Source organism: Balearica regulorum, chromosome 1 (assembly GCF_011004875.1).
Source record: "Balearica regulorum gibbericeps isolate bBalReg1 chromosome 1, bBalReg1.pri, whole genome shotgun sequence".
NCBI lineage: Eukaryota > Metazoa > Chordata > Aves > Gruiformes > Gruidae > Balearica > Balearica regulorum.
In genome coordinates this window covers 60,234,850-60,762,197 of record NC_046184.1, presented here as the reverse complement: position 1 = coordinate 60,762,197, position 527,348 = coordinate 60,234,850, and the positions used below count along the sequence as shown (strand labels likewise).

Here is a 527,348-nt window from a genome sequence, read left to right as displayed (position 1 = left end):
CAGACTATTGTGGCATGAAATAAATGAGCTCAGGCAAGACCATCTACAAATCCCTTCTTTGCAGTGTCTTTTATGAGGCTGGGCAATTATATAGGAATTACTTCTCAGCCTGATTTTTCTTGTATAAGACAAAGACGACAGGCAAGAAACAGTACAATAAAGCTAACTTTGAATGAACAGTTATTAAGAGTTTCGGCACTCTTGTTAGTGTGCAATGTCCTTACAGGCTGGGTCCTTAGGGAAAAAGTTACACGGAGACATCAGAGGACAGTGGAGCTGTGGTGGCTTGCTCTGAATCTCAGCATATATCATGTTCTCGCAGTGCTGGCCGGTGGCTATACAGACTGACTCAGGGCTTTGTTCTCAGTGCCAACCCTATCCCAGTGCTTTCTTCTGGAAAAAAAGAAGTCATAAAATTTCAATTGGCCTGAGTAAAACAGATAATAAAAGAAATGGAAACAGAGAAAGGCTGTTATTGCCAAGTTTTGAAGGAATTAATACAATGGCACCTGAAAAATACAAGGAAGAAGTTTGACTCTGTCAGAAAACAAGTTTTGTACTGCAGAACTGTTGTGTTACGTCTGTGAGAAGAGCCCAGGCTGCACAGCCCATGTGTGAAAGTATCTCCTACTAGTCCTCCCCTTTAGCGGAGGAGTCCATCCTAATTTCTCCCTGACAAAAAGACAGCTTGATACTTAAAGCTGCAGGATGATGTGTTAGCTGCTGGGAAATCTGGCGGCTACGATGAAGCGGGAGGGATTTTGGCATTGGATCATGCCCCACAGGAGAGCAATTCCACCCCACAGCTTGGCCAGCAAGAGTTTTAAAGACGGATCCTTTCTCAGGATATGCTTAGGAGAAAGGCCATCCTGGAGGAGCTAAAGCCAAGTGGTAAAACTGTACCAGCTTCAATAAACTATGTTGACAGAGACATTGATCTCAGCACTAAAATGAAAAGAAGATTAATCTAGCTTTGCTGATGCTAATGCACTGGGGAATCAATTAGTACAAAGGGACTGCAGAAAGCCCTAAAAACTCTCACTATACAGAATTCTTGTCAGAAGGTTCTTTCAGGAAAGACCAAAACACCTAGGAAACCAGCAGCTTTTAAACAGATAGAGGTACACAGACAGGTCAGCCAGAGGAAGAGAAATACTACTTTTTCCTCTTAGCTTTAGATGGGTTTACCCTTGAACAGAGCTGGTCAGCAATACCAAACACCATCTGTAAGAGGAAGGGTAGCTAAGCACAGGACAGGCATCAAAAACACCCCAACTGTACACCCATCATCTTAGCTAGATTATCTTAAAACTGATTTAATCTCAGGCATCTTGAGCAATTTATCTGAAAAAAATCCATATAAAATGTTTTGTTGCCCTACGCTTCTTCCATAGTCAAAGGAGAGAGGATCATTCAACTCATCTCTTTCTCATGTGCAGCCTTGGGTGATGGCTGAGGGAGCCTGGTTGGGGAAGGGACTTAAGCCCTGCAAATTGGGTCAGGGCTGTTTCCCTGTCTTACATTCTTCTCGAAGAACGATAATACCTCTTGGTCCCACTCTTCCTTTGATTTTTCTACCTGATTATAGAATCTTGAAACAGCTAGAGATCTCTGGCTGTTACACTAATATATACCGTAAGTTAGCCACGTTATTATGTTCACTAGCAAATGTCCCTGCGATATTGTGGCCACAGTTCCAGGGGCCTTAACTAAGTCATATTTGTTCAGAGGCATCTTGACAATATAGAACTGAAATATGTTTAGCTTCACACCCTTGTTCATATTCCTTATTAGGTATGTGTATGGGGTTCTTTGTATTTTTATTTACACTAGAGTCTGACTTCACTTGTGTGAATATCCTCTGTGTATTTGTTACATAGTGGTAAAAAGAGGGCCTAAATCTTTAAATGATGAAAGGAAACAAATACAGTTTTCTGCTTGCAGAAGTTATGGACCGCACCAGCTCCTATTTTCATGAAAATGGTGGGAGGAGGTGAGGAGAATTTCTAGAAAACCATATTTTACATGGATTTTGTTTATATTTCCATTTTTTCCCCCTCAGAAAATGTTACTTCTCTAGCAGTCAATTTTATTTTTTTTTTAAACCCAAGCAAACTCAAAAAGCTCTCCTTAGGCTCAAAGCAGAGCATCCACGCCCAGCGTCCAGACTCACAGAATGCAAATTTTCCCCTTGGCCGCTTCCATGGGCAGCCTCACCTGCCGCAGGTGGGTTTCGTTCCTCCTGGTAACCTGAGCAGCAGCTCCAGCCCCGTGCACTTCGGCCTAGAAAGCCAGAGCAAAAACGCAGCCAAAAATCAATTGCTCAAGTATGAGAGCAACCTGGGCTGTGATTGCTGTATTTCTGGGCAGCAAATTCAGATCTGTTAGATGTTTCTTTTCCTATCTGAGACTACAGAATCAGCATTTTTTAATACTCATGTTTCTGATAGCGATGGGGCAGGAGGTGGGAGTCCTTGGGCAGGGTTTCCATAGCAGAGACAAGCTGTCCTTTCCCTGCACCCTTCAGGGACAGCGGGAGAGCTGCGGGGCTGAAGCCCAGCTTCCCCTCCATTGTGCCTGTCCCAGCTCTGCCAGTGACCCCCTGGGGCCATGAGTCACTTAAAGAACCTAATTTCCAGAAATGCCGGACACCCGCAAGTCTCTGGTGGGAGCTACTGGTACTCCTCACGCTGGCAGATCAAATGTGTGAGGTCTGCAGCAGTAGTCTTCTCTAGCCATATGCAGCCAAGGCCTTGTTGTGGGGTCCAGCTGGTCAGCATCCATGGCGTGCTAGGAAAAGCCCGGAGTACTCTTTCTGCTGTCGATAAAGGGAGGGGTTTTGTGAGACAGGGGTCCCAAAGCAACCCCAAAAATGCCTGTGGAGCAGCGACTCAGCCCTGCATGGTGGCAGGACATTCTGATGATGGCTGACGCCAACCTGAGCCAGCGCTTGCTGAGAGTCCCTCAGTGCACACCCATCAGAGGCACCGCCGAATGCCCCGGCGTCGCCTTGTCCTTCCCCCATCCCACTGCCGGGAGAGGCCTGTGGGGCTGTGCTTGTGCACCCTAGACACTGCCACCATGGGAAGTCGTGGGCTTCCAGGGCGAGACGAGATGCCCAGGGCTGTCCACGACCCTCCCTGTGGCTGTGGGTGCCCCTTGGCCGTGGTGTTTTGCACAGCATGCGGTGCAGCTGTGAGCAGCCGGCAGCCATCAGCGCTGCAGCAGAGTACCTTATTTAACCTTGGTGAGGGAAACACCAGCGCTTTCCCCTCTCAGCATTTGTTTTCAGTTGCTAATCCAGGAAACACACATCCTTTCTATTTACTTAGAATAGAATGAATAATAACCACGTTTCTCCTCAGCTCCTTCCCCCTCCCCGGTCCTCTTCTCGCTCCCCCCCCACCTCGCTATTAAAATGGAAACCCCTGTGTTACAGACATCACCGGGCTGCTAGAGCACTTAAGCAGCACCCTGTGAGCTGCAGCCATTTACTATGTGCGATTGTTTCTGCGAGACCTAATAATTCTACCATTGTTATTATAACACTGTGCACTAATACAAATGAGCTTGTAAATAGGGGTCCAACTAAAATAAAACCGTTATAATCACAGCCCAGGCTGTAAATCACAGAGTAGTGTGTTCTGCTGTGGTTTGACCGAGAGCCAGGCAATAGTCAAATAATCAAACTGCAGATGTTGGGATAGCAAATCTGCTTAAATTTAAACAGTGGCAAAGGTCCAAACAACGGGGGGGGGGGGGAGCAGAAAAGAGTCCTTTGCACAATGTAGGAATTCCCCCCCCCCTTTCTTGTTAACTGGGTCTATAAAGTAACCAGACATGTTACCCGATAATAGCACTGTTCCTCGGCAGCTTGCACACACCAGCGCCGGCTTGCAGGCGCAGGAGCCGTGCAACGCGTCTGTGGAGTGACTGATAATTAGCACTAACTGCCAGGCGTCCCCCCCCCCGCCAGCCCCACGGCCACTGCTAATGGCGAGCTCAAGCCCTCCAAGCCTTCCTAGGGGAGAAGCCCAGGGGTACCGAATAACATCCTATACCATGAACTCCATCAGTTACCCCAAAAGTCAATGATACAGGGTCACTTGACCCACTCTAATTTCTTGAGCTTCTTGCTATGACTAACCTCACTCCCTGCTCCATCTCACTCTCAGACAACCCTATTTCCCCATGGTGCAACCCAGGACGCAGCTGCAATTTGGGTTCTTGCTCGGGGGGGGTTGTGGCAGGCACTTACCATCCCATGCCGGACCAAGGACTCATGTCACTGCCCCAAAGCATCCTCGGTTGGGGCACACAGAGAGACCTGCCTACGAGTGGTGTGCCAAGGGCCATTCCACTGAGCAAAGCAGCATGCGAGGGGCAGTGGGGACACCGTGCTGCAAACGTGGGGCGGCTGAGAAGAGGAGCCACACGAGGCTGTCATGGTCTGCCAGCTGTTTCCACAGCTGTGGGAGATGTGGTGTGGTTGCTTCTCCTCCTAGCCAGAAACCAGGATCTGTATCGGTAGTGCTCCCACACAGGCGGTGTGTTTTCATTTGGAGAATACATGAGCCTTGGCTGTTGCCCCATGACATTTGAAATGATGTTATAAGCTTCTTTAGGAAAAGTATATGGCCATTTGTTTCTCTGACAGCCCAAGGCAAACAAGTTGGATGGGTCCTGTTGCTCACCACGTTGTCACATGTGGTCGCAGGAGGACTGTTAAATGTGAGAACCTCCTTGATGTAACTTTAACTTACCATGAAGGAATTTTTATACTATTTTTTTAATGTAATATTTAAGCGGCTGCCGGGCAACAAGTCATAAGAACAATCAATCACACAAACAGATGCCATGTAAATACTTCTTTTAAGCAAGTAGCTCAAGAAATCATTGAGGGGATAAAGCAGTGATCTCTCCAGGGGAAAATCAGCAAAATGAGCTTGCCAGCCTTGGATGAAGGCTGGACAGGATACAAACCAGTCATCCTCCTGAAGCTGCTGCTTCTCTGTGGCACTGACACAGCAGCTGTGAATACTAATGTTATTTCCCTAAAACCTTGTGACTAAATTCCACTAGCAGGACAATTTGCCCTTCCTGCTCAGGAAATATTTGCTGTTAAAATGACTCGAAGGCAACATGAACCAAGCATGTTCCAGCTCCAAACTGCAGGGACCCCAGGAGGGGATTTTAGTTATGAAAAGCTCATTCACTGATTTGAAACCTTTTCCTTAGAATTTGAGTAACCAACTTGGAAGAACATCCTCTTTCCTCCTTTTTTCCATTCTCGGTTCTTTTTAAAGGACGGTGTATGTCCTGGAGGCAGAGAACTTTTTTGGCCTGAGTCTCTTTTCTGGAGGGAATACAATGTTAGAAGCAGAAAAAGGTGCCACTCGAAGTGCGTTGTGCAAAATTAACACCTTGGCATGCACTTCTTGCATATCCATTCTGCTGGAACCAAATTTCCACAGGTTTTCCTGCTCTTTTTGTCAAGGGCACCATTTTTTAAAAGTGCTATTCTTTTAGTCTCAGACTTACAGTAAGCCTGTTGCTCAGAGGAAGCCTGCAGAAAAAACCTGGTTTCCTTTGATGCATTCCTAAGTGTCTTGGTGAGAGGAATCGTTCTGGTGTGTGAATCAACTCTGCTTCCTCTGCTTGTCAGAAAAACAGAGCAACCTTGTATTGCTGATATATGCCACGCTGCACGGGATGTGGTTGATCTCTTCTGCTGCTGCTGCTCCACAGAGATCTGTTTCACAATGTGTGTAGTAACCAGATTAAAATCAATGCTGGAGGTTGTTGTGAACATTAAGCATTAAATAAACTCCAACATTGTACCGTAATTCCTCATGAATGATTAGATCATCCTGCTGGGAGTGCTACCATTATACATAAGGCAAATGTCAGTGGGTGCCTCATAAATTTAGCATACAAGTATTAAACATATTAGGTCTGATTCACTGCTGCCTAGCTTCAGTTTATCCTAGCATGAGGCAGAGGAGTTACATCGGCATAAATGTGCAGTGAAACACAGGTTCCCGTCTCATTTCAAGGAATCAGTTGTTTCCACTGACTTTCGTAAGACTGACACTAAGTAGATTCACAGTCACTCTACTCCAGCTATGTTAAGTGTCAGTTGTGGTAGATCATGCAGGGGAGCCAGTCCCAGGAAAAAATATAGGCTGGTATTTCTGGCATAGAAATTGCACCCCCTAATAGTGAAGGTAGGTCTAGACTGCAAAAAAATAATGTGGTCTGGACCTGGGTTGACAAAATCAAATTAGCTGATATAGGTTAAAAAACCCACAGACGCAAGGCAGGTTGGCTTTTGAGACAGGATAGCTGCTCAAATGCAAGTCTACCACAGAGCTTGTGTTGAACAGGAGCTACATATGTGATCCAAAACCCAGATTGTCTTCAATTTCCTGGCACTTCAGCCAGAGCAAGCCTGTCACCTGCACTGAAACTTTCCTGGGGAAAGGCAAGGTCGGCGTGACACCATTTTGGTGTGTTGCACAGCTCTAGTTCCAAATACAGTGACTTTCCCTTGATGTTTCAGATTTTCCCATAAAAGAGTAATTTCTCTCAAAAAGAGCTTCCCTCCACCTACTGTTTGTCAAGGTGAAAATAAATACCTCCTGCCTCAAAAGACATTGTTGGGAAAACCTTTAACATCATATCCTATTGACAACAGCACTGATACTAGAGCAGAATGTGGCCTCTGAAGCTCCCTGGTCCTTGACTTTCTCACTGAAGGATTATTCCCCACCACCCCTTCCCCCCAGTGCATGTTGTCCAAGGTATTTTTAATGAGGTGTTGACTAATTCCCTTGGGAAACTTTTCTGCAGTCTGACAGGTCTCATTGTTAGCATTCTACCCAGCCTAAATTTTGCTTTACCAGACTTCGTCTCAAACTGTTTCCCTTTTTCCTTGGTGTATTTTGCATCTTTCAAATATTTGTAGGCAGTTATCATATCCCCTTTTTAGCAGTCTGTCAGCCAAGTTAAACATAATTAGCTTTTTTAATCTTCCTCCATAAATCCAGCTTGCTTTCTTGAAAACCAGTCCCCTTCTCCTACTTACGTGTCTTTTTGGTATGATGAAACTACATATTTTGTGGTTGTTTTTCACACGCCATCACTGATACCAGTAGGAAGAGGTATCAGAAAATCAGACAGTAGATTAGGGATGGTTTCAATTCTAGGTTAATTTTTTGCTCTTTGTAATATAAACTTAGCTTCACTGTCAAATAATTTAGGGTTTCCTTTGAATATTTCTATCAATCAATATCTGCAGAATTCAAACCCTGTGCAGTATTTTCAAAGTCAATTGCTGTAAGCGATTAATTAGGAATTTTGTGCACATTTTATGGGTAGACTGTGCAACAGCAGAACACTACAGGAAGATTAAGTTACCTGTCATGAAAATTTGTTAACTGATGGGGGGAAATGACATTTATTTCAAAAGCAATTCAGAAAATGTTATCCAGGACTGGTTGGGTTTTTTGGGGTTTTTTTGTTTGGCATGAGTGAAGCAAGCACTCCTATGTCCCAGCACTCGCTCTCTGAGCATTGGCTACATGATGCCAAAACTCCATTTTTCAGGTCTATGTAAATGAGAGGGAAGCATTTCCCAGCATATGTCTCCCACAGGAGTAGGTGGAAGCTTAACCGGAGCAATGTTTTGCACACCTATTGATTCTGGCCACAGGCAATATCTATTTACACATTCAGTCATTATTTAGTATATAGCCAGATCTTTTGGGAGAAAGGGGCAGGGGGTTAAGTGCACACGGTGGACATGCATTGAGTATTCATGTTCTCCAACCATTTTTAAATTTCTCCTTGAGATCAAAAGACTTCGGGGACTTAATAACACTTTCCATTTCAGACACGTTCCAGAGGGACACTATTGAAATGCTAAAGAAATTTATCCATATGGAGATTTTAAAGATGAACTGCCTTCAGGACTTGGGCTGCTCAGTTCTCAAGGTGACTCTGAAAATCTCAGTTTCGTGTATTAGTAATAAATGACTGAAACAATTTCCTAAGGAATGCAATTGATTCTTCATCCACTGGAATGCTTGTACCAAGGTTGGTTATTTTCTGAACGATAAGCTATAATTTAAACAGATGCAAGTCATGTCTGGTAAATCTCTATAACTTCTGTTTAGCAAAAGGGGCAGATTAGAAGCTAATCCTTTGTTTGCCCTTAAGCATATACTAAAACAGCTCCGTCCTTCGTTGTGTGCGTACAGATTCGTAGATTTTCACTTTGTCTCCCTCAAATACCATAGCTATGGCAAAAAGTGTAAAGAGGAATCCGACTAGTCAAAATGCCTTCAGGGAAAGTAGCAAATGAAGCAGGAAAATCCCTGCTGCAAGAAAATCCCCTGAAGCAGGGGTAGAAGCATGCTCAAGTATAGGCCTCCTTCAATTTTAATATCCTTCCTGAGGGCAGAAGTCTTTGTTCTTCAGGCCTCTTATTTACAAATTCCCAAGTCTCCTCTAAATACAGCTACAGAATGACTGATCAGTATGGCTGCTTGAAGTTTTTGAAATTTGGGGATTTAGACAAAATGCTTTAATTACAATTTTAAGGAAGGCTGAAAAAAATGAGACTTTTTTTCCAGCATTTTATATTGTTTTCACAGCTCTTCCTATGAGAATGTGTCTGTACCCAAAATCACTTAGACAGCAATTGTGCTATGCAGATCTCCAGTTTCTTTGGTTTAGCTCACAGTAAGTTCATAAGGAATACAAGTGTGGAAAAGCTGAGAGAAAGATCAAAGTCCAAGCAGATGAAAGTGAAGAGAGAGGGAGCTACATTTGTTATTACAACAGCTCAAAATGCCCTGAACAGCAGATTTCACTCACTGATGGAAGCAAAATCCTAGCTGATTTTCATTTCTTTCCCTGACAATGGTACTTCTTCTGCGAAATCTGCTCAACACCACTCCCCGTTGTCATTATGAAAGTGGAACTAAAGCCTGAACACCACCATAAGACATCTGGCATCAGTAATCATGACATCAGTTGGAGTTGTGCTCAGCTAATGACAGTGGTATAGATGTACATAAACACTGCATAGCTGTATACATGTTATTGCACCCCCACAAGAAGTTCACAACCTGCAATGTGCTCCACACAGACAATAATGATCAAAAAATATAGGAGGGGGTACAGAAGATGCAGCCTACAATTTTATTTCTTAGTTCATCTTTTTTTAATAAAAATAATATTATAACATTACTCAATTTTATGAATAGGAAGAAAGCTGCATGAGCAGCCAGGATCAGACGCTCAACTGGAAGAAATGCATCTGGATGCAGGCAAGCTGGCCTCGCCACCTGCTTTAGCCAGCGGAGCAGAGGCTGCTAGCCCGCCAGGTTACTGCAGGTCTGAGGCATCCCGGCGTGACTCTCCGTTCTTGCTCTGCAGCTCAGCAAACAAGATAGTCTTCATTCAGCCTAACGGGGATTCCCAGCACAGAAACCAACAACTGCTCTGTCATCCCCAGCACCTCCTTCCTTCCTGTACTTGCTGATCTACTTTTAAAGTAAATTGCCTGCCCCAGCAGAAGGTGTAAATTAGTCCTTAGGGGAGCCAGTGAGAACGAACCATGGGACGTGATGTCCAGCTAAGATTCAGACTCTATTGTTCCCTGTGCAAACCCACAAATCAAATTAGCTTGGAAAAACGGGAAGAAAACATGTGATCATGGTGACCTGGCCCTCGATTAGCAATGAGCAGCAGTGGGCCAAGCTCCAAGAAAAAAATCCAAAACAGTGGTGGAAGTGGGGTACCAAAAAAACCCAAGGGGATCCCCAAAGTCATTCAGCTCAAGGTGCACGTGGAGCAGAGGATATTCAAGAGGGATGGCAACACAGTGGGGCTCCAGGAGGTTTCCTGGGCATGATGGCACTTCTGGAGCAAGAAGGCCTGGGCTTGTGGTGGAGGCTGCTGCTGACATGCCCGGTGTGTGCCTGTGCTGGGACGTGCTATGTGGCCCATGGGGTGACAAGGAAAGTTAAGGTGGAAAGAGCTGAGGAGAGGCTCCCTGCAATATCCATTTGCTTTGAGCTCTGGCTTTGCCTCTTTTCTTTCATTCAAAGACTGTTCACTTTACTTTGGCACTTAAAAAGAAATCAAGCAGGTTAAAGGTCAGCCTTACTATTTTGGGGGTTTTTTTTAAGATGCTTAAACCATAGCCTAAGGAGATTACCTATGCCATTTGCCAAAGAAAAATCTGCATATAAAACCAGTCATTTTAGCTGTAGGTGAGGATGACCTGTCCACTACAGCAGGGAAGATTTTATGGGCTACAAAATTAAAAAATGACAGGGACCCTGGATGGACTGAAACATCTCTTCAGCTTTTCTCTCCATCACTAAACTTGCTGATTGAATTCCTTCTGAATTCATAATTATATAAAAGAAGATCAGGGCTGCCTTTATAATCTTGCCAGTGTTCATTTCTTATGCAGTAACTCCTATAATGATCCTACCAGAAATGGGAAAATTTTCTTCTGGGGCAAAGGCATAGGTTAGGCTTTTGAGGGGCTATCTCAAGAAAAAGAAAGAAAAAAAAAATCACTGGGGTTTTGCCAGTAACTTGAACAAGAACAGACCTAGGCTTATGCTGAATGTTTTTGAAAATCTCAGCTTTGATTTGTTAATGACCATTTGTATGATGGACTACTGCAAGCCATTTATCCGCAGAAATAAATACTCAAAATAGAAGAAAACAGGACGTAGCCAGGCAAGCTGTGGTTTGTACCAAAGCTTCAGATTTGCTGAAAGACAGATATATAATATTCCTTAGTTTTTTTCTTGAAAACCACTACTGAAGAGTTTTTGCCAGCCTCTTTGAGTTCATGTCAAAAAATAATACTGAAAACTGACCTTTGGGGATTTTCCTGGATAGTGTTTCACTGTCAGATAGAAAGTCATACCCCTGAATCAGCAAGGAATGGGCAGGCCTACCTTTAAACATGTGAAAGTTATTTATAGGAGTCATTTACTGAATCAGGCCTCGTATGTGAGAGATAAGGGGGAAGGTTTCATAGAAAGACTAAACTACAGGAAATCCTGGCAGGGTTATATTTGAAATGTCACATGTGCCCCCCTCCCCACCTTCTCTTTAAAATGAATTTATTAGTTGTAGCAAAAATCTTCTTTATAAAAGTGGTGGTGGTTTGCTGGAAGATGGACTTAATGTGTTTGCTGCTAATCTGGTGGTAGACTTATGTTAAGGTGGAGTATGAAATCCAAGCAAAGCCTGCAAATATCAATACAGAACAGATTACTGGAAGTCTTTCCTATTCTAAATAGCAAGTTGGAGTCATAATTTCCTGAATGCTGACAAATACCAGTCAAAGAAGCAACCACCAAGATCTGCAAGGGAGATCGAGTGCCTACGTTTGTTGTTTCCTCATAGGAACCACTCATTCTCTAGAAAGCAAACCTTGCTAGGGTGTCTCAAGTGGGACACTCAGGAACCGCAGTACCTAAAACCACTAGACATTTTATAAAACCCTAGCCTGAACCTACAATGAATTAGTCCAACAGAAGAATAGGTATCTCTAACAAAACCTTGCCTGTTCCGCTGAAAGACAATATCTGTAATCACTGGTAAGAAGACCACATTTGGTTATTTTTTGTAATTCTTCCCCACCCCTTGAAGCAAGCTGAAATGACCTCCCAACAATAGTTTATTTCTTCTTGGCTTGATCTGAACAAAGGCTTTCTATTCACATGTATGTGAAAGAGAGTGTGGATATTTTTGTGGTGAAAGATCAAATCTCTCTTTTGAACTTTGCAGTGGATAGGCTAATTGTAGCATCTCTGAGGCTTTCACAGTCCTTTCAGAAAGCAGCCAACTAAATGTTTGGAGTGTTTACCAGGAGCGAAGAGTATATATACCACAGCAGAGGACTAAATTAATCTAGAGTCTTCTGATGCTTCCAACACATTTCCTACCAGTGAGCAGTTAGTTGGTAAGGCCTCACAGTATTTCTGGGAAATTGCCACTAGATATGCAATGTTCAATGCAGGCTGTGTGGACAAGATGTGACTGGTCAAAAGTCATGCAATTTTTGTTTCATTTCTCAAACTAACCTGAGCATCGTTTCTATAACTGGAGGACCTTGCTTCAGCTTTTGACCAGGGCTTCTACAGAAGAAATGGTTTAGGGGGGCAAGACATATGAACTAGATGTGGGAATTCCTGTCTCAGCAGTACCAGCTTTGCAAAAGAAAAGACAGATAACTTTATGGTGGAATGGGTACAGTTTTAATTAAGATTTAGTGAGTGTGCTGACAAAAATGGCTTTTCTGCTGTTTGAAGCAATCAGGTTCTCTCACAACACATACATTTTTTGAAGCATTTTTAGAGGTGGCCTCTGTGGCAAGGATGATCTTGCAGGTGTTGGGGGGACATGCATATGTCAGAGTGGAAAATATGCAAATCTTCCTTTCTTTGCATGGCAGAACTTTAACAAAAGCTGTCCCTGACAGCCCCATTCAAGCACATTATGGGATCTGATCCCTCTCTCATGCAACAGTTGTCTTTGTACCAGGGCTCCCTGGAGGGGCTCTAAGAGCTCTCCCTCTGCCTGTTACCAAGCAGGATCCTATCCTCCATGCAATATTGCAGTTCTGCTGCAAATGGTGACAAGGCACAAACTTGCAGCTCTTGTGAGCAAACCTAAGCTTGTACTTGCTGTGGGAAAGTAATGAGGGAGGCTCCAGCACATCCACCCCAATTTTAGAATGGAACACAGAGGGGGGGACATTGATTCACTTATCTCCAGTGCAAGAAAAGACTGTCTCTCTGCTCTTTCACCAAGCTGAAATGTAGCCCCTCCTCTGCCTCATTTTCTGTCATTGTCAATAGCTGTTTCTTCCAGAGGTACCTACCTAGGTCATCGCCAGATCAAGGCCTTAATTTGGAACTTTTCAGAAAATAGCATTTAGCTCTGGTAAAAAAGAACTATGATGGCAGATCTGGACACTGCAGTTATTTCTTCATAGACCAAGTGATTTCATTCATGTACTATCTATCTGAACTGTTTATGCCTTCTCCACTAATGTCAAAAGAGGGCAATTTCCATGCCCATCCAGACATGGATTGATCTGCATGCTACTGCCACAGATCTGGTGGGATACCCTGGGTTAAGACCACCTTAGAAACTTGACCAATGGCACCACTTCACTTCCATTAGGAAATGGCAGATTTATTGAACTATAACACAAGCTCTGGGCTGTTGGGAGCTTTGCAAGTGTTTTGTTTGCAAGGGGCTGAGACTCCCTGTCCTCTATGCAGTAGTCCAAGTCATCCAATCCCAAGAAATGAAAAACATTTTGATTTCCTAAAAAAGGCCAGAAACGATAAATCCCTTTTCAGCTGAAGAATTGTGCAATTTCCCCAAAATCTTGGAAGCAGGGATTTACTTGTACAATGTCTCAGTGTGTCAATGATTTGAAAGACCCCTGCCAGCTAAGGCAAGGCTAAAAATTTCAAAGTTACTCGCTTTGAGTATTTCCATTTTGAAATGAAGGTCCAGTAAGCCTTATCCTTGTAAGCACCAAGAAACCATGGCTCAGGCTGAGGCCACAGGGAGCAGAAGGTGGCCATCGGTTTCAAAAATTCAAGTGTAGGCAGCTCAAACTGGCTTCTCAGAAACAGATACTTCTAAAACCACTTTTGAAAATTCAGAACTCTTCGTACAGGGGAACTGAATGGTGAGTCTGTGCGTGACCTGAAGCCATCCCCACTGAATCCAACCAGAATTTCACAATGACATAAATTTCTTTTTTAAGGCTGGGTGCTCATCCGAGTTGGGTCAATATCAGTTTGCACTATCTGGGGATCTAGTACTTGACCATTACCCATTGCCTTTTTCCACTCTGACACAAATTTTTCCTGGGAGCACAAGGGGATTAATTACCTTGGGGTTTCTAAGGGCCAGAGCTGACTGAACATTCCTCATGGCACTGAGTTGTATGGGAATTTAGCAAACCTCTCTTCTCAGGCAGCAGATCCCTCGTCTCAAGAAATCTTCCGATTAAACTGTCAAGCTCTGGGACGTGCAGCTAAAGAGAACAACAGAGTTTGAAGGAACATTTAAAGAAATATTTTTGATAATTCCCAGTGCAACCAGGATGATGACACACACTCTGGTCCTAGCAAACTCGCCTGGCAGGCAGCTAGGGTTTTATATGTAAATATAAACATATATTTACATATTTCCTAACATCTGCTTTGAATTTGTTTTCCCTTTGGTTCTATTTAAAGTATGTCTTGTCCTATTATCTCTGAGGCTGAAATTTGGAGGGGTCTGTTAATAAACTCGATCACTGCAGAGCCATAAGACAAACTCTCCCTCCTCCCTGGCTTCTCAGCCAGTTCCTCTACAGCTGTTCCTTGCTTGTATTTCTAAGTGCAATAGTATCTCCCCAGCCTATGAAAGGAGCACAGTTTTCTAAGTGGATTCCTGCGGGGTAGGGTATAGTCTCACCACCAACTTCAGGGATTTATATTTGGTTGGTCTAACCCATTTGTCCGGGCAGCCCAGTTTTTTAATTGTTCTTCAGCATGGTGTCTCTTCCAGAGCACGCCCTGCTATTAGCTCAAGGTCCTGTCCACAGTGTCTGCATCCAGGAAGAAAAGTTACCTGCTGCAAGGCACCAGAGCTGGAGATGCCGCTGCAGAACAAGACCAGCGATCCAAACACCTTCCAAAGCAGAGGCGATGCCACGGCCAGGGTTAGCACTGCAAAAACACCTCGTGAGCAAAGTTCAACCCACTGTCCTGCCAAGGTATTACACAGTCTACGGAGCAAAACTAAACAGGGCAGCAAACAAGATTTGGACTACGTGAGAGAGTGAGGGACATTATTTGTGTTAAATAAATAGGATAAAGTGAAAGGGGAAAGGGCAAAAAGAAAACGTCAAGGCTGGTTGACGCCAATATTTCCAGACAGTTCCTGACAGGAAAGGCTTCAGTGCTGGGTGAGCATTGTGAGAAAGCTACGTGTCAAAACCCCCTGCATTTGTGATGGCCATAGAGATGCTTTGCTGAATGAAGAAATAGGATGTTGTCCTGACCTGCAAGTGCACCTATGGCCAACACCCACAGCTGATTTATTTTGATGGCAGTCACCTATCTAATCCATTCGTGGCCCTAGGTCTGGTGCACTTCTCGGCGTGAGCTCTAAGCCCAGTACATGAGTTGGGACGAGGAGCCTTCTGGTGACGCATAAAATATTGTCTTGTAAAATGCTTTTCCAAGGAACAATTAAGCATCAGTGCAAATACATAGAATGTCCTTAAAAGTACAGGGTTCTGTATGACCAGATGATATGCAAATCAAAGGTTTTTCTGCACTGATGAAATTCCAGGAAATACGGGGCGGGGGGGGTGGGGTGGTAAGGGCTAGAGAGAGGTAGCCAGAAACAAAATGCTCAGATCATCTATCCAAAAAAGTTGCTTCTCCAGCCAAATTACTCAGTCTTTTATGAGAAAGATGTCTTGGTTTGGCAAGGAGGAAAAGACAGTTCCACCAGACAATAATAATAAAATGAAAAAAAAGCCCCAGTTGAATACTAAATACCATTAATCCAGGGAAAACACAACATGTTGTCTTCCATGGTAAAACTTTCAGTTAAAACCCTGAAACCAGTAACCCTGGGACAGGTACTGGAGAGCCTGGCCTGATGCTAGCAAACACTGGAGTTTCTATTGGCCCAACAAAAGCATTCCTGCAGATTTGTCTCCAGAAGCATCTCATTAAATGAGATGTGAATCACTGAGATAAATGTTTAACTAAACTGATACGCTTCTCATATACACCAAATTTACATGAGTATTGTACTTCTCCCTTCATTGGACTGGTTATGACTTACCCTGTAGCTATAACTGAGGCTCTGGTGTTGCAAAGTTTATTATTACACATGCTTCTGGAGTCATTAGCAAATTTATCTGTAAATACATTTGTCTGCAATAACTAAAAATGCCATTTCTTCACCTCAATTTAGCACCTTACTTTCACAGTAAGTGAAGTCTCTAAATGGAGACCAGGCAGAGCTGCGGGAGAGACAAAACTACAAATCAAATGCAAACTCCTATGGCCAGAAATTGTGCTGTGTCACTTCGCTCTGAAGTTTTCTTGTCTTGCCAGCAGTGCAGGCTGGCTGTGGGCACCACCTTGGAGGTTGTGACAGCACTGAAGAGAGCTGCCTCCCGCTGTGTCAGCACGAGTCCTCTCCCTCTGCATCAATGACTCAGGGCTGGTGAACTTTGAGGAGCAGAGTCAGGGTCTCCTACAAGTTTTTGTGCTGGCCTCCAAGTGCTTTACTGAGACATGGAAGTGTCGCTCAGCATCAGGCAGCACTGCTCACGTGAGCTGGCCCTCTGGACTTCGGCAAGCCTACCACAGGAGTGGGATCCCCAACACAATCACGTTATACACATGCACAGGCTTTGCAGGATCAAGAATTGAGATTATCAACTTTTAGAGGCAAAGGTATCAACGAGGAAAGGCTGAGAGAGCTGGGTCTGTTTAGCCTGGAGAAGAGAAGACTGAGAGGGGATCTCATCAACGCTTATAAATGTCTAAAGGGCGGGTGTCAAGAGGATGGGGCCAGAGTTTTTTCAGTGGTGCCCAGTGACAGGACAAGGGGCAATGGGCACAAAGTGGAACACAGGAAGTTCCATCTGAACATGAGGAAAAACTTCTTCACTGTGAGGGTGACCGAGCACTGGAAGAGGCTGCCCAGAGAGGTTGTGGAGTCTCCTTCTCTGGAGATATTCAAAACCCGCCTGGACACGATCCTGTGCAACCTGCTCTGGGTGATTGTGCTTTAGCAGGGGGGTTGGACTAGATGATCTCCAGAGGTCCTTTCCAACCCCTACCAATCTGTGAATCTGTGAAAAAAGGGTTATAATGGACAAGACTATTTGTCACTCAACTGTGTAGCTCCCAAGGCTCCTGTCTTGCTTCCTTGCTCCTGTCTTTCCCAATCCATTAAAATTCAACAGTTCCTGAGAAACACTGGTATCCCTGTGGAGCAAGCATAAAGGAAGACCAGGTCTGGCTACAGACTTACTATGTAACTTCAGCTAAGGCATATCACTGTACATGTATCTTCTTTAATAAATAGGAAAATTAGACACCCACCTCCCCACCCCGGGAGTGTGTGCTTTCAGAGCTGTACAAACATGTACGTAATTACTTCTCAGTGCTTGCCGCATACATGCACCATACCCAGCCATCCAGAACTTTCTTTCTAGAAGCCATTATTTTTAAAATAAAAGAGTTTGCCCTCAATTTCATTTTTTTCCTGGTGTGTTAAAAAAAAAAAAAAGTAGTTTCATAATTGCTATTGCAGAAGAGACTTGCATTACATTTTCCACCACTCAGCACCCACACAGTTAGACCTTATTCACCTCAGGTACAAGAACATGTGTACTGACTTTGAATATATACCTTACAATTTCTGACTCTATTAGCATACAGCAGCTAATCATTCCCTTTATAATGTATTAACGGCTGTTTGCCTTTCTGCATCATTGGCTTTTTCCCTTTATTCCCACCAACTGTTAAGTGGTAATGATGAATAAATCTAGCACCAACAGCCATGGCTTCTTGCTTTAAAAAGCTCAAGAGAGAGAAAATGAATTAGAAAAATGAAAGCCCTTTTTGCATGATATCCAAACCTTGGATCCTGATCCAAACCACCTGTAATTTAAAAAGCAGAATATACACCACAGGTATCTTGGCTGGCTGCACCAACGGGGAAGTTTAATGGTGTCTTGCTCAGTGCCAACGTTAGGACATTGCCAACCATTTCCTTTATTTTAACAAGTGCCCAGCACACACAGCACACCTAACACCCAGTTTCCCTTATGATGTGCACCCGCTTTCCAAGAAAAACAATCTAAAATCTTCTGGTTATCAAAGGGATTCCAATAAATGCAAAGTGGCTCCCTTTTTCCCTCTCACCAGCTGATTACGCTGACTGCTCAGAGCCATCTGACTGAAACCATCCCACCTTCAACAGCAGCGGATGGCCACCAGTCTTTTTTGGCCAAACAACCCCTAAATTGTACCAACAGGAACATTAGAATTGTTAATAAACTGTCCTTCTCCCCATCAGAGAGGGGCAAGGACTGTGATCTGGGCTACAGATGAGTTGTGCTGTGTCTGGTCAGCCAGCCTGTTCCATCTCACCTGCAGCACAGCTGGCCCACAAACCTCATTCACCTCCAGCAGAGAAACCCCAGTCAGCTGTTCTTCTCCACCAAACATTTCTATAGCTGAAAGCTCCGGGTGTTCTGCAGTGCCAAATGCTTCGTAGCACGGGAGTCTCTGTGGCCACCCACATTATATTCAAATGCACAAACGAGCCAAGAAGCTTTGCATAAACAACTTGGTACGATGTGCTGAGATGCTGCTGTATTTCTGCATGACAAGTTCATTACCATTTGGCTTCGGCTAATGCTGATATACAGTGAAAAAGAAATGGGAGAGAGACTCTTCACAGTTACATTAATTCCATTTTATTTAATAAAAAACAGTATCAGATTAAAAATACAAACACTTTGGGTGATTATCCAGCGTTTTCCCCTGTATGCCTTGTAGAGCTCAAACCAACCAAGGATTGGGAGAAAAAACAAAAAATAACACCAAACAATTTTGGCCGGAGCTGTAAAATAATGTTGCACCAATTAAATTACACCAAATATATTATTATACCTTTGAAATGGCTTTCAGACCAATAAATAAAAAAAAAAGACAAATTCAAATAAAAAAGTCAACTTTGTATTACAAAAAATTAAATAAAAATCACAACACTAGTAATAACAATGTGCAGTCAAGTTTTTTTTTTTTTTTCTTCTCTTCTAGGAATGATAACATGCCGGTAAACATGTAACATGCCAGTAACATGCCAGTAAATCCCTACATAGTATTTCCAGTTTGGCAGCAAGCAGTCACTCACTCATTCACATTTGTACACAAAGAAGCAGGCCTGGGCAAAAGCCTCGGGAGATACGAGCCTTCAGGGTGCTCCTCACTTCCCTGCCACAGCCAGCTGAGTTCCCCTCCCTTTGTCCTGAAACCTCTATAAATCCACTCAAGGTTCAGCGCCAGATCTGCAGGGAAGGTGTCAATCAGCGTAACCCCACCAAAGTGATGCTCCATCATGCCAACGGGGCAGCGCTGGTTTACACCAGCTGAGGATCTGGTTCTTAGGCCACGGGGCACGAGTTAAAAGCCGTGGCTGCAAAGCTCATCCTTGTTTCAGAAGGGCCATGGAGCCTATGTCAAGTTGTTCTAAAATGCACCACAGCAAACTTGTTAACACATTGCAAAATGGGGTGTTGATTTGGCAGGGCCCGTGAGAAGATGGAACGTCTGAATATCATACAGAGAGGTACACATCTGTAAAGGAACGACGTGCAGTTGCCCTTCCTGAGCAAATGGACAGTGAGCCAAATTTCACTTGACTGCCTGAGAGCACGTCTCTCATCGATTTCATGGTACTGATGCCGTTTACTCCAGGGCCAAATTTGGTCCAGTGTTTCACAATAAGTAAAGGTTCTCCATAGAGGCAGATTAACTGATTTAGGAAATTCAAGCTCATCCATCTTTATGCTAGGCAGCCCAGTTGATTTTTAGGAGGAACCAGCAGACTTAAGTACCATGATAGACCAAATAAGGAATCTGCAAGTGAAATAGCTCCCTGCCCCAGACGCCAACGATTTATGAGGTTATCCCCAATTCCCAGGGATCCGGTTCCACACGATCTCTAGGATTTGGGACACAGTGGGCCAAATTCTGCTTTCAGTTCCAGTTTCAGGGTAGGAGTGAGAACAGAGCTTGCCCCATGCTCTTCTGCTCTGGGTATGCATGTAGATGTCAAGTTTTGCAGCTGTGGATCATTTGACATCATAGGCTGAAACCTGCCGCTTATTCACACCAGTGCACCTCAAGAAAGCCAGGGCTATGTGCTCATGGAAATGAGACTGAAATGGGCCTTAAGATTCCAGTTTGCCCAGGCCTGTCAAACACACAGTGCCTTTCTGACATAGGCTTACATTCAGGTAATCCAGTAGACCCATGTGGTACCTTTATGGGAGTTGAAGCCTTCAGTCTGGATAGTTAGGTATGTCTGAGAACACAAACACACATCCTTCTCGTTTGTTTTTTTTTCAAACTGGTATCAGTTGCACACGCAATACCAGCTACACTATATAGAGAGAGGACTGCAATTTTATGCTAACTCTGTTATCAAATCTACTGTTATCATTTCATCGCTCAATTCTTTCTGCTCCATTACTACCTACCTAGAAACATTTTCATTTGGAGAAAGGCATCTTCCCACTAACTTTCTGACCTCTACCCATTTCCTACGTGCTACAACCTTTTCCTTACCTAACATTCTGGTCACAAACTACCTGTCACCCTCAAATACTACAAGCTAACAGCAAGGTGGCACCATTTGCTGACAGCGACAGAACCCTAGATGGGAGGGTCAGTTAACCCTTGAGACCCTTTTTTAGATCCATCTTTGCCTGGGCTTTCATCTGGCTGGCCATTTTGAAAGAGTCACAAATTGAACACATGGGTTGAAATGCCTTAAAAGGTCATTAAGCTGCTGCTAACATCCATTGCTTCCAGTTCCCTTTATTGTTTCTGTGACTCTGTTTTTGCTGGTATGAGCAGTAGCTGGAAACAATTTTAGGGCCTCCTGCTCACTGAAGAGCAGTGGCTATGAGAGGGGCCAGATCTGAATGCCTGCTCCACCACTTGTCCATATATACCATGTGAGGTTATTCTGGGGTGAGTCCCTCAAATTATCTGTCCCAGAATGCCTTCAGAACCTCTCGGGTGACCTCAGTGGAAGAGACCATGGTGACCACCTAGCCTGGCCTCCTGTACAATACAGCCCAAAGATTCCCAATGTGCAATGCCTGTATCCAGATGAATAATTCAGGGGAAAATAAAGGTTCTCTTTCTAAAGGAAAGACATCCAAAATTGACTTGAAGAATTCAGCTCATCTCTTGATAATCTAATATGAATTACAAACCTCTCAAAATGTGTGTCACTCACTTCCAGTTTTAATTCTGTCTAGCTTTGACTCTCAGCCATTAAATCTTGATGCTTTTGTCTGCTAGATCTTGATATGCTTTCATCACAAATACAAAGGCCAAAGGTTTTTCTCTGGTCAGGTAGGTAATATTTTGAGGAGGCAAAATTAGAGAAGTGTGAGATGGCTTTGGGGCTACTTTACTAGGAGTTCAGCTACATAGGTATAATCTGGTCTTTTGAAGCAAAACCTACCATTGTCAGCAAATCAGTGACCTGGCTTACTCCATCATAAAGGTACACAGAACAACTCCCTTCCCTCCCTTTCCATCTTCCCTCTGCTAGTTGAGCTTGTTGCAGATCTCTAGGGCTTTCTTGTAGACCTGAGTCACATCATCCATGTCTGTGAGAAGGGAAAAACTGCTGTCCCCCAGACGGTTGCGATAACGTTTTAGATATTGTGGCCGTGGGCGGTTCTGAAGTCCTTCGAAGTCTTGGATCTGGAGGAAATTTTCAGCAGAGACACAGCTCCGAATCGTCTGTCTGTTTGGCCTGTTTTCTTGCAAATCCAGTAAATCAAAGGAGTCACTGGACAAAATACTGTCATCACTAATCACGCTGGAAGGGCGACTGTAACTTCGAGGTAATGCATCCCCTGGCAGGACCACTTCTTCCATGGCCTCCAGCGTTGGTGTGTCAGGGCTAATCAAAGCAGATTCAGTGCTGCTGGTAGAATACTTGCTGTTATATTTCAAGATGCCCTTACGCCTGCAGGAATGGCTGTAAGACCCATTTCTGGATGGCTCTGTGACCCCTGGAGAAGTGTCACTGTTTACTGTCTCATCATTATTGTCCAAGAGTTCAGAAGATTCGCTTCGTTCTGGAGATGAGTAATAGCCAGACTCCCTCTGCTGAGTCTTCTTTAGGATTCCTTTTTTTGGCATTAGTGAAGACTGCTTAGTGCCATATTTGCCTGCTACCTCTCCCTCCACAACACTTTTAATGGCTACGCCAGTCCTACACAACTCTTGCTCTAGCTTAAAAGCAGAGGGTAACACTGGGCTGACCACTCCTTCAATGAAACCTGCACTGTGAGATCGATGTTCACTGTTGCTCCTTTTCTTCAGGATGCCTTTGGGTCTCTTGGAGGTGGGTTTGGATGCATTTTCAGCTCCTCCTTCCTGGATGGACTGTGCAATGTCATTTTCCTTTTTTGATTTTTTCAGAGACCTTTGTCTCTCTAGTGTGACTTCAGGACCTTTGGGCTTAGAAAGGCACTTCATTTTGGTATCAGTCTCTGGTTGGAGGCCAGTAGATCGGTGATGCCAATCAATGAACCTTGCCAGCAATGGGGACTCGGAGTCCTTCATGGCATCACAGTCACAAACACTACTCTTGTAGCCCCAGTTAACCCACCAGTGGTTGGCGATGTCTTCAATGGTTGCTCGGCGTTCAGGGTTCACCATCAGCATCCATCTGATAAGACCACGAGCATCTATAGACAAAGAATGGAATATAAAGTATTTAGAATACGGGTACTCTTGGTTTTCCTAGTTTAAAATGGAAGTGTGAAGTTAATCAGATGAGCAAAAATGCTGCTTCTTAGTACAGAAGAAGTGAAAGGGGGCAATGCTTTGGCCATCAGTCAATGTTGGAAAATGCATTTCAGAACTACTTCTTATCAGAAGAGTACGATTCACCCTGGGAAATGTACACTGGGTTATCAAATAAATTAATATTTGTACCATATTAGTCAGTAAATAGTTCCATGTTACTAAAGGAAGTTACCAACCTATCAACTCCAATAATTACAAAACTTAGAGGAAAACAAAGGGGAATTGGGATGTTTTAAATGATCTACACATTATTACTTTTTATTTACTTTTTCCATTAACAGTAGCCTTCTGTATATTTTAAAGGTATATTTTCATAAAGAGACCAAGAAGGCAGAAAATTGAAAGAGATGGCAAACAAATGATACAAGATAAATACTCATTTAAATATAATATATACATTGATGTTTAAGGCTGGAAGGAGTAGTTATAATCAATAAGTTGGACTTAGTTGATGCTTTTCTGTCAGGTGACTGCTTAACATGTTTTCCTCTAAGTAGAAGTAAATGAGAACATAGTGGCATTAATTCAGATTTTGGCCTGCCTTCTTGGATAAGAAACTGCGTTGCTCTAACCATTCATCTTCTCTCTGCTTGTGATACACCACAGTGTAGTTAGAGGACTTATCTGTACCACTATGTTGTATTGGTTTACAGCTTGTCTGAACAATTCCACTTGCAATAGCTAACAGACCTTCCACTGTCATAGATGTAGTTAAAAAAGCCCGTTACAGCTTCCCCAAGGCAATAAAATCTATCTGCTATAAAACTTTCATTTCAAAAGAGCTTTTGGTAAATGCTGTACCCAGCTGGGAACTGAGAGCAGATGAAGTCAGTAGGGGAATGAGATTTTTTTTTTCTTCATCATTCTAATATGACACCAAAACATGTTGTAAGGAGCCGTGCAAACCCTCCATTCTGAACTCCTGTCAGCTCAATACATTGCCCTCACTCCTTTTTTATACCTGAGGTCTGTGTTGGCTCACGATATTCTCCACTGCTGATCTGCCTGATGAGATTTTTGTGATCGAAGCCATCAAAGGGCATCGTTCCATAAACCAGAGTGTAAAGCAATACACCAAGGGCCCAGCTGTCAACCTGAAATACAGAGACAATGCATGAAAAGCCCAGTAAAGCTGATCCCCACCCTTCTCCCTGCCATTAGCACCGCAAGAGCTGCATCACATCCAGCTGTGCCTACTGATGGGAAAACCAGTATCTAACATCTGAGTAACCACAGGCAAAGCAAACAAAAGCAAATGAAGGCAGCTCGAGAACTTTCAGTATGGGAGAGACCCAAGCAAACCCACATGTTCAATAACACTAGCATTAAGAGCAACCCTCAAGAACATTATCATCAAAGACATCCCCATACCACCACTGAAAAGCTGACCCTTCTTACCTCTGGGCCTCTGTAAGGTCGTCCATTAACTATTTCAGGGGAAGCATACAGTGGGCTTCCACAAAAGGTCTGCAGAAACTTGTCTTTGTGATAAAGGTTGGAGAGTCCAAAATCAGCAATCTGCAAATAGAATTGCACAAGGCATCTGTAGTATTAACAATATCTTAATGCAACAGAAAATCCTTAATCAGGGAAGATTTAGCTATATCTGATCTTGCTGTAGGGCAGGGATCTCGACGTGGATAATCTCTGAAGTTCCCTTGTGTTGCAGCTTAACCCGGCAGGCAGCTAAAACAACCACACAGCCGTTTGCTCACTGACCCCCACAGTGGGATGAGGGAAAGGATCAAAAAAATAAAAGGTTGAGATAAAGACAGTTTAATAGGACAGAAAAGGGAGATGATGATGATGATGATGATGATGATGATGATGATAGAAGAAGAAGAAGAAGAGGAGGAGGAAGAAGAAGACAATGAAGAAAAAGAAGAATATACAAAACAAGTGATGCACAGCACAATTGCTCACCACCCAGAACCAACACTCAGCTAGTTCCTGAGCTGCACTGCCTCCTGGCCAACCCTCAAGGCATATAAGCATGACATCATATGGTATGGAATATCCCTTTGGCCAGTTTGGGTCAGCTGTCCTGGCTGTGTCCCCTCCCAGCTTCTTGGGCACCCCCCGCCTTCTCATTGGCAGGGCAGTATGAGAAGCTGAAATGTCCTTGACTGCTTGGCAACAGCTAAAAACATCAGTGTGTTACCAACATTATTCTCATCCTAAATCCCAAACACAGCACTATACCAGCTGCTAGTAAGAAAATTAACTCGATCCCAGCCAAAACAATTACACACCTTGCCAACCCATTATTCTATGATTTTTTTACTTTTCTCTGTAAAGACCCTCCAGAAAAGGAGAATGCTCCCCAGGTTAAATCCTCCAGACTAGGATGCTTTCCATTAGATTCCATTCACAGAGAGGTCATTGACTGACTGCACAACTATCAGTCAGTAATTTTATCCTGGATGAATTACATATGCTTGCAAAGACAATCTCATACTGGGAGGCACTGTGCCTGCTGTCCACTGATTGCTCTTCATCTTGTATAATCTTTAATACCAAAGGAAAGCAAGCAGAAAGTACTACCATTCTTATCGTGCACATGCAAGACGAAAGCCAAGACCTTTAAATCCAACAGGAGGAGTGAGGCAGGAGTGTCACAGGAAACTAAGCATTATAGAAGAAAGTGATTTTTTTAAATCATGTGGAACTTAAATATGCTTGAAGGAGGGGGAAAGTGAGGCACTTGCTAACTCTTCCAGATTCAGGGACTCCGGCTGAGGAATCCGAGCTGTTAAGTACATAAGATGTCTATCACGAGATAATAAACACAAGTCTGGTTCCTAACTGGAAACAATGGGCCCAAATCCGGCTTTCCCAACACAAACAAAACTTCCCTTGAGACTGTTGGGAATTTTGCCCATGTAGGAATTGCAGGATCAGGTCCAAATATTTTGTTTACTTCAATTCTCTGTTCTTGTTCTTACAAAACAAAGGCTGAGGATAGCAACACTAAATGCTCCCACAACCTTTGCATTTCCTTTGTTTCTCTAGCACAAGGCAACACATCTCATTTTTTATCTTGTTTAAAACCCAAGTGTTTCTGTTTCCCAGAGATACTTTTATTACTGCCCACTATCAACATAAGGCGTACATGAAAGACATTAAGCACAGGCATAAAAAAGGTATTATCAATTCATAGCTATAAGAGACAGGCGTTTTCTCTGGGTTTTCCTCACCTTATTCAGGTCTTTTCTACCAGAAAGAAATTAAATCCCAGGAATTTTTACAAGAGAAAATTCAAGAAAGCACACAATGAATGGAAAAGAAAAGGATTTACCAGCAGCATCATTCACTCCTTGCTTTCTAAAACGTGTATCAGCAGTGCTGCTAATAGCTGTTTAATTGCAATGTCTAGTGAACACTTGGGAGGCATAAAGTCTTTGTCTCTACTATCCAAACTCCTAAACATGTCACAGTTGAGACCAAAATGAACAAAGTTGGTGAAGTATGGACAGAAGTTCCCGATTTTCTTTCTTTACCCCAAAACAGAAATCTATATACACACACTTAATCTATAAATAGACATAGACATAGATATAGATACTTTTATGTTAAAAATATAAACTTGTTTTTTAAAATATCATTTTCACAAAAATTTTAAAATCACAGCACAAATATGAGATTTCATGCTTCACTCTCTCCTATTTTGATGTTCTGCTTGTGCAGGTGTTCCACTGACAATTTGGACTCATAATATCCTGCTCAAAGAGCAGCGGATTCCTGTTCATTAATGTTAATTCATCTCACCATGTCCATTCATCATTTGAATTCACTCAGTCCCCCAAACAGCATAGTATCAACCCACAGCAGAAAATTCAACCCTTAAATAAATGTGGTTTGTAAAATCTTCATTGTATGGCTGGAATGTCATTGAAAACAGCTGGTGTACAACTGCAGTCTGCAAACATATTCTCATGGCTCAGATTGCACTTAATTGCCCTAAATTCCACTTTCTTATCAAGTCACCCTGCCTGGCTCGCAGGAAGTTGGTTTTAAGCCTTATGAAGTGTGCCCTGTCAATCAGGGGAAGAATGGGATCATTTCAGTGTTAAAACTTTGTGCTGGTCATTGAGTTTTATTCTAGTTCAGGATGCAGCTAAGACAAGGGCAAACACTGCACAGTATGATTCCTTAAGAAAATACATTCCCTTAACACCATGGAATGTATAAAATGCATGTGGATGTGCATGAATATATATATAGGGATACACATACCATTGTTCACACTAAGAAACTCTCAGACTTGGGCATTCATGTTTTAATTTTGACCATTCAGGAAAAGAGTATTTATGTTACAGTCCACTCCCATACTCGCAGACTGATGTTTATCAGCTTTTACCATTAAAACTGTCATGCCCCCCAAAACAAGATTAATAGAAGCCAACATTACTTCATGTTTTTGGCACTTAAATGGAAATAAGGCATCAAGTCAAAAAAACTTCCTAAATTGGGAGGAGCAGGGAAGTGGACTTTTATTCGCCTTGCTTCAGGAGGTGTATGTTTCATATTTACTGTTAGCTATGATAAACCAGATGTAATTTATTGTTTAAGTGTGGACTATAAATTCCACGAAGTTCACACTCATCGAAATTGTCAGTTTTATCCTACTTAAAAATCTGTCTCTTTGTACTGTAGATAGAGAAATAATTAGGTCTCTTAAAGCAAATTAAACATACGTGCACTGGGTCTGACTTCCAGCAAGGTAAATCCCAATTACATATACTTTACTCCGTCTATATGAAACCCTCATGGGTTTTTAGTGGTTAGTCTCATTGGTGTCCCCTTACCAGCCCAAGAGAAAGAGCAGTTAGTAGGATTATGTTACTATTATACTTGCATTTTTCTCTCCTTTTATCACTTTGGGGTTGATCATACAGTTTACGTCAACTTCTGCTAGACATCTCTTTTAGGTGCGATTCCCAGCCCAGGAGCCACCACAGCCCCACTCTGAGCAAGGAGGCCCCCTCCATCGTGCCAGGCTGCGTGACAGAATTGTCCCTGGGGGTAGGCAGTGGCACAGGACAGGGACACAATATCTGGACAGACCAGCAAGAGGCACTAATTCCCTGGCTGCCACACTGGGCAGCAGTTTCTTTCCAACTCCCTGCATGCAGTTTTGGGGATTTAGGCACTGAGGAGAGCTGCAGTGCTTGAAGACATGTGGTCCTCATCAGGCCAAACTGCAGGAGCTATGGGCAAACGTAGGCAGCTACACCCTCGCCTGCTGCTATTTCTTACAATGAACAAAAAATTAGCATCCTCAGTCCTTTTAAAACTAATGAAGAAAAGATGACACCACCAGAAGGCTTTTTTTGAAGACCATCAAAGGTCACACTAAAGCCGGTGCCAATCTCTTCCCTTTCCAACTCACCAACTCTTCCGGTGCTTTGGGGCTGCCTTAGCCCTGCTGCCTGCCTGACCCTGCCCACCTCCAGCTCTGTTAGGATTATGAACGATGATATCCTCTCGGTGGCATGAAAATGCCAGCGAGAGGCTGCTCTGCCACTGCGCGGAGGGGGAGCAGCTGTACCCACCCCTGGGAACCTGGGGCAAGCAGAGGGGGCAGCTCTGAGTTACCCAGAGCTGGAAGGTGGGAGGCAGCAATTGTGGGCAGCTGAAAGGAGAACGCAGTAAATTTTAAGGTGAACCGTGCTGTTAGCAGTTCACACATGAATGTGAGCAAGGAGAGGCGTGTACATGCTGCAGAAACCCTAATTCCATCACTGCGTTGTTTCTTGAAAGAATATGGCACCGTCAACAAGGTAAGAAAGCAAATAACATTCTCCTACCCTGGGAGGCTGCAGTGCCTTGGTGAGGTTTAGCTCTAGGATTGTGCCCCATGGCTGACCTCCACAGGCAGGCGAGGTCCCAGGAGAAACATTCCCACTGGGGTTTCTGCTAGATAGGTGGGTGTGTATCTGGAGAGCAAAGCAAGGTACTGTTTGATTAACTGACTGGATGAACTCCTTGTACCCCATAGATCTGTGTGCATGTTCAGTCTCAGAAGTGTTTAAAACTCATTTTATTCACTTGCGTTTGCTGCATGTAGAGGTTTTAAGTAATAGTTTGCAGGAAATGCTACCACATACACCAAGTTCCTGAAAAACATAATTATGTACTACAGATCAGATCAGATCACTTTCTTCCCCTCATCACCCTCCACCTCTGGCCTGTGGACCTGAAAAACTCTTCAAAACGTGTAACTTTTTGTCAGCCTTCAGACACTGGTGTTTCCTAGTTGCTGTACTCCAACACATGACTCCATTTCCAGAGACTTTTACTCACTATCATATCTCTTAAAAAAAAGCTGATTATGTCTCCATACACTGCTTCATGACCTTCATTTAATTAGCTACAATTTAAGAATGATTTCAAGTTAGTGTAGTATGCCGTAAAATAGCTTGGGGCACTTTTAGGTTGGATAATAATTTCTAATGGATTACTTGTCCTCTTTATTTCCTGTTCTAAAAGTATTGCTTAAGTTTCTATATATGGATCTATTTTTACAACATCTTATTTTTTCTTCACATTACTATGACACGTAAAGAGATTCCTTTCATTTTCTCATCCTTAAAATCAAACTGCCAATTTTGTAAGAAGTGCTTTGTAATCCACTGAATGAAATATAAATACTGGGAAAGTACAGATAAGACTATCACTCCATTTCTAGAAAATGCCTTCCACTGAGTATTTGAAGCCATCAGTCAATACCAAACCCCAAACTGCAAATTTCTTTTTTTCTGCCTAAATAAACCATATATAAATTTTCTCAGAATGAGGACCTGATACATGTACTCCTAATAAATAATTTACAGCTCCATATGTGTTTCCTTGCCAACGGTTACTGTTTAGCAAAACAAAGAAAAAGTAGGAAGTAGAATTCTGTGCAAGTAGCATAGAAACCACAGTAACATATTCAAAGCCTCAGTATCAGAGAAATAGTGGCAGCGTGCTTAACATCGAATATTCAAAGCTGATCTTAGTCATGAGGTGTAAAAAAAGAGAGCAGGGGAAAAAAGGAAAACAATACAAAAAGTCATCTCTTGAAGTGACCAAAATTCAAACACTATGAATAATAATAAGATGTATGAAATACCAACTGCTTCCCAAGCTCGGTCTTGGGAATAAATAGACTCTTGCTCATAAATAAAAACCCTTTGCGGAAATAGTTACCGGGGAGAAGAAGGGAGCTCGCGGCCATCTCCCCACGCCGAGGCAGCCTTGCCCGGTCAGAGGCATGCCCTACGGTTTGCAGGGAAGTAACTGAGGAAAGGCTGGAAATACACAAAAAACCTACGTGGCAGCTTAAACACAACGCAGTTCAGGAAAAGGAAGCCTCCAAGAAAAAGATGTCCAAATGATTGGAAGGGATATGGGGAGTTGCAGCTACCCGAATTTCTTCCATAGCAGTGCCGCACGCTATGGCAGCTCAAATGAATCTGTGGTTCTGAAGCCCCTGGGTCACCTCCATGGTCTGGATGCAAATACAAATCCACCCGTCCCTGCCCCATCCTCCTGCTCTCCCCACAGGACCATTAGACTCCTGTAAGGGAGAGAGGGGAGGGAGCGGAGCCTTCTGACAAAGCAAAGCTCCCTGGAGGCTTGGGGAAGCGATTGGTTTTGCATATGAGGACCACAGTGCGGAGATCCAGGCCACCGCAGCTAGCAAATTCCCCAAATTCCTCTTTTCTCTCAAGAATTCTCTGATTAGCTGGGAAGATAGTTTGGCGCGTAATGCGGAAAGAAAGGTCATCCTGCCTGCGGAAGCCTGTTTCGTATACAACATCCTAGAAAGGCTACTTTGTGTTTTCAGCGCTGCTGAGAACAGCTCGGGCTGCTGCAGCCAGCGTCCCTGTAGCAACAGGAGTGGGGAGGTTCGCTGTAACGCTGGATGTTAACTGCAAACGTCCAAGTATTGCATTGGATGCGCCTTCTGTAAAAGCCTATTTTTAGAAACTGCGTATTTATGTGCCTTTAATCCACTAGTTGATCCAAGTTAACTTCTGTCATCAGCGTTACACAGATGGCAGCTACCATATGTTACTTTCCATTTCCATTGCACATCAGCTTAAAATGAAGACAATCTCTCCAGCGTGAAGTGCAGAAGGCAGTGCACGCAGCCCTGCGGCTTTCAGTGGAGACAAAATTGAGATCCAGTCTAGTTAGATATTTAGCTATGCAGGGAGCTCCTCAATTACTTTGTTAATTAAGCAAGGATGCCCAGGAGTCAGCAGAAACTCTTTGGTGTCCCTCCTTCCATTTGTTTGCCCACAGATGAGCGCACCCAGCCACCCTCACATCCAGCTACCCAAGGGAGGAACAAAGGTGCACGTGAAACAGGTTCAGCCACCTGGAAACTGCACTCATCTCTGCATTATTTATCTTTGTGCTACAACTATTGGGGGGGGGGCGGGGGGAAAGAAGAAGGGAAAAGAGGTCATTCCCATGCTTTCACTGGGGAAAATGACATGGAAATGACATTACTGACATCACTATCCAAAGTATACGTTTGCGTCTGGAGTTCCAAGGCCATTTCCTAATGAAGCACATGTGCTTTACTAGGTTTATTTTGAAACTCTATTTGCTTATTTTCCAGCCATGATCAAAAGGACATTCAGAGTGTTCTGTAGGAGGCACTTGAACCCTGTAGACCAGGAGAGTTTTTTCCTAGCCCCAGCAGCAGCCAGCAATAATATCATTTGTACGATAAACCCGACTGCACGAAATGCTCTTCTGTTTCCTACTAGAATTGTGGCCCTTGGGTGGCAGGACAGGGCCTTCTCCCCCAAATTATGCAAAGCTTCATTTAGCATGTATGACTCATCACCAGTGGTGCTTTTTCCCCAACTCCAAAAGCCCTAAACCTCTTGCCAGATGCTGTTGCTTAGTAGCTGTTGCCATAACACTGGCTCTTCTAATACCTTGGATAAAAAAATTTACAAAACATGCAAATCCATTCTGAGAAGCTGAGAAAAATAATCCTACCTTAATATTAAAATTGTCATCAAGAAGGATGTTTTCCAATTTCAGGTCCCTGTGAACAACACCGTTCTGAAACAAGGAGGAAAAAAACATGAGGGGGGATAACATGAGAAAATATTGGGAAAATGAAAGGTGAGCTGGCAGGGTGGTCTTTGCATCTACATTTCAGGGCTGATTTCACTGTCATAACACTCATGGCCCAGTGACTAGTGACAGGCGATGTATTAGTCACTTGGTGTGTGGTTAGGGGAAGAATGACTGGAATCTGTCCTCCCACAAAGCCTCTAAAACAGCAGGGGGGGTGGGGGGTGTCTTTTCGGAACTTAATTCCAGCCCGGATCCTGCACCCACTGCGTGAAAGCAATATATTCTTCCCAGGCACCAGAAAAGAGTATCTGTCAATGACGTTAGTCCTTACAAAAGCCCTCATTCCTCCAATGTGCAGCCACGTGGATCAGGGGAGTTTAATCCTAAAGGACTATAAATGTTAGAGATGGAAGCGAACACGCTGGGTTTAGGTCAGAGCCTTCTTTTAAGAAATTTGGGAAAAATAACTGCACAGGGTAGGGCACTGCAGCTTTTCAGCGCAGCGCAGTGAGGACTTTGAAAACCACCCTTGTTTATCAGAATTCAAGTGGAGATTAAAGTGTTTAAGAATTCAAATAAAAAATTGTGTTAGCTGCTCGTTGCCTTTAGCCTCATACAAGTTTAGGCTTTATGCAGTTGGTTCATACGCAGGGATAAAAGGTCCACGATGACAGCCAGCTACCTTGGATTTAATTGCTTAAATTGTCATTCTAGTGGGTACCGTGATGGATAAAGTGATTAGCAAAGGGCATCTTTCCAGTGCTCCTCCTACATACAAAAGAAAAGTTACTTTTGCCTATCCAGAATGAGTACGTGCTAAAGCTCATACATGAACACTCGTACCTTTCTCTTGGCTTTTTTCTTTCATATATTGTGTCTCCTATTCTAAAGTTGTTCACTTGCATATTCAAATTGAAAATTATACTTCGTTTGAATGGATTAATATTAATGTTGTAGCAGTTCTATGGGATGCCTCTTCTAGTTTATGTTGTTAATTATATTGTTTTTAATGTCAAGAGAACTATTTCCAAGGCAAAAATGCAATGTAGGGCTAATGTAAGGGAGTGGCTGGTATCTGCCATAACACAGGAAAACATCCTTAGTCTTTAAAAACAGGCAGTGAGCTACTGTAGCACTTTTAATGAAGATCTGTTGTACTGATAAAATCACATGCTGTCATACTTAATAATGAATGCTGTTGCTTCAGACATCCTTTGAAATACATAAGTCACTACTCAGCGTTCAAATAGCATTTTTTAATATCAAATCCTTTGCTCACCTTGTGGCAGTAATGTACAGCAGAGACTATTTGTCGAAAGAAGTGTCTTGTCTCTCTTTCACTCAATCGCCGCCTCTCACTGATGTAATCATACAACTCTCCTTTACTTGCATACTCCATGATGATCACAATCTTATCTTTATTTTCAAACACTGCACAGGATAAAAGGAAAAAAACCACCGCAGTTGATTCAATACATTTGAAAACTGACACTTTAAAGGGTGAAGAAGATTTAAGATGACTGAACACATCCTATGTCATGACTGCAGCCTGGAGAGATGTACTACCAACCCCCACTGCAAAAAGCAAGCTCCAAAGCTAAATTTTTCCAGAGGAAGATTACAACATTTCAAACCAAGAGAAGGAAGTTGAGGCAATCTTCACTGTCATATGGCTACATGAAAGGTCTTTGCCTCTATAATATGGGGTCACAGGATTGCAAAGTCAACTTGATCCTAATGAGGTGAAGTGGACACTTCTGCCACCGACATCTGAATACTGACCCTGGCTCCAACAGGGACTGCCTCTTACCAGTAGTCCTCTTGAGGCCAGAGGACTGAAGGAAACAGGAGCTATCACATCATTTGGAAAGGGTGAATAGAAGGCACAATAAACCCTGTCTTCAATGACTAGCCGATACAGAATTGTAATTTAGCTTATAATGACTGTTGGTTGGCTTTCACCTACCATCAAAATCCAACAAGTCAATTGATGTATGCATCCTCTTCCAGCCCAACTCTACGCACAGACACCTGAGCTAGCAGTGGCTGCAATGTCTCCGGAGCTGTACAGCTCGTCAGTACGGCTCTGCACCCCGTCTCATGCACCCAACCCATCCTCAAGCTTACTTATCTCCTCCCTCAGCCACATGCCCCATGGCATGCTGTAGATACGTTCTTTTCACTTGCGTAGAGCTGGCAGCAATGCGCAACTCTCACGTAAGCAGTGCAAGGAATATTCATCTAATACACATCATAACTTGACTGTTCTTTGGGGCTCAGGGTACTCTGTGCCACATGCTGTCAAGGACTTCACTGGGAGTTGCAGATAACTCAACACTTAATCTAGTAAAGCAGGCTGTGAGTAGTCTCGAATTGCCATCACATCCTGGCCACTACATAGTTTTTCGCCTTCTGACACTGAAAATCGTCTGCAACCCACTGGAAATTTCCCGCACCTGCCATAAATGACCACTGCTAGTATTAAAACATGGTGATTTTCCTTCTCTTTTTATCTGTGGCAGCAGCCTGCTCAGGCCAGGTCACACTGGCAGCAAAGTGTCTGCAAATTAATAAGGTTATAGGGGTTATTACAAACGGATGCTAGTTTTGACCAGCCCTACTGGAATGATGCCTTCCTATATCTCTTTAGCAAAGTTCAGCCAGTAGTCCTTAGTGGTTTTAAAAAAAAACAAACAAAAAAACAACACAAAAAACCACTTCAGCTTTTGCAGTGAAATGCGAAGCTGCCTCTCTCAACACACATATTGCTGCTCTTAGGCTTTGTCTCATGTCCTCTCACACCTTGTCACTCAACTCTACAAGCCAAAGCCTCTGCAGTTCCCTCTTGCACCCCTGAACTCCAGCCAAACAGCTCTGATAAAAGGGAGAGTGAACAGCCAGATAAAATTGGCCGCTTGTCTGCTGGCCTCACTGTACCCCGAAGCAGAGGCTCCTGCCAGTGATTACATCCTATGTGCATCCTCATTAGCAATAAACTTCGGAAACTGGAACAGCCGTCCCTGGATGGATTATACTTACAGTATCCTCTCCAAGAATGACAGACTGATACTGTCTGGGAAAAACTGAACATGCCCTGTGTCATATAGGGAAGTGCTGTGATGTGTTACCAATAAAGCAGTAACGCACACATTCATTTCTCTAAGCTTGGAAAGGCTTGTTAGATACAGAGATGTTTAGGAAGGCAAAAAGAAATAGTTTCAGTTAAGACAAATCACTAAGAATGCTCTTATTTAAGAGATTAGATTGAAACAAAACAAAACAAACCAACCCCAATCCCTCTCCCCCCGCCAAAAAAAACCCCAAACAGCTGATTCAATGAGTTAGGGGTTATTATGTCATGCACACATAGGTGAAGTCGCCACATGGCACCACTGACCTCAGTTGACTCTCATGGGAGTGCCCTCTCCAAGCAGCCCCAGCCAAGGACCATCCTGAGCTCAGGGGGACGTTTACCTCACCAGAGGGGCACTGATGGGGGCAAAGGGGCCCTCGGCTCTTCCCGCTCCCCCGACCGCTGATGCCCTACCAGGTGTTCAGTGCCGAGGATGACAGTAACAGCGACAACAGCCCTGCCACAACGGAGCATTCTTCCAGCCTGCGTTTTTATTAAAGTTTTGCCTTCATCACTCAGTTATGAGAACTTTCTCAAATCATCCTTGATGTTCTGAAGTTTTAAATTCCAAAATCTAATTTTTCTGGACTAAAATTTGCCATATTAATACAAGTTCTGATCCAGACATATTTTCCTGCATTTCTACAGAAATGAAGTGGAAAGCACTTGGTTTGGAGGAATGTGCATGTAAAGGTACTTTCCATTTCAAATTTTCTCTTGTGCCCTCCAGAAAACTGAGATAATACCTTAAAATTGAATTTGGGAAAGCATAAATCACTGTTCCAAATTTTGAATTTTTGTCACAAAATTGCACTAGAATCAATGAGAACAGAAGCATCCCAGTAACTTCTATTCAGCTTTCAGTTTACCAGCACACTCAGGACAAATTGGTACTTTCTTTTTTTCCATGAGGGAGCGTTATGAGAAGGACGCTACCCTTGGACAAGGATGACATTACAGAGGCCTCCTCAGCATCATCATAACCGAACGATTACAGAATTGAACAGCAATTTATCTCTTCACCAAGGAATAGAGGTGAATGGAGAATCTTCTTTTTTTCAGGGAGGTGGGAGGTATTTTTTTTACAACTGCATCATTTCAGTTCAGAGCACCTCCATCGTATCAGCTGAATCTCATGGGAGGGCATGCAGCTACTTTCCTGCAGAGGGGGAACTGAACAGCTGACAAAAATGTCTTAAATGGGAGCTGCCACTGAAGGAGTAGGGAGTAGAAAGGCAGTAGGATTTATGTCTATACATACACACACAATCTTAAAGAGGAATTTAGTGGTCAAAACAATCAGGCACATGACAAGGCGGTATTCTGGCAAGTCTGACTATCAGCCGCGTACACCACGAATTTTCACAGCAGCCGTTAGGATGCCAGGCAGGCTTCATACAGATATTTCTGAATTTCCCTTCTGAGCAGAGTATGTAGTTATATAAACATACACTCCAAGAAAGCATTGTGGCCAACAGCTGAGGGAAGAAAAAGGGCATTAATTAAAGGCTGGATTGACTTACTGCAAATAATAATGAGGCAATAAATATACTGCCCTGTTAACACCTTGGCCATAACCCGCGGGCTGATGACCGACTGATTGCCTCCATATAGCTTCTGGGACTCCTTGGTTCGCCCTTTGTTTTCCTTGCAGATGATTTATTACCTGCCATCCTACTGCATATTCATTCTAAATCTCACCCCTGCCTAGAAGTGTGCCTGAACCCCGGCTGCAGCTACTGCCGACAGAGAAGCACGGCTTCAGCAGGATACTGCGTCCCAGGAACGCCCTACAGCTTGCTACTGATGGGATGGCCATGTCGTACAAGCCTGCTCCTCAACCCTGACCAAGGTCAAGGGAAGGAAGGAGGTTATGTATAAGAAAGGTGGGGCTGCTCTTTCTTCTTTCAAACCATCAATACTCTGCAAACAGAGCTGGTCAAATAAGATAAGTGGAGAACTGTCAGTATCAACACCCAGATTGGTGGTAGCAGAAGAGATGGTCTGTCAATGACAAATCAAGAGATGGGGGTTGCTTAGATATGAGGCACGAGCTCCATGTATTAGAGGAGACAGCAGCAGGAGAAATGCTTGCTACAAGCTGTGTCATTTATTTCTGAGCCACTGTATTTATTTCCACCACTCTGCAAGCTGAGTTACCCTGAGGGCTGCAGCAAGACATCAGCGTGTTGGGAGGGATGCTGCACTATCTCAGCCATAGCGATCGAGCAGTGCACGGTAGTGGCTGCAAAATGATAGCACTCCTTTGCAGACAGAACCTGCAGGACGAAGGACTATCTTCTGAGATGGCTACACTTCCATGGGGAAGGAGGGAGGGACGGCACTGTAAGAGCACATCAGCAACCAGGGAGTAGGAATGGGAGGTATCACAAGGTGCGAGGAACAACATGATTGCATCCCCAGGAGATGAGCATCAGCACTGTGTTAATGTACTAAGACATGGGTTGCAGCAATGTGGGGAAACAGCATTTTCCAGTGGGCTACGAGCTTGCTTGGGCTTGGTCTGTTCACCCCAAGGGCCTTAGCAGAGGCTAAGAGCAGCACTCTACGATGCAGTGGTCAAATAAAGATTTTTTACAGCTCTTCTTTAAACTCCCCCCTTAACTCTAACATGTTTGTTTGTTTGTTTTTTAAATGACAGAAAGAAAGTTCTATACTTCTAGACTGATAATTGAAACCAAATCTGCTGGCTTCAGAGCTCACTGAAGAATATAAATGTGAAACTGGGAAAGAACTTCTCTTCTTGCTACCAAAGATATATCTGAGACAAAGTACATTTTGTAACATCAACAATCTGTCTCTTTCACAGGCTGTTCTACTATACATAATTCTTGGATATAATCTCTCCACTTATTTATATTTAGAGGCCATAAAATGATGCACTCAGCTTCTATCTACAGCCTTCCATTTTCCAAACAGCACTGGTTGCATAGGGACCTCTTACTGATTAGCACTCTTCAACCCTACTGTTAAATTCTTCCCCTTAGTTACACTGAAGTCACCTCCATTGAAACTCCATGCAACAAGTTCAACACTGGATGAACACGCTCGCTATCCCTCTTAAATGCTAAGAAGGACTTCACCCTAAAAGTGTCGAAAGCCCACACGGGCATGGTTTTGCAAGCATCAGTCAGAAAGATTTAATAGTACATTGTACACCTCTCTACTAGGACAGTTCGCTTTGGACTTATTTACTACTATAAAACTTAAAAAGCAAAACAAAGCCAAATCCTTTTGTCCTTCCTCCAAGCTTACAGGATGCTAGAGTCAGAACGAGTGCCAAGGGGGTTGGATTTTTTTCCCCCCTTAATGGACTACCTCCTTGTGGGCTGATTCCATTTGGTTTACATGTAACCCTGGGGTAAGGATTTTAGTTTGTTAGTTTAAGAGGGGCGGCCAATCTCTTCGCACTGGAACCATTTGAATTCTCCTCATGCCTTTGCTCTCTATCAGAGCAATCTCCTAAATTAGTTCCAGTATGTTGACATTCCTTCCATCTGGTGTCTTTCCATTCAGCGGTATTTTTATTACTCTCCTAACAGCCGCAGACAGAAGTACCTTTCCACTGCTACAAAATGCTCTTTTATTAAAGGTCAGCCAAATCAAAAGAACAAACGAGTTTGTTTTTAATTTTGGAGATGCAGACTAGAATAACCTTTTCATTCAGAAAAGTCATGTATGACCCAATTACCTCACTTGTGTAATAAGGCACGAATTATTCTTCAAAAAGACATGTGAGTACTGAAAAGTGGTTTTTACCTTAGAAATTCAGCCCAAAGAGTCTTCCATGTTCTTGACTGCTTTGAAAGCTTTACAGCCCCTTGGCGTATTTTTTATTTAGTTTTTTATTATTATTATTATTTTATGACTGTTTTTTTAATAGACCATACAGCAGACATGAAAATATCCAAAGTCCAACATAGAAAACCACTTGCATACATATGCATAAATTTATGCATATGCTTAATTATAATTGAAAATAGCGAGCTATAAAGTATGTGTTTTAAAGCTAAGCTTGTGTTAAATTGTTTTCCTGAATTATGGCCTTATTAAGCCAAATTGCATCTCTTCTTAAATTAAAGGAATGTAGTTAAGATCCTGCAATCATAATTTTAAATCAGACAGCATGCTAGAATTTACTCCCCAGTGAACAGATTAAATCAGAATGAGAATCATTATCCTTGCCGAGGTTGTTTCTCAGAGAATGAGACTGAGGATATGCAGATTTTAGTGGTCTACTCTTTAAAAAGGAAGGAAAAAGAAGAGTTGCTAATTCGGCCACAATAACATGTTACACTAATTGTCTTTTGTTTCAGCAAAGAATACAAGAGCTAATTCCCCCTTTTTTTTAATTATGATTATGAACTGCTGAGGAACTTCACACAAGCAAACATTTACATTGCAGTGGGAGTACTGTGTAAATGGAAAGATAGAAATAAATTTCATCATTGCTTGCAATCATTTTGACATCTGAATTGAACCTGTCAGTGGTTTCACACATTTGAGTTCATGTCATGTCCGACAAAATGTTGTTTAGGCGATACCCTGAATGACAGGAAATTCATAAAGGTGGGGTATGGTAACTCAAGAGTTAAGTTTGTTTATACTTGTTTCATTACTATCGCCAGTCTCTTGAAATATTACTTTATGTTCTTGGATGTTATCAACTGAAAACAATGGGAATAAAGCACTCAAAGGTCTAAAGCCTACATAATTAGAGGAAATCAATTAGAAATGTGGTTAAATAGTGTCACTGATGAAGTACTTTCTCTTGGCTAAATAAAAAAAAAAAGAATCATTCCTGCTTTCCAACTTTGATCATTCTTGTTAAAAGCCCAGTCATCCATGTGGTGTTTTAAGGGACTTTTGACTTTTTCAGGTGTTTTGCACACAGAAGGGATGAAGTCATTACACACCAAAGTTTGTTTTGATGACGTCTGAAACCCAGGAGACAGCAGAGGCTGGGACTGCCTCCCCAGCGCTGTCAGCCTGAGATACATAACTCTGCTCTGCCCATGCACAAACCCGTCGATGGTGTGAGCTGCCGCCATGGTCCCCGGCTGCCTGCCCCATCCAGGGATGCACACCGCAGCCAATGGCGGGGGACGCTTGCCTGAGCTGGCGCTGCTGGGGGGACATGGTTTGTCAGCAATGGCTCGTGTCCACGCACCTTGCCGGCTGCCACCCAGCCAGGTTTTTGGCAAGGCGGCTGCTTTCGGTGACGACGTGGTGACTTGACTGACACAACTCAAGGAGCCCTGCATTGGAGACAGGCCTACGTGTGTCTGAAACACCAAGCGTGCATTTGCCTTTTGTGGCATGAAGCCTGGCACAAAGTGTGAGATTGAACATGTATTTGACAAGTAAGATGAGTATCGTGAAATACCATGCTACCACTGTTACACACTGTCAGATCTTCTTCCGTTGCCCTTGGGATTTGAAAGTACAGAAGAGCTGAACCAGCTTCCCGATTAACCAAAGCACACAACCTAGCTCAAGTCATTGTGGACTGGTAGATACATGGCAAGAGAGTCTTTGTGCTTCTTCTTAATAGTACCAAAAATGCAACTTAAAATAAAAGTAAGAAGTCCCTTTCACATGGGAAATCCATTTTTTTGTGCCTTGTTGCTGTGAAGCAACTGCTTTAACCATCCTGGCCCCAATCCAGCAAGGCACTTAGGCACGTGCTTTCCTTTGGTTACTTGTTCACGTTAATGCCATCATGTTCCACAGTCACTGAATTGTGATCCTAGTATTTATTCATTCTTCAGGGAATATCTTCGTTAAACTATTTCTACAAAGATGTTAGCAAATAATCTGTTCATTTTTAAGTACGTTTTGCAAATGGGCCCACTTTTCTGTATGATTATGCTGACTAAGAACAACTCCTCCAGCACAGAAACACTCACGTAGGTGCTGTATTTCACACTACAAAGACTCAAAAGCTCACTCCTGAATGTACCAAGTGCAACTTCACTTTCATGATTGGTCCAACACATGTTTAAATATTTGCAGAATCAGGCCCGATGCTCTTCCCCTGGTTTAACTAAAGTATTGCCAGATGGGATAGATTTTGCACTCAGGCTACCCCTGGAAAAATATATTAGCTCTCAAAGGCTTTATTATCAAATCCTGGAGTTTTCAAGGCAAAAAAGAAATAGGGCAGAAGAAGGGCGGGGAGCAGGGAGAGGGAGAGGGGACAGACAGATGAATGGACAGAGGCATTATTCTATAAATTAGAATTTACGTCCTGAAATCAGAACACTGCTAGCAAAGCCAGCTTCATTTATCCAGTCCCTTTCAAGGAGTTTAAAGTCACTTGAAAGAGCACTTTCCTCTCAGCCGTGCTCGACAGATTGCCAATTACAGCCCTGCTGAGAGGATGGAATTTCTTTGGAGTCACAAATGTATGTCTGCCCTTGTATGTAACGGGCAAGGTACGTGCCTTTTGAATAGGTTACAAAAAATATCTCTCAACTGGAAAGCTTTGTTTCCACACATCTGAATTTACTCAGTATCAAAAAAAAAAAAAAAAAAAGATAAGCTTGTGTTTACATCAAGATGACAAATTCAGAGGTTAATTGCTTTTAAGGAGCCAGGTCAAAAGGATCCTACTTAAGGAAAACACATTTGTAAATGCAACACAAAGAGCTTTCAAAGATATTACGGGGAGATACAGCATTGTCCATGCTAGGTAGATCTGTGCAACCTGGCACCCACAGAAGGCGCTGTCAGACGTGCAGTGGCAATCTGAAAATCTACAGTAAAAATTAGTGAGAGAGAAGAAAAATATCTGTGGTGTGGCTTCAGTTTAAAAGTTATTCATCTGATCGAAGTTAGTCAGCTAGACTCCATCTATCACCAAGAGGAGCCTCCAGTATTTATCCCACGTATCTGAAAAAATACCTCCCAGGAGGGAGCAAACTACCCCATGTAGGTGTTGATGTCTCTTGACTAGAGAGGGAAACTAGACTTCTAGTGTACACCAACTGTCTAAATGTTGGATGGCTTAAATTTGGTGAGATTAAGACCATTCCTGAGGACTGAATAACTTCAGCATTTCGTGTCAGAGGATAGCAATATTATCACTCTTTATGTATCGCTCAAGAGGAATAGCCATGTGTTTAAAATCCAACTTCAAAAGGATACAAATACTTCAGTCCTAGATGTGGTCCCTTAACTTCACTACAAGTACACTTCAGCTTAAAATGAAGCACACGTTTAAGGATCCTTGAGCTCAAATCCTGATCTCAGGGCAGTACGTAACCGCTCCCCTGGATTCAGCTGCGCAACTACACCTCTTCCCAGTGCTACAATATCTAAGTTACAGCGCTGGCTGCTAAAGGCCAAATACTGACTCTGCTTGGAAAGGCTGGACGAGCTCTATAGTTGCTACGGCTCCGCTCTATGTAACTCCCTTCCAATGGAGTATAGTCCAACCAAGAACCTGACTTCCACTGCCCATCCCTTCAGGCTAGGAATTAAACTTAAGAAGCCATGAAAGGCTGCTCTACTTTCTAGAAAAAGAAAAGGAAACAAACCAGTAACAGAATGGAAAACTTCCTAGAAATGAGAGAAAAAATTGCTTTCAGGTTTGTTGCCGCAAAGCATTGCTGCTGGCTGAGAGACCACCAGAGGACCGCAACATCACCTGCTGTAGGCACTCACCCTCCCGCAGACAGGATGAACCCTCCATTGCGGAGCTTGACTGGCCCTGCTGCAGAAGAACTGCTCCTCCCTCCGTGGGGCCAGAGGGGAAAGCTTTGCTCCCATGGGACTTTATTGTCTGCTGCTTAAAAATGCTGTAATCTTTTTAACTTTTACAAATATTTTAACTCAGTAAAAACTATTTAAAGTAAGGATGAGAAGGGCAGTTGGTCAAAGGACCACAGCATGCTTAATCTTTTTAATTTCTGAGTTCCTGTGCACATTTGAAATAACTTTTGTTCCATTTGCAACCCACATGCTGACACAGCATCCCTCCCCTTTTCTGTTCCCAGATCCTGTTATGAGTTTATTCAATAAAAAGACAGATATTCATCTCTTTTCAAGTACAAGAACACGCTTTTGAATAACTCAATATGTGATACTGTAACAGTACTCCAAGCCAGCCCTTGTTTTAATCAGTCGTATCAACTCTCAGAGCAGAGCTGCCATATACATATCATCACCTGGTGCATTTACTTCACGGGTATGCAAATACATAGAACTACACTCAGGCTGCTTGTTCTGCACGTAGGGAAAGAGGTGATCCGTGGGGACAAGGCTGCCCGATCTGGGTCCTTCCGAACCTCTGGAATCCCCATGTCCACCATGGCACCACCCTCCTCACAGACAGCAGACCTCTCAGGCAGTGTCTTTTAGCACATACCCAGCCTGAACATCCCTGCTAGAGCTGGGATGTTACTGGGGGAAGGATGGAGGAAGGAAGGAAGGAAGGAGGAGGAGATTTTATTACAGAGTGACACTCTATAAATATATAAACAAACAAACAGGCAAATCAGGGAGGAATGCCCCTGGCTTCCTGCTCCAGGCTGTGGGACCAGGGAGCAGCTCCCAGAGGCAGGAATTAGCAGATTTCCTGGCTGTGTCCCAGGAAGAAAGAAGTTAGAGGGGGAAGACAGGATGAGGAAACAGGAACGATAAGCCAGCAACCAGACTGACAGGAAAGCATGCAGAGGTGGATAGGAAGCGGATGCTAGGATTCAGGGAAAAAAAGGAGCAATGACAGAACCAGCAAGACTAACTGGCAGGTAAGGGAGGACCAAAGGCCTAGAGCAGATGAGACTGCTCTTGTGTGGTCCAGGGAAAATATAGCATACCAGGACTGGTTTAAGGGCCGAAGGCATAAGTGGACATTGGGCTGGTGCGTGAGTGAGGGTGAAATTAAACCGAACTGTCCAACGGGAGCAAGGAGATGAGGTGATACATGCAACGATTTCCCACCTGCAATGGGCACAGCGCTTAAGTCACGCATGAAGTTCCTCCAGGCAAAGTGTTATGCATCAGTGAAACACTAATGGTTCAGAAGGAAGGTAGTGGTCAAAACAGTCTCTTTAGTAAGGAATAGGTTACACTAGGAGTAGGGGTTTGTTTGGTGCATGATCTCAAGAAACATGACTATCAGGTCTGCAAGAACGTAACAGAGCAGTCAGGCAGGAGAATTGCAGTCACTAACCTTCATATATGGTGATGATATGAGGGTGGCTGAGGGATGACATGATCTCAATCTCCCGTCTGATGTGAACCATATCTTGTTCATCCTTAATTTTGTCCTTACGAATGGATTTTATTGCAACCTATAAATTCAGGAAATCAAGCATTATTCTTGGAACTGAACAGATGCATATAATCCATTAAGGAGAGTTCAAAAAACAAATACAGATGTTAGATGTTGGCAGAACATGGAATGACCAAAACAAAGCTTTAAAATACAAACTTCCATGCTCCAGCTGCTTCATTTTATAGCAATAAATACACTCTCATTACAGTAATGGGTGACACAAAGTTTTAGGGTCTTCAGGTCTTAGGACTTCACTGAGGGAGAACACAGCATCTTTTGGAAGGATCTCTGTGTTAGCCTTAGTACTCTCCATCCAAGACAAATGGCAAAACTCCCAAAAGATTTTGATAGGAAGTACATTTGCTTAGACATGATTGCATCTGACAATTTCAAACAGAAGCTTTGGAGACAATTTCTCTGAAATAAGATTGAGATCTCTGATGGAACGGAGGCAGGGAATCCAGCGTGCCGATTTGTCCATGTTAATACATGGAGGATCAGATTAACACAGCTTGCTCCATGGTTCTCTAAAGCAGGCAAACTGCTCAGGAGTTATGACTTATTTAAAAATCGGAAGAAATAAATCTTTGAAATTCACATCTAAAGTCGTCCTCATATACACCCAAGGCTTTCGGGTCCTACACGGCACTTATGCAATCACTGCAAAACCATATCCTTCCTGCATCCTTCCTCAATCAGCAACCTTTTTTCAAGCACATCGTGTGACTGGGTATCTTTCCAAAAGGCAGGGTGGGAACAGAGGAAGTGATAGCTGAACTTGCAAATTATAACAGCCCTTGTGAGTGTGTGTATGTGTGCTGCCTGTGAAAAAAGGGCTTATCTGAGCAATGCCGTAAGTAATCGTGGAGGGCAGCTCATGCCTATGAGAAATGCAGAAGCCAACAATGGAGAGAAGCTGGTGGGAGAGGGCAGGTGAAGGCATTGTGCATACTGAATGGCAGCATGGCCTTTATTATACTCAATATTTACCTTGCTTTATTTTTCTAAGCCAGAGTTCAAGGAATAAATTACCAGCTACTTTAAAATCTACAATAAGTCTTTGAAAAACATCACTGACCTGCTGAGATGACCACCCTTTTATGAGTAAACAACACTTTTGTCATTCTATGCAGCCAACTACTGCGGACCTCTCCTGGGAAAACATTTGCAAACCTGTGATTTATGTGATTTCCCTAGTTCCTTCACAAAAAAATAATTTCACTGCCTACTCCAGTAATTGCAAGTGGCATGACCAGTATTGTTTTCATTACATGATGTAGCATCGAGGATATTGAAGAAAGAAGGAAAAAACTTACAATATTATAAAATTGAAATGTACATAAACAGGAGCTAGTTTAAAGGATCAGGTTTCCTACAAAGCCTTCAACTCTGAAAAGCAACATTGTTCAAAAAAGCATTAAGCACATGCCCCATCCCCTCCAATTCCCAAAGATTTCAGCACATGCTTAAAAGTAAGCTCATGCTCAAGGGCTATCCTACTTTGGGACAGCAGAACAAAAAGTAGAACTCAAGGGACAACCTGATTTGCATGTCAAAACCAAAACAATTCTTTTCTTCCTCTTGACCCAAACAATTAGTATAGAGATTTCAAAAATAACAACCTAATCATAGTCTTACCTACGTGGCACTTATTTCTAGAAAAGGTAATACCACAGATTTTAATTGAATGAGTGATCAAGATAATTTCCAAGTAATTCTATGGATGGAGAAGGCAACTAACAGTAAAAATGAGGTTGGATTTTTCCCCCTTCCCATGTTTGCACTGAGACAGGCTGCAAATGCAAATACACCCTGTATACAAGAAGGATGTGGGTGGCTCTTGGAGCAGCATGTGCATTCCTGCAAGAAATAAATATAGACATGGGTAAAAACACATTTTTTATTAAAAGACAGCCTTGTACTTGGCTCTGAGGAAGAATTTAAGAAGGGTTTCATTGTCAAATATACAACGGGAAGCAAATTCTTCACCATTCATGGCTGGTAAAGTAATAACGGCACCCCAGAGGGCATGCCAATCTCCTACTAACTTGACTCTGTGCTTCACAGACAGGACTTTTGTAAGTCTAAACGTAATTACTGCAAATGGCCTCCATGGAATAATTGCGCATGTGAAAACATATATTTTTAGATACAAAAACGCAAATGTGATTGAAAAGCGTGGCAGCACCCTGTAGATATATATTTGGATTAATCTTCAAATGTAAACAGATGTGTTGCCTGGGAACATATTTTTCAACAGGACCAGAGAGTTTACAGTCTCACAACTCATGCTGAAAAATGGTTAAGGCACCTAGGAGCCTTAACTCATAAAGACCATTCCTAAAAGTTTAACCAAATTTTGAAGACAGTACTTAAGCTCTCCTGAAAACATCACCTACCAGTTGCATGGGTAGAATTCAGCAGCCCAGCCAAAGTACCTGGGATTTTGTCAGTGACATCCAGGTTGCAAGATCTCATCCCAAGATAAGGAATGCATGCCAAACACAACTCTCTGCTTTTAGTATTCGAGCCTTTCTCTTCCTTCCCTCAGCTCCGTCAGATCACAGCGACCAGCAGTTAGAAACAGGGAAAGACACTCGGCCAGTGTGAACGATCTTCACTCCAGTGGCATCAATGGATTCTGCAAAGCATCCACCTGCCCACGCTCAGACCGTACCCTGCAATCCTGACAAAGAGCAAGAGCGTGGTGGGGCAGGCGATGCCCCTTAGCCAGGGCACAGCACCTTACCAGTACAAGCACTCCGTACTGGAGCAAGGCTTCAGACACTTGTGCCTACTAACGAAATAATATCACTGTCTAGTTGCATAGCAAATGAGCATGCTCAAAGCACAGTGCAGCCATTTAGTAATTAAACCTTGGGAGGCAAGTAGTGAAACAGCACTGTTCATCCACTTTTAGGAGATGAGGAATTCGAAACGGAAAGCCAACGTGTCTCCTGAAGGAAACGAGGACAGTATCATCTGAGAAGTTGTTGCCTGCTTAACTGTGCAACACACCACAGGAGTGCCGTGCTCAACAAACCATCCCATTACTAAAGGCTGACTTCTGATACCTTTCGCCATGTCCAATTGCTATTTTTCCACCTCAGAAAGAGCCTCAGGGAAGCGAAAGGTTCAAACGCATCTCAATAAATACTTTTTACCCTGCACCATCTGCCTGGTGGCCTGCACAATTCCCAAGTGGACAGGCTCCACACCTCAGAGGCTATCAAGAGCGCACAGCCTTGCCAGTGACCTGGCCCAAAAGACCCAGAAGGGGAGCAATCACTGTCAGCGGAGTCACTGTCAGGGGTGGCATCCCAAAGGAGGATTAGCAAAGCAGCAGGACAGCGTTTGCTCCAGCTCTTCTCCTCTAAGTAAGGGATTTCTACCAGCCAAGTGTCTTTCACCTGCATCAGTCTGCTCAGACCATGTCGACAAGGGTACGTGGGCTTAAGTCTACTGATGTGAAAAAAACAACACAAACAAGAAAGCAGTCCAGTATTTTTTTTAGTATTTCATGGAAACATTATGAGTCATGATTGCATTTTAGGTTGTGGGGTTTTTTTTCATCTCTCTGAGCAAATTTCTGAGCTCTATGTTATGGTATCAGGCTGTAAAACAAGTCTTTCTTCCAGGTATTCTAAAATATCAATAATAGAATTTCTTTTACAAAATATATTTTACTCAGAAATATATTCCAGAAAATACATTTTCAAACTGCTCTTATGCTTTTAACACCAGACAGAGTTGGCTCCATTTTTCAAAACCCCACTTGCAGGACTACTGCCAGATACGATACATGATGAACCTGAACAACTTAAGCCTAATAAGAAATAATCTCAATTGAGAAATATCTTATGAAAGAACTTGTTTGTTCATTCTTTAGGTCCTTTTCTTTCTTGCTTGCCTGCTTACTTTCCTTGCTTTCTCTGAAAGCAACAGCTCCACTGTGTGCAACATCAAAATTTATTAAGGGTCACAGCCTATGAATCAAGAGTAGGGCAAACGCAACATGCTTTTTTACATCAGCTACATTAACTACTCCAAATATTCCAGCTCAAGATCTGCAGAGAAAGTGCTCTTAGTCCCTTCGGTACTCTCAGAACACTGTACTTGTACCTCCACCACACTTTCTCAATATATTTTACTGGGTTTAAGACTTAGATAATTTAATTATAGTATTTTTAGTAACTTTACTGGTGGAGGAATTTGTATTTTCCCTAGCTTCTTGTCTTAATGAGAATTTCAGATAACTCCAAGACCTTGCACTCAGACAGAGTAACATATCAGATTCTTAATAATGAAATCTAAAGCCTCTCACCCCAACAAAACAGGTTCAAGTTCACCCAAAACCCCTATAGACACAGTATCCAATCTGGCAAAACACTTTAGCACATGCCTAACTTCACACACGTGAGCAGTCCATTGGCTTTCGTGGGATAGCTCACACATGTAACGTTAAATATATGCATAGGCACCAAGGTCACAGCTCAAAACTAGGCCACGTGACGGTCCCTCCGGGGATCAATACCGGCTGTACGCACCAGTAACATCCTCGGTATCTCTTCTGCAGCTCTAATGGCCACACAGTCCCACACACGGGGTTAGAGGGGGAGAAAGGAGCACCAGAGATGGACTGAAACCATCTCCACTGCCAGTTGTGGTACCAGCCTCTGCTCGGAAGCAGGTAGAGAGAATACCCTCTCCAAAACATATGGCACAGGGGAGAGAAAGCGGGACATTGGGAAGCTTTAATACGGCATCTACACGAGCGCAGCCCCCACTCCACTGCTGCTCTGCCTTCCAGAAGCGGATAAGAAAGATGGAGCACAGTTTCTGGCTTCCCATCCCTCCATAAGTCAGCTTGCAGAGTTTGCTGGGCAGGAAGCGTGGAGAAATAAGCTGCTCTCTTCAAGGCTGCAATAAATTACCTGTCTCCATTTGCTGGAAAGAGGATTTATACTCATTCTCTGAACTGGTGTAGAGAGATTGTTAAGTATTTTCCAACACACTTCATGCTTCTTTGCTTTTGTTTGTTTGGTACAAATAACTTGAATTGAACTATAAATACTTCAAAAAGATGATGGTTGCAAAGGTTTCTGTACATTCAGTCCTATCTGTAGGAGAAATGTCTCTCCTCCTTTACGAGCTTCTCGGCTGCTGGGCAGAGCAAAACGGATGGAATTTTCTTTTTACAGAGGCAGATCAAGACCATTGCATACAGAAAAATATCTGAAAGTTTAAACATCTGGCAAAGGGCAGAGCAGGCAGTAGGTGCCCATTTCCATATCAAATCTCTGTGTCTGCTGAGTCACCGCTGGCATCATCATTTATAGGATGAGCAAAGCTGTGTTTTCATCAAAGCGTAAAGCTGTTTCTCTTCATTTCAGGAAGCTGGTTCATGTGCTTGTTTTAACCTAACAAACCTACCTTCGCCTCATTTTCAGCCAAGATTTGTGAACATAAACAAAGGTAGAATTAGCCACAGTGCCAAAAGTCACAGATTTTTAAGTCAGCTAGTGCTGTAACTGAGGCTGACCACCTGAATGACACAAACCACTCCCCAGCAATTTCTGCACGCAGTACATTCAGTCCCATTGAAAACAATCTTCCACTCTTTATTATCTATGAAGGCTATTTTTAGGACCGTGGTGAGATATGAACAAACTGCTTTTTTCCACCATGGGGGCTGTGACTTTTAAGCTGGTTCCAGCACTTGTGCATACCACCCGTGCTCGAGCAAATTCCAATGGGCTCTTGCAATACTACTGTGGAGAGTCAGAAAAATGACATCAGGACAGAGAGTACAGGCACCCGAGGAAGATAAACCAGCCTGCTGCCACCAGGAGATATGTCAGAAATGTAGCTTAAAGCAAATTTATTTAAAAAATTATTTTTCTTGGGTGAAGAAGGAGGGGAGGGTTAAACACACATAAACCTCTCCTTTCCAAAAGCCGTGAGCTGAAGCCATCCCCACCCAGCAATGGGAAGTGGGTGAGCCCAGACGGTTTCACAGCTCTGCTTCCTTTCTTTGAGACTCCGAGGTGGGAAGTGCAACGCGCCAAGTGCCAACAGGGGTGGGGAGGTAAAGAATAGGTGGATCAACCAGGGGGGGAAGAGAAAGGGAAAGCAGAGGATGCTTGGGGGTGGGGAGAGAAAAGGCATATTGTTCTTTCGCCAATGCCATGGAGCTGAGCAAGAAAGAATAAAGTCTGGCACCGCATTATGTTTTTTCCAGGGGAGTCCCTGGCTACAGCTCTTGGCCCAGATTTCACCAACACAAGAGGAAGAGAAACAAAGCTATGAAATTGGGTGGTCCCTATGGTTGCTGCAATCAAATGATAAGGAGGGGGATGCTGATAACGCAGTTGCGTTGAAATGGCACTTCCAGAGGTTGCGCAAAGGAGAGAAAGGAAAGGCAGGGGATGGGCTGAATAACTGTCTCTCCAGCCTCTGGACCTTCCAGGTGGGAAGAAGGAGCCATGGACGGATATCTCTACAGGGAACCCAAGCCTCCAGAGGGTTCTGCAAAGGTCTCATGCAGACTACTTCTTGTAAGCTTCTTCTCACATGATTATTTGTTTGCTGTGTCCATTTGCTGGATAAAAAACTATCTTGAGACTCCAATTCCAGGCCAAACGCAGTAATACACAGCATCATGCAGGACGTGCAATTCTAAGAACAAGCTTCTGCACAGTCATAGAAAACACTTCATGCACTCACTGAAAAGTTGAAGCAAAATTAGTGCCTGGTGTTGTGCATTTTGCTAACACATCTCCGAGATCTCTCTCTTTCAGACAAAGAGTAAGGTCGACACAATGCCATTGTTTAGGAGATTGTTACTTTTCAGATCCTAAAAGCCAGATCATCTCCATGGTGATACAGCCTGGGAGACAAGCATGCAACAAAATCCCTATTAATTATTTATCAACGGCCCAACTCTATTGTTTGATACGTTGGCAAACTATGCAGTAATCAGGGGAGTTGCTTGAAGCGGTAACCAGTGCCATCTGCACCCAGTGAGACTCTGCTCATTTAAATCTCAGGGCTTCTGCTCATTACTTTGTTCTATTCCATGTTTGTTTGTGTCATGGATGTTACCAAAGACAAACCATTTGTTTTGGTGTTGTGAGCCGGCAGCTGCACACATAAAGGGTGAGGATACACATGCTGCGATGCACCCTTCATTTGCTTTTAAGAGGCAAGTGCATTTTTTACAGCTGCCTTGCTCTGTATGGTAAAAGCATATAGCAAACATCTGCACCTCTCTGCTTTGTTCCCATCTTCCCAATGTATCACATAAAGAAGATTATATTTCTGAAAACCAAAGCTGATTTACTGCCACGCTACCACTCACTACCTGCAGAGAAACTCACTCTTGCACCAAGGCACTAGAAGTCCCAAGTCAGTGTGATAAATGTTAAATCGAAATTCTATTTGCATAAGCTGAGGCACAATGCACCAGTGCCTCTTGGAAAACCAAGGTACGGTTACCTCGGATTTAATTTTCCTTTTCTGGTTCTGCTGGACATAGTTGCTGTTATCATATTGTAAATTATCACTCATCAAGTGAAGAGGAATTAACGAATCACAAACATTGGTCAAGGCAGTTATATCTTCTTTCTAGTTCCCCCTTTATTCGCAGAGAAAAATGCCTGTGGAACCAAGTTTTAATGAGCAGTAGAAGGCACCAGATGAACACGTTTCTGCTGTACATATACAAAGTGGGTGCCAGGAGGAACACGTACAACACCCTTCCTCCACTTCTTTCCTCACCCCCGCATACGGTGCCTGTTAACAGGATTTGTGAGCGCATTTCCTGAGTAACTATTGCCTTACTGGAAAATTTACATCCCTTCATTGTTTGGTACCCACGATCCTCAGCTATGCATATGAAGCCTGGCATATTTACACCATGCATCGTCTGACAAATTTACCTGGCAGACCTTTCTTCATTTAATGCTGAGAATCCTGGCCTCAAGACATCCTTACTGCCAGGCAGATCTTACAGCTCTGTTATTAATCATTTCAGGACTGATTTACCACTAGAAATTAAAAAAAACCATTCATCTGGTTTAGCAGAGATCTGACTTTCGATAGTATTTAAAAACACAAGCTAGCAACCTGGTTATTGATTACAGTGAGGCCGTGAATCCTGAAAACAGGGAGAAGAAGGGAGGGCTGCAGAATTCAGAAATGGACAATCCACTGGTATATGTCAGAAATCTACCAAAAACCTTCTCCATTCCCAAAATAAAAGTTTTTCATACAGGATTACTGAAGTCCCAAGTCATAGGACTGTTCAGTTTTAGAAGAAAGATCCTACAAGTAATCACCATTCCTAGCAATAACTAAGCATTTCCCATAGTGCTGCCTCAAGCTGCCCCTTCTCACCCCTCCCCACCGTCCCAGTAGCACTCTACCGCAAATCTGCATCCACTTCATCCATGGTGAAACAAATTTGCCCCAGTAGGGACGGAGGTTGCAAAGGATTTGCTGAAAAGCAGAGATCTCCTTTCTTCCTAATTCACTTCTAAATTAGGTGGAAAGGAACCCGTAACTGTTGGCCATATCCTTGTGCATATCCAAAGATGCAATATCTAATGCTTTAAAACATTCATAACTCCGGCTGAAAAAAAAACAGGCTTATGATCTAATTCTGAAGGACTGAAGAAAAGAGAATAAAACAGCCAAGTTGAAGTTTTGGGGCTGTCATGCACAGATCAATGGAAGACCATCTCTTTTCCAAAGTCTAATGATTCACAAGTATCCATCCAACTACCTTCAAGCTTCCAAGGGAAGTTCATGTTTTGGCACAAAAGAAATTCTATCTGGAAAGAAACTGGGGTAGGGGATTTCCCCGAGGCAATGGAGGTTCATAACTGTAATTAAAAGAAAAAAATGCTTTACAATCTCAACTATGGATCGTTCCTCCTTAATAGATGTTAACCAGCACTGAATGCCACATTCACTAGAAAAGATGAAAACTGTATTTACAGTTAACTTCTGGTGAAGTTGCCAAAGCAGATGTTTATTTTTGGCTTCCACATTTACTAAAGCCAAACGCTACACTGAATTGGGATTTCACAAAGTCTAACTGCTTTTCTTCCAGGTTACAATTTTGTTGGAACCAAAAAGACAAAAAAGGAGTGGTGAAAAAAAGCAGTGAAAAAAAAAAGCTGACTTCACTGTTAAGTAGGAAAAAACCTGGTAGCATCCGTTTCTACTGTGTCTGTTTATATCATAGTTTAAATAAGGTTAGAATTGTGCAATCATTATTGATCAGCTTCCAAATACAGCACAGTTCCATCCAGCACATGTGCAAAAGAGGAAAAGTCACTGGAAGCGAATCCTGTGTCAGTCAGTCTTTTAACTTCTGCAAGTCTGTGCACAGACTGTTTAGCACTAATTAAATTACTGGCAAGTCAGGTTAAAGAGGAGTGAAAGAATTCACAAGCCCCAAGTTTACTGTTCTTGGTGTTACATGGGTATTACAGATTCCCCCTCCAAAAACTGGAAGATAGATTTCACATTAATTTTGAGGCTTGATCTCACAGCTACCACAGCTGCTGATGTAATGCAAAATGCTAACCTGGGGCAGCAGAGAGGGACTTTAATTCAATGTTGGTTTTTCATTGTGAATAAGCAGTGAACCACACTGAAGTAATCCTCTGAAGCAGGAGTGCACACTGTTCAAGGCACTGATTTGAGGATGAAATGCAAAACCAAGATCCTGGCTACTTTGTTAGAAAAAGCCCTTTATGACTTTCTTAAGAAGAGGGATATAAAGCCCTGGTGCCTGGATCTAGTTCCAGTTTGAAAATGACACAGTCTCTTGTCATTCCTCCTGATAATTTAAATTGCAAATGGGGTTATTCACACCCTCTAAGAAACTGCTGCAAATTATTGCAATGTGCTGCTAAATAATTGCTAAATAATGGTAACCTCAGAAGTTACCAAAGTCTCTAAAGTGATTTTGCACATGTTTAGGTGAAAGGCGCTATATCAGTGCAAGGCTGTAATTCACATTAAACAAGGAAGGGGGTTGGACATTGTTTAAACTCTTTCTTAGAACTAGTTTTTTCCAAGAAGCCACCTGACAGCACATTTTCATTCATTGGTACATTCTGCTTGAGGAAGTTGTGGGCAAATATTTGTAACGCGGCTTATTCTCTCTCTTCCATTAAAGTTTCTGTGAGTTCAGCAAAACCTCAGAACCACTGAGAGCTTTGCACATCTTCACAATGCCTCTTCTGCCACAAACTGGCACCTGGTACTGTCTGGATTCTTTAGTTTTGCTCTCCTGGTTCTGCAGTCCTTCGAAGAAAAAAAAAGGAAGTGCTACCATGAGAATTACAATAGTACAAGGAAAACTTGGGAACAGTCTTTCTTCTTTTGAAGAAATGTCCATACCTTCAGGCACCCCAACTCTCATTAAAACCCAACATCATACTGCTGGACCACCTCAAATTCCTAATTAACCCAGTGGAATTTTGAAGTGTCGAGAGATTTTAAAGTTGAGTTTATAGAGTTTAGGCTTTTGGATTAACATCGATGGGCAGGGATTCATTGTGCAAGAACGGTGGGCCACAGAGATTGTATCACGGAAGGCACACAGATGTGTGTAGACAGCACAGTTGGAAGGGTTAATGCCACAGAACTATCAGAAGCACCTATATCTAGCATATTTTTCTAAATTGATCTAAGGCGGATCAAAATATAAACGCCACTTCCTGGTCGGAATTTAGTGAACCATAAACTCACATCCTATCTGGAAAAATACTCTTGGAAAACAAAAAGATTGGCAACCATGTGTATCAAAGCCTCACCCAGGTTATTTTGCTCCAGGGCTTGCAGATCTCTTTGCAATATTAAATTTGTTTTTGTAAAAGCACTGCTTCGGTATTACATTTTTCCGCCTGGATGTTACTTATTTAATGTATAAGTCCCCTTCCAAAAAGGGACCATCCTAGAATTTATGGCAGAACATGGTGGAATTGCTACAGAGGGAGGAAAAGAGTTTGCTAACATATCTTCCCCATCCGTCTCTGATTTCTGAGAAATATTTATACCCCTGAAGGTAGAAGAACCTCCTGTTGTTTCCTTCTATTTATCAAAAGTAAATTACCAGGGCCACCATAATGGCTCAGTGGAGAGAGTAACAGAGGAACAGGAACATTCTTGCTCCCCGCAGCCAGTTGGGCTTGGAATAGACGTGAGAGGGTGAGGAATGAATTATGCTTTCCTACAATTAAGTGGCTGGCGATCAAGCAATTTTGCAGCCTTAAATGCATAATTCTAGCCTTCCCTGCTAGAAGAGGAGTTTACAACTGCAGGCAGTAGTTGTAAGTAGTTATGGGGAGGGTTAACTTCGGAGGGGAGAAACAGCAAAGGAATTTTTTTTCTAGGTGGAAAGTTTTTGGCAAAGAACTCCCCCAGACCCTATGATCTCCAGGACTGTTGCCCCCTTCTTCAACACGCACAAACACCTTTTTTGGCACATGTTTTGGCCAGTGTCAGTTGAACAAGGGAGAATTAGCACTCCGATTTCTGGGATCCCCTTGCCAAAAGCTAAGCTGTTAGGTAGTGCAACAGCAGCAGCGCAGGCTTCCCGCTTCACCCTGCCAGTGACCTTCGCGCAGACTTGGACATACCACCTTCCTCAGAGTGAGGAGCAATTCCCTCTCACGCTGCTCGGTCCAGAAATTCATCTCAGCAAATACCACAAATCATGTCAGACCGAGCAGGACTATTAAAGCAGTGCTGTGCAATGTGAATTGCTGTCCACAAGGGACTGGAGCAAGAGACTGCCTAACCCACTTTGTTTAACTTTTTACTTAAACAATCCTGAAAGGGGAAGCTGCATTGCTACTCTGGAAATTACAACTTTAATCTCATTTGAACCATGCATTCCTCAGTTAAACTGCAGAAATAATTTAAGAACTAACTCCCAAATAAGACATTTTTCAACATTTCCTACATTTCCTGGAAATATATTACCTCTGATGCTGCGAAGTAAAAGCAGGCTTATTAATTTAACCAGGTTAAAGTTCTTCCAGTAGCCCAAATAAACTCTAATGTCATGCATTTCACCGGTTTTGCATTTTCACATTCCTCAAAGCAACAGTACGCAACACCACTGTAACATCGATCATTGCCAACTCAACCCCACAAACCATTTGCACATATTGCATTCATCGCTCACTCGCACTGCTTTGCCCGTGGCAGAAATCAATAGTGCTTTGTTGAAAATACAGCAAACTTCGTTTACCCTTAACGGTAACGTCTTCCTCAACTTTGCTTTAATGCGCATGCCACAGCTCACAGGTGCCAACGTTTACTGGGTTGTTTAAACATCGTTTAGAGTTTTGCTGGGCAGATAAGAAGAATAACTTGGGTGTACAGTAAAACAAAGACATAGGTGTTTGTGCCAAACATTCAGTTTATGGCAATACTTCATAGGAATTATTCCCCATAACAACTGAACTGTCATATCCTACAACTACATCCCAGGCAACCTCCCAGCTGAGCTCACTACGGTTGCTGTCTGATGTGCTCTACATACAAACACCCAGAACTACCCAGATGTTCTCTATGTAAAACATTTGGTTTGAAACACGCAGCGCTTCTTTCCAAAAAGCCATTACATTTGTTTAATGGACTCACACAGTTCAACTAAAATATCCTGGAGCAGACATTTGACTGCAACTCTACTCTACAAGCCCCATCTGCAAAAAGAAAAAAAGAAAGAAAAAGTAAATGAGAATGCTTTACATGATTTATGCTGTCTTTATGATCAGCCAGTTCATAAAATACAAGCTCTGCTCTACAGACAATAACACAAATCGCTTTCAAGTGTATTGTTTAGTCCTTGCCTGTGTTAAACAAATATTTCAATTGAAACAAAGGGCCGAACTCTACTCGTCGGTTTACAGCAGCGTTAACGTAACTGAGAGCAGCATTTTACCCACAGACATCACAGGGGATGCGAGTTTTTTGTTTTACGCTCGGAGTGAGTGAGTAATGACATCCAATAATGATAACCAGTTACATTCACGGCTGCAGAGTTTTCCTTTCATCCAAGAAAGGCTGGAAGGAGGTTAAAGTACAGCATGAAATCCTTCTCCCTGATGAATTCCTCGTGAGCAATGCGCAACCCACAACGAGGCATTTCACAGGTCCCATTAGACCACGTTTTCATCATGAAATGCCAGACAGGATGGGAGAATACATTTGTTTTACTGAAACAGAGAAGCGGGTAGAAAACTCTCAAACTGTACACAGAAAAAAACCCTCTGGTGTTGAAAAAGATGGCTAGTCTCTGGCCTGGATGTAAATGCACTGCACAGTCTAGCTGAAGGCCCTTGTTCCTTCCAGGTTGTGAGGACACAGCGGTGACTAACTGGTACCAGTTGGTGATCGCCAGCAGCATGCCATAGTGACCAGGCTCCAAGCTGGCAGGCTTCTGAAAAATTGGCACCATCCCCTCACAGTGTGACTACAGCCACAAAAGAGGACCTTCGCTTTATGAGCGACCTTCTTGAGATGGTTACACCTGACAGGGAACGGCTCGGCTCAGTGCAGCACTGGAGCTGTGGTCGACCTCGGCTCTCCCCACGGCTCCGCCACAGACTTTTCAAATCAACCTCAGGGAAACAATTTACCCCCTGGGTGCCCAAAGCGCAGCTGTGACAACAGGGTCCTACAGGAGACAGAGCTTACACCCACAGATGACTCTCTTGTTATTTCACCTTGTTTCAGCACCCCAAAGAGAACAAATATGACAAGGAAAGGAGCATGAAGGACACTATGCCTTATGTATAGGTCTGGTGAAAAACGTCTTTTTAAGAGGGCAATGTGGATGCCTCTCAGTTGTATCCCTGCACAGCTCAGCTAAGCCTCCAGCAGGTATTTCACCCGCATTTTCATCTTGCGCTGGAGCCCAGATATCTCATGCTCTAGGCCGTATGGCGTTAGAGCACGCACCAGCTGTGAAGGTTGCGCTCTCCCTCCCCTCTTCCCTTCCCAAAGGACTTTTCCCTCCGCCCCATGCTAAAATGACGACCTGCAGCATGGCCCTGCCAGAACCGCAGCCAAGTACAGGGCTGCGCCGGGTGTCTCCAGACATCCCTGGCCACCTGAAGGACTGGCTGGCCTTCGCGTCTCCTTCCCCAGCCAAACTCTGCTGGGGAAGCTACGAGGCTTGGTTTGTGCAGGGCGCGAGGGCAAAAATATGCAAATAAATGACAGCTCCAAACACGTGCCTCAGGAGCTGTTTTTTTAATAAATACTTCGCTCTCTTCCCCTGTCAAACTTCTGTGCAAAAGACTTAATGTTTTTGCATCAACGACAAAAAACCACAACAAAATACCCTTTAACAAAAAGGAACATTTGTTTAGTTGCCACACAGCTCAAACAGGTATTTTTATCCAACCCTCATCACTACCTTTTGTGATCAAAAAAAATATTCTCGTTCACTTTTAAAATAACACTTGTAGGTCAAATAAAGGGAGATATCATTCACCATCAGGCATTTCACAGAGCTTAGAAACTGTAGCAGAGATTAAATGCCTTTTTGCATACGGGAAACATGATACAGAGGCTTTGAGATCTCCATCGACAGCAGGACCTGAATCTTTCTGATCTACCCATGAATGGCTAAATTTAGTCTCCAAACTTGGCATTGCATCTTTCCACAGGAACAATGAATTTCTTATTTCTTCCTCTTTTTTAAGCCTAATATCCTTTAACTAGTGTCTTTATTCCAAGGTGCTAGGGCTCAAGCCCGAATGTGCTGACTCAGCTCCCCGGCACAGTGAGACATTAGGATAATTGCAAGTCCCTCAAGCCACCAGACCTCAGAACAAAGACACTCGGCTCCTCCAGCCTCTCTGCTTAAGATGTCCCACATGTGGGCCGGGGTAGCCAAAGGGCTCTGGGATTACCACAGGCCAACATCCCCCGGGAAGACAAGACAACAGGGACAGAGCAGCCTGCCAAGCACCAGCGCTTCATTGTGGAGGCAGCCAGCACTGTGCAAGGCGCAGGAGACCCTCCTCTTCACCAGGCCAGCATCCTGGGGGACCCAATAGCAAAGGGCCTCGGGCACCATGCCAGAGGTGTGGCTGAGGTGAGGTGGGACATGCCAGCTGGGAGAGAGGAAGGCTGAAGAGGCACCCAAAAATTAACAGTTACATTGGTCACACGTTAACCTGAGCAACCACAGCTGTCATCTTAATACTTAAAAACCACAACACCTCCATTTATTTTGTGATTTTGCATTCACCTACAACTACGTGGGACAGTTTTGAACACACCAGCTATGCCAACACCTTTACCCATAGCTGCTGTGTGGCTCAGGGTTTTTTAAAATGAAAGGAATCACCCATTAAAGTATTTTATTATTTTCCTCCATCGGTAAGAACGGAACTCACACTAGAGCAAGACCCAGGACTTGCAACCCGTCATGGGCCAGTGGCAGCTTTAATGGCTGATATCTTGTAAACCACTAGAGCTAGAAACAAATTCCACCTGTCTTGGGAGAGTTAGGGGACACTAAGCATTTACACCATGTGTTAGTTTAACAAATTGAACTGAGGGTTCGTCCATGGTCTTTAGTTCAAAATATAAAAAATACTGAGCTCAAACGAGAGTACTAAAACGGCCCAAGAGCAAGGGATGGCTACAACCTCACTCCCTCCACCCTCCCCCTTTTGCAACATGCAGTAAAGGTTACGGGAGGGCCTCCACATCTATTGAACATCTGGCATTTTTGGTGTGGGTCCAGGATGTTTGATGGGTATGGCCAGACACCATACGCTCACAGAGCATCTGACCCAGCCCGCTAGCGTTCAAAGGTCTAGGATCTCCTAATTTATACAATGTACCATGTTGCCTGTGAAGACACGGTGATAAATACATGCTGTTTAAAAGCAGATACTTCTCAAATCATAACTTGCAGATGCTCAAAGTCTTTCATGTGGGTAAGACAAATGAGAGCCATAGAGACTGATTTTGTAGCCAGGGAATACAGGAAGCAACAGCAGGAGAACACTATTGAAAGCCTGGATACACTTATGGCTTTAATGAATTGGTCATCAAATATAACAACACACATATGCAGTTTTTACCTTGCTTTGTAGTTTGCTCCCTGCCCCCCTCCCCCCCAGTTATTCCCCATATATCTAGCAAAGTGGAAATTATTTTGAGTTTAGTTTATTAAATGGACACACATGGTACCCACATCTGCTGGAAGATGTTTGAGGGAAACACTGACAAATATCATTTGCATATTTAGTCAGAGACCTTTTCATCTGCAGCATTTCCTCTGACATACCAACTACCCCAAGTACATCAACCCATCAGGGCTAATGACAAGAGTTTTTTCTATAAAACGTCAGGTGCACACCTGGGCGATTCATGGACAAATCCTGATTTACATAGGAGGCAAGAGACAAGATCAGTATTCTCTGTAGATCAGATTCCCACACCAACATGCCCATCACTGGTGGCGTGCAAACCATCAAAACTGTACACCAGAGCTGGGCACTGGCAGCAGCCTTCACCCCTGCCCAGGTTAGGAGCTGCTGAGGCTCTGGCCACTCTGTGCAGAAAAGGAGTTGGCAGCCGCCAGTGCCACTTCTCACCATCCATGCTGCGAGCTCCTATCCCACCCCAAGCCCAGAGGCAAACCTGTGCTTCCAGCTTTGGAGCATCACCCAGGGCTGTGGCAGAAAAACATATGGTTTGGTCCCACTTTACACAGGAAGAGCATACAAGACTACAATGAAGAACAACAGTGTCCTACTGAGAGGAGGACAGTTGTACAGTAAGAGAAGATGCTTTGGCATCAGCATCCTGGTTCACACAGATAGAGGGTAGTACATAAGCGTGGTACGGGAGGCAGAGACCCAAGCCAGGGAGATGCCCACATCAAAGCAGAGGTCAGCAGCCAATTTCAGAACCCCTGGTATGTGGGCTTTGGAAACATGTCCCATATGCTCTGCATTTGGATTACCATGGCTGTGCACACATTGATCTGCCAGTGTTCAAGGCTGATATACCTGGAACTGGTTTGCAGCCCACATTCAGCATTCTTCCTCGGCACTGTCGTGGCCACCACATGCCCCCTCCCAATTCCTCACTCCAACAAAGACTCTCTAGTTATTTATTTACCAGACAAAACACAGACTAACTACAATTACAGTTCTGTAAAGAATAAACAATTGCTCACAAGAACTGCACATTCCACACGGTTTTATTCAACATGTATGACCCCAAACTACAATATATACGATAATTGTCTCCACATGGCAAATCCACATTGTGGTTCTTAAAAAATAATAATAATTTTTAGAACACATGCCACCAAAAAAATGCAGTGTATTTTAGCCATATCTAATGAAAGACTTTGTACAAGTAATTTCCATTCTGTTGTGTTCTCTAGCATATGGTGCTGTGAAACCATTTGTAATAACGCTTAGGCATTTTATAGTGTTTTTAGCTGAAGGCTGCAATATAGACATTGGCTCAAATTCTGTTGTGGATTTCAAATTTAAAGGGATCACACTAGGTATGTATCAGGCCAAAATATGCACCACTAATTAGTCTAATTTCCATATATTAGGTATTATCCCTTCAGAAAGGGATACCCTGAGACACTGGGAAGCTAATCAACCTGCCCAAAATTGTTCGGTCCAATGGGGGGAAAGAAAAAAAAGAAAAGGAAAAAAAAAGAAGCAAAAATCTCTCAGAAACTTTTGATTTCTTCACCTGTAAGAGAGGCCAACATCACTGAAGGACTATCACTTGATGTCCATTCAAAGTTCAGAAAGAACATGCTGTTCTTTAATTTGGTAAAAGATTTGACAAGCTAACCTATTCAGATGACCCCTTACTGGCTAGTCACTAATTCAGACTTTCATACCACTGAACCGTACTCCCCTGAACAAATCTGCTTCTCCAACAAGAATTCTCAGTGCAGAAAACAAGTATTTTGTACTAGTGCCTTTCCCCTAATGACCTGCATGGTGTAATCACAGTTATTTCTGTCTGCAGCCCTTGATGCTGAAGTCTTCTTTGGCATTTCAGTTATACAAGTGTTTATGTGAAGACTATAGTAATTTTACACAACCAGGTGTAACTCCTATTGTAATAAGCCTACAATTTTCACTGGATTAAATCCTGTGGGTTTTTTTCATTTTCAAAACAGAGTCTTGGAATACATCTAATAATTAAGGGCGGAGCAAATAACAAATTAACAGCAAAACTATTTTCAAGCCCATATACTCTTTCCAACTTCTATTCATTCCAGATCTAGAATTTCCATACTTTGGTACAACTTTTACCGAGGATGACTTGAGTTTCACTAATGTGCCTTCAGCATCGTGAAAACATTGTCCAGATTTAGTCACATTTTGAGTCCCTAAAAGAACTCAATTTGCACATTAAAAAAAAATAAGTTAGCTTTTGGCAATACATTTTGCAAGAATCCCTTTTCAGATAAGGAACCTCTGGCCCCACACAAGCATTGCACAGCAGGAGAGCTGTACGACACCCACCGCAGGCTGCACAGATTCTGCTGGCTGCTACCAGCTGGGAAGCAGGGAGCGAGGCAGCACTCTCCAAGCGGGTCACAGCGCTGGCACACAGAACAAAGCGAGAGGCAGCAGCGCAAGTGGAGTACAAAAGGGCTGGGAATGGAGACCAAAGCAGAACACTGGGACAAAAGCCCAGGGTAAAGAGAGAGCCCAGGAGGCAGGAGAGACCGAGCGCTGCAGGACAAGGCTGGCATCTGTAGGACCCTGATGTTATGTACCCTACATGTCTGAAAAATCAGGTATTAGGTTGTCCACTCAAAACTAGTTGATACTTCTGATGACTTTGGCTTTAATCGGCAAGTTTTTCTTTCTCATGTATAAAACGGGGTAGTGATACAAGCCATTGGTACTATTATTCAAGTGTATTATCATAGCTGTGGAAACCACATTCACGAATCAGGATCCTGCTGTGCAAAGTACTGTACAAGCACTTTCACATCACAGCACTGTTGTGTAGCTACTTCCACCGGTGTCTGCAATAAAGGAAGATTATCTTAATAAGAACAAAGAATCTCAAAAAAACCTGAAAACAAAACAGTTGTGCATCACATTTGGACATTATTCCGCAGAAGATGCACACTGAGTGATCAAGATAAAAATCAGTATTAGTGACCCAGGTGCCAACTGAAGCAGAAGTTCTCAGGAAAAAAATGGAAATGCAACATGTCATTTAAGATAAAGAGAATTCACATGCATAAGAGGGAAGAGAGGGATACCAACATTTTCTATAACAGCAGCAGACAAGATTAGGACAGGCATCCCACCTGGCTTTCACTGTCCTCAGTGACCCACAAGCATGCTTTTATCTTGTTATTTGGAACCCTTAAAAACCACACCGCAAACAAACAAACGGTTGTGTGGCCAACAAGGCCTTAATTACTGACATGACAGAGCTTTTGTTGTTGGTATTCATGTTTTGGTTTTGTTATGATATGGAGAAATACAATCAGCAAAGCAAAGGTCCTCCTTTCATGTAATCTATTGCTGTTTCAGGGTTTCAAAAACCCTGTGTGCCTGTCCAAAAGCATCATGAAGCAGAGCTGTTTCAAAGTGAAGATTTTCACTGGAGTTGCAACTAAAATTCCTGTTGCTCTAAAATTTGGGTTTGGTTTTGTTGGGTGGTTTGATTGGTTGTTTTTTTTTGGTTGGTTGGGTTTTGTTTGGTTTTTTTTGGTTTTTGGTTTTTTTTACAAGATTTTAATTCAGAAACCAATTTCATTTGGGAACATCCTTCTACCTGCACTTCTGTGCCAAAGAGATAAATAACACGCACCACCACACATAACATGCCTGCACAAATAGGAACTGCACGCCTGTTTTTCACGTTGGGCTGCAGCTTGTCATCAATTCCCAAAATAATTAACGTTCTGGAGGGATGGCTGGAGGAGAATAGTGCTTCCTCCACCTGCTGGTGAGGACGAAGAAAAGATGTCCTGGCTCTCAGGCAGGGAGAGGGAGGTGAAGGTGGAGGGGAGGCCCCTGCAGCTACTCCCCACCACCTCCCAAGTGCAGCCTAAGGAGAGAAAGGCAGAAAAGCTCCTGGCTTTCACAAACGGCAAAATCTCTCCCAAGGACAGATGGTAACCAAAAGGAAGCACAGATAATACAGGGTGCTTCATGAGAGGTTATTAACAACCAACCAGCAACATTAGCAAGCTCCAGGTCCAGTGTGGCAGGGAGAGAAAATGACTCCCAGCAGAGCACCCTGCAGGAGGGCACCCACGGGGAACTGTAAACCAGCTGGGGTATTGAATCCCTGGGTTAAATGCTGCTGGGAGCGCTCCTGGCAGCCTAACAGGATTTACCTGGTGTCTTCCATGTTTTAGAGAGCTACGTGCTCCTTTACTAACATTAATTTAATTATTATCAATGCGTTTTTGTATCCAGGCATTGCTTTCTGTATGATGTCAGGAAAAGGCAGATAACAAGACTGAAAACACCTATCTGTAATTTAAAGTTGCACTATAAGGAGCATATACTCCAGTGGAATCATTTACTAAGGGAAGAACCCAGCAGCATCTATCATCTTCACGCACAGGATCAGCCAGAGGTGGTCAATACACAGCTCATCTAAGGCTGACATAAGTGTAACTGTGGATTTCTTGGCTAACAAACATTGAATACTTAACACAAACAAAAGCTCAGTTCTTTGGTTTAACATGTGCAAGATGACAAGTGGAGAAAACACCCACAGAAATGTCAACATGAGTGTTACTTCACAGGCTTGCGATATCATCTCTTCATCCTTACACTTACTAACAGGTGCCTTAATTTAAAATATCGTAAGTTACACAGTGTATACTGAGCCAGTACTCATGAAGGAAATCTTGCTGGCAAAATTAGGCACCTCATACGTCATGTAGCGGGCAATATTTTAACTGGTTCATGCAGCATGCAATAGTGTCTGTAGTCACTGTGGTAACTAATACACAAATTCACATTTAGTTTGTTATTGGAAACAACTTATGTATCATACAATCTACCCTGGAGCTTTACAGCAGGAAGCTTTACGATCACGTTCCACTGAGTTAAGAGGAAAGACAAAGAAACTATAACAATTCGAATAAACCTGCAACATGTTAATAAGTGCCAAATACTACTTTCGTTCAAGTCAACAGAAATCCTGCTATTGATTTCCAGTTGCACATGACTAAAGCACATCCGTACCTTGGATTGAACTGTCCTCTCACCTTGGTTTTACTTCGTTAACTCAAATCTGCCAATTTCGATTTCACTCCTGAGCTCTCTATTTATACAGATGACAACAAATCCAAAGTTCATGCTTCACATTAAAAGCCTGGCTGATCGTGCGAGTATCTTTATGAAGTGCCATACTACTAAAGAGATGGTTAACAGACAAGAGAAGCAGAAATGCCAAATAGGAGAATTGCTTGGACAAAGCTGATGACTGGGAACACAATGCCGCTGCCAAGGTCCAGCTTCACAACCTGTTACCAGACAACTTCAAATACCTGCTTACTGCTGAGTAAAGAAAAAAAAAAATTAGCTAAACCAGTAGCAGAATAGGAAGCAAACAGACTGGATTAGAGCGACCTTGGGACTCTGGCTACCGAGCTGCTGGTTGTGAGGTGATTTGCATTGGACGCGGTGTGAGAGACATCGCTGGCCGCATCGCTCGCTCTGTGCATCCCCTGCTGGACACGCAGCAGCATCCAGCCCACCCTGCTCATGGGCGCTGCAAACGCTGCCCACTAATCGCAACGGAGGACAGGGAAGAGAAAGAGGTGTGCGGGAGGAAACGAAGGAAAGCTGTGCTCCTCTCTGATCAGTTGTCCTGTCGGTGCTCTCATCTCACCCACGGAAAGCAATCGGTGTTCGCTGCAACAGCCAGACAAGGGAACCGTCAGAAAACAAGAAGCGTTTTCCATTCACTTAGGTCTGGCTGGATTCCTGACAACTAGCTTTTATTCTGTAAGCAGACAAAATGTGGATATTTTACATACACTCACAGATGTTAAAGTTCAAACAGACACATTACACCAGGACTTGCCCGAAGACTCATTAATAATCACGAAGTGCCACACGCCAAGGCTTGTATTACTACAGTATAAAACTCACACCCTGGTAAGGATTTGTTTAGCTTCTGCATACCAGCTGATAGAGTGAGTGTAACATTTTTATTGCATTTAAGATTGCACAGATATTCTGATTTTCACCCTCTCCATTTCAAGATGGCATTAGCCGTATAAATTCAGTTCAGACTGTATTATCTACGTATCCTCAGCTGTGTAGCTGAAGTGCTTGACAGTTAGCAAAATACAGAAAGACCTGGTCTATTTTTAACTTAGGAGGTACACATCTATGCTACATCCTTTCCTCTGTGAGGGCCCTTCCCAAACTCAAATCTCATTTACAATACAATCACCTTTTTTTAATTTATCACATCTTTTAAAAAAGGTGGTTTTGACGTATTTGCTTATTTCTTACATTTTGTAATGCAACTCAAAAATAATCTACTTACAAAATAATAGTTAGTATATAACATAGCCTGGAGCTTTTGTTAGCCTGAAATTGTAAAACAGCCAAGACAGCGAACTTTAAAAATCATGGACTGGGAGTGAGCATGTGCAGAGATGTCCATCTCTGGTTTCTCTTTAGCCTGCCTCCAAATGAGCTAATAAACTGAAAGCATACATGATATGACTCTACAACTTGGCTGAAACTCTCATTTTCACTGTCGACACAAAGATATTTATATTAAAGCCATGGCATCTGCAATTTCATTTTCTGTTTTACAGTTGCTTCTGCCTCTGGGTGCACGTTGAGCTTCCAGGCAACCGAAAGGGAAAGATAAATGAGATGAAACCTGTAACATCATCAGGGAAATGTCTTGCTTTTAGATGAAGTCTAGTGAAAACTCAATTAGTCTACTTCACATGAAAAGCAGCGTTAAGACCTCTTCAGAAAAGCATCTATTTCTCCAGGCAGTCTTTAATGCAATGCCTGCCTCCTATTCGCTTGCCCTCTGTGAATAGTTACATATTTTGGGGAAAGAAAAATGACAATAACTCTGTGTACATTTCTTCAATTGCATTTCTGCGCCCTGCTGGAGTGCTGTACCAATGAGGAAATGCTGAAGCTGAGTTATTGCTGGACAACCTCCGGGCTGGTTGAAGTCTCGAGCCAGCCGGCACCACTGAGCGGTGAAACGGATCGTAAAAACCAATGGGGCTGGGTTGCAGTCCCTGCAATTTTTTTAGGTGTCAGCAAAGTTCAGGTCTCAAAAGTATGACTGAATCACGGCATTTTTAACCGGAGAACCAACGTTTGCCCTCCTGACAGTACTTTGTGAGCAGCTTTGGTCAGCTGGGGGATGTGACAGGTTTCACTAAAGCGTGAGTTTCCAGTGGGGAAAGAATAACCATTCGCCGTGTACCCATGTGTAAAAACAAAACAATAAGTCACCCTATTTTTCCAGTAATAACACATCCTTTTAAAACGTACCGATGTGTTACTACACCACCACCGCCGCCCCTCCCCAGGAACAAAAAAGTTTCTCTATAGGCTTTGCACCCCACACAAAGCCCTGGACCCAGGCGCGGCGGGCTGGGTGGGATGCTGACCCGCTCCCGGGTGCGGGCGCAGACCCCAGCTCCTGCCTCCCCGACAGCTCACCACCACCGCCGGCCCCGCACACGGACGGGTCTCCTAACGGGTCTCTGAGGGGACGCACCCAGCCGGCTCCGTTCCGAAGTAGGCGTTGGAAAGAAAAAACCGATACATACATGTATACAAAAATAAAATGAAAAGGCAAAGAGAAGCCACCCCGCCTGCCTTACCACTCTGCCAGAAAACCTCTCGATGGCCCGCTTGACTTTGCCATAGGTGCCTTTGCCCAAGGTCTCCTGCAGCTCGTAGCGATGCTTCAGGTTGTGCTTATGGTGATGCCGCTTCACTCCCTGCTGCTTCCTCGCCGCCGTTACCTCCGGGGACGGAGCCTCCCCGAGCGGCTCCTCCATGGCCGCCGCCGCCGCCGCCGCCGCTGCTGCCGCCGCCGCCGCCGCCGCCGCTGCCTCGCCGCCGCCGGCCGGCCCGGAACCGCAGGAAGAGCAGCAGGGCTGAGTGGGGCTGCTGCTGCCGCGGGCGGCCGCCTCGGCGCCCTCCATGCCCGGCGGCGGCGGGCTCGGGGTGTGAGCGCCCCGCCGGCCTCGCAGCCTCTGCCTCGGCCCCGTGCCCGCGCCGGCACCATGGGGCGCGGCGGGGCGGGGCGCGGCGCGGCGCGGCGGGGCGGGGGGCGGTGGCGCCCCGCGCTCTCCTCCCCTTTCCCGCCGCCCGCCCCGGCGGCCGCACAGGCCTGGGGGACAGCCCCTCCCGCCCGCTCCGCCCCGACTCGGCCGGGCCAGGCCGCCCCCACCGCCGCGGGCCGAGCGGGGGCGGTCTCGCCGGGAACGACGCTGGCGGTGGTGAGCGCTGCTCCGCGGGCGGCCGGGCCGGATCGGGCCCTCTTTTGTGCGCGGAGGAGACGGCGCTCCACGGTGCCTCAGCGGGGCTGATCCCCGGCGCGGCGTGGAGGGCGGCCTGTCCCCTGCCCCCGCCGCACGGCCCGCAGGCCGGCTTCGGCCCGGGGCTCAGCCCCCGCCCCGGCCTTTGGGGTCCGGGCTTCGGCCCGGAGCCGAGGTGAGGCGGGGCCGAGGGCAGGCCCCAGCCCCACGCGTGAGGCGTGTGCACCTGCAGAGCCCCAGTGTGAGCGTGGGTGCGTGGATGGTGGGCAGGGGCCCGAGTGATCCCGCACCAAATTTAGGTCTGGAAAGTTTTTCCAGAAAACGCTTAATTTTCCCCATCCCAAGCGGGTGAAGGTTTCCTGTAGGGTTTCCATGGCACTGGAACTGGCAGAAAAATGGGCACACCCAGCCCCTGCCTGTCCTTGGCATGGGCAGGCGCTGTTCACCAGCTCCAGGAGGTTTTTGCCTGTAGGAAACCTTCCCGGGCCCCAGTCCAGCTGTGGTTGGCATTCATGCAAATCAGGACCAAGGTCTAGAGCTGACAGATGCTTTCGGGAACTTCAAAATACAAATGAATGCATCGATTTTGCTCTTCATTTTAAAGTAAGGTGATTATTTCTTTCACAACGACATCTTGAAAACTTAAACCAATGCAGACATACAAATAAATGTTGCCAGGGTTAAGATGAATCAGATGTTTCTGTTAGAAAAGAAGCCATCCTCAAGCCCATGGCCAGAGAAGGCAGATGGTCTCTGTTGCAGCAGAAATGGGAAATTTGTGTGGGGTGAAATTACTTTGGCGTGGTCCGACATGGCCAATTTGCTGAAACGACGCAAAGGCCTTCATGTGAGAGTCCTGGCTCGGTGTATCCTCCCCAACTGACTGTCCTTAAGGTGTGGGTTACAGCTGGGATCAGCTGCTCTGCAAGGCTAGCACACAGACTTTGAAACTCAGGGTTCAGCTTCATGGTCACAGTGATGTCAAAGCACAGAATTTAGGGAGTCAGTAACCCCATCCCTCCGTCTCACTGGAGGAGTGTTAATGCAAGGGCTGGTCCATGTGCTCAGCCGATTTGAATATCTGCCTCCTGTGAAAGCTCAGGTTTGTCAGAGGCAACTAACTCAGGAGTGCCAAGGTGGTGTGCTGATATCCAGGCACCAGCTTCAGTGAGGACTCTCAGTCGGTTCTTCTAGCTCTCCAGGACAGTATGTAAGGACTTCCTCAAGGTTTCTTCCTGAGATAGTGAACACGCTGCTCTGAGGTTGCAGCTTTAGCCCCTTTGACTTGATAAACTTGGGGGGGAAAAAAACAGAAAGTTTCTCTGTAATTACCATCTCTGCACCTTCACTTTAGGATCAGCAGAAGTGCCTGACTGGCTCAAGGCAAGTCTGTCTATCGCAGTACCCTGCTCCTGGCAGGAGCCAGCACCACAATGCACATGTTGAAGAAGACAGAATACTGCAGTGAGAGCTAACACCTCCCACATTAGGTGCTTGCTCTTTGGGAGCCTAATAACAACTTAAGCCCTGGAGCATAAAATTTAACATCTCTTTCACAGAGTGCACCACAAACTGGCTATTCCAAAGCAGAAAGGGTAAAGGAAGCCTCACTCTGTTACTGTATGAAAAGAAAAAGCGCCGTGTCCTCCTTCCTTTATTTTAGTTGTTGAAAGGGTGAAAATACTGTGGCCTTCTCTTCGTAAGAAATAAGACTACATCAGTAGCTTTCATGGGGTTTTTGTTTTATTTTAATACTCTGAGGTGCTAATGCCCCAGGCCTTTGGAACAAAAATCCAGGTTGATGCAAACACAGGCCCACCATCAGTGAAGGAAGAGTTGGTATGTGAACTGTTACAGGAGCTTGACCCTTAGAAATTGATGGGCCCTGACGATATCCACCCAAGGGTCCTAAGAGAGCTGGCTGACGTCATTGCGAGGCCGCTCTCCATAATCTTTGAGAAGTCATGGAGATTGGGGGACATCCCAGAAGACTGGAAGAAGGCTAATGTTACCCCCATCTACAAGAAGGGCTTAAAGGAGGATCCAGGAAATTATAGGCCCTGGGAAGGTTATGGAACGAATCCTCCTGGGGGCTGTCACAAGTCAAGTGAAGCACATGATTGGGAAAAGCCAGTATGGATTCACCAAGGGCAAATTGTGCTTGAGAAACCTGATCGTCTTGTACAACAAAGTAACCTGCTCAGTTGATGTGGGGTGAGCAGTGGACGTTGTCTACCTGGATTTCTCCAACACTTTCGATACGGCTCCCCACAGCCTCCTCCTAGAGAAAATGATGCATGCGGTGGGTGGGAACTGGCTGACAGGACATTACCAGGTGATGGTAAATAGGTCTTTTTCAAACTGGGAACCTGTCACAAGTGGGGTCCCCCAGGGGTCAATACTGTGCCCAATGCTGTTTAATATCTTCATAAGCAATCTGGATGACGGGATCAAGTGCAGCCTGACGAAGTTTGCGGATGATACCAAACTGAATGGGGAAGTGGACACTTCGGAAGGGAGAGTCACCCTGCAGGAAGACCTAGATGGGCTGGAAGAGTGGGCTAATAAGAACCTTATGAAGTTCAACAAGGACAAGTGTAAGGTCTTGCACCTGGGAAAACATAATCCAGGAGTGCAGCACAGACTGGGATCCACCTGGCTGGAAAGCAGCTCTGAGGAGAGGGACCTGGGGGTCCTGGTGGACAGCAAGCTCGATATGAAGTGAGTTCACACAAGTGAACAGTGTGCTGCAGTGGCCAAGAAAGCCAGGCCCAGGATGCTGGGTGGCATCAACAAGGACATCACCAGCAGAGATGAAGTCATTATCCCACTCTACTCAGCGCCTGTCAGGCCACACCTGGAAAACTGAGTTCAGTTTTGGTCCCTGCTATGCAAAAAAGATGTGAACAGGCTGGAGAGGGTCCAGAGGAGGGCCACCAGGATGATCAAAGGACTGGGAAGGCTGCCGTATGAGGAAGGCTGAGAGAATCAAGTTTGTTCAGCCTTGAGAAAAGAAGGCTTAGGGGAGACCTCATCACCATGTTCCAGTACTTAAAGGGTGGCTACAAAGAACATGGAGACTCTCTTTTTACAAGGAGTCACATGGAAAAGACGAGGGGTAATGGGTTCAAGTTACTACTGGGGAGATTCTGGCTGGACACAAGAGAAAAATTTTTCACAATGAGACCAATCAGCCATCAGAATAATCTCCCCAGGGAAGTGGTGGATTCCCTGACGTTGGACACTTTTAAGATTCGGCTGGATGGGGTGCTGGGCCATCTTGTCTAGATGGTGCTTTTGTCTAGATGGAGCTTTTGCCAAGAAGGGTTGGACCAGATGATCCTTGAGGTCTCTTCCAACCTGATGTTCTATGATTCTATGATTTTATGATTGCATTCCTGCCAGCTGGCACAGAATAGAGCGGTGCCTGGGCTACCTGAACCTACAGGAGAGGGAGATCTGCTACCGCACTGATTGCCTTCTGTGCCCCCAGTTTGAAACCCACTCATGTAGATCTTCTCAAACTTAGGGGATACCCTAAGAAACATCCACATGGAATGGAGACCCGCTGCAAGTAGGGACTGGCGTGGGAATGGGATGAGGATGCAGCAGCACCAAGAGGGAGCTAGGAGAGGGGCTGGCAACACAAAGAACAGCAGAGGTGCCCTTGACTGCAAGGAGAAGTGAAGAATTGTCCTGACATGTGTTCACCTCAGTGCAGCTTCACTTAAATGGATTAAATCAGCCTTGATCTTGCTGGGCGCCATGGGTGCGGCAGTCTGTCAAGATGACAGTGACAACTGCCCAGTGGTTTTGCATGTCCAGTGCAAGCCCTAGTCCCACCAAAGTTGGGAGCAGCCTGGGTCCTGTTCTGACCTGTGCCAGCGCGCTGCACTACATGAGCAGCTCAGAAATGGCTTGGTCCCCCCGAACGCAGCAAGGAAGAGTGTCCAGCTACGATTGTCTGTCTGGAAGCTGCCTTCAGTATAGGCTATATCCAGGTCCTTTATACCTTTTATACCTCTTGAACAGCTGAAAAGCGTGAATGCCAGCGATGAAAATAAGTTTCATTATGTTATACTCACGAGCATTGTTAATATTCCCAAGCGTATTCTCTTCTAGCTGCTCGGAAGCATACATCACCCGTTCCATAAGGAAATATGTCATGATTTATCACTATATATTGTGATTGGAGAGATATAAGGCATAATAAAACAGCAGAAGCTCCACAACGAAAAATGCCAATTTTGTAAGGGAATAAGCACAGGTACTATGTAGCATTAGAAATACCACTTTTCCTTTTAAATTTCCACACTCTTAAATGTGAAGCCAGAGGGCATTAAGCAAATTAAATATGTAAATTAAAACTGGACACAGGAAACTTTCTGTGCTCATATGTAATAGCAATGGGAATTGAAAATAATTATAAATATAGAAGTCCATATATGATTGAGTGTATCACTGACATATAGAGATATTTCCTTTTAATTTTTAGCATATTGTCAGCTTTGCAATCAGTATTATGCTTGTCACTACAAGAATAAAAATCACTAAAGCAAATAGTAAACCAACGTCCTTTACAACAGGTATAAGAATACTGAGAAGCAAAAATCACAGAGAAAAGGCGAGACAATGTTAGAATGAGCATAGAAAATCTTAAATAATGACTTTTGTAGGCAATTTGCATCATTCTAGCTGTTCATGTCAGTGTAAAACATGCCGTGTTTCATTCTTCCTGAAATAAACACTTGGTGAGAATTTCAGCTCTCTGAGTTTATAGACACCACTGGGGAATTCTTCATTTCTGACAGTATTATTTTATGTAAATGCTTTTCCTTATTCACAAAAAGGATTTATCCTCCCATTGAAACCAACAGACTTCTGCTAGCCATCTTCAAAGGAAATAGGATTAGGCTCTAATTTGCAAAACAGTATTGGAGGATATGTTGTACCAAATCTAAACTGTACAGATAATCACAATAAAAACAATAAAGCCACTGGTTTCAGTAGGCTTGCCTTCCTGAAGTCAGTGTGAGTTGGAAAACAATCTTAAAAGATTGCAGCATGTTAGCAATATAAATATATCATAAAACTCAGTACATTTTTAGGATTAATTTTTGCCATAAACTTTCAAAATGGCACAACTTATTTCTTACCTGGCGTAGAGAAACTCAGGATAAAAAAAACCACTGGCTTAATAGCTCTCAGTCAAATGTTTAGGTCTCCTCAGAAAGTCTGCAACACCTGTAATGAAACATAAGATGCATAGAGCTGATGTTAATTCATTCCATGTATTTAGCTAAATAAAAGAAATAAACACTGGATTTTGAAGATACTTGCTACAAATACTTATTTTACAAACTGAGGCCAGGTACTTTCTGTGCAACAGCTATGCATATTGCAGCTTGACTTGGTGAGACGGTATCATTGGTACACAGACTCCTGGCTCATAAGCACTCTCCAGTGTTTGTAAAGTGTTCAACAGTGTTGTTAGCACCCTTAAAAAGGTCAGCTTCCAGGGCAGTGTTGGAGAAATGAAATACCTTCTTTGACTGTTCCCTACAGTGTAGGATAGAGACAAGAGGAGAAATGTGTATTAAAGGGATTCCTGGATACAATGGACCTGTAGTCTCTAAAACTAATGTTCTGCTCGCTTAGGTTTCCATCCTCTCTGTTGAGCTCTGGTCTGTATGTGGAGAAACATGTAGCCGCAGTCTTAAAGTCAATTGAGTTGCTTTGGCTGCTCATCCTTGATGATCAGGCTAAGCATAGGCGTACACATTTGCTGGACCAAGCTGAAGTGCTCTGTGCCATCCAGTCTGCAAATCTAAAGATGATGTAACTGCAAATACTTGGAAGATGCTGGTAGGTGAAACTGGGGGACATTCTCTCAACTGAACTTTCTCCTCTGTGCAAGCACATGTTGAGAGAGAGCTTTTTGGCTGGATGGAGTGAAAGCATGTTAATGCGTTCCACTCAATGACAGGGATTATCCCGTAGAAAGAGGCGGCTGGCAGAGATGGCTGGCATCCATCTGTTTCCTGCAGCAGGTATCTGCATATTATCTGCCCTGGCAGATCACATCCAATCCTCGAAATTGCATGCTTTATGGAAATTACAGGAGTCACGCAAGTTCAGGATTAGAGACTGTAACACTGATTTTCTCTGTAGTGAGCCATATAAAAAACTTTACCTTGTCAAGTAGTGGTCTGTTGAGGTGTGTCTCGTTTGCATCACACAGATGTCAGTTCACTATTAAAATGATACTTCAATCAAGTAATCAACAACCTGGCCCAAACCCACACCCTGGATCAGGATCCAAGGCCCAGATTCAGAGGGTGTAACTTCTATCTGAATTCATGTATCTCCTCTTGTTATTTGATTGCCCCTAGGCCTCTTGGGATGTCCAGGCAATAGGAAATACAGAGACTTGGAGGTTAAGCCCTCTGAACCTGGATCCTGGACCCATTTCAGAGTTCTGTGGGCAATGAAGAAACTGAAGAATACTTGTAATGTCTGTTCAGAGAGGACTCTGAAACTTAAGGTGGACTTCCTTAGAAGAGTATAAAACTTTCAATAGGAGAGGAGCCGTATGTCTATAAAACATCTTTTAAAATTCCATTTCCAAGCCTCAAGCCTTTGCTTCAGTGGCTTTCACTGAGAATTTAGACAATGAACATGTTATCATTGTTCTCCTGTAATACTGGTTATTTCTTCTACTGCTTGGTATGTTTTATTGGAATATCCATAGCACAGAGGATACTAATCGCCTGCTGTATTTACATCTCCAGAACTGAAAATTCATTTACATATTTACATATGCATGTGTCTGCCTGTGTGTTTATGTCACATGATTTTATCCATGTAAAATCTGCTTTTCTGCATTCAACAATTCTGCATTGCTGCCTGAACTCCTCACCGCTATTGCTAAACAGGGGCTCTCCACACCACTGAGAAGTGTGGAGAAACAACCCAAACTGCACAGGAAAGAAAACTGACATGCAGGGGCTGATGCTCAGGGTCTCTTCTGCTGTTTCCAGTAGGACTGAGCACACACAATTCCTTCGTCTGTTGCTTTCCTATTTCTCATTCAGCTTAGATACTCTTTCAGTAAAACTCTGTGATGGTGTGTCTAGTGTGTTATTTACATATTTTTATTAAATAAATGAGCCATACAATCCAAACTACCAGCCCCCTCCCTCCCCCTGCACCTTAATCCTTTTGGGATTAAAGTCCACACACATCAGCAGGCCATAATATGGAAAACCAACATTACAAGCTTTCATCGTTGTGAGCAGGGAGTTGTGGCGGGCCATAGTTGCTGGATTGCGCATCTCACCAATGCAAACTGCAAAAGAAGAAGTGAAAAAACTAATTAAGTCACTCAGCAATGTGCTCCCCTCCTCTCATCACTTCCCTTCTTTGCCTTCGGTTGCCTCCCTTCCGCTGCCTGTTTTTTTGCCCATATTTAGAGAGGGTGACTTAGATGCATCACTTTCAACCATCAGCACGTTAGGCCACGTGTAGGCAGCTGGATCTCCGCCCGGCCCATTTTGCCCACCGCCGTCTCCCACGCACGGAACAACCCTTCTCGGAGCAGCTCATACACACACGGCTTCTCCAAAGCATCACTGAGAGCAGTCATCCCCTAGCCACCATTTCGCAATGCCTCTGGCCCCACTCCCCCAGCACAGCGGTGCATGCAAGCAAGCTGTCCTAACCTCAGTTATCGGTGCTGCAACCCCCAGCCCTTAGCCAGAAAACAGGGGCAGATTTCCGCAGTGCCTGTGGGTTGTGGCGGAAAAGGGTGGAGCTGTGCGGCCGCCAGTTGGGTTGGGGCCGGGAGCAGAGAAGGGGGAAGCAAAATGCAGCCGAGGTGCTGACGGGCTGGGGGGCATCCTGCCGGGGCCTGGCAGCCCGCGCCGGGGAGCTGCGCGCTGTGGGAGCCTTCACTCAGAGATGTTTGTACGTGAACACAATGTTGGAAGCATGAACTTTTGCCATTTTGACCTCTTCATCCTGGATGACTCATGGATGAGATGGGGCAGATACCTCCCTCCAGGACTCTGGGATTTCCTGCCCAGTCTGATCGCATGGAGATACCACAGCCACTGGGTAGATCCTACAAGGAGCGGCACTTTAGCCTCAGTTGTGGCTTTTGTGTGGTGTTTGTTGCGCTGATGCCTGTGATGAAGAAAGCCAAAAGTATGTTTTGCACAAGATGTTTGTTTTATGTTGAGGTCTGTGGATCCATATCTAGATTGTATAGCTCTTTTCATGCAGCGATTGGATGCATAACCAGTTTTCTTGGAAATACAAGGGTAAGGCTACTCCAATAATATAGGGAGTAAAAAACACATTACTTTTTTTTAATATGTATTTATTAGAGTGAAGAAGGTTAAGCATAAGATGTTATGCTAAAACTCATGCTGCACACGGCATCAATGAATTACTGGATGTTCATTCCTTTGGATGCACTCATCTATACAAGCATTTCCCTAAGACTGTTACTGACAAGCGGATATCTGGGATAATGACAGCAAATCAACGCCATGACACTCAGAACATAACATCTACCATGTTATGGTAGATACACAATGTACCTCATCAGAAAGAACAGCATTTGTTATATTCAACTGATAACACGCATCACTTCCCAGGGTACGACCCTAGCTTGGCAGTGTGGCTGTGCAGTTCAAGCGTAGAGGAGAAAAGGGAAAAGTGTGCCGCCTTACTCCTGCTAGGAGACAAATCTGTGGGGAATAGGTGGCAAAGTGGCTCTCCGTTCCCTCTTCCCCACAAGTGGTGCAGGCTGGTCGGCAACCTCCTTCCCTCTGTAGACAAAGGGGAGCAAGGGCTCAATCGTGCCTTCCCGAAGTGCAGCCCTTTCCCCTCCTGGGGCTGTTTTAGGGAATGGTGGAGGAGAACACGCCTTGCCATGGGCTCCAAGCTAGGGATGCAATCTCACCCTGAGAAATCGTCTCTCGCTCCCCATCTCCTCCTAAATTCCCACTGAAATACTGTAATTCATTATAATGTACATCACGGCTTCATAGCTGTAAGACTGGCTGCATTTTTCCTTCACTGATCATTAGTTAAAACAATACTAAATTAGAAAATAGATTTAGCATGGAGACTGCCAGCTTCCTTTAGCTTTATTTAGTTTACTTTTCATTTGTCTGCAGCCACTTCCGGGCTTTAGAGAATAGTGTTATCTATGACTTGTAAATAACATTAGGTCAAATAATAAAAACTGTTAATGGCAATGTAATCGTTTTATGGCAAGTGATTAGAAAGATGTAAACAGAATATTATGACTTTAGGATGTGTACCAATGATACAGCACAACTTCCCCAGGAAAAGGACATACCCAGAAATCTGGGGCAGCAAACTACAAAGAGCAATTAAATGGAAAATGAATATGTTTGCGTATAGATGCCCGAGAACCAAATATAATTTTCCATTACATCTTTTTAAAATGCCATCCTTTATGCCTGTGTGCTAGCAGAGAAAACTCTTTAAATCAATAGCAAATCAGTTCAGTGACAGACTTGATCAAAGCCTCATTATGCATGAAAATTTCATTTCTCTGGCTAGGGAATTGGGAGGGGGGAGGTTTTGTGGCTCTCTGTGTTTCCTTTGTGCTTCTCATGCAGTGTAAAGGGAATTGCAAATTTCTGACACCGTCGTAGCAGGTGTAGGGGAGTAGAGGATGCCAGCCCCTCATGCATTTGCGTCCAGGAGGGGAGCGACAGCCCCTCTGACCCCAATGCCGTCCTCATTGCCGGGCCCACAGCAGGGTGAGTGTCAGGGGTTTAGGACTGGGGAAGAGATATGTTCTTGCTATGCTGACAGGTCATTTTCTTTAGAGCTGATGCTAGCTGGTCCGCGTGACAGCCACCCCAGGCTTCTCCAGCCTGCACTGAGACCACAGTCACAGTTCAACAACCCCCAAGAGACAACACAGATCTTAAGAGAAGATGCAGACACAGTCCTACAGGGAGAAGCAAGGCAACACGTTGATGCTACCAGCTTCTCCATATCAATGCAAAGCGCACAACGCTTTAGGTAATGCTAACTGTAGGAAAGAGCTACCTTCCCCACCAAGTCTACAGAGGCTTGAAGAGATGGCTCCTTCTCCTCTGTGAGCTATGGTGAAACAGAAAATCTGGCACAGGGCCTAAAAACACTTTTAAACTTGTGTCTCCTTATCTCTCCTCCAGAACTAGAATACTCTTTCCTGCCTCCCAAGAATTATACAAAAATAAATCTTCTAAGATCTGCAGAATGCTTTGCTGACACTAATTGTGTTATAAGAAAGAAACAGATTTATTTTTAATGGAACAGGACACTCATTTCTAAAGAACATGTTTGAAGGCCTGCTACCAAGATGAAAAAAATACTCAAATTTAATAAGAGGAGTAACGTGACCTCTGCATACTTCCCATTGCTTTAGCAAGGCCAATCCTTCTCACTTTACCTCAGCTTGTGCTAATCTCCGCGAGGGCTCCATGCACAGGAGCCTTTGCTGGCACTGAAGCCTACAAAGATGACACCAGTTAGGCTGCCTAGAATCAACCAGATGCTGCTGCAAAACAGCTGGAAATTACTAATCTTCTCCCTCTGCATTCATCCCCACTTGCCATGATACTGTCTGAAGTCTTCTGTCTCATCGCTCCCCACTTCTGTTCCCTTCCCTCTGTCCCCAACCCACCCTCACTTGCTGGGGCAGATGCAGCAGGCTCGTTGTGGGCATTTCCCCCTTAGGACCTAGGCACACAGCTCAAGAACTTCGCTCCATCAGGGCTTTCATCGCTTTTCTGCCCTGGCTTCATAAAAAGGAGGGTTTTCACCTTTCATCCCTCTGTACCAGATGGGGTTTTCCAAGGAGGCGAAGGGGTGTCAGTGCCCAGATCTCACTGGCTTTGCACTGAGTGACACACATCCTCTGCTCTGTGTCACTGCGGTGTGAACTCTTGAGCGTGCAATCTGAAGGTTTGCTGCCTGCAAGGGATAATGCCAGAAAAAAACCCAAAAATTAGCGCTGGATTGTCAGGGAAAGCAAGCAAAAGGTGGCACGGGGCACATTCATTTTTAAATGGGTGAATTCTCCTGGGACACCCGCTGTCCTGCAATTTTCAACTCCATTGGAAATGTGTATATCAAATATCCGATAGAGGGAAATGAATTAGCCAAGGTTGTAACTTTACACACACATTCGGTGGGGAAATACGATAGCTAGATTTCTTAGATTTCAACCTGACCATTGCAAAGGCAATACTCATGAGAAAAAAGAAAAGAAGAAAGGTGCTTCTTGCCACAGCTTTATCTAATGTGATCTCTGGATACCCTTCATGAAAGAGAAGAAACCTGCTTTGCTTTAGGAAGCGAAGCAGACCCTTTCTGTAGCACCACCAAGTGGTTGAGCATCTGAAGGAAAAAAATCTATCTGCAAAACAAGCATGTGGCAGTGCTTCACAGCAACATTTTTCAACTACTTTACAGTATTTTAAGTGGTAAATACAATTTTCAGCATGCAAACCTGGATGTAAATTTGGATTAACATCACTGAAGCCAGCCAGAGTGTGGGTGAAGACAGTATTAGGTATGTTGTCTTTAAAGCTGTCAGAAGACTGACAAAACCTTAATGCTTATCTGTTGTGGGTGAGCGGACGTCTTGAGCTGTGAACCAGGAGCTGGCTGCATCAGGAATGCTACAGACACAGAGTGACAGACAGGTCTTTGTTTGACAATTTTTTCAGTGGGAAGTGGTATCAGGAATCAGTGATAGGCATGATCTTTTAATGCTTTTTGAGCAGAAATTTTCTTCTCCAAAAAAAAAAAAAAGTGTGAATTTTTGTTCAGATTTGAACAGCTGTGAAAGGGGATGTGATCAGAAACAAAGGCAGGATCTGATTCCTGCTACTGTGATGGCCTCCTGGTGTAAAATTGATAAATGAGTGATAAATGATCAGTGAAACTTTTTCATATGACATTATATAAGCTGTCGCTGCCCTACCTTCAAGGTTGCTACTCAAGGACAATTCCTTTGTCTTGAGTCTTCTTACAATGGAGAGGGGTCTGTAACAGCTTGGCTGCCCAAGCTCACCCCCGCCACAGAGACCCACGAGCAAAGGGGTTGCCTGGGGTGTCCCTGCTGAAACCCGGCTCCAACATGGTCCTCAGGAGCACACAAGCATCTAGTGTACGAGGGCATCCACATTGCCCAGGCCACTGGTCATAGCTCATTTGGACTCACAAATCTGACTCGTGGGAAGACTAAAAGTATTCCTCCTGAGACCAGACCATCAGGCTACACCTGTGTAAAACTGATTTAAGCAGGTTTCAATGCAAAAACAAAGTCCTTGCATCTGTGGTAATTAGCCTGTAGAAAATCACACTGTGTAATATGCCTCTCAGCTATCACGTCCCCCTTTAGTCACTGCATTCATCAATTGTAGGTATCGTTAAATCTCAGCCAATGACCCCTACTTGCTTCCTGGCAAAAAAAGGGACACCGAGGCTTGTGTTCATCGCTGACCTTTTGCAGTGCTGCAGCAACATTAGCTCCATTCTGCCTCCAGGAACAGGGGGGACCAAAGGCATCTCTGCCCCTCACGGGGGATGCTCAGGTGAAAAGGGCCCCGGGAGGAATAAAAGGCCACCTCCTTCTGTACCAGGTAACACTCCTGTAATTAATAAAGCAGGTGCTCGGTGGCTGTTCTGTTTGCCTGCCTGCAAACTTGCAGCACAGCCAGAGATGCCTGAGGTGCCGCTGTTTGGAAAAGCAGCAGAAGACCCAGGATTCTTGATGACAGAGATATGCTTTCTGAAATAAACTTTTTAGCATGACAGGCAAAGCTCAAAGGGACCTGCAATGAAGTCACACTTGAAGCTTTGCAGAATCCCATTTCAGCCACCAGTGGTATGGTTGTTAGAGTCATCCTCCCACGTTGCAAGACACTGCAGGCATATAATAGGAACATTTTTATCTGAAAATAAGAGAAGCACCAGCAGACCAGGACCCATCATGAGCAAGCTTGTGAGAGCTAAATGTGATTTTCAGAGGAGGTGCATGCATGGCTGCCACAGCATTTGATGGGAACAGTGGCTATTCAGCACTCTTGAAAAGAAGGCTAGATTGACCCTGGGGGGAAGTAGATAAATTGAGTCAAAACACATGGCAGTGTCTAATTTCCAAGGGATTATTATAATCAATAATAACTCTGTGCATTTGTGTGTGCATCCATGGTATAAAAAACAGCAACATATATATATTAATATATATAAACAATAATGTGTGTATATATGTACACATGCAAGCTCATATTGCTTAAATAGGTATACTAGGAATCTTGTCAATTTTAGCCATCAGTATTAAACATCCTTTTATGTTTAGGTTGATGCTTGAGGATCTGAAAGCCCAAGTTGACAAGGACTTGAAATACTGTTCATTGATAGCTCTAAAAATATAATCGCGGTGGAGCATATCATTACGTTCAAGCCAAAGTCAAGCTGCCCGTTTTAATACAAAGCTGGGCACCCCATTGTAGCTTGGGCCATCTGCGTGCACACTATATTTAAAATGGAAAAAGGCCTCTGGGGAAAATGAACCAAATTTGCCATAGGTGCAAACAGGCATGGAGGTCTTTGAGGTCTGTGGAATGTATTTGCTTATACCAGTAATGGATTTAATCCAGAGACCGTTGTTCTTTATGAGTCCTCATTTTCCTTTGTGTGTATGCCAGTGTAACTCCACTTACTTTGGTAGGAATAATACTAATTCATACCAGTGTAGGTCATGGAAAATTTTTTTATTTTATTTTCAGCACAGATGCTAGACAACAACTTTCATAGCCTGTTTCCTTTGCTACTTTAAGGTTTTCTGCAGGTGCTGTTCCTCTGATTTTTCTACATTTACTTTAGATTTCCATAGTCTCAGTGAGAAGGCAGCCAGGCCTTCAGTGCCCACATCCAGTACCTGCTCCTTGAAGTGGATGTTTTTCCCTGGTGCATATCCCATTCCTGGTGCTGAGGATTGCCCTCTTGCCTTCACTGGCATTTCACTCCTGCCACCATCACAACCACCACCATTCCAGCTGGGAAGGGCTGCATAGTAGCCTGGTAGTTCATTAATGCTCCTTGTTAATTGTCCAAAGACTGGAGACAGAGGGGTCATGCTTTATGTGCAAGAGGCATCCCTTCTCTTCCTTGTGGGTTGGCTGGATAACCTAGTTTTCCCTGGAGAAATAGCTTGCGGTTAATAACACAGGCCATGTCAATAAAACTAGGTAGGAAATAATAGTGTGCAAGTAGCAGGCAGCATTGTAGAGCATCAGAGCTGACCAAAAACGCTTAATAATTGGTAGTTGGGAGAGTAGACCAGAATGAAGATAAACTTAACTCTCCCTATGATGCAGTTAGCAAAAAGCACACATCTGTCTCTGCCTCTTTTAATATCAGACCTTGTCTCACTGGACTTAACCTTGCACTGAATGCTACAAAAACCAATTCCCTATTTCCTTAAGAAGTTTTGTGTTCCTGAAAATGGCAGAATAGGTAAACAGATTTGAGCTACTGACTTTATAAAGGCTACTAAAAAGAGACCAAGGCAGAAAAGGCTACCTAAGCATCACATCATGGGTGTGGTAGGAGAGGTTAAAGTACAAGCTGCCTTTCTTAAACGCCTGTCCTCTCACCGACTGATGTCATTTCCCCCGAAAGCTCGAGCATTAGCCCTCTCGTTGAAAAATGAGTCCCCGAGGAGCCTGAATTAAAGACGCCCGTACAAAAGTGCGGGGCCTGACCTCTTGCAGCTGCGCCGGGGCTAATAGTGAGTCATTGTGCTGCTTCGTGTTACAGTCCAAGGGCAGAACAAGGGGCAGGGGAGGGGTACGGAGGCATTTCAGGCTGCTCGTTAGCTCATTCATAGACACCTGGTGTCCCGCCTCCTCCTCACGCTTCAGTGCGTCCCACCCCTATTGTATAGAAAATCCACTTCTTTAGAGATCTGAGCTGCTTGGGCTGGACAAAGACCAAAATTAAATCCGCAGCTGCCCAGGAAGAGGCTCTCTCCATTGGGGGTTATTATCAAGGATCTCTGATGAGAGAGCGGAGAGGGGAACTCCCCTCGCCTCTGTCACTTCCAGTTACAGGTTTGGATGGGTGCATCCGCACATATTTTTCTTCCTTCACATAAATAACGCAGGCCACTCCGTAGCTGATGTGGACTGCCATGCCCCCGCTGACCCAGTTTAGCTTTGAGAGGTATGTGACCCGCTGCACTCACCACATTTGGCTGGACAACACTTGGGCTGTTTGCAGCCTGCAGGAATCACTTAGTGTCACGGGACAGTGAGGCCAAAATACCCTCGTGGCAGCTCCTTCACCCTCAGTGAAGTTGCATCGAGGGTAAATTTGAACCGACAAGGGCCAGCTCCTATTCTCAGTTACCACAGAGAGAGCCTGGAATTGCATCATTAGCGTCCAAGGAGTTTTGGATCTACATGGGCACAAGCGTGAGCAGAATCTGGCACTGAGTTTAAAGGAGCAAAACAAAGAGAGGCTTACGTCAAAAAGGAACAGCAGCAGGCAGCACTTATAGGCTATATAGTCCCAAGTTTTGAAAGGAGAAGAAACATAAAGTTAATAGAAAACCTTCGTGGCTATTAAATATGTTTTATTCTTGAATCTCCTGTGGAACCGATCAGGCTCTTGGCTTATAAAAATAGATGCAACAGGTGTTGGCTTGAAGACTTTTGTGCCTCATGTTAAGGGCACTAATGAAAAGTTTATGGTCAGTGAAACCCGGAGGAGAAAGCTGGATTACAGTGGAAAAAATTCTGCCCGCTACACTAGAGAACATCTGGAGCCATGCCATTGACCAGGGGAATTTAAATCTGCATCTCAAAAGCTTTGCATATCTGATCACCATTCCTGCTATCGCTGTCTAAATAGCCTCATGCTGGTAACCTGACCTATTTAGTTGGTGGCTGCTCCTTCTGTTCTCTGCATCTAACTCATTTCTTTCAAGGCGATGCTGAGGATGGGTGTTGTTATCTGATTTTCTCTTGATTGATTTCCTTCTTTACTCTGATGTGTTTCCTGTGTTTTCTTGGGGCACATCATCTAAATTACAGCTCTTTAAGACAGCCAAAGACAAGTTGCCTCCTAGGGACTGATGCTAGCCAAGCTACAGCATGGGGGCGTGAACATTATGCAAATAGCAAGATATGGAGCTGAGAGTGGGATTTCACAGCAGCCTGGGGGAACTGGATGACTGAATCCCATTAGGGTTGCAGTGAGGTTTGGCAACCTTGCTCTTCCTGGCTGCCTTTGAAGAAGACTCAGCACAAAGCTGAAGTCTAAATCTTGCATGAAGCAAGACACGCCGTTACTCCCACAGGACTGAGTACTGCTCATTGCTATTGCAGAAGCTGGGCTGGAGGCTGTGGAAGAATCCCCAGGCACAACTCCCATTATCCTACATAAGGAAATATAAGGAGAATTTCAGGCACTGTCAGAAGATACAATCAGAGTGTTGGAGATCTGTCCAAATCTCTACAGGCAAATCAGCTAGAAAGATAACCTCAATATATCCTTGTATTAGGGAAGACTTGTACATGTTTATAATTATACAATACTTATAAAAAATAATCAATGTTCTTCTTCAGAGATCCACATGCACTTTAGCAAACGGGGTATGAATGACTCACGTGACCTCTTCAATCACCACAGAAAGCCTGGTCAACAGCAGCCAGCCTCCCTATGCATCGTTAGGGCAGCAAATGGGAAATTCTGCCTCAGTTGGAGAATAGTATTGGATTTGCGACAGCAAAAGGCACTTAATTAAAATGTTTAGCCCAAAGATGGGCACTACCAGACCTGTTCTACACAACATCTTAAGTAATGCAAGTTCTTGTCTGATTATGGAATTGCTTTAACTTTAAAGTACATTTTCACTGCCAGAATGATGAGAAGGGACTGTCATGTCTCAACAAACCAAGCTGCAGAATTAGGAGTTCAGTATTACCCCTCATCCTAAGGGCTCTGCAGTCTTCCTTTCCCCTCTGCTGCTGGCCACGAGGGTGACCAGGCACCGATGAAGCTCTGCACCCTGCTGAACTCGGGTGCTCTGGGAAGGTCTCCCACACAGCTGCCTGCTCACATTTAGACATTTAACATCATTAGAGCATCGTAACAATGTGTTATTTACCTCTTGTTTGTAAGTACGCAAGAGTTTCTTTGATGAGTAAAAAAGGCCTACTTTAAAGTAGTTTAATTTTGACCTTGAGAAGAGTAAATTGAGTTAAACTGCCTTGAAACAGAGAGTTTGTCTGTAACAAATACTCCTAATGAAAGGCGCAGGAGAAAGCAGGGAAAGAACAGGCAGACCCCATAGTTCCCTATGAAAGGTTAATACAAGGTAGAGCATTATTGTGGTGGAAGCACAGGAAGCTGTAAGATTCTCCACAAGATCAGGACTCATATTAAAGAAAACAGTTGTTTTGAATAAACTTACTGGTAGAACCTGCATTAGACATCTGCCAAAACACGCAGCCTGTTTCCTTGATAACTGCAAAGGAGACTCAGAAAACCAGCCAGCCAGAGGTTTCATTGTCAGAAATGTGCATCTAATGTCTAAGATTAAAACCTACAGGAAGAATTTCAGCCATACTTTATATGTTGCTGTTATTTTTGAAAGCAGGTTCATTGGTGGTCTAGAGTCTTTCACTGCACTTGGGATCTTTCCCCAGAGGGAATTTTCCTTGACTGCAAGGACTCGCTCTACCTTACTGCACTGGAAGTGATGTGCAAAAAGGATTTCTCCCGTGGTAAAAGTATTTCAGTGAGCGCATTGATGAGGAATGCCTGGGACTTAAATACAGGGAAACCCATAGCTGACAGCCTGGAACAGAGGGAGATGTAACAAGGCAACTTTTTAAAAAAAAAAAAAAAAAAAAGGTAATTACAAACATGTGTAAAGCATAAGGCAAGAAAAAGAAAACAGGGAAAGAATGGCAAGGATCCTGTGGCAAAGTGACCGGTCGTGAGCTGTCATGCCCAAAGCCACAGGATGAGGCCCACAGCATTTATTGCTCACTGGAAGTCATTTTTCAAGTCAAGGAGCAATACTTCTCCAACATAAATGAAAAATTCCAGTCAGCAGAGAGTAACTGAAGCCCTCTTAAAACAAAAGTATCATTGAAGAGGGACTAATAAATCACCTAGTGACTAGATTTTTTCATTTGGAGTGGAGAACTCCTCTCTCAAACCAGGTCCCTGTATCAAGCCCATCCCTGTGGTATTAACAAAGCACTTCAGGATGTGTTTATCTTTACTCAGTACAAACTTCAGAGGGATGTAAGCACTTTGAATTGGGGCTGGGAGTTTTGACTGTGCTGGTGGGAGAGATAGCTGCTAGCCTGAGCCCCCAAGCCCCCTTTGCCTGTATAAACCCGTAGTAAATCTCTGCTGCTGCTTCCTGGTTGCAGACTGGAAGGGAGGGAAGGAAAGAAGCTCCTCTGGGCTCCTGTGCTCAAGTACACACTGAACTCTGCTCCCGAGCACAGGCTTTTTTCCTAAGGGTTTAGGCATAAATGATGTTTGGGATCACACTCAAGAGACAGTATAGCTGCACCCTCAGAAACTCCCTGCCCTTTTGCAGGCAACAGCATCAAGGTCAGCTGGATTCACTGAAGAATGTGGCGATGTACATTTGCGTGTTACGTTCTTGATTCCTTTTTGCAGGGATCAAGTGCAGATCGCTAGCCTCAGCCATCATCCTGAGGCAAATTTATATCCAAATTTTGTCCAGGAAACATTGAAATCAGGGTCGTATTAACCACCTGGCTGCTTCTAAATAGTTCAGACAAAAATGCAGACACTGAACTTCACTTGCTACAGTGCATCTTTTCTCAGTTTGCTTCTCTTTGGCCAACGCAAGAAAGCACACCTACTCCTGAACTTGCATTGTGCAGCAAAGATTGTAAGCACTTAGATTTATTTTATTGCTTTTCAGGAGGAAGATAACTTTTTGTTACAGTGAGATGAGAGAAATTGAAAGGAACAATAAACAGCACTCCAAAACCTCTTTTTAATAGATGTGCTGCTTTTCATAGTTCAAATACTTCCACAAACAGCAATTTAGCTCTGTGCAACCACTTGAAACAGCAGCCCTGTTACTGAATTAATTTTATAGGTAAAGTAGTAAATTACACCAGTTCTGTTGAATGCGAAATAGTAAATCTAAGGAAACTGAAGAGCTTTGTGAAGGCAAATGAAGGCAAATCAGGATCCGAACAAAGGACAACGTAGTAGGACTCTTGGATAGATTAAGCCTTTACTCCAACTGTTTGGTTTGGGGACAGACCTTCATGTGCACAAGAGCTGCGCCACTGAGCTGTGTCAACCAGGGAGTCAGCAGGCGTGCTGCAAGGGGCATGACTCTAAGACATTCATATGAGACACGTACTTCTCTGCCAACAGTATCTGCAGATCTTCCACTACAACAGCAAGAGTGAGTGGTGATCCCCCAAACCAGATGAACAAATGAATGAAATGTGAATTCAACTCCTCACCCAACCCTTGGTTATTCCTGTGGACTTTGGAGAAAATACGCTAATTCTAGAGAGTTCAAACATGTGATTTCTGTCTTGCATTATGGAGCTGCCAGCACTTCTGGAGCACTTAGTTGCGATGCTTCAAGTCCTTGATCTTCTTCTATGACCTGAACAAAAAACTATTTTTGAGGGTTGTATTTAACACATAACACCACTATCTATTGTCAACTGCATTATAAATCTTCCCTGTCAATGCTGAAAGAGTAGACAGAAGAAATAGAAGATTCTTTGCCCTAGGAAAAGTTACAAACTAATAAAGCTCCCCAAATACTAGAAAATATGTAATGGGACTGGAGACTGAAAAGCAGTATGTATCTATTCTATTTGGTCCTTGCAAATTTTGCTTCGTAACTGAATTCTTCACTTTCTCCTATCCCCTTCCCACATGCAACTCATCCAATAGCTTTGGTAATCAACAGGGAAAGATGCATCGGTGTCTGTGGGCCTCAGATCATATCCCATGAAAGATGCGATCCCACAGAAGACAGGGAGGGGAAGGTGCAGAAACACCCAAAAGTTAACACTGTGAAAACGTAACAGGTGCAGTGGTTGGCACCAGCCACCTGGGCTGGTTGATCTCTCTCTGCTGTGTGCCACATTGCTTCAGCACGCCTCGTCTTTGTCCCTCTGCGTCTCTGGTTGATCAGCTCCTTTGGGCAGGTAGTGGTGGGAGGGAACAGTGCCACAAAGGACAAACGTATCCTACAGCTCCACAGCTGCATTTTTTTCCCATGTTGTTACAAGACAACCCAAAAGCGCATGTGTGACAATACACTCTGAAGGCTTTAAGACGTCCTGGCCTGACTTAATCGAAGGAGGTTCTCCTGAATGCCAGGGAGGCCATGGCGAGTCATCCTGCTCTCTCTACAGCTGCTGCAGCTTTAAAACCCCAATGACTTAGGGAGAAGGTACAGGGTTTTTTCCAGTCGTGCCACCAACCTGCAGTCACTGGAAGGCTGTGACATTCTTCTGGGATGCTGTAATGCAGTTTGATCACTGAACGCATTCAAGTACAGAGGTATTTTCCGTGGGTCTGAGATGTTATTATCACCTCAGTTAATTATCTGTAAGGATTCAGACTCCAGCAAATGTTAATTATCCTTCTGTCAATCTCATGTTCATGAAAGCTTAGTAGGGCTATTTTTAGCAATACAAATATCTCCTCCCTGAATGGAAAAGCTGCTCTTTTGCTTGTGTATCTTATTTTTAAATGTTAAACACGTTAGACAGAACTGAGGGCTTTTTCCCTCTCTTTTAGAAACCATCCTAAGAATGGATGATACTTAATGAAACTGCTAAGAACAATACCATCTTCAGACCTGAATGTGTGATGTTAGAGATCTGGTATGGGGATGAGGCAAAAATGATCAGAATGGGGTGCTTGAAGTCCACGTTTAATCCTACAAAATATGCCATTGTGAGAGTGGTTTGGTGCCCAGAGCATTCCAGCAGACAGGTGCCTAAAGAAGCCTTCTGCTCCAGTGCCTGTTAGGATAGGGTTTGAGCGTCTAGGCGATGGCGTTATACACACGATGTAGGAATAACAACAGCTTCATTCACTCAGGACGCTACATTCAGATCAGTCAATGTCCCTTTTGTTTCTAGCTGACAGGGTTGTGATGGGGTCTCTGAAGGCATCAGCTGAACGTGTAGCAGCATAGCTGCTCTGCCTGAAACTCCAGGCAGCTGGAAACAATAGCATTGAGAAGGCTGTCCCTCAGTTAGGTGTTTACTCTGGAGCTTAATGATGAGCATTGGGCTGTCTATATTGTTAATGTTTGCAATCTTTTGAACAGAAATAGCTAGTAAATATGCCCGGAGGCCCAGCCTGCTTCCCCAACACCATAAAGCATATTTGTTTAAACCGTACAAGCCTGTACTACCTCCTTGGATGATGTTCTTACACTGCTGTGTCCAGATCCTGAGAAGGGAACTTCAAAAAGGAAAGACTCGCTCAATGTGGGGAGATCTGTTAGCTATTAGGTAGTCTGGTAAACAGCTCTGATGCACTCGAAGGAAAGGAGAGGATTTTTTGAGCTTTAGATACTGGAAATCATTGCTGGGTATATTACATGTTTTCTGTGTGGCTTTGGGCAAAGTTCTTTGGCCTTAATTTTGTACCAGGAGGGGAAATGGGAGCGTAGATACTGACTTCAGTGGGATCTGGATCAGGACCCTTGTTTCTCCATAATTTCTAAGTTTCCTATCTGGTTAGAAATTTTCTTTTAAGACCTCACTATTTTCAATTTACAGACTTCATCCGAGTGAGGCTTCCCAGGCTGCGCAGCTCGGAGGTAGCCTGCTGCCCTTCCCAGGTCTCTGGCTCCCAGGCAGACCACCTTGCAGGTTGGATCCTGCTCCCTTGTGCAGAGCATTTTGAGTTTCCAGAGCAGGGAAATACTTGGCAGAAAGGTTTTTTTTGGCCTCAGTGACACCAAAAGTGTTAACTATCCAAATATACACTGTGGGAACTGCAATGTTTTGTTTTTACCTGCCACTAAAAACTGTGTCAACTCATTTGTTTAGCCCATGTCTCTTGCGGTGGCTCTGCAGTGGCTGTCATCTCAAGCCCTGATTTTGCTTGTGGCTTCAAATTATTACTGTAAAGCAGATAATATTTAAACATCATATTTTGCATCCTCCGACATGTATATATTGTTGGGAAGTTTGGTAAAAAGGGAGAAAGGGGGGGAAAAGAAAACATTATCAGAACTTTGTTTGAAACTCAGAGCACTAAAAAAATTCGAAGTTGCAAGGTAACCCTGATTCTTTCCCTGCTTGTTATGTTTTCCATCCTTACTCATAACTCCAGGACTCCATCCCAGCCCCAACCTAAGCAGTATTGACAGGAAAGGATTATCCGCAGGAATTTGACATATTTATATCTAGAGAGTGCCAAAGGAAAATCTTTCTGAGTGGAACAAAGCCGGCCTTATTTGAACTAGCTTCTTCCTCTAGAATTGCGGATGGACACTGGGGTTGGGCACAGGAGTTAAGTGGGTAATAAGTATTTCATCGAAACTATTTTTTTCTAAACAGGATATGTAGTAAAATGAGAAATTGCTTCTTTGGCTTTTATTCCTCTCACAGTGAAACTGGAATCACTTGAGAAAAGATTTGTCCCCCAGTGCTAAGCTGAGTATCTAGATACCATCATCTTGGAAAAGATTTTGAGATGTATTATTTCAATATTCATATCAGCCAAAGAAACACCTGCTACATAAGCTCCAATTAAAAAAAAAAAAAAAGCAGAGGTCAGGGATCTCTTTGTCTGAGGTCCAGCAGGCTACAACTGTGATGCTGCATTAACTCTGAACAGCTCCAGGGTTTAGTACTGGCATTATAAATGCAGGAATAGTCAAACTCTGCTCTTGTCGACAGATTTCTGAATTCCCTTTCTCAGTGTGTAAGTAAGCATTGGCTCCTAAAAAGATATATTATATTGGGACCTTGCAAGATATTTTATACTAGAGATTCTGGAGAGGCTTTGCTACATGAGCAAGCAGAAAATAATACACTTTTTGTTTTGGTGTCCAAGGCAGAATTGCTCTTTGAGTATCCTTGGTCAGTGTTAGGCCAAAGGGCTTCTTGGGAAAAGGAATGGCTGCGTACGCTGCTTGACCACCTCATGCCAGGATTTACAAAGAAGTGTTGGTAAAGTCCTGCATGTAAGTATTCTGACTCTGCATCTCTGACATCGGTGAGTATCTGCTCGTGGTTGGCAGAGGCTGACGACAACTAAAACGCACACGGGAAAGGCAGGGTAGCAGCAGCGTACGAGCACTCGGAGGACCAACAGGCATTAGCATCTCACAGTGCTATGTATCATACACAGCTGGTATTAACACCAAAACTAAAACAGCCGCAGCTTCCCCCTCCCTAAACATCTCCAAACTAAGCAGATGATGATGCAACAAATGGGCCAGGGACTAGTTATTAGCAAAATGGCTAAGCTGGGCAGGATGAGTAGCAGTTGCTTCTAGAATCAGCGCCGGATGAAGGTTTTTTTTCAGGGGGATGATATCGCCTAAGGAGAGCATCAAATAGGGCCCATGAGCCGATGCCGGAGGCGCCAGGCCCCTGCCCGGGGAAGGACTTCCAGAGGGGCAGGCAGACAGGCGCACAGCCCGAGCCGAGCCGCTGCCGCCACCGGAGGGCGCCCGCCGCCGCCCGCCCCGCTGCCGGTCCCGCTGCCGGCCCCGCTCCCGGCCCCGCTGCCGGTCCCGCTGCCGGCCCCGCTCCCGGCCCCGCTGTCGGTCCCGCTCCCGGCCCCGCTCCCGGCCCCGCTGCCGGTCCCGCTGCCGGCCCCGCTCCCGGCCCCGCTGTCGGTCCCGCTCCCGGCCCCGCTCCCGGCCCCGCTCCCGGCCCCGCTCCCGGCCCGGCGCGGCCGCTGCAGCGTGCCTCGCATCCCCGGCCGTGTCCTCAGCCGGATTCCCGGCCCCCTGCCTCAGCGGCAAAAGCTTTTTTAAGTCTGAACAGGCCCAATTGTTCGATCTTTTTTTCCACAGCACGTTTTACCTCTCTTCATCATTTTTCTCTTTGCGAGTCTCTCCTGCTCAGCCACACCTTTCTTGAAGTGCTCCGACCTGGGCAGAGACTGTCCTTGGCGGTGCTGAGTAGAGTGGAGGGCCCACGCTGGGTGGTTTTTTGGCTATTGTGGTGTTCGTACATCTCAGAAAGCCTTTTTTCCTGTAGTCGTTTAACTTCGCTGCAGCTTTGTTTAAGCTACCAGCTGAGTTATGTCAGATAAGATGGTAAAAAGACTAAATCACTAATCCATGTTTTAATAAAACCTCTAACATACGTGTTTAGGCCACCAGAAACTCTTCTTGCTGTTACAGGTTATTTCACTTGAGGCAGCGGTCGAAGCCCTACCCAGACACGTCCCTGCAGCAGCGCAGGATTTATCTCCATCACGGTTGCCAGCGTAGCTATTTGGGCAAGCCCTTTCAACTGTGATCGAGTCCACAGTGCCTCGGCTTAATGGCTTCTCCATTTAGAAGATGAGAGCTGAAAATGAAGACAAACGTTAATGAACTGGCTCGATCAATACCTCATCAATCAGGTGGACAGTTTCTGTTGGTATTTGTTACTGTAACAGCATGTTATTGATGAACTACAAAAAATATAAAAGAACACCGGCAACATAGACTGTCTTGCTTGACACCTTCTCCACTGCTTTTATTGGAAAGTGTAAAAACAAGGGTAAAGAGCAGCACTAGGACTGGATGTGGTCTGTGAGCATTTATGAGGGAATTAGGAAAGGTTTGTGTTCCATGAGGCTGTCAAGCTAAACATAAAAGCTGAACCTCCAGCCCACCAAGGGATCCTTGCAGCTGTGCCTGCCTCCAGCCATATTATTTACTAGGAATTATTATTCTTATTTAGTGAAATAAGTAATTTCAATAGTTTGCCATAGAATTTAAGTTGCTAGAAGTGTAACTAGTAATTTTTCATTTAATCTTTGCAATCCACTTTGGCCCAGCTACACTGCTGGCCTTACAGCAGCTTTAAGTTCCCTCATCACGCTGCTACTCCTCTTTAAAGCCACTGCATGCTATCACCAGCTTCAGGTCAACCTGGTCAACAGGTTATGTCAAACCAGATTTGGAGTTTTGTTGAACATCTAGGTAGTCTAATAACAGATATTACCCATCTCTATGAATTTGGCCTCAGGAACTACCAGGACGTGATGATGCCCACACTCTTTACGAACATTATAAGCAGTACAGGAGAAACACGATTCGGCTCTCGTCATTCCGTTGCTGCTTGTATGGCAAACCTGGGGTCATCTCTGCGGGCAATCAAAATGAAACCACCCATTCCCAAAGTTTTGAAAGCCAGGCATCCTTCATGAAGATGCTATCAGTATATGGGCTTTGTAATCCAGTGTTCAAAGCTATCCAAAGGGAGCAGCCACTTTGGAAAGACTATGTAAGGTCTTTTCTCTACATTATTTCCATTCTTCATGCTTTGTGCATTCAGACAGTCTTACCAAGGCATTGCTTGCAGTGTCTGACATGGTGTTCATTCATTGCATAAATCACCTATTTCATACCTCACATCTCAGACTTCTGCGCACTCCAGTCAATACCACAGCATCGAAGCGGCTCAAATCCTATTTTCAAGAGTTCCTCTGTAACCACAACAGACAGGACTGCCTCCATGTGCCCCTATGAAAGCTGAGAACAAGTATATAGGGCTGCGTCACATCCAGTTCTTCCCCCAAGCCCTTTCCTGTACCCCACTGGAAGCATCCTAGGGCACACAACGTTAAGTAAGCAGCAATCAAAAGAAGGTGCAAAGAATATTCCAAATGTTTATTATGTATTAAAAATATCGCAAATAAGCCATACAGTTCATTTCACAGTAACCTAAACAACATTGTTCAAGAACTTTAGAAGTCAACAAAGAACAGTGCAGTTCCAACAGTGACAACAGTTACCTTAATGCCATGGGTCCCTCTTTCTTTGCCAGCAATTATTTCCTATTTACAGTGGGAACAACACTAGATATGGTCCAGTATCTTACTTGCCGAGGAGAACTCGTTTTCACCTTTGCTGTTCCCACAAACACACCACTTGCTGTTTGTAGGAATTATTTTTCTAATGTAGCCACGGATCTGTCTAGTGCAGGCTGAGGTGGGTATGATACGCACAACGTATTTCCAAGGTATCCGTGTACACACCCCTTTACCAAATCTTTGGATAAAGTTCAAAAGTAAACTTAGAAATCCTTTCCAAAAAGACAGAAAACCAAGCAAATTCCATGAGGAAGTTGTTTTTAAATGAACATCTAGAGAATTACAATACTTTTTGCTCACTCTCAACCAGTTCCTAGAAGGATCCTTTGCTACCAATGCCCCAGGCGGGCACCTGGTGACAACAACGGTGACAAGAATCAGGCACCAAGTCCTGAATATGTAACAAGAGTCCAGGTCACTGTCAGCTATGTGAAAACTTGGAAATGTATACGCCTTAGAAGCAATTCTGCTGATTCCACGGTGATTTTTCCCCTTGTGTGTTTTGGAGTGTACTATTATCGTTAGCATGCTTGCTATACATGGAACACGAGAGGTGCAATTTTAGTCCTTCTTTTTTCCTCATTCAAATTCATTATCATTTTTACAGAAAATCCTGTATCACAGACAAATTAGGCCTTTCAAGGAAAGATACAGCCTCATCATGTAAACAGCCCAAAAATACGACAAAAATATTACTGTAACCTCTTGAAACAAATCCCATCCTTCAGATGTCCCTTCTAAGCACTGATCTTCTGCAACCAGCAGCTGAAGATGCTGGAAAAGAAGCCTGTGATCACAAAGAAGGAACTTCTCCAGCCATGGGGTGGAACACTTCTCTTAGGTCCTAGCCCCTCAAACCTTCCCTTCGGGGGGCTCAGCTAACCCCTTGTTAGCTCCTTGGTACAGATTAAGGACTCACAGAAATATACTACAGCTCAACTAACACCTGGTAAACTGACCACATGGTTGAGTCTCAAACCACAGAAACAGATGAGTTGCTTCAAACCTGGTCCACACTTAAGTCTACCGGTCTAAATAGTTTAAGACAGGGATGTAGTTTTGTTCATTTGTTTCTTAAACCACAACATACCAGTAAAATTCTCAGTGTGTACAGCAGTATGCTTTTCATACCTGAACAGCTGTAGCCCTTCTGTGGGGGATATCTAGTGTTATATTGTGAAACACCTTCATGCCACTAAATATGTGCCCATGCTAACGAGGCGGTAGTGCCTTAGTTACACCGCTACAGTTACAGCGGTACAACTTGATAGAGAAGATGAGCCCTGCCCTTAGAAACTCAACCCCCAACTAAATTCATATTTTCTTAAAACAAAATATAAAAACAAAAACACTACACAAAAGAGAAATAAAGGAAATAAGCAGAACTGTCTCTATTATTAAAGTATTCTTATTCTCTTTGGAGGTATCAAATTGCTTTTAAAAAGAGTAAAAAACTGGGCATACAAAAGCTATTCTCCTTAATCCATTATTTGCACAAGGAGCACTGCTGCCTAAACTTTTTCATGTATTTTTTCTACTTTCACAAACAACCTTTCCAGATCATTCCTCAGGTCATCTATTGAGCTCTTCACAGACTCCAAGTTGTTCTCATTATTTTCAATTTTCACCGAGTAGGAGACTAAACTATCCACTGCCGTTCTTATCATTTTCAAATCGGTATCAACCTGGCTGACAGAAGATCTCAGTTCATCTACAGAGCCTTCCACAGAAGAAAATTTTTCAAGATAGCCTTGAGAATGTGCTTGATCTGTCTGAAGAGTTCCTTGATCCAACAAAGTACTAATTTGCTTCTGGACATCCTGAAGAGCACCAGACGATGGCAGGTCACTGATGCTTCTCCTCAAGTTTTCCACGTCATTGTACAGCGAGGTCTGTGATTCACCAAGATTTTTCAGAATGTCTGTGACTGAAGTTACATCCATGTCTGAGATCCCCTGAAGAGCAGTAATGCTTTGTTCTAGGGTACTGAGCTTATTCTCGTATTCTGCCTCCTTGGAAAGGAAAGATTGCAACTTTTCACTGTTTTGAGCAGCAACATAATTTAGAAACTCCAGGCTGTCTTCTATGTGCCTCAATCGAGACTCCAGTCCTTCGCTGTTCTTCCCAAAAGTTTCTAATGCTTTTCTGAAGAGCTCATTTTCTTCCCATTTGTTGAGGTCGGCTTTAACTTGCAGTAAATCTTCATCAAGTCTTTTAATGTCACTAGGGAGCTGCATAATAGAATCCTCAGCTCTCAGAACTTTCTCTTGTAAAGCTTTTAATGAAAGGTGTTCAGTGTCCGCAGCCTCTTTGAATTTCTCATGTTCTTGTTTGAGGTTGACTAGCTCTTTCACTTCAGTATACACATCAGACTCCATAGAATCTATTGTAGTCTTCAAGGTCTCTATGTCCTTCTCTTTGGTTTTCATGGATGCTTGCATCTCATCAAAAGCATCTTTTAGCACCTTAATTTCATGTTTATACACATCTGCCTCTTCTAGTGAATGAACCTTTGCTTTCATGTTGTTGATTTCATCTTGGCTCCTTTGCTGGACTTCAGTGAATACAGCAATGTTATCATTTATAGACTTGGTTAGCTCTGTTAGTCTCTCTTCCACTGTTTTTTCCAGAGATGTGAAGTCTCGTTCCCTTGCATCCTTTACCATGTGGATGCCATCAGATAAGTCTTTCAAAATTTCATTTTGCAGCTTCTGAAGCACTTCACTGATCCGGTTTATTTCACTCTCCCCTTGTTTAACAGCCTTCTCAGTCACCTCCTGCTTCTGCTGAGTGATTTTCATCATGGATTCAAATTCTCCAAATGTAGTTTGAAGGGAACGCACCTAAAACAGAAATCCACATGGTTAACACTTACAATTTTATCCTTACCTACATCCTTACCCATTGTGTCTAAGATCCATATGGCCCTTGTTACCATATGAAATGATCACCTTGCAATCCTTCGTGTTCCCTACCTGAGGTGACCCTATGGCATCCAGATACGGGAGGCACAAAAACCCCAGCATCTAGAGCCTTACAGCTCTATAGGTACATATACCTTCTGCTGAGGATCCTTGGCCTCACTCACCTGCCACAGGTGATCCAGGAAATCCGTGGCACTGAAAATCAAACTCAGTCTCCAGAGTTTGCATTCAGACCTCTGAGCCATCCCTCCCCTATATGATTCCTGGTTCTACAAACCACAAGTCCATAAGGGAGGGGGAAAAAAAACCCTAAAGAACATTTGGCATCAGCTTCTGAGTACAGAAAAACTGGGATTAAACTTTAGCAGGCAATCATACCCAAGGCCAATTCCTGAACATGAAAGAAGTTTCAAAGTAGACAAGAAAGAGCAACAGGAAGCATTAGGGCGAAAGAGGAGCTAGGAATGGCTGGGGAATGGGAGCAGTAATCATGACGTTTTGCTGCCCCTAGACACCAACAGAGACACAGATTTTTCATGTTAACTATTTTTTAAGATAAAAAAACCACAGAAAGGCTTTAATGTTCTAAATACGTAGTAGCTGATTATTCACACACATGCATATACCCACATGCTCTTAGTGAACAGGGGCACACGTATGGGCGCAGGCAGTGAACAAAGCCATAGCAGCTGCCAAGCAGGCTGACTTGCGTCTATCTCAGTTTAATACAGAAAGCTGTTACCACTGGATCAGGCACACTATTAAGCTTCCCAATTACAAAAACTACAGTTGGTTTTAGTAGCAGCAGGAGGGAAAAGGTGAAGGGGTGAGTGGCCACCACATTCATTTACTCTCACATTTAAAGGTAAGATCCAGACACACCAACAGGGAAGCACGCGTTACTTAATTTTGAGGCCAAGCAGAATATTAGTATCAAGACTGTGGAGAAATCTTTTTCTCTGTGTGTGGGTTGTATTTTTTTAAACTTTGTAAAGCAAGGCAAGAACTCCCACTGGCTGCAACAGGAATCCATCACGTAGAAAATACCTCAAGGTTTGGCAGGATGGCAAGTGCTGAGTAATGCATGTTGCCTTGCCTCATGCTACTACTCCCTGTGTCTGAGGGGTATATTAATCAGTCATGCCACATGGGCTGCCATGTTTACTGATTAGATACACAGCTGGAGGGGTGGTTTTATTTTATAAATAGAAGGAAGTATATTTTATATGCTCTTAGAAAGAAATATATAGAGCTGGGTTTTTTTTCTTTCCTTTTTTCACTGAAAGAGGCTCCAGCAGTTCCCACTGAGCCTCTGAACCTAGAAATTAATCTCAAAAGACCTAATAGACTTACTAATTAGAAATTAAGTTATTCACATGTATTTTTGCAAGACTAAATCCCAGGCTGAATCCTCCTTGGTTTTCATGGAAGTCTACACTGTGGAAGGGTTGTAGAATTTGGCCGCAAGACTTGCCCTTGCTCCAACAGGTCACCGCAGTTTGAAGAATACCCGTATAGATTACTTTCTTTTATCCCCTCTTATGTGGAAAGGTTTGTAATGACTTTCCATCCCCTATACCTGTATTCTCCAGTGCTCACATACGAAACGAGAAATGAGCTGGGGCAGGGAGTGCGCAGGTAGTACTACCATAGGTATTGCAGCAGGACAGCAGCCATTACCCTGACTTACCAACCTCATTTTCATTACAGCTTAACTGTCATTCATTCTGACTTTTTTCCACACAGCTTTTTCTGTATCACTATAAATGGACCTCAGAAATCTAGAAGGATGGCACAGGAAAGTTCTCCTCCCCCTCTTATGACAGAATTTATTTTTGTTTCACACATTCCAACCGAATCACCAAATTCATATTTGCAATTAACCATCTTCAAATGTTAATCTAAGAAAAAGCATCAGAAATGACCAGGAGAAATCACCAGAGGGCCATGAGGTCTCCACTGCTGTAGGTTTGACAGAGAGGGATCCCACCCCTCCACAGCGTGAGTACTTTATACCTGCTCCTCCACTGCATTTGGGCAATGCACGTGGTGTAACTTGAAGCTATTCTCCTACACTTCCAGCTGGGCCAGCCACTTGACGATCAGAGAGCTCTGATGTAATAAAATGGACTGAGGTCTTCAGATTAGACCAGCTTCTAATCTGATCTGTCCTAACCAAGAGCCACCAGGACCCAAATCAAACAAATCCCTTGCACGAGAGGGGTAAAACTCACAACTTCAAAGTAATAGTTCATATTCACTACACAGTTGGTTTGTGTGTGCACCTACGTGTAAGCTTGCCTGTTCGGTTTTCATGGCTGGTAAGGTTTGAAACCATAGCCCTTAAAGGTTTAACGTCATAAATAGCACATAAAAATATGTTTGTAGTTAACGACTAAGTCTTCTCTAACTGGTGATAATATCTTGTGTTCAAACACCAAACGACCTTGGCCTCTCTGAGAACTGTGCTATATTAAAGATTTAACTTCCACATCATTTCCTTTCTCCTCCTACTGCTGATGTGTAAAGCAGATGAGTTTATATAACGCTTACTCCTGACAGGAGCTCTCTGCAGTAAAAGACTGAAGGGGAAAGCCAGTTCCACACAGCTGCCTGTGCTGGTGGCGCTCCAAAAGTACAATGCAGGATCCTACTTTTGTAAAGCAATGAAATACAGCCTGGTCTCCACTCCCCCAAGTACATTCTTTTGTGAAGACAACTAAACCACAGCAAGCAAAGCTTTCAAGGGTTACACTGAAACTCTGCATGATCTCTTCCCCCACCTTTCATTCTTGCACTACTGTGTATATGTCTAACATCAGCCATCTGCTATATACAGGCAAATAGTTTCAGTTCTCTTTGAAACAAACCATTTATAAACTCCTGGTATATATATACATCTCTCCTAGAATATGTAACATATACCTAGGATTTTCTGCAACAACATGGAGATGAAGGCAGCAAATCGTACCCATTCCTCTGCTTCGAAGGGCTTATATATTGCACATACATCTGGGTTCTATAATCATGTATTGTAATCTTGTGTCCTGTATGCCCTGCCATTGCAATGTCCTCCCTCATACAAGAGTCTGCAAAAATGCCTTAAAAACTAGGAAAAAACAACCCTTGCTAGTTCAAATAGCAGTCCAGTCATCAGTTAGGAAAAAACCCCAGGATTTAAAATTAGCTTCAGAAACGACACTATAGCTTGGCATTTTACAACCCTTTTCCCCCCCTCATATGAGTTTTCCTTTTCCTCCTTCTTGTTCAGGGAGAGGAAACACCGAGATTGACCCTACAAACTCCACGTGTGCAGGCTGCCACGCTTCTGGGAGCACCACAGAACAGCCAGAAGATCTCTGCCAGCGCCCGTCCCACCGCTCCGTCCCCCCACCGCTGGCCCGGGCCCAAGCTTGCCGGGAGCATGGGGAATCTGTACGGCTCGCTGTGCAGAAAGCATTCAAGCTGAGACAAGAACTTCCTTTTCTTTGATCTGTCTCAGTCATAACTTTACATACTGCTTTCCAACCAATTTACGTACTTCCTAGACAGCAGCTTGATTATATGTTGATGATATTCCTTCACATATGCCATTTTTTAAAGGTTTTAGGCACCCTAAGACATATCCAGATGGACAGTGCCATTTCTGAAATTCTAGCTCAGGGGCTAGCAAGACTTGAGTGAAAAAAAATGAGAAGGGAAATGAGCACTTCTTTTGCTTCGCTTGAGCCACACCCGCCGCCAACAACTTCACAGCTCTTCCACGGTCCTGGACTGCCATGGACACCACGAGTCTCGCTCCCTCGGCCAGAGGCAGCGGCAGGAACATGGAAGGCAGAGTATGGCAGGAGCAGCATTTCTGGCATGGCCTCTGCCGTTCGGTAAAGCTGGCAAAGGTTTTGTTTTCTAGAGCGCCTGGATAAGTCGAGGCAGGATCCTGCCACGTCCAACCGCGCTGCCGCACCATCTCCCTTGGCGCCCACACCTGCCCGCTCAACGCAGCCACAAAGAGCAGCCCATCTGCCGCACTCGCTTTTAACTGATTCGTGACAGTCGAAAATATGAAATTACGGCCAGCAGGCTCTCGAAACTACAGGTCTGCGCTACTGCCAACACGTAAGCATGCTGACTGCACTACAGAAAATGGCTTCACACCCAAGCCCTGGAAGAGCAAGCTGGCCAAAAAGCCGACTGCGGCCGCCGCTGCGGGCTGTCCCGGGGGCCGCCCGCCCACCGCGGGGTCCCGGCCCGGCCCCGCTCCGCGCTGCCTGACAGGGATTTCTCGCTTCACCAAGGCCACGTTTGCAGGCGCTCAGAAAAACCGCGGCCCAAACTCGATTTGTCCCTCTAATGACATGAAAGCGAAAGGAGCACGAAGGCGAGGGAATGGGACACGTTTGCTTTCCCGCAAGCCGGGCTATCGGAGCGCTGCGCGGCTGCTTATTTAAGGGGTGAACCCCCTCCTGCAGGGGCGGCTGCTGCCCCCCGCCCCGCCGAGCAATTCTGAGCGCCCCGATGCTCCCCGCGCCCCAGCCCGCCCTCTCCCGGCGCCCCCACCGCGGAGCGGCCCCGCGGGCCATCCCACCCGCCCCCCGACGGTGCCCGGCGCCGCGCTACCTTCTGCACCACGGCGTCCAGGGTGGCGGCCAGCTCCTGCCGCTGCCGGCCGGAGGCCTCCCTTTCCCGGGCGCTCCGCCCGACCTCCTCCCGCAGCTGCCGCACGTACCAGCCGGCGAGCAGCGCGGCGCCCAGCACCACCGCGGCGCCCAGCAGCAGCGCCCAGCCGCGGCGGGGGCCAGCGCCGGAGCGGCCCCCTCCGCCCCCCGCGGCGGCTCTGCCGCCCCGACCGTGCGCCGCCACCGCCGGCTTCTTCGCCGCCGCCTCCTCGGCGCCGCCGGGCTGCGCGCCCCGCTCGTTGGCGGCGGCGGGCGGGCTGCCCCCCTTAGGGCCCCGGTGCTTGGCGGCCGACATGGCGGGATGCCGCCGCCGTCGTGCGCGGAGCGGGAGCAGCGGGAACGGCCGAGGGAGGGAGGGAGGGAAGGAGGGACCGCGGGGGCGCCGGCCCGGGCAGAGCCGCGCTCCCCGCCACGCCCCGGCCCCCGCCCCGGGGAGCCGCCACGCACGCGGGGTCGGGCCCGGTCCCTCCCGCGGGGAGCCGCCACGCACACGGACGGGGGAGCGGCGGGCAGGGGGGGCGGATAGACCCGCCCAGTCTCGGGGTGACAGACCCTCTCCCGACCGGGGCCGCCTCGGCTACTCCTGCCCGCGGGACTCGGCCCGGGGGTCTCAGAGCGGGGTGTGCCGGGCCTTCCCCCCTCCCAGCCCCCGACCCCCAGCTGTCCCTAGGCCCAGCTCCGTCCTCCTGCCGGTTTTTAGACTGGCATGTAGTTTTGGTGGCAGACCGCGGTGGGTTCCGGCCTCATGCAACTTCTGTTTTGCTTGATTGTGATTTCGGCTGAAATGACTGCAGCAAGCTCCGAGAGCAAGGCGCGGAGAAAAAAGTTTTCTCCATGCTCAACCCACCCCCCTGTTTCTGCTGCCTCTAGAGGGGAGGTTCGGCATCGGGCCGGTCCCTCGGGCACAAAACAGCTGCCTTGACTGGCAGGAGCGCTTCTGGCCCCACGCAAACTCCCACGGGCTTCACAGACCGGCTTTGAGCACGCATTCGGTAGAGGCCGAGAGCTCAGCACCAAAATTCCCGGCGGAGCCTTTGCGCTCCGAGCATGCTCTTTTGCCTCGCCGCGTCGGCATGAGCCCGCTGCATTCATCTTCCCAACAGGAATGGCTGAGCTGGCCTTTGCATGACTGGGTCCAGCTAGGGCCTGCCAGGGTGTGGAGCACAGGACCGCTATTTAATCTTCTTCACGCTCACAGTTTTTCCCCTGCGAGTAACGAGGCAGATTAGAGGGAGGTGGGAGCTGACTGATTTGGATATGCCAGCAAGAAAAGGAGAGTGGGGAAAAGGAGAGCAAGGCAGAGCAAAGGGATAAGGCATTGGTAGAGGAATCAGTCTGCTGTGTATTGAATTATTAGCAGTCATACCGGGGCAAGGCAAAATGCATCTGATCATGTAATAGAGGCTCCTTATGCAAGGGAACTGAGTGGGCTTGAAGCTGCAATTTTAGGGCTCTCAGGATGGATGCACATGGTGGAAAGAGGAGGAGAACATGCGCTACACCTGTGTTTGGGTGGAAAGGAGATACCATATGGGAATAACTTTAAAACTACTTTTGAAAATCCTTCAGATTTTCCAGCATCACAAAGAGCTGCTTAAACCATTTTCAGAAACCATGTAGTTGTATCTTAAATTGTTATCATGTACTTGCTTGGTTGTGGAAGCTTGAAAAAATGCAACGTAAGTCTCCTTCTGTCTGCCTGTTGCTTTGCGCTAGACTATAGGACAGGTGATAACGCAGAAAAACTTAGCTGTTTCAAAAATAGACCTTCAACTCATCAGTATTGTACCTCTTTTTATGTCCTTTAGCCCTAACCGAACAGGTTAACGTAGTGACTATTGTCTGATAGACATCTAACTGCTCTGCCAGGTCACTAAAGAATTTTATGTTTTGGGTCTAGACCATTAATCACTTACAAGGATGTCTTTTTTCATAATCTTTTATGTAAAGTTGTCCACACAAGCGCAGCACAAGGCAAAGGTGTGTTACTGCATCTGGTTTTTGTAACTATGGGTTACAACTCTGGAAGTGAGTCCTAATTTTTACAAGAAAGGACTGGGGCATATTTTTGTTTAACCTCAATAGGAGCATTGCAGGACATACAGACTTTTTCATACACTGGCTGATGGAGTACATTGCACTTGTATTTGCTTGGCATTCTTCAGTTCTTGAGTCCCCTGTCCTGATGTCCTGTTCACTGCTCCCTTTGAAACTGGAAGCAAGATTTATTCTCCTGTCCAGAAACTCTGTTTCATGAGTTGCCTGAAGATTGAAAGCAAGATGCATATTGGAAGTTGCTATTTCAGAATTAGTAGAAGAGGGCATGCAATCAGGTGGTATCTGCATATTGCCAGCAGCTTCCATGAGGCACTTGGACCAGGATGGCATTGTAACAAAGCGGCCAAGGTGACAGAGTTTGTACTGGAGAATCCTAAAAATAAAAACATGCTAAAAAATATCCTCTACTGCTGCATTCCCACACTTACCCATGCTTCAGACAGACATGGAATGGAATGGAACGGAATGGAACGGAACAGAACAGAATAGAATAGTTTAGTTCCAGTTGGAAGGGATCATCTAGTCCAACTGCCTGACCCATGAGGCTACTCATTTTCTAACACCTCCTCCCTCCTATCTGACAGACATGCTGAGTAGCTAGGGTATCAGGATGGACTTTAAAGTATTTTTGAAAACTGCCTTTCATTTCATCACGAGACAATCGATGAGCAAAATAAGCCGATCCCCTATTGTCCCTTTCTTTCACAGTCATTAAGACCAGAGAGGCTTACATGGTAGACTTCTGTTCCTGCCTCTGTTTCACGTTCTCTCAGGGGGTTCATGACTAGGATCATGCAAAGCAATAATGGATTTAGACCTGGGCTAAAAGCAAACAACTGCTAGACAACCAGTAGTAATGGTGGTGGTTTCAAAAGGATTTGTTGTTTGGTTCTTTTTAAGAACAATGCAATAAAAAGTTCTTGGTGGTTGGTTTCTCCCTCAGACATGTTACTCTTCTTCTGTATTATAATGTGTATCTTTCTATCTAAAGCTAACTTTTTGAAAGTCTGTATTCATGTCTGTATCTGTCAATATTTGCTCATATTAAAGATCTGTGTGGGATGAAAGATAATTCTGTTCAAGACATAGAGTCAATGAGTGAAAATAATGCTTTATAGCTCTACTGGGGCTTCTGGGCAAAGATCTTACATACATAGCTTCAGTGTCTCTAAGACATAAAAAAATGTCAGTAGCAACACACTCTTTCCGGTTCTATACCTGTGCTGCTGAACTGCTACTGCAAATGTGATTTACACTGAAATGCATTTGCTTGCCAGAGTCATTCCATAAGTGGAGTTCATTACATTAATGTGCAAACCGTAACTCCTTGCAAGATAAAAGTTTGAGGTGCCAATTTATCTGTTTCTCTGTTTGATTACAGCAAGAAATCCAATCAAGTTTTGTCTTGGGAGACATTTTCTTTTCTTGGTCTTTCCTTTGATTCCCAGTACATTTATTTTAATTTTTTAAAATAAATTTTAGGTTGAGTATTCTTCAGAGACAGTGAATCTTAAACCTAGGCAGGATCACAGCCCCTGATTTCAGCCTGGCAAATCCCGTTCCATTCAATATTTCTGTGAAGGTTTAGGATGAACTGAACTTTTTGGTCTGCACATGGTGGTGTAGTCAGTAACTACTAGCATGGCTGAGAGAAGGAGAATTTATAGCTGATCGTCTCGGGCATTTTGTCAGCATAATTCTGTCAAATGCACAGACCTGAGGCCAAAAGTCACTAGCTGGAGAGGATGCTGGAGTGACTGCAGGTTATGGACACCACAACAGAACTTGGTTAACTGATTGCCCTGACCCTAACAAGTAGCGGAGAGCTTGCACAAGGTCAGAACGTTGTCTTAAATGCATCCCAGAGGTGGCTGGAGCTGATACAGGGGGTCTTGCACTGGAAAAGATCGGGAACCCTCAGCACACTCTGTCCTCCTGAAATCTTCAGCAGTGAACAAAGCACCCTGGGAAGGGTAAAATAGCAGAGTTTCCACAGTGAACATCTAGCCACAGCCTCAGCTATCTCACACTTTATGGTAAGGGGGATCTCAGATTTGTATTTAGGAAGGGCCTAGAAAGGCCAGGGTTTGTAGTAGTACCCTAAGACCCAGGATTTTAGCTCTGAAGCTGTTTATTTCAGAGAGTTTACTGTAAGAACTGAGCCATGTGGGAATTACCAGAGACAATAATCAAGAGGATCATCAATGTTAAGCATCAAGGGATGTAAATCTGTTTCAGGTAGTAAGGTAGCATAGGTAACTGTCATACCATTTCTCCTGCAGCTTGGCAGTGACAAGGAAAATGTTAGCGATGTACTAGCTAAGGTTTTTTCTCACCAAGGAACCAATAAAAACTATTTCTGACCAAGACTGCCACTCTACAAACAGCTTCTTATTGTGTTTGATACAGTGGGTCAAACTGTTTTTTTCCTCTGTACAGAAAGACAGACCACCAGCGCCAAGGGGAGTGTGCATTAGGAATTTGCCAAGGTGGTAGAGCAGCTAAAAACTGCAGACTGGTAGGGAGTGTACTGATCTACCATTTTCTCTCAGAAGTTTCAATATTCTGTTTTGCCTCTCTGTGAATTTGAAGCTGAATGCTTTGGTGGGGAGAAGCAGCAATCCTGTTTGCCTCTCACAAGACTTATTTCTCCCTGGAATACATGAAACTCCACAGAAGATCAAGCTGAGAAAGCATCCTTACACCTGCCTTATAGACTTTTTGTCTTAGCCTTGAGCCTATTATAAAATCTGGGCCTGATGGTCTCGGTCAACCCAGAGTCTTAACATCCATCTGTTAGTGCTAAAGCCAGTCTGCCTGGCTCAGTTATTAGGATTAGGGCAAAATATCTTGTGACTTCCAGTTATGTTCTCAACTTAGTTGTCACGGGCCCTGGTGTCAACAATAATAACATGCGTTGCCCTTTCCCTCTCCTCCCCCTCTAACCACCAGTTAGCTACACACTGGGACGTTTCTGACCTGCAGGGCCAAATGCAGCTGCACGTCTTACCCACTCAGTAGCTGCGTTGCCGCTTGCTGGATAAAGCAGTGCATTAACTGTAGGCTTTATTGTCTTTGCCAGTTTTACTGGTAACAGTAAGGAAAGGTTACGAACTAACTTGCTGCAAAGGCTGAGCACAAGCTAGTCCTTTGTTTCAATTAACAGCGCTTCTGTAGTGAAAGGCCAAGAATTAAGGCCAACTTGACACGCTAGTCAAAATTCCAAATTTGTACCTTGTTGTAGTTTAACCCCAGCCAGCAACTAAACATCACACAGCTGCTTGCTCACTCCACCCAGCGGGATGCGGGGATAGAATTGGAAGGGAAAAAGTGAGAAAACTCATAGGTTGAGATAAAAACAATTTAATATTTGAATTAAATAATAATAATAATAATGATGATGATGATGAAAAGGAAATAACAAAGAGAGAGAAATAAAACCCAAGAAAGACAAGTGATGCAAATGAAAACAACTACTCACCACCAACCGATGCCCAGCCAGTGCCCAAGCTGCACCTCCCCGCCAACTTCCACCCTAGTTTTATTGCTGAGCATGACATGATATGGAATATCCCTTTGATCAGTTGGGGTCAGCTGTCCCGGCTCTGTCCCCTCCCAACTCCTTGTGCACCCCCAGCCTACTTGCTGGTGGGGTTGTGTGAGAAGCAGAAAAGGCCTTGGCTCTGTGTAAGCACTGCTCAGTAGTAACGAAAACATCCCTGTGTTACCAACACTGTTTCCAGCACAAATCCAAAACAGCCCCATACCAGCTACTATGAAGAAAATTAACTCCATCCCAGCCAAAACCACCACATACCTGCATGTCCTACATAAGGCACAAGGACATTGAGCAGAACAAATTTAAAGGCTGTAAAATTATTTACCTGGCTGGCATTGCAGAAGACAGAGACAACGAGAAATGAATGACTTTTCTCTGTGGAGAAAATCTACTTCAAGACCCATATAATGACCTATAGCTTCAGTGCCTCTGGATCAGGAAGGAATTGAAACCAAAAAGGAGGTTAACTGCTGAGTACTGCAGTGTCTAACGTATTCTTGGCCTTTGGACTGGAATCTTGAAGCATGTCTTTGGTGCCTCACCTATATATACAAATATACATATATACATATATATATACACATCTTAGGTAGGTAGATAGATAGACAGACAGATCGAGTGAGCGAGCGAGCGAATTAGGTACTTAAGAATGGGCTCCAAAATAGCTGGTGTGCTGTGGGAGAAGGGCACTGCCAGAGCTGAAAAAAAAATAAACTTGTTTTAAAGCCATCCCTTTCCGGAATTCCATCTCTTACTCCATGATGTTGGGTGATACCCCTGAGATACTTTTTCCTTTAATGTTGATCTTTTATATAAATATTTTGAAGCTAGTTTACTTGGTGAGGCTGGGGCATCCCTTTCCCTCCCTGTGCAAGCCGGGCCACTGAGCACCGCAGGTTCCCTCCACTGATGGCCCACACAGACAGCACACAAAGTGGACCCTGAGTCACTGGCCCTGGTGTTTGCTGCAAGTACTCTTTGCGCAGTTTTAGATGATATAGCTAGTTAATTAATAAAAGGCGTCAGCAGCTATCACGGCAAAGAACAGAACTCGGGTTTCCCGCACCCTTCTGATGCCATTTAAGCCACAGTGGATGTACAAAATAATAATAAAAAAACATACTTGGAAGTGAAAACAGTCCTGTACAAGGCAGTCCGTCTGTACACCATCACAGACAGTCTTCTCCAAAGCTCCTTTGAGCTTCTCTCAGACTGTGGTGGCCATGTGACATGCACAAACTGGGGCAAAGCACTGCAAACACAGTTATTTAAAACATCGTCTTCTTTATGGAAGCTAATGGATTAGACTGTTGGACTTAATCCCATTTAATGTCTCTGAAGGCTGGGCTCAGAGTAGCAGGGCTGACAGGTGCTCTGCATCGCTGGGAATAAGCGCTTTCGCTCGAGCAGGACACTTGGCACTTGCGTAGCCCGTTCCCAGCTTCGAGCCCTTGCATTTATAGCAGAGGCTATATTAATAGGACCTATAGTGGGCTTTGGTCTGTGTGAATACAACATCTATCCCATATAGTTCGTCACACATGCTAAAAATGACAGTTATTTGCAGCAAGGGCAGCTCTGTGTCTTCGTGACAAGCAAGGCTTGATTTAGTTAGCGCCTGCCTCAGAGATGACTGCCAGTCTTTTGCCCTCTGTGCTTCCTGGTAGGTGAGGCAATGGCAGCACGTAGCTCCTGTGACAGGAAGAGATAATGACTCTGACAGGTACTGCTGGCCCAGTGGGTGCACAAAGCTGTCTGGTGGATGACGTCAATACAGCAATAAACAAAGCATTTATAATAGCAGTGCTGTAATGCTTCATGCTGCGTTCCTCAGTGGGTGCTCAGCAGGCCTCGAAACACCACAGCCATGAGCGAGGCGGGTGACTAAACTCCACACGGTCCTGCATGGCTCCCCTGAGGCTAAGATGGCGGGGGTGGGAGTGGGGGGCCAAGATGGTGGGGGAGCGCCTCATCCTTCCTGTCGAGAGACTAAGGAAACCAGGACAGGAAAGTTCGTGAGGGCATATTTCAAGCTTCCTTGGCAGCGCAGTGCATAAAGACAGGCAAATACGCCCTGAGGTGCTGGCTGCTCCCTGGCGAGAAGGGGCCCTTCGCCCCCTCCCCTTCCCCCCCTCTGTGGGGCCGGCATGTCGCCCCGTCTCCTGCGGCGGCCCCGGGGCGGGGCTAACGTGTTGGCCCCGCCCCACGGTGGGAAGGGGCGGGGTCAGTCCGGATCGACGCGGCTCTTCCGTAAACACCACCCAGCCCTTCCCCCGGCCTTCCCCCCCTCGGGTAGGGCCCATTCAGTGCGGGGGAGTCCGCGGAAGCGTCTTCCCCTGTCAGCTTATATTTCTCCGCGCTTAGTGCTTGAGTCCGGGCAGAATAAGGAGACATGGGCTGTTTCTGCGGGGATAGGCGCGGGTTGGCTCAAGTCCCCCGGGGGCTAAGTCGCCGTTGGCAGGCAGGAAAAGGTTACGCACCCCCCCGTCACTGGCAGAGATGGAGGCGCCCAGGGAAGACACTCACAGCCCAGGCTGGGCATATAAATTGGGGGGGGGGGGCCAGTTTAAAGCCCCGGCGAGCGCTGTGCGGGAGGGCGAGCTGCTCCCGTTACCGGGCCGCGGTGAGTGACCGGGGCGAGCAGAGGCAGGGCTGTGGGCGAACCAGAGCCGCCCGACGGCAATACCGTACGGTACGGTACGCGCCTGGGTGTCCGGGCATGTACAGGCAAGGAACGGTGGGGTGAGTCCGGGTCAGAGCTGGCCCGGGGGTCCTGCCCTCCCGTGCGGTGGGGGTGGCTGGGAGGTGGCGGGCTGGCGCTCCGCTGTGCTGCCCCGGTGAGGCTTGAGCAGCAGGTGGGCTTCGCAGCTCCTGCTCAGGGTCTGTAGTGCACCCCTTGCCCCGGGGCTGTCTCCGTCTTTTAATGCCCGCTGTCTGACGGGATGATCCGTCCCAGCGGGCGTTCCCCCCTGCAGCCCCGCTCCAGCAGCGCAGAGCAAGGGCACCCTGGCTCCCTTCCCGGGGCATGCGGGGCCAGGACGCTTGGAGGCGGGCAGTCAGGCTCGCCTTTCTCGGGGCTGGCAGAGAGGGGGTTCCCCCTTCTCTTCTCCTCCTCCCTTCCTCCCCCCCCCCGGGCCTGTCCTTGGAAACGCTGTTTGTTTTGGTCGGCGGCTGCCAAGCTCCTGCCTCTGGTAACTGTTAAAAACATGGGGCCGGGGGAGGAGACAGCCAAACAGATGGAGGAAGAGGAGGAGCCGGCGGTGCCGTGCCCCGCTGAGGGGAGCCGCCGCCGGGGGGTGGGACGGGGCGGGGGGACGACACGGGCGGGAAGGGCGTCCCCGGCCTCCCCTCAGGGGGGTTGCGGCCCTGGGCGGGGGGCGCGTTGCCCTCATGCCTGCGGTGAGGGTGACTGCCGTGGCTGTCCCTTGGGGGACACCTACTCGTCTCGCTCTTGTGCATTTTTAAGCTTTCGTCAGGAGAAGCCTGTGTATAAAGGGAAGAGCTGCGTAAGTAGGAAGCTAAAGGAGAGAAATGTCAGCTATGAGCTGTCAAAAACGAGGCATGAGGAAATCGTAACAAAGGCTCTTTTCTGCTCCTGTGCCAGGAGTGCTGATAAAGGTGGAGTCAGTGAAAGGGAAACTCGAGCCCAAATGAGATTCGGTCGATGCCAGCTTGAAGATAGTAAGGATGTAAGCCCAGTAGAATAAACAAAGTTAAGACATTTAGAGTGGTAAAACTGGACAGAGCACTTACAAAGTGTGCGTGGATGGAGGGTCCTCTTTGAACAAAGCAGGGTTGTGGTAAAACTTTTCTTGAAGATGGTATCCGAAGAAAAAAGTTTTTTCCCCAGATGCTTCATAAAATAACTTATAAAGGAAGCCTTCAGGAAAAAAAAGTGTTTGTGTTCTCTAAAACTAATGTGATCTTGCAATCTTGATCAGATCTAAGTGAATGATCGGGTTGGGTGATGTGGTGACCGTATAAGAGGAAGATGCCTTTAGGCATTGACAGTGTCGGATTCATTGTGTCTTTACTAGATAAGATAATCCAAAACTGTCTAAGTAACAGTGGAAACAATGATAATTTAGTTCTTGTTAAATTAACTGGAAACTTGAGGTTTGTAAATTTAGAAGATTTTTTTTCTTTAGCTTGATCTCCCATTTAGAGTTTATTCTTAAAAAAACCCTGCAAAATAGTACTGACTGAAAGAAAGCAAACAGCGTAATGAAGCCTACAGTGAAGGTATCCAACCTAATAAAAAGTAAACATCAGTTGCTTTTAAAGCAGGTTGTAACCACAGGATGACCCTTCAATAGAATAGGTAGGATATTAAGCTGTGTATTAAAACAACAGCCTAATATGTAATACCTAATGAACAACTCAAAAATAATAGAAGGTATTGTCTATTCAAGGTGATGAGTTAGAGATCTTGGAAGGCTAAAGGGCTTTCTGAAATACTTTTATTTGGGAATTCTATTAATCTAAGCTCTAATTACATGTGAACTTGGCCCTTAGTAATTTATGAGAAGGTCTGTGCTGTCTACAAAAGCATAAGGAAAAGCAGTTCTTCCAGTGCATGCTATAAAGAAAAGACTAAGTAACTTGGTTGTCTATTGTTGTAACTAATTACAAAAGCCTTTTTTGGTTTGTACTTCCCTTTGATATGCTCAGTGAATGTACTTTTCTGTAAGCTTTTTAGCTGTTGGGCAGCATAGTTAAAAACAGTAGATGGCATATCAGGATTCTGCTTGTGTATTCGTGTATGTTTACTTTAATGTGCCTGCTGCCTTGTTTCTCTTTTAAACTTGGAATTTAGCAATAATGTTCCAAATCAGCAGAATATACCCATTCTTCCTCACTGTTCCATTGGAGGCATGCTACTAGGAAATATATTTACTGTGGCAAAGATTACAGTGTTTTCTCTGTGTTATCTCATATTGTTAAAACTTCTTATTCAAATTAAGTCTTCTGAAGCGCTCTACTGGCAACTCTGCTATCCATGTGTGTGCATGAGTTGTAGGAACAGGTATGGTCTCGGTACGTCAAAATATGTCTTGGGTCTCTTTGAAATGCAAGTATTTATTGCTGAAATATCCTTTGCTGGGACTAGTATGTAAAGGCTTGATGTATATAGAATTTTAATTTCTATCTTAAAGATTTGGTGGCCTTGGGAATCAAGGTTGGGGTAGAAAATGGCAATGCTGACTTGGCTCTGTGGCTGATTTAGTACTTGCTGTTAGGAGCATCTTGCAAATCTGAATATTTACAAATTTGCATATTTATTAGAATTATCATACTGACAGGTAAGAGGAAGTTCTTGAAACGATGATGTATAAATTGTGTGAGAATTTTTTTTCTTAATCAACATTTAACTTTTTCCATGTTCTTAACACCTAGACTGAAGCAGTGGATGCATCTTGAAGTGATCATACCAGGCAAGTGATTTACAAGACCTTTTGGGCCAGTACGCTGCTAACAACGTTAATCAAGTCTTTCAATGGACCACATGCAACATTAACCTTTTGGAGGTTAGTTTTTTATTTATAAATAAAGGGGTTTTATACATGATTAAAGCCTGGAAATAGTGTTCTGGTGCTGGCTGAGAAACAATAGTGGGAGAGTAATACAAGCTTTGCAGGCTCTTTACGGTTACTGTATTTAAGTGAGCAGCTCCACATCAGTGGAGTGCATTCTACAGATAGGTTACTTGTCGCAACTAGTTTCTAGTCAGCACTAGCTTTGAAACCTGTAACATAGGTCTTAATCGAAGAAATAGTTTTAGTTTCTTGTGTAACATTAATGACTCATTTCTAATTGTTACTTAGACAAATACAATTTCCAAGTGAAAAAAATTTCAGCCTTTTGGTTTTCTAGGTTCTCTTGCAACTCTAAGTCTTGTTTAGTCAATACTATTTTAAATATCTGCTTCTTTTCAATTACTTGTTAGAAATTATAAAATTGCTGTTCTAATAAGAGTTAAGGATCTCACAACTAATGCTGTAAGTCTTGAACCCATGACCTCTATATCCTGATCTAAAATCTCTCTACTGGCTTCTCCAGTAAGGTAATAAACTGTTGTCTCTGTTCTTGCTGATGTGATTAATTCTTTTCATGAAAATGAGTGTAAAACATTACATAAATAAGGTACTCAATTGCATCTTCTTTCCTCTTGGGAGAGGAGGAGGAGTAAACAGACACTTAACAAATGTTAGTCATCTCAGTTAACAGGGGAGTACTCATCAGTTAATACTTCGTCAAGTTATAAAGGCCTACTCAGGATGAGTTGGTACCCGAAAAATCAAACACTTCAAGCTGTAACTAGGTGCCAGCATAAAGAAATCTCACTCCGTTTTGTCTACCTCTTGACCCAACAATAATGTTGATTCACCTAAGTACACATAAAGATCATCTTTTTGCTGCCAAAAGTGGCTTTTCACAAGTTCAACAGTTGCAAAGTACAGTATTCTTTGCCTGCTGAAGTTGATGTAATTTAATCATAAATGAAGTCGTCTTACTTAAGTTTGATGGAAAGCATTGTTGGCTATGTCTTTTTATAAAGTCTAATACAGAATGCTTTGTGGCCATAACCAAAGATGGACAGCTATTTCTGGTATCTGGGCTAAATTCCTTTGGTAGTAATTATTACTGACTTCTAGTTTCTCATTTTAATACGATTATGAACATATTTTTCACTTCATGTCATACAGCTATTAATCATCTCTATTGTACTATGCAGCTGTCCCCATTCTCTGCAGTTGCAGGTTATCTGCCTGGGAGGCAGTTTCTTTATGTAGACAGAAGCACTATGAAGCATGACACTTCTCAGCGTTATTTGTCATGTATGCTGAATGTAGTATTAGAGGTTCAGAGTTACCGTTTGACTTTGAACAGAAGACCCATCCAATGTCACCCCTAGGAGGCGTATTTTTTTTTGGGTCTATGCCATTGTTGATCTAAGCAAAGACCCACCTAAAGCAGCAGGCCAGACTTCTAGCTGCACCCTGTCAGAAATGTGATATTCTGAATTATTTGCCTATTCTCCCCCCGCAACTTCTAAGTTTGCTTCAGAGTTGTTACACTTGGTGCAGTCTGTGGAAGGAAGTTAATTGCTAAATATCTCTTGTTGGTGAAGTCAAGTGGGGGATGGTAACATTGTGAGATGGCTTTATGGATGTGGACAACTTCCAAAATTCTGATAACAAGCAAGTTCAGGGGTTACTGTGGGTAGTCCTTTTTTTTAATATAACCAATTTACAGACTGTCTCTAACATAACCATTAAGACATGAAACAAAGCAAAGTGTACAAAACTTTCTTGCGGAACAAGTGTAGTTTGTTATAACAGTATGATTCTGCATGTCAGCCAGATCCTTTCTGGAGCAACTTTTTAAGAAAGGCAACTACTTGTTCTTCATTCGGAATGTAATGATCAGTATCTGACTCTTGAGAAACAAACAAACAAAAAAATAGTAAGTGCTGGTTCTATGGAAAGTGTATTTGTCTCTCCAGGTCTTGTTTACTGTAGTAGCTAAAGTGAATCAGAATGCCTCTCAATGATGACCAGAACAGTGATTCAGATTCTTCACGCCTCTCTGAAAGCACAGCTTCTTCTAGTGATTCTGAATATTCCAGACAGAGTTTTAACAGTGATTCTTCAAGCAAACCCAGCTCCCCAGCTTGTAAGCCTATTTCAACCTTACCTGTGTTGTGCGTAGGCAGATAAGACTAACTTATCTTGTTTCTCTTTGCTGTCATGGGTAGAACCTGGGCTTCTGAATCTCTGTTTAAGAGTATTAAGGGAAAGGCATGGCTTTCTCTCCGCTGTGAAGCGGCGTGTCTCCTTGTGTGTGGAACACCACCAGCAGCTGTATCTGTGGGGGTCTTCCTGCGCACTCCTTCACTTCAGAAAGTGTAAGAAAAGTGTGCCACCATGGACATCCTAATTTTTAGCTAATCTTGATGTTGGTAGCAGTCTCCCACTCAACCAGATATGGCTTTGTGCAAAGGGTGGGTTTCTTCTGTTTGATCCATACACTTAAAATTAAATCTGTAACTTAACAGATTTCATGTAGCTTGATGTAGTATTATAAATTAATCTTGAATTTGCATTTTTCTTTCATAAATATTAGGATCAAACAGAAAACACATATTTGCACAAGGAAGGTATTTTGAGTAATGATAAATAAAACTTTGGTTAAGATGTACTTCATGTTCACGTCAAGCATTCTCAGACCATGCATACTTTTTTAGTGTCTATGTAAGTGAAGTCTTACATTAAAACAAGCTTGTTAATGGAGCTGCAATTGACAGCTGGCTCTTTGTCTTTATTACCAGTCTTCAAATTCTGAATACTAAATTAAATGACAGAATTTGGGGGTTTAGAAGCTTCAGGAATTTATTCTTGCTTTCCAATGTAGAGTTTTTTATGTTGTTAATACTTGTAAAAAGGAGTATAACTTATGATGCATCTGCTATGGAACATAAGTGGGGTGTTCTCAAGTCAGTAACTTCAGAACCTTTTCTACAGGCAATAAAACCCCAATAAAGCCATTATGTGCTCACAATTGTAATGGACATCTGGTAACTGTTATTGCCTATGATTTTGGTTTGGTGGATTTTACAGAATAGTCAATAGGAAATTTGTGGAATGCAAGATCCTGTTTTAAAGGAAAAAGATATCTTAGTGAAGATGCAGAAATATGAAATTGCTTTTCAAAATGTTGTGAGACTTGTGTGGTATTACCCAGACACACACCCTTGATAAGCTGGGAGTTTCCTGGGTTAGTGTTTTAAGAAGATATAAAGACCTGGTAATCCTAGGTTTCGTCTAGAATACTAGAGTCCAATTAGCAAGCAGTAAAATATCTAAATTTTAATATTTTCAATTGCACTTATCAATTATAGATATTTGGCTTGAATTGATCTTGTTTGTTCCAGCAGCAAGCCCTCCCAAGACTATTACATTTGATGAACTGATGGCAGCTGCAAAAAATTTGACAGACTTGACTCTAGCTCATGAAATTGCTGTAAATGCAAATTTTTGCATAAAACATGAAGATTTCCCACGGAACAGGTAAGAACCTGAACTTTGCAAAAAGCAACACTGGAGTTAGGAAGAGAAGAGAAATTAATGGAGCAGCAAATTAAAACAAACAAAAAACCAAACCAAGACATCTTGGAAGGCTACAGATTTTTCTCCTGCACCTTCAGGAGTCACTGTCAAAGCTATCTTGCTTGGAACAAGTGTTGCAGTCCAGCTGAGTTGATGCTGTCTTGGAGCATATTGCTCTGGTTTGTCATGTGGAAGATAAAAGGCTAATGCAATATGAATGCCTGCAGTGAAGATGAGTATCAGTCTGTTCTCTGCAGTTCCAAGCCCTGTGGAAAAGATGAAGTGGTGGCCTTCCTATGCAGTTGTATGTAGTAGCTCATTGATACCATAGTGATAAGAAAAGCTTATCATGAACATAGCTCTAATAATAGCCCTAGAAGAGATGCAGAAATACCTGGAGATCCAGAGGAAGTGAGAAGTAACTTCCCTAATGTAGGTAGCCAAAATGTTCTTGCTTGCAGACACATCTAACTTGACAACACTGGTCTTACTTTGAGCAAACTTAGATAAAAAAACCAAACAGGTCTTTAGTTGCTCTAGTACCTTACCTGACGATTGGTTATATGACAGAATAGGTTTTGAGAAAGCTCAGTACATAACAAGTTAGGACAATGAATATGTATTTGCTAAGGAAAGGTAGTATCTCTTTATCTACATCTGAACTGCCAGCACCACTTTATAAAACACAGGTGTTCTTGGAAAGATGCGTCAGTTCTGGGAACTCATGATTCACAGCCCAAGAAAGATACGGTTGCAGGGCACAATAACTGGTGAGGTCTTGTGTGTTTCTCAAAGTGATTAGACTAATCTAAAACACTTTTACCAAGGATGAAAGCTAGTTGGGAGTCTTTTCTGTGTCTAACTGACTTATTCCACAGCTTTGCAGGCACAGTGAAACAAATTGTACACAAGGCATTTTGGGATCATTTGGAATCAGAACTGAATGAAGATCCTCCAGAATATGAACATGCTATCAAGCTCTTTGAGGAAATTAAGGAGGTACTGTTCCTCCCTGCCCCCCAGTATTGTTTTGTCAGCTTCGGTCTGAGAGTCTCTTACTTCACTGAAGGGTCTGCTACCTCGGTCAAGCCAACACCTTCAAGTTCATTCTTTTAAGATGAAACCATGATTATTCAGAACTGCAAAGGTGTCTATTTATAGTATGTTTATATTAACCATGAATATGGCCACACATGCCTAGTGGCATGTCCACTCAGCTTTCATTGCAGGATGGTTAGTTGCAAATAACAGAATCGTTTGGGTTGGAAGGGACCTCAAAGATCACCTAGTTCCAACCCCCCTGCCATGGGCAGGGACATCTTTCTCTAGATCAGGTCATTTAAAGCCCCATCCAACCTGGCCCTGAACACTTCCAGGGAGGAGGCATCCACAAGTCCTCTGGGCAACCTCTTCCAGTGCCTTGTCACCCTCACAGTAAAGAATCTCTAACATCTAATCTAAACTGACCCTCCTTCAGCTTAAACCCATTACCCCTTGTCCTGTCACTACACTCCCTGATAAACAGTCCCTCACCATCTTTCCTGTAGGCCCTCTTCAGGTACTGGAGGGCTGCAACAAGGTCTCCCTGGAGCCTTCTTGCCACAGAAGTCAGCTCTCTTCTCAAAGCTTCACAGCTCTACTAGCTTCTTTCCAGCAACATGCTGTGAGCTTAGGGCATGAACAGGAGTGTAAACATGAAAGCACCTGCCCAAATAGACTTTATGGTTTATGATCATTGCACAAGGAAGCATACAAACCTTCAATCCTGCCACAATACTAAGTCTTTCAAAATTTTAAGTTAGTAAATGTTTGTTTTACACAGCAGCCTCCCAGTTTTTAAGAGTCTCATTGTTGATATGCTTTCTGGTTTACCAGCTTTGAGCATTTCTGCAGAACTGTACTGTGATCCTTTTAACAGGCCTTTTTTCCTGCTACCTTAGATAATGTTCAGCCTTAACATGTTTTGTTATTGCTGGTCAGCTAAATACACTTGACACTTAATATTAAAATCCTGCTTCAGCATGTTTACTAAGTGGTTTTGGGTTTATTGATAAGCTTTTCCTTTTCTTTCCCCTACTTCAGATTCTTCTTTCCTTCCTGACTCCTGGAGCAAACAGAATTCAAAATCAAATTTGTGAAGTTCTAGATACAGATCTTATAAGACAGCAGGCAGAACATAATGCTGTTGATATTCATGGGCTGGCTAACTATATCATCAACACTATGGGAAAGTTATGTGCTCCAATAAGAGACAACGATATAAAACAGTTAAAAGCAACTGACAACATCGTAGAATTACTGAGGTTGGTATTTGGGTGGGGTTTTTTTTAGAGGAAAAACCTCTTCTCTGAAAGAGTATTGGGCAATGGGGGGGGGGGTAGTCTTAAAAAGAAGTCTTAAGTTGTGTCAGTTTATATAACACCTGGTTTCAAACTATAGGAAAACTTATTTTTATACAGAAGCATTAAAGGGGAGGAGCTATGACACACTATGACCAGAATATTATGTGTATCTTACTTTTTAATGAAATTATTAGAATGCCTAGATGAAATGCTACCAACTAAGTAACAGAACAACAAAAAAAGCAATCTTATAATAATCTGTGTTTTGGAGACTGCTTTTTCAGTCTTGTTCATCCTTACAAAATTGAAGTAGCACGCTTGTACTGTTCCTTCTTGAACTGTTTATTGCATGCTTCCTCTAGGAGGCTAAACCTTGCATTTAAAATCTTTTTAGTAGAGATCTTATTACTTGAACTTGAGTAAAACACTTGCATAAAAAGGCAGAAATGAGTTCACTTTTCCTTAGGTACACTGAAATATTAAGAATAAGCAGTAGGTGGTGTTCTGCTGTTTTATTGGATCATATACTGGCGTTGTATACTTGGATTATACACAGGAACCAAAGCAACTGGGTCAGAAGAATTGTTACTCTTAGTGCAATTAGAATGCCTAAAAAGTTAAAATCTGTTCATTTGGGCTGAAATGTACCAATTGATACAGTTCTTAAACTCTTTCTGTTACAGAGTTGTAGCATTTAGTGATGCTACATATTTGTCCTGTTCTCTGTAACTTACACTAAGCCTTATACACAATACTCCTTTAAGTATCCTGGAAGATAGGTAACATACCTGTTACACTGAAATACCAGTGAAGGTCTTTACTTCTCCCAGAATTGAAATCAAAGTGCTGATGTAGTATACCTCACATGTGTTGATTAAAATCAATAGACTATTGTAATTATCAAATTTTAAACTCCTTTCAGACAAATATTCCATGTTTTGGACCTGATGAAAGTGGATATGGCTAACTACACAATTCAAAACCTTAGGCCATACCTTCAGCGTAATTTGGTGGACTACGAAAGAACAAAATTCCAGGAAATTCTTGAAGAAACACCAAGTAGGTATCATGCTATATTTAATTAAAGCATTTCTTTAAAAAGAAGACTATTTAAAGACATGCTATAAAATCTTATCAATTGTGGTTAATTTGGAGGAAAATTTCTATTTCTTGTCTAGATCTAACTAATGCAAAAACTCTTTGACAAGCAAGCTACCAATGGACAACTGCTGAACTTGCTTAAAGTATGTTTATCTGTAACCTGGGATGCTTTTCCGACAAACTTGTATTTGGTAAATTGGTTGGTATCTCAGAAACAAACAAACAATGGCTCTTAGCCCTACATACTGGAAGATGAGACTTTGTCTTTTGTATGCACAAGTCTGTTGTTAGTCTGAAGTAAACATGTAAAACCAGTTAGGGTGCCTGAAAGAACAGGATCAATTTTCTAATAAACGAAAGTCAGGCTCTGAGGAAAACTTCTTAGGTGAATTTCTCAAGTCAACTTGATCCACTATTAGAGGTTTTGTGTAATATGGCTAAACAGTGTTCAGGAAACCATATTTTCCAAGAAGAATAAGTAAACTTACTAACAGCTGGAGCAGGGGCTTCTAAAATGGGAACCCTGAGCTACCGATATGGTCTGCAGTGTTTATATATGCAGTCTGAGAAAGAACTCTTTCAAAGCATTTCACTTGCCATTAATACAGTTTATCTCCCTTCACCTCTGCCTTCTAGTCCCGTGCCCCAACTATTAAGTGGCCTCCCTGGAAAAAGGCAAAAAAAAATGGTTTGGGAACTTGGACTTTGAGGCTTTTTTTACCCCCAAATCTTGGCTGAAGTCTAACAATTTGTTGTTGGGTTTGTGCAAGCTAGTTAGAATATTAAGGTGACCAGTGGAAGATGATCACTGGAAAAAAGTGAGGCAGAGAATTTATGTGTGTGAAGACTCAGCTGTCCACTATTTTTAGTTTTCAGAAGTTCAATACTCTTGTTCATGAGTACAGCTCTTTTTTTTTTTCCTCAAGCTACTGCTTATTTTGATGGAAATTATGCAGTAAATCTGTGCTAATTTGCAATGCTTAGGTGCCCTGGATCTCACAACAGAATGGATAAAGGAATCAATAGAAGATGAATTGTCATCTGTTTCTGATGAATCTTCATCATCTCCTGGTGCTGATAGTAGTTCTAAACCAATTATTAGTCCTACACTGGTGCTAAACAATGGCTACCTGAAACTGTTGCAATGGGATTATCGCAAAACAATTCCAGAGGTAAGAAGTGTATTTCAGTGTCTTCAGATTTCTAGTTATATGAAAACATTGGTGTGGTATAATAATCTTGGTATTCATGACAACAGGTGAAGTATTCTCTTGTACTTCTTAAATTTCTGAATAGTAAATTTGGAATTTGGAGAATATGATGGGCAAATCAACATCTAGAAAAGAATGTGAAGGTTGTTTTCCCTCCACCCAATCATAGCTAACCAGCTCCACCCTAAGAGCAGTCTTGGCCATGGTCAAAGGCTGAGCCTTGTGCTGACAGCACTTGGCTTTCTGTGTCTTTGAGAGAACTGACTGTAGTATCCTGTTTTCCTAACAGCAGCAGGAGTTGGTGGGATCACTCTTGCTTTAGAATAGAATCGGTTAAAAACTTGAAGCTCTCTGAGGTAGACATCCACACTTTCTCAGTGCATATAAACTATGGCTTCAAGAATCAGTGTTCAGTTTTTCTCTCTAACTCCTGATTACTGACCTCTGCAACTCTCCGTAAAGCCAATTTGAAATTGGCCATCAGTCAGGGCTAAAACTAGCATCTGCAGTGAGCGCCTTAGCTATACTTAGGGTGGCCTGGCAGAGAATTTGCTGAACACATGGGGATGCTCTTACTGCTCTTAGTCAGTGGACAGAAGGAGGACCACCTTATTCTTCCTTCAAACAGTTTTGAGTAAGAGCTACACACAGGTATCCTCTGTGGATCTAGTTTGTCATCCTATGAAACTACTACCAGATGGTTGAATGTTAATGCTCCTGTGCTTCTCAGTGTGGAGGGATTTAGTTAGGATGAACTCTTTCTAACCTAAAATAAGTCACTTCAGCTACATCTTGCTGTAGGAATTACTTTCTTGGTATGATCAACTAGCTTTTTGCCTGTAGCAGGTTATGTATCACTTGAAGAACCTGCTGTGGTGGTTGAACTGGTGGTTGTCATGTGCAGTTGTTCATCACTGTCCATCAGTTAGAGATTATGGCCTTTTTCAAAGGACAGCTGAATCTAGAAGACTATTCTGTCTGTAACTTACTGATCACTACAATGTTCCCTGGATCCCCTTAGCATTCCACATCACGGACTGAGTTGTTAGTCACAGATTTCTCAGCAGTGATGAGGAATAGGATGCAATGTCCTAGATTGCTCCGCACTGAAGGCGTTACCTTTCTTATCACCGCAGGCTTGTTTCTGGTATTCATACATAATGGCACTTTGTGCAATACTACATATTCAGCATATTTCAGCTACTGTCTCTTCTGACTTTGCATATTTGTAATTAAAAATATTAATGCTTCATGACTACATCCTATACCTGTCCTTTTCCCTGTCTCCCTCCCTCTGTATTCCTAAACAAGTATTCTTTCAATTCTAGACTCTAATAACAGATGAAGTTCGTCTTCAGGAGTTGAGAGAAAAGCTCAATCAATTAAAAATCATAGCTTGTGTTTGTCTCATAACAAACAATATGGTGGGTGCAGCAATTGTAGATGTGCCTGATTTTGCTGACCAACTGAAAAGGATCTCTGTTCCTCTTCTTGAAGACATGAACAAGAAGTAAGGCCTTGTTTTTATCACTCTTCATATCTTTTTTTTTTTAACAGGAAATACCAGGTGGATCTGAAAAGCCTTGGAAACAATTTGAATGTTATAGTCAGTGCTTCTTAATAATAGAAAGATACCAAATTTTAATAAGTATATTTCCTTTACAGTGTAAGTTCACTGTATGTTAGGCACATGTTTTCAAAGTTATATTTTAATGAAATATTAATCTTGATGTTAGTCTACATAATTTTGAGTCTATTACTAAACTTCATATGCTTCTAATACGGGAGAGACTGTGGCAATACAGTCACCAATTTGTCTTGCTAGTTGCTACAAACTTGTAGATAGTTTAATCTATTTGGCTGCCTATTTCTGCTGCCACTTGCATTACAAGCAAGTTGGATGTGATCTGAAAGTGTCTCAATAGTTTTCCACTTTGCTTTTTTTCATGAAATGCTACGCATGTGGCCCAGGAAAACAACTAAGCATAAGGGCAAAATGAACTGGTGTCACTGCTGCACCACTGAAATTTTTCTCATTTGAATTACAATTAGGTCCTTACTTTATCTTCCACATGGAGATTTGTCCTGTATCTGTGCATAAATCTGCAAAAGATAACTTTTCTAAACTAATTGCAAAGAGCAGGTTGAAAATAAAAGAGAAAGGAGACAAGTGAGGTCACCTTACAACCTATGCTACAGATACTGTGAAAGTGAATGCTTTTTTTTCTTTCTTCCAGAACTTTTGATTTGAAGGAGGCTCTGAATGCTATTGGTGCCCAGATTTGCAGCAAAGTGAACATGTCTCTAACTGAAAGAGGTCTTCCCACTCTGAATGCAGAAATGGAGAGTAATTTAATGGGTCAAATTGCTCATATCACAGAGGAGAATAATCCTGTCAGTTCCTTGATTGGTCAGTAAGACAATACCTACTTGTCTTATTGTATGTGTCTGTATACAAACTTACTCCCAGCAAGCTTAATCAGCTAATTATCGTTTAAAAGCACTTTCTTACCGCAGTAAAATACTGGGTCAACTGAGAGTAAGGAAGTGTTTACCTATAGATGGTGTTCTTGGTATGCTGCAGAGCATGGCTAGTCACAGCTAGAAATAATTTAAAAAGTGTCTGCACAAACAAGCCTAGAGATCCTAGGATTTTAGAGAAGAATTTAGAAAAATCAGTGCTATTCAGTCTCCTTTCTGTCAGTTCTGAGTTTAAACCTAGTGTTTTTTTTCTTTGAGTCTACTTCATATTAGGTCATGTAACTTGTTACAGCATGTTTATGCTGTGTCTGCCTTGCAGCAGCCAACTTTAAGAAGCTTTCAGTATTGTTTCCCGCTGCAGCACGGGCTTGGGAAAGTAGTTACCTACACTGTTGCCTTTTTTTTTTTTTTTTTTTTTTCCTGTGCTGACGTGCCCCTGTTTACATTGCTCGCTTACAAAGCAAGTATGGCTGCTTCTTGGGTTTACACTTGTTCTGAGCGTGCTTTATATTCCATTTCAGACAAACGAATCCAGTTCTTCATGAGAAGCTTGCTTGCTCTTCCGAGTTTTCAGAAGTGTATGCCTACTATGCCAGGAGGCCTTTCTGTGATTCAGACAGAGATGGAGTTTGTTGGATCACAGTATGCAAGCATTGTAAACTTCAATAAACAAGTGTATGGACCATTCTATGCAAGCATACTTAGAAAATTACTTTTTCCTGAGACACCAATGGGGAAAGCAGAAATGGAAACGCCTCCCAATTAAAAAATATGACCTGTTTCTGTACCCCTTTTTTTTACTGTCCAAGAGAGAGTGATCTGACTTCCCCACTAAGAACAGCCCACTCTAGTGATTGTTAATGAGAGAGATCTTGTAAGACATATGCAGATAGTTTCTGAAATTCACTGGAAAGAAATTAATTTCAAGGACATATATTTTAATAGATTAAATTTGTTTAATGGACTGTGTCACTTGTAATAGCCAGTGAATTATTAGTTTTCAATGCAAGCATTTATTATGATTTGTAGTGGGAAAGAGCTGGCAAAGTACTTACTGTTTTGCCACCTTAAAACATAATATTTTTCAACTTAATATATATTTACATATAGCAATGCAATTATGAAATGATAAAACAAAATGTACTATGCTTACATTGTATTTTTGTAGAGCCACATGTAATAAAACCATTAGTTTCTGAAAAGACTTTGAAGCAGGAAAAAAAAGTACAGCATAACTGCTTTTGTAACCAAAACCAGGTTTGTGCTAGGCCAAGGTCCTGCAGTTACTGGAACCAGAGCTTAGCCTCTGTTACGTTAAGGAAAGCCAGTATTATAAGCTGTTTGGAGCATAGCAGTTACAGAACCCACTTAAAGTAGGAATCATTCAGAACTTCAACTGTAATTGAGATTAATGCTGAACACCTAAGAAACATGATGTTGGCAGGGCGGTGGAGTAAATTTATGTATATAATGTTTATAAGCATTTTGTTTATCCAGTGGAGGTCATACAGATCTTAAATCTAATCTCTAATATGTGTATGTACTGATCTTTGATCTTAATGGGTATTAAGTATTTTTAAGTTAGGTCTTTCTGACCTTTATTCCTAAAAGCACTTGAGAGTGACTTTACAGAGTACTACAAAGCAACTTCCCCTTTTATATTCTGTTGGATGAAGGGTATAAGCTTTTCAAAATGTATTCTTGGGTCTGGAAGCCAGAACCCAGATCATAGTCATTCTTGAAAAAGTGATTTGATTCACTTTCACTAAGTCCATGAGAAATACCGCAGTTTTCTTCAACTTCCTTTGGACTAGGCCCGAATACTTAGTGCCCATTTAAGGCAACAGGAATCTTGCATACAGAAAATGAATAGGTCTGAAATTGAGAGATGTGGAAGTAAACTTTTGTAAGTTTACACAGGCTTTATTTTGCATATTTCAAATTACTGGGAATAGATACTGCTGGAATATGTATTATAGACATGTTCTTGTCTATGAAATTGAATCATAATTTACTTGAAAATGATCTTTTAATATATTACCATATAATAGTCCTTTTAAAATGTCATATATGTATAAAAACTCCATGTGGTACAAATTATATAGCTTGTTTTTAATATTTTATATTACAATATATTTTTTATGAAGAGACAAAAAATTGCCCGTAAAAGCTTAATGTGTCACACAAACTGTGTATGTACATTACTGTGTCTATCATAAAGGTCTAAAAAACTGGGCATTATTAGAACTGTGGTTTTGTAGTCCATTTTTACAGAACTGTATACTCTTTTTAGTAAGGGAAGTGACTTTTAGTCAGTTGTTCCTGTGTCCAAAGACTTTGGCCACATTTACATGATAAGAAAAACTTTTCTTCAAAATGCCTTTTTAGAAAAGAAATTTCTCTAGTGTACTTCTGCTCTATCCCTTGTAAAAACATTGCACACAGTAAAGATGAATACATATTTTAAAGCATATTTTAAAGGAAACTATTTCCTGAAGCCTGAAAAATCTGAGAGAAAGGAACTCTTAGTGTGTAGTAATTGCACCACTAGTAAAACAGGCTTGCTTGGATGAATATGAAATTTTGATATGCAATTCAAAATCATCAGGAGAAGAATGCATTTCAAAAGCAATTACAGGGAATTAAATCTTAGTGTTTTGCTACATCTTTAGAAATATCTAAACTATTTTGAGCTTCAGCCAAAAGAGGATTTTATGAACATTTGAAGATGATTTATAACATGATTATGAACTTTTTGTCATAATACTTTATATGCATTCTATTGTAAAAATAAGTATCAAACTATAGATCTTTACTGGGGAAACTGTCATACTAGTTTTTAACCAGTAAATACTGAAAAAAATGAAGATTCATTGGAGTTTTTTTGTGATTAAGGTGACTTGCAAAGGGCATTTTATAGCATGGCCTATGTTTCAAGTGATTGTTTAATGTGTCTTAGTTTTTATTTAATGTTTCAAGTATGGATGTTGCATCTGTTTAATGTCATGTTTTGCATGCTGTTTACGCTAGTGTGGCTGAAATGCACTTGCCTCTACTCTGGAGTTGTCCTTGTGAAACAAGATGCCATTCTGTAGCAGCTTTCTTTGTTGTAATACAAATATTTGAGGTTTTGTACGCATTAAATTTTGTTTGTGATACCACTGATGGTGAAAAGCCATTTATGCAAACTTTCTTAAATGTAATGGATTGTTAAATGCCTAAGATAAATGACTGCACTAATAATATGTTGTGACTCTTTTTCTGTAATTTCTCAGTTGCAGCTGGAGTGTAGTGACTCTAATCCAGCTGCACACATAACATTCAAAACAGTTGCTTGCTTAAAGCTGACTCCTTGGAAGAAGATTGTATTGGGTTTGTGTGGCAGGGTTGTGGTAGCAGGGGGTTACAGGGGTGGCTTCTGTGAGAAGCTGCCAGAAGCTTCCTCCATGTTCAACAGCCAATGCCCGCTAACTCTAAGACGGGCCCACTGCTGGGCAAGGCTGAGCCTGTCAGCAACGGTGGTAGTGCCTCTGGGATTACATAGTTAAGGGGAAAAAACAAAACTAGAAACAGGTTTTTTGCAGCTGGAGAAGGGAATGTGAATAGGTGAGAGGAACAGCTCTGCAGGCACCAAGGTCTATGAAGGAGGGGGAGGAAGTGCTCCAGGCACTGGAGCAGAGATGCCCCTGGAGAAGACCATGGCGAGGCAGGCTGTCCCCCTGCAGCCCATGGAGGTTGATGGTGGAGCAGGTATCAACCTGCAGCCTGTGGAGGACCCCATGCCAGAGCAGGTGGAGGCACCTGAAGGAGGCTATGACCCCGTGGGAAGCCTGTGCTAGAGCAGGCTCCTGGCAGGATTTGTGACCCTGTGGGGGACCCACATTGGAGCAGTCCGGTCCTGAAGGTCTGCACCCTGTGGGAGGGACCCACGTTTGAGCGGTTTGCGAGGAACTGCAGCCCGTGGGAAGGACTCACGCTGGAGAAGTTTGTGAAGGACAGTCTCCCATGGGAGGGACCCTATGCTGGAGCAGGGGAAGAGTGTGAGGAGTCTTCCTCCTGAAGAGGAGGAGTGGCAGAGACAAGGTCTGATGAACTGACCACGAGTCCTATTTGCTGTGCTGCTGGAGGGGGAGGAGGTACAGAAATGGGGAGTGAAGTTGACCCCAGGAAGACGGAAGGGGCGAAGGGAAGGTGTTTTTAAGATTTGGTTTTATTTCTCATTATCCTACCCTGATTTGATTGGCAATAAATTTATTTCCCCAAGTTGAGTCTGTTTTCCCCATGACAGTAACTGGTGAATGATCTCCCTGGCCTTATCGCAACCCACAAGCCTTTCATTGTAGTTTTTCTCCCCTGTCCACCTTAGGAGGAAGAAGAGGGATAGAGCAGCTTTGGTGGGCACCTGCTGTCCAGCCAGGGTCAACCCACCAGGGAGGTACCTTGTGTATTTGATCATAGCTCTGCTCTTGGGAATGATAAGATAGGAGTCTCCAGGCTGGAAAATGTTGGGGGGGAGGGCTACACCAGATCTCCAGAGTGGTGAGTGACAATAAAGACTGAAGAGTAAGTAGTTGTTTGCTGTCTCTTTGGCTGCAAGAACAAGGAGCATCAAAGAAAGGTGGGCAGTGTGAAACAACTGAACTGTTTTATTTACAACGCGTAGATAAGCTGTGGAACACCTTGCTCAGAATCTAGCACTATTAAAAGTTTTTCTGGTTGCAAGAGAATTGGATGTGTAGCTGATGGCCATTCTTTTTTTCCTTCTATGATTTTTAATTAAAAGTGACTGGTGGCTCCATATTGCCCCACTTTTAGTAGCATTATGCAGAATAACTGCACAATTCAGCCAGTGTTGAAGTGCTAGCTGTACCACATGTGCCTGGGTCAAATGTGCTGAGAATATGCTGAAAACGTGATGTTTCTTGAACCTCTGGCATTTCTAAAATGAGTGCCACTCAGTCACGTCTGGATTTTGATCTTTTGTAATACCTCAATTTTTTTTAATACCTCTGTGAACAATTTACAATATCCCTAAGGCAAAGAATACTTGAAAAGCACAATTTTCAAGTGCTGTAAAATCAGCACTTCAAATCTGTAAAATCAGAAAAATTTGCTTCGAATAAACTTTGCCTCCCCAGTTATCAAGTACGAACAAACATTTTGGAGTAAACTTACGGCTGAAAACTTGTGCTGTCTGGTAAAAGCTTACGTTTCCTGTAAGTGATAATAAAAAAAAAAGGGCAAAGAACTCAACCAACTCTAATAGGTGCTTGTTTTAGGTAAGAAGGAACTCCTAATCTTCCAACTCCCGCTTTTAATTTATTATAGTTTTCTATTGTGGAGGTGAGATTGATTTCCAATTACATACTAACCACGGCCAACAGACCAAGTTACAGGGTAACGGGTCATCAGACTAAAACAGTTGCTGGGTGAGCATGTACTTAGATGGAAAGCTGTGTAGGATGTTGTAGGATTGCCGCGTATTAAACTTTCCAGGCTGACTGTCCACTTTAGGCAGGACACTGAATGGAAGCGGTCTGAAAAACTGCTACTCTCACGTTTAACCTGGGCCTCCATGTCCAGGATGTGTGGAGCCCAGACCAAACTCAGTTAACTTTATTCATGCAGAACCTGAGCCAGAGCAGACGTGTGCATACAAATCTTGTTTTCACACTCTGCTTTTAAAATGTACCTGTCCTCCTCCGTCGCCTCCGCCTGCCTGCTCCTGGGCCTTCAGCTGCCCGGGCCGGAGGGGCGGTGAGGAGGCCGGCAGGGGTGGCTACCATACCCCACCCCCACCCCCCCAAAGGCTGAACGTCTCCTACGCGGAGGCAGGGTATTGGGAGGGGGCAGGGAGAGGCCTGACCGCCCTTAGCAAAGCCCTGAGCCTTCCTCTGTGCGTGTCTGCAGTCACCCCCCCCACCAGGGCTCCGTGTACCCGGAACCTTCGGTCGCCGCGCCGGTGCGGCGGGAGGACGCCTTTGGTTGCTACACCGTGGGTCCCTCGTCGTCAGCCTCCGCTGTGGCTTCTCTGCCGGGCTGGTGATGGAGGCGCTGGCCACGGAGCTGGGGGCCCTCACTCCGGAGCAAGCGGCGGCTCCTGTGAATACAGTGGAGGTTAGCGGCGGCCTGGGGCGGGCGGCCGCTGGGGAAGGGCCGACAGGCGTCAGGCCCTGCCGGAGGGGAGCTGGGCTGGGCTGGGGTGAGGTGAGGTGGAAGGAGCCCACCTCTCTACGCGCGTGCCCCGGTGGGGGTCTACAGCGCATGCGCGGCGCCCCTGGGCGAGGAGGTCTCTGCCCCGCGGGCTGCGCCTGGCGGAGCGGAGCTCGGCCTGCTGAGGGGCGGTCTCCGGCCCCTGCGTTTGCCCGGCTTGTATGCCGCAACACGAGCGAAGAGGTTTCTGCCCTCAGTGGCAGCTCCTTTAAAGTTTGCTAATTGCCTCGCGTGGGGAGAGGGAGGAGGTGCAGGCTGTGTTTCAGGTCCTTCTGGCTGGACTGGGCTTTTTGTGTAGAAAGAGCGCATTTGAAATGGAGCCCGAGAGGCTCGTGCTGTTTTTTTCTGTGAACTCCTCTACGTGCGTCTGCCCGTGAGGGACAACGCTACACCGCATCTACAGCATTGCCATGTATTTCTAAATGCTGAATGTGAAACTGAAATTACGAAGCACTGGTGGTCTGTAAATATGGTGTATGCTGTCTTCTGGAGCTAAGTGATGCAGCCTCGTTCTGTGCTCTCTGGTGCTCCTCACCTTTGTCCTCCACCTGCATCTCTCATCCCAAATGTGGGGTGGGCCCCCCCACCATGCCATGAGGTAGAAGGTGGGGTTGATGTAAGGTGATATTCCCTGTGATCAGTGAAAGATAGAAAAGGGGAAAGGTTTGTAGAAGCCTTGATATACTTAAACTTGTCAGTAATTTGTTTAGATAGTTTTGCTAAACCTTTGTAGGAGTTACGGTACTGGTGGGTTTTACAGCAACTCATATCTGCAAGTGCTGCTCCCAGGACTGGGATTCTTGCGTGTATTCGGTAAAGTAAAAGTTGTAGCAAGTCTTCCCTTGGTGGGAATATAATTTACAGTGTCAACATGACAAAAAATAAGTTAGTTGTTCTTAAATGTTCTTATTACATGGTAGTAAGGAATTTTCTAAGAAATACATATTCTCACAGAAGTTGCTTTTAGAAAAGACAGTGTCTTTTTGCATCCTGAGTAAATACTGCATAGCACATATGGCTTACTAAGATGATCTGAGTCATCTCCCTTTTTTTTTTTTTACTCATCTAGATTGGCATTGGGCAGTCTTTTTTTCAAAATGGATCTGATTTTAAATAATGTTACTGTTTAAAAAAAATAATAATAAAACCAAAAAAAGCTCAAACATCATAGATGCTTGGTCACTCTTTGGAAATTTATTTCAAACTATTTTTTGTTTTCAGGAAAAATGGAGACTTCTTCCAGCATTTCTAAAGGTTAGTGTTAATGCATTCATTTCATGGTATGAAACTCTGTCTCCTTTCTGACTTTACATCCCCCTCCTCTAGAGTTTGCTATTTCCCAGAATACCTGTCCTCACCCTCTGTGTGGATTTTGCAGTTATTTTTTTTTAGTTCATGCAATTACGGATAAACTTTTTATATAGATTGGTTTCTTGATTAATCTGTAAATTAATTTGGGGAGGCATCCTTTTAGAGGTTGGCATTTTTCTGTGGCCATTCTGAATGAACAATGTGTATGGTGTAATATTTCCAGATTATTTTACAGTTTCACTGGCACCCAGAGACCCCATTCATCATCTTTATATGAGACTGTCGTGTTAGGTTTGTAGCTGTGTTTGTCATAAGCATATAACCAAAGATCAAGCAAAGGCTTGAATATATGTGTATCTTTTCTCATCAATGTCAGAGCTTGACTGAACTCAGAGATTACTAGTGTCTTAATGTCAGTGCTACTCATATAATCTGTTATTAGTTGAAGGTGCAGTTCTATATGAAATGCCATTGGATGTAATAACAGGACTAACAAACAGTTGGAAGTGAGGAAGGAGTGAGGCAGTAATGAAAATTGTATCATAAAGACAGCAAGTAAAGTGTGTGATGTGCATAGGTACCTTCAGGGAATTGCGACCACCTCTGCACCCATCATCAGTCTTCAGAAATGCTGCCCACTTCAACAAGGCTCTTTTCAGCTTCATTTTGTTAATTTCTGTCCTTCCCAGTTTCAGTACCTGCACTCTCTTTTTTGTTGCACCCTTGAGTGTTTGATCCTGGCAGGAAAACAAAGTTAAGAAGTCAGTTATGGATTGTGTATGTTTTCACTTTGGTTCAGGGCTGTGAAGATGCTTCAGGGCCTTAATGAATCCCATATCTGTGTCTCTCCAGCCAACCACATGAAATTCCATCACGAGCTTGAGCTAGTGATACTGTCTGAATTCTTGGGACTGTGAAAAAGGGAGGGCTGCTGATTGTGAGGTGTATTATGTATAGCTTTATGCCAGCTGTATCCATCCCACATTATTTCCAGCCAGTGAGCCCTTTACTGTAGGGCTGCTGATGGTGGTCTGGCCTTTCTGTTGCATGTTGGTTTATTTATGCCAGCAGTGATACAGTTACACAAAGCTGATGTGCATTACAGTTTCTATAGTGAAGTTTTCTTTCAATAAAGCTGTTGATATCACCTCATTAAAAAAAATGGAAAGAAACACCAGCCTGATTTCTAGATGCTAATAAATTCATAATATTTTCTTACATATATCACATGATGTGCACTGTTTTTGTAAATTAGGGAAACTCTTATCTAAAGAATTTTGCTGTGGAGTCATTCCTCCTTTGTCTTATCCCATGGAGGCTTCACTGAGCAGCTGGATTTGTCATTTTAAGCTTCCCATTTCTTTCTAATAATTTCAGAATGAACTGTTGCCTGTCACGCGAACTATGTAAATGCATCTGGTTTCTGTATGAAGTTTTAAGTCTTGTGACATGTTAGTTGTCATGGGATGTTTCAAAGCTCAAAGCCCTCTGTGAGCGTGTAAGCATGTGTTTCAGTTATCAGCTAGCACTCTTTCCTTTCCGAGGCTGGATTTTGCACTGTAGTTAGGATAGTTACACCTTTTATTTCTGCAAATGCCAATCTATTAATGAAGTGAATGCTTCTCTTAGTATTCCTTCAAGCCAAAATCTTTTTTTAATTCTAGATCATTTTACTTAGTATAATCCCCCTTCTTTTGATTGCTCTAAATGTCTTAAACTTAAATCCTTGAAATCTACTGTATCAACTCATTACCTGGGGGAATGGGACATTGTTTATTCTGTGTGATATTACCCCTGAGCATGTTCTCTCTCTTCCTGCCTACAAGTCAAACTCAGATTTTTTTATGAATGTCCTGCCCTCCTGTGACTGTTTCCTTGCTTATTGACTTTTCTCATTCACACTCCACTTCGGTTCTGTCTCCTCTGTCTCATTGGCTCTCCCCCTCATTCTTCTCTATGCTAGCTGTTCTTGGTAGGGTGCAGACAACTTCTTTCTCAAGCAGCACACATGGTTAATTGTACTATAAATGGTTAAAATTGTTTCAAAATAAAGGCAAACTGATAAAATATTTTGACTTGCAATGGGTCTTGTTTGTTTCTGTGCATTTTAAAGTCTATTGGGTGTTTACTTTGTACAGTTACCAAACTACTTTTCTGACTCAAAGGACAATGACAGCTCTGATGTAAACCTGGAAATGTACAGTGTAGAATGAGACTGATCATCCAGGCGGTTCTCAGAAGTTTGTCAACTGAAAGAATTTAGCACAGATCCAAAAGCACTTATAAATGCTTATATCTTAATTTCTGCCTTATATGGTTAATGTTACTGAAGCTAATTTTATTTGCTGCATACATGTATTTTCCAGGTGAAAGGACTCGTGAAGCAGCACATAGACTCATTCAACTATTTCATCAATGTAGAGGTATGCCTTCTTGGTGGGAAGAGAGTGGCTCTAAGTCCTCAGAAAAGGCACATGATTCTATTTTATTATTTTTTTCCCCCTCCAGATAAAGAAAATCATGAAGGCCAATGAAAAAGTTACAAGTGATGCTGACCCAATGTGGTACTTGAAGTAAGCATGAAGTGATTTCCATATCCATCGTAGTGTGTGCACTATCTCATGGGTTTGTTATTGGCTATAAAATGTTTATAGGCACCTGTGTAGGTATAAATCAAGAGAGTATTTTCTGTGACTTACCTCTTATTTGGAGCATTGAAAGATGGGAAGATTTAAAGAATAATCATGTGAAGCAGACTTAATAGCCAGCTGTTAACAGTACCTTATGTCACCATTTTTCTGTAATTTAGTAATCTCGAATGCCAGAGGGGAGTTTCTTTTTGTCTATTTGCAAAGGTAACTTGACTTGAGGTTTATTGTTTGTAGAACACAGCTCAAATACAATGAGTTACTTTGGGAAGCATCATTGCCTATTACAAATTAAGCTACATTCATCAAAGTAACTTCACTTTTTAGTATATGCAGAATTCTGCTTCGTTCAGATTGCCTGAAAAATATTTGGCTCAATGCTTATTTTGGAACTGTTTGTATTACAGGTACCTCAATATCTATGTGGGTACTCCAGATGTGGAAGAAAGCTTCAATGTGACACGACCTGTATCACCTCATGAGGTATTAAGATTTTGTTTGTTTGATCTTGGGAATATCTTGGGTAGTAGCTGCATGTAACTTTGAGTACATGCATGCTACATTAGAGGATACAATGCATGCCACCATCACTGTAGAAAGAAGCCTCAGAGATTTAAACATCATGTAATTTTTTTTCATTTTATTTTCTAATTTTATTTTCTTTTCTGACGTGAATAGCTGTATTCAGTGTTTCCTGGTAGCTGTATTTGAGTGGGTTTCCATTAAAGTGGTGAAAAGTACTTCTCTTGCTTAATCTTGTGGCTCTCCTTATGACAGAGCTGAAGTTCTCACACTGCAATGTAGTGTTCTTTGATGTTTTTATTAACTTCTTTTTAGTATTAGCCTTGCTACTGTCTGCACCATAGATCACTTCAGTCTCCCTTTCCCTCGCAGTCTTCTTTGGGAACGTATCTCTGATTTTTTGCTCATAATTTTTAAGTCTGAGTCAGAGAACAAACATGGAAACTTTAGGCAGAAACAGATGGAGTTGATAAAATTACAAAAAACTGCAGAAGAACATTAGCTTTATGGGGAGTATATTTAACTTTTTTGCACTCCTATAAGCATGTAGGTTAAAAAATGGCTTGTGTACTTCTGGAAAAAACAGATGCATGTTGGAGAACAAACGATTCTGTAACTGAAATCAGAGTCTGTTGCTTTTGGCAGGATATAAGGCAGCTTCTATACATATAAGAAAGCCATAAGCTTGGATGAGGTTTGGATCTTTTAGGATTGCTTCTACATATCTAAAGCCATTCAATTCCCTTCAGAGATTGCTCAGCATCAAAGTATTCCTCTTCTGCTGCTGTGCTTTGAGATTGAGGTACTGACAACCTCTTTTTGGCCTCAGAACAGGAACTGAGCTTGGAAGTTGCACTCATTTACCTACATACAGGCTGTTGTCAACCTAGTAAATCAGTTCACATATCAGATGCTTTTTTCCTTGCTATGTACACTTGATACTTGAAGTTGGATTTGATTTTTTTTTTTTTTAATCTATTTAGTGTATGTGGCACACTTTGCCTTCTATCATAAATATATTTTGTGCTTGGGAGTAAATCTGTAAAAAAAGCCATCTAGTGGCTGCCTCTTGTGCATAGCCGTGTTTCTGTCTTCAGTGACCTGACTCAAATCTCATTTAGTTTGATGGAAAGATTTTAAGTAAGGCCAATAACTCAGCCATCAACAGTGCAATTAGATGTAATACAGGACCTCACAAACGTGTAGATGATGTTAAATCAGTAGATGTGAATGTGCACAAAATGCACCGACAAAAAATTTTTATATATGAATGAAATTGCATGCAAAAAATTGTTTGTGGCCAGCAACTCATATCTAACAATGCAAGTATTAAATTGCTTACTTTATAACTAAAGTGCATATGCAGAAGAGGGGAAAAATAAATGCTTCATAGAGCATATTGACCTTGAATTTAGAACAACCTGCTCTTGCATCTCAGATATATCCTCATTGATGCTTAATGCTAGTGCATCATTTCTCTCTTTTTTTCAGTGTGTTACACACACATGAAGGCCATAGTTATTTTCTTAAATAGGATGCTGATCAGGTCAAATCAGGGCTGCAATTTAAAAAAAAAAACAAACACAAACCCAAAACAAAAAGATTAGCTACTTATGAGTATGTCATCATGTTTCTCTGTTAGAGGCTTATAAAATTCCTTCGCAAAGACACCTAAGATGATCAGATTTTCATAAAGGTCTGAGTATTTTACCTATTTTCAACCAAATTTGGAAGTTTTTATGTCCTTGGTTTCCTTGAAGATCAATTCATGCCTGTCTTTTACCTCTAGGTGTCTAATCTAAGGACAAGTTACCCCATGGAAGGTGATACAAAAAATACAAGTGCTAGAATATTACACTGTGTAATTCTTGTTTTATATCGTAGAATCATGGAATCATTTAGGTTGGAAAAGACCTTTAAGATCCTCAGTATGTGTCTTGTGTGGACAAAACACACACAAAGAATTCCAAAGCCTTTTTTCCCCCCAACTAATACTAATGAAGCTGTCTAATTCTCCTTCTCACGCAGTTCTTATGGGAGTTTCATGAACTGTTCATACAGATGAACTTAAAGTAAGTGAAAATGGAAGTATTCTCACTTACTTTTAAATTCAATGAAGTTGCTGAGAGCAAAACAGAACTTAATTTCCTACAACTCACAGCTTGAAAACTGCTGGTGCACATCAGTATTTTATTACAAGAGAAGTGGTTTACTTTTTAATGTGGAGAGAAGGAACATCCAGTTTCCAGTGATTCCTGAGGCATATTTTTCCATACAGTTGCATCTTCAATGCACAGCACAATCTTAATTGCCTTTTATTAATGCATAATCAATACACTGAAAGACTACAGAACCATAAAAGTACAAGTCTGAATACTGATAAACCTATAATCCTGGAGCTCAAAGGTATAGAATGTTGAGTGAGGTCACGAATTACATGTTGTGAATTGTTCTGTTGTGTTCCACAAATGCAATAAACCTTGTCTTGCGTGAAGATATGCAATGCCTTAAGGGCTAGCAACAGAGTCATAGGAGGAGGCTGGAGAGAGCGGACCAGACAGATCGGATTTGAAATAATTGAGCCTTGAGCTGTATAATGTCCTAGACATATATATCCTGCTTCTCTTGCTATCTGAGGAATTTGCAGGCAAATTCTGGGAATCTTTACAGGAAGTGATACTGTAGTGAGCCTTCTGTAAGTCATCTTCAGAAATGGTGCCATACAGTGAGATTTGCTCATTCTATTAATAAGGTAGCACAGTATCCCTCTTACTCTCCTGTGTTTCCCTTCTATCAAACTTCATATGACAGCAGAACTCGGCAGCTGTTGAGAGTCTTCGTATAGAAATGTCCCTGAGCTGAGCACTGCTCTCAGTGCCTCTGGCATAATATAGTCTTCGTGCCAGCTCTGCTGATTAGGCCTGTTTAATTAAATAAACAGTTTAGAAGTTATGCTCTGCAGTGCTGTCCTCTGAAGACACAGATCCACTGGCTGCTTTTGAAACATCACAATAATTGTATTTGGGGTTTTTTGATTTTCTTTTAAACAGGAGACTCTGTCAAACAAAGTCTAGGTACTGTGAAGAGCTTGGTCAAGCTTCGCTTTGCCTGCTTTCTTTGTGAGCACTTACAGAAGACAGGGCAAACACGGGATGTTTTGAGAGAGACTCTTCAGCTTGTAAGCCAACATCTAACCATATGACTGTTCTCCTTTTAGTGCCGCCTGAGGGACATGACATATTCTGCCCCAATTACGGTGGACATTGAATATACACGAGGTAGCCAGAGGATCATACGCAATGCATTACCCATTGGCAGGTAAGATACCGTATGTTGAACTTCTGGTATTAGTTTTAATTTGCTGCTGTGTTGGGAAGAGTTTTAGCTGCAAAATAAATGTAGGCTAACCTTGCTTCTTGGTTAAAAGAAACAATGAGTAGGCAAATATTGATGAACAGCTATACAGGATGTGATTGGTAGGTTCTGTTCTAAGATTTTTATTTTGCAAAAGCTTCTGGACATCTATTTCCTTACAAAGAAGGATGGATATAAGGATGGACGTTGTCTATGTTTGTATTGATATAAAACCAAAGAGGGAAATAAATATGTGAAAGAATACTGGATCTGCAAGTCGCATTATTGCAAAATGAAATCATGTCTGCTTTGTAGCCAAATTACTCAGTCTTTCATACATAATATGTAGACGTACTTCTGTGGAAGGTGGATGGTAAAACCAGTAAAGCAAGCATTAGTTCTTCTGTACGAGGTTAAGCTCTCCTTTCAAATTGGTTTGGTTTATAGCCAAGGCTGAGCTTTGTGGAGAAATGTTGAGGATTTTTTTGCTGGTTTTGTTTTTCTAAAGATTGTCAAATAACTTGAGGTTATTAGTATTGTGAAGGACATCTAATTTCTTAAATTAAAAATAATGTGCCTTAGGGAGAAAAATAAGCACTTAACCATACCAAAAAGGCAAAATACCTGGCAGTTCTAGCATCTATTGAAAGCAAAATTCCATTTTAAAGGCAATAAAGATGTCTGTCTTTTGTAGACAAGGTTTCTTAAAGACCAACCCCGCTGGCTTTAAAGGTCAGTGCCTTACAGAGATTGTTTACTGTGCAACTGTGCATCTTACCAAAGGTAGTATACTAACAAGAAAGAGCCGATAGATATTTAAGCCGCTACATTTCTTGCAGTGAAATTTTAAACTTTCATATAAGAAAAATAAAAAAGAATGATACAGAGCAGTGCATTTACAAAACCAAGCTTCTGTAGCTGTAGTGACAGTTTATTGTTACAAGTCATTTCTTAAAAAAATAAAAGTTTTTAAAAGACCATCTAAATTTGAGTCCTTTGAATTATTTCATGGTGTGTGCTATAGGCAAAGAAAAACATTCAAGTACATGTGCATTTTCACCAAAATACATTATTAGTTTGTATACAAAAGACAGTACTTTAAAGGATAAGTTATAGCTAAAAGAAGCACAACAAAAACTAGTCTAGACATTTGTCTACAGCTCTCTTAAAAAAAAAAAAAAAAAGGCGTGAAGACGACTTGTAAAGTATCCATAATATACTGGAAAAGACTAAATTACTGCACAGCGCTAGTATGTTGCATCTTGCATTAAAGCCTATTCCTCTAAATTTCTCTTTCTCCTATAAAGCGAGGTCATGGCAAAAAAAGTAAATAGTGTCCATTAAAAAATAAAGTTACATCATCTAACTGGTTTTAAGGGCATACATGCAAAAAGTCTTTTTGCTGTTAAAAACTGTTAATACCCAGTTATTATTTCCATGGGAAATAATTTTCCTCATCTATCCCTAGTATTATAGTGGGTTTCTTTTGCCTGGTGACTATATACAATGCTCTTGTTTGACATGCAGTTCAGACTGGGACAGGAAAACTGTATGTTCTTTCCTCTCTTATTTCTGTTGTTTGGCAGAGCCTCTAATAACCTATGTGTGTCAGAAACAAAACAAACAAGAAAACCGCAAAAAAACCCAGGGCAATATCTTTGTGTCTTTAAAAAGGAAAACTTCCTTTGAATGCTTAATAGCATTCCGAATCAGTGTACCCATTTTATGTGTCTTTATGCACAGAAATTCAATAACTTTATTTCCCCTTTTTCATTTTTCATTTTCTTCCCATTCTTTTTGATAGCTTCAGATATTTTAAAAATAGATCCTGTCCTCAAAAGGAGAATGACTTACTATGGTGTCCTATGTTAGCTGCAAAATACTTTATTGTTTGCAAGTGAAATAAATACTAGATACTTGGTGACATCTGTTTCACTGGAGTTTTCAGTCATGGCATTTACATACTCCCTTTTGAGTTTCCTTATGCCAACTGCTTACTGTTTCTGATATAAATAGCCAATGCATTAGGCTTGTTGTGTGTGTGATACAAGATTCTGATTGTCATACGAAGCTTCTTATCTCTAGGAAACACTTTCTCAGTGAAATGACTGAAGCAAGCAGGTTATCTGTATACAGTACTGGGGTGACAAAGTAGCCTTTTATTCTCTTCAAAAATACAGACATTTGAGTTCATCAGTTTTCTTCTGAGATACAATAATATGAAAATGGCCAAGAAATTAAATTTATAAGATTTGAATGAAAGAAATATAGCTTCGTTAGCAAGAGCTGCCACATCTTAATTTTTGTTGGAATAATTTTGAATGAAATATCTCTGAGGTTGCAAATAGTTGCGTAGAACTCACTTTTAATTTTGTCAAAATATGTCTCAGCAAATACGATTAAGCGAGTCAATAGTTAAGCTTTATGTTAAGAACTTACCTGGAACATAGGTCTTACAAGCTGTCTACCAAGCAATGAAATTCTGTAAGTTGGATCAAAAGTCCACATTTTTGTAGAAGAGACTAAAGGGCATGGAGGGCTTTTGGTAGGTGTAGTGATAAGCTGTTTTTATCTTGTGGACTAGGTTGCTCAGTGCTTTATCCTGTCAGGTCTTGAAGTCCTCCATGGGATGGAGGCTGCCCAACCTGCCTGTGCAGCTTTTTCCACTGCTTGACTGTCCTCATAGTGGAGAAATTTTGCCCTGTATCCAGTCTGTGCATGTTCAGTTTCTCTTTTTTTCCCCTTCCTAAGCATAGAAGATTTTTTTAGTTTCTTGGAATATTTTTCCACCACTTCATGTTGCTTCACAAAATGCTTGCTGCGGGCTTCTGTGCGAAAACACCAGAGAAACAGAGCTAATACTGGGGAAGCTTCATGCCTAGGTTGTGTATTAAAGGTACTGTCTGTCTGCAGCCAGAAGGTGTGATTGCAGTGTGGGAAATCAGATCTGAACTAGCTTTTTCCATAATAAAACTGGTAACAGTGGATCTGCAATGGTATGTTCTTTAGTGCAGACTATACTGGTTTTGGGGATCAGGAGTCTTTGCATGAATAATAGTGACTATGCTTGTCATGGATGCCTGTAGTAGCTGCGTAAAAATTAAATAGGAAGTCTACAGTTTCTGCCAGTAGACGTCCAATTTCAGGTCTCTTCAAACTACATGTCCAATGAAATAAGGCAGGATTAAAGGAAAAACCTGTTGTTCATAGCTTACATGTGTTCTAATTACCTTAAACGTGTTTTGTCCAGTTTGTTCAACATATTTTTTTTGTTCTGAATTTGACTATTCATATTTTTCTATCTGAATCTAAAGTAAAAGTGTAACTGATTTTTTGCAGAATGCCTATAATGCTGCGTAGCTCCAATTGTGTTCTTACTGGGAAAACTCCCGCAGAATTTGCCAAACTTAATGAATGTCCTTTAGATCCAGGTACGTTTGCACTCACATTCATTTTTCCCATCTGTACTTTCAGTTTTAAATCTTTTTTTGGTAAAGAAATACCCCATTGGTATGTTTCCTGCCACTGTGAAGTTGTCGTGGGAACTTCTCAAGTGTATGCTTGTAACTGAAAGAAACCAGCAGGCTCTTGAAAATAGCAAGAAATGGTTGACAACATTAAATGTTGGTATTTGCAGACAGAGTTTTCAACCACAAAAATACACCATATATATAATATTGTACGGTGATGTGTTATATGGGAATAGAGATGGAGTTTGTTCATGAAAATGAAGTGGAAGGAGAGAGTGAGGTACAATGGTGTCCTCCAGAGTGGGATCTCTCATTTCCTGCCTTTTGTAAAACAAGAATAAAGTGTTACGTGATAATACTTGACATGTAGAGAAGAGATGAACGGTTATAACAAGAAACATCTTTGTTTTTTATCTGCTACCTTTGAATCATGCACTGGACATGCGCTGTGCTTGTTTGCGGTGGCAAGATACAGTGATGTGACATGCTGTGCTGGAGGAGCATTAATAGATAGCTATGATTTAAGAGAGGAAACCAACGTGGCTCATGTGCAGATTCCTTATGTTGTCTTAGACAAAACAAGGGCATTAAAATACATTTTTAAAAGTAATAAATTTCTCACTGGAGTGCTGGAGAGAGCAAGTCGGTAATTACGGAGGACTTTTTATTTGATACCAGGCATCTGAAATGGCCAGTTCTTTTTTGACATCCTTATGATATACTCTTCTGGCAGGCAACATTTTTACCTAATTTGTAGAACTAACAATTCTATAATATCTTTTAATAAGTATGTTTACATTACAGATCTGGGTGGGGTTTTTTACAGCTTTACAGTTTTTGGTCTGCCTGTGAGTTCTTTCCATCCAAGTACTTCCCAAAGTCTTAGATCTTAAATAGTATGTGTGATTCTAGCAAAAGTTCTGTTTAGTCTAGTGGAACATTTTTGTAGCTGTCATACGTTTCACACAGAGTTTTGTACTCTTGTATGGGAGAATTTACTCTCCTGTTTTGTTCTTTGTGTACTTACTGTTTACTTTCTAATAATTTATATTCAAAGAATATTGAAGGAGGTGAGTAAGGTGCAAAGGTACTGACATGCAAAATCTTTCTTTTCTATTGAATAGGTGGCTATTTCATTGTTAAAGGTGTAGAGAAAGTCATTCTTATTCAAGAGCAGTTATCCAAAAACAGAATCATTGTGGAAGCTGATAGAAAAGGCACAGTTGGTGCTTCTGTTACCAGGTATGGTAAATGCCTGCAATTACGTAAAGGAGATAAACCCAAAGCTTTAAAAGTTCATCACTGTAGTTGAAGTAGCTGTGTAGTTTTCTTCCTAGTGTAGTTTAATGGGAAAAAACTATAGTCATTCAATGTCCCTCTCTTGCTACTGTCATTTTATACGCTAAAACATCAATCCCAAAAGCAGTTAGTACAGTATTCCCACAAAAATCAGTGGGAGTTGCTAATGTGCTTCAGGATTCATCCCAGACTAGGAAAAGCAAGTTCAAATTTTTAACATAACAAAGTACACCTCCTAACTGATGGTATTTGGTCTCAATTTTGTAGCAAGTAACGTGAAGTTACCATAGTGGAAGTGGGATGTAACTGTTTGTCTGACTCTCTGAATGAAATTGGTGTAAAAGCTTTTAAAGGCAATTGAGAAGGAAACAAAAATCAAATATTTTTGTCCTACACAAATTATTGAAAATGGCAAGGTAGTCTAAATTTATCCTTTCCTCCTCAACTGAGTTTTATTTATATTTTGTTTGCCTTTTGGTTTTGTTTTTAAGCTGAGTACTGGTATAATACGGTGCTTGTGAATATTCATTGTGAGGACTGTTTTTTCTTCTCCAGAGGCCTCTCGCGCATCTCTCCTAGCTACTTTACTGTTCCACAGTAAGCTTAGATGAGGATAAATGTACAACAGAAAGTACTGTTACCTCATTACTGTCACAATACCTGTGCACAGTTTGACCTTGCTGGTTACATCCAAGTTGATTATAAAAGCATGCAAATATAATTTTTTAAAATACAGGTTTCTCCTTAAGTCAAATATGGACCTTTGCCCTCACAGGTGATAATCCCCTATTAACTTGAAGTTACGGGGTGATGTCTGGCTGTTTTCATGTAACTTTTAAAAGAGGAGAAAGTGGGATTAATTCAGCTGAAAGATTGCTCAAGCCTGATAAGTTTTATACAGAAAATTCTAGGAGAGTCAGTGCAAATTTTCTTTTGGACATAATATGTTTTTTCAACTTCAGTTCCACTCATGAGAAGAAGAGCAGAACAAATATGATTGTGAAACAAGGAAGATTTTACCTGAGGCATAACACTCTGTCAGAAGATATTCCAATTGCTATCATATTTAAGGTAATATAACTGTTGATTTGGGGGAAAAAATAAGGCAAAAAAACCAAGCTGTACAGTAGCTCAAGATTGAAGATCAGCAGCAGCTCTGAGAAGTTAATATGTACAGAAGGACTTGGCAGGGCTTAGCGAATGCAAACATTTTTCCTCCTGGGAAGTCATCTTGTACAGTAAAAAAGAGAAAAAGTGCTGCATTTTTCTTCAAGGAGAGCATTGCTGTGCCAAGGCAAGTGCTGCTACCCCTACTGCTTTGTAAGGTTCCTTTGCACTGCTGCCTGTGCTCCTGTTGCTACAGAAAGTCTGAAGGGTTTTGGTTTCTTTTGTTGTGAGCTGTGTTCAAACTTGTGTTAGGGGTCTTCATTTCTGGTTTTGTTCCTCCCTTCAACTTCTACACTGCTGAGAAGCTCAACACTCTTCATTGCAGATCCGGGGATATGACAGCCGTGAGCTCTTTATACATGACTTCCAGTTATAACCATGAACAAAACTGATAGCTTTTGGGGGAGTCTTGCAATTCTTAGACCTAGTCATTAATCCTTTAAGATTACTAGAGTGGCTTTTTTTTCTTGACAGTTTACTTCCTTTTTCTGTGAATGAGCTCTGCCTCAGTCTTTCACTTCAGAATCCCTGTCTGATTCAGGAATGCTCACTAGTATCTTCAGTGCAGTGAATGCATGTACAGGCAACGTAGCTTTGAAGCGATCGCTGGTGGGACTGACAAAAGGCTGTGAGAGGCATCCACCCCTGATTCTGGGCAAGAATTGGGGGAGTATTTGCCCTGGCCAGCTAAGATGGTGACAGTGTCATGACTTGGCCCTCGTTGCCTGTGGAAACTGCCAGAACTGCTTTCTTTTGCTCTCTTCCTCTCTCTCATTTTAATTAACTCAAGGGTGCAAACAACTGAAGGCATAACGATGACTGCTCCATAGCTGCCCAACAGGACTGGAAGCAGGCTGGTAGCCCATCTGTCTATGCTGTCGAATGCATGGGCTACAGCTAGTAAAGCTGGTGGGTGGACATGCACTGTCCACTGCTGGAGGAGACAGCAGGGCATGGCCAGCCCTTAGGCTAGGACCTCTACTCCCAACAGCTGGTAGCTCCGTCCTGACCTGTAGTCTTCGCTGCTGCCTGTGGGTTTGCAGCCTGGTGCCCTGTACGTGTGCAGAAGGAAATTGGGCAGCAGTCTTGGAGGCATTGATTGCAGAAAAGATGGCTTAGGGCACAAAAATGCCTCTGACTAGATCTAGCAACCAATGGAAGTAAATCCTATAGCTCACTTTTCGTCTTCACTGTAATGGTTTACAGCACAGAAAGTTTGGGGAGGTGGTAATCACTCGAGGAAATAAATTGCCAGGAGAGGGCAGCACTTGCTCACAGCATCCAAACAGTTTCTGCCAGCACCGCTGATTTGTTGGCGTTGACAACTACAGACTTACCACAGCTGTATTACCACAGCTCTTTGGCTGATTGAGAGTTGTAAGAATTGGTTTTCTTGTAGGAAGTGCTTTGGGTTTGATACAAGAAAATACTTTTATAATTGGATTTAGACGTGAGAAACAAATGTCTGTTATCTCTGATTAAGCTAATCTCTTCAAGTAGTTGGAGGAGATCATCTGCCTTTAGTGACCAGTGTTAAAGGAGGCTGAGAAATTATTTGTGGGCAGAAAAGTGTCAGGATTAAGTTCACAACTTTCCTGTTGCAGGAAAGTGTTAATGTCACTCTTAATCCATTTGCTCCAAACAGCTGGATTCCACCTTCACTTAAAGACTTTTATTACATTTTGTCACCCCCTGCTGGTATAGATAAATACCTGCTCACAGAAGAGTAACTGCTCTGGGTTATTAAGTCTGAGGAGGTGGTGGTGTTTTGTTGGTTTTTTTAAGCAGTATTGTACTGACTATTTGATCATCTTCTGACAATGCTTGCTATAATTGTCCCCTGTCTTTTATATCTAGATAGTGTTGTATAATTTTTCATTTATTTATTGAATACGGGGTTACAGTTGTTAGAAGTTCTTGGTAGTAGTGCTTTTCAAAGATTTATATTGATTTAATCCAGTAGCACCTATTTTAACTATTCTGAATGTTCCATTCTTGTCCGCACTGAACTGTACTCATGAGTGGTCATTTTCCTTACCTTGTCTTTAATGACATGTGAACTTCAGGGATCTTCTGTCCACTTTTGATGGATCTCCAGCTAGAAACTAAAAATCCCAGATAGTCTTTTCAGTGGATTCTTAGGCAGGCACCAGCCTCTGATTTTTCTTTCTTTCTTGAGTATTGCAGTAATGCAGTATTACTTTGTTGTAATTAACTACTAGAAGCAATGTTTCAAACGCTATAGCCTTGAAACTGGAAAATCTCTAACTTAGGGATCCCCGTGTAGCCTTAGCTCTCTCACATGGCAGTGTTAGACATAGGAAATTTGTTGGAAAAGCAAGGGGAATTCCTTTTTGCTGTGACCCAAGCCTTGGGTATGCAGCATGGGTCGTCTTTGTTACTAATAAGTGTTCTGCTTCTTGTACTGTAGAGATATACATTTGCAAGGCGCAAAGTTAAGCTGTACAGACAATCTAAGGTCTGAAGTTTTGGTTACCTTTGCATCCTTAACTTTTATTGTAGCAGCTGCTTGTATAATTTCCAATTAAAAAATAAACTGAGAAAGCAATGACAAAAAAACTATTGCTGTGCATTTCCTCCCAGACCAGCATCCAGGCTGCAACCAAGTTCCACAGACCTCTGTGTTTTGACTAAGAAAATGACTAGTAATTGGTAGAGGGCTGCTGTCCTGTGCATGGGCCTGCTAGAGGGGACAGTTTTTGTCAGGGACTATCTGAGCATCCATGGGAGAAAGCTGGGCAATTTTGGATTGTCTTTCTAGTCCCAATAGTGTAAAATGGCCCAGTGTTCCTGCAGATAATTTAAGATGTAGATCAGATAGAGAAAATAATTATAACTTTATAGAAAAGAAAGTAAGTATTGGAGATCTGTGATCTAATGTGAATTTAAAGCTGCTGCAACTGTAAAGTGAAGGTGTACTAATATCCTTTAGACACCTTCATCAAAAGCAAGGACTGTGAAGTAGAGAGCATTAAAAACACCACCCACTGACAGAGCTGAAGCCTAAAATTCGTAAAGAGCTGCCTTTAGCTAGCATCTAAGAGCACTTTTGTGTTTCAGACATGAGTTGCATGGACACAGTTGCATGCTAGGGCAAGACCTGAACATACAGTGTTCCCCATCCTTTCTTTTCTTTCATGATGAGGAAGGAAACCCAGGTGCATGGGCTGTGGAGAGGGGTGGAAATAGTGTAGATCTAAAGGTCCCTTGATCTAGATAAGTGAGGGGAACTGGACTGTGTAGGGTCACCCTAAAGGGGACATCTGCCTTGCAGTTCATCCTTATCCATAGTCTCTTCTAAACTGCAAGCATGAATGACCTGCTGCTGCTGCTTTGCTTTTCTGCCATCCAGACCTGTAAGGATATTTGTGATTGGCATATTTGGAGATTTAACAGCTAGTTGTGCCAAACACATGTAAGTTGCGGTTTTGTGAAGTTTAGCACATTGACCACAGCTAACTGAAATTTGATAGGCTACAAAAGGCATGATCCTGGCACTATTCCAGGACAGACTTGGAGTGTCTGCTCTTCAGATGTGGGGGAGTTAGTGCTTTGTGGCTGTGCTAGCTTAAACACTTTTCCCCTAACCTTTCTTTTTTGAAAGTGACAGAAGCATTTGTGCAGCCCCTATATATGCAGGTTTTGGTTTGAAGTAGTGATATAAATTGGACAATTTTGCCCCCAAAGTATGTATTTGTTGAGGTTTTTAAAGGACTGTTAACTGTCTTGTAATGAGAAACAGACACAACTAATTTGCTTCCTGCTTACTGTGTAACACTACTTCATTAGTTAATATACACGTGCAACTAGTATAGTATTTAGGATGTCCTGAGTTGACTTGCAACCCCACGAGACCTTCGTTTTAGCTGTGTGTCAGTTGTCATGGATCATAGGACTGTGTGAACTGTACATAGTGGGTTTTTTTAATATGTCAGGCTATGAGCCACGCACACTTTTCATCGGGGGGGCTCAGACAGTGTTAGGTAGCAATAAGCATTAGAGGAGGTATGGAATATTTGTGTAGCAAGGGTGTTTCTTTCCTGAAAAATATCAGGTTTACAGGTGAGGTGGTGCTGCTGCTTTTTCAGGGAAGCTCCCTGCATTGCAGGAGTTAGAGCTGTTTTAAGGTAAGGGCTATTTTTCTTTTTGGTGTGGGAATCTTGATTCAGTAGAGTTGATTGAGTCCTGGGAGCTGAAGTAAATGAAGATTGCATGCTGCACCAAAACTGGTTGGGGAAGGAAGAGAATTATAATTAACCTAGAGGGACTTAAAAGCTGAATTTTACAACCTGAATCGCTAGGTGAAGTATCTTTAGTTTATGTGGGACCTATAAGGAGCAGCTCTAGGACCTGCGGCAAAAGATTTGAATAGCAGGTCGAGTTTCATTTTTACAAACCTGTGTTAGTCTTGGAGCTGTTAAGATGCAACTCTAGAGGAACAGCTGAATGGTGGTCTTACTGGATCTGCGGAATTACGGGTTCCCATGGCTGCAGTTTCATAGCTCGTATCTTTTGAATTATGAAAGCTCCAGACCAATTCTGTCTGTGATGTCAACCTTGAACTTCCCTGACATCTTTTTAATCCAGTCATCTGCCTGTCTCTGTTCTGTAATTTAGCCTGATGGACTGCAGAACTACATTCTAGGGAAGTGCCATGGAAACGCCTAGACATCATCATTAAGACACAAGCTGGGGGAGAAAGAGCTGGGCTCACGCTCTCTCATGCACACTCTCTCATACGTACATGTGCACACACACGTGTGTGCACACACATTTTGGGCAGCAGGAACCTCCCCCGTCCTAGGAAGCAGTTGACCCCAGTTGGACCACTTTCTCCCAGTTGAACTCAGGATGATCTGAATAATCTGAATGTTTGATTTGACTTGTCTGTCTTATATCCATTGACTACTAGCCTTCCAACCATGCTCTTTAACAGCTTGCTACCGTTTTCTTCCTCATTCTTTCACTGCTACTCTTAAGTTATCCCTTTGCAATGTCTCCTTCCGCTCCATGCTCCCCATAAAATTATCTTTTTATGACACTGCCTTCCAATCAAAAATGAACAGGACGTCTCAGAATCATAGAATGGTTTGGGTTGGAAGGGACCTTAAAGATCATCTAGTTCCAACCCCCCTGCCATCAGCAGAGACATCTTTATCTAGACCAGGTTGCTCAAATGCCCATCCAACCTGGCCTTGAATGCTTCCAGGGAGGGGCATCCACAACTTCTGTGGGCAACCTGTTCCAGTCCCTCACCATTCTCACAGGGAAGAATTTTTTTCCTTATATCCAATCTAAATCTATCCTCTTTTAGTTTAAAGCCATTACCCCTTGTCCTGTCACAACAGGCCCTTGTAAACAGTCCCTCTCCAGCTTTCTTGTAAGCCCCCTTCAGGTACTGGAAGGCTGCTGTAAGGTCTCCCTGGAGGCTTCTCTTCTTTAGGCTAACAACCCCAACTCTCTCAGCCTGTCTTCACAGGAGAGGTGCTCCAGCCCTCTGATCATCTTTGTGGCCCTCCTTTGGACTTGCTCCAACAGCTTCATGTCCTTATGTTGGGGCCCCCAGAGCTGTATGCAGTACTCCAGGTGGGGTCTCATGAGAGCAGAGTAGAGGGCCAGGATCACCTCCCTCGACCTGCTGGTCACACCTCTTTTGATGCAGCCCAGGACACGGTTGGCTTTCTGGGCTGCAAGCGCACATTGCCAGGTCATGTTGAGCTTCTCATCCACCAACACCCCTAAGTCCTTCTCCTCAGAGCTGCTCTCAATTCATTCTCCACCTAGCCTGTAGTTGTGCTTGGGATTGTCCCAACCCGTGTGCAGGACCTTGCACTTGGCCGTGTTGAACTTCATGAGGTTTGCATGGGTCCACCTCTCCAGCCTGTCAAGGTCCCTCTGGATGGGATGGGGCATCCCTTCCCTCCAGGGTGTTGACCACACCACACAGCTTGGTGTCATCGGCAAACTTGCTGAGAGTGCACTGGATCCCAGGACTCAATCCTGTCTCCTGCTTTGCTTTTATGTTAATTCCCTTTCCCTCAGCTTTGTCCTGTGATCAGGAGCACTTTAAACATAGGACCTATTCCTACTTTGCGTATTCTTGGTGTTTCTGTAACACAAGCAACAACCCCAGGAATATTTTGTTACTATTCTAGTGATGTTACAGGCCAGTTCCTGAGTGCTTTTTGTTTTGTTTTTGTAGAAGTGCAACATCAGGGCCAAATTTACTAAAAAAGAAAGTGATAAGATTACAAATATATCTGATACCAGCGTGGGCCTGTTGCTTGTCCTGTTAGTGTTGCATACAGGTGGATTTGTGTGTGCAAGTGTTGCATACAGGTGGATTTGTGTGTGCAACTTTGCCCATGATTGTTGAGAGTACAGAGGAGATTAAATGGCTATTGTATCAGCACATCTTTTTCAGTCATTTGCCTAAGTTTTTAGTTGTTACTCATAATTTAATTTCCCCCAGTTTGCACTTATCTAACCATACGTTGTTTGGTGGCAGACCTCAGCCTTTCCCACACACAGATTCAGAATTCTCAAGAGAGTTTGCTGCTACAAACTTCAAATAGAAAATCTACACGGCCATAATGATATGTCCTAGTCTCATCTTCTTGTCATCAGACTTTTGATCAGAGAATTCATCGTTAGAAGAAATCATCAACCCTCTTTTATTTACTGTGGCTTTCTGTTTTTCAATAGACAAAAGTGCATAATAAAACTGCAGGTAGACTTTTATTTTTCCCCCACTTGTTTTGTTCACTTTTTACATGACTCTTACGATCTAGTTGCCATTCTAAAATTAACATGGTGGACAGAAATAGGGTGATACCATATCAGCTTGCATGCGATGTGCCTTAGGTAAATTCATTCCTGGTATATGTGCCTAGAATGGCACAAAGATTCCCTTAATAAAATTTTGTTCTTCTGTAAGCTAAGTGCAATAATTGTGTGAGTCCAGTTGTGGTTCCTGAACTAGTTTGCTGGTCGGCGGTTAAGTCCTAGACACGTGGAAACTGACTGTTGTGAAGCTTTCATGCTTTTGTAGACTTTCTTATGACTCTATCTCTCAGGTCACGAAGGATTTTAACTTCTCTGCTGAGGTTTTTAACTACTGTGTGACCTTATTTAAAAGGGTGAGGAAGCGTAATAATATTTGAAAAACAGAGATATGAAATACAGTAATATCACATGGGCGAAGTCTGGTTCTGAAAAGAGCCTCGAGGTCAGAGGGGTGACTACTTAGTGGGAGCAAACTATGATGAAACACTCTTATCTGGTGAAGTAACCGTGTCTTGATTTGACACTCAAGTCTGTCCAAGATGGTGGAATTGTGATCTGTGCTTTGCACTAAAATGAGAATGTTCTCACACTGTTATGGGTGTGTGCTACTTTGCATGGCTTTTAATTTCTAATAAATCACAAGATGAAGAGACAGAATTTTCAGTTAAAAGAACTTCAACTGACCATTTCTTTGTTGAAAAAGAAAGAAGAAATGAAAGAAAAAAGAAAAAAAGCTGGATGCTTCACAATTAGAGTAACGGTTTTGCTAGGGGATAGTGTTAGCTAGGTGTTAAGCAAAGTGACACCCAACGAAGGCAATAAGAAGGGAAGGTATTTTGCATTTTTGAGGAAAATGTAACTTTTTTGGGACACTGCCAGTTTTTAATGAGAACCAGAATACTAGGGTCTACATAGGCCATTATTTACAATGGTCTTTGTGGCAGGCAGTTTGAAGAATAATATGAATGCAAACGTAACTTCCTCACAAAGTTCTGAGAAACATAAACTCAGCCAGAAGAGGTTTAGTGAGATTATTCTGTTTCTTGATATGGCAGAGCTCCAGGCAAATGTGTGAAGGGGGGAGCTTTAGCACCATCTGGAATCCACAAAGGCCTTCACTGCTGGCTGCCACCTTGAAACACTTACTGATAGAGAGATTTTTCTAAACCTGTTAAGCGCTTTCTTAGTTTATTAAGCTTTTTCCGCAGTATAAAGTCTAACAAGGTGTCCAAGGATCAGTGAAATAATAGAATGCCTTTCAAGTGGAATTGTGTAGTGAAGTCATCTTCTAGATGCAGAGAGCTAAGGAGGTAAATTGTAAATGTTTCTCAAATAGGACGTGCTGCATCACAGTCAACTGAGATTGCAGAATTGCTTGTGGTAAGAGGCCATGTGTAATCTTTTAAGAAATTTCACCTTCCTTTATTTATTGTAGATTCTGACTTGGTTTTCATTGTTACGCACGTAGGGTTGTTATTACCTGGTGTTTATTTTTTCTTGAGAAAAAGCATAGAATTTAACTCCTGTCAGTGAAGAAGAAGAAGCTCTCCAAAGAGTGTGTGTGTGTTCCTGCTGCTTATCAAGATTTCCATTTAGCGTTCTTCCGTAGCTAGAATATGTGCTGCCAGTGCCAGATGGCATAGTTTCTTAGAGAAGAACTAGCTCTTGCTTAGTAGTAATGCAGACAAACAATACCAAATTAGCATAAGCAAATGTCAGTGAGTTAACATAAAGCCTGTGCTATTTCTGTCTTTTCTTCTTTTCCTAGGCCATGGGTGTTGAGAGTGACCAAGAGATTGTACAGATGATTGGCACAGAGGAACATGTGATGGCTGCATTTGCTCCTAGTCTGGAAGAATGCCAGAAAGCTCAGATTTTTACACAGATGCAGGTGTGTCTTTTCACAGGGCCAGAGGCAATAAAAATCTAAAGACAGTTGGTATTGACCACTTTGCTGTGTCAGCAGTCGACATACACTTTGTGTTTTGATGTTTGTTTTTTTGGGGGTTATTTTAAACTGAGGGGTTTTAAGGAGGTAGGACTTGCCAAAAAGTGAGGCTTTGCCTAACTGCAAAAAAGTCAAGAAAAGCTTTGTTTTCAAAAGCCCAGGGTTATGTTTTAATGTATGTGACAAATAGTGATGTCCCTAAGATTAGATTTGTTTGTTGAGGATGATTCCCTTTTTATAAAGGAATTGCATGCCGCATTTCACAGAAGCCCCATTGATGTGAACATGACCATTTCATTGAGAGTAGATGTTCTCCTCCAATTCTAATCTCTTGTATAAAGCCCACAATAATAACCACTTGCCATCCTGCTAAAGACTCGCCAGAATTCTCTTCATTTGTGTGCTTTTTGAATTAATCAGAACACAGGCCATTTTGCTGGCACCATTTCCATCATGTACATATTAATCTGCCAGAAAAAGCTTTGAAGATTAGTCTTATTTCTGCTATTTCATAGTAAACTTTATTGAGTCTTTCCATGTATAATGTTGAGTGTTGTAAAGTGAACCTCTTTCTAGTTGTATGTTTTGGGGCTTTTTGGGGTTAGAGGTAGCGTGAAGGCCTTCCTAATTCAGTCAGAAGAGTAAAATGATGATGCTGGAGGAACATAGAGAAATGTGAAGCATCCAGGGAAGTAGAAAACCAGAAATAGGGAAGTTAGTCTGTGCAAGAAATGTCAAATCAAATGAAAGTGAGCTATTTGGGGAAGAAGGCAACAGGTGGAAAGGATAGTCTGTCATTTAGTGTAGAAGGTAAATTTTTGGCACAGGGGCATGGCTTAATTTCCAGACAGGAACTTCCTGTGTCGACCTGGATAGTTTGACTCATCTGACCCTGAATTCTGCAGATTGATTCCATTTCTTGGACAACTGGTAGGAGAGTGGAATCCATGAATTCATTGCAAGGTGCTCTTGGAGGCAGATGTGGATGCCACACAGTAGCATTTGTACCTATTAAACAGTGAGTGCCACCTCACAGTTTAATATCTGAATGAAACTTACCAAGTACAGAAAAGACCTGGAGGTGAAAAGTCAAATTAAATAAACTTGATATCTTCGGAATTTATATAGTCCTTTTTCCTATATCTCTGCAATCCCCTTTCTCTTAATATTGTAATAATCATACTCTTCCACCACTTCTCATTCCAATCGTAACCAACATATGATAAACAATACATTGTATATTTAATTATAATCAATTACGTCCATTTTCAAGATTTTTTTTTGTTGTTGGCATCACCTAAGTGTTTGGTTTTTTGCACTTTGCTTGGAGTTTGTATCATCTGCAGCTAGTGGGATTGCACTGATTGAGGAATACATACAGATCTCCTTTTGTGTGAATGTTTGTATAGGTTACAATTCTCATATTAACTCCGTTAATTCCCCCACTTGGCAGGCATTGAAGTACATTGGAAACAAAGTACGGAGGCAAAGGATGTGGGGAGGCCCAAAGAAAACAAAGATGGAAGAAGCACGAGAACTGCTAGCATCAACTATTCTGACCCATGTTCTTGTATGTAATGCTGCTTTTTTTTAAACAGGAGTAAATTTCTGTGGTTAATTGTGGTATGAGCTTTTTTGGAAGGGAACAACATCTTTGATTGCTTTGTAGCTGAGATAAAGTAAATCATCCTCAAAATAAAGAGGAAGATTTGGATTGAGTCAAAAGTAATCTGTATGTTTATGAAATGCTGTGCTATTGAACTACTTATCATACTATGCATTTTTTCTGCATAGCCAGGCAGTATCAGCTGTTAGTTCGGGACCTTATTCTCATGACCTATACCTTTACTCTGATTTGTTTTCATTTACTGTCTGTTTCAGTGTCACTAATGTATATTACTTTTAGCATTTTTTAAGAAGGTAAAGTGCGCAAATTCCTTTTGTAACTCCTCAGTCAGCCCAGATTACCCATTGACTTAAATGGATGTGTTTGAGTAAGAACTAAGGAACTGATCCTGAAACATCAATATTTTTTTGTTTACAGGTGAAGGAATTCAATTTTCGTGCCAAGTGCATATACACAGCAGTGATGGTGCGCAGAGTAATTTTGGCTCAAGGAGAAAATAAAGTAGATGACAGAGACTACTATGGAAATAAACGATTGGAGTTGGCAGGGCAGGTGAGTTTTTACTTCAGAGCAAAGTGCTCTTTTAGGGTTTTGTTACTATCTGTTTTTAAAAGATGCAGAATAAGGAGCATCCCTGTTTTCTCAATTGAAGTGTTTTTCCTCTCATTCTATTTTTGTTGGCTTTTCTGTGTTAACTCATAGTTATGCTTCCCTGATTGAGACTAATAAACGATATTCTCACTTCTGTACTGCCTCTTTATACCAGATAAAAGGACAGAGCAGTGTAAATGCAGCATCAGTTCTAGTTCCATTACAATATTGTTAGTGCCAAGAAGGCAGCAGTAAGATCCATCTTCCAGTGTCCCCCTCTAGGCAACTGAGTAAGGGAATAAGCTGGGGCCAAGTCATCGCCTGCATGTCAGATCCAGGCTGTCCTACTATGGAGAACCCAGCTTGTGTAGCAGCTCACAGAACAGCCATTCAAGCCTCCTGTAATTTGGAAAAGCCCATAAGATTGCTTATTTGTTGTCAACTGCCTTTCTAGCCTCTAGAGTAGCATGAATTAACAAAGTAAGTGGTTTACAGTTAACTTGAGCAACTGATGAAAGTGGACTGCATGGACTTCTCTGCTTGCAGAATTTTGGCACTGGAGGTAGAAGCAGTAACAAAAGGCTGTGAAGGAGGGAATGGTTTGAGGTGTCTGACTGGCGCCGTTCTTTTGTAGGGAGAGTGGCAGTTCACAGCTGTTGGCCAAACTACATTTTCCTAAGAAGGAACTGCCTAGTTACCGTGGCATGTATTTTTCCTTGCCATGTGTGGTTATTTGATTAACCAGTTTAGATTAGGATTGGACTTCTTTGCTATGCTCTGTATTTACTTTAAGTTGGAGTTTTGGCAGTCAATATCATCTCTGGTTATTGATCATGCATCAGAAATTCAGACAAGTATACATAATGCACCACGCTGGAGAAGCTATGCATCTCTGTTCCCCACATAATTTGTATTGGGATTTCTGTTGCAGTGCAAGTAACAATATCCATTCCTTTTTGTTCGTATCCACTAGGAATTCTCACCTTCTTGTACTTTTTAAGATGGGTGCTTGCATATTGTCTCATATTCCTGTTCTCCTTCCCACCCTGCCCTGTCCTTCACACACACATGCAGAGCGTGCAATCATTTCAGAGTAAAAACATGTGCTTTGCTTCCTAGTTTTCTGAAAAAACTAAGATAACACTCTTGAACACACTCCGCACACACAAATACAAGGGAAAAAACCCTCTTAACCTGTTAGAAAAAAAAAAAAAATCCTTTCTTCAACTTTATATGTTGACTGTTCATCAAACTTTTACTCTTGTGCTGAAGCAGAACATATTTCCGAAGTGTCAGGACCCCTAAGAGGACATTAGTGCAATATTCTAATGGGGAAAATATTTTAAGCTGTAATGGATTTATTTGGTTTCTGCTGTAATGTTGTTGCTGTAGTTCAGGATGACTGTAATTGGTAAAACTAGTTGTTGCTTTGTCATCGTATTGTTCTTATTTAACTGGATTGAAGGAGTAGTTTGTTTTTTCCCTAATATTTTTAGAGATAGAAAGTAGAGCAGGTAAAAGGTTTTCTACAAGCTGTAAAAAAAAAAAAAGGCTTCTGCTCACACAGATGTTAACAACCAAAGTAATTTTAAATTAACTGGGAAGAGGTTTTAAATGTGGAGGATCATCATAACAAAGCCAATGCGTATTTTTTTTTTACATCAAGGCAAACTATGCAGTTGGGGTTGTAACACTTGATTAAGAGTAGTTCTGGTTTCCTTGTGGTATTTTAAAAGCTCATTTCAAGCTGAACAGTTGAATTCCTCTCTGCCACGTTATTGGTGTAATATTAATTTGATTGGATTACAGACTAAAAAGTGTAGAGATTTTTTGCCAGTTTCTAAATGTTTGTGTTTAGCTAAACTTTGTGTGGATAAAATGGTTGGTGTTTTTTTTTTTTTAATGCCAGTGTGTTCCTGGAATAAAAATCCTGTTGATTTAAAATTTGAATAAAGAATAAAAAAGAAAAGATTCCCATGTGAGGAGAAAAACATAGCAATCTAGACAATGTAAAGACATAAAAGGCATTGTGTTTATAAAAATGTGTGAAAACAATAGCTGCTAATTTCACACCCCATGGGACAAGAGAGTACGAAATGTGCTTTAGCTTTAGATAACAGAGTTGTATCCACTAGCCAAGCTGGTTTACAGAGCTTTCTCTTAGTCTTTCTGCCACTAGAGGCTCGGTAGGCCAGGTGCCAGCTGAGGTGTTAGCAAAACCTACCGATTTCAGGCTTAATCTTTTCACCTACCTTTTCTCTTTCCTTAATGTGTTCATTATTTGCTAAGCATTACTCTGTTCTTTGTCCTCATTTTTTTTTGTTTCTAATGCAGCTTGCTTTGTATGGGTGAGATATGGAACAGCACCAAAATCCGGCACCCTGGAAAGCAAGGGATTTCTACCCTGTGACAAAAGAATACCGCCTTGACTTCAGAGATTGCCTAATCCCAGCTGTTCTGATAATATAATTAAGGCTGCCTAATGTCTTTAATTTTGCAACCAGTTTGTGTGAAAGGGAGAATTTGGCACTCTAAAGGCTTAAACGCTAAATAGCAATCTCAAGGCGCCTAATTAGAATTCTCTGACATTAAGCTAATTGGTGAAACTGTATTTCAGCAGCTTAACTTCTTTATTAATTTTTCTTAGGATTTTCAATGAAAATCAATTGATGAGCTGTCAGTATTTTTTTTTCTTAAATATAATTTGGTCTTTAGTGCTCCTGTCTGAAGCAGGCTGAAAGGCCCTGGACTAACTATGAAATCCATTGAATATTATCACTGGCATTCCATCCTTTTTCTTTAATCACTTGCTCTTGACCTAAATAATGTGGTTATTGTGAGACTCTGCTTTGCCAGATAGTCAGAGCTCTTACAGACCAAGAGTCTGGGAGTGAAATTAGCAAAGTATGACGCTTTTCAGACCAACAAATAGTAGCGAGTTGGCATACTGGGGGTGTAACTTTATTAGCTCAGAGAAGGGGAGGGATGGCTTGGCTTTATAATCCCTATGGCATGTGGAATTAGATTTTTGAAATTTTGTGATCAAGAAATCAAATACAAAAACATTTTCTGAGTGAATTTTTTTAAATGTTCTGTTAAATGTTTAAGTCCTGCTCAAACCTGTTGAGATCAAATATACGCCATGATTGATTTCATAGAATCATAGAATGGTTTGGGTTGGAAGGGACCTTAAAGATCATCCAGTTCCACGCATGGGCAGGGACACCCTGCACTAGACCAGGTTGCTCAAAACCGCATCTAACCTGGCCTTGAACAATTCCACTTGGATGTTGACAGGCTGAGAGAGTTGGGATTGTTCAGCTTGGAGAAAAGAAGGCTCCAGGGAGATCTAATTGCGGCTTACCAGTACCTGAAGGGGGCCTACAGGAAAGATGGTGAGGGACTATTTATCAGGGAGCACAGTGACAGGACAAGGGGTAATGGGTTCAAGCTAAAGGAGGGTCGATTTAGATTAGATGTTAGAAAGAAATTCTTTACTGTGAGGGTGGTGAAGTACTGGAACAAGTTGCCTGGAGAAGTTGTGGCTGCTCGGATAGTTCCTCTGTATTCCTCCCAGGCTACCTTCCCTTGCTTCTACCCTCTGTAGGCTTCCTTTTTCTGTTTGAGTTTTTCCAGGAGCTCCTTGTTCATCTGTGCAGACCTCTGTGTGGTTTTGCCTGACTTCCTCTTTGTTGGGATGCATCGCTCCTGAGCTTGGAGGAGGCGATCCTTGAATGCTAACCAGCTGTCTTGGACCCCTCTTCAGGGCTTTGTCCCATGATACTCTATCAAGCAGGTACCTGAGAGGCCAAAGTCTGCTCTCCTGAAGTGCAGGGTTGTGAGCTTGCTGTGCACCCTCCTCACTGCCCTAAGGATCTTGAGCTCCACCGTTTCATGGTCACTGCAGCCAAGGCTGCCCTTGAGCTTCACATTTCCCACCAGCCCCTCCTTGTTGGTGAGAACAAAATACAGCATGGCACCTCTTGTTGGCTCCTCTGTCACTTGGAGAAGAAAGTTGTTATTGATGCATTCTAGGAACCTCCTGGATTGCTTATGCCCTGCTGTGTTGTCCCTCCAACAGATACGAGGGTGATTGAAGTCCCCCATGAGGACCAGGTCTTGTGAACGTGAGGCCACTTCTATCTGTCTATAGAGGGCCTCCTCCGCTTTGTCTTCTTGGTCAGGTGGCCTGTAGCAGACCCCTACTATAATGTACCCTGACCCTGCCCTCCCTTTAGTCCTGACCTGTCAGCTCTCAGTTGGCTCCTCATCCATCCCAGGCAGAGCTCTGTGCACTCGAGCTGGTCATTGCCGTAGAGGGCAACACCCTCTCCTCTTCTCCCCTGCCTGTCCTTTCTGCAGAGTCTGTATCCTTCCTTTCTAGCACTCCAGTCATAGAAGACTCTTTCAAAAGAGTCTAGTTCTTATTTAACAAGACTATCAGACATCTTAAAACTATGCACATTCCTTCCTTTTACTTTTTCCCTACTTTTGAAATACTTCCCTCGCAATCTAGTTTTTGGAGGCTCCAGTGGGTTCTCCTTCCTAATATGCTTCATAAAAGATGATTTTATTTCTCATGGAAATCTGATTTAAATGGGCTGTGACATTGCAGGTGAGTTGCAGGTGACTGGATTTCTTCTGACAGTTGTGAGAGGGTATTGCCTTGTAAATGCTAATGGTACTACAAGCATCAGGAAGGGAAAGAGAGTCTTTAACACCTTCTGCCATGCCAAGGACAGGTTTAAAAACCACTTACCAGTTTTCAGAAAAATCTGTCTGTCCAGAGCAGAAATAGGATTCCATTTTTGTCAAAGGTTAGCATACAGTGCGTGTTATTGCTGGTTTTACAATTTAGTGACTGAACACTAAGTGTGCCTTATGTCTTGTAGAGTAGACTGTCAAATATAATCCAGTCTTGCTCTTCATGAAGGCCAATGGGAGTGTTTTATTGCAAATCAGATGTCCGTCTTGAGTTTCCAGGTGTTATTTGTTATTTTTTTATTCTTAAATGCATTTGTGATGCCAGTGAAAAGGGTAGCTTGTAATTTAGTTAGCTGCTTTACAGTGTCATTTGCCATATGCCTTAGTTAGCCCAGCTGGGGCACATAGGTAGAGGAAAGAAAATGAAGGCTAGTGGCCCACCCCAGTGGTAGAAGAATGAGATGTTTGCTTTCTTGTTTCCAGAAGGCAAGGAAAAGTTGGTACTGTATCTGATGGAGACAGTTAAAATTCAGTTTAATTCTGCACATACAGAAATTAAATTGTACAACTGACTCCAGCATGTCTTAGCTTGTGGTAGCTGAATACCTAGCTTGTTCAGCCCTATAGTGCTTCGTACACTGGGAGCGGCCATTTGTGGCATTGGGAGCTGCTGCATTTTTAGTTCTTCTGACACTTGAAGCTGCTGTAAAACAAGAGTCTCAGAACAGGACTGCCAGGTTTTAGAATTTACACTGCTTGCTTGCAAAGTTAATCATTGTGAACACTTAAAATGTATCATGTAATGCAAGTTTAAGTGTTTTAGGAAGCTGTTAGTGTCTGTGAAGACAGGTTGAGCAAACTGCAGAAGCAAAGCAGATTGGAGAGCAAAATAACTCAGATCACTAACTTTGGTAGTCTTTTCCATTTATGGCTATTTTTAAGATGTAGAAGTAATTAATGTACATATACAGGAAATAATTGGTTTAAATTGCAGCATTTTTGAAGGATTGTATTGCTGGGGTTTTTCCAATTCAGCTGTGTTATGTAAGCTGTGTTATGTAGCTGCTTTGCTTAAACTGTAGATGCTTTTTTTTTTTTTTTTTTCCCCAAGGGAAGGATGTGGAAGAGCCTTGCACTTTCCACATAGTAGAACTTCTAGAAAAAGATGGCAGGTGTTGAACCAGGTGAACTCACTGTGGGTGTAATTGGTTTTTCATAGATTGTGATTGGCAGAAAGTAGCAGGATAAAAGTGTGTCTGAGTGAGGAAGCTGCCTACATAACCTGAGATATGTCTTGCCAGCTGTCAAGAGCAAAGGTTGCTTTTCAGTCCCTTAAAAAATCTCTTTTAGTTCTGCTTGTCCAGCAGCAGTGGTAACTATGGACCTTTTGTGCTTCAGTCTGGTCTAGCAAACTGTGCACTGCTTCCAAACTCTGTGCTGCTGAGTTGCTTCCCCTCAGGGTCCCTTACAGTCACTTGGGTTTCTGTCTTGTCCATTTTAAATACCTCCTGGGAAGGGGCAGTCCAAACAGTCTTTTTCACTTTTAATAATAGAATATCTCAAAGTAACTCTTCCCTTACTGCTTTACTGCTGTTATGCCATCCAGTATTAGGAGAGAAGCTGGTATTGCCTCCAAATCTTGTGTGTAATTCAGGGTTGTACATTTAGGGTATTAAATCTTTAAAAGAGTTTGTGACTTTGGGAAAGAAGAAGTAGATCAACTGGATTATAATGTAGCAGCTTAGGGAAAACAATTAGTAAATGGATAGCATAGAGATGGATGGGTATGCTAAGATATTGTGAAGGAAGGATTAAAGCAAACCAAAAAGGGATAAATTCATAGACTTAGGCCATTATTCTACTTAATTTGCTTTCTACTATGAAATAATTTCTCTAATATTGCACTTCAATTTAACAAGGCAAAAAACTTGTGAGAAAAATATCATTTGAGAAACAGGATATTTTTTAACTGACAAGAAGTATAAAGGTAGAAATATTAAATGTGTGTTTCTCCCTGCCCACCCCTTCCCCCCATTTCCCAGACCTGGAGAAGTATAATTTTTCCCTTGATCCAATTGTTTTGTATTTCCAGCTTCTTTCTCTTCTGTTTGAAGATTTGTTCAAAAAATTTAACTCTGAACTGAAAAAGATTGCTGACCAGGTTATCCCCAAGCAACGTGCAGCTCAGTTTGATGTGGTGAAGCATATGCGTCAAGACCAAATCACCAATGGCATGGTCAATGCCATCTCCACAGTAAGTACTTTTGTTTTCGTTCTGGTATGTAAAGTTTTTCCACCATAGTGAATGATGGAAATGTGTAAATTTTGTTCTGATGACTCTGCTGTCTTTAGTCATGAAAGCAAATCTATTTACATTCTTTATAGATCAAAATTGCAAAACTCTGTCACGGGCTGGGCTTTTGGAATTCACTGAAGAATCATTAATCATCAAACCACTTTTTATTTCACCATTTATTTCAAAGTGATGTTTTGGTGTTTGTGAAGGAATAGTAGAAACAAGCAAATTTAAAATAGTGATCATGTTTGTATTTATCCAACTTGCTGTCTTCTAGGTTCTACTTGACTATGTGGTTCATGGTATTTGGTATTTTTTATTATCTGGATTTAGCTAGGGTCAGGTTACATCATATGTCCAAAAGGAGGTTGAAAAACAGCAGGAAAACATCATGAACAGAAGACAACTGGGGGGAGGAGTGCGTAGGCAAAAAGAAAGAGGAAAAAAAGCTGAATTTTGAGCTCTTTGAGGGTGGTGCTTTTTTATTCATATGAAGTTGCTAGTATAAGCAAATTTGCAGCACAGAAATTAGTACTTCTCTGCTAATGATATTGAACTACTTAACGGAAAACTGCTACATGCTGTATTATTGCAAAAAAAACCCCATAATTAGGCCTTTAAATATTTGTCTTGGTTAGATTTTAGCCTGTGTCTACCTTCTACTAGAATGGAGATTTTCATTCGTGCTGGTGGACAAGAACAAAAATACAGTTACTAACTTTGTCTTTTACCTCACACATCTGCAAAGAGCAGTTTGTGCAATGGTTCCTGAAATCTAGCTACTAGCTTGTGAATTACTTTGAAATCAATGATTTTTAAGAAAATTAGATTAGTCTAAGTATTTTAGTAGCTGGTAAGAATTCTGCAACTTAAATAATTTTTAATCTTTGGAACTCTTGAGAGGGCTTTTCTGCCTAGCATGAAACTGAGGTTTTTCTTCAGTTCTTGTAAACAAAATTAACTCCACAAATTGCATCCAAAACCACCAACAGTCTGTTACTTACAAATCCCAGCGTTGAAGCTTATCACTATTTAATTTTGAGTGCCCCAAATGTAGTTAAATCTCTACAGTGCACGTAACCAAAACAATTGACAGATTTGTTTCTCTAAATGCTAGTGCTTTCTTCTAGCTGGTGCCAGTTTTTCCATTTGGACTGACAGAGATAAATCTGCAAACTATTCAGTAAATATTGTAAAGTCTTCCTTCTTCCACTATCTTTGGACTTTTTTTTTGCTGCCATATAAGCAGTTAAACACCATCTGCTCTTAAGCATTGAAAATAATTTCTCAGGAACAATGCCCAGTGCATACTATTCAAGAGATTAAGCAAATACCATAAAAATCATTCTTGGAAACAAAAATCTCCAATCTCTCCAGAATGCTTCAATGATAGTCTCAAAGAGCATGAAGTAACTCGGCAGATTCATAATTACACCAGTAGCATGCAAAAGAATTTGTAGCACTACAGCATCAACTGTACAGTGGTGTTCAGTGATAGGTCGTCTTTTTACCATGGAAAATACCAGAAGAGACGGTAGGTCAGGCAGTAATGCCACAGGCCTAATAGATATTTCAGCGTCTGCAGAATCATCTGATGCTGCTGAGGGAGCAACCTTCAGTTCACAGGAGTTTTCAGTAGGAAGTTCTCCACTGGGGATGGTGTCACAACAGCCTTGGCCCCATTTTGGGGTTTTTTGGACAACTTTTGAAGGAGTCAGTCTGTCACTTCCAAAGCACGAAGAATTTTTCATATTAGTTCTTCAGACAGCATTTTTACCTCCCTGTTCCTCCAGTCTTTGAGATTTCACAGCCTTCTGGGCAGTGAAGAAGAAAATACGTGCTAGTTTATACTGCAGATGCAATCATTTCTAGCATGAGGAAAACCTACTCATTTATTGTATTCTTCCATTTATATTCTGATAACTCTCAGTCCTTAAAGAATAAAATGGTCAGTGAGTGAACCCTTCCCGAGAAGGTTGAGCAAGTGGACAGGTTTCTTTTGACTGACTCGCCGTTGGTCATTATGTCTTCCCACTTCCTGTAACAAGGAAAGAAAGGGAAGTTCTGCAGACTATTTGATAGTCTTCTCTAGTGAAAGCAAATAGCAAAATCATTCAGATGGGTGATAGTTTCTTGTTGTTCATCACAAAATGGGATTGTGCTGTTAATGTATAAATAAAGAAGCCAAGCAAATCACCCTCCAAAAGGATTTCAGTGTAGTACAGCAAGTGAGCTCCAAATAATTTGTTAGAATTGGTGAGCTGAGGTTATCAAAAAGGCTACAGGAATTAGCAGAAGGCAATCCTTGGGAAAGTGTTAGCTTTGATATCTTCATTGTCTTTGGACTGACCAGTAACATGGTGGCTGGGGTAAATAGTAGTAATTGGGACAGAAATTTGCTGTAAGCACTGACTCAGGTACTGGGAATTGTATATGGAGTAGATGTCATGAAGTCAAAATTGCAGCACCAGATTTCAAGATCTTACAGTACAGATTATTAAATCTGCTTGGAATGGAAAGATAATTGTGTCCTGAACTCTTCTGTTCTCCTAATTAAAACCACAAGTGATATTGCCTGTGACAGTCCTGAAACATAAAACCTCTGACGTACGCATGGATTTTGCATTTCATATTTGATATAATCCTACCAGAGAAGTTGGATAGACCTAACCACCCCCCCTTCTTCTGTGAGAAGACACATCAGTGAGTCTTTTTCCTCTTGATTTTGAAACCAGAAGGCTTCAAGAAAGTACAGACAGCTTTGATGTCAGACTTCCCCAGCATAAAAACCTGTCTTTCCTACAAAAATAACAAATCACAAAAAAGGCAGAACTGAAAGTTTGTGGAATCTATTGTAAAAGCACATTTCACTCAGAATATTTTTTTTTAAAATACTTGAAAAAATACATAAAGGGAGAACAGAAAATAACATAATTTAGCTAAATTTGGGTATTAATTTACCTGTGAGGGACAGATGATTAAGAATCTTTGTGTGATTGAATATATAATAGCAAAGTAGCCTCTCATCTGAAAGAGCAGTTCTTTTGTTTCAACTTTTTTTAATACTTAGGACAAGTATGTTATAACTGGTACTTTATATCCAGATAGGTAATTAGGAACTTGTTTAGTATAAATGAGCAACATTTGCTTTGCAGAGCTCCTCAGATATCATTCTGTCTAGATACTGAAAAAAGACATGTAGTGTCAAGACAGGGATAAACTGCAATAACTTTTTTAAAACTTTATTCTGCAGGGAAATTGGTCTCTGAAGAGATTTAAAATGGACCGCCAAGGTGTGACACAAGTATTGTCCCGCTTGTCTTACATATCTGCTCTGGGAATGATGACTAGAATCTCTTCTCAGTTTGAAAAGACAAGGAAAGTGAGTGGTCCTCGGTCACTACAACCATCTCAGTGGGGGATGCTCTGCCCATCTGACACTCCTGAAGGAGAGGTGAGGAACTTCTCTTTTGCTTTCAGTATTTCTTGTCCTGAGGAGTGGAGACACTGTTTATTTTTAAGCAGGTGGTCCTCCATCAGAGGAAGAATTCTGATGAGGAGGTTTTTGGAGAGATAAATTATCCTCAGCCTGATAACACAACTTGTGTACCTTCTCCCATCCATCTATTTGTATCCTGATCCTCCTTACTATATTGCCTTTTTTCTCCTACCTGAGTGGACTGGCTGGAAACTGTTCAGAAATCATTTGGCTGTATGAGAATGACATGAGGCTTCCCGTTTTTGCAGCACAGCTACTTGCTTTCTTTTGATCAGAGCAGAAAGAGAGGAGTCCTAAACTTTTATCCCTTTGTTCTGTAACGTTCTGTTTTGAAGTTGCAGCATCAACCTGCAATTTTTCTAGCAATGTATATTATTACAGAAACAGCTTTAGCCTTTAGCTTGATGAAGAAAAACACCTTTGTATGTTTTACTTTAAAGACATCATCCAGCTATTTCAACCAAAAAATTATGCTGACAGTCTTTTTTCTTCTTTTTTCTTCTTTTTTCTTCTTTTTTCTTCTTTTTTCTTCTTTTTTCTTCTTTTTTCTTCTTTTTTCTTCTTTTTTCTTCTTTTTCCTTCTTTTTCCTTCTTTTTCCTTCTTTTTCCTTCTTTTTCCTTCTTTTTCCTTCTTTTTCCTTCTTTTTCCTTCTTTTTCCTTCTTTTTCCTTCTTTTTCCTTCTTTTTCCTTCTTTTTCCTTCTTTTTCCTTCTTTTTCCTTCTTTTTCCTTCTTTTTCCTTCTTTTTTCTTCTTTTTTCTTCTTTTTCCTTCTTTTTCCTTCTTTTTCTTCCTTCTTTTTCTTCCTTCTTTTTCTTCCTTCTTTTTCTTCCTTCTTTTTCTTCCTTCTTCTTCTTCCTTCTTCTTCTTCCTTCTTCTTCTTCCTTCTTCTTCTTCCTTCTTCTTCTTCCTTCTCCTTCTTCCTTCTCCTTCTTCCTTCTCCTTCTTCCTTCTCCTTCTTCCTTCTCCTTCTTCCTTCTCCTTCTTCCTTCTCCTTCTTCCTTCTCCTTCTTCCTTCTCCTTCTTCCTTCTCCTTCTTCCTTCTCCTTCTTCCTTCTCCTTCTTCCTTCTCCTTCTTCCTTCTCCTTCTTCCTTCTCCTTCTTCCTTCTCCTTCTTCCTTCTCCTTCTTCCTTCTCCTTCTTCCTTCTCCTTCTTCCTTCTCCTTCTTCCTTCTCCTTCTTCCTTCTCCTTCTTCCTTCTCCTTCTTCCTTCTCCTTCTTCCTTCTCCTTCTTCCTTCTCCTTCTTCCTTCTCCTTCTTCCTTCTTCCTTCTTCCTTCTTCCTTCTTCCTTCTTCCTTCTTCCTTCTTCCTTCTTCCTTCTTTCTTCTTCCTTCTTTCTTCTTCCTTCTTTCTTCTTCCTTCTTTCTTCTTCCTTCTTTCTTCTTCCTTCTTCTTCTTCCTTCTTCTTCTTCCTTCTTCTTCTTCCTTCTTCTTCTTCCTTCTTCTTCTTCCTTCTCCTTCTTCCTTCTCCTTCTTCCTTCTCCTTCTTCCTTCTCCTTCTTCCTTCTCCTTCTTCCTTCTCCTTCTTCCTTCTCCTTCTTCCTTCTCCTTCTTCCTTCTCCTTCTTCCTTCTCCTTCTTCCTTCTCCTTCTTCCTTCTCCTTCTTCCTTCTCCTTCTTCCTTCTCCTTCTTCCTTCTCCTTCTTCCTTCTCCTTCTTCCTTCTCCTTCTTCCTTCTCCTTCTTCCTTCTCCTTCTTCCTTCTCCCTTCTTCCTTCTTCCTTCTCCTTCTTCCTTCTTCCTTCTTCCTTCTTCCTTCTTCCTTCTTTCTTCTTCCTTCTTTCTTCTTCCTTCTTTCTTCTTCCTTCTTTCTTCTTCCTTCTTCTTCTTCCTTCTTCTTCTTCCTTCTTCTTCTTCCTTCTTCTTCTTCCTTCTTCTTCTTCCTTCTTCTTCTTCCTTCTCCTTCTTCCTTCTCCTTCTTCCTTCTCCTTCTTCCTTCTCCTTCTTCCTTCTCCTTCTTCCTTCTCCTTCTTCCTTCTCCTTCTTCCTTCTCCTTCTTCCTTCTCCTTCTTCCTTCTCCTTCTTCCTTCTCCTTCTTCCTTCTCCTTCTTCCTTCTCCTTCTTCCTTCTCCTTCTTCCTTCTCCTTCTTCCTTCTCCTTCTTCCTTCTCCTTCTTCCTTCTCCTTCTTCCTTCTCCTTCTTCCTTCTCCTTCTTCCTTCTCCTTCTTCCTTCTTCCTTCTTCCTTCTTCCTTCTCCTTCTTCCTTCTTCCTTCTTCCTTCTTCCTTCTTCCTTCTTCCTTCTTCCTTCTTCCTTCTTCCTTCTTCCTTCTTCCTTCTTCCTTCTTCCTTCTTCCTTCTTCCTTCTTCCTTCTTCCTTCTTTCTTCTTCCTTCTTTCTTCTTCCTTCTTTCTTCTTCCTTCTTTCTTCTTCCTTCTTTCTTCTTCCTTCTTTCTTCTTCCTTCTTTCTTCTTTTTTTCTGTATAGAATGTACTGGAGGAACTCTGAACTTTCTGGCATAAATATGTAGTCAGTATGAGCTAGTCTCATTAAGCGGCTGAAATAAAATTGCATTGCATAAGATACTTGGATATTTTTCATTTTAAAATGGTAAAGTTTGTGTTTGAACATACAGGATATCTGGCAAAATGATAGACTGATGTTGTATTTCCATTATGCTTCTAAGTAGCTGTTACAATGAAGAGAGAAATACAGGGTTAAACATGGATGGATAACTTAAGAACTACAACTTCATCGCCTGCATTTTTTATTAGTTTGTAAATGCTAAAACATTACATCTCAGTGTGATATAGAAATTTCTTTCTTGCTTCTTTCCCAATTTTCAGTGTAATTTGTTTAATTTCTTTCACTTTATACTTTTGACTTTGTTGTTGTTCATAAGTACAGTTTTGTAAGAAAAAGATGTATAATATTAATACTTTGGAATAAAATGGATAAAAGATGTATTTTTTTATTTTAGGCTTGTGGTTTGGTTAAAAACCTCGCCCTCATGACTCACATTACTACAGATATGGAAGATGGCCCGATTATTAAATTAGCCAGTAATCTTGGAGTTGAAGATGTCAACTTGCTCTGTGGTGAAGAACTTTCATATCCAAATGTGTTCCTTGTTTTCCTTAACGGTATGTAACTTTTCAGCAGTCCGACTCTGATTTGTTGCTGATGGAGAGTTAGGCTTCGGAAGCCCTCCAACGGTTTTTGGAGCACAGTCAACCACAGATGCCATTTTCCAGGTGTAGATAATTTCATCTGTAAATATTTTGATAGGATTAGGCAGAGTAGATAGGCCAGATGATGGCACTTAGTTGTCTGAAGTTGCGTCCTCAGAACTCTGACTGCAAATGTGTGTAGCTGGGAAATGGAAGCTTTTTCAAATTTTAGTACTGTTTTTAAGCACACTTGGATAAATAGGCACAAAAATATGTGTTCTATTACAGATTTGTTTGTTTTTCCAGGCACTCAGCAAATGAGAGGCCATTCATAAAGTACTTTCAAAATAAGAGAATAACGCTGCTAAATTTGTAATAACTTAAATTTACAAATTCAGAGCTTCATTCACAGGAAGTATTTAATTTTACTGTAATCTTTATCTATTTTTGTACATATTCATGCAAGTGCCTTTAAAACAGAAAGGAAACGTGAATTGTTTGCAAAGTTTAGCAATGCTATTCTCTTTAAAACTACCTTTTAAAGAGCAACTTGCTTTGTGAATGATTAGAAGAAATTAGACCTTGGAAAACAGGCCTCTTTGTTAAAGGAATGATATGTGCTTTGCAGCTGCACGCTTATGTTCCTCTTACAACTGACCTTTTAGAGTTTCTAAATCAACAGGTACTATGATATCAGATTTCAAAATACTGACATTTTAAAAACTACAACTGTGATTTAAAAATAGCCTTTTGTCAACAGCATCCACTTCCAGGGACTAGTATTTAATGTCTGTCACCATGAATAAGTTCTCCATTTACCTTTGAATTAAACAGCAGTTGTTCTTCAATCCTGCCTTTTCCCCGTAACATAAAAGCAACACTTGACCAAACTGCGTTCCTTTGCTCTGCTTTTCTGTAGCAGTATGTTAAAGATAAGGTTCAGTGAAACCACATGCACTCTTTTCTGTCTTGTTTTATGGTCCAAGGAGGAGTGCAGAGCAGAAATACTCGATTCTTCCTTTACAAGCTCAATCTGTGGTATGAAACAAGATGGTTATCTTCCCAAATGTAGATGATCTTGTACTAAGTGAGGCAAAACAATTTACTGTTCAATCTACTAGTTTGTGGGTTTAATCCATAAAAAAAAATCAGTCTTGTGGATGGCTGACTTGATTCTGATTTAAACTTGTCATCTAAGAGGGCAGAAAATCTGTTAAGTACAAATCCTTTAAGCTATAAAGACCTTTGGATTGTCTTATAAACTCCCTAAAATATCATGCTTTGTCTCCTCCTTTAAAGTTTTGTTTAAAATGACACCATCCTTATTTATATTTTATATATTAAGATTACTTTGGTCAGGTGACTCTTTAAATGAATTTTACTCGTTTGTTCATCATGCATCACAATACTTAAGTACGTGCTAAAGTGCCCTTCTAAGATAGCAATGGCTTGTGGAGCTAAATTCCTGAATGAGTAATTTTGGTGCTGCTGTGAGTGATCACATATATCAAAAATATCATATCTTTCTAAAATTTCTGCCAAGGCAGCAGGACAGTTGCTTGGTCTGTTCTTGGAAACCTTGGATCCGTTCCAGTACAGGTGAAATTGCAGGCTTCAGAAGTCTTGTTTGCTTGTACGCTAATTGGTAAATGGGCACCTGAGCAGAACCGTGTTTGAAGAAAGCTGGATGAAGCACACCATTTGGTTTCTGAAGCTATTTGGAGGCAAACAGATAAATGACCTGTGAAATTCTGATGCTTTTTTTTATGTTTACTGAGAGAAAAAAGAGCCAATTCTTATTCATGTCAGAAACGGGAAATTTTATGACAACTCTTATTATTTGCACGTAGAAAGTACTTCTGTGTATGCTAGATGTGATCAGAATTTGTAAGCAGAGTTTCAGATATGCTAAGAATGTACCATGAATTTATTCTTTTTCTGAATAGGTAACATCCTTGGTGTCATACGTGATCATCAGAAATTAGTCAACACGTTTCGGATAATGCGTCGAGCAGGTTATATCAATGAATTTGTTTCCATCTCTACAAATCTTTCTGACAGATGTGTTTACATTTCCTCTGATGGAGGGAGACTGTGCAGGTAAACATCTCATCAGAATTATTTCACTAGTGAACTTACTATAAACACTGTTTTATGCACTGTATCTCTGGGCTGAGATTTTCACAAGTACAGATTTAAGCAAATTCAGTAGGGCCTTTGAGCATATCTTTTCTCCTTAAATAGCCCTCATGCAAAACAGACAGATTTGAGAAACATATTATATAGTCAGCAACTTAAAAAATAAAAAAGCCCAAATAAATCTATTTTATCTGTAAACAAAACTCAAAACAAAATGTTTCTTCTATCTTCTTTAATGCCCCCCTCCCTTTTTCTTTTTCAAAATCAACCTGATTGGCAACTCTAGTAACGTCCTATGTCTTTGGAGGGATTTTTTGCTTACTGTGAAGCAAGAAACAAGAAGCCACTTGCCTGATATCCCATGGGTGTGATACCACATTTTAGAATGAGAAGCTACTCTTCAAGGGCCTTTACTTCTGGTACAAAACTTACTCAGGCGTGCATACTTGTTGCTGTAATACCAAGGAATACATCTCACAATTTTGGTTTATTTCATTGTTTACCCTTAAGCAGGTAGGGAATTCGATAAACCTATAATGAAGGTCTTTGCCTTGAGATGCTTATGCTCTTACTTACACAGAAGGAGTACCTGAATAACAGGCATGTCACAGAGGAAAGCAAAAAGGAATTGGGTGGCTAGACTGAGAAAGAGTGGAACATAATATTTTGAGATAGAAAGGTTGATACATAGTAGTAAGTAGAGACTCCAGTCAGATTATGGCAGCACTGTGGTAGGTTATTTACAAGTAAAACATCTCCAGGCCCAAGTAATTAGCCTAAAGAACAAAGCATAAAAGATGAACAAAGCAGAGATTGGGAGAGGCACAATGAGTTAATAAATATATGCATATTTTAGCATTGACTAGCTGTGTGCATATTTTGTGCATACTTTAAAAACTATGGTTGCCATTCCACCTTATTCATTAACTGAATCTCAGAGCATGCTGAATGCAGTTTGAGGCACGCTAGAGGCTTCAAAATAGTATATGAGCAAACCGTCAGTTAATCATGGTCAAGAGATCCAGAGTAGGGGCATATTCAGTGGCTGAGAAATCACTTTTCCAGTGAGGGCTAGTATTGGCCATGCTGCAGGTTTGGAGATGCAGCAAAACTTTCAGTTTGTAAAATACAGACAAGTGAAATCATGTGGATTTCCAGGAGTTTACCAAGTTTGCTTTGTGGCACCCCCCCCCACCCTGCAATTGTTCAGATATCCCTATTAACCATTTAAAAGTGCTCATTAGTCTTCGAACAATTATTTAGACTTCAGAGGGGACTCCACAAGTATCTTGTAGCTATTTGCTGCTCTTTATAAGAGCAGCTTGTCCAAATAGCAACAGCCCTTGACGTTTCATTCTTGCATGCCATCCTTTGTGTCAGTGTTTTCTTGCTGTAAGGAAGCCTTCAGAGATCCATGTGCTGTTGAAATTTATGGATTCATCTGAGGTCACCCATAGTAAATGACTGTGCTTTACATCATGTAAGTAACAGCAAAATACATTCTTGCATGTGGACACTTGAGCACAAACTGTTCGCTCAGTGTTGCAGTCCCTGCAGTATCCATAGAACTTAATGCTGTTCTTAGCTTTGTAGTTTGGGAAATCTTATATCTCTTAAAGCCATCAACAAAATGTGTGAGTAAAACTTATAAAATGTTAATTTAAAGATTTAGAGGGGGGAAAGAAAGGGCCTCCTCCTTCACATTGAAATCTTAATTTTTCTTGTACACTTTTTGGGTACTTCACAGACAATATGTCAGTTCAGGATATCTGTGTATCAAACCAAGGTATGAATAATTACTGGTCGTATTTACGTGGCTATATCAGTTAAAGGTAGATAAATTTTAAAAGTGGTTTATAAAATAGGTTGTGCATAGGCAGAGTTCTTAATGTAAGTGTAAATTAAGTTACCCAAGCTACCTGCCTAAGTATTTGCTATGATAATTTTTTTTTTTAATTGTAGACCCTACATAATTGTCAAGAAGCAAAAACCTGCAGTTACAAACAAGCATATGGAAGAACTGGCTCAGGGATACAGGTACACAATTCAAGTAGACCATATTCATCGTCACTAAGCAAATACTGTGCAGAAATACTTCAGTCAGTCAGTATTTCACAATCTTGGGGTCAGCTGTGTAGAGAAGTCTACTGTCCTGTATAAATGAATAATCAGTGTATTGGAGGTTTTCTGTTTGAAGTCAAATTAAGTCTGGTCGTCTTATTTTGTTACTGCTATGATATTTGGAGATTATACAGAATAAATACATCTCACAGCCTCATCTTTCTCCAAGCGGAAGGCCTGAGGCACTATTGTCCTTCTCCTGATTGAAAAATCAAACACTTCAAAGGAATATCGACTTGACCGCCCTCAACTAGGCACATTCAGAATTAATTTTGAAACTCCTTGCAAATTCTTAGTTTGGGTGTTTAAAAAACCACACACAAAAGCATTTAAATTTAGCTTTAACTAAATTTTGCAAAATCATCACAAAAACTTATTAGATTACCTTTATATTTGCCTACATTTGTAGTGATGATGAGTACATACAGGAAAAATTTATTTAGTTGTTCAAATAAGTAACATTAGTCAGTCAGACTGTGTGAAGCAGTGAATGGTCAAGGGGATTAATTAAAAAAAATAGTTTTCTTTAAATATGAAAAATATACAGAACTTTTCATGTAAAAGTATTTCTCCAGTTTGTCCTACACATTACATTCCTTCCATATATGTATTATGTAGTTTTATTTTTGCAGAAATAAAAGACAATACTTCTAATGTAATTGTTTAATTTAACTGTAGGAATTTTGAAGACTTCTTGCATGAAGGCCTTGTTGAATATTTGGATGTGAATGAAGAAAATGACTGTAACATTGCACTATATGAACATACAATTAATAAGTAAGTACACATTCAGACTAAACACTGGTACAGGAGAAACTTTCATAGGGTGACTCACTGAAATGCAAGCATATTAATAATGTTACTGTTTTCACACATACGCACTGCTTCCCCGCTAATGGTTGAAATGATTCCAGATGAAAGCTAAAGAAAGAAATTTGTTTACAGACATCCTAAATTATCCTTGGAATAGTTACAAAAAACGGTTTAGCTTTTGGGTTTTGGGAGATCTGTTCCTAACTCTCAAAAATACAAAAAACATAAAGATATATCCTTTGTTTCTCTGGATGTGGCTTTTTGTTGTTGTGGTTGTTCTAATCATTGGGCTGCTCATCATAAGTAATTTTATACAATAGGAATCCAGAAGGTAAATGATTCCACGTGTTAAATGATGATCGTAGCATGTAATTGTCATTTGGAAAAAATCTCTCTCTCTTATGGCTGTAGAGGGACCTTAGTCAACCTGCTTACACTAAATGTCTGAAGTATTGGAATGAGACCTTCCCGTTGACTTTTGGATGTATTAATGGGCCCTGATAAAAATGTCAGTATCATTCTATGTATTCTTTACCACCTATGTTCAACCCATTCCTGATATGTGATTTTCATTTAGAAAGATTTCCACATTTGTTGTGTTTCCTATGTATATAAAGGACCTGGTGCTTGGTTTTTTTGTTTTCCTCTGTCTTGTGATTAGAGAGCCCACATTAAAGGAAGCATTATTTTAATTTAAGTCCTCCTGTCTTCTTTCTTTTTTTTTAATGTTTCTCTGACAATATCCTGTCAACTGAAGGCTGCATATAAGGTGTGAGAAGTTATATCCATGAAATGTTTGATCAGTAGATTTATGCAGAAAATGCATTTTCTACGTGCTCTGTCCTGGTCAAGTACTCACAGAAGCCAATAGAAATACATCATTGATTTCAGTGGAGTTGGATGAGACCTTCAGTTATCTTTAACCTTTGCCAAATGAAATGCATTAACTCTGCTAATTAAATTGTATCGCTCCTGCCCAGGCTTTTGAAGACTTTATCACTTTAAGAAATTAGTCTTAGCATGCTCTTGTCTGGCTTCTGTATGCATGAGTGTCATGGTTTAACCCCAGCCGGCAACTGAGCACCACGCAGCCGCTCGCTCGCTCTCCCCCGGTGGGATGGGGGAGAGAATCAGAAGGGTAAAAGTGAGAAAACTCGTGGGTTGAGATAAAGACAGTTTAACAGGTAAAGCAAAAGCCGCGCGCACAAGCAAAGCAAAACAAGGAATTCATTCACCGTTTCCCATCAGCAGGCAGGTGTTCAGCCATCCCCAGGAAAGCAGGGCTCCGTCACGTGTAACGGTTACTTGGGAAGACAAATGCCATCACCCCTTCTTTCTTCTTCCTCTAGCTTTATATGCTGAGCATGACATCATATAGTCATATCCCTTTGGGGTCAGCTGTCCCGGCTGCGTCCCCTCCCAACTTCTTATGCACCCCCAGCCTGCTCGCTGGTGGGGTGGTGTGAGGAGCAGAAAAGGCCTTGGCTCTGTGTAGGCACTGCTCAGCGGTAACTGAAACATCCTTGTGTTATCAACAGTTTCCAGCACAAATCCAAAGCAGCTACTATGAAGAAAATTAACTATATCTCAGCCAAAACTAGCACAATGATCAAAGAAGAGCACACACAATTGCTGTCATTTGTGCCAAAATTAAATAACTTCCACAAAGCACCAGAGCTGAAAAGTTTTAAGTTACAGGACACCTGACTCAGCTAGGAAGATTAATGGGAGCGTATCACCTGAAATCACTGTTTAATCAAACATAGAAGGAGGCAGTGAACTTCCAACAGACTAGTGTGAGGAAACGACTCCACAATAACTGCCAAAATGTTTGGGAGATTCTTGTGTTGTCCATCAACTTGTTTTGAGTTTAGCTTCAATGCTCGTAGCTAATAGTGCCATAAGTATCTGAGCTTGCACTGTATGAACACATTGCTCCTTGTGTTTAGTAATGATATTCCCTACATCCTGAATAGTTGATTTGTGTACCCCATTCCCCCAGCTGATCATCTTGCATTTTAAATGGTGTGACCATGTTGGTACAACTCGTTGTGGTAATACAACCAATACAATCCACTATTGTGAAGTATCCCATTAACATTCCTGCTTTTGTAATGTAGGCTTCTTTTAGCTACAGTATCCTCTCTTTACCTTTCCAATCCAATTAAGAGTTTTTCTTTGGAGGATTTGACTCTGTTTAATGCATTCAATTTCTTCCTTACCCATTTGTAACTCTGATTTTCAGACTCACGAGGTTGCCTTCCTTTCTTGGGCCCATTTCTGGCAGTAGCATTTTGACTTGCAGAAATTGAACTGCTCTGTAAAGTTTGAAGGTCTCTCATTAGCACTGTGGAATACTTCATAAGATACTAGGATCTGCATATGTTGCATCTTTGGTTGAAATAGGATCGACCTCAGTGGAAAAATAGTTGTGTTGAATACCCTATCTGAAAGTGTATATGCAGTTCTGTGTGCTAGTACCGTCTGAAGAAATTGCTAACTTCACTATCAATAAGTGTTAAGCCTCTTGTTTTATTGTTTGAGAAGTGTCAGCAGTTCTGTGAAGTTCTACAGAATGGGGGAGCAGTCCGTGCTTTAAGTTTGCTTCTGGCTCTTGAGACCCTTTTGCAATTACTTGACTGCAGTTGGGATTCTACCATTCATGCTTTCTTAAGACAGGCTTCAATTAACATAGCTGCTTTTTTATCAAGCGGAGAAAAATACTGGCTATCCTCTGGCCAGAAGGTGATGTTTAGGTTGCTCAAACATTTTATAAAGATTTCTGGGACTGATAGATAATTTCACTAGACTTGCACCTCAGGGTTTCCAGATTTTTTTCAGATTTCATTTTTTCCAGTAATACTTACATTGTTTATGTAAGTTCGTGCTGGTCCTTGCCTTCGGTCTGTATGTATTTGTGGGTAATTCCTCAGCCTTTATGAGCTTGTGATGCTTTGCTGTCTTTTGAGTGTTGTCATAATAAAGATTTTTTCCAGTCATTTCTTTTGCAAAGTCTTAAAGTTTAGTAATCAAATCAATTTGTTTAATTAATTAAAAAAGAATCTTCCAAAAGACTTCTAAGAGAAGTCTAACATTAAAGAAATGATTTTCAGAATGCAGTGGGTTTAAGTCAGTGGAGGAAGCAATGTATGCCTAAACCCAAGCTCTGTGTAATAACTCCAGAACATTGTGAAAGATATGCTTTGGATGGGTTTACTTATAATTATCTTTATTTCAAAATTCCCCATTTCCAAGTTACTTATCTTGATTTAAAAAGCAGGTCTGCACCGGCCAAGCTTTATTGTACACACCATCCTTAGTTATTAGTCACTCCACTTGCATCCCAATGCACGCTATGATTTAATTGTCTGTGAGCATGGACTTTCTCCTCTGAAGCTCTTGCCAGGTAGAACAAATTTTGTTCTCTCTCAGTCTTTACTCTTTATCCCTGTCTTTTTAATTCTCATTAGTACTGTCTTTTAACTACATAATCACTTCAAAAATATTTGCAGAGCTTTTCAAATAGTGTTTTATTATGCTATATCACCCATGGCACTGGATCTAGTTTGGGCACAGGTGTTTTCCCTCTAACTGGTATTATATAACTGACCTTGGAAAACTAAAACTACACTTTTATTTTTTTCAATACCTGAATCTGTTTTGCTCTTCCTTCCTCCACCTCCCCAGTGGATTTCTAGATCTCTCAGACTGGTCATTTGATGCGGAGGACTCTCATTACACAAGAAGACATTCCTTAAGGCATTGTGGGTCTTACTGTATAAACTGATGTTTTATTGTCTTACTGACCTCCCTCAGGTTGTCATTATCTGGAGGCTTTTTCTCCATGATGGAAATTCATAAACCCTCATTTACTTCTTGATTTCTTTTCATGTGGAAACACTTAAAGCCAAAAGAAAGGGTTTTTTTGGTTTTGTTTTTTAAATAAAAATCCCATAGTGAATCCGTATTTTGAGATCCTACTGACTTACATTTTCCTGAACAGAACTGAATTGAAGTATTATGAATACTGCTAAAGTAAATAAATTCTAGTCAAGATGTTTGTTCATAAGGCTGCTTTAATTGGTACTTTTTCTTTTAAGAGAGACAACGCATTTGGAGATTGAGCCTTTCACGCTTCTTGGTGTCTGTGCTGGGCTAATTCCATATCCTCACCACAACCAGTCCCCAAGAAACACTTACCAGTGTGCCATGGGGAAACAAGCAATGGGTAAGATTCTTTTTTTTTATTCCTTTTTGGAGTGTTACGTAGTTTTTGAAGCTACATAGCAAAAATGACAAAACAGAGAAATTTTTTCTTTTCTAGTTCACGTACAAGCTTTGCTAGGAGGAGGAGAAGAGCACTTCTTTAGCTTTGAGGAAGAAAGAATTTACCTCTAAAAGTTGGAAAAATTAAAAGGGAAAAAAATACCAGTCAGTTTTACTTAATTTATCTTAATACTGAAAGTAAAATTGGAGAAACTGGGGCGCTATTGCTTTTTGTTGGGTGTTTTTTTATAATTGTTATGACTTTGAAGTTTTCAGCGTAGCTGAAGAATTGGAAGGGTGGGAGTTCTTCATCTTTATGCTGCAATGTACTGTGAGTTTCCAGACAAAAAGAGTTAAAAAGTGTTCTCGCAAAGAGAGACAGAGCACGGAGGGAGGGGAATATCCCTGAATAGTTGAGTAGGTGTCCTAAAAATAAATAAATAAATAGTTACATTGACATTAGAGAATAAGAAGAATCAAAATGGGAAAGAGTGCCTAGTTACTTGAACGCTTCCTGCAGCCATAGTTTAGATTTTGGGCTTTTTTGGTTTTGGATGAAGAGGGCAAGTAATGGCCTCTCAGCAAAATGACTGAAACAAAATTAATTTCCTGATCACTTAATAATTCTTTTTACAAATACGATAGCTGATCATTAAAAACCAACCACTTTGTAAATTTGCTGTTGCGGGTAATTTGCAGTAGGTAAGTTCAAATCTTTCCTTTAATACACAGCTAAACTAGCTTTAAAGCATCCAAGTCATACGGCCCATGATCAAGCCAGAGTGAGTCCCAAGAAGAACCTGACCAGTAGTAGATCAGTTCAGACAGCTGTGTTCAGGCTTGTGCTGTATATGCCAGTTTTACATCTTGAATTGATGGCTTGCTTGCAAGTTGAGAGCTATAGCAGAACTACTCTGTGTCATGAAAAAACTACCACTTCTGTTAGGTTTACTAAACCATTTGTTTTGTGCTGTGTGTTCAAAACTGAAACATTGCACCTTTTGTTGGACTTCTCCAGCAGAATTAATAGCAAAGTAACTGCCTTGTGCTGAACTGTCATTTCAGCATATCAAAATAGCAGAAAATAGCAACAGATTAATGTCCTCCCTTTAAATTAAAAAAAAAGAAGAAAAAAAAAGAGGAGCGATGCAATCTTTCTCCTTATAGTTCTCCCCCATCCCATTATCTTTCCCCCACCCCCGAGTCTCTATTTTATGACTATTAGTCTCAGAAGGTTTGGTTAGTTACCACACACAGTTAAGCAGGATCAGTGTGTACAGAAAGCCAATTCAGTATCTGTGGAGTTCTTTTGTAGTTTTCTGTGTGAAGGTTTTTTTCCCGTTTTGTTTTGAGTGTCATTTGCAATTCATTGTCTGTGTTTTCTGAGGTTGGTGTATTCAGCTGCTTTGACCCTAGGTCTTGCACATTTAGCTCCTTGGATACAATCCTCTGACGTTCCTGCTGACGCTAGGAACACAAAAGCCATTGAATATCTTGAGCAATAAAAAAAGCCTTTGTTTCGGTTTGTTATGACAAAACACCTGACTCAAAGAATAAGCAGCTAGATAAAAGTACATTTTAAAAGTTGGCACATGACCTGAACTATATTTTGCTCTGCCTGAAGTATCTGCAAACACCTGAAGCTTTTTTGTAGTAACTACTTAAAAACCCGCCATCCTTAGTGGCCATATGTAAGGGCAGAAAAGATTTTTCTCTACACTTATTGACCAAATGAGACCTAGAAGATATTCCTGAAACATTACACATACATTTTTCTGTTTGTATTTATGAAGAGATGTGATGTAGTGCTTCAACCCTCCACCTTTATGTAACCATCCACCCTTCTTGCTTTCTTTCCCCATCCTGAAATTGCAGAGCAGTTTCTGGCCCAGCATTGTCATGTGGAAAGTCTCATGTCCAAGTCCACTGTGTCATTCCCTCAGCTGTCAAAACCTGGGGGCATGGAGGGAGCCCCTGTGGCTTGGGCTGGGAAAGGAAAGCCTCGTGCTACTCAACACTGACCCCCTCTGACCATGTCATGGGGCTCTGCCAGCAGCTTTGGACAGTCTTTGCTCTTTTTTTAACCAATACCAAGCTAGGGAAGGTTGTGAAAGCACAAGTAAATGGAGAGTGAACGTCAGAGCTTGCAATGGATTCTGTAATCCAGTATCCCTGACAAGTGTTAGGTATTAAAATATTAGTGTTTCTGCAGGATAACATTAAATGTCCTGAAAAATACCTCCCTTTCATGGGCAGAATGAGTCATTTTGTTGGAGGAACTGGGCTGCGCTTAGTGAGCAAACTGGATTTCAGTGAAATGAAATTGAAATTAAATCCCTCTGTTTTGGCATAGATAATTACCATATGTTGCAGGTTGAACTGTAAGACTGAGGGGAAGTTATGATTAGGTGGCAAATACAACAGCAGCTGCAAGGACCTCAGTTGAATGTTGACATTTCAGTGCAAAGCGAACAGTTGTAGCTTAAAATCTGAGAAGTATTTAAGATTAAAATACAAGGGTCCGTACTGTTTGCATTCCATGTGTTGCTAAAATAATGTTTAAGAGGATCAAAGGCTCCTACAATTAGAGAAATAATTTTAACTGGAGCTTTTAAATTCCATTAAGACATAGAAGATCAGTCTGTTTTACACACTGTACCTCTGTGACTGTGAGGTGTTGTATAAAAGCCTAATGTAAGAAATGAAAATATACACATTTTCCTGCCAGTAATCCACCATATTGCACATGCACATGCGCATCTGTGAAAGTGGCAGTGTGGGTACACAAAGCAAGCTGTACGCTCTCACAGCCCAACTGTGCACTGCAATTTCAACCCAAATGTCATAACACAAGTCTTGAGTAAGGAAAGGAAGATTTGGGTGTTAATTACTACTTTAACCTGTGGAAGAGCTGAAAGTATTTGAGGAGAGGGTGGTAGGTGGGTGAGAGGTTTGTTGCAGACATTTATGGTGAAGCAACTTCTTTAATATTACAGAAAATATTATTGTATCATGGACATTCTGCTTTGCTTCTGTGCAATAGCAAAGCCCTTGATAGACTGCTTTGCCTTGTGCTATAACCAGCTGCATGTGTTAAAACTGAGTTGAGAAGACAAATGTGTTTCAAGGAACCGAGTGCTGAGGGTAGTTGTTTTTTCACAGTTGTGAAAGGCTTGTTGGTGGGCCGAAAGCTAAAGTGCTCCCAAATTTTGTACAGCTAGCCTATTGGCAGAGGATCGAAACAAATGTCAAAGGAAAACTGGCTGTTGCTGGTCATCACAGCTGGATCTGGGTGCTTTGTGGCCAGGGCTCGGTTCTGCTGCTGCTCTTTGAGGAGCAACGTTTGTGCTCTGCGACACCATCTCTTTTTGCCAGCTCTTCCCTCACTGGTAGTAAGCACAGAAGTGCTGAGAGGGAAATGAACAAGACTGCTTCCTCTAGTTTACCCGTAATCATTTTAAGTGACTTCTTAATCTTTCTACGATGAAAAGAATATTTCAAATGCTGAACATCCAGATCACTTAATACATGTACTGTGAAAATCACTCTGAGCTGAGCTGGAGCTCCCTCCACAAGGTTCAGTGCAGCATTTAAAAACTGTACTCCTTTCTCTGTTGGTTTGTGCTCATATAAAATGACAGAATAATAGAAAATCCATGGTGAAATCAGGGGAAATACAGTAGTACAGCAATGCTTTTCTTGACATGTGCAATAATAGCCCTTTTGGCTCATGTCTTAAGTAGATTGATTTCTGTATCCTTGTTAGTTTTGATTGTACGGTTTAATGTTGCTGTAAGTAATACACCAGAGAATTGGATAAATGCTTATTTTAGCTGTCTGCTTTATTCTGATGAGTTCTCAAAACTTTCCGCATCGCAATAACAATATCCCATTTATGCTAAATATCAATAGATAGCCTTTTTATAGTGATTGCTTCACACTGAAGAATGATCAAATGATACTTTAAAAGAAAAAAAAACCTGTCAGGAAATGGAAAAAAGGAAAGAATGCACACCTACATTCACAATATACCGATCACTGAGAAAAGCAAGAAAATGATCTTTGTTGTATCCAGGTCAACCTTGTGTGTTTTACTTTAAACAAGGCTAATTACCAATGAAAAAAATTGTTTCTTGCTGTTGGGATAATTATAAATGTGGGTCATTGTGAGCAGGGTTTGTTATGGTGAAGTTTAATTAAACTTTACTTTTGCTTGACTGTTTGGCTGAGGCAAACAAGAGCTCTGTTCTTTCAGAGAGAAAACAGAAATAAAGCTAGTGACTTCCTTCATTTCAGTGCCCACACAGAGGTCTTGTTCCAACACACCAGTCCTCAGAAGAAGAGAGTTGCTTCTTAATTTTAAATAAGCAGATTATGATTTAAGGCTGTGGATTGTTAGACCAGTCTAGAGAAGGCATTATTCATATAACCTTTAAATCATAGCAATTAGGACAAATATTGCTGATTTACAGTGTGCTTTTTGACTAATCTATTTCACTTGTGCTCTTGAATCATTCTCTAGCCAGTTTCTTTCCTGCTAGGGTATCCATCATTGATATATGTATGTATACGTTTTCCATTTGATATGATACAGCATTCGGCTCCTGAAGAATTGCCTGAATATAGTTTATAATTGAAGCTCAAAATCTCAGTATTGTCAGTTGCTCATGGCTCCTGGTCTGGTACAAACAGTAACAGTTCTGTTACGCTTATCTGAACCTCTGATAAAAATACTGACTTTGAAATATATGAAGCATCTGAGAGAGAACTAATTTGCATTACCTGAAATATGTAAAAGTCTTATCTGTAATCCTTGATGTATTGGGGACTTCCACAGGTGGTTGCTGGGGTACAAAGGACAAGTTTAGTTATGATCAGGTGTTTCAGACTTCATTGCATCTTAGCATCCCTAACCAGTGAATCATAGCAGGTATGGCATATAAGCATCTCAGAGGAGAAAAAAATTACCAGCATTTCAAAAGTGAAAGTTGGTGTGGCATACTCAGGAGAAGATTTCTCTCAACAACAGTAAAATGTACCTATCCATGAAACTTTTAAGATAAGCTCTACAGCAGACAACCTCCCCTGAAAGCACACAAATTATTCATTCTAGGTGCAGAGGGGAAAATTGGTCTAAACCTCTAAGACTTTAATTTGGAAGTAGATTTTCCTAGCTGTATAGTGGGAAAACCAGTTTGTTTATCAGAGTACAATGAAAACAATGTCTAATACTTAGGCTAAGGGAATATCAGAAGTAATAGGGCCTTCAGATGGTGGGCCTTGCGGGGTGTGACTGGGAGGGTTTTCAGTGTTGGTGAATCCAGGCCCTAGCAGCTTGCTTCTTTCTGGAGACAGAAAATACTGCTCATGGATGATTAATTTCCTTTCCCGAGAAAAAGACAGAAAAGCAACTGCTCAAGAGCAAGACACAAGTAAAGCCTGTCAACTCTACCAAATCTTCCTCGCCATTTAAAAATGCTGTGCCTGTGGGTTCAAATCTTCTTTCTAGAACCAAGGAAAGTCTGGGTATACAAAAGCGTGTTATAACAGTTCATTTTCAGACAGTATCTGCTGAGCTATCTCCCTGTTCTCATCCTTGAAACAGGTAGACCTGTGCTGGTTTAGGAGAGAGCGCTTAGTGCCAAGGACAGGGTAGATCTGTGGAACTGCCCGTGATGCTGCCTGATTTTAGATATTTGATTTTCTAGACATTTAAATTAAATGCAGACATTTGGAAATTGCAAGTAGATGCATATAAAATGTGAACCTACCCTCCCCTAAGAGCAGATTTGTGTTCAACTGTACTACATTCTGGCCATGTGAAGTCTTCATTATACGCTGGCTACTTTGACCTTTCCTTGAGAGCAGCCAGCCTCTGAAATTGCAGGAGAAAATGGAAAGGTTTTGAAAGACTTGCCTCCTAAGCACAAGTACTGCAGAATATTTAGTACTTAAAAGTTTAAAACTTTAACTTTTCAGACTATAATTTCTTAATTGCATAGAGACCTAGCATAGTCCTGGTACAGCAAACTCGAATAACATACGATTGCCTTAACTTTTGTTCTGCTACACAACAGTTTATGTTTCCCTGCTGGGTGTTAATTATTTTTTCCTCAGATTTCAGAAGACACTTTGGCAGTCTGATGGGACAGGGCCAAAAATTTCAGTCTCAAGCTGGGAGGTCTATACAAAGGATTGAATTCTGAACCGTAAATTTAAAATTAATTTCATGTAAAAAGACAAATATATTGTGAGTGAACTTCTACTGTAGTCTTTCAAGCAATGATGCCTCTAATTTCAGAAAGTAAATCAGTCTTGGCTGCTGCTAACTGTATGCTTTGTTCATGCTTTGTGACATTCTAACACAGGCTGCTGTTGAACTAATTATTGCCCAGAAAAAGGAAGGAAATATGATGTGGAAGACGCAGATCTTGATCCACAGTTCCTCTTGAACTCAATGGGAGTCTTTCTATTGATTCTCATGAAATTTTGGATCAGGTCTATGAAACACAACACAAGTTCAGCTCTCTGGGAAAAAAAATACAAACTATGGCTATTAGAACAATAAAAGCAAACTTCATACTTGCACTGTTATTCAGTGTCATGATTAAAAAACAAAATCTTATTTCCATTCAGTCATATACAACCTGACTTTGATTTCTTTTGTTGTTGTTGATTTTGTCTTGATGCTTAGGTTTTCCCTGTTTAAGAAAAAATAAATAATTCTTTCTGGAAGCTTATATTAAGACACTTATATCTTTATTTAAATATAATAATGTAAAGTTGTGTTGGTTTGGTCTCTTTTATGATATTTTTTTCCTTCTTTTCTTGAAGAATTTCTATTATTAGATTCAATTCCTCAGTTTGTGGTTTTAGTTCATTTGCATTTTGGTAAGTTTTTAGCCAAAACATTTCTAGGAAACTCACTAATGTTCACACACTTTTTTTTTTCTTTTACATACAGGTACTATTGGATACAATCAAAGAAACAGGATAGATACTCTTATGTATCTCCTAGCCTATCCGCAAAAGCCAATGGTGAAAACAAAAACAATTGAACTGATAGATTTTGAAAAACTGCCTGCTGGACAGAATGCCACAGTTGCTGTGATGAGCTACAGTGGTTACGATATCGAAGACGCTCTTGTCTTAAACAAAGCCTCTTTGGACAGAGGTAATACATGTTTTAATAAACTTCTTGTTTCATGACGTTATCCTATCATAACTTCTATTGCAGTTATGAACAGTACATCTCCAATTAAGAAATCGAATTCCAAAACCGGTTTGAATGGTTTTGTTTTGTTTTCTGCATGAATAGTAATTGTAGTTCCATGCTGGCAATAGTGTGGTGAAGCTGCCAACATGTGAATAAACTTCTGAGTATGGATATTATAAGAAAAAATGGCTAACTTTTGACTTCAAATAAAAAAGCATAAATAGTCCCTTTTCGAAAATACTTAATTTACATAAAATGTAAGATATGTAGATAATCTGTTCTGCTGGGCTTGCTTTTTAGATGGTTACCTGAACCTTTGTTCATTACAAACAGAAGGGTCTCATTATTTTCACCAGTAACAAAAGCAATAGATGAAATTAGACTTCTGAATGTGTTTGGGAGAGGAATGGAAGGCGTGGCGGTTTGTGTCACTATGAACTTGATGCTCTGATGGAGCAATAGCAGTATTGCCTAGTTTCTGAGGGAGAATAATAGTATTGTCTAAAACCAAATAATTTGCTGTTTATTCAGAGATAAACTAATGATCTGCTTCCTTAAAAAAATTTAAAAATCTATGCAGTGCAGCATATTTTAAGTAAAAGTACATAAGCACCAAATGGAAGGTAACTAAGTGAAACCTGTGTTTGTGCTCGTCTGGCCTGTCTCTCCACAGTTCTTCAGCACTTTATGTTAATGTTGCTGGGGTTGGAGGAGAGTTGCCTGAAAACTTAGTCTCTCCTCTCTCTCTTTTTTAAATAAATGCCCTTGAAAGAAGACATAGTGCAGTGTGATCAAATTGGTTTTAGTTTCGGGTGGCCAAAATCAGATTCCTCCATGACTTTATTCCTCCACTCCCTTCCTCCTAGTTGCTAGGCAGCAATAACAGTATTCCTAGACATGTATCTTTGGCATTAATGTCTGCCGCATTTAATTTATGCCTCCTTTTCTAAAACAACAACAGGCATGATTTAAAGCTGAATGTTTTCTTTTCTGGTAGACTGGTAACATTTACAGGGAGAGCTGTGGTGGTGCTTGTCAGAAGTTACTTGACATAATCTAAAGATACAGATGACTGTATGTGGCCGCAGCCGTCTTTCAAATAAGTAAAATAACATAGGATTATTAGAAAGCCTTGCTCTTGGCTGTCTGTAATTCTAAATGTGATGAAAGTGTTTAGTATTGTGGCTGTTTGCTGTATTTGGTGAGAAATTCCAGAGATGCTACTTTTCTCATCTAAAACCCAGAACAAACCTATTGTATAACAATATATATAATTCATAATTCTTGCAGCTGGGAAAAAAGTGAGTAATGAGGTGATTATGTGAAATAATTGGTACTTTCCTGGTAGGCTAGCTTGTGTCAGCCACAAACAAAACTAAAAGTTCCAGTTTCCTAGAACTCCTGAAAGGAAGAGGTGCTATTCTCATCCTGTTACAGTCTCTTCTCCTATATTATGTCTCCCTGTGGATCACCAAAGATAAGAGAAGTGATGCGTGCATGTATGTGCAGAGGTATAGAAAGGGATTAGCATAACTTCAGAATTGGACCATAGTTCAATGTCTAAAAAAAATAACATGCATGCTATGATTTTTAAATTGTGACCTACTAGGTATCCATGTACAATGTTAGGCATATCAAGACAATGAATAATCTAACTAATCAAAAAATATTCTGTATTCTATAGCTCAGCAGGTGGTTCAGCATTCTTGTTTTATTCTGATAAAGTGTTATAAAGGATTTTTGAACTCCTGGGTAGATGAGTTTGTGTTACATTTTAGGTTTTGGAAGGTGTCTTGTGTATAAGAATGCCAAGTGTACACTGAAGCGTTACACAAACCAGACATTTGATAAAGTTATGGGTCCGATGCTGGATGCAGCTACCCGTAAACCAATCTGGCGCCATGAAATTTTAGATGCTGATGGTATCTGCTCTCCAGGTATGTCAAACTACATGTTCAGTCATGGCATGTGCATAATCTGAGGTGGAAATTAATATTCTGTTAATACTTGTTTTATACTAAGTGTAATTTTTTTTTCTTGAAGGTGACAGTATTGGAATGGAAAATTAAAAAATGTTAGTTTCTGAAAGCAGCATGGTACCAGTCATTGGGGGGGGAGGGGGGGGGGTGTGAATGAGAAAATGGAATTTCATATTTGAGTGGAAGAGTGAGTCTTTAACAGTGTGAATCTATTGAAACATTAGAATTTGTGTTCTTCTTATATCTCCAAACTGGCAAACTTTTAATACTGTAATTTTTTTACTGTTTCTCTCTCATATGTTCTGTCGTTGTTTTTTAAGGATAGATTCCTTATTATTTTGATTTCATACATCAAAACCTCCTAGCATGCTGTCAGTTAATGCAATTGTTTGAGGAAGTAAAACCTTGTGTCTTAAACGCTTTAGAAATATGTTTGGAGAGAGATAAGAAGATGAATACAACTACATTTAGTTATGAGAATAGGTGTATAACTTTCCAATGGAAATAAATTTGAGAAAGAATCTTCCCATACTGTCATCCTTCAATTAGGAAACAACTTAATAGATCTGCTGAGATCTAATAAGAAAGGTGCTGTAAAAGGCACTAAACTTAATTCCATTATAGCAACACAATTGGGTCACTTTTGCTGTTTAGCACATCACAATGGAGCTTTCAAAGTTAATTTAAAAAAAAAAGGCAAGAATCTTCTGAAGTACTAGGATAGATAGGACTGGGGTGGACTCCAGACTCAGGTTGTTCTCAGCATGTAGGTAAAAACCTCTTTGAAATAGTTCATTTGGACAGAAAAAGAGACATAAGCTGAAGTTTAGTGTAGTTTTGTGGAGGAGGTGGGAGGTACTTGATGTGCATTAGTATCATTGGGCGTGCTGCTTATCTGGTTTGCTATGTGAAGGGCAGGATAAGGGAACGAAGGGGAAAATAGCAGATGTACGAGACCAGAAGCAATAGGAAAAAGTAATTGCAAGGAGGGGCTGAAAGTAGTCTTGCACAACTCATTGTGGAAATGATGTGATGTCCCAAATTTAAGTGTGACTTTCTAAAATTTGTCAGTTACAGTGTTGCTTGTTAATTTTTTCCTTACTTATGGCAGATCACTTCAGATGCTTTTGTGTATTCTTTAGACCCAGGGTATGTTGAATAGCTATTCACATAGCGCGCCCAGCATGCAAGCTATTCTGGTTTGATTTACAAAAAAAAGCTAGTTTAATGATTCCCTTACCATGCAATATTTAATAAAATAACGTGGCCTACTTCCTGGACGTGTTCCAGTTTGTCTTCCAGCTTACCTTTTTTTAAAGCTTAAAAAGTATTTCTAACATAGGTAGCCAGATACGTTTTCATGGTGCTTTGTTTCTTGTTCTTTGAAGGTGAAAAAGTAGAGAATAAGCAAGTCCTTGTGAACAAATCTATGCCAACTGTGACCCAGACGTCTCTGGAAGGAAGCAGTGTGCCTCAGCAGCCACAGTACAAAGATGTGCCCGTAACGTATGTTGCATCATAACTATACTTGGGGAATGTACTTGGAGGAAAGGTATCTGAGCAAATATTCAATTCTAGAAAAGTCAAAGAAATAAACTTCCCTCTGCAAATTAGACCTAGTTCTCTAGGTCTTGCTTTTTCACAGGATTTTTCAGAGCCTACGGTATTTTCAGAAGTACCTAGTTACTAATCACTAATAAGTTAAATTCTGACACCTGAAAGGCTAGAGCTGCAAAGAGAGGGAGGAACCCTCCTGAAGATGTATCTATAGACAGGAATCACCAAGCAGGTTCCCAGGAGAAACAGAGGAGAGAGCTAAGACAGTGGTAGAGGGGAGAGTTGTCACTCCTGGATGAAGTGATGGAGAAACAGGAGAAAAGCAGGATGAGTGGAAGGACAGAGAACATACGTGTAGTTAGTGAGGGGGCACATCTCCATGCTGGCTCCCACAGAAAATGGCCAATGTTGACTGTTGCTCAGCCTTCACTTCACCAGGCAGGAGGCCAGGAGATGGAGGCTTTCCTATCTCAGAGGCTGACAGTCAGCTCATTCTGGCCACTCCAATTAGATGTCATTTACCAAGGTACCAGTGAATGGGAAAGGACAGTCAATAAGAGTTTTTCCCATCCTTAAAGAACAGGAGAGGTCTTCCGAGCTGTGAGATGAAAATTTTGCATTAAATGTAAAAATAAATAAACAGTGAAGGATTTTTCACTGTTTTATCAGGAATAGCCTTGATGGTTTGGTAAGTTAGCAGAGAGCAAGGCAAGCAATTGGTGCCCAGATCAGAAAGGCAGGATTAGCTTTGCCACACTCCTGTGCATTTCATAACCAACAGAAAGCTCTAGGTTTACTCCTATGAGATATTAATAAAGAAATGAAGCAACAGTGTAATTATCAAGAGGAAAGAAGAAATCCTGCCAGGTAATGACATGGATCTGAGTTTAGGTGTCATAGTTTGACCATCTCAGCTACCTGAACAATGAGACAAAATAATCTAAATAAGTTATTAAAATCTGCTCTACTCTCATTCTGCAATATATAGAAAAAAACACCTAATACCAGAATAATTTCCTTTTTCTTCCTGCTCTGTCATGCCTACCTTTTTTTCTTTTTTTTTTTTTCCCCTCTCCTTCCAAAATCTCTGCGTCTCAGACTCTAGAGTTCATCTTTTTCTGTACCTTATACTATGTTCTGCCCTTGGTTCATTTCCACACCTGCACCTGATGCATAGTTTCATTCAGGATATTATGCCTTAATTTTGTTGTTAAATTCTCTAACTCTCTGTTTGGCTTTTGTTTGTTTAACTGAAGATCCAGAAATTTGCAGTACACTAGGAAGCTTTTTTGTGTCAAGAGCAGCCCAGGTGACAAAAAAATACACCTTGTTCTTTACAAGTTCAGCTTAACTCTCCCTTTGCTTCTGTTGTATCTCTTAAGCCTTTTCTTTTCTGGAAACATACCGTATTCTGGAACTTTACATTATCTTTACATAATCTTTACTCCATTGGCCTCCCATATATAAGTTCCGTGAAGACTACAGTTTAGCCAGAAGCTTTCCAATACACAGATACTTGTTTGTAACTTATGTTAGGTTCATAGATGTAAACCTCATGTTTTGTCTTCTTGTACTAGCTACAAAGGTGCAACTGATTCTTATATTGAAAAAGTAATGATTTCATCAAATGCAGAGGACGCTTTCTTGATCAAAATGTTGCTGAGGCAAACTAGACGCCCAGAAATTGGAGATAAATTTAGCAGTCGTCATGGGCAGAAAGGTAAGCTACACATTTAATAAAAATAAATACATTTTGGGTTATCCCTACTATATGTACATAATATCATCATGCATGTTTCCATTGATTGGTTCAGATCTTTTACGAATGCAGCAGTAGAAGACCATGTCCCTTTTTTTGGTTAAGTTCGCCTCATTTAGCGATGATGTTTCTGGGACTGAGGAGAGGAACTGGCAAACACAACTCTGTGTTGACTTATGAATCTGGAAAGTACAGTAACCACCCATTTTAACCAAGGACAGGTTTTTGAGTTTTGTTTGTTTGTTTTCCTAGTGTGGATTTGGTTTTAGGTGATCGGTTCATCAATGGGTTATCAAGAGAGAGATTGGAGGAAAGAGTAAAAGGGCATCTTCTGAATGGACAGAAAAAAACAAATGGACTAGGATGTCTGCAAGTCATCTGTGCAGACATTGCTCTAAAGATGACACTGCCAATAGATAGCTTAGAACCATGGTGTAAAAGGTAAGCAAATCAGGAATGCAACTAGGAGTGCACCAGCAGAGACTGGAAAGAAGGGGGAAATGTTTTCAAAAATACACCTGGGACATGATCTGGGGCACCTTTGGATCTTCAAACAGAGAGTTGAAAATGGGTACCTACTAGGAAGCCGCTCGGTGGCATGTAGCTCTCCAGTGTTAATGTTTTAAGATGAAAATCAGGAGCCTGTTTCCATATCTGTTGAAAAAAGCAATGGACCCCCTTTGACCTTAATGGCAAAAAGTGACTCAGAACATCTTCTCTGAATCTCAAAGGGCTGGGAGTTGTGGGAGCAGTATTAAGAAAGAAGTGATTGAAAAGAGTTCGACTGTAACTGACTTAAAAGCATGTTTTGATCCCATTGGTCCCAATGTGGGACAGGTTTTGGCGTGTTTCCATCTGTCTGTATGCTTGGAAAATCTAGATTTTTAGTACTTTCAGCATGACCTTCTACCTTACTGTGTGTGCTGTGCTAAACCTATTTACCCAAATGTTGTAATCTTACATTTTTAGGTCTTATTTTCGTTTGAGAACCTTGCTCGGTCTCTTGTGTTGGGGAAGCAAGGAAGTTGATATTATCGAATCCTTTCCATTGCAGCACATACACTTCTTTCCTGTTACTGGGCAAATGTGATACTGTCGTAATAACTACTGGGGGGAAAAAAATCCTTGCTTCCTTGCTTTGATTTGTGAGAAGCTGGAACCAGAGCATCAAGTATAAAGCACACCAGCCTCTTAGATCTGGTAATGCAAGTATCCGCTAGTTCTGTGTAGAGGGCAGAGGGAGTGAACTGAGGAAATAACAGAGGACACTGTTTAGATTTGAAACATTAATGCTGAAAACTAGTTGTAGTCAATGAACTTTGCCGTAACACATCAAATTACGATACTAGCTAAGGGGCGTTATCTTGTAAACAAACTGGCCTTTCATGAGCAATGTTTGTTAGAAGACACATGGAAGAGAGAGTGGGTTTTGTTAGGAGGAGCTCCCTGAAAGCATCCCTTTCAGCAGTTTGTGACACCGTCCCACTCTACTCCCAGCATCACGTTGGGTTTGACCTTGTTGTGCTGATTCACATCCTGTATTTGTAGTAGAACCAAAGAACTCTGTAGGCAAATATGCCTTGGAGTCAGTCAGCGAAGAGCTGGTACTTGCTCAACATCCATATGTAGATCTGAGCCCGTGAAAAGAGAAGAAACTGCAACAAATGCCACCAGTACACAGGCAGTATCCAGCTCTAGAGCTCTCTTAAATGAAGCTTGAACAGAATCACCTCCAGCATATTCAGTGCCTGCATGGTTGGAAGAGGTATGAAGAGCAGTTGCTTACAGATGGACCCCACGCACAAGTAAGAAGTTGTTTTTTAATGCTCCATGCCACCATGTACTTCTTTACTCACATGTGTAGCCTGAAGTCAAACTTGAGGTCATTTGTGACTTTCTGGGGCTATGAAGTACATAAGCATCAGTGGCAATGAGGTGGTCAGGTGTAACTGAAGTGAAAGACTGCATCCCTATCATGCGATGGGATTAGCCATCAGTAATTAGCCACAGCAATCCTCATGTCTGTGATCTCAAGGTTTGGTGATCGGGACATCTACCTAGAGCAAACCTATCAATCAAAAGAGGTGAAATGGGTACAAAAGGCAATAGTTGATCATAATGTGAGCTGTTACCAGATGTTGCTTCAAGTTCTTTGTGTGTGTTTTCTATGGAGTACAGTCAATGCAGGCTTTCTCAGTACATCCAGTTCTCTCCAAGATCACCCTTATTTCCACAGTATCTTTCTTTCTATCGACCCATAAAATTGGTTCTTGAAACTCTGTATTCTGAAGAATTCCTTCCATTGTTTCTGCTGTCATTAAGAAATAGAAACTTTTCTGATAAGCATTGAAACATTTTTCCTGATTGTATTTTGTAGGTGGCTTTTGATCTAAGAATAGGAAGTAATTCTTGCTGAGTCCCCAAGTGATTTGGAAACCAGTATATATTGAAGGCTTAAAAAAAGTAAAGAATCAGCAGTACATTCTTGACTTTCCTTTTAAAATCCAATCTAGTTGTTACCTTACAGCCATATAGGACAGTTTCAGTGAGATGGAAGATCATTAGCTTCAGAGGCAAACAGAAAGGGTTGAACATAGTTCAACTGCTCCATTCCTTCCTTCTCTCCAGGAAGATTCTCCTTCAGGAAGATTTTGTGTAGAGTCTCTTTCAAATAATTTTTCAATCATCTCATACACAATGAAGATGTGCAGTACTTTTAGGCCTATGACCAGTTTTAGAGCAAAGCCCATTTCTTCATATATTTTAAGTTTCGTCTGATTAGTCCTTTCTCCTTATAAGTGGCATGTGGCATTTTAGCTGCGAGGTATTATATAACACTATGATCACTACTGTGCAGGACAAGTTTTCTTACTAGAAATAAAAAAAAATAGCTTACAAATCATATTAAAGAAGCTGCTCAGTTAATCATGATAAATATTTATGGCATTTGCATGAAAAATTTAAGCAGGTGAGATTTTTCTCCTAGTTTGGGCTATTGATGTGCACCTGTTGAAATAGTTAGTTGAACAGGATTTAAATGAAACTGATTTTCTTACCTTTCCAAAAATCAGGAAAAAGAGTGCTCCACAAATCCAGAACCATCAGAGGAGAAAAGGTAGAAGTGGAAGAATGGCAAAAGGAAGCAGAATTCTGTAAGGCTGGCTGCAATATGGCTTTAGGGAGCAGAGCCTTCCATACCACTAAATGCACATAAGGCATCTCACGGTCTAGAGCAAGCTTTTTTTAAAGATCTTGAAGAACAGACAGCTCATGAGTACTTTTGCTGTTAATCAAACCCTGATATTCATGGTCAAATGCGGAAACCACTAATATGCGCTGTATTGGAATCTGGTGGTATTTTCTTTAATATCCCAAAAGCCATAGAAAGTTTTTTTCCAAATTAAAGTATCTGTGGAAATTCCTTGGTAATGAAAAACAACGTCCTAAATGCTGTAGGGAACTTTGATGGTGCCCATAATTATGCCTAGCATTGCATCAGGTTAGAATGACTGACCCCCCATATATCTGTGCTTTGGACCTATAACAATAATAAGCCAAAACCATCAATTATTCAGAATAGCAAATGGCCCTTTCAGCTTGGTTTTGGAGATACGAGTGGGAACATTGCAACAGTTGTGTTACAGAGTTCGCAGGCATGTGGTTGTTCGCTGTCCAGTACATCAATCTGTAGTAATCTCTTCTGATCAGGGGAGCGATCGTATTCTAAATTATTACATTCTACTAGGATACAAATCCTTCCTAGTAGTAGACCTCTTAGTTCACTGGCTTGTAGTATATTATGGGAAAAGATGTTTGAATAAATGGGAGAAAAGAGAAATGTGCTTAGTGGAGAAGATACATGTGTTAGATACCAAGAAAAAAAATACTGACAAGAACAGTGGAGTTTACTGTTTTACAGTGTCAGTATACAGTGAAGAACCAGATACTGATGTTAATCTTAGATTACAGGCAATGATAGAACTGGAGAAAAGGCATGAAATGGAAAGGGAAACTCTCCTTTGCTAGCTCTTGAAAAATACAGCTAGTAACATCCTTCTCTGATGTCAGATCGGGAAGGATCAGTCATAACAGAGGAATATAGGGAACTTTGAAACAGAAATCGTAATACTAACAGTATAACATTTTTCATTGAGAGAATTTTTAATTAGCCCTGAATTTGTTCTCTTATCTTTGTCTGAATGCAGGCAATTACCACTTCAAGTTTAATTTGTGAATGTTAGCTTTAAGACCATCATAGGGCCATTTAAACCTGTGATGAGCTTAAACTAACAAGTACCTTGATTCAGTGAGAAGGAGGGAAAGCATGTTTGTCAATCTCTTCTGCAAATTAGTATTATTTTCCAGAAGGTATGCATGAAGATGAGATTTGATTTCATGGTATTGTAGTAGGAGATTTAAAATAATTAAATGTGTGCGAAATAAGAGATTGCACAAACCACACTTCTCATTTTTTTTCATGGGCCTTTTCCTATATTCCAAATTGATTTGTATTCCAAAGCTATACTTTGTCACTGGGGCAGAAAGAAGCAGAGTGACAGATTTGGAAAGTGCCTGGGATACGACAGATTAGATCTTGCAAACCAGCTTTAGCTTTTGTTACAGAAGAGCCTTTTGTTAAAAATGTAGATAGATTTTGCAAACCTCTATAATAATATAGATCTATGCTGCTGCCTCTGTATTTGCCACCTTCTTTGTATCCTCTCACATGTCAACACGGTATTGGCAAGGGTCACCACTTCTGGCCTGTCCACCACATGCTCTTTTCATTCAAGTCCATGTTTTAAGTACACTTCTTCCAAACTGCCTGTAAAAGCTAGCCTTTCCTTCAAGACCTGTCAACAAAGAAGTGTATGAGGAAGACAAAATCCCAAATGAGGCCATCGCATTGTGTTGGGAAATGCACCAGCAAATATTTTGCTTTGTCTCGATATTCATCTTCAAACTGGACGTTGCAGTAAGATCTTTGGGAGTAGGACTGTCACTTTAGTCTGTAAGCCCTTAAGCCTCTAATGTCTCACAAAAAAACGTATACCTACCAGGGAGGCGTATTCTTGAGCTGTAGGACTTTGTTTTAACTATATTACATTGTATTTTTTTCCAGAAGGACAAAGAAACTTTTTTTGTTAATTATTTTGTTTTTTAATCTTGCACTCTTCAAGCAAAGTCACTTTTCAAAGCACAGAAGGCTAAAGGATTGTTAAGCTAAAGAAGCTTCATCAGAGTTCCATATAAACTAAATTATTATATTTCCAGATTTCCTCTTGCTTTGCTACAAGTCACAATGAGGAAAAAGTTGGGCTCCTTTGATGTGAAAAAAAGCAATATATCACTTCTCTGAAAGAACATTTCTCAGTCTCTCATGTGAAAAAGGATTAACACCTCCAACAAAGGTCCTGTAGATCACAGAACTAAGCAGCAATACCGAACAGTATTTCTGAGGAGTGGAAAAACTGTATTTAAGCAAGAGATTGTTTGAACTGGCAAACAGAAGCTTTTTAATAGCTGAAGATCTAAGATAAAGGATTAAACCTTTCTGAAGTATCTGCACTTAAACAACTCTAAAGACAAGGAAGCGAGTTTAAATTCATGAAAGATGGTCTTTGTTTTCCTAAATGAACCATGTTCTTTAGTGTCAAAACAAAATCCATTCACAGCATTGTCAACTACATAAACTTCATGACAATACCGCTTATCTACCAAAGTCTGACTTCGCGTACTTTTAAAAATTTTTACTAGTTTGAGCATCTGTCTTCTGCTTGCCTAACTTCATAGTTGAGAACAACTTGCCTTTCTCCTTTTCATGGGCACTTGTACAGTACATATAAGCAGAACATGTAAAGTAAGATGTTTTAAATAGCTACTTGGGTCATATTCCCCTGTGTTACAAGTCAGACTTAGTACTTTATCTCTAATAAAACATCGGTGGGTTTGTAGGAATTAAGTGGTTGAAGTGGCATTAAAAAGAATTTGCTGTTATCGACTGCAGGAATGTGGGATGATTAGTAGTTATTGGGCATCAGGAAAAGTAGGAATTTCTTACCTTATTTTTATCTTCACAAGTTGAATATGAGAAAATGACATGCCAGAATGCCATTAAAACTTCTCATACTGTTTTTTCCTATTTATTTTTAACAAAACCACTGCTTAGCTTGCTGTCTTAAGAAGAAAATTACAGCATTTTTTATCTCAAGCAGCAAACAGGTAACCTTCTGACCTTTTCAGTAAATCCTCAAGTGAACCTCTGAAATTAGGGTGATTTAGCATTTTATGGCACAGAATAAAAATCTCTAATTCTGTTTCCAAATAGTGTATCCTGAACACACATTTTATTAAGCTCTTGACTCATTCAGCCATGTGTATTTTGTAAAGTTCCTATGGTTATTGTTTTACAATAGCTGCTTCCAGAAGCATTGTAAGGGTTTCAATTAATCAGCTCTTTGTGTGCTTCAGACTATGCAAATTTATCACATCAGACCATTCAGCAGCTCATGGGAAAGCAGTGTACAAACTGTATTGTCTTCTAGCACCTCCTCTCATTTAGAGTGATGTTTTTAATAAGAAAACTAATCAAGTTTACTTATGCATTATTTATCTGTTAATTTTAATTCTGTTCTTTACCTCTTATGTCAAATGGGATGTAGCAAGTGATATGATAGATCAGTGAATGATTCAATATTGAACAAAGCTTACGTGATGCAGCACTTTTTTTCTTCTGGACTTGTTTTATGCTTAGTTAGCCAACACAGTATGTAATTAGAGAGTTTTGAAGCAGATGTACATTTTTGTTTAATCTTAACTAATTTTTGCAATTCTCTTTGTCACTTATCCACAATATACAGTGCTGTGTTACAGCTACAACTCCTCTTAATTATGTGACGTAGTCTTATTTCTCAGGAGTATTTTCAAATTCTGGCAAATCTGGTAAATCTAAAATAGACGCCTTTCACTTAGTTTTAGCTCTTTCACCACCGCATCATTAGAATAAGTAAACAAGCACATTTAGTTATGCGCTTCTTTTTATCTTGCTGATAGAAACTGGTATTACTGCTGCTTCTATTCACTTAGTCTCCTTTGCTCTCTAATGTCCCTCCTGCTGGTAGTAATTAGTTTTCTGTATTAGGTTGTTTTGACTTATTTGATGATTTTTTTTTTTTCATTTGGCATGTGTGTGTATAGAAGGCATCTTACCGTAGCCGGTGAAAAACTTTCCCATACTGTTGTGTTTTGTCCCTGCCCCCTCCCTGCCACCCCCCTTTCCCCTCTCTGCTGAACTGCTGTTTTACAAGTCTGTGTACGTTCATGTTTGTCAGCAAACTATAAAAGCAACCGCATAAAAGTTATCAATTCTGGAAACCTGAATTTCTCCTGATTAGAAAAAGAAACTCTTAAAGGACAGAAGTACAGGGGTGAGGGGATCTGTATCCTCTGTCAGGGCCTTGTGGAGGTACATGGGTGTTGAGATGCTGGCGGGATTGATGCAGATAGCATGTGTAAGGATGGGGCCATCATGCATAGTCAGAGGGCTGTCATTTATTGGCTGGCATACAATAGCATTGGAAAATACTGCCTATGGCTGCTTTATACTTGCATGTTAAACCACTGTAGATATCTGATTTAACTTTATTCTAATTTAAACTGTTATCCTTGCAGTAAACTCCCATGCTTATTAATCCACTCTTTTTTTTTTTTGAGAAGGATATCTTAAAAGAATTTGTTAGGATTTTCATTAATTTTTCATGTAAGTTGGCATTATGAAATTGATATGCAAAGTTTTTTTTCTAGAATTCAATTTGGTTTTCAATTGAAAAGAAATGAGATGTAGCAAGCTGCTGGATACTTTCTTGCTCAAACATACAACCCTCTTGTTAGTCCACACATGGAAAAAAAAGTAATTGTTTTTTTGTTTTGTCTGGAAAAATAATTGCAGCCTTTTCTGGTGGTTAGTGTTTGATTCTAGTCCTAGTTGAGAACTCCAGAGTGTGTAGGTGAGAGCAGATTCAGACCCATCACAGTGTAGCATTTAGTCTGGAAATTGTATTGCTAAATTTCAGATGCAGCATATAAAAATTGTAAGGGGAAGAGAAATGAATGAAACCAAATGATTTTGTATGTCCGATGTGAATGCCGGGGAACAATTTCCATGTGATGTCTAAATCAATAACAGTTAGGAAATCTTAATAACCTGTAGTAAGAGCCACAGAGCAAAGTTACCTGCTAGTTTGACTATGTTCTATTTATGAATATTGGATGGGGAGTAGTTGAGCAGCTCAGTTGTGAGATGCAGGTTATACTTGGACAGGGCAACATTTGGAACTTGAGGCTGTCTGAAATCCAGCCTCTTCTCTTCTCCTTTACTGTTTTATTAACCAGTTGCAAGTGATAATTGCACTTATATGGATTAATTCACTTGATCACTTTTTTGCAGCTGCTAAGCAATGCAGAACTGCTAGGCTTGCCTTTTGCTGCCCTGCTGCAAACCCTGGCTCAGCAATCGGGGCTGAAAAAGAGTAGCAAATTCAGGAGCTTACAGTGCAAACGTTAGTCTCTGAAGAGCTTCTGAAGGCAAGTGACTGCAAAATGAAATCAAGTTTACATTTTTAAATGAATTGCAGTTACTTGCTTTTAGAAGTAGCATTGTATATAGGAAAGATGCCTTTCAGCTTTTTAAACAGTTTTTTATGAGAAAGAATGAACTTTTGTAAAACATAAGGGAGGAAGAAACTTCTCTCTGTCCTATTCTCTAAATACACATGGGCTTGCTATAGATCTGTTATAAACTCAGTGACTTCTTAAAGTACAGAAGCTTAGAATTGAGGTTTTATAGTTTTCTCTTTTTTTCTCTCTCCCCCCTCCTTGTGTAAAATAGAAACTTCATAAATGGCCTAGTGAGCTTCACATTGCTGGATTCTGTCTAAATATTTTGTTTTTAACTTCTAAGCTCATTATGCTGTCTTTGTGTTAACTTGTATTAAAATCTGTCAGCTATGACTGGTCTCATAACCACAGTCAGCGGACCAGAATAAGTTAATTATTTACTTGTGTCACTAGTGCTCTTCATCTAATGAAATGCACAGCTGTGTTAGATCTGCAGTTGGGTGTGTAGGTCCCATTGTTATACAAGTCAGCAGAGGGTAGAAGCCGCTATGATGGAGAGCCCTCAGTTCTTTCTGCTGTTCTGCCTTTCTGTGTCGATTTCATGGATCTTTTATCATTCACTTTCACACAAAACAAACAACACAGTGGCTGTCTGCTATGGGAACCAGCTTGGCATATAAAAGGTTTTCAGAGCCTAAAGTAATTTTAAGTTAGCTAAGATTTAATTTTTGGCTTACAGGTGCCGTGAAGTCCAGATGCAACTTAATGCTTTCTTAGAAGTAAATGTGAATAAGGCACAATGTACATGCCATAATACATATATAATTAATAAAGTACTTATGTATACAATTTTAGGATAAAAAAAGCTGTGCGCACAAGAGATAGTGGATTGGGGTTGGGTGGTTTGGTTTTTTTTCAGCAAATGATTGCTGCTTGGTGGGGAGGGGTAGAAGGATGTTATTGATTTATCATAATAGAACAAGGAAAATTAGTTTCAATAGGTTTTAAAACTAAATACAACAACACGCCCCCCCCCCCCTTGCCCCAGACGCTCCAATCTTTTTTTTCTTTTTTTTTTTTTGTTTTTCTTCCCTGTTCCCTTCCCCCATACTTACCATTCTCATTCTATTAACTACTGTCCCATACACCTATCCCTGTCTTGCTTGGACAGTGGAAGAGGAGCTCCCTCCTGAGCAGACGCCAATATCCCCCTGTGAACTGGCTGGTTGGGGGATGCCTTTTTAGGGATGTAACCAGCACCCTCAGTCTTCCAGGAGCCCCCTCCGCTCCAGGACTGTTCCCAAAGCGTTCTCTGGCAGTTGCAGCAGGCTGATCTCAAATAACTTGCAGATTTTTTCAGCTCTAAGGATTTCTGGAATAAATTGTCCAACTGAAACAGTAGCTTTGGTTCAAAGGAGTATGAGCTTAAGCAGCTGCATTTTAACACCTGAATTTGAATGTTAAATCTCTTGGTCATTTATAGCTGCAGTATTTTGATCTGCAGAATTCACTGTAGGAACAGTTGTGAGGGTTGGAAGGAAAATTTTGGGATGTATGATGGACTATTCTAAATGAGTTTTCATGTGTATTTAGTCGTTCTTAAACAGTTTTAGAGTTTGGGGGGTGTTGTTTGTTTTACGTCCAATACTGATGGAGACTGAAAAAAGCTTCCAAAACTTTTAAAGGTACAGTTTGCGTTCATGGACTGACAAAATATAAGCAGTCTGGGGAGCGGATTGTACATTGTAATTCATCGAAAGCAGTCTTTGCTCAGCAAATGAATGCTACCTGAAAGAATCTTTGGGGATTTTTATTTTCCCCCACTTATTTCCCCTCAGTCCCTGTCAAAGTCCTGACTTGATTTGTTTTTATTCACAGTATTTAGCAAAGATACGTATGATAAACAAATTTTAAATCAATTATCATTTTGTATAACCAAAGAGATATTCTAAGAGGCACGATTTCTTCATGGGTTTTTTGCAGCAAATTATAGCATCAGCTATAAAAACTAGATCTCCCTTGAGATGGTCCAGTCTAACTGGTCAGAAGTTTCAGGTTGCCTCTGAAAACTGTATCTAAAGCTTTCTTCCCTAATTTGCTAACTCACAAATCACTGGGAGCATTATGTAAGGGTATGCTAATTTTGCCAGTCCTGTCACAAGGGCTGTCTTCTAGCCTGCAGGTTGTGAGCACTGGTGGTGGTAATGAATCTGGGTAAAAATTGATCCATGAGAAAGAGAGGAGGAGGAAAACACTAAAGAAAATCTGGTGATGAGCGTCAGCCCTGCTGGTGGTTTGCTGTTTGTGAATTGAAATGTTTCTTTTCTGCAGGGGTGTGTGGACTGATTGTTCCTCAGGAAGACATGCCATTTTGCGATACAGGAATCTGTCCAGATATCATAATGAACCCTCATGGCTTCCCATCGCGTATGACGGTTAGTGGATATGTTACGATTAAAGAGACAGTGTCCCCTGATAAGGAAGGTGAAGTAGATTAGCCAGAAGAAACAGAACAAAAAGTTTGAAACACAGTTTCACTCAGAATATTCTCCAGTCATCATGCCACGCACTTGCTCTCGTATAAGTATTCAGCCTTCTGTTTTGCATGTTTTGAAACATCCTGCTGTAAAAGGAGTAGGGATGTGCGCTCTTTGTGCATCATTCTCATTTTGTTCTGTATCAAGCTAGTAGGAAAGCAACTGAATACCTCACTTGCACCCTTTCTGTTTGAAAATTTTTTGCTCTCCCTCTTCCTTCCCTATTGCTTATGCCCACTAAGCAGGTTGAGGCAGACTGTGAGGGAAACGGTGGAGAGGAGTTTCAGTAGTAGTTCTAGACCTATGTCACTTCTTAGGTTATGCATGCCTCCCTGGACCTAATGCAAGTCTTGCACCTGTGCTGCAGGGTCACACTAAATACCTCACAGCTTGGCCTTTATATGGGACCTCCGCCGATTACTTTGTACAACCTCTGATCTTTTTTTCTTTGTTAGCTTCTTCTCTTCTGTTCCCCCGGCTGCACTGTAGCGTGTCAATCTCTGAGGCTCTCTTCCAGAGCAGAAGGCCACACTGGATCCTGCTCATTTTCCAGACAACTGGAAAAAATGGAGCTGCCTTAAAGGTGTTCCCAGACCCTGCGCTGGGTCCAGTTTTCCCCCTTCACATAGGAGTACTCCCTGTTCTTGGGCTTCTTCCACTCCTCCCATTGCATCCAATAACCCAGGCTGCCATCTCCAACACTTTGCCTGGCTAACTTATGCTGTGACCAACCCAGCAATGTGCCCGTACTAGGGAGCAGGCTGGTAACTCTGCTTTTCTTTGCACAGGTAGGAAAGTTAATTGAACTCCTGGCTGGAAAGGCTGGCGTCCTCGATGGCAGATTTCACTATGGAACAGCTTTTGGAGGCAGTAAAGTTAAGGATGTGTGTGAAGATCTTATTCGCCATGGTTATAACTACCTAGGGAAGGACTATGTAACATCTGGTATCACTGGGTAAGAATCTGCTGTATAGATTTAGATGTTTCGGGGGAGTGGGGAAATCCTGTTGAGACACATCTGAAAAATCTTCTGATGTCTCAGAGCTCAGGAACTTTCTCTTATTTGCAAAGTGCTCTCTGAGATGGAGGGAAGGGGCTGAAGAATGGTGCATGTCTTTTTTTTTTCTTTTTTTCTTTTTTTCCTTTTTTCTTTTCTCTTTTTTCTCTTTTTTCTCTTTTTTCTCTTTTTTCTCTTTTTTCTCTTTTTTCTCTTTTTTCTCTTTTTTCTCTTTTTTCTCTTTTTTCTCTTTTTTCTCTTTTTTCTCTTTTTTCTCTTTTTTCTCTTTTTTCTCTTTTTTCTCTTTTTTCTCTTTTTTCTCTTTTTTCTCTTTTTTCTCTTTTTTCTCTTTTGTTCTTTCCTTTTTCTTTTTTTCTTAGAAGTATTTTGTGGTTCTGCATTTTAAGAATTACTGTTATTCACATGGTTGTAGTGTGAATGGGCCTTGTAGTACTTATCAAAATTTCTCAACATCTACTGCATGACAAAAAAGGTAAAATTAAGGTTTTCTTTCTGAGAGATTGTAAGAAATTTCAACTTTATGTTGGCAGCAAATCTTCTGTATGCTTGGAAGCAGATAAGCATTTTCATGTTCACTTTAATAGTACTGTAAAATACGGATTTGGAGGCAGGTGTCTGTTCCTTGGGAATATTTTGTGTGTGCCCTTTTTTTCCTTTTTTTTTTTTTTTTCCTTCTTTCGATTACACAATGATTCAGTCTGGCATAATACTCTAATCTGCAAACTTCCTGCTGTGTTGATCGGACTGGCTTCTGAGACACAGAGTTCAAAGAACATAAGATATTTTAGAAACAGGAAAAGGCCATATGGCTTCACATGCCTGCCCTTCCAAAATGTATCTTAATCCTACGTTCCTGCTATTTTTATTATCCTCCCAGTCTCCTTCTTCTCAAGGAACAAGTTTAGGTCTCTTTTGTAAGGTTTTTTTTTTTTTAATACTTTTTATTTTAATTGCTTCTCCTACCAAGTTATTCCATATGTTGTTTCTCTTTTTGTTTCAGAGACATGACTTTGTTTTCCTTACCCACTCCATATTCCATAAATTGTCTATCAAGTATCCTGGTATTTCAAACACTTTCTGTTGATACATCATGGTAACTTTTTACAAATCTGCCTAGGGAGAATAAAATCATCTAGCTCTAAAAATCCCCCATCCCCAAACTTCAATTTTGTAGTACCCTATTTAGAGACTTTGCTTTAGGATGTTGATACTGTACCAAGCAAATTTCACATGCTTCATCTATTTGTTATGAAATTTGAAGGCAGATTTCATAACAATGTAGAAGTTTGCAAATTCCAAATATCTAGTGAAGTTTTATTATTTTCTTCAATAGGCAACTTTTGGGATAACATTGCATCATGTCAGTAATGACTGAATGGGATGTGCAATACTGTTGTCTCCTGCTTGTTTTTACATTGCACATGCATTTTAAAAAAACTAAATCAGTGGCAGTGCTAAGTTTGTCTGTGTTAAATCTGGTCATCTTAGTGCTGAAGGTAGCTGGGAAATGACTGAGTGCTTTCAACTGCTGCTTTCTGATCTTTAGGCACTTATGCAATTTCTACAGTTGGGGGTGTTTTAAACACAGAAATCTTTAGCCATTACTCCAGATTGTAGAATGGAGTAACACCCTCCGTACTGCTTACAGATGTTCCCGAGCTGATGCAAGTGCCTAAATGTGGTTCTCAGGAGCCCTTTCACCCGGCTCATCTGAGCCCCCAGTGCCAACGAGTTTCATCCTATGGCTACAGCTGCTGAGCAGTGCTGCAGGGGCAGCTGTGCCGATGCACAGCTGCTCAGGGACGGCTTTCACCCAGCTGGGTCTTGGGTTGTGCTTCAAAGTGGTGCGCTGGGAGAATTAGTGGATGGGAAGACTGTCAAGGTCATAGTGTGCCAGTGCTAAGCTATCCTTCCGAATGCAAATTCCTTAAAATGCTCCTATAAAAATGATGTTTGGAGTATTTATGCTGCATGTATTTGTTTACATATATGCTTACCTTTGTTTTGTGTGTGAATGATGTAAAGTGAAGGAATGTAAATAGAAATATCTTAAGTCACTCTTCAGGGTCTGATATATTTACAGTCTTTAAGGATTACTGATGACACTGTTGAAACTCTCCTGCACTGACAGAGGAGGGACTTCACACAGTATAGCTGAAACAGGTCTGCACAGTATATAGCCAGAGTTCAAGAGCTTGTTCCTGCCTAGGGTGGATACAGCAGTATGTGGTGCTGGAAGTGTACTGCTCTTGTATAAAGAAGAGTTCCTGTGGGGTTTTCAGACTGATTGCCCTGAAAGCCCAAACACATTTTTCTAGGACTCGTGATTCCCAAATTGTTTCAAATTCCTCCTGTACATAATGCTTTTGTCCTTTTTAAGGTAAGTGTGTACTAATTGTGAATATTAGTTTTGGTGTTTTGTTTTTTTATTCCTTCAGGGAACCTTTGGAAGCATATATCTATTTTGGCCCTGTGTATTACCAGAAACTAAAGCACATGGTGTTGGATAAAATGCATGCAAGAGCTCGAGGACCCAGAGCAGTGCTCACCAGGTATTGTTATAGGCTAAGCACAAAATTCTTGTGTACATTCAGAAGTGTGCCCAGCTGACTGACAGGTATAAACCAAAGTTTGTTTACCTTTTGATACTCGACATGAAATGCTATTTCCTCTTAATACACTTCTTCATACTGCAAGTTCTCACAGTAGACTGTGGCAGGAGGTTGTTCTGAATGTCCAAGTGTGCTCTATGTGGTCCAAAACAGTTTGCTTCTCAGACTTCTGTTAGCAGTTGGTAAAAATACCATCTGCTGATTCACAGTGCGCACTGTGGCCCTTTCCTGTCAGATCGCTCATACCATAGCTATTTTAGGAGGATTTTTTTTCTTTAACATTTGTACTTTTACAAAATCAGGTATAAGTAGAAGGAAGAAATTTCTTTTAATATTTCAACATATTTTGGTGTGCAGCAGATTAATACTGATGTGGTCCATGTCTTCACCTGTCAAGGCACAGCAAATGCATTGGCCCTAATGTCATGCAAACAAGTATTAGAATAACATTTATGCCTGGTATAATGCACTTTGCCTTGCAGACTCTTCCATTCAACTCTAAAACTGAATTTAGGATTGTATGTGCTGGTCCATAGTTACCATTCAATACCATGCAGCAGTATAGCACTTTCTTACTAATAAATTGCAAAAGTTATGGAGATGCCAAAAGTAATCCCCATTTTTATTTGCCCAGTTAAAGATATGTCCTCAGCTCCTCTGGAGTCATGATCATTTCACTAAGCCTGAATTTGGTTTTCTTTCCAACGAAAAGGTTGATTACCATGTTGATGTCTTCTGGTGTCAAATTTTGAAGTCAAGCAGATGTACTCTGAGTAATAGGTAATGTAAGCCCCTGGAGGTGGGCTTATATTATCTGGACCTTTGGGGAGCTTGAAGCATCCTGCTTCCACTGATGTTATTTACCTTTTCTCCTTAACAAGCTCTATGGCTGTTTTCCATCACGTTCTAAATTGCTGATGTTCCTGGCTCAGAAGAAACCGTTTAGTGGCACAGGCTTTGCTTTGAGGAGGCTTCTAGTAGATCGTTCAGTTCACCTCTCTCCACCACAGCAGGATTATTTGCTAAATCTTTCCAGAAAGTTAACTGCCAGCTAGTCTTGAGTATTCTAGCAAAGATTACTCCAAATATCCTTTGCCAGTCTTTCTGGACTATCATGTATGCCATTTATACCTCACCTGCTGTACTCTGCTTTTTGACCCTTTTGTACTGTTTTTGAGATGTAAGCACAGTGTCATGTCTATCCTGCCCTTACTCTTCCCTATAACAAGCATGATTCTTTAATTCGTAATTTATTTTTATACCTCTTATCATGTGCTGATCGACTTTTCTTGCCTTGCCTGACTGCACAACAATTTAGCAAGTCTGTCCTCTTAATAGGTGCAGCTTCTACCTGATGTGCTATTAGAGAATGGAGGAGCAGGTCTCTGCTGTACTTGATACAGAAGTATCTTTCTCTTTTGCTTTTCACGGCATATTTCCTGTGCCTTTTGGCTTTCCAACCTCAAGCTGTCTCTAGGGCAAACTGAAATTGTCTGACACTTTCCGTGGAAGTAAGTACCAGTGGTTGAACTGGAAGAGAAATCGTGAAAAGTTTTTGTAATTCTTGGCTGAACTTTTCCACCAACCACATTAAGAAGAGCAAGTGTAGCACAACCATTAGTTCCTACTACAGCTGCTTGCCTCTATGAACATAAGTGATATTCCCAAATAATGGGCCGTCAGACCTATTTTCTATTTTTCATTGTGTTAGTCATGGTATTGGTGCTTCACATGAAAATGAAAACTCGCTAGCTAACAGTGCACACAGTTAGTTTACTGGAGCTCCTGGCTTACCCGAATCCCTTGATCTGCTTTTGTATTGTGTCCCCAACCTCTCAGCTGTTTAGAGATATTGAATTTAAATGAAACCTAAATCCCAAGTCAAGGTAATGTTTGCATGTAAAGATGAAGATGGTGTGATTTCCCCCATCCCTTACTTTCTTTGATTTCTTTGTTCCAGTCAGTAGCATCTTACTACGTAGCTGGGGCTCTTTATTTGACTTTCAGGAAAGCTACTGGATGTTCAATTTATGCTGCCTCTTGACTAGTCTTTTAGGAATTTTCTTTTTTTCTCCTCAACTAATTAAACTTTTGTTATTGCCATCGCCTCTGCTGAGAGAGTCTGCTTTGCCAGCTTTCATACTCACTATTGTTTTATCATCCATTGCACTTCCTGGAGAGTAGATTGCCTCTAACATTGTTTTTTGCTTTTAAAAGTAATTTTGTAACAGCTTCCAACATGGAATTTGGCTGTTGTTGTCTTGAAATGCATTTTATTATATATCAAGTGTACCTTAACTGACAGAGCAAAGCTATATTTCCATCTGGAATAAGGCAGAAGACTTGAGTTTCTTGAACGTCACTGATTTTAGATACTGTTCTGATTAAAACAAGACTTTGTAGAATTGCAAAGCAGCACTCTGTCAACACACTCAAACCACCAGGATGTTGCCCTCTGAACTGGTATTTGTTAAATGAAATGCAATACTTAATTTATTTTGCCATGAATAGTTGACAATTAATTTAAAACATAGTTCTATATAGGGCGTTGCCTAGATACCCAGTCCTGCTAAATCTTTCTAATAGATAAACTGATTTTAGTTTTCCTTACAAGAGATCAATATAAGCTTTGTGCAAGCATAGTTGTTTTGATGGACATGGGTAGAGCTGCCACCTGCGTGTCTTTTGAACTTATCAGATATGCCAGTTCCTGTTATGCTGCAAGGGAGTAATGTGATGACACTGGTCAGGGCTCCTCTCTGCGCTCTGGGGCTGTGGAAGCACAGGACGCCCTTCTCCTGCAGGCAGTGTTGTCCTAGGTAATACACTGCTTCTTGGAGATCAGTGTTTCAGCCAGCAACTCCATTTCGAGTTGTTAGCAATTGGTTTTCTGCAACAGGCACAAGGGAGGTCTGCCGAGACCTACAAGTCCTGCTCTTATTTATGGGGGTAGACTTATTTTGCCCCACTGGCCAATGAAACAAGGAACGGGACCATAAAGCTGAACCCACTGTTCTTCCAGAAAATGCAGAATTAGTGCCAATAAATTCTTAATGTGCTTAAAAACACTGAAGTTAATTGTTTTATGCTTTTTTCTAAACTCAGCAGTTCATAGTGTGAACACCACTTGGCCTTATTTTTTTTTTTTAAAGTATCACTACGTTTTATTTAGCATTTAAGAATTTTAAGAACTTTTAAAAAAAAAAATATGAAAAAATATCGCCTTTTTAATGATATTCCTAATCTTATTTTCAAGAGTCTGCTTTGTTTTTGGAATGTTATATTTAGAATAAAGAATGGAAGTAGTTGCCCGGGGCAACAGCTGCAGTGTATATATGTATAGCAGGAAGGGGCAAGCACAGATGCTTTATAAATACTGTTTTAGTGTTTTAAACAACCTTGGGTGTGAGGAATTTTCAAACTCATGAGAGCCAGAAGAAAAATCTGATAGATTTAGGGAGCATAAGATGGACTCTTTTCAAAGGCCCAATCTCAATATTGAAATTTTTGGTACTACAGAAAACTACTTTTTAGGGGGGTAAGATTTTGTTTGTTTTGGGTTTTTTTAATGAGGTCATTTTGGCAGTGGGAGTGAACACTTAAGAGATTAAGATTCAAGTTGGGTTTTTTTGTTTTGGGTGGCTTTTTGTGGGGTTTTGTCCTGGATTCAGCTGAGATAGATAGAGTTAATTTTCTTCCTAGTATCATAGAGTCATAGAATACCAGGTTGGAAGGGACCTCAAGGATCATCTGGTGCAACCTTTCTTGGCAAAAGCCTAGACAAAAGCACCATCTAGACAAGATGGCCCAGCACCCCATCCAGCCGAATCTTAAAAGTGTCCAACATCAGGGAATCCACCACTTCCCTGGGGAGATTATTCTGATGGCTGATTGGTCTCATTGTGAAAAATTTTTCTCTTGTGTCCAATCGGAATCTCCCCGGTAGTAACTTGCACCTGTTAGCCCTCATCTTTTCCATGTGACTCCTTGCAGAAAGAGAGTCTCCATCTTCTTTGTAGCCACCCTTTACCGGAACATGGTGATGAGGGTCTCCCCTGAGCCGCCTTTTCTCAAGGCTGAACAAACCTGATTCTCTCAGCCTTTCCTCATACAGCAGGCTTCCCAGTCCTTTGATCATCCTGGTGGTCCTCCTCTGGACCCTCTCCAGCCTGTCCACATCTTTTTTGCATAGCAGGGACCAAAACTGAACACAGTTTTCCAGGTGTGGCCTGACAGGCGCTGAGTAGAGTGGGATAATGACTTCTTTATCTCTGCTGGTGATGTCCTTGTTGATGCACCCAGCATCCTGTTGGCTTTCTTTACCTTCCACTTTGCTGCAGCGGTGTAGGGCTGTGGTTTGGATTTAGGATAAGAATAATGTCGATAACACACTGATATTTTGGTTGTTGCAAGGCAACGTTTACACCAAGTCCAGGACTTTTCAGCTTCTCACACTGCCCTGCCAGCGAGGGGGCTCGGGGTGCACAAAGAAGCTGGCAGGGGACATGGCCAGAACAGCCGACCCAAACTGGCCAAAGGGATATTCCATACCATATGACATCATGCTCAGTATGTAACTTACGGGAAGTTGGCTGGGGGTTTGGATCACGCCTCAGGAACTAGCTGGGCATCGGTGGTCTGCGGGTGGTGAGCAATTGTGCTGTGCATGGCTTATTTTGTATATTATTATTGTTGTTGTTGTTGTTGTTATCTTCTGCATTTTCTGTCCTGTTAAACTGTCTTTATCTCCACCCATGAGTTTTACCTTTTTTTCCCGATTCTTTCCCCCATCCCGCTGAGGGCAGGTGGAGTGAGCGAATGGCTGTGTGGTTGTTTTAGCTGCCTGCTGCGTTAAACCACAACAGTTTATTTAATGGGTTTTCTGCTGCCTTACAAATCTTCATCCCGTATCTGTTGGAAGACCCATGGTATATCAACTCTTAAAGGACTGGAGTTGAGACCCCATAATTTTTCAAGAGGTTTTATCCTGCTTTAATTGGATTGAGACTTTATTGGGGCTCACATTTATAAAGCTATTCTGTCATTTTATCCTGCGGAGCAGCACCTGGTGAAACTTTTGAAAGTAAAGTAGGCTCGTGCATTAACTAATATTATAGAAGTCAATTGGTAAAAGGCACTTCTAGCACTGCAGCACATGCCTCTGTCTTTGGAGGCCCCAACTGCTTTTCAAATCTGCCTCTCGGGACTTGAGAAGAGAAACTGCATTCACCACAGTCCTTTAAAACAGCATCTGAACAGTGATGGTGCCATCATCTGGGGAGGGGGCCCTGGGGAATTTAATCAGGATGTAAACAACTTATATTCATTCTCCTAACAGTGGGAAAAATAGATGGTTACATCAATGAAAAGGATGATTTGAATTACAAGCAGATTAGTTTTAAGATTCCAGTGTGGTCAGAGTAAGGGAAACTACTTTCCCGTAAAAACAAATACAACTTGCATCTTTAGAAGATATTTTGGTCTGGTGATTAGGTGTATTTTTTCACATTTGTTACAAAAGATTATTAGATGTTGAAGGCTTTTATAAATCCTTTTCTCTGAGTTCCAATAAGTTGGCAAAAACTTATTTTTAATATATTTAGTATGCCTAACAAATTCGATTGTTTGAAATAATATAAACAAAATATACTCCAAAAGTTATGGCCAGCTCTGTCATTGGATATTCTAGGTGGATTACACCGCCGTGAGTGTCAGAAGCAGCACATAAACATGGGGTTTCACTGAGCAGTGAAGCCTCTTCTTATGGCCAGTAACATTTTTTTAATTCCTTCTCTTTGCTGTCATGTTTCAGGTAATATACTAAGATGGAAATATTCAATAAAATGCATGCAATATATTAGTCTTCAGAAATTTAAGATGTTTTTGCTTCATAGTTCACTCTAATATTTGCAACCTAAGTTTTACAGTATTGTGCTAGTACATGAGAGTAAAACTGATACTGTATGAAATTGCAGTATGACAAATGAGGTTAAAGGTTTTGACTGTGTCCAACAAAAAAAAAAATAGACTTTAAGACTCATAATGTTAAATAATTTACTTAACCTTGCCTTTTTTCCTCAAAATCTTTAGTGTATACTTACTTTGGTTTGTTAAAACTTTCCTCTAGCACCATGAGGACAGTAAGTCTTTCCAGACAAAAAAAAAAAAGAGATTTTGGGTTGTGTTGAGGAACTAGAAAACCAGGAACCTATACAATATGAACATAGTCTAATAACAGTCAGACATGAAGGAAAAAAAAAAAAAAGTAGGATTTCAGTAACGAGTTGGTAATACGCATACTACTTGTTTGCTTCTTTGTTTTGGTGTTCTTACCCAGATCAAAAATGATTTTAAGAATTTAGTCTTAGCTGTAGTTCAGCTGAAACATTAGCTTGATTCATTAGCTGCTGAATATCGTTTCATTTAGTTAGCTACCAACTATAATGAATGTCTCATCAAAAGAGTTCCAAATCCGTGTCCAGATTGTCTTGGATACTGTTTGATCTCTTTTTGTTTTCACTTATTCAGCTACATTCTGTGAGGTAAGGACTCACGGCCTGACACTGCAGTTGCCACTCACAGAACTGCATCATATTGCTAGTGCAGGAGCAAAGATGAATTGCTTCAACTTGAGTAACACATTTGTGAGATTAGCAACTCCGGCTTGTAGAACACTGCTGTCTGTTGATCCTGTACTTTTCCTACAGTTAGAAGACAGGCATTCCTAGAGCTGTATAATGTATGTCCTGGAATACTTACTACATTAATTCAAATATTTATTTCAAAGGCAACCCACTGAAGGTCGATCCCGTGATGGTGGTTTACGTCTTGGAGAGATGGAACGGGATTGTTTAATAGGTTATGGAGCCAGCATGCTTTTATTGGAGAGACTGATGATTTCAAGTGATGCCTTTGAAGTGGATGTTTGTGGGCAGTGTGGCTTGCTGGGCTACTCTGGCTGGTAAGTTGTCTAATGCTTTTTGTAAATTATGAGGTCCCCTTGTCACTTTGCACATTTGACATGTTTCATATTTTCAAAAAAACCCTTGACCTCAGGTGCATAAAGCAAAGTGGTACCGCGTAAACGTGCCTCTTTCTTTGTAACAGAACCTTGCCCTTGGTCATAGTGCTTCTCAGTTTTAAAGTGCTCATAGACACCAATTAACAGTCCCATGCACCTTAATCAAAACCAGTGTCAACATTCAAAATTGGTATGTGGAAAATTAGTGGTGGGGGATGGTTCTTTATTATGGTCTGATTGAACTTAGGACTCAAGTGAGTGCGTAGTCAGTGGGCCAGGGGTGTCTCCTGTTGTGGGAGCACAGGTTTTGTCTTCCACAGCCAGCTGTGCTTGTGGGAAAGATTACCTTCACTCTGTCTGCTCTCTTCCTTCTCCTTGCAGGGCATTAGCAAATGCCTAGTCCTGTATATCATCTGTTTTTGAAAAGGGGAAAATAGCTGTCTCAATGTACTTGACTCTTCTGACATCAGAAATGAGATTACTAGCTAGGCTAGTCACAGATCTTCCCAGTACAATCACATGTTGAACCTCATAAGGCTAAAGAGCATGGGCACAGAAGAATGGGAGAAGAAAGCAACATCTCCTTCTTTCTTGTTCTCTAGCTACGGAGTTCGTAATCACATGCATACCGCTTTCTTTGACTGTAACCCTCCCAAATGCCTTTGGCTTTGTAGTTCTGTGAAAGAAGGAGCTCCTCTTCGAGGCATCAGATAAATGCGTCAGTCCCATGTTGGAGCCTGAGGGACAAGCAGCTGCCTAGTTGGAGGTCACCTGGCTTCTGACCATCTGCCTTGTCCCTAAGAAACTTATCTCTAGACTAGCTAACGGTCTCGTGGTATTACTCTGGGTCCTAAGCCAGCGCTGAGTTTATCTCTTGCAAACAAACTAGTTTTCCATGTAGGGGAAGTATAAAACTGGATGTCAAAACTATGTGGAGCTCACCATGTATAATACTATGGGCTTTGCTCTTAACTATCTTTACTCTTTCAGTAATTTTTAGATGCTACATGTAAAGTTGCTCTGTAGCATGGTGGAAATACACCACTATTATTAGCAGATAGTGAAGCTTCTTTCTATGTCCTTTAGACATGCTCTGTTTTTTGGCTGGGATAGAGTTAATTTTCACAAGAAGCTGGGAGGGGACGCAGCCAGGACAGCTGACCCAAACTAGCCAAAGGGATATTCCGTACCATGATGAAAGAGGAGTCACGCTTGGGATGGGCTGGGCCTCAGGTCCCCAGCTGCGTGGTGCTGGGGCTAAACCAAAACAAGAGCTGAGCTTTAGCTTGGTTTTGTTTTAGCCAGGCAGAAAAACAGACTTGTGAGACCAGTTGGAACTTATGAGATACAGAGTTCTTGCAAGTTCTGTGAAAACAGGTGACCTGGAATCCCATGGCTAAGGGAGATAAAAATCAACAATGCAAGTTCAAGTTACAAGTTACTCCAGTATTTATATTGGGGGAAGATGAGGAGTTGAAAGGAGGAGGAGAGAGATTAATTTCTAAATACCTCAAAAGAACATTGTTGGAAACTTGCCACATCTTGGATATCAGTATCAATCTTGAGATGCGGAAAATTGGACTTTATTAACTTCAATGCTTCGAGAGTGATTTTTCTATGATATAATGAAGTAGGAAGGTAAGGTGTGTTCTCGGTGTGTAGATGTGTAAAAGTGACAGCTACTGTTTCTGCTCTTGATCAGCCCTTTCTTCCGAAGCGTGTGGCTTCTGTCCAGAAAGCAAGCACCACGTTTCCTAATAGCAGCAGCAGTTCTGCTGCTTGTGGAGCAGAAGTTCAGACAGATGTAGGTAAACACAGGTGAAATCCAGAGGAGAGACAAGACCTACTCTGCATCCTACTGTGGTTGGGCATTTTCAGTTGGGTGTTGTCCTACTGGCTTAGCGTGCAGTAAGTATTTTTGAGAATCTGTTTTTCTTGTGTGTGTGTACGCTGTATGTAACAAGTGAGGCCTTTTTCTGATCCAGATGTCTTAAAACTACTGCAGTGCAAATAACAGTTGAAGGAGGTTGTCTGAAAGGAGGGGCATGCCTTAAGTCAACCAACCAACCACTTCTGTGTAAAGCGCTGCCTTGAAAAAACTCACATGCAGATGAAGCTTGATATAAGACCTTAGCTTTCAGAGCAGTCCGTGAAGGTTTCCAGAGAACACAGGAAGTGAGGGCGCCTTGAAGAAAATTAGGAATTTTAACTTTAAATAGCATTACATTTTATTTTGAAGGTATTGTTAATATATTTTGTATTTTGAAGTTTGTAACAAAGTTTAGTAGCTCTTTAAATAACAGTAAAAGAAACTACTTTCTCAGACAGACCCAGACATTCTTGCAATCTGATTCTGTGAAAAGCTGTCTGATATGTGAGAGTAATCAATAAGAGAGAGTTTCTGCTAAATGATGTGCTGCATCTGCCAGTAGCTGAAGCAAAAGTGGCCCTATAACAAGCATCACGGTAGAGACCAAGTCATTAAGTTAAACTTCCAAATGGGCCTTTTCAGTTATTCTGGCATTAACAAGACTTTGCTGTAAGAAACCTGTTAGAAACATGTTGTTTGGTGGCTAGCATTGAGGGCACTTTTCTTAAGGAAGATGAGCCCTTCCTCCAAGACAAGGACTAGTCACTGGTTATGTTTTTTCTGCAAGATAGTAACAGCAGATCAGTGTTGGGGCCTGAACTGGTACTTTTGCAGGGGAAGGGGGCTGTTATGGCAGTGACAGAATTTGTCTCTGTAAAAAATATAGTAGAAACCTACTGTGATGCACAAATTTTATGTCAATTTTCCAACTTTGCTGTTGTACAGGTGCTCAGGGGCAGGACTCCACTGAATGCAATGAGCAGAATTTAGTCCTTTTTTGATGACGAGAAGTTATTCCAATCCCTAAAGCCTGAGCATTTTAAAATATACATTAAGAAAAATTTTGTTTCTGGTCCAGATTCAGCCTTGGCACAGTTGCCTTTTCCTGTCCAGTTTAGTATCAATTCTAGTACCAAATGGTCTTTCAGGTACATCTCTGTTTGACAGAGCTTTGTACTGTGTGCTTGCTGCACCTTAACTTTTCTGGGTGACCCCCCCCATCCAAATACAAAGCAGGCCCAGAATGGTTTAGGTTCAAGCCTGGGTGTAGTGAGTAGTCCCTGCTCCTCAGTCCCTTGTAGCTGTAATCAGGTGCCAGACATCTGCTCATAGCAGAAAGTTGTGCCTCATCAGATTTCCAGGGCTTGCAAGGCTTTTTTACTGAGACCAATTGCTGGGTATGTTATCATCGGAAGATGGCTACTGTTTAGGTCACTTCCTCTCACTATAAAAATGGACCTATCCCCACAAATTTGGACTAAGGGAGTACTTATAAACCTGCAGTTGTGGTCTGTTCTGTTTTAGAGGCATGCTAGCTGTAACGTTTCCCCTGTGTAACAGTGTCTACAGGAGAAATCTGTTCCAGGGAAACACCTACTTCAGTCTATTACCTTCTTACTGCCTATAGTCAGATTTAGACAAAGCCAAAGCAATTACTGGGAATAAGTGAAGCTTCTTTCCACATCACGAACTGCAGAAATGTAATTAAGGCTTCTGTAGCATTGGTTGAAAGCTTTATTGGTTTAACAATAAATAAATAAATAGCCCAAGTATGGAGCACGTGGAGGTCAAGGCAACCACAGTTTTCTTGGAAAATAACCAGCTCTTCGACATGCTAAGTATGTTTGTAAAGGAGTAGTAGCTGAGTGTGTATAAGTAACTGGAAGAGTAGTACCAAGTCTCATAACCAAGAACCTTACTAAGACTAACCAACTTTATTGGACCTGGCTCCATTGACTTCCACGTGCTCTAGGTCAAGTTCACTGGTAACAGAAACAAGTGAGTAAGCATTGGCTTTATTGGAGATGTTGATTCTTAGGCTCATTCTGTACCACAGAAGCATGTAGGAATTTTGCTAATTCTTCCTTAACTGGACCTTCAGACTGTCATGCCTTTATGCCAGAAATACGAATTTGAAACACAGAAGAAAAAAAAGAAAAAAAAAAAAAAAGCTTTGTTAGACCATTAGGGAAGTGCTGAGTCACTCTGTGTTCCCAAAGGCCTGGCTTTCTCAGCTTTCCAAAACCAGAAGATGGAATATACAGAAGAGGAAATAGAGGGGTGGAAAACTGATACTTGTAAGAAAGATTTTTCATTTCCTTTGTGTGTACATGGAGTATGAAATTAAATAATTTAAACAATTGCTACCACCACTGAATTTGAGTCCTGATACTGGAAAGATGACTGAGTGACCAGCCTGTCTATTCCTGATATGGTCAAAGTTGTATCAGTCTGACCAAAAAAAAAAAAAAAAATCCCTCTCCCCCAGAATTTTAAGATCATTATTTGAGTAAAGAGTGCAAAAAATACGTATTAGAGTAGTTTTACTGGTTTTCCATCTTAACTAAAGCTTTGGCTGTTCATGCAAAGAGACAAGATGAGAGATGCCCCTTTTCTGAGCTAGGAATATGAACTGATACTGCATATAAGGAAAAATAACCCCAAAGTGTGAACTTACTTTCTTCCTGCCTCTCTTTTGCGACTAATACATAAGAAAGAAACTGGACCATTAACCATGTTTTCAGAAATACTTTGCTTTGTTCATCTCCTTTCTCTCATTACGCAATGCTGAATTTGTGTTGGCAGTTATGTGAGCAGTGAAGAAGTAGAAATCAGTCCTGTTAGCTACTGAGCACTCTCATTCTCTTCCAAGAAAAGTGCAGGTTTAACATTGAGCTCCTGTTGACTTCAGTCAGATTATTTAAGGGATTAAAGTTATGACTTGCTTAAGTGCTAAAATGTGTCTCAAGCCACTCGGCTTCTTCTAGGACTGAGCCCAGTGTTTAAATACAGGTGGACAAAGAAACCAGTGGATAGTGACAACTGTTGGGTTTTTTTCTGCAGAGCTTCATTTATGCACCAACTCTGACTTTCTTTTTGTTTGTTTCCCTAGGTGCCACTACTGCAAATCATCATGTCATGTGTCTTCTCTGCGCATACCTTATGCCTGTAAACTCTTATTCCAAGAACTGCAGTCAATGAACATCATACCTAGGCTAAAACTAGCTAAGTACAATGAATGAACAAGATGAAAAAGATGGAAAAAAGTACCTTAAAGAAATTGAAATCCAGTATGTGTAACTAACTGGAAGATTTTTTTTTTTTTTGTGAATGGGAGTAACTCTAAAACCCGAGTGGGTAGCAGGGAGGTGCAAGACAACGTAAGAAATCTTTCTTACATATCCTACCTGTTTTTAAGTTGACAGAGAAGACTCTCAGTAGACTACACAAGGAGCAGTCCTGAAAGCCTTGATTAGCCTGAGTGAACCGAACATGTGGGAATTGTGGAATAAGGCCATGATCCAGCAAAGCACTTACATCACTTCAGACAACCCCATGCTTGGTTTTGAAAAGTGCTTTGTTGGACTAGGGCTTGAGCTGAGCTAAATATATAGAGGTTAAAAATGTTTTCCAGACCAGTGGAATATGAAAGACTAATAAATGTTTTAAATAATACTGCCTGAGTATGTGTTGATGGTCATGTAAGGGTGGTAAAGCCTTCCTATAATGTCCAAAACATTTTCCCATTCCCAAAGCATTTTGTTAGAGCGTTAAAAGTTTTGTTAAGTAGTGTCAGGCTTAGAGAAATGAAACCACTGTCTTGAAATCAGACATTTCGACTGGGATTTCAATATGCAGGTGCACTTGTGTGCAAGCAGTGGTATGATTCTACAGTCAGTCTGCTTTCAGCTAAACATACGCAGTTTCCATGAAGTTCAAGGGAGGTGAGTGCATGTGCACCGAATGCATGATACAGCTTACAGATATCCATTCAATTTCTGCTGAGTATTCAATTCCTGCAGTATTCCTACTGTATTTAATAACACACCGGCCCAAAGCCTTGAAAAGATGGGCTGCAAACAGTAGGTACTAATGCATGTTGTCCTAGGACTTTAGAACTTTTATTTAAATGAGCATAGCTAAAACTTTTTTTAAAAGCAAAACAAAAAAAGAACTGTGAAGAACAACAAATTCTCTACTGACAGTGAAGCAGGTTTGAATGACAAGAAAGTAGAAAGGGAAAAGCTGAATTTCTTCGTGCTAAGGCCTAAAAGTAAAGCAGTGGATGAACTAAGAATCACTTAGTACCCTAAACTCACTTGAGCCCTTACTCAGCAAAGCATATGGTTAACTTTTTAAAGAAAGGAGTAGTCCTGCTGAAGTCGAGATGAAGTATGTGCATGTTCAGGTGCTTCAGAGAAAGGCAGCACTCTAGATCAGTGAGGATACAGAACACTGACTATGATCTGGAAGTCCTGAGATGCTCTTTGCCTCCTCGTATGGCTGAAGTGTGCATGCCCATCCTGACACTGCTCTTGCAGTCATGTTGCTGCTGTTCTCTTAGTTGCTTAAGAAGCACAGATGAGTATTGGCCTGAGTAGGCTTGCTTTTTAAGCTTCCACCAAGATGCTTAAACTAGTAGTTTTGTGTCTGGGCTTACAAATCAAATCTGAAGGGATAGATTTTACTTTTTTGTTTGTTTGTGGTTTTTTTTGCAATTGGACTAATGACAACACAGATGTCAACACAGCACATTTGGATTCGAAAAGCTCTTGAAGCACCTCTACCAGGATCTGAACAGCTCAGGGTTAGTTACAAAGAGTTATAAGAGAGTGACGTACTGCTTCAGTCCGGAGGAAGAGGTTAACCAAAAGCCCCAACCAAATTAACAACCTTTGCGTTGCTCCCTGAGATTGCCAAACTGAGGCTTCTGCACCAGCAGAGGGAGTGAGCCTCAAAGGCTACAGCCTACTGGTGGGGGAAAGGGTTCACCTGGACCAAGGAAACAATGCTGAAGATAAGGTGTTCTCGCTAGCTAACTCTCTTAAGTGATCTCCTAGGTTAGATGGTTGGAGCTACAGGACATTAAAGACTAAGCAATGTGTACATTTACACCTGTGGAAATTTAAGCAGTCGCAGCAGACATGAAGAGGAGGAGCAGAGGAGTGTGCTCATGAGTTACCCTGTTGAGAGAACAGGTCTATGTGCAACCCCAAGGGGTAACCTTGCAGCTAGTTTACCTCAAGCTGATGAAAGCATGGGGATGAAAGGTTTTGTGAGGGCGAAGGAAATCCTCTGTGATAACTGAAGCTTAGGAAGAAAGGGGTAGCCTTGGCAGTGATGGATCCAGCGGAACGTAGAAACTAGACATGTCTGGCAGTAAGTGAGGGTCACCCACTATCAGCTATTCTGGTGATACCTACATCAGTTCCATGTATACATCATTGCTGCCTAACCTAAGCCTGTGTGTACACCGGAGGCTTATTTGAGTGCAGATTTGAGTTGAAACTGATTTTTACTTTTTGCCTCTCTTTAAGAGGCTACCTGTGTTCCATGGTAATAGACACCTGAAAGTAATCTATTGGCAATGGAATAAGCATTACAAAAACCAGCAGCAGAAACGGAACAAGCAGCTACAGATTCCTGGAATATGGTTGGTCAAAGTGGCATCCTACTGCGGCCAGGAAAAATGATGGTGCATGAACTGATGAGGTAAAATACATCCATCCCCAGAACCCCAGAGTCGTCACCCTGTTTTCCTCTTGTGAGCCTTATCTTTGCGGTCCTTCGAATTATCTTCCCAGCCAACCTCTCCTCCCCCCCTTTTTACAGAGTGAATGCCTTCACAAAGAGGTCTCACGTCAGCTAACGGCTGGACTGCTGTATCTAGACTTGCCCAAATCAAGCCTGCCAGGACTCTGTCTAATTGCTGGAAGAGACACAATACACTGAACAACACTTGACAAAATCTCAAAGCTTTAGCACACGGAGCTAGAAAACTGCCATAAAATTTTCATTCCACTGCAACTTCTTTATCTCTTGTACTTAGTATCCAGGAGAGGCTCTCTAGAAATGCTATTCAGCATGAGGGTCACTAGCGTTAGTCCCAGCTGAAACGCAGAATACAGTCCACTTCCTGAGATAAGCTAGAGGTGTGTGCTGCTGTTGGAAGAGATATCTAACTCCATATAGTACATTTAAGTTGCTATTTACTTTGCAGATAAAGGATTAAATGCTATATAAAAGGCAGAAGCATTTACAGGCCTAAAATTCAGTAATCAAGTCTATTATTTTACTGCAAAACAAAGACATGAATTAAAAGCTACCCCTTCAAATGCTATATGTGTCCAGCTCCACTTTTCCGTTGTGAGAAATGGAATCAAGCCGGGGATGGGCTGCAGGATGCTATGGGGCACAGTAAAGCACAGGTCTTTTAGCTAATTCTGGGACTGGTAAGGTACTGTCACCTGATCAGTTCAGAAAAACAGCTTCACTGCAAATCATTTACATAACCCTTACAAGTTTTTTACTTTTTTTTTTTTTTAAGGTAAATGTTTCCAAACATAGAAACTAGAAAAACAAACTATAAAGAAAAATGAAAACAGACTAGCCAATTTTTTGGCATTGAAAGAGGATATAATATGAAATATAGACATACTGAGATTTAATAATTTTAAGATGTAGAAAGTAAAGGGCTCCCACTAGGAACAATAGGGGAGTTTTGTAATGTCCATATCTCCATAAGAGTTTTGCTTATGAAGAAGCTTCAATGTGCAGCAAAGAGAGCTTTTAATTCCTTGGACTCCCTACTTGTTGCTTAAACAGGGAGAAAAAACAATGAAAAACATGGATGATGAGAAATTACCTTATGTATTTTCTTGGATTTTCTGATAGTAAATAGAAAAATATCTGTGGTTTATAGCAAAACAGGAGTACATCATAATTAAAAGCCTAAAAAGACTGAAGAATATTTCATTGATTAGTGATAATAAATGGCAAACTAACGAATAGTGCCATGCATCTGAAAATGGGTTTGCAAGCCTTGCTGAGAGCATACCCGTAAACCCTATGGTAAGAATAACCAGCGTCACGGAGCTGCAAAACCAAACTAGAGGGGCTGAAAACATGTCTGTACTTTCTCGAGGCTCTTGAGGGCTAGGACAGCCCTAGGGTGAGGCAGCACAAGCCCTGAAACAACCTACCTGGCTCGCAGCCCTCCCACAGCAACCCACAGGAGCTGCGTGGGGAGCACGAGCCCTCCTCGGCCGTGTCCCAAGGCAGGCGTCCCTGGGCCATGGCACAGAGCTGACTCTGCGCTGCCGAGAGGCCCCTCCAGCCGGCCTCTCCTCTGGTTGGAGCTGAGGATTGTTTTACAGCCCATTGCCGATTCCGCGGGGCCACGGGGCACTTGATGAATTCCCTCCTCTGAAGAGGACGTGACTTGCCCAGGGCCACAGAAAGACCGTGCCAGAACTGGGATCAGGTCTCCGCAGTCCCCAGGTGCCAGACACGTGCTTGCCTTAAAACTGAGCACTTCATCAAACCGTAAAATCCAGCCAGATGGTGACTCTTTGCTATTATCTGGACCAGTGCTGGGAGGCTTAATGTGTGCAAGGCACGGTGAAGATCTGGATTCCAGTTTCTATGTCTAAGGCTCAGAAGCCCAGAAAATGGATCCCTGTTTTAGACCTAAATGCTGCTAGAAACTTGAGTGTGCTTGTACCCAAGTTCTGACTTTGGCCCATCCCTCTCATGAAATGTTTCCGTCTCACCCTGGAGCCACCAGTTTCTTTGGGAAGGGGTAGAGGTGCACAGGAGTAAGGACCTTATTCTGCCCTGTGTACATGTCAGACTCTCTTCTTCCAGGTAGCAAAGACTGCATGAATCTGCCAGTGGATCTGTTTTGCCTCTCCGCAATCATTTAAGAACTCGCTGTATGGACCCAGGAGGCAAATACACCCTCTCTGCCTCCCATATATATGAGCATAAGTCCCAGAACACTGAACTCTCAGTTAAACTCTCCAAACCCAGGTCAGAGCCAATACAGAGATTTTTTGCAGTTGGAATTTTTAAAAAGCGGTTTATATGGCGCTATTCCTGTCTTCAGCAAAGTCAACAGCAAAGATTTCTGTTCACACTGAAAATGGACTTGGGCCTTTGTTCCATCTGCTGAAAAATCCTTCCAAGCTTGTGAGCAGCCCATTGTTCTTTGCATCTTGTTGCTGGGAAAAAACAAACTAACAACCCATAAAACCCCAAACCCCTATATATTTCTCCTATTTACAGTTACCCTTTTATTTGTGTATTTCCTGAGGCAGGTAGACAGGTACCTCTGAGACGGTTCCAAAGACAACGTATTTTTTTCAATAGCTACATTGTGCACGTCCTTGTCCCCTCCTCCCAGTCAGTATATAAACAGCATGTTAGTTCCAAATCAAAAGTGATTCCCTGCTGCTAACTGCAGCGGAGCTTTTTTCATTAGCATGAGTTTTGGGGAGCTACTTGACCTATTCTTTACCATTCCAGACGGTGCATGGTAGTTATTGTCCACTCAGACTTAACAACAAAACATTATAAACAGAAAAATAACTCAAAAACTATGAAAATAAATCAGTTCAATAAACAGTAAAGTTCTAATTTCTTGCTAAAATAATGTGCTAATAATGGAAATGGTTTTCCATTGAACTCCTAGTGAATTGGAAACTTAAATTCTGCATTCAGGCCTCACCCTGCCAGTCAGAGGCAGGCACTGCAGGTAATTCTCTGTGCTCCAGGCGGACCAAAAGAAACTCGTTATCAGTCGGTCATCTAAAAGGATATGCCAGCTTCACATCCAGTTGTTCAGCAGCTTAGATGCAGTCTGGAATGGATCTTTTCTGTGTCTGTTGTCTATAATAGCTTTTAGGGCTGGCTCTTCTTCCAACACACAGTACAAATCCTCTGGTAACTAGTACCAGCCACACACAACAAAAGCCAGCTAAATCCGGTGTAAGTTCAGAAATCGATGACTGCTTGCCCTTTTCTTGTACTCAAGTCAGCAAGAGTCTCCCACGCCGAGCGTGGTTCTTCTAGAGTCCTGTGGACACTGATGCTACCCAGAAGAGTGAATTCCCTTCCTCTGAGCAGACTGAAGCTGACCAGCGCGAACAAGGTGTTTTGACTCATCTCTTTTGGCAACACTGGCATTACACTTCTCCGTGAACCCGCGAACTGGAGCTGAGCAAAATTTCTTTCATGAGCATTAATAAGAGAAGATTGTTTAAGGCTGCCCTACACTCATCTTCAACAAAACGTGGCTTCAGAGATGTCTACAGTTAAAGCTAGCCAGCTGCAATTCATGTTACTTTTCTTTCCAACTAAATGGAAGGTACCGCCTGCCCGGCGCACGTGCAATCCGTCATTGGCATGCCTCAGATCTTCTGCTCTCTTTCTCCCAGATACCTGTGCATGTGGCTGCCCTAACCACTTTCTCTCAGCGCTCGTGTCAATTCAAGCCTTTTGAAGGAATTGGCACTCGTGTTTACCTAGGCAGCCTTTTGATCTTCCTCCTCCTAGTTCCTGCATCTGTCAGCATCACGCTCCCCAAGCAGACAGAGTTGATTCCGGAAGTCATGTGTCAGCTTACTCCATATCCTGTCCTTCACCTATACACATAGCTTCCTCAGGGGTGTTAATATACGTAAAATAAGGTAACATTTCCTGTTCTGATATTAAAATGAGTAAGTGTGAGAGGTAAGCCAGTACAGAAACAAGATCCTTCTCTGTTTCTTCCACGGGATTTGCCTGGTAGATGAAGATAGCAGAAACAGGAATAGAGCTGGGAAGGAGGATGGACAGAAGTGTGGGTTCGTTCTGAGAGGAGGAGACTGCTGGCTCAGGCAAACAAGAAAATACGGAACCACTCACAGACTGCAGCCACTGCTAAAACAATGAAGCATCGCGGTGTGCTGGCTGCTGCCAGCAATCTTACTGTCTGTGCACAGATACATCGGATCCAAAAGGATCCCCCGAGTCACTGAACTCAGATCCCTGATATTGCAGAGAACCGTTTCACATGACTCCTTTCACAAGCCATTCACACTCGTTCCTAAAACACATGCAGGTTCTTATACCTGGTAGTATATGGGAAAACTTCTCTAGAACTTCAACCTAAAGTTGCCTCAGATATTCCAGCTAAATTAATAGATAACAGTTTATACTTTTTTGTTCCTGTGCCAATGGTTTTCTTCTGTTGAAAAGGCTCTTCTTGGTGTTTACCCCAAAAATATTTGTGTTAAAATCTCGAAAGAGCTCAAATTATCTGGGTGATAAGTTGATACGAACTGTTGTACTTACACTCTGCCTCTGCTCTGCTAAACCATCAAAAGAAACTCATTATCAGTCGGTCACCTAAAAGGATATGACAGCTTCACATCCAGTTGTTCGGCAGCTTAGATGCAGTCTGGAATGTGTCTTCTGTTCCCTTGATGACCCTGCTCTTCTCTCCATGCATCAGCACAAGTTTGTATTTGTGATGTTGCTTTCACAATAGCAACAGAGTCTCCACTAAAAATACATCATCTGACATGGTGTAGGGTTATACGGTTTATTTTATAGCTCGTAGATACTCCGCGTAGGCAAGAATCTGGAGTGAAAGTTCCCAGTTGTATGCTTTTTGCATCCTTGCTGAGACCTGCCCTTTACTCTGTATCAAATCCTGTAGCCTACATGTTAAAAAATAAAAGGCTAGTGACTTGCAGTGCTTCCATCTGTAAACTGCCAACCTGCAGCACAGGAGGAGATGCTCCACACTTTCAGAAGAATAAAAAGTACTTTATTGAGTGTCATGTGGGCTATCCAGGAGCATGAGATGCTTTTTAAACAGGTAAGCAAAACCCAAACAAGTAAAACTGACTGAGCTGTGGAAGTACACCAGGACAATCTGACACACTGAGAGGGGATTAGTTGAGCAGGAAGACAGCAGCATTGACATATTCCACAAGAATGTGGGGACAGGAACTAATCTGGAGAAGCAGGGAGTGAACAGATTGCAAAAAGTACCTCTGGTCTAACAGAAGTGCTGCTGCTGATCCTGCCCGCACATCACCACCTATAGAGAACGTATATCTTTGCATCATGTTGGGAAGAGCCCAAGCCTCTAGACATCCAGGCTGCGCTAAATCCCATCCCTTCCAGGGCCAGGGCCACGGCTGGAAGCCATTTGGGCATCAGGCAACCTCTCTGCTTAGAGACAGCGCCCCGCTCCTCACAGCACCGCCAGCATTTCCTATTTTTTAAAGTTAATGCTGATTTCAAAATCCCTCAGAGACGAGCCCTGCTCAAGGCCAAAAACGTTCCTCATGTTTTCGCGGGGCCTCAGCTTCCCCTCAGGGCCCGCGCCTACCCCGAACAGGGCAGGCAGACTCCGAGGGCCCCTCACTCCACGGGCTCCCCTCGTGGCTCCCACCACTCCACAGTAAAACCTTAGGGGAAAAGGAAAGAAAAAAACCCAACAAACCTAGAAGGGGGTGTGTGTGTGTGTGGGGGAATGACCCCGGTTTGGCGGCGGCAATCAAAAATACCCTCACGCACGCACCAAGGCCCCCAGGGGCGTTTGGCGGCGGGGCCGAGCCTGTCCCCTGACTGACAGAGGGGGGTGCCGGTCCCTCTATGGGCTGGAGGGACCCGGCGGGTCAGCGCCCCCCGCGGGGGCGGCGGCAGGCCGTCCCGCCGCGGGGCAGGTGGCCGGGTGAAGCCCGAGGAGGCGCGGGCGGAGAAGGCCAAGGCGGGGGCGAGCGAACCTCGGGCGGAGGCCGCCGGGAACAGGAGCCGCAGGCCGCGCCGTCGAGAAGACCGCACAGCGGCGGCGGTGGCCCGGGGCCGGCCATGCCCGCCCCATCGGGGCCCCGGCCCGGTGCCGCCTGGAGGAGAGCCAGCCCGGCAGCACACGGGTGGTGGAGGGAAGGGAGAGATGAGACTTTCCCAGTGGGAAAGCCATGGCGGTCGGGAAAAAAAGCCGCAGCCCTTGCTTTGCCTTGGGATTGGTTTTTGGTGGGGTGGGGGGTAGAAGGAGGAGAGGTGTCAGCCTCCCCGGGCCTTGCTCCCGCTTCGCCGGGCACGTCCCCGCGGCGGGGAGAGCGGGCAGGCCGCCTTCCCTGCCGCGACCTCAAGTGCTTTTCAGTCCCCGCCGGCCGCGGACTCGGTTTTTGTACTGTCTCACCCCGGTGTTATTTTTACCGGCCTCGTCTTCAGGCACGCCGGGCTCTCCCCGCCAAAACGCGGCCTGGAGGGGTTGCGCCGGCCGCCCCCGGCTGCCCGCCTGGCCCCGTCCCGTCCCGCGGGGGCCGAGGTGCGCGGGGTGGCCAGCACCGCCGGCTCTCCCGCTGCGGGCCCGCCCGGGGATGCGAAGGCACTGCGGAGCGCTGGGTTTCCTCTTTAGCAACCTCGCCGCTTGTTTTGCTGTGTGGGGCTGGTGGTTGGGGGGTTTGGGGGTTTTTTTGTTTTGGTTTGGTTTGTTTTTTTTCTGAAGGGGAGAGGGAAAGGGGGTAGTCTGCGTGTAGGGAGGGGAGAGGGGGAGAAGAGTGGAAAACGTTGGCTCTGTCCATGGTCAAAGTAATTCAGCTATAATCCCCCTTTCTCTTCCTCTCCTGGAGCTCTATTCATATTCTAATCACAGCTTTTCCTTCCCTAAACCAGCCACTTTTATCAGAGCCCTAGCTTTGCACTTTTACTTCCACTTCCAGCACATACAACCGCGTGCAGAATAAGCAACTTTTTCCAGCCTCCGTCCTACCCCCCTCTCCCCCCCGCAACGTGCTAACCCGAAAAGGGATCCTCGCATCCTCGGGCTAAAGCTGGAAGGGAACATGAGTTTGAAAACGCGCCCCTTTAGTCCTTCATTTCTCTTGGCAATCGGGTTCTGCCCCCTCCCTGCTTCCCCCCCCCCCAGTCCCACGGAAAGCTCTCCGGGCCAGCCGCTCTCCGCTGGCAGACAGGCCGGTGGCGGAGCGGCCCCCACCCCGCTTTGCCCTCGCTCCCCGGGGCCACGGGGAGACGGGCGGGAGCCCCCGCTCAGATGGGCAACGCCAGCACCGCTCGCCAAGACACTGGCAACTTCTTTCTCCCCTCACCCCCCCCTTCCCTACCCACACACATCGCCTTTTTTTTTTTTTTTTTTTCTTTTTCCCCCAATAAACTAAGCTTACAAGATATTTTGGGAAGCTGTGCAGCTTCCAACGCCATGTGCCCGCGAAGGATCCCAACCCAGAGCCCACCGGGAGGAGGAGGATGAGGAGGAGGAGGAGGAGGAGGGGAGCTCGGCGGCGCTGCACGCACACCCGGCAGCCCCAAAGAGCACAACCCCAAACCTACTGCCCGTTTGAAGATCTAAGCCAATTTTGATCTCGGGCTGTAATGAGCCAAAGACGTTGGGTGGGGGCTGGGGGAGGGAAGGGAGGAGTGGAAAGGCCGCTGGAACTTTAAATAAGAAAAACGTTTCTAATGCTCTAATAGAAGAGGGAAGTCGAAGTGTTGGGATTGCGTAGATCTAAGGCCCCCCTTTTTGGAGGAAAGCTTTTCTTATTCAAAACAGCATCACAATGGGCTTCACATTGAGCCTTGCCACATCCCCATCTGAGTAGCAGCCATTCATCAGGCTGGCTGGCCTATCAATGACATTTCTCCCATCAGGGCTTCTATAAAATGATGCTTTTTCCCATGAAACATCCGCAAACATTTTGACGGGTCTGGCTTTGCCCTGCTGGATTACGGAGTGTCCCTCTCTCCCGCGCTACACCCCCCCCCCCCAACTATCTGCCTCTGCCCTCCCTCCCCACCCTCTGGCCGCCACCCTGCTCCCTCTCCCCGCGCATCTCTGAGATAGGGGCTCTCCACACCCCGGGACCTTGGGGCTCCCGTCCCGTCCATGGGAAGAGCATGCATTGCGGGTTGCTGGAGGAACCCGATATGGACTCCACAGGTAAGTTCCCCCCCGCAGGCAGCAGGGAGGACTTTTCAACTTGACCGTGGCGGCGGGGGCAGCGCGGGCGGCAACGGGGGGGGGGGGGTGGGGGGGCCGCCCGCCTTACCGGCCTCGCAGGCAAATGAGTCCGGGCGTGTGCGGGGGAGCGGGGAGCAGGGGGGAGCTCTCACCCCTGGGCTGGAGCCCTGCGGTTGCACTTGCAGATACGATGAAGCAGAGGGTGGGGTGTTTTTTTTCTTTCTTTCTTTTTTTTTGTTTTTCTTTCTTTTCTCCTCCGTAGGCTGTCGACCGGCAAACTAATTCCCTCTCCTCTTCTAGTTGTAGGCGCTCGCATAGGTTTGAGCGGAGACTTTCCGAGGGGCGAGAAAACGAGGTTTATTAGGGAAGATGGTTGGTGGGTTAGGGCGAGCTCAGCACCGAGGTCGTCTTGTCCCGCAGGCAGAGCCGGGGCTGGGCAGCTTTGGAGGGGAGGGAGTTTGGGGAAGGGCAGGGTGGGTCTCTCCCTCCGCACACCCAAACCATGACTCGGCCGATCCGGTAGCTGGACGGGAGAAGGGCGGCTGCAGTCCCACCAGCGAGCCACTCGACGGCCGCCTCTGCCGCCCGGCCTGGCCCGGGGGCGGCGGCGGGGGACGCGGGGCGGCGGCTCTCCCCGGGGACAGGGCCCAGGCCTAGGTCTTCCCAGCGCGGCTGTCAGCCGGCAGCCTCCCGAAACCACGGCCCCTTCTCTCTCGCTCTCTCCCGCCGGCCGTGCCCGGGCTCCCCCCGCACTACGACGCCCGGTTTGCACCGGCCGTAACCGCTACTCCCTGTCGTGAGCGCAGCCCCATGCAGCGGAGGGCAGGCAGCCGCCACAGTAACCTTTGCGATTTTCACTTATTTTATTAGCACCGGAAAACACCCCCTCCTCCCCTTCCTCCCTCCCTCCCTCCCTCCCCGGCAAGGCGTTTCCCAGGCGGACAGCTCTCAGGTTAGGTAGGGCACAGCCCGGGGACGGCTCCCCCGCCGCCCGCTCCTGACCTGCCCCGTCCCCTCCTGCAGCCGCTGTGACGGCTGCGATCGCTGTGCCCGGCTGCGATGGCCGGCACGGCGGCGAGGTGGCCGGGGAGCGGGGAGCCGGGCTGCCCCAGCCCCGCCGGACCCCGCGCTGGGATCGGGGTCGTTACCCCCGCCGCCCCGCCTCCGCGACGGCCGCGGCGGGACGCGTCCCGGCGCTCCCCCGGGGCGGCCGCAGCTCAGTCCCGGCTGCTCCGGGGTCACCCGGCGCCGTGCCGGTGTAGCTGGTGCGGGCGGGGACGGGGCAAGGGGCGGCGGGGCAGGGCAAGCCCGACCTCGGAGCCGCTTCGCTCCCCGCCGCCCCGAGGCCGCCAAGCGTTTTCTCGCCCCCAGCGCGTCCCGAAGGGCATTTTGTCAAATTTAAATATTGATTAAAGGAAAAAAAAAAAAAGGGAGAGAGAGAAGGGAAGGCTGCCCGGCCCTGCTCGGCTGCGCCTGCCGCGGTCCCGGCGCGGGGGCTCGGCGCACCGGGCGGGCTCGGTCCCTCGCCGGCCACCGGCGACACCAGCGGGGTTTGGGCCACTTTCACTGCCGAGGCCCCGGGACAAAACCTGGGGAGTGGTTCCGGGGAGAAAGTGCTCGTCGGGGAAGGAATCGTTGTGTTCATGTCAGAGCGTGTGCAGGAGTTACTAGGGTGTAAAAGAAAGTTGCCCTTCTGTCCGGCGGCACTGCCGAGACGGAGTTGAGGGCACCGTTGGCAACTTCTCGTTGTCGACAGTAATGGTTCTTTAGGGAAAGAAAGAAAGAAAAAAAAAAACCAAACCAAAACAAACCAAAAAAGCCCCGTGTTTTCAATCCCTGCATTCAAAATTTTCCATCCTCAGGCTGAGCTTCCGTACTGTTCGTTCCTTAAATTCAGTATGGTTATAATAAATGGCAGCATGATTGATTAAGACAATATTAATCAGAAAACACTTTAGTCTTGCTAAACAGATGGCAAGAAAAGTGGAGCTTTGCGGTTGTCTCATTCAGACACCTTAACCTCCCTTTCAGAGGACTTAATCCAATTAGCTTTTCTCCTGAGTTTCAGTTGTTATGTAAAGATCCTTTTGCATTGTGGAGAAATATGGCTTCATTGAAAAAAATCAGTCATGTTTTAATTTCTCCTTAACAGTTTTTCCCTAAACCAGCGGGATTAAAAAAAAAAAAAAAAAAAAAAAATCACCCACGGTTCTAATTTTAAGGCAGGGGAACGGTTTGGTTCCTTCCCCTTCCCCCAGCAGTGCCGTGCGCTTCCATCGAGTTTAGCTCATGTTCCCCTACCCTGGGCAGTGACCCACGGGGGCTGTCACCAAGCCTAAACCGATTTCTGACCGTCTGGGGGCCCGGGAGACCCCCACCCCAGCCGCTCCCCGTCCAAGGCAGGGCGCCCGGGGCCGGGCTGGCAGGAGGCCGGCAGGGCAGCGGCAGCGCGCCCGGCCCCGACGGCCCGACCCGGGCACGGCGCGGCGGCACCGGCGGCACCGACAGCGCTGGCGGGGAGCTGCCCGCGGAGCTCTCCCGCTGCCCAGCGGGGCCCGGCCCGCGGCCGGGGAGCGGGGCACCCACCCGGGGGGTGGCACACGTCCTTCTCGGGCTGTTTGCGGCATCTCTGCTCGCATCGTTTTGCCGCCGCCGTTTATTCCGTAAGGCGCCCGCCCGCCCTCAGCCGTAGTTTCTAAAGCCCGTAACTCCCCCGAGCCGGACCGGGAGCCGGCGAGCCGCCGGGGAAAGTTTGCAGCCCCCCGCCGGGGCTCGCCCGCCCGCTCCTTCGCCGTGGGGCACAAAGGGGTCGCCCCCGGCGGGGATGGGGGGGAGGCCGTGCCCGACTTTTGAGGCTTGTAGGAGCGCGCCCGCCGCCGCCTGCCCTGCGCTCGGCCTCCGCCGGCCCCCCGCCACCTCCGTGCCCGCAGCCTGACGGGGGGCCGGGAACCGCCGCACCGGAACCCCATCTCCTCCCCCGGCGGAGCCCACCGGGGCTGGAGGGAGGGCGGCGGCGGGGTGGGTGCTAGACACCGGGCGGGCCAGCATCCCGGGAGCCCCGGAGGGCGGCTGGGGCGGGGGAAGGAGACTTTGCGGGAGACCCGTAGTATTAATAACGGGTTTCCACAGCCGCAGCCCCCCCTAGTGACACCGGCACGGTGAGTGCGAGGTGCTGCCGGCGGGGGTGCACGCCCGGGGGCGGGATGGGGCGCTCCGCGGCCGCGGTGGCCCCGCGGGTTGGCACCTGGCGCAGGGGGAGAGCTCTGGCCCCGGAGCCCGGCCCCCCCCCCCCCCCCCCGCCGCCCCAACGAAACTCTCCCCCCTGCAAGACCCCCCACGGGACTTTCGGAGGTGCCGCCCGGCCAGGGAGTTGCGTGGGGGGACGCGGGGCGGCACGGATTTCCCGGGGGGCTGCCACCCTCCCGTTCCCCGCGGCACCCCTGGGAAACTCCCCGCCGCACCGCTTCAGGGAGCAGGAGCCGAAGGAAAAGGAGGCGCTTTCTTGGAGTGCAACTTTTCTGCGTGACTCAATAAATATCCCTCGTTATTTCAATGTTGGAGCCAGGCAAATACTCCACTGGTTTCAATGCGCTAGATGGATGAGATCCTTGGGACGTGAAGCTGAGATTTAGGAGCTGATCCAAACCCCATTAAAATCAGCAGAAAGCCTTTCAGTGCCCTCAAGGACGTTGGGATTAGGCCCTTAAAGCACGAAAAGCGGGTTCCAGCGCCCGAGCCAAACACGTTGTGGTGGTGGCCAGATTTCCATCTATGTTCTTGACCACTATATGGGTGTTGTGGCAGCCGTGGGTGACCTTTTGTATGAGCTTGCCATTTAAGAAGGATCTGACATATAAGCACTGATTGAAGAGAATTAATGGCTTTCATATCCTGGTTCAATTGATGAAATTGCCAATATTGATAATAAATACTTGAATGCTAGTTGGGAAAGCAGTTGTGACATTTCAGAAGATAGGTACGATGCTGAAGCATGCGATCCTAGGGCTCAATGGTTTTGATCCAAACGAGCGGTCGATTTTGCTGCTGAATACTGTTTGCTTTGCTTATTGCAACACTAATGGATAAAGACGAACTTGCTATTGGCTTTTTTTTTTCTTACTTTCCTGGAGCACTTTTCATACTCAAGCAAAAATGTGATTTCTTTTTGTTCCAGTAAATAAAAAAAGTTCTTCACTGTTCCAGGATTTGTGTTTATAAAGGCTCTTACCTGCTGAGCAGTTAAGATGATCCAGCGATTCTTTCGAATACTAAATTTGATATGATATGGACATGCAAAAGAAATACCACTGGTTCTATATATAATTGAACCTGACTATTTGTCTTACGTCATTTCATGTCTTATAAGATTTCACATGTGAAAGAAATGGAACAAAAATAAAACAAACAACAAAAATGTTTTCTTTCCTGCTGGCTGCGGAGTTCCTGCGGACAATGTTTGCGCAGTGGGGCCCGATCCTTGGCAGCTCCCTCTGCCTTCAGCAGCAGCAGAACTGGGATCTACATGCAAGTCCCAGCACTAGATCAGGTCTTCCTTCCTGAGGGGGTCTTAATAACTTTGTAAAATCCGTAAGGCTTTTTTAGACATTTGTAAATTGGTCAAAATTACCTTGAACTAAGAAGTTCATCTTCTAAGTCTGACTCAGAGAAAAGAATGATTTTTGTGATTTATTTGTGTGCTAATGAATTCATTATAAAATACTTAGGGAGGGGGAATTGTGGTACTTTTCACTGCTCTGCAATCTGTTCTTTACCTGCAATAAAGAAAAGTTTCTTTAAAAGGATGGAAAGAAAAAAGAACTAAAACAAGCTTTTGCATAAGAATAGCCAGACAACTATAGGACACTATTTAATTTATTTAAGTTACAGTTTAGGGTTTACAGTCCTCAAGATTTTATTTGGGTAAACCCCTCATTGAAGAAGGGACTCTGGATTCAAACAGATTAAACTTTCATCTGTGAGACTGTAAAGAAACCCGTAACCTCAGTTGTCGCACCTGCACCTTTACTGTAGTAAACATCTATCGAGCAAAAGCTCTTCTGGAAATTAGAAGAGACAATTTTGTGCTAAGATACATGTGATGGGGGTTAGAGCTGTCCCACAGAAAGTCACTGGTACAGCACCCTGCTTCCATCAGGGTCATTGGCTTATTTGCTTGTAGAAAAGGCTGGATTGCAGCCACTGGTGCAGTGAGTGTGCAGGCGAGGAAGAAGGTTAGCGTAGCCGTAAAATCGGCAGCATCTCCAAATGTAAACTTGCCTTTGCATTTCTCTAGCTTAATTTGCAGGTGGTTTGCAAGTTAGGACAGCCGTAAGGAGGTGCATCCTCTGGGATACTATTTCACCATAGCAAAATAAAGGTGAAATCGTGGGACCACTGACATGCGTGAGGTGATGAAACATTAGTACCTCTTCAGATGCAGACTTTTGAAGAGGTGGCCTTAAATACAGCCGGGGTTGATGGTTCACGACAATGCCTTTAGAGCAGCAGTGGGCTGTCATGTAACTAATACAAATATAAGGTCAGTCCTTTGGGGATACTTGATGTGACATTCGAGTCCAAATAATTAGCTCACAATTCCGTGAGCACTGAAGTTTGTGAATTTTCCGAGTTCACCCACTCGTCTGTTTCCCTCCATCTGCGCCGGATTTTCTATTTGTTTCATTGTGTCTGAAAATGAATACCCCGTACGATCCGACCCTGCTGGAGCCCAGCGCCCCGTCGGCCGAGGGGATTTGATTGCTAACATTCTAGTTAGGAAGATGGATAGCATAAAGGATATTTGATGGCTGAGCGATCCTATAGATAACAAGTGCAGGAAGGAAGAGTACATGGTGACGATTAAGCTAGCGGAGGCCTGTGTAGGTTTTTTTAATATTTCTGTACTAAAAACATGTTTACACACATCTTTAGAATTGTATATATGTGTCAGAGAGTTTCTGTGAGTGCTTAAAACTGTAATGCTGTTAGAGATGGGTCCTGAACCTGCGATGGTGCCACAAGAGAAACACCTGTTGAAGCCCATGTGTGTGCCTCGGAGAGGGCAGGTGCCCAGGGTGAGCTCGTAATGATCCCTCCCAACCCCTGGGAACGCGTAATAACTTAATTGCAGCTATTTTACATGCATAACAAGCAGTCCTGGCCTGTCTTCATTTACATCTATTTTCTTGAGAAGATTTGCAGCAAGAGCAGTTTATTAGATATGAAATACTAGCCAGGGTTACAAATGGTGCTTAAAGTCAGCGGCAGTCTTTCTGGCTTGTTGTGAGAGCTGCAGTTTCATTCTCTGTATGCAAGTAAGGGTTGGGTTAAATATTTTTTGCCTATTCTTCCCCTCCTGATAAAGTTGAAATCGGGAAAAGTGGAGAGGGTTAAACAGAGCCTTGTCTTTTGCTGCATCCAGTGAGGAAGAAAAAGCTCATTTGCAGCTTAAATTGCCTCGAGACTGAAATGCGGGGCTCAGCGCTGTCTCATTTCCTTCACTTCAGCTACAGTTAAGCACTTTTTGTTTTCTTTTGTTGGTAAGTGAACTTAATTTCTCTAAGATGGAATTTGTTACAGGAACCAAGGAGTCAATTCACAGCTATGAACGATGGGTTCACAATTAATTAGCGGCTTATCCTGAGCATTTTTGTGCAGGATCCCAAATATTATGGTAATGGGAAACAATATGTTTTAGATAGCTGGAATATTCTCTGAATGAGTGAATCCCTGAAACTTAGAACCCTGGGAATTAGAGGCATGAATTTCAGAGCAGCAGGTTGGGGGTGTATGCTGGGATTTCATTGTTTTTCTAGGCTTGCTGTAGTCTGATGCTGAGGTCATCGCTTTGACAAACTTCCCGCTGGAGCTTTGGACGCTGGGGAACCCCATAGCATAGACTCAAACACTTAGAAACACAAAATCCTCTTCTCTTGGGGTTTTGATTTGCTTGCTGAGATTATATCTAGAAAAAAGGAGATTTGCTTGGAAGTAAGGACTACAAGTTTTGAGTGCTAGAAATTAATGCCCCTCTTTTTTTTTTTTTCCTTTTTTTTTAAGAATACTGTCACTAGAAATGGAATACTTGTTGTTGCTCACCTTCTTTTCTCTCTGTTGAAACTTTCACTCCTTAGAATAATATTGTCAGACCATCCTGTTTTCTTCAATGCAGCCATTTTTACTGGTTTGGCTACTTGGGACAAGACTTAGACACATTAAGTCTGGTAGAGCTCATTATATGAAAAATGTCTTATATGCAAGTTTGCAAACGAGACCCCCTAAGTCAACAAAATGGGCATGAGGTTTCTGTTCTTGTGTAGATCTATAATTCAGATCTAGCTTGTGCTAAACTTGTAAAGCAATAAAATACCAGAAATGCAGTGGCAAGGGGAATTTAAAAGTAGTGAAAAAAAGCCAAATTTGGGGTAAGTACAGATACCACTAAATGCAATGATAGAAGTGTAAACATCCTTCCCACCCCCGGAATTCTATTCATTGCTAAACTATTTCAGAAGTGCTAAAACTACCTCAGGTGCAGCTGAGGAAGGGCAGTATGGAGGGAGAACCCAAGTCATGAGTGGGATTTCATAAGGGGTCATCCAGTGCTGGGAGGAACCACCTGTGTCCCGGAGCTGGGTCTCCCATGGTGACAGCAGTGCATACCTAATTCAAAAGGCCTGTGTGTCAGAGGACAAGCAGGAAAGGCTGTATGTTTTGCTAATATTGTAGGGTCTTGCAGAAACAGGCCGTTAGTTGAATAAAATTCATGGATGGTTGTAGGAAAGAGACTCAATCCTATTCTTCAAAGGGGGTAGGGTGGAATTCTCAGCAACCTGACTTGTGTGGTTCCCACCTCATCTGACATTCAGTTTAACCATGAACATGTGGCAGAATGTCCTAATTTGTCCTAATTAAGCAAATGAGTATTTAATGCTGTTAGCTTCTGCAACATAACTTGTAGGTATCCTGCTCTTGGCTGTTGCCATCCTCAATGCTCAGAGGAAAGTAAAATCCTTCCTGTCCCTCTACCCCCTAAAAAACTTAAGCAACCTGGGGAAACAAAAGTTCCTGGCTGGTCCTTAAGGTGATAGTGACCTGATAGACACTGTAAAAAAACCAAAAGAACCACCAAACCTGAAAAACAACCCTTGAAAAACCTGTGGTGCAAACAAATGTGGAAGTGGAGTCCTGCTCCGCAAGTGCCACGTGTCGGGGTAGAGCAGGAGCACGCTGTTCTGTGAGGAGATGCCCGCTCTTGCAGTGGGTGTTCCCTGGGTGCATGGGCTCACGCGGTGGCCAGAGGGGTGGGGAATTGGGCATCTTTGCGGAGCCTGGCTCTCGCCTCAGCTCCAGGCCTCTGTATGTCAGAGCTGGCCGAGCAGTGGGTCAGAGATTTGCTGGCTAACGCGCTTGGCACCCCAGGGCCAGCAGGAGAGGAGCCATGGCCGGTGCTGCGTGTGAGACGGAGATCCCGTTAGGGACAGATGTGGTGCGAGAGCCAGGCTGGGAATTGTCACGCTGAGCACGACAGGTCTGCAATGTGCACCTCGTGTCTGTAAAAGGCTGCTCCTTCTTCTGGACCTCTCAGGGTCAAAGGTACAATGAGCTATATTTTAATTACCAAGGAAAATTCGGCCTGATGAGAGGCTGTGTGCAAATGACACATTTACTAAACGGCGTGCTGTGCTTGCACGTCAGCCTGTGGCCCAGCTGGGCCTCCTGGATGCTCACTGTGCGACACCATAACGCACTAACTCAGAGGAGGAGCGCTTAAGAGACCTCCGAGGTCCACGGCAGACCAAGGCAGCTGCTGGGTGAGATTTACTCCGTGCCTCATGCAGGCTGAGAGCTGGGACACCCAGCAGGGTGCTCTGCTCCTCTGCAAACTGCGCCCTGCTCATCCCTCCTCCCAAGCAGTGGCAGTAACAGGGCCCACCGGTGGGACCGACTGGCTAGCACAGGTCTCCCAGCGTGGGCGCTCACATTCCTCTCTTAAACACAGAGTCACGGGGACAATACTGGTGTGGGGGCCCCTCTAATGCAAACATTTTTTTTTAAATGAGTTGTGGTAGGGGAGACAAATGGCCTCCATTGTAAGGAGGTGGGGAGAACTGGGGAGGACTGCGTTTACAGAGCAGTTTAATCACATGGATGGAGCAGCGTGTTCACCTCTCCTCCTTGCTGGGTCATTTCCACTTTGAGCTCTGCAAACAGACCGTCTATTGAGCGGTTAGTATTCAGTGCTGAATATTCAATACTAGACTCTTGTTTTGGTGAGTCTTAGGCAAAAAAAGAAGGAGGAAAGAAGACTTCTCTCTTTCTCATGTTCCCTCCCTGAGTTTGCTTTGCATATTGTTCAGAGGAGACTGGAGGCTTCTCAGAAAAGCCAGGCTCCTAGTTTTAAAAGCACTGGTCTAGTTTCGTAGTACTTTCTAAGGAGAGGGAAAAGACAGTGTGGAAGGGACTAAATTCGTACAAGGTTTATGAATCTGTAAGTCTAGGCACAGCAGGCCTGAGTGAAGACTTTCCAACAACCACATTTAGGCTGCAAACTTAATAGCATGAAATGCTTGCTCTGTATACACAGATTAGTTCTGAGAGGTACCAATCTTTGTGGGAGTAGGTTACGATGATTTATTAACGTCCTCTCTGCTAGTTTTGGTGCGCAGATATTCTCTGGGTGCGTGTTGAGAGCCAAAAGAAATTTGTTTCTGTCTAGTTAGTGCCATATTTGCTCACAAAAATGGTTGTGAGTAATGTAACGGCTGCATCCTTTGACAGCAGTGGACAACCGGTAGGTTTGGAATAGATGTGCATAATGTGAGGACAGGTGGCCACCGTTTGAATAAATACAGTATCTCTTTCCTTTGAGTCACACTCTTCTTGTGTCAAGGAAGAAGTGACGAGGGATTGTCTCTTACTGCTATGATTACATCCTGACACCCGAGTGTTCTTTGCACATATGCGTCCGTCTGACTTTTTCTCTTGTTCTTTCAGTCCGCCTGACTGGATGCTGTTTCTGATGAGAAATATTTACTGTAGTCCTGTTCCTTCAGGAGTTGACTTCTTTTCTTCTGATTTAAAAAAAATCTCCTGTCTATAGTTACTCTTTCCTCCTACACTTTATTTTTGACAGTGCTCTTTTCTTTGTTGTTCATTCTTTTGTTTCGTTTCCTTTCCTTTTTCATCTCCTTTCCAACAACCAGCCTTCTGCCTCTTCTCTCACCTCCCTGAGCCCCATAGCCAGTGGTTCTTGCACCTCCCATCTCCCATCTTTGTTTTGTCATCTTTGTGGGCCTGTCCTACTGATGTACTACCGTTTCTGTGCCAAATTGGCCTGTCTGCTGGACTCGTCAGCCCCTGAGGCAGAGGGAAGCATTTCATGGCTACTTGATGCAAATCCCGTTTCTTGTTAAGTCCTGTTCAGCCAAATTACTCCAGCCTTGTGCACTGGTGAAGTGGAGCTGAATTAAGGATTTGAGGACTCCAGGTCTTCTCATGCTCACTGGTGAGCTGAGGTACCATGGTAGCAGCTGGGAATGTTTAACCCAAGAGCTAGTGAGCAGAGTCTGCTGTATGGTTAGGAGTAAAAGAGATGTGATAGGTACCCAGAAGGGAAGGTCGTCCTCTTAGGAGCTCTCTTGTGTGCCTCACATTAATTCTATAGCATAAAAAGTTAATGAAATTGGGGCAAAAAGGGCATCAAGAGACTGTGCTTTATTCTGGGAGAGAATAGGACTGGCAATAATAAAGGGGCATGTTTGCATTTTCTTGGAAGGAAACATTGCAGATAAATTGGAGACGATAGCATTTACATTGGTTCCTGCAGCAGACCCTGAAGGACTGAAGATCTCTAACACATCATGTTGTAGAAGCATGAGGATACCCTTTGCTATATGCAGAATTGGTGCTTGGAAAGCACATGATATGCATGATTATCCTACTGATGAAAAGATTAGCTGCGTGTTCCCACCCATGTGAGTTAAGTGCCCTGGGAGAGCTGAACTGGTCAGATACTGGTGTCACTAGCTTAAATGATCCTTGGTGAAAGTGAGGAAATGTCACTGCACTGAAGTTGGACCAGGTGAGGTTCTCTTCCCTGTTAAATGAGGAATGGCCTTGATGCAGCAAAACCCAAGTGGCTATTTACTGGTCTGGTGAAACCTACTTTTCAAAATAAAATGTTAGATAGCATCTGTGTGTGACTGGGAGAGGGAAATGGCTACTCCCAATTAACATGCATACCAAGTTGGAAATGCGATAGCAATGATACGTGATTCCAGAGAAGGGAATGGATAGAACTTCAAAGTACTGTCTGATCTAGGTTGGAGGCTGCCCTAAATGCCAGAATCAATATGCAGAGGCATCTTGTGTTCTAGGGTTCCTGAGTGTGCTTGATCTACGTTTGGGATGCAGCTTCTTAATGAGCAATATTGTTGACAGAGTACTTCAGCAAATGTATCACACTTAGATAAACTTCTGCACAGTACACAGAGTAACAAGAAAGCAACATCTCATAAATTCCAGTTTTCCTACCCAAGTATTCTAGGCAGGTTAAAAGACAATGCACTATGGTGGTTTTTGTTATATCTGTTTAAACACAATGCAAATTTTTAATATACCTTATCAAATGGGTTAACAGAAAATCAGTACTAGGAGTGAAGACCTGGATAAACAAAACAAAAGAGCTCTCACAGATTCAAGAGAGTCATTCTTTGCATTCTTATGATATCATGGTGAATTTCACGATGCTTCACCAGAATCACGAGTGAAAGAAAAAGGACAAAAACATTCCTGCCAATGTCTAGCAAGTGCCCTGAACCAATGTCCATTAACCCTGAAATAGTTCCAAGAGAACTCTATGCCAAGAAATGAGAACAAAAGAAAGGACTGCACCAAGAGTGCCCGACATTTTGCTCTGTTGGAAATGAAATAAAAAGTTAGATTAGCAAACAAAGCACCAAGGTATCTGGCAGCTTGTCAGGGTAGCGGCTCTACCATCTGCACCAAGGCCATGTGTCCCTGTCATCCCTGAGGAGCAGGTCTCTTGGAAGAACAGAAGATGGCTATGCAGGACCAAGGAGGACATTGGCATGATTTCTTGTGGAGCTTGAAGATGTTCCTGACAGCTCACACGCACTGTCTGAAGGATGTGTGCCTAGCCAGCTGATGGCACTGAATAAATTCGGTAGCGAGGAGCAAAACCAGGCTCTGTGTGGCAGGCCCACCTCGATGGTCAAGGAAGAGCTGTTTTGCGAATGAGGAGTGTCTACAGTGATCAGAGGGAATAGCAGTTGGATGATGTCCCTGATATGGTCTCTCAAACATTTCTTTTGACCACAGAGAGGAGGGAGATTACATCACCTATAAAAGCCTAAATCTTAGAAAATCCCTGTGTGTGTGATCAGCTGTCCCTAATAGCTTGTTCTGCTTGATTTTAGTTGATTTTGGTAAGTTTAATGCCCTCCATGGGAGCCAGTGGCTGCCAAGCCCTGTCATGTTACAGACCCACAGTTGTTCATAACATTGTGCAGAGGCCTGGCTTAGGAGATCTTGTTCAGGTCTTGGTTTTACAGTAGACTGAGGTTTCAGAGAGAAAATGATTTTTGTTTGCTTTCTTTCAGACAGTGTAGTTCTTAAAGCTTTGAATGTGCTGCTGTACCCCGTTCTCGCAGTGCTCCGGCAGCGTTACACTCCTTGGGTAGCAGACGTACCTACAACCAGCAGTGCTGTGCTGCAAGGGGTGTGGGAGATTCAGAACACAAATCCTCTGCTTCTAGTCAGAGCGGGTGTGACGTGCAGCAGGTGCTAGAGCAGACTTTTAATAGTTTGAGGGTCAACTTTGGTTTTATTTCCTAATCATTACCCCTGACAGAAAGGGATACTTTCTCTTGTCTTTAAGAGGCTGTTTAAACTAGCGATTTGTCTTCTAAATTGATGTGACCAATTGATCTGAGACATCGAAGTGTTATAAGGTGTAGTTTTCATTTGCACCAGAACAAATATTAGAGGTACTGGCTCATTTTTCTCTTGACTTTCATTCATATGAAAGTAGTATTTGGAGACCCAGTTAGAGATTGCGTTTGCAGCACACTTAGGGGTAGTCAAAGCAAACAGACTGTTTGGATATTATGAATATAGCAGCCACAGAGGTGAGAAGTTCTCTGTCCACAGCAATGGTGCAACAGTGACGGCATGAACAGGGGGGTTATTGGGTGGTGGCATGTCTCAAACCATGTTCAGCAAGATAAAGTCTGCAGAGAGAAGCCTCAATGGATCCTGCAGACCTCAGCATTTATTCTGAGACAAACAACAGAAGCTGTCAGGGCAGTGATGGTTTTCCTAAAAAAGAAAAGATATAGAATATCATCCCATCAACTCCACTGAAAAAAAATTTGAGACAGATATGATATCTAGTTAGTACCATGGGCCAGGAAACTGAGAACAGGAGGTTCCACGACCTTCGGTCAGTCTCCTGAGCTTTTGAGCTACTGCTTTTACCTTCTAAATTTTTCTCTTGCCCAAACAGATCAGATGAGCACGTAAGCAGTATTGCTGGCCAGCTCAGTACGGAGACACTTGGCAAAGAGGTGCTGCAGGAAGAGATGAGTAACTCTTTCCTCTGAGAGTGACGAACAAATAACTCAGAGGGGTGCTAAGACTCCACGTGCATGACGAGCTCCTCCTCTGTCACAGGAACTGTAAAATTAAGTCTGTCATCACTTCTAAGTATTCATTTTTCCAACAGGTCCTCTTGTAAATCCACAAAAACTTGGTGGTCCCTTTTTATTTGCATTATCTACACTTTATATACTTTGCTCACAGTTACTTTCTACTTTTTTCTATCTCTGCCTTGAGAAACTGTGGAAAAAATTACAAGAGCAGCCATGAATAAAACTAAGGAGTCAGACTGTTGCAGCTGCACCATCCAAGTTGGTACGCAGCTCAGGTACTAGTTTGGGTCCTGGCAAATCTCTAATTCTTATTCCAGAGGTAGCTCTATTTCAGTGACAAGCAAACTTCTGTGGAAGCAAGGCTGGTCCCTGTGCAGAGCACTAGGTAAATTGTCATGCTCGTTGGCAAACTGCTTTAAAATTTGGAGTATGGGAACCAATCTAGAGCTGAAGGTGTACGAGTGGGATTTCTGTGCAACTGCTAGAGCTGTGGTGAAGTAAGCACATGGTGATTACCACAAACCTTGGCTATGTTTCCAGATCATGAGGATTCTCATCTCCTACAATTTCAGTAAAAAGTAGATAGCAATTCACAATTACGCCAGTGATACCACCACATCCAGATCAGAGGATATGGCATAGCTGGGGAAAACCAGCGCAGTTAGTACCACTGGAGGGTAATGAGGTGAGGCAAAACACAGCTCAGATTAGGTGACCACAGAGTTTAACTTTGCCCATAAAAATCTCTTAATGTCCCGTCAGGACGCACAGACGTGCCCACAGGGCTGCAGTCAGCAGCTCTGGGTACACTCACCTCCTGGCTGCACGGCACAGCCCCTCCAGCTGCTTTTGCCATCCTGCTTGTGTGCCGAGCAGGGCAGGGTGGCTCTCAAAGGCCAGAAGAGGCTGTGATTACAGGTGGGGCTAATACTGCAGCAACTCTTACCCCTCCTGCAAGGACAGCAGCTGCAGAAGCCTGTGCCGGCTGCAATCAGGGCCACCTCCTCTTGCTCTCTGCAGAGCAGAGCCCAGGTGGCTCTCATACTGCTCTCACTATGGCTATGCACATGTGGGAGTAATGAATGCTTTCTTTTCTGAGCTGCAAATATGCTGAGCCAATAACCATTATACAAACAAGATGGAGTAATTATCTCATTAAATGTCCTGGCAGTATGCAGGCACCTCTGCTGTATTCTCTCACCTCGAATGAGGCTCTGTAGGAAGAAGCCTTTCAAAGGTTTCTTCCAGTGGCAAACCCTTCCTTCTGAAGGAGGTAATGTGTCAAAATAATTTGTCAAAGATATATTTTAAAAAACAGTTCATGCTCCTCTTCCTAATAGTTTATGAAAGCTCCTGCTCCTGAGCAGCATCATGTGTTTGCCTCTGTTTTGGGGAGTCCCCGGTCTGCCTTCCCAGCACAGTGGGTGTGAAACACCATACAAATAAAAATATTCTTGTCAGTGTGAAGAGCCGTTGTGGGAACAAGGGAAAGCCATGCAGGCCTCTGTTCTGGCAACTCTTAAAAACAAGTTTAGTGTAAACTTCTGTTGTTAAATGTGTGGTGGACACATTTAATGGAAGAGGAATACTCTCATGCTTGAGGTTTGGTGAATGTGTCAGTCTTAGCAATATCAGGACCAAAAAAGAGAAGAGGCGGAATGAGGGCCAGAAGGGGTTCCATAGTTCTTTTTAATCCATCTTTCAGCACTTCATTGGGAACAATTTATAGTTTTTGTTTGTGTCATGATAAATTATTCTATCAGAAAATTGACATTGGAAAAATTATTGTAATTTGAATAATCATCTCCTTTCCCTCATGTTGGAATCCTGCAGAAGATACAATGTATTTGTATTTAGAGGTATACAAAATTATATAACAAAAATTTGAAGGCTGAGGGACATAGCTGTGTGCTTCATTATAATTTACGTTTGATCCCTGCAAAATTAAATACTTGATATTGTATTTACAGATGCATCTTCAAAACACCATTAAATACACCTTAGTTGCATTCTTTGCTTAGTAGAATTGTAATAGCTTCCATATGGTGTCACAGTACAGAGTTACCAGCATGTGATTACACTACATTTTACTATTAGATGTTAATTAGCTTATTTATTTTGCCCGGATGTTTTTTGGCTAGTGCTGATCCTTGCTCAAACTGCTGTGTCGGTACAACTGAGGGTACTGCACGCTGGGGCTCAGGGTGGGCAGGAGTTCTGGAAGCAGGGAGGGGAAATGCCTTAAGACTTGGATACGCTGAAAATGCAGTGAGTAAAAATACACCCTGTATGAGACAGGATGTGTTTTCTTTCGCTCTCACAAGCACTTCCCACTGGAAATTTGGGGTTTCTACCTGTTGTGTTAATGATTCATCACTGTTATCAGGTCTGATATGCACTTCTGCTTAATCACCACCTGAACTCTCCATTACTCTGTGACTGTTCCTGATATGAAATCCTGTCTATGAGAAGTCTGTAAGGTCCAAGCACAATATTTTAGGCTTTGATCATATAAAAATTTCCATACCGTGTGACTCAATGCCTGTCTAGAAGAGCAGTGTAGTGTGATTGGCGTCAGCCTTGGGAGCAAGTGATGAAGCCTCAGCCTAGGACACCGACGGTTAGCCGAGGGTCTCTTCCTCCGGCCCTGCAGCCTGACTGCCTGGTACAGACACCAGTGCAGCCGGGTTGTACGCCTCCGTGTCACGAAGACAAGAGCATTCGATGTGTACAGGGCTCTACCTGGTATTAACTCTGAAAGAACTTTTAAAAAATCAGACTTAGTTTTGATTTTTTTATTTTGTTTACTCTGCCTCCTTCTCCTTTTTTTTTTTTTTTTTTTTGTGGGTTTCTTTTTGTTTTCTTTTAAGCAGGCGCCATCATATCTGGGATCTGTGGGGTCCTGAAGGGAATATTTTCAATTTCAGCAAAACTGTCGTTGTATTTTCTTTTAATCCTGAAGGTATTCTTATTAATATTAGGAGTTAAAAACTTTGTAAAAACTTTTTTTTATACAAACAGTAAAAAATATCTACTTATCAATATTTATTTATACTTACATCACTCAGTTTATGCAATAATACAGCCTTTAAATAGCTAGTTGGTTTTGTCGCATTTTGTCATCTACCAAATAATTTGACAAATTTGCCATAAACTCCCTGACATTTTTGCTCAAAAGAGTTAGTTTTCTTCATTCTTTGCTGCCAGACAGGTCATGTATCTTTTCAGGCTTGAAGAATTTCTATCAGCTATTTAAATGCAAGGCCACAAAGACAAAGCCAGACTCAGGCTGCAGCGAGCTGAACTGGGGTGATTCAGGACCAAAGGAGTTGCAGCACATAATTAAACAGTAACTGCGCCCTACTCCAGAGATTTTATATCTTGCAGTGTAAACTGTTGCTTTACCAATGAAAAAGGAGTATATACGCAGTTATCAGAGGCAGCACATGAACCAGGATGGTGAAAATTGTTATTGAGTGACACTTAAAAAGTTTTTTTTTCCTATTACTTAGGCAGGGAACGTGACTAAAGATGGCTGCTGCCAGTTCCCTGCTGCTCAGGGAAGAGGATGCATCCCAGCTTCCCAGCTCTCGGTGCCGGGACGAAAAGAAAGGGCAGAGCTGGGCATCGGTCTCTCCTTGGCGCTAATGGCAGCCGCCTTTGCTTTTACTCCCTGCAGCTGGGCTCAGAGCCAAGGGAATTATATACAGCCATGGCTGTGCACTGAAAAGAGGAGGAGGAGGAGGTAGGGTAATCTTTCTCAAGGCTTCTTGCACCTCTCTCTGATGTTGTCCTCAGCACCAAGTTTCTCTTCAATTCCTAGTGATCTGTGAGGATCCTAGCTCCTGTCCCCCAGCTCGCAGTACTAAAAAGGGAGAGGAGAGAAGCTATTAGCTCAGTTTTAGGGCAGTAAAAGAAATCTGGCACGAAGCAGCCATCTCGTTGTGTTGGCCTTTAGACAAGGAGGTGATACACCCCCACCCGATGCAGCTGAGCAGCATGAGAAGGGAAAGCCTCAAAGTTAGAGTTGCCGCAGGCTTGTGGGTTAGAAACCGAGCAGGAGCTGATTAAACAGCGCAGGCCTCGCTGGCAAATTTTAAGTTGTGGTGTTAGCAACCTTAAAGTGATCTTTACACAAGGCTGCGTTGAATTTGATGGGAGAAGAAATTTCCTGAAAAATCTATTGACAACAAGAGTTACTTTTGCTGATTTTCAGAGAAGTACCTCAAAGGAGCAGGCTATAGGGGAGAGGCAGTGTGGTCGTGAGGCTCCATAGGCACAGGGCAGTTTGATGGTGAATGAGGAAGACGCACACGGGGATGTGGTTGACGAAGGCAGCGCTGCAGCGTGTTAGCCGCGGGCAAACAGGCAGAGGGAAGGGAATAGCCTGGAGCTGCCACAACCTCTCTGACGCTGCCTGAAAACTAGAAGTGCGCAAAGGAACAGTACCTGGACTCTCGTGGCAGGGTCTGGAAATCAAATGTGAAGGGCTCTCAGCAGACCTTTCTGAAGTCCTACACAGATGCCGTTGCCCTTTTGTTTGCGTGGCAGCCCAAAGCATGTGTACAGAGGAATATACGTGTGTTTGTGCAACTGTCCGGGTTTAAAAAGCATTTTTTCTGCAGGATGTGTTTGGCCATGACTATTCATATAGTTATTTATTGGCATCTAGTGCTGAAATGAAGTCATACCAACTTTTACCTTCTATAAACCAGATGGGGAGCTTTCCCAAGACACTGGGCTTCTGCTCTCCCTTCAAGCCTGCTGCTGTGATGGGCTTTCTCTGGCTGGCAGACTGGTGCCTGCGCTGTGCTGGTAGCCCGACGTGTCTGGGGAGTGGCTTATGGAAAGGAATCTGCAGCCATTTCCGTGTCTTTGAAGGTGTTTCTGTCTCTGGCAGTTTGCTGATGGGGAGGCCTGGTTCCCCTTATTTCTTGTACATCTCTCTGCTCCGCGGGGTTATTTTCTGTCATAACTTGCGGGGTTACCTTGCAGCCTTCCCACCTATCCCTTCTTTTTTCTTGCTTTGACCACAGGAAGCTCTGTGAGCACAAGTTCCTTTCCGCCCATATGCATGCCCTTGAGAAATAATCTTATGAGGGAGGTCAGTTTATTGTAGCAATACCAGGGACTCCAGGCAAACTCAAGGACTCATATTTCAGGCTTTGTCCAAGGAAATGCATAGGAAGGTGCAACTTTTGCCCTGAAGACCTGTAACAGCAAATTCTGCTGAGCCTAGTGCATCCTCCAAAGTCATCAGGGGATGTATGTTATAGCTTCCAGAAAGAGGAACAGTGGAGTCAAGTCAATGTAATACTGTACCTCATCTGACTGGCGGGAACAAACTGGAAGTGAGAAAGAGGAAGGACAGGAGTGGTTGAGTATCCATCGTGGAGTGAGAAAGGTTCGAGTAGCTCAGTGGCCGCTTGACTCGCTACATTAGACTTGTACCCGTGTGGAGAAGGTCTCGGTAGGGACTGGGACTCCACCAGGGTGAATGGCTGGACTTCGGGGAGCCCAGTTTGAGCCCCACTGTAACAAAAAATCACATGAATGATTGATTTTACACACACAAAGAGTCCTTTCAAAACCAGTGGAAATACTTGAGTACGTAAGTCTTTGCCAGACTAAGATTTAGAAATTAATGCAACTTATGTGTTTCAGTTGCCCACATGAGGTGATTTTTTAATTATTTTTTTAAATGTATCATGTAATGGGGAGGGAAGAGAATATCCTGAGGAGCTTTGTTATGTGCATGGAAGTGTTTCACCCTCTGTTGTTTAAAAACAGACAAAGAAAAAATAAAACTAAAAAGCAACAGTTAAGTTTGAAAGCAAGGAAGGATTTTCTTGTTAAATAACTTCAGACTGAGTGTGTTTTAACAGAAATGCTACAGAACACCATCTGTTGAAAACCGGTGCTTTATTTAGTTTTCTATGTTGGAAGTTTGTTTATTATGCAAAGACAAACACAAAAAAAGAGCATCTTTGTTCCTTTGCAGAGAGTTGGATTGAACGATGTCTCAATGAAAGTGAAAACAAACGTTATTCCAGTCACACCTCTCTGGGGAATGTTTCTAACGATGAAAGTAAGTAACTTGTCATTCATTTAAAATTAGTGTGAACGTGTCCAAGTGCTAATTTCCTGCTATATGTTGCTACATCTTGGTGATATTTTTAGTACTCTGTAATTTGAAGAGTCAACTCACTTGACACATCCAATAGTTTGTGGGTTTTTTTTTCTGGAATATTTGCTATTTTGCATTATTTAAAAGGAAGTAATGCTATCTACTAGTTAAAACAACCAGAAGAATTTGGGTCACTGAGTAAAGGTTGGATGACCTCTAAAACGTGCTCTTAGTATTAGCTCATGAGTAAAATCATCTGTTTTGATTTTCACTGGTGAACTCCATGACGTTGAAATACAGGAAAAATTGTGCTGTTTTTCGATATGACTATATGAAATCATACATATAAAAATCTTCATTTTAAGAATTAAACAATCATAAGATTTTAAAAAAATCACATATTAACTAATATTACTTCCTTTTTAGTCATAGAGAGGAAACAATTCTAAATCTAGCTGATTTTAAAATACCTATTTTTTTCTTATCTCTTCTAGTTATGGTAGTTTAACATCTTGATTTTTTTTTTTTTTTTTTTTTTAACAACAGCAGGTAATTAAAAAGACCCCCAAATATCTTAAAATAACCTAATTGATTCCTTTTAAAAATGTAAGACAATTTTTAGATTACTAGTTTTCCTTGTTTATGCAATTTCTATTCTACTTAATTTGCCTGAAGCAAAGTACTCTTCATGTTAGCTTTCCTCTCTGTATTTCATATGTTTATGTTAGAGGATATTAATGCAGACTGAATTCTTTAGTTCAGAAAGACTCACATTTTTATAATATTCAAGCACCTAAGTTTAGAAAAAGTCTTTTTAATTAGTTCTTAATTGATGAATGTCCCTTTTACATTTTTTTTTTTTGCATTTTAAGATAACTACTTTATTTTGATGTCACAGTAAAACTACATGCCTTGCAGCACAATGCTTTAGTGGATCACAGAATCTGCTGTATCGGGGCCCTACGCTTACTTGTTCAGGGTTCTCTTTTGAGGCAGTATCTCTTCTGAAGGAGAAAGGCAGTGTTAGAAACATGGTATTTATTTATGACTCCCAAGTTAAGGACAGTGGATAAGAATCCTTAAAGATGGACAATAAAATTTGGACAGGTTTGGGGTTTTTGGTTTTTAAAAATTAAGGAACAAGAAATTAGTTTATCTTTAAATATAAAACTGTAGTGAAAAACAAAAAGCATCTGCTTGTTAATTTACATTTTAGGAGAAACTATGAGGTTTATGAAATTCATTTCACTCTGGTGCTACTGAGAAAGTGATGGAAAGAATCTGTAATGAATGAGATGTGATTTCAGACTCCTAATAGGGTCCGAATTCAGGATTCAACCCTATTGACTTTAATGAGCTTTTCCTTAGACTCACAGTTCAAGACAGTATTGTCAAGGTAATTATTTAGCACCACTAGCTATATTAAAAAATAATTATAATATAATTATAAATCTCCTATGTTCTGTTATAGATCTGTTAACCTAAACAGGTTGTAGCAAAACTAGCAGTAATTTGTTATATATGTGCTTTTAGTTTAAATGCGAGCATAAGAAAATGTCCACATACCTGGAGACAGTAAGAAGTGGACCTGGTGGGTTAGCAAGAACAGATATTTCAGACAATGGCACTGAGAAGACAGGATGGTTGTTCGTTCTGTTTTCTGGTACTGGAATTAAGGGGAAGCGATGATAATGAAAGGTGGCAAATTTAGAACTGATGAAACAAATATGTAAATGAACTTATCCCACAATTTGTGTGCAGAAGACATTGTCACAGTATATAATGGAAACCCAAATGAAAGCAAGAGTTGATTTCATCTAGCTTCCTTCTTAACAGTCAGTTCTTCCAGATGCTTCCTTTGCACTGACACCAGCATTTCTGCAGTGCAGATAAGAGAATCTTAATCCACCTGAAGTCATCCTTGGTTTTGGAGGGTGAAGAGGAGGAGAGAGGGTGAAGAGGAAGGAGTAGGAGAGAAAAATAAGCCACTTGCACAGCAGCAATAAGACCAATAATCTGTGAAATCTAGAACAATCTAGAAGTTTCACCTTAGAAATCATTGTATTATGTGCTCTTTTCCAGCCCTTGAGTTCTTTCTAATGTTTCTCTAACAGTGCCCACACGCCAACCAAGACATTTCCAAACCATCGTCTCACTTTGTCCAGCCTCTCACACATTTACAAACAGCAGGAGGCAAAATGTTTTGAGAAAACCAGTGTAATTCTATTTGAATTCTTCAGAATGGTGGTCAAATTGTTGTTGTCAATGGAGCTCCAGTTTTAATCTGCAGTCAGAAGCAAGCATCATCCATCTTTCTTTTTACTTAGTTTTTTGTCTCTAAATAGATTACGTAGCTTTTGGCTGGACTCTACCAGAGAAAATGTGGCTTTGGTGTTGTTTTTTAGGAGGTTTTTTTTTTGGATTTGCGTCCAGTGAAGACACTAAGATTTTGCACTGTGAACTGATAACATTGTTACTCAGTATCATGCTTGCTCTTGTGACTCTTTTTCCCCCTGGATGTTTTTAGAGTTCATAGGGTTTTAGGACAAGAGTAATAGTTTTGCTGATCTCCTTTTCTATAGTAGGAGTATGCTACAGAACCGTACTTCATGCCACAGGAGTCCTTTGCAATCTTCTGTTCTCATCCAGATACCTCCAGGCCTCTTGAACTTGTGTTACATTGTGAAGGGAAGCAATGACTCACAGCTCCGGATTCCCATGGTCTCTCTTCTTCTTGAGGCGCTTCTTATTCTTGGAAGGTTTTATGACCCCTCCCAAAACACAGCTTTTACACTCTAATATAAAAATTCTAGGTACATTTTATTTCAATTTTCAGGTTTTTTAAACATTTTTTCCTTCCACCACTTCCACACTCTACATGTTAGTCAAAAGATCCACAGAAAAAAGGAATGGTACAAGCTCATATCTAATAAGTTTTTTTAAAAAAAAACCCAAACACAAATCCACAACACTTGCTGTGTACTGTGTGTTGAGCCAGATTCTCCAAATTGAAATAGGGGTCTAGAAGAACACAATTCAAGGATTATGAAAGTTTCAAGTTCAGTTCCCTGGGGAAGGAGTCATGACGTTACATGATGAAGTGGAAGGATTGCTTGTCCAAATTTTCCTGCATGTTTAGAAATGTGAATTTGTAGATGATTCATGTGAGAGAAAAGATTCAGACTACTTTTTGCACTTTAAAGGCAGTGTTCAAATTCTGTGTTCAAACTAGCTGAAATGGGAGATTTATCCAATAGTTTCTTTTTTTGTTTGAACTAAACCTTTTTTTTTTTTTTTCTTCTATTGAAAAAATGTTTAAAAAAGAGCTACTTGATTTCACTGAAACTTTCCTTGGAGAAAATTCTTTCTTTTCCGATCATAACTACTCAATTAGAACTATGCTCCCATGTTTGTCAAAGGGTTTTAAAAAAATCCCACTGTTTTAAAAGCATGGAATACATGCTAATGAGTCTGAGCCTTATTTATGGCTACATGTAAGAAACAAGGTAGTTTCTTGCTATCACGTAATTTTAGCTAACGGCAAATCTCAAAACTTTGAGAACATTCAGAACCTGGACTGCAAGGGCTACAGAGAAAGAGGCTATTCTTCTGAAAGGTGTGGAGCTACCTGAACTAAGGGAAGGATTTTATCCATGTAAAGCTACTAATAACATGCTAGCTCCTTAGTAGTTTGGAGACACATGCAGGCAGCACTGGAAAGTATAGAACTCTTCTGTTATCTCCACAGAGGAAAGCAGAGCTTTAACTCCAGTTATGATAAACAGACATTTTAGAAAAAGGTGTACTAATGCAGGGTCTTCACTTCGTGGATGTTCCACTTACTGTGTTTAAGGCAGCATGCTTAAAGAGGTGCTGAGCATACTTCTTGCTCCAAGAAGCAAGAAATTCCTTGAGCTGGACCTAAAACCAGGCAGCAGAACTTAGAGGATACTACTGAGAGTTAAGGAAAAGCCATAACCATACGCACAAGGTACAGACAGAACTCTATTCTGGTGGCTTTGAAACAGAATTTTGAAAGGAGAAAGACAGAGCGGTTAGCAAAGAAACTTCCATGGAGTTTGGGAAGAAAAACCTTCTCCGGTATCTCTGGGAGCCAAGAAATACTATTTTGCTAGTACATAGATTATCCCAGTATTGAATCTCTTTGAAGGCCTCTTCCGTGCTGAGAGTTTTAATTGCAACTGTCTAAGCTACTACCTGCTTTCAGCTTGGGATGAGTACCAGGTTTCCTACCTAACGGGGTACCCTGAAGATACCTTTCCTTGGGATGTGGTAATCCTTCTACTGGCAGTGGAGTGAACACACCAGATCTGCTCCTCACAAATGGGTTTCTCCCTGGGGTGCTATGCAGCTGCCATATATGTGAACACCTGCAGCTGTGCATCAGGAGCATGGTTTTTCCTTGTGACTTCAAGTCCTTTTGCGTTTCTCACAGAAGAATTGTCAGTATTGAATTTTAAACGGGATGGGTTCATTTTAATCTACATTGTTGTTGTAATGGGGACTGATAAAATGACAGGCCAAAAAGTAAGGGAAAACAGCATTCCTTACCTCTTTCATGCTGTACAAACAGATCTGGGATGAGACCTGAGTCAAGGTCACAAAACATTCCCTGCTCAATAGGGAAGCCGTTAAGTGCCCTGCTACCAACTAAAATACAAGGAAGAGGGATATTTATTACTTTCTGCTAGTCAATTATCTGATGAGATTATATTGTTAAACTATACAAGGTAGAATAAAGTGCTAGTATATGTAATACTGAAAGTTTGTATTTCTAGATCCCTTCCATTCCTATACCATGTGCAATTCTTTCCATCTACTTCATAAAAAAGTGAAAGTTTTCTGAAAATAAATATTTTAGCCAACACCTGGTGAAATGAGAAACATTTTGGCTGACAGCTGGTCTGTTGGCAAAAAGACAAAAAGTTCTGTTTTCTTGTACAGAGACTTGATTTGGGGGGAGACAAGTACTAACTGTGAAAAATGTAGTTTTGCGGAAAATTCAATTGTTCAATGGTAATATTTTGATGGAAAATGGTGCTTAAAGAATTCTTTTTATTAACTTTAAAGTCCGTTATTATTATTCTTGGTTTTAAGGGACAGTTAGTGGACAATGATGAAAAGTCTTAAAGAAGTATCCCCAGGAAGCAGACATAACTGAGGAGGGAGATTTAAATTGCAGTTTATGATATTATTGTTAGTTTGTGGTGTTAAAACAAATCCTTACATGGGAGGAGCTGATTATGGCTGGCTTGTAATGTGTCTGAGGGTAGGTTAGGTAAAGCACCTGCTCACAGGTGCTCGCTCTTAATGCAAGTGAAAAACAGCTGGGGGAGGCATGGAATGAGTGTAGAGACCCTAATATTGTATAATTTAGATATTGGCTCGATGTCTGATAAAGTGCCACATACCCAGGGGAAAATTAAGTCTAGCACAGGTACAAGCCATCTAATAACAGACCTTTGAATACTAGCCCACTTAAGAAAGATAATCAAAAGTTTTATTCTAAGGAGTGAGGAGTAGTACCTCGGCTTCATAGGCAGAAGTTTAGGATTTCTGCATCTTAGTTAGACAAGGGATTATTTAGATCAATGGCTTTCAGCCTTTCCAATTTGCACCCCCATAGCAATTTCCAGGGAGGTAGAAACCAACTGTATATCAAACTTAAACCAGTGGATGTCGGGCTTTGACACTGACAGAGAAAATACTGATTAAGAAAATGGATGACTTTCACCTGGGAAGCAATAACCTTAATTTGAAAAAGAAGACAGTGGGAGACAGGAGGAGGACTGGGCCCCCACAAGCTGCTGCTACCTGAAGGCAGCAGCTTCGGTGGTTGTACCTTGCTGTGGCGTCTCCCTCCCTGCAGCAGGGAAGGTCTGACTCCTCTGTCCATAGAAAGGCGCTGCAGTGCCCTGTGTTACAGGTCCCTGTTGGCAAGGCCTGTGCACCCCCGTGACTGCCAGCTGTAATTTTCATTACTAAAGCAGAGGACACCCACCCCCTGCCCTCAGTCAGCACTTTACCCCTGCAACACTTTGCCAAGATGTACTGTTTATAACTAGTCCACTTGCACTTTTACCTCAGGAACCATTGGGAGGCCACCAGCTGCTGGGCACCCACGGGGCCTTGGCAGGCTAGGCCAGCCTACTTGTGGGTGAAGGAAGCTGCAGCAGCCTCTGTGCCCCAAGCCCAGGGAGCTGCCATAACTCCCTCTCAGTCCCGCTGCCTATTTTTTCCCTGGCTGAGATGACAGAAGCCACAGCAGGATGCAAGACTGGACCAGGCTCTGCTCAGGCTGTCTGAAGGTGACCACAGGGCCTTCCCTGCAGCAGCTCGCTCACCCTCCCACCAGGCACTCTCCCACCCACAAGCTGGGCTCCCTCATCCCCTGTCACCTGGAAAACCACGAATCCCAATCCAAATGGCTCTTCCCACCTCAGAGCAGGGCAGACATGGCTGGCCTTTCCTCCCCAGAAAAGGCTGGAGTCAGGTGTGCTCTTAGAGTGTTTGTGCTGTCAGTTAAGGATAAGGGTAAAACAGTCGGTGTTGTGAGAGGAGACAGCCCCAACTATTTTATCCATCCAGTAATTTAAATCTGTGCTGCACGGCTCTGCCTCCCACTAGGGAGAAGGTGTTTGTCCTGCCGCCAGCGAGGCCTGAGGCTGTTGTTGAGCATCAGCGGCCCGCGGCAGCCACAGCCGCTCAGCATTCAAGCCCTGCGTGCCAAAGGTTTGTTGCGTGCCGACCGTTTGTTTAGGAAAAACAAATGAAAAACACAATTTAAAAGTGATTTGAAATGTGTATGTTGGTCCTATGCGCTGAATAAAAGCGGGCCCCTGAAAGGCAGGGAAGGAGTGTGCGGTCCAATAATTAAAGGCCCATTGTCATGCAGATGCAGAAGAGGGGCTGCACAGTGTCTGCGGGTAACTGTAAATCTGGATTTTCCTGACATTCAGGGGACCGGTCTCGCAGGCTAAAGGATGTTCGGTGAACACAACTTGTCCTATATGTAATGGAAGAAATATTGTGGCATGAGGGCTGAAGACAGTGTTTTCCAAAGTGGTGTTTTATTTGTGCGCGTCGGTTCTTGGGACTGTACAAAATGCCTCCCAAAGGGATCCGATGTTCAGGGGAGATAGCACGGCTCCCTTCAGATTCAGCATCCTAAAGGCTCACTTAAATAACTTCTAAATGTTAATTGTATGAAGAAATGAAACTTGCAGGGTGGTGTACAGGAGCTGTGGTTTACTTCGTTGTTTAAGTAGCAAAGCCTTCTACACTTAATGCTTTCATCAGGGACAAAGTTGTTAAAATATCAAACTGTGTTTGATACAACAATGTTTCCCAAAGAATACCCTTCTGGAGACACTGATTGTGCTTCACTCCAGCTTTCACCTAGGAATGTTTTATATGCTTCCCAAATGACAATTTAATAGGAATTATTCTATACATACTTTAAAATTGTTCCAAAAGAACTAATGTGAACAAGGAAGAATCCAATATTTTTAAGAGTTTTATTTTAATTATATTTTTTAATTCATATTTTATTCAAATTTTTGGAAAGAAGGCAAATCAGAGAGTTACCTTGGAAACAGTTAATCAGGAATATTATCAGACAAATTATCTGAAAAGGAATAAAATATATTATAGGATGTTTTTAATTTTGGTTTTTCTTGTTCAGAATTAATCTTTGTAAATTTATAAACATCTAGTACCTATCATATGTTAGGATCACAACAGTGGATGAACCCCATTAGATTAAATGCCTCATCTAATATAAAACTTGGGTAAGGCAACTGTTCCCTTATAGCAGGTGAAAGTGGTTTTATGTTCTGACACGCTGCTAGAGGTCTGAGATTTGGTTGGGTTTTTTGTTGGGTTTTTTTTTATATATATAAATTTATCCTTTCCAATGCCATTATTCCTATGCACCATTCTGTTCCTGCTATCAGCGATGTTTGCAAGGGTTATTGCCTTAAACAGTATCTTCAGATGCTAGCTTAGGGAACACAATTATTTACATTTCCACAATTTAGCCAATATTTTGAGAAAGCTTTGGCACTTGAGAACTTTTTTTCATCAGATAATTCCTTACCAATTCATAAATGCATGAGCAATTCCCACTAAAATAACATGTTTTTTTGTTTGTTTCTTAACAGATGAGGAAAAAGAAAATAATAGAGCATCAAAACCACACTCAACTCCAGCTACACTGCAATGGTAAGATTCCTTTAAAAATCAAGAAAACCTGTTAGCGGTTTTTTCTTATACTTTTTCCAGCTGAAGAGAATAGAGGTCTTGGACATCTTATATGGTTCTAAAGATACTTTTCCTGTATGTATTTAATCTGCTCAGTTTACTGCACAGCATTTCTCAACAAACGTCTTAATCTTCTGAGATTTGTTTGAACCTCTGAGATTTGTTAGGAAACCTCTGATATAGTTTAGAAGATCTGCTTGGCATATTTGTTTGCCACCTTGCTAGGTGGTGATTTGTGGTTTGTCATCATTGTTACATTTATTACAAAAAGAAAACAAGAACTGAGATTTTTTTCAAGACTCCCATTTGTTTCAGTGTACGATGAAGCCCACTGTTACTGTTTTTCTGAAATGAGATCTCTGCAATTTAATGCACAGGACAACAACAGAAAGGAGAGAATTTGAGGTTTGATTCATTTGCCAAAATCCCCTTGCAAATTTAGGGGGGGGGGGGGAAGGAAGGGTAATTAGGAAGAGAGAAAGAGAGGATGGGGAGAGGAAAGTTTGTGAATTAGTCTACTGTGCTATGAAAAATGAACAAGTGCTGTTCACTGTGGTTTACAGCAGTATTTTAGGCTGCAAGTTCTGTAACATTACTTATACTTCTGACATCCCTTTCTATAGGTTATCTTTTAGACTTTTGTTGACTTTTCTCTTAATTTATGTTTTTAATTCTGGTTTAGCTTTCTTAATATTGTAAGTGACCACACATCTTTCAGGAGGTTTCTTGTATCTGGCAGAACAGAGCTTTGTTACAGAGAAGCCTCAGAGCATGCATATCTGAAAACTCATCCTCCTTAGCTTGTTTTAAATCTTTTAAAGAAAGGCCTTTACTTCACCTGTAAGTACTTCTCATATTTTTCTGGTTGGAAAGATAAGATTATTGGCAAAAAAAAAAAAAAAAAAAAAAAAAAGTGGGGTGGTTAGCAAAATTATTTTTCTGCTTCTGTCAGTCTCTTGGGAGATCTAACTGAACAAACAGCAAAGAATAATTCATCCAGTGAATTTTACTTTTTCTTGGCCTGTGAAATTCTGTGAAATACGCATAATGATATTTGGTTTATTTAATCTATATTTGCTGATCAGTTTTTATATTATTTTATATTTTATATTTTTTTATATTTGTTGATCAGTTAAATTTTGGATTAAAAAACCCCAAGACATGTGGGTTGATTGAGAACTTGAGGTTTCTCAAGTAGTCAGTGTTCTGCCTTGAAGAGACTTGCAGACACTTCCAGTGCAAATAATGAGATGGGCAAATATAAGTAAAGGTTAGCTCTGAACTATTGCTTCTTTGTACCTATTTGGACCACAAAAGTGCTGTTTTTTGGAAGTTCAAGAAAAGTGAATTAAAAAAGGGAGTGACTACAGACGGAGAGAAAATTATTTAAATAATAGTGAAATGTCATAGACGTATTTTATTATTTTCCATTATTCACCCATACGACTTCAACACAGTTCAAATAGGATAACAAGGAACTATCTAGCTAAAACAAAAAAGCAGGCAGGGCTTACCAGTCCCAAATTCAGAACAGTGGTTTTTTTGCAGTAGAGTCAGTTAAGAGTCTTTTGCCACAGGAGCAAATAACGTAGTAGCCAAGAAGTCAGAGTTAATTAGAACATGCCAATGATACTGTTCCCAACAGAAAACATGCAAATACTGTAAACAATCTTTTGCCAAATGCTTTCAAGCTTCCTTGGTCATAAAGGTTAGTAAATCCCTAAACTCCTGGGATATTGAGCCCTGCTGGAATGCAGTGTGCACGCTAATGCCCATTCAGCAGTGTTTGCAATAGAATCCTAGAATTTTGATTCTGAAAAGGCTGCTTACATCATCTTCCCTTCCCCCTTGCTAGTGTACTGGCTTACTACCTGTCTGTTGCGTTATGTTTCTTACACGTTTAGGTAGGTCAGACATTCTCCTCTTTGAGTCTGTTGGAGCATCTGCAATTTCCTCCATTCGTCACCCAAAAATACATGAGGGAACAGAAAGGAAAGAAGTTTTCAAGTTTAATTTCTTGAGCTAGTGTCAAACTGAATTATACAATTGGCTCATTTATTAATAGACTTGTAGGTAAAAATTTCCCAGCTTAGTAACCATACCATAGAACAGTTTCTGGTGGTTTCCATATGCTTTTCAGCCTATGATGTACTGCAGTTTTGAATTGGTATTTCCTGAGGAAACTGTGCTACTGGGTTTGACACACTAAATAAAATTACAAGCTCAATGGTTATGGTCACAGTAGTAAGCTTGCTTTTTGTGAAGATGTTGAGTTTCCACTGTTCTGCAATACCAGACACATTAGCATCAGGTTATTTGTACTTCAGTAACACATAGCACCCCATGGGTCGGTAAACTATTGTGGGCAGCGCTGTACAAATGCTGCATTGAGTGCTTCCTGTAGGTTTAGCTTTACATGTTTAACAGTTTTGCCTGCTTAGGCCTCAGATCAAGTTTTTGCACAGTGAAGAAAGACAAAAGACTAGATTTACCTGAATATACTTTGGTTAAGAATGTATCCCACCCTCTTACAGCAATCTCTGGGCCAGATTCAAGAGGTGGAAGTGGTGGAGTAAATTATTGACCAGATTTCAGGATACAGTACCAAACTTGCCTTATTCTGGCAAATGGAAGCACCACAACTGTCTGCAGCATCTGGTGTCTGCCAAGTTAAAGCTGGTCATGTTTTTATTGTTAGATGCTACTATCATTTACAGCTAATGAAGGCAATGGAGTGTTGGAGAACAGAAACAGAGGAAATGCCAGGAGAAAGAAAAAAAAAAAAAAAAAGGGAAGTAAGTAGTAGGGAAAGTGAAGCAAGACATAAGGGAAATACATAAATTTTGTCCCATGGTTCATATTGCCATCAACTTTATTAGTTACTCCTTGTCTCGCATCTTACTGAAAAGAGCAAGTATCAATCCCATAGGGATCTGTCCTTAATGCTTATGCCTCTCCCAAGGTGAAGTACGTTGAACACTATAAATGAGGAGGAGGAAGTAGCTGAAGATGCCAAGAAGCATATCTGGATGACTGTCAGCCTGGCCAAAATATCCTTTTCCTGGAAACAGGAATGATGTTTTTGTTTAGTTTCGTTGATGACGCAAAATGAAGTGAAAGGCCTGCTAAATGTAGCATTACTGCCAAATACATCATAATTCGGGAAACTGCACCAGCCTGAATTTAACTGTCAAGGCATGAATATACCAATACCTCGTATCCTGTGCTTATCCCATCTTCCTGTGCTCATTATTATCTGTAAAGCTAGAGCTTGCTAAACACTTGGCTCTAAAACGTTCATGATTATTTTATTGGTGAACTGGTTGACCAAATTGAAAGTGCGAAACTTTATTTTACCTCAGTTTAGTGTGTGTGTGTGCATTTGTGTGTCTACGTCTCTAAACACAGTTATTCAAAGCACGAGCAGCCTAATTCCATGCAGTTTAGTGGCTTACAGTGTAGGTGCTCCGAATAATAACAGTATTGTGAAGCTAAAGTCAACAAAACTATTCTATTTTTTGCAACATTTGTAAAAAGAAATATAAAAGAGAAAGGTAAATTACTGCTAGGTAGTGGATTCTCCCCAGATTAGTAGTTTCACAGAAATTGTTATAATGCATCAAAATTAATCTGTTCTAGAATTCTTTATGGGATTAGCAATGGTAACATTGCAGTTGTTCTGTTGCCTTTGTATCTAAAACCAAGTCTGTAAAAACACTACAGACCTGACTCTGCTATAGAATAATCTCATTTAATCTAGAAGTATATAACTATAAGAGGGAAACAGTAATAGGGACACATAAAATTGTCATTCCTGTGGAAGGATTAGGGGTTCTATTGCTATACTGTAGTGGTACAAAAGGTCTCATTGTGAACTACTGGATTTCACATGGCTTTATTAGGACATTTAAAATGTTATATATATATATTATTTCTGATAATGATTTGTTAGGTAGAAGATTGAGTTCATTATCTTTCTATAATACCGAGGAATGAAGCTGAATTCAAAATATGATAAAGTTGTTAAATAAAAGACAGGAAAATAAAAGAAGTGGAGCAAGATGGGTTTTTTGATCATTAAAAAAAAAAGTTCAGGTATAATGGAGCATTGTTCAGTGTCAGACTAATGACTCTCTGTGAAAGAGAGGAGAAAGAGAGAAAAATTCATCAGATATGAACAGAAATAATTAACTGCTTTTCTTTCTGTCCTGTCTTGGTCACGGAAGCTGACATTCCAATTAGCAGCTATAGTATACAAACGAACTCTCCAGGTTTTGAAAGGAGGTTTTGTTAAAGCGCTATGAATTTGAGGAAAGATGCCGTGATGATATTTCTGTAGAAACCAAGGAAGAATAGATGTTGCCCATACAAACTGATTCCATTCATCTAGCCGGATATCTTATTAAAATAGTTTGCAGTCACAAATGATCACGATAACTGAAATGGAAGGTAGGTAGGTCCTGAAAAAGGCAATGAAGGAGAGAAACTAGATATTTGGAAGGTGTTCTACAGCTATCAAATGACAGGGGGTTATTTGCTGTACAATTGGAGTTTTTTGAGAATATGTATTAATTTTCTAATATATTGAAGAGGAAGTTGCACCTACCTTCTTCTAGTCAGCAAGGCAGACAAGCACACGTGTAACTATATGCATGTGAGTGACACCATGGATGACAAAATTAATTCTGTTTTAAGGTTAAGTGTGTATGTAAACACCTCTTAAACTTTGTTGGATCAGCAATCTTAAAAATGTAATTTCAAAGGAATATTTCTTTAATCTATAGATTTTGAATGAGCCTAGTTTCCGATTTTAAAGATGAGGCATATGCCCATTCATATATTTGATGCATAATTTAAAATTTTATAGTTGTGTGTTTGCATGTGTAAATGAATAATAGTTTCTATGGGGCAGAGGAGGATGGCATTTCACTATTTTATTTGGCATTGTATTCAGATCATGGACTCTTTTTTCACTTTGTCCATAAGCAATAGCAAGAAAACATTATACAGATTTGATTTTGTGCACACTCTTGAGTATTTGCAAATAACTTGCACATATGCTTCTTCAAGGTACATAATTTTGCAGCTGGACAGGAGTGAAGAGAGTCCTGTAAAGAATGAGATAATGCTTCCCATCAGTGAATGTTTCTTGTTTCATAGTTGTACATGTATTTGTTTACTGCAGGATGCTTTTAGGGTATAACAGATTACTAGTATATATTTTCCTAAAAATAGCACCTTTGGAGCATGGTAAAAACCCAATTTCCCTTTGTGTTAATTTCTACTTGCATGAGAACTCACAGCCTATGTTTTTGATAGCAAGCATGAACCAAATGAAGCAAGTGAGCATTATGGAAGTGAATTGGAAGGAGCACTTAGGAACAAAGCAGAGAAAACTTAGTAGACGAGCAGAAGCCAGAATGTTTGGTCTTAAAGATGCAGTTTTGCATACTGTTTACCATACAGGACATCCAACATACTTGCAGTTCTCTCTGTTTGATATTTGCTTTTTAAGGCTGGAGGAGAACTATGAGATTGCAGAAGGTGTTTGCATTCCTCGAAGTGCACTCTACATGCATTACTTGGACTTCTGTGAGAAAAATGACACGCAACCTGTTAATGCTGCCAGCTTTGGGAAGGTGAGTCGAAACAGCAGTAAGATGCCTTGAGCTCTTGCCTGGTTCAGGTGAGTTTGGATTACTGAAAAGAATTAAATCATCATTTACCATTAGAGATAGAGGTCTATGAATGGAATCTCTAATGTATTCAAGTTATTGGACAAAGGCTAAGATTTTAAGTATTTAGAAGGTGGGAATAATTTCTAATCATGACTCAGCTCCAGAATGCACTAAATTTTTTTATGACTTCAGGCCACAGACTAGCTGACAGTGACATGGTATACAATATTGGCAGCTTGGAAGTCAAATACAAGCCAGTGTAAACACATCTGTGTTGTGATGTGCACTGCTTTAACAAACATATGTTTGTTGTTTTTTTTTTTTTAAATAGAAGGCTAAAATAGCAATCATTTAATTCTAAGGCCTGTCTATGCCATTCTTGTAAGCATGGTATGGAGATCCCTGAATTAATAATATAAGCCCACACTGGCAAATCTACATAGTGGAGTACATACCTCCATATATGAAAGTCAGAAAGCATCTAACAGCATTTCTGTGGCACTGCAGATACAGGCTGCCAAGTTATATTTGCACTGTGATTCCTTGTGCTTCAGCTTTCCAGTCCAGCTCTAGGAAGAACCACTGTGGTTATCTCTAGACTCACAATGGAGATGCATCTGTGCATTGTCCAGATGTGAGCAGTAAAGCTCTTATGCGATACATCACCAGCAGATGTTAATGGCTAGCTAGACATTACATAAAGTTCTTATTTTGGATTTGGTTGTCAGTCATGTTTTCCTCTCAGTGAAAAATAGGATGATATTTTTATATTTTTAATTTTTTTTTAAAAACTGAAATTTTACTACAGAATGTGTCACAGGCCTTTAAAACTTGTAGCCTGTGAAAAAAACAAAGTGTAGAGTTTGTCACTGTTTTTGAAATGCTTGCAAGCATGAATCTGAAGCCGATTGTCCTACAAGCTATTCTCTTCTAGTGTTTACAACATTTGTTCTATAGAAGTGCTGGGTATTCAAACAAGGAAATTTGTTCCTAGGGGTAAGTGCCTGTGTAAAGAGTAGGTGAAGGAGAAGAATGTATTTAATGAGGTGTCATTTTCTATAGTGCATCTTTATGTAGGCAGTTTAGCAAGGCGAGTAAAATGTACCATGTTATAACATGACTATGTTGTGTCTTAAAGACCTGCATAGCTCAGCTGATTCTGTGTTAAATACACTGCATAAATGTGGATGAAATTGTTCATTGTACGTATTATTGCTACCAAGTGGTAAGTATAGTGTCAACGTGTAATTTAGGAATAGTGAGAACAAGAAACAGATTTCATGCAGGCTAACACATTTGGAATGCGGGTAAAATTTACACTATGCTACTTTTGCTGCTGCTAAAAACTTCTGTAAATTGTAAGGTGTAAATATTCTGAAATTATTTCATCAGAACATACATTTACTATGGACTGCACCAATTTTCAGTATGTGGCAGTCTTGTTACACTGCATATTACCCCATCTTCCTTCTCTCCTGTCCCTCATACGCATATATCTGTTTATCAGAAGGAGTACCTTAACCTAGCAGGACAGGTACAGTGCCTTCCACCCAAAAATCATGGCATTCCAATGTGTTTCTCATGTGCTGTGTTCCAAGTGTTTTCTACTTGGTTGCGATAAAATTCTGAAGCAGTGATGCATGAAATTTGTTTTCCCTCTTTGTGGAGAGGAAGCCATACAGAATCATCCTAGTACTGTCTCAAACTAATGCTTCATGTGGCCATTACTTTTGGATCTGGGAACCGAGGCTTCTGCACAGGTATGTCCAGGAACCTCAGGCAACACTGGCACAAATATTGAAGTGAAACAAGCTTCTGCATCTGCAAAACCCGGAGCAGACCTCAGGGATTCTTTCCAATCTGTTATTGCTAAGAAAATGTAGTCATGAAGATCTGCAAGGCAGACACCCACTTCACTCAATCAATGATTTGCAGTCAGCTTCTCCTTAGGAGCAGGTATACGGTTGAAGTTTTAGCCAAAAGAGTTGTTATCACGTGACTTAAATATGGTATTGGCAATGTGTGTTGCATAAATGCCTTGGAGGCAGTGCAATGAAATAGGTGCTATTTGAGGGCTTCCGCACTTAGCTGCTGAAACAGAGAGCCCAGACATGTTTGTCCTCATTGGGAATCATCAAGAGCCCTGCAGCTGTCATCTCCTCCAGAGAAAGGAGTTAGTTGTTCTGTGAAATTGTAGACAGTTCGCCTTTCAATAGACCACATTGAATTTATGATTCATCTTTGAACTTTAGCTCTGTGGGCAATGTTAAACATTTAGGCTTTTCTTTAACAGACTGGTAGTTTTTAGAAAGAGACATGGAGTTCACATTAAACCAATCTGCAATAAGTAACATCCTAATGTATTGTTACATACTCAGTTACATCTCAATTAACAGAACAGTGTTGATTTCACTTTTAAAGATACCACTGGAGACATGTGAAATTTGCCTGAAAGTGATCTCTCCAGATTAAGGTTTGGTAGACAACACTTCAGCCCATGTGTACTTCTTAAGCCTGATGTAAGTCAGGTATATCCACAACAGAGCATGGAAGGGAGAACAGACAAGCTGTTCATGAACAGATGAACTAATAGACCTTGTCTCCTACCATCTCCTATGTTCCCTAAATCCAGAGCCTTACCTAAATCTTACATCTCCATGTTTCCCTCCAGCACTTTCAATTACTTCCAGGTCCCGGTCACTACATCAAAGTCTTGCTTCTTTGAGTTTTCTCTCATTTGCTGCACCTTCTTTCTACATTATTTTTAGATTCCCTCAAGTCTGTCTGTCCGTTTGCCTGTACCTTTTTTTCTCCTCCTCCCATGCTGACAGCTGGGCAAGAAGCAGCACATGGGGTGGCTGGTTCAGAGCAATAGAAGTGTTGACTGGTTGCTTCATACTCATTGTTGTCCAGTCAGGCAGTGCCAAACGGCTCAACTAAAGGCTAAGCTTTCCTCTCTGTCTTGTCCTCAGCATTAACATCAATATACTCTCCCAACTATGCAGCCAATGTCTTCTGTTAAACTTCTAGGACATGGACTGGACCTTAGGCATTTGGTAATATTGGATTAGCAAAACAAAAATTGGTTTGAGGGGTGTGGAGAGATTAACAGAGAAACAGTAATATCTCAGACTGTTTCCTGAGGAAACCAGGCCAATAGCAACAAAAGTAACAAGAAGGGGAAATAACAGAATTACTGTATAAACAAACACCTTTAAAAAAAGCAACCTATACTCCTAAACCAGATAAAGTACATATAGAATAAGGAAGACTCTAATATGGTTGTTAATGTGATATTCTTAGATGACAAAGGGAGCTGTAGCTTTAATATGTTAGCCAAGATTTTAGTGCTTTCTGACACAATTAATATGTGAAAACTACAGGCAGTTCTTTCTATGCTAGCATTTGCCAATCTGCTAATAGCTACACTACCTAGCCTGCCATTACAAAGCTTTTTCTTGCCTGCAAAAGACAGGACCAAGCACTCTTTTACCCATATACTTTAACTAAACAGTGATCAGGGAGGGTCCTGTGTTTGCTGGTTACAGCTCAGCATCAGCAAGTGGAGACTCCAGTGTTAAACTTTGGCTCTTACTGTAGGCAGCAAAACATATTATATTCAACGGGATCATGATTTCACCCCAAAGTGAAGCAGAATAAATAAAACTGTTCCATGTAACTAGTGAGAAGACAGGCAAGTACAGTGAGGAAGGGCAGGCAAGTCACTGAGTTATTAACAGCAAAATGTTGCGTATGAGAAAAAGCTTTCTCACAGTGAACATGTTTAGACTGTGAATTAGTCTTCAGGCAGAAGGAGTGAAAGCCCAGTTGCTGAGGTCACTTAAAAAGATGGCAACCTTGTGCCCCTCAGCCCTGTACTGCAAATGCCTCGAGCTCTGCTCTGGGACCCTGTGGACTTTGAGAGCCGTTGAAGGTGTTTCCAATTGGAATTTCTGCTGCTGCCTGCAGCAGGGAGGGCTGAGCAGACGTAGAATTTTTTCTGAGCATAAAATGCCAGTGATAATTAATAGAGCTAGGAATTATGGTAGTTGAAGGCTCTGACTCATTATTCTCACAGAGTTTAGTTGCAAACATTAAATCATTCTGAACTGGGGCCCTGACTGAATCAAATCAGTTACTTAAAAAGCAGGAATGTTCTGAGCATTTCCAAGCCCGTTAGTAGCTGTTGCATGTGGATGGGTTCCATAAGGCTCATTGGTTCTCTCCTAGTTGTAGCATGTCACCCAGCTGTTCAGCTGGGTTGGCAGGTCTTTGAGCTTCTCTTTCACTTTTATTTCCTCAGCCAACACTCCTTTTTGTTCTTTGTTTCTTTTGAGACCCTTTGTTTCTTTTGAGAACCTTACTTTCTTAATCAAGCCTCTTGAAGATGTTACCTTCCTCCTCCTCACCGGTTTTGCCTATCCTCCATGTCCTCAGTTCACTGCTTTAAATTTACTGCACAGTAATAAGTCACCTCCCGGACCCTGCCATATCTGTCATACAGAACACTTAGTTTCTCGTGGTGCAACCTCTTGCATCCTCCTGAAGTGTTCTTCCCACAACTCCCATATGCCCCCTGCAGGTTAAATACTTTCCTCTTTTGTTTTTCGTTTTTTTTTTTTCCTTTTGGTGCTTTCCTGGCATGTCTTTTCACAAGCAATAGTAAATTCATATTTGAAAAGGAAAGCAAAGGATACTGACGCTGCAGGGTGGCTCTCCCCCAGCCTGAGGTCCCTTTACAACACTCTGGCAGCATAAAGAGGTTTAACATGGATACATACTCACATGAATTTTAGAGCCTCTTTATTGCTCCCTGAGTAGCTTTGCTGTTAGTGAAAATTAGATTCCAATACATTTATTTCAGTAAATAAAGAAGGGTAAAGTCCACAATAGATTTGTAATATTGGTTAAGAAAGAGATCTCTCACATTTTTGACCAATATTTCCACCCCATTTCTAAAAAATGGGCTGAGGCACAGTTATACCAGCAGAAAAGTGGTGGTTGGTTTTTTTTCCCAATAGTTTGCTTTGCCCTAGGGAGGTACAAGCTGTACCAGCCAGAGTCCTCTTTTATCACTAGGTACTGTCTCTGCCCAGAAGTTTTGCCAGCAGGACTGTTCCTCCAAGCATGATTAGCATAAATAGGATTTACAGTTTTGTGCTATCATACTATATATATTTGACATTTAAAATGGACAGACAAGTACCTTGTTGAAACCTCTTTGATAATGACATTGTGATGTGATTGCATTCTGTTTTGTCTTTTGTTGAAATGTGCACATCTGGCTGGAATTGCCTGCTGTGCATAAGGAGATACTTCTCCTGAAGTGGGTTTTTTTTCGTTAGTTGGTTTGTTTGGTTTTTTTTACTTTCCTGCAATCTCAGTTTGCTCCTAAATAGCCTCAATAGTAAGTGGTACAGCAAAGCCAAATTTACTTAGTCCTCTCTTCTGATAGACTAAACCAGTACTTGCTTTATTACGAATAGTTACTACATATGGAACGGGTTTTTATTAGACTTTTTTTCTAGTCAATATAGAAAAGAAAAATAGAACTGGGGAAAGATCAATCTAAAGCTGAAGATGTGGTTTCTGTTATCACATTGAGGGACCATGTCAGTCTGCGGTGCTATCTGAACAGTCCCTGCTTTTCCTTCATCCCTTTTTAACAGCTAAGCTTTCTGACCAAAGGACAGTTAACACCAGTAGGACTTTTCTTCCCAATGCAGAATCTTCTACGTCAAGTTCCTCTGAGGAGGCCATAACAACACAAGTACCATAGAAGTAAGCGATCATATAGGTTTGGGAAATGGAGATCCTAAAGTGTAGTTGGAAAGGCCTTTGCACCTGTGGCCCTGCTTCACAGATCCCTTATATTATTGCAGGTTGCTGACTGTTGCCTTTTTCTCCTTGAGCTTGGGGAGTAAGAAAACCAGCAAGGACACCTCCGTTTCTTTGGCGTGCCTTTCCTTTTCCCAAAGATTTGCCCTTTAGCAAAGAGATTTTTACTGGCTTTGCCACTTCTCAAGCATCTGGTTTCTAGTTAGGTCTACTGCGTGAAGTAGAGCGGCCTCTGGGCTGCTTTACCTCATGCCTTGTCAACACGTCCCAGAGGCTGTTCTTACAGCACAGGGTCTGCCAGAGTGCAGGGATGCTGGCGCTCAGCCTTTTCCCACAGATATGCTGGGTGATGGCAGTAAGCATGCTGGCATTAGTACAGAGCAGGGGGAGTTGGGCAGGGTTTTAGATCTGCTTGGCTTCAGCAAGTCAGCACTGAAAGTGGCTGCAGCTCAGCTAAGCATCTGAGTCAGAGCATTCAATGTTTGCAGCTTTGTTGGGATGCAGTAATCTGTTTGATCATGCCTTAGGCTGAATTCCATCTGGCCAGTGGACCTGCTGAAGGAGGATATTATTGTACATAGATGAATTTGAGGAGAGGTCTCACAAGCTTCACTAAAGGGCCCAGTTCACTTGGAGTTCCTCATGGTGTCTAATCTCTGCAGCAGGCAGGATTGGGCAGAGGCATTAAAGAATGTGCCAGCAGGCTTCTGTGACTTGCTTTGCGGTATCAGTTGAGATCTTATCTTACAGCTAGACCATGCCCTGTTCCACAGAATTATGAAAGTGAGTGGAGAGAAATGGGAAAGTGATTGAATCTAAACAGACAACAGATCTGGGGCCAAGAATGCTGGACCCGTACACTACAGTCTTCTCTCCTGGGCCATGCAAGTAAGCAAGCAAGGAGTAGGAAGGATATAGACACAGTCACACCTTTTCTTTGCACAGTTTGGTGGATTTGGGGGACAGGAATGATATTTTGTAATGGAATAATTTGATTATGCTCTTTCCTATCAGTGGATGTTTTGGGGCAAAGCTTTCCTGACCTTTTCCTCAGGGTAATGTGTTGTTAAACCAGCCCCAATCCACCTTTGAGCCAAAAGGTACCTGTTAGCACAAGTGCTAATAATAACAGATTGTCTCAGGGCAGGATTTTCAAAAGCACTGAAGCAGGTGGGGAAACCCCAGAATGATCCAGTGGGATCAGTACCAGGCCACAGATGCATAAGCCTAAAAATCCTACACTGCTCATATAAGATTGAGGATGTCAGTGGTGTTTGTGTTTCACAGCGGTGGGAATAAGGAAAGCATAGTTGTGTGGGAGTATAGTTATATTTGGCATCACTGGTTTCTTTCCTGCTGCCGTGGCAAAGAAGTTTAAGACTGAAGCACTACAATAGAATTTGGTAAATTAACACACATCTTCTCTACCTGACTTCATAAAAGCAAAGCATGCCCTCTAGATATGGCACTTGAAACTTGAGTTGAGATAAACAGAGCCAGGCCCTGTTATGAAGAGGAAAGAGAATTTATTCCTCTGGATTTAGGATCTCTCTAGAACCTCACAGAGCTCCAGAGCCTGAAGTCTGAAATCTGTTTCTCATTCTGGCAGAGTACAAATGCCGGACTGCAAGTTAATTTGACTTTACTTCATTATTCTGGGAAGTTCTAGAAGCACAGCTAGAATGATTTCAAACAGAAAGGAACAAGAGTCATGAAGAATAATATCCCTCTAGATCAGATGCACTAACAAAATGAACATGCCTTTTGAAAAGCAGCAATTTAAATTATTCCAGGGAAAAGACTTCTAAAAGTCATCCTCTGCCTGTTGCCCCTAGAGCAAAATTTAATGTTTTGACACAGGGAGGAAAAAATTACTTCAGAAGTTGTTGGAGATGTGAGGAGAGATGTGAGAGATGTGAGGAGAGATGCAGTGGCAGAAATTACAGCCGGCAGTAATCAGGATAAAGGAATGCACCTTTGCAGCCGTTTGCGGGTAACAGAACAACTCCTGCAGTTAGCCACGTCTAAGGTTAATAGTTTGTGCAGACTACAATATAGCCCTTTACAGAGGAAGTGCATTTGTCTAGTTGTTGCTCATAAAGCTGTCTCTGTTTTGCATGGATGCTTAAGTTGCTTATTTAATTTTTACTCTATTGTATTAAGAATACAAGTAATTAGATATTGAATTCAAGTTTATTCAGACACCTCTACTAGGTTTAAAGAGCCTAAACAAGATAAATCCTGTTAGCTCCAAGATCTGTGCAATATATGTTGAATGCTGTACTACCAGCATTGTAATCTGTGTGAGAGAACAATGTGAGAAGACTCTTCTTTTCCTGCATTCACTTTGGCTGCCCCATACGTTTGGAGTAAAAAGGTTACTGCCTGTCAGAAAGAAAAAGGTCCCCTTATGTTCTACCTGCACAGTTATTCCTAAAAGCATGTATCAGGATTGTCTGCAAAAGGGTTAAACAAATGCTGACCTGGATATACTAGACCTCTGAAAAGGTGTAAACTATATATATATATGTTGTTTTATAATGTCATGACTTCTATCTGGCTTTTATGTATACAGTAGGTAACTGCCAAAAGAACCATAGACTTACAAAAAGATAAGGCAGTTCTTAATTTTTAATCAAAAAAGGCATGCAAGATCATCTACAGGCAGAAGGCAAGATCAGGTCTTGAGCAGGGCACAGAGGAAAGAGATGGAGAATGCAACCGAAGTTTAATAAGAAATTGAAGGAGCATTGGTTTCTGAGACTAATACAGTAGGAAAAATTATCTGCATGTGAAACTGCTGGTCTACATCTGTCTCAAAACCAAAAAGCCAAGTAGCATAAAATAATGCCTAACAGTCAAAACTGCCACATAATTTAGGTGAAATTTTACTTGGAAAATGTAAAACCTGTACCTTTTTACTCAGCAGATCTCATAGGGCAGCATCCATACTTTGGAGAAGTATGAGATGAAACTTCAATTCCATTGAAGGACAATTGTAAAAGGCCCTTTCGCTCCAAAATTCCCTTGGATACCACCCATGAGATGTTTTTTACCACTGCTTCTGTTGAGAAGCCAGTGCTGCTGTGATAACGGGGACTGGGCTCCATTCAGAAAGCAGCTCAAACTGCATGGTCTGGTCTTGATTCGTTTGCTTGCACAACCCCACTGCAGTGATGGAAGGAAAATGATCCAACTTGGTTTTCAGATCTGAACCTGAATTTTCATGTCTGACAACTAGGAACCCCCTTCCCTCCCCACCCAACTGTAAAATTATCTCATTTTCTCTGTAGGTCCTTAAAAGTTAATAAACATGAAACACAACAATGATGTATTTTATAGAGTGACTTTTCAGGCTGAAAGTATAATTTAATCAACATTTTGGACCCTCTGCTTTTTCCATTGTTTTACTTTGTCCTGCCTCATCTGGCTTCCTCTCCCCTTTCAGGGAAATCTCACTGCCTTTGGCAATAATCATTGCATAGGGATTCACATAAACATAGCTGAATATAAACATTTATATGAACAGCTAGTTCATTTAGTACTTGACTTCTTTTATTCCAATCACAAATACCCATGCTCATGTGTACAAGCACCCAAACACAAGTATGCCATATTATACATATTTTACATATGCAGCATTAGATCAAAAAGTCCTGACTTTTTTCAAAGTTTTGCTAGATTATTCCTTTTTTTTTTGTATGCTGTTAGTAAAGAATATTTTAAGTGATGCATACTTTTCAGCTGTATTCTGAAAGGTGTGTCTCATTGTTTAAAATGTGCTGGATTTAAAAAAGAAACAAACAAAGAAAAGAAGAAGGGATCTTCTGATCCACCACTCCATTTTTCTTCTCTTTTCCTGATCACCTCTGCCCTGGTATGTAGAAATTGGCTGATTTATTTAAATCCCAGGAACTCCCACAGCATATGGTTCATAAAGTAGCATTTACAGTGTGCATTGTAACACTTCATCACTACTAGAAAGACTTTGAAAGTAATATGGGTTCATGTTGTTCCAAAAGAAAAAAAATAGGATAAAATTATCCCTACTATTAAGATTTTCTTTTGAGTCTACTGCTGTAAAATCAACTTTTGGAGAGGAATGGTATTTTCTGAATGATAAAAAAATCAAATTAAAAAATCCCTTAACCCCCCAAAACTACCCTCAGAAAGTAGTTCTTCAACACTGCCTTTTTTCCCACAGCCTTGTGGAGCCCCCAACCCTGTCTGCAGAAAATGAAAGAGAGAGGGGTGGGATTAATGTGTAATTAAAGGGAATTTGGAAGGCTGAGATGTTGCGGAATGTTAGATCAGTAGCTGGAACAGCATGTGGTGTTCTTTAGGCAGGCTTCATTGAATCCATACAAAAAAAGAAAGAAGGGCTGCTTGCCTGTCTGCTCATTTATCAAACAGCTAGGCTGAACTTTCACAGCTCCACAAAAGTGTTTTACTGTTTGCTGAAGTTTTGCTCCAGAAATTAAAGCTGAACAACCTAGCGACTCTGAGTCTATGCTGCGTTTTTGACATCAGCCACGTTGTGCAAAGCTCTTGGAAACCAACGCAGGTCAATTTTTACATGATACAAAGAGAAGCTGATTGTACATTTGCTGAAGAAAATATTACTGAAGAAATGGTCAAATATGTGACAATGCAATGTCTTTATTTATATAGCACCTTTTGATCCAAGTATGTGTTCTAGAGCTTTCAGTCATCAATCAGGATTAAATATTTATCACAATGGCAAAATAGCTCAGGAAGAAAAAAAAATCGATATTATTTAATCAATTTTAATTGATGTGTTGTTCTGATTGAGCAGTTATATTCCATCTTGTATGCCTGTTTTCCTTTAATATTAGTTGATCTCCCCCCGAAAGAGGAAACATTTAGCAGTCTATATAAACACAATTAAAAGAGATTATAAATTTAAAAAAGGAAGAAAGTCCCTTTTGCAAGTGAATCTTCAAGGCTTACTGTGGTCTTTCTTGCATGGCTGTTCTGCCAGAAGAATTTTCCTCCTACTGCAGATCACACTGAGAATCAGGTTCGATCCTGTGAGATGCTGAGTGCTGCCTTTCCAGCAACTGCAGCAGAGCTTCTTCACCATGACTAGCCTGGTTGACAGAGGCTCTGACTACTGAAGGCACAATCTACATTAATTAATCCATTTCCTTAAATGCATCTGGTGCTAAAGAAGCTTTGTTTCACTGTAGCAATGTTCTTTTAATCTGTGCTGATAGACTAGAGTCCAGATTCTTGCTGATACCTTGCTGTTTCTGAGATGCACTTCTTTGCCATAGAGGATAAATTGATTACGAGCTATCTGTACAAATGCAACAGTGAGTCTTCCCTCAGAAGTGGTGCCCCTGTCAAATACCAAAATCTTTTCAGGGTGGCATCTTTTTAGAAAAAGGAGTGTTTAACACCAGGATTGTGAAGGTCTTTAAAGAACTGTGCCCTCCAAAACTCTCAAAAACAGAGTTTCCTCTATTTGCAGCAAAACCAAGTTTGTTGATCCTGCAAACTGACATAAAGGAATAGTAGGACAATTCTAAGTACAATCCTCCTTAGTTTAGGGGCAGAACTGATCTTAGATTTTAAGGAAGTGTATTCTACTCCAGAGAGTTTTTATTTAAATTAATGGTAGTTATGGAATTACACTGAATTTTAAAATCTATTTCTCCTCTTTCACTAATAGAAAATATCAAAAGCTTTTTTTTATTTCTCCTGCCATGTATTTTGCTGACATTGCAATGCAGTTTTTCTGCTTTTCTGTCTTAACTGTCTATATTAAATTAGGTATTAGTAAACATGATTTTCAGTTTTCTCTAATATCAGTTCTGCTTGTTTGCAGATAATAAGGCAACAGTTTCCACAACTAACGACAAGAAGACTTGGAACCAGAGGCCAATCAAAGTAAGCAGTGTATGGTATTGTTATCATCTCACACAGGGCCCCGTCTGGCTCTGGTTTTACTGAGTAGAATAGTATAAGATCAGAAAATAACTTGTCCACTTGGGACTTAAACCCCAACTTTGGTGGAGGTTCTATTTTAGTCTTTCCGTTGTCTTATTGATTCAGTGGTGATAGTCGTGCAAAGGTAGTTTAATGGAGACTTTAATCAGCAATATTTTCCATATTGTTCCTATGATGTTTCTCATCTCAACTCATTTTATACAGCATAAAGGGCATTCATACCCAGCAGTAATCGAGCTACTGTTGAAGGCTGGGAAATGACAGCTGGTTAACATTATGTTTCAATTTAAAGGACAAGTGGCAGAATGTTATCTGGAATTTAGGTAGGAACATACATTGGCCTAAACTGAAATCATCCACAAACCTAGAATGAACCACCATTATTCCGGCCTAATAACATCCAACATATTTTTAAGTGATCAAGGAATTAGTTTATTGCCTTACCCAAAAGATGGTACTTCCTGAAAACAGTTCATCCTAATTTCAGAATGAGAAATTAATTCAGAAAGAATAATGCACTTCCTGGAGTATTTGACTCTTTCCAAATTTTGACAGGATGTGATTCTACCAATTTATAAAGAGGATACAGTGATGTTTTTATACTTTTTTCTGCTTGTGGACTCCATGAAATTTTTCCAGTGCAGCTTTGGATGTTTTTATGGCAAACGTAAGCCCCCTAAATACATATATATATATATATATATATATATGCTTTTCTTGATTAACTTCCACAGAATCCTACAGGGTAGTCTCTGTAGATCACAAGTGGAAACCTATGGAGGGGGAAATGAAAACGTGGGACAGTATGTTTGCAAAGTTTTGCTGGTAAAGCTTCTCTTTCAAACAAAGCCTAGGAACACAACATTGCTAAATGCTAAGAAAGAAATATGCTATAAGAATTTACTTACTAAAGCTAGAATGACCCACTCCTTTAAAGGAAAAAAAAAATAAGATGCTAAAAGAAACACCATTAAAATTAACTTTACTGTGCTCTTCTAACAAGCAGTCCAAGCCAAGCAGTATCTCTTTGATGGGACCAAATGTCCTTTACCCCATCTTGAGATTCTCCTAATTTGTATAACTAAGCTTTCTTTTTCTAGAACAGTCATACTTAAGCAGCTAATTGAAAATTTGAAATATCTTCTCAAATGCAAATTCAGAGCTACCATAACATCAGTCATAACAGCTACCAGAAATCTCTCAGGAGCAAATTCTGGGCTAGTCCAACAGCATATTAGGAAAGCATGATAGGTCTAGAGTCAGAGAATCAGGATTTAGCACTGAATATAAGTTCTTTGGAAGTTCATAAAGACAGAGTGAAAGCGTGCACAAGTTGCTTTATGGAAGCATTCATATGAGAGTACCCGCTGTCAGCCATCAAATCACTCTGACATTGGCTACAACTTTGTTATTTGTCTTCCCATTTAATGAAAGGAATGAGCGCTGCTGTATTGCCAAACTGGAGCTCCTCTCACAGCTCCAGGAGTCTCTCAGGAGGGGCAAGATGCTCTTGATCTGCTGACTGAAGGTGTCTTGCATCTCCAAAAGCTATGTCTCTTTACTGTCAATGAGGCTGAAAATCAATGAGAATATTTCTTGCATATTTTCTCCCTAACCTGCCTGCCTATCAGAGGGCCTTTCAGGACACATACTCCTCTCATGCCACCTTTGCAATGGTTCTGCTCCCTATCTAGCAAATAAGAAGGAGTTTCTGTAAAGCATGCTGTCTGTGCTCTGCAAAATCCTTGGCCCCCCGAGAGTCCCTGGTCACCCCTGTGAGGGACATCGTAGTCACTCAGGTACGAAATTGAGTTCTTCTGCTCCAAAAGAGGACTCTCATGTCTTTGTCAGTGGTTAACACTCCAAGGATTATAGCATACAGAGGAGTCATTCTCATTTGATCCAATGAAGAGGAGAGGTATAAACACACACACACTCACTACATGCACACTGTACTTCTTTAAATAAACACACTCCTTGCTAGACCCAGCACAGCTGTAACTGAGCTCTGACTGCATTCCAATTAAGTGTTACGTAAAGAAATTACTTTAGGCATTAACACTTCAGTCCCTTTATCACCAACTGTGCTGACCGATTGCTGCCAGTATGATTTTTCATTCCACTTCCCTGCTACTGCCAAAGGAAATTCGGCCATAGAAGTGGTTAAGATTATCTGACTTCACACTGTTCTGCCTTCAGTCTTTTTATAGAACGGCTGCCTTGTAACATTACAGAGTTCAGAGCTACAATGGTGCTATACTCTTCGTCATCAGTTGTGAGGCTTTCTTTTTTGCAGCTGGGTTTATTGCTGTAAGCATGCAGCTGTTCTCTATCGCACTGAGCTTAAAAACAGTTCCACCACAGGTGAGCCATGAGAAGGCAGCTAAACATAAAAGCTAATTTCTTTCCATACTATAGCTTGAAACTCTTCAGTTATGTACACAAGAGGTTAGTTAAACTGATGGAAACTATATGGTGTGAAGGGAATTCTACTTCTTTCTTTACAAGAGTACTGCAGATACCGGATCCATGGGAGGAAAAAACATTCCACTATTTACCACAAAAATAATTGTGTAGTCTGCATGTAATTCTTTTACAGATCAAACTATCAACTCCTGTTTATTGAATTAAGTTGGTTTTTTCCTGATAGAAATACAGAAAAGAGCTTGGAAAAGAATCTTTGTAAACTGCACCAGTGAGTTTTTGCCATTTGGGATGGTAATATTACTGAAAGAGGAAGCTATCTGGAAAAATTTCAGAGTTAATTTCGCTGTTGCTCTCTATATGATTTTGAAGAGACCTGGAAAACTCTTTTATGTTGTTTACTGCCAAGTGAAATATACCAGAAATGAAATAATGCACAGTGAAATTCTACTACTTTTTCCAGGCTTTCATTGATTTTTTTTTTTCTTGAATTGATTTCAGAGGAAGCTTAAAAGAGACTGACCCCTCTAAGCTATACAAACCTCTCAGTCTGTTGGGAACTTTTGCAGTTCTGCCTGCTGTGAGCTTTTCCCCTTTTCTTCCCCCCCGCCCTTCTCCCTCAGCAATTTTTGGTGCTAGCTCCCTGCAGCATTTCCTTTCTGTTTCCCCAACCCCAGACTTACTGCACAGGATGTATGTGAGCTTTATGGCTCTTACACGCAATGCATGCATGACAGGTGCTAGAGACCAAACTGGGGACTTGAACTGCAAGCTGGAGTTATTACCATTCTAGCTAAAAACCCAAACTTCTCCAGCTGGTGTTATAACTCCAGTGTTAGCGCAAACTTGCCATTGTCTATCTGTAACAGGTTAGGACCAGTCTGGAACCTGGTTTTTGGTGTGGAATACACACTTTGGCCTGAGCCCTGAAGGGCAGATTTGGAGCTGATATAGTGTGGATTTCTAAGGTATTGAAGCCAGGAAATCCCATTCATACCATGTCAGCTTAATGTTTTAATAAATCTCACCTGTATTATTCAATATTGAGTTCAAGATAGCTTTTATTTTTAATATAGAACATGGAACATCCTTAGTGGGCATGGCAAGGGAGCTATGTACTAGAAGGTTGCTACAATTCCCCAGGCCTCCTCTCAGTCCATCTGTGCTGGTAGACAAGATTAGGGCTTCCAGCTCTTTGTCACCACTTTCTCTGGGAGATTATGTCACTGACTGATCCGTGGGTGAATGTGAGTGAAAAAAGGAAAAAGGTCCCCTGAGTTGGTTTAAACTACCATCACTTAGATCCTACTCTTTCACTAATTTAATTCATGACCTTTGTAAAACCAGCTGATTTTACCTAAAGCAAACCAGGGTCCATTCAAGGGAACAGATCTGCTGGCAGCACTCTGAAATCAGTAACTGCCTGGGGAGTACAACGAACATTCAGAGATGGTAACTTCCACCACAGTGGGATCCAGAAGACAGTCAGTGTCTCATGGTCTGATAGGTTTTGGATAGGCTGTAAGGAGAGAACTGGAAAATCATTGAAAATTCCCTCTAGGGAAGTAGGGTGAATCAAAAGTATATGAGCAATAGAATTTTGTGATGCCTTTTGTAGTCGTTAAAGATTAAGCTCATGAGTTGGTGGTGCCTACAGCTGAGAAACTGAAATAAAAGTTAGCAAATTATGGAAGGAATAAGAATGTCTTTGCTGCTTTGATGCAAGAGTTAGACTGAATAATCAGTGCTTCTATCCACACGTATAATAAAGATAAGTTGTAGCACAAACTTGTTCCATAAGGCCACCAATCCATTTTTATAGCACAACCACACTGTGTAACTCCCACTGTGGTCTACGCAGACAGAGTTACAGTGTTGTGTAGGATCCCTCACTGATCTAAGCCCAGTGCTGGTGCTAAGTTATGAAGCAAATAATTATAAACTGTACATTACCTACTGTTCATTGCTTTCTAGCACAAGCCTTTTTTTCCCCTCTCTTTTCATTGAAGTGTTTTCAATTTTTGAAACATTTCTGATCAACCCATTTGCAATAAAAACTCATGCTTTTCAGGGATCAAACCAGCGCTCGAGAGTCTGAGAATCAGGGAGCTGAAATACAACAGAAGGGCCAGTCCAGAGGGTCTGTACCCCTGCTTATTGCTAAACTAAAGGAGCAGCTGCACAATAGAGCTCTGCCAACAAGTAGCTTTAGGATACTTTTTTTTTTAAACAAGAAGGAAAAAAATGGAAGTCTATTATTTTCCTGCCCTGCAACAGAGTCAGCTTTATTAACTCTGAAGAGAGCTACTTCTACCAGAAGGAATGAAAATTGGAAGCTCAATATATTACCGCAATGTTCTGCTGCTGAATCAATGCTTCTTAATAATATATAAACTATTGCACAGTCTGTTTTGCTGTAGAAATCATTAGCATTATCCATTTCTCTTACCCCATATCTTTTTTTTTTAACAATCTGCTTTATAAAATATACATCTCTTTCTGTGTATCAGGTACCATTATTATGGAATTGCAGTGAAAGAAAACTCCCAGTATTATGATGTGATGTATTCTAAAAAAGGAGCAGCCTGGGTCAACGAAACAGGAAAAAAAGAAGTAACCAAACAGACAGTGGCATATTCACCACGATCCAAACTGGGAACATTACTGCCAGAGTTTCCAAATGTCAAAGATCTAAATCTGCCAGCCAGTTTGCCAGAGGAGAAGGTAACACTTTGGAAATCTTTTCTCGGCTTGTCTTGGTGTGGGTTTTTTTGTGTTTTGTTTTGTTTTGTTTCCCTGCTCTGGATGAAAGCTCTATCTAAAATATAAAGACTTTAAATTAGAGTAAGTTTAGTAATGCTTTGACCTTATTTAGGGGGGACTTAATTACTTCATTACTTCCCTTAAAATAAGCAGCTGTACAATATTTCTAAGGCCCATGCACACTTTTTTTTTTAAAGTTACATTACATACAGCAGGTGAGGTTTGAGGGTAACTGTTTTTAAATATGTTATAGTTCTTTAATCTGTGAATATATTTGATGGCAAACTGAAAAACAGTTCTGATGCTTTCTCAAGCAGAGAGGGACTTAGTCCATTTCTTATCCTTCTAGACTAGAAATTAAGAGAATCCTCTCTGCACATATGACAAAAGTGCTCTCGCTGCTCTTGGCTGAGCTTACTAGTTTTCTGATGCTGTTCACATGTGTAGTATCAATGTGAAGTGGACAAAAGAATAGGGTTTTATAGTTCTTTATGTCCTAATTAGGGCCACATTCTTGTCTTTGATCTCACGGAGGCTTTTTGCTCCTCTTATATTTGAAGAATCCCCATTGACATAGAAAAATCCATGAATTCAAAGGGAAAATTTACTTTTAAGAAGGAAACTCATCTTAAAGTTAATCTAACTAATCTAACCAAACTTTAACCAATTTCATTATTTTTGCAATTGTGCATAGGTAAGATTAAAAAAACTTACTTTTTTGTGCTCTATATTCAGATAGTTTTAAAAGCAGATCTCTTAAAGTAGAATGATCTTTTGTGTGTCTCCCACTCATTCTTTTTCAGGTTTCTACCTTTATTATGATGTATAGAACTCACTGTCAGAGGATACTAGACACTGTAATAAGAGCAAACTTTGATGAGGTATGGTTGGAAACTACAGTTGTAGTTTAATGATATGGAAGGTATTAACGGATCTGAGAGCTTATTTTGAATATGATATACAAACTTAGGGTTTGTGGTGGCCAATCCTTTTCATGAACAATAGCTATACATGACTAGATAATATGTGGCTGATTGATAGTGTTAAATCTCACTTATAACACTGTGCGAGTTAGAGGAACAAAAGCAATGGGAATGTTTTTGTCTCTCCATTCTCCAGTAAGATTAAGGTAGCAATATCCTCTTACAAGATGTTGGACAATCTGGTTCTTACAACTCAAGGAGTATGTCCACCACACTTTTCTAAGCTTTGAGTTGGGACTGAGCTCTGTTTGAAGGAATTCCTCTGAGCATTCAGCACAAACCCAAGGCAGGTGCCACAGTCATAATGGTGGGCTCTGCTGCTCTGTTAACAATGGCACAGGGCAGTGGGGGGTCTACAGCCTCCCAAACATCCCAAAAAGATGTATCTGAAGTCCCCACTTGCTCAGTTGTACTGCAGTGCAGCTAGGAACACACACACTGCTCAGCAGTTGATACACACCTTATACAGCTCTATAATTAGAGGTGAAAAATAAAACATTACTGGAATGTAAGCAGTTTTATATTGCATGTGGAGATGGTCTTTAGTCCAGGAAAACAAATTTGACTTTAGAGATGCTGAGGCCCCGATTCAAATATGACATCCAGGTCCTGGAAATAATCAAAGGAAATGGGTCTTTTGACTCTGCCTTCTGAACAATGGCAAGAAATTCCCTGCTTTTCTTTCTCTCACTGTTTAATTCTCAGACTCTTCTGGTTTAAAGCTGAGGCTGTTTTAAGTCATTGCACCCAGTCTAGATGTTTCCATGTAAGAGAAATATGTGACACATATTCAGGAAGTTTTGCTGGATGAGTCTCAGAACACTTTCTTAAGACCAGGATATTATGGGTTTTTTAGGTAATCTGTTTGCCAGGATCAGTGATGGGGAAGGGGCTGTGCAGCAACGATATATAAATGGCAAATATTCTTCACTGCACCTGGTGTGGTTACTTATTTCAGTAGAGATTATATGCAAAAGGTTGTCACTTAAGAATGCTGGTGTTCTGCCCCCTGTAGAACTGATCATATCATTCATTGAATAACACCTTTATTCCTAAATGAAAATTTTCAGAGGTATATTTTGTTATGTCTGAAATCTCCTCCCCATTTTCTTTTTTGTCCTTCTCCATTGTTTCTTCTCTTTCCTTCATAGTGGAGGAAAGAAGAAATCCAGAAGTGTAGTGTTTCTTTCCAAAATGAAGACAGAAAATGGTATATTGACCCCTGTAAGCCATGTGCTATCCTCTTTTCCCTCCCTACACCAAGCCCTAGATTGCATTCCTTTGTATACAGAGAGCAAAGAGAGAGAAAAAGGCTTGACATGTGGAAGCCAAAGAATTACAGTCACCAGCCATTGATGGAAGGTAAAAATACGGTGATTCCCATGGGTGTCTCTACTGTAGTAACACAAAAACACCCTGTCACCAACTCAGAGTGTCTCCTCACCCTTTGGTTGATTATCTCATTGTGCGCTGCATTACAGTATAAGCCTGTATAGTTAAGGAATATGCCTTCCCTGTGTTGTACACTATCAGTCCAGCTCTGAGGTTGAAACAAATGCTATATGAGCAGGGTCATTTAAGGAAAATGGTATTTGCGGCCTTTTGATTCTGTTCACTTAAACATTCCTGCTTCTTCTTGTGATTACAGGTTCAAAGTTTTCTTCTGCACTTTTGGCAAGGGATGCCTCCTCATATGCTGCCTGTATTGGGTTCTTCAACTGTAGTGAATATAGTGGGAGTTTGTGATTCAATTCTGTATAAAGCAATTTCTGGAGTTTTGATGCCAACGGTATTACAAGCATTACCTGACAGGTCAGTATAGTCAGCAGCACTGACCAGTTTCAGCTCAGCTGTCTTTGTTACACGTCTTTTCTTCAAGAATGGCGCCGGTTCTCAGAAAACTGCTTGCTGCCACCTGTTTCCTGAGTTTAAATCACAGTGTCAATTCAAAGAAGTTGAAGAGCTGACATGTTCCTGAAGAAATCTTCAGATTTTAACAAGAATTGTATTGTGAAAAATTTGTTATTTTTTGTGTGATAAAAGATACCACCTTCTTCTTGGTTTATTGACATGAAGCTGAATGTCATGTCCCAACTTTCAGGTAATGTCAGAAATCTGCAGGCTGCAGAGTGCCACACTGTGTTCTGAAAATTTCAGACACTTTTCTGCTGGTCTGGGATAACAGCATAACAGTATTCTGAATTACAGTGACAAGAGCTGGCCTTGCTGCTCTGTTTGTAAATACTCACCTGCATATTCAGACACTGCAACCTAAGCATTTGTCTCTGTTTACACTCTTGGAACCCAATTGTTATTCTGCTTGCCAGGAGTATAAAACATGAAGATCATACTTGTGAAGTCTTGGACATGCTGGTTTAATTTAAAAACTATCCTATGAAGAACAGATGCATGCTTATTTTAGGATCACTTTGTTAATGTTAACAAGTATTTGCCCCCTTTGTTTCAAAGCTATATTCACTTTTCCATTCCATGTGGTAGATTTCAGCTGTTCTCTTCCTACCTGGAGCTTATCTGAGTCCAAGAAGTCTTGTTTATATAGGTAAAGCAGGGCAGAGATCAGCAGTTCACAGCAAAAAGTGTAATCACTGAGTACAGCCAACCTGCTTCACCCTTTGATTTTCCTAATATAAGCGTCAGGAATTTAGTATTATTTGACTGATGATTTCCTGAGGTTGAGTAATTTGTTAAGAATATTACTCTAGGAGTTTAATATTGGTGCCATATATTTGGCCCTCAAGATTTTAAAGTGGGTCTAATAATGGCAAATGTTTTCAAGATGTTCTGCTCTCCTATGTGCACTGTATGACTGCTAAAGTACAGGTAAATTGTTTTTTCCACAAGAAACCTGTTGTAAGCATGGGCTTTCCTTGATAAGACACATACATTTTTACAGGCTTTGCCCCCTCGCTCCCCCCAAATCTATTTCATTGGAAGGATTAAACAGAACAGCAGTCCTTTTCTCAAGCTGCTTAGTTCTTTCATAGCAAATAAGGAGAGACTTGAGTGTGAATATAGACTTTTGTAATGCATATAAAGGGCCAGATTGTGGCTATTAAGCCATAGCCTGCACTGGAGGGGGTGAAGAAGGGTCTCATTGCATTGGAAGCTCCTGAAGGAAATCTTGCTGACTCAGCCAGAATCCCATGAGGGACTTCCTGGGAACAAATGTTGGCTGTCCAGAAAAGCCACATTTTAGTGGGTGCTGCAGTTGTCATCCACCCCCTGCCCTGTTAGGTGTCTGCGCGGAGCAGAGCAGGCCTATGGCCACGTTTATTTTACCAGCTCTGTTCTCAGTGCAGACTGTTAAGAGTACAAACAGAAAAAACTGCCTGGCTGAAAGAGGGAAAGTTCCTTGCGTCTTTCCTTTCTCTCTCGTTTGTGTATCTCCAGTGTTGCCACAGGCAGTGCAGGTCAGTCTGGCGGAACCGTTAGGCTCCCCTGCACAACAACCTGCAACTTTTCCTGGAAACTGTCGTTTATACTGAGCAATTCCAAGAAGAAGGGCAGAATGAGCTGCCTACCAAGCTTAGCAGGAACTGATGGAGCCATCAGGAAAGGGTAGTAAGGTAGAACAGAGAAATCTGACTTGTGTGGTAAAGTTTCTGTCCTGTACAGAGCTAAGCAGGCAGGTCCTGCTCTGCCCCCACTTCCCCCATCTGTATGGGCTTGGCCTGGAAATTCTTCCTCACCATCATCACCCACTGACTGGCTCCAGCCTGCAGCAAAGTTGGTTGTTGCTTCACTTGCACATCCCTGTGTACATATGTATAAATGTGGGCACAGCTGAGCTGAAATCCAAAGCTTCATCTGCTGTCTGCTTTAGAGAGTTGTGGTTTTATGTTTGTACAAAGTGCAAATGATTTTATTTCAAGCTAAGAATACTGTTTGTAAGTATGAATCCAGTGCAGTACAGAGACTTTCACTCTGTGAGGTTTTAAACATGGTGACATGTTTTCCTTTTCCTGCAAAGGCTTTCAGAAGTTTTTCTTCATGCCTACAAACCAAAATATGCCTGCAACTCTGCATAATAGTAAGTTGTAAATAACTGACCCATAGTCTTCACACGTTCACGGATTTTATAGTATAAAGCACAGAGTAGACATGTTCTGATGTAGTGATTTCTCTTTTCAGTTTGACACAGGTGATCCGAAAGTTTGCAAAGCAACTGGATGAGTGGCTGAAAGTAGCTCTCCACGATTTACCAGAAAATCTACGAAATATCAAATTTGAATGTATGTGTTGCCCAATCTTTCTCCTATTAACATGGGATGTATATAGCGTTTATTGATTACAAATTAATTGGAAGTGAGACTAGTGTTCTTTTAGGAATTAAAACCTGTCAGCATTAAAAATCTTGCATTCACTTACAATCTCCACTTGTTCATGAGAACCAATTTCATTTAGTGAAATGAGGCACTGCTCAAAATAAGAAGAATTGCTTTTCCTTTCTTGTGGATTCTGATAAGAAATTAATTTTGTTAATAGTAAGCAAATATTAGGAATGATATTAGGCAAAGGAAATTATTAAACAAACCTTTAGGCTAGCACAATTTGAATACAGCTTGAGGCCCTTACTCAAAAAAGTGCCAGAGTTAAAAATGAAGGAGATCAAATTACCCTGTCACCACAGGAAAGGGCACTAGTCCTTTTCAGACATGCTTTGTAGATGCCTGCAGTGCACATCACCTATTGATAAAGCCTGCTTTATTTCACGGCTCTCAATTCTTTGCCTTTCATGAGCACTAAATTCCACACCACAAAGTTAAAGGGGAAAAAAAAAAAAAACCTAATTTAGGAGAAGGATTAACTATTTTGATCAGCATGGAAAATTAGGTGTATATTTTACTGAGAACAGTCAGGATGTAAGTTGGAACAACTAATTTTAGGGGGTTTGCATTGTTTACTAATTTATTTTAAAAGTTACACAAAGTCAGAACTGAGAATATGATTTATCACATCTTTGTCAGTTAAAAAATACTGAGAATCTGCAACAGCAAAATCTTTTCTGATCTTATAGGGAGAGAGAAAGAGACAGACAATACACTTTGTAGTCATTCTTAATCTGTACTCTTTAACTGCCACTAAGTACAGTATAGACGGAAGATATACTCTGCGGCCACATCTAGTGCCTGTTTGGATAGATCTGCAAGTCTTTGGTGATTTTAGTATAAGGAAAAACTTGAGAGCATTCTAGCTTTTATATGAGCCTTTGTTGCTTCTGCAATTGTTTCCTCCTCATCAGAATTTGTGATGGTGTATGCAGCCAATGGAGGTACTGACAGGAGAAACTGCAAGCCTTCGTCAGGTTTGCAGTTCCTGAGTCACAGATTTCAGACAAAGATGTACAATACAACATTTTAAAATCAAAGTATAGGAAATATCTTAATACAAGATCCATATTGCTTTGAAACAGCTGAAATAGGAGCAGAAGACTGGAAAGTCTGAGGCCATCTTACCCCATAGCATGTTAGTATATCATGTAATCTCTTTCAAAAACTTTGACTAAATTCTACCTGAAACTGATTTTAGCTCCTACTAGTCCAATCAGAAGACTCTTCCAAAACTTGTTTGCATTAAGACTTAGAAACCCTTTCTAACTTCCACACATAATGTAGCTATCATTATCTTACACTCTCTTGTTCTTGCACCAACACTTTTCTTTCTATTAAATAATTCTTTCTGGTCTTCAGTTCCTTTGTATATCGAGAAAATTTGCTATGCTGAACAAGCGAAGCTCTTCCATTGTCCTCTACATTTCTCTTGTCATCTCATTATTCACAGCATCTATAAATCATTGCTTATAATATGCCTCTGTAAAACTGATTGAGCATCCAGATTTAAGGTTTTAGGTCAAGGTTTAAACTAAGTTAAAACTGAGCTATTTGAGTGAACTTTATGTAGCTACAATTGTATAGAGGAAACTAGATTTTTTGTTGTTGTTGTTTCAATTTAGTATTTTCAGAAATAATTTTCTTTATTTAGCACAGTGTGTAAATATGTATCTCTTATTTCCTGCAGTGTCCAGAAGATTCTCACAAATACTCCGGCGACAGACATCATTAAATCATCTCTGCCAAGTAAGTATTTCAGTTACCCAAGTTTGCTGAATGTCATTTTTAATGACTTTTCAAATAATTTTATGAATTGGCTGGACTTTACCCAAAGAGGAAGAGAGGTCATGTTAGCAGTTTGTCTCCAATATTTATTGTGACCATCTTTACAAAATCAAAAAGTAATCAGCAAAAAATGCTTTTTAGACAACTGGTAACCCCTGATCTTAAATTCAGCAGGGAACTTTTATGAAACAAAATTATTATTTGATTTGAAGTGATGGTTCATTTCCATAAAATAAATGAGAGGCATTCCTTTGATTTCAGAGTGGTTTGTATCAGACTTATTGAAAAGCAAAAAAATTTTCTATATGCCCAACAAAAAATTCAAAATCTAATTGTATATTACAAATCAAGTGCAAATTAGTAAAAAACAAAATGGTTAAACCACTGGGGTTTTAAATAGAAATATTCTTGCAACCATAGCAAGTGAATATTAAAACTATTCTGAAATGTTTGGTTTTTCCCAGTTAGTTTAGATCACAGTTACCTGTCAAAATTCATGAGGCCAAATTCCATGTAGTACAAAAAGGAGGAGAAAGCATTGAATTCACTGATGTTTCATCTATGTATTGGAGCAGACTGTTTGTTTTCCCTGGCACAATGAAAGCACCACTTTTGGAAGGTGTATCCAACACCCCAGGTTAACCCTGAAAGTGGTGAAGCCCACAGGAAGAAGCTCTGGAAAGAAACCACAGTCCTGCAAGGACTTCATTGTAGATTTCTTCCTCCATTATTTTAGTGGTGGAGGCAGAGATGCCAGTGCTCCCTTCTTCCAAACATTGTGGATCATCATTGAATTTTGGAGGTCCATAGGGATTCAGAGGAAATCAAGATACAGAGACCACGACCTTCTGCAGAAGGGACCAGGGACAAAACAGTTCACTTACATGAAGGACACTTCAAAATGCATTGTTTCCATGGGGAAGCTGATAACCTTAGTGCGGGTTATCATCTCTGTTATATGACCATGACCTTGTGTCACTTCCTTTCCCCTCAGCCTATTCTCCCCATTATCAACAGCAGATCCCTGTCTCAACTAGCCAAGAAGCGGATCTGATGAGAAGGCAAATGAGCTTTAACCTTTTCATGTGGCTGAGGGAAGAATGAGAGTCTTCATAGTTTGGGAGAGGGGAGGGTGCAAACCTGAGTGGGGTTTGTTTGGTTTTGGCTTGATTTTTCTTATTGCTTTTTGGTTTTTAACTGAAGCTGGGCAAGAAAACCAACAGAGTTGTTGGAGATTCAGGAGTCTAGCAACAGCACCACCAGATTAGGGTTGCTCATTGGGGTTTGTGGTGGATGCAAGCAAAATACTTGCATTTGATTAAAGAAGGCAAAATGACTTGGGAGTTTTCTGTGGTTAGAGGTCCCTGTAATGTCCATAAGACATCAAGCTGGTGGGTGGGGGTCCTTGAGGAGAATCAACTTAGTAAGCTAGCTAAGGAAGCGTAAAAGGGGATAAAGCCTATTTTTTAACCTAATAAACCATGAACTAATGAATAGATTGGATTGGATTACAGGCATCAAGAACGGTGATCCACAGTGCAGACATCACATTTCAAATGCTGGAGGACTGGAGGAATGTGGATCTGAATAGCATTACCAAACAAACTCTCTATACTATGGAGGACTCACGGGAGGAACACAGAAAGCTCATCATACAATGTAAGAGCAGAACCCTCAAATAAAGCCAGATGAACTTAGTTTCCTGCTGGAAGTGAAGCTCAGTGAAAATAACACTGTTTTTGCAGCCATTGATTTGCTTGGAGGCTTAAGATAACTATAGAGACATTTATCAAAATGTAAGGCGTAAGACCCTGTCAAGGTCTTATGTTTTGAGGGATAGATCTGGGCACTCTTCCATTAATGAGTTTCTTTCTAGTATCCAGAACAGCCAATGGCATGAAACTTGCATCCAAATTCAGGAGGATTTTTTTCCATGAACTTGAACAAACTAAATCTATGAGTTAACCATTGAATCTGATAAAGTCCAGTCTCTCCTGCTGTAGAATTGCAGGAGAGTTGTCTTTTGAATGGCTTTGACACTAAAGTGACTGTGTATTTGAGTCACTTGTGAACTTTTATTTACAAAAATCTCCATTTTACACAATCTTTTCATAAATGAGATAATTTGATGGGGTATGCTTTTACCCTGAACTTTTATGATTAAGTAGAAGTCCCATATTGAGCAAGCTCATTGCTAATTTAGATTCTGCCTAGTATAGTGAAGGGCATGAACTGAAAAGTGACTTTGGAGATGTTGGCAAATTGGGTTTAGAGTCCAAGAGCTTTTGCAGATATAAAATTTAACTTGCATTGTCCAGCAAGCGTGTGTGGTTGTAAGCTTAGGTGTAATCCTGAGCATACTGAGTTTGTCCCTGAGACGGCAGAGGTGACCATGCTTTGTCTTTAGCATTGTTCATAACCTCAGTTCCTCCTGTGAACCCACCTGTTGTATTGCCATCTCTCTCCTGAGAAGGACCAGAACCAGCCTTAATGGGGAGCAACCTGGGCAATCACTTGTGGGAGCCCTGCAAGGGTGGGTTTGCTAGTGGGGTAACTCTTTCAGTGAGTGGCTGGGAAGAGGAGGGGTGACACCTTCACATGTACACTGCACCCCGCAAGGTTGACTTTGGCACTCATCCCGTGTTAACACTAGAAGTCTTCTCCCCAGTTTAGGGATGGGCCTTGCATTGTCTGTTAGCTCTGTTTTCTAGTGAGGGGTGTTCGGTACTCTTTCCTCTCCTTCTTAACCCTTGATGCATTTCCTGACATGACCCTCTTCCCTTTTGAGGAGATAGAAACTTGACATGGCAGCAGGGGAAGTAGCATATAGTGAGACTGGAGTCCAGAAGCTGGGTGCAGCCTTCTGTCATCTGTCATGTTTTCAACATCTACCCAACATTCTCCCACTGTCCAAAAAAATAAAGAGTTCTCAACATTATAATGCCTAGTAGCAACAACAGTTTTGGCTCTCAGTCAGAAAACCCTTACTGTTTAGGAAAGCTTTTTGTTTATGTGCTATTTAAATACAAACTTAAGTGTAATCAAATCAAATGGAATTTTCCTGAATGCTAATGGATTTGATCACATTTTTTCATATTTTAGACCTATATAAGCATTTAGGCCTATATAAACAATTACACAGAAATAGGGACCTAATATGAATGTTCATTATGACATGGGATTCCAGTGAGATGTACAGATATGTATAGAGATTATTCTAGAACTTAGATACTTTTTTCCCCCCCATCTTTGATGTTTATTCTGCTTGGCCAAAGATCTTTGCAAATATCACACTCTGTATGACCCATATGACATGGAATTAAGGCCTGCTTTCACATTCTTGGTATTAATAACTAAGAAAGTACGATTTCCAGTGACGGTAGCTGGAAAAAATGTTTATAAGCCTACAAGCAAGCTTAGAGAAAAACCACTGGGTATAACAGAAACTCTTTCCTGCTCTGCTATGGTAGCTGTCTCTGACATGGTTCCTTCTTTATTCCCTCTTTCTCAGATCCTATTGATGTATTTTTAACAGTCACTAAAGGCTAAACAGTTACTTTTCTCAAATAGGTCATTGTACACAGTTGCGTTGCTCCAGCAGCAAAGCAGGCAAGTGATCTGTTTTTCCACTCTTGCTCCCCTCTTGCACAGCATGTGAATTACTTCATCTGTTGTATCAGGCAGTTTTTGTCCAGCCAAATACTCAGGTAAGGAGACAACCTTTAGATTTTTCTGTGATCCTGTTCCAAATAAAGAGATGTTGCCCATTCAATGAAACAAGATAAGGGCGGCCCAAACATAATTATTTCCCTTCTTCCTCAACTAATGCTTCTGACCATCCAGCCTTTGCAAGTCTAAGTTAAACAAAGTCAGGTGTGAAGCAAATACATTCCTGCTCATCTTGCTGATCCAACTTAGAAACCAGGGAGCTTGTTCTTTGCATTATTCTCGGATAGCCTCTCTGGCTCACTTGTCTAGCTATCATCTCTAGCTTTGCCTCCTCCACCTCCTTCACTATCTTTCCTTTGGTAGGAAATTCCTTCTTCCTGTTATCTATAATTAATCATAAATGGAAATGCATAGCAAATTGAGATCATCGTGTAACACAGCAGGCAGAAAGTATCTTTCTTCTTGAGTTACTGGGCCTTTTATTTTAGCTGAATTGAAGAATAGTTTCTTAAGGTGTCAAAGCACATGATTGTTTGTCTTCCAGCCATTGATTCTCATAAACAAACTAGAGACTTGCAGTTTTAAGAGCTCCAGTTGAATGACTTGATTTTTTTTACTTTCTGCATTAAAATATGAATATATGTACTTGGGAGAGGTTAAAAAGTATGCAGGTTGCTTCTTGAAACTCTTCTTGATAAATTAAGTATAGCATTTATGCATTGGTAGCAATTTGTTTTGAAGAAGTTTATGGAAATTCTCTGTGTGTGTGTCTGGCACTACAAATAGATGATTTGCAACACTTAAATCATGTTTTTGCAACTAAAGCATTATACAGATGAGAGCCCTATCAACAATACTCATCCACTTGGTGCTTAGAAGATTCTTTATGCATTTCTAAATCAATTTCATGCATGACCTTTTTTCATCACCAGGGTCAAGGCCTAGCTTCGCACTCTTCGTAGTGAACACCATAGAAGTTTCACTTCCGGGCACACCAGACAGCTGAAGCTTAAATCAAAAGATTAATTTTAAACAATAGGTTCTGGTTTGCTCACATTGAAATACCACTTCCAATGATTCCATCACTTTCAGTAGAAACAAGAGACCAAGCAAACTTACTGGGTCAGCACCAAGAAAGATATATTTGTGATAGCTAAGCAATCTATTTTAAAAAGCACAGCAAACTTGTGATGTTATTGGCAGCTTTTTGTGATTTGTTTCTCTTTTGTTTGAAATGGAATCCACGTACTGAGGTAGGCTATTTTTTCTTTGTCTGCCAGTGTATCAGGAGTTTGATCACCTTCTGGAGGAGCAGTCCCCCATTGAGTCGTACATCGAGTGGCTGGATTCCATGGTGGACAGATGTGTTGTAAAGGTTGGTAAGCAGGAGTAAGGACCTGAATCACTAATGTGCCTTATAAGCTCTATTCAGGTCATAGATTTTTAGCAAAAATAGAAGAGGGTGGGGAGGGGGGAAAGCCAGGCATTGGTAATAAGCAGGAGTGAAGCAGCAGTGGGCAAAATCTCACTGATTTTCATGCTCGGTATGAGAACTGCTCACATTCAGAATTCTGCTTTTTTCTGCTCTTGTTTGTTCTATTCCAAAAGATGATATTCAAAAATGGAGCGGGGTTGAGGTTTCCAATCAAATTAATATTTCAAATTAGATTCAGAGGTCTGGAGAGATGAGTTCAGGGTCATCGTAACTACATAGTGCAAATAAAAAGCATAATCTAGTCTGGCCTTTTAAGATTCTAATGAAAAGGATATTTAGGCTAGCTAATTAATTTTTCTACATTCAAATGTAAGGATGAAAGTCTACATTACCATTCAGTCAAGTATGTTGCCTCTTGAGCTGATTCAGGATACCAAGGACTTGTATTTCTGGGGGCCCCAGAAATTCAGACTATAACTGTTATTTTTCATGAAGAACTTGACATGAATTTTATTAGCTAATTGGATTAACCTAATTCTTCAATTCACATATGGCTATAGTAAATACATTTTTGAAGAGTTAATGCCTAAAGTGTGCTTTCTGGAAAGTATTTTTGCTAGTCAAATAACTGTGAATTCACAAAAATAAAAAAATGAAGGAACAAAAAAATTTATATTCAATAGTAAACTTTAATTGAAGTATTAATATAAATTTTCAGTGTAGATCAAGCATTCTTGATTATAAATTGCTTCCTTGACTAGGACACAAGAATGAACATGTAAGTAATTAGGCTAAGATGAAGATTAGAGCAATTTTTTGGCAGTCCTGTCATCATTTACAAAGGAAATTCAGTCTTGGTGTTGAGTAATACTTTGTGATTTCCTGTTTCTGAAGGTTATATATAGTTACAAGGTGGCTTTCTGTGTAAGTTTTTTGTTTATTTGTTTTTAATTTTTAGTGTATATTTTGATGTGAAGATAATGGTAAGTAGTTTTTCAGTATAAAAAAAAGGAGAGAGATATGTGCATCATTCAGCTGCATCAAGCAGTAGGAATAAAAGTTTCTCCATGTCAGATATATCTGTTTTCTTGCAGGTAGCTGCCAAGAGACAAGGCTCTTTGAAGAAAGTAGCTCAGCAGTTCCTCCTGATGTGGTCCTGTTTTGGCACTCGAGTGATTCGGGACATGACTTTGCACAGTGCACCCAGCTTTGGTACTTTCACTTCGTTGTAATAATTGCATGTCACAGCCAAAAAACCCCAGTATCCTGGCTTGTAATGTACAGTTTAAATGAAAACATAACCAGTGTTCACATGTCCAGAGTTCTATTAAAAGGAGTTGGGGCTACTGACATTTGGAAATAATGCTCAGACAGATGTCTGTCTTCAAGATCTAGCCAGGGGAGCTGAAAACATTACTACTTCCTTCTGTTTGCTGCTAGCCAGTAGCTAGAGTTACCAGTCACAGGTCAGCTGGAGGAGTCATTACAGGAGCATTCCCTGATGCACTTCAGTGCAAAGCGAGCCCAGTTACCCAAATCACTCTGACCATGTGTTATGCTGAGAGAGAGGACTTTGCGCTCAAGTGGATGAAAACCTCTCCAGTGAACCACTTTGGCAGCTCTACTTTTAAAGGACATCATAGCATTTTAAACTAGTTTTTGCAAAATGACTGTGTTTCTATACCCTGGACAGATTCTCTTCCATTTTATTAGAACTCAGTTAGGGCGGGAAAATAGACTTTTACTTTTTAAATGAAAAAAACATGTTACTTTTCTACAGTTTCAAAAGGGGTTTTGTCTTGAGTCCTGGGATACAAACAGTTCAGATTAAAATCACTTAAAAGCAGGAATGATTGAAAATGGACTGCTGTGTCATGTGTGTGAACATTTGCAGTCACTTGGGACCAGATTTTGTGTGAGGGATGGTGTTTATAAATACACATTTGTGAGAATATGTTAGAAGATTAATAATAAATTTATGAAGGCAGTGCATTGAACAACAGCAAGGTTTTCTGCCAGCTGAGCTTTGATGTTCTTTATCCTTTTAGATTCATCTAATAGCATAAATTCAGATACCATCAGAGATAGGCACACTATTTATATTTTAATCTGCAACTACTTTCCTTGGCTTCCCATTGCAAAGAGTTTTCCAAACAGGTATTTGTGAGTCACCATCAGACACCAGGATAGTGAGCATCCCCAAGATGATCACAATTTCCAGTGTTTTCAGCACGAGTACCCTGGTCATATCTATTTTCCACCTTTTCTGGAACTCATTTTCTTCTTGAGTCACTGCAGCTTTTATTTTGTTGTTGGCATAAAAGTAACTGATACTGCCTAACAGCATACTTTTCCCCAGTGTTGAAAAATCCCTTTGCATCAGTGCTGAATAAATGCTGAAATTTGCTTTTTATCATTTTGAGTTGCTACATTTCTCTCTGCAGAGAGAATCCCAACTTGTGAAACACACCGGTACCCAAGAAATGAAAAAACATCCTGCATTGGTGCAGTGTTGAGGTTACACTGTTACAACTGATGAAATGCTGACATTAAAGTACCCCTGAGGATATATTATTGCTACTGAACTGCACATTACAACATTATTTTTATTTCTGTTCAGCATATGTTTGTAACCTAATCAAGCATTTTCTGTTTCAAAGCATCAGTCACCAAAACATCTTTAATCAAACAGGGATTCCCCAAATAGTTATTAGACCACCAGTTGTCTAGAAGGTCTGTAGAGTGATCCTCAGCTGTGATTTTTTACTTATTAACAGAAACATTTATGAACATGCCATGTAGTGAGAAAATGTGATCAGGAATTATTCATTGGTTTGAGTTTGTTATATATCATATCATATCATATCATATACCAGATCTTCCAAAATAACTTACCTGTTGTCTTTGTTATAAATTTGGGTCTCGAATTTCTCATTTTTGAGAACTTTAACTGCGCAGCTAAATTTGTAGGGTTTTGTCTTTGTCTTTTTAGTTCACTGAGAATATCTGTGTATACAAAATGCATGATTCTCCTTCTTACATGGACACACAGCTTTGAACATGAGTTTGATATGTTTCTATGTAACCGTAGTTAGTTAATTTAACACAGTTCCTTCTAGCTTTACAGAGTAATGTATGCATTTAAGTGAGTTCTATGGAAAGTTCTATGGACTTTAGTAAAGCCTTCGATACTGTCTCCCACAGTATTTTCCTAGAGAAGCTGGCAGCTCATGGCTTAGACAGGTGCAGTCTTCGCTGGGTAAAAAACTTGCTGGAAGACTGAGCCCAGAGAGTTGTGGTGAACGGAGTTAAATCCAGTTGGTGGCCAGTCACAAGTGGTGTTCCCCAGGGCTCAGTCTTGGGGCCAGTCTTGTTTAATGTCTTTATCAGTGATCTAGACGAGGGGATTGAGTACGCCCTAGTAAGTTTGCAGATGACACCAAATTGGGTGGGAGTGTTGATCTGCTCGAGGGTAGGAAGGCTCAGCAGAGGGATCTGGACAGGCTGAATCGATGGGCCAAGGCCAACTGTATGAGGTTCAACAAGGCCAAGTGCCGGGTCCTGCACTTGGCTCGCAACAACCCCATGCAACACTACAGGCTGAGGGAAGAGTGGCTGGAAAGCTGCCTGGCAGAAAAGGACCTGGGTGTGTGAGTTGACAACCGGCTGAACATGAGCCAGCAGTGTGCCCAGGTGGCCAAGGCGGCCCACAGCATTCTGGCTTGTATCAGGAATAGTGCAGCTAGCAGGACTAGGGCAGTGATCGTCCCCCTGTACTTGGCACTGGTGAGGCCGCACCTTGAGTACTGTGTTCAGTTTTGGACCCCTCAGTACAAGAAGGATTGTGAGGTGCTGGAGCATGTCCAAAGAAGGGCAACAAAGCTGGTCAAGGGACTGGAGCACAAGTCCTGTGAGGAGTGGCTGAGGGAACTGGGGTTGTTTAGCCTGGAGAAGAGGAGGCTGAGGGGAGACCTTGTTGCTCTCTACAACTACCTGAAAGGAGGTTGTGGTGAGGTGGGTGTTGGTTTCTTCTCCCAAGTAACTAGCGAAAGGACAAGAGGAAACGGCCTCAAGTTGCATCAAGGGAGGTTTAGATTAGATATTAGGAAAAATTTCTCCACTGAAAGAGTGGTCAGGCATTGGAACAGGCTGCCCAGACAGTTGGTGGAGTCACCATCCCTGGAGGTGTTAAAAAAACGTGTAGATGTGGCACTTCGGGACATAGTTTAGTAGACATGGTGGTGTTGGGTCAATGGTTGGACTTGATGATCTTAGAAGTCTTTTCCAACCTTAAGATTCTATGATTCTACGAGAAACAAAGACTGATTTACAATTCTAAATGTTTACAACTATACACTTTTGTTCTTAACTTAGATAAAAAAGTTTTGCATTTTTACTGCATTGGAAACTGTTTCAGTGGACTGGTTTTTAATTATTTTTTCCCACTTCAAGTAATATATTGACTCAGATGCTCAGAGTGTAATTTAAAAAAAAAAAAAAGTAAAATAATGTGTTAAATGATGGGATCTTTACTACATACAGGATGGTATATTTTTATCTTTGAAATCTATAATACAGAAATCTAACTGGAGGAAATTGGAATACCTGACACTGGACCAGCTAGCACAAACATTTGATTCTGCAAAGCTTTTAAGCGTGATGGCACAGGCAGGTTGAAACAATCCCTGGCAGAAAGAAAGCTCTCCTCTGCCTCTCCCTCTCCCTTTCTGCCTGCCTCCCTCCCTCCTGTCTATGCATATCAAAGGCACAGTTGGTGGCAGTGTTTGGGTAATGCATCCAGTGTATAAATTAACTAATTAGTCATAGAAGCTCCATGATTTTCTCCAGATCTGAAAATCTTACTGTTGTTTTGCTACTTACACATAATTTCCGTATCTGTTAATAGCTGCTGATACTTACTGTACATTAGCTGGGTAATCATTGCCATGATTTCTGTTAACTGCTGAAAATTAGAGCCAAATGCTATTTATTATTGTTACTACAGTCTCTTGAATGACTTCTTACCTCTTCCTAAAGAAATGTATGGTTTGCCAGCCACTGTTGGATCCATTTCAGTACTTGTACTTTCAAGATATACTTGAAAGAACCAAATAGGTTCATGTGAAAAACAGTAGCTTGCAAACACAGAATAAATTATTGTACATCATGCTGAATAGCTATTCACTGTGTAGCTGGAATGTGTGCCCTGATATTGGTTTCACTCTATAGCTTACATTTCATTTGACTCATTTAAAAATGTAAAAATATTGCATTAATTCAGTACCAACAACTTGTTTGTCTAGTGTCACGCAAATTCTGAGCTCAAAAACTCTATACAGACTTTAAAAATACACAGTGGGAGAAATAATAGGAGAGGAAGAGAGAAATTCAAAAGACTGACAAAGGCACTGGAGTGTTTTTAAATGCTGCATTCAGTATTGCCAACCCCAAGTCTTCAAAATAAAGCATTAGACACCCCAAAAACAAAGACATTTTTTAAAAATAGCACATCTTGGGGGTTTGTCATTTGCTTGCTAGCATTTTAGTGTTTAGAGTTGGTACTTCCAAACATTCTTCTGAAACTACAAGCAACTTTCCTTAATTTTTTTTTTTAAATTAAAGTTGAGCAAGGAGTTTGATGGGAAACACTAAATACCCTGAGCTTTATACCACTGCATGAAGTTTGCCAGCATTTAGGCCTGTTTTTCTTACCTTGGAAATACTTATCAGTAGTAACTGCACTAAAATCAATAGAAACTTTCCACTGAAAAACTGTAGTCAGAAGAAGAGCAAGCATTTTGTCGAGATTCTTGATAATCTAAGTTTCCACTGGGGAAATCCTAGGTCAGTAACAAGATCATCAGGCAGGTCTAATGCATCTATTGTACTGCTAAATTGAATAGGATTTTATTTAACAAGACTTTGAGGCCAAAAGATTTCTAAAAACACATTCTCTGCAGTAGTTAAGATCTCCACTATTTAACTTGCAAGGCTGGGGAAACTTGTTACCATTTTGATTTGCATAGATACATGAAACAAGTACTGAAAAACTGAATGCTTCAGGTTCACCAACAGCCAAAGATTTCCTCCTCATAGCAAAGGTGTTGCGATCACATATGTCCTTTTTCTGTGCTGCCTTGACCAAGAACACAAAGGCACATGTTCACCTCCCAGTGTGCGTGCTCAGCTCGTATCAGTGATGACAGAAGCCATGCAGGCGTGGAGTGAGAGAGTGAAACACAAAGACCATCCGGGTCACAAATAAAAAGAATGTGTTCAGAGTTGCTTTGAAAGCTGAATTGCCAACTAGAATTGTATAAGGATATAGGGTCTTTCAAACCACTTCTTCTGCCCATCAACAGTATGAGTAGAGAAATTGGAGTAGGGATAGTTATGTTTTGTGTGGTAAAAGCTAGTATCCCAAGATAAACCTAATTTTCCTGTGAAGAAACTAATCATTATGAAATTCGATTGAATTTGAAACTTGTTGCATCTTTTTCCCATGGAAGTATTTTTCCTCAAGATGTAGTAATGGAATTTTGAAAGGAAGACATCTAGATGAGGTGCCTTTTTTTTTTTTTTTTTTTTTTGTCTGGCAGTAGTTGATCTCTGTTTCCCTCTCAGCTGGTGATCTTTCTCTGGTTTAAGCCAGCTCCTAGACTGGCTATTATTTTAACCTGACTGCATTTGCAATTGCCAGAGTTATTTAATGACTTATATGAACACGTTTTAAATATTCCATGCAAGTCTAAATAAACACAGGAGCTTTAAAAACAAACCACTGTGATCAAATCCTGTCTGGAGCTATTACAGGTACTCTGTGTCATGCAGTCTACTGCATGACTCCAGAGACCAAACTCCGTCTTGATACTTGTCAGTCTTCCCCTGTAGATGAATGTTACTCATTTCAGCTCTGATGCTTTGCTCCTCTAATTTTGCCCTGAAATGCATCTATGGTCTGTTCTTACACATCTGGTTTTGTGGCTATATGTGCTTTAGGGCAAACATTTCTTCACCATCCTTGACATGTATTCTTCTTTATAAATTATTGGAAGCAACTCACATCCTTTCTGCAAAATGAAGTCAGCCATGCATTTTTAGTCATTTAAAATCTATTATCCATTCCCTGCATCCTCCTGGTAATCTTCTCCATAATCTACTTTTAATTTTAAAGTGGTTTTTTGACTCCATCCTCCACATTTTCTTTTGCCCATGTTCTCCCCTTAAGTCCTTTAGTCCTTTAGCCCTTAAGTTTTTCACATTCCTTTCATGGCAGTTAAGAGAGAGTATCCACGGCATCTTCAGAGGTAAGCACAGAAACAGGCCAAATGTTATGCTGCTGATATGATTCAAACCGATAATTAGGAAAAGATACTATAGTAGGAGAAGTATGGCAGAGCAAAGCTTTGGTACAAGTTTTTCTCTTTAAGACATCCACAATTGCTGCTAATGCCTCTGTATTTGGCAGTTAATGGATGTCTCATCCAGTCCAGGCAATATACTGGAGATTTGGAAGTTTGTTTCTACCTTCCTATTGATTAGTCTCTCATTTCTTTTGTCCAATGACACAGGTAGTTCAGAAAATTTGTATCTGGACATGTCGCTAAGGTAGCCAATTCAGGGCTCTACTTCTGACAGAAACTTATATCTGGTCCTGTAGATAAAGGAAACAATTCCACTGTAGTGTAATTCTCTAAATGGTTCAATGCTAATGTAGGAGAAGAAAACTCCATCAAGCCCCAGCTCTTAGCTAGGGAGCCTCCTTGCACCCTAAACCACAATAATTGTTTGTATAAGCCTGTATAAATCCAGGAGTGAAGAGAGTTTGCTAGTCCCCAGTATTACTTTGACCTCTCTTACCCTGAGTAAGAGAGATACTTCAGTGACAGTAGTATATGGAGGCAGTCCTACCCAGTACTGTTTGTGTTGAATACTGTAATCATTGGTTTAATGACTGTATTGAGACAGTCAATGGCTTTTTTGTTTGTTGACTTTATTACCAGGGTCTTTTCACCTTATTCACTTGATGTTCGATGACTACGTATTGTACCTGCTAGAATCACTCCATTGTCAGGAGAGAGCTAATGAGCTAATGAGGGCAATGAAAGGAGAAGGAAGCACAGGTGAGTTTGTTCTTTTATTCATCTTTTGTTGTCTTGTTCCACTAGATTCACTATTTTCTATGTTAGGATATTTCTTTGTCCTCATCTAACCCAGTGAGACTTATCTAGAAGCAAAGTGTTTTTCAGCTCCATCATGATTTAAAAGAAGTAATTTGTGAAGGGGGATCCCTAGTTAATACCTTCTGAAAGAGGCCTACCTGGTTCATGATGTAACTCTGGGTGTCTGAACCCCATTCCTAAGCACACACTTGGTGTTTCAGTAAGAGATTTTTGTACTGAACCTTTCACCTCAGTTTGTCTAAACCACCATTGTATTTCAGTGAAACCAGTCTTGATTCTCTCACCCTAAATGCTAAATAAATTCACTGATATTAATAGATGTTACCAGTCTAAATAAGAGGGAGAGATGGGAGAAGTGAGCAAAGACAAAACCCAAACCTATCATTTCTGGAACGCTTATGTTCAAAGTGCCTGTACAGAAGGAGATTCTGAGTCCTACTCCACTCACTCTGCACTCAACTTGCCAGAACAGAAATGAACAGAGATTGCCTCTAGTCTCTCTGCTCAGGGCAGCCCCGGGTAATCAGGGATCCTCAGTGATCTACATCTCCCATTAATTTTGGCAAGTTAAACCCCTCTGTCACCTTTGGAAAGTTCCACTCTTCATTTTAGCTGTGGCTTAATTTCTCACCCTGTGGTGACATATGGTCCCAACCATGTGCTGAAAGACCTGGATTTAATTCATTGCCCTGCTGCAGCCTTTTGGTTTTTTGACAAACAAGTTGCTTATCCCTGTGTACTTTCCACATAGCTTTAGCAGCTAGAACTATCCAGAGTGTCATCCGCTTTAGGCAATGAAGAGAGGTGGTCGTGGACAAAAGCCACCGGAATCCCCTGGAGATTCCTGTTTCTTTCCAATGTCTCTTGAAGGAGTAGGAGTGCTTGACTCAGACTAGACTCCTAATTTTAGGTATTTAATAGTATATTACAGGAATACAAACCTTAAGCTGTCTATGCACGAGTTTCCTACCTGTACAACTGGAAAAAATAGCACTTTTCTTTAAGAGGTCTTAGGAAGGTGCACTGAAGGTTGTAATGCTGAATGGTATAGAAGTACTCTTTCAAACATTTGTGATTCCTGCTATGCATTTCTTGAAATACAGCCTACAGAACTTAACTGCTTGCATAATTTTTTTTTAGTTTCTCAGCATTCCCTGACTCTACCTTTAATGTGTTTGATAATTTTTCTCTCATCCTGCAGCAGAACTACGAGAAGAAATTATTCTGAGTGAACCAGCTCCTCCGACTCCCTCCCCAGTGTCATTCTCCCCAGCTAAATCTGCCACCTCAGTGGAAGTGCCCTCTGCCCCCTCGCCTGTCAGCAATCAGTCCCCAGAGTATGGTGTCATAGCAGCTACAACAGGTAGGTAGGCTTATGGCAGCTGGATCTACTTGAACATGGCTTTTGCACTTGGTCACCTGAAATTAAGCCTGAGAACACGATGTGTCAACTTTCAAGAGATGAGAAGCCTTCCCAAACAGAAATCTGTTTAAAGTATCAGTTATGCCTTCTCAGTGTATCCAAACATGATATGCAATCTAACAGGAAAAAGATCTGATATTTGGAGTACAAAGGCCTAATAGAAGATCCCAGACCTCAGCACATCAGAATCTGTTCAGTAGCTGAGGCCTTCAGAAGAGCAGACCTGTCACTTTATTTCTAAATGGTTTTAAAAATCAATAAAATTTTTCATATTTCTAGCAATGAGCCCAAAAAATTATTCATGAATACAGCACTTCTGAGCATCTCCAGTGACTTTAAGGGCAATCAGTCTTTCTGAAAAAAATTATATACTTCAAGAAAATGTGCAGATATTTTAAGGTTTTGTGAGGTTTTCAAAATCCTGAACCACTAGTGGTTCAGGAATTCCTAGTGGGTAAAATGGGAATTGGATATCTTTCAACATACTTGAGTCACAAATACGTTTAAATAGCTGCGCAAGTTTCTCTTGGGAATGTTTTATACGTCGTTGATAACTTTAATCTTTTCATGTTAGAGAGTAGGAATTAGATGTTTGAAGCCTATTTCCAGTTGCATACTCTATTATGGCAACTCAGAAGGTAGTTGTATTCTGGTGGGCCTACAGATTAAAAAAATTGTGCTTAAAGGTATTCAATTTGTGGGCAGGATTGTCAGAAAACAATGAGCACAAAACTGGCTTCTTGTTTGTTCTGTATAATTGGGCAACCATCCTCTGTAGTCTAATGTAAATCTCACTCATCACTGTTTGGATGTGGGCAGGACAGTCTGTCTGTATCATCAGAAGACAGCGTTTTCTTAACTCATGGAAAACAAAGGCAGAAATGTGAATGACTTTCAGAAGGCGTTCCAGGCAGTGAAGTTCCAGCTTTGCTGCTCCTCAGTGAAATGGGTGTATAATCAGAATGTGGAAACTATCACTTTTGTGACATACTAGAAAAGTTACAAAACCTTCTTGAAATAATGTCAGAAAGTAATGATTTACCATACTGGAAATTTGGCAGTGGCTAAAGGACTAATAAATCTTTCTGACAAAAGTTTTTCATGTTTTCAAAGGCGCCACAGGGAAGCACAGTGCATAGTTGTGGTAGAAAGAGATTTAAGAACATTTGTCCTTATGTTGAAACGTAAGGTTTGCTCACTGTTGGAGACTATACCATATTTAAGAGGGAAATAGGATGGTATTACCCCTAGAAGAGTTAAACAAGAGACACGATTCTGAGACATGGCAGGTGAGCACACTGCTTTGGATCAGGCAACACTGGAGGTGGTGTGTATGAGTCTGGAAATGTTGCTTTTGTGGGTAACTTGCTCTGTAGACATTGTGGCCCAATGAGATTGTTGTGATGTTATAACCAGAACTTAGTATGATGCAGAACTGTACCCAGAAGTGAAAGACTGAAAAGTAGGGAACTGTGTCCTCTCCAGTGGCATTGCCAGGAATGGATATTTGAGGGACTTGTGTTTAGGTTGCAGAGTCTGTAACTGTACGTGACTATCATAACTATTAACCCAAAGCTTATTCCATTTTTATATAATAGCCTATTTGTTAGCTATCTGGACTTCCACCTTCAGCTTACTTGACTTAGGTACTTGACTTAGGCGCAGATCTGGGCAAGCCTGGGAACTGCATGAATCTTACATATCCCTCCTGAATCCCACCAGTAATGCAGGGGAATGGACTCATACAAACATTACAAATGCAATTCCTTTTTGTTTTCATGTCATTTATTATTTTGTTATAGTCTGTTTTATTCCCTCACTCTAATTTTTTATGTCCTGGTAAGACCAAGGTCTACTAGTTTGAAGTCTCAAGCCAGAAACAGGATAATTTGGGAACAATGATTGAAGGATCTACTCCCATAGTACAGGCAGTAGAACTTGATGCAGTTGTTCCCGTAGTGGAACTCTGTAGGCAAGAAAGTTATTTCTGATTATTTTAGCTCTGTTTTTTTCCAGCTTTTCATTTTTAGATTGTTTTAAAAACTTTTATTTGGTTGAATTGGATTTTATTCTTACGATCTAGTGCAGTCTCACTTCTACAAGCGTGAAAATCATTTGTGCCTAGCACAAGCCAAATTTGTCAGTGCAAGTAGTGGTCTGGTTAAGATTAAATATAAGTAAGTGCATGGCTATTTCCTGATCTTAATTTGGGCAATTAGTAATACCTCCATTTCCCATGTTCATCATTTAGATGAACTGATCACCTTTTTAGTTTGCTAACCTTAACGCCATGGAATGCAGGGTTCATTCACTTCAAGTAATACTAAATAACAACCATGTTTCAGCTATAGGAAATTGCTATACTTTAAAAATGGAGTGGTGAAGATGTATTACTTATAATAAAATTATTCCATTTGATTTGAGGCATTAATATATAGAATATTTTGGAGCAGGAACTTCTGTTCTGGAGACATATATTTAAAGTACACTCTATTGATTTTCTTATGTGTCTTTTATGAGGTAAATGTAAAAATCTGCAAATACTTTGCAAATCTTGAAAATCTAGTTCCATTGGTTACCACTAGCTCTCAGTTCCCCAATTTAAGGCATCATTAACTCTTTCTTGCTTGAGGCATTAGCAATAAAAGTTAACTATTAAACTTTTTTTCCTTCAGTCAGTGGTCAGCACAAAACCAGCAAATTAAACTGTTGCAATTACATGATACCGAGGAAAAGAAAGGCAAATCCTATATATAGCATTCCATGGTAGAGCATCTGGCATGGCTCAGCTAACATTTTATTTAAAAGTTTTTGTTAAGTTACTAGACATTTAAAAGGTTAATTAGTCTCCATCCTTTCTAAATCACAAAGGATAGATTAATGATTGTTCAAACTGCAACAATATTGTAATAAAAGTGATAGCTATATGGCTGACTACGCTATTCTCTCTTAAAGTCCCTCTTAAAGCTGTGATTACTCATTTGCCAATGCAATGGGTTTTAGACAACCTGAAATGAACTCTGAATTGTAAGTGGTTCCTTATATGTTAGTAAACTAATCTATGCAGTTTACTCTTTAGTTTCGAGAAATGTATGTGTGAAATAATTCTTCAGGTCAGCAATGGTCATTTAAGGTCACTGTTCTTCCAAGTCTAGGCTAAAGTTCTGGGAACCTGGCACAGGAGATACTTGCACAGAGCTGCCACCTCTCATATTTGTGTGTGTGAGTAGAACAAGTTTTTTTTTCCTAAAGCTTCAGCTCCTGGACTCATATGAATATATGAGAACATCAGCTTTTGTGCAACAATCAGAGTTGAATTTTCATAGCTGCAGAGTGTAAAAATCAATGGTTCCAATTTCAGAAGGCATTTCTCTCCTTCCAAATGGAAGGATTTGAGTTTTTTCTAAAGCTGATAGTTAAGATAATCTCTTTGTTGTGTGGAAGCAGAATGAGGGTCTGACTCCAGATTTCTGATTGCTTGAGGTTGACAGAATTGCTTACTAACAGATATAATACACAGTGATGTGAGTGTCTTGCTTGTACCTGGGTGGTCATGGTCAGCATAAAGCAAACATAAAATGCAGCATCATGAAGCAACTGCTGTTTCTTTCTGCACTGGTGTACATGATGGCACCAATGACAACAGGGCTGTTGTTAGACTGATAGCAGTTCCATTTATATTTGGCTGTCCTCCAGGTCAGATGGCCTCTTAGTTAGTATCCTCAAAATAATTTTTTTTTTGTTAAAAGAGAAAAGAAAAAGGAGTGACAATAAATGAACTTCCCTATTTTAATCAAACCCTGCATGTTCAGAACACAAAGCAGAGCAAAATGTTGCTCAATCACTATTGTTTTTGCTTATTTCAGAAAGTAGTTCAGTTGGGTTCAGTCATATCTAAGAGGCTTCATCTCCTGGAGTTCAATTCTGCAGCCAGCTGAGGAAATTAATTATATAGGGCTGGGACATAGGCGGGTATTAAAAAGCTAACTATGAAAAACTTTCGGACTTATCCTCCTTTTCCACCCACCACAATGTTGGCAGTATCCTGGCTGACCTGATATATACATACACACGTCTGCAAATCTGTTGTCTTCTTCTGTCCTTCCTCTCTGTCTTTGTGACTAGGTCACTGAAAATAATGCCATCCCTTCCACAAAGGCAAAGAGAAGTGAGGCAACTGTAGATTCCCAAGAACATCCTGAAAAAAATATTTGGACAGCTTTCTGTCACTCTGTAAATGCAGAGTAAAACCCAACATACATTTGCTTCTAAACCATAACCTCCAAAAGAAAGTGAGTATTTCCTAGAGCAGCTGTGTGAAATACTATCCTGTAGTACTGGGGACAATTCTTGGTTAGGAAAATTAAATGTTTGCAACTCTTCCAGTGCAAGACCTATTCTCTGTATTTGTTTCTGTGTTGTCTGGACAGGCATAAAGCATGTTACACCCTAAACGTTTATTTTAAAATTGAACCGAGGTAGCTGCCAGTTAGACTTGAATGCCAGGAGTAGCCAAGTCCTTTCATCGAAGGAGTCTGACTTCCCACAGGGAGCACATGAAACAACTTGCTTTCCTGGACCTATTTTTCAAACAAAAACAAAACAAAACAAAACAAAACAAAAACCCAAAAGAAAAGGAGGCTGTCACAATGGCTGAGGCCAGTCAAATTAACCACATCTGGTAAAATGCAAAGAATCTTTTGGCTCTGTTATTACCACTTCTTGTTAGAGCTAGGAAAGTCATAAGATTTTTTGGCTCAATGGCCAAATTTTTTCTTGGAAAAATAAAATCAGGTCAATGTAAAACTGTGCAAGGTGAATTTCAGTATATGGGGTACGGTGCAGATATAGTTTCACACACAATCATTGGGTAGCAAAAGGATTTGTTCACCTGTTATTTAATTCTCATGTGACATCAGCGTCCAGAATCAGACTACAGAGATCAAGGAAGGGAAGGAAGAGTAGTGGACAGGACTGGAGGTCTATTACGTTGCCCATCCCAATCACACTAAGGAAATCCGGCCCTTTTGTAACAAGTGGCGCCTTTAATCTGCCCTGGCAGAAGAATCTGGTCATCGAATCATAGAATCATAAAATGGTTAGGGTTGGAAGGGACCTCAAAGATCATCTAGTTCCAACCTGCTCTGCTGTGGGCAGGGACACCCTCCACTAGACCACGTTGCCCAAAGCCTCATCCAACCTGGTCTTAAACACAAAAAATTGTTTTAAGGTGAATTTAAAAAGTGAAAAAGTGAAAAAACCCAGTATTGTTACCTAAAAGAAAGTATTTAGAGGTTTTCACCATCTTTGTTGTACTTCTTTTCTTTCTTTTCTCTTTGTTTTTGCATTTTGAATTTAGGCCTGTTTTGAAACAAAGTTTCAAATTTTCTTTTGGAAAATAACACTAGGAAAATATGTTGACCTTTTGAAATTAAAATGTTTCACCAAAATATTCTGCAGACAAGTTGTTGATATTTTCAAAAAGTTTTTGTCTTGTTTTCAACTGAAGCTATTTGGTGACTGCATAAATAGTTTTGGCCTCTTCCACATAAACTGTATTTTCTAGTGAAGGTAGGCTTCCTTAAACACTTTTCCTGAGCTCAAGGAACCATGACTGCTCATAGCCACAGTACTAGCTCAAACATGTATGCCTCCTCTTTGGTCTCAGGGATCTCAATGGTCCTCTTCAATGGGAGGACATGAAAGACTGAAAATTCAAGAGTCGGTGGCAGAAAATGTAGGCATGTGAAAACAGGCCTAGCACAAATATCCTCAGTCATAACACATCCAAGGATGTCTCTACTGTAAGAGCACCAAATCACACCCTGCTGGATTATTTCAAGCTGGTATTTTTACCTTGTGAAGGTCAGAAAGCTTTCACTCACACATAGAATTAGGCATTTCCCACTTCAAAAAATTATTTGTCTGATTTTGCCAAATATAATCACACACACCTGAAGAAAATTGTGCACATCTGAGATAGGCTTTTCATTCCCCAAAGCCACGGAGTGGACACAGACCTGGTAATACAATCACTTCCCCCTCTGAATTAGGCCCTTTCATACTACAGGAAGTCCTAGAATCCACACTGAAAAAAAAAAAGAGTCACCTCCTGCAATTCCTTTTAGCTACTGAAAAAGAGTCAAGAGTACCCAGAGACCCCCAAACTAGTGTTCGCATTGGGTTAAATTCAGTGTTCTGGTCCTCATTTGCAGGGTAATCTCAGCCAGTATGGTCATGACCTCCAGCAAGAGCTATGTTATACTGGAACAATGGATCTGTCAGCCTCCTGAGTGAAAGGGGTGTGTGCAAAGGACAAAGGTTTCTCAGCAGCTGGCTCATGAATCTGGAGTTCCTGCCTGGAAGGGATCAGGATGATTAAAAAACTCAGCACCTTCCAAGCAAAATGGAAAACCCACTTCTTTGCTTTGCTCTTCCCAAAAATGCTCTACATGAAAAAATAAATTAAGTCCAGTCCCTGCCGCCTTGAAAGAAGAAACATTATTTGTAGGAAGAAGGTGGCTAGGCTATTTCTGTCTATATATTTGTTATAATTTGGAGATCTACCACTGTGTTGCCACTACGAAGGATGGTACCTAGTTGGGTGGAACAGATACAAACTGCAAAAGGATTCAAGGAATTTATTTGCATAACACCCTTTTTTTTTCCTAATCCTTCATTGTTCAGATCATACTTCCTGCCTCACTGCAGGCCTGATCAGCCTCAGAGCTAAACAGGCCAGTAGCCCACTGCATGTGAGAGAGATCTCAAAGTTTGGTGCCTCATGCCTGAGAAATATTATCACTGGTGTTCCTCCATTTCTAGGTTCTATCCCAGTTTTTCTGAAAAATCATAGCCTCAAATTACAATACCACACTGAAAGTTCACAGTCTGAGCTATTCCAGATATGTCTCTTACCTCTGGATCTTTGTACACTCCGGCTGATCAATTTGTATTTTTATTTATGCCTCAGAGACATTACTGTTTTGTTCACTTTGGTTTATGCTGTTTCCATTATCAGTGCCTATTAGGCTGCTTTCCTGTAACTGTCTCCAAGCATAACACCTCTATGAACAACAGCCCACATTAGCTGTATTCCTTTAATGCTTGTTTCTCTGCAGGAGCAATGCAATCCTATACGTGGTCACTCACCTACACTGTGACAACAGCTGCTGGGTCACCTGCTGAAAATTCCCAACAGCTGCCCTGCATGAGAAGTCCACATGTACCATCATCATCTGTCACACACCGGATACCTGTTTATCCCCACAGAGAAGAACATGGGTAAGTCACTTCCCAGTGTCTTGGCCTTTTTTTTGTGGGTTTTGTATTAAATTATGCTTAGGGTTGTGTGGGGTTTTTTTTGGAAAGGCAGTGAAATCTGTTTCTTGATGTAGTAAGTCTGTATTGCAAAGATGCTGATATTATTGTTCTTTAGCTGTTGTTATTGTTGTATGATCATATTACATCTCAGTTTTATAATCTCATTTAATTGTACTTAAAAACACAGGAGGCTTGGAGAATATTTTATAAAAGAGAAGGCTTCAGTAGATTTGTTCTCTGATTCCTGTTTTCCTGTGCCGTGTTCTATCCCAAAGGCTAGATGTGCCCAAAGAACAACCCTACTATACCATGTCTCAGGAGAGGTGATCCTTCTCCTCTGCTCAGCACTGTTGAGACCACATCTGGAGCACTGGATCCAATTCTGTGCTCCTCAGCACAAGACAGTCACAGGCACACTGGAGTAAGTCCAGAAAAGGGCCACTTGGATGATTACAGGACTGGAGCATCTGCCATACAAAGGCAGGCTGAGAGAGCTAGGATTCAGCTTTTAACTAAAGTTGCTGGGGGAGGGGAACGTCAATCCATCCCATTCTTACCAGTTTGATGTCAATGCCAGCAATAGATGCCCAGAGCTGGGAGAAGGATCACGGGTCAGCAGGAGAGCACCTGAAGTGCAGCACAAAGGAATTCCAGCCACTCCAGCCAGCAAGTCAGCTTCACTGGGGCCCAACTTGAATGCCTCTATGCAAATGCACATAGCACGGGGAATAAACAAGAGGAGTTAGAGATGTGTGCATGCCTGCAGGGCTATGATCTCATTGCCACCACCAAGATGTGATGGGATGGCTCATATGACTGGAGTATTGTAATGGAAGGTTACAGCTCTTTAGGAAGGACAGGCAGGGGAGAAGAGGAGAAGGTGTTGCCCTCTACGGCAATGACCAGCTCGAGTGCACAGAGCTCTGCCTGGGACGGATGAGGAGCCAACTGAGAGCTGACAGGTCAGGACTAAAGGGAGGGCAGGGTCAGGGTACATTATAGTAGGGGTCTGCTACAGGCCACCTGACCAAGAAGACAAAGCGGAGGAGGCCCTCTATAGACAGATAGAAGTGGCCTCACATTCACAAGACCTGGTCCTCATGGGGGACTTCAATCACCCTCATATCTGTTGGACGGACAACACAGCAGGGCATAAGCAAGCCAGGATGTTCCTGGAATGCATTGATGATAACTTTCTTCTCCAAGTGACAGAGGAGCCAACGAGAGGTGCCAATTGTCCGAGCAGCCAGGTATCAGGTTAGGAAAGCTAAAGCCCTGATAGAATTAAATTTGGCCAGGGACATCAAGGGCAACAAGAAAAGCTTCTATAGGTACGTCAGTGATAAAAGGAAGACTAGGGAAAATGTCGGCCCTCTCCAGAAGGAAATGGCAGACCTGGTCATCCAGGATATAGAAAAGGCTGAGGTCAATGGGACCCGATACAGTGCATCCATGGGTCCTGAGGGAACTGGTAGATGAAGTTGCTAAGCCACTATCCATCATACCTGAGAAGTCATGGCAGTCCAGTGAAGTTTCCGCTGACTGGAAAAGGGGAAACATAACCCCCATTTTTTAAAAAGGGAAAAAAGGAAGACCTGGAGAACTACAGGCCAGTCAGTCTCACCTCTGCGCCCAGCAAGATCATGGAGCAGATCCTCCTGGAAACTGTGCTCAGGCACATGGAAAATAAGGAGGTGATCAGTGACAGCTGGCATGGCTTCACTAAGGGCAAATCATTCCTGACAAATTTGGTGGCCTTCTATGATGGGCTTACAGCATTGGTGGGTAAGGGAAGAGCAACTGATGTCATCTGCCTGGACTTGTGCAATGCATTTGACACTGTCCCACATGACATCTTTGTCTCTAAATTGGAGAGACATGGATTTGATGGATGGGCCGCTCGGTGGATAAGGAATTGGCTGGATGGTCACACTCAAAGACTTACTGTCAATGGATCAGTGTCCAAGTGGAGAACAGTGACGAGTGGCGTTCCTCAGGGGTCGGTACTGGGACCAGCACGGTTTAACATCTTTGCTGGCAACATGGACAGTGGGATTGAGTGCATCCTCAGTGAGTTTGCCAACGATACCAAGCTGTGTGGTGCAGTTGACACACTGGAGAGAAGGGATGCCGTCCAGAGGAACCTTGACAGGCTTGAGAGGTGGGCCCATGCAAACCTCATGAAGTTCAACACGGCCAAGTGCAAGGTCATGCACGTGGATCAGGGCAATCACGAGCACAACTACAGGCTAGGTGGAGAATGAATTGAGAGCAGCTCTGAGGAGAAGGACTTAGGGATGTTGGTGGATGAGAAGCTCAACATGACCTGGCAATGTGCGCTTGCAGCCCAGAAAGCCAACCGTGTCCTGGGCTGCATCAAAAGAGGTGTGAGCAGCAGGTCGAGGGAAGTGATTCTCCCCCTCTACTCTGCTCTCATGAGTCCCCACCTGGAGTACTGTGTCCAGCTCTGGGGTAGTCCCCAACATAAGGAGGACATGGAGCTGTTAGAGCGAGTCCAGAGGAAGGCCACGAAGATGATCGGAGGGCTGGAGCACCTCTCCTATGAAGACAGGCTGAGAGAGTTGGGGTTGCTCAGCCTGGGGAAGAGAAGGCTCTGGGGAGACCTTACCGCAGCCTTCCAGTACCTGAAGGGGGCCTACAAGAAAGCCGGAGAGGGACTGTTTACAAGGGCATGTAGTGATAGGACAAGGGGTAATGGCTTTAAACTGAAAGAGGGTAGATTAGATATAAGGAAGAAATTTTTCTTGATGAAGGTGGTGAAGCACTGGAACAGGTTGCCCAGAGAAGTTGTGGATGCCCTATCCCTGGAAGTGTTCAAGGCCAGGTTGGATGGGGCTTTGGGCAACCTGCTCTGGTGGAGGGTGTCCCTGCTGATGGCAGGGGAGTTGGAACTAGGTGATCTTTAAGGTCCCTTCCAACTCAAACCATTCTGTGATGATCCTAGAGTGATTCTAGGATGATTCAATGATGATGATGTTTAGCATCAAGCAGAGAAGGCTCAGGGAGGGCCTTATCAATGTGTAAAAATACCTGGAGGAGGATATAAAGAAGATGGAGACAGATTCTTCTCAGTGGCATTTAGTGACAGGACAAGAGGCAATGGGCACAAATACAAGAAATTCTGTTTAAACATAAACAAACAAAAATCTGCTAGGCTGCAATCACATCTCCTGATAGCTTCTTTTTTTAGGGTTGTTCGAGGTAAAGGAAAGGTAGACTGGAGTTCTTTCTGAAGAGCAGAGCAAATTGGTCTCCCACTTAGTGAATAATTTAACCTTTTAGTTTCAATGCAAAAGGGAGCTGTGACCTCTTCATTCACCCTGTGTCTTCAAAAGTAACAGTTGGTTGTGCTGGAATGAAGGTACAGTTAGACATATAGATGACTAATTCATTTTATGACAGATGTCTATCTCTTGAGTTAGATGCTTAAGCTTGGGCAAAGTGAATTTCAGAAACAGTGGTGGTTGTCCCCAAATGGTAGATGCAGCGTGCTGGTCCTGCAAGGCTTCCCCTTAGAGGCTTATATTAGGGTATTATACAAGGGAACCCTGCATCTCCTTCCCTCTTGGATGTGGTTAGGTTTGGATTTCTGTTCGAATGTCACTGCTAAGCCCTTACTGGAAAAACCTTGATATGGAGATATGGAATCTCTCTCCTATCCAGCAGCATGATTGCCTGGTAGAGGTAGAAATAGGGCAGCAGCGAGGTTTGGGAGCTAGGCAGGATGCAAGAATTGGAACAGACCACAGTAAAGCAGTGTATATATAATACATATATGTGCATATATGTGAGAATTAATTATTCCTAAAGGAATCTCTTGCCTCTGGTAGGTGATTTGACGACTGCAAATTTCTTGCAGTTTCTTATACCTGCACTTCCTTATACCTAAGGAAACTGCTCCCTTCTTTACCCCTGGCTGTCCCTAGACAAGGGGTTGGGATAAAAAAAAGAAACTAGGCAAGTTCTCCAACCTCAGATCCCACTCTGTTCTTGAGTCAGCTGTGCTAAAGCTGTATGCTGTATGCTTCAAATGCAAATTAATACATCTCTCTCCCTTCCAAAAAAAGGAACATCTGACCCCAGTACAAGGAGATAGCTGAACTCCACAGTGTAGTTCTTTAGGTCAAATCTTACCATACCTCCTAGGAACATGGCAATAAAATAATAATAAAGGGGAAGGACATTTTTTCCTTAGAAAGTGTACAAATGAGCCTGCAATTTAAAACTAGTCAGAGAAACATGCTGTGTCTCTCTGTTGTTGTGCTGAACACATCATTTCACTAAGTGGCATCTGCTTCCCAGCTGAGCTGGGAAATATCTTTTTTTTTTTTAAAAAAAAAAAAAAAGGTTATTTAAAATATCATTCTCCTATGCGAAAAAGTGCAACTCTGTGTCTCAAAAGTTACAGAATTATTAGTGGCAATACAATTATTATGCATACTAAATACTGGTTTTTAAATGGATTTTAGATACACAGGAAGTTACAACTACGGTAGCTATAGCAACCAGCATCCCCATCCAATGCAGAGTCAGTATCCATCCTTACCACATGATACTGCTATTTCTGGACCACTTCACTACTCAGCTTACCACAGAAGCTCTTCACAGGTAAGTTGAATTTATTACCTGTCAATGCTTGCTATAACATTTTAAGTAACGTTGTGGATGTAAATTTATCAGCATACTAGCTGTCTGAATCAATAAGCTGTCATCAGTCTAGTCATTGATAGTCCCTATTTATGTTCTTTTCTAACATTACCTATATATCCGTTCATTTTGGTGGAGATTCTTTTATCAGAAGTAGCTTTAGATTGTGAATTTAAAGTACTAACTCTAAAATCCAGCAGTCTGGATCACAGAAAGTGTTTCTGTGTTAAGTAGTAGCTAAACCAAAAATTAATATAATTAGTTTCATGTTTCTTAAGTGTTGGGAACAGGAAGAGATTCCTAACAAGAAATAAAAGTGGTTTTCATATAGTTGAAAGAAGCAGCAGAGGTCACAGTGAATTCTTCTGGGGCTTCTGCTTTTGAGAATACATTATATTTAAGAATCTGCCAAAATTGTGAGTTGTGCATATAGTTTGAATAATTTCAGTAACCCACGCAAAGGGGTTCTATTTAATCTGTATGCTATAGTATCCTACTATAATGCTGAGAAATTATGTCAGTGACTGTTACAGGACTATTTTCCTTCACAAAACTGAGCCTGTAGGAACCAGCACAGATTAAGTGTGAAGACGGTATTTGGCAACAGTTCAAAAGTAGTGCCACCATAGGAGGGCTTTAGTACATCACGCACCTAGTGTTTCCCCAGTGTAGGAAGCTGCTCTCTGGGCTCTCTGCTGGAAGATTTACAAAAGGCAGGTACAGGTAGGAGGAGATGGCACTTGGGTATTTCAGCCACATGGCACCTTTTATGCTTTATCTACTGGAAATTTATACAAGTATATTAGGGACTACCATACTTAACTATTGTCACTGGACTGCAACAGTTTCATATGAGATGCAAAGATGTGAATTTGACACTGTTTGGGACTAGAACACACAAGACCTGCATCTCATTCTGGTCTTTGGCATCAGTCTGCCAGGTGATCTCAGAGTAGCCATTTCTCTTTTTTATGCTTCATTTTCCCTAGCTGTAAGATAAAAATAATATTATTGATCTCCTTAAAGCTTCTTGAGATCTGCTGAGAGGATTGTCCCATGCAAACCCAATATGCTCATTTGGACCAGCTTGAGAATGGCTCCCCAGCTTATGGAAAGAACAAGTCTGCAACTTCTCATCCATTTCTGTAGCACCTGGTGCATCAGACTACATGAGGTGTCATGATTTGTTTGAGGGTTGTTGCGGCTCCTGTATCTTCAGTAGGAACAGTGAACGTACATTTAAGTACAGTGTCCTGTGATGTTTCTATTCATTGTTTTTTTCAATACAGGCCATACCCTATTATCTCAAGAGTTTTTTCCAGAATGCATCACTTTTTGACTTAAAATTGTCTCACTAATTTTCTTTACTCTCTTATCCTTTACTGCAGAAAATCCACATGAGAGCTGGTTATGAAATGGTCTGTAAGGCCATGAATCATAGAATCATGGAATGGTTTGGGTTGGAAGGCACATCAGAGGTCATCTAGTTCCAACTCCCCTGCCATGGGTGGGGACACCCTCCACTAGAGCAGGTTGCCCAAAGCCCCATCCAACCTGGCCTTGAACACTTCCAGGGAGGGGGCATCCACAACTTCTCTGGGCAACATGTTCCAGTGTTTCACTACCCTCACAGTAAGGAATTTCTTCCTTATATCTAATCTAAATCTACCCTCTTTCAGTTTAAAGCCATTACTCCTTGTCCTATCACTTCACTGTATGCCCTTGTAAAAAGTCTTCACTTGGAGATTGAGCCATTGAGTGCAATTCTTTGAGTGTGACCATCCAGCCAATTCCTTATCCACCGAGCGGCCCATCCATCAAATCCATGTCTCTCCAATTTAGAGACAAAGATGTCATGTGGGACAGTGTCAAATGCATTGCACAAGTCCAGGCAGATGACATCAGTTGCTCTTCCCTTACCCACCAATGCTGTAAGCCCATCATAGAAGGCCACCAAATTTGTCAGGAATGATTTGCCCTTAGTGAAGCCATGCCAGCTGTCACTGATCACCTCCTTATTTTCCATGTGCCTGAGCACAGTTTCCAGGAGGATCTGCTCCATGATCTTGCTGGGCGCAGAGGTGAGACTGACTGGCCTGTAGTTCTCCAGGTCTTCCTTTTTTCCCTTTTTAAAAAATGGGGGTTATGTTTCCCCTTTTCCAGTCAGCGGAAACTTCACTGGACTGCCATGACTTCTCAGGTATGATGGATAGTGGCTTAGCAACTTCATCTACCAGTTCTACCTCAGCCTTCTCCATATTCCATGTAACCAGGTCTGCCATTTCCTTCTGGAGAGGGCCGACATTTTCCCTAGTCTTCCTTTTATCACTGACGTACCTATAGAAGCTTTTCTTGTTGCCCTTTTTATCCCTGGCCAGATTTAATTCTAATCTATGTGTAAAACAGAGAATTAGGCTTTTACTATTTAGAAATGTTATCACCCATACAAGGAGTTTCTTTCTATCCTCTTGACAACTGTCTGTCACAGTGACATAGGCAGCACAAGTTAAGCAGGAAACAAATAAAGCAAATCAAGATCAACACATTTTTAGTTTACTCATGTCCTGGTTAACATGTTATATGGAAACAGTAACAGATATTAATATCATACAAATATTTTTCATACTGTAGTAGGCTGTCTCTACAAGTGCAGATGTCAGATAATTTCTTCCTCTCTTGATAGTTCTTGAACTGTCCTGAACATACATGAACAACAGCTACACTTCAATGATCACACCTCAGAGCAAAATTATTTCAATTTGTATTTAGCATGTTTTTTCTCATGCTGCTTGTAAACTGAGATGGAATCTCACAGCACGACACAGCTAACAAAACCCTATCAATGTGCTCATTCTGTATTGAAAGGAGCTACAAACTGAAACCTTACTTTCAAAAATAATCTAAATGTCTTGAACGGTTTAATATGGAATTTGCTGACATTCTTTTTAAAGCTAAGTGAGCTTATGTAAAATGGCTGCCCTGATGATAAGTCCTTTCTTAACTACTTTTAACCAAAAAAGTTCCTAAGATGTCCCTAGTAAGATGTTACTTGAATACTATGATTCTACTTTTTCTCTAGCGGACTTTCTGAGGGGAACATGGTGCAAGGAATTGCAGTAGGACTCATGACACTGCAAAATCAAAATACAGGAAGCCAAATTTTCAATGAATATATAAACAGCTGCCACTATACTGAAACTGGAGGAGTTGCACTGTGTATGGCTGTGGTAATATAATCAGCTGAGGAGGCATTGACCCTAACTCTTCAAAAGAGCTCTTTGTTATAATCTATATTCAGTCCAAATATAGAACTCTGGCTCAACGTTAGCTAATATTCTATCATGCTCTTTAGGATAGTGTCTAGGGATTAACTCCTACGAAAAAAAATCTGTATGTGGGGTAAATTCTCCTCTACCAACATGGATTCAGAGAGAGACCTTGTCCCAGACAGGAGTCTGAGCTGAAACAGGTGACATGCAATCGAGGTGGGGTTTAAGTTGCAGCTATAAATTACTATTTTGGTCTCGAAGAACACCATGTCCAACCACTTTCTGTGGAAGAGAGCAACATACTCCATGTTTTATCAGATCTGCTATTTTGAGGCTATTTTTCTATCCCAAAGACATGTTCCTAAAGAAAAACAGAGTGCTGTGATTTTGATTTTTTGTTTGTTTGTTTAGTAGAACTTTAAGGTGGGTCATTTTGCAGATACAATTTACAGACCATCAACAAAAAACGTGGAATTGGAGCAAAGGGAATGGAGGGAATAAATTTTATTTAGTGGAAGTGGGGAACTGTACAGCTGGGGAAGGGAAGGGAATGAGTCACCATTTAAATTCTATTTGCCAACATGTAGCATGTTGATCCCAACCTGACCATACAATGATGGTTGCATTGTATTAATTTTAGGATGTCTACTGTGGTTTTGTCATTGAAATCCTTACAGTGAGGCTGTGTTGGGAAAGAAGTCACACAGCCAAAGATCTTATACTATGTATAACTCTTGAAAAGTGCACATGGGGGTCCCAAGCCAAGCCTAATTCGCCTGACTAGTAGCAAGTCCATGTCAGTGAGAAGCTTTGGATAATTTGAATCCCCTAGTGTTAGAGAAAATAAGACAGCGATAGTTGCTAAGGTTGATGCCGCTGAAGCACCATGTATCACAGCTGCATGCTCATTCACACCCTGTACTGTAAGAGACTGGTGAGAGCCTTTGAGGTTACTGTTATCTCCCACCTCTGAGACAGTCTTGGAGCTTACCTTGGCTCACAGAGGAATGTGGTGTCTTGTGACTTTGGGCTAAACACAAATTTTGTAAGTAGTTCAGAGTTTCATAAAGATCAGTGGCTCTCAGATGGACGAGAAGAAAAAAAAAATGGAGGAGATGGCTTGTAAAAAACTTTATAGGGGAGTAAATGTTCTGCTGAAGTAATATCTGCAGCTAATCACCCAGCATAAGCCTAAAACTGGTTCCTTCTGGCAGCATAGGCTAATTCCCACTGATGGCTAAAAGTCTTTTTGTTGACAGGGACAGTCTGTTCAAACCTTGGTCTTAATCCGATTTTTTTTTTCTTTCATTAGCATCTGTGAATAGTTCTCAGAACAGTTCCTTCCTTGTAACTCCAGGCCTGATTGCTCATTTCTTGACTTGGCTTACTGGCCAGGAGCCTGGCACACAAATAAAGAAAAATTATCTACAGATTGATTTGTTACTACCTAATTCTCTAAGTCATAGTGCAGAACTGCATAGAATCCTATGATGCTACTCCATCATCATATAGAAGGGGACTGTGTGTACCTAAACACATCTACACTGACATTAAGTTTCATCAGTTCTCTGCAGTTTTATGTACCACATGCCAGGGTAGAAAATAGGCAACAACTCTGTCTAAAAGCCTCTAAGCATTCTTATCAACCTATGTTGAGTTTAGCAGAGAGACACCCCTTTCAAAGGTAACCCCTTCACAATGCCACCACCTGACATCTCATTTTCCAGACTTAGCATTACCATCTGTTTAATTTCTCTTATGACGGATGCTCTATAAACAGGAGTTATCTAAAGACTGCAAGTGCACTGCAGGGTGGGTGTAGCCTGGGGAGCATGCGAACATCCTGTTCTCTCAATTGTGCTGATCAAGGAACCTACTGGAGCTGCAGCTGCCCTCCAGCCTTTCTGTGCAAACCTGATCTCAGAGTAGGTAGGAGGGACTCAGTCAAGAAGCTCCCAGATCTGGGAAGCACTTCTAGACCCCATGCTGCGCATAGCCTTGTTTTACCTTTTCTTCCTTTGCACTTCCAAAATGGAGGATCCACCTCCAAATGATGTATCTTAGGTGGAGGTACTTAACAGAGAGCCATAGACATGGCATAGCAGTGTTTCCCTTTTTGTACCTTGAGATGCAGTTCCCACCTTAAAGACAGGCTTTTTTTTTCTGGTTTCAAGCTATCTCCTGTTGCACTCAGGAGCACAGCCAGGGTCACCTGCCTGAACTGGTGCTCTGCCCTCAAGAGGCACTAATCAGCTTCTGAGACTGGGAGGAGCACATTTGTATCAGCCAGTGCTTGCACTGGTGTTTTGTTGTTGACAGATTTGGTTTATGAAGAGCATAGTTTACTTCCACGGTCTGGACAGAACAAACCAGTCTGGAAAATGCTGCAGTAGTACAATCGGCTGTTATGTGGTAGATTGGGTTTGCACTTCTCAGAGGCACAGAGCACAGTATTGGGGCCATAGTTAAAGGAGCTTTAAGGAGCATCTGACTCTCCTAAACTGCTCTGAGGACTGCAGTGGTCTCGCATAACTTCCCAGAAAAGCCCTATGAGTTGCAGCACCACTTGGTTTCTCTGTGCAATGCTGCATGCCACAATTCTACCCAACCACATCTTCACTTCCCTTCACGTGCCTCTACAGCAGGATTTACATGGGGGCAGTACTGGAAGTAACTGGTTTTTGTTACAGTGGAGGAGCCAAAGAAATCCTCTCCCAGAAGAGCCCATGCTTTAGTGTCCGTTCACGTTGTTCTGGCCCATCTACTTCACAACAAAAAAAAAGGGGAAAAGTTCTTGTCCCTCCAGCACATACACAGTATAAGGTCATGACAATATCAGTGCACTAAGAATAATATACCCTTCCCAATAACCACTCTGTCATCAAACTGCTAGTAATGGCAGAAAAGAAAAAATTGCTATCCAAATCCCACCCATGCAACAAAAATCATTGTTCCTAACTGTATGGCTTCATAACAGACTTGAGATTGTTAGAATGTAATTGAAGTAATTATGTATTGAATGCAACAAGAAACAAATGTCTTAACTTCCTTTTAAATCATTACAAATGGCATTGTCATAAGGCTCCAAATACCACTCCGAAAAGTACCAAAATCACTTGGATTGACTTGAAATTTTCACCCAGCCTATCTGACAGACTAATATTTGGTAACCTTAAATTTGTGGAGAAAAGGATCAAATTAAATGTCATAAAGATGCAATCAATCAATAGTTTTGACTATGCTATTTTTTTGAGATTTTAAGCATATTTTTATGAAGTTAATTTATAGCTAGTTCTTCTCAATTGCTAGAACTTCTAATATGAGTTATTTACAAGTCCTAAAGTAGTGGCTAACGTACAGTATTAACTTACAGCATTCTGCAAAAGTGTGAGCTGATGCAATGTAAAGTCAGAGCCACATACATTCATAAGGAAAATATTTTGCTGTTTGGACAGAGACACCTTTCACCTCCATGCATAATCAGTCAGTGAGTTCAGGATAAGAATAAAGAGATTATTCTCCATCCTCACACTGCAGGAACTCAGTCTTCACTTAATGGGAGGACATATTTAACGTTGTATTTTCTAAAATAATACTAAAAGAAATTGAATTAATTTTACATTTTTGGGCAAGGCCTTAACAATAATCTGCTCAAAGTCTCCCAGACTTAAAGGGCTTCTTGTCTAGGTCTAACGGCAGCAGTAGCAGCAAGTGTGAGTTAACCCAGAAAATGGTAATTTCCTGTCAAGAGCCCTCCAACAAACGTCGCTTTTATATCTGGCAAAGATCACTAGGCCCCAGTGTTTTGAGTTCAGCATGCTTAAGCACTCTTCATTAAACCGGATGTAGAGTGTGAAAGGTGATTCAGGCAGCATGGGCAGGCATCCGCCCAGATGGCTATGCTTTGGACACTCCAACAAGGCTGAATAGATGCTTCATTGGGTGAGTTAATAGTCAGGCAGGGGCCAACGAGTACTTTAAAAATATTGTCTTTCAATAGTCTCTTCACTGTAGGGAAAAAGAAGTCACTGACTCATTTGCGATTAGCTGACCTACCATTACAAAACTTTCCATCTTGCATTCAGTCATAACAGAATTTATTGTAAAATACTAGATATTTAGGGTCCATGTTATTTGCAAGCAATTATTCTTTTTACATTCATGACACATTCATAAACACAGCTGCATCGGGTGCACTTGATGAAAAGGAAAAGCAGCCCACTGTATCCTGTCCCCTCATGCACAGCCATTACCCCTGCCTTCTTAGTAAGCCTTAGCATGACCTCTTGACTGCAGATAGGAGGAGGATTATCTTTCCTTTTCAGTGCATCCTGAAGCTTATTCTGGGAGCCAAGGTTTTATTCCCCCAACAGCACAGGTTTACGTCAAAACTACCTAAAAGACATTATGTCGCTTCCCCACGTAATGCCACGTACAACCAGGAGACCCACCACAATATTCCCAGAGTTCATTTTGTTCCTCTTGGTTATAGATGAAAGTTTTGCAGTCTACAACTTATCAAGTAGCAAATTATCCTGGCTGATCCCAGGGCTTTCTCTTGGCATTTGTAAGGGGTATGAAAGCAAGTAATTCCCCTGTTGTAAAAGTCACAACCTCAAAGGAAAATTGCACTGAGTCAGGATGGCAAGGGACCCTGTTATGGTTAACACAGAGCAGATCAAATATCACATTGGGAAGAAGACAAGAGATAATCATTGGTGTATTATGGCAAAAATCTAGATTAATCGTGTTGTAAGTATATTCTTTAATAGAAGAGTCTACAGTGACTTCAAGTATAGATCAATGGGTAATAAAGGCAAAGACCATGATAACTGATATCAAGTAAAACACTACTGAAGACAAGAATGTTTCTAGCTTGGCCCTCATCTTGCAGCTCCATAGGTGACATGCAGAAAACAGAAAGTTTAAAATGTATTATTTGTGTGGAGTGGTTTTTTCCCAGTGATCCATCCTGCTCCCAACTCCTACCCTCTCAAAGCATTTTGTACACAGTCATTAGTGGCACATTTGAGATCAGCCAGGAAAAACAACTTATGGATTTGACAACTATGGAAAAGGGACTATTATTTAACTTGATCCAATCTAATGGAACATATCATGTAGGAGGAGGAAGAAAAGAGCCATCTACTCAGGACTGCTCATCTTCTGTCTTAAATATTTATCTCAAGGTTTGATAAATTCTTCTGCTGGCTGTAGACAGAGCACAGATGACTCACTTTTATGAGATGCCTGACTTTTTGACAACTAAAGATAGGGGAGATGATTTCAACTCTGAAGCTGTAGTGAATCACATGACAACTTTTCGTCTGTATTCATTATGGCAGAAGCTTTGTTCACCAAGATGTTGAGGTGAAGGCAGTCAGCAGGCACTAGCATGAAAATTACTTCAATGTATTGCTGGAAAATACAGGAAAGCTGCATCCTAAATCTACTAGCTAGTCTCCCAAACATTAAAAATATAAAAATTGTTTCAACTTTTTCTGGAACCTCTTCTGTTTACTTAGAATACTTGCAAGTTGTTTGTCTTTTGAGGGAGTTAATTAATGAGTTAATTAATGAGTTAAAGGAGACAACCATGATCCTAAATTCAAATCACCTCATATAAAACTTCAAAGTTTGAGTTTCATTGTTGCTGGGCACAGGCAGCTCTTATCTTCAGCAAAAGCTTCTGGAAGGCCAGCAATTATGCAAATTTGATTCTTCTGCAAAGGAATATAAGGCTTTCTGCAGTCAGTGCCTAATCTCTGCTGAATTTTTCTACTGAAAAGCCTCTTGCTGGGGTGAAGATGGAAATTTAGATGATCTTGTACAGACTTGTTGCCACTGTTGTCAAGACAGCTTATTCTTATAGCTGTATTAGCAGTACCACTTGAAGTCTTGATGCTCCAGTATGGTCTGCCATTTACCAGCCTGTTTCAGCAGGTGATTGCACAGGCAAATCCACAGTCTCTGTAGCATTGAGAAATATATGCTAAATAATGCATTGTACAGCTTTAATCTCTCTCTCATCTGCTAACTGGCCTGTCTCCCCAGGACATGGTAGAATATGCTAAATCACTAACTACAGTACTTTGGTCAAAAATAGTCTTCTCTTTCTCCTCTCTAATTAGGAGTGGCCAGCGTGTGGCTTTTGAGCTGCCTGAGGCTTGTGAACTGTTTGAATATGTTTGCCAAGGCAGGGCTGCCTTCCTGGCTGTGGTCTGGAGGGAGTCAGCAGAAACTCCTCATAGAGACATTGCTGTAATTGCCTTGGGGACCCACTTACGCAACTGATTAACCCCAGCCCCCATCCGGCAGTGGAGTAATGTAATGAAACCCTTTGGGAATCACTGCTGTTGTGATGTTGTTCCTAGGAACAACTACCGCAGCTCTTCTCTCCATGACCCTCCAAAATACGAGGAAGGTGTTTTACAGTCCTCAGTCATAAAAAGTTTTGGCATGCAGCTTGCAAGCTTTGTAAGCATCAGAAGAAGTGATAGTCCTACTTTGGTGACAGTTTTCTAGTTAAGGAAACACCACAGTGTCAAACAATCCAAGATCAGGAAATTTAAAATTACGACACTTTTTGTAGAAAAGGTACAGCCCTGTGTGTATGGATGCATTTGCATGTAAAATGTAAAAGCTCTGAAGATACATGGCTGGTCAAGGGGAACAGGGATCCAAACCATCTCTGTGATGCAGCTGGATAGTAGGAGGACAAAACAGGGAGAGCCATTTCTCACGTACAGCACACAGACGATCTGCTCCTCTAAGACAGGCAATAAGATAAACAGATGTTAAGCAAGCGCTCCTAAGCACAGTTTACTTTCTGTTGCTGGGCGGCTTGTGGCTACACAGGGCAAAAGCCATTCTCTGTTTTCCTGCCTATCCTATCCTCAGTGCATCTTCCCCTTAGTGGGAGGCATTTGTCAAACTTCTTTGATTTCTAGTTTCCAACTGTCACTGTGAACAGCTGGGGAATAGAGAGATTCATCTTCTGCCTACCTCTTTTCAGAAGTTCTCCAATTAGCTGCTCGTTCTGAGACCAGACCATACAATATTTCTGCAGAAACTGGCAGGATGGCTTGTGAACATTTAAAAGGGAAGGCACCTTTCCAGCAATAAAGATCCTTTTACTCCCCTCCCTCAAAACTCAGTTGAGTAAGCAGGAGTTGGGATATTTTATACTCTGTTTTTCACTGCATAGCAAGTTTCCACATAAAAGCTGTGAGAAAAAGATTAGAAGAATTCAATTTATTTTTCTGCTCCCAGATATACCTGCCAGTACCTAGGTCTTTGATAAACTAATTCAATATTTAAAGGCAGTGACTGCTTTGCAAGACTTTTGCAAGACTGGCACTTTGGTTTGACTGCAGGCACTGGTTATCTGGTATTCCACCTTCAGTATGTTACCTAGTTGTTGGAAGGCTGCCGATTCATATGATTTTCGTTTTGTTAAAAGCAGAATTGTGATACCACCAGCCCTTATTTTAAAATTAAGTATGCAGTAGATAATTCTTTAATTTGTTTTTCTCTGTTTTTACTGTAGTACCCTTTCAACAGCCCAACATCAAGAATGGAGCCCTGTTTGATGAGCAGTACTCCAAGGCTGCATCCCACACCAGTGACTCCTCGCTGGCCGGAGGTCCCGGCCGCGAACTCCTGCTACACGAGCCCATCCATGCACTCCACAAGATATGGAAATTCTAGTGACATGTACACTCCCTTGACTACACGCAGAAATTCTGAATATGAGCACATGCAACACTTTCCCGGCTTTGCCTACATCAATGGCGAAGCCACCACAGGTTGGGCTAAATGAAAATGACTGGTATCAGCTGAGCCCATATACTTAAAAGAGTTCTAAAAACTTCATGTTATGTGAGACTTTTCATGGACGTTCTTCAAGGGAGGTGAAGATGGAAAATATCTTGGGCAGGTAAACATAGTTCATAATGTGGGCAGATTGCAGACCAGTATAACTGAATGTTCCCATAGCCGAAAAAGATTTTTGTGCTATTCTAAACCACTTTTTGGGCCGATCTGTACCTTTTTTGATTCTGGCATGTGGGCCAACCCTGTGTGACGTCAGTTTGAGTGAGCCATTTTTTTCTCCCTCTCTTATTGATAAATGTTAATGAGTCTTACAAAAAAAGTACTGGAACTATTTATAATTTGAATTAAAGACAGGAAATTCACCCTCAGCAAAACTCTGTCATCTGTTCTTCTTTTAAGCTCTTAATGCATTCCTTAAAAAAACATTCTGCCAAGTCATCACTTGATATCAATTCCTCTGTCTGGCTCCTTAAAAGACGTGGTGTTGGTAGGTTTCACTTTACACCTAACTTTGTATATTGATGCACCTTTCTGTTGATCCAGCGAGTTTGATCTTTACAAAAGAGAAGAAAAGAAATGTAGCATTGAATTATACACTGCCTTAAGTTGACTATTGTTCTTATTATATATGTATTTGTGTTAAGTTTGCACAATCTGGAAAAATCTAACTTCTCTGGTCAGTAATGACAAGGTTAAGAAGGGACTTGGGGACTGGGAAGATTTTGGATTCAGAGCCACATATGTTAAATATGATGATATGAAGCAATTATGTAAAGAAAATGACACTGCAAACATGATTATTCATTTAATTACCTATTGACAGGTATGAAACTGTTCTCTCAATTCCTTCACGTGGTGATAATTCTATATACTTCTACAAAAGCAAAATTCAAAGCTGTGCCTTTGAACTTATTCTGTACTGTGTATGTGTGGAAAAATGTATTGTATTTTGGGGAGAATTTTTCTTAGACATTTTCTGTCAGATTTGTAGCTATTTGTGAGGTTTTGTTAGATTTTATTAACATAGCTTTTTCTTCTGTATTATAAAATGCACCAAGCAATTATGGTGGACCTATTACCCTATGGGTAAGAAATAAATAAATGGAAATATGACATCAGGCATTTTAGTAATTGTTTTGTAAATAAAATCTTTGATAGCACCCAGTGTGATGCTAACCACATTTATGCCTAAAATGGACAAAAGTGTTATTTGTACAGTTGTGCAAGGCATATGAGGGATTAAATAAAGTTCTTGAAATTAAATAGATACCATTTAAATTTACTTAAATGCAGAAACTTCTATCATCAGCTGCAAACCTTCAAAAAACCCTAAATGTGACCACGTATGTTTTTATCCAATGAAGGACTTGAGAACATACATAACTCACAGCAAATGCGTAGTCCTACACCTGTGCTTTCAGCTGAAAGGGCTCCAAGCTCAAGGCTGTGACTGTACGCATGACTCTGTACTGTTTGGTTTAAGTCCTGCTGCTGTTGCTCACCCAAGCCAGTGTACTCACTGAGGCAGGTCTGGAAAACCAGAAACAGAAAAGTCATTTTTCCTTAGGTAACTAAATAAAGTGGCAAAATTCTCAGACCTTGTGTATTTAACTAGTGGGTAAACTGGTGAGAGTTTGGGGTCTGAAATAACTACAGGAATGAGCTGGAAATCTGCAAGAACTGAGGGAGGGAGGATGTTCCAGGCCAGGTTTGGCAAGTATTCAGGCACTTACTTAAATATTCAGCCAAGGTCCTGGTGAGGTTTTTCAGAAACACAGCGGGACCCTTTACATATCTGATGAAAAATCTCGATTCCTAGGTTAGTGTCACAGACCTTCTAAAATTTTACCCCTGTCAGCTGGTGTTATTACCCAATATACATTTGCTCTTCACTTTTATTAAGGACAGGGGAGATCAGGCTTAGGCTAACAACTCATCTATTTCATTCTTATTCAAGTTATCTTCAGGCAAAATTGTCTACACATGAAGAAAGTAAGTAATGTGAGGAAGTTTTTTGAGTGGCCAGTCTTTAGCAGATGGAGTTTTGATGTGTTTGAGACCAAAGTCCTACTTTGCATTTTGTTATTGAAGATGTTTAAATTAAAACATTGATTCTGGCCTATTAATTATTAACAAGCATAGAAATATCTGCCTCATCAAGACTGTGAGAAATTAGTATGAGAAAGACAGTGTCACTAGAATAGAAAAATCCGCTTTCTCTTCTCCAACGGATTCCAAATCTCTGCATTGCATCGTATCTGCCAAGAGCCTGCTGTGACCCTGCTCATGAATTCTGGGACACTGGGACACTGATCAATCTCCAGTTACCTGATGGACTGCTGACCATGACCTGCCATGGTCCCTCCAAGGACCAGATGTATAGGTGAGACGCTTGTGGGCAGAATGGATCAGTAACTCAAAGCTGGGTCTTTGGAAGGATCAGGAAGGAGGTGAACCCTAGCACCACTCAAGGGAAGCCAGAAGCACGTCCTACATTTTTTAGAACTTGTTAAACCAAATGAAGTCTAATCCCCATTGACCAAAAGAGAAGAGAAAGCAAGAATATTTTAGTCTACAAATGTGCCACATCCTTCAACATGTTCGGGGACAACTCAGTTACCCTGACATGAAGAGCCCAGAGAGACTGTTCAGGAAGGAGGATGGATATTGGATATGGTGTCAGCCCCAGAAATAATGACTTTCTGAGTGGAGAATGGCAACACCATGTCCGAAGTGCTGGGAGAGGGATTTTTGACCAACAGCAGCACCACAAAGCTGCTCATAAAAAAGAGCCACAGAACATCGCCAGTCAGATAGGGCTTTGAAAGTCTTTTGCAAAAGAACTTCCACAGTCTTTCTTTTTTTCTTTTAATTAATTTCAAAACTTGTGTTGATGCCACAGGAGTCTGAACATGCACTTCCAAACACCTTTGAACTGCTTCCTGATGAGGGCTTTGAAATTTAAACTGGACATTCATGGGGAGCAATATATAGATTACTGAACACAGCTCTACAGAGGTCACCACCACCATCTGCATCAGAAGCGCTGTAAGGGAAAGCAGGCCCCCTCCTTGACCACTACAGGTCAGAACCCACCATATTAATATAAACCGCTGCAGCTTTCAGGTCACAGGGGTATACACCAGGCTGTGAAGTGCAGCAGCTCATGAGAGGATGATAACCTCTGGGCAGAGTGGCTAGTTAGGGGCAGGAGTCTCTTAAATCATCCCAGTACAAATTGCCAAACCTCCTGAGTCAGAGCCTGCAGACTGTTAATTAAGCCCTTCCCTTGACCATGGTAACTGAAACTGCTATTTTGTGCCTAGCCACGTATTTATGTGTATATAAAGTAAATATGTGACTGCACAAATCTTTCTGAAGAAGCTTTTATATCACATGCCAAAATATTCAATCTCTCTTTTCTTTTCCTTTTTCTCTTTTTCTTTTTCTTTTTCTCTGTCTTCTCACAACAAACACATTTTATTAAAAGTGTGATCTTTATCATGGGCTAAAACATATAACAAAAGATAGATGTAATATATAAAATATTGTAATGTTATATGTTATAGCATAACATATATAATATTTTTAATAGATGTATACACACAAACATATACGTATGTATGCATATAAAAATCCATTACAATTCTTCAAGATTTTTCATTACCAGGTAGAAAAAAGACTCAGCGGGGGAAGAGCAGTGAGAACTCCATTCACTAGCATGAATCCTGTTTTTGTCAGGCTACCTCTTGCTGCTAAGGTCACTACCCTTTGACAAAAATGGCCTCTGACCTCCCCAGCCCCACAATTCTGTTGTGACTGACCCTGAAACCCATGAAATTCAGGGGCAGACATTGCTTTGGAAGGTTTAGATAAAGCTGACTAACATGGGAAGGGCTCATGGTATGCACCCAATCTGAAAAGGTCTGGCAGTTCTTTGGTAGAGGATGCAATTTATTCTGTCCCCCTCTTTCATTGAAATCCTAATCCTTCATATGCTACCTAAAGTGGAAACTAAAATGCACTGATGATGAGGAACAATGTGCCTTTAAAGGGCAGTAACAGTTTTCTAGTCTTTATTTTTTAGGGTTTTTTAATTAAAAAATAAAAGTCATTGGCAATGTATGAGTAAAATGAGTGTTTTGCTGTGCTGTGAGGTAAATCTAAGCAGGCTTATCCTTTATGATAGAATTGTAAATCAAACAAAGGATCATTTTTACTGGATTTCTCTCAAAAGCTGCATTAGTGTACACATGGACCTGACTCAGAAGAAATGGTTATGCACTTCAGGCTCATTTTGTGTTGTTCTGGTTTTGTATCTCAGTTCAACCCATTGTGGCAAGAAACCCCTAACCAGAAAATCCAGATCCTAATTTGGGTCTGCATCTTAAACACACGCAGGCATAGGCTGACACACCTTAGCACCTTCAGCACTCGCTGGAGCCACCATCCATCTGCAGATGAAACCTCCCTGCCCTTGTCGTATTTTCCAGCACGGAGCTGATCGTTTGTGAGATGAAAAGTTTCTCTTCGTGACCACGGAGTGCCTCCTGAGTTGCTGCTGAAGGGGTAAACAGCCCAAGGAGAGACTGACCACAGCTCCCTCTGAAGTTTTATTACCGTGGGTTTTTTTGTTAACTTCGATATATAATTTTCTGCTATCTGGACAATGAATTTTGATTGTAGGGCACCCTGAGTATGGGAATCCTACTTATCTTCTCAATGTTGTTTAAACCTCTGGTCTTGCAGAGCACTTCAGCTCAGCTTTGCTCTGTCACCGCTGGCTCTCGCCCACCGTCCCGTCACGCCACCGCCCAGACAAAACATGGCAGCGGCATGGCGCTGGCATCTCTCCTCGGCTCACACCCGCATCAACACTCTCCAAAAAATGTATCAACCCCTCTGTGAGTGGACATCAGGCAGTCTGGGGGAGGTGGCCGTGCTGTCCCTCAGAGAAAGGGGTTTGTCTCCAAATGGAAATGGTCAATTTTCGTGTGCTCACCGCTCCGGTGGCTTGGATTTGAGAAAAAAAGGCGTTTGTTTTGCCGCCAGGCGTTACGGCAAAGCCTAACGAGGAGGGTATATGTCGGGGTGTGCTTTGTGCCACTGACCAACCCGAGGGTCTCTCCCGGCCGGCGGTGGCCGCTTGACACTCGAACCCTCACTCCTCGTCCCGCTCCACCGCCCTCGTCGCCCGGCGTCGGTCGGGACTGCCCGGAGCGGACTACAGCACCCATCGTCCCCCCTGGCACCAAAGCCCGCAGATCCCGCCGCGCACCGCAGTCCCGCGTCGCATGGCATGCTGGGAGGCGTAGTCCTCTCGCCACATTATCTTGCCGGCGGGACTGGGCGGGAGGGCAGCCAATGGGAGGGCTCGGGGGTGCACGCGGCCCTCCCCACCAGCCAATAGCGTGCGAGTGCTGGCTGCCAGTCCGGGCGGTTTCCAAGGGAACCGTTGCGTCACGTCACGTCAGGGGGGCGCGGGGCAGGAGGTCGGGGCGCGGCGGGGTGGCGGCTGCTGCCGGCGGAGCGGGGCAAAGGCGGCGGCGGGCGGGCATGGAGCTGGGCGCGGTGCTGGAGGCCGTGGAGGGGCGCGGTGGCGCCGAGGTCGTGGAGCGGGTCCTGGCACGGTACAACGAGGAGGTAACGGACCGTTGGGGAGGGCGGGCGTCTTCCCCCTCCCCCCCGCGGTGCGAGCCGGCCCCTCCGCCCCCGCTCCCCCCCGGCGGTGTCGCCGCCCCGCCCTCGGTAGCCCCGCCGGCACCGGGCCGCGGGAGTTCCGCCCCCGCTCCCCCGGCCTGCCGAAGCTCTGGCCGCTGCCCCGCGGGCTCGGCTCTGCGGCGGGTCCCCCGCCGTCACCGCTTCTGCTGCCGTTCCCTCAGCTAGCGGCGCCGGGGCGGCCTGCGCGGCACAGCCTGCCCGCGTCCCCCCGCTTCCCCGTGTGCTCTCCGCCCGCAGGCTGCGCAGGGCACCGCGGGGTTTCGGGTGGTGAGCGAGGGCAGCGCCTAGAGGAAAGCAGGCGGTCGGGGGAGCACAAAGCCGGCGGTATCGCGGGTAGATCGAGCCGGTTGCCAGGCTCGGCCCCCCGCGTCTTCTGCCTTGCCTCTGCTTCACCTGCCCGACGTATAGCGTAGCGGGTTATTGGTGATCAAGCTGTAAAAAGAGCTATTCCACACCGTAAGTTTACCTCAGAAGTCTCCTGACCTGCCTGTGCCTCTGGGAAGAGGCTGGATAGAGTAACTCTGAAGTCTCTCGGGTAGCAACATCGTGCCCCTGCCCCAGGTGCTGCCCTTAGCCGGCGGCCCTTTGGCGTGTGGAAGAGGGCCCTTCGCACAGCTCCCCTCCCCTGTCAGCGTGCAGAGGAGTAGCTCTGCAGTGGTGGTGGCGGGGGGGTGTGTGTGTGTGTAAAATGGACTGCCAGCCCTCACTTGACTGCTCTGTGTTTCTGGCCAAGCAAAGGGAAAAGGGTTGACAGCTAAAAGCAGGGTTACAACAGGTTGGGGTTTTAATGCTGACAGATATTAAAGAGTACCTAGTGTCTACTGCCATTACAGTGTGATATGTGTGGGCTAAGTCAAGAAGTGAAGGGATTTCTGGTAATATTGGGAAGTAGAAATTGGAATGATGCTAGATGTTAAGTGGATTTCTCCCAGCCCCCTTCCTCTGGTAGGGACATTTTGACACCTAGAATTTAGTAGAGCAGTATAGTCAGTTTCTAAAGATCACATCTTGACCCATCAAGTGTCTGTCCTTTGCATAGACAATTCTGTGAACGGCACACAAGTCCCTAAAGCTGGTACTACTCAAAGTTTGGCTTTAATTTAAATGCAGTTGTGTTGAACTATCAGATGAAATTTAGGAATCTGTTACAGGAAGAAACATGCAGGTTTTTAGTCAGAGATTCCTAGCTCTGTGATTAGTGGAAAAGCCAAAACAATGTGGATTGGTGTACGGTTATTCTTCAGCCTCCAAGGGATGGTTTGAAGTTTGCAGTCTTACGTGCAATATGTTTTAAGTCTAACAATGGCAGTAACTGATATCTTCACTCAAATTTGAGCTTCTGGAAGAAGGTCGAGCAACGATGTTCATGTAGGCTGCACGTGAAATTGAGATGTAGAGATTGATGCAGTTGCAGGGCACTTTCTCTGAAGCATTGGTAGGCCTAGAGTTCATAAGACACATCAAACTGTTTTAACTCACTGACCTCTAAGGTACAGAGGAAGGATTCTGATTGAGGGAACCTTTTATCTCCTGTCTTTACCCTTGAAAATGACTCTTTGTTAAATGTGTTCAGTCAAAAAGCACACACAAACATCACTTCTTAATTTTGCTCTACTGGATTTTATGCCGCCTTGGCAGCTTCCCCAGATGAATTATTTAGGCTTAAGTTGAATTCTCAAGGACAGAGTGAGAGCTGGTGTGTTTTCTGTTCTGGCATTTCAAGTCTTTGAATGAAGTCTTGGATTTACGTGTGTAGCTAAATACTTTTGAAGTGGAATGGGAATCTTTTAATACTGTCTCAATATGACATTTCTCTTACTGTTTTTCTTGTTAAGAAGTTTGCCTTAATATATCTATGTTGCACAGAGAGATATAGGACATGCTGCCTGTGGGCCAGCAAAGAGTAGGCACAGTACTCCGGGTTCCAGATCTTTACCCATGCCTCTTCTGGGCTTTAGGTTTCCTTAATTTTTTCCCAAATAGCAAATTAAATATGCTTTAATTGAAAAGAAAGGATGGATTAAGTGTAGTTCTACAGTGCAGGTGGCTATAGAATAACTATAAGGAGAGAAATTAATAGGTCTGTACTTGCTCCTCTATGCTGTCCCATTTGCAATGATTATTCCAAATCTCTGTTCTTCCAGTGCTCGAACTACTTACTGTCACTACATTTCCTTTGTAAATTTCCAAAGGTGTTCATGTGCAAATGCAAAGATTGCCTTCTCTTGGTTAATTGCTCATCTGCTTTTGGCTAGCATTTTGCTGAACTCCTGTGGTTCAGTAGTGTTACTGGGAGCCCTGTAAGAGAAAGGAGGGGAATTATTTTCCTACTATCCTCAAGGATCTGACTGATATTGGTAACCCATGGTGGTAGGGTAGGTGTCCAAGGCCTGTCTGTGTATCTGTGAGCTTGTGCAATGAAAGGTAAGAGGCCCGTTAATGTGCTGTGGAGGGTCACTTTTGTTTTTCCATCACTTGCATGATGTAGCAAGTTGTGTATTAGGAATAATAGAAATTGAAGTTTGTTTTTTTTTTTTAGAAGCTGTTCATCATACTTAATAATTTAGCTCGGAAGTTTTAAAACATCATTAAAATAACTCTGGTATTACTGCTGTTTTCTTTGGCAGAATAAACTTTGTCACATGAGTAGTATTTCACTAGTAACATACTTCAGAATACTAACATAGAACTAGACTCAATTACTATTTGAAGTGTTTAGCAGGAAATAAGTACTCCTTGTTAGACCATGTCTATCTTGTGTTTGACTGTGCCAGAGAAACAAATACCGTGGTAACGTGTTTTGGAAATTGCCACAATAGGGAAACTGGTAGTTTTAGTAGTAAGGCTTATGTGATTTGTACTATTGTTTTCTGGGCAAGGTTATACTATGGTTGTTCCAGTTAGGTATGCTTTAAAGTGCAGTCAAAAGCTTGTAAACAAGAACTGCTCGGGGAAGAGACTGAGTAATAACGTATCTGTAAAACGCAAGACTATAGCTATGTTATTCGCCTTGTAAAGTGCCATGTGTGAGGTTGTTAACTCATGTCGGAAACACAGCCCACAGGTCAAGGCTTGCTCTGCACCAATAGTGAGGTAATTGTGAAATCATTAGTTGGAGCCACTTACTGAAGTGGCCCACTGCTGTTGGGTAGAACGGGGAAGGACATGAATTGACATGGTTTTGGCCTCATTATTCAAGGATGGTTTTAACCAGACTCCTAAAGTTTTGTAACAGCTTCCTAGGTATTACATACTTGGCAGCTGATGTTCATGTAACAAATACAAACTCCTCTCTCTCTTTTCTTTCTTTTTTTTTTTTTTTTTTTTTTTTTTACAGAATCGGACCATTTTCAGATTTGATCCAGCAGATGAAGACAAAAGAAAGGTAAGTAAAGGCCATGTAGCTGCATACCTGCTCTGGTTCAAAGCCTAGCAAAGGAAAAGCAGTCTCTTAACTTAGCTGCCATTGTGAAAGGATGAGGTCAGTGACTGTAAATTTCTGTTTTCAGTTTTGTTTATTTAGTGCAAGAGACATGACAATTACCCATTCCCCTTTTTTTCTGAAAAAGGAAAAATATCTGCCTGACAAAAAGCCCTGTCTTGAATAAAAGTAGTAACAGAAAAGCCTATAAAGAATTCTGTTGGGTACAGATTTGGAGTGGGGAAATAAAGATGCTCTTTTTCTTCTGGATCTGAGATAAACATTTTGCAATACATTTTTTTTTTTTTACCTCTCAGCAGGTAGCAATTTCTTGTCTATGTTAGATACTTAGACAATATTAGAGATTAAGATGAAGGGATAAGTACAGAAGAAAGCTATGGAGCTGTAAAGGAGACAAAGCTCCAGAAGCCTGTTAATCCAAAGGTAGCTGTAATCAGCAGAATGTGTACTGTGCACGTCAGGTTCCAAAGACGGGAAATGTCTGTGTGTTGTAGCATGGAGCTGTACAGGTGTGTCAGGGCTTAATAGGTCCCTTGAGATCCATCTACAGCCTCACATATAAAGCTTGGGCTGCCCTTGATTTTTTTTTTTTTTCTTCTGTTATTTTTATGGCATAATATGTAATGACAAGACCCTTCCTTTCTTTTCTCTAACTAGTTTTTGGGCTGATTTGCATATTTATTCAGAACATTTTCAGTAGTGAATGAGGCTGCATGTTTTCTCTATTTCTGAAATAAACTTAAAGCTTGAAATCACAATTGCAACATTCTTGCAAGGATAGTTTGTCTCATATTTGACACACATCAGTTCATTCCATGATTTTGTGCAAAATCTAAATATTTTCAGGTCTTAAATCTTTTTCTGGTAGAAATGGGTGGGATAAGTCCCTCTGTCATTTGCATTTACAAAACCATCCAGTTGTGTGTATGGTAGTCTCAAGTGAGAATTGTTTCGTGCACAGACGACTTGAAGACCTCTTAGCTTGACTTAACTTTTATGTGCAAGTATGCAGTTCAGCACAAAAGTAGTAGTGAAGGTTAAATAAAACTTACGGTAAATACTGCTGCTGTCTCTCATAAATCAAAATAAAATAAGACCATGAATGTAGCCTAGAAGCCTTCCCCAATCTTCCTGTAGAATAGGTTTGTTTCACAGTCTTGTGATGACAGCTGCTACAGACTTCATGCGATTTCCACTACCACTACCCCCCACCCTGCTGATATATGTAGCTTTCTTCATTGGGATTTAGATATGTGTTAAATGCAGAGTTATAGCAGAATTTTTATGGGAAATACCTTTAATTTATTATAGGATATGGAAGTCTGAATCAGTGTTTAAAGCTGTAGTTGAGCAATAGCCGTTATGACAAACACTTAAGTATGTGTGATAGTTTTGTAAGCTGAATGTTTTAGAGATGTACATACAGTTGAATAATATTTTATTCAATGTTTTAAGCCTGTTGCTGTAGTTGGTTGTGGCTTCTGTCTTGCTAAGAAGTATTCTGAAAATCCTTGATAGAATTACTACTTAATTGGTTAAGTTCTTGACACATTTTCTGAGCAAATTGTTGTTCTTCCTGTGAAGTTAACTTAAAGCTGAATGAAGCTCATCAAGGAGTGTTTAAGACAGTAAGCAGAGTTAACAATTCTATTCTATTAAAAAAACCTTAAATGTCTCTTTTAAATTGCATTTTCATTGTGTTACTTCCTTACTGGAAAAGACATTAATCATATGTGATCAGAGTCACTTTTATAAAGGCAGCTTTTGTGTGCGCATACTTGATAATCAAAAGCTGTGGGTTTTGTTGTGTTGGGGTTTTTGGGGGTTTGGGGTTTTTTGGTTTTGTGTTGGTGTTGGGTTTTTTTTTTTTGTTCCTGAATCTGCCCTCATGGTTCTCTGGGAAGTAGAGAAGAAAAATACATCTCTGAACAGATGCCACTGAAAAATTCTGCAGTTGTAAAGCTTCGAAAGTCTTACGTACAATTATTAAATATTTGGCTTTATCTATGGCTTTACTCAAAGTTGATGTTCAGTAATGTGGTGACAGGACTATGTGTGTCCTTTTAATCTATAGAATTACTTGGTATCCTTAGTGTCTGTAAAACGTTCAGCATTCTCCTTTTATTCTTCAGTTAAGGTAAAAATAAAAGTGCTTTAAATTGAAAGGTAAAATGATACCATGCTACTGCTAAGAGCAAACTACTGAAATTGTCACCAAAATTAATGGGGTTTGCTAAAAGACTTCATGATGTAGCCTCATGCTAATACAGAAACAAATTCCATTTTTTTGGTGTAGTAATACCAAATACACTTGACAGTATGTGCAGTTCTGCTGCCATTAGCTTAGAATGATTGCAGTGAAAGAGAGTTCAGACAAAGGGTCACAATCTCTAGTGAAGTTATGTAGTAGACCTGAAGTTCAGCCATGGAGACAAATGCAGAGGGACTTAGGATTTTGTCTTTGGTTTCTGGTGCTATTGGAAACTTGCAATATAACCGGATGAATGCAATGCATGCTTCTTACCAGTCTCTTGCTGCATATTGGGTTTGTTCATGCATAAGAGTAACTTTTCTTTTAGTTATTTACTCCAGCAAGCCTCACAGACCTAGTTCTCAGTCGTTCATGTCCATGCAAGAGTGGAAGTAAAAGATCAACAATAGCAATGCAGGTTTTTTCTCTGCCTCACCATACAGCTTCAGCCATGACCTTAGAATTACAGCAAGGTTGTGTCTATAGTGTAATTGTATTGTAAGGTAGGTGTAAGTGAGCTTTGTGCTTTTCTAGGTTGGATACTGTCAGGGAGAGAACAACCCATATACAACAGTGACATGTTGTAAAATATAAAAGACAGTAAGGGCAAAACTATGGCTTGACTATAGAATCTGGGTAAACTGGACAGCAACAGTTGTTTTGTCATAATATGGCGATCAAATCATGATGCTTTAGGCTGTAAACCAACTAAATCAGCAGTGAGTTTGTAACACTGAACTCCAGGAGGAAAGTAGGCTATGTCCTCTGGAAGGCGGGAAGAGAGGTAATGCTATCAAGCTTGTCCATCTGGACATAGCCACGGGACTTAAATACATCACAGGATGATAAAGCCCACAAGATTGTAATGTGAGCTGTTGCTTGTCCTGGTTGTTTTCTTTAAGGATGTATGTGTCTGCATTGGCCCATATGATGGGTGCTATAGATATAAATCAGTTGGCAACCTGTGTTGTACTGCAAGATCTACTCAGATACCAGGCAGATCAAGTTGGTGCCATTCCTTCTTGTCTCATCCTATACTAATAAAAAAATACGAATTTCTGAAAGCTTGTTTTCAGCATGTAAGCAGTATAGAAATTGCCAGCCAGAGGTAGATGTGTTCTGGAATAGCAGCTGAAGTTAAGGCAGTGTGGTTGCTTCAGAGGAGCTTAACCAGCTCTTAGAAATCTGAAATATTTGTCTCAATCAGCCAAGAAGTTCTTGACAGTATTTTGCTGGAAAAGTTTGAGTCTTCAAACATGCAACACTTCACAGCAGCATGGCATGGTTGACACAGACAGTTGGTTCTTTAGGTCCATGCTGGAATCAACTCCATAAAATGAATATGTGGTAGCTTGACTGGGCAGTCACCTTGGAGAGAGGTGTCAGGCATAGTGTCTCCCTCTTGATGTCGCACAGCAGGCACTTCAGCTCAAGCATCACGTATCTTAGTGCAAAAAGGAAGGGTTTTTTTTAGAACCACTTTCTCATCATTTAATAGCTTTATTCTTCATTATTTATACCTTGACAGGACCAAATCCTGCTTCTGAAGTAACAACACATTTGTGCTGTTTACAGACTTAAAATGGCAAGAAAATCACAGGTCTGTTTGTGGCCTGGAAACGTCTGTCAGTACTGATTCCCTAGTTAGCCATGACATTGCACAGCTGGAAGGAGCTACAGCGCTGTTTACCTAGGTGATAGAACAGAGAAGATAAGTCTGTCCAAGATAGCAAGCAAGACTGACTTTTTAAATTGTCTGAAGATGCTGAGTTCAGGGGAGGAATGGGGGGAAAAAAAGGGAGCAGCAGCCAAATGCAAGAATATTACTCATAAGCCTGAAATGGTAGGGTCATCTTGATTTGACATATTTCCTCTTCAGCTCCTTATGTTTTGTCTGCTTCACCTCTTGTAGTACTTACACCATCTGGTTTCTACTCTGTCTCTGTCTTACTGTGTTGGGTCAGTCCTGTAATATAAATCTTTAAATTTTGAGACTGGTTTTCTTTATCTATTGTTCAGGTTCAGTTTGAACATACTGGATCTAAAATTCAAGGCTTCCTTTAGTGGAAAGAAAACCACCAAAACGGTCTTTTCCCCCACGTTGCTGAATGTTTTAAAGGTGTTGAAATAGATGGTGGTAAATCATATCAAATGTATTGTGGGACTTTCTCTCCTAATTAAATTCACGATGTGGGGAGATTCCTTAAGGCTGTGGACTGTACCATATTTGAACTTTGGAAGGATGGAAGCAGTAAAGTATGTCAATGGAGCAAGACGCTGTCACGCTCTAAATCTCAGAAGAAGCTCGTTATTAGATGGTGCTGTTGACACTGTGACACTTCTGGGAGGTCTGAAGGTTTCTGCAGCTGCAAAGGCACAGAACTTTTCTCCTTCCAGTAACTTCGCTGCAAGATCTTAGAGTCTGTTAGTGAGTGTCCTATAAAAATATTAAGCTCAAGCACTCCTGTGGGCACACTGTGTGGTATCTTAGAACAGTAACAACAACAATTAATACTGACTTTACTGAAACCCCTTAAGGGAGTACCAGTCTGTAAGATAAGAAAAGTTGCTAAGTATCCTTCATTAATACCAAGCATGTGTTCCAATTCCCTCTGGTCTTGCCCACTCCCATCCAGCACTTTTCAGTTTTTACATCTCTTAAGGTTTATGTCAAGCCAGTGAAACCCATCTTTCCTTTTAAAACCCTTCTTTCACCACTGGGTTGCAGAGGTTATAAAGGGTTCTCCCTCCCTCTTCAGTGGGGAGGGCAAGGAGGGGTGCTGAGAGTGCAGCTATGCAGAATTTCACCTTTCTGTGACTCTGAACCAGGTGTTTATTCCACGGGTTCTGACAACACAGATGACTCTGCATGCTCCTCACCTTACCTGTGGAGTGCCGTCTAGCCTAAAGTCTCGCATGTTCAAACCTGCGACGCAGACCTCTGCCGTGTCAGAGCTGGCGGGCTCCTGCCAAACTGGCCATCCTCCTGCTGTCGATACAGGCTGAACAGTGAATTTTTGAAATTAAGCAGACCGAATGCTCAAGGAATACAGATGTACACTTTCCTCATTCTGCCCACATCTGTCCACAAAGACTAGGCAAAAATTGGACATGGCCTTTTCAGAGGAGGTTATCTAATTTTCCCATTATTCAGCACAGTTGATTATAAATGTTATATAAATGTTGACTTCCAGAGAAAACAAAAGCCAAAAGATTGAACTAATATTTAAAATATTCTTTGGCTTACCACCTTGTATGCTTAACTCTGAAAATTAATAGCAGAACAAAGCACTTATTTTATTCTTTTAATGCTGCTTCTGTTAGCAGAAGCAATCAGCCAACATTCTTATTCAGCAGTCCCAAGTTACGCCTCCTTGCTCACGGAATATCTTATCTCTGACTTGCCAGAAACATAGTATCTCTTTGGTTTTCTACAATGCTGTTTTGTATAGTCTAGTGAAAATATAAGAAACATGTAAAATGTTTAATTTTGCCTTATATGACATGTAGAGGGGCTATTTAGGAGAAAGTTCTGTATAACTTGGAGAGCCACAGAAGCTTGGAGTTGTAAAAATTAAGGTCCGGTTTATTGTGATTACTACTAACATTCCTTTCATTTACCTGAAATTGGGTAGAGTCTGCTGTAAATCTTCATGATTATAGCAAAGTAGAAGGTCAGTTTGAGGAATAGATAGCAATACAGATGGGGTAAGCAATAGCAGACCTATATGACCTGTTGAGGAAATACAGTTCCTTAAAACTTCGTGTCTGGCACTACAGTTGCTGTTCAGTGGTGAGAATGGTTAATGAAATCTGCAGAACTAGGTTGAATTAAATTAAGAACGTACTTCTCTTGAACCTCTAGAGAGAATTTAATTAAAATTGAGATATGAAAATGATGGAAAAGCATGGGTCAGAAGACAAAGTGAACTAGAGGGACTTAAGCCAGTACAGGAGAAGGAAAGCATGACCTGGTACCACTTATGATGTTCCCTTTCTCCTAAAAAATGATGTGCTGTGGCGCATAATACTTGGCGAGGCCAAAGACATTGTGGCTTCTGTTTCACCCATGCTAAAAGAGTAAACATGCACTCTCTGTTGGATCTGACTTTTCTTTCCCAGTTATTAAAGAAGGATGAGGAGGACTCATTTGATTTTGTGGCCGGTTCTTTAAAAAGGTTGATGTTTTATTTGTTAAGCCTAACAAGTGTAGTAGGAGTTTCATAAGTCTGACATACTTACGGTGCTCCCCATGTGCTACTATCACTTGCTGTTCTATCAAGATGGATGTATTTATGCCATGAAATACACAAAGTAGTTTTAAGAACATTGATCTTGAGAAATGAGTGAAGGTGATAGAAAATCAAGCACGCTGCCTGTGCTCTGCTGTTGTGGAATTTCTATTCTTGATGGACTTACTTGGCACTTTGTTACTAATAAGCTCTGTTACTGAGGAAGGTGGAAAATGGAAGCAACATGTATTTCCAAGTCAATTTGGCAACAGTGGTTGGTTGTTAGGTTTTGAGTTTTGTTTTGTTTTTTTCTTGCTTTAGTTTAAACTCGAATGCTGAGAAGCATACTTCTCCCAGGCCTTACAGCATCTATGGCATAATTCAAAAATAACAGTGCAGAAAATGAGAGATAAAGTATGCACTCTTTCTGTAATATTTAGTGGAACTTTCGTTGTTCACCTTTGAATTGCAGATTCTCTAGCACTGAATAATCTGTATCTAAATGTAATGTTGTATTCAGTAAAGCAGTGTTGTTTACTTGGATTTGAATACCTGCAGAATGGAGACTATATTCTCTTGTTCCTGCTCTAATCCTAAGGCCTGTGTAAGTAAAGAGAATGATTTGCTGAAGAGGAAGAAGCAAAGGGAAATTGTCTCCTTTTCTCACCAAGATATTTATTACTCTGATGTTGAGAAGCTACAGTAAATTCAGCTGACGTAATATAGCCAAAATTTAGTGGTCTCTGAATTGAAAAAAGTAGATATAAATCAAATGTGCTTCCTAAACATCTCCTTCAAAGACAGAAGGTGGAAAAGGATCTGAAATGCAGGCACCCTAGGACCAAGGAGCAAGATCATGAAGTATCCTTTTTTTCACAAGCATCTGTTTATCCCCAGCTGAGATTGAGCCTGGAAAATATAAGCACCTGCTAATAAGCATGCACAGTGCTCTCCACCACCACCCCACCCCCCCCCCCCCCCCCAAAAAAAAAAACCCAAAACAAAACCAACACCCCCACCCAAAAAAAAAAAAACAACCCAAAACCAAACAAAAACCACACACACAAAAAACCCCAACCCACACCAGACATCTGTACCCTTTATCTTATGGCATGCTAACAGCCTACAGGGAGGTAGAAAAAGCACCACCTAAAGAAAATGCTTTTGTCATCGCATCCTCTCCTTTTCTCTCTGTGCATCCCTTCCCTCGCACTGGCAAGAAGAAAGCAAAAAGCATGTTGTATGGCATTTGGTTTTAGTTGTCTCCAAGGCAATTTTGTAATCAGATGAGTTTTGCTTCCTTGCTTCAGAACTTTCCATGGATAGCTCTTCAACTATAATCAGATGCTCAGGTTTTTTTCCCAAGCTCCTATTGGCACTTGAGATTGGCCAGCAGTGTTTCACTGTCACGGATTTCAGCAGTATTGCAAGTGGCAGGCAGTATCTCAATTGAATACCAATTCCTTTAAAATCATTCTTGATGGCTCACCAGGGTCTAACTCCAGAGAACTCTTGCAGAAGTTCTTACATGGTTTTCACTTCTGTGAGTCTTGCATCTTAAAACATTGTATATTCCTGTAATGCCCAGGAAGCTTAGTTACTTGTTCTTAAGTGTATGGTGGCTTAGTTGTTAATATAGTATGCGGAAGACTGTATAATTAATGCTTTTAAAAAATAAAGTATAGCCTTGCTTATATTGTGAAATTTTTTATATGGCCAAGGCTTCAGGAACATGTAGGAAATGAAAGACCTTACAAGCACACCAATGTTTTTTTTTTTTTTTAAGTTGGAAGCAGGTTGCCAATTCTCAAAAAAAAAATGCTTGTGTTCTATTTAGGATCTATCTTTAGGGCAGGCAATCAGAGGTAAGAACCTTGTGTTGCTGCATTTCACTAAAATTTGAAGCCATGAGGTGATGGGTTTTATAATCTTTCATTAAATTGCATAGTCTTCAAAAGTCTGGAGGGAGGGTTCGGCTTCCACCTCCCATGGCAAGTCTGTGGGAGTTTGGTGCCCTTTGGTATCTCTGTGCAGTGACACTTCCATAGCAGAAGGTGGGTTCAACTTATAGGGGAAAAAAAAAATCAGTCTGATTTAGGGAAGATTGGTCTCTCTTTAGTCAAATGAGTGTTCAGGTTTTGTCTGACTGAGTTTACACACCAGAACACCAGATGTAAAATGTGCATAGGCTCTGCTGCTAACAAAAATGAGCAGAAACTCCCCTTAATTTCAGTGGTTATTGATTGGATCAGATGATTTATGAGATAATCCTCGGTATTCAGAGACCTAGAAGGAAATTTCAGCACTGTTCATGAAAAATCAGATATGTTTTTATGTTGTATTTACTTACTAAGGCAGTCTGTCTGGCCCAGTGTGTCTTTGAAGCATTCATTCAGTATCCTGTTTTGGTTAAGGCTGGTAACTTGGCTTGTTGTACTGTTAACATGGCACTGCTACACAGTTCCTGAAGAGAGGGAGAATCCACTTGGTGAACCAGCTGTTGGGTTTGGGTAAGCTATTACATACCACCTTGTAGCAGCTGATGTCAACAAGGAAGACTGTAACTGCTAAATCTAGTAGAAATGTGCTTAAACGGGAAACGGAATAAATCGACCTTTTCCTGGACTTCTCTGAACTGTCTGTTCAGTTCTGTGTTACTCCTCAAAACCAAACAGACTTCACGACTGTTGCTTCAGCTTGCAAAGCGAAGTTAATTGTATGGGAAACTCAACAGTAGAAACAAAATTCTCGTAAGAAGTTGAGCTGTGACCAAGTAATTTGACCATGGATCTAGACTGGTCATTTCTTGTTTCCTAGGCATTTTTTAAAAAGCACTTCAAAGATGTCACCTTCAGAAACATTTAGTGCAGGTCTAGCATACTATGCTCAAGTCGGGGGGTTGTACAGTTCTATGGGAGCCGCGTTAGGTTAACGTTGAAGATCTCTGAAAACTCCGTACCTGAGTATCTTTTTCCAGGTACTTGTCTATGAAATTCCAATGGTAAATACCTATATGTCTGTATAGGTGGTCAAATGTGGGTTTTATGCTGTTGCAGTGTCTATGGTATTCACACAACATTTTCTCACGTTGCTTGTGTGATAGCAAGAGGTGGAGCTCACTCCTTGTTTTCAGACTCATACTGGATTAATCTAGTCAAGGCTGTGGAGATGTAGTCAAGGTCTTGCTCGTCTGGGTGGTGCTTTTGGGTGGGCTTCACCCCAGGACAAGCATACTAGAAATCATATTGTGAGTTCCTACTGTCTGACTTTGTTTACAGATTGTCTTTTAACATTGTTGAAGACTTGTAGGTTTTTTTCTCGCTTATTCTTCTGGAGTGTCTGTTCTAGATTTGCTTTAGACTTAACCTTTTTTTTTTTTTTTTTTTTAATTTTGGCTTTAGTTGTAAGTGATCACAGTAACAAAACTTGCTTGGATGTCCCAAGTGAAACTTTTGTTTTGAACTTTGAGTCAGGGCGATGGGCTGACTTTTTGTTGTGGTGGTGGTGAAAAGTGCAATTCCAGAGACTGTTCCCCAAGAACTATTTTTTCACTTTACTAGTATTGCTATGCATTTTTTTATCACTCTCTTGTTGACATACACTGCCTGAGACCACAATATGAATTGCAGGTTCTAAGCGGACTTCTGCACTAGGGCCATTCAAGTCAGTTGCTATTCTGGCTTCCTTGGTAATTTATTCATGTCAGTGGTCAAGACACAAACCTTGGAGGGTGAGAAGGGGGAAGGAACTGTGTCCTGTGAGGTACAATGCAGCGTGTATTGCCACTTATCTGGGAACGTCTTTGTAACTGTACTTCTGGCTCTGGTACCCATGAGTAATAGTGTTCTGAGCTTAAGGCATAAAACCCCTATGGAGTCCTCCCCCATCAGGCAATCCCTTCTGTCCTCTCTTTTTTCCCTTTTTATTGATCATCTGATTGTCTATTTCTGTCTTATTAAACATAATTCTTCTGTAATTCAGATATCGCTTTTCTGACCTGCAGATTCTTGGAGTGTTGTATTTTCTCATGCTGCGTTTGCGTGATTAATGTTTACAGTTGGTATAAAGTATCAGCGAAGCAGTCACGTTGGTATAAAGTATCAGCGAAGAGTTTTGACTTCAAGAGCAATCCGTGTTGACGGCACAGCAGTTTTGCTGCTTTGGTAAAACTGCTACAGCCTAAGTCTTGCAATAAAACTGCATTATGTTTCTGTGTCAGAGGTAACATTTCTGAGAGTCTTACTTAGGATGGGAGGAGTCCGTAGATTAGGTTGAAGCAGCAGCACAAATTACAGCTGTTACCAAACATGGAGTACTAATACTTGTATGTTGAGCAGCAGTTGGTTTGGTTTGGTTTCTTTTCTCCCAGCCTCCTGACTGAAACAACTTCAACTCTACAATTTTGCGGGTACTGTAGGTATGACTGTTCTACTCTGATGTATGTTTAAAACCTTTCACTTCTCTCTAGCCTTGTCACTCTGACTATTCAAGTTTGTAGTCCTGATACTGAGAAAACTTGGTAACTGGTAATGGTGGATAGCATCTACCATTTTGGCTTAATGCTTTTGCCAATGTTGATGTGCTTGGATTGTATCCATGAGGAAAACTGCTTTTGATGATCTTTGGAGGTCTTTTGCAATAGTTTATATTTTGAAAAGCTAATACAGAATACCTAGTTTCTCAGGTCAAGTCAGCTGAAGGCTCAAAAGTTGTATGGAAGCTTAGCAAAAGTAATTTCCTATTGCCACCAATATTTTAATGCTAAAACTGTTCCTTTTTTTGTTTGTTTGTGTTTGCATAGAAACTATGTGAGGGAATTCTAAACATCCTTGAAAAAGACACAAAAACTTCATGTAAAGTTGCCTGCCTGGAGGCCCTGCGGATTCTCTCCAGGGACAAGAAGGTTTTAGTGCCTGTAACCACGAAGAGGAACATGCAGATCCTCATGAGGCTAGCAAAGCTGGACACTGTGGAAGATCCTTTGGAGAGAGTGTCTGAATTTCCTGTTATAGTAGAAGCTTTAAAATGCCTCTGTAACATAATTTTTAATAGCGCTATTGCACAGAAGCTCAGTTTGGAGCTGAATCTTGCAGCTATGCTCTGCAATCTTCTGGAAAAATGCAAGGACCAACAGTTTGTTGATGACATTAAATGCTTTGATTTGCGTCTCCTCTTCCTCTTGTCGCTTCTGCACACAGATATTAGATCGCAGTTGCGGCAGGAATTACAAGGGGTGCAAGTTCTGACTCAGGCTTTGGAAAGTTCCCTGAGTGTAAGATGGACAGAAGAATATAAAGCAGCGGAAGATCGTGACAGGCCTCCTTTATCTTTGCAAGAGACAGATTGTGCCATTGAGGCACTAAAGGCTCTTTTTAATGTCACGCTTGACAGTTGGAATGTCCACAGCGAGGTAAGGCTTAGCTCAAGTGTTTTTTAAATTTGTTTTGTTTAGCCTGCAGGAGCCAGAACAGCAGGTAGATACACAAGAGGCAGTTGTCCAAGCCCCAGAGCAAGGATGTGAATACTTAACTTTTGCCACTGTAATTTTGATGGAATATGATTGCGTTTTTCAAAATAGCAGCTAAGGTAGTCTTGAAATTTTGCATCATAATTTGTATGCAGAATAAGTGTGAGAAAATTTGTCAGTCTGAGTTCTGGTTGTGTCATGTATTGATGATCTTGGGTTTTCAAGAGGTGTTGAGTCTTTAACGTTCATGGTTTTGAATTCCAAAATAACTTTTTTTTTCTTGTCACTACTTAGGCAAAAAAAATCTAATCAATACATTTTCTGTGTAATGGGAGAGTAGCTTGCTATATATAATGCAAATTAGAACTGTTAAGTTTCCAAATATGAAATAGTTGTCTTTGCATTTTAAGAGTCTGAGATTTCTGAAAGAAAACAAATACTGTTCACTAATAATTAGCTGGCTAGGAAAAATTTTTTAATGTAAATGTATCAGATGGCTACATCTCTGGACATTGTGAACTATAGCAATAGGGTAATAATTAGAGCTGAGAAGTCTCCCTAGTTTTCTTCTGGTTTTCTGGTCATGATAAGCACATCAACTCTAATTTTTAAGAAATAACTCTGAAGAAAGAGTGGTACTGTTTTTAATATCTTTTTCTCCCAACCTCAGGTTTGGACTCGAACGTAAACTTTTAAGATGAGGTCAAGTATGAGAACCAAACACATTTTTATTGTTATGTCTTATCAATAAGATTTATCTTGGTTTTTTCATTACAACATCAGATCTATTTTTTCTCGCAGACAAATATGCTTCCTATGTGTTGCATCCCTAAATTTATAAACAGAAATTATAAGGAGATAACTTTATTTGTTGAATAAGCTAAGTCTGTGCTGCAGTAATAGTATTAAATAGGGAATCTTTCTTTTTAGTACACATCATATTGTCTCTAAAACACTGCTGTTAACTTTTCACTAGGCATTGTAAATATGCAGCATATAAAACTAAGAAGAAGTTTACAGTAGTTAAAACTGACAAATACTTGTCCTCTTTAGTGCATTGGACTAAACAGTAAATATTACATTAATCAGAACATTAAGGAATGTAAAACTTGAGAAAAGTCTGAAGTTTATTCTTTGTTTTAATCTCTTAAGTATATGCTGAATAAGAAATCCTGAAATTTAAGATTAAGTGGGTGGGTGGAAAAATCGGAGATACTAATACTTCAAATTTCAAGGAAATATGAAGAAAATGAGGGGCTTTTCTCTTGTTTATATTCGTGGGTTAGACATTTATTAAAAATATCTTTACCTTTGTCAGAGAAAGTTCTTTGTATAGACAAATGATTGTTCTGGAGGTAGGAACCTCAGTGGAGAAAAATGACCCAAAGTCAAGCATATATAACACAGCTATATGAATGTTCGCTACTTCAAAGTTTGAAAAACATAATCTTTGTGGTTATTACTGTGTGGAGGAAATAATGTCAGGTGTTAAGCTGGAAAATGAAGCTATATTACACGTTCACCTCTTGAGAAGTAAGTTTGTGAAATCCAAATCTTGAAGTTGGTAAACTTTTACAAAATACTGGGAATCCTGAGAGATAAAAGCCCAGTTTACCCCCGAACAGTGGGCGGGAGGTGGCACACAGCTGTGGCCGTACCTGATGGGGTTTTGTGTGGTCGCTGTCTGTAGAATGAGGGAGGCTTTGTCCTACAAAACTTTTCCTCCCTAAAAAGCCCAAGCATGCAGCTGTCAGGAAAATTTCCTGCAGATTGGAGGAAATTCTGGTGTTAGTCAGCTTTTATTTATTTATTTATTTGGATGAGAGTTTAAGATATTCTGGGGTGGGAGAAGGTTTTTTTGTGTTTTGAGATAAAGCTTATATAACAAGTCTTTACTAAAAGTTCCTAAAAGCAAGGAACCTTTAAATTAAAGAGCTCTTTAGTAGTTGTAAACTGTTAGCCAGAGATGTTGGGTGATATTCTGCTTAGCAAGTATCCCTGTGGAAATATTAATGATCTCTAAGAAGAGTTAAACAGCATGTTAATTAAGTGGGCTGAAGATGCAGAATTTGAAGAGATTACAAACAGCAGACAGGATGGAAAATAAAAGGAGAGCAGAGAGGTTGGGCATGTGGGTAGAAAACTAAATGAGATCTATCCTAAAGGGGAAAGAACCATTTGAAACACCAGTATTTAATGACTGGAGATGGTTTCAAAGTAGCGAAGCCAGACAAGAGCTGCAGGTGGTGCATTTGGCAGATTTGGATGCTGATGTTACAAAAGATGCATTGGGGCGCTTTGTGCTAGGTCAAACACACCAGAACATATGATGGATGCCAAGAAGAGCTAATGAAAAAGGACGAGGACTGTGATACACAAAGTTAAATGATTGCAGTTATTGGTGTACTTTTGTGTGGCTGCTCTCTGGTGGGAGATTGGAAGGGGGAATTGCTTAGAGAGAGAGCAAAAGTAGGGCGAATAAGGTTGCTGAGAGTAGAGAAGTTATTAATGAAATGGAGAAAAGCTATCAAGGGAACAGAAGCAAGTGAATTAGAAAAAGAAACAGACTGGGTGGGGAATGAAACTTGGCAGCAAAAGGTCTAAATGAGGAGGCGGCACATGAAATGAAGAACATATGTAATCTAAATGGATGAAGAGGCGGCTGGGTGTAAATACAGGAAGGCAGACAGTAGTGGTATATTAGGAATAGTGGTTTGGAATTGGGCAAATGGTTGTAACGGGGTTTTCTGGTAGTGAAGGCTCATTTAACTGGAAAAAAGTCCTCAGCGACTTTCACAAGGCCTAGTTAAAAGGCCAGTTACGTTACGTTCAGCGTACTCTAAGGTACAGTCCTTTTATTGATAGGGATGGATGTTATGATCTAATAGGTATTTTCCATCTTTAATTTTTATTATTCTAGTGACCAGAAACCCCCACTTGCAATCTTCAAAATGAAAAAATATCTTCATAATTTATATTTATATAGAATGAATCTCATCAATTTCGTTACATGGCTGCCATCCTTCGACACTGCTTATTAACTGCGGGCCCTACTGAGGACAAAACTGAAGAGTTGCACAGGTTGGTAGAATTGCAGAACCAATCTATTTTAAAAGGTTGTTGTTTTTTTTTAATAGAAAAAAAAATACTTTGTCTAAAATCTAAAGTGGAAGTTTGAGAAACAATGAAAACTATTAATTTTGAGTAAAATATTGTTAATCTTTTTGATGAAAGCTGTTTGCCTGAAATATTGTTTAAGCACGTCCACTATTCGAGAGAAAAAGTGGCTGGCAAGATTGTTAATTTTGATCAATAATAATGAAGCTGACCTTTTTGAAATCTTTTGTGCGTGTGCGTGTAACTGAGGATGGAAACGCATGTCGAAGTTCTAGGGGCAGTGCTGTTTGAAGTGGAATGCAACTTCTCGTTTTGCACAGAAGCTGATGGAAAAACTGCATTTTAAGATTTTTTTTTTAACGTAACTTTTGCGATAATCACGGATTGAGGTGGAAGTAACAAGTTGATATTTTATCTCCAATACTTCTAGGCTGCTTTATTAAAAGTACAAATATCAGTTCCCTGGTAATAATCTTCCCCCCCCCCCCCCCCCCAAGTTGCATGAATCATCTTGCAGTTTTAGGTGCATTGGTTGGGGTTTTTTCCTCAGTCCTGCACCAACTGTTTGTTATGTATTTGCAGCCAATAATTCAATCAAAATTCAGAGTGTTTTTAGTGAGGTGGTGATTCTCTGTTCATTGTTACTAGTTGTTTGGGGTTTTTTCCATGACATCTTTATTTTTATCCAAGTAGGTCAGCTGTTCATAGGGCCTGACAGTACAGTAGCTTCAAACACTATGCCATGTTATCTCTTGGCAATGAAGTTATTGCTATTTTCTTCTTCAGAGATGTCCATATATCTAAGTGTAGGATCTTTTGAAGATGATCTTCTGAACTGCAGTCTCCAGGAAGAACGATACAGCTTTTCACACCCAGCAGTCTTGAAAGTGTTAAATGAACTTGATTAAAATCTTGGAAAGCTCTTAGAGATCAACAGTCTTAGTAGGTGAACATCCTACATCAGAGGATGTAAAATCCTACATCAGAGCTCTTCTCAGTTGGTGCAAACTAGTTTAGAATAATTTAGGATACTACTGCAGTAGTTGCCGTGACTAAAGTTAGCGCTGAGCGTGTCCTAAAAGGCAGTCAGTATTTTCTTTGCTGCTGCTTATGGTGAGTGTTTTGCCTTCTCATCCTCCTTTAAGGGATGGACCAGTGGGAATAAGTTCCCCACTGCTAGGAAAATTGAACAGATTTGGATAAATTCAACAACTACAAGAGGACAGAGATCGGCCTTTAGCATTTAAGCTTGTACATAGTCAGCAAGACTGCCTGATATTCTGGTGAATCATTATACAGCTGATGCTCTTCCTGTGAAAACATGTTCTGTTTCCTTGTCCAGGAATCTGATTAGTCTAATCAGCCTGTAAAATATATTACCCTCTAAAATTTAATTATCTTGTGCTATTGCAAAAGGATGCATGTTATTCAGGTCCTTTTGGTTTTAGCTTTTGCAGGCACTTGCAGATGAGATCCAAAAAGGGTTTTACATACAGAAGTAGGCAGCTGTGGAGAATATGTAGTATGAGTGTGATTTCTTCCTTGTTCTTTTTCAATCAGAAGGGATATTCTGTATAGAGATGCTGTCCACATGGACCTTATGGAGACACCAAGTCAGGCAAGGATTCTCCATAATTCTGAAGGGAGAAGCAGAAAAGAAATCAGGATGGTTATCACTGCGTTGTGTCACTTCAGTTGTTTCCCCTTCTCCATTGGGCTCAGTATAGCACTGCATCGGTCTTTCTGTTATGCTGGGAAACCAGCTTTCTCCCTGTTAGCTAATTGTAGCCAGTTTGTTTAGCTCGAGTTGATAGAAGAAGAATACAAGTATAGTATTGCTGCACATAGTATTCAATCTTGATTTATGTCATACTCGATGTTTTTTTAACATGCTAGAAAAGCACTGCCTGGGTTTTTACTTCCGTGATTCAAATATTTCAGCCCGTTTGCAGAACCTGAGTTTTGTCTTTTGAATGCTACAGGGTGCAATAAAAGCTGAATAATGTAATATACTTTTCCACCAAGACTACTCATCGCAAGGCAGCCCTGGAATAGAAAAGGTACAGTCAGAAGTAATGCCCCTGCAAATCCTCAGAGGGATCAGGGGCTTGGATCAGAGAGCCTCACTTCAGTCCCCTGATGTATTTGGTCAAACAAAACTCTCATGTCCTGATAGAGGCTTCAATAATGAATAAGTAAACTTGTGTTAGCAGACTATAGCTAATATAGCACAGCTAAAAAAAATGAGGCTGTGCTGTTGTTTGGGCTGTTCAGTATGCTGGACTTTGACTGTGCAATCTTTATTGCTAGAGATGAGGTGTGAGTTGGAGAGCAGAGTGCAACTTCTTCCTCTGCTTTCCACCTGGAGCCTATCAGTAAGGCAATTATGAAAATAATGTTAAAAATGGAATAAAGTGTAAGCAGTGTTGAATGCAGAATAAATTTTATGAAGCATCAGGGAGACATAAGTATATTTCTTAGAATTGCTGATCACTTGCACTTCTCTAAGTTTGTAAATCTGCAGAATGTAAGATGCTTAAATGAAGGGTTCGGGCAGCCTGTTAAAGCACATGGTATGAATGCGTGTGCTCTGGATGTTTATTTTATGTGAGCATCAGATCTTGGATACAGGCCCTGAGCTGTGATGTACTGATTGGCATTGTGACTCTATTTCTAATAAATAAGCAGAAGTTACCTATAAAAAAAAAATCTTAACTAATTTAGCACCTGGTATTGTTGTCATTATTGTGGTTGTCATTACTTAACATTTGAATATGAACAGCTTAAAGCACCACATATTAGAGTGAGTGCCATTTTTGCCGACTAACAAGGTTTTAATCAAGGCATTCAGCAGCTCTAAATAGGCCTTTGCTTCTGAATTTGCATATCAGGAGGGGGCTGGGAGCATGAGTGGGTGGATGTCATGTCCCAGTGATTAATGATCTCTAGGAAGCCGAAAAGGGGAGAGTAATATACGCAGTATTTCTACCCCCTGGAGTAGGAATGCAAACACTATTGTGCAGATCTGTGCATAGTCACTGACTTCCTGGTAGCTGGAGAATTTCATACACTCCTCTACCACAAATAAAACTGTCAGTGGAGTGACAAAGATCAGAAAGCCGGGCTTCACTTATTGAAAAGAATAGCTCAGACACAGTGATCCAGAAAATTAATTTTGTAGGTGTTTGGGAACTTGGTTGTTTAATAAGAAACTGGTAAAAAGAGAACTTTGGATGAAAGGCCTGAAGCCACCAAATATTTGTTGAATTTCAGTCTGTTTTGTTTCTGACTATTCCTGAATTATTGGAGGGCAATAACTTCCATGATATAAAAGCTGTATCTTAAACAGGAATTGGAAACAAAAGAGAACAAGCTTTCCAAAAAGTAGAAGTTGTCTGAATTTCAGTTGCTAAAAGAGCAAAAGGGAGATGGCACAATGTGGAAGAGCCACCCAGTCTGATCAGACCAAACGCAGTACATTGGTTAGAAATCCTATTACATTTGATTGCCATGATTTGCTTTCTGTTGTACTAAACCTTTGTTAGAATTGTATTGATAACATAAAAACTGAGGGCAGCTTCTGAGTAAATTTTACTAAAAGTGTTAAATGAAGTTGTTTGTTTGAAAAGTTTTCTCTATTCTTGGAACACTTTGCCAATCCTTAAAACATCGGTGCTCTTCATTTCATTGATAGCTTTGAGATCTGTATATGTAGGCCTAAATAGTTCTGTAATATTTCTAAATATATCCATTTATAAGTTCAGTTGAGCATCAGCAAGTAAATAATGACAGAATTCTAATTTTTGCAGCATCTGTGTAACTTAGCCCCATATTCAGGAAGAGTAGAAACGCAAGTCTGTATAATGAGAACAGGATAGATAGCAAACTCAAGGGATGTGTACCATACAAGAGACCCTTGCAAAGTAAGTTCCATCTTACTCCATTAAAGAGGAGGGAGGGACCCTGTGGTCTACTTTAAATCACTTAATGGATATTTGGGAAGCACTCCTCTCTGTGCTTTGTAGAATGCAAAGACTGCCAGTTCCTGAAAGGTAGTGCTTGGTAAATAAACCTCAATCTTTTTTTCTTTTTTTTTTCCTCTTTTTTTTTTTTTTCTGATGTGTTAAAAGCCTTCTGTATTTCCTATATACTACAAGCTAAGTAAAAGTCAAAATATTTCAGAGGACCTGAGAAATTGCCACCGTGCCCCACTGTTACAGGAGGAGGAGATGTTTTCTATGGTGTACTTTGTCACATTAATGGTGGTAATATTGATGTGTTGTAAAATGCCTGAAGTTTCAAGGAAGGAAAAAAACCTCTGATCACTGCAAATCAATGTGAGAGTTCCCCCTGCTGTCCTGCAAGATCAGCTGCTGTAACACAGTGCTGGAAGCTGTGCCTTATCTATGGGGTAGGATACTGCGTGGAATGGAAGTAATAATGCACTGCTGTGGTACCGCTTTTGGAGCTTTTGTCTGTCTTTTTCCTGATTTGTTCCAAGAGCCAGCACTCAGGCGATAATGTATACCACCTTCTTTAAAACCCAGAGAGTAGAAAATAAAGCATTGTTTGAGTTGCAGGGCCTCTTTTTGGTTGCAGTTGTACAAACAGTTTATGGTGAGTTCTACTCTGGTTTTAATTCTTTCTTCCAAATGAATAATGAATTTTTAAAATCTGTTTCAGCAATGCAATCAACCTCTTAAGCAATGTTCCCGTTTCTTGCTTGGATGTTCTTATTAGTCCATCATCCCAAGAGGAGTCAGATATAAAATACAATGGTATGAATATGGGAGCAATTCAAATTTTACTGGATTTCATGGAGAAGAGAATAGACAAGGTATGGGCTGCAAAGATGCTTCACAAAAGGGGCCTCTTTCATTAAAGGAAAAGTGCAGATATGTAAAGCTTCTTACAAACCTTTCAGACAGTATCTAGCACAAATATGGATGTCCTTGCTTCTAGATTGTGAGGCATGTCAAAATTGAGAACCGATTCCTGTAAATATCTGAAGCATACTTGCTTGCGGGTGTGAGAGGATGAACATTTGGCTTGTTGTTTAATATCTATGTAAAGTTCATGTTTTGGCTGTCATATAGGACTTCTTTGAAGGGTTCGTAGGATTTGAAAAGAAAACATTTTTAAGAGCAAATTTTCGTTTGTATTTTGGTTTTATTTTAGGGAAGCAGCTATAGAGAAGGTCTGACTCCAGTTCTCAGTTTATTAACTGAATGCTGCCGAACTCATAGGAATATCAGGAAGTTTATCAAAGCTCAGGTAAGTAAAATACTTGTCAAAATTTGAATATGAAGCTAATGACAAACTTTTTGATGTTTGTACATCAGTGCAAGTCACTGATACTTTGAAAGTATGAATGGTTTCATATTAAATTACCCACAAATTTCTCTGTAGTATTTTTTCCTGTTAGGTCTCTGACAACTGTCAGCTGTAGAAATAATTTTTCAATCATGTAAACCAATAGGTATTATGGCCTAAGTTCCACGATGCGTTTTGTGGAGCTGTTAAATAATAACGTTAGGGGTATTGTAACACTGTGTTAATGTGGGTCACCATGGATCATGTGACATAGGGGCAAAGAACTCGGTGAGGTCTGTCCCTTTACATCAGAGCATATAAAAAAAAAAATTCCAGTGCAGTTAATAAAACTTTGCAAAGCTGTGTGGTAGCCAGTAAGGCTACAGGTGTTTTCACGGGTTCTGCTTGAGCTTTAGTTTGACCTCAGCAGGCAGGAGTCATTGGAACTGAAACTTGTGTACCAGTGCGTGTCAGCTGTTCTGTCAGAGTAAAACTCTGTCCCTGAACAGAGGCACACTTCATCACTTGGTCTCTTAAAAGAGCTGTTTAATACAGTACAGGCTGTTTTTACAGGAAAAAAGATTTCCATCCCTTGGTTAAAGATCTAAAGGATCTCTACAGCTTGGTAGTGGGGTGTGGTGGTTTTTGTTCTGCTGCTTTTTCTGTAGTCGAGTGGAGAAAAGTTAAAAGATGAGAAAAGGAGAGCCAGCTGAATCCAGCTGAGAAATGTTCTCTTTCGTAAGCTGCAGTGATTTTTCGGGTTGCACTGTAGATGCTGCTCCAAGATCAAAGCTGCGCTTGAATTCATAAATGGAGTTTATAATGGAAAAGAGCATATTTTGCATATGTTTTTTCTACCTCTTCCTACTATACCAGGAAAGAGTTTTTGAGGAGTTTAAGAAACTTGTTCTTGGTGTTTATTGTTTTTGTTCACAGCGGTTCTTTCTTAGGATACTCTTCTAATCTGTTAAGTTAAAAAAAAAAAGTTGCAGAGCCAAATGTTCAGAAGTTAGAAAATGAAGTTGTCCGCATGTTTTTACGACATCTCGGCATCTAGATGTCAAGATATAACTGCATGCTGTCTCTTACCACAGGACCACTGTCTCATATAGTGCACAGAATGGATGGATGCTGCTAACTGCGTGACCGGATGTTTGATATTTTGAATTTCCCTCATTGTTAAGTGTTGGCCTTAGGCTTTATTTATTGTGCCCTATTCAAATCCTGATCTGAAGACAGAATGATTAATTTCCTCATGGACTGTCCTATGGCACTCATCACTGTATTAGTATTTGCGTATTCTAAAAATGTTAATTCATTCTTACAACACTCTGTGAAATGGCAGTCATGGTACTATTCCCATTGGGGAAAGTAAGCAGGGACAAAGTAAAATGCTTTTGCTAATTGTTTGAGTACTTAGTTTGAAAGAGACGATGTCTGTTCTTTTCTAAGTAGTCAATACTTGAGCATTCATTTGTTTAAGTATCGGTTCCTAGTCAGTCTGATTTCAGTAGTAATTGTGCAGTGATTTTGCACAGAACATGAAATTTTTACATTAGACACCTAGAAGACAAAGGACCTGCAATTTCTTATAACACTTGGTGACATCTTTGGCTTCATTCCCTAGTAAAACACTGAAGATCCATAATTATTACAGGAGTTTTCAGACCATTAAATATTTTTTGTTATGGCCCAGGTTTGTTTGCAGATCATATCATATCCTGTGAATGTGAAAAAATTAATGTAGGTCTTGAGTGCATATGCACAAGGAGGTAGAAGTTAGGTTGCAAACCAGCCATATTTCAGGCACCTCCTGCCTTTCTTGAGGGTTGAAGTTAACAATATTAATGACAGTTAATGAGAAAATAGTTTGTTTGAGGAAATGTTAAATAGCATTTTCTCCAAAATCTTTTTGAAACTTAGCTTCAGCTTTTAACAAGTGTTTTCTGGGAGAAGTACGCATTTCTTCTATATACATAGAGCTAATTTTTGAAATTCATGGTAGTAGAATTTGTGTTGTGACTTATTTTCCTGCTTTTTCATTATAAGTATATTCCTTGTTCTGTATAAATTACATATCATGTTAATATTGTAAGTTTCCTTAAGCTGGTATTTTTAATGCTTTTGCCAGATACTTGAGCAAAACAGAAGAAACAAAGAACATGAGGTTACTGGTTCCTGTTAGCCAACTATTTTGGGACAAGTATTTGTGCTCTTAAACTCCTAATAGTTGGGGTTTTGGGTTTTTTTAAGTCTACGCTTGGGACTGAGCACTTTCTTTCTTACTCTGTTGACTGTGTGTGTTTCTGCAAGGATCAGATAGCTATTGCTGTGCATTCTATGCTGTTTTTCCTTTATTGTGCTGCTAGGTATTGCCTCCATTAAGAGATGTATCAAATCGTCCAGAAGTTGGCACAACAGTGAGAAACAAGCTTGTGCGCCTTATGACACATGTTGATCTTGGAGTAAAGCAAATTGCAGCAGAATTTCTTTTTGTTCTTTGTAAAGAGAGAGGTAAGCATTACTTTTTCTTCTCCCTCCTTATATAAGGTCTTGCTGTAATTGGTATATTTGCCTCTTGCTGCAACTCTCAATTCTTGTAATGCTATGCTTTTTTTTTTTGTTGTTTTGTAGATTATTATAGCTGAATAATTTTTTTGTATTGCTCTTTGCAGTTGACAGCTTATTAAAATACACAGGCTATGGTAATGCAGCAGGATTGCTGGCAGCAAGGGGCCTGTTAGCAGGAGGAAGAGGAGATCATTGGTACTCAGATGATGAAGATACAGATACAGAAGAATACAAATCTGCAAAGCCAAAGTATAGTATTGTTTTCAATTCTGCATATTCTGTTGCAATTTAGATGTTTTGACATAATTTTTTTGTTTCATCTTTTCCAGAGAGGCCAGTTTTGGAATTATACATCCTCATGTTAACTACTGTCTCCTGTTGACTTCATGGTCTAATTCATAGTTAGATGGCTCCAGGGGGAAAAAAAAATCACTATGAGAATGATTTTAATTTCAGTCTGAATAACTATTTAAAATTCAAGTGTGAAAAGAGATTTTTGAGCAAATTTTAGAAAAAAATTATAGTAACAAACTTACCAAGGATGGCTTTTGCGCCAGATTTTCCAAGAAGACACATGAAGTTGCCAAACTACTAACTATTGTTTGTGGGGTATATCTCTGTAACAGAGAAAATAAAGGTGTCAGATGTGGTTTAAGGTTTTACGCAGGACTTTGTAGAAAAGGAACAAACCAGTAGGTCTGGTTTCAATCAGTCAGATTGAAAAGTTTAGTACCAGGCATAAAGAATCAAGTAGGTCACATAAGTAAATATGGAAGGAGCGAAATAACTTCTGTAGAAGTAATGCATCAGGAATCCAATATATTTGTTTGAAGGATTCAATGATCATGTAGAAGCTCTGTCTGTTGATTTTTATTAATTGTAATTGATTTAGTGTTACAGGTTTCAGTTTGTCATGTTACATCTATGACTTGATGCCATTTTAAGTAGGTTCTGAAATTGTTGATAGTGGGCATCTGAAACATGTTATTTTTCCGCTTTACTCTGTTTTCCTTGAATTACATGGGCATGATTAGGTATATGACAGGAGGTGTGTGGCTTATTGAAAGATTCTTATTAAGGAACATGAATGAAACACAGGATTAAATGTATGAGAAGTTACAGGAATTATATTGCTTCTATGCTGAGAAACAAACTCTAAATCAGGAGATTTCTTTTTATTTCCACACTTCAGGATTATTTTTTTTCTTGCTCTTTTGTCTCTGCTCTTCTTTCAAAAGCCTAACATCCAGTTATATGCATATAAGTAAAACTATAACATCTATTTAGTTAAAAGCTGACACTTAAATGAAACATTCAAGACAACTCTCAGTTGATTTATGCATCTGATTTTCTGTATCGCTGTTAATTAATCGTTACTAAAGTGCTTGAAAAGATAATTTGCCCTGAAAGTGTTCTTTAAAACTACTTCCCTGCTTTTGTTACCATTTCTGTATTGCTGTTCACTTTTTTTAAGAGTGAAAATAAAACTGGTATTGTAAATTCTCAAAGTAATCTTAATTTGGTTTGAGCAAAAATCATCATGGGAGGGCAACAGTGAACTAATTCAACGATGTTTCATGAATAAGAAAATGTAACTGGAACCTGTCTATATTTTTAAAATTAAGCCTGTACAGAATTAGTTTCAAACATGTATCTGTTATTCTGTTCCCCATCTATGTCATTATTACTAATGAAATTGTGATTATTACCATCATAATGCCCCTGCTTTCAAACTGCTTGTGTATGGGTTATGACATAACAAGTACTAGTGGACTGTGTATTTCTGGGTAGCTAACCAGAAATTAATACAGTGAATCAACAAGAATATAATACCACAATTCACGAGAAAATGCTACAAAAAAGTATAAATATGAAGGTTGGCTATTTTATCATGAAAACTTTCATGTGCAGTTCAGACAATTTTAGTCTTGGCGGTTTCTGTAGGCGTGTTCCTCTTTCCTTCTGTCAAGAACATATACAGTTTACATTTCTATAGATATATGTAAATTGTCTTGTTTTTCCACCTCCAGCATTAACCTTATCACTGGTCACTTAGAAGAACCAATGCCCAATCCGATGGATGAAATGACAGAAGAACAAAAAGAATATGAAGCTATGAAGCTTGTCAACATGTTTGATAAACTTTCCAGGTATTGTATTCTACCTGCTTTGGAGGGAGGCGGCTCATATCCTGGCTCTTTACTAAGGTCTAGTGCTTCAAAATAGTTTTATAATCAACTTCTTTGCAGGATTAGAACCACTTTAACTGCAGGGAAAAATGTTTAGCACTTCAAAGAAAAGAGCGGTATTTAACAGGACTTCAGAGGAAAGCTCTTCTGGAGAGGATTGGACAGAATCAGGAAGATCTGCTGGTGAAGGGACCTGCCTCCTAAATGGATAGGTTGATAATAATGCAAAGAATTTCCCCTTTTAAAGTATGGGACACAATCCAAGCCCAAGGCAAATGTAATCATTTTCCCCAAGTCAATGAGCAGCATCTCATGGTAACTACTTATGTCTGCTGCTTATACAGTGTGAAAATAGTTGTCACCAGGAGCAGTAAATTATATAATGGAGCAATGAAAAGGGAATTTACAATTAAGAATTATTGTGGATTTGTTAAAATAAGTGTGGAATGATTTACAAATGAGCCTTTATAATTTGTTTTAAATGACAGGTAATGCCACGAAAGAAAATGGTATTAAATGTGACATAAAGGTGTACATTATTAATACAGAAAGTTCATTTTTATTTTATAACTTTCTGCATACAGAAAGGGAACAGACCTGTGCTGTTAGCTACAGCTTTTTTCCTCTTTGACTCAGTATGCCTAGAATTTGCTGATTTTTCTTCCCCCATACTTGTAGCCATATTGGAGTGATTGCTTGTAGTTATTCTGCATAAGAGAAGTTTTACATTCTGGAGGAACCTGTAATACTAATTTACTACAGAAGTGAGTTGTAGGAATTCAGGTAAATATATTAAGTGGACCATTCTTCAAGCATGGGAAAATTCAGCAGCTAGAAATGTGTCTCTGTGTTATGAGAGTCTGTAGATACTCAAATAATGAGATCTATTGAGAGAAATTCAGCAAACCAAGTATTTTTACATCTCTATTAATGATTAGGAATACAGCAAAAGATACGGGAGAATCTGGATTTTATTAGCTGACAAAGACTGAATTATAAGCAGGAGTGAAAGCAGGGAAGGATCTTGGAACAACTGATCTGAGACTGTCAGTGAAGTAATTGGATACTTTTTCACATTATTTGCATGGAAAGCAAGTGTAGTATGTTACAGTCTTTTTAATAAAGAGAAGAAAATGCAATGCACATATAATCTTAATTGAACTACTGTGTAAAATGGAATGATTGCTATGTCAGCTAGAGAATTGGGATGCTGAGCCTTAGGGTTACCACAATAAAATGACCAAATGGTCTAAAACTTTTTTAAAAGGAAGATTGAGACCAGAGATAAACTGAAGACGAGTCAGTTGCTGTCGCTGTAGCAGTTACACAAAAAGTCCAAATGGTGTTACCGTAGCATAAGAGCCTTTTCAGTTTGGAGGATTGGAGGCACCTGCTGTGTTGCCGGCTACAAACTGACAATCACGAAGCAGCTGGTGCCCTGTGTCACTGCTTATCCTCTTGGCCAGTAGCATTACTGGGGATTGAATAGAATAGAAAAACTTTGGAAGTAAGTTACCTTGGGCTTTCTGTGTCAGTTACATCCACCTGCAGTTTCTTCTGTAGTACTTGGACTGCAAACTCTTCAGGACTGGGACTCTCTTTGTTGTAAGGTTTTTGTTTGGGTTTTAGTACAGCGATTACTGTGGGACAGTGTTGTTGATGTGGCCCCTTTAGGTGCTGTGATAACGTGAATAAAATCACTTGGCTGTTCTTCCCACCCTTTTTGTTTTACTGAAAATTGAGATGGGGGGAAATGCTGGCAGGAAGGAAAAAGAAAGTAAGACTTGGGTTTGGGAGGCTGTGGGATGTTTTTAATGAATGTAATTGAGTGCAATTGTGGGGTTTGCAGATGTTAAATAAAACGGGAAGCTGCCAGTCTTGTATACAAGAAGAAAGAGTAACATGCTGATAGTAGTGGGAGTCCCTCCATGTTTTTGGAGTTCAACATTTCTGCCTCCAGCTTGAGATTTTCAGAGACTTAAAGCTACCAGCAGAATGTACTTTTTTTCCCCTTGCTTTGCAACCTACAAATTTAAACTGGAGGTTGCTTTTATAGGAGTCTTCAGTTGATTCTGGGTTTTGAATCTTGCTATGAGGCAGACAGCTGATGGCAGGTTTCCTACTTCTGCTGGTCTGTGTTGTCACTGCCATAGGAGGGGACGTACACCATGAACTGAGCAGTTTTGGTTTGGTGCAGCGCTTTGCTTACGATAGGGGACGAAATTGGACACAGAACCAACAGGTCCTTCTAATCTCAAACGAGTTTATGTAATTTTATCTGTATAACTTGAACAGGAGCTTAGAGTCAACTTGTGTGATGCACAGCAAAACTGGTTTGGTTAGTACACTTGTCCCAGTAATGGAAACTAAGCTTTAAAGAATGAGCATGCTTCTACTGGAGAAGGGTGTGGGGAGGAAAAAATGGTTAAAGGACTGACACACTTGCTTTCCTTCCTGACTGATGAGGATAATCTGGCCAGTCTGACAGTGAGGTGTTCTAGATTTGGCTTTGACTGGCTCTGTACCGTTTTTGAAAAGTTACCTGATGATGGATTGAACTCAGAAAACAAATCTGCAAAACAGTACTACTTCAGTTAAAAGTTATAGCCTTCATTAATGGCTGCTGACTGTTTACACTGTACTGTTTGTACAGGTTTATTGAAACTATAAATAATAAAGTGCCATTTTCTCCCTTGTTCCATAAGATGCCAGTGGATTTTTGCTCTCCAGTTTTCTCTTTATTTTCAGCATTGGCACTGAAGAAACTGCTTTGAGATGATGTAAAACTGATCTATGTTTTTGGTCATTTCAGGTCTTACTTCCAAACTTTTTCTATTCTGTTAGGTTGTTGGTGTTTAGGCCTGTTCATGGGGTAATTGACCATTGACAAGGATAAATTAAAATGAATCACCTAGTTTTGTTTTATCAAAAATGTATGGAGGAAAGCCGAATATTGTTTGTGAACCCATTTCCCCTGCCGCAGTATTTTAACATAGACTTGGGTTCTACAAAAGCTTTTATAGAAACTAATATTTTGCTCAAATTTGTCTGGATGAGATTACTTTTTTAATTCATTAAATATATATATAAAAATTATAAGTGTAAATGAAGATGAAAAATCTTGATTACTGCAGCTCTTGGGAGATGTAGATGTTACTTAAGTAGTTTGCTGGATGCCTGAACTTGGCTTTGAAGTAACTCTATGGGCTTTGTCTGCAGTAAGGGTCAATACTATCTTGTTGATTCGTTGAGAATTGTTTGGTGGCTGTAAATCAGCGTCCTCTGATGTGACGCACACCTTGAGCTTTGAAACACTCCCCAAATCTGAAAAAAGATTTAACTCAACCTTTCATTTTTGCAAAATATCAAGTTCGCCACCTTAAAGCAGTGTCACGTGATGTTCTGTCTGTTTATATCATAGATTATTGGAAATACTCTGTGTTAATTAAAATGTCTGGAAAAAATGCTAACATTTTTTCTATTATAAATGATAGGTAGAATTGTATATTAATTGACTAATTTAAAATGTCAGGATGCTTTTTCCAAGCCAACCTTGTATTAATAGCAAGAATCCTTTTGCTGATGACATGGTGTCCCAATTATCACAGCTTGGTTTTGTTGTACATTGAACAGAAGTCAACAAAACGAGTGTGTAAGAGAACCTGTCTAAATAAGCAACCATACTCATTAAAAACACAAAATTAATCATAGGATGAATGAAGAAGGCAATGTTAGATAGATTTTTTTTTTTTCTTCCTCTTTCTAATCATAGAACAAAATAATGTTACATGAAAGGATCGGAACTATTATGTAGCACTCAATTATGAGGAGGTGAATAGGTCCCTAACATGCCATTTTATCAAAGGAGCAGACTGGTGTTTACATGATGGCTGTTTCATTACAGACACCGTCATTAATTCCATGTGTCAATACTGCCCTATAGCACATAGAGCAGACAAGAAAGAGTTACCCTTCCAAACAAGGGAATGATTTTTTGAATCGTTATCAAGCTAAATGGCAAACAGGAAGCTAGAACTTCTATAGATACATTTGAAGGGACTCTTGGGAGATCTGGAAGTGGAAGAAGAGAATGCATTTTACCAACTGCTTAATTATGGTGTGTTTCTAAGTACACTTGAATAGAATGTTTTGTTTGCATTAGAAAAATAAATGTTGCAAGAAGGTGTATTTGAGTATATGGGAGGTCACATAAGGATGTTCAAATATGTATAAATATGCGCATCGTATACTTGTATATATCTTCATGGATACAGAAGTATTCCTGCTGCCAGCTACTGGGCTGAAGAGATCTCTCTGCTGCCCTATAGATGGACCGTAAATACCCAGTTTCTGGGTAGTGAATTGTCTTCTGAGGCTATACGTGCCAGTTTCTGGTGCTTCCCTTGTCACCTTGTGTCTCACCTTAAACAACAAGCACGTCCTCAGCTAGCCCAAGTTGTCGAAGCTCAGTTGAGGTCCATAAGCAGCCAGCGCTAAATGGGCACATCGCTGAGGCTGGCAGAGCTGAGACCGTTCGTATCAGGTAAGGATCAGCTCTGTAGGCTCTTGTGCGGTACTGAAGTTAGCTGAGTGATGCCTCTTGCAGTCCTACCCAAAATTCTGTTACTTAGCAGATAGTTGTTCCAAACTTCTGAAGGCAGCCCAGATCTTTTCATCTGTCTTCCTCTGTATTTTTCCTCTTTGAAAAACATGATTAATCTTGTGTAGTGTTCAGAGCTTGCAGTCATGTCTTCACCGGTGAAAGGATCACAGGTTTTACACCATTTGAGGACTTAGATTATGGTTAGGAAAAAAATAGGCTCATCCCTGCTTCTCCTTCTACCTCTTCTTTGGGTGGCCTAGAGTATTTCTGTCTTCGTACGGTTCAGTTTTACTGGGTAGCATTTGTCTGAGGAATGATGTATGGATTTCAGCTTCCTAATACAGAGAAAGAACAGCAAACTTGTAACAACCGTCATTCATCCTATTCAAGGACTTGCAAAGCAGGAAGCTTGTGCAGGAACAGAAAGGTAATTGATAAACATCCTTGTTATTCTGTGAAATGCAAGATGAGCCTAGCTCATGGTTGAAGCCTAGAGAGGAGGAAATGCATTAGGAACGAACCTCAAATGCAATACAGTACAGGTCATAATGGTACACTTTGAAATGAGTACAGCGAGCTGAGAAACAGGCTTTTGGACATCACAAAAGAAGGTACAAATGCACTTCAGTGATTCGGGCTTCTGCATTACATTGTCCTGCAAAGCTTGGTGCATGTATCCCCAAAAGACCCTCACAAAAACCACAGACCAAGATTTGTGCCTATGGCTGTGACTTGTCTATTGCATCTGCTGTTCAGTGTCTCTGCAGGTGACTCACCGGGAGAGAAGAAGTTTCTGCCAAGTTCTGGAGTGTGTGTAGCAGGATGTAAGAGTGAAGCATGAAAGGGAAGTTCCAGAGAAAGAGCTATTTCTCTGTAATTGACAAATTATGAGATAGGACTTCTTGACAATATTTACGGTTATCTTGTAAGTGTCCTTATGTGAGGAGAGGGAGATTTCCCTCAGAAGGGGACCTTGGACCTGGTTTTCCTGTGTTTCTCTTTCCTTTGTCTTGAACTGTTTCTTTATCCTTTACTAGCCATTATAATTTATTACAAATATTAAATTGTAAATGACTAGTAAATGTTGTGATTCTGTGACTTCTGGCTGCGATGTTAAATGTTGCAACCTAAGATTATCTGTTGTGGTTTTTTAAAACAAAAATCTAGGATCCCTTCAGCGTAGAGGGCAAGCAAAAGTGATTTTCTTCTTTCTGGCTATGTTTTTACTTTTAGGACTTAAAAAATATGAGCAAGGATTTACTCTTCAGGTTGTTCTTTTCCAAAAATAAGTGTATTAGATCATACTGAGGCTGGAATTTGAGTAAGTGGCACTGAAGAAATGTTGCAAGACTGATTACAGATTTCAAAGGACACTTGTTTTGTATTATGGTGCTTAAAATTTAAAAGCTAAAAAGTATAGGGTTTTTTTTCTGTGAAAAATGTCTTTGCTATTAGAGGCAACTCAGAAGCACTCCAGCTTTGCCTTTGGGGGATCCCTCCAGCAGGCAGGGAGGGTTCTGGTCCTGTTTGGACACTAGATCCGCAGTCATAATTTTTTGAGCCCTTTCAAATCTGATTTTGAGTATTCTTTTGATCTCTTCTTGCACACATCTCCAGCAGATACTTGAAAACTTCAGAGTGCTCTCATTTGGGCAGAATCTGCATCCTATAGATCACATTGCCTGAAGGAAGAGGACCTGCCATCAGTCCTCAAGTATGGCAAGCTATCTCTAGTATATTTAAAGATAGATCCTACTCTTATGTGTGCACACACACAGAGGCAGAGTCCGGCCTGTGCTCTTCAAGTATGGTCATTACAAACCTCCTTCCCTGGCCCTCAGCTTCCCACCCAGACCTGGTTAGCCAAACCACCGCAGTTTCTCCAGGTTCAGTTTCTCATGCTTTGAAATGCCACAGGCAGGGGGATTTGAGAGGTTATCACCGTAGCACCTGATTGCCGCATCTGCGCAAGTAGCTGCATTTCTCTTGGACTCTGCTCTTCCTGAGCAAAAAAGACTTGGGGACTTAATTTAACTGCTGCTTGACTGTACAATATTTAGCGTACACATGCCATATAATTCAAATGTCGCCTTTCTTGCTGTTCCTATGGTTGTGTTAAGATTAGATTGCCAGCTGCGTACAGGCACTTTTTGTCCCTTTTTTTCAGCTGAGGTAGTAGTGCAGACCAGGCAGAGAACTGGTGAAATGCCTTTGCTTCCCCACTGAGTGATGGAGTTTTATTGTCTGTGGCTTGGGAGGGTGGTATATGTGTGTTAAATCGACAGTTTTACAGGGCTGCCTTTCAAGCAAGGGGTAAATTGACATCAAGCCTCTGCTCCTTTATTTAAGGTGACTCCTGAATATTTAAAGGTATTCTCCTTTTTTTTTTTTTTGGCGGAAAATCAAAATGTTATCTTTGCCCTTGCAGCTTTTGCCATAATCCACATATAAATGAGGTGATAAAAAGTAAGGATTAAATAAATCTTTGCTAATACTTTTTGATTGGCTTAATCAATAATTAATCATCTCTTAGATGAGGCTGTAGCTTGTGGAGTAGATATAATTGGATTAGCTGCTGAGAGGCCGTTGGAGCTTTCGAGAGATTAAAATGGCTGTCAATCCTGTAATTAAACTGCCACAAACAAAAGCAATAGCATTAGAATCAGTCAGCTTTTTTTAAATGAATCAACAAGTACTTACACAGCCCTGCTAGTGGTGTGGGCAGAGTCTGTTCTGAGTTACTTCCTTTGACAAGATGAGTATGTATCAAATCATTGTTTTAATTGCCCGGGCGTATATTGGCCAGAATGGCAGGTGGAATTTTAGGAAGAAATGGCTGTCAGAGAAGTCTTAGAAGAAAAGCTGGTTTGTGTATCTAAAACAGTGAACCTGCTCCTTGTCTTGAGCCTATTAGGCACTGACTTTTCATGGTGTCTTTAATTGGCTAAGTAGGTTTGGCCTACATGAATGAAGTCTTTATCTGTCCTGCTCTTCCCCTCCCACCTATTTTGGAAGGTTTTTTGTTCCTCTCTCTTCAAAACAGAGGGCTTTAACAGAAATAACTTCCTTTTAAAGGCTCATTATGTACTAAAGCATGTACTGTATGTGACTGTATTATACACATGTGAATCGATATGTGTGCGTATGCTAATATACTTTTTTAAATCTCTTACAGAGATGAGCTTATCAAACCAATGGGAGTGCGGCCGGATGGTACAATGGCTCCTTTGGAAGAAGCAGTCAGCCAGTACCATACCAACAAGCAAGACAGTTCGGATTCAGACTAAAGCATCACCTGCTTCTCTCTCATTCTCTAATCCACACTTTTCCTTAGAGCCACGACATGTTTTATCTAGGCATTTTATCCTCACATTACGCAGCATCACTTTAACTGTTCTATTATTGGGATATTTAGATGATGGGTCCTGTGGTGTAACGTCTCAATTTTTATGATGTCTGTGTAAAGAACATATCAATTTATTAGTTTATGATCTTTATTAATTTAAAACTAAATATATTTTAAAGGGATAAAAAGTGAAAGCCTACAATGTAAAATAAAATACAAACACTTTAATTTTCCGGAATCCTGTTTTCTGAACTCTGTAGATTTTCCCATTCTAGATATTTTATTTTTTGTATTGTCAGTCTCTCCCTTTATATAATTGTAATTAATGAAGCGTGTTTGCTTAATGGCATGAGGAGCAGAGGGTGTTTAAACTTAGAGGTCTGACTGACCTCTTGAAGCTGCTTTAACTGGGATTCAGCAGTGATTTCAGAGCTGCCCTTTTTAAAATGTCATTGGATTCCTTACTGCTGCACACTTCTGTGGTTAAGCTGCTGTGTAAGATTTTACCAATGTGTCAGTCACTGACAGCTGCTAAAATTACCTTTAAATTGGGAACAAGATGATGTATGTTGTATGTCCTCCTTCCCCTGTTAAGACCACACGAATATAACCCCCTCTCCCATCTTTGGTTGAGTAAAAACATCCCTATTCAAAACAGCATTCAAGTATGTACACTTAAATGTTGCCATGAATGGGAGCAGACTGAAGTGAAGTGCGTGTGCAAGTGTTTTACTGAATTGGGGCCTACTTTTGGAGATTAGCGGGTGTGCCTCACTTGAAGGGAAGTCAAACTAATCAACAAAGAACTAGTTCCTTTTAGGGAGAACTTAGGAAGTGATGGGATAGATAATGGGAAGGTGGGAAGGAGAAGAAAGTGTCACTTTGAACTCTGTACTCTTTAAAAACAAAGATTAAAGTTTTAGGCGTGCTGCACTGCTGTTGTTGCCTCTTTGCCTGGTTTCTTTCCCTGTGTGTTTCTCCCAGCACAAATGATGTGAATAATCCATGTCCTAGTTTGTAATTCCTTTTTTTTTCCTTTTTTTTTTTTTTTTTCTCAGAAGCATACACATGCCATGCTATACATTTCTGTAAGCAGGGACCTTTCTGCACAGGGGGGAAAAGAAAGCTAGCTGCTGTTTCCACACAGCATTAGCTAAAGCAAAATTCATCAATGTAGCGATAATACTGTAATCATACCTATTTACGTATGATTCCAAAAGGGAGAGGAAGGAGTTGTCGAGGAGCAAAAAATGTGCTTAGCTGCATCTAAGCTGGGTGTCAAAAGTATAATTCTGGGTTTAGCATCGTGTACCAACTTCTCTGAACCCAGCATAGGTAAGTATTAAGGGCACTGCAGGTGCAAAGAATTGATGAACCCTCCCTGTGGAGCAAAACTTAACTAGCTCTGATAATGAGGAATTGGGTCCTGTCTTGGTACCAGCTGAAGCTGTTTCTGGGGGCTGGAGAATCTGTTAGTTCAGTAATAGGCTGTATGGGGTTCCTATAAAGGGATGAGTACAGAGCATGAAAAACAGCAAAATCTCAATTTGTTGCTTTACAAGCTGTAGAATATGCTCCTACAATTAGCTGGCTAAAAAAAGATTCATAGAACAATACTGGCTCCAGGGACCTTGTTACAAATGGTATAGCATGAGGCTTTTGTGGCCTGGTTCCTGCCAGTTGCAACGGGGCAACAATGGTCACAATAACAGTTCTTCTGTTTAGTTTATCTTAGAAAAATACATGCTCTTAGTAGGTTTTACAGACATGAGATGCTGCTTCAATTAAAAAGAAAAAAATGAAGACCAAACATAAAAGGTTCTGCCTGAATCTGCTCAAGAGTGATTTTCATAACTGGGTTGCCTGTAGTGGGAGTGCAGGTTGATGTAGTTAAATTAATAACTCCTACTCATGCAGTATCCCGAATCGTCTCTTGTTCCAAGATGGCAGTTTGTGGAAGGAATGCTGCAAGATTTCTGGCTTATTTTCGAAACGTAACATTGGTCCATCCTTCTCTGCACTGGCTGGAAAATCTTGGGAGAAAGTTCCTCCAACACAACAGTGCGTCGTCTGCCTTATGTGCTATATGGTGTTTGTTTCCTCTTCAACCATGCGTGTGTTAAGGCTTCTCCTGGATTGGGAGTCTGGAGAAAAGTTAAGTGAGTATTTGGTGGTTAAAACAAACAAACAAACCCCACAACAAACCTCTCTGGAATTCTTTGCTTACTGTGAAATTGGGATTTGCTCCTGAGTTTATTTTCAAAGCTGAACCTCTGAAAATTGGAGGCTTGGGCAACTGGACCTTATTTAAACTGGCAAACTGGTCAGCGAGCTTGACCAGTATGGGGAATGGTCTCTCCTCCCCAAGAGAGCACAGAGGTGCTGCATCTGCATTTGAATGGGTGTCCCAAGTTCCTGTTCGACGCGACTGTGAGAATCGGCTGCAACCTGCAATGGTTTAATACCTGGTAGTCTGAAGCTTGGAGAGCAACAAAAGGTTGGCTGCCTCTGCTAAAGTCATTGTATGTGTATTTGACTATTGCATTACATTCCATATGATATGAGCTATTCTGTATTATATGAAATAATGATATTTGATTATATAAATACCTGCTTTCTTTTTTCCTCCAAAACATTTGAGTATAGTTGATACAGAACACACTGTAATTGGAAAAAGGAACTCGTGAAGTAAAATGTCAATTGATTTTTCTGGTGGTGACTGTAAAGGTGTTAGCCAGTGGGTTTCAGAGACATGTATCTTTCATTCCCAAAAAGCATTTCAGAGTCAGTCTCAAATACAAAAACTTGTGTTTCAATCTTTATTTTGGCACCCACAGTCTGAAGTAACACAGTTCTCATTAAAGCTCGTCAATGATTTGGAAGCTTTGCTTTTCTTTGTTTCCCATTAGAGGTATGAAACAAAAGATGATGGGAAATTGCTGAAATTTGTCAGAATACTTTGTTCTTTTGCAAAATAGCTCAGACGTATTTGCTTAAATGTTCATGAAAACTTCCTGGCAGGTATTCTCAAATGCTAATTGAAACTTTATGTGCCTCAGAAGTGGCTTTCAGGAAAAAGGGACATTTACAATCCGTTAAAAGTGAGAAAATTACTAGAACTTTAAAGAAATTTGCCAGAGAGGAAAACCACATTAGCTTCTATGTTTTGAATATACAACATTGCTGTATATTGTGTGTGGCCAAAATAGATTTTTTCCAAGTACCTGCAATGTCTTAAAAAGGGAACAACTGGGCAATAGAATTATTTCTCTTACAGTTCTTCAAGCAATAATTTTCTTCTACCTGGGTGAAAAATTGGTTGTCAAAGGTGGCTTTAAGGAAAAGAATATTACAATGAAGCTGTCCTATTAGCTGGTTGCCAAGCAGCCTAGTCTGAAAGAGGAAAGTAAACCCTGAAGTATACAAGGTCCCAAATCTCTTGAAGGAGCATTCCACAACATTGTCCTTCACCTTATTACCACGAAACAGCTAATAAAATCCTGTGCTTTAATAAGGCTGGCTGTAAAAAGACTGTTCCCACTGTTCAAACAGTTGAGAGCCAGACTTCGCTGGTCTTTGAGCAGCAACTTAAACAGCTGCCCAGGTCAGATTCTTTACTGGCCAAGCATGGAAAAATCATGATTTAGTGGTAGTACAAAGATGTAACTAACTTTCGGGGGTGGGGGGGGGGGGTGGGGAAGCACAATTTAATCTGGCAGATGAAAATCTTTGTTGCAGTAACATCTCGGTTACTTGGATGGCTCTGGCTCTTTGGGAAACAGATAGGGAACATTTCCTGGTTTCTTCATGCAAAAACTTTTGCTTATCCTGAAGCTGGTTCCCCCTCAAAATCTGTGCTCTCACTCTGATGATGCCATTTTTAGACCACGAATTCTGGGGGAAAGTGATGTTCTTTTAGCTGTCCTGTGAATCCTCCAGCTGGGTGTGCCTGGGACTGCAGAAGAGCCTGGAAAGGTATGCTGTCGCTCCTTCCTGACCTCTGCTGCGAGCCAGCTGCCTGGGGGTGACCTGAGGGCACCAGAGGCCCTGCTTGTCCAAGGTGGGACCCAGCAGCCCTGGAGCCCACCCTGCCCATCTCCTACTGCCTGTCAGCAACCTGGGCAGGCGCAGGCTGTGGGGCAGCCAGGCAGATGCGTGTGGCATGGAAAATAGTGGTAAGTACCTACTTGCAGTAAAGCTGAGTGTTTTTCAGGGCTCCTCCTTTCACCACCAGCATCACCATCTGCAGGTGAGTCCATTTAATCCTCTGCTTTTACCTGTTTCTTGGCTCTGTGGAAGGCTGTGCCTTTGTTAGGGTATTGCCTCTGGTTGCAAGGATCAGTACTGCTTTGGCTGCTGCATGTCTGTCTCTCATTTTGGAGGTAAGCCATGCCTCTGTGACTTGCTTTCCTTCTTGAGAGCAAGCCCCCCTTCCTTGCTCTGTACAAGTGAGAATGAGGAAGAGCGGAGTCCCACAAGAAGGGATCAAACTTGTTGGTTAGGAAGTATGTAGGAGCAGCTGTGTCTCTGTCTGTGCAGCATGGGAGCCGCTTTCAGTTCCACCATCAGACACATCTAAGGGTCAGGCTGTCCTGCAGCTAATCCCATCTCAGTGGCCTCTGGCCAGACCTGAGGACAGCAGGTGCAGTCTGACAGGTGGGGAGGAAAAAAAAAACAAATCCCCAAAACTTGACCATTGCCACAACTGGTCTAACATCATCATCTGACAGCGTGTGGCTCAGGTCAGCTCCCTGTCCTGGGTGGGAGCTGCAGAGTCCAACAGGATCCAGTAAGCTCCTCAAGCATTCCAGCTTTCTCTAGAGCAGGCACGAGGGCAGATCACCGAACTGCTGACATGCTTGGGAATCGATCCCTCCAATGGCATGCCAATCTCTGTGGGGTACCTAGGCAGGCTTTTAGAGGTTGGTGGGGAAGGAATTATTCAGACCACCCATCTTAGCTGGCTAAATTACCCGGGTAGTCTCATCAAACTCCTTCTCCAGTCACGGATGAGAGTGAAGACAATTCAGAGTAAGGCTAATTTGGGTGCACTGAATGACCCTCTGCAGGAGCTTTGCTTTCCCTCCCTCAACTACAGAGGGAGCCTGGGGAGACCAGCTGGTTACATTTAACTGCTAAATTGGTTGCCAAAAGATGGGTGGTGAGAATTCCTTCCCGTTTCCCCTTTGCCATGGAGCGCGCTCTTCCCAGAGCAGGATGCTTGCTTGCTCTCTCCTGCAAATTCAGAGGGTCCTCAGTGCAGTGGGATACAGGCCCCCAGGAACCACCACGAGACAAATGCTACATTGCAAGAGTTGATACGTACTGTATATTGTGTGTAGGACTGTGTGGACTTTTGCTTAAATAGATCCCTTAAAGCAGCTTTGCTTTTGGGAGCCTGTTTAACAACTTGCCTTGGTGTAAGCCAAGTTTTACCTATGTTCTGAAATGTAAAAACCAAAGTGAAACCTCGAGCAAAAATTGTAATTAGGGAGGTACAGATAAGAGAGAGAAAAGACTTGTAAGTTCTCTCCAGATGTTCCAAATGGAGAGGAAGGTGAAGCCATTCAAAATAAGCCCTGCTGAGATCGCCCTTTCCTCTTTGCCTGATAAACCCATTACACATTAAAACAAAAACAGCCAAGATCCACAGGCTTCAGGGCATCTGTAAGCCCTCTTTTACCTATCAGAGCTCGTAACAGATGCTGACTGTGGGCATTAGTCTTCGCCTAATCAAAAAGGCTAATTCCTCATTCTGGAAGCTTAAAGTACAAGTTTCTGCCATATAAAAACCAGCAAATGTAAGAATCCAAGCCTGAGCATAAGCTACCAGGATTCTAAGGCTTCAGGATTATTTTATGCTCAAGAAGTGATCTTGTCTGGTAAATCAGTACTGCAGCACATCACATTTCCAAAGGCATTTGAAAAAACAGTAGTTTATTATTTTTCCCCCCTTTTTGAGAAAAGAGTAATGACTGCCTGGATTCCCTCCTGTTTTCTCAGTCCCCAAATGTTCATAACACCCTGTTGGGGAGGAATAATTCCCATCCAAGTTGTAAAACACACTTATAAGTAGATGGGAAAAGCATGAACAGAGCTGCACGGAAAACAAAACCACCAGGAACAAGATCTTATTTTGCATGCTTCTCACTGTTGTATTTTTGCCCCAATTAGCATATTTTAAAGACAAGCCTTTTTAAAAAAAAAAAAAAAAATTCTGCTATCTATCTGCCTGAACTGTTCTCAAGCTTTGAACTTTTCCATCCCTTCTATTGATTATGGCCAAGTGACCCATATTTAAAAAGCATTTACAATAAAATTATAGCACTTTCTTTTGTGCTGCCGGCTTTCCCAGTGAAAAGCTAAAATGTTTTAAAATTGTCACTTTTTGACAGAGGTAATGGCTGTAATATATTTAGTCTCTCCCCCCTTGTTGTGCTTAAAATGGCTATGCTAATAAAGGGCACAGCTGTCGATACTTTATGGCCTGCTGGGGGGAAGAGGGGGAACGAAGGCAAAAAACAGATTGACTGTGTGTCAACAAATGCAGCTGGGAAAGAAAAAAAGAAGCCCCTTGAAGGCCCCTGCAACTTAAAGTCCAAGATAAATGATGTCCCTATGCTTAAAAAAAAAAAAAGGAAAAAAAAATGGAGGTTGGAATTCAATAAAGGGGGACTGAAAAGGAAACTGCTTAAAACTGAAAGCCTTTTCTCTGCCTCTAGACAGCTTACAAGAGAAATGAGCAAAACTGACCACAGAAAGAGGGTGAGCGGCCAAGAAAGAAAACAAAAGCCTATCCTGGAAAATATATTGCGTCAACGAATTATCTGAAGTGCATTATCGCCGGCGGGCGGAGAGCATACAGTTTAATGGAGATGCGACAACAAACTTTTACACGCCGCTGCCTTTTGGGGAGCCAGGCTGCTTTGTGCCCAGGCCAGAGGGGAGGGGAAAGGGGAGCTGTAATTATTCATAACAAATAAATAAGATCGGGACAAAATGGCCGGCACTGGGGCATTGGTGAAAGTTGCTCCCCGGGGAGCTGGGCCAGGCCGGGCTGCCCCTGAGGCTGCTGCCCAGCACAGCAGTGCCCGGTGGCCTTGCTCCTGGCACGCCCCGCTTCGAGAGGTTTTTTTTCTCTGGGGTTCCTCTGGCACAAGCCTCTCTGGCCTTTGGGAGGCACTGTGGAAAAAAAAAAATAAAATATGCTTTTCCCCTTCCTGGGGACAGCAGCCATCGGAAGAAAAGCCATTTTGTGTCCTGCCAGCCCTGCAAGGCTTTCCACCACTCACCACAGTGAGTTGGCCCCAGTGACAGACACAACATGGCAGACATAGTCCTTTGTGCCCACCTGTACAAGCAAGAAACGAAGCTGGCAGAGACCAACTGCTCTACCTGAGCTCTGGGGCAGGGAAGGCCGGTGGGAGCCATGGCCCAGCAGGACGGGGATGGCAGAGGGAGAAGGGTCATTGCCATTGGGACACCCCACAGGTAATGGCTGGCTTGTCCTTGCCACCCTGGCAGAGCTGCAGCTGAGTTGGCAGCAAGACTCATCCTCTCCAGAGATGGTATACCCCAAGGATGTAAGCAGATATCTTGATTGTGGTGGTTTTGTTATTGTTAACTAATGGCCTGTGTGGCTTTTTTATCCATAGCAATGTACATTAGGAACTAGCCCTGTGCTTCAGATAGAAATGACTGCTCAAATGGCTGGCTGGGAGGCGGAAACCCCACGAGCTGTCCCTGTGAGGAGTGGGGGCTGCGGGAGAACCTGGGTAGCACACCATGGAAAGCTTTGGCGCCCTTGCTGAGGTACGGCAAGAGGAGCAACAGGGTTGTAAGAGGCATAGGGATGGGGAGCTTGAATTACTACAGTGAGGAAATGGCAATATTGGGTGTAAACCTGCAAGAATCAGGCAGTTTTCATGCCCTAGGTCATGAGGCAGCTTGTTTACGTGGAGGCAAACCCATAATAAAATAATGAGTGACAGGGAGACATTTGTTCATTGTCATTTCTTGGACAACTATGGAAGATGAGGACAGTTTTTCCCAGCCTAAGGCAAAATGCCATTGTAAGTATGTCTTGCGTTTCCCGCAGGCACGCCAAGAATACGGGTAAGGCTGCGTCAGTGCCACCATAGCTCCTGTATCTGCCCAGTGAGAAATGGGGTCCAGATACTCCTGCTACCTGTTTTAGGCCTGGAAAGAGGCTTTCTGGGAAATAAAGGCTTGGTGGCAGCAGGCGAGGCCAGGAGAGCCAGTCAGCCTGCAAATAACCTCTGCTTCTGCAGTCAGAGGGTGAGAAGCCGCAGTCTGAGATGTCCTGCTTTTAGGAATCGCCTGCTCGTCTCTCTCACTTTCCCACTTCTGTCATTCCCCACCCCCACCCCCACCATTTTTTTAAAGTTGTTTTTCATTCAAGGCCTTTTTTGCCTGGTTGGTTTCTCTCATTCAAAAACATCTGGAAAAGGTAGTCAGATGGAAAAAAGGGCTATCTGTTTTCTAGGTTTCCCAATTTTTGTGTGCATGTGTTGTTTTTAACCTCTGCAAATTCTCTAAGAATGGGAGGAAGGAAAAATAAGTAACCAAAGACAAGGTGAAATCAGGAAATCAGCAAAAAATCCTGAAATGAAATAAAACAGTCGTGTCAAATTTTTACTAAAACAGCAGGACATTAAAATGGCACTGAAAGTTCTCATTCCCTTCTGTAATTGTTTGGAAGAGTTTTAAAAGGCCATGATTTTTTACTATTCCTGCTAGATTTCACTTGGTAAAGCCCTTGCACCAGTAAAGGCCAATACCTCCCAGAGTTTCTGTGTCTCTGGGATGAGCAATTTGGTTTCACTTTTCTTTAAAATGCAGTTTGGTGTGGCTGATGTGCAAGAGGAAAAATTGAGAGGTATCTGTTGCCTAGGACAGAAGAGGTAAGAGATCCCTCACCTGCACTTTGGTTTCTCTGACACTGCCCTGTTTTGACTTTGGGAAGCAAACTTCCTTGCCTGTGATGGTGACTCACTGTGTGAGTCCCACTGCCTCTTTGTAGCTGATGATAGTTGGAAAAAAATGGGGAAAAACAAGAGAAAAATACCTGAACCTGAGTGTGTGATACAACCGAGATATTCACTGATGGCAGTTGATATGATTTTACATAAAAAGGTTCTCCTAAAGCTGGGTTGAAGGTGGAAATGCATGGTCCCTGCTTAAATATGAAGTAGCGTTATGAGAAAAAGTAATGCTAAAGTTGATGCAGTGCATATAGCATGACCATAAGTAGCTCAGCAGTATCAGAGCTGTAACTGCTGTTGGAGAACATTGTCCAAAGAAAAATGTCTGTTTCTGGAAGACCTGTGGCCCTATATCTGTGAATTGGAAAAAAAACCCTGAAAGTGCTGGACATAACAAAGAGATGGTGTGTAATGGTCAAAGCCAAGGAGTTATGCAGAGGCTCCATAATCTCTTCACAGGGAATGCGGGAAAGTGCTGTTAGCCATAAGGAGTTGATCCTCTCTGTACGGTGCTGGTGAGACCATGACTGTGATCAGCTTCAGTGCCCCTAACCCATGTATCTGCAGAGGCCTGAAAAATCCAGGGAGATGATTTATGATTGTGCTACTTAGCACACTCAAAGAAAGGCTGAGAGGATGCTGTGTGGGAGCCAGAGCAGATGTTTTTTGTAATTTTTGCTTTACAGACCACCACAATTTTCCAGGGGAGGTGCAAACCCAGGACAGCGGCTGTTGAGCTCATAGACTTGCTTTGTTTAATTATCATTTGCAGACTGTTTAATAGGGGCCCAGAGACCTTAGGACCCACCAAGAGCCAGAGGTTGACAACCACCAAATATCTCCATAGGAAGAAGGGATATAAAACTTTGATTTATTTAATGGAGCTGAAAAAAACCCCAAAATAATATTTTATGTGCATAATTGGGCATTGAAGCAACAGACTGTGAGGTCTGGTGGGCTTGCTGTCACACGAAGCTCTTCGGTTGGTCAACTCACCTTCGAATCTGGACAACCAGGCCTGCTGCTGCTGTTGGTGTGCTACTGGGGGGTCTCCAGGCCCTCAAAACGCCTGTGTTTTGTGCCAGTTACCTGTAATGCACGTCTTCATGTAAAAGCCTTTTAGGTGTAGTGTCTCCCATGGTCATTTTAAACAAAAAATTCCCAACAAGCAATAGGTCAAATTTCACCTCTTGTTTTTAATATTTTTTTAAAGTTCAGGCACTTTTGCACGTTGTCCTCATTGCTTGGTCTATCAGTTTTAATGGTTAATGTCATAAATATCTTGTGTCTCAGCCATAGCCTGGTCTTTGCGACTGGTATTAATTCTCTTAGTTTCAACTCACGCAATGTGTGGGTCCCTCTGCCTCCCTCCCAGGCTCTTGTGGTCTCCGCTGGTTTTCTTCCACTGAGTGTGGGCGATGGATGGACTTCTCAGAGGTATCAAGTCACCTGAAATTTAACTAAAGGATGCAGGGAGAGGAGAGGGAAGGATTCAGGTGTGCACTTAGCCTTTAGAAAACACTAGAGGATCCACATGAAAAAGACATTAATAAATACCTTACTGCAGGTAGGGCTTTGGGCCAACTGGCACCTTCTTAGGTGCTATCAGCAACCGGGCGCACATCTGTAGGAAATGGGTTTTGCTGGTTCTAGAGTGCATGAGCAGAGGGTCTTTCTCAACAATTTCTTTGATAATTGTTTCATCCTTCTAATAACCCGCTTTCTGATCACACCGTCCCTGTGTGTAGGTACACATGTGTTTCCTTCCTTTCCCTGAGCCCCTCTGGTAGCTGTTAAACCTGCTGGCCAGTTTAAGACCTATCTGTCAGCATAGTAGAGGTGTCAGAGATATGACACTCCTACATGTTTAACGAAAATCTGTGCCCTAGAAGAAAAGAGAGGTGCAAAATGGGCCCCTGCCAAGGGAAAGGCTGCAGTACATGCTTGCAGTTTGCTGGAGAATTTCCCAATTAAATACCCCAGCTCAGCCAGCCCCCGGGGTCCCCATCAGACGCACATCTGCAGGAGGCCAGATGTTAACCCTTCCAACACACCGTAGTAGTTCTGCTGTACTGCCTCATACTGCCTGCTCTTTTTCCTCTTCCTCCACCTTCTCTGCCAGAAGACAGCCCCTGGCTTTATCTTGCCAGCTGATGTTTAGAGGCAAGTTTAGGAATGCTTAGGAGACGTTTAGGAGATGTGCTAGAGCTCAGGGCTGCATCTAAGGTAGGTGTCTCCTTGCCTCTCCACTTCAGAGAGCAGCTCATCCCTACCCATGAGACCTGTCTTGGGAGGCAACGCTCGCTCTCCAGGGGTGCCCAGGTGTCTCCACTGACTCCAGAGCAACTTGCAGCAGATCAGGCACCTATTTTTCAGACAATTAAATCCTTGAGTTTAATTTTAATACTGCCTTTAATTCAGGCAGTTAAATCCTGAGACCTGCTCTTGGCAGATGTGGTTTTCCAAGGGGACAAGGAGGGCTGTTTTCCCTTCCTGCCACCCCTGAGCTGTCTGGTGAGGTGGGAGATGCTACAGCCTAGCAGCCTGGAGTCACTGAGCTGTCTTTGCCCATGCTGTGACTGTGGCCATCCCGTATTTCTGACTGGGAAGGGGGCTCCCACATGGCACAGTGACTTGACGGCTGAATGACGCGCACGCACACTCACGTGCGGGTGCCCATGTGTATTTTTAGCTCTGCTGCCAACACTTCAGAGTGAGTTATGAGATGGCTGGGAGAGATGGATTTCATCCAGGCTTGTGTCTCTACCACAAAACCGGGCTGTGGTTCAGCACCGGGCAGGCTCTTCAGCCTTGGGTTTGCCCTTAGGTGGGGATGCAGCAGCTGCTGGAGCAATCATCTGCAGTGCGAATAACTGCAGAGCACAGTCTCCAAATTACCTTCTGGTTATGCACCCTTATATTATCCCAAATGAATCTGAGCAGATTTGTAGGGTAGGACGTTCCAGTGCAAGATCTGGGCACTGTGAAAGGATTTAATTCGAACATTTCAGAGAGTCAGAAAGCCAGTTGGATCCTGACAGGAGGGACGTTGGTGCAAAGCCCTTGCTGGGTTTCTGATGCTCAAAAACCTTCCTAGCAATCCCCGTGTGATGAGTGGTTTGGTGAGGAACTATATAAAAATACTGGAAGTGTAAGTTAAGCAAAAAGGTGTTTGGCATCACAAGGGAGACCTTGCAAATCTAGCCATGAGGCATTTGCACGTAAAAGAAAATTGCAGCTTCTTTCAGCTGCAACCTAAACTTTGTGCTGAGTTAAATCTCCCCAGCGCTGGGCTGATCCCCGCAGCCCCTCCCGAGTTTTCAATGCATCCAACAATGAAAGTGAAATCCAATCCCATCCAATTAGAGGAAAATGAATGGCTCATCTACAATAAATGGGCTCTGAATAACAATAAGCCAACAAGAGAGCAATGAACTGGAGACAGAGTACAATCTTCCTGAATGTTAATCGGCAACTAACTCCACAAGCTTCTTAGAGGTGGAAAGAATTGGAGGAAAATAGATTAGGGAAGCTTTAGAGCACATTGCCTTTTAACTGCTTAGGCCTCACATTTTTACCTAAATACAAGAATGTTTCTAATGCTGCCTTTTGCAGGGTGAAGGGGAGGGGGGGATGATGGGGATGTTTGTTCGCAAAGTTAAATGGTTTCAGTTTATTTATAATTTGACATGGTCAGTCCTACTGTATACCCTCTAGTATTATTTCATTGTTTTATTTCTTTGAAAGTCCCTTTTTAAAATTACGAAGTAAAAGGGCAGAAGCCTTGGAAAATGTTTTCTGTAGATCTGAGGATTTGGGGAATGTGGCTGAATGAATCTAGAAGTCAGCCTGAGAATGAGGAGAAGCTGGAGAGGTAAAAGGATAAGGAAAACTCTGCAGTTCAGTGGCTGAAGTGCTATCCGTACCCAGCAGGCTCCCCCTGTGCTGCCCACTCTCTGGTTCCACGTAGACACCTTTTCACACTCTCAAGGCTAATTATACCTGAAATACCTGCAGAGCAGCCCAGCTGCTGCTTTCCACTGCCCTCAGCCCCACAGGTAATTTTTGCAAAGCCAGGGAAGATGCAGGATTCCTGACCCATCACTAAGAAAAGCCCCCGCAGCCATGCAGGCTCCGTATTCAAGGCAACTAGGTGTCACCAAACTGAGCTGCCCATCTTCTCTATTCACCCTATTAATTTCCTAATAATTTATTTTTTTCCCTCCAGACAGGCAGAGATGTTATTCAGCTGGACCAGCACTGTCATCCCATCCTGCCTACCTTCATCCACAGGCGCCCAACTCAAAGGCCATGGAGTCCCTCTGGCCAGTGTGGGCATCAGATCAGGCCCCATTAGGTGAGAACAGGCTAACCTCACTGCAGTCTGAGCACCCACCTCAGCTGTGGTAGCAGAGAGTGAAGAAGCGCCTTGGTCCTCTGGGAAGAGAAGTGCTCCTGTGCTGGTGACATGTAGTCATGGTGCAGTGGCAAAAGAAAGTGTGTGGTGAGATCTGGGAGCTTACAGAGCTCCTTGCTGTGGAGAGCCTGCATCTTCTTGGTTTGTGGTGTCAAAACCAATATTTTCAATCCTAGTAGCTGTAATATATATATAATATACAGATATACATACACAGAAGCTATCCCTGCTCATTTCTGAAGAAATCTGTCAAGAAATTTCTTGCAGAAATCATGAAAGTAAAGGGCCTTCAAAAAGTGTAGTGACGTGAGGGGAAGGTGCCATCGCTGACTTTGAAAAAGCCCTGGACTTGTGACATGTGGTAATGCATGCCGTGATGCCCAAGTATGCAAAGAGGCTGACACGATGTGTTCCCATCCGTGAGGCTGCTCTACATCCCACTCTCCTCTGCTCTTTCAGTGTCTGCCTATGCATGCTCTTCATGATGGCTCCCGGAGGAGGAGGCCCTAATATTACTTGGGAGGGCTGCGGGGATGGCACACGTGGCTTTTCTTTTCTCTGTCGGAGCTGAGCACTCAGCTTTCACGCTCAGCTTGTACTGCCAGGGCTGCTCTTTACCTGCAGGAGGGAGGGCAGGTCCTTGGGCAAACACGAAGCTCTGGCTGAGGGCCGTGGGGTGTAATGTGGTAGAAGAAGGTAAGGTCAGCTCCCAGCCCCTAAACTAGGTGGTCCTGAGCAAATTGTCTTCTACAGCTCACCTACGTAGCTCCTCAGGTATGTGAAGGCTGCAATGCGGGGGCCTTTGGAGAGTTCACCAACCCCCATCAACATGAATCCCAAATGCATAGAACAAGCAAAAAAAGGAATGGGGTAACTTTTAAGTCAAACAATATAAAATATATTTCTAATTTATTCTGTCAGAAAGGGTTATTGATGCAAATATATTTCCTGCGTTGCATTCCTTATCACAAATGTCGCCCCAGAAGCAGCTCCAAATTTGGTACATCATGGCCAAAAAAGATGGCAAACAGGTTCATAGAAAAACAAAGTACATTCTTCTGCTGTATGGCAAGATGGGAATGAAGAGAGGAGCCATATCCCCCTTTCCCTCTCTTGATCTGCTGTACAAGCAAAGAGTTCCTCATTGTATTCTTTCAGAGGAGCAAGAATTTGATAGGCATATAGATAAGCTATTAAGTAATATAGATGTGGACCTAAAGGGGATTTGGAAGGGAGAATTATTCATTTATTAAATTAAATAACAATTTGGTCTCGGCAGCATTAAAATGAATTTCCAAAGGCCATTGTTTATTTGAACAAAGAGAGGAAAGGAGCTGTTAGAAGCAGTTTACACAGTTCAAATATGAGGGGTTTTGTGCATTAATAAGACCAGCATTGGTGCTCAGCATGTAGCACAGAAAACACATTTGCCATAGTGTGCTGGACACTGACCAGCACTTGGGAACAGCATCGCACCCTGCCAAGACTTAGCACTGAGGGCAAGAAATGCCGAGAGGAATTTCAAATTCCACAAAAATATTTTTTCTAAAAACTGACTTATACTGTTGGACCAGGACAAGACAGTGGCAGTGGCCACCAGAAGCCTCTGGCTTTGACCATTTGGGTGCAAAATACTGTTCCTTTCCTTTCCAGCAGCCTCGAAGCACCATCATCCTCCCCCCACCTCTTCCCTCATCCCCTCAGCAGTAAGCATGGAGCATTTGCTGGAGCCTCCCACCTTGTTTGGTTTCTTGGCTTTGGTCGTCACTAACTGCAACAGCGATTCTTTGGTTAGTTGGGGATTTTCAACACAAGAGATTTGCTCTGCAAGTCCTGGGAAGAGTTAGGAGTGCTTTGCTTCTCAGATAGATAAGGTGCAGTATCACATTTACCCCAGGCCCAAGCATCCTAAAAATATTAACAACCTTAGCAGTCTAGCCTTATTATGCAATGTCTTGGTTTCAGGTGAGATGATAGAGTTAATTTTCTTTCTAGTAGCTGGTATAGTGCTGTGGTTTGGATTTAGAATGAGAATAATATTGGTAACACACTGATGGTTTTAGTTGTTGCTAGGTAGTTGTAGTGTCTACACTAAGTCAAGGACTTTCAGCTTCCCACGCCCTGCCAGATGCACAAAAAGCTGGGAGAACACAGCCAGGACAGCTAACACAGACTGGCCAAAGGGATATTCCATACCATAGGACATCATGCTCCGGATATAACTGGGGAAGCTAGCTGGGAGGCAGATTTGCTGCTCAGAAACAGACTGGGCATCAGATTGTTTTATTTTACTTCTGCATGTAGTGAGCAATTGCATTTGTGCATCACTTGTTTTATTGTAACTTTTGCTATTATTGTTATTATTCTCTTCCCTTGTTATCCTATTAAACTGTCTTTATCTCAACCCATGAGGTTTTTTTTTCCATTGTCCTCCCCATCCCCTTTGGGAGGGGGTGTGAGCGAGCAGCTGCGTGGTGCTTAGCTGCTGGCTGGGATTAAACCACAACATGAAGACCTGCATGTTTTTATGCTTGTTGTATGACAAAAAGCACATGGCACCAACTGGTTAAATCATTGGTTTATAAAACCAGATTCTGGTAACTTGATTTACCAAAAACAGCACTGTCTGTTCTTCATGGTTATGCCTGTGGAGACAGTGGTACTACTCATGTAACAAGTTGCTATTTATTGTGGGGAGTCGCAGTGAAGGTACTAGGCAGGGTAAGGTGAAAAACTTTGATGAAAAAACAATTGTCTGTGAGAGTTTCAGAGTGGGTATTTTCATTTAGAAGAGAAATATCCTGTAAAAACAATTTCTCTTTTCATAGGTGCTCATCACTCATAATGTTTTCATTTTTTGGCAGAAAGAGGAACCATCTCCACTTGCCCCTGTGACCATAACACCTCCAAAGAACCATGGTCCAAGGGCTGATGTCCAATTTTCTTTTGGCGCTGGACCACCTGTCCCATGAGGTCCCGCACCAGGATCTCCTAGGAGGTTTCTTCCCCTGCTTCACACATTGGGCAGCCAAGATGCCCAACGGACAGATGGCCTTCTCCCAGCCAGGAAAGCTTCTTCACCAGGGACCTAAATAACAGTGCTCACACATCAGCCCTGAGGTAAGGTGACTGCAGTTTGGAGACTTAGGGCTGCCCTCATCCCTCTCCCTCATCCCAGCTCCCGATCTCCCTGTGCCCTCTGAGCGGCAGCCTGCCCCACAGCAAGGTGGCTGTGACGTTGGCAGAAAAGCACTTCAAGAACTTGCTTATGGCATAAAGCTAAGCTTTGCCGGGCTACAGGCAGGGCTCACTGCTGAAATCTCTGCTCATGGCAAAAATCTCAGTGCCTTGGACAAGGTTTTATCTCTCTGCTCCAGTGGCCATGGTGGGCTTCCACAGATCCACAGCATTTTGGCCTGAGGATCTTGTGTCTCCCCTCACCTCTGCCAAGCCAAGGAGCCCCATATTCATGTGTGACCCAACCCTGACTGCCCTCACCACATCCGCATAAAATGCTTGAAAAGTGTCTTTTAGGTGCTTCCATCAGCTGCATGTCTATCTGGAAACTAAGAGCCAAAAACACGCCTTAAACCGTGTCCAGTCTTAGCCCCTTACTTCTATCTTCTTTACTAGGGATAGATTTGCCCTGTCATATTTTGTATTCCCAGCCTGCTGCAGAGGCTGATCCCCAGAGCAGAGAGCAAGGCCAGCGCTGCCCTGGCACTCTCACGGGGCTGCTCCCGCCAGAGCCGCCTGAACAAAGCGCCATTTGAGACTGGCTTTGGCGGCCCATGGCTCCCTACAGGGATCTCTTCCATTTCTGAGAAAAATCTGGCAAATTTTTGCTTTTTGCATCCTGATGTTTGTGACTGTTCCCATGTGAGAAGAGGTTAGCTGGGGACTGAGCGAGTCAGGTCCTGCAGGCTCCCAGCAGAGCGCTGAAGACCAGACACCTTTCCCTCAAGAAGTTTTACAAATGTTGCATAATTTGTGGGCTGATAATTAATAACTAACTCCTGCTATGTTAAACTACTTTTGCTCTTCTCTCTGTGCATTTACCATCTGGGAAATCAAGGTAGGGGGAAAAGCATTATAAATAAGGTAAAAATTATGGCCAGGTAGTTCTTGGAAGGGAAGGTTACCCAGATGACTTTTCTAATTATTGACATGAACACCTTTACTGACTCCAGGAGTATCAGTTGTTTGAAAAAGTGTGCTTACTGAGAAATGTTTTGTTTATTAAGTAATATTTTGAAAGAAAAGCACCTGTTTTAGGAGAATACCTGGTTGGAAGGAGACTTCTTTTGGCAGTGCTGAACTATATTGTACACATGGGGCCAAATGTGGCCTCGGGTAATGCTACTCTACCATGAGACCGGTTGTACTTACCACAGCCCTTCTGCCCAGGAGAGGGTGGAATGTAACAAACACAGCTTTCTCTCTTCAGTTACCCCACTGAAAAATGTAAGCAGATCCTCATTTTTTGTTACTCCTTTTTTTCAACCAACACCCCTGGAGTCTTTACAAAGGGAGTCGAGGCTCAGGCCAGAACTGCAGGCGGCACTTTGAGCTGAGTCGTCCAACAGTCATTGCAGCATCCAGCTCCTTTTCTAGCTTTGGGCACTCACCATCTCCCACATTTATCTTATAAACCCATGTTGTTTAAATTCAGATTTATTCCTGATTCCTTTGCTTTTCAAAGCCGCGCTAACCCTTGCTGCAATCAGTTTGCTTTTATTTGAGTGCCTGACTATATTAACAGTGGCTGATACTTTGCTCCTCTGAATCCCATAGGAGAGCCCAGGTCTTTGGTCCAGCATCTACATTCCAAAATTCAGGAACTACCATAATGCTGTAGCACTCCCACAGCACTGCCATCAGCTGGAAACCCAAACTCAGACCCACCTTTTCTAACATACAGCCCTCTGCCACATGAACTCAGAGTGCGTCTTTATTAGCTGTAGCACGACAGGAAGGACCGCCTTCACTCTGCTCAACTTGCCCAAAAAAGAGATTTTAGAATATCTTTGCACTGGGGCAGCCAGCATTTAGTCTGCAAGCTCCTGCCGCACCCTCCACTTTCTGAGGGCGTGCAGGCCTGCCACGTCCTTAGAGGCTGCCAGAGTGTAGCACAGTTCATTTGAATTTGAATAAGGTACTGAACTTTATTTTGAGCCGTAAATTTAAATCAGAGTGGGATGAATATGCCTGGTGGATGTGAATTTAAACAAGAGCCACTAAGCAATAGTAAGGAGAGCTGCCCGTGTTTCCTATCTCTCTGGTTTTATCACCTGGAGAGCAAACACTAAAAAAAAAGCCTCTGCATTGAAACATCTCCCAAAACCTGGACCTCACTGAAAGATTTTCACTGATGTTTTTCTGTGAGAGGAAAAAAGTGACACCTTAGGCAATATATCCTTTTCTGGTTTTCATCAAAATAAAAATTTGGTTAACACAGAGGGGCTACCTTAACTGTCTTAGATTAAAAAAAAAAAAAAGAAAATAAATAAAAAGAAAGAAGTGGGGGGAAAAATTAACCAAACCAATAAGGTTTAACCTCAACCTCACCTCAGTTTTTGGCAATTTGGGCTGAGTTTTGTTGTTTTGGAAACACAGTCAAAACTGAAATTTATCTCAAAGTTTGCTATAGGAAAATGGCTGCCACATTTAGTGGGTCTAGCAAAAAATTCTCAATAGTTTGTCAGAGAGAGAGGGGGAAAAGCAGCCAGCCTGTGCCTGGAGTTATACAGGGCTCCAAATTGGCAAGACTCACCAGGTAATCCTTTTTCAGCAGAGCCTTGCAGAGAAACTATCAAACCAAACCAAGAATAATAAAAACATTAATTACAGGCTTTCTTTCCCTACAGAACACAAGGATTTTAATGCCTCTTGCAAGGATTTAGCATACATTAGAATGTGGTGTATTTTTTACTGCTCCTTTTTGCTCTCTTACTTATGAAATACTGGAGTTTTCCAAACACGATGCTCCACTCTCAAGACTAAATCCTTAGCTGGTAGAAAATGGGATAATACAGCTAATTCCCTCTGCAGCTCTACTGATTTGCACCAGCTGCAGATCAGCCCCGTTATATTACCTAGGTGCAGAGTGGAGCTGCTTTAAGTCTTTATTCTTGCCTGATATCAGTTTCCAAAATAAAACTGTCTTACAAAGTGCATGTTTACAAATGAGTCAAAACCCATTACACTGAAACTATTTAATTGTAAGCAGGTTAGATCAGCTTTCTCGTGATAAGAGCTTCTGATATTGGTGTTTCTTTCTTGTGCAGGCTTAAAACTTTACTTGCAAAATCTCCTTGTATTCCTTTGAACTCCCTTGGGAGATTAAAAAACCCCCAAACCTCCAGTTAACACTCCCTCATTTCATTTTTAAAGGTCATGCTTAGAGCTGGCAGTTGTTATAGGAGCTGTCCTCTGTAAAGAAAAGTCTTAACTAGCCAGGCACAGACTTAACCTCACCATCGAAAAACTAACATTGTCACTAGGATATGGAGAAACCATGGTGAAGAACTAGCAACAGCTAGACCACGGCAGAATGAGCAGTCGGCATCTGCTCGGTGGGCCTTTATCATGCAGTGTTGTATGTACGATTCAAAATGCACAGAACGATTGTTGAAATGATGTAGACAAATTGACTCAAATTAGTTTAGCATGGGCCATGCAAAGTTTAAGCTTGTTGAGCCCAGACACATAGCAACAGCCGCTGCCGCACTTTGGAAGACTGTGCGTTCAGAGCGCTAGCAGAAAAGCGGTATTCCAGCCCACATTCGCGGGGTTTGCTTTTGTGCCTGCTTGCTCCTTTTCTTTTAATTTTGCCTGGGTCTAGAAAGTCTTGGCAGAAGCGAGCCCTGCTGAAGACTACACTAGCACTGATAATTTTATAGAAGTACTTGTGAGCTTTAATGTCATTTTATACTTCCTTAATCTTTTGACTGTTACTTAATGACAAACAAATCCCCAAAGAACTAGGGGGGGGGAAGATTAAAAGGATTTTGAGATTGTGTTCTCTGCTTTCAGTCAAACTGTCCCAAATCCTGCCAACACAATTCTCCAGTGCCCTATGACACCCCTCCCCAGACCACCAGGAGTGAGTTTCTTATTGTATTTACAGTAATCTAATTACAACAGTTCTTCAATTCACAGCCAGCTTTGGTATACAGACTTTAGCAAGAACTCTCAGTGCAGATTGCAAACTTTAATCTTTTAAACTAACACACTCGCAGAACGCACCCCCCCAAAAAATTTCTGAAATGCCTATGCAAGCTACTAAGATGTGTTCCCCCTCCCATGCCCGCCAACGCTTCTCTTGTCTTTTTGTTAAGTTTTCTTTTGTGTTAATTTACTGCCTAAAGGTAACGCGAGAGTTCCTAAGAGACAATATTCTGTAACATTATAAGATGATGGTAAAAACAGGTTGCCTGTCAGAAAAATTCTTTTTGAAAAGCTATTTTTCTAAATATGTGTAGTTCCCTTAAATTTTTTTCTCTGTATTTCTGTAGTTGAAAAAGCAGCTCCATAGAGGAAATAAAGACTGAACATTTTACTTAAAAATGAAATACAGTGTCAGCTTAAAATTGTCATTGCCCAAAATCATTTGATGCAAATCTTACAGCTGATTAACTTTATTCAGAAGAATCAGATGACAAAAGTAGACGGAGTTTGTACATAATAAAAATGTCAAGAAAATGAAGACAGAAAAGATTGTTTTATATGAAGCAAAATATAAAGCAAAAGTAGGATCTGCAATGAATTAGCAAATCTGGACATTCTTAGCGTGTCATTGCAGCCATCTAGCTATATACACAAGTATTGCACTATTCAGTTTCATTTCCGTCACAGGTTTTCCACTTAAAGCTTTTACAATAATACTGGGTTTGCCAATACACATTTCTGGAAATTTGAGGGAGCTTTTCTCTTCTTCCAGTCTGGCGTTTGACTCTCTGAGTTCTGTCTAATCTTGAACTCACTAAAGTTAATAAAATCTTCACTCCCCAAGAAATCAGGAACAATTTAGGTCTGATATTACTATAAAATGTAGGTATCCCCTGATTTCTGTGTCCTTTAGAAGATGTACAGAAGGCAGAAATAACATGTGTGCTCATATTTCATTTACGAGTATTTTAAATCCTCAGTTTGGCCTTTGGTACCCATTTGGTTGGTTTCTGTGAGGCTCATCAATCATTTTGCTTTCTAGTATGTATCAGCATTCCTTGTCATGTTGGAAGTGTTTTAACACTTAATTCCTCCTGTTGAGATTCATTGCTATGCAAGCTGAAATGAGCTGGACCGTCAAACCTCAGCTACTTCCTACTGTTTTCTGTGAACCTTGAAAAACTGAGGACATGGTAGTGTCTTTTCTAGTCTCACATTCACTCTTGAAAAACTACTTCTAATGCACCTTTGTGCTCTTTCCCTCTGAGCAAACTGGCCATGGTAATACTCGATAAATGAAGCAATTATTCAGTCTGTAAAATCTTTAGGTTTCTAGATAATGTGTATACTCTGCTCAATCCAAAAAACTCAGAATAATGAAATGGCTTTGAAAAGGTAGTATGAAAGAGTAAGAGACAGCAGCTGCTTGGAAACCTCCCAACGTTCATCAAAGTGTTTTGGAAATGACAGATTCTATGTAGTAGTTTATTTCTGTGAGATCTAATTTAAATTTTAATCTCTGGGATAATATATCTAATCTTCACAGTCCAGTAATTTATCAGGTTAGACAATGTACAGGAAATACTCATACCCTTGGAAAAACAAAGTTCTTTTCTGATTTGGGAGATATTCTCGTGTGAGGGACTCAGTCTCCCCTAATAAAGGGAAAACATACTGCATTGCTGCAAAAGGTGGGGAGCAGGGAAGCCCGAAGTGTACGAATGCCATCTGCTGGCTTGAATAAAAAATAGGACCCTCCAGCATCTGCTGCTGCTGTCTGAAGATGGATATGGAGGGCCAGCTCTCATTTCATGTATTGGCATGAGGCAGTCACATTATTCCATATCTAAACTCATGTCAATAGAAGAAGGATCACACTGAGATTATATAAGCCAAACTTGCCTTAATGTGTATTTTTGTGCTGGAGCATTAGGTTTGTTTAATGCTTTATGTCACCAGGCCTTAGTTAGATTAGGAATAAAAGGCAGCTGTCCTTGCAGTTTTGCTGAATGTCATGTTTAGATGTACAATCCTCATGTAAGTTTATACCCATTAGACTATTGCTTGATTGTTTTACATGCAATGCTGCACAGAAAGGGTTCTGCACAGCAAAGCCAGCTTTAGCCCAGGTGATTTCATCTCTCTGGGTTCGTAACCAGCTTTCCTTTTCAGGGCAGCAATCTGGCTTGCTCCAGAAGGGAGTCTGGAGAGAATGAGCTGCCCAGGAGGGCCTGGGGGTGAAACACAAAGCAACCCAACCAGGCATGGAGGAACCCACACGTCTACAGCAGCTGGTAGCCCCTGTGAACTTCTCTTTAGGTTTCAAAGTGCAAACAGCAGCAAAAATGTGTATTTTTAAATTAAACCATAGACTAGAGCCCAATCATTTGCAGGGGTTAAACTATTATGAATTTTAGAAATATTTCATGAGTAATTTAGGGCCTATCTTCTTAGCACACTCCTACAGAAACTGGTAATTCAGCCTGGAGCATGACGCTAAAAGGCAATCTCTTCCTGAATACGGTCAAGCCCAGGCCTTGTATAAGTGCTGGCAGAGACCCGTAACCCATTTTCCCTCACAGTGATGGGCCAAAGAATCAGGAAACAAAATCTAAGTTTTTATTTTTCCTCACCATGGCTTGTCCTTCTCTCCTGGGCTGAACTTGAAGTCCAGGTGGGGAGGAGGATGGTTCCTTTCTAGGCTCACGCCTAGGTTTTGGCAGAGCCAACTGAGTGCAGGCCCTGCTCTTCATGAGCTGCTCACATCTCACAGAAAAGTTGGCAAGAGATAGACCCAACCGGTCCTCTCATTTCTTTTTTTGTGGACTAAACCAGAGAAGCAGCTTCTGCTTAGGGACTTTCCAGCTCACACACCAAATTCTTCAAGGAAATACCAGACCACAGGTGGAGACAATGCCCTTTATTGCAGCAGTACAAGGCACAACCTTTCCAAATTTGACACAGACCTTCAACTTCACAGGACTTAAAAAACACCAAACCTCGAGTGGGTTTAACTTGCCTTTACGTGCCTCCTGGGTCCTGAGTTGTTAAGATTTACAGGCAACTCATTCTCTCTCCACAGCATTGCTCCAGACACCTAAAGATGTCAGCACAGATGGAACAGCACTGACCAGGGGGTGTGATTTTATCTGTATGGAGATGTGACTGATTTGGGTGGTTTTGCTTAGAAATATTAGGGTGCTTTTAGAGAGTATGTTTGCATTTTATAATCAAAATTATCATATTGTCATTTTATAATCAATGAGCAGTCAGAACATTCCCTTTCTACATGTTTGATAAATTCTCTTGGGTCTATCTATTAATAAATGGCATCCCTCATACGTCCTATAATGCACAGTGAATATGATACACTATATTTTTCCAAGGATGATCCATTCTTGTGAGGTTTTACTTGTGCCATGGTTCTACTCAGAAAAGTGTAATCTTTTTTTATTTATTTATTTTTTATTCTAGGTGCTTCATGTTGTTCAGAAGCGGCCCACAGCCAAGCAAGCTGAGAAGGCTGTCGTTATTTAGTGCCTGAACTCTAAAACAGGGTCAGAGCCGACAGTGTAGCTAATGATGCGAAATGGTTAATGACGGGTCAATGATGGGATATGACTAATGAAGGGAAAAGGATTGCAGAACTGCAATGTCACCAAGTGCACTGCATAGCAGATGAAAACTCTGTATGTCCTTGTAACCCCAAGCCTACAATCATCTTTTCGCCCTCCCACTCCCCTTCCTGGTAGCACAGCAAGAATTTCCAAATCAGCCATGGAAGTACCTTGCAGAGCCACAGCTCCCACCACAGGAGTTCAGGCTGACCGCACGCACCACCTCCAACACCCACCCTGTCTGCTCCACAGGATGTCAAAGAGTTGTACTGAGATGTCCCCTAAGCAAGGACAGCAATTCCATCCCTTCTTTCCAAAAAAGGAGTTTCTGTATCTTAGCTTCTACACACTGTTAACTGCATTACAGGAGTGAGTCAGTGCCATAAAATGCAAGTAATGAATTATACCATCATCCTCATCATCACTGTTATTATTTTTATTCTTTTCTTGAAGAGAAAAAGGAATAAAGGAAGTATAGGGCTTGATTAGAAAAATGAGGAGAAGGAAGGAAACTATACTCCACATAGAGAAGAAGGATACAAACCCATTGTGCAGAATTTAGATCTAGTTGCATACAGGATTGCATTTCACAGTGGTCAGAGGGTTGGGTCCACAGTTTGTGAAACCATGTGGCTTCCTTTACTTTTGAACGTTCCTTTTATCCCCTCATTATGCCAACTATAGGTATGGAGTGATCAGACAGAGATCAGGCACAGTATTAGAAATCCATAGGGTCATAAAGTATTCACTTCTTAGTAGTGTCAACATTATCTTACTTCTTATTTGAAGTAGGTGATTTGCAGTTCAGAATTGAAATGAAGGTACTTTTTCTGAGTATTCCCACACCTGTTTTACAACTCTTTGTTTCATATTTGTCATTTTATTTGTAGGAATAAACGCAGTAACAGCAAAAAGAGTCTCCGGAACGTCACTACTGCAATATGCACACCTTGAGGTCCAGTGGCAATCTGTGGGCTCTCCGAATTAACAGCACTGATCAGATCACTTACTAGACCTTGAGACAGATCACAGAGTGTTTTAGTGTTACGCTGTTACCTCTGGAAGGTACCAAGAGAACATGAAAGAACTTGCTTATCTATAAATCTACATTAAATAGCTGTTACAAAGTACAGAGATACCTATCTGATTTTCCAAATGCTTGAGTGTCTCATCAGTCCACTGGGAAAAATAAGGAAGCAGAGGAGGGAGGTCAATGTCTAATTAAACTGATGGAAGAAATGTACTCAGCTCTGCAGAGACCCCTAGGGAGTCAAAAGCAAGGAAAGAGGTGCTAAGTGCCCTTACAGGCCTGGGTTTTATCTTTGCTTTGTTTGTAACCTCAAAAAAGATGGAAGGACTTCTTGCTGTGTAGATCTGTAAATCTGATAATGTTCTATTTCATAACAAAAATGGAGACATGGTAGAGATAGACTTGAGGAGTGACTTCATACTTAGCACAGCTTGTTATTTTAAATGTCAGTCTCTTAGGGGAGGTTCCCATGCCAACAATTTTCTTCAGAGGCTAGACACTATGAAAGTGGGTGAACACACACTTAACTCATAACTCAGTCAACCTTCCACCTTTGCAAAACAGATCAAAAACCTTACAAAAATGCACTAATAAATAGAACACACAGCTGGGAAACAGCAAAAAAGACATTTTATTTCAAACTGGATAAAAAAACCCAAACTGTCACAAAAGAGTGCTGCGCTTCTATGCAGCATGCCACACCTAGAAGACTAAACAGCAATGTTATCATCTATACCTATTTATTCAAGGCAGGGATCTGACCTTTCCGGGCTCATTTGTTTCAGCAAACTTTGCTTATGCTACTCATGACTGCTCATATTCATAAGACTTGCAAGATTGGAACATCAAATAATTGCTGATAATATAAAGAAAGTGTGATAGGAGGAACAATACTGGTTTTCTTATTATGCAATTATCTTTTTTTTTCTTTAAGACTCTGAGCAATCACTTCAATTATTTTGATCATTTTCCTGTCAAAGGTACATTTTTAATTGGCCACTGCACTTCCACAGATACAAAGCTTTTCTGTGATCTTTGGAACAATTCTTAATGAATAGATTAAACTGGGTACTGTAGTTCTACAAATAATATTATTGCAATTATTTTGTTCCAGGTTTGTCAATGGCTACCCAATCATTCTCTCAGTTGTATGGAGGAAATGCCACCCGGCACACTAAGCAACAGATCCAGACTGCTTCAGAGGTTGGGTGGCTTCAGTCTTGTCACTTGACCCCAAGATGACACTGTGTCCTGACCTATAAAATAAGGACAATAAAATCTATTTACCTTTGTAAACACTAGTGCAACATATGGTTGAATAGCAGTATGTAAATTTAAAATCTTAATTAAACTGAGGCAGAGTGCCAAGTAATCACAAAGCATACGCTACTTGAAACAAGCTCATTAATAGTTCTGCTGCTGGAACCAGTTTTTTAATAGCTCAGTAATTAGCGGACAGTAGTCTGTAAAACCATGGTTCCTGATAATTTTTTGAAGTATATAATTATATTGTGATAATGGCTTGAACTTGGGTGTGCACATGTAACAAAAAAGATTCCTCCGATCAGTTAACAGCTTAAGACTTAAAATCTATTCTTGCTTATTCCAATTTGTATTGGTATAACCCTACAGTCAGTAGAACCCAGCTGTATTATAAAAAGGAATGAGGATACTCTGGCTTTTCTGGTATTTCAGTAGTATGTTTGATCTGCTCCTTTCTGAACCATCAGCCGAAATGTTGTACAACCAATGCATGCCTCTGACTTTCTTCCCTTGCATGCTACAGCCACCCAGTACTCCTAGCAGACAGACAGTTTCATTTTCTATGAGACGAGATGCATCTGCAGGTAAGACATCACGCTTAATTAAGTGTGTCTCTTTATATGCAATGAAGACTTTATATACGTTTGAGTGGAGTATGCTGTTCTTTCATTCCAACCAGTTTTTGTTAGTAAGATAGCATTGGTCACTGGCCTAACTACCAACAAATCTTGGATATTAATATCCTTCCCTCCCTCCCTTCCATTCTTCCTTCCAGCACACTATTAACCTAGGTTATCTACTCAGGGAACCCATTTTTAAGCCCCAAGGTAGAATTATATTTCTAATTGGCAAAAGCACAGGTCTTCCCTAATTGTTCTCCACTGTTATACCACAGAGATGGATCTGTGATAGGGATGTATTCACATCTATGGCAAACAAGTTAGGACCCCAAAAGATCCAGCTCTGGCCTTCACCCTCAGCTGCTCCACTTCATTATCTCTAGAAATGAACCAAATAAAATAACACACACAGAATTTCACATGCTTTCTCGTTGCGCTCCTCATTCAGGTGTCCTGCTGAGCAAGCAGTCCAGCTGGAGTTTGCTGTCCACTCACATGCCTATAGACTTCACCAGACTTAAGAGCCTGATGCTCTCCCCAAAGCTTTGGCTTTTCACAATGGCTACCTACAATGGGAAAAATGAAACTGCAAGGCCTAGGAGTTCAAGAGACACAAGTCACATTTCGATCTGAGTTCTGCACTGAAAGAGAATGACTCCTTTCAGGGCTCTTTCCTAGACCTACATTGAATCCAATGCAGTGAAACTCCAACCCTGGCTGCAGTTCCCTACAGCTCCTGCAGCAGTAAAGTAACCACAATCATCATAATGGAATACAAAATGTATATATTTTGACCTTACTTCAATTATTTTCTGCATCTGTAATCATAGCGCAGTCACAGACGAAATCTAAAAACCTATAATTTAAATGAAGGAACCACTCCCCCACAGGGGAAGACTGAATGTTTTATTGTTTCCATTTTAAAATTGCTAAGAAGCTGCTTTTATGCTATTTCCAGTGAGAGCAGGTTACTTGTTTCTCATAAAGACTAAGCAATACTAAAGAAGTCTTTACTGAATACACCAACAGTGGACCATCTTTGAGAATATTTATGAAGGAAATGTTCAATGCATGAAAAATTAAATGAGATCAAAAATAGTCACAATGACGACATCTCTGCAATCAAATCCTTTTGCTTATCTTCAACATTGGTTTAGCAAAGTAATAGGGATGCTGCTCATTTCTTTTCTGTTGTTTGCAGAGATGTTTGCTCCCAACCAGACACTACCCTTGGTTTTTCACTTAGATTCTTCTGCATTTGTGCTTTCACCCATTCAGTACCAAACTAAAGAAGATGGCTGGTATTCATCTTCAGGGTCAGTAACGCTGAGTCCCTGTATTCTGAGGCCCATACAGAGTTGTTCTGCCGGGTCACATTGATGCTCCTGCAACTGTCCAGTGACATCCGACTAGATCTGCATGCTCTGAGGAGGACAGAACTCTTTCACCCCCATCTCACACCAGCGATACGTCCCTCTGTAGTAACCCAGAGATAAACTGCTGTAGCTGGGGCTGATAAAGAGCCTGGAAAAGGCCTCTTTAGACAGATCTCTGTGGAAACAGGGTGCTGCTTTGTATTTTCCATGTAGGAGCCAAGTTCACAGAGGAACTAAGGATTTTGGAGGAGTCCAGGAAAGACTACGCTCCATACACGCCTCTTCGTAGAGAGGAAGGTGGAAGGGCGGCAGTCAAGCACAAAGCCGGGCAGAGGGAGCAGGGGCAGTATTTTGCCTATGCAAGTTTTTTTAATCATGTGAAGCATTTCATGGGGTATTTAGTATTCCTGTGCTGCTGAGAGGAGTTCTGTTTCTAAACTCACATTCAAAGTATCTGGGACTTCCTTCTCTCCCTTGGCCATCCAACACTTTCTTGTCTAACGGACTTGAAAGTCACTGTTCATCCCCAAAGATCCTTAGAGATGCACATGGAAAGGTACCAAAGAAAGACACAAGCACCAGAAAACCTGTCTTTCCCCAACTATCCATGTTGGTGTAGTTACCTAGAAAGCCATGCCCTTAAACCATCATGACTACAATCCCTGCAGGTTGCAAGTAGCTCCACTCACTCAGGTAATAGCTGGGACAAAGGGTGCAATGTAAACGCTGCTTAATGTAAACCCAGGTCCTTTGGATTAGCGTAGCGGCTTCACATCACACCGCTGGCACCGCACCGGGCAGTGGTCTTGGCACAACGGTGCTGCTCCTTGCTGCAGGGAGCTTCTGCAGCTGCCCCTTTCTACTGAAGGCATGGCCAGGGTGCCCCAAGGGTGCATCTATTCACCCTGACCTCTCCACCATGGCGCTTCCCAGCCACAGTACTACATATAGGGTACTACATTCCGTACATTCCATGAGCAAGGAGCTCCTGGAAAAACTCAAAGGGAAGAAGGAAGTTTACAGTATGTGGAAAAAGGGACGGACCACTTGGGGGGAATATAGGAATGTAGTCAGAGTATGCAGGGATGCAACAAGGAAGGCTAAGGCCCACTTGGAATTAAATCTGGCAAGGGATGTCAAGGACAACAAGAACGGCTTCTTCAAGTACATCAGCAGCAAAAGGAAGACTAGGGAAATGTGGGCCTGCTCCTGAATGAGGTGGGTGCCCTGGTGATGGAGGATACAGAGAAGGTGGAGTTACCGAATGCCTCCTTTGCTTCAGTCTTCACTGCTAAGGCTGGCCCTCAGGCATCCCAGACCCTGGACATAAGAGAGGAAGTCTGGAGAAAGGAAGACTTTCCTTTGCTCAAGGAGGACTGGGTTAGAGATCATTTAGGCAAACTTGACACCCACAGATCCATGAGCCCCAGTGGGATGCACCCAGAGTGCTGAGGGAGCTGGCAGATGTTATTGCTAAGCCACTCTCCATCATCTTTGAAAGGTCATGGAGAACAGGAGAGGTGCCTGAGGACTGGAGGAAAGCCATTGTCACTCCAGACTTCAAAAAGGGTAAGAAGGAGGACCCAGGAAACTACAGGCCAGTCAGTCTCACCTCCATCCCTGGAAAGGTGATGGAACAGCTCATTCTGGGGGTCATGTGGAGGAAAAGAAGGTTATCGGGGGTGGACAACATGGATTCACCAGGGGAAATCATGCCTGACCAATCTGATAGCCTTCTATGATGGCATGACTGGCTGGGTGGATGAGGGGAGAGCAGTGGATGTTGTCTACCTTGACTTCAGCAAGGCTTTTGACACCACCTCCCATAATATCCTCATAGGCAAATTTAGGAAGTGTGGGTTGGATGAGTGGACAGTGAGGTGGATCAAGAACGGCAGAGCTCAGAGCATTCATGGTAAGTGGTGCAGAATCTAGTTGGAGGCCTGTAGCTAGTGCTGTGCCCCAGGGGTCAGTACTGGGTCCAGTCTTGTTCAACATATTCATCAACGACCTGGATGAGGGGACACGGTGTACCCTCAGCATGTTTGCTGATGATACAAAACTGGGAGGAGTGACTGATACACCAGAAGGCTGAGCTGCCGTTCAGTGAGACCTGGACAGGCTAGAGAGTTGGGCGGAGAGGAAGCTAATGAAGTTCAATAAAGGCAAGTGTAGGGTCCTGCACTTAGGCAGGAATAACCCCAGGCACCAGCACAGGTGAGGGGTTGACCTGCTGGGAAGCAGCGCTGCAGAGAAGGACCTGGGAGTCCTGGTGGACAAGTTATCCATGAGCCAGCAATGTGTCCTCGTGGCCCAGAAGGCCAATGGTATCCTGGGGTGCATCTAGAAGAGGCTGGCCAGCAGGTCGAGGGAGGTTATCCTCCCACTCTACTCTGCCCTGGTGAGGCCACATTTGGAGTGCTGTGTCCAGTTCTGGGCTCCCCAGTTCAAGAAAGGCAGGGAACTACTGGAGAGAGTCCAGCGGAGGGCTACGAGGAGGATTAGGGGACTGGAGCATCTCTCGTATGAGGAAAGGCTGAGAGAGCTGGGTCTGTTTAGCCTGGACAAGAGAAGACTGAGAGGGGATCTCGTCAACGCTTATAAATATCTAAAGGGCGGATGTCAAGAGGATGGGGCCAGAGTCTTCTCTATGGTGCCCAGCGACAGGACAAGGGGCAATGGGCACAAACTGGAACACAGGAAGTTCCATCTGAACATGAGGAAAAACTTCTTCACTGTGAGGGTGATCGAGCACTGGAAGAGGCTGCTCAGAGAGGTTGTGGAGTCTCCTTCTCTGGAGATATTCAAAACTCGTCTGGACACCATCCTGTGCAACCTGCTCTGGGTGATCCTGCCTTAGCAGGGGGGTTGGACTAGATGATCTCCAGAGGTCCCTTCCAACTCCTGCCATTCTGTGATATAGGGTTACAGCTTGATATATCCTCACTACGTAAGAGTGCCACAAGCAAAACTCCTGCACCCCACAGCATCTCGGTCAGCAATGGCAACACTCTCATCCCTCTTCTCTCCTCTGCCCTACCGCTATCCAGCATCTTCCTTCACCTCGATGGCCCGGCTCCGCAGCCACGGAGGCCCCGCTCAACTCAGGACTCACACGGGCCCTTCGGGGGGCCGGGCCCTGCGTGGCTGGGGCTCCTCCGCTCCCCGGGGAAAGAAGATGCCCGCGGGGCCCATGAGGGTCGGACCAGGGCTTGCCTAGGCCCTCTGAGGGTGGGCTGCAGGAACGTGTGGCCCCACAGCGGGGGACGGACGCCGCGGGGGGGGGGGGTCCCGGCTGCCCCGAGGCGAGGAGGGGGCGGGAGCGGTGGCGCCTGCGCGCCCCCCCCAGCCGCCGAGGGGGCCGCGCCGCGCCGGGCGCTGGGGCGGGGTCTGCGGGCGCCGACGGGGCGGGCGGCGGCGGGCGCCACGTCGGCAGCAGGGAAAGGTGCAGGAGTAAAGTCTGCGGAGGAACCCAGCTGAGCCGAGCTCGCTGCGCGGTGAGTGAGGGCTGAGCGGCCGCTGCCGCCCCGGCTACCGTGGTGTCCCGCTCCGCCGTTAGTCGGTGAGCCTGGCGGGCAGCCGCCCGAGCGCCCTTCCTGCCTCCCCTCTTTTCCTCCCCGCGGAGGAAGAGAAACTTATGGGGGAGGTGGCGGGAGAAGACCCGGCGGAGCCGCCGGCGGGAGAGGCGGGCCCGGGGAAGCGGGGCCACCACCTGCCCCCGGCGTCTCCTGCCGCGCCGGCGGCCCGGGGCAGGCGCAGCCTGCCCGCCTTTGTGCTTCCTGCCGCGGCACCGGGGGGCGTGAGGGAAGGAGGGCCGGGCCGGCCGTAGCGGCTCCGCCGCGGCCTTGGCTGCCACGTCAGTGCCGCCGCCCTGCGCCGAGGTGCCCGGCGGGGCCGGGCCGGGCAGGCGGGCGGGGGGTCGCTCCCGGGCCACCTCCTGAGCTCCGCCGAGAAGGCAGGTAGCTGCGAGGGGAGGACGTGGCGGGGGCTGCGGGGCCTTGGGACGCCCTACGAGCGGGAGTGTGGGGCCTCGACGGGCCGAAGTCGGCATCTCCTCGGGTGCGGGACCAGGACCGGGACCGGGCTCGGGGACGGCTGCCGCGTCCTGCCGTTGCCGCCCTCCCTGGGCCGGGCGCCGCGGCGGATCGCTTCCCGCCTACCCGGTGGGCAGCTGAGGAAGCCCTGCTCGCCTTGGCCTCCCTCTTGGCTGAGCTTATTCTCCCCCGTGAACTTCTCCGTGCCAGGGGGAGCTTTGTTTCGGGTTTTCTCTTTCTTCTTAAACTTTGCTGTACTCGGATGTTTCTTGTAGTAACCTGCTTGTTATTTCATCTATTTCTCTCTAATCCAGCCTGATGGAATGGAATCTGGAAGAGGGTTTTTTTTTTGTAAACTGTTCGGGAGCAACTTAGCTTTCAGCATTCACCTAGCCTAGGCATTTGTGTGGTATGGCCTGAAAATAAATCCTTGTTATTTTAGCCTTGCAGCTGGTTCTGGTCATTGTACAAAGCTTACAGACAGACTCTGCGGATGAGATTAAATGCTTCCTTCTGCCCATTTAACTGGGCTGAACATGAGAACTCTGAATCAGGATGTCACTCTGTAAGGAAGATAAATACCAAGTGGACGTAACCTGCTTCAGTGTGTCCAGAGCATTGCTTCGGGCAGCATGGCTCTCTATAACTGGAAGGGTACATACAGGATAGCTTGGTTTGTATGCACATCAATTTTAAGACTGCTCAGTAAATACTATCTAGACTTTTTTTTTTAAAGCTTTCTGTTAAGCTGTGGTTAAACATTGAGTAGAGTTGGTGTTGCCTCCTCAGTACAGAAATAGACTGTGTTGCAAAAGCACAAACGGAAAGGTGGTCCTTGTCTGGCAAGCAAACAGGCCTAAATGTCAGGCAGGAGCCAACAAACAGGTGGTGGATGCTAGGGTGAAAGTTAATTTTTTCATTAGTGGGGCGGTAAGGAAGTTCAGCAGCTGCTTTATCGCCCTGGCTGTTAGGCACTGTCAGGTTTTGTCTTTATAGGTCTCCTGGAAAAGGAGAGCTGAGGCTGGTGTGGAGCTCAGGCATTGGAAGAAACGGGGAAGACACTGCTTTAGAAGGCCGAGCTAGCAGGAGGCGGAGGCTGACAGGACTGGTAAAATGGAGCAAGTCCTTGGCATTTCTTAAGCTGTGGCCTGTGCCTTACTGGAATTTACCATTTAATTTCTAGAAACCAGTTTCAGAGGACTAGAAAAGGGGAATTCGGGTGCCTGCTGCCTTTGATTTGGTATCTTGCAAATCCTTGCTTCAGAGACAATTTGATTGCAACATCAGGTGTTCCCTAGAGCCTCTTCTGCAGCCTGATCTCCACTTGAGTTGAGGGTGATGGAGAAATGCTGGATTCTCTTATAGGCAGATTTGATGATGTAATGTCCTGGGCAGAGTTAAGGGTTGTTGGTTGGGGTTTTTTTGCAAGAGAAATGCCTCCTTTTTTACCTTTAATTGTGGTGTGTGTTTGTTCTTTAATATAGACAGGTTGCCCTACCTTCCCAGCTGTGTGCTGAACCCTGCATGCTGTGAGCCTGTTGTTTGTATTTCTTATAGCTGACTTGGTATCTTTGGGGGGGGTGTAGCCTAATCCACCTCAGATTTAAAAGTAAGCTGTGGTTCGCACCCAGAAACTTCTGATTGGCTTGCTATAGTCTTTCCCTGAAAACTGTCTTTTTTCCTCTGAAATGGGCATGCTTTGTATATAAATCTGAATTTTGAAACTTGGCAGAAGGCTTGTTGAAATGTCAGCTATGCTCTTGGTTTTTAGCTACATGCTTTCTACGTGCCTCGATTTGTTTTTTTTTTTACTGTTAGCGTTGACTGTTTCTTTTTGCAGAAGCTCAGTCAACTGTTTCCTTTGCATTAATTAACTGAAAAACACATTTCCATATCGGCTGTGCTCCGAGGTTTACGTCTGAGAGAACTAACAGCACTGAGCACTCTTACCTGTAACATGTTACAAGCCCTAATCCAAGGCGTAAAGCAGACAAGCTAATAATCAGGGGTCACTTGTGCACCTTGAAGCAGTACCCTGAAGAGCAGCCATGGGGGGGATTACATTTTTTGCTTTATGTTTATTTCCTTGTTTAATTTGGAAAATAGAGCACTGTTACTCTTTCCAAGATGTATTTCTTAAAGTATCATCCCTGAAAATATTTTTTTTTCATGTACATGAAACACATCAGGTTTGTTTTGAAATGTGCAGCAGCCACTGAAAGAGGGAAAGGAGAGCTGTGCATGTGGCAAGGGTTGTTTTGTTTTCCATCAGCTCTGTAGCCAAGCTTTCACTGCATAGCTGGTGGGCAGAAGGAAAATAATTTTTTTGTGGTGGACTAAGACAAGGCGATCGGTTTGTTTGCAGTTCTGTCAGGTGAATAGTTCCAGCACTGTCATCTGCTGCTGCAGGCTTCTGGAGTGGCGTTATGCTGCCAATTGAAATTGGCCCGATCCTTGGGTAGTTTTGTCGCTGCCCGCAAATGTCTGAGTAGTAGCATTGAAACAAACTGGTTTTTACTGGCTGCTGCTTGGGCCAGGTTTGCTGTGCTGAAACAGTAGGGCTTTTTGTCTGTAAAGTCAGAAAGACATCAAGAGCATCATCTGAAGCTCGGGAAGTTGCACACACATCTGTAATGGTTAGAGCCCACTTCTCAATGGAAGGCTATAATTTTACACAAATTGCTGTCCAAGAACTGCAGACTCATTAAGGAGAGGTTGTGTCTTAATATTGATTACCACGCTTTGTAGTAATCCTCATGACAGCATATGGAGCAAGTAAAATTATCTCCATTGCCCAAGAACACAGAAGGAATCGGTGTTTTGGTGAGATAAATCTAGTAAGATTTTGGCATCTTAAGGCCGTGACAAGTGTGCTTCTCCTCTGCCCTGGGGCTTTGTATTTCGGATTCCCACCATACTCCCATGGCAGGTATGTGACCGTAGCACTGTTCCATAACATGTCATTAACCTTCTGCTTTTCTCATAGGTGTATGCAGAATACTTTTGTGGAAACAACTAACTAGACATCTTCACGAAGGAATATATTTGGTGAGAAAGTTTTATTTTAATCAGCTTTGATCTGAATGTATGTATGGCTGTACCATTACCTTCAGAGCTTTCTAGTGCTTTCATTCAGGGTCCTATGACAGTGTTAATGTTATAAATAGCTCTCGTATTAAAAATCCTCTTCTAAACCACTTCTTTCTTTACAACTGTGTAAAACTTTGACGCTTCCTATATATTTCATATTCTGACAATATGAAAGTGTGTTTTCTTCTTTAAAACCAATTGAAAGAGTGACTTCCACTTTTTTAGTATGAAGGTTGATACTTATTTTAATGTGTTGTTAAAAAAGATGAGAAGTTATCCCTTATCTCTTGAATGACTAGCACCCTCATAAGCACACAGGGGAAAAAACCCCACAGAAAGTAGTTTACATGTGTCACTGTTTGAAATCTCTTTTAAGATCTGGGTTTGCTTCTACTTCTTAATGTGAGAAAATACAAAGCTTATGTATTCATCTGCACAGATCGAGGAGACTGGAGAGTGCCATTGATACGCTACATGTCTGCTTCATGAATGCCTGTATGACTTCTGCCAGGTCTCATAGAGATCCCCCCTCATGCCATGTGATCATTTAATGCAGGTGTTAAATGAAGCTGGAGCCTTTTCTCTAGTGACCAGGACACTCTGAATTTGGCATCACAAGATGAAAATGCCAAAGACAGATTTATTTGCTTCCTTTTTTTTTTTTTTTTGCCAATCTTAGCATATTTTCAAGAAGATTCTGCAAAAACATATCAGAAAAGTTCCAAAGTTCAGGCTTTTGATAAATCTTTGCCTTGTTGTATGCACTTGCAATGCTAGTAGTAACTGTGACTAATGATTCTGTGCTTAGGGGACTTTGAATCTGCAGCTTCCAACTTCAGTTTCCAAAGGGCCTTAATCAATAACTGTGTCTGAATGATCTAATTCTCTGCACAAAAGTCTTATCCTTGCACCTCCAGGTTGGTGCCTTAGGTGTTATCTGAGTTGTAATCTCTACTGGGTCTCATGAATTTGCTTTCTTCTTCTTTGTGGGGACACACCTGCAGCAGGGAGGGTGAAGAGGAACCTCCCTTAGGATACACTGCAGTCTGGTGACTAGGGGCCTCCTGCGACGTGGGACATACAAGCTTGGATCTTATTAGACAAAGGAGACATTGAACTGTGAGTGCTTTCACCTTGGTGGTATTACGTAAAAGATAGTGGTTTCTGCTTTTCTGACTCCAGTTTTTGAAGAAAAAAATTATATTCCTGCCCTGTTTGTCTGAAGACTGGATGAAGTCATCTGCCACCAAGCAGTTATTCCAGGCCTTTGACCTCCAGTCAATAGAAATACTCACCTTAAATCTCTGGAGGGGAGCCAGGTTTAAGACACGTTCCTGTGCATAGTACTTCCTGTTCACCAGATACGCTACAACCTGTTTAGCAGACAGGATTTTGGATCACTTTTCAGAGGCTCTTAAGTCTCCTGATGTGTTAAATTGGCTACAAGGATATGTGACGCAGGCTGTAACCTAGATATCTTAAAATTTTCTGCTTAAGTCCTTTGTTGGATCTTGGTCTTGATTTTGTGATTCACTGGAGAGCTTCTACAGAAAAACAAAAGGACTTGAATTGTGCTTTGTGAGCTCTCTTGTCTCCCCAGCTGTTTTGAGTCAAGCTGTGAGCCTTTTCTGACAGCAGTGTGATTCCGTTTTCACTTGCAATGATGCAGTAGGAGAACAGTGAGTAAAAAACTAGCACACGCTGGTTAGGCACCTCTCTTGGAGCATCCTTGGAGTGCTTCCAGGCACCTGTAGAACCACACATCATACATTAGTCTTCAGCTTTCTGATCTGCAGACTCCTTCTCTGTAGAACAAATGCAGTCCCACCAGCAGTGATTTACTTGCCCTTATCTGCTCTTTCAGGCCCCCGTAGGACTCCACTGGCTTCTGGGGTCTGGTATCAGTAGGTTGCCGGTGCCTGAGCTGTAGACGGTAGACCACTGTGGTCTGTGTAGTTGTAAGAGAGAAGTATTACTGTGGTTTAGAAGGAGTTGTAAGTGTGTTAAATCATTGCATGTGAGTGATATATTGTGTAATATTCCTGTCTAACTTTAAAAAGTAGCTGTCGTCAAGAATTACATAACCTTGAGGTTCTGGGGAATGTAGCAGGGGAGGGAATACCTAATCTTGTCACTGTTTTTTTTTATGTAGTGCTGTGATTTTTTTTTTCCCCACACTTTTTTTCCCTTTCCCCTTGACTTACTGATCTGTGATTAAATAAAAGAACAAGGAATTATATAACTGATACTTTTTCAAATTGCCTCTTAGCCCTGATGTATTTAGTCTTCCATCTTGATGTGTTGCTACTCACCTTCTCGGTTTCCACATTTTGAGTTTCTGGCTTTTGAGAGGTACTTGTTCAGCATTGCCATCAAATAGCTGTCCTGGCGGTAGGGGTTTTTTTGCTTGCTTTCCTGTTCAGGTTCTTGCGTAAAGGTACCCATGTTTTCTGAGTTGCAAACCAATACCCTTAGTGCTGACTGCGAGGACTTGTTAATATTCAAGTTAGGCTTGCTTTGAGTCCAAAGATCTATCATTTAGTGTGCGGGTGCCAGTTTTTACAGTGATGTTTTGACTTCATAATTATACTGTGAGGGTTTTAGCTGCTGTTTTCTAGGTAAGTCTTCCCACCCTCAAGTTCTACTTTTGCGCCCTCATACCTTCTTCAGATCCCATCCACTGTTTTCTCACCCAGAGGAGGTACGGAGACATCTGGGCACGGCGAGAGAGGCTGGAATTATTTTTGCGGTGGTTGGTGACTCCTGGAAGAGATTAAATGATTTAAAGGCTTGTGTATATGTGCAGGGAGAAGGTAACTAAGAGGTCACTGGCAAGAAAATAGAAGGATGCTGAGTGGTACAAGGCAACTTGGTTTTTTCTCCTTTCACCCCGGTGCCTGCTGAGGAGGGAAAGCAGGATTGGCAGGAGGGCTCAGGGGAGGAGGCAGGACTTAACACCAAAGGGCGCCTTGGTGTTGAGAAAAGCAAGAGGGAAACGTGGACTAGATACTACTTTCTTCTCCTCTGAAAGGACAATGTAGTAAGCAGAGCTGCTGATTTGCGCGTTCTCCTTTGCTTCTCCTAAGTGTCATGGATTGCTGCTCTAGGAAACAGCTTTTGGTATAAAGAAATTTTCTTTCTGAAATGTTTTCATTGGAAAGCTTGTGTAGAGATAAAACAGTCTAGTTCTGCTCCTGTCACCACACCATGTATGCAACACTGCTACAAGATAAATTCTTGTTTTCATGGCATTTATTCAAATTCTGCTGCAAGGACTTGTTTCTTTAAACTACTGCTTTCTGGGTACTAACAGATCGTATTGGTATGCTACTGATGTCTTTCTAGTGCCCACTACCTCTGATCACTAGGCTTTTCTTTTTTAGTACATAAACATAAGCTGTTGCATGGCAGTGGCTGTTTTATTTTCATACTGGTTTTCTTCCTAATTGTTTTTTTTAGTTTTGAGATGCACTTGGTGTGGAGTGGCAGCTCTCACTAAGTCTGCTGATGTGGTGGAGGGCTCCTTTTTCAATTATTGAGTCTGATTGAAGAATGCAAAAGCACAATCCAATAACAAAAAGAGTGGTAGTTTGGCAGGAGCTGCTAGCTTATCTAGTAATGAAAAGTTCCTTTTCTGTGGAACTTAACTACATGAATTTTGGATTCATGGATTACATTTATGCTTTGCTAGAAAAGATGTATAGCATATGTGATTTTCTTTTTTAGGCAATAATGAATCAAACGGACAAAAATCAACAGGAAGTCCCATCGTACCTTCATGACGAACCACCAGAAGGTATGTATTGGTTTTCATAATATGAAGTCATAGAAATTCATCAGATGTTCAGTTCTCTCAAAAAAAAAAAAAAAAAAAAAAAAATCTGCAAGCTGAACACTTTAACTTTCATTTAAGTAACAGTAAGCAAGCCAATCCTGGGATTGGCCTGGATTATTGTTCACTTCTGCATTATCCTGACTACAATAAGGCCACTGAATATAGCTCAGTAAACAACTGTGCTGATAAATTATAGGTAAGATAGGCAGACACTGAGGGACATGATTTGCAGATTAGTTTCCAGAGATGCGAATTGGTCCAATGCGTATTTATTTATGTGAGATGGAAAGAGCCCAGCTTCCCTTATGGACACCTTGCTGAGTTCATAGTGCTTGTGACTTTTAAACAAGATGTGTTTAAAAATATATGGAACTTTATATTACTACTTTTGGAGGCCCTTTCCCATCATACAATTAACTGTGGTTCGAACTGTTGACTTAATTTCATGGTTTCATAAAAACAAACAAACAAGTACTTCATTAATAAGGTGCCATCTTGGTCTCCTGAACCAAATGAATCTTAAATCAGTTATTAGATCTGCAGAGGAAATGCAGTTGCAAATGAGCAGAGTTACCTTCCGGGCTGTGCAATGGCAGGACTGTGAAGAGTCCTGTTTGCATCATGTGATTGGAAGGATGCTAGATCAAAAGCTGTTATTGGCATACAGGTGGTCTGTGTCCTCCCTTCTCTTGCTTTAACACCAAATGTGGTGGATGTAGGGGTCAGTCCCGATTCCTCTCATTTCATTGCTCTTCAATTTATAATGCCCCTTTAAAGCTCTGTTTGTTTGTTGTTTTGGGTTTTTTTCCTCAGCTTTTATATGGTGTATAACTGAACAATTTACTTCCCTTGAACAGTATTATCCACTGACTGTAGCAGAAGGGGTTGAAGTGGAATAGCTCACTCTATTCTTAACAGCTATTAGACAGTAAACACAAGTACAAGAAGATGAAAGGGAGAAATAGATTTTCACAGCACAGTGGTTCTTAAGCTCTACTATACTTGAACTTGTTACAGTATCATGATGTTAGGACAAAAATCTTTCTTTTTAAGCTCTTATGGGGCTGTTAAGTTCCCAGAAGCATTTCTGAAAGCAAATCAGGGAGTGTAGTGATAGGACAAGGGGTAATGGGTTTAAAACTGAAAGAGGGTAGATTTAGATTAGATGCTAGGAAGAAATTCTTTAGGGTGAGGTGTTGGAACAGGTTGCCCAGAGAAGCTGTGGATGCCCCATCCCTGGAAGTGTTCAAGGCCAGGTTGGATGGGGCTTTGGGCAACCTGGTCTAGTGGAGGGTGTCCCTGCCATGGCAAGGGGGTTAGAACTAGATGATCTTTAAGGTTCCTTCCAACCCAAACCATTTTATGACTCAAATGCCAGGTTGGAAACTATCTTCAAGTGTAATTTTAAGGTGCTTTTTTTTTCTTTTTTGCCTTAAAGATTGACTTGTTTTATACATATTAAACCTCACATATAGGAGGTGAACAGTGGTCTGACTAGTAAACTAGAACTGATTCCTTCTTGAGGAAGGCAGTGAAACAAGTGGGCTTTTTTTATCTTCCTGGAATACTCAGTAGGTTGTCCAGATTCAGAGCATAACAGCAGAGGCCGATCATCACTAGGTATTGCAAGGTTTTATTTCAAATTTGTGAGCAATTGAGAAATTTTCTTCTGCACAGTATCTTCTTTCAGTATGACAATAGCCAGTTTAAATATGAAGTCTAAATAGATGGGAGAAAGTAGGTGTAGTTAGAGGGAGTAGAATAAAACACAGCCCGTCTTAATGGAAACACCTTCCTTGAAGATGCTTTTTCCTTTTGATTCTGTTTCATGTGCACTCTTCAAGCCTTATGAGTTCAGTTAAAATGTTGGAATGCCCTTGAAGAACATCCCTGTTTTAAATGTTATACAAGGCCTTCATATGCGATACGCTTACACCATTATAGAAAGATGGTCAGTTGTGGATGGAAGGCTACCAGTGCAATGTTGGCAAGAAGATCGTCTCTCTGAGCAGACTGCCAAAAAAAATAAAATCCTTAGAGGAGAGGCTCAGTTCCAAAACCAATTTGCAGTTTTTTGTAAAGATATAGATAGTTCCAGTGTGTCCAAATCGCACTCGACAAGCTGGGTGCCCAAAGGCTTTAAAGAAATACACATGTAGAAGAAGCTTCTGTGCTCATGCTTTCTATGAGTAGTGCTATTCTAATGCTTTATTTTCTGCTTTGCAAGCGGCGCCAACCTTTGCAACCTACGTTCATTCAAACTCTTGTTTGCTGTTGGACTCTCTTCAGCAGGAAGCTGGCTGCAAGGTAGCGTGATGGAGCCAACCCCTGAACAGGGAACTTGTGTTGCTTTCTCCCTAGATTTAGAAATGATCTCTTTTACCTTTTTTCTCATACTGGTTAGAAACAGGGAGACCAGAAATGCGTATCCTAGAATAGAAATCAACCAGCAGTAAAAACTCTTTGCAGCTGCGGGCATTTACTTGATCTAATGGACAATGCGAACAGGAATGAAATGGGAACGCGTCAATCATCACCAGACACAGTCTGTATTTACACTTGTGAAATAGAGTAAATGTTGTCAAAGGGTGGGCTACCTGAAGTAATGTGAGGAAGGGCATGTCAAGATTACTTTTGTTTTTCTATTGTTATTTTTAAGTTAGCTATGATGGGTCCTTTCTTGCTGATATCACGTCTTATTTACTGAAACCAGCTCTTAAAATTCAGTGTGATAAGACTTTATTCCCATTCACTCTGATGATGGTGATCCAGTTTGGTTTAAGTGAAGCACTTTTTGACCAAATTTTTTTACAAGATGTGTAAGTCTTGTCACAAGACTCCTCTAATGAATAGTACCTAGACAGTGGTTTTTATACCAGGCTCCATATACTATACTGTTCTCTGAGTGTAATTCTTTAAAGGCTTTCTGTATTTAAGTAGAAATTCTGATCTCTTTGTGCTTGTGTTGGCAATACAGTTCTGCTGGAGATATCCAGATTGAAAGCTATTGGGCTAAAATGAACCAGCCAAGGGTATTGCTTTGCTTGAAGTAAAAGGCTGTCATTTATGTTTCTAGTTTCCATGACCCCTTCTGTTACCTATATTAATTTCTTAAATATGAAAGACTAGTGTAAGCTGGAAGCATTTTTAGTATTTTTTGCTCCCTTGAGCTGCACTGTTCCTTTTTATGCTTTTTTTTTTTTTCTTGTCAAACTTGTAAGCAATTCTCTCATTTAAATGACATTTTTTGTTTGAATTATTCTGCGCACGCACACAGGAACTCCAAACATTTTTTAGTGAGTTCTGAGTGCTGGGTCTGTCCTGGCCCTATCACAAACTCATTGGAGGTGCATGGGAAGTTGTTCACCCTAGTTTTCATCTCACAGATGAGTGCTGGGAGGTGACTCTTGGAAACTGTCCTCTGAATGCGAGCTGTCAGCAGTCAGGGCGCTGGAGGCAGAGACCTGTTCTGCTGGTTCTCCTAAGGCATGTTGCAGTGCAGAGGGAATGCGTTGACAGGGGCTGGACACAGTCTCTGGTGGATCTAGATCCGATTTTTCTTTTCCTTTGCCTCTCCAGACTCATTGTCCTCTTCCAAGCATGTTCTTTCTACTGCTGACTCCCTCACCTCTTTATTTCATGTTTGTTTCTTCCCTGGCTCTGGCCACTGTGGTTCCACTTGCTCTTTTCCTAGTTCCCCTTGTTATTTTTCCCTAAGAAAGGGAAACATGTCTGTTAAATCCCATGTATTATCTACAGGTAGCTAGAAAAATAACAAAACAATGTGGAACTCTTACCCTCCTTCCGTTAACTGGCTGTTACCTGCTGCGGTTCTCTGAAACTTTTTTAAGAAGTGTTTGGGGTTGGTGAGAAATTGACAAGACAGGAGCTGGGAAAAAACCTTACCTATACAACATTGTTGTGAAGACCAGAGATTTCTCAAGGTTCACACTGAAAATACCTTGCAGACAAACACGTGTCAGGGCTACTGATTTATAGGTGCATCGGGTGGTATTTTTTTGGGGTGCTTAAATACAAATCATCTTCCTATTTCTTTGAAGACTAGTTCATGCTTAGTGGGGTGTGGAGTTGTCTTAATTTCCTTTAGAGCAAGGTACATGTATCTCTTTAGGATTTTGAACCCTATATTTAGAAATATGAAGTAATACTAAATTATTGGAAGGCTAAGTGGCTAATTCTGGGAGTCTTTGTATTACTCCCAATACTTTCTATTAATTTGAGGCTATGTAATTGTACCATAAATATGGAATAGGAATTGACTTAAACAGCATACAGCAAGAAACTGTGCAAAGTGCAGGTTGAATATAACATTAAAAAGAAAAAAGCCATATTTAAGTGGTGAGTAACATGCAGAAATCCAGTATTTTGAGATTTGGTTTTGTGTGTCATATTGGGACTTGTGTTGGGAGCCTGTAACTCTTTATTTGGCCATTGGACACACGCTACCCCACCCCGCCTTGCTACTATCCACATTAGAGAAAAGGCCTTTTTGGCACAAAATTAAATTTGTGTACATGATGATGAAAGGAAGTGATACAGTGAAGAGCTGGCATCAGTTTTGTCCTCATGCTGCTTTTGATTCCTCCAGTTGCTCTCATTTGTAACCACCTTTTCTTCTTTCCTGACCCCTGCATACAACCCTTCAAAACACATCCTCAGAACAGTAATTACTAAGAAACAACTTTGTCTCAAGGTGAGGTCTTTTTGAAGAACAGTTGGGGAGGGGGTTTGTTTGCTTGGTTTTTGGAGGGTTTGTTTTTTGTTTTTTTTTTACTAAACCTTTGGCTCTCTTTCTCTAGGAAAATTTTTCCAGTCCTTCCCTAGAGATTTGAACAGCAAGGTAGTGGTGCTGCTCTTGGGGGTGTGTCACCCCTCAGGATTAACTCCTGTTATTAGGATGGGAGGAACAGGAGGGTATGTTATTGTTCCCTCCTCTGCCATGTTAATAAAGTCCAGAAATGAGGCTAACTTGGCCATGAGACCTTCCAGAGTCTGGGAAGGTGGTGGTGCACACAGAGGACAGAAGTTTAAAATGTAAGACTGTCTGGGAGTTACATGCCTGATATTTGTAGGCTCGGTATTGACTTGTGTTTTAGAAAACAGCATTGAGGTATGTCTTGCTGCAGGACAGTGTCTTTTTTTTATTTGGAACGGTGATGGTGTGCAAGCATCCAAGAAAAGTAACTGGCAAGGTAAGTATGTGCAATGGCTGTTAGGCTAGAAAAGGAAGTGCTTAGGAATAACTTTTCTTTTGAAAATGCTTTGATCGTTGCATTGTGATTGATCGGCTTGTTGTTTCCTCCCTTAGGTTCATTAAAAGACCACCCACAACAGCAGCCTGGCATGCTTTCTCGTGTGACTGGTGGCCTCTTCAGTGTCACGAAGGGAGCTGTTGGTGCCACAATTGGGGGTGTTGCTTGGATTGGAGGGAAGAGCTTGGAAATTACCAAAACAGCAGTCACGTCTGTGCCTTCAATGGGAGTGGGGCTAGTCAAAGGAAGTGTTTCTGCTGTGGCTGGAGGTGTTACAGCTGTAGGATCTGCTGTTGCAAGTAAAGTGCCCTTAACAGGAAAGAAAAAGGATAAGTCTGACTAAAACCAAAACTGAGACATACTTGATTCTCCAGAATATTACATCAGTGGCATTAAAATCTGCTGAGATTTGGACCGTGAGAAGCCATGTGTCTTAGACACTTCATCTTCTAAAGAGCTGTGCAAGTAACTCGATTTCATCTGACAAAGACAGAAGAAGCTTGCGTAGCAGAGTATGAAGATTTGTTAGAGCCTAGATGGAAGCTTTGTATCTGGTGAAATGTTACACTTGGTAACTATAGAAGTGAGTAAGTGTATCTGAAGGGATAATACATTTTTGAATATTCATTTACTGTAAGTCTTTTTTGCAGTTTTGGACTAAACTGTGAACATAGAAACTTGGTAATCTCTGCTGTACCATCATTATGAAGAGATGCCATTTACTGTTCTCAGTGGTTTCTACATCCTTCTGCTAAGGATCCTTCAGCTGTGTAATGGCCATGCTGGACGTACCCAAATAGTTTTGGTTATGAAACTGTATTTGCAGGCAGCCTGTAAACCATCAATGACCGCCTTCAGCCAGCGCGGACTGGAGCAAATAGAACCGGAACTGTGCAGAAATTGGAAATGAGTGTGGGAGATAGAAGTGAGAAAGTTTTACAACATGGTAGAAGGGATTATAAAGAGTAACTTAATGCCTTATTAGAAAAAATATCTTTTTTTTTCTAGGTGAAGCTGTGTAAAGAACTGCCCTGTTGTTTCAGTGCAGTTCACAGAATGAGCTTCAGGCTCTCTTTACGAATCCTGTTATCTGAAACTTCGCCAATTTTTTACCAAAAACAAGATCGCTCTGTCTCAGGTGTATTTAATGACATGCATCTATCTCCTGCAAGTGAAAACTTGCTTCTAATAAACTTCTTATAGATACTAGAAAAAATGAGGGCTTAATGGAAACTGGGCTGATGTTTGTGGTCATTAGCACAACTGTCTGATTGGAAAGGAATTCCTTTGTGTAGTTGGAAACCACTGAAGAACCACCAAAGCTGTTGTCCCAACTCCATGATGCGCCAGGTTAGCTTCTTGCTCTGTTTAAGCAAATGCAAGGAATTTTTCACTACATCTTTCTCTTATACTTTGCATTTTGATTTTTTGAATAAAATGCAATACTTTTATTTAAAACAAACCAAAATAGGTAGATGAGGCCTTATTAAAAAAAAAAAAAACAACCATCTAATTGTGTACCGACAGATTCCAAATGTTGACACACCTCAGATGGGAACATCTGTAGGTCATCTGCAGCGTAAGGCAAAATGCACTTGTAATACACAGCTTGAGGTTGCCTTAAAATAGAAAATAGCTGTTGATGATTTTTTTTTTTCTTTTGTACTGACTTTGCAAATAAGTAACCTCTTTGGAAGCCCAGAGGCGGTGGCTGTGAATGTTATGTATGCAGTATTTTCTAAAAACTTGTGTTCCTACAGAGAACATCTAAGCACGTAAGCTTACTTTTTCAGTGGCTATGGTTGTACAAGAAGGATATCTAGGGAGACTTTTTAGAAATTAAAAAAAATCAAAACATATCACTTGTCTAAAACTTAGTCCTATATTCATGGGTGTTGAAAGTATACTGTGTGTAAATTATGGTACAGTAGTCGCCTAGTCTCTCTGAGCCATGGGTACTTCAACTGCAGTCTGGAACAACTTTATTTGGTATCAGTAACTGTTGTACGTGTTGGTAGCATGGTATTCGTAAGCACCGGGATTTGGGGCGGTGGGGAGAGCAAAAACCTAGCAAATGGAATTATCTGCTCCTTTTGTTAGTTGCACCAGCTGCTTGGTTCTGTTCTACTGCCAGGGTGTAATGAGGTAAGTGTATGCAATAAATGGAAGACGTCAACTGTTTTTTATAGACAAAAGCTAATCGCATAGAATATAGTGTAGTTCAAGGATACCAGTTAGCTCTAGGAATGAGCTAGCTCGGATATTGGAGGCAATCTAGCTGCAGCAAATAACTTAGTGTCATCTGCTCCCTTGCAGTTTCCACTGTAGATGAATCCCCAGAGTGCTACCACTGAACTCAACTGAGTCACCTGTTTGGAGCATGGTGATAGTTGTGACACTCAACCAAACCCTTCCTAATAGTTTTCTGAAAACAAGGGTTGAACTGGTCATACCCCTTTTCTATGACATTCTCTAATTTTTATACTATGAAACTTGCTGCAAAACAAGTGTGGTCTGAGGTAAGCGATGTTAGATCTGTAAGAGCTGCCAACACTTCATTGTTTTGTACTTAACATATCCTGTAGCTATTACTTCTGATTCTTGTAACTGAAACACTTTAACATGGCGTATGGTTTTAGTTTTTGAAAAGAGCTTTGTCCTATATCCTGCATGTTTTCCATTCACTTATGAAACTTGCTTTATCTTAAAAACTTGTTCTGATTCTGTCCTGACATTTGTGAAACATTAAACTATTGCTGTTTCAGACATTTGAAAGCTTCCTTAGTTAATTTGTGGAGAAAGGCATATTTGGGTATAAGTCTTCCCACTGTACCTTGCCCCAGAGTGTATTTTATCTCCATCTAAATAGTAGCAACCAGGTCCTAACAAAAACTGTAACTTCATTGTGGTGTTGGCTGTGTGTAGTCACAAGATCCCTTGTACTATTTTATTTTTTTCCTGGGAGCTGAGCCTTGGGGATATCCACGTTTAAGATCAGTGAGCTGAATGGAATATGGAACTGAAATTTTTAGGGGGAGTGGGGTTGTTCTTGTGTTTTGGGGATAGTTTTGTTGTGGGTTTTATTTTACTTTCCTTTTCCCAGCCCCCATTTCAAAAGGGGAAATGTTTATTAAGACTACTTGCACGCCTGACTGCTCACTGTGTAATGAAAGGCTGGTCTACAGGCTTTTATCTGCCAGACTTAAACGGTATAAACTGGTTCACATTCACTGTGAGTAACAGCAAGAGACGAGGAAGCAGATTTCAGTAATACAACGTTTTGGTAATTGGGAGCTTCCCTGAGGTTTTATTATAAATGAATCCTGTGAAGAGAGAAAATGGGTCCCAGGCAGAGAGTTATGAATGGAGGATTGAATGAATTTTGGTCTGCTGGTAGAGAAAAAGGAGTCTTTCTGCTTCTGCTTGTGTTTTGAAAGGGGAGGAGGAGGAATTGAAACATGCAGAATGGAAAATGAGTTTGTGATTAACTTGGGCTGTGACTCAATTAAGGAAGTATGTCACTTTCCTGTCTTGTCCGTTGCCACTGGAAATACTGTAGGTGATGGGAATAAGCTGTTTCAGGAACTTTAAAACTAGATACCTGTAGAAATGCTGAAACTAGATTTTTCAGGGTAAACATTGTTTTGTATGATGGTTTCCTTTTCATCGTAAACCACCAATCAGTTCTGTGGTTCAACATTAGGGATTGTATTATGAATAGCTTCAGAGAGCTGAAATGCCCCCTTGTGTCTGAGGGGAAGGATGCTTTTGAATTCAAATAATATTGTGGTCTGCTTAATAGTTGAGCACTGAAGGACAGTAAAAAAGTCACAAAGGCAAGTTCCTATGAATTTTTAATATGGCTGTCTTTGCTGTTTCCTCTTAGAAAACAGTAATGCGTTTGGAAGACTCAGCAAAGAAATGGCTTAGTAAGACAGCCTGACTGTTACTGTGCTGGTGATATGTGCCCCTTCTTGAATTCTCTCCAGCGTGACACACGCTCTTACAAGAGCGGCATTTACCCCCACAGGCTGCCGTCACGTCCGTGCTCGCCTGCATGGCGGTGAGTTTAAGACCTTCAGCTGCTGAGATCTTGGCACTGCTCTAACCAGATGTTTCTAGCCCTTTCCAAGCTTGCAGCAGATAATGTGGCAGGCCATATAAAATCATCATCTTGCAGCCCACCCTCTAAACAAGTAATTCAATACGAGCTTTCCTCAGCAATTTAAAACTTATCTTTAAGCAAAGGAACCCTGCACTTGCTGCCAAAATGTCTGTTAAAAATGACCTTGAAGAATGGCCCAGAGTGGGGTGTGGGGGGGTGTGTGTGTGTAAATCTCATTCCCTCTTGACAACAGGCAAAAAGTGTATGGAATAGTTGCTTAGGAAGGTCTTTCTGAGAAATAAAATCACTGATGATCCTAATTCTATTGAGATGATCGTCAACGATGCTACTATATTACCATTCACAGCCCATAAATAAATAAAATCCCCTGAGAACTTAAACACTGTCAGATAGTTACTATTTTGAAAGGCAGCACTTGTCAACAATTATCATTCGGTGATATCTGAGAAGCAATGTCACCCATATATTTAGAAACTCTGGCAGCTGTTTGCAAATCTGGTAGTCATTTTTAATCACCAGGTGTTTACAGAGTAGAGTTTTGTTACACCTAACATAAAAGCATGACTTTTTCTTCTCTCCTACAACCGTCTGAGACTCACGTGAGTCTCTCCCTAACCTTTTCTCTCCCCGAGCCTTGCTAGAAAAGAAGAAATTAACAACTAGACAATAGCAGATAAGGTATTTCTTCCTGCCCCAAACCTTTTGCAAAAGGAGTAAATTTTGAAGCTTCAGAAATGTAAAGGAAGTAGTCTTGTAGTTTCTTTGCACTACAGTTTACCTGCAAACATGCTAGGGCCTCAGTGTAGCAGTCACTAAATAAAAATACTATGTCCTGCCCGTGTTCTCAGACTGCGCTCTAGCTAGGCTCTCCTATCCAAGAAGAAAAGTCTGCTGCAGTTCAGGATCTGGGAGCTAGAGCTCCTTATTTCAGCATTAAGGAGCAGAACTCCAAAAGTCTCCAATAGTCGGTGAACCAGTGGGCTGATGAACACTGCTGGAAAAATAACCCTCCTTTTCTCTTTCTTAGACAAAGATTGTGCTAATCGCTTCCACAGGGTGGACTGTGCACTGACAGAGCTGAAAATCCAAAGCAGTTAATGCCCTGTGAGATAAGGAAATGTAACAGAACCAAAGAAACATATGAGGTACTCCCTAGGAAAAAAAGGCAATCTTTATCATAACCAGGTTCTATTATATTATTTGAAAGGATCAGAAATCTACAATTGTATAATGACATTGTACCTAAGACCCACTCCAGGACAAAGTACAGTGTCCGGCTACAATCTGCTTAAGATTACTTTTGGTTTGGCTCTTCTCAAAGAACCAACATCTCTTTTCTCTTTGATAATTTTCTTGTGCATAATGTAAAGGACAGCATTCAAATTAATCTTCAATGTTTATAGGAGCAACAGGATTAAAAATTGGTCTCTCCTTCTTTGACTGTATCTTACCATAACTGACTTCAAAATCTTTCTTAGTACCATTCAAGCTTTCTAGAGTTCCACTCTTTATATCATATCCCAAAGCAGAGAGTTTTTTAATTCGGTACTGAAGAATTTGCGTTGTCAATTCCAGCACCATTGGTGTCTCCCTAATCTGTGCTACAGAAATTCCTTCCTTCAGTAGTCCTTCAAATCTTTCTTCCAAAACTGCAACAGAGTAGTAGAGAAGGGCTGGGCATTTCAGCACTAACCGTTTCAATTCTTGATCGCTGCACTTAAAGATGTTTTTGGAAAAAAACATACTTTTCTGCATAGTAGTAGGAGTAAGCTGAAAAATAAAACCTTTAAGTTTGGACAGCAGCTGTAGAACTTCATGGTCAGTGAAATCATTCTTCTGGAGAAACTCCAAGTTCTCCTGGATTGAGGCGCAGGTATTTAATAAAATAAATGGATTTTGGCTCAGTAGCTTCAGTATCCAGATCTTCATATTTGCATCAGAACCTCCTAAACTTAAATAATTTCTTTGTAATGTCTCTATCATGTTTTTGTTTTTCTCAACAGGATTGTAGAAAATACTGGGTGCGCTTGTTAAGAACCTGGTGATTATATTATTCTTAAGTCCCAACTCTTGAAAAAACAGTATATTTGCCTTCTGGTTCTCATGATTTTCAGTAGTAAAAAAAGACTCTGGAAATTGCTCTATTAATTTAATCAGCTGTTTTTCATTCTGGCATACTAATTGCCACAGAGCTCTTTGAGAGTTTATCTCTGCCGGGGTATGGAGAACCGCCTCTGGGCAGCGTTCTAAAATGTTGGCTACTGTGGTCTCATCCGCACCCATTTCTTGTAAGATATCAGCAATTTCTTTAACGTAGGCCACATCCTGGAGAAGGACCCATTCCTTTAGTCTGCGTATTTTCTTAATGTCGACTGACAAGCTGTAGAGACTCTCAATGTTTTTTTTATTTTCCTCTCTTGATTTTGTATCAGTTGTGTAACTGCAATGTATTGGGAAGCTTCTGCTTGCTACTTCAGTCCATACGGATGAAAAATTCAATGCCGGGTTACAGTACTGAGATCTTATCAACAGAAGAGTAAATGTATCTTTTGCGCCGTGAGCAACTCCTCTCAACATCGTGGAATTCAGCCCTATATAGAGAGAACAACAACTACAGGAAAACACATTTAAGGCACAAGTTATACCTCATAATGTTCTCAGAGACATTGATATTTAGACTGAGCTAGCATAAGAAATTACTCTCAACAGTGGTTTTTGTTATTAGCACAAAATTCAGCTTTCATGTGAAAGCGGCGGGGGGAAAAAGACTTTTGAAAGGTTAATATTCTGATGGATGTCTCACTGGAACAATAACATGTGGAAGCGACAGACCTGATGTGGGGGCAGTGCTCTGTCCATATAAATGCTTGCAGTCATACAAGAACCAAACTGTCAGCCGTTTCCTGCAGCTAATATTGTTAATTACATTACAGCTCACTCATACTGTATTAGAAGAATGTTTCATGCAATTTAATTTGACAGTAATTCTACTAAATTAATTTTAAAAAAAAAAACAGCTTAAATATCTTTCTTAACTCTTCTGACTGTATTTGCTTAACTTCTCAAGCATTGTTAGGAGCGTGACTTGCTCCTTGGTGTGTCAGAGACCCCCCTGGTGCTCCTTCAGTAGCAGTTCATACCTTGAAATGAACTGCTATGAAATCATTCTTGTTATAATTAAGCGGGGGAAAAAAAAGTCACCAAAACCCTTATGTGTTTTTTCACTAGCTGAGTCTGTTAATTGGGTTCTGAATATGCACACTGGTATTTTGGGGGAGGAAGCAAGTACACTGTAACATCTTCAGGCCTTCACTTGCCTCTTCCAGTACTCACTTTGCTACAGCTGCCCTTTGCACTGACACCTTATTTCTGTCTCCAGGTCACTTCTGTGGTTGCCAGCCACCCCCAGTAGGCAGAGTGTCCTTGTGGAATAGGTGCGGGGCTGGGGTCCACGCAGCAACCGTAGGGTAGTTGTGGGTAACCCCATACCCCACCTCTGCTCGAACGGGCTGCAGGTATCACCAACAGCACGTGCACTGCCACCTGCTCTGCAACGGCCAAAGGAGCTGCAGCAGTCAAAGAAAGATATCATCAAGTGTGTCTTTAACTTCCTAGGTGGTGTTTTCATAACAACCTTTTGGAAGCACAGAGCGTGAAAGGGAGAATTGCTGGTCTGTGAAATACTCGCACAAATTGCTGCTACTGGTAACATGCCTAAAACTGCTCAAACTGAAAATGAGAAAAAAAAATAAAATTGTGCATTTGACAATTCTATTTATACGGTTGCTTTCACCTCTCCCAAAATATAGCATGCTTCAGAAAGTACTTATGTGAGCATTAAGTTAAATTATGTTTTCGTTGGGTTTTGGGGTTTTTTTAGGAGAGAAAAGACTGTTACAATCATGCAGTTTAATCTCCTACATAACAGGCCAAGAAGACTACTGCAGGAACAGCTATACGAGAGCCCTAGAATCTTCTTTATAACCCATCTTTTCAGGAAATATGTGGTTTGTTTAGAGAACTTAAGTGATAGAGCCTCTATCTAGTTGCCAGGTAAGGGTAAATATTTTCTGGGGTGAAATACTTTATCTCAAGAAAGTGTACCTTTGCTTTTAAGTTGATGTTTTTCACTTTCTAAAAGCTGGACTCTTGTTACGTTACTACATCATAAATTAACAGAATAAGACATAATTTCCTATGTGCAAACTTATGTTATTAACAGAAGCTGTTTATCGGTAACTTGTTTTTTAGTATTGTTTCAAATCGCTGAGGCAAAATCTGACTGCCTAAAGAAGCTACTTGTGTTATAACCCCAAGGCTAATGATTTTTATCTTCATAAACTTTGTGACTTCAGAAGTGCTGTCCAGCAAGCTCCACCACAGAACAAGCCATTTTTCCCTGAAAGCACTGAACAGTGACAGTGTAGGTAAGTCACAGACTTTTTGTGTGCTGACCTTTCCATGTCCTGAAAAAGCGACTGTTTCATGGGGACTGTAAACTGAAGCCTCTCCTCCACAAGGAGTGACACAACCGCCTGTGTCTGAGTACTCTGAGTGGTTCTATTGAATTTGGTGGGTACAGTCAGAGTACGTAAATCTCTGAATGATCAGGGCTTTCTTCATTAATGCTTCAGCTCAGCTGGAAACTTGCAGCAAAATAAACTATTGTTAAAATTGTTTGGGATGTCAGATGATACTTCCAAAGTACAAAATGGAAAAATAACTAACCATGACTTTTACTTCAATCTGTAATCCTGCTGTTAAACAAAACTGCCTTGTGAGTAATGCAGTCACTTAACATACAGTCATTTTATCTATTATAGAGCTTTTAAAAAATTCTGATACAGTAAATTGTGCTCTTCCAAGATCTGACACGGAAATGACTGTTATGTTCACTTAAAAGAAGTTTTATGTTGTCTGAAAATGTTTGACATCATAATTTTTTTTTCCTGTTGTTAGGGAGGATCATCTATGCAGAAACACAGAATACTATAAAAGGAAGGAAAACTTTATTTGCCAAACCGCATTGGACTGGGGTACTCAGGAGCCCTTGTAAAGCAATGAGTAAAACATAGCATGCAAAATAAGATGAATGGATTTTAATGTCATGGTGTTCTATGGAAACTGAGAAGATGATTAAGAGTTATGATTTGGTGTATTTCAGAGTCCATAGATGACAGTATCGCATTTCCAGGGTATGTAACCTATTCCAAGAGTTCAGAGTTCTCTTAAAGCTCATGCTGGACTACTGTTCTAATATGCAGGACCCCACAGTAATGTTTTACGTACTTCTATTGCTGTGAGGATTGTAAATCAATTGAGAGATTAAGAAAAAAAACAGCCATCTTTGACGCGATGTTTGCTCTCACTGCCAGCAGCACCCTCTTATCACCAGGTGTCATAACAGCAATAAGGAAGTGAACTAGAGTCAACCTTGAAGTTATCTGTGATCCTGTTTGCTAGCACACTGGCAGTGACCTATATCTACAGAGTAAAGGGGTGTTATAAGTTTCATTATTTAATGAGACTCCTATGTATATCTTCTATAGGAAATGGATACTAGAATCGACTGGCTGATTCATCCCTCATTTCATTCAGAAATTTTGAATTTCTGAAAGCTTATTTTGAGACTAAAATCTCACTTTTTGAAAATCAGCAAACTGAACTCTTGTTCAGGTTGTATTTTTCACAAAATCCTTCACTAAAGAGAGCAACAGTATGACTACTACTGTATGCTGGTCACTACCATTCTCATTACAGCAAACTGTAGCCAGGTATTAGCAGCCTGTAGAGAATTAAATGAAACTACTAAATGCTTAGGTTGAACTTTGAATTAACCAGGAAGAGTAGGTATCTACCCAGAAAAGAGCAGTGTAGATAGGATTTGAGTAAGTTGTGAAGAAATCTGGAGCGGTAATAGGTAATAGTTTTGTAGATTAATGCATAGTAAGCATTCACACTTCTGCTTTGAAAGAATCCCCGTTTTGCGTCAGTAGTGGAAATGAAGTAAAGAAGGATTACAAAAATATGCTAGACCAACATAAAGCTTTCTAGAAAAAACAAGACAAGATCCTAGGATAATCCAGACCTCAAGAGCTCAAATCAGGGTCTGCTACGAGGTAATGCCAGGCTGCTTTGTCCAGTCAGGTTTTGAAAACCCCTATGGATGGAGCTGACCCAGCATTTCTGGGTTGCCTGTTCTTCTGCTCGACTGTCCTTGTGTGGAAAAAGCTTTTCTTTATATCTAGGAAAGACATTAAAAAAAACCCACCCACAAACAAACAAAAAAAACCCCAACCCAAAAAACCACTTAAGAAAGCATAGCAGTATTTAAACCAAAGGTCATAAAGTGGTGCTTTTAACAGAAAGTGGAAAGTCCTCAATCCCAGCGTGGTCACGTAAACCTGGACCTACGCCATCCCTATCCGCACCCCACCCCCCTTTCTCTCCCTTTGGACTCCGCTTCGGGGTGGAGGGGCAGGCGGAGGATGTCTCCCCGGAGCCAGCTCGGGAGCTGAGGCTGGGAGCCCGGCAGAGCTCTCCCCACCCGGCCCCGGCCCCGGCCCCCGCAGCTGGCTTCTGCCCTCACTGCCAGTCACCCGGCCCGAACGTCACTCGCGGCCTACAACCAGGACTCGCTCCCAAGGGTTTCCTTCCCAACCACGCATCGTTTAAAAAAACGATGCTTCCTCAGCATCTTGCCCCGTTTATCTTCAGCCCGCCATTGTTATGACACGGCCGCATCTGTCGTCAAAGCACGGGAGGCCAAACATAACGTCAGCCGGCCCACTAACAGCGGCGTTCGGGCTGAGGGCCGCGTCAAAGCTTCCCTCACCGGCCGGTGCTCGGCCGGGCTGTCGCTGAGGCACCCGCCGCCCCGCACCCCCAACCCCCGGGCCCCGCGGCTGGTGTCAGGCGGCCGGAGCCGGCTGGGACCGGCCCGGCACCCCCGCGCCGCGCCTGACCTGGCTCGCCGCCGCGGAGCGCTGCGCCGCCGCGCTGGGCCCTACCACCGGTGCCGCCCGGGGAGGGGGAGCGAGGATGTACCATGTGGCGGCCGCGGAGGGGGGGGTGGTGGTGGCAGTGAAGTGCAGTTATGAGGACTGAGTTTGCAGCAAAGGAGGACTTTGACGTCCTACAGGCGTGAGTCGAGGGTGCTGCGGGTTATGGCTTCTTCATCAGTGTGGCGAGTGGGCTTGCATGGTCTCTTCGTGGTGCAAAAGCGCCCGAGGTTCTTCCACTTGTTAAAACAGATTTTGTTACGATTAGAAAGAGTTAAAGGTGGTTGGATGTAAACAGCTTTCAAGAGAGAATTAGTGTACTAAATAAAAAAAAAATCAAAATTATCTAAAAATCAATAATTTCGAAGTATTATCATAGGAAAGACATGAAGGTTATAAAATTGGGTGACTTGAGTGCCTGTGTTCTGACGGGAAGGAAATGATCCTATTGAGTGGGGAACAGAAACAGTCCGTTTCGTCTATTTGTCCAGAACTGAAGTTGAAATAATGGTGCTAGTGAGGCCTTGCGCCCTGTAGGCACAACAGTTATGGTACCCACCACCCTAGGGGTCAAAGCCCTACTGCTCCCAATACCAAAGGTGTTAACCTCTGCAAGGACACTTCTACTCTTTTTGAAAGCAGTACCCTGAAAAATCTCTCCAGGATCAAATTTGGATGAGAGGCGACACTGATGTGATGATGGGAGGCTTGTTTTACATCTGTGGGGTTTTTTTTCTGATATGATGACTGCACTTATTACAGAATAAAATAACATTCATATATGTAGTCACCAGATTTATAGCGTTTTGCTGGTGGTGGTTCATAAGTTAAATGAGCTGTGATGGTGATAATCACCTTCCTCTATCGTATTTTTTCAGCTGTATCTGTTTCTCTTCTAAAGGTAGAGTAACAAATCAGAAGAGACACGTAAATGATTTCTAGACGAGAAAGATTCTTCTAGGCGTGTTAGGATTTTTTAAACTAACTCTGGGTCTGCATGATCAACATCCTTCAGAGAATGAAAATCAGCACCGTTCTCTGCGAACACTTCTTTTGTCAGCTACATTTTCAACAGTCTGTACTAGATCTATGACAAAAATCTGATGAAGAAGAAAACTGCTGTAGAAAGCAAGCATGCTCTATGAACCCAGTCCAGGCTTGGTCTCCTATGTAACTGCTGTTTCAAGAACAGGTAACAAAGTTTGTGAATATACATGACATACAATGATGTTAAAACGATGTATCTTAAAATGCTTCTGATTTGTAACACACAATGCATTGTACACTTGCTTCTTTGTTTTTGTCATTTCACACCTTCATGTTAGCTTTTTTCCCTTCTAGCTCCTCCCCACTCTCTTGATTTTTGCGATCACGGTCCCAGCTAAATTAGCTGAATTAGCAATACTGTTCTTTAAAAGTCATCCACAAGAGAACACAGTAGTGAGGTTTACTTCTATGAGTTCCTTGATTAACTGTGATTCTATTTTCTTCTTCTACTAAGTTGGACAGACTCTTCCCTTGAGATTTGACACTTTAATTAATATATTCTTCACTTTCCTTTCACTTTTAAATCAAGAACAAACCATTTAGAATGGAAAGCATGGCTAGAAACAAATGGTGTTGTGACATAATGATATCCTACGGTTGTTATTTAGTCTGTAGCGACAAACAGCTTATAGACTGATGGTTTTCATGGTTGCAATTTGGTTATGAAACGGTAAGGTCTAGTGGGGGAGGGTTGCTTCCACCTCAGCATTCCCAAGAAGGCAGATCAGTAGATGCTGATTCAGCATCGCAGCCTTGTAAGGAGCTAGCAAGGAACATAAGGAGTATGAAAAAGCAGTTTAAACATTTGAAATAGAAACTATATTGTGAGGTGACTGTCCTTGAAAATAAGGAATCTATTTTGTGCTCAAAAATTAGAGAATTAAAAGGACCTTGATGGAAAGTAGTCATTAACTACTGAGATTTCTTTTTCTGTTTCTTTGAAAATTGTTCAGCAAATATCTGGCATTTCTTAAGAATAAAAACGAAAAACACAACAAAAAAAAGCAAGTGTGGTGGGTTGACCCTGGCTGAGGGCCAGGTACCCACCAGAGCCACTCTATCACTCCCCTCCTTCTCTAGACAGGGGAGAAAAGGTACAACGGAAAAAAACTTATGGGTCGAGATAAGGACAGGGAGAGATCATTCTCTAATTATCATCACGAGCAAAACAGACTGAACTTAGAGAGGGAATTCATCTTATTTATTACTAAGCAAAACAGAGTAGAGGAATGAGAAATAAAACCAAATCTTAAAACACTTCCCCCCACCCCTCCCATCTTCCCAGGCTCAACTTCACTCCCACCTTCAACCTCCATCCTCCCCCAGCGGCACAGGGGGATGGGGAGTGGGGGTTATGGTCAGTTCATCACACGATGTTTCTGCCGCTTCTTCATCCTCAGGGGGAGGACTCCTCTCATCATTCCCCTGCTCCAGCATGGAGTCCCTCTCACAGGAGACAGTCCTTCACGACCTTCTCCAACGTGAGTCCCTCCCACAGGCTACAGTCCTTCACGACCTTCTCCAGCGTGAGTCTCCTCCACGGGGTGCAGACCTTCGGGAGCAAACTGCTCCAGCGTGGGTCCCCCACGGGGTCACAAGTCCTGCCAGCAAACCTGCTCTGGCGTGGGCTCCTCTCTCCACGGATCCACAGGCCCTGCCAGGAGCTTGCTCCAGCGCGGGCTTCCCACGGGGTCACAGCCTCCTTCGGGTGTCTCCACCTGCTCCGGCGTGGGGTCCTCCACGGGCTGCAGGTGGAATCGCTACACCCCCTCATCCTTCCTCCATGTGCTGCAGGGGGACAGCCTGCCTCACCATGGTCTTCACCACGGGCTGCAGGGGAATCTTGCTCCGGTGCCTGGAGCACCTCCTGCCCCTCCTTCTGCACTGACCTTGGTGTCTGCAGAGTTTCTTACATCTTCTCATTCCTCTCTCTGGCTGCAAAAGCGCTCTCTAACTGTTTTTCTCTTTCTTAAATATGTTATCACAGAGGTGCTGATTGGCTTGGCCTTGGCCAGCGGCGGGTCCGTCTTGGAGCCGGCTGGCATTGGCTCTGTCAGACACAGGGGAAGCTTCTAGCAGCTTCTCACAGAAGCCACCCCTGTAGCCCCCCCCCGCTACCAAAACCTTGCCACACAAACCCAACACAGCAAGGAAGAATGTACTTTGTATGAATTGAGAAAACAATGCTTAGCTATACAGTGACCCAAAGTTTGAGTTGCAGCAAGGATATGTGACAGGATCCCGCACGTTCTTGGACCAGAATGATGAGCTGTGGAATATGATGTTCCACATATGACAAAGTAATAATTGAAAAACTCAATAATATTATTATTGTGAAAAGTGCTTAAGAACAGTTTGGCCTCCACACTTTTTAGAAAGAAAATCTGTATAAAAACAAACGAAGAGATTCTAATCGTGGCTGGGGCCTTTGCTGCTAGCAGGTCTTCATCATTAATGACATTTTATTAAGTCATTCAAAGCGAGGAAAGAAAAGCATGAAGGGAAACATGTGATGCATGTCTCTTTTTGTTGACTTTACTTTTGCTTTCTGTGTATCTTAGCAGAAAAATATTTTAGTAGAAAGAGCAACCACAATTCTTAAAGTACTATCCTGCTTTGGAATTCTGGAAGTCAAGAAAGGTCAGTATTGCTAACGTGAGTCCTCTGCCTTCCACTTGAGAGCTGTTATTTCTAATAAAACTTCTCTGGCTGTGGCTACCCACTTGTCTATAAACACTCTGGCAGTTGTAGATCTGAGCTGCAATCCACAGGTGGAGGTTTATTTTCAGATGTGCACCTAGAGCTGCCCTGTTAGACTCGAAATTGCTCTACTGAGCCCTACCAGCATGTCGCCTCATGCAGTAGTTAGCCGTGCCTAGTGGCTCACACGAGAGGAGGGGAAACCTGCTGTGTCGGCAGCACGCAGACGGTGGCTTGAACTCTGTAATTAAAAGAAAAGACGTCAGATATACACCATTCACTAACAATAACTTTACTAACAGTGCTAGAGGGACCATTGTAACTCGTTCTGCTGCTCAGTACTCGCTTGAAAACGTGTTTTCTTTCAGCAGCTCCCGCAGCAGGAGGCCGCACGGCCGAGCCAGCTCTGCCTCTTCCTCAGCGGTTCTGTTCCAGCTTTTTTTATACACCACCTCAGGACCGCTGCCGGAACCGACAGAAACACAGACTGTTTCGTAAGCAACGGCACGTAACTTAAACACATGAGGGGAGACGCCCTCCCCCCCCCGCGCAGGGGGCCGGGCCGGGCCGAGCGGGACGTGCGAGGACTAAGACTCGGGGGGGGGGGGGAGGGGGGCAGCGCGGCCGCAGTCCCCCCTGCCCGCACAAACCGGCACCCGGCGGGGGCTGGGCTTCCTACACACACGCTTACATAAGCGCCCCGCCTCTGCCCCGCGGGATGGGGTGCGGTGAGATGGGCCGGGGCGAGCCGGGGCGAGCCGAGCCGAGCCGGGCCCGGCCCACAGGCGACAGCGACCCCGCCACATCCGCTGTCGGGGTGGGGTGGGGGTGAGGAGAAACGCGCCGCCGCGCATGCACAACCCCCGCGGCGGGCGCGCGCAAGGCGCTATACATAACAGGTCAGCGGGCGCGCGCCGGCAGCCGCACGCTCCCCACCCCGCCCGCGGCGGCTCCCGCGCGTGCGCGCAGGCGGCTCTTGACAGGAATCGGCGCCGCCAAGAGCCTCCTCGGAGCCCCGTGCTCATCCGGGTCCCGCCGCCCCGAGCCGGGCGGGAGGAACACGGTCTCCGCCCCCCGGCGCCACTCCCCGCCGCGGCCCGCCGCCTCACACCACCCCGGCGGGTGGGATTTCTGCCGAGATCTGGGCTCCCTCCGCCGCCGACCCCCCCGCCGCGGGGAGCGGGGCCGGTAGTGCCCCGCACCTCCTCGCCCCGCGCCGCCTCTCCCCCTCCGCTGGTAGTAAACACACTTCAGAAACGTGAGGACCGGCGGTCACGTGGGGGAGGGCCCGGCCAATCGGCGGTAGGGGGCGGGGCGGGGCGGTCGGCGGAGCACCGGTGCCCGGCGCAGAGTCACAGGGCGAGCGGCGAGGCGGTGGCCGCCGGCTGGCACGAGGCGTGCGCGGCCGGCATCGACGTCCGCTTCCCGCGGGCAAGGGGGGGGGGACACGACACGACCCCACCGCTCCGGAGCGACCGCCGGATCCCGCTCTCTCCTTCCGTCTCTGCTCTCCCCGGCGCGGGGGCTCCGCGGGGTGATGCGTCCCCGCCGGGCGGCCGCCCCCGCCGTCTCCGCCGGGTCCTAGAACCGCAAGAGGCGAGGCCACGCGGACCCCGCGCCGCTCGGCCCCCCCTTCTCCGCGCGGGGCGGCGGCGGCCGTTGCTCGCCCGGGCGCCGAACGTCGGCGCCGCGCCATGAGCGGCTCCGCGGGCGGCGGCGGTTCCCGCTGAGCGCCCGCGCCCCCGGCCCGGCGGCATGGGGGTGAACGCCGTGCACTGGTTCCGCAAGGGGCTGCGGCTCCACGACAACCCGGCGCTGCGGGAGTGCATCCAGGGCGCCGACACGGTCCGCTGCGTCTACATCCTGGACCCCTGGTTCGCCGGCTCCTCCAACGTGGGCATCAACAGGTGGCGGTGAGTGCGGGGCGGCGGGGGCCCTAATCCCCCCCGTTATGTATGCGGTCACGCTGCTTCCCCGCCATCCCCTCCCCTCGCCGCCCGATTGGGCCGCCGCCAGCGCCGGCTTCCCTCGCCCTCCCGCCCGCCCTCCCCGCGGCTCCGGCGGCGGTGTTACATATCCAGCCCCTGGGCCGACCCGGGCTGCGGCTCCCGAGGCGGGAGAGGAAGGGGGAAGAAGCGGGGAAGCCTCTGGCGGAGCGCGGGCCCGGGCGGGGCGGGAGGCCGTGGTTTTCCCGAGGAAGGGGGGCGGTTGTTCTCGCACGCGGCCGTTCCGCGCCCCCGGTGCCCGCCCGGGCTGGAGCTCCGAGCGGGGCTGCTGCGGGGCTGCGTCGCCGGGAGCCGGGCTGCAGGTCCCGGGAGGAGCAGCCTGGAGGGCTTGCTTCGCCTCTGGGCAGACGAGGAACCCCGCACCGGCACAGGGTGATTCCGTTGCTGGGAAAAAAACCTGTTAAGCTGCTTGATTGGTTCAAAAGTAATTTCTCAGGGTATCTTTCCTGCAGGGAAGGGTAGGTAGCGTCCCTTTCCAGAGCATACGGATCTTTTCCTACACCTTCGAGCCAGCTGTGGTCCTACCTGATATAAAAATGAACTTTACTGTGGAGTTGTGGCTGACGCTTCCATGCTAAATGTGTGCCATAAGGCGGCAGAGGTTAATGGGACTTCAGTTGCGTACTTATCCTGTGAGATTACTTAAAACATCGCTAGGGGTCTGAAAGTTGTTACCCTTTTAAAAGGGTTGATAATGCAGTAGAGTTCTTCTATCATCTGTGCATCCAGCGTCAGGAACTTGAAATGACTGTGAGCTTAGCCTGCCCAGACTATGATGCTGAGAAGAGTTGCCTAATTATGGAACAAGCACGATGAAACTTGGCTTCACACTATGTCATAGAAGAATGACAAAGTTGAGATACTTCGAGTTTTGGTTCAGCTTACTTCTCTTCAAGGACTATTTCTTTCAGATTTAATAATTTCTATCCCAGGTCATTAAATACTTTAACACCAAGATAACTTACCTTTGGAGGTTTGGTGTGTGTGGTGTGTTAAATGTTTTCTGTGAACTTTAACTTGATGGCTATTCCATTTTCACTGACAAAAATAGCATTCGTACCACTTAGGAATGATAATTGTTAGATACTTCCCTTCACTGAGGTTCATGATGTACATTTCTTTTATAGAGGCTTTTTAGGTTTTTTTGTTGGTTTTGAACAAGAGGTTTTTTTTGAATAATAAATCCTGACTTTTTATAAAGAAAGCTCAGAGGTCCTAGTTTTATGGATGAAGCATGAACAACTACTTAAGTTTTAAATGAACGTGGACAATTGTCACCAGCCTAAGTGTTAAGGAAATCACATGTCTTGAGAATACTTCACAGGTTTCTAATGTATTTGCAAATGAAATGCTAAACCGCTTTTGGTTATATTCTCTGCACTACTGAATGGTAGACAAATGTGAACTTTGATTCTAGCAAAAGGAAGTTCATGTCTTCAGTGCTACTGCCCTGGTTCTTCAATGACTATTTAATATGATCATTAGCTAATACAGTCCTTGAGTACATTTATGTGTGATATATTTGGTAGTTGGTTTACTTTAACAGTGTTCTTGGTGATCTAAAAGATAACTAGTATCTGCACTACATTTTGCATTTCAAGAAACCCATCTTTTTTTAGTTGCTGGTTAGAGGGGCTGAGTTTTTGGTGGTGTGGGCTTGGTTATTTATTTACTTTATGGAGAGGAGCACTTTTCTTTTAGCCCTTTGTTTTTCTGTGCCCCCATCCCTCTGCACTGCAAAGATGTCCCAGAAGAAGGTAAATTACAACTCCCCTGTCCAAAGCACTTCAGACAATCTCCTGGGACTTAAATACCCTCAAGGCACATGCTGCACATGGATTTGAGTAGGAAGTCTCTCTGCCTTCATAGCCTGGTTTTGTGAGACCTTCAGATTTTTTTTTTTTAAAGTACAGTAACTTTATAGAATAACTGGCTGCTAAAGCTGTATTTTTATTAGCATGATCTCAATAAATTCTTATTTAAATGAACAGTTACTAGTTTGGAATGAATCCATTTTAGGTTCCAGCAATTTTAATGAGTTATTTTTAACCAGTGGTAACACACACATTCACAATGTGCATACACAAGATTTGTGATGCAGTTTTTTTGGTTGCCAGTCTCATTCAGCACTTGCAATTAATAATCAAGCATTTTATCTCCTTGGCCACTTGATGACCGTAAGACCAAGACTTGATGACCCTTGCTTACATGCTTGTGGAGTAAGGTGTTGGATTAGTCAAACATTTTATTTGAGATTAGGAGCAGAGGCCCTTCAGCATTTGGAACATGAGTCAAATGTAATCTTCTGGTGTGAATTTACAGTGGTCCTTTCTTAGTTTGAGTTGATTGACGCCCAAGAGTTTATGTTCTGGTGAGTTTATGGTCCTAATGCTCTGGTCAAAACTCTTGTCTGTCAGAGTTCAAAATATATCTAACACAATGGATATGAGAAAAAATGGTGCAAGAATACGAGAAACCAGGAGGTTTAGTTCCTTGTTAGAAGTAATATTGTCCCTCTGCAGTCACCGCTTATGGTTCATTTTTAAAAAATGAGTTTTAAATCTGGCAAATAGCAGCCTTTAATACATAGGTGCTTTCTGATTAACTTTTCTCTTTAAACAGTCATGTAACACTCATGACTAATATTTTTTGTAATTGCACTATTGAGCAAGTCTAATTACTAAGCAGTCACATGGTCTTACTGACCTCCTTTCTCCTGGCATTCAGCCTACCTGTTCTAAAATCGTGAATGCTACGTAACAAATGCCAGGGCCTTCCTCAACTCACTTCATTATTTTTTTTTTTTTCTGGTTCTGTTTCCTCTTATTGTTCCTTCTTTCAATCTGTCTAATACATCAAGATGTGCTTACACTGAGACATGCTTTTTCTATATAATGAGTTTTTCGATGTCATTGACAGATCAAGGCTTACGAGAGCGGGGTTATTTGGTGCAGTAAAAGGTGATGGAGAAATGGTAGAGGGAGAGGCTAAATGAAAAATAGGTCTAACGCTCTCTTAAAGTTTTGTCAATTGCCCTTAAACGTTTGGCACCGGAATTAGCATGCATCTAATTGTGTCAACAGAGTAGGCAAAGAATGTAACTTACGTACTCCAACAAGTAACCATTACCTACTTATGAAAAAATGTGTTCCTATGTGCTCACAGACTTTTCCATATTAAGGAGAATGGGATCTCATGTTTAGCAATATTACTGAGGGGAGGGTTTCATGTAGCCCTGGTTTTAGTACAGAGTGGCAACTGATCACAATACCTAAAAAGAAATGCAAACATTCTGGTAGTTGCTGCATAAGAATTTACTTTGGCTAATAATTTACTTTTTTAGTTTGTCTTTTTTGAGGGTGTATGTATGCTTTTGATATGCTAGTTAAGGCTCGCTTGCAGCAATTGATTTAAAAAGATGGATTGGATGGTCTAATCTTGCCAATCCTTGTATTTCTTGTTTTAATAATTCCTGAAGAGAACAACTTGCACTTTTAAAATAAGAGTAATAAAACTTGGTTTGTGTATCTAATAGATTTTGTGAGAATATTGATGTGTTCAACATCCTGCAAAGTTAGCTACTGTTGTTATGGCAGATAGTCCTATTGATTTAGGAGAAAGATTTAATTTTTTTTAACACTCATACCTCAAAGCATATAAAAAATTAAAAACCTGAGCAAAAAAAATAATACTTCATTTCCAGGACAATCACTGCAATTCATAGAAATGGGAGCTTGTTTTAAAAAAAATTTGTACTTAGACGTCTTTCTGTAGCATCTGTTAAATTTTGCTATTCTATGCATCTGGTTTTGAAAATATGCTTACAGTTTCAGGTTGTGTAGGAAATGATTTGTCCTATAGAGACCTGTTTGGATGTGGGATTGGTGAAGAAAGTTTGTCAATAGAATTATTCTTTGAGTGATTTCAGTGTTAAATGATATCATATCTGTAATTCAGGCAGGCAAAATGTGTGTATTGTACTTTGTTAATTTTGGTGACAAGGTTGCTATGTAAAAAGGAGTGTGCCAAAATAATTATGACTTCCCTGCTAAAAACATCCCCTTAAGTTTGTTTTCATGGCGTAACACTTCAGATGAAAATCTGTTTGATTTATGAAGTATTTAACATCAAGCCAATCATTAAAATATAGAGGCAAGGTTCTTGATTTTTTTCATATACAAAGACAGACATACATCAAGTTTGGGAGTAACACTAGTTTTGTCGTATTCTGTAGATACTTCGGGGTTCCTTTTACAGATTAGGTAGTCTGTGCTAAACTCTGCTGCTATAGCCAGAGTGTAACAGGTCCGCAAGAGAACTTCAGTATTCCTGTGCCGTGCTCTATACGTACCTGTCATACCTTTTAATGAGTGGCTTCAACTCTAGCTCAGTGCGTACTTTGGAGCACTTTTGTCCAACCAGCCCATTAATTTGAGGGTGATTAATCTGTAAATTTCAAAATCTGTTATCGAAGAGCGGTAACTTGTTTTCAGATGGTAGTTCTGTGATACCGGTGGTTAGATTGGAGAAACCCTCCAGTGCCATGCACCTAGGTTGCCCATCTGTCCTCTTTCATACAAAGCACTGTCTACCCCAAAAGTGCCCACAGTTCAGCGATTCCCTCTGTAGTTCATGGTGTTATATGATCTAGTCCTATGATTTACAAAGTACGTCATTGAGCCACGCTGACGTATGTCCTCATTGTTTTAATCCTGCAGTGTTGATGAAAGGAGTGGTTCCACCCTTTCGTGATAGCACACAGCCCTGTGGTCAACCAGGTTAGCTCATCAATCTGTCCAAAAGAGATTAGTTACCAGTTTTGGTAGGATTAGCTCTGTGGTAGATTGCGCTAGCAAAAACATCGCAGTAGTAGTAGCAGCGAAAAGGCGAGAGTGGGAAGGGCAGGTACCATTTCTTTCAGTGGCAGTATGAATTCGAGCCAGATTAAAATGGCCATGTAACTGTGGCCTGCATTGCTCATGTGCGTAGTAACCACTGGGTGTTTTTTGGAAGGTCCTTATCGGCTTCGTCTGTGGCTTGCCGTGTGTTGATGCCCTTTGAAGTTGTATTGTCAAAAATAAGTATCGGCCTTTTTATTGTGTTAGGGGAGAGGCCCAATTTAGTTTTTGTCAAACTGTCAGAATGTGAGAAATAACCCTGCCAGCTGAGAAGTTACACTATGCTTGTTTGTTATTTTGGTGAATGATCTTGTATCGCCAGATTCCATAATGTAACTACTATTAAATTGGACAAGAAATCTGCACTAGTTGGTCTGCAGAGAGCAGGCGGTACGGCAAATCCAATTTTATACGAAGTGCTCAATAAGTTGGTTTTTTTCCAAGCAGCAGTTGTTATAGGACAGAAGAATTCCACTGAGCATTTACACAATTTGCTTTTTGACTGCAAGATTGATCTTGAAGGAATCTAATTCCTCAGGTTAAGAAGTTTTGAGGTTTTAGAGACCTGATTTTTACATCACCAATCTCCAACTTTGAGGATATCAAGAGAAGATGTAGGTGGAGTGTCCTTGATAACTAAGAGTAGTGTGTGGACTTTGAGCATCAAGGGACAAATTCTGTCTTGAGACAGCTCCATAGGATTATTTCAGTCTTCCTTCTCTCTTGGGATCAGAATTCTGGGGGTTTTTTTTGTTTTATTTTACATAAGTATCAATAGATTACGTTCTTTATTTGAGCAGGAGAAGGTAATCTGTCTGCAACTTGTGGTGTTACCTCCTTTGGTCATAAAAGGAGAGGGTGATAACCCACAACAAACACCATCTGTGATGAACATGAAAGCAGTTTTTTTTTAGGCAATCAAGAATACAGAAATGTTTTTTCCCCCCCAGCTGATCAGTATGTGGCTGATCAGCATCAATGAATTCTGCGTCAGTCCTTCAAAGCAAATTATTTTAGATATTTTCATCCTCTTTTGGCCACTTTCATGCAATCAAGTATATTTCCCTCCAGCTGACGAAAACATCTTCATTCCTACCAATAGAAGCAACTCTAAACATATCTCACCATGCAATATTGCAGAAAAAGCTGTTTATCACTGTACCACCTGAACTTTTTGGTTTCTGATGGTTTATCTACAGCATGGAAGCCTTTATTTTCCAGGAAAGTGATTCTTTTCTGTACCCCCTTGATGCCTGGCAGGTTTTCAGGTTAGTTATATAACCTGTGATAGGAGGAAGGTCAAGCTGCCAGTGAAGTCAGCCATCTTTTCAGTCTGGAAGTTATGCTGAAGTCTGTGATGTATTAATTTGTATGTTGAAAGAAACCCTTCACTTTAGGGAATTTTGTGACCTTCCCATAATAATCTAAAAAGGCAAAAGTCTGTTTGAGCATCTTTCGGTTGTGTAAGTAGCGTGGGAGTACGTGGCTTGGCGTTTTACAGGCTTAGTAATTTGCATAGCACGTTTTAGCAGATTTAATAGCTGTGCCTTTGGTTACCTCTAGGAAAGGACTGGATTTGATTACTGGGGTAAGAATTTCACGGTATTTTGGTACAATACATTTTACTTAATTTTTTCAGACCTGTAAATGTGGAGCAAGGTTAGTTTGTGTGCTTCTGTATACGTCTGGCTTTCAAGTTCTTTGCAATCTAGGTCAACAGGTGAACTATAATTGCAGTGTTCTTCTAACCCCAAAGCCTCCATATATTTTTCAGGTCACCATAAAGCATTTGCTTTCACTGCTTTAGAGTTTTGTGTGTGTAAATGTTTCTTTATGCAGAAATAAAGCTTTAGTGGAGGTGAAGGATAGACTGGAAAGGACTGGGGAAAACAGGTCAATATTGCAATGTTCTGTTTCAAGCATGTAAACGGGAGACAGCTATGGCAAAAGTCTAAATGTATATCTACACTTTTGGAGCAGTTATGAATTCTGAGAGCAGACCAATTACTAATGGTGAGATATTATTAAAAATGAACACATGAGCCTTGTTATTGTAGAGAGTAGCTGAGCTGCGGTGAACAGAGCTTCCTAAAATATCCCACCCCATTTTATGCTTTGATACTTTTTTAAATTGCATTAGTATTTGAAAGGTCTGAAAGTCTGTATTGGTAAACCTGGGTAGGAAATAAGGATTTGGTAATACTCAGGGTTTTGGAAGTAAATTCAGGTGTCAAACTGTGGTTTATAATCTCTTTAAAAAGTGCTAACTCTGCAAGTTTCTTGCAATAGGTTGGAGCCTATTCAGATTGTCAGAGATGGAAGGGATTTCTTCCAGTTCAGCATTGGTCAGGATGTGTGCTGCAAGGCTGATTTCTGTGTTGACAGGCATGTGATATCGTATACATCTGAGCTGAGCTCTTGTGTTGTGCGTTGCTTCCTCCTGCAACTAAACTATAGAAATTTTCTGGGCCTGCTTTTGAAACTTACCTTATCTCAGTGTTTCTTGATTTGTAGGAAAGCATTTCCTTTCCTGTTCAGTCACATGCATTCCTTTTTTAACATCAGTTAGTGTGCTTGTGACTCTTGCACAGCCCTGGGAAGTAAAGGCTGCAACATTATTGCACTGTAAGTTTGATTCCTTTCAGAACACAAACTCCTATCCTTTCATAACGAAAACCAGAAACATTGGAAAAAAAATCTGTTCAAGCTCAATCAGGGAAGTTGTGAAGTATGAATACATGATGTTATTGATTCTTCAGTGGTGGAGATGAAATATCTACAGCACAGTCTACTTGTCTACTTAGGAGCAACTCCTGTAAGGAAAACTTGGATTTTTCTATCTGTTATTTATCCAAAGTGTGGAATGCATGACCTAGGAAATGCTTTACTTTTTATAGTAAGGAACCTGTGGAGTTCAGCACTTGGATGAAAAACAGGTTTTTTGTTTTGTTTTCTTAATGCCAATATTCTACTTAACTTGTAAGCGAAGAGTAAACTGTGCTGCAATTGGGGGGGGAAAGGGCAAAATAATGATCGAAAGAACAGAAATAGGAGGGCAAGTTTCATCAGAAAGATGAGTAAATAAATAGGTAACCCCTTCATGTAGGTTGCTTGCTACTTCACGCTTTGTATAGGTCATAAAACATGATCATGGTCTGATAGTTAAAATTTTGCTGTGCCCTAAAGATATAGAACACCATGGCAAGCTTTATCTCTGTTTCGCAATCTGTGTGTGCAGTGCTGAAGTACTGGAGAAGTGTACAGAGAATTGTGAGACTCCATTTTATAGAGCAACTGGATGATTTGATTTCCAATACACTGGATTAATTGAAGAATGGAGTACATTTTTCTTTCCTCTGAGTTGAAATTTTCTGCCTGTAAATTCTGTGGCATCAAGTGTGGGTTTTTTGTTGTGTGTTGTTTGGGGTTTTTTTTCTCCTATTCTTCATATTTCACGTTCTTGAGAATAAACAATTTTTTTTCTAGGAGTCTTAAAGTAGAAAAAGAGAACAATACAGCTTTTAGCAGAGATTGCCTGCTATTGTTTCCCTTATTCCCCTCTCATGGGAGAGGCATGACGCTACCACTGTAAAACTGACATATGCATTTAAAATAAAAGATTCTACGAAGTAATTTTTGCCATCCAGGTTTCAGAAAGGTCTTTGGGGAAGAGGTTGTATTTTGGGTTTGTTCTTTGTTTTCTTAAGTCTTCCTACTCAACTCAGGAAGTGGAAACTATCCAAGCCTTAATGACGGTGATCAAGCAAAGGATGTCATCTGAATTATTTGTTTTATTTGGGTTGCCTAGGGATCATTCCTGTGGCTTTCCATCATTATTTTTCAGTAGATGACAAGCTTAGTAAGATCTAGTCTACTGTGCTTTATCAGTGTTTCTTTTTAGACAGTGTAGCTATTTACTGTTGTTATGCAGTATATCCCAAATCCCGTGAATGCTTCTTTAAATGATTTGTAATGAGTGACTTCTTCATTTTCTTTTTCTCCAGTGTACTCTTTAACCTGGAAACATCTACTAATGAGTAGTTTCTTCAGTTTATGACAATGGAAAATGTTGTGAATTCCTGTGATATAGATAGTTCAATAATTTAATTATGGTATATTTTCCCCTTTTATTTTAAGACTTTCATAATCTGAGGAAATCTATATAAAGATTGGTTTTGATCATGTAGTCATGGTGGTTTTCAGTGAGCAGAGGTTTTTTTCATTTGATTGAAATTTCCTTTCTGTAAGCTAGTTGCCAATAAATTTACTGATGAGACGTACTTTATTTCAGTGGTAGTGTGTTTTTCTTCTAAACCATGAAGAAAATCATGGGTTTGTGAGGATAATGTGGATCTTCCTATTTTTACATTTTAGATTTTGGCTTTCTGGATTCTTTCAAATATAACTCCACAAACCTTTCTCTTTCAGGGCCAACTCTGAAACACTGTGTTAGTTTGCCAAAAAGTAGTTCTTCAATGCTGCATTTACTGAAAGTTTTACTCCAGTTCTTTACTACTTCCATATGGGACAGCACAATGGAGTTTGTGTTTTTGGCACTGGAGGTCACGCTTTCAATCTGAAAAGCATTACTGGTGATCAGATGTTGCTTTATCAGCAGCAGCCTTTTTGATTATTTTTTTTAATTCTATGATTTTTTTTTCTTCTCCTAGTCTATTCAAGAATCCTACCGTTGCAGCTGCTGCTGTATGGTTTGTCAAGTGCAATGGTAACATAAAATAATTTTTAGTTTGGTTTTTTTCCTCTGTTTGAAGAGTGTGAGATTTGCAGGACTAATTATCTCATTATATATGATTTGTTCCCAAGTGAAAGTGTGGGAGAAATTTCAAAAACTCTTCTCCACTCACAATACCATATTGTCATAGATTCCAGTATTTTTCCTGCTGAACTTAAAAATTTTAGGAAGACTTAAGGTAAAGTAAACTTGGGAGAGCTTTGCTGTGTGTGCTTTGCTTTTTGCTGTCATAGGATGGGCTATACCTGTCAGAATCTTTCTGTTAACCAGAGTTTAATTAGGATGTACTATATGGTAATGCATAGCTGGCCTTTTGTTGGAGTGAGTTGCCTTTCGCTTGGAAGTGTTAGTGTCTTGTGCTTGCCTCTTAAATTTTACTTGGAATGAAAGCTTTTGAACTTAGGGTTTGCATAAATCGATCAAAGTCAGCATAATTGACATTTGAAGCCTTGTAGGCTTATTTCTACAGAGATAATCTTTATTTTCTTCATGAGGTTAAGATACAGCTCAATGAAAGGTTGCACTGGTAATCTTTTTTTCCTTTGTCATAAGGTTAATGGTCATTAACAGCAACAGGAAATTAAGTAATTGCTGATGTTACTTCCGGGGTTTGCGTGGTACCTTTGTATTCCCCTCCTCCACCATCTGTGCAGTGTGAAATAGGGTTTAAAAACGTCTTAGCTTTTACCTGGCCTTCATGAGGGATTTTCTTTTATGCAGATTTAATATTATTTAGGCCTGTAATAAAGGATTATGTCCGGTAGCTCATGCTTGGCTGGTAGTGCTGAAGCAGGCAGTTTGTGCTGAAGCTTGCTGCCAGCTGTTGATTCTGGCAGGGGACATGCTGTTCACAAGCTGCTGTTCACTTTCACACCTTCCCCTTCTATTTTTTTTTTTTTAATCAGCTTTTCCGTTTTTGTACACTGGCTTGGTGCTTTTTGAACTCCGAGCACATATTAGGTTTCACTTAACCTTTAGCAGGCACCGCTTCTAAATACGACACGGAGGAGCAGAACCGACCCGCTGCTTGTACCTGCTCGAAGCCTTTCCTTGTCCCGGTTAGGAATAAAGTTCAGTCACGGTACGGGAATCCTCTCGGAGCAGCTCGGAAGGGAAGGAGAAGTTGGGCCCTTTCTACAAGGGTTACATATGACTGGAAAAGTAGGTCATTGTGGCAGGGAGTAGTCCAAACAGCCGCCCGGTTGCCGCAGCAACGACCTACTTTAGGAAACTATTTTTGTTGATTCATATTGAAATGTTCTTCTTACAAACGGTGTAAGGAAATGATCAGGTTATGAGACATGTAGTAATGGAAGCTGCAGACTTTGCAGACTCCCCCCGTGTCGTGTCTGTCTCCCGTTTCCCCGTTTCCCCCCCTTTTTTTTCACCTCTTTGGTCTTGCCCCTTGATGTTTGCTTTTCTTCGGTTTGACCTCTAGTGGGGAACATCGCTTCGTGCTTGAAGGTTCTGCATAGCAATAATACTTATCAGCGGTGATTAAGTTTCCAGAGCTCAGAGCCCTACAAATGCTCCCCTATCATTTTTGCCTATAGAAGTAACTCTGGAGTTTTAAAAAAACCAACAAAACCCAACAAAAAACTTCTTTCTTAGGAGTGTCTGGAGTATTGCTTTTTCTGGAATGCTAACAGTTTCCGTTGTTATTCAACTGCTCTTATTTTAACCTCTTTGCCTCCAACAAAGTTTATCCACCTTCAGGAAGGTGGGCTTGGCACACACACCCCCCACGCCCCACCCCGGTTTTTTTTCCTTTAAATTGGCAGTGTTCCTGTCTGCATCTTTTGTGTTGCTATTAATTCTGATCTTGGCACAAGCAAACTGGAAAAAATAAAGTGATCCTGTATAGGATGATGTTTTCCAGTTGTCTCCCTTTATTCTTTCAACAGTCAGAGTAATAAAAAGTCTGTGACTGTTCAGGAGGTGAGTTTTGGTAATTCATTCCTGCCTTCTGAAAGGAATGTGTAGACAGGGAAAACAAGTAAAGTATAAAAATACAGTTGTTCTAATAAAGGTTTAATTCTTCATAAAATAATTCTTCATCTAAACTACTATCACATCTGCAGAGACGATTGAATATCACTTTTTAGTTATCAGAATGTTCCACTTAACTAATCTTGAAAAATATACATTGTACAGTTACTTCAAGTGAGGTACTTTCTGTAGGTCCTGACCTTCAGTATTGCAGTAAACTGCTGCAGTTGTGGCAGATGAAGGTAGCATGTTTATCTAGAGGTTATTTGATTTTTTTTTTTGTCTATTATGTCCTGAGCTATATTTCGGTTTTGTTTACCAGGGCTTATGTTACTGAGCTCCGTGCATCTTTTTCATCAGCTCTAGACTTTGAGATGGAAGGCCTCTGCAGCATGAAGTGAACCATTACCTCCATTAGTCTACTCATATGCTAAGAAAGTTTGGGACAAAGTGGGATTTTTCTGGATTTATGCAGCTCAATAAACAAAGCTGTTTCAGTTATTTGGGATGTTTTGTTTTTTTAAAAAATGTTGATTTTTTTTTCTACATGATTATTACTGGAAAACCTAAACACATTTTGTTCATGTTTACCTTGTATTCAGATATAAATGACTAATTTCCGGTTTGAAAGACCAGTTCAGAAAACTTTGGCAATGGGAAGGTAGGATAATGCTGAATGTCTCACCACCATAAGACAAGCAACACAGAGATGAAATCCAGTCAGTTTTAATTAAGATTTTTCAGGAATGGCTTTAGGGTTTTTTTCTGTTTTCAACACTTTCTACCAATTTCTGTGCTTGCTAGTAGATTTCAGCTCTGTCCTTAATTCTCTTGTATTAGTTTAATAGATTTTTCAGATATGAGAAACCAGAGACAATGGAATTACACCTTAAGGACTTGCAATTTATACAGTGTAGTTAAGCAATATATTCATTTTCTGCAGTTTCATTTCTAGGAAACTTAAAACTGCAAAATCTCATTAGCAGTAATTATAACCTAAAAAGGTCACTTTAATGCAAGTAAAGTGAAAGGGTTTTATTAAAGTAAATGAGGGGCAGTATAAAATTTGTCCTTCAGAATCAGATTGCAAGACTGTATCTTGTAGTGCTCTTATCACACTTGCTCTTTTGAAATGAGCCGTAGCTGTTACTTTCTCATGGACAGCTTAGATTGCTGAAAATAATGTGGCCGAACTATTTTATGAAGCAGGCCAGCTCTGGTTTAATTACATCAAGCCTTATGAGCTACTCTTTTAAATAAGAGAACTTGGGTACATGAGAATAAGGAGTTTTAAATTTATTTAAATATGAGCATGACTGTACTCTCAAGTAACTTAATTTTGTAATTTGCTTCTAGGTTCTATTTCCCCAGCTGTTCCCACTACAAATACATTTGTTTCCTCTTGGGTTTTTCCTTTATGTATCCAACTAGTCTCTCTCTGGAAAGAGTAGGCATAAGGAATTAAAGTCAAATAATAAGCACTCTGATTTATCAGATTGGAATTAGAGGATTAGAGAAAAATAAACACAGAATATATACATTAAAGAATGGAAGACACTGGGAGAGAGATTTAGGAAACTGTGAGCCTGTTAGTCTCATATCACCAGAAGACTGACCTTTGTAACAAGCAAGTAATTCGAGATGCTTGTTCCTAGTTATATGGGAGTAGTTTAGATGAATAATAGGTGCCCTTTGAATGTGAAGGTAAGATCCAGATCTTTACAGAAGCTAAATACGCTGTTTGCTCTGACGTATGGCTCACAAAATAAGAACCAAATGCAGATTGCTATTTGGAAGATTATGAATGCCTTTTGAATAGGACAAAAATTTTGTGTTTTCTTCCTTTAGGGAATGCTAATCTTGAAAAGATAGTTCAGTTGGAAAGAAATTAATGAGGAGTGATACGTAAGGAAATGCTAGCTTTGTGTCCAATGTAAACTACGTTAGATTCAAACAATTTTGTTGTTCTTAATAGAGCAGTATTGCTTGCTGTAGTTGGTATTCTAGTCCCACTCCATATGTGAAATGGTCTTTACTACTTAGTTTCAAAGAAGATGCACCCGAAAGGACTCAGCTTGGAGAGATTAAATTTTAAACATTGCTTTCTCTCAATTACTGTTTGAAGCCCTTTGTTTCATCCTTTTTCCAAGAGTTGAATTTAAGAACCTCTTTTACAGCAATTATGAATATTTCAGCTGTATGTGGGCTTGGGCGTATCTTGCATTCTTCCTCCATCACAGCTCTGTTTTGGCTTGAAGATTATAACAGTAGTAAATATTAGAGGGAAAAAGCCAAGTGACGCACTTCATGGTCTGTGTTTGGGTTTGTTTCTGCATGTGGATCAGCTCTTACTAAGTTATGAAAGATGCTGAAGTCCTGAATTGCACTCTAAAGGAGCTGGTTGTTTTTTTTTCTCTGCTGACTGTAGAGCAGCCCTGCAGGAGATTAGTTAGCTCCTACAGCCGCTTCCCTTAAGTATGTAGAGTTGAATAACATGAACTTTTTCCTGCTCTTGTGTATAAGCTTAAAGGATAATACCTCTATGAAATGTATTATTGTATGCCTTTTTAGGATGTGGAAGTTGTATGTGGTATTTGCTGAAACAATGTAATATATTAAGGCATGCCTCTGTGACCTTGATTTGGTAATAGGAAAATATTACTATGGCTTGCTGCCAAAGGATGCGGTGGAGTGTACATAACATTTAAATCCTGTCTGAGCTTAATCTTCTTAAAGTTTCATAAGAATATACTGCTCGCACTAAGACACATTGGTTGGTGGCAGTCAAACAGGAAAATATACTGATAAAATATCGAGTACTTGTATATAGGTACATCAAATTTGTGATACTTCTCAGTCTCTCATACTCTGTTTTGCTATTAGATGAAATCTGCCTTATACTTCCTGTAGAAGCAAGTATGTGGAATATGTTTACCTAAATGATACTGGACTTTCATAATGATCAAACTGAACATATGGCAAAATAGCAGATATGTATGAAAGAAAGGTGCTTTCTATCTCTTCCCATGAAAAGAAATAAATGTTGCATAATTTATTAATACAGTGAGGGTCTAATGCTGTAAACTATACTCACTCAAATTAAAAAATGCGGTTGATGTTATACAGTATGTAATATTCTTTCTTTTTATTGAATCCAGCTCTTCTAAACTCTGAAAGATGAAGGAGGAATATCTGTTAGCAACCTTGGAAAAAAAATTGAATGGGAAAATAAAACTAGCAGATGTTAGGCTGCTATCAAATATCCGTAAGGACATGAGTCTCATATGTGGCAGTGCTTTTCTTTCACTGGAGAGATTGTAATCAATGGCTTGGCAGGAGGACTTGTGGGTAGATAGAAGGTATCTTAAAAGATTGGTTAAACAGAAGTTTGAGTGGATTGCTGGAAGCCAACCAGTCATAGGTAAAAATATTACTTAAATTAGGAATGAAACAAGTTTTAGCACTGTTCTTTTTCGCTCTTCCTCAGAATGAGGAAGCCTGACTAGATTCCCTTCTTTTGTGTGGTACTGGCTGTGCAATTTAACACCCCTGGCTTGCCTAATGGTTAAATTCAGGATCTGGATCAGTTCAGAAAAAAGACTGAAGTTTCTTGATTCTTCATGGCTTAGCACCACCATTTTCAGATGTGAATGACACCTGAAAGAGAAGTCATTGCATTTTAAGTCCTCTCGATTCCCAGCAACTGTCCTTGCTTCATACTGGCAAGGATGGTTCTATATGAATACTGATTCTGGGTGTTTATTACTCCTAAAAATAACCCCAAACAAGACTTAATGGTAATCTTAAACAGTGGGTCTGTAAGAGTATTCCTTGCACGTCTCCTCCTAAATAAAAATGCTACCTTTTTAACAGACTGCTCCTGACTTCTTCCCTGGAGAAAGTCTTTAATCATGTTAATAGTGCAGAGCCAGGAAGGCCACATGACGTGGTGCTTAGTTTTGTTAATTTTGTTAATGGCTAACTGTGTTAACAATTAGTTATTTAACTTTTTGAATTTCTGCTTTGATGGTACTGGTTTATTTCATTTGCATGGTAGCTAAAATTATGATCTGTATTATGGGAACCAGTTTCTGGCGGTCACTCTTAAGATGCATGGGGGCAGAATGTTTAGTTTAGGTTTTAGAACCCAAGCAGCCTTTGCATGAATGGCAGGAGGGAAGACTGTGGAGTTTCATGGAGTAATCAACTAAGACTTTATGTGCATGTCTCTTAAAGAATGTGGCCTTCAGAGGCTTTCATGTAAATTCTGAATATCATAATTGGATGACCCTGAGCAAAACGTGTGTAATGCCCTCTAAGAACGTTGTTTGAAGACAGGTATGCTTTGCATTAGCATTTTTCCTGTGTTACAATAAGTATTTTCTGCCTCCATCCACCACCTCAGTCATGCATGTACCACACAGAGTTTGCTACTGTGAAAAGAATGGGTGAACTTTTCCTTCCTCTGGTTTGTCCAAGGGAAGTTGAAGACCAGATGCAGAAACCTGGGCTGATGCTTTAGTCCGATAAAGAATATCCATGCATCTTTTTTGTGTCTCTTTAATGAAGTCATGTCATGTAGTTTTTATATTCATTCAAAGTGAAAAAGAAAGTGCTTTCCCATTGACTGTTAGGTTGAGAGGAAAAAGTTGGTTTAGATTGCAGACTTGGAAACATGACCTGTTACTGTAGGGAGAGATTTAAATAGTTCCTAATTGCCACACTTTGGTGTGAAGCGTAATAGAGTTCAATCCTAGTAGAGCTTTTTCTTCATAGCTGCTAAGAAGAAACTTTGTCTCAAGAGCTCATATACTGAAAAGAAATTACTTTTTATGAGAAGGAGGTTTCATACTTGGTTTCAGTTCACGGACTAATTTACCATTCATTTTCATTTATGTTATACTGTGAAAGGAACGTGTTTGTGTGCATTTCGATGTATCTCTTCAGAGAGAAAGTTCAAATAATTTTGCCTTGTCTGTGCTAGAATGCTGCTCTTAATTATGTTTAAATGTCTGCACTGAGCAAAACACCTGCCTGTTCCTGGGCTGCAGTAAGTGCCCACGCATGGCGTTAAGAGTCATTCAGAGCTATGTTCACTTGCAAACAGGTGTTAGTAGTCAAAATGATACCTTGGAAAGTTAGAAAGCCTTCTCTTCCAAATCTCGTAATAATACAATGTGACAGTGTGCTGAATGCTGAGAATTATTATTTTAATACTTTTCTATCAGTATGCTGTGTGGGGTCATGCATGTTGTTGACATGTTATTACTCTTCCCTGACATGCGTATGTTGTTGATGAAACGTTAATTTGCTAGGACAGGAGATAAATGCAATGCATTACAATGCCATGCCAAAATTAGAGAAGGTGCTGGAATTAGAAGTTGTCGCAGGGAGTTGGTACAATTAAAAAATTTCCTTTCACGTAGGCCTATTCAGATGGACGTATGTTAGATGAATGTAGAAGTTCTGAAAGGTAGACTTTTCCTTCCTTAAATACAAAGTAATTTATATCTGGATATATCTGAAGCTAGGCATTAATTAGCATGTATTTAACCATAGTAAAGATGCTGTGCTGCTCCTGTAAGTTCTAAAGGTACTCATGAGAAAAAGAGGAGGTGAAAACTTTGGTTATGACAAGTAGTTGATTCAACTATAAGTTTCTCGGTAGTGGTTGTATCTAGAAGCAATGATTTAAGAAGGTTCATTTTTAATTGAGCAAGGCAAATCTGTTTGTAGGCTTTTCTTTTTGACAAATTTTACTAACACTTTAATGAGCAAATGCCTTTAGATGTAGTGTAGCATAAACATAGTTGGTGAAAACAAAATAGATGAGTAATTATTTGCAGCACATTTTATTAAAACACATTTGGTCCCACTGAATGATTCAAATATGCTTAATAAACTGCACACTTATTCTGAGTAACCACTTGTAAACTGAATCTGTGTTCTGAAAGTCCAAAGCAATATTCTTTCACATTGCTGTTATTATAGATATTGTAGGGTTGCTAGGGTTTAATTTGGTCTATTATTTTTTAACAATATGCTTTCAGTGACAGTCTTGCAACTCAAACTGTGGTTTGACTGTTTTTCATTTGTTCTGTTTTTGTTCAGGGGAGGGGGAGTGTGTCTCTCCCTCGGCCACTCTACTGCTCCCTTCCTACATATGTTTAACAATGTGAGTCTACACCATTATGTTTTTTAAATACATGAAAGAGTTTTATGGAGATTGAAATGCAGGAGTGTGGTAAGAGATAGTTGAGAGAGATAATAGAGGGGATTTGGGGAACCAACAAAATGGAGATTAAATGGTATTAAGGGCAAGTTTAGGGATCTTGGATGTGAATTGGAGACTGGGTCAGTGCATGTAATCTTCTCGAATAGGATTTTGTGCCAAGTCCAGACTAGAAGTTGTTTGTTATGGTCAGGTAGGAAGAAAAGAGATCGAGAAATTAGAGGGAACTGCAATGCAAATAGGAAAACCCCCTAACAATTTCCTGAAAGACAGATTTTTTACTTTGAATAGTTATGAGAATTTTGTGTTGCCAATTTCTCTTCATACCCTTTCCCTATATTCTGTGATAGGAAGCTAAAAACAATCAAACAAAACAACAACAAAAAAACCACATCAAAAAACCACCATCACAACAACAAAACCCTACCAAACAAAACAGCCCAACCTTTCCTGGACTGTTCCAAAGGCATCTGGAACACCATTGCAGTTTGCCTTTGTGGGGATTTGTGAAGTATAAGCGAGGGCACATGCACTTTGAAAGTAAGATTCAAGTGGATGAGTGATAAGGTCTGTCATTCCAAGTTTCAAAAAAATGCTAAAATGAAGCTGTACTTTTCAGAGTTCATCTGGAAGTGACTTTTGCCTGGCAGTGTGGGGCCCAGGTTCTCTTTGACAGAAGCAGATGCAATTCTCATCTGATTCTTAAAATTACTCCTGTGTGGTTTCTAACTAAATGAGTATACAGAAGTTTCTTTTTAGATACAGCATTTCCTTCATGATCTCACTACTCTGGAGTTTTTATCAAAATAAAATTTAGCAAAGTGAGAGAATTAGACATTTATGGCTTGTTCCAGTCATTAACATAGAGGTATAGTTGCCAGCCAAGAAGCAATTGTATTCTTGTACACTGGCTTCCTCTCAGGCTTGCTTGCTTTCTGTTAGCCTTTCGGGTCAAGTGAGCCATGCATTTTTGGTGTTTAATAGCAGCTAGGGGGTTTTCCTGCCAGCCTTAATTTTTATAATTTTTCCCCATACAAAGTTGGAGGCAATGTGCGTTAGGTAGGCATCACATATATTGCTACATCTCTAGAATATGTAAAAAACGTTGGTAGGTTTACAACAGTCATGTGTGTTATGTCATTCCTAGAAGGTGTAGCATTTTCATTGTAACTGGTTTTTTTGTTTGTTTGGTTGGGGTTTTTGGTTGGGGTTTTTTTTTTTGGTTGGGTTTTTTGGTTTTGTTTTTTTTTATTAGTTCTTAAAAACCTTGGTGTCTTACGAACTCCTGGTTTCTTGGTGCCTTTATCTTTGCAGTGCGCTTGGCACTGCAGAGGTGCAGCCTGCCCTTCCCTGGCAGCTCCGCACCCTTTCACCCAGGCAGCGGGTGCAGTGTCTCCAGGCCTCCATGGCACTGCTTTCCCTGCCTTGGTCTCGGGCGGCTGCTCCTGTGGTGTTATCCTCGTGGCCTTGCACCTGCACATAATGTCGTTACAGCCAGCTCTCTCGGGAATAATGGCTTGCAGTGTGGAAATCTCCTCTTTTTTTCACCCCTTTGGGTGTAGCTTTTGGTTTATGGCAGGGGATCCAATAATGTGAGCGCACAGAGGTTAATGACCGGCAGGCTCTGACTCAGCAGCTGCCCTGATCAACATGCACTTTGGTGAGTGCCAACAGCATTGTAAGAACAGCGGACAGGGTTTGAGCAGCTCCTGGTGAAAACTATATTATTACAAGGAAAAATGTTGTGGAGGAGCCACCTGTTACACCGGAGAGGAGTCCAGGGGAAGGGCACTTATCTGGGGACCCCCAGCATCTTTCTGGCTGGCCACAAGGGAGAGTTTTCATTTTTCCTTTCCCTCCTTTGTTTTTATTTTGTCCCTCAAACAACTTTCACCATTGGAGTTACTTTTAGATAGTGTATCCACTAATAAATCTTTGCACATCTGAACCTGTCTCAACATCCTTTGTGCAACTACCTGTTTCTCTTGAAGACTTGCGGATTTGCAGCACCCCATTCCTCCCCTGCCTTTTCCTTTTTTCCTTATTTGCTGATTTGCTCATTAAATAATTCAGGTGAGGTTACAGCCAAGATGCATGAAACTGTTATATAGCGGGCTATTTTTATAAATGAAGGCCAAAGGGATAGTTATGACCATGTAGTTCTCTGGTATGCTGTTTTTAGTAACAGTTCAGGCTGCTGTGTTGTAAGAAGGACTTGGATTAAGTTTACTAGCAGTATGCCAACAGCTGATTGATTGTTTGTTTGTTGGGGTTTTTTCCTGTGGTGTGCTTTTTTCTTTAGAGTGACAAGATACTTCTAGTTTTAATTAAGACTTGAGTATGTTTTAGTCCATTCTAGAACTGAATAGTGTTGAGGTGAAAACTTAAATGACAATGCACTTTGGTTTTCTGAATTATGTATTGTTGAATATATTATGTGGTATTGAACCACTGTAAGCTAAATGTAATTAGGATGTGAGCATACATGCATCACCAAAATACACACCAAATACTGAAAGTCTGATTATCTTTGTTGGATTGTTCCTCTTAGTTCCCTTTTTCTATTGTAAAATTGTCTGGATTGCCTAAGAAAATAAATGTTTTTTTTTTTTTTGCAATTGCTTGCAGATTCCTGCTTCAATGTCTTGAGGATCTTGATGCCAATCTACGGAAACTGAATTCACGTTTGTTCGTTATTCGTGGACAGCCAGCAGATGTTTTCCCCAGGCTTTTTAAGGTAAATGCCACCTTGCAGTTGTTGACTGACGAACTAATTTTAACTAGGAATATTTCTTCTAATATATATACTTGAGTGCAAGGTGTTATCCATGCAATACTTAACTATACTTGCAGTTTCTCTTTCAGGCTCTTTGTGTTAGATTTGGGGTTTCCCCCTGTCCTGGTTTCAGCTGAGAAGATTGATTTTCTTCATAGTAGCTAGTGTGGGGATATGTTTTGGATTTGTGCTGGAGACAGCATTGATAATATAGAGATGTTTTTGTTCTATGGACCTGTTGTTGAGCAGTGTTTACACGGGGCCCGGGCCTTTTCTGCTTCTTGCACTGCCCTGCCAGTGGGATGGCTGGGGGTGCACAAGCAGTTGGGAGGAGACACAGACAGGACAGGTGACCCAAACTGACCAAAGGGATATTCCATACCATATGAACGTCATGCTCAGTTTATAAGGAGCTTGGGGAAGAGCGGGGGGCGGCGGCAGTGTTCGGAGCGATGGCGTTTGTCTTCCCAAGTAACCACTACGCGTGACAGAGCCCTGCTTTCCTGGGGATGGCTGAACACCTGCCTGCCCATGGGAAGTGGTGAATGCATTCCTTGCTTTGCTTTGCTTGTGCGTGCGGCTTTTGCTTTACCTATTAAACTGTCTTTACCTCAACCCACGAGTTTTCTCACTTTAACTTTTCCAATTCTCTCCCCCATCCCGATGGGGGGGAGTGAACGAGCGGCTGCGTGGTGCTCAGCTACTGGCTGGGGTAAAACCACAACACCCCCCCCATGTGCATATCACCAAATGAACAGAGTTACTCTTAGACTTTACAGTTTTTGGTTTCTTTCTTTCCAGAAATGGAACTGATTTCTAATGGTTTGCTAAGTCTAGGTACTGTATAGTCTAGATTTTTCTTTTTGAGATTCCCTTTGAAATACTGAAATATAATTCTGTGCACATGAATCCAGGTTCAAAGCCTGACCTGTAAAAGCAGTGTTTTATATAGGCCAAATATCTGCTGTGGTTGCTTTTTGGCCATTAAAAGTGATTTAATAAGCTTTTTGCCAGTAGTAGGCTTGGTAAAAGCATAGTGCAGGTAAAAAGCAATTTCTAGTCAAAGAAGTTTAAGGCTTTTGTGGGAAAGGGTCTTATTATTGAGCAAATTAAAGATGTGAGGGATTGTTACTGATATTAATTTGTCTTCCATGGATAATAGTGTAATTAAGGTAATAATATTGTAATAGGATGGTAAAAATGAACATTCTGCGGCTTGATTTTTAAAGTTTTTATGGAATGACCAGATTGAGGTGACTGAGACAAGCAAGACTGGGGGTGGGGGTGTAAATATCTCTTTTTCCAAAGAGATCATCTGTTCAAGATTTTTATTCCCAAGTCTGTAACACCAAGCTGAAAATTCACATTTCCGTCTTCGTTCTTGTGCTTCAGTTGTGAAACTGGATGATACTCTGACTGTTTGGGGTTTTATTGTTTGGATTTTTTTCCTTCTTGATTTCCCCTCAGTGAAGAATTTCCTGCAGGAGTACTGTGACATTAGCTGCTGCTTGCACCACCACCCCCCCACCCCCCCCGATATTCAAGCTCTTTACATCTGCTTGCCAAATTTGGTTTGATTGCATTTAAGTAGGAGCAAAGATCTTGCTGTTGTATGTGTTGGTTGTCTTCTGGATTTGAGTGACCTGAGACAAGTTTTCTTAAATACTTTATTGGCTATTTCGACAACTCCTGTGTCAGATATTGTTACTAGACTGATCTTTCTATGCCTAACAGCATTGGAGTGCCACACTCTCAGAATATTAATTTTAGTGCTGAGAAGGTAATTAAAACAACTTGTCATGTACATAGTGTACAGCAATCAGTCGTGGTTTTACCCCAGCCGGCAGCTGAGCACCACACAGCCGCTCGTTCACTCCCCCCCATCAGGATGGGGGAGAGAATTGGAAAAGTTAAAGTGAGAAAACTCGTGGGTTGAGGTAAAGACAGTTTAACAGGTAAAGCAAAAGCCGCGTGCACAAGCAAAGCAAAGCAAGGAATGCATTCACCACTTCCCATGGGCAGGCAGGTGTTCAGCCATCCCCAGGAAAGCAGGGCTCTGTCACGCGTAGTGGTTACTTGGGAAGACAAAAAACATTCACATCTGTCTATGCCTACTGGTTTCTCAAATTACCAAAAAGTGTCTCTATCCTATATTTGTTCACTGAGGGGCTTTTCAAGACATCCTCTATCCTCAAACAAATAAGAGGCATTGTTGAAGCTCTTGAGAGCTTCTTCAACTTTGGCTGAAGACTACCTGGAACATGCATCTATCATTAATCTCACAACCTCTTTGCCAGAGCAGTAGCTGTACATCAGGCACTTTCAGTGCAGTGAAGGGCATATAACACTGAAACAAGCTTTTCAGATCATCCTCATTAAAGGTCTCAAAGGTGAGCAATGATCCTGACCCTGAAGAACACATATGGTTCTCTTCTCCCAGCCAAAAAAATATCTAAGTAAATGGTAGAAGATAGTGGAACTTCTGTAGAACCTTGTGTCAGGAGCACTATCACAGATGCCAGCATCTGTGGATTTTCTGAGGATGAATGTTTCACAGCTGTTTCTTGGTATGGTGCTCCTTTTCACAGCCTGAAGGACAACTCCCTCAAAAAGCAGAGCACTGATCTATTCTTATCCTTGCAAAAGGCCTCAAGGACCTTTTAGGCTCTTTCATTTGTGTATCATACATGTATATATGACTGTTTGTTTTCCTCTTTCCAGTCCTTAAGAGCAGCTTTGCTTCCCTTAAGACACTGAATTCAGTGTCATATGTTTTCAGCAGAACTGGCTAACAGTGCTGCTGATACCGGCAGTAGGCTGTTATCCTCTGGAGTAGCATATAGAGACAAAATATTTTTACCAGTGAACTTTGCAGGTCTTTGCAAAAGTCTTTTAGGGTTTTTTTTGTTGTTGTTGTTTGTTTGGGGTTTTTTGGTTAATTGGGTTTGGGTTTTTTTAGGTAACTTGTGGATAGTGGTTCCATCTGACTGCAGAGATGCAACTTCCGCTAGTAGCAGGCACCCACCAGGCACCTGCTGGTTAACTTGAACCAGTCAAGTTTTGGTTGGTTCTTGCCTCATTCTCTTCAGTTTGTCCTGGTCTGCTCTGTATCTCTAGCTGTTTTGGACTAGCTTGATAAAGAAAATAGAATTGGAACAATTTCTTAATTCTTTAAATGCATCGGTGTTGCTAAAAAGCATCCATGCAGTAGGTGCAAAATAATTTGTGTCCATGCTTCTTCTAAGTGCCTGGCTCATGCCGATGTGATCTGGGAGTATTCGTATCACGTAGCACTTGTCTCGGAGTTCCTTGGTGACGTGGCTCTGGCTCTTGGACACGTTTTGTTTAATGGTTTTCAATATGCCAGAGGAAAGAAAAATTTAGAAAAATATCTGCTGCAACTTGTCTGACAGTGGGTTTACATTATGAAATGGGAAATAAATGTTGTATAAGGGTGTAGGAGATTGCTTGAGGATTCAGGGCCTGCTGGGGTCAGTCCTGGCAGACTTAATGGTGGAAAGAGCTGAGCCTTCTTTCAAAAAGCAAGCACTCCTTGGAATTGCCTATCCTCCCGGTTGTACCTGGGCTTTATCTAGAGGAGAGCTAGAGTTCAGAAGTGAAACAGCGCCCTAGGTGAACAGACTAGAGTGCCCCTTGTCTCTTTGGTGTAAATCTAGTTCTCTGAAATAGTCCTGACTGGTGTGTTTAAATCAACTGATTAAGATTTTGAGGGATTAGGAGGGTATTTCTCTGAGTTTGATTGGCAGGATGGCTTTCTAGGATCATTCTCTGCATATTTCACCTTTCCAGTTTCCTACTGTTGCAGAAGCCTTTGCCATTACTTGATCCCTTTTTTTGCTTCTGTCATGGCTTGGCCCCATGCAGACACTTGCTCGTTCCTCCCCCTGGTGGGGAGGAGAATTGGAAGAAAAAGATAAAGCTCGTGGGATAAAACTCATGGGTTAGGATAAGGACAGTTTCATAGGACAGCAAAGGAAGAGGAAAAATAACAACAATACTAATAAAAGAATATACCAAGCAGGTGATACACAATGCAATTTGCTCACTGCCCGGAACCTGATGCCCAGCCCATCCTGGAGCAGGGATCCTTCTTCCTCGGCCAGCTCTCCCCCTTATATGCTGACCATGATGTCATATGGTATGGAATATCCTGTTGGCTAGTTTGGGTCAGCTGTCCTGGCTGTGTCCCCTCCCAGCTTCTCGGGAAAACTAACTATCCCAGCCAGAAAGCAGGACAGCTGTTACTGTTGGTCTTGGTAACAGCATCTGTGATGCAAAGGATATTAGACTTGAAGGCGTCCTCTTTTTAGGAGACAGATTTTTTTATTTTTATTTTTTAATTGAGAATTTGGAGATTGTCCATTCTGGTGAGTGGAAAAGGGAAGAACAGTGTGTGGTGTTTGGTTTGGGGATATCTCCCCCTCTTCAGTTCTGCTGTTAAAGTTGACAGGCATATGTGAAAAGCATTTCTGCAGAGCAAGATACTGCTGTTGATCAATGTCCTGAAGATAGCCTGTGTCGTCTTTCCCTTCTGTTGTGTCTCTTAAGGTATATGGATCCTAGAGCTGAATTTTCAAAACTTGCACGGAAGTTGTCCCATTACTGTGCGCACCCACAGTAATGGGACAGACAGAGGCTTTTTTATGCCTGATTCCTACTTAGATGCCAAAATGTTGGACTTTATTTTTGTGAGTCTGAGTGTCTAAACGTATTTTGGGCCTTTGTGTATCTGACAACTTTCTGCAGGTAATAGCTGGTGTTCCATCTTGTCCCTGTACTTCCTGTTCTCCTTTCCCTTACCCTCCATGAAGCAGCCAAATTGCTGAATGACCATGATTTTGTTTTGTGTTGCAGGAGTGGAATATTGCAAAACTTTCTATTGAATATGATTCTGAACCATTTGGGAAGGAAAGAGATGCGGCAATTAAGAAGCTGGCTAGCGAAGCCGGAGTGGAGGTCATTGTTCGAATTTCCCATACATTGTATGACCTAGACAAGTAAGTTACCATTACTTCTCATTTTAAAAAAGAAAAAAAGTATGAATTTTATGTAGTGTTTGGTTAGATACTGGATGCTACTTTCTACACAGAGCACTTTTGAGTTAGGAAGACACAAATTTGTTTTATGTTTCTCTTTTATCCATCCGTTCAAATTTTATTGCATGCTGAATAGAACTTTGCAATGCCAAAAAATAGTACATAACTGTATCTGAAATACAATTTCAATTTGGGGGTGGTTCTGAAAATAATAGTCACGTTAATTATCTGTCACTTTGTCATGGTTTAACCCAGCAGGCAGTTAAAACAACCACACAGCTGTTTGCTCACTCCTTTCTATCCTCTCCCCTCCCCTTCCTGTCATTCCCCCCCGCAGTGGGATGGAGAGAGAATCAAAAAGAAAAAGAAAAAAAAAAAAAAAAGGTAAAACTCATGGGTTGAGATAAAGACAGTTTAACAGGATGGAAAAGGAAGAGAAGAATAATAATGATAAAAGACTATACAAAACAAGTGATGCACAGCACAATTGCTCACCACCTGCGCTGATGCTCAGCTAGTTCCTGAGCCACACTGCCTCCTGGCCAACCCCTAGTTATATACTGAGCATGACATCCTATGGTATGGAATATCCCTTTGGCCAGTTTGGGTCAGCCCTTCTGGCTGTGTCCCCTCCCAGCTTCTTGTGCACCCCCCTACCTTCTCGTTGGCAGGGCAGTATGAGAAGCTGAAATGTCCTTGACTGCTTGGCAACAACTAAAACATCAGTGTGTTACCAACATTATTCTCATCCTAAATCCAAAACACAGCACTATACCAGCTGCTAGGAAGAAAATTGTCCCAGCCGAAACCAGGACACTTTTATAATGAAGTTACTCAAACATACCTATAACTTCTCCCAAATAAGATCTGTTGTTGTTTTAGTTGTTTTGTTAGATTGTTTTGTCCTTATTTCACTTGCTGCGCACAAGTTAGCAGAAAGTCCTTTATTTTTCAAGAACTGTTTCCTATCAGTTATGTATCCAGTAAGTAATTAGGAGTTGTTTGATAGCCCTATGTTGCCCGCCTTACTTAATGTCTTGTTTATATTTTCCCACAGATCTATTTAAATGGATTAGTATTAGCTCCGTGTTATAGAAACATAATCCATAAACTAGTCAAAAGTATGACTCAGCTTCTCCTTAACATTGAGTAATTTATTGTGGTACATGCCTGTTTTATTCTGTTATAAGCCAACGTATGAGGCAGCTAGACATACGGGAGGAAAGGGAATTATTTGCAGTTTTCAAACCAATATCTGGTTTTTTTAATCCTAAATTGAAAATTTCTTTTCTTCTGTCCCCACCCAAGCACCCTCCCCAAATAAACTGTTGGTTCCATCTACCACTTTGTAAATTATTTTTTTGAAGTTTTCCTGTTTCTGAGATTTTTAGATATATTTAAGTTGACAATGCAAAATATAGAAACTGTGTGTTTTTACAACAGTCTTGTGTATAAACTAGACCTTATTTTTCTCCCATATTAAGACAGTTGTAATATTGACTACTGATCTCAATAACAGAATAGAAAAAATGTGGGGGTTTTTTAATGCAAAAAGCATAGTCTTGTGGGTGACTTGAATGTATCTTTATGTAGCTATGATCTCTCATCTGCTTTTCTGATCTGTATTTTTTTTTTTTTTTTGCCTTGAGCTGTCCATATTCATTATATACTCATTCTTGAGGGACTTTCCTCAAGCCAGGAATGACTTGGTTATAAACAGTTAATTTATATGTCTCCCTAGTGGCGGGGGAAAAGGATAGTAAAAATAAAGTTTAAACTATCTGGATTACCATGTATATCTGTGATTTTTATATAACATGCTAGAGGCAGGTAAGAATATATTTCTCTGTGTGTGTATATTTTATATGTATAAAAAAATTGTTATATAATATTGTCTGACATACTACTTTTTTTTCCAATCCAGAATAATAGAATTAAATGGAGGACAGCCTCCTCTTACTTACAAGAGATTCCAGACCCTAATTAGTAGAATGGAACCACTGGAGATGCCAGTGGAGACTATAACCCCAGAAGTAATGGAAAAATGTACTACTCCAGTTTCTGATGACCATGACGAGAAATACGGTGTCCCATCACTTGAAGAGCTAGGTATGTTCTAAGATTACTTTGACATCATGAAACAAGAAAGATACAATCTACCGCTAAAAGCATAATACTTAAAATAACCACGAGAGAGGTTATTATGGTTAATTGTTAAACTGATGCCAATTATGACATACAAAACTAACAAAAAAGGATAATAAATGCTGTAAAATTTAGTTGTTTTCTTTTAAATGGGAGGTCAGATAGTGTAGTTTGATCTAAGTACTGTTTGGCTTCTCGTAATACAGCGTAGCCATTTTCCCATGGTACCAAATAATCATTAAGCTACTAATAGTCTTTGATACTTCATTTTGTATTAAATGTATTTGGTATCTTTGTGCTTCAGGTCATTAATATGTCATTTTAGAAATGAATTAAAAAAAACACTCTTGTCTTGCAATGCTAAAAAAAGATGATAATAAGGCAAATAATTATTTTAGAAGCTTCTTGGGGAAAAGTCTTTATGTTTCTGTAAATTTAATTTTAAGAAACAGTATCAGGCTTTTGTCCTATGAATCCCCCCTTCTCTTTCCTGTTTCCCCATGCCCCAAGATACAAGCAAATGCGGTATGACCTCCAAATTACTAACAGTAGGGTCTGGACAGATTTTGGCTAAGTGGTTAAACTATAGGCAGACATGTTATCTCAAGCACCTGGTGAACAATCTTGGAGGAGATGCGGGGGTGTGGAAGAAATCTCGTTATTTTCTTTTCATCTTTCTTTTGCAGCTAAGGTATATGCTTATCAAATTGACAATAATCCCCATCTGTTATTTAAGTCAAGGTCAATGAAACCTAGGAATGTTCTGAAGATAGCACTCATGCTCTTAATTTGATGGAAAAAGTTTTTTAGACATTCTGTAAATCGCGATAGCAATGGTTGCTTCTTAGTAGTAATTAAAAAAAAAAAAAAAAACAACCAAAAAACCTGTGGTTTTGGGATAGCCCACATATTGCAGAGCTGAGAACTTGAAAATAATTTGAAAAATAATAGAAAGGTCACTTTGTGCAAAAAACAGAAATGGAATTAAGTTAAGATCATTCAGCATGTAAAACTTGTAATGTAAATTAATGCGAACATAAAAGTAAAAATTGGATTTTGCTGCAAGTTAGAAGTATTGAATGTGCTTTGATAAGACTTGTTTTAAAACTTGTACTTTACCATGTGTCTAATTCAGAGTTATTCTTGGGATACAATAAAATGTAGTCAAGTATCAATATGCTGGAATTTTGTTGCCCTACAGTATAAGCAAACAAGGAATTTCCTTGTTTCAATTTGTTTTGTAGGTTTTGACACAGATGGTCTGCCTTCTGCAGTATGGCCAGGGGGAGAAACAGAAGCTCTCACACGATTGGAAAGACATTTAGAACGAAAGGTATGTTTCAAATCCTTACAAACATGACATATCTGGGAAACGTAGTTGCTCTTTACAATGGAATGTAAAAGGAATTGGGCAAGTAGTTTTAAAAAAAATCAAAAACACAAACTTGAACTCAAAGACTCGATATAATGATATAAATCAAATTGCTGTTTTTTAGTTTTAAAAGATGATAGAAGGTTGTCCTCAAATTTCAATTTTAGAGAAAGTTTGTTATACTACTTTCTACTCAAAATTTAATTATTTTTTCTTTGAAGGTAATTTTACTTGAAACATACTTTTTATAATTGTGAAGGGGAATTCCTCTAAAAGCTAACATATTGCTAGTTGTCTAGGTTTCCTCTGTATTTAAAAGAAAAAGATAGGTAATTCTGGAAGACAGCTCATGCCTTCTGCATTGAGATGAATTATCTTCCACTGATTTAAGAGGAACCCCTAGATATCGTAGGTAACGTGATCATCTGTCGTATGTGTCTGGATTGTTATAGAGAGTGCATGTTTTCTTCCTTTAGGTTTATAAGTTGCTACCTAGTCTGTAGTCTGATGTTGCTGTGTGGTTTTTGTTTTGTTTTTTTTTAAGGCTTGGGTAGCAAACTTTGAAAGACCACGAATGAATGCGAATTCCCTTCTGGCAAGCCCAACAGGGCTAAGTCCGTACCTCCGCTTTGGCTGTTTATCCTGTCGTCTCTTTTATTTCAAGTTAACGGATCTGTACAAAAAGGTATGATTTCTGTGTAATCAGCTGTACATTCTTAGATGCCATGATTTTTCCCTACTTTTTCTACTAATAAAATGTTTTCCTTTAATGATGATCTTCAGGTAAAAAAGAACAGCTCCCCTCCCCTCTCCCTCTATGGCCAGCTGTTATGGCGTGAATTTTTCTACACAGCGGCGACTAACAATCCACGGTTTGATAAAATGGAGGGGAATCCTATCTGTGTTCAAATTCCATGGGATAAGAATCCTGAGGCTTTGGCCAAATGGGCAGAAGGCAGGACAGGTTTTCCTTGGATTGATGCGATTATGACGCAGCTTCGTCAAGAAGGTTGGATTCACCATTTAGCCCGGCATGCTGTAGCATGCTTTTTGACTCGAGGTGACCTCTGGATTAGCTGGGAAGAAGGAATGAAGGTATTGTTTCTTATTCTTGAATTTCTTAAAGTGCCTCAGATAGTTATTCTAGAATTGTTGTTACTATGTGGTGTAAGTTGAATTTTAAACCTCAAACTGTGGCCAAAATTAAATTGGTTCTGATAAACCAGTGGTGCTGAAGTTTTGCCTGTTGAGTGCTACTTTTTATTGGACTATTAATGTGTTTCTTGCAGTCAGAATAGGTCTGCAGTTCTTCTAAATTTGAGATTTCTTCCTAAATTTTGGCAAATAAACATGAATGACACTTGTAATTGAAATTTCTTTCCAGTCATACTGTGTGAACGGTTTCTGTTCACGTTTCACATCTGGTTCCCGGTGACGGAATAGGACCACAGGAATTAAAGGGAGAAAACTAAAAGCTAAGAATGTCCCTTTGCCCAGTGTTAGAAGTGTGAGTATGGGCAACATGATTTGGCTGAAGTTTCAGTGCGATTAATTTCTGTGCAAGTACACAAGAGATGCTGAAGTTCAAATTACAAATGTAGTCTTTTGAAGAAAAGAATGGAATAATTTAATTTCAGCCTTTGAATCAGTTGTACATTTTTAGAAGGGTAGCACATCTGTTACTGAGCAATGATAATCAATTAAAAATAAGTTTTTATTTTGTAAATTGAACAAAGAATTTACTTGTCATCAGGTTTGTGACCTCATATGTTTATATATATATATACATAATCTTACAAAATTTCACTATTCTTAACAAATAAGTTGTAAGCAAACACCTTTCATTTTAAAAAAAAAAATTGTCTTGGTTACACAACAACATAAGCTCCTTTAGGAATTTTCCTTTTGCAGTTCATAGATAAAGACATCGAAGATGCATGTATGTAGGTAACTCAGCCAAACAACGAAGCTATATATTAGGGATAAATGCCAGCGTGTTCTTACTTTTGAAATAATACAGGTATATGGAGGGCCCAGACTTGGGCAGTGGAAGGATGTTTAATTCATATGTCTGTAGCTAGCAAAAGTTAATCTGGCCTTCCATGGTGATGTTATTTCCAAAGTCTTATTACATGGCAGCATCTAGTGGAACAGTTGTGTGCTAACACTTAATGTTCATCTGAAGGTCTTGTTACATTATTAGTCACTTTCTATTTAAAATGTTTTTAAGATAAACCTTATTTTTTTCAAAACAAACTTTTTCCCAGTAGTTGTGGATATTTAGACAAAGATACTTTTCTAACACTTATTCAGTGTATACAGTAGAATGAATGCCTTATTGAATATATGGAGAGAGAGAGAGATCCTTGTTTGATGGTATTACCTTATTTAGACTTTATATTGGAATAATATTAGTTGAAGTTGGGTGGCAGTAGTAAGATGTTAAGTTTTAGTGTCTAAGCATGAAGAAAGGTGATGGTGTCTTTGTTAAATTTGGAGGCAATGCAGTTTGAAAGGAAAATCAGAACTTGCAAAATATGTATTAAGTAAGTATCTGTTTTGAAAACTACTTCTCAGTGCAGATACTTGAATGTTGTCCTTCAAAGAATAAGGTTTCTCTTCTTGTTAGCCTGTATTGCTAGTGATCTGACTGAGCAGAGAAACTTCTTCTCATACAAGTTAGTATTGTCTCTGTTAATAATTAAAAACCAATCAATGCTGGAAACTTGAATGTTTCACAACCGTTGAGCTCCAGAGTATAAATCTTTGACTTCCTCATGGGTTGTCTTTAATATAATAGGGGTAGCAATTACAAAAGAAGACTTTATTTTGTCTTCAGACCGGAGTTCATTATCTGTCCCCCCATTCTTCAGTATGTTTGGTGGTTCAGACACCTCCAGGAATTTGAGTGTGCATCTTCAAAACTGTGACTTACTAGATTATTTGCCTTCAGTAATACAACTTCTGAATGTTTGTGCTACCCTGAAACTCTTGAATTCTACTCTTGGGACTCCTCGAATAGTGAAAGGTGCTGCGCAAGTTGAGGTATTCAGGTCGACAATTTGAGTTTGAAATGTGCTTTTTACGTTCGCTGTTTTCTGGAAGTTTGCAAAGCTTACTCAATTGTAGTGTGATGAAGCAACTCTTCTGAAAGCAACAAATGTCACTTGCAAGCAGTCAGACTCCAGCCATCCTTTGGGGATTTATTTTTTTAAGGATGTGTTTATGCAAGAATGTGTAACTTTTTGGTTGTAGCTTTCTGAGATGTCTCCAAGGTTTTTTTACAGGGAAAAAATAAACAGGCTATCACGCTCTTGTTCTTGAGTTTTGGCATTTAGGTAAGTATTTGCAGTTGTGTACTGAGCATTCTGTGAACGTTGCCAGGTAAGAAAGAGCGTTGCTGTGTTGAAGAGCTGAGTTTCCTCTGCTGAAGTCAAACTCAGAACAATTCCTGAAGAAGTAGGTGTCTTAGAGGTTTGCCATGTTCAGACTAACTTGTCTGATTTCTTAAGGTCTTTGAAGAGCTCTTACTTGATGCAGATTGGAGTGTGAATGCTGGAAGCTGGATGTGGCTATCCTGCAGTTCCTTCTTTCAGCAGTTTTTTCACTGCTACTGTCCAGTGGGTTTTGGCAGAAGAACTGACCCAAATGGGGATTATATCAGGTAATTCATAATCCAGAAATTGCAGCGATTCATTGATGTTGCTTATACTGTCAAGTGGCTTTATACTTAAAATGAACTTTTTATTTTTTTTTCAAGACGTTATTTGCCAGTACTTAGAGGTTTCCCTGCAAAATACATCTATGATCCTTGGAATGCCCCAGAGAGCGTCCAGAAGGCTGCAAAATGTATTATAGGAGTTAATTATCCCAGACCAATGGTAAATCATGCAGAGGCAAGCCGTCTGAATATTGAAAGGATGAAACAAATCTACCAGCAGCTTTCACGATACAGAGGACTGGGTATGGTTATAGGCTGTTGGCTTTATTTATTTGAAAACTTCTCTCACCTTCTTGCAATTAATAATTTTGTCCCATAGCAGTGGGAATTAGGTATAAGGTCAGTGTGGTGACCAGAGTTCTGTATCCAAATAAATAAAAGTACTAGATGTAACCAAGAAAGGGAATAAAGAGTTTGAGTGGAGTACCTCTTTCTAAATCTTACCTGGAAATTTTTTTCTGTGAGTTTTTGGAAGTTTTTTTGTTAAACCGGGTCTTTTATGCATTCTGATACTCTTGTGCAAATAGGTTTTCATACCAGTTATTAGAAAACTAATGTGGTTCATAACTTCAGCCATACTGTATTTGCATTTGCAAATGCTGTTGTTCAAATAGACCAGTGCAACCTCTGGTAGCATCCTTCCTAGTTTGGAAGGACCGTCCCATTTGGTCTGAGAGGTAAACCACATGCACTTGTATGGCTCAGGAAGGTGTAAGCAGTCAGCATGTTCAGATATCAGATACTGCATCAAGATGTGTTGCGCTTCATGACAACATAGCGAATACATGTAACTAATGAATATGGGAAACGTTATGCAGAATAGTATGTAGAAGTTTCCTCTTAAGTAATTGTGAACTAAAGTTACTTGGCAAGATAAAGAGATGTTTTCCTGTTATAAAGGTAAACCACTTAGAGTGAGGGTAGAGAATTTGCTGTCATGAGGAGAAAAGCATGCTACGCTTAATTTTTTTTTTTTCTTCTGTCTTTCTTTATGGCTATATATTTTATTTCATTGCTTAGGTCTTCTTGCAACAGTGCCTTCTAATCCAAATGGAAATGGAAATGGTGGCCTAATGGGCTATTCACCAGGAGAAAGCATTTCTGGTTGTGGTAGTACAGGAGGTCAGTCAAATTCTTTAAATACGTACAATTATTGGAACTGAACCGCACAAACGTCCTTTGTAATGCCAAGGGCATTACGTATTATAAGAAAGAACTGTTTTCTCAAGACAGTTTTCGGTGCAAGTCACAAACGTTTTCAAATTTATTCACTAAGGTTGGTAGTATTTGTATGTAGACATCTTTAGCTGTTGGGGTTTTTTTGAAATCTCAAACATACAATCAAAGTCTGCCTGTTGAAGAGGGGGGAAAACAACCCCATTTTAAATTCCAGAACTGGACTTGTATCTTCTGTTATGTTTAAGTCTCTTTCCTGCCTCTCCAGGAGCTCAGCTGGGACCTGGTGATGGTCATACAGTTGTTCAGCCGTGTGCCCTGGGAGACTCTCATACAGGAGCAAGTGGAATTCAGCAGCAAGGTATTATGGCAGTGCCTGTCTGTAAAGGATCTCCAAATCCTTGCAACTATGGAAAAGCAGACAAAACATCAAAATAACATGGATAGATTTTTGGTGAAAGCTGCTGCCTACAACTTGAACTGGCCTTGTTTCTGTTTTTGAAACATAAAAATTATTTCTTAGAGTGAACTTGCTTGTCTTGTCACTCTAATCTCTAAAATGCTCATCTAGAACAGTATTTGTATGTTTTGAGTGGGAGGGATCACAAGTGTGACTAAACAAAAATTAATAAACATTATCCTATGTTACTTTAAATGAAGGATACTGAAAGAAAGAAGTTCACTTTGTGTATTTGATAGCAAAATTAGCATGTTACGTTTTCCCTGATTTCACCACCACTCTTTCAGTATCTAATCAATTTCCACAGTTTTGTGTGGATATTCTCATCTTGTAGAGGCAATTTTTTGTTACTTACCTTAACTACAGAAATTTAAGCTGTGGTTTGTTGTGGATCAAAATTGCAATCAAACTTAGCACAACTGTTTCTTTCTTTGGAGTCTTACCAGAGGTTGTGTGTTTACTGATCATGAAAAACTGTAATCTGTGTTTTGTTTAAGTATCCAGAACGTAACCGGAACACCACGACTGTTCAGAATAAGAAACCTTGAAACTGCTTTTGCTGCTTTTCACTATTTATGCAGAGCGCTCAGTGTCAAGGGTGCCAGTGGATAGTTTACATGAACCAGAAAATACTTGCATCTTTAAGTTACTTGCATATTTCTTCTTTTCACAGCTTAGTTATGCTAAGGATTCACTAGTATTGCTATAACAGAATAATAAAAAGGATGGAGACTTGGTAGAACAAATGTTAAAATTTATATCAACTTAGAATTAAAGAGTTTTGGATATATAAACATTCTGCTTGTTGCAAATATAATGCGTAAATATGTATGATATTGTTCACTGTGCATATGTAAGTACATATCTATTTAACTGCTGTAGACTGCCATGAGATGCTTTTTTTTTTTTTTTTTTTTTTTCTTCCCATAAGAACCCTTCTGCATTCAGGATGGTTTCTGGCAGGATTTGTCTTGATGATGGAAGATAAATCAATTGGCTCCTTTTTGTTGTTTTAAAGAATGTAATTGTTCACTTGCTTGCAGTTCTAAATTTTATTTATTATAATAAATATCTACTGTATCTGAACAGGTTACTGTCAAGCAAGTAGTATCTTACACTATGCTCATGGAGACAATCAGCAATCCCACTTTTTGCAAGCAGGTAATTTAAAGAACAACAAAAAAACCAAAACACTTTTCATGAATATCTAAAGGTGCATTAGAGTCTTAATGTAAATACTGGTTTTAAATTGTCAGGAAGAACGGCCCTTGGTACTGGCATTAGTGCAGGGAAACGCCCAAATCCAGAAGAAGAAACTCAGAGCGTTGGACCAAAAGTCCAGCGACAGAGCACAAATTAAACTGGTAAGATCTGAGACACCTTAAAGTTATCCTGTTAATGAGTAAATTCCTGTGCAGATTTTTGTGTCCATGATAACTTTTGTATCACTGCAATGCAAAGGATCCTAAATTATTGCTGTAAATATTTCGGTTCCAGGTACTGTACAAACAAACACTACAAAATTCTGGCTCTGGAGAGTTTACAAAGTATGAGATAGGAAGTAGTTATGCAAGTAGAATCAGACTGAAGATTATCAGACACAGATTGAGGTGTTAATGAAAGGGAGATGGATAAACTGTGGTTTCACATACATTAGCAGAGCTGCTTATGTAGCTTCAGTTACTCTCTGTTCCCACATCTCACGCTGTGCCAGCAGCACTGTTTGTGTGAATGTACGGTGACCTGAATCAGAAAACTAACACAACTTAAAAGGAAAGGCTCAGGGCCTGGATTAGAGTTTTAAACATAGAAATGGACAAAGCAGAACATGGTTTAGAGAGACACTGCAGAAAACCTGCAAAATACTGATGTAGTTATTGCATGTAAGGGATGCAGGGACAAGAAAGATTTGAAGAATTGAGTGCTTGTAACCTAAGCAGGATGCTCGGGTTGCCAGAGTTTGTCAAGGAAAGCTGTGGTGAAAAGTACTTGAATTTGGAGGTGGAGGAGTTGCTAGATAGTTGACCATGAACAGGTGTGAAAATGTGTAGCGAGAAGCAGCAAATTAGAGAAAGAGTTTGATGTGTGTGAAATCATCACCATAGAGAAGATAATTTGTGTTTTGGATAAAGTTACTTAGGAACAGGCTAGAGAAAAGAGAAGGCCAAAGATGTTATTCTCCTTCCCCCAGTGAGCTTGGTGTGAGAGGAGTAAGGAAGATAACCTGAAAAAGAAGTTAGAGTAATTACTAAAGAGGAAAGCCAAAGAATGGAGGGCTGTCTGAAACAAGAAGGGACAAGATTTCAAGACCAGGAGTGTGGCTGCATAGATTAAAGGTGGTTGACATGTCATCCCATCCTTATCTTTAAAAAAAAAAAAAAAAGTTAAGAGTTGGTCATTATGGAGTTTGAATAAGTAAGAATTGCACATAGGCAAGATAATAGCACATGGAGAGACTTTCGTGGAATTGGAAGATAGGGGTTCCATACAGCAGATACAGAAGATGCATTCACTGTCTCTAGAGATAAAAAGGGAAATTCAATCCACTTCACTTGGATTTGACAGCAATATCTAATTTTGCTTGTTATATGGTGTCAGCACTTTGACAAAGTTATTGCGGTGCAACAATTGTGTTGTCCTGATTTGATTCAGTGAAGAACCACAGCATTGTTTCCGTAATGCCTGTCACTAGAAGTGAGCTGGGACCTTAGCAATCGATCAATCTGCTGTTTTCTCACATGCTGGAAGCACTGTAAACTCTGCTTCTGTGTTCTCAAACTGATTCCTGGTACTCAGATGGGCCTAGTGGAACATAATTCCAAGAGAGTCCATGTTTCAGTAGCTGTCTAATCCTTAGTATGTGTAGATTCATTCAGCATCCATGTTTTGTATTGCAGAATTCCTTAGGTGCTCGTGTCTGTAGAAGAAGTGCCTGCAGAGTGAACGTCTGGTTCCTGTCTAAGCTCTTTTTCAATTGAGAGACAGGTTGGAGGGGTTTCTAGTTTGGCAGAGAAGACTAATTTTGTTAGGGGTGTTCAAAGCATGCTGCAAATGCATTATAGTCAAATACAAAAATCAGTCAAGATTATACTCGGAAACACTGCTGGCAAAAGAATGTGTACTTTCTGAACAGCACTAAAGTACAGAGGACGTTGGGTTTCTCTCTTTTTTTTTTTCTTCTCCCTTCTTTTTTTTCCTTCTCCTTTTGGCCTCTCAGGAGTAAGAAATAAGAATTCTGAGTATTTGGGCCAGTACAAATGGGGACAGGACTTCCTGCAGTGAAAAGGGGGGAAAGAATATTGGTCCCTTGAGTTATTTCTGCCTCCTTCAAAGACTCACAACAAACTGTGTAAGAATAATTTTTTTCTTTTTTCTTGCAGCATTATTGGCAGAGAAGATACCACTCAGAGAACACACAGGACAAAATTCCTGCTACTCTATATTGGACCTAAAGTGTGTTGAGAGTACCTGTACTAAAATGACATACTTTTTCCTAAATTATTTTCAGTTGTTCTCAGTTGTAAACAAGTCCAATTTTTGGAATGCATTATTTCTAACTGGCATTTCTATGGTTTTTAACTTTTTGATGATTCTTTCACAAAGGGCAAATTGAGTTTTGTATATAAAGTATTTGGTGAAGAATTTGCTAACTTAATGTAAATATAAACATGATTAGCGATAGACCCATCAATATATTTTTGATAATCTTTCATGTATGTGGTAGTAGGAAAAGCTGTAGTGATGTTCTATAAAATGGATGGACATAGAAGGTTTTGTAGTTTTTAAATTGTTATTATTTTTAGATTCCAGAACTTGACCTCTGTATGATCAACTTCATATTTTCATAATGTAAGTGCTTAGAACTGTGTTTAATCAAATACAGTAGAGTTGTAACCTTTATTAATCACATCTGTATATAAGTCATATGCCAATTTTTGTCAAGTTGTAAAATTTTCATGTATATGTCCAGTCCTTGTATTTCCCAGTTGCCTTGTTCAGTAATGACATACCTTGTTAATAAAAGGAAATTGTATATATAGATACATATGTCTGTGTTTTATATATGCTATTGCTCTGGTACATATTTCCAAACAAAGCTGTTTCAGGAAAAAAGGAGGGAAATGTAATTTTTAGCCTTAATCTGGAAGCCAGGAACGATGAACTATGTGACCTTTCACTTCGAGTTTCATGACATTGAAGCAAATCACTGTCCAAATTATTCAGGTCTCTGTTGAAATTGTATGTGTGTATGTATTCATACAATTAACTGGTTTTCACCAATATATTCATTAGGTGTTTCTTCAAAATCTAGCAATTTGCTTGCTAGCCTGATTGTCTTTCCTGCACTGCAGCTACTTTGCTGTTCTTCAAGGGCCCTGATTTCTAAAAACGCACTGGGTTTGCTGATGACTCAGTCAATGATCTGTCCCAAATGTTTAGAGAAGTTGTATCTAAATGTTTTCTCGGACCATGGAGATCCCTGAAGAAGCAATCGGAATTACTACATTCTACGTATAGCTAGGTCAGTTACCTACTTGAGTGGATGCACAAATTAATTCTCATGGGAGGAGTTAATTATCTGTTCTTAGAGTGACTCGTGGTTGTAGGGCACTTCTGCATGTTGATTTGGAAACAAAATTTAGACCGGATTCATGGGTTGACAACATACACAGCAGGGCATGTGCTGCAGAATAAGCTGCCGTGATTCTATCTACCCTACGTTTTAGATGATAATGTAAATATCTCTGCATACTGATTTGGACACAACAGGGAAATCAAAAGTACTACTAAAAAAAAAATAATCAGGTATGCTTATTGTCTTGAGGCAGAGGATCTTTGATCTTCAAGAAAAAAAAATGTGAACAGTGAGAATGGAGAAGCAGATAGTATTTTCCACAGATCAGTCCAAGTAGAACGGAGAGGTTTTCTAGGGACATACGTCATTGTAGAGGAAACAATTCTTCTGTTCATTTAAGTAGTCTAAGAAAAAGAACACCATAGGTCTACGCTGTCTTAGGAAATGTTTTGTTTGGTCAAGGCAAGATCATACTGGGTTTATTCTGCTGGCTTTCACTAAAAAGAAATCATACCATCTAAATGAAATATTCACCTAGCTTTTCTGAATGAATGGGCTGTGAAACTCCCACAGAAAACCTTAATCAAGGTAAGAAAATCCAGTTAAGTACCACCTTTCCCTCAACCATTCTGGAAGTTCAGTAGGTGAAAGAAGAAATTTCCCAAGAAGTTAATTTGTATGGTAAGTTAATTCCCCCCTCCTTAAATGTTGAAAAGAGGATTCCTCTTCTACGTGCAGGCAAGTTCTCAGATTAGCAGAGGAAAACCGATAATGAAGATGCTGTTTCACTCGCGTGCTGGCGTGTATGAGCTCTGGTGTCAGGACTGCAGTGGAAGAAATGGTCTGTAAGTAGGTTATTGTGAGAGAGGGGAGAAGTTGCCTTTGGAGTAGCAGTAGGTTTATAAAAGCCCTTGGCTTCATATTCTTCCCTCCCACTAGTACTTGCTGTGACCACAAAAATAAATAAAAAAGGCTGAGGCTTTGGCCGCACAGTAAAATTGACCAAAACTATTGTAACACGCGGAGGTTTTCTCCCCCTGCCCCCAGTACCCCCCTTGTGATTTCCAAGGAGGAATTGGACATGTCTTTTAAACCCAGTATGGATAAAGGCCAGGGTATTGTTTCTTATTAGACCTCTCCTCCAGAAATGGAGCTTAAAGTGTTCCTCAAGAAAGCTTGTTCCTGAGGGATTTGGCTGGCCTTTCCCTGAGCTGGTAGGGGATGGGGAGATGAGAGTTGCACACTGAGGCTTCTTGGAAACCAGACCCTGGGGAGAATGTATTCTGGAAGTGTGTGGGGACAATGCTAGCTGGTATTTGTGATGAAACAAATAAACTTCAAGTGTCTTTAAGCCTTCAGGAACTGAGCATTTCCAAAGGAACTTGTGCAGGCTGTCTTGTACTGGCGCTACCTGCTTACAGAGGTTACTGAAAGGAGGGGAATGAGAGGAGTTAAATTGAGAGCAAACCTGCAGAGGGGATCTTGGGCTAATTTGCAATGAGAAGTATCTGTCAGAAATGAGTTTTATGTTGGGCTTAGCAACATAGCTGACTAATTTCTGTTGAAGAAAAGTGATGTGTACATGCACCTTCCTGTAACTCAGAAATCCTCTCCGTACTTGGCCGGAGGACGGAGCAACAGCAAGCTGTGATACTCATGTTTACCACTTCCCGGCCTTGTCAGGAAAAAGCAGTTTGCAAGCGAAGCCGGGTGCCCGCACTGCTGCCCTGGGTGGTGGTTCGAAGCTTGGCGTCCATCATGGCAGGGCATGCTGCACCCGTCCCCAAACTCCTGGAGAATCGTATCCCTGTATTTGCAGGTGTTTTGGGCTGCTGAAAGTGATGCTCAGAGGTAAAAAACCCAAACCCCCTTCAAGTTCTTGATATATTTTTCAAGTAAAAAATATTGTTGTTGCCTATTTATGAAGCTCTGTGCACTTTACTATTTTAAAATTATACTTTTAATTTTTATGGTAAATCAAACTAAAATGTTCTGTGCTGTGTATCTGCTTGAAGCAGTTTTTCCTGTTTGTTGAAACTTTAAATTCAGAATAACTCGGTCATTTTGTTTTGAGTATGAGATGGATGGAAAAATACATCATTTAAGTACATTACAAGCTACACGAGCACCCATGCCTGGAGGGACACAGTTGCGTGCAGCGGTTCGCGCAGTGACGCGACCTGTGTGCGGACTCAGCTGCCGCTCATCCCTTGCAGTGGTCTCATGGCGTCACAGGCCTGTGACACGTAAATTGGCCGAGACCGCAGCCCTGGCGGGCTTGCCCGATGGCTTCCCCTCTCCTCCTCTGCCCTCGGGAGCGAATCGCACCTTCAGGAAGGATTATTTCCCCGTTCCTGAATTGCCTGTTTTTCTCCCTGCTTTTTTTGCTCTCGGTCTGTAGATGGTGCTGTGAGCTACCTGAAGGGTTCACTGGGCTGCCTGTCCCCTGGGGACCCCTGGGGACCCAACCACGGGGCTGGCACCCCTGAGATTTGGGGTCTTGTCTCTGCTCTATCACGGACCTGCTAAGCAGCCTCAGGTAAGTGGCTGCCCAGTCCTGAGGCCTTCGTGCACACAGCTCTTGCTAGCATAGCCGGGTTGTTCTGCTTTGTTATTGATTTAAATTTAGATTAGATTAGATTAGATTAGATTAGATTAGATTAGAAGAAGCAGGAGATAAGGAGAACCTCCCCTCTCTTGCTTGCGCTCCTTTATTTCTAACAGAAAAGTGTTGTTTGGGCAAGAATTCCCTCCCTTAAAAGACCAAACAAAATTTTCACACTTTAGCCATTACCTCAGCTTTCAACTTGAGTGTTTATTGCAATTCCACCACGCACACACGCCCCTCCCCTAAAAAAAATAAAAAAAAAAAAATCAAAGGTCGTGAAAATTTCTGGGTGGAGGGAAAATTAACATTGGTCCATAAACTACAGGGAAATTCTTAGCAGACACAAAGAGATAATTTGAATGTTGATTTCAAGGGATCTAAGCTCCTGAAGTTGAATTGTGTTGTGAATACAAAATTAATTCAATACTAAAGTCAAAAGTGTAAATAGAGTCTATTTCAATAATTTTTACAAAATGTCCTTCAGGATAAAAAGATGGAAGATGCGGAAAAGAAAATTGAAAAGATGCAAAAAAAGGAACATCTCTCTTCAGGATGCTGTTGCTTTGCTTGCTTGCAGTAGGTATTAGTGCAAATTTCACAATCCGAAACTCTTACAAAAGAGCTGCAAAAAGCTGAAGCGCAGCCAATGTGCGGGATCACGTCCGAGAATCTGTGGTTAGCAGAAGCTTGTGCACCTAATGCCAGGTAAATTATACTTTTCTCTGATTTTCTTATCTCTGCTAATTATACCTAGCACAAGAAGATAATCTTGTTAACTGTGATTATTCTGACTTGGGAGTAGCTGGTAAGCACATAAATAATTAATAAAAGAGCAATTTATAGTCAGCAATTACAGAGAGGAGGATTTTCTTCAGGTCTGTTTGGCTTTCTAGAGCTTCAGCCCATGTGATCATTGCAAGGTCTTTAATTACCTGGGTTTTAGGTGTTTCTCAAGTGCTTTTTACCATATCCAAACTAGGAATATTTTTAAGCGGAGTCACCTTTACCTGGTGATAGGTAGAAACAGAGGACTGCTCTGAGGAACGGCTTGCCCCAGCAAACACCATTAATGTTGCATTCAGACCTCGGGGTCGCTGCTACACACACAGGAGCAGGGGATTTCAAAGAAGCGTGGCGAATGGATGGAAGACAAAGGATGGAAGTAGGGAAGGATTTTACAGAAACCTTAGAGAGGGAAGAAGGAAAAGGAAAGGGATGGTGCAAGGAAAGTAGCCAGCTGAAGGAAAGAAGCAAAAAAAAAATCAGATAAGACATGGAAGTGCATTGGCAGATGAGAGTGCATGGATAAATTTAGCATCTGTTGCGTCTAAACTAACTGGATAATTAGTCCTTTTATAACATAAGCCTTTTTTGAGGAGGTGAGAAGGGGAAGAAACGATCCTTTGCAGGTATTTTAGGTATTACACAACATTACAGTTTTCTGAAATACTTAGAGTGCGTATGGCTTTGGTTTCCAAGTGGTTGGGGATTTTGATGGTTTTGGTCCCAGTTCTACGATCAGCCCCTCCAGAGAAGAGCGTTACAGGATAGCGCACCTGGCTTCTCTCCCTTCGTCAGGGCAGCTGAGCCGCTGCCCCACTGGGTACTTCAGCATCTCCCTTGTCTGCTCAGCCAGCCTGGCAAAGCATGGATGGGCGTTTTAGAAGGCAGCTCACCTCATGCAAGTATTTGCATACATGTATTTGTTGGTAATTAACACAGCTGGGCCTTGGTTTTATCTGTGACATCAAATGCTGCTAATTACAGCACTTACTGATGAGCGGACCCCTCCTCTGCCATGGCTCCTGTTGCTAGACTTCCGCCTGAGAAGCTGGAGCTCACAAGAGGCTTGTCTCTGTGCTGTACATGTGTTGAGCTAAACAAACTGTGATTTTAGGTGCTCACTGAGGCTGTGGTGTTGGATGCTTACCGAGTGTTTTGGCAAAATCCGATAGCTACGTCATCCAGCTCAGCTCCTGGGTAGCACGGGGAGCATCGAGCTGAGGGGCTGCATAACAAAAGCCATTTGCGGGGCAACGCACCCCTTGTAGTCTGCAGGGTAGCCTGGCCTGCCTTGCTGTGGTCCAAGTCACCGCAGGGAGAGTTCAGGACCATACCTTAATTCCTTGTAGCTGCCTGGGCTTGAGCAAATGGTGAGCTCGCTGGAGGTCAGCTGTCATTAACAGGGCTCTTTGCAGGCTCCAGAAAAGACTTAAAGCCTGTAAATGGTCATGCTTTGGGAAGCATTGGTTTAATCCTCTGGTTTAAGGACAAATGAGTTGAGTAGATGTGTAAAAAAAAAAAAACAAAAAAAAACCAAACCAGCTCACAATTGGTAAAGGAAAAATTACCTTGGTGCGTGTTTGAAGGTAGTATCTGCAGGATTTATTACAGTTTTATGCTCCATACCATAAAACGTCACCTGAAGTAATGAAGTCTGTAGATAGAAGAAAAATTATTGAAATGTTATCTTTATGACTGTGAGCATTTGCACTGCAAGGCATTTTGTCATGTGCTTACAACCCTAATCAAACATGTATTTGTAGATCCAGATAAAGAATAATGCAATTTTGAAACCACAACAGTACTGCTTGATGAACCCTCATTTAATTTGCAATTTACTACCACCGACAGAAAATCCTGGGTTGATTCTCAGGCTGTGTGTGCACGTCCTTTGGAATTGGTGGGCAGGTAGAATATGCACTGGTGAGAGAAGTCACTCTCCTCTTTCTGCTCTTGTTAACGCTTGTGAAAAATCGTAACAAAAACGAAGCCCTGGGAGATGTTTCATATGCCAAGACTTTCAAATTTGCATACCCACCCTCAGGATCTAAATACTGATTTAGACAGTTTCTAAATAATTAATGACCGCAAAATGTAGTCAGAGTATCAGCTTTGACCAAATTATTTCTCAACTGAAACTGATACAATAACCTCTTTCCTGCAGGTACCATGGGTCCGTAGCTCACAACCAAATTCAAACTAGTACTCTCTTTACCTGGGCCTCGGCTGTTAGACACACTGACCACCTATAACCTCCCCAGAAATGAGCTAGCAACAAAATATACAGGTGTGTAGGTTTATCTGTGTGGACTGTGTCCCAGGTTTAGGTCCTGTTCCCCATGATCTGAGCAGAGCCTTGAGTCTCGCTTTTGGACAACGTAGCAAATGCTCCAAGTTTAGACACAGTGCTCTGTGTGTAGAGCCAAGCCTCAACTTCTAGCCATTTTGCATTGTTTGGTGGGTCCTGTTACTAGTTAGTGTGATTTATGTTTTACTATCGCTCCTGTGAGAGCTGGCATCATTGTATGGAGTGTATTTACAATGGAAAGAGATTCCTGCGGCTTCACCGAGGTGGTGGTGGATTCCATTCCCCATGTATCTTAGCTATTTTTATCAGACTATCTGGAGTGGGTTTCTGTCTCTACAGCTATCATGACATGATGCGTTTTAATGTGGCAACAGTTATGATCTAAGTTTCTTTCAGCCTCCAGTGCCCGAAAAAGGAAACTCAGATCCACCCCTACACACCCCAAAGAAATCTTTCTTGTATGCAAGGGCACTAATTTCCAAAACAATCCCTTCTCCCAGGACAAGTATAGATGAACGGGTCCTTTTTTCTCCGATGATAACTGCAGTCTGACGAGCGTGGCGTCTCCACTGGATGCTGGAGGCGGGCAGGGGTGGGATCTCTTCCCGCTGGAACCCCTGCCGCGCCATGCCTTGCGACGAGAACCCGCTGGCAGAGTTTCCCTCCAATCTCCCTCCCTAATTTCTATCTGTAGTTCTTGTGCCTGTCTGCGCACTGTGGAGTAGGCTGTGCTGCTTCTAATTAGGAAGATAACTTTGAAATATCTCTTGAACCCTTGACCTTCAGGATTCCCTCAGACGATGTCCCTCTGATCTAGGGAGAGCTCTCTCACGGGTTGCCACTCTTCATGTGAAAATAGGTAGGGTGTAATTTGCAAATATTTATAAAGTTCTGTTCTGGGTAATTGAAACTGCTGTTAATTGCTCAAGATTTCAGTCCAGACAGCTGGTTTGTTTTTCTGCACCGCTCCCACAGGAGAAGCTGCATTACTCAGTGCCTCAAACCCCCAAAGGCCTGCTGGTTTGCATAGCATATTGTCTATATCTACCGCATTTTCAGTAACACTTGACTGAGTAGTAAAGGCGACCGTGGCTTGTTCCAGGCATTGAGACAGAGAATAGACAGTATGTAAAGCTTTCTGGCTTTGAAAATTTGGGAATGATTGCACTGGGAGCCAAGTTGAGCACGAAGAAGAGAGGAAGCAGAGCTGTCTGCCAGGGCTCTGAGCAGCATGGCAGACCTTGTTAGGAGGGCAGACATTACCAAGTCTCTTAAGTGGTAATCGGAGGTTAGTTAGACTTCAACTTTGACTCAGACTGACTCTCTGGAGATCAGGATGGATATACTTCACTGCCGCAGAGCACATTTCACCAGAAAACTATGCAAGGGTGGGTAGATCCCACTGGACGGCTAACGAGCAGGAACGGCATGAGAAAGGGAATGACAGGAAAGCTGGTTAATATTCTTTCTGAGAGACATCTATGAGAAGAGAGGGTGTGAGGAGCAACCAGGAAAATTCAAGCAGCTGCAACAGAAGAGGACAGATCATTCAAGGCCCAATAAATCGATAAGGTAATCAACGGCCATGTAATTACAGGAATGTTACAAACAACTTAAACACAGCAAAGAACAAAAAGACAAACAAAAGGAAAGGAATCTGCTGTATACAGACACATAAATATACGTGAGTGTGTATAGCTTGTATATAATAAAAGGAATAGAGGATCAATAAAAGCACCAGTGCTCTTGAAAGGAAGAGATTGATGAGTTGGATATTGCTGTGCAACTGAATGTCTCATTAAAGACAGTGAATGAAAAATGGTCTGTGGAAATGGGGAAAAAATAGAAGGAATTGAAGTGAAATCCAGGCAGCAGGAAATTCAAAGCACCTACATATAAGTAAAGACACTACTCCAGCTGCATCTGTGGGGCCATCTCACACCCTCAGCTCACAGCACCAGGCAATGGCCTCCCCCAGCTCCATGACCCTCCCTGCAAGAGTGGCCTCATGCACACAGCTGAGCCTTGGGCCCAGGAGAGATGTCTGGATTGGGCTGCAATGTAGGCCAACACATGCCCTGGCATTCAATAGGCAGAGCCTAGAAAGCACATTGCTGCTGGTCCATCGCTTTCCAGCGGTTTCACTCCCGGACTCTCATTGCTGACTTAAGATCAGGAAGGATGAAGCTGGAGACAGAGTCTGATGGAGTCTTGTGGATGGTAGTCAGTCATGCCTGGTTGACCTGATGAGTCGGTCACCTTCCTTGGGCTTTTCATTAGGACTTTGTTTTGCAGGAGGGCTCAGTCTCCCCCCTTCACACCAGGGCTTTACCAGCCCTGCCTGGCCTGGCAGCTCCCAGCCCTCAGCCAGCTGCAAGGATGTCCAGCTGTGTCTGGGGAACCAGGGCATGAGGAACCAAGACCAAGCAAAACCTAAGTAGTCAACAGCAGGAGGTAGCAGTGTGGGAATTCTCGGTCAGTTCATGAGTGAGGGAACAAGTATAGGTCAGCTCCAAAACCCCTTGATGGCAAGAGAAGATGCCCAGTGATTTGGGCTTTTGGCTACGCACTCCTCATGGTTGCACACACATTTCAATGCATAGGGGTGTCTTAAGCACAAACTAAATGTGACATGATTGAAGCTACTTTTTGTTTCTCCTGGGACTGCTAGTTTTGAGGTACTTTTAGGAGAAACAGTAGGTTAAACTGAGAAAAAAATAGCCTATCTCAGAAGAGGGGCAATGTCTAAAGGAAGCTGGGAAAAACCAGTCACATCAACAGAAATTTTAAGTTTTAATTGTAACACATAGAAAAACAATAGAATGATAGCTTTAGATAGAAAAGGGGTTATTTTGGATCATTCTTATTAATATGCCTGTTTACATTTCGTATATTATACAGAGTGAAATATCCTAATTTAATTTTTAAAAAATTGTGGAAAAAAACCAGCAAAAAAACCCTTTTGTAGCTAGTGGTTGTATTAGTTTGGGAAAGATGGTGGGAGTCAGAGGAAGAGGCAAATATATATATCTGCTATGTATGTATTATCCATTCCTTATTTATTTCCATCTAACACTGTCTTTAATGGCAAATGCTAATGACTCACAATTACAGAAAATACCAAGGAGACAAAGTACACCCAGTAAGACCCTCCAGTCAAACTGAAACTCCCCATAAGATCTCCATTAATTAAAATCTCTACAGATGGGTTCCCTTAATTGTAGGAAATGGAATACAATCCCTATAATTAACTCTTCACTCAAAGGCTTCCCCCCCCCCCCAGCATCTGGAAAGGGTAGCTGTGATTTTTTGGCACCTCATTGCTGGAGGCTGCTGCTGTCTCCCCAAAACCAGTCTCATCTCTTCGCTCAGACTCCTCCAGCAACCCTATCGTGCTGCACTGAGAGGTTTTTGTCTTTGTGCGGGTCACAACGCTGGTATCCACCAGCGCAACGCCCATTTCTCTTCGCCACGGAGGGAAACGTTGGTTCTTGACTAAGGTCTTCTCTGCCTGGGCTGGAGGGTGAGCCCCTCTTCTCCGCTGCAGTGCAGGGACAGCTGCCAAGCTGTGGAGCAAGGGGTATCAAGGAGTAACCAAAGAAAACTTGCTGTCCCCTTTGGAGCAGCAGGTGGTCTTTGGGGCAGACCTTGCCTTATGCTGAGTTTGTGGAGCATCGAATGGTGTGGCACCAGCAGTTCTTGAGGACCAGCCAGTCCTGTGGGAATTTCTGCCTCTGTCTCCAGAGCTTACCGTTTCCTCCAGCACAGCTCTGACATGCTGCCTGTTCTCTCTACTCCTACAACTAACAGCCTCGTCCAATCCCACAGCATTTCATGTCCCGGTTACTGCCTCTTTCTCCTCTTCCATCCCACTTATCCCCTCTTGTTATCACCTTCCTTTGCACACTCCAAGTCCTATAATCATCTCAGCCTTTCTCATTCAGAAAGTTGTTTTCCCTCCATTAACTGTATTCGCTATGCACGCTGAATCCCATCTGCTGTCCTGCCTTTTCTTCTTCCATCTTGTCAAGTCAGCGTGCCAGAGCGGGGCACAGCTGAGGAGAAAAAAACGGCCTCCTCCCTGTGGCGGCTGTAAAACTGTGGTTCCTTTTTTCTTTTTTTTTTTTTTTTTCTTTTTTTCCTTTCTGCTGCAGTGTGAGACTCTGTGGCACAGTGAAGAAAAACTTCCCAAGAAATGTAAGGCGGTGCCAGGAAAACTGAAAATTTTGTGCCCCGGCCCTAAAACAGAGCAGCTGGGGAAAGGTGCTTGCTCGAGGCCACCCACATCCCTGCTCTTCTGGAACAGCTTGTGTGTGCTGCTGCTGGTAATGGAAATGACCAAAGAGTTGGGTATGGAAGGGCCCTGATCCCTAAGGGTATGGTAACTATTACCAGGAGCAGCTGCTACAGAGAGCGCTTACACGCGCCCCTTAGCTAAGGGTAAAGTTGTCACCCATGGTGTTAAATGTCCTTGGGTTCTGCCACAGGTGGAAGAAGTGGTGACACCTTGCACATGGTGAATTTCAGCACCGAAGCCTGAAGCAACATATTTCTGATCATGTACCAACTCACCCAAGGAGCTTTGCCACCTTTTGGGAAAACCAGGAGACACCATCTGGAGAGAGGTCGCATGGTAGGAGGGTTTCAGGGGACCCATGGGCCTGGAAGTAAAGTGGATACCCGGAGTCACTCCACAGATTGCAGTCCTTAATATCAGCATGGACCTTGGAGGATCCACAGCTCTTCATGCCTCTGTGAACACAGGGCAGCTCTCTAGAGGACATGTTCCTCTGGCAACTCCTGTCTGCCTGCTACAGCCAACAAGGGTCCTGGTATCGTGTCTTGGAGGAGCTTTCGTGGAGATCCTTGTTCTCGGGGCTCACAGGCACGTCGGAGCCGTTCTCTGGGGAGCCATCGGAGCAGCTGCAAGGCTGATGTGCACCGTGGCTGCAAAAGCTCCCCCAGAGAGTTGCATGAGAGGAACACAGGGTGCAGAGGGCTGCATTCCTCCCCAAAACTAGAAAGATGAAGGTCTATGCTGGCAGCGTGGAGACCACATCTAGCTCTCAGCTGCACGCGTGGCAAGTAAACTGAAAAGAAGACACGTGCGAGCCTGAGGTAGGGGCTGCAAAGCCATGTGGCATCTTGCCCATGGACTTGACTAAGGAAATCATGCAACATGGGCTCTTTGAGTCAGCCCTGACCAGGAACAGCACATTCGAAAGGGAAAAACATGTATGGGGCGAGGCGGTAATATGAAAAAATTCATCAGCTTTCCCTTTCTCCTACTCAGTGTTTATTTTACTGTAGTACGTGGGTACAGACTCAGTACAAATCACTGCATGTTTCTGCTGAAGGCATTTCCATGTTGTGCAGCACAGCACTGTACAAGGCAGATGTTTTACTGCCGCTTCCCACGCTTATCAGGAAGGAAAGCCAGTAACTGAACTAATGATTGTTTAATCACTCGTGTGCTCTCACTTTGTTCTGCAAGAGCATTGTCAGAGTTCTCTGTCTGTAGCAGTTGTTTTTTTCCCTGATCTTCAGGATGAGTTAGTTTTAAGAACACAAATCTGCTTTTAATCAATGTTTTAAAAAATAGTTTTTTTCCTGGAAATAACTCGAGCATTGGTATCACTGGAATCGCTTGTTCCCTGAGACAAGCTCTTAACTGCTGTGAAATGCTAGGGACTGCCGGATACTCTGCAAACAGTTTCAGGCACTAAAGAATAGCACATTTTGCTTGTCGTAGCCAAGCCAGACACCCTTCAAACTGCAGAGGTTCACCTTCGGGGTGGGCAGCACCTTTGTGAGTGTGGAGCACGATCTCTGTGCTTGTGCCCACGTAAGGCACTAACCTGCATCCCAGAGGAGCTGTGTCCAGTTTCCCGCATTCGCACACTCAAAAGCAATTCAGTTCACATATAATTTTCAGGAATTATGAAGGAAGAGCCTCAGACCTACATCCTCAAAAGTTACATAGGTACTATAGAAGACTTTCACTGTAAGTCAGTTTTGAAAATGGGATATGCCTTAAAAAATAAGGTAAGTATATTTTTGCCTTGTAAGGCCATCGGACTTCATGCAGTAGTGCTACGCAGAGCCCAAAGAAGCCCTTTGTCACGCTCCTTGAAGAAGGTGCACTATCCCTTTTGCTCTTAAGTATAGCATTTACTTTCTGCTTCATTCTCAGCTCCTCTGAGGTGACTCCTCCTGGTCCTTCTCTCTGAGACCCCACAGGAGTAGCAGCCCAGTCCAAACCATTGTTTCTGAATCCAAAGCTCCTAACAAAAAAGAGTTGATTCACCTGGCAGAGGGATTTGTAGAGAAATGCAAACCAGGGTGTAGGGTTCAGCAGCACGCTCGAGGGTTGGATTTACTAGAGAGAAATCTAAGCATGTGCTTAAGTGCACTGCTGGATTCCTGCTGTAAGCTCTCAGTCACCAACAGACACGCAGCCGGAGAGGCACCAGCCTTAGTTGCACAGAATATAGGATAAACAAGATGAAACCTCTCCATTTTCTGGCTCACTAGCGCTGGGCTGACTGTAAGCTCAGAGTCCTGCACTGCTTCCCGCAGTCTGCAACAGCTGAAATGTTCCATAGCCTCCTATCCTCCACATTGAGCCAGAAAGGGTGTGGATACCCAGTTTACCTCCCTCCAGAGGGTAAACTCTGGTGTCACTGGAAGCCTTGTTCTCTGAAGGGCTTGAACTGCTCCAAGGGCAGGACTTGGGTCAGACTTGCTTCTCAGCAGCCTAAACAGAGCTTCTGCACATGCTTAAACTTGGGGATGTTACTAGGGAGGATTTTTCGTCATTCACTGCTTGCAAGAAGACTGATTCAAATTTCAGAAATGCTTCTCCTTCTACTAAGGCTATTTAATCTGCGGAGATACCCCCAGCAAATGACTTTTCTTTATAAAGTTTTGCTAGGTATTTCAAGAGACTGCTTCGGTCAGATTGCTACCTCAATGAATACACCTCGTGAACCTTCATGATGACCTAATTAATTTTGCTAAAGTCACTTTAGTAGAAGCATTTCCTACCTAAAGGCAAGGTACTTGCTGTCACCCAATGAATTTTTAAATGCCTCTTTCTTTTGGTTTCTTTTTTTTCCTTTGGTTTCAATAGTCTTTGTTGTTGAGTCATCAGATATTATGATCAGAATACAAACTTTTTGTCCCCACTGCAAGTATAAGAGTGTAAAACTGTAAGTATTGATTCAGTTGTACATTCAGCTTGTAAGAGGCTGTCCAGTAGCCACAGTGGACTCTTGCTTTTCTATTACTTAGTGAAAAGCAATTCTACTTAGCTCTTCCTAGCCAGTAAGCGTCCTGCTGTCTTTTCACACCACAGGCTTGTTCCCATGCCTCCAGAGTCAATAGGAGTTTCGTCATTGACTTTACTGTTTTATTTTTTTTAATTATCTTGTAAGGAAGATTTTAGGTGGTAAGATGATGTAAAAAAAAAAAAACCAAACCTGGAGAGGGACTGTTTACAAGGGCATGTACTGATAGGATAAGGAGTAATGGTCTTAAGCTGAAAGAGGGTAGATTTTGATTAGATGTTAGGAAAAAATTCTTCTCTATGAGAGTGGTGAGGCCCTGGAACAGGTTGCCCAGAGAAGCTGTGGATGCCCCCTCCCTGGAAGTGTTCAAGGCCAGGTTGGATGGGGCTTTGGGCAACGTGGTCTAGTGGAGGGTGTCCCTGCGCATGGCAGGGGGGTTGGAACTAGGTGGTCTTTAAGGTCCCTTCCAACCCAAACCATTCTATGGTTCTATGTAGAGTCTGATCCTGTCTGTACTAAAGTCAGTACACAATGCTCATGGATTTTGGTGGCACTGGATTAACTCATTAGCTGTAACTACATGTGCAAGGAGGTGAGGACTATGAAACATGCCTAGCTTACACTTGCCCTCATATAGGCATAGACACAGAATCTAGTTTGACATCCTTAGCCATAATCACGTGGGAAATCACTGGATACTGACTTACCAACTCCATGAAACCAAAGCACAGCCTGGCAGCTCTTTCTAGGAGTGACCTGTGCACGCCCAGGCGTCTCTGCCCAGAATAATTTCTTAGGTATAAAACTGCAGGCTAAAACCATTCAACATAAAAGAAAACATTGTATGTCAAAACATCACAATCTTTGGATGTCTAACTTATCAGTTACTGGGGTGGATACCTGCCCTTTCCACTGATCTCTCAAGGGAAAGGAAAGGCTGAAAGAGCTGGGTCTGTTTAGCCTGAAGAAGAGAAGACTGAGAGGGAATCTCATCAACGCTTATAAATATCTAAAGGGCAGGTGTCAAGAAGAAAGGGCCAGACTCTTTTCAGTGGTGCCCAGTGACAGGACAAGGGGCAATGGGCACAAAGTGGAACACAGGAAGTTCCATCTGAACATGAGGAAAAACTTCTTCACTGTGAGGGTGACCGAGCACTGGAAGAAGCTGCCCAGAGAGGTTGTGGAGTCTCCTTCTCTTGAGATATTCAAAACCCGCCTGGACACCATCCTGTGCAATCTGCTCTGGGTGATCCTGCTTTAGCAGGGGGGTTGGACTAGATGATCTCCAGACGTCCCTTCCAACCCCTGCCATTCTGTGATTCTGTGAAACTATTCCTTTTTTTTTTTTTCCCCCAGCTCTGGCCCATGCAGTGCTGTAGTCAAAGGTAAATGTAAGTTATCGGAATGTATTCACTTCTCATTTGAGCAATATCAAGTTTAACAGCTTTTCATATACCATATACTGATTTTATATATTTAAACTTGCTTTCTGTTTTGCTTTCTACCATTGGTGTGTTGCAGTAGCTAGGAGCACAACATAGAAATACAAGAAACAAAAGCCTCAAAGGGGCTGGTGCTTCTGGCTAGTTTGATTTGTTGTCGTTGTTCTTCATCTTGATGGTATTGACTTGCCCTCCCTCTGGCAGTACCCAAAGTCTCTCACATGAGACTTGCTCCTTTTTGTATTCCTGATAGGGAGAATTGTGTGCAATATCATTTTTTTAGGAGGGCATGTTTATAAATGTTCACGTACACTAAATCAGCTGTTCTCAAACACAAGCCGTTTGGTCTGAAAGGGGAATTTGATCTTGGGAAGAAGCGACAGGACCAGAAACATTGGGGAACAGCAGTACTTGCCACTAGCTAAATGTAGCTAGGAAGAGAAAATGATATCATGGAAATAATTCCACTCTTCTTACCTTTTCTCAAAACTTCTGGGGCCAAATTTTACCCAGTAATATTTTTAATTTTGTGAACTTCCAATAGAAATATTGATGCACCAGGAAGGCACAGACTGACAGTCAATGACTCATCAGTCTTATTTTATGGACTGCCTCTGCCTCTCAGCTCTTCTAATTAAATATTCATTGCTTGGAAATGCCCTCCCTGTGCGTCCTTGCTGGTTAATTATAATCCCCTCACCTTGGCTCTGAAACCTCTCCTGCAGATCGAATGCAGCAAACTGCTGCTCCTTACCTGGGCAAATCTTCCACCAGCTCCCTGGGTTTGTGGAAGGTGACATGATGCCAGCCACCAGGTCCTGCTCGGATCCGCTGGGTCTGCTGTCAGTTGCAAGGAAGCCATGGCAACTTCTGCTTGGAGAAGACCTTCTGTCTTCATCAGCGCTCAGACTCTCAACCTGCAAACTCAGTGAAAGCTGTTGAAATTGGAAGACATCTAATCTCCTGTTGGTGTGAACTGGAGCAAGGGCATTTAATTAAAAACAAAACAAACAAACTAACAAACCCCCAACCCACATGGCTTCTCCAGATCCACTGATAGCTTCCTGTGTGGGCCCGGCTCAAATGTAATGAAAGTCCATGTCGATTAGATCTACCATTTTCCCTGGTCAAGACAAGTAGATATCCAAACAAGTTTAGTCTGATGCAATCTATCTTTCCTAAAATCATATTGCATTTTTGCCTCCATTTGTTTCTGCATCTTGATTATGTCCTCCAATATCTGTTTTAAAAAGTTGTACTTGAGTTCAGACTAATGAATAGTACTTTCTAAATTATTTTTTTTCCCCAGCTCAAGATCTACCCCAAGTCCTTAAGATTCTTTCAGACATTTAAGTGCCTGCACAAGCTCCACTGCTTCTCATATGTTAACGACATTGCAATACTGGGGTAAGATATGTATAACCTTGAACTGTCAAGATACACAGGTTCTCCATCTGTTCAACATCAAATTAAGTTTTCAAAGAAATTGAACATGATGCAGTTTAAGACTTTCTCTATTTCCAGCCTTAAATTTGTACATACCGTGAAATAGCCTCTGCTCAGTATTGCCGTCGTATCAATAGTTAACAAATGTAGGCAAAAACGTTCATCTGTTTCATTTACTTGAGTCTCAATAGGATCAATAGAAAGTGTGTGTCTTTTTATTTTACTTTCCTATGCAAAAATGTCATCAATTATTAATCAAAGCAGACTAGATTTCATTGAAGATCTGACTTCCTGCAGCAACATACGGTATCCTTAAATGTTAAAGGTGCATCTTTCTTAAAATGTTGCATGCTAGAGTAGCTTTTAATTGCAATATGAAATGAATCCAATGGTAAAGCCTAAATAAGTATAAGCATGAAATGCGGGTTGCAACGCTTTCACATGCAAAGAGCCTTAATATGAGTAGCGAAAGTGTGCAGAACAGCATGCTAAACAAATGGTCCTGCAGGACTTCAGCAGAAAGCCATCCGTTTCCCCATCCCTAAGGATTGCTCAGCAATTCTGCGGGGCACAGTGGGGACATTCACCCCTGTGCAAAGGGCAAATAGGCCCCAAATGCAGGTCGTCTTTGGAAGAAGAAGTGGGGGATGCCAAAAGCTGAATTTCAAGGCAGGGGGTTTCTTTCCTGCAGCGGTCTCTGGCTAGCAAAGAGGTCCTGGGAATCCTCAGCCAGCCGGGGCCGTGCCAGGACCGGGGCTGCTGAGAGAAACAGGGATATTTGCTGGATTGGGACTTAGGCATTGCATCCACTTTCAGCAAGAAGCTTTCAGTATTTATTTTAAAGCTCTGTTAGCTCAGTTTAAGCCATGCCTGTCATGATCATAACGTTCAAACGCAAGCTAAAATGACTTAAAGATACATTTAGAAGGACCGTGAACCCTGTCAGAATTGATAACTGGGGCCTTGCTTTCTTTATTATTTTCACATGCTCAATTTCTTGAGTATGCGCAGAGAATGAATTGAAAACAAAGTGCTGTATTTGTGTGACATATTTAAATTATGTATCAGTAGCCCAAGACACTGTGGTTAGCCATTAAATAAATCATTGCAAACAGACCAATTCAGAATGATCTATTTCTATATTTACATTTGTGGCCTAAGAGAGGAAATGGAAGTTTTTAACAGAAGAAAGAAACTCCATCTATCATGGGGTCCTCCAACTAAGGTATCCAATGCTAGTAAAAATGGTATTTTAAAACATAATAGCAAATGGGTTTCTAGCTTCTCCTAGGAGTAGAAGGCAGTCAAGTTTCTTTGCTTTACCTTTTTGGTTTTTACATGATGTATGTGTGCATTTTGAGAAAAAAGGTAAGAACAGTTTGTTGGCTGGGCTTTTTTTTAAAAGAAAATTGTTTTCCGTTAATTAAATTGGAATTCATCCCTTTGAAACTCACCTGCCGCAGAGCTCAGCAGGCAGGAAAAGGCAGTCCTGCTGGCCCTGGAAACAGTAGCAATGCTCCAATTAATTGCATTTGGACCAGAAAACAAATGGCACTTCTCACAATGGCCTCACAGATTCAACGTGTGCTCTCAAGTGTTTGTGATTGTCTTTTTACGGCTGCAGCTCCTGGAGTCATGAGATTCCTGTAGCATTTCAGTTGTCCTTTTCAGAAAAAAAGAGGGGAGAAGTTTCTACCTCTAATTGTGGACAAGATGGAAAAAGGGGACCCTTAGGACTCACGCCGCAGAAGGTAAGTAGAGGAGTCTCAGGTTAGCATGGTAAACTCATCTCATGAGTGCTTTTTTTGGAGTCCTTTCCTCATGATTTTGAGAGACCAGAGGTTGGTTATGCTGCAGCAGGATCAAGCCCTGTTGTTCAGAGCTAGAAGGTCAATCATGCAAGTGGCAGATGACTTAACGCAGGTGATCAGGAGTTAAATGCACACCTGCAATGCATCATTCCCAAGGTGGGACCTAACTTCTTTGGAGTATCCTGCCCCGGGGTCTGTTTGGGCAAAGCATTGCATCTATCAGAATGTGCTAAGGTAAGTAAGACCTAGGTTAGTAAACCTGAAGTAATTTTTGGAATCCTGCTCTGATTTTTTGAAATAGCATTATTTATTTAATTTGCATCTCATTTGGGTTGAGAAAAGTCAAACTCAAGTTTTACTTTCCTTTGCAGAGCTTCTGGTTAATATAAGATGGTTCCCATCTGCATCCTTCAGCGTGGCAGTAAGTGCTCTGAGGGAGTCCTTGGCTTTGGGGTTTACTTTTCTAGGGCAATATACACATAGAAGAAACATTTTTATTGTTTAAAGAACATGATCTTAACCTGCTGACTTCCCTCCAAATTTACCTGCTGTGTTTGATTTACACTAGTGCCTAATCTCAAGCAACGTAACTCTTAGCTCTCAGGAGCTGAGCAGTCTCTTTTGGCATTCCTGATAAAACCCTTGATAACCACAGATACTATGTAAAATGTGAGCATTCAGAAATACTGTCTTTCTGTGATTGTGTGTTTCTAACCCAAGAACAGAAAAAGCTTCCTGCATTTACATTTTGCTATCATAAAAAAGCCCAACCACAAAGGCACAAAAATCAACACTGAAAAACCACCACAGGCTTGCTTTTCCTTTTGTATAAATATGCTGACTTACATCAGCTGAGATCTGAACCCATGTGGGAAACCTGAGAATCTGTATCTCAGTGTCAGGAATAGGTTCTCCTATATTAATACCTTGTAAAAAGAGGAACAAACTGTTCTGTAGAAGGAAGAAAAAATGCACAGCTCTGTATGTGAATGACGGATCTGTTACGCTTGCACAATTTCACTAAAGATTCTCCTGGCAAGGAAAATGCTCTGGGAAAGTATCCCTAAAAAATTCAACACTGCCAGTAGTGTCAGCCATGCAAACACCACCTCTATGTATGTCACCGTATGTAAACCCGGTGAGCTAAATATTTAACCGAATATTTCTGCTATTCCCCTCTCACCCTGAGAGCTGTTTGCATTAGCAAACAAAGCCTAATGTTTACATACACAGTCACCCACTCTGTCTCCTTCCATCATTTAGCTTTTATTCTGGAGAATTATTCTCTCTGGTGATGCGAGGGTGCTGTAATCGCTCCACTGAGGGATATTGCCTCTCAAAAGAGAGCTGTACCAGTGGGGCCAGAAGATAAAAGCTGGGTCTGTGCGCTTTAATTGACACCAAAAGTTCTTTTAATCAAAAGTCATGGTCTCCCTGTGACTGGAAGAGACAAGGATCAGGATGTAAAGCTCTCACTCTCTCTGACAGTTAACCAGAATTGTCTTTACAGGAGAGGGAAAAAAAAAATAAAAACACTGCAATTAAGCACTTAGCATCCACGCAGTGCTGGTGATCGGAGAAGTCCACAGTGGCTCACGCAGGTAGGTAACTGTGTGTGCTCCTGGGGGTGAAGCCATGGCCTGGAGGCAAGAGGTTTCTTCAAGGCTGGAGAGACTCTGGAGTAGAAATGAGGAGAGAAAGGATATTTTGTGATGCCACACTAGTGGCTCTGTCCCCTGGAGCCCCGCGCATGGTACCGAGGAAGCTGCGAGACAGTGGTTGAAGCTCCAACAGTTTTTTCCCCTCTCCGGCTGGTAAGTGAGTACTGTTGTTAAAATAGACTCTTTCCAGTCATCCTCCTCATTGCTCCTACAAACCACAGTAGTAAAAGTGGCAAGAATTTCCTTCCTCCGCCTTTGAGTTATTAGGAAACTTTATCCGTTCCCCTGAATTACTGTCCAGTCTTTTGTTGCCTATAAATTATTTTCCTCAACATCAAAGGGGGACACTTCATGGGTCTGCAGTATGTACCACGTATAGTCTTGTGCTCAGATGTTACAGTGATGGACCACATTTTAAGACTCTCAGTGGATAGAAGGAGCAGGCTACGTACCATGCAGAGTATGTCTGTTGTTCCTAGCTGAGTTCGGGCCGTTTGCAGGGGAGCGCTTCCCTGCTGTGGGATGATGCACCTCATGCTGAAGGACATGGGCCATGGGTGAGTGGAGATCATTCATCACCTTTTGTTAGGAACCGCCCACCTTGGTGTGGCTGGCCATGAATGGACAAGCCCGTCACAGGGCCATTGGTGCCCTCAGCAGGTAAGCTGTGAAGAAGAAAAAGCAGTCATTTGAAGATGGTGCCCAACACAGGGGACGGTGTCCGTACAGCCTTTGGCCCTGCCTCCCTCCAGTCTGGTTTTGGGGATGTCGCAGGTGATGGCAACCCACCTGACAGCAGCTCAGGCTGTGGCAAGAGCGATCTTGTCCCTGGATGAGAAACCCACCATGGCAAAGTCCCTGTGGGCACAAGCACGACTGGTTTTGCGTGACGGGGGCCCTGTGGGGTGGCAGGGTGCTGGGGGAGGCAGCAAGGCGACCGCACGTGCCCGGCGGAGGAAAGCCAGCTCTGTTGGAGCTGGGGAGTTTTGCCACCGATTTCAGCAGAGCTGGGATTTTGGCGCTGGCAATACCACACAAAGGAGCACGCTCCCATCCTACGCAAGCTCAGTTGCTCTCGGAGACGGGTGTTCTACCCGTTTGGAGTAAAAATTTTGGAACTGGACATGGTAGACAAAGCACAGAGCTGTGGTGAAACAGAGCTCTGTTCTTCCATCTTTACCCAAACAAAAGTCCCATTGAAAGCTGTAAGACATTGAGTCCTCTGATTGAAATATATATATATTAAATACATATAAAAATTTGATATATTACAGTTTCAGCTCTACGCTTTCCCTTGATTTTAATTTTCTCTGTGGAGTTCAAATACAGAGTGTTCCTTCACAGCTTATTTTCAAAGCCTTTTTTTTGACTTTCATATTTAAACTCATTTAAGGCCCTTAGATTTTTATTTTTTTTTCCCAGCTGTGGAAAGAAAAGACAGAGAGAGATAGAAAAGTTAAAGACTCTCCTACAATACTGGAACCTTTAAAGACCATCCTTGAAATATAGAAAAAAAACCCACAATAAATAATGTTTCAATTTTTTAAAGGAAGTTATCTTTTTGAGTGAAGCCTTTTCCCATTTTAAGAGTATGAAATAATTAAAGTGCGTGCATAATTATGCTTTGTCTCTACACCTGCAAGTATTGTGGGGGTTTTTTTCTCAGTTTTGCTCCTATTTTATCTCCTTTATGTTACCAATCAGATACTACTTCCCAAGCAGGTGCCCTTGGAAAGGAGAAATGCTTGAGCTTATGCCAGAATCGCTGTCCTGGTTCTTCGGCAAAACCAGGTTTCCAACATGTGCCATGTGCAGCACATGCCCTGCCCAGACAGGTGTCTGTCTCAGGGCTTTCATCCAGCAAGGGTGGGTGTTGCTCTCCGGGGTCTTGTTTCCATCCTTCCCTGTAGCTGATGTGGCTGCTTCTAATTTTCTTTGCTTGTTGTGGGGAGAAAACAACGAGATTTGTGCATTCAAGCAGATTTGAGCAGAAACAAGCAGTGTGTGTTCAAGTCCCTCTCAGACACCAGAGCATCCCTGGATGACTGAAACTCTCGTTAACGGGGCTGTGGTTCTGGTCTCAGCCCACCCCTTTGCAGGTCTGAGGAGCCCGAGGTCCCTGGACGTGCTTATGGAGCGCAGCTGGCAGAGGCAGCCTGCAGATGCAGCAGCTTGTGCGGCAGTTTTGGGGCTCTACTTTGAGATCTGAGATCATGGGGGGCTCCTGGGAGCCCTTTGAGGACTGTAAGATGCTGGCTGCAGTGGGGTGAGGACAGCAACCAGGGGCCATGGACCAGTAGCGAGCTCTGGCAGCCTGGTGTTCAGCTCTCCTCTATAACCTATATTGTTGTAAAATGCTAATTCACTGAAACTTTTTGCAGACGTGCCTGTTTCAGTAACCATTTGCTCTAGAGTGACCCCCTCCCAGCGCTCAGCCCTGACCTGTGTCATGCAGACCATGACTTCACCCTCCAAACCCCATGCCCAGGTAAGGCTTTTGCTTGCTCTCCCAAATGCTTCAAGAACTTTGGATGGGCCTGACTTCACACTAGGCAGAATGGGGCAATGTCTGAAACTACAAATTTCTTTTCACCCCCTCATAAAGCAAAGTTTTATTTCTTTATTTTTGAAGAAATAGAGTAAGTTGGAGAACCAAAGTGAGAATTTTTGTATTGCAAAACTTGATTCATTCTATCATATTTCCACTGTACTGTTCATCTTCTTCCAAAAACCTCTTTCTCTGTAGCTCTTCAGAGGACTCAGTATATTAATATTGCTGTCTGTGCTGGATTTGCTCAGCGGCCAGAGAAGGCAGCAGGGAAAGAGACCACGCTTCCCCAGGATGGGCACAAAACAAGCTGGTCCTGAGGCCACCCAGTCTTTACAGGATGGACTCTCTCCTGAAATGTTTTTCAAATGCCTGAAGCTTTGTGCAGCAGCTGTCATAGGAGCAGCTGGGTTAATTTTTTCAAGAGTAAAGCAAGCTACTAGCAACCTCGGGAGGTGTCTCTTAAATATCAAGGTGCGGGGGTATCAATCAAACAACCTAGGGAGCGTGGAGGTCATCCTGGAGGGCTGGCTCCGATGATGGTTGTTCGCAGCCCCTCCTCACCCTGGATAGCAGGGAGATTTTCTTCCCACGGAGGAAACTCCTCTAGCTGAAGCCGACGAGGACAGCTTTCCACTTAGAAAGCTTGGAGCATCCCAAGGAGATGCTTGGGGCTTCCTGCCAGCAGTTGCGTAGCCTCCAGGCCATACATGGGCAACTTTATCGGGTGTCTCTCCCAAAGCCTGGGGGCATTGCCAGGGATGCTGTGTTTGTAAAACACCCTGGTAATACAGCTGGGGAGGGAGTTAATTTCTTCCTCCTTTATTTTCTCTGGATGAAGCATTTATTTGTGCAGCATAATTAGTGGGGGTGTGTGCAGGTGTCTGCCATCTGGAGCACACCCAGTTAAGTCAGGAGACTAAAGAATGGCCTGGGAGGCCGGTGGAGAGTGTGAGAGGGAAGGGCATGCTGGCTGGGAGTAGCGCCCCAAAAAAGATCCTTGCTGCCACCCTGCTCGTAGGCAGCATCCCCTCGAGGGGGGCTGTGGGGCGCAGGGATGTAGCTCTCAGCCTTGCCCAGAGTCTTCCTCGCCTCACAGAAACGTGCCATTGCAGCAGTGGTTTAATCTACTGCATGAGGAGAGGCAGTGGAAGGAGATTAAGGGTGGTGGGCACCGTGGAAAAGTGGAGTTTGCCCTCGCTCATGGAATGGACGTCTTTTCCAGACCCCTTTGTCAGGGCAATGGGTCTTGGCTGCTTGTCACCACCATTAAATTTTGATCTCACTGGCCAAATCCAGCAGAGTTTGAGAGAAACTGAGGAGTCTCAAAGGTAATTATATGTTCTCAGCAGATTTATGAAGAGGCTCATTAAATCAAGAATGTGAATGTGGGCCCAGACTGGAGTCCAGAAGGGGACCACACTTGCAGCTTGGTCCAGCCGATGCTGGTCCGGCATCTTGCCCATGCGTATGTCACCAGAAGCAGAGGGTGGGAGCTGGTTATTGCTGGGATGGTGAGGATTTTGGCGAAACAGAAGATATAAATCTGTAGAATCATAGGGTCCATTAATTTCACTGCTTCATAGATGAGGGTAGGGGAGAAAGAGGAAGAGCAGTCATTACTAGGATGCTTGTGATTATTAGGACAAATACACTAGAGCTATGAAATTAATATGCTTAAGTGTGCTAAGTCTCTGGATGTTCTTATTCAGAAGTCACTTTTTTTTACTATCAGATCTTTTGCTAGATTGTTAAAAAATAATTAGAGGGGCCCAGCTAGAGCCCAGGGCGGCCAACCATGTGAATAGAACTGTACGTGAGCAGGAGCTCATCAGGTAAAAGCTGAAGAAGGAGAAGCAAAATCTCAGGTCAAAAGAAAGCATTTCCAGAGCCCAGGAAGGGAGAGAAGTTGAACGTTCTGCCTGTATATGAAATACATCTCTCCAGCTAGATTTTTCAGAAGGATTACTCTGGAGGGGCTATTGTGACTTTGTTTCTTAAGGCTCTTCTAAGATAGTACTTACATTTCCACTCCCTTTTGTGAGAGTTGCAGATTCTCAGCAATGCTTGTTATGAAGTCTTGTTCTCAAGTGCCTTCAAAAAAAAAAAAAAAAAAAAGTAGAGCTACACTTAGCCATCCTTTCTATGGGGACTTGATATATTTTCTGCACGTTATACAACTCTCAGCATCTTGTGAGCAACTCAAGTATTTTCTATTTAAAAATGGCACAAACCCATTTCCTAAATCAGAGTTAGAGACATGCCATTGAAGGGGTCAATACAATGTTTGTTCTTTAAACAAGTAAACCTGTCCTGCTCCTGCAAATGCAGCCCACTGAGCTATGCCTAGGCTGTAGGCTGCAGTGCAGGGTAGGGAACCCATCTGGCTCCCGGAGGTAGGTACTAAGGTGCCTGGTTACAAGAGAGTGATGGTCCCAGCAGGATGAATAAGTGACTGCCGGGCTCTGTGCTCCAGTGGGAAGCTGTCACTGGTGCTCCAGCTAGCTCATTTACAGCTCCAAGCCGCAATATGAACTGTCAGACACGTGGTGGCTTTAAAACGGAGGAGAGATCTGAGCTGTAATTTTCCACCAGGGATGCAGGTCTTTTCCCAAATCATTTTAAGTCTAAATCATTCATAACCGTTGGTGTAGCAGCACATGGGGGCTCCATTTGAAATTGGGCTCCCTTAGGTGTGCTATCGCACAGTTTCATATTAAAGGCACTCTCTGCCTTGAGAAACTTCTCCCATAAATATCCAAGGCGGAGGATGAGTGGGGGGGAAGGAAGGGCCCGTCACATAGCCGGTGAGTCTGGGTACCAGAGGCAGGGATAGCAGCAGGGATCTCCCGACTCCCAGCCCGACATCTCGGCTAGTGCTGCCCTCCTGCAGAGCCCATCATCGTGCTGTGGTTCAGCTGGTGGTGGCAGAGGCAGGAGCGCTTGCTCAGCCCCTTGCTGGTGGAAAGTTCTTTCTGCAGCGCTTCGGTGCTCGTGCAGAAAGGGATGACTTACTAATTAGAGAGCTTCACTTTTGCTGATGAACGTGCCTTGGGAGCTGCTCAGCCAATAGTGCTTGCTTCCCTCAGTCAATCCAAAGCAACATCAAATATCGTGCCAAATTCTGCCAAAACATTGCACGTCTGCCAGGCATTATAATTAGAAGTAATAAGGCTCGGGGGTGTGTGTGTGTGTGTGTGCGCGCGCGCTGCCCGCAGCACTATGTGTTGCAGAAGACAGTGGTATCTAGGCCAGGCCCACATTCTGGATACTGCTACGCTGCCAGTACAGTTGAAATTAGCCCTCGAGTGTAATGTTGTCCAGGCAATGACACTGCTGTAGGGCTGCACAGGCTGGGCAAGTAGGCAGTGAATCCCATCGGGGGGTGTAGGTGCTACCTGTGCTGCGCTGGATTTGATATCTTGACATAATGCCTGATGTGAGACCCTGAAGGCATGTTTTGGTGGGTGAAAATAATGTGTGTAGGAAGCATCGCGGTCAATCCCAACAGCTCATGCAAGGCAGAGCAAACCTGTCATGCTGGGAAAAGCTGTTTTGATATAAGACCCTTTGGCACTTCTGGTCCTATATGCAGCAAGCCCGTGGCTCCTGTGGTCTCTTGTTTGCTGGATGAGCACATGCTGGCCTTGTTATGTGGCACCATTGTGACTGCTGGCAAAGCTCTTGTTGATTTGATAAATGACGTACTGAAACTTGGCTGCCATTATTCCATGTGCTTTCATGGTAAAAAGGTATTATTTTCAATTATTAGGCATCTTTCTGTATCCTAGAAATTTGGGAGCTGATTGTCCACAACTCCTAAAACAAATCAAGAGCCTTCCTCCGCACAAAGTGTAGGAAGTTCCCACAGTAACAGTGCTGTAAGACAGAATACAGAGTCCCTTGGGCCTCACTTGGTAAGTGATGGGCTGGAGAAACCCCTCTGAGCCATCTACTGCCTCTTGGAATAGGAAGGAGGATTTAAATGGGGCTCATGAAAATGTTCCCTTTGCACTTTCAGTTCCAAGCTGGTGCTCCTTGTCATGCCATCTCAACCTCCTTACCTAATTGTTTCTTCTTTCCTTCATACCCATATCTCTGAAACTGTTTGGGCAATTAGCTATTTGTTGTCCTTTTTCTTAAAATTGGGAATGTTAAATACTTGCAAGTATCCATGCATTGCTCTTTCTCGTCCTTTCCTCGCTCTGATGGCATTTCTTAGGTCTGTCTCACACTTAGATCCATCTGCTTTGTAATACTGGAATGCAGCTAATAAGCAGTACGATTTTATCCAAACTATTGTAAAGCCATTATTATTTATTTTTACCACTCTATTTCTGAGCTAATAGTCATGATGCTATAGTTATAATTGAGTTCTAGTTTGTACATAAGGCTGGGATTCATAATCTACTTGCACGAAAAATACAATTTGTCCTCTACAAACTTTGCAACACTTACTCATTGAGTAGAAACAGGACTTTTTTTTGGAGAATTTGCAAGTACATCCTTTAATTAGCTTGGAGTTAAAATTAGTTGTATGTTTGCCCCTGTAAGAAAGTTAGTACCTGTGTCAAATCTTTCACTATGAGTACTCTTGATATCAGAGTAACACAGATACCTCACATTCTCCATGTAATAAAAATGAAATCTTAGGCCCCAGGTGACACTGGGAAATATCAGGTTGTCAGTATCCTAGTTATTAACAATTGCATTTAATTACTATAATTATAGCAGGTTAAATTATGGTCAAGTCAGCAGCTTAGAGAAGTCTTAGGTGAGGCCATTTGTGACGTCAAAACTAGAGTCACCTTCCACCATACAGCTAATTGGTGTGACATGATTCAGACATCTGTAATGAGGAAAATACATGGGCGAGCAGGGATCCATGCACTCACGGCTGCATGGCAGATGATTACACAAAGCAGCCATGCTGCTCTGGGAAACTTTGTGGCTGCATGCTAGTATGGACATGGAGGCTTGCCACCAGCCCTGCACGTGCGTTGGTAACCCATGGCCAGGGATGCCACAGCAGGGGTGCATTAGGTGCCTGAGGAGGGGTGCCCCAGAGTCCTGAAAGGAGAGCTTGCAAGACAGCTGTCATATCATGCACAGAGAGGGCAATGGGTATGTAGTTTGGTACCCAACCAGGCTGCCACAGGCACTTCTGGTTCAGGTTCATAGCTTGTGACTGGCATCACGTTGGGCTTTTCTTGATGGCCATCCCTGAAGGCACTTTTCTAGAATGTGCAAGACTTTGGCTCTGTTTTCTCCTCCACCTCTCGGCAGCTGAGTCCCCATCTTCCACTTCCAAGATGGGACTCTTCCTTACCCCACTGAAAGCTAGTCCTCCAGCCAAACTTGTCTTGCTTTACACAAATACTGCCATATTTCCTGGGACCCACAGGAAAAAAAAACACAAGTTCCTAGTCTGAGGATTAAGATGCTCTTCCATCCAAGGCAAAGAGGGGTGGGGTTGTTGGTTTCAGTCCCTGTTCCTGCAGATGGTTACATATTTCATATCAAGTATCTGCAGCAACAAGGGCTGGAGCCCCATTTCTGCCCTTTCACCGGCCTGGGGAACATGAAGGGTTTTCCATGCCGAGGCGTGCAGCTTCAAGAGGTGAGCTCAGCCTGCTGGGAAGGTGTGTGCTCAGCTCCCAGGGGCTGGGGATGGTATTGAGACCAGCCCCATCCAGCAAATGTGTCCTCTAAAGGACAGCAGTGTCAGGTGAAAAGGGAAAGGCATCGCTGCTCTTGCAGTGGCATCCACGTGACCTTCCCTTGATGCCTGAGGGCTCCCAGAGATGAATGTGCTAACTGCTGTTGCTCTAGGGTGTTTGGTGTGAAATGTGAAGAGATTAGTAAAATCAATTTGTTAAGATGAATTAACGTTGACCTTTAAAATGGTGGGTTGAAATCAGCAGCAAAAAGGCAAGCCTTGCCAGAGACTGATTTTGACTGGATAAAACCATCACAAGATAAATGAGGAGTGATTTGGAGAGCCCATGCGATGCCTAGGCCAGAGATTATTGTCACATGGAGATGCTGCTGGCCAGAAAGGTGGTGGGTCTGTATCATTGGGGCTGTGTCACAGAGCCACTCTGGTTTGTGTTCGTGTGCCTATGCATGTTGTCGTTGTAGTCGTCAAGTGAGGTACTGTTTATATAAAATCATAATAATGTTAACAACAGTAGTTGGGATATTGGTTTATGTGATGAAGGTGCATAACTCAATGATCCTTGTGTAGGTCATCATCTGATCCAACCATAGGTCTCGCTGTGCAAATTGATCCATAAGTCTCAGAGCTTTAGGTGCTGCATGATTCTCAAAATTTATTCCTGAGAAACATCCTCATCCTGCAGTGTGAGGAGGTGCCCGGCATGGCTGTGTGCAGAGGTGGCCTTGACCTTGGGAGCAGGGATGCTGACCTTGTTGTGGCCAGGGAGAGAGAGCACCTCTGCTGTAGGCAGCACTAGAAACACACCCCGGTGGCCTTCTCTTCCCTGCCTAGTCTTTAGTGGCTGTGTGTACTCATTCAAATTGTTTTCCCAGTTAAACTGAAAACTAAGAATTAACATCAATAATAATAATAATAATAATCTAGAAGCATTGTTATTACTTCTGCTCTTCCTGGAAGTTAGGAGTCTTGCCAGTCATGTTTACCTCAAAGCATTCAGATTTCTTTTTTGATCCCCAGTAAAAGTGCACAGACAACCATGTCTCTGTCCTGGCGTGATAACGCAATGAGAAAATTGTATCTTTAAATACCAACTTAATCTAATCTGGGACAAAAGCAATGAAAGGCTTTAATCATAATTGCATGGTGCCTGCAGGCTGTCACCAGAGGGCAAAGACAAGGTTGTTTGTTGCCACGTGTGGCTAGTTTAGAAATTAAATCCCCTTTTCACAAAGGTAATAGCTTCTGCTCTTGCTTGTGTCCTTTCCAAATATTTCAGCTCTGTAACCAGATAGCTCATTTCATCAGCATCTGTCAGAGACTTTCTCTTGCTTCTGTCAAGCTATGTACAAAGGGGCAAGGAGAAACGTCTTTATAATACTATACAAGCCTGACTCTGTAACATCACAGCTTACATGAACTACTAGCTCTAAATATAAACAGGAGACTAACTTTGCCTTCATAGGGATTTTCCACTGTTTTGTACTTGTAGCGCGCATGGTCTGCATCCCTCCCTGGGTACCCACAGCGAGAACAGGGGGAGTCCAGCAGGAATGCACCTTTGATCGGGTACAGCTCATACGATACGCGTGGAAAACTGCTGTGGTTTCAACTTAGAAGAATAAAGGTTTTAAAGCCCAGACCAGTAAGGTACAATTTGTATGACGCCTACCCTACATAGGGAAGGCAGATTCTGAGAACTCCTCTATTTTCCATTTCCTCAGTTGGAAAGGCAGCGAGGGTTTTGAGAGCATCAGTGGCAGCCTATGAATTCATTTTTGTTCTGGTGAATATCGTGAGGTTTTTGGCAGCAGGAAACCAGTTCGGTCTTAGACACTGAAGCAAGACACATCAACCTTGAGAAACCCCACCCTGGCAGAGCCCTGGCAGCAACTGGTAGTCATTGACTCAAAAGAGCTCTGTCAGCATTTCCGCTTGGGGACTAGCGCACGGAAAATCCCAGCGCAAGGGGAATGGGCAGAAGTGCCACAGGCTGACTGTTTTAAAGAGAAATGCTCTCTGCCAAGGAACAGGCACTCTCTGGAGCAAGAGGCAGGAGTAGGAGACCTGGAGTCCCTGAGTTTCCTGCAAATACCAGGGACCTGTTGGCAGCATGGGTACCTGAGGGGAGGGAAAGATCCGCTCAGCTGTCTGCTTTTTCATGGCTGCATACTCCCTTGCTGTAATCTATAAGTGACTTGGTTTTGTTTAGGAAAAGGTTTTTTAAAAGCCTTTGAAATCCTCCCTGGTTGTTTCCTGGATAGTTAAACTGCATACAAATATTTAAGGACTTTGCATCTTGGGGAGGCTGAAAGCCCTGCATCAGATGATGCCAGGCAGGAAACCTGTACGAGGGAGCAGGATTGCATATAGGATCTGAACGATGCTCATAGCCTTGGAAGGAATGAGGCAGGCTGACTCCTAAGGACAGCATGGGAGTAAAGAGGAATGCACGAATCCTTGAGCAGAGATTAAGGAAATATAATTTATTGTACTTTGTGTCTTAGCATATAATGAAACAGCTCTGTGTGTTTCCCTGTCTGAAGAGGGGAAAAATGACTGGAGAAATCCATAGGTTGGGAAGGATTTGCCATATGTCTGAAGTCCAGGGGTATAGCGATGCAGAAAGATACTGGATACTGTTTGCAGTATTCCCAGATCTTAACTTCCACTGCTCTGCACAATGAAAACAAAGAAGTTAAGCTGAAATTGGACAGTGTCTTAAATGTGACACAGAGGTCTCGCAGAAGGCTAAGTGGGTATGCAGCAAGCAGATTCAGCATCACTGATGTCAGTCATGTTCTTACAGATGTGTGATCAGCGTTTTTTTGCCTTTGAGTTTCTTCTTGCTCCCAGCTCCGGCTGCTTTGGTGACTAGTGAACCCATCAGGAAGGACAGAAGCTCCATGCACGCAGGAGTTTGGCAAGAAGGCACTGCAGCAAAAAGAGCAAGGGAGCTGTGGCTCTTTCAGCACGTCTGGCTTTAAGGAGCTACTGCTGCAGGATGCGCTGAGGACTTGAAAAGCAACAGCATTAAGTGTGCTCTTGCAATTCAGGTACTGACGTTTCCCTCTCCTTCCTCTCCCCACACCGCTGCAGCCACAGCACTAATGCCCTCACCGGGGATGTGTTTTCCCATGGATGCCTCTTTGCTACCAGCTTCCAGACAACCCTGTGGAAGGGAGTTACTCCTAAAGCAAGATGCAGAGGTTGTGTCTTGCTCTCTGCTCTCCACCTACCGTGTTGTTTAGGTAGCTCATGTGATGAGGGATTGGATACTTACACAAAGTTTTTGATCTTAAATATGTCAGCAAGAATAGAATAAAAGATATGGGAAAGCAGACTTGCTCTTTCATCCATTCTTTTTTGTTTCCTAAGGCCTTAATCAGAACCCAGTCTCTCCCTACCCCACCAGGATATTTTATTCTTTAATCAGAAAAATATGTATACATTAGCTCAGGCAATAGAACAGGGGAAGGGGGAAGAGGCTTGTCAAAGCATGTTGCAAATGTATTGTAGAGTAATGTTGCTTTGTCCTACGGGCTAATGTTAGGACTCTAGTTTTATAATTTTTACACTTTAAATTTTTAAGATTTATTTTTAAGATAACCAGACTATAAGACTCTGATCACACTTACATGCCTATAGTTTCAGTTTAGGTTCATGGTATCGAATCACCTTGAAGCAGAGACAAGAGAGTTTGACTGCAGTAACTATTTCTTTCCATGCTCAGCCGGACTTGTGTTATTTCTCAATTCATCTTTCATTCCGAATGTCTAATGCTTAGGTTTTGGATTATTGCAATGTCTGTAGTGTTTTGTCCCAAAATGCTGTTTTGAACTGACTCCCTTCAACTATACCTTGGCACAGCTTTGGTTTGGGAAAAGCTGCGTTACACAGAACAGTGCTGCCAGCCTGTGTAATGAACTGCAAGAAGACTGAAATGTGTTGTTTGTTTTTCTCTGGGTTTGCCGCTTTGTTGCTTAATTTAGTAGAACAGAGACCAGTTTTTCACCTCATGATTATGAAGGCTGAATTTCTGACTCAGCTCGCTGCTCCTGCATTCCTGGGACACCCGCTACTTCCAGAAAGTCTCTTCTCATCTGTCTTCAAAGGCAAATCCAGAAAGGTAGGCAGCAGACGGCTGCTGCCAGTGAAGTCAGGTTGTGCCATGTGCCACTAAATGACCGGGTTCTGTAACTATAAATGATCCGTTGGGTCTGCCATCCATTGCCTCAGTGCCACGGCTTAACTGCAGAGAGGATTCGGCGAGTGAAGAAGGAAACACTTTTAATCAGAAGCAGGAATCATTGGGCCAGCTTGCCAAATCAGATTAGGAGCAGTTAATATGACCATTGCAAGGATTTATCATGAAGTGCCTGGACGTGGAAGACATCAGTACATAAACAAGATAGCCCCTGTATTTTTAATTATTCTGGCTTGCAACAGTGGAAATCATTTGAAAGGCCAGATCCTTTGCAGTGCTGAATATCCTCAACTCCCGTTGCACCCCTTGAATCCAACGTGCTCAGCTCCTTCCCAAGAGATGCATCTGGTGATGGCCCTGTGTTGCTTTCCCTCCCAGTGAGCAGCCACTACCACCCCAAGGATGGAAATTAAAAGAGCAACCTGACTCCATCAAGAACCGCAAGACATTCCTTGTATGTGAAATTACTTCATATTCAAGATTTCTACATAGCTGTGCTGCCACTTACAGAAACATGTTTTCACAGCTTAAATGCATTAACCCCTAGTGCACCTCAGGTCTCTATGTAGGATTTGATGTGTCTTCAGGAGATCTTCAGGACCTGCACAGGAATCTATGTGAACTAAGCACCAACAGGAAGAAAAAAACCCACTCCTGGAAATTAAAAAATAACTGAGTTTAGATCAAACACTTAGAAAGTCTGGCTTTTGCCCTAAAAGGTTAATCAGTATTTGGAATTTTTTGCTGTGGGAGATTCCTTGTGTAATATTGAAAGGCAAGATCAAAACCCAACATTGTCTTTTGAGTGCCGGTGTCATGCCTGGATAAAAACAAGCTAGATCAGCCCTAATGATATTTGCTCCCAGACACGCTGCTGAATCTCTGGCTGTGTTTGGGATAGGAAGGAATTTCCTCATGTGGTGAACTGGCAAAGCCTTGGGGTTCATCTTGTTCTTGTACGTTGTTCAAGGACCATTTTTTGGAGTATTTTTTCACATTCTTTGACTTTCTGCAGCCTTGTGATCAGAGCTGAACATTCACCTTTTCCCCTCACTGGGCATGTTTTGTTTCTAAAGATTTCCTCTGCTTTACCAAACAGGTATGGATGGATCTGATTTTCTGCATTACAAAGATACTCTAGTAATCGCAAACACAATCCAGATTATTGCCCACTTGGAATTAAATGCAGGAAAGGAAGAAGGCAAAGGGAATAATTAGCTGCTCAGTCGGTTACACCTTTGACTCCACTCTCTAGCGAACAAATGGATTGCAGGACCGCCCCAGTGTCCAGAAGTACGGTCAAAGCATGCGTTGTGTCGGGGCAGCGCTACATGTAAAGGAGCAACCTCTCTGCTTTCATCATTGTCAGGCCTAGTATGAGACAAAGGAAGTAATTGCTAAACCTCACAGTTAATGACAAAATTCCTTTAATATTCCCTTGCTGTTATGTTTATGAAAATGATCTGTAGGCCTGATAGATACTTACAGCACACTCAATTACTCTTGTTATTTCAGGCACGTTACTTCCAGATCTTTATGAACAGCCCCAGTGCTTTCTTTTGGTTCTTTTGGTAACCTATGTGTCCTTCAGCCTTGCTTGAGGCCAACGGGAGACTTTGCACCGGACTCACAGTAAGCAGGCTTTGACTTGGGTCAAGTAGATCCAACAACCAGATCCAACAACAACTACTTCATCAGATGTTTCTCTGTCAGCTCCACTGCTACCCAGCACGCAAAGCTTAAAGGGCTCTTCGACAAGCCCCAGCCGCTCATACTGAAATCCCTTTCATTTAGCTCCACTTTGCCCTGTCCTGCTGCTGCTGAAGTCAATGGCAAAAGTCCTTTGCCTTCAGCTGTGCTGGAGTATGTGTCCTGCCTGGGCAAAAAAAGAGGAGTCAGCTGTGATGGTGCATAAAAAGCAGGTGGAGAGGCAGGAGATCCTGCTCCTTCCATTGTTATTTTATTATTGTTCATCCTTTATCATAATTGTTGTTTCTCTGTTAATTGCCATTCATCTGAGGAATGCACATGGAGCGCACACTTATTTGGAACTGACAGAGAGGGAGCATCTCAAAAAATCCTTAAGGAGTTTTGAGATCACAAGCCTCAGAAAGATAACAAAATTAGCACGCATAATTCGCCTTGATTTTCTTTATGCCTGCTGACAAGGTTAGCAACAACCCTTCCTTCTGAGAGCTTGTTTTCTCTCCTCTACCAAAGAGTCTGGATTGACAACTTTTAGGTCTGATTTATTGTTGTATATCTTGCTTTTCTTATGGAAGGAGTGGTGAAATTAAAAACAAATTGCATGAAAACATCATAAATTATAAAGGCTGGATACGGAGGAACATTATTAAAAACTTTTTTTTTTTTCTTCATCATTAACTTAAAGTATAACCTGAAGGCTGTCCCTAACTGACTCCTATTTAATACATGCCCCCTCTAACTTGAGTTGGGGGACGGTTTAAGCAGGTCCATTGCGAGGTGAACAATGAAGCCCAAGCTCGGTGAAACTGCACAGGGATTAGACAGAGTGTGGTCTGTAATACGGCTGTTGGTGGCTGAGCCAAACTGTCTGTCCTCAGACAAGTTCCTCTTGAGTTACAGTAACTCAAGCAATTCTGTTTTCTAGATGCCAGCTCTCAGCTATTCCTGGAATTAAATTCTAGGCTAGCAGTATGCATTTTAATGGAAAAACATCTATTTGATCCCAATTTTTTTCATTCTCATAAAGAAATATTAATTTCTCTAATTTCTGTTGATTTTTCCCATGCACCCTCTGCTTCTCCCACATGTTCTGGCTTGTGACAGAGGCACTTTTGTGATGAAAGAAAGTAGGACCTATTCATGGGAAGAGGCAGGCATGGTCTGGATGCTTCAGAGGATCATCTTGTAAGTAGCCTGTCTTTATTATCTCATGGTATGAACATGAGTCCCCGTCCTGGTTAATCTGGTTGATTCAAGAGTTAGGAATGGTGTGCAATGATAACAATGGGTTATCCCTAGGGCTGAAGAATGAGAATACCTGTTACTTATATTTGAAAAATCTCAGTTACTTATGCTCTCAGCAAAAGCTCCTAATTTTCTCAGCTCTTTCTGTATATTCAGCATAAAAGGATTGCATAATGGGCCCAGCGACTCCTGCAACTATTGTTTACAATCTGTCGGCTAATCCTTTCTGTGAGTCAGGCGGTGCCTACTGGGTTGGGCATTTGATTGGGATTAGAAACTCATTATTATGATGATGTATATTGCAGTGCTGCCTGGAGGCCTCAGCAGGATTACAGCCACATTGTGCTAGACGGTGTGCAAACCTATAGCTTGTAGCCTATTGTTAGAGCACCTTCGCTCTAATTCTGGATTTGACCCCATTTCTCCTCATGGCCCTTGGGTTAAGACATCTAATCCTATTCTGTTTCCATATCTTTTCAGGGGAGATGATAATTCATTTCCTACCATCAGTCAATGCCTGCAACAACCTGCTTTTGAAGGAGAATGCCAGGATGATGTCACCCAAAGGCCACAGGGAAATACTGCAGTGCAAGTGGGAAACAGCATTTCCTCTGCTCGAGTGCCTCTGCTATTCAGTGAAGTAGGTTTTGCAATGGGAATTTGTGCCTTTTCCAGCAGTGCTGCTGCACCCAAAAAATATGCAAGGCAAAAAACCACAGCAGGTCTTGAGTTGCGCCAACGCTGTTTGCAGCCATGGAGTTGCTCGCTGAGCCAGGGGCACAGTAAGTGGCTTTAGAGTCTTCCTTCTCCCCTCTCTGTGCTGCACGTGGCTCCCGTCCTACTGCGGGACCCATGTGGGGTAGCAGGCAGACTCTCCTCCTCCCTGTCCTTTCAGGCTCTAGGTGTTCCTGCTGCTGTTATTCCAGTTTCATGACAAAAGAAATCTTGCTGGGTCCAGCTACCATCACACCCTGTTTGTACTCCGTCTCTGTGCTGCCACGACCTCGCATTCGTGTCTGCAGTTAACCCTGAGCCTTGTCTACATCTGCCGTTCACTCGCTGGCAGCTACTGCCCTACGATATAGCTGAAGCGTGAGCCTTGACAGAGACAAGACATCTGTGTTTCCATATAGTTTCAGGTCAGGGTGAACTTACCTGGATTTTATCTTTCTATAGAAATGGTACCTCTTGTCTGTCCTGGGTGCTTTATTGAGGTAGCCATACCAATAACTCCGGAAAATGGAGCAGAGACACCTGCAGATGAGCCCTTTGGGAGTTGCCTGCTGCCCCGTTTCCCCTGTTACCAAGGAATTGCTGCCCAACGGGGCCACTCTGCAAGATGCTCCTAAAGAACAAAGGTGTCTGAGACATAAAGGTGACATTCATAGGAAAGAGCATGCTCATCATGGCCATAAGTCCATTGGGATACTTGTGTGCTTGTTCTCATGCTGAGGGCAAGTGGAGCAGAGCTTAAATTCAGTTTAAAAGTCTGGTCATCCTAATGCTGTAGTATCCTGCATCCCTCAAAACAGGAGCAAGGTGGTACTTGCTGAGGAACTGATGAACGGCCTCAGCTTTGTCTCTCTCTTTTCTAAGCCCAGATCCCTTCTCTGCAAGCTAATAACGATGTGCTGGCATCATCGCAGCCATCACAGGCTGGAGCTGGCACACACAGGGCTATCCTGTTTTGTGAACTTTTTTGTCTCACGAGAGATTTGAGACTTAAACCCTTGTTTGGTCTGTACCTCCTTATTTGAGAGTGACCAACCTGAATAATTTTTGATAAACTATCAGTAGGAGTCTCAAATATACATTAGTTCCTATCATTTTAATTAAAGTAGATCACTGGATAGAGATACACTGTGAAATGCTCCCATAGAGGAGAAATCTGCACTGCAAGCGCTCTCCTGAGTAATCATCAGAGGCTGTTATCACATTGAAGAACTTAACTTGAAACTCAGACCTCACCACATGCCAAAGAACAGTTGAGACGAGTGACTAGGGACTAATCGTGTCCATTGCATCATGAGAGTAACAGTAACAGAGGAGCCACCATAAGATGGTAAGAGATACAGGTCTGTAGGAAACTGGGCTTCATTAATTTTCTCGTACAAGAGACAACCTGTTTGATATGGCCAAGGTTTTCAACTACTACTTTTATGCTATTATAGGCACAAGGTCAATCAGTCAGTACAAACATTGTTAACATATGCAAAGTCATATTTAAAGATTTTCTTTATCGCATTCTAGCTTTGTCCTGCAGTAGCTTTCTAGGATGCAGCACTATGTGAATGAGGCTGGATGTGAGAAGCTGGAAAGAGACAATGGGGAGAAGAAAGCATTTAGGATTGGCATGGAGTTTACTCCATACTTCTCCTACCCTGGTGAGTTCCTGGTGCTGGCCGCGGTGATACGGACTATACCAGGTCACCTTTGGGGACTCAAATGCATTTGATAGACATACCTGCTATCTTCTGTAGGTTTTGTTGTGTCTTCATAAATTAGTGTTTGTAGAAGCTAACCACAGATTAGATTAGTGCATTGCTCCCATGGGATGCAGACTTTAGAGTTTAGGCAATGCTCTGTGGCCAACAGGTTATACCTGAGTCATTCCCATGGGTGAAACATGCCCTGCTCTGATGACGACGGGAGCGAGCTGAGAGTCCTCCCAGGAGACGCCAAGTGTCGACACAAGGGTAGTCGTCTCCCATCGTGATTAACCAAGCAGAACTTGCAGTGGAAGAAGCAGCAAGGTGATCAATCTTACATTTATCCTAGCAGTCATATCAGGCTGCTGACAAGATTAGAAGGATGACACTTAATGGAGTCTTTCAGTAGTGGGGTAAGATTTATATTCTTAGCATAAGCTGCTTAGGAAAAGCTTCTTTTACTTAGCATTTATCACTTGTTACTGATGTTTTATTACATTGATAGTCATCCCAAGAAAATGTTTTAAAGTCCCTACCTGTTTCAAACACAGGCATAGTCCCTTCGATGCCAAACATATTTTGAGAGAACAAGACTGGAGACAAACTGAGTTAGACCTACTTAGTCACACAGATGTAAACTTAGTGTAGCAACCTTTTTGATCAATGAAACAGGGCTTAATGTGCTTCCTGAGTCATCGTATTTCTTCCTGCTGGCACTGATGGAAGCTGGATCCAGCATATGGTGAACGCAGATCTGTGGACCTTACTCAAGACAAGCTTGCAGTGAACTTAGCAGGATCTCTGGCTTAAGCAAGAAATACTAAATTTGATCCTGTAGGGTAAAACACGCTGCATTTCCTCAAACATGTCTTTCGTTCACTTTCCGCCCCTCCCTCCCAGATGACCCAAGCCAGATGCATTCGTTCCTTCTAGGTGAAATAGTCTTTTTGTTTGTTTGTTTTTCACAAGCTTCTCAGATATACAAAAGGATAATGCAGTGTACAGCATCGTTACCTAACGGTGTCTGTAATGTGCACTATGCAGAAGAGTCTCAGGGTGTTGTACAATGAAATTCTACAATAATCTTAGTAACGAGGAGCAATTAAGAGCAGTAGTTAACCTATATTTCTCTACCCTACTTTAAGTGTCAATGTACACCCAGGATTGCAAATACTAGTTGGAAGTGCATTGCACTGTCCAGAGGCATAATTACAGAAAGCTGTAGTTGTCTTTATCACAAAGTTTTAATTAGCAGGACACATTAAATAACTAGCTGATACAGATCTTAATGAATCATTTATAGGCCTACATCTAAGATAATTATATGTAGCTGGTCACACTTAATCACTCACATATGCCTGGGCTTATGTGAAATGGAATATACATCTTCTTCAAGTGAAGTAAAGGTGAAAGATAGAGATGGGACAAAACTGGGGCACCAGCCCACCTTAGCCAAACAGCTTGTGCCTGGACCATTGCTGGCAAGATTGGAGGGGAAATAAGAATCGCTGGCTTCAGAAGAAGTCCACCTTGAGGAAAGGCAGGAGCTATGAGCTCCTGAACTGTTGGTTGGTTTGGGTTTTTTGGGGTTTTAAATCAAGGTGGTTGTCCCAAGTGGGCACTTCATGCAGTGCTGCTCATGCATGAGGAGAGGGCAGATGCACCCCAGGGTTGAGGACGCGGTTTCTGGGGCAAGCTGGGACTCTGGCATCTGCAAGCTACGTCGTGCTGTCCTTGCTGCGGCTCCCTGGCAGCCTAGCACGCCCTAGATGTGTCTTTTTTGTCTCTGGCCACTCTGCCTGCCCTGGAGCATGGAGAAGTTGCTCCAGAGCCACCATGGCAGAGCCCTGGCAGCCGGGTCTCTGCTCCACCAGGGGAGTTCCCAGCTCTCTGAGCTTTCTTGCTGCTTAGTATGTCTGGATGGAAAAGTGGGAAACATGCCCAAACATCCAATTGCTTCAGGGCAAATTTTTGCTCTGCATACAGTTTTAGGGCCAGATTTTCAAGGCATTTGTTTGTGACTGCTCCCTGATAGTAAAAAAGAAGTCTATGTCGTCTGTTCATCTGGCCAAGTGAAGGAGGCATGGGAGTAGCTGGCTGCGAAAGCATATTTATTGTCACTGCTGATTTCTGTAGAGCTCAGTAAGCATATGCACATGGCATGGCTGAAGCCACATAAACAAATAACTTGTGGTGTAAGAGCCGTAACACACACCTCTTCCTCCCCTTTGCCTAGAAGATGCGGCTGGCCGTGGGCAGGCTGTTCTCATTGATCAGCCGCGGCGGCAGGACGGTCTGACTGACAGAGCTTCGCTTGTGGAACTGGTTCTTAGGGGAAGTCTGCCAGGCTCCAGGATGCATATGTCAGGCATGGTGCCAGTCCCGTTTCTTTCGGCAGGTTCATCCCTCCCACCCCACCGTGCTGAGCTCCCTTGAGTACTCACGTCCCCACTTCCGCTCCTCCCTGCCCCGTGGGCTGCCTTGGTATCCGCCTCAGGCCCTGCAGTTTAGCTTGTATAATTTTGAACTGTTGGTTTCTTCTCCTGCTTTTTATCAAGTAATACTTCAATGCCTGATTGTATGTAACACATTATGCCCAAACCCTGCACCCCCAACAAAACAAACCTCCTGTATCAGATAAACATATTTGTCCATAGTCTTCCTTGCAATGTCTTACTTGGCTTACTCTGCTTAGCTGGAGCTCTGGTAGGACCAAAGCCCGTGTTTGTCTGATTGCAAGGCAAAAGCTAGCAACAAACAATCCATTGCAAATGTATATTTGAAAAAAATAGGAGCAAAGTATTACTAACCCATGCAATATTGTAATCTGAAGTCCTTTAAAGGCAGCGTTGAATAATTTTCTCAATTATCCACTGTCTACTGTTAACAGGTTTCCCTGGTTCCCTAGCATCGGATGAACTCTGCTGATCTCTGCAAAACTTATTCCAGTTTAAGTACAGAGTTCTCCTTAAAATTAGGGGGCTTTTCAGAGTTAATAAGTCAATCTCCTGATGCGCCACAGCAGGCGTCTGGAATTGCTCTTACTAGACTGTTTACACTGTGCTTCCTTTCAGGGTAGTTAGAGGCAAAGGAGCACTTGTGGCGAGAACTGATGTGGTGTAGGGTTTGACAGCATCTTTCCACACCTAGTTGTTGCTTTTGGGGAGGAGGGAGGAGCAGAGGCTCCCAGTATGGCTCCCCATATGGCTTCTCAGCTTCTTCCCATCAGGGCGCTGTTGCAGAGTAGGCATGAGCCCCTCCTCTGTTTCCCCCAGGTGGCCCAGGTGGCAGAGGTTTCCTTTGCTGCATTCTCCTGGAAAAAAAGGAGAAACCTGGTGGAAGAGGTTTACTTTCTCTCTCCGAGGCAGAAAATGGTTTGTATGAGGTTCAACCCTTAGAGCCCAGAGGCACCTATGCCAGAGGAGCACGCCGCGTGCTCCATCTGACAGGGCAGCTGCCGGGAATGCTCTCAGCACCGTGTCTGATAGCAGCCTACGTGCTAAAGCTGACAGTCTCTCTGGACGGATGGTTGTAATAATTTTGCGCTTTGTGGCTGTTGCCATTTTTATCCTCCCAACCCCCCTCGGGAGGTAAAGAAGTGCTGTTAGTCATTTTATGGGGAGAAACTGAGCCACAGCGTGATGAGGCCACACAGGGAGCCTGCGACAGAGACGCTCGGCTTTCAGACCATCCTCTCCTTCCTTATCAGCTCTGCCCGATACGTGTGCATAAGTACGATATGGGGAAGTGGCTCCTGAGTGACTGTGAAGAGTGGGAAGGAGCCAGGGAAGCGGGAAGAGCGGTGCCTGCTCCTGACACCAAAACCAGGCTGCCTGAAACCCTCAGTACACTGAACGATGACAGATTTGCTCCAGCACCATGTTTTCAGTGGAGAAGATTTTTTTCCAGTTCTCTTGTTAGACTCTCTGTGTTGGTTTTCCAGCCACCGCCAACACTGTCTGGGCACAGGTCCATGTTTACTCTAGCTCCACAGCCAGAAATATGGTGATCTCTGGTTCATGCTGGTGTGTGGTTGTGCTGAATGCATCAAATTGCGTCACCAAGAGTCACCAGCTACATAAAGTACGGAGCCATGGCAGGGAAATCAGAGAGTATATAGCACAACATTGAGGACACTAACAGCACTGGAAGCCAGAAACTTGCCTAGAGGACTCTGAGGTTTAAAATCACTTTATCAGAAGGCCACTTCCTAAGAAAAAACCCATTTCTTTTGGAGTGTCGTGGTTTGATTTCTGAGCTGGATCAGGAGTACAGTTTATTTTACAAGAGCCAATGGTACCAATTACAGCCTGAGACTTTCAGAGCAGCACAGGGGACTCAACCACACATCTTCCATTAATTATGTCTTGGCCAAGCTAACTCTGCAATGATAGCACAAGTAATATGTCACAAGTTCATTTTCTGTCATTAAAATCAGCAGCTATGACACTGATCCTTTCTGGGAGCACAGCTTCTCAGTAAGAAGATGCTATTTTATTGCAGGCGCTTTTAGAAGAATGCCATTTTAATGCCAGGCTGCGCTGAAGCAGAGCCCAGCTCCTGCTTTCTCAGCCCTCCTGAAGCAGGGAAGAACCAAGAGGCTGCAGTAGGCCTCTTATCAGTGCAGGGCCTGGACTAAGCATGCTTTTGCTGACCACCGTCTCCTCTTGGTACAACAAAGAAATGATCTTAGTTTCAAAAAGCTTACACATAGGTACAGCTGGTAGGTATCAGCACTTTAGTTGTATGTTGCTGGAATGCAAATGATTTGGCAGCTGTTGTTCTTTTACTTGCTTGACTCCTCGGTGTGTATGCTTAAAAAGTCTTGGGAGCGAGTGCCCTGGATTCCAAATCCAACATTTTGGGCTCCATAGAGAGGCAGCTTTGCCCTGGGAAGAGGATGTCCTCTGCCTCTGCGGTCAAGAGCATTGAACCAGCGGTGGTTGTTGTTGTCAGCCTTTGGAAATTGTTTCAACTTTTGATGCCCCTATTCCCTCTCCCTTACTGCCATATAGCCTTTGGGGGCCAAAAGGCATCTATTTCTAGATAATGTCTAGTGCCTACCTCTATGCATTAAAACCCAGCAATGCACTAATCATGAGTAATGACAACTTATGCAGTAACTTGCTCTGCTAGCCAACTCACTTAGTATCGGAGAAGGAAAAAGCAAAAAATGCTCAGTTTGGAATAACCCCATAACATGTGTGATATTGCCATTTTAAAAAGAAGAAGTAGGAAAAAAAAAAAAGCCACTGGTATTGGCCATATCCTTCTCTTACCCTTCATGAAAAGCGGTGCTGATGAATAGACGTGTGCAGCCGTCAATCTATCTGGCTGCCCGGTGCCTCTGAAGATGGCAGCTGGGCTGAAAGTGGGAAGGGGGTGAGCAAAAATGTCCAGATAATAAATTAGCCCCTAGAAAACTGAAAACAGCAAGAAAGAAATTGCACTGTCCAAAATGTAGAAGTTAAAAGGGACAGGATTATTATACCACGTTAAGCAGCCTCTTCTGTTTGCAATTAGCACTAGGCGTCAGTAGCAACAGAGCGAGTTTTCTACCAGCTCCTGGGAGGTGCTCGAACAGGATGGATGTGGAGATTGCACAGCAGTGAGAAGTAGCTGAGCTTCAGCATTTTAGAGGGGATTGTACCCGGCAGGGTTTGTCCTGGCGGATACCAGCTGGAGAAGGTGCCACGTGGCTCAAGTGGGGTCTGGGATGCTGTTAGGATGCTGTGCTAATTCACAAAGTATTAAGGGAAGGATCCAGTTTGAATTCTTTCTATGAATGCCAATGGGCTGTTTGGTTTGGGGGTTTTTTAATTGTTAATAGAGTTGTCATGGAGTGAGTCTGCTCTTTCCTTTAGAGCAGCTATTCTAAGACTACCAGAAAGTCGACTTGGAAGATGCAGTCCTCGGGGTATGCAGGCACTGATGAGGACCTTACCCAAGAAGAGCTTTGTGCAGGCAGAGCCTGGCTAAAGTCAGAGCGGTTGCGTGAAAACATGGAGTTTCTTCCTCTCCTGGAGTCACAGTAAGATCAGAGGTGGGACTGTGTGCCAGTGCCCGCAACCTAATTTCAATTTCAGGGTTATAAATGTGTCTTGGACCTTTACATGTACCTCTGTGGCCCAGGGGCTCTGAAGATCCCCTCAGAATTACTGTCACAGTGTGGAGGATCTCTATCCCCGCACTCATCCACAGCTACAGGCACAGAAAACAATATCTTAGACTAGCAAAACTGCAGAAGCTAAAAGCTTCTGTTTCGAGGCCATTAAGGAAAAATATTGCACTTTCCTTCCTCAGTGTGCTACAGAGCGTTTCCTAGAAGGGCTCCGTGATGTGCTGCAGCAGGGCACTGGGGCTGGTTTACTACCTGGTGCCACAGGCATAAATGTGAGCACAGGTGAGCAAAGGCTGATACGTCTTAACCAAACCAGCATGGATGAAGAAATAACTATTTGGCAGGAATGTCTTAAAGCAAAATACACTAAAGATTGTGATGAGGTGAAATACTATAGCAGCAGGAACTGTATACATTTGCAATGGGCTGTACCCAGTGAATGTTACAAGAAAGTCAAGATTTCAGGAATAAGAGGAGACTGGTTTTAAGCTGATTTCTAATAAGACAAGGCTTACACAGTCATGTTATCTGTCTCTCTCTGCCTGCTTATACTTCTTCTCCTTGATAACTTTTGCCTCCATTAGGGTCACTGCCCACTATCAAAGACAGCGATCATCCCACCAGGTCTGTAAACACCAGCAGTGCATCTGGAGAGAGACCTGGGGAGATGCTGCGCATGGAGAGTCAGCATTCACACAGCTCCAGGCTCTGCTAGGGCCACTGGCCATGGCGAACCTCCCTCCAGCTGCCCCGGCTGCTGGCTGATATAAGCTTCCAGTGATGGTTTCCACCCTTTTCCCAGGGGAACAACCGCTGCTTTTGTCCGCTTCCTTGTGATGCAGAGACTAATCTTCAAAGTCTATGACATAGGTTGGTTTCACAGATGACTTCCAGGCTTATTTTAGGGTCTGTTTTAAGCCAGGAGAAATATTGTTAGAGTCTGTGGCTGGCGTGGTCTTGCCTGGCTCTCATGCTCTCGGGAAGCCAGTTATCAGAGAGAATTTTAATGGCTCTTACGGGCTGTATGAAAGACTAGCAATATCAGAGGGAATTCTTAAACAGGCTTGTTCTGAGCTTTACACAATGTCTTTTTTTTTTTTTTTTTTGCCTTGCTGCAGAAATGTAAGCCCTAGTTGCATGCTGCAAACCAGTATGGCTGATGCGTGCTCTGGGGAGATGGTACTTGGGAGAAGCTGCTGGTTGCCGGTTCTGCCTGAAGGATGGGTTTGCATTTGCTGCCCGGTATGATAACCTGGCTCACGGGCTGGGCTCCTTTCCTGCAAAAGGGCTGCACAACACACTACCCCTTGTCCTCCTGGATGGAGCTATCTCCGGATTTGTGGCTTAAAAGCTGAGTGCTGGCAAGGGGAGAGAGGAAGATCAATAATCCTCAATAAGGGGATAAGTAAGACAGTGGCTTAAGGGAAAGCTCCAGAGAGCTCGTAGTTATCATTAGGAGGGACAAGCAGTGATGTCTTATTGACATATCTCATTAGAAATTGCTGGGAGCTACTGGACTGGACAGTCACTTCAAATGCCAGCAACCCCGGGGGAGCTGGATGTAAATGTTGTAATTGATATAAGGATGGAAGCTGCTCCACTACAAAGTGACATTTCAGATATTGTGGGAAAGGATGATGTGAAACATCCTCAACAAGATCTGTTTCCCTCAACTCTTTTGACTCCTGTCAGAGGTGCACGTTCAAGCTTTTCTCTGGGCAGATGGCTTCTGCAAATAGAACCAGCTTTGAAATACAAAGTTTTGCCGAATTCATTATATGCCTTCTGACTTCAAAGCTCTGCACTTTCCTCTTTAGTTTTAAATAGAGCCACTTGGCTGCTTTCAGGCCTGTTACTTTTGAGACGGGTGCTGCAGTGGATGTCACCGGTGAAACGCAGCAGCGGTGGAAAAGTTATTTGGGGTGCACTGAGCAGCAGTGTGCCCGCCCGGGGCTGCATCTCACTTCTGCTGCCAGTATCTGGCCAGGAGGGACATGGTCCCTACAGTTACATGGGTGTCAGGGGGCCCTCCCTGTCAGGCACATTCCTGATTTTGTCATTTCTCAGCAAAGGGGACAGCTGCACTAGCCTGTCCCTGCACCTCCAGCTCTCCAGGGGTGCAGGGAGCTGTGCAAGGAGGATGGGACAGGGTGGGGATGGTGTTTGCAGCAGGAGTTGTTCTGCCCAGCTCGGCATAAGTCTTCTTCATTGAGGACTTCACAACAGGAAGCTTCTTCCCTGGGAGGGAGAATCTATATTAACTAATCTTTAAAGAGCTTTATATTGAAATTACCTTCTGGAGCATGGTGGTTTTCAGCCTCAGCTGAGCAAGTGGATACCAGTAGTCGGAAGTTACTGTAAGCATAAAGCTTTACTTTGGCCATATGTACTTCATTTTGACTGAAGTGACGGGTTTTGGATTTCACATCTAATTTTTACTTCTGAGGATGTGTTGGAGCCACTCAAAGGGATACAAATTGGAGAGCTTTCCCTTTGTATCTGCTTGCTACACAGGGAGATAACATTTTGTTGGCCAAAAAGTTTTCTTGGAAAGAAAATGTCACTTTGGAGACTGAAATGTCAGTTTAGTCAAACTTTTCATACGCACAAAAGGGGAGAGAAACGAGCATCCAAACTTCAAAGCAGCTGAACCGTTCCTTTCGACATCTTCTGATTTGCCACAACTTTATTTCAAAATCCTTCAGGTTCAGTTTGGAAGTTTTAAAGACTCAAAGTCAAAATGTTCAGACTGAACAAAATGTTTGCTTCACCCACAAGCGCTTTTTTTTTTTTTTTTTTTTTTTTAGAACTGACATCAAACTGAAAATCTGTTACTTGCCCTGTTCTGGTTGCCTGCAGCATCTGGGTAAGTTGGAGGCAGGACTTGCTGAAGTGAAAAGCGTTTAGGCAGAAAAAGTTCTTCATTTCTACCTCAGCTCTCAGCAGCTGGATCCTTGAAGGATGGTCTAAAAGAGCAGTGTATTACAACTTTCAGTATTCCTCCATATACTCTTGAACTGAGAGGCTTCTGTGGGATTTTTGTCTTATCAACAATACATTATAAAAATGTCAACTCTTTCCAAACCTTTATCGTTTCATTGGAAGGACTATTCTTAATTTCAGCCCTGCAGTCAGTTCATGTGTTGTTTGATCATCTGTTCCCCCTTTCATACAGATGCTATCAACGTGGGCAGCAGAGCAGCCCTGTCACACAGGATTAATGGTGGAGTGTGGTGTCGCTTGTGGAAGCGAAGTAAAAGCGAACAGTAATATCCTACCATATGAATAAACACCAAAATTGGAATAATATTGCTAAATATTTCAGCATCCTAAGTACAAAGTAATAACCCTGTCAGGAACAATATTCACTGCCCTCTCATCTGGCTGTGATGGAATTAGCGGCAGCCTCCTGGGAAGAATGCAGGTATGTCAGTGGTGGAAACCCAACGTGCAGTTGTGTTAAAGCAAAAAGCAAACAACTCCCTTGGTCACAGTATGGGGGGAGAAACCTAATACTACTTTGAAAATCAGCACTGCTTTGAATATGACATTTATCTTGGTTTCCTCGTGAGAAGAATAATGCAAAAATGTGAGATATATATGTATTAGTATATCAGACAAAACGTGTCGTAGAATTTGGTAGAAGATGACAATCAGAGCCTGTAAAATCTAGAATTAGGGCAGAAAGATATCAAACAGTGGACAATGAGGAAAGAGTTACTGAGTACTCTGCCTTAATGCAAAATCAAGGAGGGGCAAAACCTCAGCGAAGGATGAGACTTGAAAATACTCCACTTCACCTCACAAAAATAGAAATAATTATGCGGCATTACCAGGGTGAGAGGTTACTCAGCCATTTTTCAGATTTGTTAAACTATTTGCCTCTAGGTTTCCATCTGCATTCATTTTTAGAGGTGCCAGCCAAAAGATGTTTGATGCTGAGAAAACTGTGAAAATCTAGCTCTTCCTAGCTGCCCCAAGGTCTGTGCTTAGAGAGTTTAAATTTTGGAAATGTCATGTCGAGGCACTTGCATAGAAGAAATAGATGTGCAATTACACTGTTTATCCTATCTATTCAAAAACATGTTGAACCCTAGAAATCTTTGAAATAAAATCTTCCTCCACAGCATATTGCTGCCCAGTAGCATGTGTCACAGAACATATTTCTGATTTCTTCAGAAGAAGCCAAGATCAGCCACTGCCAGGAATCAAATATTCAATTAAACGGTCTCATGCTTCAAGCCAGTATGGCAAGGGTACCTCTTAATGAAAAAAATGTTGCTGTGGGAACAGCTGGGATTAAGCGATTATGGAGAGAGAATTTTTACATCAGCAACGTGGTCACTTGCACGTATGTAATGGTAGGATCTGAAGAGGACAGCCATGAAGCTCACTGCACATGTGACGTTTCCCTTGAGTGCTCGTCTGTTCCAGCCTCCAACCACGATCTAGCCTGACCCTGGAAAATCATGGGAGAGACAAAAAGTGTTTGTACTGAGATAATGGCTTTGCAAGAAGCAGTTGTGCTCTAGCTATGGTTTTCCAAGTAGCGGCTGTGCTGGGGCTATGGCTTTAAACGTTGTTTGTACAACAACGCAAGTTTGTGTCTTCGCTGCTTCTCCACCCTTCTCCTAAGCTGGCTGTGTCCACGCGTAGGGCTGTTCCGGCACCGAACTGCATCACGGAGTGGAGCTCACACCTTTACCCCTTCCCCTTCTGCTTTCTCCATGTTATTTTTTCCACTGGCTCAGCTCCCTGGTGCCGTTTGTGGCGTGGCTGGTGCCCTGGCATGGCTGGGGATTACCGGGCTGGGGCAGGGAACAGAAGATTTTCTCTGCCTGCGGGTGGATGTGTGAAGCATGGGTTATTTTATTTATCTTTGGATCTAACTTCCTTGGTTTAGGTATGTTGCAAAAGAGTGGAATTGACCTCACTCAAAAGAGAAAAGCAGTATTATGTTTTATTGAGGGAAAACAATAATTTGTCAGAGTTCAATAAATTTGATGGAATTTAACAAAGCTTAACAGTGGTTTTCCAAGGTTCAATAAGTCACAAATCCTGATTTAGGATTCCTTAAAGAACCCCTGTCAAAGGTATTAGCAAAAATGGTTTTAATATGATGTTGTAAAAGTGTGACTTAACAAAACTCTATGGCAAGGTTCACTCCATTACTTACTGCATGGAAGAAACATACAAAGGAAAATTCAGTTAGAGTCAAGTTACAATGATTCGCACAGAGACTGGAGGCACAAAAGGGTAAGGAAGAGACTCCTGATGAGTCGTGAGGTTCAGAGCGGACCCCGTTGCTTTCTAAACTCCTTCTCAGAGAGAAGTCTAAGTGCGGCCGATCCAGTCTTAGTCCCAGACTTGGTCAATGGTTTATGTCTAAGGGATTATATATGCAAAGTTTGTAATAATTACTATTAAGTAACTACATGGATTAGTAATGTTTCATTAGTATTAATTCAGCATGCTATCAGTCACTTACCAAAGATCTGCCATTGGTAAAAATTCTCTCTGCCTCAAGAAACAACCTCGAGAGTTGTCCCAGCTCAAGGGAGGATCACCGCCATGCAGCCACGCTGCCTAGCAGGGAGAGCTCAAAGGCGGCTCACTTAGGCTGTCAGACTTATGGAATAAAGTGGTTGGCTCATCGTCAAATTACACGCAATGGGAAAGGTATGCATGAGACTCCTTGCACCCACAACTTTCTCTGTTCCTTGATAAATGAGTTTTGGAAAAGCCACCTGCTATTATGTGTTACTCATGTAAGCGGTGTTCCAAGCTCACAGGCATCGCAGAAGGAATGCCCTGCTTCTTTGTGGGTCTCCAGAGAACAGGAGTTCTATGGCTCAGGTCTTTACCTCTTCGGAGCCTGTACCAAACTACTACTAGTTTTGTTAAGTGGTCGAGTGCACCCGTCATAAGGTATTGTCAACCGACTGAAAGGACTGACGTTAGCCGCCTGGTTCCCATTATCAAAGCTACTTTAAAATCTTGTTGTAATCACCTTGTTTTCTAGCATGTTACTAAAGGCCTTTTTACTGCTCCTTTACATGACGGTTGCTTTCTACAGTCTGAGACATGCAAACAGAAATCAGGCATATGCATCTCGCTGATATGGGTATTTTGAAACCCTTTCCAAATACTTTTGCCAGTGACTGCAGAAAAGCTTTTATATCAGTAAGAAAGTGTATATTGGGGTTTCTTCTGGAAGCTGTGAGAGGGGCACAATATGTGCTGCCGGATTATTTTACCAACTGAATAAATGTCATCTCTTTTTCAAATAGGAAACTTGGACTATGGCAGGAGAAGTATTTCTCTGTGTAAATGAGTTCTACGCATCCTGAGCAGGAACTCGGCACCTTCACTGGGCAGAGATGCTCAGATATATGCAAAGCTCCCCAATATTTTTAATGTGGCAGATTATAGCTGTCCAATATTGCACATGGTTTTTCCGCCCTTTGGATGAATTGGCTTTCTCAAGCAGCAGCTGAGACCAAGAGGAATATGTGAGGCCTGAGGGGGAAAAGAAATCTTTATAAAATCTCAGGCTCATCTTTTGGGCCACATGATTGAAAATGTGAATCCTAGACTTTTACCCCCACACACCTTGCTGTCCTGGGGGGTGATTGGGCTATATGCTGTTTTGTATAAGGCGACGGGTTATTGTAATCAAAAGCCTCACTGTGATACATAGTATTTCTATCTACTAGTATGTCATTGGGGTATTTTTCTTTTGCAGGATGAGAATGTATCAGGAAGAACAGGTCTCCTCAAGAAATGCATCATGAGGCTTAAAATGTAGTGTACAACAAAGGAAGGTATCACGTTAAAATGAAGCCTTCTGTTTGTAATTAGGAGGTTAGTTAAGTGCTGTGCTCTGCAGGTCTGGAAAAGCCATAGGCAGCAGCTGAAATGCCCTGGGAAGGACTGTAATATCTAACTTGGTACTTGGGAACCAGCCTGTGGCAAGCTGCCTGTGTTCCCTGAAGTGAAATGTCGCGTGAACCCTCATGAGCTTGTCCTTCAAGACAGCTACCGTGTCGACCTTGCTGTGCTTGGTGAGGTTACCACAGATGTACTGTACAGATGGTGACCCCAGGGCGTCCTTCCCTTAAATGCTGATCCGGATGCCCGAGCCAGCGGCGCTGTGCAGTGAGCGCGGCATCCTGTGACTGCAGAGCCTGTGGAGCCAGTTTCTCCACTGGTCTCTTTTTAGAAGAAAATGTCTGTATAAACCTATTCCTCTCCTTCCTTGCTGCAGGACTTTGGAAAAGACAGAGTAGTGTCTACCGTCCCTGCAGCTCCATGCCTGCTGGGATGGGAGCTGGGCAGTGCGGGGCCACCGCAGATGCTGGTACCCACCGCAGATGCTGGTACCCACCACCCGGGGCAAGCCTGTGGCACGCAACTGCTCTCTGCTCACTGGCGGGTAAAGCACCTCTGCCACACACCTTGTTAAAAATGCACGGGTTATGGCATTGTAAGAAAGAAATCAATGCATTTTCACTTGAGTATGGTAAGTGTATTTTGCTTTTGTGGGTAGCTCCTCTAAGGCTTTAATTGGCATTGACTGGTGATGACTGGGGTGTAGAGGGAGAGCCGGAAGCAGACGGTTTCTCAACCACAAAGTAGCAAGTGGCTTTGGGCTGGCTTTTAGCACAGCGTAGAATTAAGCTGTTTTCTTCTGAAGCTTTCCTAGAAAAACCTTGAATTCATTCTCCAGTTTGCCTCTTTGCTAGATGGAGTACAGGAGATGTTTGTTTGAGCTTGCACAGAGATTAGTTTGGGATTTTTCTTTCCCATTGTCAGCAAATGGGATGGACACTGCTTTTGTTCCCAGACAGATTTTAATTTTTAAAGCCGATGAGTGCCTCACTTTGACAGTGTTAAACATTTAAATGCACCGGTAGGGTGCCTTCTTCATATCAAACTCAGATGGCTCATCTGCAAAAATAACTCCCAAAACAAACTGCAAACAATTCTCATCATATGCAGAAAACTTGGCCAAAAAAACTTTCTTCCTTCTGTGATCAAAGCAGGAACTATGTAGTTTGGTTTGTGCAATGGGGTTAGATTTTTTTTTCCTCCCTGTAACATAGCTTCAGTCAGTTGTCAGCCAAGAGATATGTTTGGATTTTTCATCCCCATGTGGACTTGTGGGAACACGCACTAGTAGACCAGATCAACATTGTAATAGTGCCTGCATTGATTTAATGCAGTGTTTATGTGGACTCCCGCCATCATTCATTTCTTCTCCAGCATCCAGAGGCTATAATGGATTATTTTAGACAATAATCATGATAGTAGTTAGCTGTTTTCTAGCATTTGCAAGGCATTGTATGAAGAGGGTCGATATAATTATCTCTATTTTACAGATGGAAAATAAAGGCGCAGAGACATAAAGTGTCCAGGTCCATAAGCACCACAGCAGTGATGGGACTAGGGAGAGGATCCGGGTCCCTGGAGGTCCAGAGCAGGACTCTGGCTGACACATCCTGGCCGTGCCGCTAAAATAAGCCCTCTTTTTTCCACTCGGATAGGGCTGTGCAGGGTCAGCCCCCTGCGGCTCTGGGATCAGTGCCCACTCCAGAGACCCATACCCTGGGAGGGGGTATTACTCCAAGAGCACATGGATGCTGAAGGATAAAGACCATGTGGTTTTAAAAAAAAAAACAAACAAATTGCTCTTTCCTTTGGATGCTGCAACAACTACGTGGAGGTGGGCACAAAAGGGAAGCGTCTGTGTCTTCCCTCCCCCAGTTGTATTTTCTCTGGGAAATCTCGTCACTGAGATTTGACTGGAGCATTAATGGTGTCTGGGATATCTGCCCTGGCAGCTTCTTGACTCACTGCATCTTCACCTCTCCTGCAGACACTTCCTCTGGTGGCCCAAGGAAACGGGTCCTGTCCTTCCTCATCCCCTCTCTCATCAAGGTCAAGGGGGTTTGGGAGCCCAGCACGGCTACCTGTGACAACCCCATCCCTCTCAGCCCATCCGCAGCTCTGTGATGAGGTGCAAGAATACAGGGGCTTCCTAACGCTAAGCTGAAATTAAGATCTGAACCCAGATGAAGGCGGTGGGCTGTCACCAGCACCACAGAGCTTCTGTCCTCGGGGCTAACAGGCTTTGCACATTGGGAGTCTGTGTCGATCTTATCTTACTGCCTCAAACTCAGTTGAAAAAAATCACAAAATTAGTCTTTAATAGGGCCTAAACCATCCGTGCTTACAAACTGGTCCCCACCTAGCGTGTGCTGTGTTTGCACCACAAGCTTAACAGCTACTTACGGGCACTTTCCTGCACAGAAGCCCTGCCTGCTGGGGCCAGCAGCGCGGGCAAAGTGTGTCATTAGGTTTTCCCTTCCACAGTCCTTGCAACTACAGGATAAAACTGTGCTTGTGCTTAACCCTCACTTCCTCCCAGGCCCGGGGTGGACTCTTCTCCTGTATTTACAGTCTCTTTCAGCATCCAACAGCTGTCAAGCCCTTGCTTTGGGTACTGGAAATGTTATTTTTCCCTTTGCAGCTGACATCAGCGTATGCCCGGCATCAAGGTATATCAAGATATTCAACAAGGGACTCTGAAAGGAGAAAAAGTTGCTTATTTGGATGGTGTTTTGGCAGGTTTCTAAATGAGATACAGGTCGTTTGAGAGCTTGTGATGTGAAGCAGAAACGGCTACCAGCCCCTCCCCCAGCTTCTGCAGTGCTTGCTTCCTGAGCCTTTAGGCATCTGCAAATGCAAGAAATACTTGAAATTACAAAAATTGGAAGAGGCAGTTTGGTAGCTCATATTTCTTAAAGTACATGACACTCCAGTAGGTCGCTGGCTGGATAAAGCATAATCCCTGTGCAGACCATAAATAGTTTGTCTACTCCCAGCAATGGGAGGGAAAGAGGGAGAGAGGGTGGAGAAAGCATGGATTATGGGTCGATTAGGGGGGAGAGATTGCCCACAAATATTTTATGATTTGCTCACACCTTCACCATGTGTGAAATCAGGGGTTTATAATAACCTTCCAGTTCCTGAAAACATGGTTACTCAATTCAGAAGCCACAGTGTGTTCGCAGGAGATGTCTGCTCCTGCCCAGAGCCCACAGCCCTCGTGGGGCAAGTCCTCAATTGTATTAAACTGATCATAACCTCATGCAACACCATTCCCCGAAGTGGATAGCTGGCCTTTCCCTTCCCATTTTGCTGTCCCCTCCATTTCCAAGTCACCTATGCTGCACTGCGCCACCTCGGGGCCCCATGGGATGATGAAACAGGTGATGAAACGCACCTCGTGACAGAGTTGGGAAATGTCAGTTCTCATTGCTCGCTGCTCTGTACTGTTAATCGTAAAAAAATTATTACTAATCTTCCAAAAAGAAGCGTTTTGTATATATGTTTCTGTATTTACAATTTAATATTTTAATGGAAATTTCTAGCAAGAATGCTCCTTTGTCTCTCCCATGGATCAAGATATAGTTTGCTGTTGAACCTTGTAGACTGCAGTGATGTAATATCTCTGCAAGGAAAAGCGCTGACAGCAGTACGAGTTTTTCCGGAGTTAGTTCTTCTTAGGTTTGAGGTGACTTTTTCTTTTGCTAATTTATTTATGGGCATTTCAGCAATACTTTTGGTCAGTCAAGGAATGAACAGAATGCTGTAATGTTAAAAAAAAAAAAATGGAGCTTTGATGAGTTTTTAAAGGGAACATGCAAAATAAGTTGTAAGTGCTAGGACAAAGAAAGGGAATGGCACAATACTGCTCAGTTCCTTAAATGTTATCTTATGCCAAAATGTCTAGGATTTGTTTTCTTATTTTTAAGGGAAGAAAAAAACCCTCTTCATATTAAAATGATTTCTTCTGTGTGCTTTTCTTGGGATTTGCCTACAAACAGAAAGTTCTCACTTAATATCAGAGAATTGTATTAGTCTCTTATCTTAATTACGCTTTGTAATTGTATAGGGCTGTGACTCACTAATGCCTGCCACAATTATTGGGGGAAGAAGGAAGGAGAAAAAAAATCCTTGCCTGCTTAAATAAGAAAGGAGTGAGGTTGGGAACTGGCGTGCAAAGCCCCTTCTCCTGGAACTGGGCTGGAAGGTGGTGGTGGAAGAGCTGCTCCCTGCAGAGATGGCGCCAGCTGACCCACAGCCTGGGGCTCCTTGTTTCGCTGCCCACCCACCCACAAGTCAGTGCACGGTGGGATGGGAGCTTGTGGTGCAGAAGAGATCTGCTACATGGATGGCAAGGTCGTTGGTCTATCTGCAAATGCTCCCTTAAAAAAAAGCATTAGATGGGGAAATTGAGAAAGCCTTTACCTGGGACTTTTCTTTGTCAAATAGTGCCATCTGGGAATAGGCTTAGCTGACATCATGCTTTTTTTAATAGTCGACATGTATGTAAGTCCTAAGTACTGACAAGAGACACAGGTGTGAATGGATTTTAAGATAACCTTCTGCAGTCCATTTTTCCCCTCTCTCTTTTAAAAAAATTCCCCATAAGTGGGGAAAGTGGAGTGCATGGCTCATGCATGTCTTTCTCTCACCCTTCCTTTTGCATGTTCGCCAGAGGGAAAGGTCATATTGTAGAAACTACCTCCTAAAATTGCTTAAGACTATTTGTGGGCTACAGTACCATGAAGAAGAATATTTAAAACACACACAAAAAAGGGACTTATTTTCTTTTTAAATCAGGACTGACTCTTGAATTGCAAACAAGGAATACAACCCCCTCCCAGGAGAGAGCAGACGCACGGTGTGGACTCCGGGGTCCGAGTGAGCGCCAGACCCAGCGTGTCACCTCTTTGCTGCATCAGGATGCAGCAAACGTGGTCGTGTACTGTGCGGCTGAGTCCTCGAGCGCTCCGCTCTTTGAGGAGACAAGACTGTCACTCCCGAGCTACCAAGTATGAAGAGGATTTCAGTGGTGATGGATAGACAGGGAGGAGTAGAGCAGGAGATTAGGTTAAACAATCTCTATGCTGGATGTCCTCTCAAGCAAAGAGTAAAGGGCTAGCTAACTCGACAGTCACTGCTGATCTCAAGCATGTTTGTCACTTTGGATTTCACCTTTAAATTGTTTTCTCATATAGCCACGCATATATCTCTTAGACAGGTGTGTTGTGCCTTGGGTGGGAATGGAAATTACCACTGACTGAACAGAGTCTTTCTTTGTCTCTGTCCTCCGGGAAGCCTGCTATTCCTGTTTCTTTTAGTTCTGATCAAAATGTAGTATGTATGTATAATCTTACTGCACATAAAGCATGCAAACGCTGCTATGCTTTTTTGGAGAGGTATATATTCAGAGGAATTGTGAGAAGCACCTACATCTGCTGGCTGGGGGCTAACTGCATATGTATTCTGCTTGGCTCTATAGCTGCTTTCAGTACTGCCTAAGATAAAACAAGACAGAGATTCCAGCCCACTAAAAAAAGTTTGGGAGCGTCTTTTCATTCTTTACATTTGTAGCAAAGAAAAGGTTAGGTTAGATGTTAGGAAGGCTGATCTAAGCAGTAAGATTATTTGGACTCAGAAACAGACCATGCAGGGAAGTTGTAGAATCTTCATCATGGATGGTTTTAAGAAAAGAAGAGATTAAAACCTGCCAGGATTCATGCAGAGGTTGCAGTCGATCCTTCTTAGAACCAAGGACAAGATCCAACATTTTGTAAAGACAGTAAGTGCTGCTGCGTTGGCTATGCAGACCTCTGAACCAAGCTGCACTTGCGAACTGGTGGTAATGGCTGGTGTGGGAGAAAGGGCTTTAGCCAGACTGCCTTGGGGGCTCTGGTCCCGTCTCTGCAGCGCAGTATCTCATCCTGCACAGCCACCAACGACAGACCCATGAGGACCTGAGCGATTACGAAGTGCTCCTTCCTCTGGCATAACCTCCCCATTTCTGGCAAACAGCTGTTGAGAAACTTTCTGAGATGAAGACTGCATGTGCATCATCGTGTGTGTTTAATAGTTACCAGTGGCCTTAGCCTCCAGGAATTTGTCAGATCTCTTTCTGAATTCATTCATGCTCTTGGCTTCCAAAATGTGCCATGGCCATGGGCTCTGCAGCTTCGCTATATGCGGTCAGATTTTGGTTTCTCTGAGCATCCCCGGTTAGTGGCTTCTGAGAAATCCCAAGTAATCACTCCCCTCCACACCAGGCATGAGTCTGCACATCTCTAAGGGACCTCCACTCGCAGCACACGAGGGCATGGGGACTGTGGGAATAAGGTCAGGAAGGATTTTGAGCTCAGTGGGAAGTAGGAGCTGCTGCTTTTGCATAGCAGAGGAGTACAGCCGGGCGGCTGCCCTGGCTAAGCACTAGTCGGCTGAAATTCAGGGGCAGCCCTTTTCCTTAGCGTCTGCAAAAGCAGCAGCTGATTGCCTGAACCGTGCCTCTCCATGGGGCAATAGCTCCTGCTGAGTCCTTAGCAGGGGTCCTAACGCAGCTAGTTGCTGAAATCAGCAGGATGGAGCTGATCCGGGAAAAAGCGGGTGGTGTGGCATCCGGCCGCCGTGTGTCCTTCCCTCCCACTCACACCAGCTAGCGAGTAGGTGGCCTCATTGCATCACTCCTCCTCACTCCTTTCAGTGTTGTTGTTGGCGTTTGAGGAGCAACACCAGAGTCACCTCCCTGAGCCTGCTTGTCTAAACAGTTGGCAGCAGTCGCCCAGTGGCCCTGAAGGACGATGCTACCTGATGCCAGTGCTCAGTTCCTTCTCTGATGGGCGTCTTCTTCCCCAGCAGACTGGTACACATGCTGCAGCCCCAAAGGCTCCTCTGCCAGGGATGTGCATTTCACACCTGCTTTACAGATTACAGCCTTGCCTTGTAAATTAACCCCTTGTGATTAGAAACATTAACACTCCGACTTCCACAGCGATATAAGCAAGGCCCTGGTAAGGCTCGCAGTCTGCTCCTAGCAGTTGGAGAGCCTGCGAATGCTGCTTTTGATCTGAGCTGTTATTGCAGCTTTGAATTGAATTTTGAATACAAAAATTAAGTGGCTTGATCCTGGGTAGATTCCTCTTCTGTCCAGCAGCCTGTTTGCTTTCATGTTTTGCCCTACAGCTCTCAAGAAGATGCCATTTGCTGGCAGTTGACTGGGTGGGGAAGGAAATAATTGTGTACTTACTGCTCTCCCCGTACAAAATCCAACTTCTCATTCACTTAAATAGGCCCTGAGTACCTTTTAAAATGTGGTTCAATTTCCCTCTTTCAGAGTTTTTGCTGGCACTTATCATCCTGGAATGGTACTTAACCAGGCCCTGTCTGAATTCTCTCTAGAGATAATTGATGTCCATGTCTCCAACAAGCTGAAAATTGTTCCCCCCACCCCCAGCTTTTGACATATAAAGGGACTTTGTTTTCTGCAGTGGATGTTTTTGTCTAAAAGGCAAATGACCCCAGCTGTAAGGCTTGCAGAGCAGGGTACAGCTGCAGACACCTGCCTTTCAGCCCAGGGCAGGAGAGGTGTGGTGGCCTTCCTGGATTAAAGGTGAGGACTATCTATCTGCAGAGCTCACCCCATGCGGGCACTGGACTTGTTGCAGGGGTGTGTTTCCTTCCAATCTGTATGATTCCGTCTTTTCCCAGGGTGGTTTCAAGAACGAAGTCACCTCGTCTCAGGAGCACTTTCAGATGTCCTTCCAAATCATGCTGAAGCTCGCCCCAGGATGCAGCAGCCAGGATATCCACACCTGGGCAGGTGAGATCCTTCAGGCACTGAAGATCACCAGAGATCCAGAATGGCCACTCTGCACTGATCTGAACTTCCAGCCCTTTCAATGAGAAGGCAATTAGTCCTGTGTAGAAATGAGTCAGAAGCTCTCACTGCTCCTTTTGAAATTTTAAACCAGCCCAGTGCTGCTGACATGCCTTTGCTGTGTCCAAGTGTCGCAACATCTTCCCAGCTGGTAGTGCGAGCAGGAATCAAACTGCCATGTGTGAGGTGATGCACATCTTGCTGCATGTACAAAATCTCTAGTAAAGCCCCATATTTTGCTTTCCAAATTAAAAAAAAAACCCAAACCCAATCACTCCCCCAACACCTTTTGAAGTACAAACTAGCTCTGAGTCAGTAGTACGAATGCCTGAGTCTGCACGCAGCCTGAGACAACTGTCCACTTCTCATTTCTCCTGTTTGTCTCAATGTGTGGTTAACCCTGTGCCCAAAACCAATGCTTCAGCCTCGGGCTGGTGTTGACCTCTGAAGCACCATTTCTTTACAAAGGCTGGTGAAGAAACCACCCAGCTCACTTTTTCCACCCTCCCTGGACCTTGTGCCTTGGTGAAGCCAAACAAACCGTTTCCTACAAAACTTCCTAAACTCGGACTTTCCCCGAGTTTGACCCGCTGTCACGCGTGCTCAGTGCCAGCAGTTGTGGCACTCTGTGAAAGCGTAGGGACAGAGTCAGGTGAACGGAGCTTGTTAGAAAAATAGCTATCTCGAGGGGTTCCGTCCTGGTGGTGCCTTCCTTCTCCTACCAAACGGAAACGCGGATTTTGAACAGCCACTGCACTGAAGCACTGAAGACACCAGAGGGCTCTACTGCAAGATGTAACAGCTGGATCACCACAAAGTCCACAGGATTTTTGCTCTCAAGGCACGCTCTCATTTTTGATGATCATCCCCCCTCCAAAGACTAGCTGCTGCCAGCGCTGTGGGCCTGAACTTATTTGCAGCATGACGGTGGCTGTAGTTCAGGTTGCTCCTGTCCTCAGCTCCGCTAATTTTTATCGGGATACGGTGCCGCTTAGGATTTCTGGGGAAACCTCTTGTGCACAGTAGTATCTTGTGGAAAGACGAAGGATATGCTGAGAAACCAGTTTCTGACAGCACTTCATCTGGAAGACAACCCTCTCTCTGTGTTTTCGGTGGTGTCGTAGTTTTCCCCAACCTGTTTGACAAATCAGCCTACCTGTAGTTGCGTTTGTGCTTTTCCTATAGGAAGTTTATGTTGAAGGATCGCCAGGCTTCGCTCACTTGGATGGGGAAATCTCTTACATGACTTGCCTTGTCTGCTGAAGAATTTTGGCCGCCTCTGTTGGCATGATAGAGAAATGGGTTTGCTAAGCTTTTATCCTTAAAGGGATAGAATTTCGCTGGTATTTTACACTTAAAAGGATATAACATTTCTTCAAAACCAGAACGCACAAGCATATACATTCTCAGTCTGTTGCCTGGGATATTAGCCAGGCAACTCCTAATAACGCTAAAGCCTAGCAATGTAAGATTAAAGTACATTAGTCGGGGATAAATTGTCCATACATTGCACAAGAAATCTTAACGTGCATAGGAAATGCACCCTACGCTCAGTACAAATCTTACTTGTCAAACCCTTCGTGATACTCAGTGGGTTAATCTCAAGAATATCCAAGGGCTTTATTGTACTTGTTTTAATTATTTGGAAATTGCTCTTCCTGACTCCAGCGATGCCTGGTATTCTTACGTGGCAGTTTCTGCTCGGTTTCAAAACATCTTGACTGTCTCATGCTATTTGTGAGTGTGCCTGTGGTGCCTTTCGTTTGTTTATAGCAACATCAGGAAACTGCCGGTGTGAAAAACCAGCGAGGGCTGGAGCAGGACTCCGGTTTCTTTGCCTGGGGGACGGTGGTGGTGGATGCAACAGAGACGTGCTTCACACCTTGCTCTTCCCAGCCGGGAGGGACAGAGGATGCGGTGCGTGGGGACACGGTAGGCCTCACTCCTCCCCGAGCCTCGCCCCGCACCCGGCTGCCAGCGCTCCCGCTGTTTTCATTTTGCAGCACGCAAAGTCCCCGCCGTCGGGACTGGACCGCGGGGTCCTGCCTGCGCGCAGGCTGCAGCCCGGGACGGGGCGGGGGCCAGCGCGGGGGGCAGGGTGCTGCGGCCCCCGCGGGCCGCGGGCGGGACCG

At 42.1% G+C, this 527,348-nt stretch overlaps 9 protein-coding genes and 2 long non-coding RNA genes across 26 annotated transcripts; 6 read left to right on the top strand and 5 right to left on the bottom strand.

The window, feature by feature from the left end:
• Nucleotides 1–2,063: 2,063 nt before the first annotated feature.
• On the bottom strand, nucleotides 2,064–14,760 carry LOC142602065 (uncharacterized). 2 transcript variants are annotated; one of them, XR_012835726.1, is made up of 3 exons: nucleotides 14,680–14,760; nucleotides 13,954–14,098; nucleotides 2,064–2,818 (listed from the first exon to the last, which is right to left on the bottom strand). It is a non-coding gene; the product is annotated as an uncharacterized LOC142602065 (long non-coding RNA). The 2 variants fall into 2 exon arrangements; XR_012835725.1 differs by lacking the exon at nucleotides 2,064–2,818 and having other exon boundaries at nucleotides 11,890–14,098.
• A 3,789-nt stretch (nucleotides 14,761–18,549) lies between these two features.
• NUAK1 (NUAK family kinase 1) lies at nucleotides 18,550–68,546 on the bottom strand. The gene is made up of 7 exons (XM_075754154.1): nucleotides 68,142–68,546; nucleotides 44,135–44,255; nucleotides 33,082–33,233; nucleotides 31,719–31,784; nucleotides 24,111–24,230; nucleotides 23,674–23,806; nucleotides 18,550–22,591 (listed from the first exon to the last, which is right to left on the bottom strand). The coding sequence occupies exons 1-7, from the start codon at nucleotides 68,466–68,468 to the stop codon at nucleotides 21,438–21,440; spliced, it is 2,073 nt and encodes a 690-aa protein (XP_075610269.1). The 5' UTR covers nucleotides 68,469–68,546; the 3' UTR covers nucleotides 18,550–21,437.
• Nucleotides 68,547–75,982: 7,436 nt separating this feature from the next.
• Nucleotides 75,983–86,587, bottom strand: LOC142600061 (uncharacterized). The gene is made up of 3 exons (XR_012833523.1): nucleotides 86,482–86,587; nucleotides 79,658–79,808; nucleotides 75,983–76,152 (listed from the first exon to the last, which is right to left on the bottom strand). It is a non-coding gene; the product is annotated as an uncharacterized LOC142600061 (long non-coding RNA).
• Nucleotides 86,588–94,725: 8,138 nt separating this feature from the next.
• On the bottom strand, nucleotides 94,726–102,928 carry CKAP4 (cytoskeleton associated protein 4). The gene is made up of 2 exons (XM_075754140.1): nucleotides 102,491–102,928; nucleotides 94,726–97,792 (listed from the first exon to the last, which is right to left on the bottom strand). The coding sequence occupies exons 1-2, from the start codon at nucleotides 102,842–102,844 to the stop codon at nucleotides 96,461–96,463; spliced, it is 1,686 nt and encodes a 561-aa protein (XP_075610255.1). The 5' UTR covers nucleotides 102,845–102,928; the 3' UTR covers nucleotides 94,726–96,460.
• A 10,184-nt stretch (nucleotides 102,929–113,112) lies between these two features.
• On the top strand, nucleotides 113,113–127,656 carry TCP11L2 (t-complex 11 like 2). Of its 4 annotated transcripts, none has more exons than XM_010298860.2 (10): nucleotides 113,113–113,694; nucleotides 115,674–115,843; nucleotides 117,102–117,237; nucleotides 118,155–118,275; nucleotides 119,359–119,579; nucleotides 120,541–120,677; nucleotides 121,704–121,891; nucleotides 123,259–123,440; nucleotides 124,168–124,340; nucleotides 124,933–127,656. In XM_010298860.2, exons 2-10 carry the CDS (start codon nucleotides 115,708–115,710, stop codon nucleotides 125,175–125,177), a joined length of 1,539 nt encoding a protein of 512 aa, XP_010297162.2. In that variant the 5' UTR covers nucleotides 113,113–113,694; nucleotides 115,674–115,707; the 3' UTR covers nucleotides 125,178–127,656. The 4 variants fall into 4 exon arrangements, with proteins under 4 accessions (XP_010297162.2, XP_075610155.1, XP_075610166.1 ...); XM_075754040.1 differs by having other exon boundaries at nucleotides 113,114–113,694; nucleotides 117,105–117,237; XM_075754051.1 differs by lacking the exons at nucleotides 113,113–113,694; nucleotides 115,674–115,843 and adding an exon at nucleotides 115,862–116,075 and having other exon boundaries at nucleotides 117,105–117,237.
• A 2,535-nt stretch (nucleotides 127,657–130,191) lies between these two features.
• POLR3B (RNA polymerase III subunit B) lies at nucleotides 130,192–218,171 on the top strand. Of its 2 annotated transcripts, none has more exons than XM_075754009.1 (28): nucleotides 130,192–130,528; nucleotides 131,846–131,878; nucleotides 134,302–134,358; nucleotides 134,444–134,508; nucleotides 134,991–135,066; nucleotides 138,323–138,423; nucleotides 141,799–141,890; nucleotides 143,054–143,171; nucleotides 144,191–144,299; nucleotides 152,971–153,093; nucleotides 154,604–154,720; nucleotides 155,195–155,329; nucleotides 162,165–162,326; nucleotides 165,622–165,822; nucleotides 168,783–168,945; nucleotides 170,919–171,072; nucleotides 173,074–173,148; nucleotides 173,911–174,009; nucleotides 178,146–178,273; nucleotides 185,276–185,485; nucleotides 187,306–187,464; nucleotides 188,895–189,012; nucleotides 190,641–190,783; nucleotides 201,770–201,873; nucleotides 202,764–202,930; nucleotides 205,432–205,545; nucleotides 212,393–212,566; nucleotides 217,609–218,171. In XM_075754009.1, exons 1-28 carry the CDS (start codon nucleotides 130,457–130,459, stop codon nucleotides 217,736–217,738), a joined length of 3,399 nt encoding a protein of 1,132 aa, XP_075610124.1. In that variant the 5' UTR covers nucleotides 130,192–130,456; the 3' UTR covers nucleotides 217,739–218,171. The 2 variants fall into 2 exon arrangements, with proteins under 2 accessions (XP_075610124.1, XP_075610134.1); XM_075754019.1 differs by lacking the exon at nucleotides 130,192–130,528 and adding an exon at nucleotides 130,733–130,807.
• A 9,849-nt stretch (nucleotides 218,172–228,020) lies between these two features.
• On the top strand, nucleotides 228,021–324,918 carry RFX4 (regulatory factor X4). The gene is made up of 18 exons (XM_075742884.1): nucleotides 228,021–228,453; nucleotides 248,149–248,235; nucleotides 256,458–256,518; nucleotides 262,073–262,196; nucleotides 273,925–273,986; nucleotides 278,981–279,194; nucleotides 280,037–280,114; nucleotides 281,865–282,028; nucleotides 284,369–284,469; nucleotides 286,256–286,314; nucleotides 287,868–288,012; nucleotides 291,303–291,397; nucleotides 292,552–292,669; nucleotides 299,461–299,580; nucleotides 300,842–301,003; nucleotides 308,185–308,347; nucleotides 312,877–313,015; nucleotides 323,873–324,918. The coding sequence occupies exons 1-18, from the start codon at nucleotides 228,411–228,413 to the stop codon at nucleotides 324,143–324,145; spliced, it is 2,208 nt and encodes a 735-aa protein (XP_075598999.1). The 5' UTR covers nucleotides 228,021–228,410; the 3' UTR covers nucleotides 324,146–324,918.
• Nucleotides 324,919–329,632: 4,714 nt separating this feature from the next.
• On the top strand, nucleotides 329,633–367,344 carry RIC8B (RIC8 guanine nucleotide exchange factor B). Of its 3 annotated transcripts, none has more exons than XM_075754117.1 (10): nucleotides 329,633–329,802; nucleotides 333,218–333,265; nucleotides 344,607–345,215; nucleotides 348,259–348,353; nucleotides 353,073–353,226; nucleotides 353,568–353,663; nucleotides 356,072–356,216; nucleotides 356,378–356,522; nucleotides 358,304–358,423; nucleotides 366,241–367,344. In XM_075754117.1, the coding sequence occupies exons 1-10, from the start codon at nucleotides 329,716–329,718 to the stop codon at nucleotides 366,350–366,352; spliced, it is 1,611 nt and encodes a 536-aa protein (XP_075610232.1). In that variant the 5' UTR covers nucleotides 329,633–329,715; the 3' UTR covers nucleotides 366,353–367,344. The 3 variants fall into 3 exon arrangements, with proteins under 3 accessions (XP_075610232.1, XP_075610238.1, XP_075610244.1); XM_075754123.1 differs by lacking the exon at nucleotides 366,241–367,344 and adding an exon at nucleotides 358,523–358,673 and having other exon boundaries at nucleotides 329,645–329,802; XM_075754129.1 differs by lacking the exons at nucleotides 329,633–329,802; nucleotides 333,218–333,265 and adding an exon at nucleotides 334,892–334,950.
• Nucleotides 367,345–398,280: 30,936 nt separating this feature from the next.
• TMEM263 (transmembrane protein 263) lies at nucleotides 398,281–413,909 on the top strand. 9 transcript variants are annotated; one of them, XM_075753966.1, is made up of 5 exons: nucleotides 398,281–398,406; nucleotides 401,930–401,991; nucleotides 403,041–403,152; nucleotides 405,760–405,829; nucleotides 411,198–413,909. In XM_075753966.1, exons 4-5 carry the CDS (start codon nucleotides 405,766–405,768, stop codon nucleotides 411,482–411,484), a joined length of 351 nt encoding a protein of 116 aa, XP_075610081.1. In that variant the 5' UTR covers nucleotides 398,281–398,406; nucleotides 401,930–401,991; nucleotides 403,041–403,152; nucleotides 405,760–405,765; the 3' UTR covers nucleotides 411,485–413,909. The 9 variants fall into 9 exon arrangements, with proteins under 9 accessions (XP_075610081.1, XP_075610055.1, XP_075610103.1 ...); XM_075753940.1 differs by having other exon boundaries at nucleotides 403,038–403,152; XM_075753979.1 differs by having other exon boundaries at nucleotides 398,328–398,471.
• A 2,706-nt stretch (nucleotides 413,910–416,615) lies between these two features.
• On the bottom strand, nucleotides 416,616–422,173 carry MTERF2 (mitochondrial transcription termination factor 2). The gene has a single exon (XM_075753926.1). It carries the CDS (start codon nucleotides 417,842–417,844, stop codon nucleotides 416,651–416,653), a length of 1,194 nt encoding a protein of 397 aa, XP_075610041.1. The 5' UTR covers nucleotides 417,845–422,173; the 3' UTR covers nucleotides 416,616–416,650.
• Nucleotides 422,174–427,331: 5,158 nt separating this feature from the next.
• Nucleotides 427,332–466,641, top strand: CRY1 (cryptochrome circadian regulator 1). The gene is made up of 14 exons (XM_075754104.1): nucleotides 427,332–427,928; nucleotides 448,522–448,630; nucleotides 453,545–453,687; nucleotides 455,651–455,835; nucleotides 457,116–457,204; nucleotides 457,788–457,928; nucleotides 458,027–458,338; nucleotides 460,756–460,907; nucleotides 461,004–461,206; nucleotides 461,985–462,086; nucleotides 462,409–462,501; nucleotides 463,690–463,761; nucleotides 463,857–463,964; nucleotides 465,981–466,641. Exons 1-13 carry the CDS (start codon nucleotides 427,771–427,773, stop codon nucleotides 463,958–463,960), a joined length of 1,863 nt encoding a protein of 620 aa, XP_075610219.1. The 5' UTR covers nucleotides 427,332–427,770; the 3' UTR covers nucleotides 463,961–463,964; nucleotides 465,981–466,641.
• The last annotated feature ends 60,707 nt before the right edge of the window (nucleotides 466,642–527,348 follow it).

Coding starts and splice junctions, on each gene's coding strand:
- TMEM263 (XM_075753988.1), top strand. CDS start 405,766: ATGAATCAAACGGACAAAAATCAACAGGAAGTCCCATCGTACCTTCAT. Junction 405,830..411,197: donor TCATGACGAACCACCAGAAG/GTATGTATTGGT, acceptor TTCCTCCCTTAG/GTTCATTAAAAGACCACCCA.
- MTERF2 (XM_075753926.1), bottom strand. CDS start 417,844: ATGTTGAGAGGAGTTGCTCACGGCGCAAAAGATACATTTACTCTTCTG.
- POLR3B (XM_075754009.1), top strand. CDS start 130,457: ATGGAGGCGCTGGCCACGGAGCTGGGGGCCCTCACTCCGGAGCAAGCG. Junction 134,359..134,443: donor ACTATTTCATCAATGTAGAG/GTATGCCTTCTT, acceptor TTCCCCCTCCAG/ATAAAGAAAATCATGAAGGC. Junction 201,874..202,763: donor GCTTCCCATCGCGTATGACG/GTTAGTGGATAT, acceptor TTCTTTGCACAG/GTAGGAAAGTTAATTGAACT.
- CKAP4 (XM_075754140.1), bottom strand. CDS start 102,844: ATGTCGGCCGCCAAGCACCGGGGCCCTAAGGGGGGCAGCCCGCCCGCC. Junction 97,793..102,490: donor TGGACGCCGTGGTGCAGAAG/GTAGCGCGGCGC, acceptor TTTCTGTTTTAG/GTGCGTTCCCTTCAAACTAC.
- RFX4 (XM_075742884.1), top strand. CDS start 228,411: ATGCATTGCGGGTTGCTGGAGGAACCCGATATGGACTCCACAG. Junction 288,013..291,302: donor CAGAAAGCTCATCATACAAT/GTAAGAGCAGAA, acceptor TTTGTCTGCCAG/TGTATCAGGAGTTTGATCAC. Junction 299,581..300,841: donor GAAAGGAGAAGGAAGCACAG/GTGAGTTTGTTC, acceptor CTCATCCTGCAG/CAGAACTACGAGAAGAAATT.
- TCP11L2 (XM_010298860.2), top strand. CDS start 115,708: ATGCCTCTCAATGATGACCAGAACAGTGATTCAGATTCTTCACGCCTC. Junction 115,844..117,101: donor CAAACCCAGCTCCCCAGCTT/GTAAGCCTATTT, acceptor TGTTTGTTCCAG/CAGCAAGCCCTCCCAAGACT. Junction 121,892..123,258: donor ATCGCAAAACAATTCCAGAG/GTAAGAAGTGTA, acceptor TTTCAATTCTAG/ACTCTAATAACAGATGAAGT.
- NUAK1 (XM_075754154.1), bottom strand. CDS start 68,468: ATGGAGGGCGCCGAGGCGGCCGCCCGCGGCAGCAGCAGCCCCACTCAG. Junction 33,234..44,134: donor TATCATCACCATATATGAAG/GTTAGTGACTGC, acceptor TATCCTGTGCAG/TGTTTGAAAATAAAGATAAG. Junction 22,592..23,673: donor TGAGCCAACACAGACCTCAG/GTATAAAAAAGG, acceptor CTTTGTCTATAG/ATGCTCGTGGTCTTATCAGA.
- RIC8B (XM_075754117.1), top strand. CDS start 329,716: ATGGAGCTGGGCGCGGTGCTGGAGGCCGTGGAGGGGCGCGGTGGCGCC. Junction 356,217..356,377: donor TGTTCTTTGTAAAGAGAGAG/GTAAGCATTACT, acceptor TGCTCTTTGCAG/TTGACAGCTTATTAAAATAC. Junction 356,523..358,303: donor TACAAATCTGCAAAGCCAAA/GTATAGTATTGT, acceptor TTCCACCTCCAG/CATTAACCTTATCACTGGTC.
- CRY1 (XM_075754104.1), top strand. CDS start 427,771: ATGGGGGTGAACGCCGTGCACTGGTTCCGCAAGGGGCTGCGGCTCCAC. Junction 453,688..455,650: donor ACATTGTATGACCTAGACAA/GTAAGTTACCAT, acceptor TTTCCAATCCAG/AATAATAGAATTAAATGGAG. Junction 460,908..461,003: donor CCAAATGGGGATTATATCAG/GTAATTCATAAT, acceptor TTTTTTTTCAAG/ACGTTATTTGCCAGTACTTA.